The following is a 576716-nucleotide window of genomic DNA, read 5'->3' as shown; positions in this document are numbered from 1 at the left end:
TAACAAAACGTCATAAACTGGGTGGCTTATAAACAACAGAAATTTATTTCTCACAGTTCTAGGGGCTAGAAAGTCCAAGATAAAGTCGTTGGCAGACCCATATCTGGTGAGGGCCTGTTTCCTGTTTCATGGGTGTCTGTCTTTTCACCATAATCTCACTTGGCAGAAAGAGACAGGGATCTGTCTCAGGCTGCTTTTAGAAGGGCACTAATCCCATTTGTGAGGGCTCTGCCCTATTGCCTAATTACAACCTCCTAATACCGTCACCTTGAGGGTTAGGATTTTAACATATAAATTTTGGGAGGGGAACACAAATATTCAAACCATAGCAAGCCCTCCAAGGCAGCAGTCCCCAACATTTTTGGCACCAGGGACTAGTTTCATGGAAGACAATTTTTCCACAGACCAGGGGTGGCAAGGAGGTGGAGCTCAGGTGGTAATGGGAGGCCAGGTTCCTAACAGGCCACAGACCGGTACCCAGCCTCGGCCTGGGGGTTGGGGACCACAGCTCTAAGGTATTATGCTTTTTACGCAGATAAAACTTGACATATACTTTTAGGATTAGACATTTAAATATAATCATAAGGCTCAGTAAATGGTTGTGTGGAGCTTAGAACTATTCATTCAGCAAATATTTACTGAGCGTGATGGCAAAGACTAGCTGGCAGCCCAGTATGTTTCCCAGTCCTCCTGGGCCCACGGGTAGATGAGCTTCCCAGCCTCCCTTCCAGCTGGATATGAACATGTGACCGAGTTCTGACTAATGGGGCATGGGTGGGAGTGTGTGGGCCCCTTCTAGGACTGACTCATGAAGACTGCCTGTCAGATCCTCTGCTGCTTGTTGACACCCAGGGCAACTGCTGTGGCTGCTGGCTGGCCAAACCTCTGTCAGCCAGCATGTGAGGAAGAAGTAAACTTCTTTTACCCTAACCCATTGAAGTCCCAAGATTTTCCTGTTATGACAGTTAGTGTTTCTTTGACTGACATACGCTCCTACCATGGGACTCACACTGTGTCAAGCACCAGGTCTTCAGACTCCAAAATCAATGGACTTGAGTTTCCTCCAGCCTCAAGGACTATGAAAAAGATTGCTGAAGGATCTTGAAATCTGGCCTGCAATGAGCCAAAGTGGGAGCTTAACTCTAGGTCACCAGAAACTACGGTAATCCTTTGATCTGGGTGCTAAACCTACTGTATACTTAAAACTCACTTTTGTTATACCAAAATCCTAAGGAGGAAACAGATTTAAACTATAGCAACACCTTCACTTATAATATAAGCATAATCCTGAACTGAATGTTCAACTGAATGACTGTCTATCTGACTAAATGTCTGATTGTGTGTCTGTCTGACTGCCTGTTGGAACTGTCTGACTAAATGTCTGACTATCGGACTGACTAGCTGGACGGCTGACTGATGTCTGACCAAATGTCTGTCTGTCTGACTGACTGTCTGACTGAATGACCGAATGACTGAATGACCGAATGACTGACTTTCCCACCATCTGTCTGGTTGACTGACTGGCCAGATGTCTCACTGTCTGGCTGACGGGCTGATGGGCTGGCTGACCAGCCTGTGTTACCATAAAAGGAGTATAATGCAGAGTGAGTTGTGGCATCTAATGCGGGTTGGACTTGCCCTCCTGGCACCGAAGCTATCGATTTATCAGGAGCCTTTTTTTTTTTTTTCTCAGTAAGAAGCCAACCAGCTCCATGATAAATAAATAAACACCACCAAAGGAAAAGCAGTTCATAAATCATTGCTAATAGATTTATGGTATTTGCAGAGGCTGATCAAACAAAAACTAAAATAAAACAAAAAAATAAAAAAAAAATCCCACAAACCTCCCCAAACCAAATCTTAGAGTTCAATCAGCTTCTGTTAACCCCGCCCAGCTGCAAACAAGACCCACCTGAGGCAAAACTGTCACAGAAGCTAACTTTTTTCCCATCAGCTTTTCTTCTGGCAGTGACCCTTTCTCTCCCTTCAGGTGTCCGGGACCTTGCCCTCTTCACCTCTTTCCTCTCTCAAAGCAGAGAGAGATCTGATAACCAGTCACTGACATTTGCTGACTGAGGCTGACTGATTATATTTTGACTGGAACTCATATTCATCAACACCTTGTCTGAAACAGACTTGTGAAGTTTAAGCCTTTTAGCTATAATTATGGGATGAAAGGTGCTCCAGTCCAGTTAAAAGAATCTTGGGCATCAGCAAACAGGAAGGGAGAGGCGAAGGTCCACCTGGCCATCTCTGAAGGTGATCCCGATTTTTCTTCCTTTCTGGGGGTGTTTTTTCCCACGAGAAACGTCTGGCTCCACTGTGGAGAATGATGCAGGTGCCGGCAGAGATGACGCTGCTGAAGGCCTAGCCCAAGGGTTGTTTGGATTAGAACAGTCAGTGACTTCTAGAACCTTGTAGATCTCGCTCCCATCTTCCCTGCTGGGCCATAGTCTGACCTGGTTTCTCACTACCTCGATGAACTCCCTGACTCTAGCCCATCTGTTTCAAGTTTTTCTGACATATAATTTACCCCTTCTCGGGGCATTTTAAAAGTTTAGTGATTGTTTAATATTTTCTTCTTACTTTGAGCTCCTGTTTTTGCCATTCTGAAAGCATTTGGCGAATATCATCTCTACCTCAGGTTAAGAAGCTTCTAACAACAACAGAAAATATGTCATTAATCTGTAGCTCATCAGTTAGAGACTGAGGGCATGGCTGACAAGAAAGCATGGGAATGAGGTCTCTGGGTTTCAGTGTCCCTTTGGGTGTCTTTTGGGTATGTCTGAAGGAAGGGTTTTCCTCTGAGTTCTAATAACCAACCTGGGTCTTACTTATCCCCATCTAACCCATTAGGATATTCATGCTCAGCTCTGTCTAGTAATTTTCCTAAGAACATCTGGCTGGTAAGTTGTGGAGCTAAGATTTGAGCCCAGTTCTGCCTCACTTCCCAGTCATGTTCTTCCGACTACACCACAACAGTAAGAAGCGCTTTTATTCCCCAGAGCTTCTGTGTCTTTAGCTGCACAGAGAGATAGTCATCATTTCTAACCATGGGCTGAAATCTGAGGGACTTGTTTAAGATATCCAATAAGTATCTCTATTTCTGATATCTCCTCATTGTTTTCCAATGTTGAGATATCAAAACAAAAATTTTGTTTTCACAGTCCAGAATTTTCAAAGGGAAGGAGTTTCATTAATTTCCTGATGATAATGGTCCTTGTTCTTGCCAGAAGTTGGCAAAAAATAAATGCAAAGTAGATAGAGTAGGTTGTGTTATTTTTAAACCAGTAATTATTAATGTAGAAACAAATGAGAGAGAGGTCTTTTATGAGACAAAAAGCATGAACTCTGTTTCTGTCTTGGTGGACATATGTCTTAAGGAGTAGGTTAAAAGTTTACCATAATAACATTGTGGTTATCTGTTGAATTTCAAATCTAGGATCGATAAGTCTTATCAGAACATTTTTATGACTTCAGGGAGGTTATCACCATCTTAATATAGTGATGAAGACAAAAACCAGACCTCAGGAGAGGTCAGAACTGAGCAATCAAATTAACATCTGTTAGGAATGACTTAGCCCAATCTTCAAGGTCAACATATTCACAGATGTCAAAGTGCCTGGATGGAAAGATGATAATCATTGACCTTGAAACTGCTGGGGCTTGGCAGGCAGCCTCGGGGGAGATCAAGAGTTTTTTGTTGAGACAGCATATACATGTTCAAATACATATTTTCTTATTTTTCCTTTGTGAAATAAGAGGAAATGCCAAAACCAAGTCTCAGTTAACCCATGGCCCTACTGGATGGAGATAAAATAAATTGTTGAGGTCCTCCTTTCCCACAACCACCTTCTCCAGAATTATAATTCAGAGCCCTTGACAGATATTAGTTCCGTGTTCTTTCTTTTACTTACTAACCCCGAAGAGAAATGGGAAAGAGGTGAGCAGTCAGAAAAACACAGAGGAAAGAGGGGAGATTAGGTATGGCCAATCAATAAGAGGAATGTAGGTCAAATTTGCACAGAAAACCTTTAAATTTCCCACAGCTGTGCTATGCCATCATTAACTAGATAATCTCTGAACGAGATCTAGAAATCGAAAGCTTTTTCCACTTCATATCAGAAATTGAGTCCCTAACTGTAATATAGATCTGGACTTGGATTTATTTATTTAAAAAACCCAAACCTTAATAGAACCAACAATGGTATTCTTCCTAGTCTACAATGAATATTATCTACTAATAGTGCAAACTCCTAAGGAAAAGACCTTGATCTGTTTTGCTCCCTCGTGTGTTGTGTGTTCCAGCGCTGGAGGAGTGGAGAGGTGAGCTATCTCTGTCGCCATCTCAAAGTCTCCTGGTGCATTTGCTCTCACAGAGTGAAGCAAACCAGTCCACTGGAATGTGATAAACTCCCTTGATTGTGAGCTTACTGTGACAAGGTAGATAAACTGGACTGGAGGCTTGGGTTCTCATGTTGAATCTTTTAAAAAGCCCTGATTTATTGGGGGTGATAATTAGAGCCCCATGAAACTTTTTTTTTTTTTTTGGTGGAAGAATCAACCAATATATTTAGTCATGTTGGCAGCAATCATGCCTGACTTGCAACTTGATTTTGTGCCAGTTGAGATTCGACTTTTAACTGGAATACAGGGCTAAAGGTCATGTGATGATGCCCACGTCTGCATACTGGCCACAAAACAATGACAACTATAGAGTATAGGACACAATAGCTCAGTTACACGGCTGATAGCAGAAGAGTTTCACTGCTGCCTATGGATTAAAATGACCCATATCGCAAAGCACAAAAAATAATTGTAAGCAGCAAATAGTAATTGACTATGTCCATGAGATTGGCCAAGTCTGGCTCCTCTACCCGAGTCTATAGCGTTCAGCACAGAGGAAAAACACTAGGACTGGGATGAGAGACCTGAATTCAGGTTCTAACTTGTCACTTACTAGCTGGGCTTCCTTGGGGAGCTTACTTAACCCCTCAAATTCCTGGTTATTTCTCTTTACAACGATATTATCAGGGATCCTATAGGATTTTTCTGAAGTGGAATGTTGCCCTTCAAAATAAGACCCTCAAGGATAAGATGCGTCTCTTAGATTTTAGCCTACAAATTATCTGTAAGGTAGAGTTCCTACTATACTTTCCCATCTTAAATTGGCTCCTGTTGCTACTGGGACTCTTCCAAGCAAGCTCCCCCTGCCAAACAGCGTGTATGTTTATGGGAATAAATAGTTAGCCGAATTCTCATGCTCTCACTCTTCAAGGAGAAAAAGCACACCTTCCAAGCTGTATGGGGAGAAAAAGCCGCCAGTGGCCTCTCTTATCTTATCCTGAAGTTGAACATTCCTGGTCCTACATAAATTCACTAAAGGTCTCCTGCCAGCATATATCCCACAGCCTCCGATAATACTGAGGATAATGATAATGGTGTTAATAGTAACCTGTGGTTAGTGTGACATGGTCTCTGACCCTCCAGCAACCTCAGATTCTTTATTTTATATGGAGATACTGGATTCCTTTAGCTCCATTTTTCAGGATTGTGTGAAAGGCATTAGCTGCTGTATTAATGAGATGGATATCTGTTTCACAATGGGGTTAGGAGCTAACCTATGTTATGATAACTCACATTAGCAAACATGCCTGTTAAGAAAAGTCTCTGTCAACTTTCACTTACAGAAAAATATGATGATTCCTGGTGTAGATGCTGTCTGTTAATTAGAAACCTACAATTTTCGTTAAATAATTGAGTGAAAAAGAGGAATTGCATAAAGAATCAGATTGATCTCAAGCTCAAGAAATTGCAGTGTTTGGTTATATTTTCCTCTCTATTCTGCTTTTTCCATAATGCATTTCCATATCAGTAGGTGCTGAAAGACAATGACCCCATTTTTGCAGATTTCTTCTTAGAACATCTGTGCTACATGAAATAGCGGAGTAAAGAAGGAACCAGTCTATTGAACTTCAGCCTTGTGCCGGGTTCTGTGGTGTCAGACTTAATTTCTTCACCTGTAAAATGCATCGGGATACTAGTTTGGGCATTTTTGTGTCATTATGTGCATTAATTAAGATAATATACATGAATGCAGTAAGTCACGTTTGTGTTTAGGGCAGACCCTCCCTTCCTGAACAATTCCCAGTACTCTGAGTAGCTCAATGTCCCCAAAGTCCTTCTTTTTGCCTTAGGTCAAAGTTTGCTATTAAGAAAGAACTGCATAAACTCATTCTTACTAACTGGTAAATGACTCACAACTTCTAAAAGTGAATCGTCCTAAGAAGATTTATGTTTGGTTGGGATGGAAGCCTTAAGAAATGATACTTAAAGATGGTGGTTTCAGGAGTGAGACACCAGCAGGGGCAGATTCTTTTTTGGGGGGGAATGGAGGGAGTGGGCAGAATCAGCGTCTCCTGACAACACCATGATCCTCCTCATCTATGGAGGAGAGCAGTGGCTGGGAGGTGTTATGTGTTGTTTAGCTCTCAGAGAGGACTGGGGTGTGCGTCTTCCCCTGAAGATGCTTCATGGCTCGTCCATGAGAGGGCACTGGTGCTCTGGATTGCCCAGACCCGGAGTCCTGTCTGAAGAGAGACGTTCAGGAGTGGTGAACTGCTCGTACCCCAGCTGTGGCTGCCTGCGACTAAAGTTATACATAGGGAACCTTAGGGGCTCTGTCCCTCCACCCAGCTTAGTACCTCTGTGGTCTTAGACTCCGGCTGCCAACTGCTAAACCTGCTGCCCGTATGTGGAAGAGCTGAGCAGTGGGTACAATGGGTATTTATAAAATTAGGGCAACAAGTCTGTAATGCAGTATTATCCTAGAAGGGGGCACCGGGAGCCCCCGAGTGGCCCTCCAAAGGAAGGAAAAGGGACTGTCCCAGTGGGAGGAAGACATAGAAAGAAAAAGAAAAAGGAGAGAGCTGGAAATTTCCAGTGAAATGGACATTGCCCTGCACCCTGAACTCAGAAAGTTCTTTTGACATTGGAGTCTAAGAAAAGACGTCCCAGGGACCACACTTACATAGTTTTTTCGGGTGGGAGCCAATAGCATATCATAGTTCACAAAACTAATCACCTAGTGAAACTTCCCCCTCTCCTCAGTCTCCTTCATATTATCCTGTTTTACTTTTCTTATGATCTTTACCACTGTCTGAAAAAATCTTAATCATTGAGTTGCTTGTTTATTGCCTATCACCTTTGTTGGAATATAAACTGTGAGGGCGGGGATGTTGGCTCTCTTGTTCACTGCTCTAGCTGCAGCTCCTGGAAACACTGCCTGAGACAGTAGTCGCCAGTGGACGCCAGATGAGTAAATGATAAAGCCTGAAGGTGCCAAAATTTTGCACCGTGGGCCAAGGTGAGTGTGCTCAGTGAAGGGCCGTGGCTGAGGATTGTGGAAACAATCCACAGGGCAGCATTGGGGTTTGAATGTGAGCAAGGTTGCTGTTCTAAGCAAGATGATCACGTGTTATTCAATGAAACAAATTCCCCTGGGGAAATTCATGGAGATTTATTTATACATATGACTGTCCCACCTATGGAAAGAAGTGGCCACCATATGGCCAGAACTTTACAGAAAATCCCCCTATGTCTTTATTTGGGGGTTCAGAAGATTTGACCACTATACATATAAAGAAAATATTAGGTGACATCAAAATAGGAATATGATCTTGTGTTTAAGTTAATATCGATTTGGACTGTGAGTTCTAAAGAACCAGGTAATGAGGTAGGGGTGACCAGCTTTAGGTAAGGTGTTGAGAATTCAGAGCCAGTGCCTGGTTTGGGGGGTGCCAATCCTGCTGGGCCACACAGCAGGTTTACCATGGGCTTTATGCATTTATGCCTACTTTCTGGTTTCAGTATCAAATGAAATAGAACAATCCAGAAGACAGATGAAGCAACACATTTTTGAGTGACTACTGTGTACTTTGTATCAGACCAAGGCTGTGAGGAGCACAGTTCTGTCTTTGAGGAGGTGAAAATGTGCTGAGAAAATACGGCACACTTAGACTCTTTGTAGTTCCAACAAAAGAAAACACAAATTGGCTTAGGCAAAAAACAGGAATTTGCTATCTCATACAACTGGATAAATTCAAGTTGCAGGCTAACTTCAGACATTATTGGATTTAAGACTCACAATAAGCCACTGGGTCTCAGTATTTCTGTCTCTCTGGGCTCTGCTGTCCTCCCCGCGTGGCCTTCATTCTCAGGCTCCGCGTGGATCACTCCTCCAGGGCTCTTGCTTGGTGGGATGTCAAGACCTCTCTCCCATCTCTCAGGCCAAAGCCCTCAGTGAACCCTGTGGCATTGGCATGGCTGGCCCCAAGGAGAACTGGAGGCTGTTATCTGAAGCCCCGTGGAATGGACGTAGGTGACCAGGAGATGACAGATGACCACACACGCACAAGGACAATGAATAAGGTGAAGCAGTGAGAGGGCATTATCATGCAAATAATTCAGGTCCAAAGTGATTTTGAAGGTTGGGGAGAGAGAGTTTGATGTGGTTGCAGTCATGAAGATATACTTCAGAGAACGATAAGCTTGGTAAGGGCCTGGCAGGGTACTTTTCAGGTGTCTTTTGTGTCTAGACATTTTCCAGAGGGCTTAGTATGTGTGGAGGAATGAATGAGCTTCACGGACAGCATGCCAGTGACACAGCCACCGTGCAATACCCAGCTTGTCCTTTCCCTGTACAGCGAGAAATCTGCCTCCTGTGAGTGCTCTAGGTGCAAGTGATGTTTACCGAGCCCTGAGGTGCCTGGTTGACACATTTTTTGCTTCACTGTGATGGGGCAAGTTCCATTTCAGTTTCTGGTCTGCTGCTACTTGTTTAGGCCTTGCCTGAGCTATCCTACCGAGCACACTCCCAGAGCTGACCTTGAAACTGCAGGGCCCAGGAAGCATGCTTTCTCTACGACAGCAAGCTCCTCTGCAGGATGGACGTGGCCGCTTCCGTGTGGGAGAGACGCGAGTGATCCAGCCCTGGTTTGGGTGGCAGACATTAAACCTTTTGTGGACAATTATTTATGCAAGGAAGACCTCATATCCTCAGCTAATTTATTTTCATGCTACTTTTTTTTAATTGACCAGCCACATGAGAAAACAGTGATAAAAGCATTCATTAATAAACAGTGCTTCTCAGATTGCATCATGGTGGTTCTGGTTTTAGGAACTGCCACAAGGAAAACATATGTGGTTTGTTGTGGTGTCAGACTTGGGTATAAACCATCTTTATCTTTTCTGTTGGAGCTTAGCAGCAGCATATGTCAATACTCACCTAGGATCTAGGGCTCTGTGTTAGGTGTATCCAAAGGCTATGAAATTTGGGTTCTCACAGAACTTTTCAGTACACTGAAATTGTGTTTCTGTACCAAGTGCAAAAGAAAGATAATCTGCAAACGCGGGAGATATATATATACTCCTATGGGTTGCAAGGATTATTTGGACTTCCTGAAATAGTGTAGAGTGCTAAGTATGCATTCTCTGGCATCTTCTGGGAGAGGTAGGTGACAATGGATTTCTCTTGTCCTCATATTTCACCACTAATATAGTGGAATCAAGTCCATAAAATGGACTACTTCCTGCTTTTTCTTCCTGAATATGCTGGAATTTTTTTTTTTTTTAAACCTCAGAGTAGTTCTCAATAATATCTGTGTACTTTTTGCTGGCACACATTGAAACTTTGGGAGATTTTACATATGATTAATGCATTATCAATAACAACTAAAAGCCCAGTGAGTAAATGCAAGTTAAAGTTTCACAAATTAGAATTCTATTTTTAACCAGAGGAGGTGCTCAGTGAGTAATTTATTTATTCCACAAACGTTTATTGAGAATATTTACAGGTCACTTTGCTTAAATATTACTTCTATTATTATTAGTGTAAGTCATTTTTGAGCCTAAATTTAACAGCATTTGTGTTTGAAAGTGTTGGCCAATTTTCCATTCTACATATGAAAATACTCTATATGTGTATACATATGCATATGGATGTATAAACACACATATGCAAACACATAAACTTAGAAAAACATCTAGTCCATTATCACTTGCTGGAAACCCTGCTGATTTTAATGAAGGTGGATGATCTTGGTTAGATAATTGCCTTGTCACAAGAAAAGGAAAATGTTCAAAATGAATGACTGTGAAATATTAATAGCTAAGGAAAACAAATAGATGACAAAGATAATTTTTATTTTTAACGAATTAGAATTATCCTATAATCACATTTTGATTACTGCTGATTTACACTTATACATATCCCAACTGACCTTCTTAAGTCTTTAGATCTTTTAAGGAAATCAGGTAAGAGTTTGTTCAGGAGCAAGGAGTCCTGAGACAGGAGTTCTGAATTGAGTCAGACTTTGCCAACCAGGAGCTATATAACCTTAGCTAGTTAAAATCCCTCTTGTAAAGTGAAGATGACACAATCCTAATGATCCTTCTGAGTTCTAGGGTGTGAGATATAAAATCAAAATACCATTGAACTTCACAGGAAAGAAAGAGTCTAGCTTGAATTTCAGAGAGACCTGGTTCAAATTCCAGCACCTGCTAGCTCTGTAACCTTAGGCCTATTATTTCACCTCCTTAATTCTCAGCTTTCTCATTGTATAATGGTGGTAGTAACAGCACTTAACTCATTGGGTTAGGGGTGGGGGGCAGTTAAATGAGAGTGTGCAGGCGAGGTAATTAGCACAGTGGGAGTGGATAGGAGATCATCTACTGATGGAAGTCACCTGGAAGGACGATGCCCTTCGTTTGCTCTCTGTTCTCCAGTTTAGGAAAGTTGAACCAACAAGGATAGCAGAGGCTCAGACAACTGGGCAAGACGGTGACAGAAGAGGAGCTGGACTCGTGCCTCCTGTCTCAGTGGATCTCAGAGCGGCCCAGGATCACCCTGGGGGGCCAAGCTTGCTATTTATGGCCGCGGAGCATCTGAGTACCCAGAAGGGATATTGGCTGTGCTGTCTACACAACTTAAAAAGCACTTAGAGGAATGCAGCTCCATTAGACCAGGCATAATGGACGCACTCAGGGCATACTTTGTAAATACACAGCTAATGTCATTCTGACGTGTTTACAGGCCAGGACATGCTTCGCACAGGTCAGGACCTTCAGATGAATCTGCTGGCTCTCAGGAGCCAGGCCCCTTACCTCTCACACCCAGGACTCCATCCCTACTACTTGAACATGGAAAACTTTTTAAGTGGCAGTAAATAAATTACTGTTCTGAAAGACTGCGGGATGACCTTGGAGGTACACATGTCAGACCAGCACAAGGCAATTGCCTGGAGGTTAAGAAAAGCCATTATCCTACTTTGTAGCTGGTTAATTAAAGGCTATTTTTGTCATCTTAAATTCTGAGAAAATCAAGAGAGCCACAGTCACACTTTCACAAGAGAAATTCCTATAATAACAGGGTGGAAGAGGCTAAACGGTCGCAGGATTTCTCTTTTTGAATAAGAGTTCAGCATTTGTCCTTCTCGCATCCTCCAGAATTTGCTTGGCACAGTGTAAATCAAGATTTGAAGGCTTCCTGGAGTCCAAATTACTTGTGGGTGATCCTACAGGAGGATCTCAGTGTCGAGGTTTATCTGATGCCTTTTCCCCTTGTGCAAGGTCACTGGCATTACTGACGACAGGATGTGATAGGGCTTAGTATTGTATGTTAAAAGCTGATGAAAGTATTTTTAAGAATTTGTCCTTTTAAATTCTGGAGACAAATTATATTTCTTTTTTATTTTTTTGAAACACCATTATCTCCTAGCTCAGAGAAATTTTGAATTGATGCCTAATATTTTAAAGCTAGTAGACTTCTAAAAAGTCATCTTTAAGACTTGGCACATTTTTGGCACTCATTTGCAAGGTTGAAATCATTTGATTACAATAAAAATGTATTAAATTCAAAATTCCATGGCAGGAAAAAAATTAGCTCAAATCAATGACTTCCAATGTTTAGAGAGCACCTCTAAAGTTCAGGAAGCCTGAATACTTACTAACTTTACTGAATTCACCTCTTAAATCCCCCATAAGGACACCGGATCTCCTTAGGGATAAGAGGGTGGTAGGTTTTTCTTTGCTTCTTAATTCATTGACAGAAAATTAGGATTATGTACTTAAGGAAATAATCGATTTCGTTTCCAATTAAGTGATACAGTCTACAAATCAGATGTTTACATTGAGTTTCCAAGTGGTCAGGGTTTAGAAATTTATCATCAGTGCAAAGTTGGTGACTGGGAATGACTCATGACCTTCAAAGGTAAGATTTTAGGAACAGAACAAATCCTACCAATCACACTGTTGGGGTTTCCCACTGGGTGTGTCACAGGAGAGCAACCAGGCCCCCGAGGAGGCTGGACGGAGCTGGCAACCAGAAAAAAACAAAGGGCTTCCTTGGAGTCCTGACCTGCAGCTCTGCCCACAGAGCCCTATGTCCTTATTATCCCAAGACAGCCATCAGTCCTGGCCCTGGGATCATGGAAGTATTTTCTTGCAGGGATATGATAACCTTCCCCACCTTAGAAGGAACTGGCATAGATGATGCTTTTGTGATGATCCAAGCAGTTTGTGGCAGGACCACCACAGAGCTACAGGGCTGCACACTGGCATGCTTCAGCATCTTTGTGCACGTTGCTCTGATGGTCGAACTCCCATTCATCCTCTCTGCACAGCTCCAGTGGTGTTTCTTCTGCCCTAGGTCACAGACTGGGAAGGTTTGAGCAACCCTTCCTCTTTCTCCCATTGTGCATCATACCCATCTGTGTTGTAGCACGTGCCACATCGTCTCACAGTTGTTTGTGCTGCTTTCTCTCCATCTAGAATTTGAACCCAAAAGGGCCAGAATCAAATTTATGTTCAGTAATTTATTCCCAGGGCCTTCGAAAGAGCTAGACAAGTTATAAGAACCAAATGAAACGTCTGTGAATGGCGGGTGAAGAACTGCAGATCCTCCAGTCTCTGCTTTCCCCTCCATCTCCCTTCCTTTCCTTCCTGCCTTCCTGTCACTCCAGCTCCATGCTGGGCCCCCAGGTTCCCCGTGTCAGAAGTCAGTGGTGCTGTGATACTCTCCCAGAGGCATCGCAGGAGATTGGGTTTCCCACTTGGAGTGCACCATCGATGCTAACTAAATCACACCACGTGTGTCAGATTGCTCTCCATGGCTGGCGGTCAATGTCCTGGGGGGAGCTAGGCTCGCGTGGATAAAAATCATTAAACCGGATGGCTAGCATTTGGTGGGGCTGGGAGTTCGTGGTGACTAAGAAATGCCAGGCAGAATGCTGCTTCTGCCTGTGACTTCAGAGAAGCCCTCTGCTTTTAATGATGAACAGATCATGTTTGTTTCCTTCTGCGGTCTGAGCACCTCCCAGGTCTTTGCAGCACAGAGGCAGTACCTGGATGGCCACGGTTCATGTAACTCACAAATTGCTTCTAAATCTACATCTGTCCTGTAGGTCAAAGTAATCAGTGATTGGACTGGCCTCCTAGAATGAACTGACCACCACAATTCTTTTCTATCTTGAAGCTCACATTGCCAGCATGAGGCTAGGGACAACTCTTCCGGGTTGCCTTTCTTAACTGACAGAAATAACCCACTGTCCTTTTTGACAGCTAATAAATGACTAAAGATCACAAGACTAGAATGAGTAAATGAAGAGATATTTAAATATTCATTACTCAGTTTTGAAATGTATTATATCATTTTTGTTAATATGCTAGTTGATTTGTATCCACTTCTGTGTTAAATTAGTTTCTATTTTACACTGAACCACATTGCTATTTTCCAAATATAGCTAAGTTTTGAAGGTTTTTATTATTATTTTTTGATGGGTTTTATTGTTTTGACTCATGCTGTTGCCTCTGCTTAGATGCAGGGTTTTTTGTTTATCTATTTGTTTTACTTTTTTCCCTCCCTTTCCTTTGCTGCAGCTTTTCCTGCGCTTGGCAAATTTCTATGCTTCTTTGAAATTCAAAGGTTTCCTCCTCTGATTTTTGTAACTAGAATGAATTATTCCCCACTCTCTGTCCATAGGTCCACAGTTTTTATTGGGCTGGGTATAGCTAGTTGTTTACTTGTCTATGTCACTCCAGTTGTGTGAGCCTGTTGAGGGGGCCTCATCTACTAGTCACATCTTCCCAAATTACAAGACAGGAGCTGATAAATAGTAGCTAATACTTCCTAAGAACTTACCATGTGCCAAGCACTTTCTGCAACAATTCTCCCTCTACAGTTCTGGGTATCTTACTGAAATTATGAAGGATTGAAATCCACACGAGCCCTGGGGTCTGCACGCTTAGAGCTCTAAGCGCATATGTCCACTCCCCACTCCCCACTCCCCACACTTGTCCCTGTGTTCTAACTCATATTTTCACATCTACGTGCTCACCTAATGAGCTTATTTACCCCTTCCCTTCCAGACATCTTGCATTTTTCATAAATCTTAGCAAAATTTCTTGTTCATAAAAGACATGCACTCAAGGAATGGTTATTTTTATTGATGGACCTTATAAATTTTTCTTAAAGGATAGCATTCATATAGAAATGCACAGATCCTAAGTGTGCAGCTCAATGTGTGTTTGGAAGGACAGCCCACCCATTTACCCACTGCCCAGATCAGGAGATACAATGTTGCCAGCACCCCAAAGCCTCCATTGTGATGTGCCCCCCAAGCCACCCTCCCCAAACATAATCACTATTCTGACTTTTACCACTGTAGATTTGTTTTGTCTTTTTTTTTTTTTTAACTTTATACAACTGGAGTCATAAAATATGTGTTTTTTAAGTGTGGCTTCTCTCATTCAGCATTATATTTGTGAGTTATCCATGTAGATCTGGGTGGTTTATTCTGATGGTTGTATAATAATATTCCATTCTGATTTGCATTTCCCTGATAATTAGAGATGTTGAGCATTTTTTCATATGTTTGTTGGCCATTCTTCTGTCTTCTTTTGAAAAATTTCTGTTCATGTCCTTTGCCCACTTTTTGATAGGGTTGTTTGATTTTTTTTCTTGCTGATTTTCTTGAGTTCTGAATAGATTCTAGTTATCAGTCCTTTATCCGATGTGTAGCATGCGAAAATTTTTTCCCATTCTGTAGGTTGTTTATTTACTCTTATGACAGTTTCTTTGGCTGTGCAGAAGCTTTTTAATTTAATCAGGTCCCATTTATTTATTTTTGTTGTTGCTGTGATTGCCTTTGGGCTCTTCATAAATTCTTTGCCTAGGCCAATGTCTATAAGAGTCTTTCCCACATTTTCTTCTAGAATTCTAATAGTTTCACACCTAAGGTTTAAGTCTGTTATCCACCGTGATCTGATTTTTGTGAGAGGTGAAAGCTGTGGGTCCAGTTTCAGTCTTCTACATGTGGCTATCCAGTTTTCCCACTTATTGAATAAGGATTCTTTTTCCCAGGGTATGTTTTTGTCTGCTTTGTCAAAGATTAGATGGCTATGAGGATGGTTTTATATCTGGATTCTCAATTCTGTTCCACTGGTCTGTGTCCCTGTTCTTGGGCCAATGCCAAGCGGTTTTAATAACCACAGCCTTGTAGTATAGTTTGAAGTCTGGTAAATTAATACCTCTCATTTTGTTCTTATTGCCTAAAATTGCTTTTGCTAAACGGGGTCTTCTCTGGTTCCATACAAAGCATAAAATTATTTTTTCTATATCTGTGAAAAATGATGTTGGTAATTTAATAGGGATTGCATTGAATCTGTAGATCACTTTGAGTAGTATAGACATTTTAACAATGTTGATTCTTCTGATCCACGAGCATGGTATGGTTTTCCACCTGTTTATGTGCTTTGAGATTTCCTTCCTCAGTGTTTCATAGTTCTCCCTGTAGAGGTCTTTTACCTCCTTAGTTAAATGTATTCCTAGGTACTTTATTTTCTTTGTTGCTATTGAGAAGGGTATTGAATCTTTGATTTGGTTCTCAGTTTGACTGTTATTGGCATATATGAATGCCTCTGATTTGTGTGTATTGATTTTGTATCCTGAGACATCCTGCCAGCAATCATGTGAGTAACCTAGGAAGCAGATCTTTCCCAATGGAACCTCGAGAAGATTGCAGCCTTGTGAGAGACTCTGAGCTGGAGCATGCATCTAAGTCATGCCTGGATTCCTGACCCACATAAACTGTGAGATAATAAATGTGTGTTGTTTTAAACTGCTAAATTTGGGGGTAATTTTTTATGCAGCAATAGATAACTAGTACATCATTTACTAAATATACAGGGAAATGACAAAAAATAATAATATTACATTCTATTAATATGCCAAATATTTTAATCCATTGTATTATTGATAGAAAAATGGGTTGTTTCTGGTTTTTGACTATTGCAAGTGATTCTGCTATGAGCATTTGTATTCAAGTTTTTTTGGGGAATACACACATATGCATGCATTTCTATGGTGTAAACATTTAGGAGTGAAATTGCTGGTTCATTGGGTATGAGTCTGTTCGGCTTCATTAGATACTACTAAGTGGTTTTTCAAATTAATTGTATGAATTTAGATTCCCACAGCAGTATATGAGAATTCCTGCTGCTTCATATCATTGCCAACATTTTACATACTTGTTTTTGTTCCATTTAGCAATTCTGATGGATATTTGGTGGCATTTCACTGTGATTTTAATTTGCATTCCACAACTGATTTTTGTATAGTGATCAGTATATTTTGCATAATATATTTTGTATAGTATAGCATATTATATAGCATATATATTTTTTTGAGAACTTCAAGGGCTTTTTATTTTTTCTTTCAGAATATTACAGGGGTACAAATGTTTAGGTTACATATATTGCCTTTGCACTGCCTGAGTCAGAGCTACATGTATGTCCATCCTCCAGACAGTGCGCACAGCACCCATTAGGTGTGAATATACCCATCCCCTCCTCCCTGCTCCCTCCTGCCCAACACCTGATGAATGTTACTTCCATATGTGCACATAAGTGTTGATCCATTAGTACCAATTAGATGGTGAGTGTATGCGGTGTTTGTTTTTCCATTCTTGTAATACTTCACTTAAGAGAATGGGCTCCAGCTCCATCCAGGATAATACAAGATGTATACAATATATTTTATATAGTGATCCAGTAAATTTACTAAATTCACTGATTAATTCTAATAGTTTATCTGTAGATTCTTTTGTGATTTTTTTCTACTACATAATCATATCTTTTGAAACAAGATATGATTTATATAAAATATAAATATAAAATATAAAATATTTCTTCCTTTTATCACTATACACCTTTATTTTTTCTTTCTAGGACCTTCAGTACAATCTTAAATGGAAGAGGTGATAGCTTTACCAGGAAGTTGTCACTCTCTGGTGCAGAAGGAAAGCTTTCAGTATTTCACCATGAAATATGATGTATGCCGTGGACTTTTTGTAGATACTTTTCTTGAAATTAAGAAAGTTTCACTTTATCCCTAGTTTCCAATAGTTTGTTTTAAACCATGAATAGGTATTAAATGCTATCAAATGTACTTTCTATGTCTACAAATTTTCTCCTTTTTTTTCTTTTTCTGTTAGTGTGGGAATTACATTGAGTGATTTATTTATTTATTTATTTATTTATTTATTTATTTATTTATTTATTTTTGAAACAAGGTCTTGCTCTGTCACCTAGGCTGGAGAGCAGTGGTGCCATCATAACAACTCCTGGGCTCGAGCAGTCCTCCCACCTGAACCTCCCAAGTAGCTGGGACTACAGGAGGGAGTCACCATACCCAGCTAATTTTTAAAATTTTTGTAGAGATGGGGTCTTTCTATATTGCCCAGGCTTGGTCTCGAACTCCTGGCCTTAAGCAATCCTCCTGTCTCAGCCTCCCAAAGTGCTGGGGAGCCACTGTGCACAGCTTTGATTTTTTAATGTTAACCACCTTTGTATTCCTGAAATAAAATGCATTTAGGGATGATGTATTTCCCTTTTTATGCATAGCTGGGCATGTTATTATTTTGTTAAGAATTTTTACATCTGTGTTCATAGGAAAGATTGATCATAATATTCTTTTCTTTTAATGATCTTATCTGGTTTTGGTTGGTATCAACTTTATTCTGACTTCTGTTTCAATTTTATTTTATTTTCCCCCTTTATTAATTAGTCACATATTCTTTTACTATTATGTAGTGGTTACCCTAAATCACATTACAATAAGCTCCCTTGGTTTATCCTCATGCCTGATAATGCTGAACTTTCAAATAATTTAACTTCAGCTGTCTCATCTTTTGCATTATTATTGCTATACTGTTGGTTTTACAGATATTGTAACTCCACAAGACATTAGTATTGATTTTACTGTCAATATTTACTTTTATTTTACTGATTTTTACCTTTTCTGGTTTTCTTTATTCTTTTTTATATTCTTTCCTTGTTTCTACCTGGATCATTTTCCCTTCTACTTGAAGAATTTCCTTTAGTGTATCTTTTAATGTAAGCCTACTGGTGATTAATGCTCTCAATTTTTGTCTGAAAAATCTTTTATTTCATCTTCATTTTTGAAGGATATTTTCCCTGCATATGGGAGTCTAGATTGTCATTTATTTTTGTTAGTGCTTTGAAGATGGTACCCCATTATTTTCTATATTTTTCTACTCAACTGTTAGTCTTGCTGTTGCTCGTTTGAAAGTACCATGTCTTTTATCTCTAGCTCTTCTAAAGACTTTTTCTTTGCCTTTGCTTTGCATTGTTTTTGCTATGATGTATCTAATTTTGATTTTATTAGATTAATCATGCACTTCTTAAAACTGTGTTTGTTGTAATTTAGAAGTCTTGGAACATTCTTAGCTATTATCTAGTCAAACATTTTTTTCTGTTCCAATCTAACTCTTATCCCCTTCTGGGATTCAATTATGATGTGTCAGACCTTTTCACAGTGTACCATATTTCACTAATGCTCTTTTCTGTATTTTCTACTCCTTTTGTCCTCTGTGATTCAGCCTGGATATTTTATACCCATCTGTCTTCCAAGTCACCAATTCCTCTTTTGTTATATTTAACCTGCTATAAAACCTATCTGTTGAGTTCTTAATTTCAATTATCATAATTTTTAGTTCTGGAAATTTAATTTGATGTGTTTTCTATTTGATATTACAAGTCTCTAGTGAAATTCACACATTGTCCCATACCTCTTTGAAAAGTATTAATCATAGTTAATTTAAAATCTATGTCATTTAATAAGTCAAATAATGGGACCATTTGTGGATTTGTTTCTTTTGTCTTTTTATTCTCTTGTTTCTCTCTCTCTCTCTCTCTCTCTCTCTCTCTCTCTCTCTCTCTCTCTCTCTCTCTCTTTGGCATGTCTGATGGTTTTTATTTGAATGCCAGACAGTATATATGAAAACTGTGGAGACTCAGAACAATGTCAACTTCTTCTAGAAGTCCTCACCACACCCTCTGATAGGCAGGTTGGATGGGAGCAGATTACCTTAATCTAATCAGATACAGAGTTGACTCAAGCCTAGGTTGCAGAATTGGTTAAGATTCTACCTACCCCTTGTTCATCACTACTCCTAGAGTATAGCTTACTGACCATCTACACTGAAGGCCTGAGGAACTTACTGGAGTCCTTTTATTTTGATTGTTCCTAAACTGAAATTTTTGTCTTATTAGTGCTTCAGATTGTTGAAAACTCTGATGTATTTTCACCAGTTTTCTGCTGAACTTTTTAGCTTCTTGCTCTGAGCATCTTGATGATTGGTTCCTGTGCTCTCCAGGTTCTTGGGCACTCTACACTGCCTGCCAGGTAGCTGTGCTGTGGTTTTAATATTTGTGTCCCTTCCTAAATTGATGTTGAAACTTAACCTCCAATGCAACAGTGTTAAAAGATGGGGCTTTTAGGAGGTGATGAGACCATAAGGGCTTTTCCTTCATGTATGGAATTGATCCCTTATAAAAGGCTTGAGACAGTGGATTTGCTCTCTTTTGCTCTTCTGTCTGCCATGAGGACACCCAGATGGCACCATCTTTGAGGACGAGCCTTCACCAGACACTGAACCTGCCAGCACCTTGGTCTTGGATTCTCAGCCTCCAGAATGGTGGGGAATAAATTTCTATTGCTTATAAATTACCCAGTTTCAGGTATTTTTCAATAGCTACCCTAATGGACTAAGGAAAGCTCCAAATTCTATTTTTTTCTCTATTCCTGGGGGATTTCCCAATGTTCTAGTTGCTTCTTTGTCTCTTAGCCATAGCTCTCTGCCCAGTTTTTCAGATTTTAGCCCATGATAAAGGCAGGACTCGCAAATGTCCTGATGGGAAAGGCAACACACAGAAGGTTAGCTCACGTCCCTACAGTCCCCTTCTCTTGAGGCTCTTGTACCCTCAAGTCCTGATTACCTTGGCAGCTCTTCAATACCTTCAAGTAAATGTTTTAGTATTTTATCTGATTTCCTGGTTAGTTTTGGAACTATGCCATCATCATCCAAAGCAGATGTTGGTAAATTTGTTTTTTAAAAGCCTAGTAACTAGCATATGGATTATACTTTAACAGTGGACATTAAAAAATTTTTGGTAAAGAAAACACTAAGGTAGTTGTAATGGAAAGTGGAAAAATGGTGTCTGAAATGGATTTATGATATACTATATGACATACTATACATACTATATCTAATCCTAAAGCAAATTAGAGAACACAGAGTGTTGGTTGGCAAACAATGCTCTTATTCTACCTTTTGACCATGAACTCTATAACTACCTTTGAAATATATATTTTAGAGTGAAATAGGTGGGAGTGGACCAAGGAATAGATTAAAATATTTTTAGCACATGCTCATACATTCAGAGATAGACACATAGGGAGATAAAACTCAAACATTCTGATCTAAACCATGGACCTTGAAATATATTCAATAGTTGTAGGTTACCAAAAGTGATAATTTTCCTAATTTTGCATATGGGCATATTACATGGTGCTATATCTCTTCTTGCATGCTGCATAATTGGCATTAAGTGATGTCTCTCCTTGAAGATAAATTATTTTTGCAAAATACATGGGTTAAGTTTAGATTATTTCCAGTTTGGGGCTCAAGATGGCCCACTGAAAGAATTTATCCTGTTGTTATTTTCTGTTTCAGGAAAGTACTGATCATGCTTTGTACTGTAAATGGAATGAGAGCTAATAAGTTTCACAATGTCATTTTTCTTTCTTTTACTAAAATCTTAGAAAGCATTGTCTTTTCTGCAGACTCAGCATCAAAGTTTATGTAATAAGCCACAGGACAGGTATCAGGAGAGGATACCCATTGTTACCCACTGAAATTCCTGTTAACTGAAATCAAAATTCTGAAAGTGGTAAAGTGATCTTTCTTTGCAAGAAAGAGTTTAAAGACCAGCAGTCAAACTCAGCAGGAGTCAAACAACTGCTTCAGAACTGGCAGTGGAAACACATAGCATCAGACCAGGGGTGCTCAGAGAGCCCTGGGCAATTCTGGTGAGGTTAGGGAATAGGGGTGGTGTTTGGGGAGGTGAGACTTCTGGAAATGGGGCCTCTGGGGAGCTGTGACATTCTTTATGACTTCATTAGAGGACAGGATGAAGGAAGGGTTTATGTGTTCTTTGACTCATTTCTAAACTTTGGATAGTAAGTACTAGAAAGTGTCCCAGGCATTTAGAAAAACACATACCCTAGAAGATGGAAAAGTCCTCTTCTCACTTTTAAAAAAGAATAAGAATCCCTTGGATACCTTCAGTGTCATCCAAATGTTCGCCCCTGGTCTAGTAGTCCCATCTCTAATACTCCTTTCCCAATTCCACTTCTTTGACTATTTGAATACGATGAGCTTCCAAACCCAATTCAAATCCACCTTCTCCAGAAAGCCACCTCAGACACAGAATTGGTGCTCAGGAAGAGAATGGAGCTCAGAATGTGGCTCTGGAATCTTTTCATAGTGTTGATAGCTGATGCAGGGAGAGGTGAGGTCACTCCTAAGGGAAAAGGGTACAGACAGAGAGAGAGATAAGTGTGCACTTTAAGATTTGTACATTTAGGAGGCATGAGCAGGATGAGAGAGGTGTGGTGAGAGAAGGCAAGTCTCCAAAGCCAGGGGAAACAGCACCAGAGCGGTGGGCAGCGTCAGAAGGTTCTCAGAGGGCCAGAGATCTGGAGAAGTAGCCTTTCAGTTTGGTCATTGTGGGACCACGCAAGCTTTCAAGATACCTTTCTTGCATATTTATGATGAACGTGGGATAAAAAGCAGTACTTTGATTAAAAGAGTAAACATTGCTCTGTTATGTGCACTTATAAAGACATCATCATTGTTATTATATAGAATGTCCTAAATCATTTTCTTATTTTCTTCTACCCTCATGATATCTTTGGTTCAGGACTGAGATTGCTTCCAAGAGGATTTTGGATAAACAATTTTTTGTTTGTTTTTGCTTTCTTCTCTGTCTCTCTTTCTCATTAGTTGCCTCCAAAAACACCGCAATGGGAGATTGCATTCTTGAACTGTTTCCTTTTCCTTCAAATTGCCATTCTCTCTCGTATTGAAAACAAACTCAATCCTTGTCGCTTAAATGGCGCTGTGTTTGGAGACTGTCAAGCTCAATTAAGGCTGAATATTTTTTCAGGTGGTGTATTAAGGACCGATGTAATAGCCTGCATTTAGGGACAGAGCCTGGCCATTTAAGAGGTTCCCTGGGCAGGGAGGTAAAGTTCCTGCGTACGGGTGACATATTGAGATAAGCCTTCTCTGACCGATTCAGGGAAAGCAGCTCCCTCTCCTTCACCACCCATCCATTAGGATCAAACATGCTTCCAGTTAGCTTTCTTGAGGAAGAGAAAGAAAAATAGATCAATAATATTTATGATTTCTTGAAAAGATGTTTCCTTGCTGCAGCACTACTCCACTAAGTGCAGGCTCTCTCCTATTAATAGGGTTCTGTTGGTCGCAGTGGGGACATTAGCCAGGGTTCATTATATCAGGAGGGCTGTAAAGATTGTCTTTGCTATTATCCAGCTGAAAATCTTCATAAGCTTCATATTAACTTTGGTTTGGGGGTGACATGCTAAGAATAACACATTTGTGATGACATTCCTTTATGATAATGACAATAATGACAATAACAAGATATATGTTTTATTGACTACTTTCCATGTACTAGAACTGTGCTAAGTGCTTTGCATATATGATACCCCTTATTTAATTTTCAGAGTAATGTTGTGATGATGGCAATGTCAGGTCATTTTTAAACGAGGAATTTGAAGCACAAGCAGGTTTAGTAACTTCCTCAAGGTCTCAAAGAAGACTGAATTTTGAACCCCAATCTTCCTAACTCTCTAGCTCAATTTCTCTTAACTAGATTACTCTGCCTTTCATATAGTCAATGATTTATGCATCTGCAACATATTATACTAATTGTACAGCTTAAATTTCCCATTTAGAAATATGTAAAACTAGTTTTTGAGAAGTCGCAAATATGATTCATTTAATATGTATGCGTAAGTGTGCGTTCTATTAAGCAATTCTAACTCAGATCTTTTCATGGTTTAATATGTCAGATAAAATTACTCAAAACATTTACTTTCAAAAAATTTTTTGTGCTATTCTTTATAACTACAACATTAAATCTACACATTTACTTCACTGATAAATTAGGTTGTTAATAATATTGCCTATAGCTTTTAATCTACTTTAGAACATCGTAAAAACCAGTACAGATACCATCAGTAATACATATTCATCTGTGCTGGTTAATAGGTTGGAAAATTAGCTACAGATGGCTTCATGTTTATGGATGTCCATGCGCATTTTGTAATAGTTAATGAGGATCAATTCTGGGTGCTTGAATATGTGTCTGACAGGTAGATGAGATGCAGATCACATGTGGAAATCTATGCCGCAGTTCCCATGCACTCCCTTCCCCCATTATTATTGACCTTTAATTAGCAGTGTCACCCCGTAACTCTGGGCAAAGCACTGTGAAGAGCTTTGCTTGGAGGCCAAGCACAGACACGGTTCCTACCTTCCAGGGTTTTACAGTAGAGTGGACAGGTAAGATGAAGTTGTGCAACAAGTACATACCATGGATCATACGGGCAAGATGGTCAGTGCTGTAGGAATTTGAAGTTTGATGAGATTGTGGAGGGCTGAGGAGGTCAGGGAAGGTGTTATAGGCTCAGAGGGTGGGAAGAGTTTGGAGATGGAGGGGAAGGGCGAAGGTATTTCAAGTGCTGACGAGCAGAGATGGAGGTGGGGGCCTGGGGATGAGCAAGTGGCTGATGGAACAGTGGGGAGATGGGCCCTGGGGTAGCAGACCCCATGTGGGGCGTGATGGGGGACAAGCTCACCTGGATCATATGGGACCATATAGAAACCGTGTAGCAGGTCTGCCCAGTGTAAACAGTATGTGCCACCTACCCTTGACCTTGGGGGAGGTGGTAAGGGAAGGATGGAGAAACATCATAAAGGTAAATACAGAAAAAGAAATGCCTTGTGAGGCTGTGGGTGAAGAATTATGGTTAATTCATGTTGGACTCCCTAACAAAGTTTCCGTATCTTTTACCCATACTAGTTACCTATGTATTATTTAAGGCAGTATAACAGCATTAAAAGATTTTTCAAAAAGAAGTTTGTATTTTCACCACTCTGATGTAAGAGAAAATGAGTCTTATTTTTGTGTATTTTTTTCCCAGTCTGGCTTCACATAGTTGTAATGAGCAGGTGACAGAATTATGTGTTCTGTTGTTTTCATATAAAAATACAGAGTTTTCCATGTTTCCACATGGTATTTACAATTATTGTTTTTAATGGACACATAGTATCCTATTGAGTCACTTTAACGGTTTGCTAATGCATTGGTACGGTTGGACATATAAATTGCTTCTTACTTTTTGTCATTATAGAGGATGCTACTACAAAGGACGTGGGCATGACTGTGACTTGTTTTTCACTTCTGTTGAATCGCTGAACACATATTCCTGGGAGTGCGATTACTGGTTCACAGAATAGGACCCCATCGCAGCACTTTCCGTGTAGTATCAGGCTGCTGCTTCAAAGGCCCAAACTGAAGATGCCGCCAGCGGGAAGTAAGGGTGGCGTCATCGCTTCCAATTTGGAGCATGAAAAAAGCCCTGTTGTTGATGGTAACGTCCCATTTCCTTCGCTGGAATTTCTGTGCAACTATACGTTTGGTTTCTTTTAGATTTTCTTTTGAAAGTGAAATAATCCACTTTCTCTGAAGTGGAGCAGAGAGAAAAGCAATTGACAGGGGAGGGGCCAGGGAGTGGAGAAGTAGAAAGCGGTGGGCAGGTGTGATGGAGAGATGCGAAAAGGGAGACGTGGTGTTAATTGCGCCATTGCGCTTAATGAGTGAAGGCGCCTACTGGAATCCTGTGGTTTCTGACGCTGTCGGCCTGACCTCTCCCAAGGGCCTGGGAGCTTCTGGGAGGGTCGGGTCTGAGAATTCCCATTCCCTCCGCACAGCTCTGGCTGCCCCTGGAGGTGCTGTGTTCCTCTCAAAGGCTCATTCCACAAGGGCCTCTGTCTGCAGGTGGTGTCAACGGCCTTGCTCTTGAGGCAGCTGGGCAGGGAGGCGGGAGTTCGTGGGAGGGCTGGCTGTGTACCCCAGCGCTTCAGCCCTGCTCTCAAGCCCTCGCTTTTGGCCTCTCCTCAGGCAGGTGTTTGGGAGAGGCCTTGACTGCTGTGATGGGCCCTGGGTTGGCCCTCCCTTTATCTCAGGTCCCCACGGATCACAGCTGTGGAAAGAGAGTGCACAAATGTGGTTTCAGTTTTTTTTGATAACGTTTCAGATACATTTATTCGTAGAGGACTACAAATAGGACCTTGTCTACATTGGCCGGGAGAAACTTCGAATGTGCCGGGGTGGCAAGCCCTCCTAATATTTCACACACTTTCCAGCCTTTGCATATTTTTGTCAATGTTTTATTAGCAAAAGTGTAAACCTCAAGATGTTTTAACATAATTTTAACTGTCCCGGAATGTTTGAAGAGCAGAAGAAATATAGGCTGCAAGAACTTTTTTCTTTTTTCTTCCTGAGTGGTTTTACAGGTCCTAAGCAACGGACACCTGTTTGCTCTCCCTGGAATCCCTTCCCTCAGGTATCACATGACTTGTTCTCTCATTTCTTTTAGATCTTCATGGAAATATCACTTCCTCAGAGAAGCCTTTTCCAAACGTTCAAGCTTAAAGTTTTTCTTTCCCCACATTCTATTCCCTTATCTACTTTTTTTAGAGCAGTTACCTGATGTGATCATTATTTACTTATTTTTTCTTGTCTCGCTCCCTGACCCAAAGAGAAACTGTGATAGTGCAGGGACTTTGGGTCTCACTCACCACCCCAGACTTCTAGAACAGAGCTGATGCATGGTAGGTCCTCAGGTAATATTGGTGGAATGAATACATGCATGCATAAGGCAAAGGTATTGGATCTTTTGGCTTAAAAAAAAAAAGTTCTAAAAACTATCACACTTGGAACATGACTTAGGCATCTAGAAGATATGTCTTGGCCACAATAGCGATGGGGTGTGAAATGCAGATGGGGGGACTACAGCATCTCCAATACCAGAAATTCAAATGTGGATCCAGCTGACAATCTCACTTCCATATGTGCAGTGTAGTAGCCTGCTGTCCTCACGTGCCGGGCTATGGGAGCTTGCACGGGGACGTGTGGCCGCATGTGCAGATGCTGTAGCTCCTGGGAGTGGGTGGTGGGGAGGATGGTGGTGATCGCAGAGTTAGGATGCAATTATATCCCCACACATGGGTTGACCAAGATTGGAGTTAGAGAGTACAGGAGGTGGTTTTTCCCTGTTCCTTCTCCCTTGTTCCTTCCAACACACAGTCATACCACTCTCGTGGCAGCCCTCTCCTTCCCCAGAAGTTATCTCAGCTGGACATGGAAAGGTGACAATCAGTGAGAGTCGCCCCTTCCCCACAGTTCATAGTGATCTGAGCCACCTGTGGGACCACGGGGAAGCACAGTGCCCTGAGCCTAGGTGAGGACATTTCAGAGATATAGCCAGCATTTATAACGTGGATAACTGTGGCTCTTTCTTCTGTTCACTGCTAAGGTAGCACCCTTTCTCCCACCCTGAACTGCTCTGCACCGAAATAAAAAAGGTAACACAATCTGAACTATAGTTCCCCAATTTTTCTGCGGGTTACTGGCATCTGCTTTCACCCTTAGGTATTAGAAGATGGGGATTCCCCACAATAAATTTCATTCATTCCTGGGACAATAAATGGGGCGTATCTTGGGAAGGAGAAGGTTTCCTCTGTACTTGAGAAATCCTGGATGCCTGGTGGGACAGTGTAGTGAATTTTTATAATTATATGTCGTCTCCATTTTGAATACAGGTTTAACTTTCTCAGACCAGAAGCAGGGCTCAGTCACCCTTGACTCAGTTTCCATTTCTGCATCACACCCAGATGGCTCTAGCTGGAGACCAGAGATGAGGCCTTAGAGGCGCCTCTCCAGCCCAGCACACGGGGCTACCTGCTTTCCCGCCTCTTCCTTTACATGGACCACTCAGGCATTTGCCCGCCAGCTCGAGTGACCCACACCCCATTCCCTTACATGTGCTGCCGGTTCCACACACTCTCTCTCTGCCTGCCTCTCATTCTTGTCTCGTGTGACCCAGGGATGCAGGATGCCCTCCCAGCTCATCACACCCTCCTTGCCCAAGATCTGTAAGTGAAAATCTTTGAACTTGTTTCCTATAGTGGTGGTGTATTGAATTCGCACCTTCCTTTGGAGGAACTAGGGGCTGCCCCAGGCCAGGTTTCCTCTGGGATGTTGGGGAGAGCACAAGGTCAGGCTCCCAGCACCAGAGCAATGGTCAGGCAGGCACGAACTGGACACCAGTCAGACAGGAGCCCCACGGGCATCTGCCAGTATAAACAAGTTTCCCGTGTGAGGGACCCCCAGTCGCAGGTTGGACAACCAGGGGTTAGGCCATCTGCCAAATAAAATAAGCATCTCACGAAACACCCATGGCCAGCGTCTCTTTATTTCCCATCAGGGCAGAGTTGCTAGCTGCTCCAGTACTAGAACCCTAATTAGCTGGGGGCTCTCAAAACAGATAGATTACAGTGGAGGACTTACGCACCTAGGCTCAGGAGGACGGGGATGGGAGGTCCAACTTTTGGCTGAGTTTGGGAACCCTTTACCGCTCAGCCATCCAGAGGGCAAAAGGTCAGTGTGGGTGTCAGTACTGAAATATTCATATAACCAAAGACTAGAGCAGCCAGCCTCACATGGGAGCACGTCTGAGTTCTGGCTCCAGTTCTGAGGCAAACGTAACCAAGACTGGCCCTCGGGACACTCTCCATCTCGGCTGTAACAGAGATGGGCGAGCCAGACCCCTTGATACCTCAGGCAGGTGTTAGCAAGCTGGGCATGTTGTTTGCATTCCCAAACACAGGGTGGGAGGCTCCAGTTGTGTGGATAAAATGATGATAATGGACTATTGGTCTTGGCCATGTCTCATCTCAGCAGCCAGTCTAAATCCCAGGTCAGGGAGGCAGGATGTTGGTGTTACTAGACTGAAAGATAGAGTGGAGAGAAGAATGGGCAAGATGGTGCAAGCCCAGCACTTGGTGGGATTGGGGATGAAGTCAGAGGGGAGAAATGGAATACCGAGCTCCTCGGCTGCAATCATCAAACTGCATTTGGAGCCCCCTGCCTCCACCGCAGCCCCCAGCTCTGCTCTCTACAGTAATCTCATTTTTGCTTACAACCTGGGTCAAGAATTTCAGGGCTCTGTTCAGTAGTAGAGCTTCTTATAAGCAAATGCTAGAATTAGGACTTGAGTGCCCTTTAGAGATGAAGGCTCAGAACTAAAACCAGCACACTCTCCCCATGGTGAAGTATCTTTCTGGAACAATTCAAAGGAAATTCTGTGTTTGCCACATGCCCTGGATGATAATTTTAGTAAGTTGATGTGTCCGTCAGTGCTCCCCTCTTGTTCAGTGGAATGCAGTGGCTTCGACGACTGGCTGAGATCTGGAAAATAAAGACGACCGTCCCAGCTTTCTGAAGGTGACTGTGTGGCCTCCATGGGGCCCTGTGAGGGATGCTCGCGAGTGGCCTTGTTGATCGTCTTTTGGAGCTAATGCTGCCGGCTCCGTGGGTTTTGCTAGAGCACTTTGCCATGTGCAGCTAAAGCGCTCTTAATTGACTCAACAGATGACGGCGTCCACTCTCAGCGGCTCCCCATGCTTCTTCCTTTCTCTTTCTTGAAGCTTTGCTCATATCTGATTTCCTCTGTGGTTTGAGTTTCAGACAAATGTTTTGGAAATACGTCATGGGAAGAATCACATTTTCTAATATTTAAAATGTAGACTGTAGTTTCTTTCAAAGCGTTAATGTTTTCTCATTTGGGTAAGTCATTGCATATTTGTTTTGATTCTTAGTCAGAAATTTCAAACTCATTTTAGTAGGTTTTGTTTGACTCTGAATAGCAAGGGGGTAAGGAAAAAGTCATGTGACAGGCATGCCCTTCCCAGGTTAGGCTGGAAATGGCTCCGAGATTAATCCTGCTTCAAGTGCACCTGAGCACTCACCTCTAGAAGGAAGTACGAGAATACCGGTCCCTTTCAGGCTCCTACTGCATTGTTGTGTGATTGGAGGGGACAAGCCTGGTGTTCCTTGGTGCTATACTGCTGTGCCCACTATGATGTCAGGACACAGCTGCTCCAATGACAGGGGGCTCAGTGAGCTGGCCCAAGTGCAGGCAGTCCTTGACTTCCCAAATAGTCCTGGTGCTCAGGTGGCAACTAAGTTTCACTGATCATCTCCCTGTGGAGGGGCCATCCCCTTCTCCAAGGTCATTAGGTCACAGCCTCTGCACCTACCCTTCTGTCTCAGTCTGGGTTCCCCCCAAGACAGGCCATGAGATAAGAACATGGGTTCAAGTAGCTTATTTGAGAGGGGATTCTAGGAAGCTTAGCTGGGAAGTGATCAGAGAATAGAGGACACATAATAAAAGTGGTGTTAACGAGCAGGTACCCGTGAGGGCAACAGGAACTGAACCTGCGGAGGACGCTCTAAGAGACTGTGGATCCACCTCAGGACCGTTGAACTGAGGCACAAGGAAGCTGGGCTATTTATCCACCTACCAGAATCCCTTGTCTATAAGGGTCACGCAAACTCCCTGGCCCTTGCAGCCAGCCCTGCATGTGGCAGAGCATCCAGCTACCAGCAGACAATGCCCTCGTGCAGAGAGACGGGGAAGCCCTTGGCATATGAGGGGAAAGTGTGCAGGTGGGCTCTGGAAGGGCTAAGGTGACGGGTGAGACATGGGCAGTGTCTACTGCACCTTGTCAGGAGGACCACGTCCGTGTCTCCAGGGATAGGCACTGTCCCTGCCTACTCTGTGCAGTGGCTGGCAATTTTTCTTATCAAAAAGAACAAAATAGCGCGTGCACGCACACACACACACACACACACACACACACACACACATGAATTTAGTCCCTCCCAGAGAAGCCTCCTACACAAAGGACGGGAGTTTGTGAAAATGGGGATAAGACCAGATACAATGAAACCACCAGAGGGCAGGTCTTGGCTTGGGGCACGGGGTCGAACTTCCGGGCTCCCTGGCATTCAGCCATTGGCCGAGGCCCCCGGAAATGGGCTGGGGTTGGCTGGTGCCATCGGCGATTTCCTGAGAAGGGGCCTCAGGGTGCCCGGGGGGCTGGGAGACAGGAGGCGGGCAGGTAAAAGGGCACAGGCTGGGATGTAACAGCATCTGGGACCTCATGGTTCCAGTGCTTAAGAGCTACTTAATGTTTTTCTTTGATAGTGGTTTTGGCGTACCAAAGACACATTTAATGTAATGGGAATATCTGACAACAATTAAATACCGTTATTGCTGTTTTCTATTCTCTCTTTTTCTCTCAACATGATCTTGAGTAAGTCAGTCATGCAAGTCAGAGAGATGGCGAATTTCAGGTAGTGCCTGTGTCACTTACCGGGGAGACTGTCATGTTGATGTGCTGCACGGGGTTTCCTCTGCCCTAATGTGTTGTAATGAAATAAAAAGGCCTTTGCCTCATCTTCGGAGAGTTTTGTAACATGTTCCCCAGTGGGTGGTTGCCGTGTTACGTGGATGCCAGGTGGGCAATTTGAGTAGCCTTTTCAGTATTCAGTAGCCCGGGATGTGCAGACAGATCCGGAATTTCGGATGCAATATAAAATCACTAGTATTTATTTCCTCCTGTTGGGATCGTAAGGAGCAGAAGGTGAACCTTCTACTCAGAAGAGCAATCTCCTAATGGCTGGGGAAGTTATTCTTGGATGGTAGGGATCGAACCTGAGGTTTTCAGAATGGAAGGAGTCAGTTGGATTTGTGACCGCCTGAGTCACAAACAGAATTTACTACATGCACCTGCATGACCTCAGGCTGATACAGATTGAAATGGCAGAATTGATCTCCTCCTTAATTTATGACATTGCAAAGAGGGACAGCAAACCCTTGTTTCCCTGCCTCTCAGAGAAACCCTGCCTAGATTCTCCTTGGAGAGATGTTTTTGTATTCTGAAGAAAATTCTCTTGACTGGTAGCACTGATGTTGGAATCTTATCTTGCTAAAGGTAATTGTTACTTTTGTTCATTTGCAGCAGAAAAAAAGCACGCCTTATTGCAAAAAGAAAAATCTGGAAGTTCTCTTATTCCTTGGATTAATCACGGTTATGAGAGGGGTTATGAGCTTCATGAAGGAGTGACTGGACTTCAGCTTGGGCTTTGAGGCATGCTTTCCTGCAGCTGTGTGGAAGATGCTGAAGTTAGCTGTTGGCAGCCTGCTAAGTTGACTTAGTGCTCAGAGATGTTTCATTACTTAACTAATGGCACAACTCTGGTAATGCTTAGACCAAAAACTTAGTTACTTCTGTGTCTGTTACTATTGGCATAAAGAGAGTGATCTGAGTAGAGATTTATTTTCTGAATGTACAAATATATCAAAAAAATGTTTATTTTGGAAGTCATATAAGTGAAATATTTGTAAAAACTGAAATTTACAAGTTTTCAAGGAGAAGCGTCATTGTTATCATTGGAGGCAGACACGGGAAGTATTTGCTGGGCACAGCTGGCCTTCGTAATGGTGTTGGAATTGCCTGAGGCCCAGACGGGGTCACCCAAGTGGTGGTGCCAGCAGAGACCGTGCAGTGCGTTGCACTTTGCTCCCACTGGCTGATGCAGAGTCAGGGAGCACCCCTGGAATGACAGCTCTCCCTGGCCAGGCTCCATTCTGTAAAGAAGGCTTCTGGGTTAGCTGCCCATGCAGACACCAGATTCTTGATCACAAAGTTTAGTCTGCTCCATAGTATCATACATAGTACATAAATACAGCAAAAGAAATAATTGATAATGGCTGCATATAATAAAGTTATATCATGCATGCATTTAACTAATATGAAATCAACCATTGCAATTAAGCAAAATGGGAAAGTATTTCCATTATTTGCTATGAAAAAATTACCCCAAATCAAGATACCTCTTGACCTTCACAGTCCCAGAGAAAGGAAGGCCACTGTCAAAATGTAAAGAGAAACAACATACATTATTTCTTAGTTTTTGAACTCCAAAGGGTCTGTGTCTTGGTGAATTCAAATCTGTTGAATAGATAGTCAAGGATAATTTAGGCCACAGTTAATTGTTAGAGTCAACCCTCTACATGAAATGCACATTGTGGGAAAAACTGTTTACAGCAACATAGGTTGAAATATAAATATATACACACCAGCTACCAACGTTCTCATTGTGTCTAGTTACACCGGCAGCCCAGCCTCATGAATAAGATTCGGAGATTGTGTTTCTCTACATTTTGCCAGGCAAAATGCAAGGAGTATGTGATGACACTCTGTTGGTTAACACCAGTCCCTCCTTGTGGGGCCTTGGAAAAACTCCAGTGTTCCTGATCCAGGCTGATCTTTCTTTCTCTTTGTTTTTATGGAAGGTTCTGTGTTGGCCAAAGCAATCTACACACCATAGTAAAATTGTTGTGACACTGGCCACTTCCTCTTGCTTTAGTAAATGCTAAGACATTTGTTCATGGATCTGCAATGACTCAATGTTCAGCCCTAAAATGCAGCCTTCATCTTTCATTGTTCGTTAATGCTAGCTGACTTCTCTATCCATAAATTCACAAAGTGCTTGAAAGGGGACATTTCTCAGATTCAAACAGTCTCTGCTGATACCTCTTGTGGATGCAGGTGTGGTGAAGTTTTACAGTGCTCCCTGACTCTCGGTGGAAAGATAACTTCTGTGCTGAGTGGTTGAGGAAGTTGAAGCCCTGAATCGCCTGATGAGTTGCTGGTAAAGCCAGAGCCTCCCTGCATGGCACTTGGTCCTCAGGGGCATGTGGTTCAGTGAATCGCGTGCTTGGTGAGAACACAAGGGCTCCCTGGGCTGGATGGACACAACTTTCCAGTTGTATATCAGGGAAGGGCTGGGCCTGGGAAGTGCGGTGAGATGGGAGGAAGAGGGACAGGGGATGTCAGGACAGAAGTCCTAGGCACCCAGTTCTATTACCTCACTCTATTTATTTTAATAAGTGTGTTAATAAGTGTGATGCCTTTATCTTCTAGAGCCAAAAACATGGCTCAGCATGGGAAGAGTCTGTACGGTTTGCAGAAACTGTCATTAATACGGAATGAAAGCAGAAAGATACAATGAAGCTGGATTCCCCCAGTCCATGGTTCTCCTGCTTTTCTGGGCTACAGACCATTCACAGGGTATGGGAACCGCTTAATCCATCTGTTTCCACTTGGTCCTCTAATTAAAAAAAGAAAAATCCAATCACTGCTCTGAAATCAGCAAACAAATTGTACTGTTCTTGATGAGAAACCAATGAGATGTTTTCTTGGCTTTAATTTAAGACTAAAAAGTAAAAGCATTCAATAATGCCTGGGAAAAAATGCATATCCATTGTCACAAAAAGATAAAAATAAGGGATTCTTTCAGCCTCACATTTGTCCCTCCACCACACTTTAAGAGCCTTGCTGGAGGACATCTGTCCGCCACCAATTTGTGAAATGAGTACATAGAACTATGAAAATATGTACTCAATTGTCTCAGGTCATTTAAAGCTTATTTTTTAGCATGCTGAGCTGATTTTTTTTTTTTTTACTCTTTAGTCATTCCAAGCTTTAGTATTGTCCAACCAAATTAAAATTCATCTCAATAATTTAGACTAATGTAGGTCTCTTCAATAAAGACTTGTACACATTGCATAAAAATGAGACCATTAAAAGACTCCTCTGGCAGCTTAATATAGAAACACAAGCATTCATTATAATAGTAATATTAATAATATATTGTTTTATGTGCCTTTTATCCCAAAGGTTTCAGAGAGCTTTACCAACTTTACTAATAATGTTTGTGTATACAAGTAATGCATGTATGCATTAACCTTGTAGAAATTTCCTAATATTATTAGCTCTACCCTCCCCCCTCATTTGGGCCTCGATATCTTTGTTGGTGTTCTCCACATTTTACGTGTTATACGTCTTCTACTCTTACCATTTAAGCACTATGAGCCCCAAACTTTTTGTCTGTGCACTTTTATCAACAAAAAAGGGTGGGGCTGGGTGTGGTGGCTCACGCCTGTAATCCTAGCACTCTGGGATGCTGAGGTGGGAGGATCATTTGAGCTCAGGAGTTCAAGACCAGCCTGAGCAAGAGTGAGACCTCGTCTCTACTAAAAAGAGAAAGAAATTAGCTGGACAACTAAAAATATATAGAAAAAATTAGCTGGGCAAGGTGGCGCATGCCTGTAGTCCCAGCTACTCAGGAGGCTGAGGCAGGAAGATTGCTTAAGCCCAGGAGTTTGAGGTTGCTGTGAGCTAGGCTGATGCCATGGCACTCTAGCCCAGGCAACAGAGTGAGACTTTGTCCCAAAAAAAAAAAAGGGTAGAACCTGCACCTTCACTACATGTATGTATGTGTGCATATACTTGTGTGTGTGTGTGTATGTGTGTTAAATATAAATCATTCTTCCATACCGTGGTACTGATGTGTGTGTTATGAAACATACCTAGAGTATCCAAATAAATAAATTAAAGTTGATAAAAAGTTGCAATACACAAGATTTTGAAATGTATTACTACTTCTGACGGCTTCATACCTTCATTAACTACTCTCTCAAGCCACGGTAAATACTTACAGAAAAATTTATTGTTTGTGATATTGGAGGTAAATCTATATTTCAGATAATGCTCTTTATAATTTCATTGTTTAGCCCACTTAAAAAACTTTTTAAGCACTTTTCATTATGAAAACTTTTAAATACACACAAAAGAAGAAAGAATATCAGAATGAAACTCTACATTTCACCACTTGCTTTCAACAATTATCAACATTTTAAATCATCATAATTACATCATTGTTTTTCTCTGGTAATGTATCTAATGAAGAGTTAATAGTAGAACTGAGGTCTCAGCTGAGCCATTTCCTTTCTGTTTAGAGTGCTTGCATTTTTTGTATTATATTAATATTTAATCCAAGATTTTATGGAAGAAATTTTTTAAGATACTATTTGTGTTAGTCTGCTCAGGCTGGCATAGCAAAATACCATAGAGTGGAGGGACTTAAACAACAGAAGTTTACTTCTCCCAGTCTGGAGGCTGGAAGTCTAAGATCAGAATGCCAGCATGTCTGAGTTCAGGTGAGGGCTCTTTTCGTGGCTTGTAGACAGCCGCCTTCTTGCTGAGTGCTTCCATCCTTGGTTCAGTTCATACGTGGAGAGAGAGAGAAAGCATACGAGTGAGTTTTCTGGTGGCTCTTCCCATAGGGGCACTAATCCCATCAGACCAGAGCCCCACTCTCATGACATCATCTAACCCTAATTCCTTGCCACAGGGCCCATCTCTAAACACCATTACATTGGAGGTTAGGACTTCAAATATGAATTTTGGGGAGACTCAACTCAGTCCACAGCACCAATCTAATTTCTGATAACTAGTTTATGTAATAATAGATAAATGATAGAATTTATACATTCTCTTTACTGGCACACTTAACTACAATATATTGAAAATGAACAAATGAGGGAGGAAACCATTACTTTAGACCCAAAATTTCCCTCAAATACCTATAATGATATACCAACCCTGAGTGTACACGCCCAAGTGAGCCCATCAGTCTCAGTGAGTACATGAAATGTTAGGGGAGCTGTTTTTTTTTTTTTATTTTTTAAGAGAGAAATATAGGTCACCAGAAGTTTTCTTTTCTTTTCTTTTCTTAATATATATGTGTGTATATATATATATATATATATATTTTTTTTTTTTTTTTTTGAGACAGAGTCTCACTTTGTTGCCCGGGCTAGAGTGCCATGGCGTCAGCCTCTCTCACAGCAACCTGAAACTCCTGGGCTCAAGAGATCCTCCTGCCTCAGCCTCCCGAGTAGCTGGGACTACAGGCATGCGCCACCATGCCTGACTAATTTTTTCTATATATTTTTAGTTGTCCAGCTAATTTTCTTTCTCTTTTTAGTAGAGACGAGGTCTCACTCTTGCTCAGGCTGGTCTCAAACTCCTGAGTTCAAACAATCCATCCACCTCGGCCTCCCAGAGTCTTTTTTTTTTAATAGTAGAAGTTTTAATATTTGCTTTCCATAACTCTCTTGCACATCTCTCTTCTATATAGCCACATTTCAGTAAACTCGTGAAGACCAACATTTTGTTGCCTACTGAGTTTTTGGACACTGTGTGTCTTGGCCAGGTAAAGGAAACACAGAATTAAAGCACATTGACTTTGATTCATCAAAAAAAAAAAAAAAAATCTTTATTTCACTTGAAAGAAAAAGACCATAGTGTTTGGTCTTCTGCTCGTAGAGCTCAGCCACATGAAAGATCTGCAGGACACCAGTCTGAGCATGTTTAGTCTCCAGCGTGTGTTGGAATTTTCATTCAACAGACACTAACGGAGCACATGCTCTGTGTCCTGTGCTGTTCTAGTTGCTTGGGTGGTATTAATGAACTGAACATGTGTCATATATTCTAGTGGAGGAAGATAGAAAAAGGTATTGATCTGTAAGTCATGTAGACTATTAGAGAGGCAAGTGCTATGGAAAAATAAAAAGAAAAGCAGGGTAAGGAGGAGTAGGGTGGGGGTGGGTTGCAATTTTAATTACAGTGGTCAGGACAGGTCTCATTGTGAAGGGGAGATCCGAGTAAATATTTGAGAGGTAGGAAAGTTGGCTATGGGACTAGAATGTTCTGATCAGAGGGAACAGCTATCACAAAGGCCTAAGGCAGGAGGGTATACTGTGTATTTGACCATTAGCTTGGGGAGTCAGAGTATATAGAGTAGAGAAAGAAAGAGAGAGAGAGAGAGAGAGAGGGAGAGAGAAAGGGGAGTCGGGGAAGTCGAGGAATTCAGAGAGATAGCAGGGACCCAGATTATGGCCTACCATATGTCACTCTCAGACATTAGCTTTTACTCTAAGTGAAATGGGGAGCCATTGCAGGCTTTTGAAGGGAGGAGGTGTACGATCTGACTTATGCTTTAAAAGGATCAGGCTGGCTGCCATATTGAGACATAAGAGAAGACAAAGGAGTGCACAGGAGGACCAGGTGGGAGCCCATCGTGGGAATCCAGGTGAGAGATGGTGGTGTCTCAGACACCCTCAGATGATGGTGGCTCAGAAGGAGTCATGGTGGGTGAGAAGTGGTTAGATTTGGAATATGCTTCATATGTACAGAGATGCTATTCTTTGATGCATCAGATGAGAAGAAGGAGTCTAGAATGACTCTAAGGTTTTGGGCCTGAGCCATTGGAAGAATGGAGTTTCCACCATCTGAGATGAAAAGGTTGCAGGTGGAATGGATTTTGTGGGGAAAATCCAAAGTTTAATTTTAGACATTCTGAGTTTGAGGAGCCCATCAGGTGGCCAAGCAAAGATATTGAATATATGTATCATATATTCAAGGCTGTTGGAGATATGCATCTGAAGTTCCAAAGAAAGACCTAAGTTGGAAATTAAAGTTTGGAAATTGTTGGCATAGAGAGCATGTGCCTGATACCATGCTAGGTGCTGGGATTATGCAGTGCATAAGATGGACTCAAGATCTGGTGCAAAGTTTTCCAAATTGCACTCTCTGGCCATGGTTCTGCATAGGTTAATGAGTATTCTGAGAAAAATGGTCAGCAGTCAAAGAAATTTGAGAAATGTTGTGCCTCATTCTTTTGATTCATAATGCATATGAACATTTTAAAGACTCTGAAAAGTTCTGCCACAAAGAAATCTGTTTAAATGTGTTTAACTTAGATTTCTCCAAATTTATTTTTTATTGTACTTTTTATTCCCTATTTTAGGCATGCTTATTACCCTCTGAAGGCTATCAGAGTTGGAAATGCTGAACTGGTACAATTGCTAATGTAAATAAATAATTATATTGTGATGTGACAAGTGTTTTAATTGAGATGTTCACTAAGTTTTATGGAAGACAAACATAATATTTTTCTGCCTGCAAAGGCAAAGGAAAGCTTTGATCCACGTTTGTTACCTCAGAATAGACTTACACATTATGGATGAGGTCAGAATACAGCCGCAACAATAATAAGTTCTGATTCACTGGATAAGCCAAAGTTACTTTTCTGTTTCTCTTTCATCTGGAAAATTAAGATAGAAATAGTGACCTATACAAGGGGATCATACAAAGCAGTTATCTATTTTGCAAGTATTGTATTTGACTAAATTGCATTCAGTTCTTGAGAAATATAGTTGTTAAAAGTTATTTGTCAATTACTTATTAATAAGCACTCTTAACCTAATTCCCCTTCATTCATGTCTTTAATTAGCCCCCAAAATGAATTAATTAGAGGATAAGGGTGGGAGAATTTATGGCAGCCTAGGTTAGTTTGATCAGAGAATGATGCTAGCCTGAGAGATTTTAGAAAACTTGTAAGTTTTGAAGGAATTGAACTGTATTGTGTACATCACAGGTGGATTGCAATTGGTTTGTCTCTTTGATATTAATATACAGAGTACACACAGAGGGGAGCTGTTCTTATGGATTACTGACATCCTCCTAAACACTCCCACCCACCAATTCAATGAGGGATCCCATGAGACTTTGCTGAATTCTTCCTTTCCCGATGATGTGCTGATTTTAAAACATGATTTACCAAGAAGTCTGACTTCATTACATTATGCAACACAGGTTTCAATTGTGACTAAAAGTGCTGAATGTAATGGGAGAAATGGGATAGTGGAGAAACAGATTTGGGCAATTAATGATTACATTTGTATCAATAATCATCAGCTTTCATTTTGGGCATAGCTTCAAAGATAGTTGTTTCCATCTGTTTCTTCCTTTTTACCCCAATCTTGCTCCTTGTTTCTGATGTTGAGAAATGTCCCACAATCATGCCTTTTAATCTGTAGGTTTATCTCCCATCTTACCAGTTCAGAATCAGAGATACTACATTGTCTGAACATCTTTGTTTTGCTTTTCTTTCCCTTATTTGAGATTAGAATGTGATTTCAAAAAGCATTGCTTGTATTTCTTCATTTTACCTAACATAGTATTATTTTTCCTATTTCCTACACCATGCTTGGTCTGCTTACCTTTATGTCTTCTACAGTTTAGAAACACTTCTAGTTCTTTCATTGGATTGGGGATGTGTGCTATAGCTCTTAAATACATCTCTGCACTTCAGGAGTTGAGAAACAACATACAGGCAATTGAAGTGCAATTGCAATAGCCACTTTAATTTATTAATATAATTCTTGCTACATAATTTCTAAGGCGATTTCAAGAAGGAAAAGTGAGAAATTGGAGGCAGATGATGTCAAGGAGTGATCAAACTTCGTGGCCATTGGGAGTACCAAGAACTGACTTACAGCAATCGTTTCAAAGCAGCCAGTGGACTTGCTTTTGAATCTATCAATAATTTTCTCTCGGCTTAAGTGCCTAACCCAAGATGACTATAACTGAACTAATAATCACTACCACCATCTCCCATTTTCCTTATTTCTCATTTCAGTGTTTCTTTTCTTGGTAAGTGGAACCAATACCCACGTGGTAGTGCAAGACAAAACCCTTGGAGTTATCTGTATACCTTGCTGAAGTTCATCTCCAGTACTCAGTGGGAAGCTTTACTTCTTCTGCCCTGCAAATATTACTCAAATACACTTCTTTGCTTCACAGCCACCACCACCCTAGTCCAAGCCACCATCCTCTCCTGTGTGGACCTCTGCAGTCGCCGGCTAGTGGTCTCCCTTGCATTGTCACCTTCAGTCTGATCCCTGCACTGCAGCCAGGATGATCATACACGTCAACACCCTAATCTGAGGACATCTCCCATCCCTTCCCCATTTAAAACAAGTCAATAGCTCTCTACAATGTTTAGTTTAAACAAGTCCTTTTAATGACAGTGAGCCTACCTGCTGCTCTGACTTTGTCTCACCCACACTGCTGTATTCTCCCCAATCTCCAGCCACACTGGTCTTCTTCTTTCAGGCCCTCACACTACCCGTTCCATCTTGGCCTTTACACGCTCTCCTATCTCTGCCTGTAACCTCTTTCCTCATCTTTGCTACAATCCTATGTACCCTGTAGGTTCCAGGTCAATCACCACGTCCTCACTGCAGCCCCTGAGCCCCAGGCCAGGTCATCCCCTCCCCTATCTCAGGGTCTTACCCACCTGCCCCTCCTCCACAGCATTTCCCTTAATTGTGATTTTGTGAGCATTTCTGTGATAACTTAATTCGTATCCATCTCTCCCACTAGACTAAAATTGCCATGAAGTCAAGGACGATCCAGCTATCTATCCATTACACACCTATCTTTGAGATATATATAAATATTTTTTCAAATTCAAAATGTGTTCAAATATATATATTCAAAAATATATGAATATTCACAGTCATGTATCAGCTTTTTTTCTTTTCCTAATACAGATGCTGGCACTTTTAGGAGCTCAACGCTCAATACATATTTGGGGAATTAATTAATAAGTCTGATTTTCTACCTGGTTTACAGATTTTTTTGAAAATAATTTACTCTGTCAAAGCAGGAAGCAAACTGCTTCTCTCCCATCTGCTATTTTCAAAGAATTTTTAGTCTAAAGACTGTTGGTTGATTTTGATTTTACTTTAACATTATTTTGTCTATAGATTCTCTTCAGTCTTTCCTTGTGTTCTCTCCATTTCTTTTATTCATGCTTTCGAATTTATGTTAAAACCCCATAAAGGATGTGCCCGTGGGTTCATTGCTCTCTTTTTATAGTGTCCATCTCTGCCGCCTAAGCAGAAAGGGATAAGTGATTTTTTAAAAAAAATTTTATAATGGGAATGATACAAGCATTGTTCTATCAATGTGCTCCCCTCTCAATAACTTCACCTCCTCCTGGATGATGGAAACAGTGTCAGTGGAAATAGAAGTTCTCTATCATGGGATTGGACCCCAACCATTCCAGCCCAGCAGGGTGTTTGTGTGGGTGTTACCAGAATATCGTGTCTGTGGTAATGACTAGTGGGAGAGTCTTTCAGCATCTCATATCTGAAAATGATCAATGACTTAATTAACACATCAGTCCTTCAGGTTCCCAGGGGCTAAGTGTGTGCATATGGACGGAATAAAACAATCCATAAAGTCAGTGATCTTTTCAGTAAATTCATATGGAATTTCTGGGTTATAGTGTATTGGAAAAGACTATGCAATGGCTTATAAACAATATTTGCCAATGAAACTTTTACATTTAAATCATCAGAATGAAAAATAAAACAACTCTTGCTTGTTCAGCTGAGTCTCCAAGGCAGTTTGGTGATACCATGAACACTAGCTCCTGAGTTAGATCTTGGCTTAATTTTTGGTTTTTTGCTTTCTAACTAGGTGATCTTAAGCAAGGGATCTAACTGAACTTCGTTTTCCTCTTTTGTATAATTAAAACCACAATGCCTCTCCCACAGGAATGTTTTAAGGAATGAGTATTAATCAGATAATGTACATAAAAATGCTTTTACAAAACACAAAACACCATATTGTTAATCTGTTATTGCTAACTGCCAAGTGAAAGTAGTCTGAAGATCATATTTCAATAATTTGTAGCCTCTAAGTGTGAGGATCATCTCAGGAATAAAGGAGTCTCGGGAATCTACTTTTCTTTTTTATAAGCTACAGTAATGATTATGGGGAGTGGCAAAGTGGGTGCATGGCTCATTCATTCAGGCACCTCTGAGAAAGAAGCAAATATGCAAACCAGCCCGTGCACATGAGCACACGTGCCTGTGTGCATATACGTGTGTAGTGTGTGAAGATTGTCAATCGCTTCACCTTGATCACTGTCACAAGGCAGGTGTCACAAGGATGAACTCTAAAATCTCTCCTGGTTCAGGAAGAAATAAATGCGGGCAGCTAAAATGAGTCCACAAAAAAGCACCTAACTGCAGTAAATACCGGAAAGAGAAAAACTTGTGCAACTGATTCCTAGTTAGAGAATGAAGACATTCCCCCCCCCAAATGTCAAAGGATAATTTTCAAAAATCCGAAAACGTGACTCATTCAAATATGGAATGAACAAGTGTCAAAATATATTAATTCATTACTAAGGGAAATACTAAGGTAATAAAATCACAAAGAGCATTTAAGAAACTGGGGTTTACACAGGTCATTAGGGAGGACACACTGAAATGTGCTTGTGTGCGTGCACAGGTGTGTATAAGTTAGAGCTAAATATGGCTATGATCCTGTAGGGCCATTAAACATGTAACCTTTGGGGCATATTTTCTACTGAACAGAAGTAATTTGCATTTCTACCAGACAAAAATCTGCAAGTTAACATATAAATTCACAGCTGAGCTCTAATCAATAGTAAATAGAAATGTCAACAGAGGTACATTCTCTTACAGAATCAACCCCTACTGAGCAAGTTAAACAATGTTTCAGTATAACATTGAGGGAGTTTGCAGTCATCCTCTTGGCCTTGTTTTCAAGTTTGTTTACATTTTCTTAACACAAGTGATTGCTTAAATCGGATTTCCCAAAGTAGGGGAATTACTTCAGCACCCTTATAACGCTCTTGCACGTTGGCTTTGATCAGCAGTTCAGCACTGCGTCAGCAACACCACTGACGGAGGCTTTTGGCAGTGTGGCGGGCAGTCTGCCTTGAGCAATGCGCATGCTGGAGAAGGTTCAGGTTGAGCCCTCATTTTAAAAGTGAGGAAACTGAGGCAAGAGAGGCAAAGTGATTGCCTGGAATGCCCTTTCCTGCCTTGTCTTGCAAGGCCCAACTCAAGAATTACCTTCTTTTTAAAATGATCTTTGATACCTAATGCCCAAAGCCTCCCCACTTTCATAGAAGATAGCCTCCCCAGCACTGTGATCCCATAGCACTGTGTTCTTATCTCTAATGAGTACCATATTGTTTTATACCCATTTGTTTGTTTGCTTATCTCCCTGGCTTGGCTTGGGGTATTTCAGCGTAGGGACAGTACCGTATTCATTTTTGTATGTTAATGTTGAGTTCTGTGTCTGACATATAATAGGTGCTCAAAACCTTTGTTGACTTGACTTGAAATTGCCTAAAATCCAACAAGTTTAGTGGCATAGTTGGGACAAGACCCACCTTCCCTATATTTTAGACAATCACTCTTTGTATGACATCTCAGTACCCCTAAAAATGGTACCACTTCATCACTATAAGTGCTAGCCTAGCATCATGGACTAAATAACAAGTGATACACACTGGAATTTTGAACACATGGAATCTTTCCTTCTTTAGACTTTCCATTTGCTTTAGTACTCAGGCAAGCAGCACAGAGATGACAGGACAGACCCTTCCCCACTCCTCACTGCTTTACAGTGAGTGAGAGGCCTCTTGCCTTGCAAGTCTCTGGCCTTGCTAGTATACTCGAGCACCCAACTTTGGCCACACAGCTAATAGTCTTCACAGGATGTACCTGGTGTCTGGCATCTAGGCACAGCTTCTCAGTAAGAGGTTGGAAGCTTTTTTTCTCTCTAAAATTCCATGTTTTCATAACAATTTTACATATTACAATCCACCTTCCACATCTGTGGTTTCCACATCTGTGGATTCAATCAACCACAGAACAGAAATTTAAAAAAAAAAACACAATAAAAAATAACTAAAAATTTAAAAATACAGTGTAACAACTATTTACATAGCATTTACATTATATTAGGTATTGTAAGTAAGCTGGAGATGATTTAAAGTATACAGAGGATGTGTGTAGATTATATGTAAATACTACACCATTTTATTTAAGGGGCTTGAGCATCTGAGGATTTTGGTATCTGAAGGGGTCTTAGAACCAATCCCCTATGGATAGTGAGGGTGACTGTATAATTATCTGATAAACATGCAGATAATTCTTATTGGAGAAAATCTCAAAAATATTAGAAGAGAGAAAAGTAGAAAATTAAAATCACCTGTAATATAATTGTTCAAAGATAACTACTTGTAACACTTTGGTGTACTCACTTACAGACATTTTTCTACACATATATATCTAAATATATGTATTAAATATATATGTAAATTATTGAAACAAATTGTGATGACATTGGCTGTATTCTTTATGATCTGCATTTTTTAACCATAACAGTATATTATGAGCTAACTTCCTTGTCAGTAAGTATATTTGTATACATGATTTGTAATAACTGCATATCATGCCATTGTCTAGATGGTCATTATTAATTTAACCATTTTTAAAATATTCTTGGCCACATTGATTGTTTCTAACTTGCCCTAATTATAAATAATCAAATCGTTGAGGCTAAACCTTGGCACATATTCATTTAAATAACATTTATTGTATGAGTATGTTTCTGTTAATAGAATTTAAGTTCCTTATTTTTTCCTTCAGTTCCCTCTACCTTAGTCCCTCATGTTTTCCTTTCCCCGGGTGCCTTGACCCTGTTGGAGTTTGAAGAGAAGTAATGGACCTTTTGTTTCCCCACCCCAACCCCATTTGCTGGTTTTCTTTATTTGAAAAGTTAATGCCAAAATGAATAAGGAGAGATGAAATCTCTGGCCTACCATGGTTTCTCTGTCCTTTCTTATCTATTTCTTTCACATTCTCTTCACCTCCTTGCCTTTTCTTCAATTTAATTCTGGGCTACCCTTCTGTTGGACCAGCAACCTGGAGGACCAGCTAAACAATATGGTACTCGTGGCCAGTGGATGGCTACACCACCGTTGATAGCCATCATCAAGATGTCTTATATCCACTGATGTCATTTTTGTTTCTTAAAGAAAGAAAAAAAACTAAGCAATCAAACATTGCCTAAGAAAGAATCATATGCTTTTAACTATTAATGACTCATTGAAAATTATTATTTCAACAATGTTCCTGGGAGTGAAATGTTTCCCATATGTGTGATTACCCAAGACGTCTTGGTAGCTCCTGCCATCTGGAATGGTTGTTTGGTATCTCTAGCTACATGATGTTTCCAACTCTTTGCTAACATCTCCAGAAACCATGCAAGCTCTCAAATGCATATTTTCTCTGAAGTTTAATCAACAATGTTGCAGATGAGGACACGGTTGGAGAGGTGATTTGATGGGAGCTCTTCTCTGTATGGAGGTCCTGGTATCAGGCATGACTGCAGAGCTATTCTCTTGCCTTCCTTTCTCCTCTGCTTTGTCCAGCTTGTCTTGACGAGGCCCTTCTCCTTTCAGAGGGCAGTGCTCTCACATCATGTATACGACTGGCAACATCAAGTTCATGCAGCTGTGTGAGATTATAACTGAGAGAATAGTGGGGGTGGGTGATGGGGAAACCATCGGACATGGTTAATAGCTTCCTCATCAATATATCAATGAACTATAAGAGACGGTGGTCTTCCCTGCTTTCCCTTTCTGCTGAGCTTTCTTTGGTAGATGACGAAAGTATGTGTGTGTGTGTGTGTGTGTGTGTGTGTGTGTTATAAGATATCATGTAGAGGATTCTGTCTTAGAGCTGGCGGAAGCCCCACAACAATAGGTGTCTCCTCTTTCACATTCCAAAGTCAAATACTCTCTCTGCCTCCTAAGGTGACATTTAAGTGTGGATACAGAGACTGCCATCTACAAGATACTGACTCCATCTACAAGAAGCTGGAGATGCCACAAAAGAGACTGAAGATTAGGCCAAGGATTTCTCTGGAGAGAGCTGTGTGGTGGGTTCCATTCCTATCCTTGTGGAGGAGGGGGGGACGTACTTCTCTCTTTCCGAGTGAGCTGGGCTTCAAGAGACCACTGGAGACTTTGGTATGTGACCCCTTGAGTCTGGGGGTGGTGGTGATGTTGTCCTGCACTAGAGAAATCTGAGGACATCAGTCTGGCACACACGGTCTGTATTAGTCGAGCAGAAGCTGCAGTTACCCAATGGGACCCCCACAATGAGAGAAAGTGTGGTGGTGCCAGGGGCAGGGAAGATATGACATCATCCTGCCAGGGCCCTGTGGGTGGGAGAGTCCAATGAATGTGTGTCCCCCAAACCAGCCAAGCACCCATGAGAGGATAATCCCCACAGCCAGAAAATGCCACCACAAGATCCAAGTCAGAGAAGTAAGAAGTTTTTGCACTTTACCTCTCTCTATCCTATCTGCCCCTTCACCCTTCCTACCCCAAAGCTGCAGGGGCAGCTCAGTGTGTGTGTGGGGGTTGGGAATCATAAGTCAGGGGAGTAATGAAACTTGTCAGGAGCTTCTGCCCCATGAACTTTCTGCCCGAAGTGACCTAGACTGGAGAAATGGGAAGCTGACTTTTTAAATGAAGCTTAGAGTTTGATTATTACATTGTACTGGAATCTAAATACTGAAATGAGATACATCGGGAGATTAAAGTGAACAGAAGTTGTTTTATTATCTAAGGGTGAGCAGATGAGCTCTGATGCTTACCGGATATTATTTCTGGGGCAGAAGAAGAAGTAGCCATGGAGCAGGTTTAATCAGGCAGTGGGAAAAACAAAGTCGCCTTATGCTTTGATAGTGCAGGTATTACTCTTTCAACATCCAAGTTACATTACTTATTCTAAAACAAATTTCAGCCTTCAATAGACACTGAAATGCTTATTTTTCATTTTCAAAGGGCTGTGACTTCTATACCTACAATGTAACTCCACTATAAAGAGTCCAAGAATTCCACAATTTATAGTAATAACTTTGGCCATAATGTATCCATCCACGACACTATATGCACATAAGAACATACTTGTTTTTATTATTGGGGAAACTCTCTCAGTATAAAATTTGAGCCTAACCATATTGAGTGGGAAAGCTACTGGACAGGCCCACCTCGAGCTATTTACTATCAAAATGTCCTTTCCCTCTGCAAGGAAATGGTCCAAAGCAATCACTCATGTGTGAGGCAGGGTATGGGTTAATTGTTGCATGACTAACTCAGAGACAGAAAGCAACAATCTTATATTGTCACTCCCAAGGGTCCGCTGGCATCAGTAGCTGTTGCCTGGTCCTCGTGCCTGTCGGGGGGGTGGGGGGATGGGGGGGTCTGCTACCCTGACAGGGCTCGGCTGGCTAGCTCTGCTTCTCAGGGTAGGTTGTGGGGTGGGGAACTGGAGAGGCTCCGCTTCAGGCTGCCCTGGAGGGGGTAGCTCTGCTCTGTTGTCCCCAGTGAGCTGCTGGAGGCATGGTCTCATGGTGACAGAAAGGCACAAGAGGAAAGGTGGGAGAATGTGTGAGGCCTCTTAGGAGCTAGTCCTGAAACTGGGATGTTGTCTCTTCTGGTCCCGTGCCCTTGGCCAAAGCAAGTCACATGTCCAAGATCAAAGTCAAGGGCAGGGATAGAAACTTCATCAGTGACGGGTGGTAGCAAGGGTAGAGATGTAGGAAGTGATAAAGAATTGGGTCCAAATCACAATCCGCCATAGACAGATGTCTGGGAAATGGTGGAGGCCAGGGACCACACACGCATGCTGCAGACAAGCGACACCTCTTACTCCGGCATTGTCTGTCCCTTCTTTGCAGATATGCTTGGGGTATAATAGGTCACAAACACCGTGAGGGAGCGAGGAGATGCGGTGAGCCTGGCCACAGGGAGAGAGTTATCTCGGGCATGTTGCTAGCAGGGAGCCGGAGACACTGTACCCCATCCTCTAGGAACTCTCCAGAGAAGAACCTTGGAAGGTTGAGTGGATGGTGGCAACTACTAAGGGGCAAGAAAAGCTGACTGGGCCTCGGGGCCCACTCTGGGGAATCAAAGAAAGGAAACTATTATTTACTGAATGCTTACTATCTCCCAGGGGGTATGGTAGATATTTTTGTGGAGCATCTGATTTCATCTTCACCCAAACAACGCTGTATGATAGTCATTAACATCCCCATTTGATAAATGTGGAAACTGATATAAAAGGAAGAGAATCACCTTCCCAGAATCACACACTAGTACATGGCTGAGGCAAACGAACTTGGCAATCTATGCTGCACCCTCCACTGCAGCTTAAGCCTGAGACGAGGGAGTCGGTTCTAGAATGGGTTATACACTCACGCTGCTTCCCACACTCTCCCTGAGACCCAGGAGGCAGTGCACAGTGGGGCATGGGCAGGTGGATGTGCATCGAGCGCCTTCTCAGGATGAGGCCCCTGATGGGGGTTGATTGGACCATGTCACTGAGACTCATCTGTAACACGTCCAGAAATATCTAGCTTCCCAATCATTATGAAATCTTGTCTCTTAAGCTGAGGCTCCCTGTCTCTCTGAATGAAAAGTTGAATCTATACCTGGTTTATATTTTAGTAAGAGAGTAACTCTACCTTTCAAAATCCTAAATATCGCTACATGATTCCTGTCTGTGGCAGGGCTGGAGGTATGCTTTCCCTTGTGCAGCAGCCTTCATTATTTTCCAAGAAATAAAAACATGAGCTCTGCATTTCATTGTCGTCTTTCATAGGCCAAATGGAGGACAGTGTTACCATGGCAACTGCAGCAGAATTTAGGACATAGAGGATATTTGGGTCCTGCTGCATCTTTGACCGAAGTTATGCCATGTGACTGTGACAGTATCCTAACTGTGGCTCTATGGTTCCCCCTTACAGTTCAAAGCATTTGGGTTGATCATATTCTCTTTTCAGATACTTGTCACTCTCGGTACCTTGTTTCAAGCTCACCAATCCAGCTCACCAGTCAGGACACAATTTTTCAAATGTCCAATTACCAGGCCAGAAACAGAGGAAAACATATGGATGGGACCTTCTGTGTGCTCTGTTTCCCCTCTTCTCACGAATTCCTCCCTCAGTCTTCCCTACCACCTGCTGCTCCCAGACACACTCTGAAATATCAGTCACATATAGGACTTCAAAAGTCAGTGACTGAGTTGGGGGTCGTCTTTGAAGGACTTCTCAAAATTATTGTTTAACCCATGTTAATTTTCTCTTTGGCACAACTGGGGGAAATTTGGATATGGACTGGGTATTTGACACGATGGACATTAGTGGCTATGGAAGGTGGTGATCCCTAACAGTCCTGGTAGAATATGCACTAAAATGTTAGTAGTATTCATCTCTGCTTATGAGAATATGGTGTATTTATTTTCTTATTTTGGCTTTTTGCTTAACAATGCACATATACCTCTTTTGTAATAATAAAACTTGTAAAAGAAAAAAAGTCAATGTCCTCTTTTAATGCTATTAAAATTCCAAACCAGCTAAAGTTTGTGACTAAAAATAAATCAAAGCAGTAAGATAATGTTCTGCTTTCTTTTCACACTACACATGCATCCCCAGAAATTCAGATTTGTAACCCCTCCAGAATCACTTTTGAATATATGAAAAGGGAAAAACAAAGGAAATGATGGAAATAGATTCTCTTCCATCGATCGTTATCATTCCTTGCATCCAAGAGCCTAAGATAATCTAAGTCCACATTGAGAGACTCCACAGTGAATCTGCTCTTGCCCAAAGGGTCACAGCTTCCCCAGTCTGGCTTATCACACAGATAGGGCCCTCAGCAAAGGAAAGCGCTCCTCAATTTTGCTCCTTAAAGTGTCCTCTGGGGACCAGCAGCATCAACAGCAGCTGGGAGCTTGTCAGAAAAGCAGAAACTCAGGCCCCACTCAAACCTACTAAACCAGAGCTTGCATTTTGGCAAGCTGCGTGGAGAGTCACACGAACATGAACGTTTGAGAAATATTGCCCTGTATATAACACAACCTCTGGGCCTGAGGGTGTTTCTGGGCATTGGGGGCCCACAAATTCTTGGCTACAGTTCATACCTCATCAGATACATAGCACACCCTGTGAATGGGTAACTTTTCAAGTCCAGAACATGAAAAAGGATGATCTGGACCAACATTTGGCTCTGCCGGTTCCCCAGCCAGCACTTGTTCCTCTTTAGCCTTGCCCTGCTCTGTCACTTCTGCTACAAACCCTCCTTTGTGTCAGTTACCACTCACCGCATACCAAGTTCCTCGGAAGTGCAGTGGCTGAAAACAACAAGCATTTGTCATCTCTCTGTTCCTGTGGGTCGGAAAACCCAATACAGCTTAGCTGGCTGGGTGCCTCGGACTCAAGGTCAAGGGTTGCCAGATTTAGCAAATTAATATACAGGATGCCCAGTTAAATTTGAATTTCAGATAAATAATGGATAATTTTTTAGTCCTATTCAATCTTGGAGACGTACCTAAACAAAAAATTATTTGTTGCAGCCCCATCAACGTCTCCCATGAGGTTACAGCCAGGCTGTCAACGAGGACTTCAGTCATCTTGAAGATACGTGTGGAGCTTAACTTGATGGATCAGCTTGGCCAGAACAGGGAGTGCCCAGATATTTGGTCAAACATGATACCGGGTGTTTCTGGGAAGGTATTTGTGAGTGAGATCAACATTTCAGTCAGTAGACGGAGCAAATCAGATGGTGTGAGCGGGCCTCGTGCAATCCCTGGAAGGCCGGAATAAAACAAAGAGCCTGCCCCTCCCACAGTCAAGGGGGAGCTCCCCCTGCCTGACAGCCTTGAGTGGGGACGCCGGTCTTTTCCTGCCTTTGGACTTGAACTGAAACATCAGATATTCTCGGGTCTTGAGCCTGCTGGCTTTCAGGCTGGAGCTCCACCAGGGCTCTCCTGGGCCCTGGGGCTCCAGCTGGCTGCCTGCGGGTCCGAGGCTTCTCAGCCTTCATAATTGCATGAACCAATTCCTTATAATAAATCTCTCTCTCTCTCTCTACACACACACACACACACACACACACGTACATGCACATGCACACACACGCACACACACACATGCACATGCACATCCACATACACACACATGCACACCCCCTATCTATCCTGTGTCTCTGGAGAGCCCTGGCTAACAGGATCTCTCAGGTGCTTGGCTTGGGGGCTTTGCTATGTGTGCCTCGCCCGACAGCTTTCTCCTGACATGGCCATCGACCTAATTCTGGGAAGGCCACCCATGAAAACATAAAGACAGTGCACACACCGGTGTGGAAGCCAGTGTTCTTGTAACATAATCTTGGAAGCAATACACCACACCCTGATACATCTGCCACATCCTCATCCCAAATCAGTATGTCCAACTCACACACAGAGTGAGGAAATGACGCAGGATGTGAAAATCAAGAAGTAGAAATCACTGTTAAAGGCTGCCTACCATACCCTTACTTCTTCCCACCAGCACGGAAATATGGGTGGGTAAGGAACATCGTCACTCTCATTGGCAATTTATATTTGGGCAGTTTATGAAAGTTATATGAAGATAGCAAAAAAGTTTGAGCCTTACTCAAAAAGATGGTGGCCATTCCAATGATATGAAGATATTGTAAAAAACTCTGAGAGAATGGATTCAGAAATTAAGCTGGCAGGATAGCCCCATAAAGCCCGATGGTCCCCTGTTGGGGACCTGCTGCAAGGTAGCTCTGGTCCCGACTCCGCCACCAAGACTTCTGTTGACTTTCACCTGGGGGCTGTGCTATAGACTCCCTGGTCGTCTCAATCCTGTCAAAATTACATGCCAGGGTGGAGAGAGAAATGTCCCAGCAGTATTTTATTTGGCACTTTAAAAACAAAGTGTCTTTAGAAGTTGGAGAAAGCATAACCAGAGGATGTCTTCTCACACACACAAAAAAAAACCAAAAACCAAATAAACCAAAAAAATACCCAGAAGGGACTCTTGTTGTAAACTGTCTTCCCACAGCAATTTCCACAGAGAGAAAAGGGAATCTTCCTTGTGCGGTGCCCCTGCTCTGCTTGCCACAGAGAGAAGAGTCACCGATGTGGCACAGGCAGCTCAGTCCTGAGCCTAGTCATGCTCAGAGCGTTTTATGGTAGGAGAAAGTGGGATCAACTATAAAGGGAGGAATAAAATGGTAGTAATAAAGGGCTTTGAGCCAAAAGCACCATTAAGACAAGAGCATGAAGTAAACTACATTTAACCATCTTAAGGTCTTTTTGTTTTTGTTGTTGGTGGTTTTTACAAAAAAAAAAAACAAAAAACCAAAAACCTGTGCTATGCAAACATCAAGAAAGCTATTTTCACAGAATTCAGCTTCATTTGAAACAGCTATGTAGAGCCAACTCCTAATAATTATAAGGCAATCTCACAAAAATAAAGCTAATTCCATGGCAGCATATTGACATAAATTCTCGCAAAACAAGATGTCTTTCCAAAATTTCCATTAAGCATGGGTTAGCCTAGCAAGTATATATGTATTAAATTAAAAAAAATAGAGTAGAAACAATTGGACTAAGTGGTTTTTACAATGAGTTCTTGGAGCATTTTGTATATTGTATAACATCATCTGTATCCCAAAAGTAGTCTATTCATTTAAGTCTAATAGGACACAATTGAAAACAGGTTCACTATGGAGATATCTCAAGTGACCTGAGAATTTTCCTTTCACTTATGTTATAAAATTTGGATAACATCCCTTGTTTAAATTTATTGCAGAAACACTGCTTATTGAAGACTTCTCTTCTAAGCCCTGGTGATTCTTCTAAGAAAGAAGAAATTCCTTGTAGGGATTAAGTGCTATCCTGTAGTTGGTCACACTGAGTACACTAGCATTGGCACTTTCAAAAGGGACTTTGGTTCTTGAAAGGCAAGAAAAATTATGGGATTTGTCTTTCTCATACAGTTGTACACAGCTTGTCATCTTTCTCTGGTATCTCAGGTTCCCTCTCATTTAGCAACCTCCCAGTTCAGCATTTAAAAAAGTAATCAAGCATTCAATTAAAATATATTTATTGTGTTAAAGGAAATGTTGTAGGAAAAACAGAAGAAAGAGATAGATGTGAAGCAATTTCTGCCTTCGAAGTCCTCCACACCAGATAGTGGGGACCAGGCAGGTGTGCCAGGTGTGGTGAGTGTTGACTTTGCTGGTGTCATCATCTATGTTCCAGGGTCTGTTTCTGGTGCTTTATGTGAAATAGTAATAGCTCATTTAATTCTTACAACACCCCTGTCAAGTAAGTTCCATTATGGTGCTCATTTTAGGGATGAGGTAACCAAGGCTAACATAGATGTTATGAACTTTTCCAAGGTGAAAACACCTGGGCAGTGGTATGGACAGTTTTATGGGCTGAATTGTGTTCCTCTTCCTCCTCCAAATTCATATGTTGAAGTCCTAAACCCTAGGACTTCATAAAATGACTCTGTTTGGAGACAGAATCTTTAAAGAGGTAGTTGAATGAAAATGAGAACATTAGGGTGGTCCCTAATCCAATGTGACTGGTGTCCTCATAGGAAGAGAAATTAGGACATAGACAGGTACAGAGGGAAGACCATGTGAGGACACAGGGAGAAGGTGGCCATTTACAAGCCAAGGAGAGAGGCCTCAGAAGAAGCCAACCCTGCTGACCCCTTGGCAATGGATTTCTAACCTATGAAATTACGAGAAAATAAATTTCTGTTGTTTAAGCCCCCCATCTGTGATACTTTATTATGGCAGCCTCAGAAAACTAATATAGGCAGGATACAGACCTGGCCTGGCTGGTGTTCTTGGCTATGCTGCCTCCTTCAACTTAAGAACAACATAGGGGACAACACAGGGGAGACACAAGTATGTGGAGGTGAGATTCCAAGGACGCAGCAATTGCCTCTTTGCTGAGGGGGGCGGGTGGGGTACAGGGAAAGCTCCTATATGAAGAAGCACTTGAGAAGGTTCTCGTGAGTAGGCAGGGTTTGGACAGATTCTAACAGTGGGGAGTAGGCATTTTAGGGGACACAAACAGCAGGAACAGGAATGGTGTAGTTGGAAAGCTTGAGGTAAACTTGTCAAACCAGGCACTGTCTGGCCCAGACAGTGTGAGTACATGCAAGTGCCTAAATCGGGGGATCTTAACCCGTTTTTGTGTGTGGCATGTACTTCTTTTTCAATATGGTGAATTCTATGGACACTTTCGCAGGTTGTTTTTTAATTGCATAAAAAATACAAAGAAATTGTGTTTGAAAACAGTCATAATTCTGTAGGTTGTCTATTCGCTCCAATGATAGTTTCTTTGGCTGTGCAGAAGCTTTTTAATTTCATCAGGTCCTATTTATTTATTTTTGTTGCTGCTGTAATAGCTTTGGTGATCTCCTTCCTAAATTCTTTGCCTAGGCCAATGTCTATATGAGTTTTGCCAACATTTTCTTCTAGAATTCTTAAGGTTTCACGCCTTGGGTTTATCCATTATGAGTTGATTTTTGTGAGAAGTGAGAGGTGGGGATCCAATTTCAATCTTCTGCATGTGGCTATCCAGTTTTCCCAGCACCATTTATTGAATAGGGATTCTTTTCCCCAATGTATATTTTTGTCTGTTTTGTCAAAGATCACATGGCTATATGAGGATGGTTTTATATCTGTGTTCTCAGTTCCATTCCAAAGATCTATATCTCTGTTCTTGTGCTAGTACCATGCTGTTTTGGTTACTACAGCCTTGTAGTAAAGCTTAAAGTCTGGTAGACTGATACCTCCTAATTTGTCCCTTCTGCTTAAGATTGCTTTGGCTATCCAAGGCTTCTCTGGCTCCATACAAAGCACAGAATTATTTTTTCTAGATCTATAAAGAATGATGATGGTATTTTGATAGGGATTGCATTAATTCTGTAGATAACTTTAGGTAGTATGGATATTTTGAGCTGATAATAGGAATCTATATAGAGCTTAAGAAAATTGACAAGAAAATATCAAACAACCCCATGAAAAGTGGGCAAAGAACATGAACCAAAACTTTTCAAAAGAAGACAGAATAATGGCCAGCAAACATATAAAAAAATGCTCAATGTCTCTAATAATTAGGGAAATGCAAATCAAAACCACAATGAGATATCAGCTAACTCCAGTGAGAATGAACTTTATCAAAAAGTCTCAAAACAACAAATGTTGGTGTGGATGTGGAGAGATTGGAACACTCTTACACTGTTGGTGGGACTGCAAATTGGTACAACCCCCGTGGAAAGTAATTTGGAGATACCTCAAAGAGGTAAAAATATAAATACCATTTGATCCAGCAATCCCACTACCAGGCATCTACCCAAAGGAAAAAAAGACATTCTATAAAAAAGACATCTGCACTTGAATGTTTATGGCAGCACAATTCACAACTGCAAAGATGTGGGAACCACCAAGTGCTCATCAATACATGAGTGGATTAATAAAATGTGATATATGTATACCATGGAATACTACTCAGCCACAAAAAACAATGGTGATCCAGCACCTCTTATATTATTCTGGATAGAGCTTGAGCCCATGCTTCAAAGTGAGGTATCATAAGAATGGAAAAACAAGCACCACATGTACTCGCCATCAAATTGTTACTAACTGATCAACACTAAGGTGCTCACGTGGAAGTAATATTCACTGGGTGCTGGTCAGGTTGGAGGGTGGTGGTGGCAGTGGATAAACTCACAATTAATGGATGTGGTATGCACTGTATGGGGGAAGGGTGAGCTTGTAGCCCTGGCTTGGGTGAGGCAAAGGTATCATATGTAACCAAAATGTTTGCACTGCCATAATATTCTGAAAAAAAAAGCAGTCATAAAAATAAATATTAAAAAATTAGAGTATGCAATAAATAACACACGTGCTTCTTTATTGATGCATTAGGTAACTAGATCCTAGTGGCAGTTCTAAGAACTCCCATAATTTTGAAGTAGCACTTAGCACATGTGATCTTCGAGATGTCTACTATACCTGCAGTGTGATAGGAAAACATCTATAATTTCTACTCATAGCAAAATCTGCACTGTACTGCAATTAATCATATGCTTTGTTACCTACATTCAAAATCGAAAGAAATGCTAAATTTCAGTTAGAAATTAGTAAAAATAAAGATGCACTTTTTTACCCATCCAAATCCACAGATGCCTGGCCTCAAGCAATGGTTTTTAATTTCTTTGGGTTTCTTCATTCTTTTTAGAACTTGATGCATATGTAGATCTTCCTGCCTCCCACCTCTGAAAAGAAAAAAAGAAAAGAAAAGAAAAGAAAGCACATATAAATCTCATTTTACATTCAATGTGAGGAGATAAGTGGACTGCAAGTCTAGATGCAAGTCTGGAAGAACTCCAGACTGGAAAGCCTGGTGTGGACTATATTGTAGAGGGTCATGAATAACCAGAAGACTTTCTACTGAAATTGACAGATAATGACAAATCATTGGAGGGTTTTCAGAAGCAAAAGAATGCAATTGAGGATGTGGTCTCAGAAGACTTATCATAAACTATTTCTCAAGAAGTCAAATACTCTCTTCTTAATGGTTACTCAATTTAGTTTTCTACAAATGTATGAATATTTTACTCTCAAATACTCACAGAATCTGAATAATGCATGCTGCATGTAATTCTTAGTAATGCAATGTTCTTGCTTACAAACTTTGTGTGGAGAATCAATAGTCTAAGCAGCTCTGGCAGAGCCTGCATTGAAGGCATTGGAGACCACCGTATTTCAGGTGTCCTGCTCATGGCAAGGGCTGAACACTGAGCCATTGATCAACTGCCAAGCATTCAATCCAATTTATTTGTTGAAATGGATGGAATGGCTAGGCAAATGCCACTACAAATGCTTAACCACAGAGCTGGCTTAACCACTCATCCATCATTTGATTTTTTTAGCCTATATGACAGCTGGAAAACACAAGAATAATCTCCCAATAGTTCATTCATTGGCATTCCACAGACTCAGCTGCTCAGGGGAGCAAGTGCCCTTTCTTTTCTGCCTGGTGCCACCTATAGCAGTTCTCAGGACCCACAGTGACACTCCTGGAGGGAGTGGAAAAGAGTCTCCTAGGGTGCATGGTGGTCTGCAAGATGTCATGGTGAAGCAGCTATAACTCTGCATTGAAGCTCAGCCCCAGGGGCTCGGCCACAGAGAGCACTGTTGGTCAAAGAAACTGCAGGCATCAGCCACCCCTTGACCTGCACTGTTCAAAAGCCTGAGGGGACCCACATCACTCACACGGGCAGCCCCTGCCTCTGTGGACTTCCAGTTGTCCCCACAATCATCCACCAAACCTCTCCCAACTTTTAGGTCAGTTCTTCTTTTACCTCCTTTCATTCTCTCAAATTTCCTTGTTTTGTTTTTAATTGACACATAGTAATTGTACATATTTATTGGGTGCAATGTAACGTTTTGGTATATATATACATTGTTAATGATCAATAAAGGTAATTAACATGTCCATCACCTCAAATACTTGTGATATCTTTGTGGTGAAAACATTTGAAATCCTTTCTTCTGGCTATTTTGAACTATACAATACACTATTGCTGACCACAATCACCCTACTGTGCAATAGAACACCAGGATTTATTCCTCCTATCTAACTGTAACTTTGTACTCATTGGCCAATCTCTTTATCTCCCCCTTCCTCCTAATTTCCCCAACCTCTGGTAGCTACTATTACATATCCAAAGGCAATGAAATCAATATATTGAGGTGAAATCTACACTCTTATGTTTATAGCAGCGTTATTCACAATAGCCAAGATATGGAATCAACCTAAGTGCCCATCAACGGATAAATGGATAAAGGAAATGTAGTATATACACACAGTGGAATACTATTCAGCCATAAAAAAGAAATCCTGTTATTTGTGACAACATCGATGAACTTGGAGGCCACTGTGATAAGCGGAATAAGCCAGGCACAGGAGGACAAATACAGCATGATCTCACCCACATGTGAGAGCTGGTCTCTAGTTCTTTATTATGTAGATTTACAAACTTTCTCCAACAGGGAGGAATCCTTCCTCCTTCAAAGGAGGGTGGAAGGAGAGACAAAATCTGTGCTGGCCATTGTGGAACCGTCTTTGGAGGGTGGGTGATGAGGATGGGCTGAGGGCCCCTGGCCAGGTGGCTGAAGTATGGAGGACTTCTGTAGAGCCCCTCAGATTACCCCTTCCAAATACTGAACCTCTGAGTCATTCTGCCAGCCAGCCTGGCACCCTCTTTCTGGGTTAGCTGGAAACCTGAAGTTCCCCTGTCTCCACATACAGGACACTGATATCTGCCTGGGACTTATTTCCTGCCTTATCCTTCCCAGCCCTGCCTCGCAGGTATTGGGCCTTCCTTGGTGTTTTCCTGGCCATGCTGCCTGATACCCTGGCACCCCACCTATTGCACACTGCCCTTCTGAAACAGCTTCACCAGTCCTGCTCAGTGTTCCATGTATTTCAACATCTGACTGGAACTGGACTAGTTTTTCTGCATCTTTGCTTGGATTGAGGTGTAATTTGCCAAGTCCTCATAGTGGCTGCCACTTTTGCCCCCACAATTGTCCCCACATAGCTTTCTACCCCTCTGACTTTCTTCCTGGGGCACCTAGTACCTCGTGGCAGAGTCCTGGCCCACATCTGGAACCAATGCTGACATTACTCTGCTACAAACAGGACTCATTCATTCAACAAACACAATCAGTTTTGCCTTAGATTCCTATAATTGTGTTGTTAAGAAGACTCATATTCTCAAAAATATGAACTCCTTACTGTGGCTTTCAAGGCCCTTGACCTCCTTTCTAGTCTTCATTTGTACCAGCGTGTTAATCAGTTATTGCATTTTCAGTGGCATAAAATAATGAGCATTCGCTCCACACCTGGAGGCTGGCTGGGGCTTGCTCATCTAGGCTGGGCTTGGTGACAAGCTGTAGACTGTGTCCTGGTCTGCTCCACATATCTCTCAACCTCCTTGGGCCAGTGGCTCCCCAAGGCATGCCATTCTTATGGTCAAATGCAGGAGTATAAGAGCACAAGCCCAGCCTCATAAGCAAATTTCAAACCTTTGGTCATGTCATATTGGTTAAATACAATTGGTCAAAGCAAGTCACATGACAAAGATCTAAATCAAGTGGTAGGAAAATATACTCCTCCCATGGAAAGGGGTAGGGAGAATAAATATTTTCTAGGCAGTAATCTAATCTATTACTCTCCTGTCTTCTGACTACACTCCAGCCATACTGGATCCCTTTCTGTTCTTTGAATGCGCTAAACTCATTCTTGCCTCAGGGTCTTTGCACTTATTTTTCCCTCGGCCTTTCCAAACACTGACTCCTTTTCAATCTAGGACTTATTTCGAGTGCTACCCATCCAGGGAGATCTTTCCTTGACCAGTCTCATAAGCCTCACCCTCATCACTTTTTATTAGACCTATTTTTATATTTCATTCCTAGCACTTACTGCTATTTGAAATTACCTTTCATTCTCATCTTCCTTTACCCCATGCATAATAATGCAAGATCCATGAACACAGTCTTGTTCCCACTGTATCCCCAGTGCTAAAAAGAAGCCCAGACTTCTCTATTCTGCTCTCTAATCCTGAGATGGGGAAACAGAGGGGTCCCCCGGCAACATCCCATCTCCTCTCTTTTATCCAGTCAATCCTGGGGGTGGAAAACGCTTCCTGAAGTTTCTGTCTGGCTACACCAGAAATCTCATTTTACTTTTTCAGTCTTCCAATTGTGTAATCTATTCTTTGGATTAAATCCACTCCCTTTGAAATACCTAGCATGGTTTCAGTTTTTCTAATTGGACTCTGACTGTTACAAAAAGTCAAAATAAATGTGTTTCGATCTCAAATGAACTTGATCTCTCTCTGTGAAGCAAGCTGTCGTGTAAAGATGCTTTGGGGGAGAAGTGGCTTCTTGTTGCAGCTCAGCCAATATTTCACAATTTGATCTTGGGCCAGCCACTTCCCCTCTGGGGGGCTCCATTTATTTGTCTGCAAAATAGAGTTGAAATCCATCACCTCTAGGGTTTCTTTCACCTTAACAGTCTATGATTCTGTGGTTTAATCCTTTCAACCTCATCCCAAATTTCTTGTTAGCAGTCCACTAGATCTTCAAATTTCCTCTTTAGAAAATACCCACTTTTTAATCACAGTAGACATTCCTTCTCCCGTACAGGCACTGCTTTCCTTTCCCAGAGCAACCTCCCTGTAGCCTAATTCCAGTTAAGTCATTTCTTGGCTAGATTGGTTTTCCCAAGGAGAATTTAACCATCCTGGACAAAATTACCCCTTTCCCTCTAAGGGAGCTTGAGGAAGGCCTCACCTAATGTTCTGGCTCAATGAACTTCTCAACTCTCCTCCGGACCTGGGAGTTTTATGTTAACCCACTTTCTCTCTTAGTACAAAGCTGCACGTTTTAGCTATTAATGCTGGCAAGTCAATATTCTGTCTACACACTCTTCCTGACATGGAGCAATAATAGCAATAATAAAAAGAATAGACTAAATGTGTTACAGATGCCCAAGTGCAACTTGAGGTGAATGATTGTGAATAAGGAACTGTCATCACCTACCTCACAAACATCCAGCTGGTATCTGAGACCTAATTTCTATGGAAATGTGGAACACATCCTCAACCAACCTCAAGCATCAAAATAAAAGAAATATTGTACCTTAATGTTGGTGAAACCAATGATACACTTAGCCACCCACCCCCAACCCTGACACAGCAGTTTTAAGCACATATTCCTGCTAGAAGTTGGGTGGTATCTGTGCCAAATTGGTTCAATTCTTAGATTTTGGGAACAATGCCAAGATCTTGAGCCAGAAAGGCTGAAGCAGTTGGTTCTGGGGTCCTCATCAATGAGCCATATCCTTTAATGAAATAACACGGGACTTCTACTGAAGCCACAGCAACTCTAAGTTAGAGACTGAAATTATTGCTGAAAGAATGAAAAAGAAGAGAAAAATACAACACAGCCTTAGATAATGTTGGTGATATTTTCTATTTCCAGGCATCCTGTAATAACTCTTTTCCATTGATTATTAACTCTGATTTCCAGGAAATAACAAAGGAAGAATGTGTTTTTGTTGTTGTTGTCCAATTTAGGTTTTTCAAACTGTGTTTTGTTGAGCTTCATCTGTCATGCTGAGAAGTGATAGATGAGGAACTGCAGGTACCCACTGAGGAGCCTTGGCTTTCTCGTCTCCTGAGCTGAGCACCAACACCACCACTAGCCTTTTGGGGGATCTTCAAGAGCCACTTGACTCTTTTGACAGCCTACCAAGGACTGGGGAGAGTGTGAAAGGAGGAGGTACTTGAGTTTGGATGCCAAATACTGCCAGAACTTTCCCAGCTTTAGAGCCATGACAAGGGCAATGGCTCATGTGACTGTGTCTGTTATCACTCTAGAGACAGACATCTTAATTCCTTCAATTTTCATCCTCATCTTACAATTCATTTCATCTCCAGCCTTTCAGTGACCCCCCATCTCCCACCACCACCTACCCAACAAGTCCATCCACAAGACATTCTAGTAGGAAATGGCTTAGAGGTCATTGGCATCCAGTACTGTGAAAGGCATTAATGGTGTCAGTAGCCCTTTTTAAAATGGAGGCACATTTGAGGAATTGTCTGGTGGCCCATGAGGTGGGTCACAGCACCCCTCAGGAAGAAAGAGACATGGTGGTATTGAGCACTGGATTCCACTCTCAGGTCCAGACCTGGGAAAAATTGTTCTGAAAGTAAAGTTCATTGTCTGCCTATTATATTCCTTTCTCCTCGCCCCCCCCAAAAGATCTCCTACCTCCTTTTCTTCTCTCTCAGCCTGTTACCTTCATTTACATTCTCCCTTTAAAAGTCTCCTTTCAATAGTGGATCTAATTAACTCATTTACATTGAGTTATGTAGGGCAGATGAGACTTAATGTGTCCATTATCATAATCAGTTGAGAAAAAGAAAAGATAAGAAAACATGTTAGGAAGAAGTATCCAGAGTAGTTTACATTTAAAAGGAAATAAACCCATAAATGGAAGAAGTAAACATCTCATTGCAGAATTAAAGACATCACTGAGTTGGTCAGGAACTCTTTTAAAGTACCAATCATCTTACAACCTATTCATGGTTAACCTTGCCCAACTCTGAAAGTCGAACAGCAGACTATTCTTCACTCTGGCTTGACATTGTGAGAGTTTACATCTCCAATAGGATAGAGCTGTTCTAATTTTATAATACATGGGAAAGACACTGGTCTTATTGCATATATAACTGACATGCTAAACAAGCATAAATTATGATGTAATCAAACACAAGTGTATTTTTTATCTCCCACTTCACCTTTACAGTATATATTTTTGGAGGAATCTTTTATAATGCCTGTGGATGAAAACTTTGTAGGTCCCTGGACTTTTTCAGTCATTCTTAGATAATAGGTATCCTTCCAGTAACTTTAAGTCATGGAGATGATCTCAGCTCAGTAATCAGAATGTCTAGGAGAAGACATTACTGAAAATTATGCAGGTGATTTAAAATGAAATTATTTTTGTATTTGCAACTCTAAGGAAGAGGTAGTTCCCTGAAGGGCTCTAAGTGGTCCCATGAAAGTGTTCTTCACTGGGATTTAGATAAAGAAGTCAATACCCCTTCCCTACTCCCATGGGGAAATAGGGACTCAGAATGTCAATAGCTCTTTCCAAAGAAACATCCCCATTCTCTTACATTACGTCCAACTTTTATTACCTCGGTATTGTTGAAGGGGTCAAGAGTCATGGAACTAGTTCTCCATCATATCTTTGTAAATTATTCATTTGAGTATTGTCCCACACTCACTTTGATAAATCATATCTATTCTAGAGAAACTTTGGCTGAAACTGAGATCAGAATAGTCCCACTCTAAAACCTCTTATATCAATAACTGATGTTTCCCTCAGTGATTTCAATTGCTAAGTTGGGTCTGGATATGGCCCCCAGATTAGAAATGTTACATTCTCTCTATCCTGTAGCTGCAGACACAGAACTGGTACTTTATGCCCAAGCAATTGATAAATGGATTGAGAAAGGCAGTGGTTGGTTGGGCATCTGTTAGAGATCATGAAGACTTGTATTTGCTACTAATTTAAACTTTCCTTTCCGCATTGAAGACCCACAGGACAGTTTGTAAAGTCTTTACAACCACGATCATGTCCCTGTCAGTCTTATTCTTACTGTCTGGAAAACCAAATAGTAATAACTATTTTAGTTATGATCCTACAGGCAGAGGGTGAAGCAGAGATGCTCTTTTCCGTTCTGCAAGTCAATGAGAAAAAGTGCTAAAAATCAAACCACGGTCTCATTCCGCCAGTGAATTTTTTCACCAGCATACACCTCATTACATTCTACGCCAGCACAGGAATGTTACTGTTCTACTTAACAGCTGCGATGCTGGGGTGATGGTGTTGGCTGCAGATGAGACAGTCATCACAACCTATTGTGAGTTAAAAATGGAATGTAGAGACATATCTGCTACATCCTTTCCTACTAAGTCATTGGTCAACATGAGTGTTTCTCTTTCATTCCTCTTCATCTTATCTCTTACCTTCACGAAGGAACATTTTCTAGAATTCTGCAAATAGGTAGTGTGACTGGATTCCCTAAAATTTATCACAACTTTGATCTGTTTCATATCTGTTGATAAATCTTTTATTAAACTTAGCCAAGAGGGACTGACTAATTCAGTTAACCCTCCAAAAGGCTGGACTTAACTTGAAGAAATCAGCATTTGCACTCTTATTCAGCAGAGCACTTGGTAAAGGCCTTTGTAAGTAATGATATTTGGCTTTATCGTTGGTAAATATAGCCTCCCACCATTAATATGGCTCTATTTTTATTCTCCCGCTTTTATGTGCTTTCTCATTACGAAAGATATTCTTCTGATAATGGCCAAAGACCACTGAGGCTGGTGGTGAGGTGATGGGCGTAAGGCCAATGCAGTCAGCTGAAACTGAGAGATAAGAAAACATAATGGACTGACTTATGAGACAGTAAGTCTCTTGATTTAATGGATGTATGAGCAGTGAATCCATATACTGCTGCTGATGGCTTTAAAGTATGTCTAAACATTCTATGATACTACTCCTTTTAAGAAGTGGAGTTTAATTTTGTTCTCCTTGAGTATAAGGAGTTAGTGACTCATTTCCAGTGACTAGCATGGGTTGAATGTGATGGTGGGTAACTTCATAAAAGGCAATGCAACTTCAGCCTTTCTCTCTCGGGTCACTCGCCCTGGAGGAAGGCAGCATAATGGCTTGAGGATACATCAAGCAGCCCATGGAGGGGCCTACATGGCAAGGCACTGGGTCTTCCTGTCAACAACAGTATAAGTGATCCATCTTGCAAGCAGCCCATCTCACATTTTAACTATATTGTCATGAGAGATGCAGAGCCAGAGCTATCCAGCTAAACCCTTCTTGAATTTCTGCCTCATAGAAACTGTGAAATAATATTTTTTGAGAAGTCTCTAAGTTCTCAAGGTAATTTGTTATGCAACAATAGAAAACTCATGCACCTCTGAGCCAAGCAATACTTTCTGTGTGTCTCTGAAATGTTGAAAATTAGGACCTTTTGATTAAATGGAGGAAAAGGTGTTCATTGCAAGCAACAGATGGTTTGATCACTTTAGGAATAGAAGTAGTTGGCATAAAAGTGGAGTCCTTGCAGAAGCTGGAAACAGCAGTAAAAAGCATTGCAGAGTTTTCTCTTCCCTTCACTATCCCTGTGGTTTCCCTCTATCCTGCCTACACCTTTGTAAATAGGTCCTGTATTACTTTCTCCTTGAACTGCTAAATTTCAGAGTATCATCTCTTTCTTGCCAGGAGGGTCCTTGGAGGTCTTCCTGAAACCCCACAATGTTGGCCCTTTCCCTATTGGAACCCTATTGGGACAGGGCTGCATCATTTCCATTTTTGCTCCCCGCAGAGTGCCTAGACCCACAGTTGGCAGTCAGTACATGTTTAATAAGTATGTGAACAAACGAATCCAAACATGCAATACAGAGGGAGGGAGGGAGAGAAAGCCCTTTCATCACAGAGGTGTATCTTGAATTTATGTAGATCTAAGAATTTATGTACTCCATCTCTAATATGACAGCATGGGAATAGGATGGCAAGATGCACGTCTTTAGATTCCTTTGAGATGAAACTGGACCTGTAAGACATGGAGAGAGGATAAAGTTTTGTTTGAGAGCTGGGGCTTTAAATCAGGCACACCTCACTGAATCCTTACCCTCCCTTTCTTATTTAGAATCTTCATTTGAACTTTTGTAGCCTCAGTTTCCTCATCCAAAAAATGGGGATAATAATACCTACCTCCAAGTGTTGTTATAAGAATTTAATGAAACCATATTTGTAAAGCACTTGGAGTCGGGTCAGACACTGGGACAGAACTCAATGATGAAAGCTTTTATGTTTGTTTTTTCCAAGGCATTGTGATTTCCCAGAAGATATACAAAGCTAAAAGTTAAATCACCATAAGAACTTAGGCCAACATACGCTCTGGATGATTTTCCCCTCTTTATTCCATAATATAAATCTTGTACTCAAAATATGCTAGTCCTTTCTTAGTCCCTTACACTGCCATGATCATTCAATCAATAATCATGTGTTCAGCATTTCTACCCTGGCTACCTCCCTATGTCAACCATACTTCTGCCCCAGGGCCTTTGCACCTACGGCTCTCTCTGCCTCAGAGGCTTTTCTTCTAGACATCCACGTGTCCATGATTTACTTTGCTTAGATTACTAGTAAACATAAGCTTTTTACTGAGATCTTCCCCTTACCTGGATTTATTTCTTCATAGCCTGTATTACTGTCTGGTATATGGCATACTTACTTCCTAGTGTATTGTCTGTTTTCCTCATCACAGTTTAATACCCAGGAGAGTGAGGACTTTGCTGTATTCACTGCTGAGTTTCAGTGCATAGAACAGTGCCCATCACCTAATGTGTACTTAATAAATGCTTGAAGAATGAATGAATGAAATTCTAGGAGTTATAAGGATAAGAGTGTATGGTGTTATACCCTAACTATATACTACAGTCTACTTACCTGCATTTGTCCATTTTTTTCCTTCCTACCTGGAATATCCTAATGATATTTCTTGATCACATTAATCTTCAACTCCCAGTCCATGTCCCAATTTTCCCAGAAGGATTCATTCCATGGGTGCAATTTATTATGTATTAATATATCCCTTGTCTGACATCCCTTAGGACAAGTCCTGATTAATGAGAAATAATAGCACAAGAAAACCATGTGATGGATTTCCGATACCTAGGAAAGATGATTGGTGCAGTGGAGGCAATATCTATGAAACCTCTTTAACCTAACGACTTTGTGACTAAGAACAAATACCCACAAAATCACCTTGTGTGTGCAGCTATGTCTTGCTCTCACAGCCTCCCGTGCTAGCACACCAGGCGTGGGGTATATGAATTGGCTGAATCAATTTCAACTGGTATCTGAATCTGAACAAGTCATTCCAAATGCACGGACTACCTGGTTACTATAAATCTGTCCAGCCTTTGAGATAAATGCATTAGCTTTATGATGAGACAGGGGAAGAATATTTAAGTTGTCATATTTCTGTTTTAGACTCTGCAGAAGTAGGAAATTACACAGTCATCGTGTGATGAGGGGTGAAGAGGAGAGGATATGATGTATCTTCCAAGAACCACATAAAGGACAGAAAAGTGGCCCCAGGATCAGACAGTGTGGGTTCAAATCCTGCCTGTGTTTCTTACAAGCTCTGTGTTCTTGAGCAAATTCTTTAATCTTCCTGAAACTCAGATTTTTTTTCCTTCGAAAAATGGAAATAATAGTTGGCCAACTTACCATACAAGGATGTCCTAAAGAGCAACTGACTTACTATATGTTAAATGGCTTCTTGAGCTATAAAGAACTTTATAAATTTGAGTGAAATGTACCCTAGCTCCTGTGCCCAGCTGCTTTGGTCTCAGCAGCTATGGTGCATTGTACTGAGACAATGACTGTCAGTGTGCTAAGTGCTACAACAGGTCTTGAAGCTCCTGAATGTGTTTGCTAGGGCTGCCATAACAAAGTTCTACAGCTGGGTGGCTTGAACAACAGAAATTTATCATTTCACTGTTCTGGAGTCCAAGAAGTCCAGAAGCCCAAGATCAAGGTCTTTCCTTCTGAGAGCTGTGAAAGAGAACCTGCTCCACACCTCTCCTCTAGTGTCCGATTGTTTGCTGCAGTCTTTGGCGTCCCTTGGCTTGTGGAAGCATCTCCCTGATCTCTGCCCCCACATGCTGTCCTTCCTGCTTGTGTTTCTGTGTCCAAACTTTCCCTTTTATCAAAAGGAACACCACTCATAATGGGTTAGGGCCCACTTTGATGACCTCATCTTAACTAATTACATCTGAGACAAACTTATTTTCAAATAAGGTCACACTCTGAGGTACTGAGGGTTAGGACTTCAACACATGAGTTCTGTGGGGGACACAATTTGACAGAGCAGTGATGTACCCAGAATCTCCTGTCTGATCGGATCGCTGAGAGGCAAAGCTTTGTTTCTGGGTTAATCTAACTCATCTTCTCCTGGGATGTGCTCTCTCTCTTCTAGCACACCGCCAGTGTGCTCTGTGGTACCTTCCCTTTGGTTCCCAGACGTCTCCTCCCACATGGATGCAGATGGGAGTGGTCTGCCCCAGAGAGGATGAGTATTTTATCCATCGTGTTGTTTAGACTTGCTGGTGCATGGTGATTATAGAAAGCAGACGAACTTTCAGTTATTTAATTTAACTGGTGTTAAACTCTCTGCAGACACTGCACTGCTTCATTGCCTGCACCCAACTCCTGTCGCCCTGCCCTTGATAAGCCACAGCCTGACCCGGGCCTGTGTATCTCAGCTCCCTGGTGCCAACAGCATCAGTCAGTGCCCAGGAGGCTTCTCAATCCCTGTGCAAATAGGATTTCACCAAGGCTCATCCACAGGTGAGAAAACATGCTCAGATATGCTTGCTAAGAAAAATTATCCAAAACTTGTATACAGGCCAAGAGAGTACAACACAGACTTTCAAAGACACACTTGGGCATGGTTTAACAGGCCCACCCAAAGATTATTTAACCATCTATTGGAATGTACTGTTTATGGCTCTGCTATGTATTATGAATGTTAACTTGTAGGTCTTGCTCAGTAGAGACGCCAGTAGGAAAGATAACGCCTGTAAGCCATAAACTTAGCAATCTTATTCTAACTTTCTTTCTTAAAGGCCTATAAAGTCCAATTCCTTAAAATATGCTTTTAATCAAATTTAGCATCTTATTGAGTGCATAATGAATGAGTTCACATATCTTTATCACCAGCCAAAATGCACCAATCAGCAGTGGAAGAATAAGGCTCAAGCTGCATCCCAGTTTCACAGTTTGCGGCTCATTTCCACTGCAGTTGCTCAAGGTTCCAAAGCATGGTTGGTGGAGACGCTGCTTCTTCTTCTGTTGAGAATATTTCTACCTCCCATTCCCATTTCACTCCTGCCCTAGTTAAAGCCTCCTCCACTCACTGCTTCACAGTTCTTTGCTCAATCTGAGAAAGAGGCCTAGAGGAAGGAAGAGGAAAGCATTAGGAGTTAGCTTTCGAGTAGGAAGTACAGTGAAATATTCTCCCCTTGCACTACATACTTATAGCACCAGAACAAATTTCTGGGCTGATGATGCCTGAACAGAGAGGGGTCGTGAGTTCTCCCTAGTGAAAAAACCAGCAAAATAACTAACTGGGCAGGCTCTGCCACTGGAAATTCATTCTCTCTAAGACTTTTTCTAGGATTCCTAAGTATGCAGCTTCCCATTTTTTTCAAAACTGAACCAACAGGCGATTATGAGGAGGGATGGCAAATTCCCTGTTTCTCTAAAATTAAAATTTCTTTTTAAAGCTCCAAAGTTGGTCATTGCTGTGTGCATTTCCAGGTTTTGGTTATGTAAGAAGATGTTAAAATGGAAGATTTGGCAGAGACCCTTGTGCACTAGATATCAGATATTAAAGTGAGTTGCAAAACAGATCACCCTTCTTTCAAAGGAGAGAATCAGAAGTCAATTGCTCTCCTAACCTTCATCAGGAATATAAAAGATCGGTAGAGATGAAGGGAACATTTATGACAAGGGTTTCTTTGAAGAGAGCTGAGCTGTGAGTCCCACCCACCATCTCTTCCCCAGGAGGAGGGGCAGGGATGCTTCTGGGAGAGCTTGTCTTGTAATCCCTGAATTTGGAGGACACAATTGTTCTTGGATGCAGAAGATCAGATTATTATTTAAAAAGTAATCAATCCTTCCCTCTCCATCTCCATGGGTGGAGTACAGCTCCTCTGTCCCTTGACTTATCACTCTACCACAGGACTCAATTTGCCAATGGGGTGCTAGTAGATGGGATTGAAGCAGGAGCTTAGAATGTGCTTGCTTGCCTGAGGGCCATGCTCGCTTTCTTAGTGCCTCTGTCTTTGTTATGAAAAGAACGTGCCTGGCTGGACCCTGGGTCCACAGAGAATGACAGACTCTTGGAATAGACCTGCTGTTCCAACCAGCCCACAGGTATAATAATAAACCGTGGTTATTTTAAGCAACTGAGATCTGAGCGGTTTATTCTGCAGCCTCCTTGTGGTCATAGTGGACTGATGTTGTTGGCTACCTGTTTTGACATAGAGAAAAGCAGAGTTGCTGTTGCCATGTGGAATCAGCCCTCACTCCCAGTTTGTCCAGGGGAAGACGTGCCTGAGTGTTCCTGTGGATCAATGTATGCTCTGTCCTGGAAAGAGACTTTGACTTAGCATGGGGGTTGTCAAGAAAGGTTGATAGATTCAGCTGGTAAAGAAACAATGACCTCTTATTTGATTTAAATGGTTTATTACTCACACAGCAAAAGCAAGAGTACCAGCTCTTTGTGTTCCTTGTTCCACAGGACAACACCAGAACAAAAGTGCGCCAGAACAATACGGGGACGTGAATGCTGGGACATCCTGTTGCTGGAGAGCCCGTGCCCTGCTGCAGAGAAGCAGTGTCACAGCCTGCTGCTGTACCCTAAGTGGGAGTGAGACAGAAAGCCTCGCGCCTTGTCAGAATCTGGGAGGCAACGAGGAGCTGTCTCTTGACAGCCTCCCGGGAAGACAAGGAGGCAAGTGAGACATGGCCTTGCAGCAGCTCCCTCCACACTGCATGTTAGTCTCAGGCTCAAAAGACTGTTTGCATGTACTGCTACCAGAAGTACTTTCAGATTCCAAAATTGCAAGCCAGTTGTCAAGTTCCAAGATGAAATCTACAGCCATAATAAAAATGTACTAGCTCCATTTATTATTACAGAGATTATCAAAGATCTTTTCCAGGCATAGCCATTGATGCAAGTAATCACGATGTAGAAAAAAAGTTTCTCTTTGCTTGTGACATATTTTTTTTTTTGTTATCATAAAAGAACTTGCTTATAAGGCTACTGTGAATAAAATCCCTTCCAGATGAGAGCTCAAAAACAATAGCAAATTTTTGCAGAGACCCTCTGGTTGCATTAGGATTTCATGAGAAAAATTTTACTGCTTTGGGGGAAAGTACTACAAATACAAATTTTAGTGAATATTTGCATAAAGGTACAGACAATGCTTATTCAATGTTGAAGCAAAACATGAATGATGCCATGGGAAGTGTTGGTCTCCTGCTCCTATTCTAAACGTTGCTACTCATATTCTGAACAAAGCATCTGATGTCCTTTCTATTGACATTGAAGTAATTGTCATGAAATTCTTGTACTTGGGCATTTATATTGTTTGAACTGAACAATTAAAGGATTTTCGTGATTTTTTTTGGCATCTAGTATTCTTCAAATCTTTTGCACTCAAAAAGATCAGATCTCTCTAACAAATGCAGTCGAGAGAATTCTTAGTTTATTTGAAGCACTGAAATCATATTTTAATTCTGAAGAAAAGGCATCCCAAGTTCTTCTTGACTTTTCAAGTAATCTATTGAGTGAAAGCCTACTTGTTTTCTGTTTCTTATCACTTATAGTTTTCAGTATCTCTTTAGCAATAAGATTTTGCAAAATGAAAAAAAGCGAATAGTACTATTGAAGACTTGATTGCTTAAAGAAATTTGTTGAATGTGTTAGAGAAAGAAATGAGAAAAACTTTTCCTTTAAACTGTAACAGCTCTTCTTAAAAAGACAAACTTACTATGAACAGGAAAAGAAATTCCTAATCGAAGTGGGTAATTATTACAGTGTTTGTCATGACTATCTTTTTAAATGGAGTTAATCCCTTGAAGAATTTGATTATTTTACATGGATGTTACCAAATACTGTTTTAGCATGTGTGGTGTTGAAGAGAAGATTAAAAATTGATGACCACATTCTTTTTTTGTGAGTTTCACAATTTAAAAATGTGTTTATCACATGTTTATCTCTATGGGCTTGGTGGCTGACACCTATAATCCTAGTACTCTAGGAGGCTGAGTTAGAAGGCTTGCTTGAGGTCAGGAGTTCGAGACCAGCCTGAGCAAGAGTGAGACCTTGTCTCTACTAAAAACAGAAAAATTAGCCAGGCATTGTGGTGCGCCTGTGGTCCCAGCTACTAGGGAGGCTAAGGCAGGAGGATTGCTTGAGATCAGGAGTTTGAGGTTGCAGTGAGCTATGATGATGCTACTGCACCCTAGTTGGGGTGACAGAGTGAGACACTATCTCAAACAAATTGTTTATAAAGAGATTCAATGTATTGCTGAAGAATGGAAAGGCAAACTATATCATGAAAGATGGCATTGCATGGTGCAACAAATAGAATTTGAAGAACAGTTCTTAGAAGTGTTAACTTTATGCCAGTACATGTTCAGTATACCAGCTCATAATGCTAGTGTTGAGAGTGGCTTCCTATTAATTAATGTGCAGTGAACAAAAGAACAAAATAAATTGGACGTGACCACTGTAGAAGCTATGTTACAATGTAGTAGGAATATAGAATATAATTTTTCAGTACAATCTATCATTTGTATTATTTTTCTTTTATCTCAGTCTACAATGTATAAGCAATTCAAAATAATTCACATTAATCAGGGTGTCTCATATTTTTATTTGCTTAATCTGACAACTGTAGCTAGGAGTCAAATGGAGGGTGACCCAGGACCCTCCTAATCTATCTGATCTACTTAGGGACCAATTTTCACACAAGCAGACCATAAACTAAAGAGGAAAATGTCCACAGTAAGTATAGGGTCTTCAGGTAGACCCTGGAGCCCTAGAGGTTGTCTGCACCAACAACAGAAGAAATCCCATCACCAAAGATGGCCTTTCAGCCCAGCCCCAATAGTCTAACAGCTGGAAGGACCATGCAGGACAGTCAATCCATTTGTTGTACAAATCTTTCAATACATTGCAAGTTGTTTTTTTTTTTTTAAGTCACTAACACTGACCCCTGAAAGGTGCTTCCCTCAAAGGCATTTGCTTTGAGCACCACAGGGTGTGCACTCCGCTGGCCAGGGCTCGCTTCCACTAACATATTCCCTAGTTAGCAGGTAAAAGTTTATTCATACAAATATACTCTGGGGTTTTTCTTTCTTTCTAAAATGCTTCTCCCCTGACTTCTCAAAAAATCCTACATTTTCTGTCCTTGTTTTAATTTTCCACCAAGAAGCATGTTGCCGTATCCAGGCATGAGTGTAGGGTTGAGCTAAATCCTAAAGCCCCTTTTTTGTTGCTTGCAGGTTGCCTTTAGGAGAGGTAATCAGGAAAAGCAGCAGCAGCGGGCAGATTCCTGGTAGAAATAATGCAGCACTTCAGGTAGCAGAGATTCTTCAGCGACGGGGTGGTTACCAAGGGAAGATGGGAAGTGCCACTAACCAGCAGTCTAGGAGATGCCCTGCAGGCAACTCACCTAAGATCAGCCCCAAGAAGTGGAATCATGATGCACTTCTATGAAAACAATGAAACAATGGAAGACTTTGGTGAAAAATGCAGTGGATTTATGTTTTTATACTTTATGTTATGATAGGTCTGGGTTCAAGTTTCTACCAGAAAGAAATCAGTCCCTTCAAATTTGTTTCCTCTTTTGAAAAAAGAGGGGTATGTGAGGGATACCTTTCACATAAAATTTTTGGGAGGATTTAACACAGAGCAGGTCCTCAATAAATATTATTTTTCTCCCTCCTTCATTTATTCATGCTTTTGTTTAGTTATTCAATCTACAATATTTACTGAGCACCTACTATGTGTCTGTGCTCTGGTCCGTGCTAGAGATACAATGAAGAACAAAATAAAGACAAATCCCCTCGAACCCAAGATTCTTGCCCTGGTGGCATTTAAATTAGTAGAGGAGACAGATATTAATTAGACATTGAGTATCAATTATAACTGTGATAATTGGTATGTAGGACAGATTATGATGCTGTACATATTAGCAACTTTAGGTAAGCTTTACCTCTGGAAATTAAAACTGAGTGTAGGTCCAAAGGATAAGTAGGAATAATTAGAACTAGCCCTCTTGGGAGTGCACATGTGGCATTCTAGGAAAGGAAAAAGCCACCAAGGATAGAGCATATTGGAAAGTATAAAGAAAAGTGGAGAGGGCTAGCACTTGGGTTGATCTGATGTGTAAGGCTGAAGTTAGGTGACATCATGACACTCCTCTTAGCCCCAAAATTCAGTGCATATAGCTTTCTGTTCCACCACACTGATTATTTGTGGACTGACTCAGTGCATAGCCATGGATTAGATTTTCTTTAATGGTCACTCAATTCAATTATTTATTGACCAAAGTAACCAGATCATAAACAATTATTTCAGTCTTCTTAATAACACATTATCTTGATTATAGCAATAATTGGGAAAGATGACCCAGTTCATTGGTTTAGGGGAAAATGGGTTTCCCCATATATGCAGGACTTAATGTAACCTAATACGGTTTGGTTAGAATCTAGTTGGAAATGGAAAGATGTGTTCATGACAAGCTAGTTTAGGCTTTAAAATTATGTCTTTGTTTATGATCTTGTAGTACTGATCTCATATTGACCTGCCATGACCTGATGTATTATGCATGGCTTCTAGGGTTCAAGATTATGTCCGTATATCTGTCAGAGAGCCTTCACCGGCCACACAGACCTTGAATGTTTAACAGAGCATGGTACTGTGCTAAAGTGTGAGCGAACTGAGACACATGAGAGAGAATTTCTAAACTGTTATCCCCAAGTACAGTTTGGCAGAGCAAGCATGAGATTTGAAATCACCCAAACTGGGGTTTGAAGCCAAGCGTGGCATGGGCTGTGCGACTTTGGGCAAATGACCTAAGCCATATGGAGCCTCGGGTTCCTCATCTGTAAAATGGGATTATAATACCTATTTCTCAAGATCGAATAAGATCAGATACACAAAGTCATACATCCAGTGAATATTTATTCCTTTCTCCCTTTCCTTTATACGTTAGCTGAGAATCCTAAACATGTGCAGAGAGGAATTATGGCTCCAAATAGCAGTTCCGAGTGCAGACCGGAGCCCCACAGGTAATGAGGGCAGAGTCCAGTGGAGGGAGTGTCAGGGCAGGACTCAAGAGGGAGAGAGGACAGTCTCGGGGCTTGGAGGATTATACCACCCAGAGGTGGGGACATACAGAGTGGGCACTAGCTGTGCCCATCAGACCCATCTGCAAAGGGACTGGTGTGTTTGGGAATCATGAAATAACTTAGTCCATTTGTGCTGCTATAGCAAAATACTGCAAATTGGGAAATTTACAGATAATAGAAATGTATTGCTCACAGTTCTAGAGGCACTGATCAAGGCACTGGCATTCGGTGTCTGGCGAGGGCCTTCTTGCCATGCCCTCACAGGGTAGAAGGGGCGAACGCAGTGTCCCCACTTGGCCAAAGGCAGGACAAAAGGGGAAGAAAGAGGCGAACTCACTTTCTCAAGCCCTTTGTATTAAAGCCCTCTAATCCCAGCCACGAGGGCCCCACCCTCATGACTTAATCACCTCCTAAAGGCCCCCCATACTATCGCATTGGCAGTGAAGCTTCGACATGTGGACTTTGGGGGACACATTCAGATCACAGCAGTGACTACAAAGACCAGCACACGAACAGCTGTCCTTTCTCTCTATACACAAAAAACACTGTTCTGAACAAATTCCTTCATTTCTTCAGTTCAAAAGACACCAACTCAACAGGCATGAGGGGACCTGATCTGCCAGAACTTGGGGGACGTTACTGTCGTGCTAAGAGAATCGACTTAGGGGAACTAATATTGTCATCTCAGAAGGAAACAGAACTCCCATTTGGAGGCCAGTTTCAGTTTTCCAAGGTCCCGCGGACCCCTCAGCCTGCAAGAGAATCCTGTCGGTGTCTACTTGGAGCTGGCTGCAAGCTTGTGCTAAAATCATGATGCCATTAGCTGTAGGACTATTAATCTTCTTACAGACTGTCAGACAGAAAACCACAGGCAGTGAAATAACAGCTGGTTGGGAGTGACAAAGCTTTAAAAAGGCACAGTGGAGAGGCCTGGTGTGAAACCACACCAAAGCCCTGCCTTCAAGCAGCGAGCCCGATGACTGTCCTCCCGGGGCTGGCTGAGACACGCTCAGAACTGGAAGGGCCACGAGGTGGGTGTGAGAAGCCTGGAATGCTCCAGCACTCATGTCACTCACTGCTTATGCCCTGGAAGAGGAAGCCAAACAATGAAACCTCTGGGCTCACAACAATTCTGACAGCCTACACCATGTCTTCCTGCCTTCCCTTCTCCCCTTCATCCTTGTTAGCTGTGACACGGCCATTGGCAAGTTGCCTGGAGAAAGATCTGGGGGCAGGTTGGAGAGCTTCTTATTCTCATGTTTTCTCAGTATCTGGCCTGGGCTTAAGCTATGTGCTGGCTTAAACAGCAACATTTAAGGGAACTTTGGTCTTAAGACTCCCAACGCTTGAAAGGAGGATAATAGTAGCCAACCAGGTCAAACCGCAGTGGGGGGTGGCTTGAAGGACAGGAGGGCTGCCACATTTCTGAGCTCCCAGGGAGCCAGACCTGGCTATGAAAGTCGGACTTGATGCAGGTGTGAAATCACCCAGCCTCCTCCCACAAGCCAGGCCGGAAGACCAAGGAGACGATGCAAATTCTGATATTCATCTGGAAACCGTTGTCACATGTGGGCTGCAGCATGTAGGAATAAGGGTGCTCCTTGGGAAGGAAAGAGTCAGCAGAGCCTGGTATCCTCCACGTGGGACAGTCTTTTCCCAGTGATGTGAGATGTGGGACATGGGAACAACACAAGAGTTGTCTTATCTACGCTTTAGAGCTTTACTTTCTCTGGTGTTTTCTTTATATGATGGAGAACTTCACTCCTGGGTATATTCACAAGGGAATTGAAAACATATATCCACAAAAAAACATGTGCATGAGTGTTCATAACATTACTGGTGAGAGACAAAAAATGAACAACTCAAAGTTCCAACAGATGAATAGACAAACAAAAATGTTTACCCACTCAATGGAATACCATTCAGCTATGAAAAGGAATGAAGTATTGACAAAGGCTGTGACATGGATTAAATTTGAAAACATCATGCCAAGTGTTAGAAGCCAGGTACAAAAGGCTGCATATTGTAGGATTCCATTTACATGAAATGTCCAGAAGAGGCAAAGACACAGAGGCAGAAAGTAGAAAGTGGCTGCCGGGGATGGGGGTGGGAGTAGGGAGGGACTGCTAATGGGTCTGGGATTTCTTTTGGGGTGATGAAGACATTCTGGAGTTGGGTAGTGGTGATCATTGCACAACCTTGTGAATATACTAAAAACCACTGAACTGTATGCTTATCTGAATAGCATCTCAATAAAAAAAGAAATTTCTGAAATGAGAAGACACTCTAGGAATTTATAGCTAAGCGACAGCATTTGGATTTGTGTTTAGAGATTCCCATGTTTACTGTGGACCTTGGGTAGACATGTTTCATTTTGAGCACTTTATGATGTTTATAAATGGGTACTTTTTTAAAAAGGTAAAATCATGAATCTTATTTTATTTAATTCATTAATTAATAAAGGAACTAGTAAGATGTTAGAAGTTCAAAGGAGAATGGAAAGAATGAGAAATATATGGGCAATAGGGATGATGAAATGAATTTTCAAATAAATGTAAAAGTGGTCTGTCCTCAGGGTAATAATGAATTGCATTCCACAGGACAAAATTCATCTGCATTTCTATGGACAAGCATAATTTGCATTATTATCAGTTTTCTGCAATTTACAACACTGTAAAATAGCTCAAAGTCAATTAAAGGCAGAGAAAACCATAGAACGGTGCGTTAGGGAGGCTATCTAGCAATCAGAACGTTTTGCTCATTTCAAAATTCAAGATTTTTCCTGGCTTGTCTGAGATATTGTAGGTACTTTAATGGTTAAATAGAAGAAGATGAATGCTATCATTTTCATCGTGATTATGTAGACTTATAGATTCCATAATAAGTGGCAGTTGTGTCAATCATTATCCAGTTGACAGATATTTATTTAGCAGCTACTCTGTGCCAGGCCGGGAGCTTCCAAGTTAGTCAGCGGTGGGCGGGGAGGAAGGCACAGAAAGTGATTAGTCACTTAACGAGAAACACCGACAGTGCAAGTGGGAGTCCAGAGGAAGGAGAAATCTTTGTAGCTGGAAAAATCTTAGACAAGAAGCAGCCCTCTGAGCTGAACCTCCAGCATCTGACAAATATTTAATAATCAGTAAGCTAGAGGCAATACAGTATTAAGATAAGGGCTTGGGTTCAAGAGCCATCCAACCTAGGTTGAATCCCAACTATATCGTCTATCTGTGTAATGCTGGGCAAGTTACATAAGCTTTTTGTAACTCAGTTTTCTCATTTTCAAAACAGGGCTAATAAATGAAACCTATCTTATGGATTTCTTTTGAGGATTAAATGAGATAGGAAACGTAAAATGCTGCAGCCCGTATCTTGCACACAGTACTCAGTAAATAATAGTTGTGTCCTATAAACTGTCCCTGAGGCCCATTTCTTGCCCTACAACAGTCAAGGGAGGAGACAGCTGTCACACAGGAAGAGGCACTAATGGGCTAAAATGCCTATATAGTGAAGGACCTACCCAGCACTTTTACACGTATTATTTTTCCTAATTATTACAAGAAATATGTGAGTTAAGTATCATTATATTCTTCTTAAACGTTAGGAAAAGGAGGCCCACAGAATGGATTAAAATCTCGGGCACTCCCAGGCCGAGAACGTGTCTGCTCTGTGCTCAGAGCAGGGTGCATGCGCGCTGTGCTGAGCGAGCAGAGGAGGAGCCTGGCCCTTTCCAGAGGATTCTTGTGCCAGGGAGAGGGCCTATGGGGATGGGAGATGGCTTGAACAGAGGCACAAAGGCAGGGAAATGTGAGGTGGGTTGAAGAGACAATGAGAAGACCAATTAACACATGAGCAATGAAAATATGAGGGGAAAGACAATAATATAATATTAGGCTGATGTAAAAGTAATTGCAGTTTCAGACCGTGAATTTTATCATTATAACTGGGCTCAAACACATCTTTATTAATCAAAATAGGGACCATTAGAATCAACACATTTTTGCCAAAGAGAAATAAGTTTGTTTATTCCTATAGCATAAATATCTGTGCTTGGGGATTTGACAAACTCTTGGAAAGCATTTTCTGCATCCTGATGGTTGTGGAAGCATTTTCCCTGCAAAAAGTTGTTGAGTTGCTTGAAGAAGTGGTAGTCGGTTGGTGAGAGATCAGGCAAATACGGCGGAGGAAGCAAAACTTCGTAGCCCAAATCGTTCAACTTTTGAAGTGTTAGTTGTGCAATGTGTGGCCAGGAATTGTCATGGAGAAGAATTAGGCCCTTTCTGTTGACCACCGCTGGCTGCAGGTGCTGCAGTTTTTGGTGCATCTCATCGATTTGCTGAGCATACTTCTCAGCTGTAATGGTTTCACCAGGATTCAGAAAGCTGTAGTGGATCAGACCACCAATCAGTGACCATGACCTCTTTTTGGTGCAAGTTTGGCTTTGGGAAGTGCCTTGGAGGTGCTTCTCTGTCCAACCACTGAGCTGGTAGTTCCCGGTTGTTCTATAAAACCCACTTTTGTTGCACATCACAATCCAATTGAGAAATGGTTTGTTGTTATTGTATACAAGAAGAGAAGACAACACTTCAAAATGACAATTTTTTAAATTTTCGGTCAGCTCATGAGGCATCCACTTATCGAACTTTCTCACCTTTTCAATTTGCTTCAAATGCCGAATGACCATAGAATGGTTGATGTTGAGTTCTTTGACAACTTCTTGTGTAGTTGTAAGAGGATCAGCTTGAATGATTGCTCTCAATTGGTCGTTGTCAACTTCGGATGGTCGGCCACTTCGCTCCTCATCTTCAAGGCTGTCATCTCCTTTGCAAAACTTCTTGAACCACCACTGTACTGTATGCTCATTAGCAGTTCCTGGGCCAAATGCGTTGTTGATGTTGCCAGTTGTCTCAGATGCTTTACGACCCATTTTGAACTTGAATAAGAAAATTGCTCGAATTTGCTTTTTGTCTAACATAATTTCCACAGTCTAAAATAAATATAAAATAAGCAGCAAGTAATATCATTAGTAAAAAAACATAAAGTGAGAAATGTACATTAAAATGATGTGTAACATAACCACATTTACTTAAGAATGTATTTCAATATCAAACAGCAAATTTCAACAATGTTAAAACTGCAATTACTTTTGCACTAACCTAATAACTTTATGCTAGGATGCAACCACAGGAGGAGGAGCTGCAGGCTGAGAGTGGTACTTTCAGGAGTGTGTACAACAGCTTTACCTCCCTCAAGCCTTGCCATTTCCCTTACATCAGTGCTGTCAAGCATTTCATTGTAGCATCAGGATCCACTTGTTCAAACCCGATGTAACACAATTCACCTAAAGATGGACCAATGATTGAGACTGGGGGAGGGGGTGGCCTGGAGACTTACCCTCTCGGCCTTCTTTGCTCCCACTTGCCAAAAGACAGCCCTTGAGGCAAATCTTTGGGGCCGCATGACTTTTCAGAGCTCTGTGGCCCATGGGAGCCTCCTTGGAACATTGTGCAAAAAGCCACTGAGTTGGGTGAAAATGACAGTTGATCAAAGCAACCTGGGCTACACCCTTGTGGACGGCTGGCTGAGGGCAAAGACAGGTGATGTCTGTGGTGGTAAAGGCACTGGTTTCAGGCCACAGAGGAGGAAGTGAGGTAATTCACAGAACCCAAAGTGTGGGTCAGAGCCATGAAATCAAGGTAGTGGACTGGAGCTCAACAATGCAGAATCCAAGCTGGGAGAAGTACCAAAGAGGGGGCATTGTTCCCAGGATCTTTGAGTTGCAACAGCTGTTTGTGGACATTTGGTGATTTTTGTACCCAAGAGAACTTGACCATCTGGCTTAGTTACTTTCTCTGAGCATCTCTATCTGAACATGTGCTCGACTGTCTGTGTCAAAGACAGAGACACATATTGGGGTTCGCCAGGGATGCAGCAGGAGAGTTACCGATCCCAGGTGATTCATCACATCCAACTATTAGGGTGGTTCAAACTTGAGGGTTTGCACTAAGGCCTCCTTATCATCTGAGCCATACTTATCTGAGGTGCTTGGAGGCTTCTGAACTCTCTGAACTTAGAGATCCGGACAAAGGACACTATTGGTTAAAAGTCATTAGGCATTTGAAGGGCTTAACTTATACTAATCAGTAGAAACTTACCCAATATATTTGATGTGTCTTGACTTTGGATCCAAGCTTGAATGATTTCAAGGTCACAGTGCTCCTGGATTTTAATTTCAGATTTTGCTTAATGAAGAACATTTAGAGAATCAATAAAAAATGTTCTAATTAGGCTGCTAATGAGAGAAATGGTCTCAGTTACAAAAGGAAAATGAATATTGGACTACCACACAGCAAAGAAGAGCCTAGGTTATGGAATTTTCTTTGCAAACTGCAAATGTCTTTGGGTGCAGTAGTTTGTATAATATGCACTAAAGGTTATTAGACTCTGATAAGTTTCTTTGTTGCTTATGAACAGACCATGCATGCTGAGAGCAACAATCTAATTATCCAAACTGCTGGTATCCAAGATACTGTCTCCGAAGATCAATGTGTTTGCATTATGAGTTTCCCTCTGAGTGAGAGACAGTGGTCCTAAATAAATTGCACTGAATTGCTGTAACCAGCAATGAAAATAAATCAACTTCTCATGTCAATTCTAGACTTGGGTGACTTCCATTGTGGATAGAGCAAGGCCAGGCTTGTTGTACATTAGAATCAAAGCAAAGCGATTTTGTGGACCAGAAAGAACCATGACAATCATTCTTAGCTAACTAACTGGCTGCTCTTCTCAAAGCTCTGTCCTTTATTTCTAAGCCCTTCTTCAGATGTTTATTTCACCCTGTGGCTTTCAACCCTGCCCAGATGTATCAGAGTAGTCCTGAAAGCTGTCCACCTCTGGCACAGATGTCCTGACAGTGGGGTTGCCTCTAACACAGTGATTGAAAAGTGGCTCTGGAGACCATTGCTCATGTTCAGTTCCCAACTTCTCTGCTTATTTACGATGCAAACTTGGGAAATACTCATTCTGTGCTTCTGTTTCATTGTCTGTACATGAGAATGATATTGCAAAAATGTTTTTGTGTTTTCTTTTTGTGAAGATAAAATGAATTACACCATGTAAAGTACATAGAACAGTGCCAGGTACACAGAAGGTGCTCAATAATGTTAGCTATTCTTATCTTTCTTATTATTAAATAATATGATGAAAAGAGTCCTGCATGTGAAATTAAAAAAAAAAGACCTGAGTACAAATTCTAGTTCCACCACTAGGATTCCAGATCTGTGAATTTGGGAAATGTTATTTCAACTCTCAAGTCTATTTGCCATCTATAAAAGGCAGCAGCATTTACTGTCTAGAGTTTCTGTGAGTATTAAGTGGGAAACCATGTGGAAGCAGGGGTAATATTACACCATGGTCAAGAGCACACATCATGGAGCCACAATGACCTGGGTACAAATCTCAGCTAGCTGTGACCAGAGGTAAGTTGTTTTCCTTTTTAAACTTTAGATCCATTGTCTGTAAAATGGGAGAAGTAATGTCATTTCTTGTTGTGAAGATTAACTGGTTTAACACTTTCTGGCCTGTGTCATTAACAATGCTCTCCACCAATACCTGGCAGATAGCTGACACTCAGTGCACCCACCTGCCATTTCCTCCCTCTCTTCTCTCATTCCTTGGGATGTACCAGCAACCTCCTCCCCCAGCACCCGGTTAGGACCTGCTGTACCAGGGAAAAGCTTTAGAATAGTCATGGTTCTCAGACCTGTTCTCTCCGATATAAACCCTATCTGCCCCCTTGGGAGGGAACGTACCATGAGCTCTGAGCCGAGTCCCTGCCCTGGGCCTCCTTAGAGTGAAGGCCCACACAAGAGAAACCATGTATTCCATCGTGGATCTGATCCAAGTCTTTGTTTCTCCTCCTGGCAAGAGAGAAGACACTCTGCTGATGGCTCTTAGCAAAAGCATTTCTCAGTGACTTTGGTGGGAGAGAGCTTACCCACCGAGAACCGACATGAACTTTTACTTCAGTGGCCTTGGCTGTGGAAGTTGCCATTTCTTCTCCTACTCATTCTAACTCAAGGAACAACACCTGACATTGTTTTGTGATGCTCTGTACTTCCCATGGAGTTTGTAGGACAGTAAAACCCTGTGGTATATGGTGTTTATAGCACCATTCAACAGATGAAGGGAGCGTGGGCAATGACTCATGTTTATTTAGGGTCTAGCCTGTGTCCGACACTCATGAAACAGATCTTACGATCCTGCTCTTGCAGATGGGGAAGCTGGAGCTCAGAGAGACTGAGGGCCTTGCTTACTGTAATACAGACAAGAAGACCCAGAGATGAAATTCATCCAGAGTCTGTTTCATTTCCAAATCTGGAAGCCTCAACCTAAAGCACAGAAAGAATCCAGGACTTGCCATGTGTGCATTATTACTAACATTTGGCAGAGAGGGGGGTGGTCCTCAGACTATTTGGATGCAGAGTTTGTTTTTTGTTTTCCTGATTAGAAAAGCATAGGGAAAAGTTCTGAATAAGTCAAGAATTTGCCGCTGAGAAACTTATAGTCCATGAAATTCATTTTTATAATAGGGGAAATATTCCACATAACTCTGGCATGCAAGAATTCTGAAAGAAACTTTTAGTAAAATCTAAGCCTGTATTGCACAATACAATAGCCAGTAGTTATATGTGAATATTTACATTTAAGTTTAAATGAATTAAAATTAAATATAATTAATGCTACGCCATGTTGGTCTCCTGCCAATGCTGCCCTCCTGCCAATGTGTCCCGCAGGAGCCCATCGTGGGAGAAACTGCACAGCCCAGCAGTGACGCGTCTCAGAGACGTGCTCTGTTGGAGACTGGCAAGTGAGTTGACCAGCAAGGGAAGCCCATGCCTCTCCTACAGCCTCTCCCAGAAAGTGCAGAAGGGCCATGAGAAGACTTTTGGGATTTGGAACTATCCTGGGTGTTGTTGATTGTGGCAATGGTTTTATTGGTGTGTCCATCTCTGAAGGCTCATCAAATTGTATATTTTAAATGGATGTCATTTCTTGTATGTAATTATACCTCAACAAAATTGAGTTTTAAAAAGAAATGTGTCATAAACACTGATAGGCACACATGTGCACACACACACACACACACAGATACACACAAAGGATGGCTAAAATGAAAAAGACAGAAAATACCAAATTTTAGTGAAGATGTAAAGTGATTGGAACTTTCCTTATACTGCTGGTAGGAAGGTAAAATGTACAACATTGGAAAACTCTTTTATAGGACCTATTCAAACTGAAATATGTATGCCTTTGACCCAACAATTCAACTTGTAATAAATAACTAACGGAAATGTGAACATACACTCAGCAAAAGATGTATGGTAGAATATTCATGGTAGCACTGAAATACTCATAGCCTCAAATTTGAAACTATCCAAGCGGCCCTAATAGAAGAATGGCTTACTCAGTTGTTGTCTATTGAATCAATGGAATATTAAGCATGAATGGCATTGAACAAACTATACATACAACATAAGAAGCCCAAAACAAAAGAATAAAAACAGTATAATTCCACTTATATACAATTTTAGTTGGCCTAAAAATACAGTTAGAAGTCAGAGTAATGGTTACTCTTGTGGGATGTAATGACAGGGAGAGAGAACGTGAGTGAGGGGTTTCTGGGGCGCTGCTGCTGTGTTCTGTCTTGATTTGGGTGGTGTTATCTGGGTACGTTCAGCTTGTGAAAATTCATTGCACTGCATGCACCCTTTTAGCTTCTGCTCTTGTCCGCATGTATGATATGCTTCAATAAAGTTCGCTTTAAAAAAATTCTAAGCACTCAGTACACTCAGGGCTCACTATTTGGGTTTGGAAGTAGGAAACCGATGCTTCTGCAGAGGGAATGGGCTGTTATGACCTTAATATGTTGTGACTCTGTTCACCTTGTGTGTGAGCCAAGAAGCATCTACAAGACATATATGGTTACCTTAGGCAGGACAATACAACTTCTCCTCAACTTCCTGTTGATAGGCAGAGAGGACACCAGGCTCCAGCAGGGACGCTTTCCTTGATCAAGGCTGAGAAGCTCTGGAGTGGGAACAGGTGAGCCTTCTTCACTTGGTAGATGTTTAAAGGGAAAAAGGTCTTTAGTTAAAATTATTATTTTTCACTTTACTTTGTCTGTTAGCTGGCCTTTCTAGTTTGTGCATCAGCGTGACAGGAGACTTGAGGCTATGCCAATGACTTTGGTGTAAGCTGGGTGTTGGGGGATGGAAAGACATCATGTGTAACAGGGGGAGCCTGGGCCTTGGAGACACATAGGCCTGGATCTAAAACTGTGAGTCATCACTTGGTGTATCTGGGTGACCTTGGAGAAAGTTGTAAAATCTTTCAGAGACCCAGATTTCTTTTCTTTACTTTTACTTTTTCTTTTTTTAAACACAGTGAATTACCACTATTTGGGTATGCATTCTCCATATTTTAGCATTTAGTGGTCCTGAACAGAAAGAGGAAAAACGCAGCAATTTGCCAGGAAGTCAAGACTGCCAATTTCAGGGTCTGCTGTGCACGCCCAGTTCTTTCTGAATCCCTGCTGAGGATCCTGAGAAGCAGCAGCACCAAAATTAAAGTACAGCATGCACCGAATGTAAGGTTCGTCTTGTTCCGTTTGTCAGATTCCAAACTAGACCCAAGTGGATTGCAAGGAGGACCACATGAGAGCCCTGTTTAAAACTTCTTCAATTGTTGAAAGCAAAAGCACTTTCAGGAAAAGAAAGCAATTCAGAGACATCGCCTGTGCTTACAAGTGTCTCCATGTGGGCTTTCTCCAAGTTTAAACACCAAGTACTCTGAGAGCTGGCAGGTCAGAGCAACCTGGTGACTATGTTTTCCCTCTTATCAAAACCAGAGCTAAAAAATACAGCAGCTGATGATGACAGCAGAGGGTGGCAGGGCTGAGGACCCAATATGCGTTTCCCACGCTGGGGGAGAGTGAAAAAATGTGTTCCCAAACTAAACAAGGAAGGTCAGAGACTCTTTCCAGACTTACCTGGTGGTTTCTGGCCACAGCAAGGAAGTATGAGGGAAAGCGCTGGGCGGTGATGGTGCAAAAAGGCACTGGAGGGGGAGGGAGGAAGAAGCAGCGCCTCTCTGTAAAGGTGGCGAAAAGAAGATATGGGGAAAGCCCTGAATTCCTCCCCAAAGGCCGGGAGCGGAGGGGTTACAATCTGTGCGTGCAGGAGTGGATGAGAGCTGGGGAGGATGGTAGCTTGGACAGGGCATCATTGAAGACTTAACGAAACCAGGGGTGCAGGCAGAGCACCCCACAGGTACTGCTGCTACCCAGCAGTGGTCCACAGGCTGCAACCTGAAAACTTCACGTCTGGTCTAACAAGGCCCCCAAGCAGCAGGGCTGCTGGTGGGGGTGGGCAGAGATCCCAGGCCATGTAGTCAGCAGAGAGGTGGCTGTGGGATGTGTCTTTTTACAGGTGAGTTAGATGTGCCTCACCACATATCCTAGGAATCAGTTCAAATATACTTTCATGATTCCAGAAGTTCAACTATGTGGACAGCAGTTACACTTGACAGGATGATTTGCTACAGCACAACTCATATATTTCAAATGGGCAAAAAATCAGTATCATTTACAGTTGTCTCAAAACAAATTGCCTTGAATGGGAGCTTCTTTTCCAGTACTTTGAGGTCTACAGGATGTACCTGAAACATGTATTACTGTGGAAATGAAGACTGCTTAAATTGACTGGGAGAAAAAAAAGGGCCTGTGGTTTCTCTTTGGTTAATTGCTGTAATGCTGCCCTGCAGGTGGCTGAGGGAATTTCATGTTTTCTTTTTCTTTTTATTTCAGCATATTATGGGGGTACAAAAGTTTAGGTTACATGTATTGCCCTTGCCCCACCACCCCAGAGTCAGAGCTTCAAGCGTGTCCATCCCTTAGACAGTGCGCATTGCATTCATTATGTATGTATACATCCATCCTCTCCCCCACCCACATCTGCCCGACACTCGATTACTGTTATTCCTATATGTGCACTTAGGTGATGATCAGTGAAACCAATTTGATGGCGAGTACATGTGGTGCTTATTTTTCCATTCTTGGGATACTTCACTTAGTAGAATGGGTTCCAGCTCTATCCAGGAAAATACAAGAGGTGCTATATCACCATTATTTCTTATAGCTGAGTAATACTCCATGGTGTACATATACCACATTTTATTAATCTACTCATGTATTGATGGGTACTTGGGTTATTTCCACATCTTTGCAATTGTGAATTGTGCTGCTATAAACATTTGGGTGCAGGTGTATTTTTTATGTAATGTCTTTTGTTCTTTTGGGTAGATGCCCAATAATGGGATTGCTGGATTGAATGGTAGGTCTACTTGTGTCTGTTTAAGGTATCTCCATGTTGCTTTCCACAGGGGTTGCACTAGTTTGCAGTCCCACCAGCAGTGTATGAGTGTTCCTGTCTCTTCGCATCCACGCCAACATGTATTGTTTTGGGACTTTTTGCTAAAGGCCATTCTCACTGGAGTTAAGTGATATCTCATTGTGGTTTTGATTTGCATTTCCTTGATGATTAGAGATGTTGAGCATTTTTTCATATGTTTGTTGGCCATTCTTCTGTCTTCTCTTGAAAATTTTCTATTCATGTCGTTTGCCCACTTTTTGATGGGGTTGTTTGATTTTTTCTTGCTGATTTTCCTGAGTTCTAAATAGATTCTAGTTATCAGTCCTTTATCGGATGTGTAGCATACGAAAATTTTTTCCTATTCTGTAGGTTGTCTGTTTGCTCTCGTGACAGTTTCTTTGGCTGTGTGCCGAAGCTGTTTTAGGACAACCTTGACGCTGTGTGAATTCTGCCGTTTGCTAACATTGATAGGCTCTTGGGTCCACCACGCCATTGGAACTGTTAACTCCATTCATATTAATTTTTGCTATAAATCTTACAAAGGTGGATGCTTCTGGGTATTTAGGTCCACATTCTATTTTAAGGCTGTATATTTGATTTTCAAAAGTTGTCTGAGCCCATGGTCACTACCATCTTGCACCCAGAGCCCCATATTTCTTATGTAAAACAGAAGAGCTACATTCTACAAGAATTAGCATTAGTGGATGAAGTCAGAGTTTTACACTTTTTTTTGACCATGATCTTCATTAAGATAAACACTTACACCAAGACCCAGTTGAAGCTCACACATGCACACACACACACATTTTACAAAATAATATTCTGCATTATTACAAAATTATTACAAAATAATTATTGCAAAATAATTAACTATGATGGATTCTGATGTTTTCTATTTTATTTATTTTTAAAATAAAAAGTGCCCATTGCAACCATCTAAATCTATTTGGTCACCTCTTAGGAAGAGACTGTCCACTGTCTGAAAAACACCAGTGTGCAGCCCCTAGAGCAAGGCAAGCAGTAGTCAGGTGTAAATGATACACGATAAAGGCTGGATCAGACAACTTCCTGTTCACTAGCAGAACTGGGTCTTTCCAAAACAAAAACTTCTGAAGGTCATGGTTCCTAGGGGAACCCTGACCTTAGTGTTCTCAACCTTTGCTCTATATTGGAATCACCTCTTGTGCTTTAGAAACTCCCCATGTCCTAGCCACCACCCAGGCCAATTAAATCCAAATTCCTGAAGGTGAGATCCAAACACCAGTGATTGCTAGAGCTCCTCATGAGATTCCAGTGTGCAGTCAAGGCTGTGAACACTGGTCTCCTGGGCCACATGTTTTCTCCCTGGATGCACTCCTCCACAAAAGTCCCCTTGGGAGAATCAGCCTATCCTTACTCCAGCTCATTCTTCTTCCTCATGGGGTCGGGGACACCAGGACACTCAGCCCTGTATTTTGTCCAGGCCCAAATACCAGGTCGGAACATCACTGATGCCTCAGAGATGACACATTGATGCCCACTGTTTGGGGAGGGGTGAAAACTCCCCTTCTTTGGCTCTGAAGCAGAGTCTAAATTGTGCAATTATCTGTGAATTCACCTGAAAGGATGTGAATGCGCAGCCCAGGAACCTCCTTAGGCTCTTGCTGGGATTAGCAGGCTAATGTTGATAAAGCACATTGAGGTCTGGCACCAAATGACCAGGAGATTATGTTAGTAAAGCTGTGCTTGTTTATTTACTATTGAGTAGGAAAAAAAGTCAAGGTAGTTTCCTCTGTTGGGGTGTGCTCAGATCAAGCACCTTTGCTGTTGCTACCTTAGCTTGCAAATGTCTCATCCTGGGATGTGCAGAGATTGAGCGAAATGGGAAAGCAGAACTTTGCCTTTCACCTGCACTCTGAAATATGCGTTTGACCAGAACATCTGTGTCCCCGAGACACTGTTCCCAATCACATCTGAACATAACTGTAAAGACGACCTAAATTTCCAATCTAATTGCAGCACTTAGTCCTGCCAGAAATCTCTCCCTGTTACATATGGGTGAAAAGTGACACAAGAGAAATGCTCGGCAGTTTTCCTCTCTTGATTTTTGCAAGTGACCAGGATTTAACCTCTCGCAAATGAGCATTTAAAAACAAAGGCTTATTTGCTTATTTCTTATATAAAAATATATTTTCATTAAGCATTTTTAGTAGTACTAAGCCACGGGGGCCGGGGTGAGGGAGAGCACAGAGGATGTCTATCTCTCTGGTGAGGTTCTGAAAAACAAACAAACAAACAAACAAACAAACAAACAAACAAAAAAACCCATCCATTTATCACATGATACCAGGCATAGGAATTAATTGCATTGCAGGGCTTATAGAACTCAGATCTTTGAGACTGCATTTATTATTCCAGAAGTTTGTGCTCTGATTAACAATAGATGGCTAGCCACATAGTTAAGTAGAATGATTGGCACCTTTTGTGGGTTGTCTTTGGGAATAATTTAATGAAAATGGCTGACCAGAAAGTGGAGGTTTACTGTTGCACGGGCTGGCAGACGCCTGCCTGTTTATAAACCAAGAAACCTGCTTCCAAAGATTCCGCTCCTGGAGCTAACTGGAAATCTGCTGCATTGTGTGTGGTATTCAGATCCTTCTGAAACTATGAGTCCTGATTCTTCCCTTCTTTTTTTCCATACGGATATTTAATTCTTTTCCGAATTGTCAATATTTGATGTTGACACATGTATCCCTCAAAGGAGGCAAAATAATCAGAAATTAACCACTATTTTGATGCAGCCAGTATCCGATGGGCCAAATAACTTTGGGAAGGACAGGCTAAAGTTTGGTTGCTAAAAACTCCACTAAGGAATGTGGAGTGAATAAACACTTAAGCCAAAATCCAAAAATCAAACACACACAAATATTAATAGAAAGCCTGATGGAGAAAGTGAGCCCTGTGTGCACAGGCAAGAGTGCATGTGGAAATCTCTTCTGAGTGTGGGGCAGGGACTACAGCTGCAGGGTCGTGGATTTCCCTAAGAGAGCTGGGAAGGGGGATGGTTTGGGGGAGTGAATGTTTACTGCTCTCCTATTACCATGCTCACACCAGCCTTTCCTGGAGGTGTCTGTGCCCGGCACCTTCCGCACCTCCCCACCCCCTGCCTTGCTCTGCCCCGCAGGAGGCCGGCCTGTGTCAACTGCATCCACAGGCTCCCTGTTCTGTGCCTTCCATTTGGGCAGAGTTTAGCATTGGCAGGAAACAAGAGAGCAGGGAAAGGAGTTAATTGACTCCCAGGTCCATTCTTGTGGAGTCTCTGCACAGTGACCCTCTCTGGGTCCTGCTAACCATTCCTTCCCCCAGCCCTTCAGACCGAAGACTGCTAATGGCCTCCACTGCAAGGTCAGGGACTGTACCAGCCTTTACTGGTTTCCCCAAACCTTGCCCACATCTCGTATGTCATCCCTCTATTGACATCTCCCCATAACCCAGCTTGCGTGGGTCATCTGAGTCCTGCTCAGGCCCTGACCAAGACAGTATCCTCAGCCCCATTTGCAGAGATGAGGGATTGGAAGTTCAGGTTGCTTAAGTAACTTGGTTGAGGTCATGCAGAGAATAATTGGTGAAATTGTGTTCTAGCATTTACAAACACAAAGTAAAGCATCCTCAGATACTGCATTAACTGCAATCACAGCTGTGGCTCAGGTGTTCTACAAGGGGACTAGGTGACAACGCAGGTGAGATTAGAAAAGCAGATGAGGAGGGCTGGTGAGCTGAGCAGCTCTTCTGATGTTCCATGTTCCATCATCCACCCTGCTCAAAGGGATAGCAAGCAGAGGAATGAAGGCGTCAGCACGTCTTAGTATTATAGGCTCTTTGTACACCTGAGGCCAAACTGGAGCTCCACAGAGAAATGGGCCCCAAGTCTTGTTATTGCTTTGGAAATCACCACTCGGTCAGCATTTGCCTTCGTACTGTCAGCTCTCCGGCAACTCACCAAGGGATTCTAACTTTGCCCAGCATTAAAAAAAAAAAAAAATGTTTGCAGTCCAACAGGAATTAAAGATTAATAGGATTGCAAAACTATTAATATTATGCTAGGAGAGCTACTCAGCCCATTTAAAACAATACAACTAACATTTATTGACTGGCTATTATATGCTAGACACCAAGATAGTAATAACTAGGTGTACAATGTCCTGGTTCTCATTTTACAGATGAGAAGACTGGATTGTAGAGAGATTCAGAAACTTGCCTCAAGTCTTATAGCTAATCAATGGTAGAAATGGGGCTTAAATACAAGTCTGTTTGATATCAGTATCTTTGAACCATTATGCTATGTAGGTAGCTGAATTAATTCTTGTTTCCTCGCTATTTCTCCTTCTAGATAGGCAATATAGTTGCAATCATCTACTGAAAATATTCCATTTCCTTCTTAATATACTTTTTCTCTTATTTCTTCCCAAGCACCCAAAAGATGTACTTTCTATGATGGGAGAGCTCCTTTCTCCTGGCTTAAGCAAGACTCTGTCTTTGATCTCCCATAACTTTGAAATTATTGAAGCTAGATGTTGTTCAACTCTCTTGTTCATTCTTTAAATGGAGAGAGCATGTTTATACTAAATGCTAAAAGCAATGGATCACTATTTAAAAACACTAAGAGCTCTTCCACTCAATATTTTCCCAGAACATAGAAGTATTTCCAATTATCCTGCTTTTCTTCAAACCTAAAATCAAAAAATGAATAACAGATGTCAACTCCCATGGAAAGCTACTTACGGAACACTGGCTGTTCTTGCTTATTGAAACCCTTTAGCATGGGTTCTTTGTGTTTCTGTCACCATGACAATTTTTGGCCCCGTCCCATGTTTTCTTTTTCCAGATCTGAGGCACACTTCACACAAGTGGACTGATCATTACGAGAAGTAGTAGTCACCATGTATGATGACAGCCTCAAGTGGATTTTATTTACTGTCTATTATGAGGGTTGTGTAGTCCATATGATTGCTTCAGTTCATCAAGTTACGGCATTTACTACAATTGACATTTCAACTATTCAGGCTTCAGATTTCAGCTCAAAGATCACTTACTTCAAACTGCTTTTCTGACTCTCCAAGACCACACTAGACTGCTAAACTGCCTGCATGATCTCTTTCACTGCATTTTCCACAATCAGCATAGTTTTGTTTTTTAAATAGTCTTTAATTTTTTGAACAAAAAAGAGTCACACCAAAATTGAGCAGAAGGTGCAGAGAATTCCCGTATACCCTCTGTCCCCACGCAGGCACAGCCTCCTGCATCATTGACACCCTCCACTGTGGTGTATTTGTTAGTTGATGAACCTACATTGACCTAAAGTCCATACTTTACATTAGGATTCATTCTTAGTGTTGTACATTCTATGGGTTTTGACAAATGTATAATGACACGTATCTAGCATTGCAGTATCACACAGAGTAGTTTCACTGCCCTAAAAATCCTCTGTGATCTAATTATGAATGTCCTTCCTCACTAACCCCTGGAAACCACTGATCTTTTTACTGTCTACATGGTTATGCCTTTCCCAGAATGTCGTAGAGTTGGAATCATGTAGTATGCGGCATTTTCATATTGGCTTCTTTCACTTTAAGGTTCTTCCATGTCTTCTCATGGCTCAATAGCTCATTTCTTTTTTGTGCTAAATGATATTCCATCCTCTGGATGTGCCATGGCATATTATCTAGTCACCTTCTATGGTTTGAGTGTGTCCTCCAGAATTCATGTGTTGGAAATTTGGTCCCCCATGTGGCAATGTTGGGAGATGGAGCCTTTAAGAGGTGATTAGATCATTAAGAGGAATTAATGCTGCTCTCTCAGGAATGGGTTAATTATCATGGGAGTGAGTGAGTTCTCACTTTCAAGGTACTAAATTAGTTACCACAGATTGTAATAAAGTGAGGCTGCTCCTTGTGTTTGCCTCTTTTGCACTTGCCCACTTCTCTACCATGTTATGATGCCTTCACCAGATGCCCACCAGATGTAGCCTCCTGAAACTGGACTGACTTCTCAGCTTCCAGAACCACAAGCCAAAGTAACCCTCTTTTGTTTACAAATTGCCCAGTCTCAGGCATTGTTATAGCAACAGAGAATAGACTAGGACACCTGCTCAAGGACATCTTTGTTGCTTCCAAGTTTTGCAGATTATGAATAAGGATACTATAAACATACTTGTGCAGTTTTTTGCATGAACGTAAATTTTCAACACCTTTGGGTAAATACCAAGGAGCATAATTGCTGGATCCTATTGTGAAAGTATGTTTAGTTTGGTAAGAAACCACAAAACTGTCCTCCAAAGTGGCTGTACCATTTTGCATTCCCGCTGGCAATGAATAAGAGTTCCTGTTGCTCCACATCCTCACCAGCACTTGCTATTGTCAGAGTTCTGGATTTTGGCCATTCTAATAGGTTTAGCATTCTAGTAGGAATAGCATTCTGTATGGTGTCCTATTTTCATTTGCAATTCCCTAATAATATATGATGTGGAACATCTTTTTATCTTACTTTACATCTTGCCTTACTTTTCAAGTAAGATGGTTTACTTGCTAGCTATATGTCTTCTTTGGTGAGGTATCTCTTCCCCAGGTATCTGTTCTGCCTAGGGTTTAGTTGGTTGTGCAGCACCTGTGTTCCCTGCAGAAATACAAAGTTCTTGAAAGCAGGGGCTGTGCCATTTCTTTTCTTACTGCTGCCCTTTCAGCACTTAGCTCGGGGTCATAGGAGTACAAGAGTTTGTTTAATGAAAGAATGAGTGTGCACATGAACTTGAACACTAGCAATAAACAAAGCAGTCAATCTGGCCATGCTAATACTGATATTGGCTGATTTACTAACACTGTGGCCACTAGTGATGTATTTAGCCTAAGTTTCAGTGTCCTCATCTCTAAAGTGAGGATAATAATAATAAAACAATAAAATCAAGCTTTCTGACAGTTGTGAGAATTATATGAGGTAATAAACATGAAAACACTTTGTGAACTGTAGTGTAGATATTTATGAAGTGTTACTTATGATAAAGTCCAGCAAATGGTACCTTCAATAAGCATTTCAGGAAATCTTTAGGTGCAGGATAACTGTCATCTACTTCAGTATTTATAATCGGTTACATTAGAGTTTACTTATAGCTAGTGTTAAATGAGTGTGCTTTGTATGCCAAGAGTTTGCCACACGTGATTTCTAATCATCACAACCATCATACACTACCAGTATCATGTTCTCTCTTTCACAGATGAAGAATCGGAAGTTCAAAGAATTTAAACAACTTATGCAAGATCACAGTTACTGAGCAAGAATTTGAATCCCAGTAGGATTGACAGCAAACACAAAGTGCTTTCTACTTGCCCTGAACAGTCTCTAACAGCGAAATTGTATCAGCCAAAATAACAACCTCTAGTCTGCATATTTTTAGGATTTTCTGGAAGAATAATTCAGTCTGTACAAGAGAAAATTGAGAAGCTAGAAAATTTCACTGGTTGCTTTGGGTGGTCTTTGCAAAGTCTCTCCCATGCGCTCCCTTTAATTTGAACCGTGTATTGGGTCGGTTCGACCCTGGGGTCCTAAGCCCTCTGCAGATTGGGAATTGCAGTTAGCCCTGCCTTGGCCTTGCTGTGAGGCCAGCCTGCTCATGTCACATATGGACAGCAACGCCTTCCCCAGCGGGATTTCACATGCCAGCCCGAGGCCCAGATATGAAGGCGTGTTCCTTACCCCCAGGCCCAGCATAAATCCAGAGATCAGCCTTAACTTGGTAAAACGTTCTTTATTACCTACATTAGGACTATTTGTTTATATTTCCAGTGACTAAAAGACTGGACTATGGAGAGTTGCTTTCACAGGGACCCTTTTCCCTCATCTTGCTACGTCCATAAAATCCCAGCAGAGAGAGATTTCAGAGGCCACCTGGAGAGCAGGGTAGCTCAGAATGGGGGTTTGGAGCTGCCTCTATTCCCGCATATTCAGCCACAACACAGCAGATGTAGATCTAAAGGAGGCTGTTAGAACCAGTCCCTGGCAAATTTTAGGAGCTCGACAATTGCTAGGATTTCTATTTTAGTCTAGAGTCTGAAAATGTGTTTAGTGCTTATTCTGCTGCCTAGGTACAGTATTCCCCCAAAGAATGCTGGTTCTTGCCCTAGTTTTCCTTTCCTAAAATCTCTCAGAGGCAGAAATATTTCTCTTCTCTATATTGTTATATATTTCCTCTTATACAATGTATCACTTCAACTATTTTAAAACTAGAAAATGGTAAATGCTCTATCACTACTGAAGGGCTACTAACAAAAATAGCTTTTCTTCCCCAGTCTCTACCCAACTCTTTGACCCTGGCCTGGCCATCATTCTGATCCCTAGACATTTGATGAGGTCTTTTGGGACACAAATGTGAAAGGTTGTCCCCATCGCTGAGTCTGCCTTCTGCCCTACCTCAGTGCATTTTATTACCCTTATCTGCTTCTTGGATGACCATTAGCTACTTATCTTGACAAAGGCACAGTCATAAATATAATTCACTGGATTTTGAAACCATAAGCCATGGCTTGTTTATATCATTCTTTGTTTCCAGGCTGGATTTAATAGCACACAGGTTTATTAAGGACTCTTCCCTGTTCCCTACTCCGAGCGAGGGACTATATTTCTCAGCTCTATTCCCCTTTATTTCCCTGCCAAAGAGGCCTAAATAGAAGCTGCTGCTTGGTTTATATCCTTTTTTATTTTTTCTTGGAACAGAAGGGTGTGGTGTTTGAGAAAAATATGGTACTTCCTTAGCAGAAATTTGTATGTTAGTGATGAACATGAGCCAAAGAAAAATTTAAAAATATTCCTGACGCCTATGTCTCATATATGTTCCAGTGAAGTTTTAGACACGAATTCATGAAGTAAAGCATCCTGGGATAGTTCACACTTAATGAACTTGTGTCTTTCCTCATCTGAGTAGCATTTTAAGTAGTTTGATATTTTGTTGAGCCCTTGAAGACAACTCACCTACAGTTTCGGTTCCAGCTGCCAGAAGTGGAGTCTGAGACTGGCGAATGTCACCTCTGGCTTGATGTCAACTCTGGGAGTTCTTTGAGAGGCCTCTTTTACGTCTTCTAAAACTGCTGCTGATGCCTTACCCTTTGCCCGTGAATGCTTTCCCCTGGTTGACTGACATTTCCATCTGAAACTCTTTCCTGAAATCTGATGGGGGAAACTGAGGGGCAAGACTTATGTCTTGCTCCCTGGTTGAAAATTTTCGCTTGGAGGTGAAGGAAGATCCAGAAATAGAATTGAGTGGCTCGAGCGTGGGAGACTTCAAGAGCCTGCAGACTCTGCTAATGGACTCAGCAGTCACTGCTTTTAAGACCTCTTGTCCAGCTACTCATAGAAGAGCAAGGAAGACCTGCCCTTTGCCTGTGCACCAAACAGATGCTCTCTGAACTTCAGCTTTCAGAACCCGCAAAGGGCCCCCACGTCACCGATACAGGCTGCCAAAGCTTCTGCGTTATCACAATAGACCCTTGGGAGTTGAAAGTAGGTATATTTTTTGTATTCACACAACAGATTATGGAAAGAGCATTTGCAAGTGATTTTATTGTTTTGGTTAAGTGCACTTAAGAACTTAAAATGCTCTATTCAAATAGACTCCAGAGTTCTCCATCCAAATATCTCTGACTTCTGGGGTGGCCATTTATCTCAGTACCCAAATAAGATCACTCAAGCCCCCAACCCACCCTCTATGTGGTACTCCTTCCAATGTCCCGGGAGATTTCCAGGGAGTTCTTGGTCTCCTGGTAAGTCCACACTGTGTCCAGTTTGGTAACATGGCCTTTATGTTTCCTCTTGTTGTCCTCCTTCATCCTGCATCAGAAACCACTTTGAAACCTTTCTTCCCTCAGAGTGCTACTAAGACTTTGTGTGTAAAGAAATTTACAGAAAGTTTGAAACAACAAGAGCTACTGCATAGCTTGGCACAGGGAAGAACTTCACCTTGGATATTAGACATCAGTCTCTGGAGGTTCCATCACCTTCCTCACCAGGGGTATTTATCAGTGGCCATCTCATCTCCATCTTATTATGATCTTTTGAGGTCTCCTCCTTCCTGGATAGCCTCTCTTTCTCCCTGCTTCCTGTCTTCAAAACACCAATTCCTCCCATGTCAGTAGAGCTCTTAACTTCCAAACTTACATTAATTTACAGGACTACCTCTGCGTAGCCAAAAACTTATTCAGATGTTCTGAAAAGCAGAGGATATTCTACTCCATCCAGCTACCCACATTTTATTGGCATAAATCAGGGGCATGGCAAAATAATTAACCTCTGGTACAGCATGGCCCTGACCATATACCTCCACATGGCCAGCCCATGTGTACTACTGAGAATCAACTATGGAGTGAAAAGCATGAACAGAAATGATAGAATTCTGGTTTTCCTAGGCAGGAGATCCTCCCTCACTAGGCTCTGCAAGCATGAGGAGTGTAAAGACAGACTTTCCCACTGGCCAGGGCAGGTCTCCTGTATTCTTTTCTCCTTTCAGTTATATTGATATTATTGATATTATTTATTTATTAGTACATGGAATACCTAGAAATGGAAAGTGAACGTTCATTAGGTGCCTACTATAGGCTGGGTGCCAGACGTATACTATTTAAACCTCATACACTGATGCTTGGAGGCAGGTTGCATAACCTGTGTTTAATGAGGGAAGAATGGGAGGCTCAGGCTACACACCAGTGGTGGGGCTGGGATTTGATCCAAGGTCTGGCTGAGTTCTCAGTCTGTGTGTTTCCCTTGCCTTTTGAGTGGGCAGGAGTCATAATCCAAGCAGTTGAAGAACCGAGGAAGCAGATATCTCCCAATACAGTTAGCTCTTGCCTTCTATTTTCTAAACATGCACTGAATTTCTTAGAGAAAAAGTTTACTCTCCTGTTCATAAAAACCCTTAAGTTCTGCAAAGCTTCACAGCTATGTGAAACACACTATGTTCCTCTCCCTGAACCCTGCTACAGAGCATGCACTTTCACAAAGGCCTGTGCATCATCCACAAACACTCATTGCATTTTATCCCAACACCTATTGCATGATTCATTAATATACCCCTATTGCTGTTTTGAATATTCCAGGTAAAAAATTGTAACAAATAAAATGACCTAGAATATATAGAAATGGTCTCATTTCCCCACTCAAGTCAAAGTTTAAGAATCTATTTTCTCATGATCTCCCAAGTTTCCCAAGGCCAGAGTCTTGTCCACCCATTTGGGATAACGATGATGTGACTGATGGCCACTGGGGAGGGGGAGGTCAGAGACGGATCTGGGTGGCACAGGCTTCCTGAGCTGTCCCAGTGACAGCTGCTTCCACTGCCTGATGCAGACTGCTGCTCGTGCCAGCAGAGAAACAAGAAATCTTGGAGTTTTTTCTTGGCACTTTAGAGTTACCAAGTTTTTCAAGAACTTCTTCCGTGAGGAAAAAGCAGAGAGGATTTTCTGACAGATCGGACAAGAATAACTGGTTAGTAAAGAGATCCTGAACTTCATCAGTTGTCACTAATGAAAGGTATCTTCCCCTTCAGAAGATTCCATAGGGATCCCCAGAATGCTGATCATGGTAGATGACACCATCCTCTCTCACCTGGATAGCGCACGGTCCTCCTACCTGGTCTCCCTGTGGCTCTCACTGTGTATGTGTGTCTGGGCGGGGGGCGGGGGGTGAAGACCACCCTCAGCCTTTTTCCCCCCTCTGAATGTGCAAGGCTTGAGCGACCCAGGCCTGCTGAGTTAACCCTCTCCTGCCCACCATCACTTCCCTTGAGTCTATTCTTCACACAGCCAGAAGGATCCTTTTTAAAACTGAAGTCAGATCACATCACTGCTCTGCCGTCTTCTCGCAGTAACTTGATCTCCAGGACTCCACATGACCTAGTTCCCTATCATGCCTTTGTTTGCCTCGTCTCCCTCTCTGCCTTGCTCACTTCACTCCAGCAACGCTGATCTCCTGTTTGCGCCTCAAGAGCACTGGCACTCTCCCACCTCCGGGCGTTTGGCCAGCTGTTCCCTCTCCCCAGAAGGCTCTGTCCCCAGATGTGCACACAGCTTCCTTCCCTGGCCACCCCATCTAACGCTTCACCCCCACCCCAACATCATACATCTCACCTCTGTCTACTTATTCCTCCTGTCACTTATCATTCACTATCAGACTCTACAACTTTATTATTCACTGCTGGTGTCTCCCCTCGAATGTAAACTCCAAATGTATTTTATCCGTGTGTTCCCTGTTGCATCCCTAGTGCCCAGACCCAGTGCCTGGCACACTCGAAAATATCTGTTGAATGAATAAATAAATGAGGTAAAGGAGGCTGCATCCCTCTTCATCCTCAGTAGGTAGGAAACCACCACCACCACCATCATCATCATCAAAAAAACCTTACTCTGTTTGCCACTTTACAGCTCACCAAGAGTTCCCACGTCCATTCGCCATCTGAGCCTCCTCCCCCTGTGTGACAGATGTAACCAGTGTAGGGACTCTTCTATGCCCACGTGGGGTGTGGAGAAGGCAAGTAGAAGAAGAGGCAGGAGATGCAGATGAAAGAACATCAAAACACTCTGGGTCTTCCACAGACTTCCACTCTATGGGGCTTGCATGGGTCACTCCATCATTATGGATCCAGTTTTTTCTTGTTTATGAAACAAAGAGATTGAATAATTTTAAGTCTTGTGCCTTCTGGAAGCTGGCTGTGAGATTCCAGTTTTATGAGCTCCAATGTGGTTTCTTTCAGTCATACTGAATGCCTCTCTTTCTGAGAAATGGCCGCTTGAGTCTACCTTCTTTCTTCAGCCCCCGTGACTGTAGCTGGGGCTCTAGACCTGTCTGTGGATTCACCTCGAGCTTTCTGTGGTAATCCCTATTATTCCCAAAAGGAAGGTCATTAAATTCCTTTTAATTCTACTTCTTTCTTCATTCTAACCAGGAGGCTTTTGTGCTAATATGTAATAATTTTTTAATATACCAGAGAAATGCTTATGTTCTATTACTAAGGGTAAAAAGCAGCATCTAAAAATAAACCTACAGTATGGTCTCAATTACATAAAACATATATAACAAAAAGTCTGGAAGGAAATATGCAAAATGTAAATTGTGGTTTCCTTTAATTTATAGTTTTTCACACCTATTTGTTGATTTAGGTATTTTTCAAATATTCTCAAATAAATGTTTTGCCAACTAACATTATTTCCTTAATTAAAAATTTAAGACAAAACAAAAAATAAGAACAAAACATAAGATATCAAGAGACATAATTTAGAACAACTATTTTTGTTTTCTAAGATAATATTTTGAGATTCTGACCATAGCGTACAACAAAACTTTAAAGTTTGTATTTCCCCTACTTGTGTTTCATTTCAGCACTTGAGTAATCCCAACAGGTAGCCAAGCTATCCTTCCGGGGCTGTAACCTCCAGCATCAGAAATTTATCTGAAGAGAACAGTTAGAATCACAAGTCCTAATGCAACTCAAGTTCCTTCCAAAGCAGTCTTTTGCTCCAATATAAATTGCCAGTTTTCACCCCCCACAGTTCACAAAGAAGTAATTTAGAACCAGAAACCTTTGCCTTTTTCAGTTCTGGGACAGGTAGGCTCCAGGGACAGGTTTGCTCAAGATGGACCAGTCCAGTGATGTCGAGGGTGGTTCGAACCAATGTAGGGCCATTCAAGAAGGAAAGCTTGTGTGTGTGTATGTGAGTGACAGAGTGTTATTGAGATTCTTGACATTGGAGTCAGGATCCAGTACTTCCTCAACACCCACCTGTGACTGTCCTTCGTTTTCAGGAAGCCAATGCACAATAATCACAAAAACCCCTCATTGAGTCATTTCCATGCTGTATTTGCACATTATCATTTGACAACATGTGGAGGTAGCTGAGATTTCTCTCTTAAGTTGCCAAAACTGATCAGAGGTTCTGTTTCATGAGCAGCAAAATCTACTTTGCCAGGCATCAGGTGTTAAGGAGGGATGTTGCACAGATGTGACCAGTTATCCCTGTGTGCGTTTTGGGTAAAGATTTTCGCTTCTCTTAGCAATGTCCATTTCCCCAGTTTACTCCTTTGCCAGGCTCTGCTGACACAGGGGGTTGGGACACACCTGGATCTGCAGTAACGCTCGTCTCCTAATTGTCTCTCTGTCACTGCACATCAGTGTATTTGCCTTGTCTTCCCTACAAGATTATAAGCTCCTAAAGATCAGGGGCTGAATCTACTTTTAAAATATTCCTAAATCCCATCACATGGTGTCACTGAGCACGAGAGGAAGCCCCTGAGGCCATCTACAACTGGACACTGGGAAGAGTCGGGGCGAGGGAGAGAACTAGAGTGTATTGAGCATCCGTCTTTGACGGTCACTGCACTAGGTAGGTTGCTGAGGCTCGTTTTGCTCCATAATTCTCTCTTAGGTGTGTGTCATTGCCTCACTCTACAGATAACAAAAAGGGGACATAGCAGGGGTAAGTGACCCCATCTATACATGGGAGAGTTAGGATCCAAAAGCATTTCCGTCTAATTCTCTATCTCTAAGTCTTGTGCTGGACTGTTCCACGACTCCACAATGGCCTTGGCTTTGACATTTCCTCTCGGAGTATCTGACAGGCATGGGGACTTCATTCAGCACACCATCCTCTCTTGCTTTTCTATAGGGTCCACTTCCCTATTTGCCAGGGGCATCCGGTACCTGGGAGAACCTTTGTTTATTTTGAAACTTGCCTTTGAATTTTGGGTCCACTTATTGAAACCCTAAAGGACATTTAAGAGCACTCCAGGGGCCAATAACTCCAGTGTTTGCAGGTTGATCTCGGCCCAGATTGAAATCACAGTTCAGAGAGTAACAGTACAAGGCAGGGTCTTTCTTTAACTCTAATCGCTCATATTGTTCATAGCGGATAACTCAGTTGTCAACAGCCTGTTAATCAAACCTTAATTATGAATTCTCTGAACCCCAGAACTGACATTTTAAAAATGGACACATCATGTGACCTTCCCCTTAATGTACATGCTGGTGCACATGAATACCCATAAACAAAGGTGCGCCTTCAGTCCAATTTCTTCCCTTATTCCAGAAATGGAACATGCTGGAGTGGTTTAAAAGCAAGGTCTTGCTGTGCTTTATTGATCACCCTGATGAACCAGCCTCCTTCCCTCCTGCTCACATTACAGGCAGCTGGTGATCTTGGGGACACATCTTACATACTTAGGGAAAGCAGGAGGACTGGGAAGGGCCTTCGGAAATTACAGGAATGAGGCACTCTGAGAGCTCCATGCAGCCAAAATACTGCTTTTATGAGTGAAGGAGAGGTTGGAAATTTAGTGGGGAGGAACCAGGAATGAACAAAGGGACCCCACTTCATCAGGGACCACGCCGCTGCTCCTCAGGAAGCCTGAGGCTCACTCCCGACCTCAGCCCGGCTTACACTGGTGCCAGGTTATCTGTGCTGGCCGAGGGCTTGGTGAGAACCGCTTTTGCTCACCTGAACGTCTATTTACACCAAACCTGTGCACAGAGCGCTCACCCTGAGATTTCACGTAGCTGTTGCCAAAAATGAACATTGGGAGACAGGGCAAGCGTAAGTGTGTCTGCCCGAGAACAATGGGGACTTTGGAAAAACAGCCACTTTGGAGACCACACGGCTGGCCAAATGTGGGGAACCCACAGACCCCCAAAGTGCTGTTGCTTTTCTCAAACAGGAACTGGCTGGGGAGCTCTGTGCCCATGGTTTCTGTCAAGTTATTCTTCTGAAGATTTTATTTTCCTGTGCTTTTCTTTGGAGAGAGGTGGACTTGAGACATGGTTGGTTGTGAATCGAAACCACCATAAATGTCACTATTTACTTAAAATTAGACTTTCATCACGTAAGTACTAAGCAGCCACATGAAATGAAACACCCTCCTGCAGACGAGGCTGAGGGATTTGCATGACTCCCACCCCTCCCCCTCTCACCGAAACAACATTGTGTTTGGAAGCTGGGTGGCAAGAGCAGCTCAGCAGGGCCTGATGTTCCCTGCGATGATGACAGAACCTGACCACAGTGGAGGAGAGTGAGTTCCAACTTGCTGGGGCAGGAATGTGTCTATAGTTTTGCAAAGAAATGAGGAATATCTGTACCGGGAGGTGAGGGAAAGGTGAGTTTGGGCAAGAGGGGGTGGAAATGCAGAGGGTGTAGACTGAGAAGCTAAGCCGAGGTGCATTTAACCCAAGCTATTTCCTTCGATCTTTTCTTTGCCTTAGCTGAATGTGAAGAAGAAATAAACATGACTCAATTCACCTATGCTATTCCAGACGGATGGCAGTTTAGGTGACTTTTTCCTCCACCAATGTGATATTCTCTCAATGGCTCTCTAATAACCTCACAGGCAAATGCCTCAAACAAGAACACATGCGTCTCTGTGTTCAGTTTTAGGCAGTGTGGCTGTCGAGGGAAAGGTTATGAAGTGAGAGTTCCTCCGCGATCATGCCAATTCTCATCACCGAAGTGGCTGCTGACCTGTGCACCGGAAGCCAGCTCAACAAGCCCCCAACAGCCCCGAGTGGGGTCGGCCACCTCGGGAGGACAGGTGGTACACTAGTGACGTAGAGATGCCACTGGTCGGGAGGGAAGCCATAGAGAAAGGAATTTCCTTTTACAAGGAGCATTCGGCAAGAAGCCATTTACCCGGCTTGCTTCCTGGAATGCCATCCCAAGCGCTGGCAGCAGCCCACCAGCCCTGGAGCCGCACAGTGCTCAAGCCTTCGCAGTGGCTTGGCATTCGGTCAACAGGCACATCTGGGTGTGCAGCTGGATTCAGAAATTTGCAGCGGACTCTAGCACTTGGCGCAGTTCTAGGCCTTTTTAGCATTGACTCAGGCTTGGGAGGGGTGACAGCACGTCTTTTCTCAGCAGGGGCTTCTCACTCCATCAACACCTGTAGCCCAAGTCAGGCAAGGGAGCCTCTGCTCCGCTCAGGCAAAGAGAGTGAGGTCGTGAGTAAATTCAATGAATGAGCACGGGACAGCAAATCCAGATGTCTGTCAGCCACGGGATGACGTTTTCTGCTGGTGATCTACAGAAACCGAGAGGGGAGCAGTGAACGACTGAGTGTGATTAAGGATTCACAGGACTGACTGGTGCTTCCTGTCCCCCCCCCCGCAGCTCATGGCAGCATGCACAAGTGGCTCGGGTTACAAAAGCAGGCAGGAAGATGAAGCCATTCCCACCCTCTCCTCCTATATTCCTGTTTCCTTAGTGTGTCTGACTCTTGAACAATAACAACAACCATTTGTTGAATATTTATTAGGTGCCAGAAACTTTATATACATTGGCCTCTGTAACCTTTACAACAAGCCAATGATGTATTATTCTTACTCAACTTTTAAGCAAAGGAAACCCAGCTCAGAGATATTAATTACCTTGGCCATAGAGACATTGCTAGGAAGTGGCCAAATGAAATTCAATGTCAGTTTTATCTGACTTCAAAGTCTACACTCTTCAAGGATATGTCATGCCACTTCCTGAACTATTTTAGCTCTACTTTCCAAGAGTTTCGATGGGATTTATAGCAGCAGCCATAGCATCTAAGTGCCTGGATTATGTAGGATACAGTGTGACTGTGTTAAGACCCAGGAGTAGCCTATACAAATTTAAAGCTGTTTTTTTTCTCAGTCTGAGCAAAAGCCATCCAAGATTGACATGCTTGCTCCACAGTGTCTGGTAGGTTCTATAGCCCCCTTCTCATTCATTTGATCTAACATGGTTCTTCGTGATGTCTGCTGCCAATGGGTGAGACAAACAAAATTGGGACAAGGCAGGGCCCACCCCAGAAAAGCACACATAACACCTACTCAAACCCAGTCAACTGCCACTTAGTCATAGGGCTTCAAGTGGCAATAAGGACACCTTGAATATTACCCTTTATTCTGAACATTCATGTGGATGCCGAGAGTCTGGTACCAAAGACACATAGAAGGTAAGAACGGATATTGGGGCACAACTCTCAGTCTTTGCCACATGTCCTAATGGCCAATCCGAATTTCAGAAGGGAAAAAAGTGTCATCCCTCTAACATAAAGGTGGCTGGAACATCCTGGAGAGAACTGGTCAAGGATAATAGGGATGTGAGAAGTACAACTGAGTCACAGGGGTACAACTGTGAGAGACACAGCTGGGGTGAGGGAGCGAAAATTATGTATATACAGAGAGAGAGATGTAATTGAATTGTTGGACAGAACTGGTCATAGCCCCAAACATGACTGCACTGGAGGCTTGCAAATATAGGTTAGCTCATGGATTTGGTGTGAGCACCAACTGTCTCAGCCATGGAGATTTCATGTAAAAACAAGAATTTCCAACTTTTCTTGGAAAATCAAATGTAGCAAACTCAGCCCAACTGTCCTCTGGGCAAGATCCACTGGAGCGTCTCTGCTGCCCCCTGCAGTCAGAGAAATGGGGTTCCAGTGTGCCTCACTCACCATTTGGCACCCCACTTTTAGAACCTGATGTTTTCAGAATATAGTTTACAACGATTTCAGGAGCCTTTCCCTAAGTTGCTCTTGACAAGCCAGAGCAATCCATTTTATAACCTGGATTAGAATCATTTTTCCCTAAATGCATCACTGTACATCTTCGTCAATGACTCTTTATACCTCCTCACACTTTGCTTTGTGAGTATGACCTTACTGTGTTCCTGTAAGGTTGACATTTTATCACTCCAAGATTGTGGGGACCATTCTAGGATGGACTTTGTAAATAGGTATAAGAAATGGTTTCATTTTTCACATTTTACTCAAAGCTTCGTGAATAGCCAGGCTCCTATTTTAATTCTATTCATGGGAGATGAATGGAATTTATAATCTAAAAGCCTCAGTTGAAGTCTTGGTCCTATGACTTGTTAGCTATCAGACCATGGATGTGTCTCTTAACCTCCTGGTGTGCTCACAAAATACTCAGTACAAAGGTTGTCTTTATTAAGTGAGATGCAACACCAATTCTGTTTCCAATCTGTCCATCTTTCAAGTTTCGTTGCATTCCATTTCTTCTAAATTTTTAATGATTCAGTATCCTCTACGTTTTATTTTACCTTGTTTAACTTAAGAAAAAGACGTCAAGAACTGAAACATTGCTGTAAACACCTAGAAGAGACAGGTATAATTTTCTCCTTATACACTCAAAGAAACTGAAGAGTAAGTAGACCCCCCAGAGCCAAGACGCCAAGGCAGAAAAAAAGTGGGAAGGTTATGGCCAAACTGAATGGAAAACCTAAATACAATTGAGCTTCATTATTTGTGGATTCCATATTTGCGAATTCACCTCCTTGCTAAAATGTATTTGTAAGTCCAAAATCAATACTCCCGCTGCTTTTAGTCATTTGAAGACATGCGCAGAGGGACAAAAAAGTTGAGTCACCCAGCGCGCATGCTCCCAGCTGAGGTCTCGCAAGGCCACTCTGTGCCTTCCTGTTTCCGCTCTCATGCTGTAAACAAGTGTCCTTTTTGCAGCTTTTTTGTGCTTTTTGTTGATGCTTTTACTGTTTAAAATGGTCCCCAAACACAGTGCTGCAGTGTTGCCCAAAGTTCTTAAGCATGAGTAGAATATGATGCAGAACACTTACGGAGAAGGTATGTGTGTTACCTAAGCTTCGCTCAGGCATGAGTTATATTGCTGTTGGCCGTGAGTTAAATGTCAATGAATCACCTGTATATATGTATATTTTATGAATCGCCTATATATGTATATTGTATATATAAAATAAGATGTCTTTAAATAGCAACACATTTAAAAAGTTACATTTTCTTTAATGAACGACAGCCTGTGACTGCAGGCTTGCAGGCACCTAACTCTGCACTCCCCCTAGGAGCAGTAGTTCAGGATTAGCTAATTCTGTGTTTGAGGCAACGTTACAGTAGATAATTACCATGAATAATGAGAATCAACTGTACATTGCTAAGTGCAAAACTTTCATCGTAATTCAAAAGTTTTAGCATTGCTTTCATTTCAAGCCCCCTTCAGGTATAGTCATGCAACTGATGAGAAGTCCTGGATCTTTGTGGGTGTGTCCCTGAGGTGCCACTGAAATTGTCAGCTAATTTTGGAGATATTAGGCCCAGCCACAGGCCATTTTTGGTTCCATATGACCTGTGGCCAGGATCCAAAATTCAGGATTTAGATTCTAAACTCAGCATTGAACGTATTTCATTTTTTTGACTTATTGTCAAAATAACATAAAAGTTAAGTAATTGGTGAGTTTGGTAAATAGGACAGTAAAGTATAGAACATTCAGATTCCTTACCTCCTCTTGAAATGGTTCTGTTTCAAGACCTCTTTGAAGTCAGTCTTTCTTCCTTTATCTCTCCTTTTCTTTTCTTTCTTCTCCTCTCTCTTTTCCACTCTATTTTCATCTCCTTTCCCTCTCTTACCCCCTTTTTCTCTCCTTTCTCCCTTCTCCCCCATTGCTCCTTTCAAATGTCATTTCCCTTCTCCCGAATACACAGCACAGGGACGGCCCTGCGGATTACTCACTCAATTTTATGTACACAGACAGCCGGCACATCAAATCCACTTTGAGAACTCACAAAATGCAAACACCAAAAGACAACCTGCAAAAAGCTGTGTTTTGAGATAACTTTTTAAACTCCAATTTTGGGGTGTGTGTGTGTGTGTGTTTCATAGCTCATGGTGAAGGAATGAGAAATAATGGGAATATATCTTAAAGAAATCCCTAAGTGTGGCCCTATATTTATGGGTAATTTAGATCCCAAAAGTGACTCTAAAAATATAATTAGATGTTGAACTGCATTGAACAAAGCCTGGTAATGAAATGAAGAGGCCATTTCACTTGGAGATTTAGTTAGGGATTAAGTAAATTTGGACTTTATTTGTTCTTCGTGGAATATGTTCATGGTTTGCGTTGTGAGCCATATATCACATTTTAATAACTAGCCTGGCTTTGTGTGCACATTGGCGGTAATGTGCTTGATCTAGTTTAGACCTGTCGGGGCACTCTCTCTTTTCTCTCTTAGATGTAGGAGTTTCAGTTCTGATCCATCATCCCAGGGTAAGAGTTGGAGAGCTTTTAGCGGAAGAGCAGCCATTTAGTGCCTCTGAAGGAAGTCTCATTGCTGCTGCTTGGTTCGCCTGGAGTCACTTTAACGATGCAAGTGAGCACATAATGCACTTTACCCTGACGTTTCATTACTTTAGGCACTAACCCATCGTCAGATCCACTATCAATATCTTATTAAATTCATCATTATGTCCTTGACATTATTTTAATAGCACTGGCAACTGCATGATAGAAATAAATAAATCACAAGCAAGTGGTACAGAGCCGGAATTTTCTTTTATGTGACTTTCTGACTTAATCCACCACTCACTTTCTCTTTAGTTATAAAAATACTTAGGCAACTAGTCATTCTTTTTCAGTTGGAAGCACTAGGATGGAAGCTTTTGGTTGTTGCTTTCTGAACCTTTCCCTTTAATGGTGTAGATCTGTTCATGGAGCCAAACCCTTGAACATCAAAGACAAAATGTGTGTAATTGGCCGTGGTCCAATGAGAACTTGGCCACAGCATTCTGCAAATACAAGCACCAAGTCCAGGTACCTGCAAGAAGAGTGTCCTTGTGATTCTTCCACGTAGGTAAAGTGTGGCTTTAAATGCTTCCTTCAATTCTTGCTAGATCGGAGCAGCGTTATTATTTTGAGTTTAGCACGCAGTCTGGATTTCTATATTTACAAGCTTGAATAAATCGAATATCTCATTCTGAGAAGTTCTCTGCCCTTTTCTTTCTTTTTCTTTTTTTTTTTTCTCTAGCAACATATGAGCCTTTACATTTTTTCACCATTTACTGATGCAAACTGCAGATTTTTTTTTTAGAACTATGCTGTGGCTAGCTTCCTTAGGCTATAAATACTCCAGCTTGGTTCTTTTAAAGACAGATAATTTATGAATTTTAGGAAAACCAGGCTAAGATCAGAGTCCTATTAGATAATATTATGATCAAGAGGCCATAGTTCCTCAAATGGTGCTCCTAGAGCACTCACCATTCCACAGAATATGCCTGAGAAGCAGATGCAACCACAGGGTGACAATCTGCAAATAGAAGACAAAGTAACACTATTTTCAGCTGGCCCCATCCTGATGAAAAACTTGAGTGAGGTGGAGTGGGGCATGGGGAAGCAACTTTTCCTTCTACAGGTTAGACCCATGCTTCTCAAACTGGAGCATGCATTCAAATGCAGTTTCTGGTGTAGCAGGTCTGGAGCAGGGCCTGAGAATGTGCATTTCTTATAAGTTCCCAGGAGATACTGCTGCTGCTCTGGAGACCCCACAGGGAGATTCCCCTAGTTAGCCCTTCGTTGCCTCAAGATAAAGCAAAACCTGAGGTCTGACTTTCCTAGACCCCCTCAAAGCCCACATCTGAGTTTTTTTTTAATCTTACCTTGACCCTCATAGAACCAGGAAGGACCCCCTCAGTGCCGAGCTTTGAGCTGGTCCCAGCCCAGCACCCTGGCCATCTCACAGCATTTCAGGAGTTCCAGGAGTTCCAGGCCTGCTTGATGGATGGGGAAAACTCACTACTGGGCCCCAGGTGTGGAAAAGCAGAAAGAGGACAGTGCTGCTTCCTCATCCACTGCCCCCCACCATCTTTCAGAAGCTCCATTCTTCTGAATGTGGCCCCCAGTCCAGGTGCTGGGAGCTGACCAGTCCACTCAGTCCCCTTCCTGTATGAGGAACCCCAAGGAGGGAGAGCAGAGAAGGGCTCCCAACTGCCTCCTTTTAGAAGAGAAACTTGTATCCCCTTTTCTGTCTCCACTGGCAAGCTTCCTTTGGTAAGCCACAGCCTGGGATAATTCCTGTGCTTGCCATTGCCCACCTGTACCAATGCTCCCTCTCTATACCTGTGCTTCTATGTAAATGGCAGAGGTGTGCGGGAAAGTCACACACTTATTTTTGAAAACAGACTCAGATTTCCTGTGCAGTTGCAGAAAATATCATTGAAAGAAATCCTATGATGAGTATTTTTCTAAAATACATCCTGCTCTAGTTTGACTGTGTCCCCCAAAGTACGTTGGTTGGAAACTTAATCCCCAGTGCAACAGTGTTGGGAGGTGGGACCTTTTAGAGGTAATTAGGTGAGGAAGGCTCAGCCCTTGGGAATGGATTAATGCCATTATTGCAGGAATGGGTTAGTGATCATGGGAGGGGTTCCTGATAAAAAGGATGAGTTTAGCCCCCTTCCCTCTCTATCTTGGGCACCACCTCTCTTGCCCTTCTGCCCTCTGCCATGGGATGATGCAGCATGAAGATCCACACCAGATGCCAGCCCCTTGATCATGGACTTCCCAGCCTCCATAACCATGAGCCAAATACATCTCTTTTCTGTATAAACTATCCAGTCTCTGGTATTCTGTTATGGCAGCACAAAACAGACTAAGAGACACCTTTTCCCTTTAAATCATTCCTTTGATACAGCCCTACTTTCACATTATAAGGTCTGCTTTAAGTGAGGCGTGTAAATTATACCTGCCTATTGCTTATTATTGTTGATAACATTTTATTGCAGAAAATTTCAAACATGCTTTCCTTGTACAATTTTTTTTTTTTGGAAAAAATGTTCTTCACTTAAAATAATTGTTCTAACCAAATTTTGTGTTGTTCCAATTTTGTCTTGTATTAAGGGGGAAGGAAAAAAAAACTATACAAACCTCTTAAAGAATTTACTCTCAAGATGGTATTCTTCCTTACCCATGGCATTTCCTTTATGAATATTCAGTGCTGGGAAAACTATGCTTGACTTGAGTAACTGTTATCTTTTGATTATAGAAACAATGTGAATCTTGCTCTGATCATGTTTCGTTCTTTATTTTAGCTTGAAGACACTCAGACTAAATTTGCAATCAACTTCTAGCTATTGTACCAAACCTTTGGGCACTCATTTCAGAGGGTTAAAGTTGCCCGAATTTACTTTCCCTTGATTTTTTTTGAATTCTATTTTATTTTAAACATTTCTATAAACTCTGTCTAATTGTTTTTGAAAAATAAAATAGGGTAAAAACAAACAAATGATATTTTTTATAGCAAGGCACTATCTTCTGTCCTTAATACAGACCATGGCATAGAATCTGTGTGGCACAGAAAAAGTATTTTATCTCTCCAAAAGAAAAGTTTGCCCAGGAGCAAACTGACAAACTAAGCCCACACACATCAATGGTCATATCGTGAGAATGAATTCTCTTGGCCAGATCTAGGTGCCTTTTGTATTGGGCATGGTCAGAAGCATCCATTACTCTTACCTGGAGCTCATTTCCTTGACTGAGTGCTCACAAATGAAACAGCCTGTCAAGTATGGTCTGTTCTAACCTCCTATAGGCTGAGCTTCTGTCAAGTTCCACTATTTTTTTGTTGGTGGTGGTAGAAATATTGTTAAGGAAAAACATCTGGACAAGATCATTTGTAATATATGAAAATCTACAAATCCATACAAAGAAGACAATCCATTAGAAACATGACATTGGATTAAACAAGCAATTCATGGGACTTGGTCAACCTCATTCAAAATGGAGGGCAAGAAAATTGTATAACTGATAAAATAATGTCTTCGGCCCACCAGATTAGCACAGATTGGCAATATTTTAAGCAAAAGTAGGAAAGAGGGTGGGAAATAAATACTCTAAATCACTCAGTTGAGAAAGAGTGTGGGAACTGAGAATACTCAGGGAATACTCAATTGATGGGATTACAAATTGACAAAGATTGGAGGGCAAGTTGAAAGGCATTATCAAAAAATGTAAATGCAGGGACAGTACCAGGAATTCTTCTTTTAGAGATTTGCATGTGCGCACAGAGGCATGTATATGGATTTCATTGCCCTCTCAGTCATAATATTGAAGAAGGGGGATAATTAAACTATCCATGGGTAGAAAAATGATTACATAAACGGTGACGTATCTGTATGACGGAACATGATGCAGCAGTTTAATGAGTGTGGTGGTTCTCTGTGTGCCAGCATGGAAAACCTCTTCAAAACATATGGTTAAAAGGATGAAAGCAAGATGCAGAACAATATGAAAAGAGTAAGAGTCCACATATGTAGCGAATAAACTACCCCAGGCAATATGTTTGTGTATGTATATGGAAGAATGCAAATACATAAAGACTTTTTATAGCTTTGCCTGGGTAAGGGCGTGGGATAGGGAGAATGGGAGTGAAGAAGGATTTTCTTTTTTTATCCTATATAGTCCCAAACTGTTCTAACTTTTTAATATTTGTATCCCTAAATGATGCAGTTACAAAAAAGAAAACCTTTAAAATATTGAGAAAGGCAATGATAAAAGAACAATAAATATAGCTACATAACAAAATAGGATCTGGGTAATGAGATTATGGGTAATTTTTATTTTCTTTGAGCTCTTGTTTTCCAAATTTTTTAACAGTGGCTATATATTATGTTGTGATCAGACAAAACATTTTTCAGTTTAATATGGTTTCACTCCTTTCTGAACACATAAGAGGGAAAGATGACCTGGTGCATTTTAATCACGATGACTTCCTTTCTTATTCTTTTAACCATTAACATCATTAAAAAGCATCTCTTCCTCTGTCCCACTATTTCCTTTAGCACTTCTGACAGGCTTCCTGGGGCAGGCTGTCTATGGCTAGCCCAACGCCCAGAATAAGTTAGAGCTTTATTCTCAGAAATGTTCACTCAGCTCCCCCTTCGTCCAGGAGGCTGTTAGGAGAAGATGCCTAACGGTTTTTCAGTTTGTCTTTTTTGTTAGCAACATCCGTCTCCTGTGGATTTACCTGGATACCTGGGAATTTCTTTTTTAAAGGAAACACGTTTTCTTCCAGCTGTGCCCCCATACATAGGCAATCCTCATCTCCATTTGATCCAGAGCTTTGACAAGCTGCATTCCTGACAGTCTCCCTTGGATCGGCTCAGTTGTACGTTCTCCATGTGGAGTGCCCGTGAACCATCTCCGGTGGCCTGCCTACCTTTCATTATAAGCAAATCAAGACAGCCAGGTGGGGCACATATTTTTGAGAGTAGAGAGTATTTTGCAGAAATAGACACATGACACTCTTCCCTTCTGCCCTACGCCCCAGCTTTTTCCCCCTAGTGGGATCTTTTTTTTTTTTTTTTTTTTTTGAGACACAGTCTTGCTCTGTTGCCTTGGCTAGAGTGAGTGCTGTGGCATAAGCCTAGCTCACAGCAACCTCAAACTCCTGGGCTTAAGTGATCCTACTGCCTCAGCCTCCCGAGTAGCTGGGACTACAGGCATGTGCCACCATGCCCGGCTAATTTTTTCTCTCTCTCTCTATATTTTTAGTTGGCCAGATAATTTCTTTCTATTTTTAGTAGAGACGGGGTCTCACTCTTGCTCAGGCTGGTCTTGAACTCCTGACCTCGAGCGATCCACCTGACTCAGCCTCCCAGAGTGCTAGGATTACAGGCTTGAGCCACCGCACCCAGCCCTTAGTGGGATCTTTTAAGCGTACAGAATGTCTTCTTGGGGCAGGCTTTGCAAACTGCAACATGCATGCAAATCACCTGGGCATCTTGTTAAAATGCAGATTCTACTTCAGAAGGTCTGGGGATGGGGCCCAAGAATTTACATTTCCAACAAGCACCTAGGCAATGCTGACTCTGCTAATCTATCCACTGGGTAGGTTTGAGTAGCAAGGTTCTAAGGGACATGGAATTAGTCACACAGACACATCAAAATCATTTAACAGCTGGGCGCCGTGGCTCACGCCTGTAATCCTAGCACTCTGGGAGGCCGAGGCGGGTGGATCATTTGAGCTCAGGAGTTCGAGACCAGCCTGAGCAAGAGCGAGACCCTGTCTCTACTAAAAATATAGAAAGAAATTAGCCAGACAACTACAAATATATAGAAAAAATTAGCTGGGCATGGTGGCACATGCCTGTAGTCCCAGCTACTCGGGAGGCTAAGGCAGGAGGATTGCTTGAGTCCAGGAGTTTTGCTGTGAGCTAGGCTGACACCACAGCACTCTAGCCAGGGCAAAAAGAGTGAGACTCTGTCTAGAAAAAAAAAAAAATCATCTAACAGTGAGATGGGACTAGTTTAACTGCAAAAAGGAAACTGTCTATGCAGTAGTGAATGAGAATTAAAGACATGTTTGCATGTATGGCTACACACATTTATATTCATTCACATTTAAGTTCTTAAGAATAAACCAAGGGGCCCACAGTTTTAGAGAAAGATCTGGCTGTGAAATTGTGAATCCCAGAATTAAAGGGCTTGAAGAGCAGCCCAGAAGGCGTGTATCAAAGCGCATGACTTTTGAAAGTCATGCGTGGAGTGGGCCACGCTTTTCTGTGGTCAGAGAAAGAGTAGTTTGCAGTGTGCTGAGCTGTGAATTGTAGGGGGAGGTGAGAAGGACAGACAGAGAAGCTGTGCTTAGGAAATGGCTTCTAGGTTAAAAGCCCAGCTCTGAGGTGGGGAGGGTGATGGGCTGCTTGCCGGTGGCTAGAAGAGCCAGCGGCATGGCTTTCAACTGGCCCCAGAGAGCCACTCCTGTCATAAGCGGCTGGGATCTTGTCTTTTGGTACCCACGTGGAAAGCCGAAACAATCCTGACATCAGAGACTTCCAAAGGCATCAACAACCCCTTTGCCTTCCAGCTTACCTCCGTATCTCGCCCTCAGCACACAGTTCGGCCTGTCCCTAACCTATTTCAGTCTTTCTGCCCCGGCTGTCTGATGCGACTGTCTGAAGAGGCATCAGAAAGACCCACTGTGAGTACCAGCTCCGGGACCTTGAATATGTACATTAATTTTTTTCCTCCAATAATTTGTAAAAATGTATTTATTGGAATAGATAAATCATTCATGTTTTGAGCATCCAAAGTATAAAAAAGGTATGATAAATATACAAAAGCCTCCATCTGCTCAGTTCCCAGCCTCCACTCAGAGCCAGGTGACAATTATTAGTTTCTTATTTATCCTTCCCAAGAATTTTGTGCTTATTTAACTTAATACAGATACATATTATTTATACATGCCACTTTTTAATGTAAATGGCAACATATTATGTGTATTTTAGTGGCTTGTTCTTTTCACTTAAAATATATCTTTGAGGACTTTTGTTTTCAATACACAATAGCTTGCTTATTCTTTCTCAACAGCTGCCTAGTGGTCCAATATATGGTTGAACCACGTTCTATTTATCTTCTTTCCCACCGAGGAAAATTCAGATTGTTTTCAGTCCTTTGCTAGTATAGATCATGCTATAATGAACAGCCTGTTGGATATAGAATTTCACTTGTGTGCAAGACTAGCCTTAAGACAAATTCTTGGAAGTGGAATTGCTATTAATAGATCCCCAGGTACTTTGCCAAATCACCTTCCTTGGGGCAGTACCAATTGACTCTCTGACCAGTAATGCATGAGAGTCTGTTTCCCTATAGCCTAACTATGCATACTATCTGATATTTTGGATTATTGCAAGTTGGATAAGTGAAAAAAAATTGTCTCAATGTAGTTTTAAAACCTTTTTCTTCAAGTCTAATGCATACATATAAAATTATCTCAATGTAGTTTTAAAACCTTTTTCTTCAAGTCTAATGCATACATATAAAAGCATGTACACTGCAAGTGTGTAGGAAATGAATTCCTTTTTTTTTTTTTTGAGACAGAGTCTCACTCTGTTGCCTGGGCTAGAGTGAGTGCCGTGGCATCAGCCTAGCTCACAGCAACCCCAAACTCCTGGGCTTAAGCGATCCTTCTGCCTCAGCCTCCCGAGTAGCTGGGACTACAGGCATGCGCCACCATGCCCAGCTAATTTTTTCTATATATATTTTTAGTTGTCCAGATAATTTATTTCTATTTTTAGTAGAGATGGAGTCTTGCTCAGGCTGGTCTTGAACTCCTGACCTCGAGCAATCCACCCGCCTCGGCCTCCCAGAGTGCTAGGATTACAGGTGTGAGCCACCGCGCCCAGCCTGGAAATGAATTTTCAAAGTGAACACACATCACTAGAACACAGATATCAAAAGGTGGTACCCAGAATACCCCTGTGCACCCCTTTTAGTCACATTCCTCCCTAAGTAACCCCTCTCCTGTGTGATAATGCCATAGATTAATTTGCCTGTTCTTGAACTTCACACAAGTAGGGTCGCACTGTATATGTTCTTGTGGGTCTGGCTTCTTATGCTCAACAACAGCTTTGTGAGATTCAACTGCATTGTTGGAAGCAGTGCTTATCTTACTTAGCTCTCAAAAACAAAGCACCTGTCATTCAGCTTTCCAGCTGCTAAGCCTAGAAGCTATAACTGGAGAAACTACCATTCTGCTTCAGGGTTAGGTTCTGGAAGTTCTTTGAAATGACTATTTCATTTGTTCTAAAGCTTCTAATAACTGCTTCCTCTTTACCTGTGAGTGCTGCTTCCCCGTCATGTGTGAAACACTTTCCTGGAATCTGACACAGGAGACGTAGGAACAAGAAAAGGGATAACTGGCTTTCAAAATTTACTTGGAGTTGTAGGCACATCCAGAAATAGAATTTGGTGGCTGATGTACTTTAAGCCTTGCAAGCCTGCGAACTCTACTAATGGACTGGACCATTACTGCTTTTAAGACCTCTCATCCAACTACTACTCATAAATAAGTAGTTGAAGATTGCCCTGCCCCCCTGTACCAAAAGGATGCAGTAGAAGCATTTGTATGTGATTGTTGTCACAAAATGTGCTTGAGAAAAAAGATGTTCTCTCAAATGAACCCCAGAGTCTTCCATCCAAAAGTCTCCACTTCTTCTAACATTCAGTGATTGCTTTTTATCTTAATATCCTAATCAAATCTCAAGCTCCCCATTCATTTCTTGTGACTTGTCTCTTCCTAACATTTCTGCAGATTTCTGGGGAACTTCATTTTTTCTGATAAATCCACAGGGCATTCTAATTCTAAACATTGCTTAGGTTCCCTCTTGTTGGCTAGCTCCGTACTGAAGACCAGCCCCATTTCCATTCCACTGTCGAGTGCCAGTGAGTGAGAACAAACATCATATCATAACTGTGAGTGCTCTTTCTGTAAGGCTGGTGGCAGGCACCCCTCCTGATCCTAATGGAAAAAGAAGAAGCCCACGAGACCTGCCGAGAACAATGCCTGTAAGGCCCAGCTAAGTTAAAGGATGACCATACCTGGATGGTTACCCTGATAAGAGTCACGGTCCCTGGAGTCCACACATACCACCAGTCCCTCCTGTTTCTCAATACCCGCCCTAAAACTGCAACGGAAAATTACTTGCTCTCCCCACCATAAATCTTCCTGCTAAAGAAACCCCCACCACCAGCCCTAAAAACATATATAAGCCCACTAAAAACTTCTGGGCGATGTGACTTCCCAGGCCTCTCTCTCTTGAGGCCTGTGAACCTTGCCCAGGAGTGCCCCAATAAAGCCTCGTTGCTTACCCCTTTCAACTCTGCTCGTCTTTCTTCCTCTGGCGCTGGCCAATCCAAAAAACCTTACACTTTCTATTTCATTTTTCATAAATTTTCTGTTGTATCCTGTGCCCATTTTTCTGTTGGCTTGCTGTCTTTTTTAATATTCAAAGTTTTAGCACCTATTTCCATTTATCTATTTCCATTTTTGTGGTCTTTTGTCTCCTTATTTCTAGGGTCTCTTTATATTAAGAAGATTAGCTCTTTGACATGTTTTGTTCATATTTTTCTCAATTTTCATTTGTGTTTTAACTTCACTTTTAGTGTTGTTTGCCATAATAAAGTTTTGGAATTTTTTATCATCAATTTATCAACCTATCCCTTAACACTTTCTAGATTAGAGTTGTAATTAGAGGCCATTGCCAATACAAATTTATAAAATGCAGTACTATGTATATTCATAGAATTATTATGGGTTAATTTATTGCACGTTATTTTTGATGCATTTAGAATTCATTCTGGGGTATCATAGAGGACATGAAACCAATTTTTCCCCCATGTAAGTTGTTCCCATTCAATTTACTAAATAGATCATTTTTTTTACACACTGATTTGGAATGAAGCCTTTATTATATACAAAAGTCTATATTAGAGTGTATTTCTAGACTTTAAAAATTCTTTTCCATTGGTTTATTCATGCATCAGAACCACACTGTTTTAGTTACTAAAGGTTTAAAACATTTTTAAAGGAACTCTCGTTCCTTTTATTTTTAGAATTTCCCAGACTATTCCTACTGATTTTTTGTATATGAACTTCAGAATTGTCCTGTCTAGTTTGAAAACAGAAAACAAAAACCACATCCAGTGGAGCGTATTCTTTTCCTATTCCTGACTTCAGTAGGAATGCTTCCAATATTGTCCCATTAAGAATGATGTTAGGGTTTGTTTTTTTTTCCAAGATGGCTGACCAGAAGCATTTCAAACATGCCTCATCCACTTAGAAGAACCAAAATAGGCTGTAGACAATCACACTTCAAATACATTATCCAAGAGGGAACATGGGAGTTCAATAGAAAAGCAACAGATAACTCCAAAAAGTAGGAAGGAGAAGAAAAACAAGTAGCCTGTGCATCTGAGACTGGCCAGAAACTGGGAGTGACTCAGCAGTACGGAAGACTGTGAGTGGGTGTCTTTCTGCATTCCACTCTCCCACTGGGGAATCATACAATCCAGGCCATGGGGGAGCACCTTGACCCTCCCAAGCTCTAAATCTAATTTAGGGAGTAATTGGCAGACTATGAGAAGGAGCTGTTTCAGGGAAGGAACATACTCTGGGTATCATGGCCTTCCTGAAACCTGTGGCTATAGGAAGACATCATTTTTGTCCCTAGCTCTTAGACTATGCACAGTCCTGGGGACCAGCGACACCAGTCCTAGGTGTTAGGAAAATTTGGACTGCTGCTTATGAAACTGGAACATGAGAGGGGGGTGGGCTTCTATGACCATAATTGAGACGTGAGCACAATATGGGCTGCAGCCACTGGCACTGGAACTGGGCACCACCCCCAGGACTTGAGCAGGATGAAGGTTGCCCCTGTGCTTGGTCTTGACCTGGGCAGAGGCTCCTATGGCCTGGGGCTCAGTTGTGGACTAGGCACAAACTCCTGGGTCTTTCAGAGAACTGGGTTGGCTGCAACATCTGGGATGGGGGATTGAGCCCAGTCGGAACTGGGATGTGAAACAGTTATAGGTCCCCCACCCACTGGCCAAGACGGAGGCGGCTAGGACTGGCCTCACCCTTCCCATGACAGGACTTCAGAGTAGCAGCAGTCACCTCTCACCCAAACATTCTGCCAGAGCCCAGGGGATCATCCTGCCCCCATCCATCATGGCTGGTGCAGGTGCTCACCAGTGGAGGGCTTGAGAGGAAGTTTCCCTGGTCTGACTCTACTTGGCTTTGTCTTCTCAAGACCGAGTGCAGAATCCAAGGTCCTGGGTGTTTCATAAACCAATCTGCCACATGGGATACCAAAGTACTCCTTTCAGGAGACTGAGGTAGGCCATAAACTCCTTACCACCACTACCTCAGCTGGCTGCTACCTGCAAACACTACCTACTGGCCTAGAGGCTGGTCCATACAGCTCATTGCAATCACTGCCAACACAAGTGCACAGCAGCCGGGACCCAGCAGAGCATTTTACCCACACTGTTTCTGTCTTTGCCATTGTCACACCAGCTCCCCAGGAGCTAAAGAGCCCATTCACCCACCTGGTATACTACTACCTCCATCAGCACCCAAGAAAGCCACCCAGAAGCCCAAGAATCAGCCTGCCTGGAACCACAACACAGGTGCCAGCATACACTTAGCCCACCACTGCTACTACTGAAATATGAAGACAAGCCCACCTCACATTCCACTCCTCAGCACAACTTCACCAAAGCTTCCACCAATAATCACATTTTCACATACTGAGGTAATCACAGGTACCATTAACACTGTTTAATGGCCCAAGAATGGCCCAAGTTGTACAGAGACTTCCCTACAGCACATACCCAAAAGCAAAGCCAAAAGACCCTATTCAACCAATAGCATAGTCACATCTTCAGAAAATGTCCCCCTACAATGAAAGTAAATTAAAAAATAAGAAGTGACGCCAGATCAATGCAGAAATCAATGTAAAGACACAGGGAACATGAAAAATCAAGATAATATGACATACCCAAAGGAACACAATAATTCTCCAGCAATACATGTTAACTGAAAAGAAATTTTCGAAATCCTAGATAGAGAATTCAAAATATTGTTTTTAAAGAAGCTCAATGAGATGCAAGTGAAATTTAAATACCAATATAAAGAACTCAGAAAATTAATTCAGGATATGAATGAAAAATTTACCAAGCAGATAAATATCTTTAAAACAAACAAACAGAAATTCTGGAACTAAAATATTCATTGAAGCAATTACAAAATACATCAAAAGTTTCCAAAATAGACTAGACCAAGAAAAGAAAAGAACCTCTTGAACTGATGTAGCTGGACAAAAATAAAGAAAAAAAGAAATAAAAAGTATGAACAAAGACTTCAAGATGTTTGGGACTACATAAATCTACCAAATTGTGAATTATTAATATTCCCAGTGTGAATAAAGATCAAAAGATTCAGAAAACCTATTTGATGAAGTAATAGATGAAAACTTCCTATGTCTAGCAAGAGATTTAGATATTCAGATACAGAAGGCTCAGTGATCCCCAGGAAAATACAAGCCCTTTGTGAAAAAGGGCTCCACATAGCACATTATAATCAGACCATGTAAAGTCAAAGTGAAAGAATAAATTTTAAAATTGGCAAGAGAAAAGCATCTAATCACTTAAAAAGGAAACCGCATCAGGTTAATAATAAGCTTCTCAGTAGAAATCTTACAGTCCAGAAAAGAATGAGATGATATGTTTAAATTACTGAAAGAAAAAATTGTCAGTAAAGAATTCCATATCCAGTAAGATTAACCTCATAAATGAAGGAGAAATAAAGTCTTTCTCAGACAGGCAAATGTTGAGGGATTTGTCACCATGAGGCCAGCTCTACAACAAATGCTCAGGGGAGTCCTAAACATGAAAGTGAGGGAAAACATTCACCATCCTGAAAACATATAAGAGTATAAAACTGATTGGCAAAGAAATCACACAAAGAAGGAAGAGAAAGGAATCAAATGGCACCATTACAGAATTCCACCACCACAGTGACAAACAGAACAAAAGAAAGAAGCACAGAATTTATACAACAATTATAAAACAATTAACAATATGACAGAAACAAAACCTCACATATCAATGCTAACCTTGAACATAAATTGATTAAATGCTCTATGTAAAAGATATACATTGGCTGCATAGATTGAAAAAACAAAACAAAACAAAACAAAAAACCCCCCAAACACGATCCAACTATATGCTTCTTACAAGAAACTCACCTTATCTAAAAAGACAAATACAGGTGGAAAGTAAAGGGGTAGAAAATATATTCCACATAAACAGAAACCAAAAGTGAGCAGAAGTAGCTATACTTATATAGAATGGACTTTAAGTCTAAAACAGTAAATAATGACAAAGAATGTCATTATATATGTGCACTCAACATTGGAATGCCCAGATTCATAAAATAAATATTATTAGAACTAAAGAAAGAGACAGATAGTGATACAATAATAGTGGAGGACTTCGACACCCTGCTCACAGCATTAAACAGATCATCTAGACAGAAAAATTGGACTTAAATTGGACGTTAGACCAAATTGATCTAACAGGCATTCACAGAGCATTCTGTCCAGCAAAGCAGAATATACATTCTTTTCATCAGCCATTGGAACATTCTCCAGGATAGACTATATGCTAGGCCACAAACCAAGTCACAACAAATTTTAAAAAATCAAAATCATGTAAAGTATCTTCTTAGACCACAGTGGAATAAAAGTAGAAATCAATACCAACAGGAACTTTGAAACTATACAAATATGTGGAAATTAAACAACATGCTCCTTAATGACCACTAGGTCAACAAAGAAATTAGGATGGAAATGAAAAAATTTTTTGAAACAAATGAAAATAGAAACACAAAATACCAAAGCCTGTGGGATAAAGCAAAAGCAGTGCTAGTAATAAAGCTTACAGTATTACATGCCTGTATCAGAAAAGTAGAAAGAGAGCCAATTAACAATCTAATGACACATTCCACAGACCTAAAAAATCAAGAACATAGCAAACCCAAAATTTTCAGAAGAAAATAAATAACAAAAACTGAGCAGAACTAAATGAAATATAGATTAAAAAACCCAATACAAAACATCAGTGAACTGAAAAGTTGGTTTTTGAAAAAGATAAACAAAAGTGATAAACTGGTAGCTAGAATAACCAAGAAAAGAATAGAAAAGACACAAATAAACAAAATTAGAAATGAAAAAGGAGACATTACAGCTGATACCATAACAATATGAAAGATCATTAGAGATTATTATGAACAACTATATACTCACAGACTAGAAAACCTAGAGGTAATAGAATTCCTGGAAACATACAGCCTCCTAAGATTGAACCAGGAAGAAATAGAAAACCTGAACAGACCATAATGAGCAGCGAGATTGAATCAGTAATAAAAGTCTCCCAACAAAGAGAAGCCTAGGAGCACATAGATTCACAGCTTAATTTTACTAAATATGCACAGAAGAACTAATAGCAATCCACCTGAAACTGTTCCAAAAAATAGAGGAGAGAACTCTTATTCTACAATACGGGTATCATTCTGATACCAAAATCAGAAAAGGATACAAAAAAATAAAGAAAAACTATAAACCAATATCCCTGATGAACATAGATACAAAAATCTTCAACAAAATACTAGCAAACTGAATCAAATAGCACAATAAAAAGATAACATGCCATGATCAAGTGAGTTTTATACCAGGGGTATAAGGATGGTTCAACATGCACAAATCAATAAATGTGATACAGCACATAAACATAATCAAGGACAAAAACCATACCATCACCTCAATATACGTGAAAAAGCATTTAATAAAATTCAGCATCCTTTCAGGATAAAAATCTTCAACAAACTAGGTATAAAAACAACATACCTCAAAATAATAAAGGCCAAACCCAGAGCTTACATCATATTAAATGGAGAAAAGTTGAAAACATTTCCTTTAAGAACTGGAAAAAGACAGGGATGTCTACTTTTACCACTCCTATTTAACATATTACTGAAAGTCCTAGCCAGAGCAATTAGATAAGAGAAAGAAATGAAAATCATCCAAACTGGTAAAGAGGAAGTCAAATTATTCTCATTTGCTGATGATATGATCATATATCTACAAAAACCTAAAGACTCCACCAAAAAAGTCTTAGATTTGATAAATGAATTCAATAAATTTCCAGGGTAAAAAATCAATATATAAAAATCAGTACCATTTTGTATGCCAATAATGATCTAGCTGAGAACAAAATCAAGAGGGCAATTGTATTTATAATAGCAACAAGAAAGAAAATATATACAAATATTTATATAACTAAGATGGTGAAATCTCTACAAGGAAAATCACAAAACACTGAAAAAAGAAATTGTAGATGACACAAACAAATGGAAAAACATCCCATCATCATGGATTGGAATAATTAATATCATTAAAATGACCACACTACCCATAACTATCTACAGAATCAATGAAATTCCTTTAAAACACCAATATCATTTTTCACAGAATTGGAAAAATATCCCCAAATTCTTATGGAACCAGAAAAGAGCTCAAATAGCCAAATCCATCCAAAGCAAAAAGAATGAAATTGGAGATATTACATTATCTGACTTCAAATTATAATACAAGGCTATAGCAAGCAACACAGCATGGGCTCAGTACAAAAATAGACACGTAGATCAAGGGAACAGACTAAAGAACCCAGGAATAAAAGTCACATATTTACACCTAATCGATCTTTGACAAAGAAGACAAGAATATACACTGGGGAAAGGATACCCTTTTCAATAAATGGTGCTGGGAAAATTGGATAGCCGTATGCAGAATAATGAAACTGGACCCCTATCTCTTACCATATATAAAAATCAACCCAAGATTCTTTAAATACTTAAACTTAAGACATGAAACTACAAAAATACTAGAAGAAAACCTATGAAAAATTCTTCTGTACATTGGTCTAGGGAAAAAAATCTATGACTAAGACCACAAAAGCAAAGGTAACAAAAACAAAAGTAAAAATATTCTGTACAGCAAAAGATATACTCAACAGAGTGAACAGATAACCTGTAGAATGGGAAAAAATATTTGCAAACTATTTATCGGATGGAGAACTAATATCGAAGGAACTCAAACAACTCAACACTCCCCCACAAATAATACCATTTAAAAAGTGAATAGACACTTTTCCAAGGAAGACATGCAAATGACCAACATGTGTATGAAAAAATGCTCAACATCAGGAATAATCAGAGAAATGCACATTAAAACCACAATGAGATATTAACCTTACCCCAGTCACAATGACTATTATCAAAAAGACAAAAAAATGACATGTTGGTAAGGATATGGAGAAAAGGGAATGTCTATACATTGTTGGTGGGTTGTAAATTAGTACAACCTCTATAGAAAACAGCATGGAGATTTCTCAAAAAACTAAAAATTGAACTACCATTTGATCCATAAATCTCACTACTGGGTATCTACCTAACGGAAAAGAAATCAATATATCAAAAAGATACTGACAGCACTATTCACAATACCAAAGATATGGGATCAACCTAAGCGTCCATCAGTGGAGAAATGGATAAAGAAAATCTGGTATATTTATGCAATGGAATACTATTCAACCATCAAAAAGAATGAAACCATGTCTTTTGCAGCAACATGGATGTAACTGCAGGCCATTATCTTAAGTAAAACAAACTGGGCACAGAAAGTCAAATACCACATGTTCTCACTCATAAGTGGGTGCTGAAAAAATGTGCACACTTGGATGTTGAGAGTGGAATGATAGATAATGGAGACTTAGCAGGGTGAGGGTATGGTGGGGGGGTGGATTATGAGAAATTAATTAATAGGTACAATGTATGTTATTCAGGTAATGGATACTCTAAAACCCCTGACTTGACCACTACACAACCCATACGCATAACAAAATTGCACATGTACTCTGTAAATTTGTACCAAAAAAAATGATGTTAGAAGGGTGAATGAACAGTTTTAGTATCATTTTAAATAAGTGTTCATTGATTATGTCTTTTATTAATCGATGTTGAATTTTGAAAAATGCTTTATAGTTTTTATATTAATAGAAAACTGTGCGTGTGTGTGTTTTCCCTTAGATCAGTACATGTTCTGAATTTAATTAATTGATTTCTTTATTTTAAACCATCCTGAAAATCTTGCAATATATACAGATAAATAGTATTTTATGGTGCTACTGACTTCTGCTTGTCAATATTTCCTTTTAGATTTTTTTATTAAATTTCCTGATTTTGCTCAATCTTGTCAATTTCAGTGTCAATAGCATGCTTCCTTCATAGCATTAATTTGAAACTTTCACTTCTTTTTCTATGCTCTGGAATATTTTAAATAAATTATCTGCTCTTTACAGATTTGGTTGATTTCCTGTGATACTATCTGGATATAGCACTTTTTTTAAGTTTATGATATTCTATTGAAATCAGTCTATTGAGATTTTCTGCCTCTTCTGAGGTCACTTTTGTTAATAATATTTTCCAAGAGGTAGTCTATTTACTCACCTAGTCCATTTACTCAGTCCATAGATTTGAACAAGTTTGTATCTTAAGGATTTTTCTTTAATATTATAGTTTATGTGGCTAATTTTCTCTTATTTTTTGTAATTGTGTGGTTTTTTTTCTTGTTTAGGTTATCTTGTAATTTATCTGTTTTCATTGGTTTTTATAAAATTTTAGCTTTAGAAAATCTTTATTTGCATTTCTCTAATGACTAATGATGTTGAACATTTTTTCTTGGCTATTTGGATGTCTTCTTTTGAGAAATGTCTACTCATATCCCTTGCCCATTTTTTAATCAAATCATTTGATGTGTTCTTATTGAGTTGTTGGAACTCTTTATATATCTAGTAATTAATCCATTGTCAGATGGGTAGTTTGCAAATATTTTCTCCTATTCTTTGGGTTGTCTCTCCACTTTGTTGATTGTTTTCTTTGCTGTGCAGAAGCTTTTTAGCTTAATGTGATCTCATTTGAACATTTTGCTTTGGTTGTTTGTGCTTTAGGGGTATTACTTAAGAAGTCCTTGCCGAGATCAATGTTCAGAAGCATTTCCCCAATGTTTTCTTTTAGTAGTTTCATAGTTCCAGGTCTTTGATTTAAGTTTTTAATCCATTTTGATTTGATTTTTGTATATGGTGAGAATTAATGGTCTAATTTCATTCTTCTGCATAAGTATATCCAGTTTTCGCTACAGTGAGATATCATCTGACCCCAGTTAAAACAGCTTTTATCAAAAAGACAGGCAATGAATGCTGGTGAGGATGTGGAGAAAGGGGAAAACTCATAGGCTGTTGGTGGGAATTTAAATTAGTGCAACCACTATGGAGAACAGTATGGAGGTCCCTCAAAAAACTAAAAATAGAACTACCATATAACCTAGCAATCCTACTGCTGGGTATATCCAAAGGAGGGGAAATCAATATATTGAAAAGATATCTGCACTTCCATGTTTATTGCAGCACTATTCCAAATAGCCAATAGCCAAGATTTGGAATCAACCTAAGTGTCTATTAACAGTTGACTAGATATAGAAATCTTGGTACATATACACAGTGGAGTATTATATAGCCACGAAAAGAATAAAATCCTGCCATTTGCAACAACATGGATGGAACTGAAGAATATTATATTAAGTGTAATAATCCATGCATAGGAATACAATTCTCACATGCTTTCACTCATATGTGGAAGCTAAATATTAAAAACAATTGATTTCATGGAGACAGAGAGTAGAATGATTGTTACCAGAGGCTAGGAAGGGTAGTGGAGAGGAGGGGATAAAGTGGAGATGCTTAATGGGTGCAAAAATATAGTTAAAAAGTTGGAATGGACAATATTTGATAGTGCAACAAGGTGACAATAATCAACAATAAGCTAGGGTATACTTTAAAATAACTAACAGAGTGGAATTGGAATGTTCCTAAAACAAAGAAATTTTAAATGCCTGAGGTGATGAATACTTCAATTATCCTCAATTTGATTAATTCACATTGTATGCCTGTATCAAAACATCACATGTACCTTATAAAAGATATAAAACTATTATGTACCAATAATAATTAAAAATAAAGGTTTTAAAATGAAAATCTTTATTAATTTTATTATTTTTGTTTTGAATTTTACTGTTTCTTTTATCTTTATTAATTCTTCCTTTTGCTTTCTTTTAGTTTACACTGTTTCTTTTCAAAATTTTTTTAGTCAAATGGTTTTATTCTTGTCTATTGATGTTATTATTTAAGGCTATGAATATTGAGCAGACTTATCTGTATTTAATTATCCTAACAAGTGGTATTTGAATTATAAAACATTTTGGTTGGCATTTCCTTTTTGATCTATGAGTTGTTTTTGCGATTTCCAGGAGAAAAACAATTTTATTTTATAATCTAGCTGTTAATTTCTAGTTTTATTTCAGTATGATCAGAGATATTATCTATATTATTTAATATTTTGGAAGATATTGATGTTTCCTTTATTGTCTAGATTTTTGTGGTCAATTTTTAAGACTGTACTATGGGCACTAGAAAACAAATTTAGCTCTATTTTTCAGAGTACAGAATTTTAAATATAATATATTAATTATATTATTTAGTTCTTTTGTATGTTTACTTATTTTTTGTCATTGATCATCATCAACTGGGAAAAGGGAATTCAAGTTTAAACTACACATGTGCTTCTTTTTCTCTTTGTGTCTTTTGAAATTGTTTAATTAATAAATGCTGATTCTAGGTTATTTGGAGGATATATGTTCATAATCATTATGACATCATTGTAAAATGCTCATTTTAGCATAATAAAGTACCCTTCTTTGTGTTAATTCTGTGACTTGAATTCTACCATCTCTAATATTAATATTGTGACTTTTTTGGCATGGGACTTGTAACTGGTATATATTTTGTGTCAATTTATTTGTTTTTAAATGTATTTTTAAAAAATTTGAAATACTTATAGATTTAAAGGAAGATACACAGAAATGTACAGGATGATTCAGGGAAACTCTCACCCAGCCTTCCCCAATGGTAACATTTTGCATAAGTATAGGATAATATAAAATCAGGAAATTGACATTAGCACAATCTACAGAGCTTACTCAGATTTTGCCAATTATATAACATATGCACTCATTACTGTGAATCTGCATATAGTTTTACACAATTTTATCACATGTGTATTTTTCATGTCTGTACCACCACAATCAAGATACAGAATTGTATAATGATCATAAAGCTTCCTTGTACTATCTTTTTATCTCCCCCATCCCTTACTTCATCCCTTCTTTAGCCTCTGATAACTAACTAAACTGTTCTCCACCTCTGTAATTTTGTTTTGAGAATGTTATAAATAAAATCATACAACATGCAAATTTAAGATCAGCTATTTTCACTCACCTTGAAGTTTATACAAGTTGTTGAGTGTAAAAGTAGTTGTTCCTTTTTATTGCTGACTAATATTTCATGGTGCGAATGTGCAACTTTGTTTAGCCATTCACAAATTGAAGAACATCTGACTGGTTTTCAGGTTTTGGCTATCATAAATAAAGTTGTTGCTATGGTTTGAATGTATCCAGTAAAGTTCATTTGTTGGAATCTTCAGCCCCAATGCCATAGTATTGAGAGGTGGGACATTCAGGTGAACAAGTGATGAAGGCAGAGGCCTTGTAAATAGATTAATGTCATTAACACAAGTGTAGGTTTGTTTTCTGGAAAGTGAGTTATAAAAGTGAGTTCAGCCCCCTCTCTCTCTTTCTTGCATGCATGCTCTCTTGCCCTTCCACCTTCCATCATGGATGATGCTGCATGATGGCCCTCTTCAAATGCCAGCCCCTCAGTCTTTGACTTCCCAGCCTCCAGAACTGTAAGAAATAAATTTCTGCTCATTATAAATTACTCAGTCTGTGGTATTCTGTCATAGCAGCACAAAATGCACTAAGATGGAAAAGTGGTACAAAGAGTGAGGCTGTTGTTATAACAAATACCTGAAGATGTGTAAGTGGCTTTGGAACTAGGTAATGGGTAGAGGCCAGAAGAATTTGGAGGAGCAGGCTAGAGAAAGCCTACATTGCCATAAATGGAGCGTGAAGGATGATTCTGGTGAGAGCTCAGAAGGAGACAAGAGCTGTAGAGAGAGCCTAAATCTTCTTAAGGATTACTTGAGTGGTCATGACCAGAATGTTGGTAGAAATATGGACAGTAAAGACCATTCTGGTGAAGTCTCAGACAGAAATGAGGGACAAGGTATTAGAAAATGGAATAAAGGTCATTGTCATAAAGTGGCCATGAACTTGCTGAGCTGTACTCTTGCTTGAGGGCTATGTGGAAGGTAGAACTTAAGAGTGATGAACTAGAATATTTGCCAGGAGAAATTTCTAAGCAGAGTATTTAAAAAACCTGTGTGTGGCTTCTTTCAACTGCTTACAGTAAAATGAAAAAAGGTAAGAATGACTTAAAGATGGAATTTATAATTTAAAGGGAAACAATGTAAATTTGGAAAATTCACAACCTGACCATCTAAAGAACAGAAAAGCATGCAGGGGTGCAGCTAAGTCACCCTTTAATAAAAGGATTTCTAAGGATAGAGGGAAGCCAAAGTAATTTTGGTTTTGGTCTGAAGTCTACATTATCTGAGACCAATATAGCCACTCCTACTTTTTTTTTTTTTTTTAAATAATGCTAGCATGGTATACCTTTTTCCATTCATTTATTTTTAACCTACCAAGTGTTTGAAGTTAGTTCCTTACTCAGAGTATATTGTTGAATCATGTTGTTTTATCCTTTCTGTTGATCTCTTCTGTACCTTATCTACTAGTATCAGTATTTAATTACTTCAAGTGAAGTGTAGAAGTCTTGCTTCCACTTAGTTCCCTTTCCCTGTTCAATATTTTGTTATGACAAAATGCAAAGGACATAAAATTTACCATTATTAACACTAAGTGCATTTATGATATTGTGTATCCATTACCACAATCTAGTTATACACATTTTCATCACCCCCAAAGGAAACTGTGTACCCATTAAGCAGTCACTCTCTTTCTTCCTGTCCATAGTCCCTAGAAATCACTGGTCTACTTTCTGTATCTAGGGATTTGTCTACTCTAGTTATTTCTATAAATAGAATCATATAATTTTATGCCTGGCTTCTTTCACTTAATGTAATGTTTTCAAGATTCATTCATGAGTGAGATGGATCAGTACTTCTTCATTCTTTTTTATGGCTGAATCATATTCTGGCTCAACTGGTATGTGAAAGAGAAGCTTCTATGGTTGAGTCATCATATATTTGTGTCCATTTAGGGCTGGGACTAGGAGGAAGTGAATGAGTCAGGCAAGGCACTTGTCTCCAGTCCTAAATTTAAAAGGGTGCCAAAAAATTCAGTAACTATGATAGATAATTGTTTAATGCAATATTTAAAAAAATTAATAAAAAAGTACATGCTGAACAAAATATCCAAATTTTAAATAAAGACAGGATCAGTATACTGATATTTCATTTTGGCTTTGGCTCTAGTATGTTCTCAGCACATCACTATTTACTGGAGCCATCTTTATTGAAAATTTTGATATTTTGTTCAGCATGGTTTTTTTTTACACTAATTTTGATTTTTTTAAAAAAATATTATATTAAGAATAGTATTTACCCTGGTTGCTGAGTTTTTGGTGCCACCTTAAATTAGGCATTGGAGTGTTTCATATGCCTCATCTTAATTAATCCTGGTCTCCTGACCACTTGTCCTCATATATGTTAATAAAACAAAATAGGATACCACAAAGAAAGAACAAAGAACAAGATTAGATGATTCGTGAAATAAAGTTAAACTGAGTTAAAAATTAAGTGAAAGTCTTGAAAGATAAAACTTAGACAATCTTCAAGGAGATAAAACCAAAGGCAATGGTATAAAACTGTGAGAAAATATTTTTTAAAAAATTAGAGGATCAGACCAGAAAATCTAACATCAGACTATCAGGAATTCCAGAAGGAAAAAACCAAAAACTCAACTGAGAGGAGGTATTTATTAAATAAATCATACCAGACAATTTCTGAGACCTCAAAGGGAGAGGTCTAACAAGAACACCACATGTCTCCCTGTTAGAAGGGCCCAAAATACCAAGCCTAATAAATGATAAAAGATTCAAACTCAGTGACATCACTGTGAAATTTCAGATCTCCAAGGATAAAAGTACACAGAGAGAGGAGAAAGGCAAAACAAATTATAAACAAAAGAATCAGTATCAGAATAGCATCAGCTTCTCGAAGGAACGCTTTAGGAACAGCCAGAGCATAGCTTGTTTGCCCCTCCAAGACACTCTGCCCCATGCTGGCTACCTGCTATGCACCATTGTGAATGGCGGCATCATGTAGGAAAATAAAAATACAATAAAGTTAAACGACACCTGTAGGCAATGCTACAGGGATAAACATGAACCAGGTAGTCCCAATTATAATTGCAATCAAGAGTCTGAAATACCCAGATCAGGTAGAAGGTGAGCAGACATGCCATCCTTACAATGGTGTGTGAACAGGACTCTTCTTTCATCTGTGTGGTATATTTCACAATCACATACAATATAAGCTCTACAGGAGCTGGGACCTGGTTGGTCTGTTCACAAGGCATCTGTGGCAAGTACTATGTGGCAGCTAATGGTCTTTTGTAAAAACTTATTAAATGAATATATGAATGAACATTTTATCTTTGAGGCTCATCGCTCACCACCCTAGGAGGAAGGCAGATACTATGTAAACAAAATGTTCACAGGTAAGCTGTAAATCAAGATAATCCTGGCCTGGCGTGAATCAGAACTGGCAAGGAGCACAGAACGATCCCATCTTTTCAAGTGTGTTTTGAGAATGTGGATATTCCCCTTTGGCCTACTTCATGGTACATATTTAGTTTTAATTAATAGCAAAGACCTTAATAAACCATTTGGAAGCACAGAGCTACTTAATAACCCCTCTCCCAAAATGCTATTAGACATTTCTAACACATGCCTTTTTTTTTTTATTTCAGCTCATCATGGGAGTACATAAGTTCAAGTTATATACATTGACCATGTCCTGCCCATCCCCCTGAGTCAGAGCCTCAAGTGTGTCCATTCTCCAGACAGTGCGCCTGTCACTCACCATGTAGTCATACCTCCATCCCCTCCCCCCAACCCCCACCTCCCCGGGTCAGCACCTTCAAGCATGACCATTCCCCAGACGGTGCACAACACACTCATCATGTAGGCATACACCCATCCCCTCCCCTCACCCCCACCCCCGTCTCAGTCTGATATCCAATTGGTATCCTTCCCCGATGTGCATTTAGGTGATGATCAGGGAAACCAATTATCTGGTGAGTACATGTGATGCTTGTTTTTCCATTCTTTGGATACTTCACTGAATATAATGGGTTCCAATTCTCTCCAGGAGAACCAACGAGATGTTGTATCATCGTTATTTCTTATAGCTGAGTAATACTCCATGGTATACATATACCACAGTTTACTAATCCATTCGTGGATTGATGGGCATTTGGGTTGTTTCCACATCTTTGCAGTTGTGAATTGTGCTGCTATAAACATTCGGGTACAGGTGTCTTTGTTATAGAATGACTTTTGTTCTTCTGGGTAGATGCCCAATAAAGGGATTGCTGGATCGAATGGTAGGTCTACTTGAATCTGTTTAAGGTATCTCCATAATGCTTTCCACAGGGGTTGCACTAGTTTGCAGTCCCACCAGCAGTGTATGAGTGTTCCTGTCTCTCCGCATCCACGCCAACATGTGTTGTTTTGGGACTTTCTGATAAAGGCCATTCTCACTGGAGTTAAGTGATATTTCATTGTGGTTTTGATTTGCATTTCCCTGATGATTAGGGATGTTGAGCCTTTTTTCATATGTTTGTTAGCCATTCTTATATCTTCTTTTGAAAAATTTCTATTCATGTCGTTTGCCCACTTTTTGATAGGGTAACACATGCCTTTTTATTACTTTTAGGTTTGCTTTTCTGTCTTCCAACATTTTAAAATAAATGTTTCCTAGAGAAGTCAACACGTCTATTTTCAGGATTTGAAGGAAATATATTTTTGGCATTAATATAGTTTCTGTTTCATTTTGTTGATTTAATTTTTCTCTTTTAGAATTTATTTTTTTTCCTTCTTTCTAATTCCTATAATAAATTTAATCCCTTCTTTCATATACATGCACGCAAAACAGTGTTATAAACCCTGGAAGATCTCAACTAAATGCTATTTAATTAAGTCATTGCCATTTCCATCCCTGATTTCATCTGGACCAAAAAGTATCCTCCTGTCTTTAGCAGATGCCTTGAGGCACTTGACAGCACACTGTTGTGACAAATTTCAGCAGACATACCAAGTAAACTGAAGGTTCTTTTCTTTTACCTAAAAGAAATGTCCCAATTTTAAAACTACTCCCAGACATATCTCCTCCCTATCCCCAGGAAGAGAGAGTACAGCATAGCTGTGTCATGTTTCTGCTTTAAATCTTGCTAACCTGATTTTCAATTATTTTTTAAAGTTTTTCTCTGGCAAATGTACCAAATAAGTGCATGTGATTCACTTCAGCAAGGAAGGCAGCTCTGCATTAGAAAGAGGCCAATCCTGTGAGTGATTAAAAAGTTTTGGAGAGGACCATTCTGTGCAAATTGGACTTAGCACAAGATTTGACTTCAAAGGGAAAAATTAATGGTTAAGTGGGAAAAAATTATTCCCTTATGATTAAAAAGAAAATGATACATTTTATGCAGACTAACAGCATCATTTTCATGCAAAAAAAAGTTCCTCTCTCCTATTCTGTTTCTGCCTTCTATGAGAGAAGAAGTGGAAGACAGCAGAGAGACCAATCACACCCTTAGAGTTCCCTTGCGCTACGGAGGCTTTAAACCAGTGCTACTTTTTCTTTTATTATTATTTTTAATTGACAGAGAGTAATTATACATACTTACGGGGTACAGTGTGATATTTCAGTACATGTATACAATGTGTAATGATCAATCAGGATAATTAGCATATTCATCACCTCAGACATTATTATTTCTTTGTGTTGTGAACACTCACGATCCACTCTTCTAGCTATTTGAAAATATCGATAAATTGTTGTTAATTATAGTCATTCTGTGGTGCTATAGAACACTAGAACTTTGGAAGAGAATAGAGAACCCGGAAATAAATCCATGTGTTTACATATAACTGCTTTTCAGCAAAGGCACCAAGAACATTCACTGGGGAAAGGACAGTCTCTGCAATGAATAGTGCTGGGAAAATTGCTGTGCCTTTACATGCAGAAGAGTGAAACGAGACCCATCTCATCATATATAAAAATCAACTCAAAATGGATTACAGACTTAAATGTAAGATCCAACACTATGAAACTACTAGAAGGAAACATAGGAGAAATGTTTCAGGACATTGGTCTGGGCAAAGATTTTATGGAGAAGATCTCAAGAGCACAGGCAACAAAACCAAAAATGGACAATTGTGATTATACCAAACTAAAAAGCTTCTGTACAGCAGAGGAAACAATCAACTGAGTGAAGAGACAACCAGCAGAATGACAGGAAGTATTTTCAAAATATCCATCTGACAAGGGATTAATATCCATAATGAACAAGGAAGTCAAATAATGCAACAACAAAAACCAAATAATCCTATTAAAATAGGCAAAGGATCTGAATAGACATTTCTCAAAATAAGACATACAAATGGCCAACAGGTATGTGAAAAACTGCTCAACATCACTAATCATCAGGGAAATGTGAGTCAAAACCATAACGAGATATTATCTCACCCCAGTTAAGAATGGCTATTGTCAAAAGAAAAATTAACAAATGCAGGCAAGGATGAGGGGTATGGGAAACTCTTACACACTGTGGGTTGGAACGTCTATTAGTATAGCTACTATGGAAAACAGTACGGAGATTTCCCAACAAACTAAAAATAGAACTACCATATGATCCAGCATTACACTAGTGGGTACTTATCCAAAGGAAAGGAAATCAGTACATCAAAGAGACGTCTGCAATCTCATTGCAGCACTAGTCACAACAGCCAAGATATGGAGTCAACCTAAGTGTCCAAGAATGGATGGATAAAGATGAATGGATAAAGAAAATGTACATATACACAATGGAATACTATTCAGCCTTAGAAAGAAGGAAATCCTGTCATTTGTAGCAACATGGATGAGCTTGGAGGACACTCTATGCTGAGTGAAATAAGGCAGGTACAGAAAGACAAATACTTCATAATCTCACTCTTATGTGGAAGCTAAAGATCCTGCCCTTGTAGAAGAGAGCAGAATAGTGGTTATTAGAGGCTGGGAAGAGTGGGGTGAGGGAGGGGAGAGCCAGTGCTGTGGACCAGCTGTCAGTGCTGTGGACCAGCTGTCAGTCCTCATACTGGTGCTGTTAACAAAACAAAAAACTTGCGAGGGAATGTAAATCCATGACATCACTAAGCACACATTTTGGTTCAGCTGAAATTCACAACCAGATTTTCTTGACGAAGGAAGCAGTAGTAGTTCACATTAGGGTGCAAGCTTCTGTCCTCCATTCGACTGACAGTTTGTGCAGCACTGTTGTAGTCCATTGTAGAGGAAAGCTGCCAAATGGACCCTGGAAGAAGCCATTGCAATGATTTTGGTTGCAACAGGAACACACTCAAGATAGCTTAAGAAAAGAGTTCATCTTAGGCCTACCAACATGGCACCTCGTGGAAATTCAAGAAGAGACGGCATTGTAAATCTGAGCCTGCCAGAAGCTAGAGCCAGAGGCCAGTTTCCAGATCCCAAGTACCCTAGCAAAGGCACAGCACAGATCTGTGGACCTACATGCCGTCGTGCTTTCCTCTGATTTGGTCTTGAGGTCCCTCTCTTGAGAGTGGCCGTAATCTAAGACGGCCACTCTCTAGGAGGGCCCTGGCTGGAAGGAGAGTTAAGTTTGGGTGTCAGTCAGGTGAGACACAAAGGAGGCAACACAACAAAACCCATGAAATAACAGAAGCATGTTTTTTATTACCTACAGATCCCTGAGAGAAAAAGGCAGCATGCCTCGCAGGGATATACACACTCAACCAGCGGATGAGGAGCAAGAGAGAGAGTGAGGAGCCCGAGGACTAAAACCTTTATTGGGGTCCAGGGCGTTATGCGAGCAGGTTTCCAGCGGGGAGCTCTAGTAGCTCCGTGGAGTCTCATCGTGACTGAGAGGGGGTCATTGTGGCATATCTGTACAGTCCCTGAGGGCTGTGGGGGTCAGGCATGGGTGTCAAGTCGGCTGTATCTCGCTGTCCTAGCAGGAGGTGGTCACCAGGGGGCAGTCGTATGAGGCAGCCATCTGGACCGACCACCTAGAGGAACTGGCAGGAGGTGGAGAACTGGAAACTGCGTCAACAATGACTGAGACCTGCCTGGTCTCCAGCTTTATGTTCAAATGGTTGCTGAGGCCAGATACAATTGCAGAGATTCACTACACACACTTACCCTGTTCTGTTAACAGGATTTGGAGATATTTATTTCTCTTCTTTGCTTTTACTGGCAGTTTCTGCTCTCTCCGTACGTCATAGTAACCAGCACTTGATGAATTGAACCTAAAGATCATATTTGAGGTCATTCTATTCTTAATGAATTACATCTGAAGATAAAGGGAACTTGGGGTTGTTAGATCTCTAGGCACGGGGATTTGGGAAAATACAAAGTCTTAAGCAATGTATCGTCAAAATCTTTTACTTTCCATTGGCAGTGATTTAAAAATAACGTTTGATGAAAGGCCAGTCGTTATAGACAAAAGAAGGATGAGTAAGAAACAGTTTAAGACAGACCAAAATTAATTGCCTGAAGGACAGATCTACCTTGAACATGTGCTTTATCTGGCCTGAACACACACACACACACACACACACACACACACACATACACACACACTGCCCTCCACACACATCTCCTCATGCTAAATATGTGTGTGTCTATGTATACATATATATGTGGATGTGGATACATACATAGTATATATGTGTGTGTATACATATGTTTCAATTAACTCATATTATATTGGGTTAACTTATATGGATTAATTTCCTGTGGCTGTTATAACAAACTAGCGAACCTGGTGGCCTAAAACAACACATGTTTATTCTCTTACAGTGCTGGAGGCCAGAGTCTGAGATCAGCTTCACTGGGCTGACATGAAGATGCTGGCAGGGCCACACTCTCTCCAGCGACTCCAGGGGAGAAGCCATTCCTTGAGTCTTCCAACTTGGTGGCCTTGACTTATGGCCACACCCCTCCAGTGTGTGCCGTTGTGGTCACATCGTCTTCTCCTCTTCTGTGTGAAATATCCTTCCCCTTCCTGCCATAGCATCACTCACTATTGCATTTAGGGCTCATTTAGATAATCAGCATAATCTCCCCGTTTCAAGGTCTTTAACTTAATCACATCTGCAAAGACCCTATTTCCATATAAAATAATATTCCTGGGCCCTGGGGATATCCCTGGGGGCCGTTACTCAGCCTACCACACCATATGAAATTATTTGACTCTTTTTGATCTATAAAAATAACTTTCAGATGGTAAGACCTAATAGTTGCCAGCAAATAACTCAGATTTCACATGACATACATTTCTGTCCTTTCTTGAGAAGTGGGAAGATCTGGACACACGGGGGGCCCGATCCTGAGTAGCAACATAGCTGGATGTGGGAGGCATCTGCCCCTGTTTTGGGCTCCCCGTGCTTTCCAGTTCACTGCTGTGTCCATTTATGGACTTACTTGACCTCTGAATGAACTTGAGTTTGTAACCTTTGACTTTAAAGCCAAGCAGAGTTGCAACATTCACACACACTTATGTTATAACACAAAGCACCTAGAGCGCCCTCATGGGAAAGGTGTAGTTGACTGGTTCCAATGGGAACGTCAGGCAGAGATCTTACAGTGGGGCGGGCTGGAGGTGAGGGCATCCTAGGTAGGTGAGCAAAGCTAGGAGGTTGGCTAGTGTTAGGTGCTAAGCCACCTTAGGGCACCAGAATGTTTCTTCCCTGAAGGCAAGACTGCTCTTGCATTATGGGGCTGAACACGAGCCTGGAATTCAGCGACACTAAGACACATTCTCCACGGTTCTGGAAAGCACTGCACACTTGTCCCCACAGCAACCGGCAGACACAAACGATAATGCACAGAGCTAACAATAGTCACTGATAATGAAAAAGAAATACACAGTTGTGATTGCTTTTATTGTAGTTTCTAAAATGCTTTTTAAAGATGTACCGTATCATCATGATATCCAACTGTATTATTTTTTTGAAATTATGAATTATGCCTTGTTTAAAATCTGTGGAGGACTAAATGTATTTCATTATGAAGAGGTAATTTACTTTTTAAAAACTATGTTAAGTCAATCACTACAAGGTGAGTTTAGCTAAGGTCAGGTTGACATTTCTGTAGCTTTTTCACTGAAGCAAAGGGAGGAGGTGGGAGCCGAGGTGTGTGGTTTGCGCTCCCAGGTGAACCAACGTCTTTGAGAGCGAAATTGTGCAACTCCTCTCTTCCTCCCCTCTCCTCCCCTTCCTTCCTGCTATGTTCTTTCTGTTCTCAGGCCTGCAACGAATCTGTTCCATGAACTGGGGGAAGGCGGGGAGTGAGGGAGGAAAAGGCTTGATGTTTTTAATTAAACTATAATTATTTGGGTTTGACTAGTCAAAGCTCTGATGAGACAAGGTAAGCACCCCCTCAGCTCAGAATCCTGGGTGGAAAACTCAGCAGGTAAAGGTCATGGCTATGATTTAATTAACTGTTTCCTCTTGAGAATTATAATGTGGGTGTTGAGAGTCAAGTTTACAGGTTCTTCTCTGGGAAATAATAAGGGAAGAGATCAAAGATACAGTTCACTGAAGTGTCGAGCATGAAAATATGCGGCGTTGTCTCTCCCTCCTTCTCCACCGCACCTTCAGTCACTATCTTTTAATTTTTTATTCATTAATTCAACAACTATTTAATGATAATCTATGCATCCCTGGCACTGTATACAGTGGTACAGATATTTCAGGGGAAAGAAGGAGAGTGCTGGTTGCCAGGGACTGGGGGAGGGGTAATGGGAAGATGACATTTAATGGGAATAGAGTTTCAGCTGCACAAGGTGGAGAGTTCTGGAGACAGAGGGTGGTGGCTGCAAACAGTCTGAGTGCATTTAATACCACTCAACTGTGCACTTAAAAACAGCTAAGACGGTAAATTTTATGTTATCTGCATTTTACCACAATACAAATATTTGGAAACAATTTAGAACTATTCCTGAAACTTGGAGATTATATTCTAGTGGGAAAAACAGACAATTAATGATAAGCCTAATAAACAAGGGGATACTCTAGTACATTAGAAGCTGACAGGTGCTTGTAGGGGAGGGTAATAAGGAGTCCGGGTGCAGGAGGATGAACTGCAACCTTAAATAGGGTGACAGGATGGATCTCATGGAGAAGGCAGCGTTGGTGCAAAGCCTTGGAGGAGGAGAGCAAGTGAGCCATGTAGTTGTCTGCAGAAACAGGGAGTCCTGCAGAGGAAGAAGCCAGGACACAGGCCCTGGGTGGGCAGCATGCCTGGTGTGTTCCAAGAGCAGCAAGGAGGCCAGTGTACCTGCAGGGCAGGGAGGGATGGAGAAAGCCGTAGGAAAGGAGGGGACAGAGAGGGACTTACAGGCTGTGAATGGCTTTTTTATTTTGACTCTAGTGAGATGGGATGATATGGGAGGATTCTGAGCAGAGAAGTATTATGATCTGATTTGTGTTTAACTTGCTTGCTCCGGCTGCTATTTAGGACTTAGATGCTTAGTACATCTGGAGTGGTAGCAGAGAGACCCCATAGAAGGCTTCTGCAAACTATACTGTTGGTAGGAGTGGAGATAGAAATATTTTTCAAGGCAGAGTCAAAAAAAATGTCCTCGTCAAGAGCTTATACTAATTAGAACCAAGAACATTGATCTGTAATTGTGTTTCAACTTAAGATAATGTCATAAGGCTTCAGGGGAAGGACTGTGGCATAGAACAACTATTAAACTCTACACCAGCCCTAAAATAGAACAAAATGAGCAAAACACAAGTTTAAAAGCCGAGAAAATATAATAATGGCTCTGAAACTCTCAAAGCCCCTGTGCAGCAGCCTCATTGTCCACAGGCCTCTACCACAAGGCCGCAGTGACACTATTTCCCATCCTCCCCCAAATAAATAAAGGGTACAGTGCCACTTGCATTAGTAAACGTTCCTGAAAATTCCATGGGAAGACAGGAAAGAGTATTTACATCTCGTGCACAAATCCGAAGAGAAGTTTCTTTTCATTTTGTTTTTTTTCCCATTGATGACAAACTTCTTCATCTTCCTTCTCTGTCCTCCTTCGACCCACATCCAGGACCCCTTTACTGTCCAAAAGAGTGAGACTCTGGCTCTTAGCTCAGAATCCACTCACAGAACAAAACAAAACAAAAGCTCATTGGTTATCCCCTTGCTCCTCAGGTGCAGCAACAATCAATTGCTGTTATTATTCAAGCATGACTCTCAGCTCTAATCCTCTGTTCCAAGCAGTTTATTAAAGTCTTAACCCAACGAATACAGATCTTTCCTTGGATTGAGGATGCTGCTGCTAAAAGCATACATTTTCTACACATTATTACAAAAAGAAGTTTCCAACTTTATATCATAATTATAGAACATCAAACACTTTGGAAAGTTTCTTCCAGAAACAGAAATAGAAGAGTCTATAAAATGACACACAGCTAGCGTGTCCTGGAGCCAGCTCGCACCGACTCATGAGAGCCCTCTCTGTGCAGCTCTCCCCAACTCCACATTTAGTGGTATCGTGTTGAAGCTTGAAATCAACCACGATGGTAGTGTTTACACCACAGGAATCATGCACTGAAAATCAAGGCTTTTTTTTTTCCCCTGCGGAATCGATTTACCAACATACTGCTGCACAAAGCTCTTGCTAGAAGAGATGGTAGCAAAAATTATAAAAAACTCACTTTTATCCCCCAACTTGGAATAGAGCAGATTGAGAAGTCTGAGGAAAAAAGTCCGGATAAAAATAGAATAGAAATCAAATATGGAAAAGCTCTGTGTTGAATCTATCTAAATATACATAGAATTAAAATTAAATAACTTGGGACTTCTGGTTCTTCCAGGATGCAGTAGCCTATTTCTCCCAGGTCCTTGGACATAATACAACAAATAAGGATACAACATTTCTGAAAGGTGGAATGAAAGCCTCTGCCCAGGATCCTTGGAATTTGAGAAACAACATGTGGTGAATTCCCTGGGTTTCCTTATTGCCTCCCATGTATCCCTGACAGGACACTGGAGAAGCCTCCAACTCAACACTTCCAGCAGGCATAGACAAAAGCATGTTCTCAACAAAAACCTTTTTGACAAAACCTTCCCCCTTCTAGCAAAACACAAATGGAAAAACTGCACCTCCCTCCCTGAGGTTTCAATGAGCTGTGCCAGAAATTTATTTTGCAAAAACCTCACCCTCCACCAGAGCAGGATGGCATGCTCTGATTCCCCTGCCAGGTGGTATCCGCATGGAGCTAATCTTCCATTCCCTCACCTGGGAGAAGGAGGTAGTGGTGATATGATTGTTGTTTGGGCAGCTGATTTTCCATCCCCTGTTGGGTGGAAGCAGGCAGTACTCCAGATCCCTGGTCAGGGTCGTGTGAATGGGATCCAGTGGGGAGCCAAGCCTTCACCACCACCTAGCAGCAATGGGATGTGAGTAGGAGGCACTGAGCAAGGCTAGTTACCATTTGGATTCACCATACTCCCTCCAGTGTCAGCAGGGCCCAGTGGTGAGTCTCTGTTGCAACCTGGCTAATGGAGACTAAACAAAGTGGTGCAAAGCAGGGCTGGTCAGCACACCTATTCTCCCCTCCTCCCTACCCGTATGAGTGTAGCCCGGTAGGGAGCTGCCTTCACCTCACCCAACAAGACAGAACAATGTGATCTGATGCAACACTCTGCTTCCACCCCCCAACCCATCAGCATGGCCGAGGGGGGAGTAGAAACACCACCTCTACCTAAAATCTGCTGCATGTGCTTGGAGAAGGCATGGCTAGTCAGCACTGCTTGCCCTCTCCCACTGGTGTTAGTGGGGAGCTGAGATTCTGTACTTACCTTTCAGCAGCAAAGCAGCACGAGTCCTCCCCCTGCTTTCTCCTTCCCTGGTGACTGTGAAGCCCACTGGGGAGCTGACCTTATAGCCCCATTCAAAGATAATGAGTAGGAAGGGTGGTGTCGGCACTGTTCTGTGGGAAGCTGAATGCACTTACCTACCCAGCCCTCCTGTTATACCCCAATAAGAGTACTACTGGTTATAAAAAGATGATTAAATAGGATCTCAAGTCTCTAAATATAATATCCAAAATATCCAAGGTATAATTTTTAAAAATTACTAGTCATGCCAAGAATCAGAAAAATCACAATGCGAATGAGAAAAGACATTCATCAGATGCTAACAGTAAGATGAATCGAATGCTGAATTATCTGAAAAGGATTTTAAAGAATCCCTCACAAAAATGCTTCCAAAAGCAATTATAAGTTATCTTGAGTTAATGAAAATATAGAAGATCTCAGCAAAGAAATGGAAGTTATAAAAAAAGAGAACTCAATGGAAATTATCAAACTAAACAATATAATAACTAAAAAAAATATTCACCAAATAGGTTCACTATAGAGTGGAGATGACATAGGATAGAATCAGTGAACTTGAGGCCAGATTATAAAATTTACTTAATACGAGCAATGAAGAGAAAATAGGCTGATAATAAATGAACAAAACCTTGGGGACCAGTGAGACAATAACAAAAGATCTAATATATGCATTATTGGAGACTCGGAATGAAAATATGTAGACAAAAATACTAAAATAGCATTCAAAATAATATGGCTGATGACATCATAAATTTGGTGAAAGACATAAATTTACAAATTCAAGAAGCTATGAGAACTCCAAATATTTATTTTATATTCACAAGACATATCAGAATTAAATTTATGAAAATAAAGACAAGGAAAATATCTTGAAAGCAGCCAGAGAGACAGGACACATTACTTATAGGGAAACACTGATTTTTTTTTTTTTAAGAGACAGTGTCTTACTATGCTGCTTAGGCTGGACTCGAACTCCTGGGCTCAAGCAATCTCACCGGTCAGCCTCCCAAGTAACTGAGAGCATAGGCATCCACCACTGCATCCAGCCAGGAAACCATTGACTTGAATGATAGCAGTTTCCTTGTCTGAAATCATGGAGACCAGAGGAAGTTGCACATTTTTCAAATTTGGAAGGAAAAAAATTTGTGAACTTTGAAATTATGTCTTGTGAAAATATCCTTCAGTGATAAAGCAGAAAATAAAGACATTCTCAGGCAAAAGAAAATTTAGAGAATTTATTGTTAATAAACTGACCTCTAAAAATGGCTAAAGGAAGTTCTCTAAGCAGAAAGGACAATAACAGAAGATTTGGAACTTCATAAAGGAAAGAACATTGGAATGGGTAAAAATAGGGAAAAATGTAATAGGCTATTCCACTTCCCATGAGTTACTTAACTCATGTGATTATTGAAGCAAAAATTATAAAACCATCTGATGTGGTGTTTAATGTATGTAGAAGGAAAACTCAATAAAATTATATTTTAAAATGAGAAAAGTTAAAGGAAACAAAATGAAAGCAAGGCTTATACATTCCACTTCAGTAGATTATAATAAGGTAATAATGAGGTAATAACATCTAGAGCAACCACTAAGAAAACTACACAAAATGATATATTCAAAAACAGTATACATAAATCAGGATGAAATCCTAAAAATATATTTAAATAAGCCAAGGAAAGCAAGGAAAAAAGAAACAGAGGAATAAGAATTATAGGGAACAAACAGAAAACATACATTAATAATAAAATAAGAAGTTAAGTCCTAACTTTCAATAATTACTTTGAATATAAAAGGTTTAATACACCAATTAAAGTAGATACTGTAAGAATGTTTACAAACAATATGCTGTCTATAAGAAACTCACTTCAAATACAACAAAATAGTTAAGCTGGAAATAAAAGGATAGAAAAAAATAATATGCAAACATTATTTTTAAAAAAGTACTAGGGACTACACTAGTATCAGATTAAGTAGGCTTTGGAGCAAATAAAATTACTAGAGACAAAGCACAATATTACCTAATGATAAAAATGACTAATCCATCAGGAAAAAATAAAGATCTTTAATGTGTATGCACCAAAGAACAGAATTTATGTATACAAAAATACATGAAGGAAAAATTGATAGAATTGAATGGAATGAATAGAATGTAGACAAATCTACAAATATACTTGGGGATCTCAACATTCATTTTCAGCCATTGATAGAACTACTAGACAAAATTAGCAAGGATTTAAGAGAACACCATTAACCAACAGCACATAATTGACATAACACAACTACTCCGACAGCAGAATACACATATTTTTTTTTCAAGTGCCCATGGAATATTGACTAAGGTATTAATAGATCATGCCCTGGGCCATAAAAAGAGCCTCAATGTAAGAATTGAAGTAATAAAGAGGATATTTTCAGAACATAATAAATCAAACTAGAAATCAATAACAGAAAAAGCAACAGAAAAATTTCTACCACTTGGAAATTAAACAACGCACCTAAATAATCCATGGTTTGAAGAGGAAGTCTCAAAAGAAATACATTTAAAAACATAAAATGAAAATGAAACTACACCAGATGAAAATGTATAGGATGCAGCTAAAGCAATGTTGAAATGGAAATTTACAGCACTAAATACTTATACTAAAAAACAGAAAATCTCTGAAATTAACAAAATGAGCTACTACCTCAAAAAAAAAAAAGAGGAAAAGAGAAACTCCAATATAAGCAGAAGGAAAGAAATAGTAAAGATAAGAATAGAATTAATTAAACTAAGAACAAAAAACAGAAAAACCAATGAAACAGAAAGCTGATTATTTGCAAAAAAAAAAAAAAAAATCAATTAAATTGACAACCTTCTACCAAGCCTGGCAATCATAAAAAGAGAGATGAAACAACTCACCAGTATCAAGAATAAAACAAGGGATATTTCTACAGACCTTGCAGCCACTAAAACAATTGTAAGGGAATGCTATTATCGACCTTTAGTTCATAAATTTAACCACTGAGAACAAACTGGACCAATTTCTCAAATGCCACAAGTGTCTAAAACTCAGCAGATGTTTTAGATGAAAAAAATGACCTGAATCTTCCTATAATCATTAAAGAAATTGAATTTGTAATTAAAAACCTCCCCCCAAATAAATCATCAGGCTTAGATTGTTTTACTAGAGAATTCTACCCAACATTTAAAGAAGTATTAACATTAATTTACGGCCGGGCGCGGTGGCTCACAACTGTAATCCTAGCACTCTGGGAGGCTGAGGTGGGCGGATTGTTTGAGCTTAGGAGTTCGAGACCAGCCTGAACAAGAGCGAGACCCTGTCTCTACTAAAAATAGAAAGAAATTATATGGACAGGTAAAAATATATATAGAAAAATTAGCCAGGCATGGTGGCGCATGCCTGTAGTCCCAGCTACTCGGGAGGCTGAGGCAGGAGGATCACTTGAGCCCAGGAGTTGAGGTTGCTGTGAGCTAGGCTGATGCCATGGCACTCTAGCCAGGGTAACAGAGTGAGACTCTGTCTCAAAAAAAAAAAAAAAAAAAAAAAAAGTAAAAAAACATTAATTTTCCACAATCTCTTTTGGAAAATAGAAGTGGAGGGAATATTTCCCACTCATTTTATTAGGATAGTATTGCCCTGATACCAAAACCAGACAGAAAGTACAAAAAAAAAAAAAAAAAAAAGAGAGAAAATTGCAGCCTAATATCTCTCATGAACATAGACATAAAAATCTTCTACAAAACTTTAGCAAATTGGATCTAGCAATGTGTTAAAAAAGTATATTCCACGGCCAAGAGAGATTTATTCTAGGCATATAAGACTAGCACAATCTTTAAAAAAAAAATCTATTGATGTAATCCACTATATCAACAAGCTAAAAAGAAAAATTATATGGTCATATTAGTTGGCACAGAAAAAGTATTTGACAAAAGCCAACACCCATCCATGATTTCAGTAAACTAGAAATGGGGGCAGGGAACAGGGTACTTTCTCAACACAGTTAAGAGCATCTACAAAAAAGTGACAGCTAACATCATACTAAATGACAATATACTGAATGTTTTACCTGTCATATTAGCAACAAGGCAAGGATGTTTGTTCTCACCACTGTTATTTGACACAGTACTAGAAGTTCTAGCCAGCATTTCAGGCAAGAAAATAAATAAAAGGCATACAGATAGGAAAGGAAGAAACATAATTATCTTTATTTGCAGATGAAATGATTATTTACATAGAAAATCCCAAGAAACCTAACAAAAAAAAAATTCCTAGAATTAATGAGTGCAGCAAAATTGTAGGACACAAGATCAACATGCAAAAGACAACTGCATTTCTATGTACTATTGACAAGCAAGTGGAGATTAACATGAAAAACATAATGCAATTTTCAATTGCTCCAAAGAAAATGAAATACTTAGGTACACATGTAACAAAACATACACAGAATGCATATGCTAAAAATTACAAAATGCTATTAAAATAAAATTTTAAAAAGACATAAATAATTGTAGTGGCATACCATATTCATGGACTGCAAGACCCAAAATTCTAAAAATATAATTTCTCCTCAAACTGATCTATAGGTTTAATATAATTTCTATCAGAGCTTTTGGGAGGCAAGAAAGCTAATTGTAATGTAAAATTTACATAGATAGGTACAAACTAAAAGACCTAAAACAATCTGGAAAAACAAGAACCATGTAGAACAGACAGCTCTTTCTGAAGTAATAAAAAGAGTATTACATAAGCAGAGAGATAGATATGTAAACCAATGGAACTGAATAGTGAGTCCAGAAATAGACCTACTCAAATGTGCCCTATTGATTTTTGACAAAGGTGCAAAAACCAAACAATGGAAGAAAAGACAGACTTTTCAACAAACGGTGCTGGGGCAAATAGACATTCTGGGCAAAAAAGCAATAAAAAAAAGTGAACCTCATCCTAAATGTCACGCCTTATATAAAAATTAACATAAAATGGATCACAAAATTAAATGTAAAATATACAACTATAAAATTTTTAGAAAAAAGTAGGAGAAAATCCTCTGAGTTCTAAGCTAGGCAAAGACTTTTAGACTTGATACCAAACACATGATTCATAAAAGAAAAAACTGAGAAATTGAATCTCATTGAATTTTTTTTTTTTTTTTTTTTTGAGACAGAGTCTTGCTCTGTTGACTGGGTTAGAGTGTCATGGCATCAGCCTAGCTCACAGTAACCTCAAACACCCAGGCTCAAGTGATCCTCTTGCCTCAGCCTCCTGAGTAGCTGGGACTACAACTGCTCACCACCATGCCCAGCTAATTTTTTGTTTCTATTTTTAGTTGCTTGGCTAATTTTTTCTCTTTTTAGTAGAGACATGGTCTCAAACTCCTGACCTCAAGTGATCCTCCTGCATTGGCCTCCCAGAGTTCTAGGATTACAGGCATGAGCCACCATGTCCAGCCAAATCTCATTAAAATTAAAAACTTTTATTCTATGAAAGACCCTGTTAGGAGGATAAAAAGACAAGCTCCACACAGCAACAAAATATTTGCAAACCACATATCCCAAAGTGGACTAGTATCTAGAATATATAAAGGTCTCTTAAAATTCAGTTGTAGGAAAACCCCAAATTATTCAACTAGAATGTGAGCAAAGATCATAAACAGACACTTAACCTAAGAGAATATAAGAGATGATAAGATGATCTACTTAATTAACTATTATAAAAATGCAAGTTAAAATACCAGTGAGATATCACTATGCACATATTAGAATGGCTAAAATAAAAAAGTGACAATACCAAATGCTGACAAAAATATAGATACATTAGATGAGTCATATATAGCTGATGGGAATGTAAAATGATACTACCACTGTAGAATAGTATATAGCAGTTTCTTATATAACTAAACATATGACCCAACAATTGTACTTTGGGTACTTATTTGAGAGAAATGAAAACCTATGTTAAAGTAAAAAACTGTACATGAATATTAGAAGTTTTATTTGTAATAGCCCCAAACAGGAAATAACCCAAATGTCTTTCTTTCTTTCTTTCTTTCTTTCTTTCTTTCTTTCTTTCTTTCTTTCTTTCTTTCTTTCTTTCTTTCTTTCTTTCTTTCTTTCTTTCTTTCTTTCTTTCTTTCTTTCTTCCTTTCTTTCTTTCTTTTCTTCCTTTCTTTCTTTCTTTTTTTTTTTTTGAGACAGAGTCTTGCTCTGTTGCCCAGGCTAGAGTGAGTGCCATGGCAACAGCCTAGCTGACAGCAACCTCAAACTCCTGGGCTTAAGCGATCCTTCTGCCTCAGCCTCCTGAGTAGCTGGAACTACAGTCATGCACCACCATGCCTGGCTAATTTTTTTTTTTCCATATATATTTTTAGCTGTCCAAATCATTTCTTTCTATTTTTAGTAGAGACGGGGTCTCGCTCTTGCTCAGGCTGGCCTCGAACTCCTGACCTCGAGCAATCCACCCACCTTGGCCTCTCAGAGTGCTAGGATTACAGGCGTGAGCCACCATCCGGCTGACCCAGATGTCTTTCAATGGGTACATGGTTCTTTCACGTCATGAAACACTACTCTGCAATAAACATGCACAAAATATCGACATATATAAAAACCTGAACTATTCTCTGAATTATGCTGAATGAAAATAGCCAATTATGGTGAATGAAAATAGCCAATCCCAAAATGTCACATACTGCATGATTCCATTTATATAGCATTCTTAAAATAATGAAATTATAAACATGGCAATTACTAATTTCTTAGGGTCATAGATAGGAGCAACGTAGATGTGGCTATAAAAGGGCAACATGAGGGATTTTTATGGTGGTGGAACTGTTGTTTGTATGTGTCAATATCCTGGTTGTGATATTGTACTAATTTAATAAGATATTACCATTGAGGGAAACTTGGTAGAGGGTACAGGGGTTCTCTTTGTATTATTTTTTTACAAGTGTATATAAATCTCTAATTATCTCAAAATAAAAAGTTTAACTTAAAAAAAATTGATGAAAAAATTAAACCACTCTGGAATTATCATTATGGAAAAAACATAAATAGTAAAATCTTCATGAAGTGAAAATAATATAATTTGGAAATGAGAAGTTTAGAGTGAGGATAAAGAAGAGTTTAAGAGTGCTAATTTCAGCATCTTTCATACAATCTAGTCAATTAATTTATAGTACCTTCTTCAGAGAAATAATACATTATTTAAGTAAAATAAAACACAACTTTATTTAAAATGTAACATGAAATTTGATCACGTTTATTAATCTGTTTATCTGCCCATTTATCCTAATTTAGGTAATGAATGAGGTTTAATTGCTCTTAATAATAGTAATTTATAGATAGTAGGATTTAGAGTGAATATTTACTTTGTCCATCTCTGCACTTCTTGAATTATTCATATAAAAATGTCTTACTTTTTTAAAAAATCACTGAATAAAGATCAAAATATTAAAAAAACAATTTGCAAGACCATAGAAAAAATATAAATAAAATACCTAGGGGTAATCATAAAAGGACTTACAAACAGACATCTGGGTCATTTAGATATTGGAATTAGCGGAAAAGGACTTTAAAACAATTATGACTAATACGCTTAAGAAATTAAAGAGAAAAAATAGAACTTCACCAGAGATTTAGCATCTTTAAAAAAGAATCAAATAAGAACTTTAGAAGTGAAAAATATATGTCTGATATTAAGAACTCAATGATGTTTTCAAAAGCAGAATAGCTGTAGCCAGACAAGAGTGGTAAACTGAATCAGTCAGTTCTATAGTGAGAACTATAGAAAAAAGTATAAGAACTATTTGGAAAACATTATGAATTATCTAACATATGTGAAATTCAAATCCCCAGAAGCTGCCCAAGTGGGAGTAAAATATTATCTAAAGAAGCAAAAGTTAGGTCAAAGCTAACTTCTCAATACAGACAATAATGGAAGTCAGAAGACAATAGAATGATATCTTAAAAATAATGAAAGACTGAAACTGCTAACTAGGGTTCTCTACACAGTGAAAACATCCTTCAGAAGTAAAAGCCAAATAAAGATGTTTGCTGAGAAACAAAACCTAAGAGAATGTACTGTTAGCAGGATTAAACTACAAAATATACTAAAAAAAGTTTTTTAGGAAAAAGCAAAATGAGCTCAGAGGGAAACACAGAAATTCAGGAAAAAATGAATAAAAAGGCAAGTATTAATGAATATTAACTAAATAACACAATAGTATAATGTCTTTCTGTGTTTAAAATATATTTAGAATCAAATGCATTATAACTGTACAGTAAAAATGATAAGAGGTAAATATACTTAAAGTATCAGATAGGTAGTTAAGGTAATAATTTGAATTATTAACTTAGTACTTAGTAACAAATATTAGTGATAAGTAGCAATAAGCTATCCTATATGTGCTCATCTACAGAATAGCCATTTAAAGAAAAGTAAAAAAGGAAATATATGGGCACACTTATAGCTGTGATGCAAGCATTACAAAAGCAATCCATGTAACCAAAAACATTTGTACTCTTAATATTTTAAAATTTAAAAAAGGAAATGTATAACTAATAGGACAATAAAGGAAAAAATGGAGTAATAAAAATATTTTATTAATCCAAAAGAAATCAAGATATGAAAACAAAGGAACAACAACAAAAAAAACCCAAGAGTAAGATGGTAGTTATAAATGTAAATATATTAGTAATTATAGTAAGTGAAAGTGGACTAAATATGCCAATTAAAAATTTCAGAGTGTCAGATTGAATAAAAATATAAAAACCGTTAATATGTTGCTTATAAAACACACATCTTAAATATAAGTAAAATGATATGTTAAAATATACCAAACACCAACCAAAAGAAAGCTGGGGTAATCATGCTAATATCAGACACAGTAGAGTTAAGCATTTAAGATTTAAAAAGCATTTCTAGAGAAAAAGCAAGTTATTTTATTATGATAAAGATGTCAGTTCACCAGGAAAATATAACCATTCTAAATCTGTAAGAACTCAATAACATGGCTTCAAGATATATAAAGGAAAAATTGACACAATTAAAAAAAGAGAGACAAATCTACAATCATGGTAGAAAACTTAAAAACTTTCTCTCAATAGCTAATAAAACATATCAAAATATGAATAATCATATATAAAATCATAAAAACACAACTAATAGGTATGCCTTAATTGATATGCACAGAATACTGGACCTGAAACAATGGAATAGATTTTGTTTTCAAGTCACATGGAATACTTACCAAAATTTCTAAGAAAAGAATAAATACATAAAGTTTCAAAATATACAATGTAAACTTCCATTTCAGGTAGCCAGGAAAAGACTAGCAAAAGAAACTCAAAGAAACTAGGAAGAAGGAAATGATAACAACCAGAAATCAATGAAATGGGTATCAAATATTTAATTAAAAAATCAACAGAGCCAATGTTGCTTCTTTGAAAAGATTAAGAAAATTGACAAACTCCTAGTGATACTGTTGAAGAAAAAAAAAAAGGAAAAAATTGCTATTAACAGAAATAAAATGAGGACATCATTGTAAAACAGACCTATACATATTCGATTTCCTTGTATATCATAGTGTATAGCACATAGATATTAAAAAGATTGTAAGAGGATACTACAAATAATTTTTCTCTAATACATTTAAAAAATTATGCGCAGTGGACAAATTCCTCAAAAAACAAGAGTTGTCAAACTTGACTCAAGAAGAAATAGAAAATCTAAATAATTTTTAAAATTTATTAGATAAATTGAATAATATCCTTCCAAGAAGGAAAACTCCAGGCTCAGAAAGCTTTATCAGTGAAACTTCCAAATATTTAAGGAAAAAACGCCATTTTCATACAGTCTCTTCCAGAGTGAAGGCAAAGATGGAGTATACCAAACTTGTTTTCAGAGGATAGCTTATTTTGATACCAAACCCTGACATGGGTACTATAAGAAGGAATATTACAGACCAATGTCTCTTGTGAACATAGATATGAAAATGTTAAAAAAATTATAAATCAATTACATTTATGCATAAGGGTGGTTTAACATTCAAAGCATTAACCAATATAATTCACCACATTAACAGAAAATAGAAGAAAATTATTTCTTATTGAGAAAAACAAAACAATGAAGAAAATTCAACATCCATTAAGAAAATAAAATTATTTTAAACTAGAAATAGGAGAATGCTTCTTTAATTTGAAAAAGACTTTCTACATAATCTTACTGTAAACATCATACTTAGTAGTAAAACATGAAAAACTTTGCCCCTGAGATTGGGAATGGGACAAAGATGCTCATTTCACAGTTTCTATTATTCAACTTATACTGGAGATTCTAGCAAGTATAATAAGGCAAAAAAAAAAAAATTAAATAAAAGCCTTAAGGACTGGAAAAGAAAAAAATTACCCTCATTATTTGAAGAAACTATGAATGTGTACATAGAAAATTCAGAAGAATCTGCAAACAATTAGAATTAGCAATGGAACTTTAGCAAAGTGACTAGATAAAAGGTCAAAATGAAAAATTTATTTTATTTCCATACCAAAATAGACGGATTAAATGATAAAATCATATGCTGTTAAAATTCATACTTGCATTTAGCAAGATAAAAAATATAAAATTATGAAAACATAAAAATGCTTAGAAGTAACTGTAATGAAATTTGTGAAGACCTCTACACTGTAATCTACAAAATATTACTGAAAAAAATTAAAGAAGATCTAAATGAACAGAATGATATGCCATGTTTGTGTATTGGAAGACTCGATATTGTAAACATGCCAGTTTTCCACAAATTTATCAACAGATTCAATATAATCCAAACTCCCAGCAGGGGTGTGTGTGTGTGTGTAAATTAAAAAGCTAATTCTAAAATGAATATGGAAATGCAAAGAGGCAAGAAGGATTAACACACTCTTGAAGAACAACCTATATTAACAGACACCAAGAATCATAAACCTATGGTGATTAAGACTGTGTGATATTCACACGAGGACAGACACATTGGCCTGCGTAAAAGAAGAGAGATCCAAAAACAGACCTACATACGTGCAATTTCCTGATGTAGGACGGTGACATTGCAATACACTGGGGAAAAGATGGTTTTTTTAATAAATGGTGTTGAGTCAACTGAATATCCACGTGGAAAAAAACATGTAAATCTTGACTTCTCTTTCACCCCATACACAAAAATCAATTCCATATGGATTGCAGATGAAAATATGAAAAGTCTAACAATAAAGCTTTCAGAAGAACATCTTCATGAGTATAAGCAAAGATTTCTTACATGTAACACAAAAAGCACTAGTCATAAGCAAAAAAATATTTGGCTACATTAATAATACAAACCTTTGTTCATGAAAAGATACTATTAAGGAAGCGTAAAGGCGAGCCACCGAGTGGAGTTATATATTTGCAATACATATATACAACAAGGGATTTATGTGTATAACAGTAAGAAAAACCAGCGGAAAAAAGGGCAAAATGCTTGAACAGACACTTACAGAAAAGATATCCAAATGGTGAACAAACATATGAAAAGGTGCTCCACTTATCTCATTGTGGTTTTGATTTTCATTTCCCTGATGATTAGAGATGTTGAGCATTTTTTCATATGTCTGTTAGCCATTCTTATATATTCTTTTGAAAAATTTCTATTCATGTCCTTTGCCCACTTTTTGATAGGATTGTTCAATTTTTTATTACTGATTTTCCTGAGTTCTAAATAGATTCTTGTTATCAGTCCTTTATCTGATGTGTCTGGGGAACGGACAAGCTTGAAGCTCTGACTCGGGTGGATGGGTGGGACATGGGCAATATATATAACCTGAACTTTTGTACCCCCATGATAAGCTGAAATAAAATAAAAAAAAAAAGAAAGGTGCTCCACTTTATTAGTCATCGGGGAAATACAGAATTAAAACCACAATGCATTCCTTCACCACACTCACTAGAATGATAAAATGAAAAAGACACACACACAAAATCAAGTGTTGGATGAATCAAGCATATTTCTTGCCGCATTACTGGTGGGTCTTATAAATTGATAAACAGGTTGGAAAATCAGTAGTATGTGCTGAATCTGAACATATGGAGATCCTGTGACAGTAGAGTCCACTTTTAGGTATGTGCCCAACAGAAATGCAAACATGTCTTCACCACGAACACGTATGAGGATGTTTGTGGAAGTGCTATTTGCAGTAGTGCAATATTAAAAACAACCTGTGTGTCCATCACAAGCTGGCTGACCTGAGGCGAGTTTTGGTCACATCAAGGAATCCTACAGTAGAAACTGGCAGGCGACCCTAGGGGTCTGAGAGTCTGGAGTGTGACCAGGTCACTGGGTGACACCTCTACATAGATGCCCAAGGAACACTGTTTATCACAGACCAGGCACTTCCTTCTCCCCTTCCTCAGTCCCATTCCATGATGTCAAATGCACCCACAGAAGAGGGACAAGAGGATCTTCTTTTGCCTGAGGCTAAGTGGAAAAGGCTAAAAATAAAACCAACCAACCAACCAAACAAAAAGCACTTAAGTAACTCAATTTCTCTGGGATATTTTTAGATTAAGCTTTTTTGAAAAAATTATTTTCTTGCTTCTGACTTCTTTTAAAAAATTATGGTAAAATACACATAACAAACTTTACCATCTTAGTCACTTCTAAGGGTATGGTTCAGTGGCATTAACCACATACATGTGTGTTGCTATCACCATAGAACTCTTTTCCTCTTGCAAAACTGAAACTCTGTACCTATTAAACAGTAACTCCTATTCCATCCTCTCTTCCGGCCCCGGCAACCACCATTCTGCTCCCTGTCCCGGAGAATTTGGCTACTCTAGGTATCTCGTAGTTCTACCCAGGAGTGGAGTTGCTGGATCATAGGATAATTCTATTTCTGATTTTTTGAGAAACAGCCATATTGTTTCCCATAGTGGCTGCACCATTTCACACAGAACATATTAGATTAAGCTTTAAGTGAAAAGGAAACCCAAGACAGAAGCTACTTTCAGTTGTAGGAAAACAAAGAACATTGCATTTATTTTCCACACCTGTGTTTGTCAACAGATGAAATGTATACCTGCTGGACTAGGTTGAATCGTGGTTTTTGCTTTCTGCCTCCTGAAGTGTGATTTTAATAACTTGCCCCTTATTTTTTCTAGTCTGTAAATACCTAAAAAGATGACTTGCATGAGTTTGTGACTTTGCATTCTGTGGCTTGGCACTACAGAAACACAGCTCATCCTTTCCCTCTCGTGGGCTGAGAACTAAGCAACAGCTTGAACTGAGGACGTGGTCTTCTAGCCCTCATCCTCCTCGACGTCGTTATGCGGTCATACGTCTGACCAGCCTCCTTTCCACCGTGTCATTCCTTCGTTTCTGTTCCTGTTTTCCTTTCTACTTCTCCGACTGTTCCTCTTGGTCCTCCTGTCCCTGACATGTCACCAAACACGTGCCCGTGACTTTACTCCGTCTCCAGCAGCCTCGGGCCCTTGGTCCTAATACTGAGAGAGCCCCAGGACAGCGGAGCAGGGACTGGGAGTCAGGAGCCTTGTGACACCGACTCAGGCCTCAGTGGCCAAGTAGATGGTGTGCGCAGGTGAATGGGCAGAGACGAGGATGAGATGACTCAGAGGTTCCTGCTTGGGCACCTGGATTGTGCCACCACTTGTGAGAGAAAGCAGGAGGAGGGGTGGTGTGTGCAGGAAGATAATCACTTCAGTTCAGACATGCTGAGTTTGAGCTGCCTGCAGGACATTCAGGTGGCATCTGCTGCTGTCCTGCCTTGCACAGCCATCCCGTTCCAATCCCCAATGCCAGAACCCTAATTACCACTCACCTGGACTGCCACATGGCCACCAACAGGCACTGTGGCTCCTGGTTCCAGGTGTCCATTCCACACCACCCTGAGCTGCTGGATTAATTTTTCCAGAACACAGCCACAGTCATATCACACGCTGGCATGTTATCACACAGCACACGGTCCATGCTCCCACATGGTCACATCACATGCTATCACGTATCACAGGGCACACAGTACATGCTCCCACACGGTCACATCACATGCTATCACGTATCACAGGGCACACAGTACATGCTTGTTCTGTCTGTGTTTTCTTAGACTCTGTATTTGTCTATTTGGCATCCATCCACAGCAGGGCCAATGATTTTTAACTATATTTTCCTTATTTTCTGTATTCTTGATGTGTCTATGTTCTTGGGGACCTCACAGTCCCAGTGAAGCCAAATTCAGAGTTAGCAAAAGGCTCATCCTGGAGCACACCTCTCACGTGCAAACTGACCAGTCCAGCCTCTGTCCCCCCAGCCATCCCCTTATCTAACTCTCATACACCAAGCCCATGTACCTCCCAAACCCACCCTCCCACGTCCCAGGGCGGGTGCCAGGCAACCGGTGCGGCAGTGAGGACTCTGGGCCATGCCTTCCCCTCACTCCTTTCTCTCCTCACCAAACTTGGTGCTCCTCCGTGGCCCCGCATGGTGTGCTGGGCTTGTTTCTGGAAGAACTGTGAGGAACACGAAAGTTTTGCTTTGGTGGCATTGACCCCTCCCTGTTGCCATTCAGTCACACCTCCATGAGTTAAATCCCAGGTATAATTTGAATGCAACCCTACCACACAGTCATGTCACACACTACCATGTATCACACTTCACACAGTACATGGCACCTAGTCACATCACAGGCTATCACATATTATCATTATGTGTCACTACCACACACCATATGTATTTAATCTTACCAAATATCACATGTCACACAATGCACACTATCACATACTCATACTACATGCCAAAACTGCAGTCACTCAACCACCATAGGGGATGCCCATCCTACTATATCAAGTGTAAATTTCCTCCCCTGTAATTCCATATGTTGGGATATTTTTGGCTGCAAGACACAAAGCCAGACTTAAAATGTCTTAAACAACAAGGCTCCTTAATATTTTTCATACCTAGTTAGGTAGATAAACATTAACTACTATTTAGAGAATAGGAAACTAGGACTCAGAGATATTAACTGACTTGCCAAGCACGGAAAAAGTAAGCGTCCGAGTGATGACTTTTAACTCGGTCTTCCTGGTCCTCAAACCCTTACTTTGGAAACTTCGTACCGACCTTGCTCCATCCCTGCCTTGCGCTGCCTAGGTTGAATTTCCCTTGCCTTCTCCATTTCTTATTCTAAGAGATCAGGGTGAGGGAGATCTTGCTAAATGGCAGGACTGACACTTTTTCAATTTTGATCCTGCGAATTACAAAGTATTAATACATACGGAGGAACTGCTGTGTCCCAGCACAGTGAGAAAGATTAAAAATTCTGTGGTCTAGTTCTTGCCCTCAAGGAGCGTCTGACCTGGTGGAAGAGAAAAGGCGTTAAAGCTTAGGTGATCTCTGGAGACCGACAAAGGGGGTTAAGGCTGTAACCATGCAAACTCACCTCTCCTGTTTCATCTGTGACCAGATTGTCCTCACACTCTCAGCCCTGTTCTTCCAGAACTTCTTTTATTTCTAGAGTGTGTCATTCTCTCTGTTGCCGGGTCTAGCATTGTGCCTGGCACATACCAGGAGTTCAACTTTCTGTTAAATAAAGAAAAAAATTGTATCAGATGACTCTGACAGATTCCTTTTCTTTCTAGAAGTGAATTGATAAAGAAAAGGGGCTAAAGATGGTGAATTGACAGTCACAGGAAGATGCAACGAAGGGAAAAACTCATTTGAGAAAACTCAGAGTTCTGGCCTAGGATTGGAAAATTTCAATCTAGTGTTATAGACTTATGGAATATTTGAGCTGAAAACTCCATCAGATATTTACACTGTGCACTCCCTTCATTTTATAGATGAGAAAATGAACATGTAAGTTGTCTAAATCTACAGTGGAACTAAACTAGAACCAGGGTCTTTGGGGCTTAGTGATGGTTACACACAACAAAGCCACACAGCTTTTCAAGGTCTCGTGGCTCTTCCTGCAGCTGTGCTTAGCACCAGCACCCAGTTCCGGGCAGGAAGTCAGCCTGGACACACAGCGACCACATCTGCACTGCGGTTCCCACGGCCACCACCACTGACCACGTCTCAGTCCCCTCTGTGGCCCTGCCCTGAACTCAGAGTACCTGGGAGGCTGTTTTACTCTGCAGTAACCCACATGCAGCCAGGTGAAATAAATTAATCCGCCTACAATTTTCCATCATCCTTCCCCATGAAGACAACATGCTCATTCATCAGACTTGGGAGGCTCCTGCTTTTTGTGCCAAAGGCTAACACTAAAATCCTTCCTCCCTAATCTGATGCTGTTGCTGAATTTTTTTTTTTTTTTTTGTAAAGTGATGTTCTTTCCAGATGCCTGTTTATCACTATCAGGTGTTTCTTCCATAAACTGTCCATGTGCACACATTGCTCTCCTAGGCACTATTCAAAGCATATGGAACAATTAGTCAATGCCACCCTAGGAGGAGAAATTCTAGAACTCACACACAAACCAGCCAATTCGAAGTCAGATGGACATAGGAAAGGCTTCTCAGACCTGAGCCAGTACTGGGAGGTTTTTGTTGACCTTACAATCAGGCACTAAGTTCTGGGAAGGAAACAGGGAAGGAAGAGAGAGCCTGCGTCTCCCTTGGAGTCAACTATTTCTCTATACCTTATGTGAGTGGCAAGGAAGTGAGACAACTGAGAAGATGGATAGAGGATGTGTGTTGAGGTGGGGTTTGGGTGGGCTGGGGGAAGGGAGAGGTGGCAGAGAGGGGAACTGGAGAAGCACTTTTTTTAAAAATTAAACTTTATTTTTTAGAGCAGTTTTAGGTTTACAGCAGGGGAGACACTTTTAAGAGAGGATTGAGAGTTCAGATGCTGAGCTAAGATTCCATTTTCCATACAAGGGGCAGAGCAGGTAGGTGCGGCAGAGAGAAAGAGAGCTATAGGCCCTGAGGCATCAGTCTGTTGGGGCACAGGGAAAATGTTCATCTGCCAAAGCAGCAGGGCAGTGGCAGTGTCTGGGGAGAGAGTTGCAAACTCATCACCTTGCCGTGGAATCACTGTCTGCCACCCACTGGGATTAGTGTAGAATAGAGGTTGGGAAAACTACAGTCCGAAGGCCAGATCTGGCCTGTGGCCTGGTTTTGCATAGCTGGAGAGCTAAGAATGGTTTTTTAATTTATTTAAGTGGAATTTGAAAACAAAAGAAAGAATATGTGACAAAGACCCCACATGTGGCCCCCTCAAAGGCTAAAATATTTACGTCCTGTCCCTCTGCAGAAAGAGTTTGCAGACCTGGTGTAGAGGCCCAGGCTATCTGGATGTCTGTGAGGAGTACTATGTTGGCTATTACATGGAGGGTGTTTCCATTCCTGGAATTGCCTAGATGGCTTCAGGCACGGGTTCCCTCAAGGCCAGGGAAGGACCAGCCCTGGTCTCTCTCTAAAGTGGCGGGGGCAGCCCTGCTCCATGGGAACCTACTTCCCACTATCACCCTCATGGGAAGTTAAAGCTTATTCTAGTGGTCAAGATTGGCCTTGTAAATACTCTGCATACTCAGAGAGTATTTTTTTTTTATTAAACAGCGTTTTTCAACTGAAAGACTAATACATACAGGTTTTTTTTCCTAAAGGAGAAGTTATACAATGAAAAGAGTCTTTATTCCACCCTCAGCTCCAAATTCAAAAGAACTACTGTCAGGAGTTTCTTGTGTATTCTTACTCTGTGTGTGTGTGTGTGTGTGTGTGTGTGTGTGTGTGTGTGTGTGTATGTAATTTTACTTTATACAAACAGGACCAAGTTATGTCCTAGCTGTTACTTTCTTGCTTTTTTAACTTAGTAATATAATAAAAAAGACCTTTCCACATCTAAAAATACAAATATGTCTCCTTTTCATAGCAGTACAGTATTCCTTTGACTGAATGAGGCATATTTGAATCAACTATTGCCTTGTTAATAAAAAATTTTCTCCAATGTTTGTCTATCACCAATAGTGCTAAATTTCTATAAAGCTTTGTACAAATGAGTGAATGTAACTGGAGAATAAATCCCTAGAACTGGAATTGCTGAGTTAAATGGTACGTGGATTTTAGATTGTGATACATGCTGACAAATGCACTCCAAAAAAGTGACGGCAATTTATACTCTCACCAACAGTAAGTAAGAGAACTTTCCCCCAATGTCTTCGTTAGCACTGAACCTAATCATTACCAATTTGGTAGGTGAAAATGACATACCACCATTGTTGTTTTAATTTGCAGCTAAAATTATGGAGGAAATCAAGCATCTTTTCATGTATTTTCAGCTATCGAGAGCTAGTTTAGCTTAATAGTTAAGAAGTGTGGGTTCTGGAGGCAGACTACCTGGCTTCAAACCCTAGATCTGCTACTTACTAGTTTTGTTATTTAGGGAAAAATACTTAAGTTCTCCATGTCTTTACAATGAAGATGATGATGATAGTATTCATTGTATAGAATTGTTGGAAAGATTACTTGGTTGATGCACGCAACGCCCTTGGAACAGAAAGTGCTCAATAACTATGAGCTGTCATTTTTCATATTTATTTTACGGGACCTGCCAGTTTATGATTTTGTTTATTGAGGTGTTGAGGTTTCTGTTTTTAATGCCTTTCACACCTCACGTACATGCACGCTCCAGAATACATGCTGCATAAGAAGGTTTCTATCTATTTTGTTTGCCCAATTTATCCCCAAACCAATGCCTAGAATTTTGTCTGACACATAGCAGACAGGTAATAAGTATTTGTTAAATAAATAAACAAGCTGTTAAATCATTAGATATTAAGAAAATTAGGCCCTTTGACTGTCAATATGTGTTGCAAATAATTTTTTCTCACTGTGTCACATTTCTTTGACTTTGCTATTTTTATGTTGAGTTTTTTGCAACGTAAAAGCTTCATACAATTTTTCCATGGTTAAACATATCATTCTTTGATTCATTTAAAATATATTTTGCTATAAGTCGTGAGGTAGGACTCCACCTTAAACTTTTATGCCTTGCTGTGGTTTTAAGGCCACTTGGGCATGCCTCTGTCCAGAATGCTCTTTGCATGCTGGTTGTCCATGAAATCCCACCAAACACACTTTGTGCTTTTATCTCAGGGCGCCGGTCCCTATGCCTGAGAAGTAGTCTTAACATTGCACACTCTCAGACTTTGATATAAACAGATTCACAGGCTGTTCCTGAAGCAGGTGTGACTGTGATGGAATGACGGGACAACTGTGACCACCCAGAACACGGGTTGGCCTAGGGAAGGAATATGGCACCACAGAGCCAAATGTGCAGGAAGTTGGAAGTTCTGAGGATGAATTTTGCTTATTTCACATTAATTCTAGGACTGGTTTAATTAGGATGTCTTGCTTTTAAGGTATGTGCAATTGTATTTTGGGTTTTTCTTACATAATTCAGACATGTCTGAATTCTGAGTCTCATGAGATCTGGGGATGTTAGACAATCCAGAGTTCACCCGAGTATTTCTGAGAATTCCTGGAAGTCTTAAGTTCTCCCACTTCTTCTGCCTCTTCTACTCCAGTTTGTTCACCGTTCTCTATGTCTCACGTGAACCCCAGTGGAAACACAGATCCATTTTCATTGCTGTTACTCAATCACCAACAGAAGTCTCACATGCCAAATATTTGCGTAGTTAGTGGCATTTACTGAATAGCTTTTGGGTTAGACTTCCTGCCACCACATTGGCACTACCTTTGTCTCCACCCTAAACCCTCCGTCTCTGCTTGTCACCCGCCATCCATCAGATTGGTCTAACACTTTGCAATTTTTCTCCTTCTGTTAAGACAGGTAGCATCCTTCCCCTATGAAAGTTTGCCCAGCAGAAAGGGGAGAGAGTGGGTTACTTTTAACCCCAGACAGAATTTTTCCATTGGAGACAGTTTGTACCCAAGTGGAAATCTGGTGCTAACTGTTAAGATCATAAAGTGTTCTCTACCTTGTTGTATTCACAGTTAACCTTGAACTACATGTGTTCGTACTGGGTAGGCCCACTTGCACGTGGATTTTTTCCCTACCTCAGCCACCCCCCGAGACAACAAGACCTACCCCTCCTCTTCCTCCTTCTCCTTAGCCTATTCAACATGATGAGGACAAGGATGAAGACCTTTATTATGATCCACTTCCACTTAATGAATAGTAAATATATTTTCCTTGTGATTTTCTTAATAACATTTTCTTTTCTCTAGCTTATGTTATTGTTAGAATACCGTATATAATACATTTAACATATAAAATTTGTGTTAATTGACTGTTTATGTTATTATTAAGGCTTCCAGTCAGCAGTAGGCTATTGGTAGTTACATTTTTGGGCAGTCAAAAGTTATATGCAGATTTTCAACTGTGTGGGGGTTGGCACCCCTAAACCCTCGTGTTGTTCAAGAGTTGACTGTACCTTGCATCTGCACAGGTCCATTATTGCTTTCTGTCATCACATTCCATCTTCCACCACCCACAGCCATCCACGTGCACACCCTTTTCTCCTGGCTTCTCATTTATCTGCTGTAAAGCAACTTAATGACCAATATTAAAGCCAAGTATATTAAAATGATTGATAATCTTCAAGACTTGGCTGAGTTTTTGCTGTTTCATTGCAGTACAGTAGATTGGATAGATTGGGGTCCAGACTAGATTCAGATATTAGAGCTGCATACTGGATAGAGCAGGCCCTTAGTGGTCCCTTAGCATTTCGAGGACCTAGGAGAAAGTCTAGACTAGCAGACAAGAGGCAAAAGATAGAAAGGGATAGTCTAATGCTTCCTCTCCCACTGGGGGTGTCTGCATAGACTCACACAGTGTCCCAAAACGTGGGCAGAGGCTGATTATAAAGGAGCCATCAGCTAGTCACACATGGGTGAATTTGTCTGGGGTTCTCAACTAACAGGTACTTAGGTATCTAGATGCCACTGCAGGAGCATCACTGAAATCCGACAGCAGGAAGTGGGCCCCACCAGTGGGCAGAACTGCTCCCCGGAACATAGGCTGGAGGAGGCTGAATAAATGAGTATGGTAGGCAGCAGTCTCCCCAAACCAGAAAATGGGAAAAAACCCAAAGGGAATGTAAACTTGATCATGAAGAGGGGTCAGCACACTGTAGCCCAAGGGCAAATACAGCCTACTGCCTACTTTTGTAAGTAAAGTTATGTTGGAACACAGCTACACCCATTCATCAGCATGTTATCTCCGGTGGCTTTTGTGCTATAACAGCAGTCAAGGAGTTGCAACAGAACCCATGCGGCCTACAGAGCCTAAAACATTTATTTTTTGGCGGTTTCCAGAAACATTTACCCCTGCTCTAGACTGTGAGTTCTGAGAGCAGAATTCTGTCCACCTTTTCACATGTCTGTTCCCGGCACGTACAATAGTCCCTAGCACATAGCAGATACTGCATCAGTATTCGTTAAATGAATGAATGAATGAGTTAATGAGCAAATGAACCCCTGAATGTTATACGTCTCTCACTTTCCGAGTTCTTTCGGCAAGAGCAGGATCGGTCCTAGAGACTAGGGGTCCCTCATAGCTGTGGAGAGAGCAAGGTTCTCAGAGAACATACCAGAACCTGAAGATCATTCTGTAGGCAAAAACAGGTTTTCAGACGTCCCTAACTGCTTCACCGGTAGAAACCTCCCCTGGGTGGCTATTTCTAGAAATTAAGCCTAATTTTAAATCTGCAGAATTAGCAAAGCACCCAGATAGTTTTCACTAATGAATTCTAGTGGTTAATTATGCTTAGTCTCTTAATGGTTTTCTTCCTCCATCAGGGCCCTCCATGCTGGTTCTGCTCAGAGGGCACAAAATGATACCTGCTGATTGTATTTCTTCAAAAAAAAACAAAAAGACTTTGAGTTTGCTGCGGGTTTCTTTTCTTTATCGATCCTCCTTGTTTTCACGGATAACTAAGAGCAGACAGGAAAAGAATATATAAGCGTGGTCGTCACTGGACGTGTTCAGGTTTCAGTTTTTAAATGCCAACTGCTGACTTTTCAGAGCTTGGGGTTGGGTGAAGGTTGGTGTTAAGCCACTCCCCCCAACCCCCACCAAAGTTTCTAAAGAAGAAAAATAAAGGCCTCATTCTTGGGATCTTAGTATACAAGTCCCCTGAGAAGACCTTGATATCAAAAGCCCGTCTGCGGTACCAAAACTGCTAAGCAAGAAGCACCCCATTCCCCGAAGCCTCCTGGGTGAGCAAGTGTTGAAGGACATTGGGACCCCTCCTTTGGCCATTTCCCTCATTCTTAAGGAGGAAGGGAGATGATGCTATGCCTGACAAGTCTTCCAACCCTGCAACTGTGATCACCTCTTGTCTCAGTCAGTTCAGGCTGCTGTATGACACCAGCACACACTGGGTGGCTTAAACAATGGAAATTTATTTCTCTCAATTCCGGAGGCTGGAAGTCTGAGATCAGGGGATGGCATATTAAGTATCTGGTGGGGGCCCTCTTCCTGGGCTGTGGACAGCAATCTTCTCGTTGTATCCTCTTGTGAAGAGATTATCTCTCTTGTGTCTGTTCTGATAAGGGCATCTTCACGACATAATCACCTCCCAACGGCCCCCTCCTAATAGCATCACATTTCAAACTATGAATTTGGGGAAAGTGCAAACATTCAGTCCATGGCACCTCCCCTTCCCCATTTAAGCAGCAACATTAATAAACGGAATATGTTTTCCCAGCCTCTCTGGTTGCTTGCAAACACCCTGATTGCTTTACATCTTCTGATGTTTTCAGTGAAAAGGTACTGGATGTTGGTTCCAATCGTCATGTGGCCACTGTCCTCACTGCCACACTCAACTGCACTGCCAAAGTGGACAGAAGAGAGAGGAGGGCTCAGAGGAGGCAGGAAGGAAAGAAAGCAAAAGGGAAGGGGGAGGATGGGGTGAGGAGGAGAAGAGGGGCGAGCAGCCCAGAAGAGCTCTCTGCTGAAATTACATAATCCAGTGAAGAGTTTCCACTTTGCATCCAAAGGAAAATGTAAAAAAAGAACCCTTCAATCAATTTTCTATTCAGGGCCATACTTTCATTGTTTTGCATGGAAAGTACCAGCCTAACAACAGTGTAGAGAATGTCGACAAGCACCCTGGAGACAAAGTTCCTGGTGACTGATTTCAGAGAGAACTTGCTTTCTTTATCCATGATATGGCATTTTGATTAGGGATTTAAAATATGCAATTTTAAACTGAGATATAAAATCATTGCATAATGTGGATTTCATAACAATGTCCAGTTTCTCCTAAAGAAATACCAGGGGGTGTATTTCCTGAAGTTCATCTTTTCCATGAGGGGCAGGATGAGAGGGAAAGGACTTTGACTGCCGGGAGAGGGATTTTATGTGGTGTTTGGAAGAGATTCCTGGCCAGGAGATGTAGGTCACACGCAAAACAGTCCAAGACTTGAGATTCCTTCCTGGAATTCACCTCTTTATCTCTCCTCAACTAGGTTTTGGTGGCGAGCAAGAAAAAGGGAGGATGGAAGAAGGAAAGAAAAAGGAAGAAAAAAGAAGTAAAAGAGAGGGAGGAAATACCTGGACTTCATTGCATGATGGAGCCCTTATTCAGTGTGCGATACTCTGACGAAAGCTTTGTAAGGATCCTCTCGCTTGATCCTTGTAACCAGCAGTGAGGTAGACATGAGGGTCACCATTCTACTGCTGAGGAAACACAGAGAGGTTAAGAAACTGACTCAAAGCCACACAGCTGGACTCAAACCCAGACAGTCCGATTTCAAAGCTCAAACACTGAAGAAAGAGGTATAAGGGAGAGAAGAGGGGAGGGGAGGGAAGGGAGGCACAGATTGAGTCAGGAAGGGTAGAGAAAGAGAGGAGAAAGGAAAAGAGAGAAGCACTGAAGAGATGAAGAGAGAGGACAGGGGAGTGTTCTGCACGCTTGCAGCTTGAGAAAAGAGAGGTCAGTTCTTGACCTATCCTTGCAAGTGCCTGCACCAGGCCCGGAGTGCGTGGCTCCTCAGTTCCAAGACCATGATGTTTGGTCAGAAGCCTCCAGCTGTTCTGGTGAAATTACAGTGCTCCACTCCCATTGCAGTGACATTGTTAAGTGCGTGTCTATAACAGGCTCCTGCAAAGGCAGATATTTAATGCATAAATTTAAATCCCTGCTTTGCTCCTGAATTTTTACAAACCACTGAACATCTCAGACTGGACAAAGTCATTACATAGCTCTGTTTACATGCAGCTGCATCTCATTGAAAGGCATGTCAAAGGGAATGCACTGTGGTGGGGAATGGAGGAGACATATGTCCTTATGAGGATTCTTGACGAAGTTAAATTTTACCTTGGATAGAACACTACTAATTTGCTTAAGAAAAAATTTTAGAAAAATTCATTCTATTGTTTATCTTCAAGCCTCCAGGTCTCTGCACAGGCCACCCACTCTCTGACTGTCCTTGGTGACTGGACTTTGCCCATTCGCCTTTCCTTAGGGAAATCTTTCAGGGGACCTATCACCTTCTGCATTTTCCCAGACATCGAGTACACTGAAATTATAGTAGCCGGGCACACACAAATCATTGATAAATTAATTATATAATTATTTGGTGACTCCCTTCCAAATTTGACCAAAACAAATCTAAGTGCTGATAGTCTGTGTCAATTCAGGAATGAGAATGAGGGGGAAGGGTCTCATGTTAACACAGATAGAAAGTATAGTTTATCCACAATCTACTGGAAACCTAAGTTTGATGTTATGTGACAGAAAGTAGCGAATGGAACTTAGGTTGTATATTTTTACCATCCTGTTGTAGTAGGGATCATTTTATGAATGACTGCTGCACAGAGCCACTCAGATTGTTCCCTGAGCAGCTCCCTGGACAGTCGTGCGCATGGACTTCAAGTTGGGGGCACCCCAGGACTGTGCAGTACACAACCTGGACAACTGTAATGGCCATCCTGGATAAGCACTTACTATGCTCCAGACATGAATATATCTCATTCCTGAAGCCCATAACAACTCTGTAGGTAGAAATTACTCGGTCAAACATACACAGTGACAAATCCGGGATTTGGACAAAGGTTTATCTTATCTCCAAACTCATGCCGTTTTCCTACATGACAATGGTCATCAGGTGGGCTTCCTATGTTCTGGGATCTCCTCTAATGGCTTTACATGATTGCCTTGGTGGATCTCGCAGCAGCACTTGGAGAAAGGAAGTATCAGTCAGGGCTGCATCAGGGCTCAATCAGAGAAGATGAACCTCCTGATGATTTGACCTGATGCAAATATGGGAGCTGGTTCAGCAGTTGTCTCTGCACCTGATGATGGAATGGGGGATGGAAGATGCACATAAACTGAGAGAGAGCAGGGCAGTCTGGGATCCACCAGAATGAGCTGGAGCCTAGTGGAGTCCATAGGCCAGATTGGAATCAGTATCAGCTCTTGTTGCCTTTAATCTTTCAGCTGTGGTTGTCTTGCAGAAGCCAGGGGCCTTCATCGTGGAACTAAACACACACACCTGGCCCATGATTCAGAGAGTTGAAGGAAGGGTCCAGGGGGACAAGGAGTGGTTGGTTGCAGGTCCAGCTGTGATGCATGTGAGCTGCTTTTCTTCCACCCTCCAAATCTCCCCCAAGTACCTCTTGTGGTGCACCCTAACCAGAAACACACAGGAAGGATATTCTGGGGTATGTAGTCCAACCTAACCAAGTTAAAGCATCACAAAGTCCCCCCCCCCATAGTGTTACTATTATCTTCTCTATTCAACAGAGGTGAAATCTGAGGCACTATAGGTTAAGCCCAAGGTCACAGCATTAGCACACCATTTAGTTGGACTTAAACCATGGAAAAGCAATATTGATGCAGAGAGAGGCCTTCCCTTGACTTTGTAGTGGTCCAAGAGGCCTGACAGGTGGGAGTTGCTGAGAGACAGCCCCAGGGCCGGAGCACCTTAGCAGGCAAACTAAGGGGGACACAGAGCATGTAGACTGACAACCTCAGTCACCTTTGAAGACTGCAGTGTGCAGAGCTGGTACCCAAGGCAGGTCCCAGGGCAGGGCCACTGAGAATCAAAGAAGGTCCCCAGTCTAGATGCTGCAAACCTCTAGCAGAAGCTACTGTGCTAAATAAGGTATCTCTAAACTCAGGTGTCCCCTAGGAGAAACAGAAGAGGGGCAGATTTTGAGTTGGCTGGATCTTCATCCAAAAGCAACTCATGGAATCTAAAAGTTACTGAGTTGAATCCAGATGCAACTGAGTGTCATGGTTACGCTTCTTTTTTATTTTTATTTTTGCATTAGCAGAAATAGGAATTCGGAGTTACTTTATATTTCATCATAAACAAATAAACCATGCTTTGTTGTTGCACCACTGAGTTACGCAGTCTGTCTGAGAAGAAGAATATCTGCTCCGGGAATGGTAAGGGCAGGGGCTGTGGATGAAGATGGGTTTCATTTTCTCAGCGTCTTTCACTTTTACTAACTGTAGGAGCTCGGGCAAGACATTCATTCGCTCATACTGTGCCTCAGTTTATTTGTTGAGAAAATCATCGGGGTAAAAAGAGCATCTTGCTTGTTACAGCAAAAATTCAATGAACTTCCTCCCTGTGTAAAGCGCTTGGCACCGTCGGGGAAGGCTGCTGCTCCCTGGTGCTGGGTGGCACACTCACATCGTGTTCCCTCTGAACTCTGCTCCCCCGGTGCTGGCTGTCCCGGTGCGGAGCTGGCAGACAACCTTAACGTTGTTAGCTATCAGTGTGAGTGTCACTCGGCTTGCATAATCTCATCAGCGCCTCTGGCAAGCCCTCCCTGCCATGCCTCCTGCCCTCCCTGGAGCCTGGGCAAAGGGCTTCCGAGCACGTGAGGGGCCCCCAGAGTCCTGCCTTTGCCTCTCTGGGCACACGTCGCCCAGTGGCACAACTCTGTGCTGCCTGTGTCACCCACTCAGCTGTGGACTCCTTGAGGGCAAAGACTGTGGCTCTGATTTACCCGTCCTCAGGCCGAGTGCAATTTAGGGAACTTGGGCCCCTGGCTGAGTAAATACAGCTGTTACATAAAGTGTGGGCATAGGAGGCCAGGAGTTCTGACTTAGGATCTAGTGACCTTCTCACCACACATTTTGGGGTTTTGAGAATGGGAGAGAAGTGGGTGCTGAGAAGGGACAGCCCTCCGAGAGGAGGACCACGGACAGGGAGTGTAATCGTTTCCTGCTGCTGCTGTGACAGATGACAACACACTTGGTGTCTTGGGACAGCGTGAACTCATTCTCACCACAGTGCCGAAGGCCAGAGATCCAAAGTCAATATCACTGGGTCAAAATCAAGGTGTCAGCAGAGCGGGGCTCGCTCTGGGGACTCTGGGGAAGAATCCATTCCTTGCCTCCTCCAGCCTCCGGTGGCTGAGGTGTGCCGTGGCTTGTGGCCACTCAACTCCCATTTTCAAGGCCAGCATCTTCAAACCTCTCTCTGCTCTGTTGATAATCTGTGATAATGTCTTCTCTTCTAAGGATACTCACGATTGCCTTTAGGGCCTGCCCAGATAACCCAGGATAATCTCAAAATCCTTAATTTAATCACATCTACAAAGACCCTTTTTCCAAAAAAGATAACATTTACAGGTTTCAGGGATGAAGACCTGAACATCTTTGGGGGCCACTTTTTGGCCTAGGATGGGTAATAATATGCATTTTCTGTAAAATTACATGTACTTTTTGTCTCCGCCAATTTTCAGTGCAGGAGGAAGAGGTAATGCCTCAATTCCCAGGAAATTTCCCAGTATTGTGGCATCTTTAGCCCTGGGTGGAAAGCCTGTGATCGTGGCAGTCCTCCCTGAGAAGCGGAACTAATTAGTTCCAATCAATCAAGCAATAAGCATTTTGTGTGTCTTCAGTGTATATGACATGGATTTGGATGTGTGCTGGAGACATAAAGTTGAATAAAGTAGGGTCCCCATCTTGAGGAAAAGTGGAAAGGAAAACTCAGAGACGCATATACGGTTACTAGCCAATAAGAGCTTGATTAAAATCCCAGGATTACCTTGAAGTCCAACCAAGCAGAAATTGAATTGAAAAATAGAACTTGGTCCCATTAGAAATACCACCAAAAGGTCTTATTCCTTGAAGGCGGGGCCCGTGAGCACTGTTGACAAGGCAGTTAAAGTTGCCTTCAGCAACCTTCTGCAGAAAGTACAGGTGACAGGTCTCAGCTCTCGGCATATTTGCTAAAGTAGATCTCAAAATAGTGTCTGCACAGGACTGTGGGGACACATCAATTTCTGGATCGACTGGATATTTTTGGATCGATGCTGAGTTAGAAGAGAGTAGTAATTGATTTGGGGTGGGTATTTATATATTTTCAGTGTCTTTTTTGTAACTTTCCCTGTAATTTTCCTGTTATCTATTTCAAAGTGAATTTAGAATTGGTTTTGAAAATTATTGATGCATATGAAAACCATAACAGCATAGGCTTTACAGATTTAATAAAACTCCTTAAATTGATGACTACTGCACGTAGATTTCAAGTGGAAAAGCATACTACTCAGATAAGCCCCTACTGGTATCCACTGGGGAGGAGATTTTTTGTAGTAGATGAGTATGTTTTGGTTATACTCACAGAATTTTAGTTGTTAAACATAACCTGATGAGGCATTCCCTTCTATTTTGTAAACTTCTCAACCGGACCCTGCTTCTCTCCACTGACTTCCACTCCTCGATTACTGCCTAAGACTTGTCCTTCACCTTATGCTGCCTCTTCTCACCTCTTCAGCAGCTTTTCTGCGAATCTCTCATGTCCAAGCAGGAGACCACAGAAATGCTTTTCAACACGAGAAAACTGCCTTATGAATATTCAGCTCATTATTAAACAGCTGTCAATTGTGTAAGAATATTATCCATCTTAGAGCTTGATACAGCAGACTGGTGCTCACAGAGTTGAAGGTCAAGGCTTAGGATGCTGCTGGGAGGACCCAGAAGGACTATGTGCCCTGGCTTCCTGGGCACCTGTGGTAACCAGGCACAGAGACAGAACTGAAAGTAGCAGATGTCTGTCATACAATTTTAAACTTGTATTCCGCTGAGAAAAATTATCTGCCAAGGCAAAGGATGACTGTGTGTCCTTTAATATCACGCATCGCTTAACAGCCCTGCTGAAGGGTTATCGGACTCCCTAGAGGAATGTAACTAAGTTTGCACAATTGATTGGGGTCCAGACATTTGCAATTCTGTGAAACCGATAAGGTGTGATAAATTACTTTGCTGACTCTGAGACCAGATAAGCCACAGGTTATACTTTCATTGACCTGTGATACACTCATCAGTCAGTATCTAATTTATTCATCTTATTTTAGCCTTCCTCTATTGCCCATGGACTATAAAAATCCCAATTTTTCATATTCTCCTTTTAAAGTGGTGTTGTCATCTTTCTGTTCCCTCGTTGATGAGTTAAATAAAACTTTGGCACATAGCCACTATATATTGTGTGAAACTGGTGTTAAAATTATTTTTAAATTATATTTTCACACCTGTTGCCAGACCACACTGCCTATAATGTTTATAAATCTCTTCATAGCCTTGCGAATGGCTCACTCATATGGCATTGTGTGTTAAGCACATTAAATTTTTCAATGTAAACATTTAAAATATGGCACAATTTTGTATCTCTGTATTGGCATTTTTTTATTTTTAACATATTAGGAGTCTCAAAAAATGAAATTGGCACCAGTCTCTCTTGACTTGGTCACCAGCCCCTGCAGGGGTGCCAACAGACGGGAGAAAGTCTCCCCTGGTTGCTAAACTATCAATGGAATTTTAAAGCCTTATTGAGCATTGAGAAACATAAACACACCCCCCTTCTCTTTCCTGAAGTAAGAACTTAAGGGTGTCCCAAGGGGAAGAAAACCTTCCCCTTTGATTTTGCTTTTTATGTCTCCCTTAGAGTCTGAGTACCATTAACACCTGACATCAAAGTCATAGGCCAAAAGCATGACCTTCCTCAGAGAAATTCTAAAGAAAATTACCTTTCAAAAATGGCAAGTTATAGCCATGGAATTTGGGGACGCTAAGGCAGAGCCCAGAGATCTACAGCCCCGCCTTGGCTGCCCCTGGCAACATGGCCTGGATTCGTGCAGCGCACTGGTTAGGAACGACAGCGATACAGCAGCCCTGGGCAATCACAAATTAGGCGTGTCCAAAGCTGATGTGCAAAGATTTCTTGTCTTCCGTCTCACTCAGTGGTACCTATTTTCTCATGATAAACCTTGAAGTCAATCTGAAAACACCCTTCTCTTCTGGTGTAACTCAATCAAGCCCCAGGGATTCTACCACCGAGTGTTTCTTGAATTCATCCACGCCTCCCCATGTCCCTTGCCACCAGCTAGTGTAAGACAACATTATTTCTCTCCCTAGAGACCACCACAGTTTCCTAACTGACCTACCCACATCAATTCTCACCTTCCTAACCTTTCATCAGCTCACCGATCCCTCACAGTGAAGCGCGTCTTATACAGCCTGCGGGGCCTCGGAAGCCTCGTGCCCACCTATGCCCCCAGGCTCCTCTCTTCTTCTTCTCTCCTTTGCTCGCTCATCTCCAGCTGCAATAAGATTCCTTAAGATCCCGGACTGTGCTGCCACTTGATACCCCAGGGCCTTTCCCCTGCTGTTCCCTCTGCTGGAACCCTCTCCCTTTCTTGCCCCCTTAGGGGTGGCTTTCCTGACCCCTCGGCTGGGTCACAAGCCCTTGTTACAAGTTCTCATCTGACTCCACATTTTTCTGCCTACCCATTTACCATGATTACATGGTAGTGATATCTTTGTATTTCAATATTCTATGTATGATTGATATGTGAATATATATTGCTTTTCTTCCCTTCCTTCTTCTTTTTCTATGTTTGTTGTAATAAGAGTCATTTTACCCATCCTGGATGCAAAAGTGGCTCTTTACAGGTCACAGTGAAAACATTCCTCGTTCCCTACACGCTTTCCACCTCATGCAGAACGTGCAGTTCTAACCATCAAGGGCATCCTAACTGTGTGAGAGGGGAAATGGATTTTCTGCTGGAAATGGTTTGGGAGCAGGTCTAGTAGGTGATCAAATTTTTCCTGGTGGGCCGGGCTCTGTGGGAAGAGACACAGAGGTTTTGAGCTAAAACATTAATAGCCCAAGGGTAGGAACATGGGACCCCAGGGGGCAGGCCAGGTTGCTGATAAGGAGGAGAAGCTTCTGGGTGGCGCCTGCCTGAAGCGTCAGTCGACTGTGGGTGGAGCTGCCACCAGGAGGCGTCTGGCAAGTGAGCTGACAGGAGGGCCCTGGGAAGAGCTGTAAGCCCCTCAGGCAAGTGGCAGTCCTAAGTCACCTGCACCAGGCCACTCTCCATCCCCTACGTGAGCAGAGTTTCAGGACACCTGTAACCTAAGGTGACCTCTGGAACCTAATGGGACTGAGGAGGAGTGAGACTCCTTAAAGTCTAACTGAACATTTTGGAGCGCCCCAGGCTGACCTGGAGCTGACTCTATTGTTTAATTCATTAACGATGTGTCCATTACCTGCAAGTCTTCTGCTTCAGCCAGGCCAGTGCAATGTGACTTCCAGGGGAGCTGGGACAGTACCTGTGTGGATCACCATCATGTGCCACACCTGATGCAGCAGCTGGCAGACAACTCCTGTCGAATGCCCCCAAAAGCCTCAGTTCATCACCTGGAAAATGGGGAGATCGGATCATGTTAGTGGTTCTTAGGGTAATTTTAGCCTAGGAAATGCTTCTAATTTAAAAAGAGTCTGACAAAGAACTCCAAGATGAACATCAGTTAAAAATGAGGTTGTTCTGTGTGAGTCAGGGATGGGGAGTTAGTTGCCCCTCAGCATCTCAGTAGACCCCACACCTACCTCATCCTCCCTGGAGGAATTCCCTGCTGGGCCCCTGGCAACACCAGGACTGGATCATCTTCTATTGATGAGCTGCTCACAGTTGTTTGAGGCTTTCCAGTTCCAACATGCTGCCCCATGTATTATTCTCACTAAATTGGTGACCTCAGTATGCATCCCGCTCCAAGGCTCTTTGAGATTAGTGTCAGAAAAGTGAGCTAAAACAATGGTAAGCTATCATAGTGTTAAGGATGAGACTATCTTCTTGATGCCTGGGGCTGGAATTCCAGGCCCCAAATGCTGCTGCTTCCTTAGCACATTGTGAAGAGCTGATGCTGGTAGTTCAACAAAACAGAGAAAGGTTGCCCATGGCTGTGGGCCTGTCTCACACCCTCGTGGTGTTCAACCTTGCCAATTTCTACTTTGGAAGGAACGCCTGTCCGGTCCTCTCTTGCTTACATCTCAAGAATGAATGTGGGGTCCCCTTTCTGTAGGGCCTGGGCTCCCCCTGCATCCTTCTCCACTGTCTGCCACGTCAGCACAGACCCCAGTCAAAGCCCGTGTTCTCCACCAAGACCTGTCATTGCTCTGCTCTTCTTCTTTCTTACTCTTAATCACTGGCTTTCAGACTCAGGGGAGTGTCCCAGCTGAGTAAAGATGATGTTGTTCATATTGCATTTCCTAACGTGCTGGGGCTAGATTTTTAGCATAATGCCAGCCCCTTACGACAGACATGCAAATTAGCTAAGCCCATGATCTGTAAGAAATTAAGGCGGATTAGAGCTAATCATTTGTTGCAGGAGAACAAATTTTATGTTGAAAATATGACTCATGGCTCTGGGGTGGGCAATTCAGCCAACATCTTCTCACCCTAATACAGCTGATGGAGAGCAGGGCCTGGATCCTGTGGTTCTAAAATCCATACATGCTTAGAAAGAGGCCCCAATCCCCCAGACTGGAAGAGGATCCTGCCTCCAAATCTTCACAGGCAAAGATCATGATGGTTATGCTTTTAGATCTCAATCTAATATTTGACAGAGCCCTGTAAAATATCACCTGTGATTTTTTTTATTGAAAACAATTAGGTTGCTGCACTCAAAATGGGTCTGTCTGACAACAGAGGTACTTTGATTGATCTTCCTAAGAACAACTTCTATAGGCCCTAATTGCTCTGATTGAAAAGTGTGACTTCCAAATTCTTTTAGAAAGGGGAATACTGTTTTAATCAACCCTCAAGAGCCACTTCCTGACTTAGTCCCCTACCATTTCTTCTCCACTCACGCCTTTCTCCAGATGAGCAAGGGTTATTTACTCCATTACATGAATGGGGAAACTGAGGCTTGTAGCTGGTAGGTTGCAAAACTAGCAATTGCACTTATGTCTGCCAGTTTCCCAAAGATATGTTATTTTTGCAATATCCTGGAATGGACCATCTATATAATCCTCTCGCTACCAAGATTCTGTCTGTTTTTATTTTTCTCTTGTGTTTTTATTTTTCTCTTTTATTTTTATTTTGTCCCTTCACCTACTTCCCAACTCCCTCCGTATATCAATTCTACATTAAGCCACTTTTTTTTTTCTCCTTCAGTTCCCATTTTACAAAGGCAGACACAGCCATAGCAGAAGCAAAGTTGATTAAAGGGAGGGTTGGAATATAACCGTAACAGTCTTTATTCTCCATCAGTTGCACTAGATGTGAAGATCCCACAAGCTTTCCAAACAAGTGCCCTTGCCTAAACTTGTTAGACACAAAACAATTTCCTGATTTCCTAAGGGAACATTACTTTGTCAAAACTAACATTCCACATTAGGTTTCTTTTGCTATAAAATCTCATTATATTTGGCTCAAATAATTGGGAAAGTGCAATAATGTCCCTGCATTGGGAAAAATGATTTTTTAAAGCATTTATGAAGAACTGGCATGCTAAGGAAGTAATAGCATAAACAAGGGACATTTTTGACCTACTTTAAAGCACAAATATTTAAAGAACTGTGGTCTATGAATAGTTTATGTGTTAACACAGTGCTTCCCAAACATCTGCCATTCATAGAACGTGCTCAAAATTTTTCCATATATTAAATCCTATATACTCCTCCATGAATATTTTGCTTTAAACCTACTCTGCCATTTTTACATAAATAAATGTATTTCTAGAGGAAACTGTATCACTGGATAAGTAAAAAATGAAACTCAGCTCATAAATAAAAGCTACAAATAAACATTAATTCAAAAGAAGCAATGCAAGCTATCAGTTTCTGGCTAGATGTTGTCTACTGATGGCTCCAGGTCTAATAATTATTTCTTCTCTGTCTCCTGTTTTTTTTTTTTTTCCCAAGGGAGATTGGCAAGGACTAGTAAAGTACAGATCAAATAATAACCCTGTGTGGAGTCTTTCTCCTTTGGGAATCAAAATGTATGGAAGGAATTGCAAATGGGATAACTTTGTGCTGTGAAATTTAGTATTATTTAATACACTATGCCCTTAAAACCCCAAATAGCCTTTCATATCACTAGTGGTATGTTTTCCTCACCCTGAGGGCTCAGTGAATCTCATTCTTTCCCTCACTCATTTATTCACTCACATTTTCTCTATAAGCAGGATCATCAGATGTCCTTGTAAATGTTTTATTTATGATGAATTTCTGCACTTGCAGATCACAAAACTTCATTCCTTTAAGATATCCCATAATTCAGATCTCATAATTTGCTGTAGCCCTCTGAGACTTCTCTTCCTCTTCAAATCTGCCATATGAGTTCTGTCTTTCAGTATAAACAACCTGAAGCCAGAGAAGTTTTGGTGCCTTTCCTGAGACCATTCTGAACTGTCCTGCTCCGTTTAGAAACGGAGTGGGTGAACTCACCATGCAATTGCCCTACACTGTCATTCAGTAAATAAATCCTCATTCACGGGAATGATTGCAATAATAACAAAAACTTCCACCGCGCTATTCTGTTCCGGAAGGCTGTCTCATTCATTTTGGAGACCCCTGAAGCCCCTCCTACCAGTGATCTCAGATTTCCTTTGCACCCACCTACTGCGAGTGATAGAAGTGACAGGAGCTGGTTGCTGGGCAGGTTCTCCAGGGTGACTGACACAGGAACGATGAATGGCAATTGCGAGAGCAAGGTGTATGGGTAGGATCTCATTTTTACAAGGCAAAACCAGAAATGAGTCGGCATATAAGTGTGAAACAGGGGTGAACTTTCAAGTACTGTTACTTAGATGTGCATGTTTGCTGTAGGCCATTGAATCTTCCTCCTGACTCCTCACACATCAGACTGTGTGAAATTTAAACTTACCTGTTAATGGATTTTTTAATACCTCAGTCCCGTCCTGTGTATGAGACACCTGTTCTCCTGACTTTAGCACAATCTCATTGGGGTAATGAGATTGTGAATTCAAAGTTTAACTTTCCTCCTCTTCTCTCCACAATGTTGTATGGTGAGGTGATCGCTGGAGGCTCTGGCTGGTGGTGGGACGATGTGGGACACTGGGGAGGGTGGCCTCACTGGGTGCTGGCCTTTTCCATAGGCTCTAGGTGGGGACCTTTGTCCTGCTGATTTCTGAACACAAGCTGGGTTCCTGTTGAAGTTGCCACTGAAACGGAAGCTCTATGAGGATAGGGATTTGGGTCTGTTTGGTCCAATGCTGCCTCCCAGCACCTGGAACTGTCAGGCCCACAACTGGTGTGTAAGAATTACTTCTTGAATGAATGAATGAGTGTCACTGGTTCCTCCTGTCCTGTTGGCCCTGGAACCTACACTATAGTCATGGAAGGCCCAGCCTTGGTGGCCTGCCTGCCTGAGCCCGGCCAGCAGACCTCTCAGTATCTCCCATTACATCGGGGCCCACACAGAAATGTTCTTGCTCCTGGCAGACTCTTACCCTTGACCAAGGCAAACTTCTGCCTCTAGAACACAGAAGATTGGTCATGTTTAGGGCAATGCAAGACAGAAAGATAATGTTTCAAAATATCTTAGCCAACAGCATGTATATAAACGGGTATACAATTTTCATGAATATAGAGAAAGGTTTGAAAGAATAGACACCACATTATTAGCACTTTTTCCTGGGCGGAAGGGGTGGGGTGGGGTAGCCTTAGAGCAGAGAGATTATTTATACCTAATTGTTATGCATCTTTATTTATTGATTGGCTACAATGAAAATTGAACCTCTCAAAATCAAAATATTGATAAGTTATAAAAGTGTTTATAAGAGTAAAAATAATAAAATAAGCCACTTGAAGTTTCTTCAGAGCCGTATGTGTGTCCGTATGTTTTTGTGTTTGCACTAAAGCAGTACTCAGAGCCCTTGGGTGCGTGAGGGTCACTGGGGAACTTTAAAGAAGCTAATGCCCAAGCCCCACCCCAGACTAATCGAAAGGGCTTGTCCTGGGGTGGGACTGGGGCAGCTGTAGTTTTCCAGGTTCCTCGGGGGGGTCCTTGTGCACAGTGAGCACTGAGCCACAGGCCAGCACAAATGGCAGTCACAGTGACACTCTGCGAAGGCAAACTCCAGGGAGAAACACTAGTATCAATTCCTGTGACCATGTCTGGCTCACTCCCCTCCTCTCAAAGCTGGGGCTACAGACATACCCTTTGTGTCAATGATAAGCAAAACATTGCCGGGACTTCCCAAGTTCAACTCAAGTCATCAATTCATTTCACATACATTTATTAAATACCTCCTGGCGTAGTGGGGCAGGCCCACAGCGTGGATTCCTGCCTGCATCTCAGTGGTGGTCATGGCAGAGCTCAGGCACTTGTGAGGATGTGAGCGCACGTGCCGTGGTGGGGGAGGAGCTGGGGTCAATTTCCAAGGAGTCTTCTTTGAAGAGTTCAGAGGCACACAAATCTGAAGCAGTGGACAAAGAGTTCTGTCATCCCACCTGTTCTGCAGCCTAACCCAGCAGTATGCACTGAAAAGTGATCTAAAAATTAAGGAGCCATTATGTCAAAGTCTCTGTAAGATCCTAACATTGCAAGGCCCCAGGACATCAACACCAGTAGCTTCAGGAATAAAAGGAAATAGGGTCAGCAGCTTTGCAAACCTAAACAGACAGGGTTGGGATGGCTTATGTCACCCAGGGCTGACCAGTGAGTGCAGCAGCTTGGAGGAAACTGGTAATTGCTGTTGGGGACGAGCAACTGAGACTGGATACCCTCAGCATCGCATCGGTACCTGCAGTCTCCGGTGCACCCCAGGGACGGGGACATGGGAATATAGACCTGCAGCCGCAGAGCCAGTCCATGGAACAGGCATGAGACGCTTCCTGGGAGCCTTCCAGAAGTGTTTATCAGGAGTGTGAGGTGGGAACAGAGCTAGAAAAATACTATTTGTGTCATCGTTCTGATGCAGTTTTGGGGATCACACCCCCAAAAAATGTTGCACAAAAAAGTCATCTGCCTTGAATTCTAGTCGAGGAGACTGATGGGACACAGCACACGGCTATAAGGGCTAACACAGACACAACTGGAGGGGCTCTGGGGGGTCGGGACTGGCAGGCTGAGAATGTCAGGAAAGGCTGCATGGAAGGGGTGACAGGAAGTTTACCTCTGGGGGGAGGGCCACACTGATGCAGGGTTTTGGTGGAAATTATCTTGTCTCTGTCACAACCCACCGTTCCTCAGACAGGTCCTATCTCTTAAATTCACCAATTAGCTCTAGCCCTGTGTGCCCTTGGTCACACAGGGCATCCATGGTTATTGTGCTGTTGGAGAATGTTTTTGTAGCTTCATTTGAGTAGAATTTCCAGATACCAAGTTGCATCAACAAGAAAAGAATTTGTCACTAACTATACTCTGAATATGAGTTTCAAAGCCCCAGATATTTATGAAAGAAACCCAGTGTTTCCTCTGTCTGTCCTTCCTTTTTTCCTTCCTTCCTTCCTGCCTCCCTCCCTCCATATTTCCCTCCCTCCCTCCTTCCTTTTTTCCTTCCTTCCTTCCTTCCTTCCTTCCTTCCTTCCTTCCTTCCTTCCTTCCTTCCTTCCTTCCTTCCTTCCTTTCTTTCCTTTTTTCTAATGCGGCTCTTTGGTCTTTGGCACTTTTCTTATCTGTGATGGACCATTTCTCTCAGGTTCTGTGTCTTCAGTTGGTAAGGCCCAGGCCAATGTTTGGGGTTTATGTTGTGTCTTCTTTTTTGCTGTTAAAAAGCAAAGGAAGCAAATGTGATTATGCTCAGAAGACCAGAGAATCACTCCACTGACTCATTTTGTGAGTTCGGCAACCTTATGTTTCAACCCCTCTGAAGGAAAACTCAAAGCTAAAAGGAAGAACCCAAAGATACCCACTTGCCTCCTGCCCCTCCTTCAGCTCATGCGGTGGTTCCAACAGCTGGAAGGAAACCCAGAGCACCATTTGCCAAGACATGTGTTCCAAATATAGGTATATTTCAATAAACTTTAAGTATATTTGAAACATAAACTATGCTCTTTTAAGATATAGTCAATAATGAATAAATAGTAAAACAGGATTGTAAAAACTGAGGCATATTTTACATGCTATATTTTATAAATAGAAGTTATAATATGATAATGTAATTATGCTACTCACAAAAACTTTTAGTAATTTCCCCAAAGTATTAATTTATCACAAAAAGAGAAATGAGGTCTGGGAACGAGACCTAAGACCAGAGCTGAACCATGAGCATCTCTTTTCAATCCTTTCTGTCCTTCTTTGGGACTCTTTGTAATGACCTCATCTGGAAATGTCATCAGAGTGAAAGCTGAGGCTTCTTGTGGACATGAAACTCCATCTGAATAGCCCCATCTAAACAAGCTAGGCCTTGCCCCTGGTCAGTCTGGCCTTGGTCTCTACCGGGGCCAGTTTCGTGCTCGTGGAAATGGCAACGAGAACAGATCTGAAGCTGTTTCCCCAGCTCACTTCCCCACCTTGGAAAGTCCTGACCCCCACCCCAAGCGCAGTGTCCCGCCCTCCCATCCCACCCCTGCCTGTGGAGCCTCTTGGGACTCACTCAGCTCTCAGTCACAAGTTCTGCCCTATCCTCCCTTGCACCACGACACCCCCTTCTCCTCAAGAATCTGTGCAAATGGTAAAGGAAAGAGAGATACAGCAACTCACCTACCCGACATAGAAACATGGTACAATTAACACGGGCCCTGCTTAAAAGAAACAAGACCAGGGAAAGGTATGCATTCCACCTGAGGTCAGAAAATAATCCCCAGAACTCCCCTGTCCACTGCTCATCCAGACACAGGCACGTGTAAGCCCTTGATTGTGTGGCGACACTTCCGTGGCCTGGTAGACATGCCGTGGGCTGAGAAGCAGAGCCAGCAACCACCCCAACGCGTGACATTTTCTTGAGCAAAATTCTAATAGAAAAGAATCTATTCCAGAGAGGTTTTCTGAGGAAACCCCAACTTGGGCAGCGATCCACTTGGGAGTGTTTGCTGAAGGAGGAAATGGAAAAGAGAGAGAAAGGCTTTTGGAAAGACCAAGTCCAAAGGATGCAGGCATTTTTAACAAGGGTGTGACGAGAGATAAAGGAAGATGGAGTCAGGTGTTCCTGGGCTTTGGGCTGAACTCTCTCTGTGGTTGGGAAAGGGATAGGGTTGTGGAGCTGTCAGAGACTGCACCCTGCACTGTTGCACCTGAATCCATCCCCGTGGATTCAGGAAGGCATTGAAACAGTCAGGAATGGATAGGAACCCAATACCCAGGTGTAACTAACTGCAAACATCCTGTCCCTTGCCCCACCTGGTCCTTCCCCTCTGGTGGTCCGGGCCCTCTGCACCGGCAGAGAAGGCCGGTCTGTGCGCCTGATTCACGCTGGGATCCAGGCTGAGTGGGAAATGCAAGAAACATGCCTGCTTTTCAGCTCGAGAAGCCTCAAAATCCCCAAGGAGGAAATTATTCTTTAATGCTCTCATATCTGGAAATATTTTGAAACTCCTGGGAAGAGTTCTCATGTCTTCTCCCTGCTTGGTTTCTATGTCTTTCAGGAGAACTCACGTTTGATTATGGATTGGGAGGGATGTCTGGGTTACGCTCTCTGAGAAACAATAGACACTCCTACCCTGCAGAGATGTGAACCTGTGCAGGTGCTGAGTAATATCAAGTTGTAAAGAGTCTTGAGAGTTTTTTTTCCCCCACAACATCTTGAAAGTATTTTCTCCGTGTCAGCTACGTGTTCTAATCCTAAAAGAAAGACCATGATACTTGGAATATACAATGTGCCTTTTTTCCCCTCAGCAAGGTGTACAATTAATTCCTTATGTTCTCAAATAAAATGGTGGAGCAGAAAGTGCCTCTCTGCTCCCTGGAGCTTCTAGGCACACAATAAGCATGTTCATCTTTTCATTTTCAGAAGCAATCACTGCACACCCTTGCCTGCAGGAGAATGAGTAGCTGGAGTTTCTTTCAATTATTTTCCCAAAGAGAGTCAAGGAAGTCATCAAGCCATCTGGTCGACCTTCAGCGGTCGTTTGCCATATCTAGGAGTAAACTGTGATGGCAAGTAAAGAGCTGGCCACAGGAATAAGAATCCTGGGGAAAGTTTAAGTGTTAAAAGATTAAAATTTATAAAAGGAGTAAACAGGAAAAGGGAATAGAGCCTCCTGATATTTCACACTCTCCTTCCTCCACGTGCATTTCTGCCATCTGACCTGCTGTCCCGGCTCTCACTCTGACTCACAATGACGGGTGATTTTCATACCTGCTCACCCGAGGGGAAGGGACAGAGAGAGAATCAAAGTCTTGGGGACCTCCCTCTCTGTAGAGGCAAGCCTCGACCTCTCAGAGGCTGAGCAGGTACCTCCAATCATAGAATTTTGGACAGATCGCTGGAATTCCAAACACATGCTGCCTGGCTCCTAAATCTCTGCTCCTACCCACCTCGCCATCATGGAGACCTAACCTGATCAATGAAAAACAAAAATCTTTATGAAATCAGAGGAAGACACACAAAACCAGTACACAAACTCATAAGAATTGGGCAAATTTTTGCACCAAAAGTGAGCTGGAGTAAAATAATTTCTTCCCAATGTCTCCCCATCTCCTCTAAAGGTGGACAGTATCTCTATTGTCCAAGGACACCTGAGGGGTAGACTATTATGTAAGAGATGATTGGGATTAGCTGTTGCCACCGCACCTCTGGATGTGGACAGGCACTCAGGAGGGATACCTGAGAGTCTGTGTTCTGCGTGTCAACATCTTCCTGGGTTCAGGAAACAAATCCTGAATACCCACCCACCACCCAATCCCAGCTCATGATTGGGGGGCATCTTAATGGTCTTGTCCCTTTAGGTCATCCTTGAGGATACTTTTAAAACAGATTTTAAGAATCTTACGCTGGCTGTTATTGTAGCTTTTAGGCTTCCTTTCCTGGAGAAATGACCTTAGCATATGGAATTTGGGTGGGAGACTTTTGCATTTGATTACTGTATATACTAAATTTAATAACTACTCAAATTCTTCCTTTCTTGGAGTATGGAAAGAGAGGACAATGAGAAGAAATTAAGGCTGTAGTCGGAGTTGAGATTTTAAGGCATAAAGCACCTCTGGATTGTTCAAAACACAGAAGAGATTACCTAATTTACCTGTACATGAGGCTGACCTTGGGTTCTGCAGTTTTTCAAGATAATAGTCTATTTTTCCCCATTGCCCAGAATTTTCCGGTATGTCAAGTAAGAGCTGTGCATATTTCTTATACTATATTTGATTTTTACATAGGAAGGAAAAACAAAAGAAGTTAAATTTATTGATTACTATGATGGACACCATGATGCATTGCCCAAGTGCACCTTCAATGAAAGAATTTTTGCTCCTCCTTCTGGGAACACTGTGGGCAGATAGTTGACAGCACTTTCAGGATGTCCTAATCTGGGGTCACCTAAAGTCACATTCTTTCCTGTGGTGGCCCCCATCCATGTTTGATTAATATAAAATTGGTAGCAATATAAAGGCCTGGCCATCTCAGGCCAACTCAGAACCATTCTGAAGGGCCATTGTAGCTTCACAGACCCTATGGGGTTGGTGAGATTGTCATTGGGTCTGCAGGTAGCTTGACTTCTCCTTCGAATCCATATTGCTTCTTTACCTTCCCTTCCCCAAGAGTTGACCTGAACATGTCCTAATAAATATCCTGCATGTTACTCTCTATGACAGTTGGTACCATATGGTGCTGTGCAAACAGCCCTGATATTTGGATCATAGACCCTGAGAGAACCTTTAGTATTATGGGTAAAGTGCTGGGAAGAGAGGCCATGTGGTATTAATGGTAAATCCCAGTGAAAGAAACACAGCACAAATACCTAGGTTCCAGAGCAAGAGCGCACCATCTGCAGCAGAAAATTGTATAACTTCTTAAAATCAACTCCTGGTATGCTACTAGGCTCTAGCAGCGATGAAGGATCTACCCATAGAGCACCAAATAATCATGATTTGGAGACTGCTTATTATGAGCTGAGCTCTGTTAGAACTACCAGTCAGGTAAGCTAGGTATGTTCCATCATAAGATGGAAGTGATACATCTTGGGTTAAGCATGACCAGTCTGAAGATACAAGTAATCTATACAAGCAGATAGTTCTGACCTCCCATTTCATCCACCACCAGGGCACCAGCACCTCCCCCTCAGCTCACACCTCTGGCCATCTGGGCTGTGATCAGCTGATGGAGGAGAAAAAAGCCTGAGTATTCTTCACAAATGAATTGGCTCGGTATGTGGGCACAGGTCAAAAGATTGATAGCAGCTGAACTACAGCCTTACTTAGGAGTGGCCTTAAAGGACAGAAGGGAGGTAAAATCCTTACCAGAGCTAGAAGCTGGCCACTCACCGTGGAAAGAGAAGTTGCTCAAAGTTGGAATATATACACTCATAGCAAGTGGAAAATGTCTTGACCAGCTAGTCAAGGCCTGAGAGAAGAAGTTGGGAAGATTGAGATTGAAGAGGTCTAGAGTAGAGGCATGTGACATGCATGTATGGGAGTGGCCACAAAGTGTGAAAATCTTTGTGTCACATGTATATCAGTCAGGGTCCAGTCTGGAGACAGAAACTACTCAGTAATTTCAACAGGGAAAGTTTAATATAAAGAATTATTAACTAGTAATAGGGGACTAACTACTAAGAGGTAAATAACTCTAAAGAATACAGGAATGACAGAAGGAGCAGTCAATATTCCAGAGCTCAGGCAGAGTAGTGAAGGAAGAAACACATTTGGAAAGGGACTCCATCTTAAGACCTGAGAAAATGTGGCTGTGCTCCACTGGGTCATGGGCAAGTTGACTGAGGTGCTGAAGGCCAAGACCGGGAAGCAGGAAACTACCTGCTGAGGTAGTGATGGAAGACTAGGGGAAGCCATCCTCTGGGGCACAGGTAGACAGGACCAGCCTATAATTTGTGGGACCAAGAGCAAAATGAAAATGCATGACCACTTGTTCAAACAGCAGGGAAATAAAATATAGTTAAAAGTTCTACAATATAAAGACTTTTAAGTTATTATTTATAAAATATAAACAGGTAATAGTGATACATGAAATAACAAACTTATAAATTATAAAAATTAATATACTATATATCATAATTTTATGTGGTATAATAAATTATAATACTTTATTAATGTGACATCCTGATTGATTATGAGATTTTTCTGACTCCCTTTTCTGAAAATATATAAAAACTTAGCAACTTTATTTTCAATGTTATAATTGAATGTAATGCCAATTGCTCTTAGCAATGTAAAATGATAAATAATTTTTAATTTTGAGAAGAGTCTTTCTGCTGATGCAACTGTCAGTGGAGCTGTTATGAGTATGTTATAGGCTGTAACAATATCAGGATAAGTTTCTGATGAATTCTTTTGAAATATAAATTTAAGTGCACCTAGAGCATAATTCTAAATCTTTTTCTAAAAAGATTTAACTCTTTATGTAAATCATTTTTGTTTTTCTTAATTTAATTTTAAATGTAAATTTATACAATGGCATTTTAATACTTTCTCTGACATTTTCTGCAATTTGTGGATTTGCTTAAGATACGAAAAGTGACTTCTGTTTTGTATATAAATTAAAATGCCTGTTACGTATTCTATTGCTCCATGTTCATTGACAAGAAAACATTAATTTAAAAATTACCTTTCTTGTCAATAATTGCTTCATTGGAAAGTTCATATGAAAATACTGTGTTTTTCCTATTGAATGCACTAATCTTTAAATTTAGTTTCTATTTATTAGCCTGTGGATATTTGCTTTCCAGTTCTTGCAGTAGGTTTCAAAACAAGAGATTCCGAACTCTTTAAAAAATTCTAATAGCTACCCAATATGCTTAATTGCAATGTCCATGTGACTGCTATTATTCACAAAAAAATAATATACAGAAAAAGTTTACTGGCTGAGCACAAGAAATTCCTATTCTGGTGTGGAAGCTGGAGAGTTAATATTTGTGCCAATGCCACAAGGACAGGCTCTGAGAATGGTGGCCAAGCTGGCCTCTCACCACAGGCCCCAGCATTGTGTCCATGAGGTGTCTGCTCTCTCTTCCAGTGCTGCGGCTGCCACCACTGCTGCTTCTGTTGTTGCTGCTGTTGTCCCAGCAAAGGCCACCCTCTAGGGGTCTGCAGAGTGTCAGACTACCCCGTGCATGCCTGTGTGTACCTGATGGCCAGGCCAACTGCTTTGCACTCATGCTCTCCACTGTCTGCTGTACCTGAAGATCCGAGCCCATGTGTGTACTCTCATCTGGTTATCTCCTCTGCTCAATGCATGCTCCATTGTGCCATTAAACTTGAACTACAAGACACAAGTACAAAATTATAAAATTATAAAAAATTTCAAGATAGCATCAAAAGAGCATCTAACCAAACATGGGACCTCTTCTGAGAGTGGTGTCCTGTACAACTGCACTAGAATGCCCGTGAGGCTGGCCCTGTTGGCAGAACTTGCTGGGAAGGTGAGCATCCCTGGGCATCCTGCATGCCACTGGCTGCTGCACTGTCACAGGAGCAAGCAGGGAAGATCACACCAGAAGCAGAAAGAGAAGTTGCTGTCTCTTATAGCTTCCCTCTAGTGCCCCCCTATTACCGTCTACTGCCAAAGCTTAATATTATGTCAGCTGGCAAAGAGAAATTGTTTTCAGGGTCCAGCTCTGGTATCACTAACAGGATGAAGAAGAATGGATTTGAAGTAATATGGTGCTGATCTAAGTTACTTTTTTTTAAATAAACCAAATAAATTTTATTATTCATTATTTTTCATGATTCACTTAAAGTCTTTATATCATTAAACAGTTAAAATGCTCAAAGTTCTGAAATGAACACTAAAGTTCCAATAATAGATAAGGCTTATTTCCAGAAACGTATGTTGCAAAAATTAATAACAACTTTTAGCAGTTGATCCAATCTACACATTTTTACTGGATTTTAGAGTTCACCCTAGTCATCACATCCCGAGAATGCAGATTGATTCTTCCCAAGCTGTTACTCTTAGTCTGTCAAACACTGGGAAAGGAACATTTTTTCTCTGTTGACTTGAGACTGTGTTTGAACTTATGTATATTCCCTTTCCATGTGGCATTTTACCGTAAAAATTTGTATTGCTACCTCCGGAATCCTTTCATTTTTACCTTTAGGTTTATATTGATGAAAGGATATGAATATCATAAAACAAATGAGATGTACAATGTTTCCATATAGTGTTCACAAAACCAGATATCTTGCTCATTTCACTTTTCCTAGAAAGTAAAAGTGGTCTGATTTTGCATCCCAATGTGCAGGGACAGAAATGAGTGTAGTCTATAGGACTAAAGGCAAAAAGAACTGTCCATAAAAAACTGTATTCCAGCTGATAAAGTTGATTTCCATGAGGATATGGGTTAACAATTCTGAAACCATTAAATACGAACAATTATGTAAATGAGTGGTGGGAGCCAGATTCTCACTGTTTTAGTTAGAGGTTATAGGTAAGCAAGGGAGAAGTCTAGAATGTTCCTTGTGGTAACATATTAGCATTGGAGACATCAGTATGAACTCATGTTTGGCTTAATACAGAAACAGATGGTTATATAGAGAGAGATTTATAGATATGTGTATATACATGAGTTAGTATACATGCATATATAGTATCTCCTTGATCTATTAGCTAAGAAGACCTAGAAACAATGACACCTCAATTGCCACAAGTACACCTAGCACTCAGATTTTGGTTTCTAACACCACTCTCTAATAAAAGGAAGCACAGCTCCTTGAAAAGATGGCTGATTCTAGTCTAGGGCAGGAAATATACAAGATGATGCAGAGCATCTGTAGTACCCAAAAGAAAGAAAGTGCTCAAATAAACAAACGAAGCCCTGCAACGATGGGGGTGAATCAAAAGGATCCAGATGCCAAGTGAAACAGCTCCAAATGGCCAGAGCTAGAATAATATAAACAACAAAATAAGTAAAATACTACTGGATTATTGCCCGAAGTATAACATAAGTATCCATGAGTTCATACTGATAAAAACAAATGATTGCATAAATTACTAAATAGGAGAGAAAAGTCAAATCTCCCATGCAGAAGAATTCTGAATAATTTATGTAGATATTTCATCCTGAAGGAAGTAGATCAGGAAAAGAGAAGGAAAAAAAGAGTAACTTTACATTGGAGAAACCTGACAAATACCACCTCACTCCAGGTGATCAAAGCTGATGTCAACAATGGTAAGTTCATGTTGATTGGATGTACCCTCTAAAAAATGTGATAAGAATAGCCCTTTACCTCTGTATTCTTCCTCCCCAAAGCACATTATTCTAGTTTAATCACGATAAGAACTTCAGACAAATCCCAATGGAGGAACATTCTACACAGTAACTCACAAGTGTTCCTCATAACTACAAAGTCAGCAGAACAAGAAATGCCTGAGTAACTGTCACAACCAAGAGAGCCAAAGGAGACACAGCTACTAAATGTAATGTCATATTGTGGATGGGATCCTAAAGCAGAAAAGGACATTAGACGAAATCCAAGTAAGTTTGAATAAAGTATGAACGCTGATTAATAATAATGCATCAGTATGGGTTCATTAATTGTGACAAATGTACCATAATAAATGTAAGATGTTAATAATAGGGGAAACTGGCTAAAGGGTAGACAAAAATTCTCTGTACTACATTCCCAATTATTATGTGAATTTAAAAGTTTGTTTGAAAAGAGAATGGATTTGAAGCTGAGAGGCAGTAACTTGACAACTGGTACAACACGTCAATGACCTTCAGAGAGCATCCACCTCTGAAGAGGCACTATATTGTCTCAGTCTGTTCTGTGCTGCTGTAACGGAACATCACAGCCTGGGACATTTATAGTAAACAGACATGGGTGAGGCTCACAGCACCATTCATCCTGAGGAAAATTCCCCCCCAGCCGTGAGGCGTGAAATTAAGCAAGTTATCTACTTTCAAAATACAATGGTGGGACAGGCATAGGATAGGCATTTCCATTCCAAATTGGGGAAAACAGACAAAGAACAGGCCCTGAGTAAGTCTAAAACTCAACAGGGCAAAGAACATTATGCCTAATTTTTTTTTTTTCTGTGTGTGTGTTAATAATTTTTTTATTCCAAAGTATTATGGGAGTACAAATGTTTTTAGTTACATGAATTGCTTTTGTAATGTTCCAGTCAGGGTTAAAAGTGTGCCTGTTACCTAGATAGTTGTTCATAGTACCCTTTAGGTAGGTTTTCACCCATCCTCTCCTCCCCCTGCCCCCTGCTTGATTGAGATTTCCTTCCCTCTATGCACATGTGTGGTCATCAGTTAGTTCCAATTTAATAGTGAGTACATGTGGTTTTTGTTTTTCCATTCTTTAGATACTTCACTTAGGATAATGGTCTCCAGTTGCATCCATACTGTTGTAAAAGGCATTAAGTCATCCTTCTTCATGACTGAGTAGTATTTCCTGGTATACATGTACTACATTTTGTTAATCCACTCATAAACTGATGCGCCTTTGGGTTGATTCCACATCTTTGCAATTGTTTATTGTGTTACAATAAACATTTGAGTGCAGGTGTCATTTTGATAAAAGGACTTCTTTTCTTTTGAGTAAATGACCTGCCATTTGATCCAGAACATGAGGTCTTAAAGCTGGAAAATAATCTCCTTTGAGAGACGTTAACATCGTGATCATCATGAGTAGGTAGGTTGCTCTTACACAATGGGGCAGAGACGAATTTGTTGAGCACCTAAGTGGTTGATGTATTGGGTGCTTCTTGATACTTCCTTGCCCAATTTTGATTGTAAATGAACAAGTGCCTCCTGAGAAGGGCTTGGTGACCAGGAGCTCAGGGATGCAGGTCTAGGTCACTGCACAGGCTAAACTACTAAAACCAGCAAAGTGGTGATATGGGGTAAGGGAATCTTGAAAATATAGCAGAGAAGGAAGAAGATAGTGTCTTTATATCACTGAGACCAACCACCATGGCAGGGACTGTAACTTGACTCGTGAACCTTTCTCTTCTGGGTTTTTCTCAGGATGAGAGGCCCAATGGAATTCTGGCAAGATATTCTCTGAATATATATGAAGCAGTAGCTCCAAGTGGTGAAAGGGTGGAATGTGGTGGACACAAAGATGTGCCCTCCAAATCCTTCTTCACTGTAGGACTTGTCACTTTGGCTCCTGGAAGTACAGAAGACAGCTCACAGCTGTTGGCACCTTCACAGATGGCTTTAGCTGCAGAAAACCATCTTGCTCAAGTCCATGTCCCTTCCTGGGGCAGCTCACGTCTAATGACTAATCAATGTGGGAGCCCAAAGTCCTGGATTTCTTGGCCAAACTCAGAGAACTCTTAAAGGCCATTGTAGTACCATGATTCTCCTTGGGGATAGGTTGAGGCTGCTATTAGGCCTATATTGCAGTTTAATTTCTTCCTGTGTCCAATTCTGTTTCCTTTTCTTCCCTTCTACAAGTATTGATCCCAGTGGTGCTCCTTGATAAATATCCTGCATTCTGTTCTCTATCCCAGCATCTGCTTCCCAGGGAATCTAATCTGTGACAAGTGTCTAATAAGTGCCAGGATCTATGCTGGGTAACTTATATTTATCATTTCTATTATTCCTCCTATCACCTTGTGAGATGTTTTGGATGATGGCTACTTTTAAGAGTTGAAGTGGGGCATCTCAAAGTTTAATTAGCTTGTCCAGGGTTCTATCCTTTATAGGATTGCCTGATTCCAGAGGCCTTGTCTGTTTTGTCTACCATGCTAGCTACAGCTGTTGTAGGAAAAATGAAATGGACACTAATAACGAATCCCTACCATAGACCAGACATTGTCTTAGGTACTTGTACCTACAAAATATCATCTAATTTTCACAGCAAGCCAATTAAAGAATGTTACCTTCACTTTTATGCATGTAATGTGTAAGACCAAGACAAAAAGACTTTCATAGGATAAGAGGCAAAGCTGTTTCTGGAACCCAGATCCGTCTGATTCCAAGGGAAGTACATTCTCCTCCAGGTCAAGCTGCTTACTCTAAGATGGAGGGTCATCCAGGGAGAATATGGGAGACCCTGAAATATGCATTTACCTAGAAGTAGCCCAAGCTATGCAATACTCATTGAGGTGTCTACCATAAGCCTGGGTATCTTCTTTCTCAGAATGAGTTTCAGAAATTTTTTTGGTGGGGTCCCCACCAGCTTCCTAAACCCTGTGGTTTAATGTATAATTAGGGTATGTACATAATTTTTGATCCAAAGCATGACACCTGAGAATGTCATGGGACAATAGAGGTAACTCAGGATGGTCATGGGCAAACAGAGAGAAATGCTCACCCCACTATTGGGAAAAAATGTTATGTTTCTTAGATGCTATTCTTCCTTCATACTGAGCTGGTATGACAAACCAAATCACGACATAAGGTGGGTTGTAAGAGAGAGTGCTTCAGAGTGATTCTCTGGAAGGTTTCAGCTTTAGAGCATTAATTTTCCCTAAAAAATTCACCCATGATCCTTGCCTCTTGGTCACACAGCGACACAAGTTCCACTCTGATATAAACACAGCACGTTTCCAAATTGTGGGATTGTTTTCCTTTAATTAAATGAAAGGGGGAGGTGTAGTTATTTTCAACTCCCTGCACAAATTTACTACCCAGTAGAAACCGAATAATGCATTGTAAGTAGTACTTATTCTATTTACTGTGCCGTCTATTGATGTGTGTTGGACTTGTTCTATTTTGGAGGCACTGCCATGGTAACTGGGCTCCTCACAAAGGCCTGTGTCAGAGCAGAACTTGAACACGGAGAACTTCAGATAAGTGACAAAATAAAGAACCAACCTCAGCAGGCCCAGAAATATTCATAACAATTTCATGCTTTACTCTGGGACAGATTTCTCCATGAAGATGAGAAATCTTAAGAGGCAGTTCATAAGATTTACTGGACATAGAACTAGTCTTGAGAAAAATGGTGGCAGAAAGTCTATTTTCACAGTCTCTTACATGTCCTGATCAACATCTGTGGCTCTGCCTCTTGTTTCATTTTGGTCTTTAGGTCAAGCTCACAGCTTTAGGCAGAAAGCACAAGCTGGTTTTCAGCCTTCAGAAAACCAGGGTGACTTTAGATGACTGGCCTTGAGTCCATAGACCTGAGACACAACCCTGGCTCTGCCTTTAACTGCTGAAGGGCTTTTTTTCAAACATGATTCTGTTTCCAAACTATAAACTTGGATGTAAATTTACAAACTTGTTACAAACAAGAGGGGGCCCTTGAGCTAAAGCCTTGTGCTCCTCTTGAAGTCAGTCCCAAGGGGGAGAGAGAGATTCTAATTGGTTCACCCTACTCTGCAGAACTAGCAGATCCCAGTATTCTCACGGGAAGTGGGCATCTAAGCTGTGTTCTACAGTCCTTGTCATAGCGACTAAGGATACTAGAAGGAAGTCTGCAAGAGCAAAACTCCTTTCCTTGTGAGAATTTCTTTTGGATCTTACTTAGAAACAGTCTCATCACTTTTACCAATTTCTCACTTCTGTAGGTTAACTAATAAGCATAAGCAATGAGCAGACCCTACTCTGCCTTCTTCATTTTTCCCACACCTTTCTTTTCCTTCTTGAACTCCCTCGGCCTATTAGCTCGGGCTAGTTTAGTCCCTGAGTCAGGCCTGGGAATGGAAAGGAGCTCATGTGCCCATAGGTAGCTGTGGAGTCCACCCTAGACCTTGTCCTGTTGTTCAGAGACGTGTGAGAATCGTCCTTCTCCTTTTCCAGTGGAGGTTTAGCTATTGCCTATGGCTTCATGAGCTAAATTGTCCATGCTTGAATTCCATCTAGAAGCAAGATGGGCACCACTTCTCAGGAGCCTCCTGAGAAGGACTAGAAATGAACAGCCTGACAAGGCTCTGTGTGATGACCGTGGGTCCCAGAGGGGAGGCTAACAGAAATGGCATCATCTTGCAAACTTCCCGGCCCAAGGAAGAAGAAGAAACCAAGGAACAGACAGGCAAAAGAGAAAATATGGAGGGATTTCACTGTTTATTGGAGAAATCGCACCTGCTTGGCTGAATAAAATTTGGAAGATTATCTCAGAATCACGTCTTCTCATCTCAGACATCATTTTCTAACACCCAAGATCTGAGAGGTGGCGGTAGATGCAGAGCAGGCTTAGCGCCCTCTCCTGTTTATTTCAATCAATGCTCCTGCAAAAAAGCATTCAGTCCCATCTCCTGATCCTTGGCATTCCCCCACCCACAGATCCCCCTAAAGCATTTCAGCCCTTGGCATTCCCATTTGCTCTCCCTCAGCCCCAAGCCTGAGCCAGAAGGCTTGAGTCTCTCAAAGATTCCCAAAGTTGAAGGGCCCCTGGGTCAGAAATAACACATGTGGGTCTTGGATTTAGAGCAGGCACAGCTTTCCTCAACTCTCACACCCTTTCAGGTTTTGGGGTTTTTTTAATTGATAATGGAAATCCCACATCTCTCTGATCCTACCTCTATTTCTCTTCTCTCAAATAGTCCTCTGCCATAAACTACAGAAACGACTGCCTTTCCACTCAACAGCCTTCTCCCTTGGGATCCTGGGTATTTCCAGTGGGGGGAGTCAGCTATCACGCTAGCTCTCACCTCCCTCCCTCATTTAATCAATTCTTACTCCAGTTTGTCAAACATTCCACTTGTCAATGACACATTTGCCGCAGGAGGTGGGGGGAGCCAGAGGTGGAGGTTATGGAGACAGCGGGACAACAGGTGTGGAGTTATGCTGTAGCTAGGGAGTTTTTTTAGGCTAAAAAGACTAAATAAGATGGCCAATGATTGTAACCTTTTTGATTTTTCTAAAGGCCAAGAGTTCAAGACTTGGGGAAACCAAAAAAAGAAAGGAAGGAAGGTGGGGGGAGAGAGAGAGAGAAAAGGAAAGAAAGAAAAAGAAAGGAAGAGAGAGAGAGAGAAAGAAAGAAGAAAGAAAGAAAGAAAGAAAGAAAGAAAGAAAGAAAGAAAGAAAGAAAGAAAGAAAGAAAGAAAGAAAGGAAAGGAAAGGAAGGAAGGAAGGAAGGAAGGAAGGAAGGAAGGAAGGAAGGAAGGAAGGAAGGAAGGAAGAAAGAAAGAAAGAAAGAAAGAAAGAAAGAAAGAAAGAAAGAAAGAAAGAAAGAAAGAAAGAAATGTTTGAATGTCCAAATCTGGGGTGAATATGTGTAAAGGAAAGAAGGAAGGAAGGAAGGAAGGAAGGAAGGAAGGAAGGAAGGAAGGAAGGAAGGAAGGAAGAAAGAAAGAAAGAAAGAAAGAAAGAAAGAAAGAAAGAAAGAAAGAAAGAAAGAAAGAAAGAAAGAAAGAAAGAAAGAAATGTTTGAATGTCCAAATCTGGGGTGAATATGTGTAAAGGTGTAAAGGCGAGAGAGGGTGGCATGGGGGAAGGAGGAAGACCAAGAGGGGGCTCTGTATTTTTAGGGGTGACAGAACACTTCCGGCCTGTGAAGGCTGGAGATGTTAATTATAGGACCTGTGGATGTCAGCAGAGATCTTTTAAAAGAATAACCCAAGTGCCTAAAATCCCCCCAAGAATACAGAGCCCGTTTTAGCAATGGCCGTCAAAGACAACAAAAGTGAAATGCGCAAATGCCTTCTACGCAGGGCGGTGCTGGGCAACCAGCTCCCTCGCCCGCCTTCCCCCACGCTGTTGCTAGGAGACCACAGGGCCATACTTCCATCATCTCCATACTTGCTGGGAGATTGAGTAATTGGTGTCTGCATGTGCGTGTGCTGCTTCCCAAAATATCTCTTTAAAAAGACGTGAGAGGGATGCGGAGCCAGTAGGTAGGATGATGGGGGTGGACTGTGTCCCAAGGGGGCAAGCGTTCCGAGAGCCCAGGCTGAAGCTGAGAAGGGGGTGGGGACCCACGCAGGGATAGAGACAGGGAGCTGTTGACAGCTTTCCCGGATTCTTTTGCATCCTCCGCCTTGTGATTTGGGACTGATCTCCTAAGCGGAATCTGGAAATTGGTGGGGACAACTAAAATTTAGGTAGAAATGTAGTTTGTTTTTTCCTTCTTATTATTGATACCCAGCAAGGCTAGCAGAAAGATTTTAATTTTATTTTGTAGATATTTAAAATGTAGATGCACACACTTTATAGTGCTTGGTGATAGGTGTTAAATCATGTTTTGTGGGAGGGGGGTAGATGAGAAAATGGGGCATGCATGTGAACACACACACAACACACACACACACACACACACACACACACACACACACACACACAGGTGATGAAAATGTCTGCTTCAGTTGCAGGGAACCAGTGAAATATACAGCTGGGGCTCATATCTTTAGGGTTTCTGAAAGTTAGGAAGCCTGAAGGTGAAACTTGGCCCTGCCTGTAACGGTTTCATAACTGTCTATGCCTCAGTTTCCTCATGTGTAACCTGACAGTCTTGAGCTAGTACACCCCCAAGGTGTGCTCCAAACCTCCAACTTTCCTGATACGTTGTCCCACCTTCTCCCCACAGACAAGGGGCAATGTCATATTATTTCTTTGTGGAGGTGCTCAATTCTCTCTTTTAATTAACAAGAAAAATTAAATTGCTGCCTTTTATACTTTTTCAAATATCTATTCAAATACCTATTGCTGAAAGTCTTGAAGACTAGATTAGGAAGCAGAGTAACTGACTTTTAAATTTTGTTATTTTCCTTTTTGTCACACTTGTCTGATAATACTTAACATGTTCAAAAATCTGATTTGTAATAGCATCACTTTCTTTTTTTTAATCAATGGTGGAAGGAGGCAGCGTGTGCAGGATATGTTGACTCTATTCTGATATCGTACATGAGAACTAAGAATCTGAAGAGTTTTTCTTAAAGTCGCTGGCCAGATGGTTGAATGTTCTGGAATTCTATCAAGAATTAGGAAACTTACCTGCTAGTGTCAACTCTGTCACTAACTTGTGGAACTATGACCAGATCCTTATGTGTAATAACGGGGGTGTGTCCCCTGTGTTCTAGTCCTCATAGGAAGGTTAGGAAGGAAAACGCCACAATATATGTAAATTCACTTTGGAATGTAGAAAGGGTGCACAGAATGTACTGCATTCTTTTCACTGTGTGCTTGGGAAATTTATTCATTTATTCAGAAAGTATTTTTTGAGATACTGCTGCTGCCAGGCCCTCATTAGGCATTCATTCACGTGGTACATACACATGGTCAATGCCCTTCATCATCCATCCCATGCTCTGCAGTTCTAGGGAAAATGACCTCCCATTACTACAGAAAACTTCATTCTCAACAGCTGCATCCTCTGAGTACTACACATTCTCCTAGGCTGAACCTTTGCACAGTGTGAAAAATGCTCTCGAATCACTCCCACGAGTGTCTGTCTTATTTTGTTCTTGAACACTCCCAGTGACACAAACCTCAGACACTTTACTTCCTGTGTTAATGAATGCCAATGCCTAATCATTGTACAAGCAGATGTTCCTTAGGAAAAACAAATAAAATTAAGGCTATCTTTAGGTTAACAAACACCCCCCACCCCCACCCTTGGCTGAGCAAGCAGCTAAGCAATGCCTTTCACCTTTTTTTCCCTCTCACATTAGGGATGGCAAAGCTTGCTATCACATGAAACACCCAGACTTCCTCATCTTGCTTGTTTTTCACAGCACCCAGAGAGATTTTTGGATGGACCTTGAATACAAGGGCTGTGAGAAGTTCTATTCGTTGTGTTGACACCATTGATAAATTGTTTTTCCTGGAGAAGAGGAGGCAGACCTCACTTTTAACCTCTCCAATCCCTTAAAAAGTAGTTTGCCCCTTGTGCCAAGAATAAGATGAAGCCTGGAGGACAGGTGAGGGAAAATGAACCGATGCCACTATAGAAAAACCAGGGATTGTGGGCTGGGTGTTAGCATTACCAGGCAGAGCTTGGTTCCTTGCCCTTTCTTCTGGGTATTTGGCAAGCATTCCAGAGTTTTTAGAAGGGGAATGGATGTGGGAGGAAGAGCACAAGGAAGTCATAAAGGGATGCCAAGTAATAATGAATAAGAGTTATTTTGTGCACTCCCAGGAGATCTGAGCCCATCGGCAGTAGTTCCAAGGAGGCAGATGTTGGTTCAGCACCAGGAAGTCCTTACTAAGGCAGCTTTGCAAAATGCAAAGGGACTAGGGGAAGAGGAAAAGGGGAGGTGTTCAAATAGAATTTCCTCTCACTAGGGCTGGACCCCCAGCAAGGATTGTCCTCTATCACCCTTCCGAGCCTATGGGTCTGTGATGCTGTAGGAGACCCTAGGGAGTTATTCTGATCCATATTCATCCCTCTGCCCACACCCCACATCTCAAGCTTTATTAAACCCAGTGCCAGAAAGGCCACTACTTGCATCCAAAAAAGTTCTGTACTCAAACTAGGGAAGCATTAAATAACTTTGCAAAGTGCTTTTGGAAAGTCCACTATAGAAGAGTTGCCTGGTCAAGCAGAATTGAACAAAATAGTCATCATCTTAAAGATGCTACAAAATTATTTTTATGCTTTTATATTTGGCTGTAATTGCCTCATTTCCAGCCAGTGTGGAGGGAGGTGCTCTCCAAGGAATGCTTAATCTCTTAATTTTGAAGACAATGGATTCGTTTTTTAAGGGGAAACCACCATGGTAACTCAATTGTCCACTTGAAAATAAAAACTTAACTTTTTCATTCATGGTGTCCTTGCTTCTTCTGGAAGCTTGTCTGGGATCCCCAAACTGGGTCAGAAAGAAAAATGGCTTTGTTCACACTTGGGAGCACTTGAAGTTATTTATACTAAAAATTTGTTTTATGGTTTCAAAGCATGGATTATCTCATTTGAATCTGGAAAAAAAAAGCTGGTATTATATAGTTTATAAGTGAGGAATCTAAGGCTTAACAGGGCTAGAATGACTTGCGTAAGGCTGCACCCCTTGTTTCTAAGCATATTAGAGACGTCAGTCTACCATAACTACCTGCCTCGTCTCTTGGTCTCACATCTCAAGCTCTTTAACATTCATCCATCCATTCACTCATTCAAAAATATTGAGCACCACCTATGTGTCAGAAGCCATCCCAGACAGTGAACCAAGGACACAAAATATCTTCCTGCACAAAGCTTACATTCTAGTCTTAGGAAATGGCCAATAAAAATAGATAAGTAAAAAATACAATATTGTCATGCGAGCAAAGACAAATGCCTAGATAGTACATATGGCAGACCCGAGGGACTGACTGTGGAGCAGCGTCTTTAGAGGGAAGGCTCACGGCAGGATTAGTAGCTGGTATGTGTGTTCCTGGTGCCCATGCGTCTCTAGGATTGCACATAGTAATTTGGTAGGACTGAATTTAGACTCTTGAAGAGGGACCCTGACCTTGGGGCAGTGGGGCTTTCATGTTGAATGATTAAGGAAATCCCGGCCCCTGCCCTGCAGTGATCAGGGGCTGGGATTTCATAGTAATATGGCAGAACTTCAACTCCAGCTGGATCCTGCCAGCTCTGTCTTCGTGGTCAGAGGCTGGGTCCAAGCCTTGCATGTCATAGCAAGCAGCAGCAGGATGAGCTTCACCAGAATTTATGGTTGGAGAATCACCTGCTGTTTCTCTGGCATAATGGGAAGCTGGAGTTCCAGCTTTTTAGGTGATCAGGATTGATTGATTTAATGCCTTAAGCACTGGGCCGTAACCGGTTTCCATGGAGCTTTGCAGCAAACTTATTTCCCGAGAGAACATGTGGTTCACTACTCAACTCCTTGGATACTGATGACCTGCTTTTCAAATCTATCTAGTGCTCTATCCAGCATTCTTGAACTAAAGTCCTAGGCCCTTATCTGTTTGGCCCATTCTCTGCTGAGTCAAATCGTAGGTCTAGCAAAATGTGTTTCTATTTGGATGGTTAGAATTCTAGGGCTGAACCATACCATCCCCTAGAATAGTATTTCTCTACCCTAGCTGCACATCAGAAGCACCTAAAGACATTGCAAAAAATCCCTCTATCTTGGTCCACCCTAGACTAATGGAGGCCAAGAAACTAATTCTTTCAGGGTAAAGCTTTGGCTTCTGTATCTTTCAAAGTTCCCTAAGGTATTCTCATCCACAGTGAAAGCTGAGAACTGTTCTAATATTCATCTTGCCAGAAAAATAAGGCTATGTGAAGAGAACCCTCGCTTCACATTAGGGAAGGAAGCTTTGAGATTTCTAGGGAAGATGGGAGACAGAACAGGTGTGCAAAGCCTCTCATCTTGTTCTGAACACATGCACATGCTTGTTAAAAAATATAACAAAAATTTTAAAAAAAGAAAGAAAAATCTCCATGTGCCAAATGAAGCTAAAACCCAAATGAGAGTCTTGGAGGTAAATCCTTGTGACCCAAAGGGATTTTAAGAGGAGACAGACAGTTTTGTGGCTGAAGTCATAATACCCAATGGATTAGGTGTGAGGACTAGAATTCTTATATAAATCCAAGGTGCTTCATCAATGAAGAGGGCCTATAAAACCTGTGTTTACCTGCTCAGGCACTTAGGTAGGAAGTAGGATGGTCTCCCTGGCTATGGGGCTATGACTGCCTTGAGAGCCCCCAGCTAAACTGAGGCTGCAATTTAGAGCAGCTCGCAGTGCTATCCAAATGGAAGAAGAAGGGGAGCTGGACATGGGTGTTTACAATGTGCCTTTCACAGGATACTTCTTTTACCTGGTGGAGAGTGTAAAGTCTAGTTGTCCAACCTGTGACCAAACAGTCCTTCACACTGGAAACTTGTTTAAACTTGCAGATGACCATGTGGCTGTTGTCTGACCCATGTCCAGTTTATGTGAGTGCTGGGAACCCAACCATGTGTTCTCCCCAGTGTCCTGGGGGAAACCTGGCCTGGAGCAGCCCCTGGTTCTTTAAAAGAAAGGTGCAATGAGTCAGGAGGGCATCCTCCATCCCTGGGTCACATGAGGCAGGAATTAAGAGTCAGGCAGAGAAAGAGAGAGAGTGGTACATAGCAACTAGCAGCATATATAAGGGAACAGGGTGTGGCTCATTTTAAGCTCCTAGGGCAAATGCCTGAGTGGGCCATTTAAAGGAAGAGGCAGGAAAGCAGAGAGTCCAGTGTGCTGGGCCAGAGAGATGCCTCTAAGTCCTCCTCTCTGGCCACTGGCCTGGGCTATTTGGGTGTGGTGCAGACCTGGAAACTGTGTTAAGGGTGACTGAGCCCCCTTCTGCCATGAGAAAGTTAAACTTGTATTCAAAATGGATGCCGAGGCAACATAAAATTATAAGAATTCGCTACAAGGTGGAAATACAGTCACTCTCAAGAAATGAGAAATCCCAGACTGCACCATGCATGGGTCTGGGCCCAAATTCACACTCTTCTGTACTGTGTGGTTCTGTGCAGATACAAAACAAAAATAGACCCGGAACAATTCAAAACTGCAGCTTCCTGGGAGGGAAAAATGTTAATCTATCACCTGGGACAAATCCACAATCCGGAGTATAGACAGGATTTCTGAAGAAGAAAATTCTCTCTGAAGATGCACCAACAGAACAAAAAGGGCAAAACATGAAGGTGAGACTCATCAGGTTCTAAAAATTGGATAAGTCAGGAGTGTATTAGTTTCCTGTGACTGCTATAACAAATTACCACAAATTGCGTGTCTTAAGACAGCAGAAATTTGAAATCGAGGTGTCGGCAGGACCACACTCTCCATGAAGGCTCCAGGAGAGAGTCCATTTCTTGCCCCTTTCAGCTTCGGTGGCTCCAGGCGCTCCTTGGCTTATGTTCACATGGCTCTAATCTCTTGCTTTGTCTTTATGTCACTTCCTCCTCTGTGTATCTCAAAGCTCCCTTGGTGTTTTCTTATAAGGATACATGTGATTGAATTTAGCAACCACCTGTATGATTCAGAACAAGCCTCTCTTCTCAAGATCTTTACCTTAATCCCATCTTTTCCCATATATGGCGATATTCTCTGTTTTGCCATATAAGATAATATCCCCAGGTTCCAGAGAACAGGGTGTGGAATACCTTTTGAGGGGCAGCCATTAAGCCTTGTACAACACCTTCCTGGTGAGAAAAGAGCAACCTGATGGAGACTTTAAACTGAAATTGTTGAAAATGCTCAAAGAGATATAGATGGGAACCAAGTCCACAGGACATTATGAAAAAAACTAAAACGAAGACAGTATGAAGAAGGACTAGGCAGTTTTGGAGAAAAACCCAACAGAAATTCCAGGAATGAAAAATAGTGTAAATGAAATAAGAGGTAAGTAAACTCAATAAATTAAGCGGAAGAATAGACAATAGCTCATGAGGGAACAAGAGATCTGAAAAGCCTTTCTGAAGAAATGTCCCTAAATGTTGCAAAGACAAATAATAACAAAAGACCATGCATGAAGGTGAGAATGAGAAGCTCCAACATATGTCTACTCCAAGCTTTAGAGGAAAGAAATCATATTTCCATGAGAAATGCATCAAAGAGAGAATGGTGAGATGAAACTGTACTAAAGAAAGACACAGGTCCCAAGATTGGAACTAAGTCCCACAAAAGAAGTATTAATATAAAAAACATATCTATACCTACACATGCTGTAATGAAACTCGATAATATGAAAGACAAAAAGAAAACCTTAAATGCTGCTAGGAAGAAATGACAAGTGATCTAACGAGGAATGAAATCATATTGATAGAAGACTTTTCATAACCAACACAAGATGCCAAACAATGGAAATAATATTTCCAAAGGCTGGAAAAAAATGATTGCCAAACTAGGCTTCCATTGTAAGTGCAGGTATTCCACTGGATTGTGATTGATGGTAAATGGAGACCCTTCTCTTACTTCCTGGGTATCAGTGAACCTTGGGACCTGCGGGTTACCCTGGGACCTGCAGGTTACGCTGGGAAAGGCACGCTCAGTGATGCCTGAGATTGGTTTTGCTCTTGCAGAATGCGAGCCGGAGTCAGATAGAGCCTGATCTACAGGAAATGAAGCAAGTGACATTTTGCACAGTTGAGTTTGGTAGCCCAAAATCCATATCTACTATAGAAGAAAAGGGGTACAACAGAGGCTGTTGTATTGTCTGTGTGCAACTGACTTTAACATCAGTGCATATAGCATGACATGTGTGTGTACAAGTTAAATCTTGCCTGTACCCTAGGGGGACCAACGTAAGCAGGGCCCATGTGAGAAGTGACTGCAGCAGTTAATTGGTATTTAAAATATTGTTATCAATACCAAAGGATAAAAGGGATAAAAAGGATATTAGGGATTTGGGGGTTTTTTTGGTCTGTTTGTTTTGTTTTTGAGGAAATGACTTGTTGTGAAGATTGAGGATTAGGAGCATCATACTGCACTTCAAGCAGGCACTGGCACTCCTGCGTGAAGGAGGCAGAAGAGTGTGGCAAGTCCAACTCTTTCATGCCAGGAGTGTGGCTTTCAGTCACCAGCTCTACCTGGGTCCTCTGTCAGCCCTCCCTGTCAACTGATCTGAACAGGTGCTGGGCTGGTCCTGGCATTAGCACGTCCTTGCATCTGCTTTTGAGTGTGATTCCATGCAAAGACAGGGAAGGGAAGTTCCTGTTCTACATAGTAGGCATGTGATCTGGATAATAAATGTCATCGCTTGTTTGGAGGAATTTGGTCTGCACCTTGCTTTCATTGTAAAACGCTACCTGTAGATGGGGGGTGGAGGATGGCACCTTTAGGCCTATGTGGCTCTAACCACTTCACATTAGACAAAAGGCCCACTTTGCAGAGATATTATTGTAAGAGAGGTGTTCCTAAATCCCAGTTCTAACATCACCCCTTTTCTAGCTCCAGAAGCCCTTCTCTAGGCAGCTCCCCCTACCCGCAGGCTCTCCCTCCCCCGGACTGCTGAGTGAAGGAGGACGGTTTAGTAGCACTGGGCCCGAGGAAAGCACCAAGAAGACCTTGCTGGCAGCTCTGGCTTGACTTTGGCTTCAGAGTGGCCAAATTCTGACCCTATCCCTAATGACCAAAGTCCTCCTGCCTTACATCCCAGTTTCAATGTCCTAGAGACCACCTAGTCTCCTTGAACCTTGAATCTTGGCTCTAGCTGCTGCTGCTAACCTCATTCCTGCAGAGCTGGGCCACTGAACTGCTTCATCCTGGTCTCTGCTTCCTTACGCCAGCCAGTATCCACATTTCTGCCCATTGACTAGAGCTGAGCCTCTACCTTCTTCAATCTCATGGAGTTGTCTGAGGATTAAATGAGTTAATATGCAAAACTCCTCGGCAAATAGCAAGCATTATATTCATTAGTCAGTTTCTTTTGACTTAACTTTTTGCTAAGTTTCTTAACTCTTTGTGCCTCAGTTTTCTTATCTGTAAACTGGGGATAGTAACCTCATTCCTCAGAGCTGGGCCACTGAACTGCTTCATCCTGGTCTCTGCTTCCTTACACCAGCCAGTATCCGCATTTCTGCCCATTGACTAGAGCTGAGCCTCTACCTTCTTCAATCTCATGGAGTTGTCTGAGGATTAAATGAGTTAATATGCAAAACTCCTCAGCAAATAGCAAGCATTATATTCATTGGTCAGTTTCTTTTGACTTAACTTTTTGCTAAGTTTCTTAACTCTTTGTGCCTCAGTTTTCTTATCTGTAAACTGGGGATAGTAATAGTACGTACCTACTAAGATTGGCTGAGGTAAGATACTGTAGTGGGTTGAGTAGTGGCTCCCCCAAAATATGGCCACCTCCTAATCCCCCAGAACCTGCGAGTATTACCTTATATGGCCAAAGATATGATTAAGTTAAGGATCTTGAGAGAAGTTTATCCTGGACTAGCTGGGTGAGCCCTAACTGCAATCACATGTATTCTTACGAAATAGACACCCAGGGGAGAAGACACGTGAAGAAGAGCAGGAGGAGATGTGATCTGATCGGGGAGGCAGAGACTGGAATGATATAGCCACAAGCTAAGGAATAGGAAGGAACAGGAAGGAACAGATTCTCCCCTAGGGCCTTCAGAGGCATGTAGCTCTGCCAACACCTTACTTTCAGACTCTGGCCTCCAGGACTGTGAGAGATTAAACTTCTGTTATCTTAAGCCACCTAATTTGCAGTGACTTGTTAACAGCAGCCACCAGAAACTAATATGCATACCTAACACCCTGGTACAGAATAAGCATTCATTTTGTTAGCTGATTTAATCTAGAAGTAATTATGTCTATTCTAATGAGAAGCATTTTTTTTATCTAAGAAATTAGGCAACCCTGCATGGAAGAGGTGCTTGGAGAGGAAGGCCAGGTGGGGTACACAGGAAAGCAGGTGAGGGCTCTGCAACACTTAAATTTAGCTTTGGAATTTGAATTGATACCATCATAATTGTGCCAATAATAGGATGATAATAGTTCAAATTGGGTTATGGCCGGTCAAGGCATCGGTGGCTAAACTTTCCTCCTTTAATCCACAGTTTCTGGGAGTGGTATATACACTTTGATCCCACAGGGACACAAAATCGTATTTGGATGTTTGGACAAATTGTTTCCCCCCTTGTACGGCTTTGAATTCCCTGCTGAATTTTAACCTGATCATGTCTTTTTTAACTCAAGGAAAACATTTATGTGCCACTGAGAAGAGGTATTCAAGAGGCAAAGTTTCTGAGGAGTGTGAATTCTGGACGGTCCACTGCCAAACCTGACATTCCTGCATCTGTGCTGCCCAGGTGCTGCTGGGCCTCTCTGAGGGTTACAGAGAGGCCAGAGCCTGGGAAATGCAACTGGAATACTGAGAAACAAGAGCGTGGGTGGACCTCTCTGGCGGCGAGGAAGCGACAACTACAGGACCCCTGCCGAGCCACCCTATTTTGTCCTCCCTCACCACTATGAGTTTAGAAACACGGTGCACAGAGAGGCCGAGAGAGTTACTTCTGCTCTCAGGCCATTCAGATCCTCAGAGCTGCCCAACCACAATAGGATGCCACAACACCCATTTCTCTTGGGAGGTTTCTTAAGTCTGATCTTCTAGAAACCATGAGGATGCCATCTTTTCACTCTGTGTTGTCCAACATGGTAGCCATTCATCACATGTGGCTATATAAATGTGACTTATTAAATAAAATTTCAAATTCTGTTCTTCAGTCACACTGGCCACATTTCAAGTGTCCACTAGGCATGTGGGATAGAGGCTCTCACATTGGTGAGAGCAGACTGAACATTTATATCACTGCAGAAAGTAAAGCAATGGGCAGTGATGTTCTAGTTATCCAAGATGTAAGTTGGAAGTATCAGATTGATGGAGCAATCAGCCAGGAACCTGGTACCTAAGGCCACTTACTCTCACTGCCTTCCGCTAGTGAACACTGCAGGCATCTTCAGGGACCATATCTAGAAATATATGCATTAGAGCTGAGTACGGTGGCATGCACCTGTAGTCCCAGCTACTCAGGAGTCTGAGGCTGGAGGATTGCTTTGGCCCAGGAGTTTGAGGCTATATTGTGCTATGATTGCACCTGTGAATGCCACTGCGCTCCAGCCTGGGCAACACAGAGAGACTCTGTCTCTAGAAAACAAACAAACAACAAACAAAAAAACCATAATACTACATTCATATAGAAAAAAGAGCACACCATGCTTTGTGGAAGTTCTATACATTTTTTAAGAAGTAATCATCATGCCACTTTTAGTTTCTCTTTTGGAGGATGTTATTTATTGTAAGACATCATTTTTATTAAATACACTGTAGTACAAGAGACTTTCCATGTCAGGTTGAGAGAAGCTGGTCACATGATTTACAAACAAAACTTTTTTTTTTTTTTTTTTAAACACTGTATTCAGGTGTCACTTTGAAATCAGCCAAGATGCAGTGGGTCTTAGTAAAGCAATGGACCTCAAAACAGATTGCAAAACAAGAACCGGTAAGTATTGGCACAGAGACGTCACATTAAAAGGAAAAGAAACCAGATGAAAAGATAGAGAATTCCAAATACCAGGTCACTATTGAAGGGGAAATATACCTGCAGAGAGATATTGAAAGTGTGTGTATATGGCCCGGATATATACAAACATCTCTCCAGATACAGCAGCAAATGCAGAGTGTCCACATCTCCAGGCAGATTTGTAAGTCATAGGTAATGATCAAGGAACACAGGGAGCAATAGTTCACCATAATTTGCTCATTTGCCAAGGGATTACATATTTTAAAATCCACATTTAATTCAAAGACCTTGTATTTAAAACATTTCCAGCTGTTTTATACATTTTTTAAGCAATAGTAAGATATACAAGCTGCAAGATGTAGGCCTTGACATTACATTTCATTTTCTCCAATTTTTTTTTTCCTATTCAAACACATGGCTACTAGCAGTATGTTATGCTTGCTCCAGTACGTTGAACATTCAGCCAACCTTCACTCAGGATCATTTTCATTAATGCATGTCATTAATGCATGGACCAAAGAAAGAAAATAAACATGGACCTGGCCTCGAACGCATAGACTGAAAAATGACATCCCCATCTTTTCCCATTTCATCTCCTGAGACATATGTTAAGATGGCAAAATAGTTGCTTGGTGGTGGTTGTGAAATTCACAGTGTTTTGCCTGCAACACATATACATACATATATATATTTTTTGCTTTGCTTTGTGTTTGTGATGAATGGAGCAAATATAGATAAATAAATAAATAAATACATAATTCAATAAATAAAGGTTAAGGGAAAAGAAGGGGGAAAAATGCAAAAACTAAGGATATTCCAGAACCTTTCACTTGAGCAACAGTGATTCATTCCAGACCTGACAACAAGAAAATACCCCTTCCTGCACTGTCATTTTAAACTATAAATCTCTCCCACCCCTGATTCTTTAGAATAATATTTGAAATTCATGTGCAAGCTATCACAATCTCAGAGTGTCCACATTCCAATTAAGCATTGTAAAGAATCGGCTTTAACAACTAACTAACTTAGACATTTGGGGAGTTGGGTCACTGGCCATTCCTCTCATGGGATTTTATGTAACAGTGATATATGGCCAAACCAAAGGTCAACATTGAAAATAAAAGTCCTCAAACAGGAGAGGGAAAAAAGAAAAAAAAACTAGGGGAGCAACAGAATTGAAGGTATCTGTGTATATACAGTCATTGATTTGATTAGATATAATTTAACATTATTGGTGAAATAACCTGTCCAATCTGCAAACAGGAAGGTAAAATAAAGATAAAAAGTCCATTCTTGACCAGGAAATCCTGTTGTCACGATGCTTTGCAAAGGACAGCATTCTCCACTCTTGGTTGGTACATTCATACTCGGATGTGGGAATCCCTAAGACTAGCTCATCTTGCTGTGGGGTCTTGGACTTCTCACTATTGGCCTTCAAGACACTGGGCTCCCAATATTGCAATTTACACCTGGAATGCTTAGGCTCTGAACACAAGTGTAAAGGGATCACAGGGGGATGAGGACAAGGTAAGCATAACACAAATGCGCAGAAAGACAAAACAGAAAATCCATTTTCCTTTCCTGGACCCTTACATAAAGTGATCTAATTCGGTCCTCATTTTCCTTTGCAAGGAACCAGAGAAAGGATTCAGTGTGGTGGGATGGCTTTTATTCAGTTGTTTTGGGAAGCGCATTATCTTAAATATGCCTTCCACCCATGCAGTACTGCACAGAGTTGAAAAGTGTGATGTAGTCCTACCCACATGGAGAATGGGAGCACTAACAGCAACATGACATTACAAAGTTTTGGTTATTTAGCAGATTTTAAGCAAATTATTCATACTGCACCCTACTTATAATTATCTCTATTATTGTGTGCCTATAAATTTATACATAAACACACAAACACACTATGTATGTGCATTTGTATATGTATAAATCAAGTATTTATAACACATATATAAATACATGAAAATATCACAGGTAGCACTGATGTGAACACATGTATAATATGAATTCTGATATAATATTTTATAGCATAGTTCAAAGTGTTTTCTAAATAAGCCTGATTATGACATTGGTTCAGTGTACAAGGATTCAGCTGAAGCTAAGAGCATGATTATATATCACGATATCTCAGCTGCTTGTCATTTCATGTATTTCCTTTTGTTCTTCTAACTTCACACCCTGCTCCATGAATTTGTTAGCATGCTTTCTTTCCTGAATGCTCATTTGAATATTAGAGTTTCTAGTGGACAGAATCATGAAGTTCAAAGTCAGAGTACTTGGATTAAGTCCCAGTGGTACCAGAAGCTAAGCTGGAGACTTCTAGCATGCATCTGAGCTTCTTTGAGTGTCAATTTCCTCACCTATAAAAAAATAGGAATAATTTGCTAACACGTGTGAAAAGTGTTTGGAAAACTATTAAAAAATTTGTAAATGGAAATGATTATCAGGCTGGGTCTGGGCTAGAGAATCAGGTTTATCACTGCTACTGCTGTAGTTCTCAGCATCTTTGATGGCAGGCTGTATTTGGTGACCATTACATTTTAGAATGAGGATGCTACTGTTCTAAAAATTAGACCACGAGAAAAGGGGTGTTGGAGGAACAGTGACAAGTATTTTAAGATATTCTGTGGCTCGTTCAGCTACATTAAAGCAATCGATATTCTTTCAATGCAAGACGTCTCTGAAGTCAGCACATACTCTTGAGACAACAGAGGAAATAATAATAATCAGTAATATAAATAACTATAAAACTTTGCACTTGCATAGAACCTTTCAAGACCTTGAGGGACTTGTAGGAAGGTGTAAGGAGAATTTTTTTTTTTTTTTTTTTTGCTTTCAGAGGAAAACATACAACTGGAATGGGATGCTCCCATCTTCTCATCTGCCTAACACTGCACAGCCCTCCTTGAATTTGATCCCTTGAAGTAGTACCTCCTTTGCTCTCTTAAAATAAAATAACTTGCAGCTTCTGATCCCAGAGCATCTGGCCGGACATGCACAGGTAGCAAACCTGGGTCAGTTTTCAGGTCATCGCTGATGGAATCTAGAAAAGTGATTGTACAAATCTGCCCCTTCCTTCCTGCTTCACGGTGTTCCACAGTGTTTTAACAGTACCGTGGGTCCTTAATAGGATATACACGTGCACGTATATATCATTGAGATATGGCTTTCGTTAGATTATTATGTGTATTCCGGAGGGTTTTCTTTCACTGCCAAAAAGAACAAACAACTCAAACGCCATCTCTCCTAGGCCAGTGCAGAACTTCAAGGGACTGCAAGGTTCATATTGTCCAACCTCCTCGTTTGACCACAGATGCTACTGGATTTCCTTTTGTTCTCTGTTAATTTACACTTTTGAATTTTTGAAAACTGGCTTTCAAAGCCTATAATGGAAAACAAGGTGTTCCAGTAATTAACGGGCATAAGCAAAACCTAAAACAGAGCTATTGCACCTTCAGAAACAAATATGAAATAACATGACCTAAGAAGAATTAAAATCACTCCCTTTCGATCTGGCTCATGTTACAAAGATGTCAAGTTTAGCAAAATTCCCCTCACAGAGGGTAGCAAGTTTTCTTGAGGAACAGAAATATTTTTCTTCCTTGGTATATCTGACCATCCAAATAAGTGTAAATTTCTATTTGAATTTACGCTCTCTTTTTGCAAAACCAATGACTATGCCCAGAAGCACACCTCCAGTGTTCAGTCTGGGCACAGCCTCCCATTGGCATGCCGTGCTAAAATTTTATTTTGACTTTTTTAATGGAGTGAAGAAAACAAAACAGTGTACTGACAGTGGGGTACACTTGGAATGAAACCACTCTCCCAACCAGAGCCCAGAGCAAGGGACTTGACCTGTGTACACTGAACATTAACGCATGTGATGTCCTCAGGGTGAGGTTTCCCCTCCCTCAGGGATTGATTCTGCCCTCCCCACAGTCCTGTGGGTTCCACGTGGATGAGGGTATCCACGTTTCAGGGTCCATATTCATTAAAACCCATCACCACCATACAAGGCAGAGACGTTTATCCTCAGCTAATCGACTCCATTAGCTTCCCCTAATTGTATAAGTCATACCTTTCACGGGTCTGCTTTACCTATCAGGGGCACGGTGTCTGGAGTGGTAGTTTCTGCACACAAGGCATTAATCCACGAAGACCATGCACAATTTTGCTTGCACAGTTAAAAGGATGGTGGGAGTAGAAGTTAGGGGTCGGAGGGAAGTGCTATCTGAAAAGTTCAATAGAAGAGAAACTCGCCTCCGAATTTGTAGCTTGTCCTATCTTTTCCAAGTCCTTGGCTTTCCCACCTGAGCCTGAAATGATCTCTGGACAAAAATCCACCTCGACTGAACTTGACAAAGGATCAGTGGATAACACTTGAAAAACAAACCAGTGCTATCGTTTCGACCTACAAAGACAAGACTGTGTCTAGGCATATGATGCGCCATCTTGTGTCTCACGGAAGCCATCTTTTCTCTCTACTGCACGCTAGTGTTTCTGGTGATGGGCAAAGAATAGTCCATGGCACAGAGCTCAACAGTCTTTTTACTCCTCAGAAAGGTCCTCAGGGGAAGGTGCCGAATACATTCCTCCCAGCTAACGGTTGCTGGGCTGTTCCCAAGTAGGGACTGATGCCAGCTGATCCCAATGGTTGTCTTTGTTCCTCCCATACAGCGGTTTAGAATAAATCTTCTTTCTCTCTGGTTTTAATCTCCCATATATAAAGGCTTCCCAGATTGAACACAAGTTTTCCTTTTCACACACGGGCTTAAGCCATCCAAAAACAATAAGAACAGTAATAATAATAAATAAATAGAAGTGAATCCATAGAAACTCTCGATGTCTGTACAGCAGAAGTGACAAAGTTTAAGTCAAATATTTGTTTTCCCTTTTTTTCATCCACATCAAAGGCAGGAATACAACAAGGCATTGTTAGTTGTGGTGGGCAAACCGAAGTGTCTGCTGATATAACAAATTAGGTTTGTTAAGGCCTTTGTCTATGCAGAGTTAATAGTAATGCAGAAGCCAGATTGATCGAAAAGAAAGGGTACGAACTGTGAAGCAGGGAAGACCAAGAAAAGACAAAAGGAAAGAAAAAGAAAAGAAAGGAACAAATCAAGGGAGATGGAAAGAGAGAAAGAGATAATGCCAAAAAGAAGTCAACACTGCGTCTACGGATGGACAAGTACACACTGCTTCCCTCTGAGAGCTTCTCGCTGTCTCTGCTGCTGACATTGTCAGAGTGAAGGAGAGCAGCTCGGGGCTTCCAGCGGCAGTTGAAAGATGTTCATCCTCTCGGCCTGTCTGAGGAGTGCGTCGGGAAGGATCGGTCTGGGGGAAGCGCCCTAGCCTAGAATATCCAGGTACACCGGAGAAGCCTTGGCCAAGTTCTGAAGGAGGGTGTGGATGCCCTTGATGTTCTTCCTCATGTGGGGCTCCCGCTGCCAGCACCCCAGCATCAGCTCGTACACCTCCTGGGGGCACGTGCGGGGTCGCTGCAGGACTCGGCCCTGAGTGATGCATTCTATCACCTGCACGGGGAGATCAAAGATAGGATGAGACGCAAGGAAAAGCAATGCCAAGCAAAGAAATGTCAGAGCAAAGAAGGGCAGAAGAGAGGGCTTTTCGCTGTTTACTTTTCTCAGAAGGAAGTGAGCAATCATTACATCATTTAACCTTGATTGGTATATATCAATGTGAATTTGACTGGATTATCTCCACTTTTTCAGGCCACTCTCATGTCACAAAACTGGTGGAGAAATAATTTATGTGGAATGCTCCCAAACCTCACACTGGAACTCCCATGGGTTTTAGATTTTACTGAGATGGAACCTGAGTCCCTTTTGTGTCACAGGGCACCCCTCCGGCTACAGACATGAGCAGTCGTACTGGATGATGTCATTGGAGTAGAAAGACAGAAACGGACCTGACTAGACGTGGGGTGCTTGACCAAGAAGCCTCCCATACAGACACATTTACAAAAAGGTTAGAACAGGAAAACAAAATGCTTGAATTTTTCACTGAAAGTTAATGATCTAGTGAAATGTGCAAAAGGGGAAGAAGCTTGGCACGTCACTGGAACAATACCAAAAACCTGGCTGGACTGTAGGGTGCGGGGACGCTACATCTGCCGTTAATTTATCACCTGAGCGGCGTGAGGTGGCTCTTCAGGGTCCTCACCAGAGGAGCGAGGCTGAATCGGCAAGCACTGTGCCTTTCTTCCTCCAAAACCCTTAAATTCATGAGTCACTATATTTTGGCCACGAAATTTAGATACATAGCAGGCTATTTGGGAGGTGCTGCCCCAAACGAAGCCACACAGGGTCATGTCCTGACTTCCAGCCCTAAAGGAAACCCCAGCAGAGGCTGCCCCTGGAGTCTCAGCCAGGGCGGGGGTCTCGGCCGGGCCCGCTGCACACCTCGTTGTTGGACAGCTGGTACCAGGGCTGTTTGCCGTAGGTGAAGATCTCCCACAACACGACCCCCAGGCTCCAGACGTCACTCTCTGTGGTGAACTTCCTGTACATGATGCTCTCTGGGGGCATCCATCGGATGGGCAGCATCGTGTGGCCACCGACCTGCGGGGACAGGGATCAACAAGGAGGCGTCAGTCACCCCAGAGCCAGGTGTGGAAGGGATGACTGTGGGGGGATGTTGTTTTCTGTCCTCATTTGTACTTATTAATTTTAATCATTTATAATCACATAAGGAATATGTGATTTCTTCCTAGTCTCAAGCAACAGAGACAGAGGGCAAAGAACAATCAAAATAATTTTTTCATATTATTTGTGATTCTCTTTGTTTCAAAACCGGATAGGAGCAGAGATGATGATTAGATGGATATTCATCTTGTACACACACACACACACACACACACGTACTTCCTGGTAGGAGGATGACTCCATCTTGTAAATAACAGGACAACTTTGATCAGGGTGACAGGTAAGGGCTCTGCCTCCAAAATGACCTGCCAGTGACTCTACTTCCTTGACAAAGTCAGAGCCTCTTTCTGCTTTCAGGTGTTAGGTGTGCACAGTGCTGATTCAGACCCCCTCACCACAACCCAGCAGTGGGCTGAGCAGAAGTTTCTATTCCCATTTTATAGATAAGGCAACTGAGGTTCACGTTGCTTATGGACACAAAGAACTCAGGGTTTTGGACTCCAAGCTCAAGACTTTCATCTACTACAGACCACTGCTACTTATATTATTTACAACAATAAATAAATACATTTTTTAAATGCCTGTTTTAGTGAAAATACTGAGCCTGAGGCACCAGACGGCAATCGCATTAGCACAGGCAAAGTAAACTTGTTTCTGACTTCTTACTTCATGGAGGAAAGTTAGGAATTTCATTTTCAGGCTTGTGGCACATCAGGGCTGTCTGATTTCAAAGCCATGAACAGATTTCCGCACAGTTGTCCCATGGCTGGCAGGTCCTATTTTTTATTCTGTAATCCCCAGGCACTACCAGGCTACAGGACATGCCTGTCACCTGGCAGCAGGTGGGCTTATGCTACACCAGGAGCTAGACCTCAGAGACAACTCTCAGCCCCTGTATTTTTGGAGTAATGCCCCAGAGAGTATTTGCTCCATTCTAATTCTCAAAGGCCATTTATGATTCATTAAAGGAAGGAAATAACAGTGCTTGAAAAATGTGCCTCCACCCCATAGTCCAAGGAGCTAAAGTGTCGGAAACGTGTAATGTGCTTGGTGATTTCCAGTGATGCGCTTAGCACCAAAGAAAGCGCAAGACGGTTGTGGAAGCGGGAGGGTTTTTATTTTTCCATTCTTCTCTGTATGATGAGTCCAAATATGATGCGTAGGGACATTATTTGCTGGCTTAGGGTTAAGGTGCCCCCATTTTTGACTGTTCAGCATTTAATAACCCAAAAGCTCATAAAGACTGAGTTGGCCTCCATAGAGTTAGATTTCCTCACTCCTTCTCTCTCAGCAGTGACAGGTCGTCTCTCACAGACCCGCCTGATGTGTCTGAAGGTGGTGGCAGCGTTCACCCTCTGGGCTGATACTCAAACCACAGCCAGCCTGGCACGGGCACCGGCCAACCAGAAAGGACGTGGGCGGTAAATCTGCGCAGCCATCTCTGCCCATTTATGGCCTGGTGAATACACTCCCTGTTACAGCCTTGTGACTCTCGTGTGCCCAGGGGAAAGGGAATCTGCTACCATACATGGAGGACTCAGTTTCCAGATGTTCAGAGGGACTCACAGTACAGAGGTGGACCTCACCAGATCTGGGCGGCACACACAACGGCACCAAGGAGAGGACTCCTTCGTGGCCTTGCAGGGGGCTACCGCCCTGCAGAGCTGGGCACACGTCCCCTCTGTCTACGTGCCAGGAAAAGGCCGGGCACGTTGCCACACACATTTTCAAAGCTTACTAATCCCTGGAATAACTTGGCCCCTGAGTTTTTAGAGTAATGCACCAGAGTTTCTGTTCAATTCTAATTCTCAGAATCCATTTATGATTTATTAAAGGAAGGAAATAACAGTGCCTGAAAAATGTGCCTCCAGCCCATAGCCCAAGAAGCTAAAGTGTCAGTCTCCTTGCCATTCTCTGAAACCACAGTTGGGAACGCTCCAGATAGTTTACAAGACACCTATACACAGTCCCATTTAATTTCATGAACACACCACAAAGGACCCAGGACTCACGGTGGCATCTCTGGTCTGCAGATGACAAAATTGCTCTCAGCAGTTATGGGACCTTGCTTGAGGTGACACTTCAGCGCCTGGTACAGATAGGACTAAGGTCTAGGACACTGATTGCCACACCAGAAAAAAAAATTTTTTCCTTGGGGCCATGGTGTATTATTATGAAAATATTATAAAAACTTCGAAAACAAAACAATCCTTTCTAATCTAATGAAAAATTTGTTATTGTTTTCTGTGCATGAGTTATACACAATTAAATTGTCAATGTTAATTGTAACAATAAAAGCATCAACAAGTACGATTTTCATGAACCAACTGCAGGGTTTTGCACAGGGGGCCACCCATCATACAACATGTGTGCTACCGCATGGCAGCGTGAGTTCCCTGCGCACCACGCGGCTCCCAAGGTAAAGAGACGTATGAGTTACATATGCTTCACAAGGCCCCGGGCTCGAAACTACCACGAGTTAAATATAACTCACATGGCAGTTAATGTGCTAGACTTTCTAACAGACCATTTTCATCCACATAGCAAGCATTTACTGGGGACCTCCTGAGGCACAAAACAGCATTGCTCTAACTACCATGCAAAAATAAGGATGGGGTGGTATCAAAGAGAAAAACAATCTCTTCCCCTAGGGACTTTATTCTTACATTGCCCATTTTAACCTTTTCCCCAGCTTATAAAGAAGAGCGAATATCATCATTGTGCAGCACACCATTCTGCAGGGGTGCAACTAGCTCAGTTGTACATTTTGTTGTTGCTGTTTTTTCTCATTGGACAAAACACAACCCCAGTGGTCAAAGTGACTGAGAGAAGTGGGGGTTCACAATGAAGACTGGGACTTTGTCTTCTTGCTGTGCTGTCAGAGTTGTGTTATTTAAACATCCATGCAAGGGAAGTATCTTGGACAACGAGTGCAAGTGTCTGCTAATCTTTCTGAAAGAAGTATAGGGCTTAAGAGAGGCATTTTTCTCTGGGAAGGAATGGATAACTTCTTGCACAGAACCTTTCTGCAAGAGCTATTTATAAGTGCGACACCTTGAATTTTACAGAAATTCTAAAAAATAAAAGGCCCAAAAGGGTAGGCAACTACACTGTTGGCAGGGTTTCAGTGCAGACTTAGAGGGCCAGGTTCTTAGTAAAAAAGACATAATTATTTCTTTTATGGAAATATTGAAATTAGAATCCAGATTTATGATAAATGTATAGCTGATGTGTGGGGGTAACAGAAGACATCGGTCTGTGGGGGTAACGAGAGGGCTGGGACCCAACACGGTGTTCTTTTGAACATCAGTCCCTAAAAATGTTAAAAGCTAGCTCCCTCTAAAAGTTCCTAGGTCAAGTGTGTCCAATACACTATAACCTGTAACCCTCATCACTTCTAGGAGATTCATAATGCCCTGAGCTTCATTAAAGTATCTGGAGAGTTTGGTAGGAAACAAAAGATTTAACTTTAACATGGTAAATTAAACTAAATTGAATGTGTGTTTGTGGGAGAGAGAGAACCACCTGCGTCTGTCTCCTAGAACCAGACAGCTAAAAAGCACACTTTGGGATGTGTTAATGTAGCAAGAGACCAAGCTTTCCATATCTACCTGGGCATTTGCAGCTGCAATGCGGTGGGCGAGACCCAATTCATGATGTTAGATACTTTGGGCTCCATAGTGCACTTACTTGGCTGTTTCCTAGTTGAGTTATCTTGACTAGTTGCCAAACCTCTCTGTGTCCACGTTTCTCCAACTATAACAGGTAGGGAACAATGTATACCTCCCAAGATTGCCATGAGCAAATACTCAAGCAGACATTTGTGAAAGTGCTTTATAAATTGTAATGTACTAAATGTTTTCAAGGTGTTGCTTCCTTCTCTGGGACCTTCACAATCTTACTTCCTCCCTGGGAAGCAGCCACCCTGGAGACGCTAAGGAGAAGAATCAACACAAGTGACTCTCCCGTACTCTTCACTTGGCCATGACCAAGTGGCTTCTCTGACACCCGTGTCACTGTACCAAGTTCCCTGTTCCGTATGGCTAATGGCCAAGAAAAAGCCTCTGTTTCCTATAAAGGAGAGGGAAAATAAAGATTCACATTTTGATTTACATGTTTTCTCATCTGATCATTTATTTTCTGCTTACAGTCTCTTTGGGACAGATTTTGTTCCCTTTAATTCTTTCAAGAATGCCTTCTGGGATTTCACACGTGCTGTTATAAATAATGCTTTCCTTGTTCTGGTGTCAAACGGGTGAGTGGTGGGACAATCTAATAAAAGTTCAGACAGGGTTCACAAGTTTTTCAAACCCATTTAGAACATTTCTGAACGTTTCCTTTGCAGTCCTTTCTCGGATTTTGGAGCATGTCACAAAAGTAGATCAAAAAAAAAAAGAGAGAGAGAGTCACTGTTGTTGCAAATTACTGTCACATTCTAGTCACAGCCACTCGATGGTTTTGGGCCACACAAAACCACACAGTGTGCAGCAACAAACACAATGAGACATTTGTTTTGTATTGTGCTACTTGGCAACTTGCCCTCATGCCCTTGCTTAAATGTTTGTGAGCTGGAATGTGATCCCAAGCATGACACTGGGAGCCAGAGGCAGATTCTTGCTCTCGATGGTCCAATGTGCCATGGTGCCTCAGAGGCTCTCCAGCGACCAAGCTGGGTCAGGACCCGCGGACTTCACAAAACTCACCAGATTGAACTGATGAAGATGGGAATCCCAGTTAGCTAGAGAGTTGGCTTGGACTCGCTATTTTATTTTCCTCAACCTAAGAGGGTGGGATTTCTAGTTCCCGCTCTGCTATTTATTAACCAGCTTGGGCAAGTTCCCTTAGGTATGGCTTATCTCTCTATTGGTAAAATGTGAAGGGTTAGGACTGCTTGTGTTTATTTCTAGCATAAAACACTGTGGCTCTGTAATCATCCACCGCCACTGTGCCACCATAACCATCCATCAACGCACAGTACCTCACTGTTTACAAAGAATGTCCACTCAATCATCTTACTTAAACCCTACAGTTACCCTTAGGAGTAGACATTGGCTTGCCTAGATATTACAAATAATGCCCCTAAACTTCAGACAGTTCAAGTAGCTTACCTAAAGCCACACACAACACCTCTTCCCACTGGACGTCTTGTATTCATTCCAATGGGTTGCTCTACATTTCTGGCTTCTCCAGTCTCCAACACATGCTCTCTGTTCAGCCAGCAGGCTTAGTGTGGTGCCTTGCCCAGGGAGAACTTACTCAGGGCTCTTGGAAAGTTTGATCTCCTTCCCTTTCTCTCTGTTTCCTAAAGGTCTCCTAAAGGAAAGCTAAAGATCCACCTCTTCAGGGAGCTCTCCCTCCCTTCTACAGCTCAGGGGCCATCTAGTGCCCTCAGTGTAGCTCTGGAAACACAGCACTCCCTTCCCTTGCTAATGGGGCACAGTGCCGCAGGAGGGACGGCCAGTGAGCAGCTGTGTCTGCTAGGGAACAAGGGTGTCGGTTAGGAAGCATACCATGTTCTCAGGTGGGTTTCTTGTGAGTGCTGCTACTTGAGGGAGAATTCTCAACGTGTTCTTTCAAAGAGATCAGTCTTCACTACCTTCCTGCCTGTCCGTCAATCATTTTTCTCTGAACTTTTAATAGAACCAAGCCTTAGATTAGATGGATGGAAACAGTCTCACCTGTTTGATGCTACAAATAAGAACCATTTAATGAAATTCGTAACTTCTCAAAATGCAACCAAATTTTCTGGGATTCACATGGAGTCTAAGGGCTCTCTAATAAGAAACCCCACTCCTTGGTTTGCTGTCTGTATAGCAGATGGGGGGTGTGCCCGGGGTGCAGACCCGGGACTGTTCAGTCTGAGAATGAAGTCATAATGTGCAACATGAAGGAGTATTTTTCTAAAGATGGGTACTAGACTCTCATCTCTTCTCAGGCTGGAGAAAATGGAGAGAGACTAAACAAGAAAGTTAAATCATGAAAAAAAATAAAAAGACTGGAAGACCATCAGGGCTGCTAATCGCTACAACTTAGTTAAACCAGCAAAGCTAATCAGAACAATGTCTGAGGTCAGAGGTCAAAAAGAAATTCCATAGTGCCTAAAATAAATCAAGTTGAGAAAAATAATGGATTCTGTTTTAAAGACATATCAAGAAAATAACTGCTCTTTTAGCTATTAATGTTTATTTCTAGGGCACCTCATAATTTTGATAGTGACATGTATAGAATAATCTGGTTAAAAAGAAAAATAACAACTGTGTTCTGGTTAAAATACCTGGGTCTAATCATCCTTTAAGTCTACCTGTTTGAAAAGTATTTCAGGACAATAAATCCCGCAGAAAATACTAAAAAGCCCTTGGTGAAAATGACTTGCATTAGAAATCAATGATTTTATTATTTTTAAATCAAAGTAGACACATCTAATCAGTTCAACTACAAAAATTTATTTCTTATCCAAGAAATTCAAAGTATACACTCTGGTCATTAGGTTGTAAATTGTGAAAATTTCAATTGTTTGTGGCAAACCAAACAATTTCTCTTTCTACATTGGAAAACTGGGATTTGGGGAAATTAGGGAACTTGCTGAGCAAGTTAAATATGAATTGTTGACCAAACACTACTGTAGACAGTTCTCTACGCCATCACTATTCATGCCTAGAGTCTCGTTTCTTTCTCATGTTTGGTTGTTATTATTTGTTTGCTTGTTTTGCAAATACACAAAGTATCCTTATCTGTGATATAAGTCAATGAGGAGTGCATAGTTCCTACTCCCGGGTACCGGGAGATGAGAGAGGAAGTGAGGAGCCTAGCTCTCCCCTTTCTGTTGGGCTTCTCATAAAATGCATCCATCATTCCCCTTGTGCCCTTGTCACCCTCTCTTCCCCTATTGTATCCATTCTTCTCAATATTGCTTGTCCTGTCTGTTCCTCTGTCCCTCTTTCTTCAAATCTCTGCTCAAATCTCACCTGTCTAGTCCCAGTTCAGACACTAATGTTGCATTTAGTTTTGCCCAATTTGCCTCTTATTTCCCCAGATGATCGCGCTTATCTGCACAGCTCCCTCTCCCTCCCTCCAGAGCCTCCCTTCTGTGTTTATGAGAGGCACACTGGTGGGCAGGAGTTTTTCCACAGACCCAAAACAAATGCCTAGCTGGCTCTGAAACTGCTAGTGATTTAGAGGCGAGTAATGCTAATCTGGGACCTTCTAAACTCAACTAGCAAAGACCAATGATGCCTGGGAGGCCACTTTTGGCTTGTGGTATTTACTTAGTGAATGACGGATAACTTGTTTGGAAGCCAAACATTTTACTCCCTTAGAAACATGCAGGCCAAAGGGCAGGCCCCATTAAGAGATGATTAGTTGTCAGAGGCTTTTGCCTGCATTAAATATTGAAGGGGCTCCTGGACCTCCTCATCACACCCTACGCTCCATCGCTTTGTTTCAGCAGTTTCTCCTGACCTGTTCCTTAAAAATTCATGACAGCTGTAAACTTTAAGGAATAGCTGGACCTTATTTACTTATTTATTATGTGTTGCATCTGTAATAGGAGGCTAAAAACAAGAGAGAGAAATAATATCCACAAAACCTTCCCCTTTGGGAAGACCCTGGAGCCATCATGGTCAGACTGTGGGTACTCTGTGACCACATCCAGGAAGATGCGACTTCTCCAGTTATGAAGAGTGATGGGTTTCATCTGGGGACGTGGCTACGGAACCACAGGGAGACTTCATGGGAAGCCGCTCAGCCCTTCCTGCCTCGCCTCTGACTCCCGAATGAATGCAGCTGGGGTGGTGGGTCAGGAGGAGAGGTGCCAGCCTTGGAACCCTCTCGCTTACACTGGGGATTCATTATCACTGCCCTTGAAATTGCTGTTCTTTGCAGCCTAGAACATCTTTCATTGTCTTCTACCATTTACCGTAACAATCTGATCATAGTAGTACAGGTAATGACTTGGTAACTTTAAGGTGAGGTATTTTGGGACTGGTCAAAGACAGGGTGTGCTGGGCCTTATTACTAACAATATTTTTGCAAATACTTCTTTCATCATTAAATCTCCATTGTGCTAGAACAAGGCAAATTATCCTCTGTTTTGAAGGGAGAGGTCACAGAACTGTCACCACTCTCTCCTGTCATTTGGATGCTAGGTGAGCAGAGGAGGCAAATTCAATACAAAATGTCCATTGAAGTTTGATTTTATTTTTATCCTCCTTAAAAAATAATAAAAAATGGATCTAACAATAATAAAACACCTCCTGTTTGTCTAGAACTTTTTGCTTTTTCGTAGCATTTCCATATTTGTTTCCTCTATAATAATTGTACCTACCTCAAAATATTGTTGTGAAGATTAAATGAGTTGATATTAGAAAAGCTCTTAGAAAGAAGACAGACTAGTCTTATGTGATGCCATTTATATGATAATCTTGAAAAGGGAAAACTAGAGGTCTAGAAAACCTACGGTTGCCTAGAACTGGGAGTAGAGAAGGGCTAGCTAGCTCTAATAAGGCATTAGAGAATTTGAGGGCTGATGGAAATATTCTATATCTTGGTTGTGGTTGCATTTAAATAACTGTTTGCCAAAACTCACAGTACTGTGCACTAAAAAAGGTGAATTCCACTGTATGTGTATATATCACATCTGTTTCTATATCTCTATCTACATATAACATACCTCAATGAACTTTCCTTAAAAATAAACAAATAAAGCTCTTGCGAATAGTAAATGTGTAATAAATATTAGCTGTTGTTGCTATGCTCCATATTTGATTCTCCACTAATCCTGTGGGGTAGGTCAGGCACGTTCTTTATTCCAACTTAAGAGATGAGGAATCTCCGGTCTCAGGAGGTAAAGTGATGGATCCAAGACTGGCCAGCTTGACACTCTTCCTATTTTACCTCAAATCTGCTAGGAGCCAGAGGCAGGGATGGGAAAGGGTGTCTGTCTCAGTCTGCTTGGGCTGCCGTAACAAACTACCACAGACTGGGTGGCTTAAACAACTGAAACTTATTCTCTCACAGTTCTAGAGGCTAGAAGCCCATGATCAAGGTTCTGGCCAATTTGGTTTCTGGTGAGGTCTCTCTTCCTGGCCAGTAGATGGTTGCCTTCTCACTGTGTACTCACATGGAGGAGAGACAGGTAAAGAGAGCTCTCGGATGTCTCTTTGGATCAGGGCCCTGCTCTTTTGATGTCATCTAACCTTAATACTTCCTGAGAGTCCCCATCTCCAAATATCGTCACACTGGGGTTAGGGCTTCAACATAAGAATTTTGCAGAAACAAATATTCCTAATACTCTCCTTGCTAATGCTCTCCTTCTGATTCTAGCGCAGTCCAGGGGAGCAAGAACAGCTCTGAACAGTAGGAGGTGGGCAATTCCGGTCCAGAGTCCAAATCAGTGGCCCTTTGTCAGATCTTCATGTCCCTAAGTGAGGCCTACTCCCACTGCTCCCTTCCCTTCCTGGGTAGCTCTGGATGGTTCCCTATTATTAACTATTAATAATTCTGGCACCTAACAAGTGGCTTAAACCAGCTGTTGTTCCACAGCCGTCCCCAGATGCAGTTCATTTCCAATGGAAACCTCAGAGCAATCTCTGTCCCCCCCAACCCCTTCCCAATCTCCCTGGGGGGCGGCTAAGGGAGGGTGAGGAGACCTGGGAATTCCCTGGTGAGGTGCATGAAAGCAGAATGGCTTCCTGACTTCAGGTCACTTCGTTTCTCCCTTGTGGGTCCTACTGTCCTGTGACCCAGGGAAGGCACCCGGCTCGTGTATGCAATTTAAAGACCCTCAGCCTTAGAAGTGATCGTAGGTTCATCTTATTTTACATTTGGCTCTACTCAGGAGCAAATATGTCTTCTCTCTCAGTAAAGCATATATAAAACCAGAATCACACGGATGTTTAAGAATTACATTTGGATCTAGAAACAAGAATTCTTCATTTTAAGAATAAAGCGGAATTAAACGGTAAGAACATGCTCTCCTCCTCCCCTGAAGCTCCCCCCAGTAACTCTTATTAACCTCGATGGGGGGTTTCCCAAGTGGATCAGTGGGAGGACGAAGCCTTCAGAAAGCACTAAGGCACCGTGCTGCCTGGCATGTGATTACTGTGCTTACATTTCACGCAGCAACGGGAAGTTGTACATTCCAATGACATACATATTTCATCAAGCTGCCATTTTCAAATGTTCAATGTTACTGAGCTTTTTATGGGCTCCTGAGCATTATGGTTTTTAACCCAAGAGACCATCCGACTTTTAGCATTTGAGACCAAAGTATCACGCCCTTTCATGGTGAAAAGCCGCAGGGACTGCCACAGCACTGAGAAAAGGCGACCAGGAGTGCAGGAGCGATATGTATTCGTGTCACTGTCTATGTGAAGATGATTGCAGTGTGTGGGGTTAGCACCAAAATTCCAATGTAAAATTGTTTCTATGGAAATTACTCAGGCTAATATTCCAGGTAGCTTTTAGAAAAGGAAGAATGCAGTGATTTGTCAACAGAGGAGGAAAGAAAAAAAGGAAAAACACATCTCTGCATTAGAAAGAGCATTCTCCATATCAGCTGTGATTACTCTGATTCCTGCTGCCCTGGTGCATCATGTCCAGTAAGTGGAGAGATCACTGTGCCGCCACTGACCCCGGTTTATTAGTTAACACTGAAGACTCCGCCGGAATCTACATTTCACCATTACCCTGAGACCAAGACTCCATACATCAGAGCCAGTTAAAAATGAATAAGGTCCTCTTTCCTCCCAGCTGGCTAAGTTAATTCTGATACAGAAACTGACGTTTGTGTCCACGTGAGCGTAACAATAACAGAGCCGCTTTCTCCAGGGAGCTCTAAATGCCAACCTGGCATTATTATGGTCTTTTTTCCTTCTATCCCTGTGACATATGTAATGCATAGCAATTGTGACCTCGGTCGTAAAGGACATCATGAGTTCTAAGGGTGATTGTGGGAGTTAAGAAATACTGTAGTAAGAGTAACTCAATTACTGGGCACCTACTCTGTGTGTCATGCTCTGAGCTGAAGACATGATCTACATTCAAAACTCATTTTTTGTACCTCCTTACATAGACCTGCAGATAAAATATACCCATGGGAAGTGCATCCATTACAAGAAGCAGGTGTTTTGCGATTTTGAAACTGGAACTCAGTTTCTGACCAGCTGCTTTTCTGCACAGTGGTGAATAGTGGAACTCCGTGCTGTGGAAAACCGGTGCAGCGTAGCCCTGTGCTTCTCGAATCTCTCCACCAAACCAGCCCAATGCTGCAGAAAAAAGTAAAAAGTTGAGGAGATAGGGAGTAACTGGGACCTACCCCAGGTGTTTACGGAAAGTGTGGAATTTCTTTAAAGTCTTATACTTCATCTTTAACATCTGATATAAATGTTGCACAAGACTTCCTAGTACACTAGGAAAAGTAACGTTTTGTCCGCAAGTCATTTATTAAAATTGATGCTTTTAGAACCATGGCCCATGTTTATTTTACAGTTTCACGCATCTCTGGTCCAGGCACACCATCTCTGGTCCAAAAGCACCGGTAACAGAAGTGCATGGGCTTTGGAGTCCAAGGACTTTGTTTCCTATTCTAGCTCAACCACATACTAACTAGCTGAACATAAATCAATTACTTAATGTTTTAGGGTCCCTCGTATCTAACAAGGAATAAAACCTATGAGGCTAAATAAAGCCTATGAACTTCCCCAATGGCTAAGGCCTAGAGAGGTGGTGCTCCTCTTGGAGAACAGCCCTGTGGCTGGGACTTAAGCAAAAGGAAACATTCAGGCAATGCCTTGGAATAACAGCAAAAGCTCTGCTCCAGGATTTGATACCGTCCTGCCCCACCGCGCAGTCCTCAGGGGCACCATTCACACTGCAGTCCCCATCAGTGCTCCTCCTCCTCCTGGAGCCTGCAGTAAGGTGACTACAGTGGAAGCCCGGGGCCACCTGTGCTTACAACAACTCTCCATGTGGCTTTGGGCAAGTGGCTGCCTCCCTTTAAGCCACAGGTTTTCATTTTTAGAATGGGGGATGATGCTACTCATTGCATCTTACCTGTGAGGCTCCAGTGAAGCAGCAGACATAAAGCATGGCTTGAGTGGTACCACCCAATCCACACGTAATATATCCCTGCTCTTGCTTCTTTGGGTGTATCTTTATTTCAGTACATTTCAACATGTTTGTATTTAGTCAGTACTATGTGCACTGTGGGGACATAAAATTGAACGAGACATGGCCCTTGCCCTTCAGAGCGTGTTCTGTGACCACAATGCAAGACAGAAAACGGATGCTGGAGTGGGAATGTGAATGAATGGTGTGTCCCACCACTGATGCAGGGCAGCCCACCCTTTAATCTAGTGATGCTTTCAGCTCCCTTATACTAAGGGGTTGAGAATAGGACACCCAAACATTTATCAGGATGTCCAGAGGATCACATGGAGGGAGAGTAGGAAAACTAGCTCATGGGAAACAGCAGGAGAGAAGGTTTCTCAAAGAAGATATTCCTGCCCCCTGTTGCAAGGTGCCGATTCCTCACCAAAGTTTCCTGTGAAGAAGGGGTTGGCCGCGCGCCCCACAGAGGCTGCTGCGGCTGGGTTTGTGTTTAGCCGTGTGGCTGCTGTTTAACATCTTGCCACCATTTGTTGCAGGCCTACCATGTGCTAGGCACGACCAAGAACTTTGCACATATTATCTATCTCATGAGCCCGCGAATCGTGGGCCAAGCCAATGCAGGGATGAAGAGGGCACATCAGTGAGGCACCACCGCCTGCTGCACGTAACAGAGACAGTGTCCTGACCGTAGGCGGGGGTCACCTTTCCCACCAGCTACAGTCCTGAAGTACGCAGATAAGGGCTGGGGGGGAGTTCTCTAAGGTGTGTTTCCAAGGACATCCTTCCAAAGACATCTGTCTACTTCTTCCCACCTCCATTTTGGTAGATCTCCCAGTGCCATCACCTCCCCACCTCTGCAATCACCTCCCCACCTCTGCGATCACCTCCCCACCTCTGCGATCACCTCCCCACCTCTGCAATCACATCCCCGCCCCTGTGATCACCTCCCCACCTCTGCAATCACCTCCCCACCTCTGCAATCACCTCCCCACCTCTGCGATCACCTCTCCCCAATTCCCTTCCTACCTTTTTCTAACCCACTGTCCATTCAACAGCCAGAGCAACAGCCTTAAAATAGTAATTGTATCACATCATTTGTTTTCCTGCTACAAACTCTTCAATGATTTCCCATTGCCCTTAGGATCGAATTAAAAGTTGTTACAGTGGCTAGAGCCAGTGCCCTGCGTTCGTTACCTTCCCGCCTTCTTCTCTGCCTCCTCTCAGGCTTTCCTGCCCTTTCCTTGCGATTCTGCTGTCCCAGCCATTTCGATCTTCCCTGTTTCCTAAAAGCCCTTAGCTCTTTCTCAGCTGAGGTCCTTCAAACACCCTGCTCCTCAGTGTTTACCTGGCTAACTTCTCACCCGACAGGACTTGGCTTCAATGCCATGTTCCTAACATCAGAAGTGGGTGTTCCTGTTGGGTCACGTGGCAGCACGTCCCCCCCACGGCACGGTCAGCTGCGAGGATGTGCCCGCGTGTGTGCTGACCTGTTTGCTACTTCTCTGCACGTCCGGACTACGGGCTTCACGAGGGGGAGCACAGCCCAGCGCTACTTGTCACAGGAGTGGGTTGCATCTCACTCCCTCAGGCAATGGTCTCAGGGGATAGCAAATAGTGTATGAAATACATGTGGAAGAACAGGGGCTAAAGCCAAAAAGGCAGCTTCCTGTAGGCCCTAGTGGGGCTGCCAGCACGGACCCCTTGGTGCCCACAGGGGTGTCCGGAGTGTGAAAATGAAGAAACGGACCGCAGCCGCTCTGCTTTAGAGAGGGACACCCATTTCCAAGTTACACTGTAGATAAGGAATGGAAACAGATGTATGTTGTATGCAGGGCAATGGACACATGGGATAAATTACCAAAAGCCACTGGAGGCAATGATCAATGAGCTGAAGTGACACCTCTGCAGAGGAGAGGGTGCCAGGGTGCTGGGAGAGGCCAGCCAGCACGGAGCGCTGGGTGCCCCGTCCCAAGGGGCCCTTCTCTTTGTCCCTCCTGTGGCATAGCCTGCTGGCCACTCCGTGAAGTGTCTGACTACGGAGGCCTCCTTACAGCCCCATCAGAATCTCCGCATGGGAACGTCTAGGGTGGCAGTCTGGCTCGGAGGTGGGAGTGGCTCATCTTGAAGCTGCCTTGGCACAGCCCCATGTCCGTTTAGCCACGATGGCTGGGGAGGTCGTGGGGGCAGGTGGAGACAATGATAGGAGGTCTAATGCCCCCAGGCCAGCCCCCAGCAGTACCACTGCCCCTGCAGGAGCTCTGCCCCCGGTTTCCCCCCCCACCACAGCTCCACAGCCTTAAGTCAGGCCTGAGTGCCGCTCAGCGACTCAAGCCCGGAGAAGTTAAACTAGAGTCAAACATCCCCTCTCTCAGAGACTGTCCATTTCCATCACAACAGACAATAGGCAAAGCTCTTATGATATGTTTAGGATCCTTAAACCCTTATTGCACACAGTATAAATTGCTTTTTTTAATCACTGAATTGACAATCATCTGTTTGTTTTGGTGAAATTCACTCATTCAGCAAAAATATATTGAGCTACCTACTGGGCATGGAGCAGTGTCACAGGCACCAGGGACGTGCAAGTGAATAAGCTCCACATCCTTATGGAGCACTCATTTTAGTGGGAGACACAGACTGTATGTAAATAAACAAATACCTAAGCATGATAATGGCAGGTGGTGATAAATACAGCGCAAAAATAACAGAGTAAGCGGCTGGCAAGGATAGAGAGGTGGTGCTATTTCAGATAGGAAGGAAGGTCAGCAAAAGCTTTTCTGAGTCGGTGGTATCTCAGCAGAGATCTGAATGACGCTAAAGAACAAGACATGCAAACACGGGGAAGAAGTGCATTCCAGCATCAGGGTCAGAAGGTGCAAAGGCCCCAGGGAAGGAACAGCCTCCATGAGTTTGAACAGCAAGGAGGCCAGTGGCACTCGGGGCTGTCACTGGTAGGGCGTCAAGGAATGGGCATAGCTGTACTGGGGAGTGTGTGTCTATGGCTATATGTTTGTGTCTGTATCTATATTTATATCTTTACCTCTATATCTAAATAATTTGCTATATCCAGACAGCATTTTAAGGTATGGTACTTAATATTATGGAGTTTTCCAACAAACGCATAGTCTATGACCTAGTTACCATTACCTAGTTACCATTTACTAAGTAGGGAAACTAAGACACAGAAACCCAAGGCCACGGTCAGAATCAGGGTCGCAGATGGCAATGGAAGGTAGGTGTTTCAAATCCACGAACCTTGCCTCTTTCTCTTTGATTCCTGCCTGTCATTTTGCATCATTTCCCCAAGCCCACCTGGTGGCATGACCAGCTATGCGAGCCAGGTAAAGCAATCATCAATCACTTTTTTTTTTTTCTGCGCTCTGTTCAGGAGGAAATCCCGTTCTCTCCGATCCAGAGAATTCGACAGTGACATCATTGCAGTGCATCAATCACCAGTGCTTTCTTTTGCAGGAAGTGACAGGCTCTAGGAACCAGAGTGGGTCTGACTGCCTGGGTTTCCCCCTCCCTGCAACTGGAGGCTGCGGAGAGATCCTATTACTACTACTCCCTTCAGTAGCACGGAGGCAGTATCGTGTTTCTCAGAGCCAGAATCCCAAGGATGCTTAGTTATAGCCCCCCTCGAGACTTTAGCTTTAAGATTGATGCTAATAGTCTCTGCATACCTCTCTTGGTTAGTACAGGGGTAGGAGGCTTCCTCCACATTACCTGGGTTTTCCTGATTATTTCCCCAATAGTCCATTAGTTATATGATCACATCACTGCTGAGCTCACCCTTTGACTCCTAAAACAATTTGAGCTGCCTTTCAGGAAAGCTGCCCTTATGGTATCCCAGGGAAGAACAGAGATTTCATAACCCTGAAGTCCCTGATGCTGCTCAGTTACCACCCCTTCTCTGTGCTTCCTCCTTCCCTCCCCTCAACCCCTTAGTCAACCCCTATGATCATTTTTCTGCAAATTCCCTCCCAAGGTCTCTGTCCGCTACAATCAGACTTTGTTTACACTAAAACATCTAGTTAGGTACAGATCATAGGCCTTCAGGATTCTATATTTACTGGTTAATATCTACTTGAATCCATTTACTGGAATAGGTTTCATGGAACATATAAAGGTCTTTCAGCATGGGCATCTACTCTCTGAGTGCAGACTCAGAGACATTGTTTCTTTAGCAATGAAGACAGGAGCACTCTGGCGAATGGTAAGGCTTATACAGAATGAACAAACTATTGCAAATGAACTGAAAACTGTAGGGAGAGGCAGAGATGATTCGCAACTTAAGAACACAGGATTTTTGAACAACCCTCCTCCTTTTCCAATAGTGGTCTATCCTCTGCTGACCCAAGGATAAAATGTCCTCGAATTCCATCCCCCTTTGAATCCCTGATCCTCCCTCCACTCATCCCCTTAAATAGCACTGCCATCACCACTGACCACCACTGTTTTGTTCAAGCTAAAATCCAAGAAGTCATCACCGATTCTGTATTTTCTCTTATCCCGGTATCCAAGCTGTCATCAGGTTGTTTCAGCCCTACCTGCAAAACATGCCCTGATCACTTCCACTTCCTGCATTGCCACTGTCACCGCCTAGACCAAGCCCCCACATTCTTTCTCCCAGGCTGCTGCAGTCACCTCCTAACCGGTGGGTCTGCTTTCACTCTCGCTTCCAGTGATCCATTCCCCAGACAGCAACTGGAATACTCCTTCAGAGATGTAAACTGGATCCTGTCACTCTCCCGCTTACAATTCTTCCCCGGCTTCCACTGTACTTGGAATACAATCCAAACGTTCTAGCAGGACCCCTCAGTTCCTACCTGATTCAGGTGCAGCTCAGCTCTCTGTTCTCACCGCCTACCTCTCCTCCCTGCCCACCACGCTCTGCCGCGTTGTCTCTCTTTCTCCTCTTTGTTGTACTTAGAACTAGCTGAAGTTATTCTTTGTGTCGATTTGTCTTTTCTGCCTCCCTCCACTGGAGTAAGGTTTGACTATGTTGTTTGCTGCTGTCTCTCTAGAGCTTAGGACGGTGTTGCGCACACAGCAGGTACTGGTTGTTGAAATGGATGAACGAGGGAAGTTGTCATCCTCCCGTGAGCCATAGCCCCTCTAGGGAAAGTCATCTCAGGCAGAGCCCCCATCACTCTGGTCCCCACCTTCTCTTTCCTTCCTGTCCTCCTGGACACTACCGGAGACTCACTCAGTCACCTGCCCTGCCCTGCCCTCATCCCTGGCCCCAGACACCCCTCTGACCTCAGCAGGTGTGGACCAGCCTGGAGAATAGTGAGTAAGAGGATCTGCCACGGGGCTTAAGCCGGGGGTCTGTGCTCCTGGGAACCTAACCTGAGGCACTGTGACTGCAAAACAGTCTTAACAAAAGCGATCTTATGTATAAAGCCATGCACTGCATAGCAACGTTTTGGTCAATGATGGACCACGCATATGACAGTGGTCCTACGAGACTCTAATCCTATATTTTTACCGTATCTTTTCTACTTTTAGATATATAAACACTTACCACTGTGTTACAATTGCCTACCGTATTCAGTGCAGTAACATGCTATGCAGCTTTGCAGCCTAGGAGCACTAGGCTGCACCATTCAGCCTAGGTGTGTAGTGGGCTATACCGTCTAGGTTGGTGTAAGTGCACTCTGTGATGTTCCCACAATGATGAAATCACCTAATGATGCATTTCTCAGAACAGGTCCCTGTTGTTAAGTGACATGCAACAGTACATAAATCCTTGTATTTGGGCCAACCATGGAATTTGTCACACTATATAGCTGACTCTCTTGACTGTATTCTCCATTTAAAAGTTATAAGAAGGGGGATTTTGTTTTGAGCTCTCTTGCATGTCTGTGCCTGGGACAGTGCCTAGCACATAGTAGGTCCTCAGTAAATATGATGAATGAATTAGTTTACAAATGAACTAATACAAGTAATAAAGTTCAATGATCTTATGGGTTAAACAATTTCTCACTAACTAACTGGAGTCCCTCTTGAAAAGTTTGTTTCTAAGTTCAAATAAATGGCAAACAAATGAAATTTTGAAATATAAGTCAGTTGTTAGAGGGGAAAAAGAAGAAATGGCGGGGGGCGGGAGGGAAAAAGATTTACACAAAGCAAATCCAGAACTGCTGAGTTTGGCACCAAGTGGAGACTCCTGGGTGGGGTAAAAGTTAACTGCCTTAAACTAGGCCCCTCAACCCTTTTCTCTTCCCTTTGTTTTTCTCTCACTTTAATAATGACTGCTTCCTCCATGCTGGCCCCGGGAATGCAATACATCCCTTTTAGTGACCTCACAAATGCAGAACACCAGCTTTTCTTGTTTCAACTTAGCACAACCCTAACTGAGCTGGAAGGCTTTGCTAAATTCTAAAGCAAAACCACAGAAGAATAAACACTGAGAATACACAAAGAGAGGAGCATTATGATGTGCAGAGTCCAGCCTTCTGACCTTGCCCTAGCAGGCTCCCTTTGGCCGGTCCTCTGAGCTCTCTCTACTCTAACCCCCAAGTTCTGCTTCAGCTCAGCAGGCAACAACCTACCTGCACGTCCCAAGTCCTAGCCTGGCCCCGCCTGGCCTTATGTTGAGGGCATCATTTGAAGACAACCCTACACCACCCCCGAAAACTCCCTTCTTGATACCTTGAGACCTTCATGGTCAAGACAAGACGGTCACAGTGACTTGCTGAACAACCATCCTCTTTGGCTCCAGGGTCAGACTTTACCTTTGTGCATCGAAGTAACCAGATTTGAATAAAACTCAATACTGGAGCTGTCAAATAACAAGAAGAACAGACTCAGGGGCCAGCTGCTCATGGCTTGCATTTGGTAAACCTTTCAGAAGACGGCAGTAGTTATTTCTTGAGGAATTTGTGAAAAGCTTTTACCCATTTGCTGAACACTTGAACGGTCACTTCATGGTCTCTCTAAATTAAATCACTAAAGTTGCACCATTATTTTAAAGTGGAAAAAGTGGTTACCTCTGGAGGGAAAAATTAGGTTCAGCAGAAAAGGAACCAAAAGTGAGCATTAAAAAGTAAAATACCACAGAGAGAGAAACTAGCAGCCCCGGGGAAGCTCCTCGCATCCGCACATCTGAGCTCACACCAGACGTGAACCGTGAGCCTTCACGGGCCAGGCGTTTCATGATCTCCACTAATGAAAACTCAGCCAGTCAGAACTGGCCTCATTCTGATAGCTATCCTCTTGGGGTCTTCAGAAATTACCACCAGGCTTGCTTTGCATTTATATCACCCAGGGCAGTTGGGGGGAAAGCATTTATTTAGCTAGAGGGAGGCAGGCAAAGGTGTGGCTAAAAACCATCTTTCTAGTGAGGAGGCAGTGTTGTCAGGGGACAATGCCTGGCTATTGGCCACCAAGGGCAGGTCTGGAACGGGCCAGGGGGAATTTTAGCAGGAGGATCTCACGTTCGATTCAATCAGCTTTTGTGACGTGAATGGCCCTTAGGTAATTAATTGCTCGAATACTCAGATGAGGGCAGCAGTGACATCCCCTTCTCTGTGCCCCTCTGATGCTCTATAATAGTATACGCAGGGGCTATTCCGGTTGCCCCCCATGCTTGACTTAGAAACTCAGGCCTTCGGGTAGGGAAAAGGAGCTCTGTGTACTCCATATTCTAGAGCGGGCTCTATAGCAGTCAGCCACCAGCACAGTGTCTCCCAGCTGGAGCAGACTGGCCCTGTACGAGCCCACCACCCTAGGTCCTGCACCTCTCTGCCTGCGTGACAGAGGGTGAGTGAGGAAGAAAAATGGTGCCATTGGTCTTTTGGTGGAATGTTCCCAAAGAGACGTGGTTCCCTTCCCTTTTCCATCTCTCCTCTTCTCCATCCCCAACCCAAGACCAAGCAAGGGGCTTCAAGAGAGTCCCTCCTAAAGCCTGGGTGTGCTATAAGAAGAACTGGGTTTCATTTTGCATTTGGGCTTCTGTTTGGGGAACAGACTTGAGTGCAATGCAAAGGAAGTGAGAAGGGGATGGAGAAAAACAGTGGAGCTGACAGGGCAGGGCCAGAGCTTGCTCGCCCATCACTGGGAAGGGCAAAGATGTGTGAGTTCCCCATATGTAAGTGGGCACTGTGCAAAGTGTCTATGGTTGAGCCTTCTTGTCTGTACCCTGGCCGCCCAAGGGTGACCCACGGAGGTGTTGGCAGAGAAACAACAACAAAAAAAAGGATGACATCTGAGAAATAACGAGATGTTTGTCCTTTATCCTCAATTCCCTCCTCCAGCCCCTAACCAATTGGGTGCTAGGACCAGAAGGGGAAGTCGGGAGAAGTCCAGGTGTGATGCTGAAAGGGGAAGCTTTGAATCTGATGTAAGAATGAAGTTTTAAACTGAATTCAATTGGTCTCAAAAATAAAGGTTAATGGAAAGTCTTGGAATCTACCTGAGATGCTATTAAGTGGTGGTAAATATTGGCTTCAAAAGTGTTGCAACACATACCACTACACACCTATTAGAGTGGCCAAAGTCCAGAACACTGACAACACTAAATGCCGGTGAGGACGTGGAGCAACAGGAACTCTCATTCATTGCTAGTGGGAATGAAAATGGTACAGCCTTTTTAGAAGACAGTTTGGCAGTTTCTTACAAAACTGAGCACTTACCGTATGATCCAGCAATCACATTCCTTGGTATTTACCCAAAAGAAATTATAAACTTATGTCCACACAAAAACCTGCACATGGATGTCTATAGCAGCTTTATTTAATTGCCAAAACTTGGGACCAACCAAAACGCCTCAGTAGGTGAATGAATAAATAAATTGGTACATTCAGACAATGGTATATATTATTCAGCACTAAAAAGAAATGAACTATAAAGTCATGAAAAGACATGGAGGAACCTTAATTGCATATTACTAAGTGAAAGAAGCCAATCTGAAAAGGCTCCATACTATATGATTCTAACTATATGACATTCAGGAAAAGGCAAAACTATGGAGACAGTAAAAAGATCAGTGGTTGCCAGAGGTTAGGGAGGAGGAAGGGATAAATAAGCAGAGCACAGAGGATTTTTAGGCCAATGAAACTACTCTGTGTAACACTATACTGGAGGATACATGTCATTATACATTTTTCAAAATCCATAGAATGTACAACATCAAGAGTGAACCCAAATGGAAGCTATGGACTTGGGGTGATAATGATGTGTCAGCACAAGTTCACTGATTTTTACAAATGGATCACTCTGGTGCAGGATGTTAATGGTGGTGGAGGTTGTGCACATGTGAGGACAGGGGGTATACAGAAAGTCTCCACTTTCTGCTCAACTTTGCCATGAATCACTGCTCTAAAACTGTTCTTAAAATGTGTTGCAAAGAGGACATGGGATGTGGCCATGACTGAGGCTCTGTTGCTCAGTTTCCTCTCTTGGAATGCAGGACAGTTTCCATTAACACCATTAAAAAATTCAGAAAAGGAGGTGGCTAGTCCTGCCCTGTCCTCCTGTATTGTCACCATGGTTCACTGGGCTGTGGAGGCTGTTTTGCAGACACTGAAAACCTGAACAGTGAACATGGAAGTGTGGCTTGGAGAAAACCAACAGAAAAGGCAGTGGAGTGGAAGCTGTCACAGAGTAGTTCATTCACCCTTCCCCAGAGCAAAAGTCATGGAAGTCAGTTGTGTCCAGAAGTCTACTCTCAACAAGAGTTGGGAAACTATGTTGCTCGGGAGTCTTGGAAATAGGAACACAATGAGGACTTAGGAAAGTGAATTTGCAGCAGTATCATTTTTGCCAAGATGAAATTAAGTTTTACCATGGAATATACGCACTCACTATAAGGGGTCTTCAAAAAGTTCATGAAAAATACATGTTATGAAAAAACTATACATGTGTTTCAAAATATTTTGCACCAAAATAAACTCATACTAACTTGTTATAACATGTCTGAACAGGATCTAGTTTGAGGCACTAGGAAGGATAAGACATCAGTTGGAATGAGAGCCCTTATCAGAGCAACATGAATTCTGCTAAAATTGAAGCAAGAACAAACATCACATTTATGCTGAAGGAAGAATGGTGAAATCAAAGAAAGTTTATGGGGACAATGCTCCAAAGAAATCAGCAGTTTACTAGTGGATAATTCATTTTAAGAAGGAATAAGATGATGTTGAAGATGAAGCCGATAGTGGCAGACCATCCACATCAATTTTTGAGGAAAAATTAATCTAATTGAAGAGAATCAATGATTAGCAGCGTAAACAATAGCCAACACCACAGACATCTCAATTGGTTCAGTCTATATAATTCTGACTGAAAAATTAAAGTTGAGCAAACTTTCCACTTGATGGATGCCAAAATTATTGTGCCCAGATCAGCTGCAGACAGGAGCAGAGCTTTCAATGGGAATTTTAAACAAGTAGGATTAAGATCCTGAAGCATTTCTTCAAAGACTTGTAACAGGAGATGAAACGTGGCTTTACCAGTATGATCCTGACAACGAAGTACAATCAAAGCAACGACTACTACGAGGTGGAAGTGTCTGGTCAAAGCAAAAGCAGAGCAGTCAAGAGCAAAGGCCATGGCAATGATGTTTGAGATGCTCAAGGTATTTTGCTTGCTGACTTACTGGAGGGCCAAAGAATGATAACATCTGCTTATTATGAGAGTGTTTTGAGAAAATTAGCCAAAGCATGAGCAGAAAAATGCCCCGAAAAGCTTCACCAGAGAGTCCTTCTCCATTAACAATGTACCTGCTCATTTCTCTCATCAAACAAGGACAATTTTGGGAAAGTTTTGATGGAAAAGTCATTAGGCATCCACCTTAAAGTTCTGGTTTGGTTCTTTCTGACTTCTTTTTGTATCCTAATCTTGAGAAATCTGTAAAGGGCACCCTTTTTTTCAGTTAATAATGTAAAAAAGACTCCATTGACATGGTTAAGTTCCTAGGACCCTCAGTTCTTTAGGATGGACTGAATGGTGGGTAACATCACTCACAAAAGTGTCTTCAACTTGATGGAGTTTATGTCAAGAAATAAAGTTTATATTTTTTATTTTTGTCTTTTAATTCCATTTTTCCGTGAACCTTTTGAAGCCCCCTTGTATTTCCTTCCATACATGACTTCTTTTTTATTATTAAAAAAAAAACAGACTTTTTCTAGTTTTAATTTTGAGAAATCAAGAGCTAAACTTGCCAAAGAGAATTACAAGGATTTTGGGAGTATCAGTATAACAAAAGTGCTGAGCTAGACTAAGTAAAATGAGGAAGAATTGAATATTAGTGAGAAGTATCTTTAATTTTAATGATTTGTTACTTAATGGCCCAATATGCTGGTAGTATCATAACCAAAGGTATCATAAAATATTCATCATAACAGTTCTCTTTTACAGATATTAGACTCTTACCAGACAGTACAAAGAAAGGGAAAGGCTTTATAACTTACTGCAGGGAAGGATTCACAATTGAAAACAATGAGAGTCTCACACATATTATCACAAGCTTCAAAGGACTTAGGCAGTCGTAAAAAAGAAAACCTCAATCTTGGGCTACCAAAACGGTGTTTTGTGGGAGAGGGATAAAACAAATGCTAAAGTGGACTTACTGAGCTGGCTTGGTGTTTAACCTTGTCCTCCTACATATATAAGTAAGGGATTCGGTTCTCTTATGCATGGGCTCAGGAGGGGCTAAAGAAAGAGTGTGCAAAAGATGGACTAAGCACCTCGAAGTCAGAAGTCAACAGAGAATTCAGGTAATATTTGCTTAAAAAAATAAAAAAAATAAAAAGCCAACAGAGAAGAGCTTTCCTAGCTGAGAGAAAAGAAGGTTGCACGGGGCATTCCAAAGAAGAGAACTGACACTTCAACTACAGATAAGGGCCCATCTAGGACAAACTTTCACACCCTGGTGCTTCCCTAAAATGACATCACCTGAGTCTGTATTGCAAGACCATGTCACGGGTGAAAATGTATCATGTGTAAATGAGGTCCTTCCAGCAGCAAATTCCTTTTCTTTTCCTAATGGAATCAACTTATATCAAATTCTAAGAAACAAGAATGTTGGAAGGTGGGAAAGTTTCTCCATGAAGCAGAGCCTGAGGTCATGGCTTATCCGCTACTATAATAGTTTCCCAGGAAGTGCAATGCCAGGGAAGCAAGAGTGAGGGGTAAGGAGAGAGGGGCAGGGGAGGAGGAGGAGCAATGGGAACAGGAGTTACTGCACTAGACTGCTTGCTCGAGGTTATAGGAAATACTGGGTCTCAGGAGAGTCTGTTTGGTGGTAAGAATAGGGAATAACTTATCTACAGCCTCCTGCCTCCTATTGCTTAAAGATTCCAACACTATTGGCTTCCCTACACTTCCAAGTTGAGCATGTGTAAGCTTTACATGAGGCCAGCAAAGTTTCGTATCTCAGCATTAACAGGGAGGCAGCAGGCTATGGGATGAGAGGTACATAAGGTGGGCAAGACGCTGGGCAGGCAAGAGGTGAAACCCACACAGAAATGGTCTCCATAACAGGGCCTGGAGCTGAACAACCTGGCCAGCGGTCCCAAAGACAGGCAGAGCCCAGAGGTTCTGAGGCAGTGCATGAGAGGTGTTTGCTACAGGGAGGAGAATAGGCCACAAGATCCCACCATCTCCTCCTTCTTCTGACATTCCATGGTCACTGGACTGCTCTTCCCCACCCAGGTTTCCAGACCCATCATTACTTAAGCGGCTTCAGCTTAGCCTACACTCTTCCCAAATTTGCTTTGCTGAATACAGCATCAGCTTCCGTGTCAGGCTGCCTTGGTGCCCTCTTTGGACCACCCAGCTTCCCCCTTATGCCTGGAATCACTCTTCTTGTTCACCTGCCCCAAGGGTACTGACCACCGCATACCCCTAGCTCATAGCTTAATACTCGCAGCTCTGGAATTTCTCCAAACAGTCCCTTTAATGGAACAAGGATTCGATTGGTCTCCATTCCAATTATCACTTCGGTAACCTTAGTCCTCCAGACCTCCTAAGATACCTGAATCTGGGTCTCTAAACATAAACTCAGCTCCTGGGTCCCAGTGCCCCAGGATGGATTCCTTAAAGCCAACTTAACTGTGCATAAGACTCCTCGTTTCTGGGTCCAGCAACTTCAAGGGGCACTTAGCTTCTTCATGACCTCAGCCCTGGCCTGGAGATGATTTCTAGCTTCAGACACCAGCTCCTCTGAGCCTGTCCCTTACCACCAGCTGGATCTGCCCACCACAGTGCCTGTGTCTAACACCCAGCTCCTGCTCAGTCCTACACCTTCCTATCTGGCTGCCACGCCTTCTTTACAAATCCAACACTATAAAACAACAGCAACTCGGGAGCTGATGGGCACTTCATCCTTAGCTGGCTTCCTGCAGAGTTCTGCAAGCCTCTCACTGGGTAAAGGTGGCTGTGATCACCTCCACAGCCAGGTGAAGACAGGCAAATAGACACACGCTGCTTATCACTGGGCTGAATGTGAACAAAGCCCCAGGTGACTCTGCACATGGGCAGAAACTGGGCTCGCCAGCTTTGACACAGCCACAGAAAGGAAGAGGGTTGATTTCACTTAGAAAATTTAGCTAAGCCTGACTGCAGAGCACCTGCCATGAAGTTTGGTACATATCTCAAGTTGGGACAGGCTGTAGTCTGTTACCCTCTCTCTACCTCTCTCTATATCTCTTCTCTGTACTGTCTTCTCATTTTCTCTCTAGTATAATAGCACAATAGAAATGACAGGCTTGGTACTTCCAGGCCTGCCTGAGGGCCAGCAGCTTCCTGGTTGCAGGCGCAGAATACAGCTCTCTGACTCGGAATCCAGGCTTTGCTACCCTCTATGGCATAGTCTACTGGCACCGGCCCGTGTCCTCTGCCCGGATTTGCACAATGTGGGCAGACACAGGGTCTCTCTCTCCTGCCCTCAAGTGATGTCAAGAGACAGGCTTGGAGGGGCAGTAGCTCCGCTTTCCATCCGCAAAGCTGAGCTCTAACTGTGGGCATCTGTGCTCTGCCCACAGCCCACTGTCACCTGGGGCCAAACCGCTCCCTCACTCTAGTGTGTCCCTCTGATGCGATGCCGTAAAGCGTTCTTCTGCGAACTTGACTGAGTGAGAAACAATGACGGAGGTCATTGCCAAGTCTTATCACAGTAACGTCTTTCATGCCGCATTAATAAATTTCAGAGTGTTTAATCACTTTTATTAATGGGAAGGGGCTTATATCTTTAGAAAGGCTCTTTCCCGAGGTCAATGTTTCATGCTAAATCTATTCACTCTTTTAACATTTTTATAACCGGGATACAGCAGTCTCATATGTTCATAATAATGTTCAAATTGAAAGAGTATGATCAGTTCCCAACATAAAAAGTACCGTTTGTTATTTCTGTTTAAGCATCTTATTACATTTAAGACTTGTGACCAATCAGATATTTGACTTTTAGAGATCATCCTTTCTTATTTTCCCAGGATTGCAATATTTGGAAAGGTTAGAAAGAGAATGTTGACTTAGCTGAGAATCTCAAGGGTCCATGTGTTCTCCTCCTCCACTAAAGGCTAGTTACCTTTAGGCAAGTGAATGTGATCTCTTGAATTAAAAACTGTAAGAGTCTGGAATTGTTAGCCTAAACTTGGACCTGACCTCCGGTTTCTGTTTAGTTGTCCAGATAAAGGTGGTACGTCCTAGTGCTGGCAACAGAGTCAGCACACGTTCCAGGCCATTTGCTGGTTCTTTATATACACGGTTTAGTTCTAGCAACAACCCCACAAGCGAGGCGTTGTGATGTCCAATTCTCAGATAAAGTAACTGGAGCTCAGAGAGGATAAATGACCTGCCCAAGTGTGCGGCAGAACCAGCCGAGCAGCACAGGCCAGAGCTGGCTCCAATTTGCAGGAATTGCCGTGATGCTTTGGATTTGGTCCAAAACAGACAGAACTCACACGTGCCCTTCACGTGGGCAACTGGGATTTCGCAGGGTCTGACGGGGGTCAGTGAGACTCACATTCCACCCCATGCAAAAAAAAAAAAAACCCAGGGGATAAAGAGGCTTCTTTCCTTGAATTTTACCAATATTATAATTGTTCTGAGAAAAAAAAAACCCAAAACAGTATGTAGTCATTCTTCTTGGAAATGCGGTCTTTTACAGCGTGATGCTTTCTGAAGCCCAGCGGGCTTTCTACGGCACACGCTGACAGTAGACCCAGGACTGGCTGTGTCTCTGTAGGAATCTAGGGACTGCATTTCTCTTAGGGAAGGCCCTGCAGGGGGAAAAACATCTACTTTTTCCAAGGCTTTTTTGTTTCTAAGGACTCACATGGAGTTTTTAGTTCACTTTGCTATTTTTAAAATGGTCTAAGAGTTACCTCGAAGCCCTGACCACAATATCCTCTCTTCTCAGGGACAGCCCTCCCCCTCCAGCTGGAGCAGGTTTTATGCATTGCAACGGGGCTCTCTGCAGACCCATCCTTTCTGCACGTTAGTGACTTGTCTGGGTCTAATTTAGGCCACAACACACATTGGGCAGGAACTCTTTTAATTCCATGTTCTCTTCAATGTTCGGCAGATTTTGTTCACTCAACAAATGTTAAATGCCAGTAATAACTAACACCTTCTCTCTCTAAATAAAGCACTATTTTGAGACAGCATATACATGACCATTCTGATTTCATCTTTTATTTAGAGAACAGGGGGGGAAAAGCCACACAGATTCTGTCAGCAATGCTTGAATTTCAAAGTCTGAAACTGGGTCATGGTGACAGGATGGAGGATACAGGATGCTAAAGAGTCCGGAAGCGCCACAGTGGTGTGGGGATGGGAACAGTGAACACTTATTCTGCAAGTCTTCATGAAGGAGGGAGGGTGGGGGGTAGTGGAAAGGGCATTTGATGGGGAACCTGCCGCCAAGCCACGCTCTGGGCTTGGCCACCACTGCCACTTGTACTCCGTGTAGCTAGCAACTTCATCGTTGTGGGACTCACGGGTCAAATCAGATGATACTTGGGAAAGGGCTGTTCGTTCACTTAAATTATTCACTTTTTGAACACATATATTGGGTGCCTATTTTGTGTTAGATATGGGGAATGGAATGGTGAACACGTTCCTTACCCTCATAGAACTTAGAATGGGAGAGATGGTAATCAAATAATCTCAAAATAAGCACAACATTACAAGTGCAATAAATGCTATTAAGGAGAGCACGTATAAGAACAGGAGAAATATTTAACAGGCACCAACTAATCAGAACCCACACAGGTCTTGGTGCCTGAAAGCTACATTTTGTGCCTGGAGGTAACTCTTTGGTGGCTGAAGGAAGTGGACTCAGGGTGCTGGCTACTTACCAACTTGTGCAGAAATACGTTAATTTTTGCAACCAGTGTTCTAGCTGAATATAGGCTTTACACGGGGGCTTAAACTAGAAGGATTTGCTTTGGGCTGGAAAGCTGGCAAAAGGTTTCATGGAGGGGTGACATTCAGGTCAAGACCTGTAGAATAAGTAAGAACTAACTTGGTAACAGAGAGTGGGAAAATCATTCTAGGCATAGACAGCGCAGCATGTGCAAAGGCCTTGTGGCAGGAGGGGGACAGAATGTGTTTGAGGAGGTTAAAGAAGTCTGGCATGGCTAGACTGCATTAAGCAATGGCATCATAGGGCATGAGGCTGAGGAGTCGGATATGACCAGAACACGCAGGATTTTGCTGGCCAGTGAAAGGATTGCATTTTTTTTCCCTAAGAGCAACGGGAAGCCATTAAAGATTTTAAGCTGAGAATGGCATGGCCTGATTTGCATTTCACAAAGGACGTCCTGCTGGTTAGAGCAGGGATTGCAGTGGGAGCAGTGGCTGGGCTGCTGCAGCCACCCAGGGGAGAGTCTGGCAGCGCAGAGTAGGCTGCTGGTGATTCGGTGGGGAGAGGATACAGTGTCTCACTTGCTGAACTTGGTAGATGACGGTCACTCACTGAGTAGGTTTGGGGCATGTTGGTGATGGGGGCCAGAAGAGAAGCTGCCGGAAGGGAGAGGGGCTGACGTGTTGAGTGGGGTAGTGGGAGTCGGGGTGTCTGCAGATCCCAGGCGAACCCTGGGCGTGTGGGAGTGAGCAGACCAGAGGTGTGCGTTGCTGGCAAGTCATCTTTTTGGCTGTGGCCACTGGAGCCCGACAGTGGTGCGGGTGGCCTCCGCAAGAGCAGTGGGACTGGGAGGAGGCCATGAGAAATCCCAACCATTAATGGCCAGGCCTTTACCTGTGAAGAAGACTAAGAAAGAGTGACTAGGGCAAACCAGGTGGCATGGTGGGATCCAAGGAATCTAAGGAAAGACCATTTCAAGAAACAGGAAGTGGGTGACAATTGTCAAATGAGAAAAGGACTGAAAGTGCCCATTGGCTTGATCTCCAGAGAACTGATATATATATATATTTTTTTAACTTTTTACTCTGAACTAATTATGGTCTCATAAGTAGTTGCCAGTAGAGTCCAGAGAGGTCACATGTCCCCATCACCTAGCTCTCCCCACGGGTACCATCTTACACAGTAATGGCGCACGAACATCTACATAAATAGAGCACAGAAAACTGACACCGGCACCTTGCAGTTGACCTGACTACGGACTTTAGTCAGATTTCAGTAAGAGCAATGGGGCCAGAAGTCAAATGAGAGTGGGCTGGGCAGGCAGTGGCAAGAGGCAATCAGGGCAAGATGGATGGTAACTATTTATTGTATTCTGCTCTGTGCCAGGCACGATGCCAGACACTGGGCACAGTGTGGAGCCTGAGAGGAAGCCTTCACATCCACAGGATCTGGAAGAAGAATTCAGGGAAAGGGAAACTAAAGATCAAAATATATCTCTGGGCCGGGTGCAGGGGCTCACGCCTGTAATCCCAGCACCTTGGAAGGCTGAGGTGAGAGGATCGATTGAGGCCAGGAGTTCAAGATCAGCCTGAGCTACAATAGACAGATCCCATCTATACAAAAAACAGACAAATTAGCCAGGCAAGGTGTTGGATGTCTGCACTCCCAGATACTTGGATGGCTGAGGAAGGAGCATTGTTTGAGCCCCAAGAGTTTGAGGTTGCAGTGAGCTGTGATGACGCCACTGAACTCTTCTAGCCCTGGTTATAGAGTGAGATCCTGTCTCAAAAAACAAACAAACAAACAAACAAAAAACAAACAATAATATCTCTAACATGGGACACTGGCATTAGAGGCCACAGGGGGCTGGGGACCAGGAACTCTCTAGTGGTGCAGTCATTGAAGACATCTGGACCCCTGGCAGTGGCAGGAGAAAATATGCTCATATAGTAGCCGACTCATCAAGACTCCTTCAGGACAGATTTCCTGGGGCGTTTGTTATCCCAGGGCTTCTCAGATTTTATAAACTACCAATAGCAGAAAATCTTCACTTTGGGCAGTGGAGCCGAAAACATTTTACCACAACTACATTTTCTAATCGAACTTTAGAAGGAACTCGAGCTAAGTGGTTGGTGGAGACATTCCTATCAAACCCATTTCACAGATGCAGACACTGAACCATGAGCTCCAGGGGAGCTCATGTTACTTTACCCCCGGCAAGGTCCTGGGACTCAGAATTCTGACTTGTTGAAGCTTCCACTGCCTCTTAGAAATCCCCACTCCCCGTGTTGCCCTGGGTCTCGAGAAACAGATTCTGCTTGGCCGCGTAAGTAATCACTGCTTCCCGTGAAAGTTTGGTCACTTTCTTCTGTTCGCTATCACCCAAGTCGGCTACCCCACAAGTATCGAGCAGACAACAACATCGTAGGACATGTTTCATGTTTGTCTCTTGTTCCAACTGCTGGACGGCCGACAACCGGAAAGATAATGAAATATATGAGACCTTGAAGGGTAGACTTTACTGCCTGCTCCACATTCCAACGCCTCTCCCACTGGGGTCATTCCGCATGCTCTGTTTTCAAGGGAGGCAAAGGAGAGGGGGTCGGGGGGGGGTGCTGGCGGGAGGTGGCAGCAGGACTTGGATCCTCGCTGGGCTGGGGCGGTGGTGGGCCACCTCCAGACAGGTGCCTCCGGACAGGTGTGCTGCGGGGAGGTCTTCCCTGTCTCAGCTTCATTCCATCTCAGCCGGGGCTGGCTGCTCTGAGTGTGAGAGGAGTCGGATGGAGCACTGGCCCTGCATACTAATTGGCCGACTTTAATGACTTTTCATTCCCTCCCTCCCGCCGCCACAATCCCCTCTTCCTAAATTGCAAGCTCTGCTCCAGGCGGAGGAGGCTCGCTGCCATAGCAACCGAGCCTTCCAAAGCTGGGAAAACTCACCATAGAGATGTGGGGAGAAAAATTCCACTGTCGAAGGCCTCAAAACGGAGGGAGAGGGAGAAAAATGGTTTTGGAAATGATGAGGTTGGAGATGGGGCGCTTCCCTGGTTGAGAAACAATGGGGGATGCACAACACAAATGTGCCCCCAGCCATAGACACTCGCAGAGATGGCACCTGGGAGAGAGGAGTCGGGGCTGCCAGGGAAGCCTTCATCTGCATATGTTAATGTTCACATTGCTTCATCCACAGGGTGCCCGGCATGGAAATATGGAGGGTAGGGACATGTCCGCAAGGTCCTTGCCTCCTTAATAGGATGCTACCTACATACTCAGTAAAATATATTACAGAGATTGAATGTACTGTGATCAAAATGTGAACTTGGTCACTGAGGGCAAAAACAAATTACTGGTTTTGCTCTGCTAGAAAATCATATTTGAAACACAATTATACCCCCTGTGAAAAAGAGAGAAAATAAATTTAATATAACGTGTGTGCTTCCCTAGTACATTGCTTCAGGAAAAGGGAGAAGCCATCCAGGTACGTGTGCTGGCCAATTTGCTTGCAGGCAGCCTGCTCCCACCCAATGTGACTCCAGACTTTTGATGTTGCTACAGGGAGGAGAAAGGCACCTCTTTAATAGCTTCAATAGGACAAAAAAGCCATAGACGGGGTGGGGGGTGGTGATCCCGTCTCATTCTGGACTGCCTCTTAGTATTTTCCTTTCTGAAACACTTTAATTCATTTCCCTCCATTCTTTCTGGCTCCGCGTAGGTCCCTTTTCTTCCCGTTGCTAAAGCAAGGCAGTGCTCTCGCATCACGCGCCCATGGCATCGTTTCCGAAACACCCCGGCGTTAAGTAGCTGGCGCACGTAACGTCAAAGGGTGTTTAGTTCAAGAAACCAAAGCAAACACACACACAAATGTTCTCTTTGGAACCAACGTGGGAGAGTTTCTAAAGCCTGACCACAATTTTTCTGACAGTCTCCTTCACTCAAAGGAATGGGCAAATTCCACCATGCCTTTATCGGTGCCTGACAACTCACAGAAACAAGTCCGGGCTGGGAGCTTGCTTAAGATCCAAGTCAGGAAACCCTTAGAGCAAGCGAGTGCCTGGGCTTGGAGAGTGAATACAAAACCACACAAAATGGGAGGCAATTGGTTTTCAGATGGAGCCATCAGTGCGGAGAAAACCCACTCCTTCATACTAAGTAAGAGACACCACAATGTCACAGTCACCTTTTTCCCTCTGACGTCATTTTTGACACAAAGGCTTTGTGACATGCTTGACTTCCAAGCCCTGGCTCTCAACGTGACATTTGACAAATTTTTCATTCATTTCTTTTCAACAAACATTTATTGAACAAACTCTGCTAGATGCCCAGGATACAAAGATGAATATCCGCTTGGCCTTCTTTTAGAGGCCACTGGAGATAATAGCAATCTCCTACATTTGCAGAACACTTCCAGCTTCCAAAGCACTTCATCTAATTTAATCCTGAGGACCTGCCTGCCAGCGCGTAGATAAAGCCTGTGCTGCCCGACCAAGCAGGGAGAGGCAGAAAACCCTTGACAAAAGATGCCACCAATGTTGGGATGTTGTCCTTGTTATTACCAACTTACTTTGCACCTAGGAAATGTAGGTGCTAAAACGGTATGTTCTCTGGATACAAGCACTAGGCTGCCTGGGTTTGAAGAGCCTCTCAGGAGATTAAATAAGTTAGCCTTCAAAGAAATTTTTGAAAGTGAGGATACTTTATTCGGAAAGAAAACTGGTTTTACTTTCAAAGGAGACTACAAAAAAAAAAAAAAAGACACTTTCAAAGCAATGGCAAAAAAATAAAGCCATTTTCAAAGCAATGGCTTGATGAAGTAGAAAAAGCACTAGGCAAGGAGTTAGGAAGTTTATAGCCTGGTTCTGCTCTGCGGCTTTTGAAGAAGGAGGAAATTTGGGGACAGATTACTTCCAAGCTGCAGGTCAAAAATTCTACGTGCTTTACCAGGTAGGTCTGAAATTATATATGTTGTTTAGCAGTTCTTGAAAATAAGTGTGATCAATCGCAGTTTTAGAAATTATGCAATTGGTTCTTACTTACATACGCATTCATTTCATTGCCAAGACTGGTGGAATGTCAAGAACTAATTAGCATTTTCAATCTTATTATTTGATGTATCCTCTCACATGTATTATGGGATTGATAAGGATGGAGATATGATACCTGTAACAAAATAGACATTCTATAAATATTTGCTTAATAAATATGTAAAGCTATGGAAGAATGAATGAATGAATGAAGAACAAATGACTTTAGGGGGCAAAGAACAGAATTTTGAAGTGGTGACCAACTGGAATATTGAACGGATATTTTTATGAGAAGTGTAATGAAGTATGTAGTGCTCCAAATAAAAGCCATATAACCAAGACACAAAACAAGTGGTTTGTAGGGTGGGTGGAGCAGGTGGAGCAAGTTCAGCTGTAGAAGAAGTTTTAATTTTACTACTTTAGTCCTACCCTTGTTTTCTTGAGGTTAGTTGGATGATTTGCTGCTAAGTAGCTGAGGAACCTTGGCTGGGTCCCCTGTGTTCTCTGATTCTAGATATTTGCATTTGGAAGATGAGGCTGTTCCCGTTCCAGCTCCAGGGAAAGCATGATGCTGTGCAGATCCAACTATCAGATTTAAAGCCAGAGTCCCAGCTTGCATCAAAGATATTTGCCATCTCACGTCATTCGAGGCAGTCAGATAAGCCACTCCCGGTAGCCTCAGCTCCTTGGCATTTGGTCTGTGGGCTGGCTCAGTGACGGTGCCTCCAAGGCCAATCTGCCTGTTGTGCAGGTGCACAGCAGCACTTGCTGACTGTGTGGGCTGCCTGCCTAGCAAGGCCCTTCCTGCAACATGGGTAGGTGGCCTTGCATCACCTGTCATCACCTGATCTAAGCAAAATGGTTTCACCCTCATGATAACCCAGGTTCCCCATTCAAGGAACTCAGACTCATTTGGGACTTCATGTCAACCCTTTAAATGTGCACACAGTGGCAGAGCTGACTTCCCTCAATTCACTCTTACTGCAGCAGGGCCCCATCACAAAGTTTTCTATGATTCTCTATTGTGGTGGTTCTCAAACATGATGGGAGAATTGTCTCAGTCTTCGGGAAGATGTGGGATTAGTGTATGAATGAGTACATGAGTGTGTGTGTATGTGTGTGTGCTTGGGTGTGTGAATGAGATGAAGTTCATAGATTAAGTTTCCAGGGTGATCCTGATTTATACTCTTTCATCTCCCACCCCTTAAGAACCCTGGTTATACATGATATCATCTTAATCCTTTAGATAAGCATTCAAGGACTTCATACTTCCTAGACTTCTCTCTCATCAAGAAGTCCTTGGCTCTTCCCTGTGCTTCTGCTTGCTGGGGCTGCGTCTCCTGGTGAAATATACTCGGATCTCTTCTAGATCTTGTCAGCTCTGTAATATCCTTCAAGCTGTAGCTCAAGTTTCTTGGTCACACTCTACAAAAACTCCCAACCCACAGGGGTATCTGGCATTTAAACTAGGTTAAAAACTCTCCTAGGGTAGGAACCATATTTAGTGCAATTCTGTCTCCCACAGTGCTCTATAGGGGCTAAATAAGCATCTGTTGATTGATGGGTAATAAATACAATAACAATGATTTAAGGAAATAATTACAGCATTGAAGGTGTCAAATTAGAAATTCTACAATTTTGAAGTATAGGCAAATATATATATCATTAATTAATGATATTAGTTGATATCATTTACTACAGGTATAATAGAATTATAAAGAAAATAGAATCAAAGTTCAAAAGTTCCATTATTAAAATTCTTTTTGTAAAAAGATACTGCAATTTTATATTTTCTGCATGATAAGTATATTTTAGCAATGGCACATTAAACAATCAAGAAGAAACTATTTAAAGAGAAAATGGGAGGCATAATTCTTCTCTCGTGTACTATTTCTTAGTTAATGCTTTTGCTCAGAAAAATAACTTTCAAACTGCTCAACTTGGATTACTCATTTTTCATTCTTAATGCTTCACTACCCTTTGATTCCTCAAAAACAAATCATCAAGCTTTGAATTTTTTGTGAGGGTAAGAGGAAGATATATAGAAAAGGAAAAAGGAAGGGAAGGAGTTTTAAGTAATGGACAAAAGAGTTTATTCTCTGCTTTCCTCAAGGACTGGTGATCCCCTTTGTGCACCGACTAAAGATACTATTTGCATTTTTCAAACTTAAGAAAACGGAGTGGGTTTCCTATCCTTTCACTTTTATAAAACTGCATCACAATCCGTGCACCTGAGTCACTGGAATGTAGTCACTGGATCATTTCTTCTTCATCTATCCAAATTAATTCCTGACCAGACATTAAAGAGAGACCAACTGATTTAAACCCTGGTGCTCAATTAACATAAAACTGCAGTAATGCCTTTTCACTGGGGTATCAGGCTACAAAGCTGAATTTCCTAGCAATTTCCTTTTACCCTGACATGCAAAATTGGGTCAATCTGGGTCTCAAATGCTCACTTTTTCAAATCCAAAGATATCAAACATATGATCCCATTTACAGAAGAGAGAGCGATTCTCCTCCCTCACCCCCATCAGAAACAGCCCCCGCTAATGGACTTCACGTTCCCTCAGTGAAATTACCTGTGTTTCAAAGGCCAATTACAAGATGAGCTGTTCTAATCTAAAGGATACTTCTGCATGCTTTTTGCCTACATGTTAGAATGTCCTGAGTGGAATGGTTAAATGAAAATCAGCTTCCTGGACTTAAAAACAGTGAATGCAATGTTGAGGTCCCCCAGTTATGGGTTCAAGGCCACTCTTTGCCTCTTTCTGTCTCCCTTGCTCTCTCTCTAGACTTGCCTTGCCTTTTTTCTCCAATAATATATCCGATAGTTTCACCAGATCTAAAGGAATTACATCTATCAATACATGAGATGCATAAATGACTGTGAAACTAACTTTCTGATAGTGTAAGGTGGCAAAAATGGCTTCAGTTGTGACTGAAGCATTCCTTTGTAAAGAATTACTACCAGACAGTCTGAACTGCGGAGGGCTTGAGAACTTTATATTTTGGATCGGTTTGGGGGCTGTTTGTCAGAGAGTAATCATCTCTGGCCTTTAAATAGCAGCCAGATAATAACTGTAATTTAACCTGCCCATGACTTGGAGATAGCAGCCACCTTTTGAACTCTGGAAGGTTGTTTCACAAAGAGCACAGAGAGCATCTCTGTGTAATTAAAGCTCCAGCTGCATGGATCCGCTCCACAGAGATTCAAAGAGTCCTGGAGACCAGCTCCTGTTAGTGTTCCTTGGCCCTTCCCGCCTCCTCTCCTTGCCTCTTCCTCTTTCCCGCCCTTTCTGGCTTTATAATTCAGCTCTGAAACTGCAGCAAAAAAACAGCAGGACACCTAATAGTCCCACTTCTTAATTAAACTGTGTGCTCCTTGAAGGTATGTCTTATTTGTCTTAACACAGAGCCTTAATAAATGTTGGCTGAATTAATGGAAGTTCCCTTTGCCCGTACAGAAGCTGGAAAGAACATTATTACTTCTATGCAAATGAATCTCGCCTCTTAATATCTTGAACCTTATCTCAAATTGTGTTTAACCAATTCAAGGAGGGTAGATTTCATTATTCAGAAAGATACCACTATGACATTTTTCATATTTATACTAACAATGAGCACAAAGAATAATCAGTGGGTAGATCTCACTCCTCGTACGTAAGTCAATTGCATAGTTGAAAGGTCAGGCTACTAGCAGTTAGCTTTTTGGCAGAGGAATGGTGAAGACCTTGGGCTGTACAGTGAATACCATGCAGGTTCAAATCCTGGCTTTCAATATTTACTAACGGTGTGAACGTAGACAGAGCTTCTTACCTTACAGTGGAGTTGTTGGGTAGCTTTCATTAGTGGCACCTATAAAGTGCTCAGAGGGTTTGTCCTTCCTAAGGCTTAATAAATGTTAATCACACTAGCCATATCAGCCAGCTGATCATGCTCCTTCAAACAGAGATACAAATTATAGGGGTTTCAGAGAGGGTAATTTCATTGTGTTTCCATCATGGAAAAGGGACACTAAAATAATGTCAAGCGATTGGTTAATATCTGGCTAGCTATTTCCTATGTGCCTGATTTATCTAAATAAAAATAATATATTAACAGGGTTTGGCAGTTCTGCAAACACCCTTGCAAGGACAGATAAGTGACTTTTTAAATCTCCTTTTCCTAAGAAGACACAGTCTTGTATTGGTAGCTTAATCAAAGGCATTTCTATGACAAGAAGGCAAAGTTATGCTCACAGTTTATAATAATAGCAGCAACTCTGTTTTAGTGTTTAATATATTAGTACTATTTAAAGCCTTTGTAATGCTTTTTCTTTCATTTGATCCCACTATACCTGCTGAAAATACAGGAGGAAGACAACAAAAAAAATGAAATTGACATGTTAAGAGGCTTTTCTTTGGCAACACAATGAATTAGTGGCAAAGATAAGACCAGGATGGTGGCTCCCAGCAGCAAGCTCTTTCTGGTATACACATGAACTACTTCTTCACAAACCATGATTAATTTTTAAAAATACGAGAATATGCGGCAAACAATTTTTGTCATATCATACAGTGGTGGTTCTCAGTGTGTGGTCCCCAGGCCAGCAATATTGGCTTTACCTGAGAACTTGTTAGAATTATAAATTCCAGGACCTCCTCCAGCCTAAACCTACTAAATCAGAAACTGTGGGGGTGGGGCCCAGCAATCTGTTTTCAGGAGGCCCACAGGTGACTCTCATGCAGGTGACTCTCATGCAAGCAAAGTTATGAGAACCATAGAACACAAGGGTGAATCACTACTTAATTATCTCATTTAATCCTTGCAATGACTCCAAGATAGGTAATACTGTCATCACAATTTCAGATATGAGGAAACCAAGGCTCCAAACGAGGAGTCAACATTTCTAAGATCATGTATTCAGTAGGAGGAAACTGAAACTTAAACCTGTATCTGCCCATCTCAAGAGCCCCAACTCGCAAACCCACTGTCCCACACCTCTCAGTCGTTACTGTCAGAAAGGGTTTTGTTCTAAAGACATTAGATCTGCGTATATATAATTTCTACTCAAATAAGGCTGTTCCTTTTCTTCACAATAAGCTTTCGCATTTCAAATGATGGCTATCATGTCTCTCCTCTCCAATCATGTAATCTGGGGGAGGGGGGGTTAAAATAACTGGTTTCGCATATCTAACAGTGGAAATCAGTGTTTTCATAGGAAATCATCGTACGAATACCCAATTTCAGTGGGATCAGTCTCCTATAGCTTAGGTCACTTTTTACACTACTCTCAATTTGGAATTGAAGAGCACTTTTGATCACTGCGCTCTTCAAATGTTTGCCATTTATTTTCTAAGTGGTCCTAGAAAAATAAAAATGTATTTGACCTCTATTTCCATAACCAGAAGAAACTCAAGGATTCAAGAGAATTGTTTATGGTTAGACAAAGACTGAAAATAATTGTGAAGGCCTGAATTAGCAGAGGAAAGCCTCTGGCGGAAGCCTTGACAGCTGTCCTTCAAGACGCTTTTCAAAGAACAGCAGGTGCTCTGTGGTTTTGCCCTAGAACCTATTGGTGCTGATCCCAGCACAGGGCCTATGTTTAAGTGGTTGCAGATTTCACTTTATGTTACCTCCCTCTCCATCAATCTCATCTTGGGGACATTAAGTTTTCAGGGAAGCACGGGAACAGAACTGATTATAAACTTAAAAGACAGCAACTTGGTACGAGATGCTGTTAAAGGGCAAGTAGGTAGTAATTTTTAAGACTAGAATTGGGGACACCTGAGGACCTCAGCTTATGCATCTGCAAAATGACCTCATTACCAAGACCTATTCCAGGAGGGTCAGAATATTAAGTATCCTTTCCCACTTCCCTGTCCTTGCTTCACCTAATAAAAGTCATAGGGGTGGGTGGCAAATGAGAGAGGAGAATAGAAGAACCCACCGTAGCTCTGAGAAAGAAAATCCATAATCTGCTGAACTACATGTTGTCCATCCTCTTTGACAAATAAGCATACATCATTAAATTTTGTCTAGGTGTCTTTGTGGAATGGACACTAACTTATAATATGCCATGTCTTTGAAGCTATTTTTATGCCAAAGCATATAAATTTCTTCCTTTAAAACAAATGGACATGTGGATGTCAAACAGTTGCTATCCCATATATTGAAGAAGTGTGAGTTACCCTACAATTTTACATTCAATGTAATGTGTACAAAAGTGTAATTTTGTCATTGCACATTGGTTTGTAGGTAAGAGGTGAGAGAGGGCCAAGATAAACCAAAATAAAGATGTTGGGACAAAGAGCATGAGGTGGACCTTGATGGTGGAGTTAGCATGCAAAAGAGAGAGGCACTTAGCAACTACGTGGATTTAGAACGGATCCTCCTTTTGACCACAGAGGCTACTAGGAATCTAGAGGAGACCTCTGGACCAGCAGTCAAGTGATCCTGGGGCTTCTACAAACTCTGGAGTGACACAGGCAAGCTGTTAGACTTGCATCTTCATGAGGACCACTGATGATTTAGAGTCAAGGTCCTCCGATTGAGAAAGATTCCCATCCGATCCTGCTTTGCTAGTCCTCAGTCATTAAGAGCCACCCAGGTAACTTGATATGCACCCTGGAGGGTGTGGCAGTGAGTAGATGGGTTTCCTAAAAGTGATCCTGACTGAAGGCCCCCAACCTCTGCTCCCCTTCCTACACTCCTAACGCTGACATCTAATACTGAAACATGGGAGTGTGTAATGCATAATTCAACTCAGTAAAAAGGAGAAATGATATTGCAGGTATGCATTAAGAAATGGCAGAATATTCTTAAATAGTTTACAGTTTCATTAATCAGGATGTCTATACAGTAACAAAGGCACTGGATAAAAACTCAGAAATTAAATCCCTTGGTTAGTTATTGCACATGCTACTAATCAATCAACTGGATTGATACCTCACTTCCCCACTGAATGACTTAATTTCTTAGCTAAGCCAATTTAATTATTTTGCCTGCATAGACTTACCTTCAGAATAATCAATAAAAACCCAGAAACTATCATTCTGAAGGTTAAACTGCTAAGTAATTCAAAACACAGGCATTTCAAAAACAATTTCTCTCTCTAAAACTCCTTTCTTTTTATCCTGTGGACATCATGGCCAAAGTAAAATGCTATTTTTAAAAAATACAATTCTTCCACTTATGGAGAAAAAAGACATGGGAGTATGATGTGATGCTTTCTCAACTGAGTTAAGAAGATGATGAAAAAATCATCAGGTTCCAATTATTATAAAATTTGAACTATAGGTTAAATAAACTATATTCTGTTTCCAAAATAAAATGAAAAACAATAGATTAGGAAAATTATTGCTTAATTACATATACATGAGTAATTATACACACAATATATGTGTATATATTAATGAGATTATTTACTTATGAGAAAACAACATCAAGACATCAAAAGTTAAAAGTTGAAAGCACACAGGCAGAAAATCTAAATAAGAGAAAATAGGAATGGGTTACCAAGATTGGAAACTGGTTGATTTTGCCTTTCTAGCCCCTTTAGACAGATCTGCTCTGCCATGAAAGGCATCTGCTAAATTTGTCTAAACACTGGCATGGGAATCTGAAGGATTAGTTCAGACTACTCACTCTATTGCAGTTTGACCCACTACACCTTGCTCTCCTCTTCCGGGTGCTTCATTTACTCTATTTCGAGGCTCATATTCAGCATCATGAGTTCGGATGGCCCATTTCGGACACACCGCCCTCGCCCCACTTGGCATACCGGCTTCAGATGTGATTCTCACATGAACCCTCTGCCCTTCGTCCTGGGTTGGTGGGGAGGGAACTCTTGGGCTGTTGACTTCTTGCCTTGGCCCCAGAGGAACTCATCAAGAGTCACAGGGACAGAGATCGTGCACCAATAAACAAGAGAATCCAGATTCATACCCAGGGGGCCAGTGTTTTATTTAGGAGTTTGTAAAACTTTTTATCTAATCACCAATCTTGTCAGGGCTGAATGCAACAGAGCTACCCAGCGACTGGTAGTCAGTAATGTTCCTATATTAGTGTATCCTGTGCAACTATTTTAAAATCAGGATAACAATATAGATCAAGACTCATAATAATGTTCATATTCTTCAGGCTTATAAATCCAAGGCTGGGAACTTATCCTAAGTCAATAATTCAAAATAAGAAAAAAGCCCTACATACAATCACGATCTCTGCATAGTTATTTAAAAGAGTAAGACATGAAAAATCTAAAAGTCCAACAACAGGAAACAATTAGATTAATTATGGTAACTCAACCAGATGGAATATTATTTATCCATCAAAACTAACAATCATCACAAGAAAAATTTTTATAATAAAAGACCAGGTGCAAAACCTGAATAAAAATTTTAAGTTTGAGTACAGGTGTACCTCAGAGATAATGCACGTTCAGTTACAGACCACTGAATAAAGCAAATTTGCAATAAATCAAGTCACATAGACTTTTTGGTTTCCTGGTTCATATGAAAGTCATATTTATGCTATGCTGTAGTTTAAGTGTACAATAGTATTATGTCTAAAGAACAATGTATATACCTGAATTTAAAAATGCTTTATTGCTAAAAAATGCTCACAATCATCTGAGCCCTCAGAGAGTCATAATGTTTTTGCTGGTGGAGGGTCTGGCCTCCATGGCTGCTGACTGATTACGGTGGTGGTTGCTGAATGTTGGGGTGGCTGTGGCCATTTCTTAAAATAAGACAACAGTGAAGTTTGCCCCATCAATTGGCTCCTCCTTTCATGAACTATTTCTCTGTAGGATATAATGCTGTTTGACAGCATTGTACCCACAATAGAACTTCTTTCAAAATTGGAGTCAATTCTCTCAAACCCTGACATTGGTTTATCAACTAAGTTTACAGTATATTCTAAATCCTTGGTTGTCATTTCAACAATGTTCACAATATCTTTGCCAGGAGTAGATTCCATTTAAAGAAACTATTTTCTTTGTCCACGAGAAGCAACTCCTAATTTGTTAAAGTCCTACCATGAGATTGCAGCAATTCAGTCACATCTTCAGGCTCCACTTCTAACTCTAGTTCTCTTTCTATTTTCAACACATCGGCAGTTCCTTCCTCCATGGAAGTCTCAAACTCTTCAAAGTCATCCATGGGGGTTCAAATCAACTTCTTCCAAATTCCATTATTGCTGATATTTTGACCTCCTCCCATGAATCGCAAATGTTCTTAGTGGCATCCAGAATGGTGAATCCTTTCCAGAAAGTTTTCAGTTTACTTCATCCAGATCCATCAGAAGAATCATCATCTATTGCAGCTATAGCTTTACAAAATGTATTTGTTAAATAATAAGACTTGAAAGTCAAAATTACTCTTTGATCTATGGGCTGAAGAATGAACGTTGTGTTAGCAAGCATGAGCACAACATTAATCTCCTTCTACATCTCCACCAGAGCTCTGGGGTAGTAACTAAGTGTATTGTCAATGATATTTTGAAAGGAATTCTTTTTTTCTGAGCAGTAGGTCTCAGCAGTGGGCTTAAAGTATTCAGTAAACCATGCTTTAAACAGATGTGCTATCATCCAGGCTTTTTTGTTTCATTTATAGAGCACAGGCAGAGTAGATTGAGCATAATTCTTAAGGGTCCTAGGATTTTCAGAAGAGTAAATGAGCATTTGCTTCAACTTAAAGTTACCAGCTGCATCAGCCCCTAACAAGAGAGTCAGCCTGTCCTTTGAAGCTTTAAAGCCAGGCATTGACTTCTCCTCTCTAGCTATGAAAGATCTATGGCATCTTCTTCCAACAGAAGGTTGTTTCATCTACATGGAAAATCTGCTGTTTAGCGTAGCCATCTTCATCAATGACCTCCTGGATAACTTGCTGCAGCTTCTACATCAGCACTTGCTGCTTCACCTTGCACTTTTATGTTATGGAGTTGGCTTCTTTCCTTAAACCTCATGAACTGACCTCTGCTAGCTTCAAACTTTTCTTCTGCAGCTTCCTCACCTCTCTCAGCCTTCACAGAATTGAACAGAGTTAGGGCTTTGGTCTGGATTAGGCTTTGTCTGAAGGAAATGTTGTGGCGGGTTTGTTCTTCTATCCAGAACACTAAAACTTTCTCTATATCAGCAATAAGCCTGTTTCACTTTCTTATCATTCATGTGTTCACTGGTGTAGCACTTTTAATTTCCTTCAAGAACATTTCTTTCGCATTCACAACTTAGCTAACTGCTCGGCATAAGAGGCCTAGCTTTCAACATGCCTTCCTTATTAAGCTTAATCATTTCTAGCTTTTGATCTAAGGTGAGAGACTTGGAGCTCTTCCTTTCACTTGAACACTTAGAGGACACTGTAGCATTAATAATTGGCTTAATTTCGATACTGGTGTGTCTCAGGGAATAGGGAGGCTCGAGGCGAGGGAGAGAGACAGGGCAGTAGCCTGTCAGTGGAGCAGTCAGAACACACACAACATTTACTGATTGAGTTTGTCATCTTGGGTGGGCGTGCTTCTTGGTAACCCAGAACAATTACAATAGTAACATCAAAGATCACTGACCAGAGATCACCATAACAGATATAATAATATTGAAAAAGTTTGAAACTTTATGAGAATTACCAGAATGTGACAGAGAGACACAAAGTGAGAACATGCCCTTGGAAAAATGACACAGATAGACTTGCTCGACCCAGGGTTGCCATGAACTTTCAGTTTGTAAAAAACACACAGTATCTGTGAAGCACAATAAGGAAAAACACAATAAAATGAAGTATGCCTGTACAACTCTGCACTGTGTGTGCACATGTGTATATATGGTGTATATGCAACAGATCCTCATTATTCATGAATTCTGTACTGGCAAATTTGCCTAATCCTTAAAATTTATTTGTAGCACCGAAATCAACACTCTCAGTGCTTTCACAGTCACTCACAGCCATACATAGAGCAGCAAAAAATTCGAGTCATCTGACTTATACATCTCCAGGGAAGGTCAGAACGGGGGGCCACTGCCTTTTCGTTTCAGCTCTCATACCACAAATCAGCATTCTTTTTGTGGGCTATTTACTATCACATTTTTAGTGTGCTTTTTTTGTACTTCTTTTTGGTGATTTTTCTGTTTAAAATGGTCCCAAAACAGAGTGTTGAAGTGCTGTCTAGTGTCCCTAAGTGCAAGGAGGCTGTGATGTGACTTATGGGGAAAATATGGATGTCAGATAAGCTTCCTTCAGGCATGAGTTATGTTCAGGCTGTTGGCCCTGATTTCAGTATTAATAAATCAACAATATGTATTAAATAAGATGTATTTAAACAGAATCACACATCAAACAAGGTTATGTATTGATCAGCTGACAAAAATGTTGCTCCCAGGGTATACAGACCCTAACCCCATATTTCCCCCAGGAGCAGTGGTTCAGTATTTGCAAATCAGTGTTTGCAGTGACATTATAGAATATAACTATTGTGAATAAGAAGACTTGACTGGATATATTAATGCATACATATACATACGTGTGCGTACATATATATGTATCTATATATTTCTATCTACATAAACACAAAAAACTAGAAGAGAACAGTATGTACAAATAATAAATATGCAATCATTTAGAATGATTTAATTTTCCTCTTAAAATTTCAAAAATGTTTTTATAACATTGCTTTCACCAGGAAAACATTTAAAATGGACAAAAGCCAAAGAAACCTTGCTGATTGCTAACAGAGTTCTCTAGTCATGAGCATAGTTCTTTTGGAATCAGTGGCCTTCATACCTTTGTCAAACAAAGCAGATCGGCCAGCCCCTGTCCTTCATAGCCATTCTCTGGACAAGGCATCACCTAATCTCACAATGTTTTAGTTGGCTATACTAAGAAGTAAGGATAACATCAGGCCTTGCATAAATGTATATAAATTAAAATCTGGAAGTACGTTTCGCAGGGAGATATTCTGACTCTCTTAGGCCTGTGGCGTTGTGGTGTTTCAGAGTGTCTACTCCAAATTGTTACTTGGTTCCATGGACTGAATTATGCCCCTGCCAAATTCATATGTTAAAGCCCTACCTCTCCCTGTGACTGTATCACAGATAGAGCCTTTAAAGAGGTGATTAACATTAAATAAGGCCATAGGGTAGAGTCCTGATCCCATAGGACTGGTGTACTTATAAAAGAGGAAGAGATGCCAGAGCTCTCTCTCTGCCTCTTGAGGACACAGCAAGAAGGTGGCTGTCCGCAAGCCAGGAAGAGAGCCCGTACCAAAAACCCAACCAGGCTGACACCCTGGTCTCGGCCTTCTAGCCCCCAGAACCATAAGAAAATAAGTTTCTGTTGTTTAAGCCACCAAGTCTATGGTATTCTGTTTTGGCAGCCCTGGCTAACCAATACATTTGGGTCTGTCCCCTTGCCTTTGGCTGTCATTCAGTTCTGAGGGCAGGATTGGGGTGTGGAGCCACCACAGGCTGGCTGCATCCTTCTACCCAAAGGTGCAGCTCTTGTCAGGCAGCCCTCTCTGGGTAGCTACTCTTCCTGGGTTCTGGTAACCACTCCCTCCCCTTGTCCCCTCAGTCCTATACTATCATTTGTGTTTTCCCTAAAACCTAGCAACACCTTTGTGAACAGTCCTTTTATTCAAATGTTTCCGGTATGCAATTTCAGCATGCCACATACTTCCTACTACGACTCTGACTGCATCTAAGGGAACATGAGGATTGCTAAAAAGATTACTTTAAAAATATGATAATTCCAAATATCATTGTACCGATCTAGAGACTGAGACCCAAGAACTCTTACTTACTGGTAATAACGTCACATCCTCAGGGTCACCCAAATCATTGCAAAAGGGATCAGCATGCACAGTGGCTGCGGCTTTGCCTGCACCACTTGGCTTGGGGTGACAAAGCCAATGTGGTGGTAAAAATGAGAGTCCCCCTTTAGTCTGCCTAGAACAAAACCTATTAATATCACAGTTGTCTTCCAATACTCTATGAAATCAGATCTTGTATAATCTCTGATTCCTTTTTTGTTTTTGTCATGTATTTTCTCCATCTTGGTTCCAATTCACTGAAAAGTCTCCATTGTTTTAGGGGTCAGGAAAAAGGGGCAGGGGGAGTGCTTGTTTAGAAGTGATTGCCTAGCAACCTATCCTCCTTATTCCAAGGACACAGGCTATTTGCATTTTGGGAAAGAAGGAAAAAAAAGCTCCACTTCTCAAGAATCCTGGGGTGAGAGTGTCTTGCTGACCACTCCTCAAAGGAACCCTCCTTCCTCTGAGAACTCCCCCTGGGGGGCTGTTCTTTGCACAGCAGCTTGTGTGCGCTCCCTTGGGGGAGGGTGCCGCCTTCCAAGGTGCTCCCAGAGCCGGGAGGGCAATGAGTGTCTCCCAGCACTGCCAAGCTGCAGCCCCGGGCGGCACCAGGACAGGGCTCAGGACATCCCGATCTCATTCAAGTGGGCATTTCTTTCCCACACTGTTGTTTCCTTTTGCAGCTTTCTGTCCTGGAAACGTGCCACACCCAGGGGATGTCCAGGCCCGCTCCTCTTAACCCCTAAACTGCTGGTGAGTTCCTGGAGCCTGCTTGTGGAAAGCTGAAGCCAGGACAGACAAGGAAATGGGAGAAGGCATAAAGCTCCACTTGGAAGTTTGCAGGTGACCTACAAAAAGTGGGGACTGAGGGAAGAGAGACTGAATGTTCTCCACATCATCTGAGAAACTAACTGGGTTGGTGTTTCGGAAAATCACTATTCCAAACTAGAGAACTCTGCCCCCAGATATTTCACCCTCCATCCTCTTTAATCTCACCACTGGAAGAAAAAAGGATGGCTCCCTTCTCAGTGGGGTGTGGAAAGTAATAAGTTTGGAGTCCTTCCTCCTTGATGCCTTAAAAAGATATAGAAAACTCTTGGACTATCTGACTCCAAATCGGGCAAGACCTTTAATCTTCTACAGCTCTAAACCACCATATATAAAACTGAGATGTTTACAAACTACATTGACAATGGTTGACAATGTTAAACTTACTTTGAACACTTCCCAGTAGCACAAGGCATGTACCCACGGGTGTATTATTCAATGAAGACCATCTCATGATTGTGTTTGCATTGGTTCACTCGCCACCTTATCATCTAGGATATTTGTCATGAGGAAAAGCCCTGACTATACACAGGTAATATTGATCTACAACATGATGGCAGATATGTCTGGCATTAAGAAGACGTTATCAGATGTTAGATACCTTTTTAGTCCTTGTCATTTTATGCATTTCCATGCACACATACACTTGGAACAAAAAAACTTATGGAAGCCTGCATGTGGCTAATAAATAAATAAACTTCTTTGACTAACAGGGATATTGCTCTAGGAGAGAAAAGATGGTAGAAGATAATACTGCCTAATCCTCTTAACTGTAAGGCCAGGAGATAAAATGCACACAGAAAAAAATTCTGAATGATTCATGGGGGTTGCTCATAAACAGAGGAAAAAGAAACAATTTTTTAAAAAATACCACTAAACAAAAGTTAACTTCTACAGAAGAACACAACTGCATATTTGTTTTTTTTTTTTGTTGTTGTTGTTTTGTTTTTGCTAGTTTTATAAATTCTCTAAGAACTGATCCCAAGTCTTCTCTGGGAAGAAAATATTTTGATTTAATTCAGTGGAACTGAGAATTGAGCTTAGAATTTAAGGGCTGAAAGGACTTTAGAAGTCATCTGACCCAGACAAACACTGTCCTTATTTGACAATTGAGGCCCAGGGAAGCTCACACTTGCTCAGACCACAGGCAGATCGCATGGGTGGTACTGAATGCACAGAAAACATTTAGCACACTTTGGGGTCACATAGCCATAGGTAGTTGATCTCTTCAATGTTGGAAGCATCAACTTTGTTAGCAGGACAACTTTGTTTCTCATTTGAAAGGGTTTTGAGGTCTTTGCTTTTGGAAATGAGGAATACGGATATTAAGCAAGGGGCAGAAATCGACCGCCATATTCCTGTTCATCTCTCGTTCATTTCAGAGGGAGTATTTGAGGACATGCTGAGTATTCTAGTACTGAATAAACAACTAGAAAAGACTGTTATGTCCAAATGTGTCCTTGGGTGAATGTTCTCTCTGCAGCAAAGTTGGTGAGTTTTGCTGAGAGCCTGGAGAATAGTGAAGCAGTCATCTGGTAAAAAGTTGAATCAAATGTTCTCTGGGTTTCTCTGATCTGCTTACCATTTCCCCCTTTTTCTCTTAACTACTGCCACTTCATTATTCACAGTCAGTTGTGCTTCAAAGCTGTGAACATTTGGGCATTCTCTTCTCTGAGACATGGAGAAACTGTTGGGCATAGTCCTTAAGCTGTTTCAATACTTATGTCATAAATATAATGAGATACCAAGCGTCAGCCTGTTTAGAGGAGTCCATGCACATATAATCAATGCCTTTGAAAGCTCAGATGAAGTTTGGCAAGTTTGAAAGAAGCGAAGAGAGCATGGAACCAAGGCTTATTGGAGCGAGTAGGGTGAGTTGGAACCATAGCTGATTCTGGAAGCAGAGTGTTTCATAAATGTTTCCCTGTGCACAGAGGACCTAGATCTGGCCATAGCCTTTTTGTTTGGGCTGAAACAAACTTATGGAAATGAGAATATGGTAGCTGATTTTAATTTTCAGAATAAAACTCATGGAATCTTTGAGTCATAAGGGTCTTTAGATGCTATCTAAATCATATACAACTGAAAACAGAATCTCCGAAATTAATGAATATAAAAATGCATTGTATTAGTATGAATTTGTTTCTAAAACTTCAAATTGGTAACATTTATGCATTATAAAGCTAAACCCTGAAAACACATTAAAGTCTTGCTCTTGCCCAATGTGTTAAAATTGTATATACAACACATCTGAGCATGTTGGTTTCCATTAGTTTTTATTGCTTACAATGCACTTAATATGAGTAGTTATATTAATGGATGTCATACACATAAAGAGATGAAATTGAAATCATCTCTTTACAGAACTAATCACTGAAGTCCCTTCACAAACTTGCTAGGTTCCATGGAACACAATTTACAAAATACTGAGCCCTTTCTACAGCATCATAAAAGATGGAAAACCTACTCTTGGATACTTCCCTCCAGTGACACCAGTGACAAGGAACTCATCTCTTGGCAAGGCAGCCCATGCCATAGCTCTCATTCTTGGGTAGGTCCTCTTTACATTGCGTCAGATCTACTTCATGAAACTTCTACACGACAGTCCAGTTCTGGCCTCTGGAACCACTGTCCTCATCTACATAGAAGAAGACAGCTAATGTGTTCACATTTAGGACTTCCTTTCTCTCATCCCAATGTCCCCAGTTCCTTCAACTCTCCCACCTGTAGCATGGTTCCAGACTTCTTGGTCACCCTACTGATAATGTTTTCATGCTTGTTAGAGGTGTCTTTGAAACGTAAATGACTTAAAACTTAACATGCACCCAACGGAATTCTTGGTCTCCTCCTACCTCATTCAAAAATCATGTCATGGAATGATATCAACTGCCCAGTTATACTGGTCAGAAATCTATTTCACATCCCTGACATCTTTCTCTGCTTTGCCCTTTCCATACCCAATCTGCCTCCAGGTCCTGCAATTTTGCCTCCAAAATAGCTTATAAATCCCTTCACTTTGCTCTGTCTCCACCCCAATCATCTTTGCCCATTGTACCATTGTTTTTCTCCTGAGCTTCTGCAAGAGTCCCTTAGCCTGTCTGCTCACAGCCACTCTGGCCCCCAGAGATGCACAACCGCACATCTTTCTTAAAGTTTAGTGGCATCCATTGTTTTCATAATCATGAAAAATATTCAGCAGCGCTGGCAAAATTTTTTCCGCTTCTCCAACTGGGCTTTGCACCTCATGCTTGTGTCCATCCAGCACACTGGCCACCTTTTATTTCCTTCTCCATGCTCTGCTTCTCCTGCCACAGGGCCTTCCTACCCACTGTTTCCTCTGACTAGAAAGGACTTTCTTCATATCTTGGCCTAGTTAACTCAACCTGTAGGATGAAGCTCAAAAACGCCTTCCTCAGTCTTCCCGGAGCTCTTATGCCAGGGCAGATTCCCTTGTTATAGGTTCACATAGCCCTCACGATGTTTGCTTCATGCCACTTATCATAGCTCTCGTTTGACATACATTTGTGGGATAATTTGATAAATGTCTGGCTCTCCGGCTGGACTGTCATCTCCAGGAGGCTAAGATGTGTCTATTTTTGCTCACTTTTTTCCCACTGGTGCCCAGCATGTAAGGTACTCATGGGCAAAAATATTTGTTGAGTGAATTAGCTACATAATTCCTATTTTGATTCTCTCCTTTCCATCAAGAAGAATGACTTGAAACCTAGGAAATATGGAACGACTATGGCTAAATTGTTTTTTAAATGGAAAGCTCAACATTGTTTTAAAAAATAAGTATGTCTCCAAGCATAGCTAAATAATGTCCTGGCCTGCACCCCTGCACAGCGTTAAATTTGACACTCATGCAAACAGCAGGAACAAGGGAAAAGGAAAAAGGGAAGATGATGAAGGAGATGAACAAAGGTGGACAAAATTTTCAAAAGAGAGTGAAGAAGTAGGATTCTAGAAACAATTGATCACTAAACTTGACCTTAGTTCCAGGATGAATTTCAACACAAACTATTTAAAGGTAGTGTAGGAGCACTTAGAAAAAGAAGTAGTGATCACCAGGAGCAAGTATGGGATCATTAGGGTGAAGCTGACAAATGATCATCCAAAAGTAGGTGCACTTGCTAGATAGGATGGGGGATTGCCTTGGACAGGAAGTATTCTGCTTTCAGCAAAGCTCTTGGCAAAGTCCCTTGCAATATCTTTGAGAGGTGGAGAAATGTGGGCAGAACTCACAGCTCATCAAACACAGCGTGTGCATGCCCTCTTAACACATCCCTGCCCAGTGCTGACTCACTCTAATGCTATTTGTTTCTGAAATACTCTCTTTCTATGTTCCTATATGATTACAGTAACATCGGACACATAAAGTGCCCACTATAAGGTACAATGTCTCTTTGAGAAGATATTATCATTACTGCTGTTTAAAAGTTGAGGAATAGAGGCTTGGGAGGTTAAATAACTTCTTCAAGAGTCACATAAATAATAAGAGGTAGAGCTGGAATTTGAACCGAGGAAGTCTGGCTCCACAGTCTCTGTTCTTTATTGCTACTCTCCTTCCCCCATCTCCACGCTTACGATGTTCTAGAATGTGCTTAGCCAACAGAGCTTTGTTGTACTGTATCTGCTTAATGAGCATTTGTGTACTATTCTGCAATGCTCAAAAATAGGGCTTCTTTATCTGTATGCACAGACCTTAAAGGGATCCATGGATAGAATTCATAGGGTTTCCGTAAACTTGGATTACATCTAATTTTCGGTAACTTCTAACAAAAATTTAGCATTTCTTTCAATTATTAACATAGGCAACAAACCACAGTAGGATCAGCAGAATCTGTGAAGTTGTCACCCATAGAAATCAGATACTTTCATGTCACATTATTGTTGTTGTTACAGATATCAAAAACATCACTTATGTTCATTACTTTGAAATGATAGTAGTTATTAGACCTGCCACCAGATTTCATTATTTAATGTTTTAACAAAACACATGTGTTATTAAATCACATTTTTAGCATTTTATAACTGTATGCAATGCAACTGTATTCCTTTGTAACTCTATATGTTTTATTTTATACATTTAAAATATTATTTGAGGCAGGAGTCCCTAGGCTTCCCCAGACTGCTAAAGGGCAGAGCTCTTTCTTGCTCTATCCGAATTAAGATTGTCCTGAAACTTGTGTGGTTTATGCCACAATTGTTTCCCTTTATGACAAGTGTTTCATGCTCAGGCAAATAGCTATGACTCAGAACAGCTGACAAAAGGTAAGTGAGCAATAGTTCTGGACCAATCACAAAGAGACAAAGGAAGAAATCACACAAAGCATTAAAATGCACTTTAAGTGGTAGTGGCTAATGTCACCTTTAGGGACATAGTGGAAAAAACCCAGAGTACAGGTAAGCAGGCAGTTAGGCATCTGGAGAGGTCCTTTGATGTTCCTGAAGACCTCATAACCTCCAGTCTAGCCAGGGCGGGTTGACCAACAGTTAATGAGGAGTGGCTGCAAAACACTGGTGGGAGGTAAGTCACAAATTCAGGAGACATGAAGAGAAGGAAACTGTGACGGCCAATGTGTATGCCCCAGTGGCAACACCTTGGGACCATTCCACAGAGATCTGAGACAGCACTCACATTGCTTAGAACCCATCCCTGGACTCAGGAATGTTTACCCAAGAGAGCACCCTTCAAACATGGAAGGTGGAGCCAAGTAGAAGCCACAGGATTCTTGCATTGTCCCTGTTCTCCAATGGCAATAATGGTATTAATAATACCATATATAATAATATTCTCTATATGGTATTAGTAATAACATTGTATTAATAACCTAATCCTATTTTAGCAAGATGGAAAGTAAGGTTCAGAGAGGTTGAACAAGTTGTTCAAAGTCACACACTGCACACATATTGGAGGTGAGACTAGATCCACGTTTGCTGTCACCCAGCCCAGGTTCCTTGGCATATTAGTAAGATTTGGAAATATCCCAAAACTGAACAGCTAGCAGGGTAGATGAAAGATCCAGATTCTCTCCTTAAAACAGAGGGACAGACTATTTCTGAAGGAAGCCCCTTCCCAACCTGAAAGGCGATGGTTCTGAGAAAGTATCTCTTTTCCTCCTTCACCCAACACAGCTGTAGAACTTTGTTCTGCATGATGGGCCATTGTCCTAGACAGACCTCTTATGACCACAAAGGGCAGAGCTCTGAGCATACACCAGGTGACCCTCGCCACCCCCACACACACACCACGGAGAAGACTAGAGGAGCCAGGGTTGTGTTGAGGGTGTTGGGAAGGTTCCAAAGTGGGAAGAACATCCTCTGCTCCTTCAAGAACAGGGGTTCAGACGCCAGCTCTGCCACAGGGATAAGTGATGGCACCTCAGGAAAGTGACTTCACCTCTCTGAAAATTATTTTCCTCATCTGCGTTATTAAAAGATGGTTGAGAAGGTTACATGCCAAGCTGAGACATGAAAGGAGGCTAAATATGTCAGTCTTCCTTACAAGACCCAACATTAACCCACCGAGACATCAACAGGAGTCTTCTAAGGTCACAATTGTTTCCTACAATGAAGTCTAACGAGTTTTCCAGAAAGAAATTCACTGTTTTCCCCAAGAGAGCTGGGAAGAATTGAAGCACCTGTAGTAGCTGCAAGAAAGCGTGCTGATATTGGACATCACTCACCCTGCGGTCGCGTCTTTGAGCAAATGCTCCTGCATGCCCTTGACATTGGGCATCAACCCCTCCACACCCCTTCGAAACCCAGGAAGGTGTCTGTGCTGTGCGCAAAGGCGAGGCATGAGCCTCCAGCCCTCCCCAGCCTCCGCCGCTGTTTCCCTGTCATCGGCAACATGTGAATGAACCAAATTATCTCCAGGGCTGAGGGCGTGGGCCACACAGCCGGGCTGTGCCGTCAAAGGAGCCCAGCGTCATGTTCTCCACCCCCTTATGAGAAGGCTGATGCTGTCGTAAGGCTGTGAGGGAGGAAGCCAGCCTGGAAATGCCATGTAAGGAAGAATCTGTTCCATTTCGGTGCTAGGATTCTAAAATAGCTGCTAATAAAAAGCCTTCATACTGTGACACTTCAATACAGACACCCACAAGGATACCTTGACAAGCTGTTTGACTCCTCGTGAGCCTTTTCTTGCTTTTCCTGCACAGGCCCCCACACAGATGCACAACCGTGCAGTGACAGACCAGGCCAGCAGGGGTCTGCCTAGACCGTGGGGCTGGCCGGGGGGGAGCCCCGCTCCTGGAGGAAGGCACTGCGGCTCTGATGTGGCCTGTCCAGGAGCACGGGGCATCACCTCCCACCTGCTGCTTGTCCTGGCCCTCTCTCCATCCTCGTGATGTCTTTGACAATACTTACACAGAGGATGAGCCCATCCCAGGATGAGAGAGGATATCCTCAGATAATGTCATTTATCACTGATGACAAGGAATACATCTCGGGCTCATGCAGAAAGGCCACGGTTCAGTGAATTTAGGCTCTAGTGTTAAAGAGCCTAACATAGGATTATATACTAGTGATCAAAATTCAGAGATTCTTTCCTATTAGAAGTCCTAAAAATCCATTAATTTGGGTAATATCATCTCCAACAGGAAAATAAAGGGTCTTGTTTGAGGGTATTTTTAACAGCACCTATTCTCTTTTTGAAGCTGGATAGCTAAGCCTTGTTGTTGTAAAGTTACCGTTCGGATCTTAGCATAGATGAGACCACGCTTTCTCCTTAGCTTTCTGTAAATCTTCCTGCGCTGGACCCAGATAACGGTTCGTGCACCTGGCTGGACATCAGACTCACCTAAAAAACTTGTTAAAAACATAAACTCCTAATTCTCATCCTCCCTGAGATGCTGAGTCAGTATATCTAAGACAAGGCCCAGGAATCAAGATTTAGAAAGAAGCACTGAGAATTTCCAATGTGCGGTGAAGCTTGGGCGCCTATACAGTGGGGACATTTGTGATACCTGGTAAGATAATATGAATTTGAGAAGTTTTCATACTGTTGGATATAACAAGCAACTTTAATATTTGATAATTTTCTTAGTGGATCCCAGTGAAGGATTTGTTTTATCTGGTAAGTAGAATTCCTCAGGCTCCGTGCCTGTACCAAGTTCTTACGATCACCAATGGAATGTTTGACAAGATGGTGCTACAACTCTAAAGAGAGATAAATTCTGGTGTTTTTGATGTATTCATAGGTATCCAATATTGAATCAGACTGTTGTAACAATCTCTTGTAGTTTTATGGTTTCTTGCACATAGACAAATAGACTAAGCAGAAATCTGAAATACCAACCTGAGGACAGAATTTTAAGAGAGTTATATGGAGTGTTTTGCGAGATGAAGTCAAATCACGCTTGGACTTAGGAGTGATTTCTATACTGAAGAGCCACTGCATTGCATAGCATCTTTACTTTGAAAAACTTGCAAGAAGAATATTATAGAATCTTTCTTGGAAGCTCCTTTTAGGTAATTGTCATGATCAGTAAGAACCTAGCAAGTGCCCAGCACTCTGTGAGGCATGAGGAGTGCAGAATTAGAACATACACACACTGCCCAGGAAGCATTTTTAATCAGACCGTCTAGCTGTGTTTGTAACTTCAGTCATATGCCATAGTCTTTGAGGTTTACAAAACCCATACCTGCTATTTGTCCTTTAAGGCTCAGGTTAAATCCTATTTCTTCCAGAGAACTTTCCAGATTTTACCCAACACCTCCCCCCAAATCAATTTATCTCTACTCTCCACAACACGTATCACCCTGCCTCATATCAGAGTGATTCATTTATGTCTCGTCTCCCCAGGAGCTGTGTGATTTTCTTTAGGAAACAGTACACATCTTACTCAGTATTTACGTATTGAAGAGACATGGGTAAGAACCATATATGCGATGCCATCTTGGATTAATCCAACCAATTCGTCCATGCAAGGTATTCCAACCCTGACCACAGGGCAAAGACTGTGGAAGAAGGTGAAAAGTGTGGAGCATTATTAATATTCTGCCCACACATTTTTTCCCAAAGCCTTCTTGAACCAATTCACATTTTAAGCCTAGGGAAGCTCTCAGAGGTAACAAGTAGGCTAAGATAATTTCCTCTTGCTCAATACTCACTGGAGTTGGAGAAAATCTACTCTCCCGCTTAAGTAATAATCTTGTGTAGGCAAGAAAACTTTAATTGTAGAAAAAGTATTATGTAAATGTAGGTTATTTAATTAAAAAGGAAAAAAAAATAAAACCTCCACTGGAAGTAGCTGTTTTAAAAGAGATGAAAGAACTTGTTTTCTTTACTGCAGCTTATACGTGGTTCACGGATAGATTTTTGAAATGACGTGTGCATCATCAGGAGATGGCAACTACCTTCTGCTTTTAGGCAAGGTGGAGTAACAGACAGCAGATTTACCTTCTTACCTGAAACAACCAAAAAACGGCTTAATATAGGAAACAACTGTTTTCATAACACGAGATAACAGACAATGAAGGAAGTGATCCGCGAGATGAGAAAAAGGATGTTGAGTCCTGTGATTATCCAAGCTAAACACTGAGAGAGACAGAGAGGGGGACCCAGGTGGAGCCCGGCAAGCTCCCTAAGTTGAGGAGCTGCAGCTGAGAGTCTGGGGAGATCCAGGTGGATAGGACACCAGAGAAAAGAGAACTGCAGACAGAAAGAACACAGGAGATCTGCAGAGGGTGCCCCTTGCATATTGAGCTGAGTGCTGATCAGTGCATTCATGTGAGGACACTACCCATGGCTGAGGGAGAAACTACCCAAAGGATCAGAGAAAACAGTGCTCAGTGCTCACACAGGGCCAGGAATAGTACTGGTGCCCACAAAGCAGAGTGAAGACCTCCTGCTTCACGGGGCATCAGGGAGAGTACACAGTAGGATCCTGCCTCAGTAATAGGAATTAAGCCCTAAAGTAAGCATTGCTCTTGTCTTGCCCAATAAACCTTAACTGCAACACACAAAGGGATCAAACTCTTCCCATGCCACATGAATGCATTCTAGAACAAAGCTCAAAAATATTTATAGGAATGCAAAAACATTTAGCATCCAACAAGGTAAAATTCACAATGTCTGGCATTCAATTTATAATTACCAGGCACGCAAAAGAGCATAGAATATGATCCATAATGAGGAGGAAACTCAATGAACTGAAATTGATCCAGAACGGACACAAATGTTAGAATTATAGACAAATGCACTGAAGCATTTATTATAACTGTATTCCATATGCTTAAAAAGTTAACTAGAAATATGGAAGATACAAGAAAGGAAGACCCATATTGAACTTCTAAACCCCAAAACTACAGAGTATGAAATGAAAAAATATACCAGATGGGACTAATGGAAAATCAGACACTGCAGGAGACTTTTCTTATTGAACTTGATGACATAGCAATAGAAACTACCCAAAATGAAACACACAGAAAAAGGAGAGTCCAAAAACATGAAAAGAGCTCAGTGAGCCATGAGACAGTGTCCAGTGGCTTAATATAAGTGAAATTGGAGTCCCCAGGGAGTTGGTGAGAAAAACAGAAGAAATATTTGACCAAAGAAGGATCAAAACCCCCCAAAGCTAAACTGATGAAAACTATAAGCCCACAAATTCCAAAAATCCAGTGAACTCAAGTACAAGAAATATAAATAAAACTATACTGAGGCCCATCATTATCAAATTTCCCAAGACCAGTAATAAAGAGACAATCTTAAAATCAGCCAGAGGGGGGGGGGGGGAAAAAAACACGGAATACAGAGGAACAAAGATCTTCCATGCAGAATTTCCAGTACTTTTATTATTTTAGCAATGATTATGTGTCACTTCAATTTATTGTTTTCAACTTTTAAAGGCAGGAAGTCATTGCAAGTAGAGAAACAGAGGTTGTCATGGTGCATAAGGTCAGTGTGACAGATAATTTTTTTTTGCTTGCCTCAAAGCCATTCCCTTCCCTTTTCCTTGTTGTAGAATCCCAGTTTTGTCCAGGGCTTTGGTAACAGGCCACTGATCTCTGACAAGTCAGCTCAGCCCTTGGTCTTGACCTGCTGGCCAAGGAGGTATAAGAAGTCTTTGCAGAGGAGAAGGTCTGAGAAAGATCTATGTCCTGATAGAAAGAAATGTGCAGGGAGAGACAATCTGCTTCCCGCAGCCATCCTGCCTCCCTCCTGCAACTGCAGTTGTGATGTTTGGAGTTGCTGCAGCCACCTTGCAGCCAGGAGGGGGAGCAAGGAAACCTCGAGTGCCAATCCACAGCTCTGACACTGGAAAGCCACTGACCCAGTCAGAAACTGCCCACCTCTGAACTCCCTGTCCCGTGAGCAAGACGACTCCCTATCCGCTTAGCCACTGTTAATAGCATCTTGCTACCTTGAGCTAAACACATTCCTAACTGATATAATCATAAGTCTAAAAAAGAAAAATCAGAGATTTCAACCTTTGTCTTCAGGCTCCAAATGTAATGCGCTTTCCTCTATAACTCAGCTAACTCTTTCTTGCCAGCTTCCTTTTTAAAGTGGCCCTGGTCTGAGTGATGTAAAAGCACGTAATGTCATAAGCATGAGAGAGCCGAGGCCTGATTGCTTCAAAAACGGGGTAGGGGAGACCTCTCAGGGCTTTGAGGCATCAGAGTCCTCTGTCCCATCCAAGCCGATGGGCAATGCCGACCTTCCCCTACCTTCATCCCCAGTGCAGCTACGACCAAGCAGACTTATTTTCTGTGTGTGGCATATGTATAAAGCATAGGGGCTAGTGATTTCAAGAATAAGAGACTCAGAACACCAACCCCGCCCCCCCCCCCCAAAAACTCAAAAGCAAGCGCAAAGGGGATATACCCATCTACTGTCAACGTTCTTCTCTAGTTAGGAGCTGGATAGAACTGGGAGCCTAGACAGCACATCTCCACACCAGCTTTTCCATGTTAGCTTATGCAACTTTATACAACCCTTGTTAAAAGGTCACAAAAGCATAGACAGGCATAACATATCAAAGGCTCCGAGGAGTTCTGCAGCAAGGAAAATGATGGCTTATCCTATGACCACAGACCTCTTTTACTGAAGCACACCCTCCAGCAGCTCCTGTATCCAGTCTGAGAGATCCTGCTCTAGGCAGATCAAACATGTACAGCGTAGAGATACTGGGATCTGTTGGGCAGATCTATTTTCATAGATCATGTGACATATCAGAATGCAACCTAGTATGTCATTTTCTGATGTAAAAACTCTTGGTGGCTCCCCACGGCCAAAAGGATCAAGTCCAAAGTCTCTGGCATGGCAAACATGCCCCTGTGAAATCTGATGATAGCCTAAGAAGCGTAGTTTGTTAGCCTTGGAAGTCTCCATTGCCCAGCCACACACTGTCATGTTTACACTGCCATCTCTGTATCTTACTTTCTGTGCCTCCCTCCCCATCATGGCTCAGGGCCTTCTTGCCAATAGAACAATCTGGGGTCTATATCTCCAATACCAGATCAAATGCCATGTTTCTGTGACCTCTATTCTAATTTCCCAAAGTAGGCAGGAGGCTTTCTCTTCAGGGTTCCCAGTATGTATCTCTTTCATAGCATTTATCACATTGTGTTAAAATGTCTAAGAACTCCTCCAAGTAGACCCCATGTGTCTTTTTTATCTGGACGCCTTTTGTATCTACCACAGCAGCCGTCCCCAAACTTTTTGGCACCAGGGACCGGTTTCATGGAAGATAATTTTTCCATGGACTTGGGGGGTGGGTGGAGATGGTTTCAGGATGATTCAAGCACATTACATTCATTGTGCAGTCGAACTTCTCTGCTAATGATAATGTGTATTTACAGCCACTCCCCAGCACTAGCATCACAGCCTCAGCTCCACCTCGGATCATCAGGCGTTAGATTCTCATAAGGAGAGCACAACCTAGATCCCTTTCATGTGCAGTTTACAGTGGGGTTCACGCTCCTATGAGAATCTAATGCTGCTGCTGATCTGACAAGAAGTGGAGCTTATGTGGTGATGCAAGCAATGGGGAGCAGCTGTAAATACAGATGAGGGCTCACTTGCTCACCCACAGCTCACCTCCTGCTGTGTGACCTGGTTCCTAACAGTCCACGGACCAGGACCAGTCTGTGGCCTGGGGACTGGGGACCACAGTACTAGCATTTAGCACATAGTAGTTGTTTTATAAATATGTGTTGAATAAATGAATGAGTGAATGAATGAATGAGAAGACTCTCACACTCACCCTGTTGCAACTCCAAAGCATATGTAAAATGTTCTTAGGTGCACTTGAATACAAATTAAACCAATTTAGAAGCTTGTAACAATTTATGCAAATCTAGTTTAATATAGCATTAGTCTGAACTCAGTGTTCTGATTTCTCCCTGGCAGACAGGTTCCTCTGAACTGTGCTCCCTCTAAGTGTTGTGAGAGGCATGAATTGAAGATGATTTCATAAAGTAAACAACTTCTTAAGTTTCTGAGGCCACTTTAATCAAAAGAGACCAAACCGAAAGGTCTATAATCGTTCATGTGAAAGTTAGAGTCATTGTGTAAGTATTATGGTGATTAGAAAAATAAGGAAACGCTAGATACAAATGAGAGTTAATGACACAGAGGACATCCCTTTTTTAGGAAGGGATTGAGTTGCCCTTGAATTGAACATTGTACCTCATTTCAAGGGTTGTAGACATAGTGCACCAGAGGAAGTTTTCCTATTATAGTAATAAATGGAAGTAAGTTTTAGCCCTGGGCTCTTTACTACAAAGAAATTGTCAGGGATAAGGACGTCCCAATGTCTTTAGATTTACTTCCTGAAGTCAGTGCTCCTAACCTCAGAGCTAGACCCAGATACAAATCTGAACATCTTCTCTATTCACCTACAGAGCTAAAACGACATACCCCAAAGGCCTCTCCTGATAGGAGTCCTATTCAACAGTCATTTACTGATCATCTAGTACAAGCCATGCATTGTGCCAGTTTGTGCAGCTACAAAGCTGTATAAGACTTGCCCTTTATCTGCTCTCATATTAGTGAGAGAGACATAGAGATGAACTGGTTTCCTTGATGCCACATGTTCTATGCTGTAAAGCCTATTTGTACAAAGGACTGAGCAGTTACTCTTCATGGAGGAAGTCAGGGACAAGGTGAAACTGAAATTCCCTCTTTTCTTGCTCCTCATAGAGGAAATGGCATTAGTACATGACATAACAAGACACTAGAAACATCTGTGGAATGAGTCAGTCTACCTATCTATCCATTTACCTGTCTACCTACCTACCTATCTGGAAATATTCACATTGCCTTAAAATATTCCTTAAAAATAAACACATACTTTGTAAAGATGAAGGTGTATAGTAAAGTCTTGATTATTTCTTATCTGCTTGTCTGGTTATTAAATTATCTAAACCTTCTCCGCCCTTCTGTGGCTCAGGGCTTTGTTTTCTACTTCGTCAATCTTTTTCCTCCAGGGTGAGCAGGGTAAAGTAAAAGGTGCTGAAGTTAAAATAGTTTTATTTGGCTACTGGCTCTGTCAGCTGGGTTTAGTACAATGCATCTTCCTCTCTCTCAGCAGTTAATACACTGGTAGTGAGCATCTAATGATGAGTTCTTGGAATTTGTTGCTGACATCATTTTAACACTTTAGGATTCTGAATGTGGCCTTGCTTAGCCAAGTTATATTCATGTGCTTCCTTAAATGTCTACTGTAAATCAGCTTCCCTATTCTGCTTCTTTTTCTTCTTAAGTAGAAGATGAATTAAAGGATAGGACTTCCTACAACCCTAAAACAAGCTGAATCCCGAGAAAGAATGGGACTTAAAAGCTAGGATTTGGGGTGTTTGGGTTCTCCACTCACCAACAGATCACATTCATCTGAAGCACATGTTAGAACCAAACAGTGAAAACCACCAAAGTGCACATTAAAAAAATTTCAATGGATCCACTGTGGCACAGTAATGACCAAGTAGAGTGAGATCCTAAGTCTCCAACAGGCAGAATGTGACAGAAATCTGGTTCAAATGTTTCCTAAATGTCAGGTTTTGCCAGTGGAGGAAAGGAATAAAAAAACAAAATAAGAGACTGGTACTGCGGAGCTGCTAATTAAAACAATTCAAAGAACATAAATGCTGGAGTAATTTTGGAACCGCCATGTCGGGCTGGTTTCAATGCAAATGTAGTGTTCCGATTTCTCCCTTCATGGGGAAGGTATAATTAGCTCAGCTGCAACAGGGTGGAAGCCTTGATGCAGCCATCCCTGGTGCTGCCAGCTCCCCCGTGACGAAAGAACAGCTGCCACCCACCCCTCCTGCCACGGATGGCACAGAGCCGCGGCCACTCCGCAAGGCTGCTCACAAGCCACTGTGAGCAGACGGCTCAGACTTCTACTACAATTGGTTCTTGCTTAAAGGTAAGGGACATTTTACCCCTCGATCTAGTCGACTCCAGGCACCATCCTTCCACATGAGAGCGCCTTGGCTATCACAACAAACCTTCCTTCAGTACAGTCACAGAAAGAACTTTTAACATTGGTGACGACAACCCACGTCAGTAGTCTGATGCAGGCTGTTGGAGAGGATAGGAAGAAAGTAATGGGGAAAAAAAAAAAGGTGCTGGCAAAAGAGAAATCTGAACCATAAGGACACCCTGCCCCAGCCAGGGTGATAAAGAAGATGAAGATGGCCAGGTGCGGTGGCTCGTGCCTATAACCCAGCACTTCAGGAGGCCGAGGCAGGCGGATTGCTTAAGGCTAGGAGTTTGGGGACCAGCCTGGGCAACATAACAAGAACCTGGCTCTACAAAAAATTTAAAAAAATTAGTCTGTAGTCCTGAGTAGCGAGGACTGAGAAGCGAAGGACTCTAGCGAAGCTGAGATAGGACGATTGCTTGATCCCAGAAGTTTGAGGCTACAATGAACTATGATCATGCCACCACGCTCCTGCCTGGGCAGCAGAGAGAGAGAGAGAGACTCCATCTCTTGAAAAATAAAAAAAGTAAATAGACATGGAGACGCTGTGGGGATGGGTTTAAGGCTAAGCTTATAACTAATCCAATAGGTGGAAAACTGATGCAAAAGCAAGCAAGCTCTGGGGCACAGCTGCTGCAAGATGCACTGGAGCTCTGCAAAACAGAGCCACAACTTCCTCTTGTCCATTTGACAATTCAGCAGAATGGATCCCATTGATACGCTACGTCAATAAGTAAACATATCCCAAGAATGTCTTCTATGATAATAAATACTTTCATGAAACCCAAAGGTGGGCAACCATTTTGAAATTTTAGAGAATGCAAAATAAAGTTCGGAATTCTGTTGCTTTCCTAGGCTGCTATCAAATTGTCAGTCAGGTCTTCCACCCATCACCTGCTTCCCTGGCCCTTCTTGTCCATCCCCACCCGTAACAGAGGCCATGGCAAGGCTGGTTCTCTTTCCTCATCCTGAGTGGGAAAAACAGACAGAAAACGAACCTACAAACCCTGCGGCTGCAACTGAGTAGTGCCCATAGGGGGTGGGGGCATGTGGGACGAAATTAATGTGGCATCTGAAGCCCATTTCTTAATGTCTAAGAACAAATAAAGGAACTGGGGGTCATTATTTCCTCCAACCATGCCAGAGAGAAGGACTTCAGGATCTTGTCATCTAAGTGGAGAATTTTCTTTTTAACAAATGGCAATAAAATATGGCAGATGGCAAAGGCCAGTGTTTTGATAATGTGTAAATGACCAAGATTAACTTTTTTCATTCATAATAATGGTCACTATTTTGGTAGTATTTTCCTTTTCAGGCTTTTTTGCTTTTTTGAAATATAATTTAGATACCATAATAGAACCTTTTAGAGTATACAAATCTGTTGTTTTTTTTTTTTTAGTATATTCACAGTGTTGTGCAACTAGCACCACTATATAATTCTAGAACATTTTCATCACCCCCAAAAGAAACCCTGCACCCAGTAGCAGTCACTCCTGTTTTCCCTTCCGCCCAGCTGCTGGCAACCACTAATGTATGTTTTGTCTCCATGGATTTGCCTATTCTGGACATTTCATATAAATGGAATAGTGCAGAATGTGACCTTTTGTGTCTGGCTTCTTTCATTTAGCATAATGTTTTTAAGGTGTATCCTGAGTTGCAGCATGAATCAGTACTTCATTCTTTTCTATTGCTGAATAGTGCTCCATTGTGTGGATCACCACATTTTGTTTATTCATTAATCAGTTGATGGACACAGTTGTTTCCACTTTGTAGCTATTATGAATAATGCTTCTATGAACATTTGTCTACAAGGTTTTGTGTGGACATATAATTGCAGTTCTCTTGGGTATATGACTAGGAGTAGAATTACTGAGTTACAAGGTGACTCTACACCTACGAAACTGTTTTCAAAAGCAGTTGCACCATTTTACATTTCCAACAACAATGTATGAGAGTTTCAATTTCTCAACATCCTCCCAATACTTGTCATTATGTCTTTTTATCACAGCCATCTAGTTGGGTGTGCAGTGGCATCTCATGTGAATTTTCTTTGCATTTCCCTAATGACTAATGTTGTGCATCTTTTCATGTGCTTATTGACCATTTAGATACCTTCTTTGGAGAAATGTCCATTCAAATATTTTGCCTATTTTTTAATTAGGTGATTTATGTTTTTACTGTTGAGATTTTCAGTATTTTTTCTTTGAATTATTTTTCTAGAGACTCCTATAGAGGAGGATGTTGGGTTCCACTTTGGGGATAAAGAGATCGATCTGGATAATAATTAGGGTAAAGCATTAAGCACTTACTTTTTGCCAGGCACTTTGAAACCTGTATTAACTTATTGCTACAAAAAAGTCATTGCTTAGGCCACATGTTCCTACCTTAGACGCTCCTCAAGATCAGCAAAGCTTTTCCTCAGGGAATCACCCACGTGTTTCTCTGTCTCCTGAGACAGGGAGACACCCCACCCCCACCTTCCATCAGCGAAGCAGAACTAACAGAGGAGACGCATCTGTTGGTAGGTAAAATCTCCCCCATGTTTGAGGTATCTGGAACAAACTAGTCATTGCTTTTAAGCTACATTTTGAACACTTGAAGTTAAGACTGTGCCCACATTTCCTGCAAATACACCCAAGAGAATCCTTTTCAATTTGGGCTCTATTCTTTCCCGCCATACAAAATGTGAGCAATGCTTATCAAGGTGACAAAGGAAGAAACACTGCAAAACAATCAACAGAAGAATTTGCAGCAAGGCAATGGATACAATTGCTTAAAGTAACTGTAGCACAGTTGGCTCCAGCAAAATGTAGAGGCATTAGAGGTGAGTGAGGCTGCAGGAAGGGATACAGGAAACAAACTGACCAAGTGCTCCTCAAAAATAAATAAAAACAAGGAGAGCAAAGGCATCGTTTTCACCAATTATGAATGGTAGTCAAGTTCTATGTTTCATCCTTTTAGGTTATACACACCCAGCTTGTTTGTTTCTTTCCTGCCTATTCCTCTCTCCTTGAAAATCAAACAAAATAAACAGGAACATCAAATTGAGGGTATGAAGTGGTGGAACACCACCCCAAATCTTTACTCTGAATATCATGACTTTGGGGTTTCCAGAAATTTCCCCTTTCTCTCATACCCAGCTTCCAAGATCTCAGTTAATAAATCTAGCACACCAAAGAGGGAAGTTCCAGGTAATCAGCGGATTTGAATTACCGTCTATAACTCTGTCCCTCCCCGGTTTCAGTGGTGGGTCCACTGGGCGGCGGGATGGGACCATTCAGGAACGGCAGGACAGATCCTCTCACGTGTCACTAAGAAGGCCACTGGCTAAACTGCTTTCAGCTGAGATGGTTCTGTGCGGGAAATCCCAAGTCTACTGTACTACTGTTTATGGGAAAAAGTTCTCTCTAGTTCAAACCTCAATCAAAGGCTCCAGGCATAATTTCTCAGAATCAAACCCAAACCTCAAAATCCTTTAACCTCATGCCCACCAAGAATTCCCTCAAGCCCCCAGGCTCCCCTGGGAGGATTCTCATGCTGAGGACTTCTCTCCTGGAGATGTCACGCACCACTCTGGAGAGCCATGGAAAGAGCAGGGTAGATGTTATGGGCTGAACTGTGTCCCCTCAAATTCCTATGCTGAAGACCTGAGCCCCAGAACCTCAGAATGTGACTGTATTTGGAGATAGGACTTTAAATAGATAATTAAGTTAAAGTGAGACCATTGGAGTAGGCCCTAATCCAGTCTGACTGATGTCCTCTTACTCACACGGAGAGGTATTAGGGGTACAGGTGCACGTGTAAAACACGGCCGTATGAGGACACAGAGAGATGGCAACCAACCGCAAGCCAGGGGGAGAGACCTCAAAAGGAACCAAACCGGCTAACACCTTGATCTTGGATGTCTGGCCTCCAGAGCTGTGAGAAATAAATTTCTGTCACCCAGTGTGCGATATTTTGCCGTGGCAGCCCTACCAAACACATACAGTGGGGGACCCCCGGGAGGGAGGGCCCTGAGGGCTCCTTGTCTGCACAGCTACTCACCCGGTAGTAGTCAGTGCTGTACACGTCCCGGGACATCCCAAAGTCCCCGATTTTCACCAGCAGGTTCTCCCCGACCAGGCAGTTCCGGGTGGCGAGGTCGCGGTGCACGAAGTGCTGGGAGGCCAGGTAGACCATGCCCGCAGCGATCTGCTGGGCTATGTGCAGCATCTGCGACTGCGTCAGCTCCGTCGGCGGGTTGCCTTCGGCCATCAGCACGGCGTCGGGCCCATGTGCCCTGGGGGAGGACACAGAAGGTGCAGCTGAGGCTTCAGCTCTTTGACTCAAGGGTCCCTCTGCCCCCTGTCAGCTACAGGTGCTAAAAGACACTGCCTGACTTAGCATAAAAAAGAGACAAAGATGCTTCACCCACGCCGTTACCCCGGAAGTCCCGAGAGTACCCAGGCTGCTTCGTTTCCCAACGAGTCTGGAATTCCCAGGGCCACGCGAGCCTGAGTGCCCCAAACACAGACAGGCGGATGTTTCAGAGGCTCCAGAACTATGCCAGGGTCAGGGGCTCTGAAGCAAAACACAAAGGCAGCAGCATGCTGGGGGCGCGGCTGGCTCTCCTGGAGGCATGCTCACAGCTCCTGCAGCAGAGCGACCCCTCAGAGGCGACCCTGCAGAATGTCCCCACCAGCACCAGAACTAGGCAGCTGGGGGTCTCCCCCGCCCACCTGACCTGTGGCCAGGCAGGGGTTTCCAAGCTGCCTCGACTCCCTCACGCCCAGTTCTGCAGAGTCTCATTGCATTCTCAGCCCGGACATTCAATCCCAATGAAAAAATACCTTTTACTTCTCCCCACCTCTGTCCCCCCGGCCTCCAGCTCAACACAGCACTGGCCAACACATAGGAGAGCTCTTCTGAATCACAGCACACTAATGTTCTTGCTGGGGAAAGTTTTGTTTTTTACACTATGGGGGGTGGTTATGGTATTTTTTCATATTTTTTTCCTTCTGTCTTATACACCTGGCCTTCCCCCAGCTGTGGAGGACTTAGGGCATCTTAACACTGGCATGTGCTTCCGGGATGGGAGGGTCCCAGTCCCAGGCTGGCCCCGCAGTCCCCCGCTGCCATCCTGCACTGAGCTAAGACCCGCGTCGCGCCCGGTGGCCCGCGGGGGCGCTGCAGGGCAGGGAACGAAGGCTTCTCCCTGGCCAAGGCAAAGAAGAGAGGAGAGGTCTCCTTCTGCATATTTGGAATAAATGGGGAACATTCAAATACATCTTAAAGTGGGTGGAACCACAGGATTCCAGACCTGATATTCGAAAGTGGGAAAGCCAGGGCTATGCGAGAGCAGATGTCACATTGTGCCCGGGGCCAGCCTCACGCAGTATTCCAGCCACAGGAATAGCCCCCCTTCCACCGTGGCTCGGCCCACGGTGATTCTCCTTTTCTTTGATTTTTAAAGCATCTGTCACAGACTTTCCATTCTTGTATTTTCAGGCAGTGAGCACCGGAAATGGACGTGGGCACTCTCCCAGCCCCACCGGTATCCAGCACCGGGATCCAAGGAAGCCTTTTACCTTCTCCACTCCGCAATTTCTTCAAAAATACAAAGGGATATTATGCTGCATGATCTCTCAGGTCCCTTCTGTCTCTAATTATCTGGATTTGACCACCCTCTAGAGAGGAGCTTCCTGTTTTCACACAAGGCTGGTCCTCTGCTCAAACCACAGACCCTCCCTTGCCTTTTAGCGCATTGAGAAAAAATACTGGAGAAGTGCTTTGGGGCTTTCTTCAGCTCAAAATCTCTTACTAGAGCTAAGAAATCTACAGTGCAGTGGCCAAAGCTCTGGGATATCTGCATCGAATTTGGATCCTGTCCTAACACACTAGCTGTGTGACCTCAGGTGAGTTACATAACCTCTCTGGGTCTGTTTTCTCGTTATGTAAAATGGAGATATGAATTGCACCTTGCTAAGGGCATTTATGTGAAGAGGAATTGAGACTCTGCTTGCACAGTGCTTTGTGGCCTTTCACAGGAAAGCCAGAGAGAAAGACTTTGCAAACAAAGGTTCTCTTTAAAAACAGAAATGGAGAGAGGATGTGAAAACACAAGTTAGCCTCTGTGCATTGCTTTCTGTGACTGGCCTGAACAGGGCTCTTCAGGACACCAGAAGGTCGGCCCTTCCATCTCACTAAAAGTTAGTTAAGTCCAAGGCTTTCTAGCACTAAGGGGCCGGGGAAAGTGAGGATGTTTTCACTTGTCTTACTTAACGCTACTGTGACCTCAACACCAGGACACGGATCTAAGGAAACATATACTAAGTGCTCTTGAACTAAGGAAAACCTGTAATAAAGACCCAGAGAATCTGGGCCAGAATTCAGTGTTTATAGATACAGTTCAAATTGTTGATTGGTCACAGTCTTATTTCAGCCTCAGAAAACTGGACTACTCTAATAGTTTATTAGGTTTATACAAGTTAAAACATTTAAACCGCTTAGCAAGGCTCAATAAATATTAACTGCTATCACTTAAAAAATACTCCTCGATCTTTCCCCTCATCAGAAGGGAACTCCAGACAGATTCTAAGAGGAGAGACTGGGAACCCCTTGCAAGCAAGCACCATGTTTACTCCTCATTTCCACCCCACCTAGCATAGGCCTGGCCACACTGGTGCTCAGATGTGGCTTTTGGATGAATAAAAAGGGTGGTAAGATGAATAAAAAGGGTGCCATCATCCCCTGTCCTGTCACCTATCAGGAAAACTTTGCTGACGTAGCATAATGCATTGGGATTGTCTGGGAAGACTGCAAATCGGCTGCATATCCCAGTCTCACCTGGCACCCTTCACCCACACAGTCACAGGAGGAGCAGAGAGTGGGATCCACCCTAGCAAAGGGGAACGGAGTTGCACATGTATCCAGAAGGCTTGAGATGGCAAAAATGATGCAGATGGCACTAACCATGTGATAATATTTCTAAAAACAGCAGTACACTCTCTCCCTTCTACTGCTCTCGTAGTGAGTGACTGATGACTTAAACTGCACAGTGTCCGAATCTTCCAGCAGATGCGTGAAGCTGACTAGGGCTGGGTTTTGTGCAAAGCCCTCTTCAGTGCCCATGGAAACGAGAGGAAGACAGAGATAGCACAGAGAGTGTCACTTCCCCAGGATTTTGGATCCCTCAACCAAAATGAAGAGGAAAATGTGGCAGAGTGAAGGGTTGTGGGGACAACATTTATCGTTTACCTCCCAGTCCAACAGCACTCACACTAGCCCTTCAAATGGATTAAATTCTATCCCTTTTACAGGTAAGGAAACGGGGTCCAACAAGGGCAGACAATCAGTCTGCCTCCAACACCTTTCCTGCTTCTCCTAAGGATTCCTATCGACCAAGATATCACAGGCAGCACATCTGCTCATATTTCAAAAATGAGGTCCAGCTAAATTCTAAAGAAAATAACATGTTAGAACCAGACAAGAGCTAAAAACGATCTCACTCAGACCCACCTGAGAAGTGACAACATCATGGGCTAGAGACTTCTTTAAGGGACACCCACAGCTGATGCAGAATAGAAAGAAGAACCTGGGTCGTTCCTGGGAGAACTTAGGTCTCCCGACCCTTGCTACTGGGACCTCTTACTCTTTAGGTTTCCGATCTCACACCTGCCGCTTACATTTGTGGCCCTGTTCAGTGCAAATAAAAGCGTCGCTTGGTTTCCTTCACCAAGGCTCAGTGCATTTCTGCTCTCCCTCGGTAGATGGTGGATGCAGGGTAAGAACATTCACTATGGGCTCTACCCAGGCGACCACTAACTTCCCTGTCCTACCAAATCCAGCCCTCCGTGTGCTTTCTCTTACTGGGGCACCTGGGTTACCAGTGGAAATCATTCCTGGAGGAATTCAAGCGTCCACCTATTGAATACTTCCTATTTGCTTTACGCCAAGCACTTTCTGAGCTTATTCTAGTCCAGTCCTCGTGGCTACCCTACCCTCATCAGAACAGCTAAGAAACGTGTCTGAGGTCACTCAGCTAATGAATACCAGGGCTGAGATTCAACTTCAGCTCTGTCTGGAGACCAAAACCCCTAGGGGTATCATCATACCACACTGTCTCTTCTTGAGTCACTCACGCCACCCCCCGTACTGTGTGAGTTAGCCTGGCTGTTGCAAAGCAACTTAACCTTTCCTCCCGGGTTATGCTCACTCTGAGCTGTTTCTCACTTGCTCTGTCCTGTGGCATCTCCCAGTTCCTTGTACCCTGTACCTGAGGGAGGGCTGAACTAAAACTCAGTCGACCAATGCTAGAATTCCAAGTGACACTAACCCTATTGAATAGCCCAGTGACTCCCTTCTGGTGTCAACATTTTCTCTCCCTTGCTTTGCCTTCTTCTAAAGACGCTGCTCACTATGAAACCTCGCAAGGTGAAGCTGTCCATTTTCTCATGCCCTCAGGGGCTCAGCCCCAGCCACAGTCCTGAGCCTTCAGCGGTGGTGCCACATGTTGTCCTACTGCCTTCCTTCTGCAGCTTTGGTTCTTTGGATTCAGATCACTCCACCGTAGATCCTCGGAAGTGTTGACACCCTGGTTATTCTCTTTGTCCTCAGCATGAAGTCCAAGCACCCCTTCCAGCCATGAATCCTCCAGTGATTTTTCTACTTCCTGCCCCCCTGGTTCATTCCACAGTCTGGCAGCCCCAGACTCCTCACTGTCACCTGACTGCACTTTTCGCTGTGACACCCGGGTACCTTAGCTCCCACTGTTTCCTTTGCCTCAAGTAGCGTCCTTCTCTTATCCACCTGGCAAACTCCCACAGATCCCCAAAGGCCCATCTCAAATGCACGTGTCACAAACCAGGTCATGTGACACATGCTCAATAAATGCAGGTTGAATTGAGTTGAATCATTAGCATCACATTATGTAGACTTAGTTGACCAGGGAAAAAAGAGCAATGCTGTGGCCTTCTTTTTTCCCTTTGTTCCTTTCCTGGCATGCTTTGGTGTGGTTACCAGGAGAGACTGTTCCAGAGAAAGCTCTGGGGGCCCCTTCACCCTTCCCAGGAACTCCCTGTTCCTGCCTTCCTGCTGTCTGAGCCCTGAAGTCCTGCTCCTCCCCTGAGCCCACCTTCCCCTACCCCTCACTGTCTCGTACCTGAGGAACTTGTTGAGGTCCCCGTGCTTCATGTACTCAAAGACCATGATGAGCGGGTCGCCCTCCACGCAGACGCCATAGAACTTGACGATGTGCTCGTGTTGGAGGTTGGTCAGCAGCTCGGCCTCGCGGTGGAAGTCCTTACGTGCGTTGTCGCTGGCGTCCTTCAGCGTCTGTTGAGGAGTGGCAGAGAGGGAAGAAACCCAACACACATTACACCGAGGATGTCAGGGGGAAGGTTGCCTGGGGAAGGATTCAGTGGGCCCTAAAATTCCCAAATGGGAAGGACACTCATCTCACTTATCACACGAGAGACTGGAAAACAGCCTAATTCCCGAGAAAAGAACATTTATATTAATAACTGAGGAATAATCCCTATGTGTACCCAAAGCCTGACAGTTTGTGACAAACTTTCACAGACGTCCTCTCATTAAGTTACAGACCAGAGCTCTCTTTATAGTCCTCACCCTTTCAAACCCGGGTCTGGACCCAGTGATTGCCTTGAGCTTCTCTCCCCTTTTGGTACCTGTTGTGCTTTCTGTGATGCTACGTGCAGCTTATGTCTGCTCATATAACCTTTCAGAAACTTTATACTATGAAAATATTCAGTAGAAAGACGAGTATAATGAATGTGCATGAACCCATCTCCCGCTTCAGCAGTGATTACTTTGCAGGTCTGTGTGTAGCAGTCTAGCGAGCCCTCTCCAGCCTGTGCCCCAACATGCTGCTGGCTCACAAAACGTCCCTGCCCAGTGAGCTGCAAGAAGACTAGTCATGCTGCCCTGGCGAAGATGGCCAGAAGCACGCCTCTGCTCAGATCACCTGGTCACCACAGTGTCACAGCAGGGCGAGGATGGCACTTTGATCCCACACAGAGTGCTCAGGTCTTGCCATGTACCCATCACGGTGGGAGAGCTGTGACAGCATCAAGAAGGCAATGACCCAGATCCTGGCCTCAGGCCGCTATGGGCAAATAGGGAGACAAGACATGTATATAAATAACTATGATTTGAGCTAAAAGCCCAGTGTCCTGAATGGACCAGCTCCTGTATCTCTGCCCAGCTTGATCCCTTGACACTCCTCTTATGAACTATCTGCAGCCCAGATGACAACGGGCCATGCCTCCCTGGCTTTGTACATGTTCATTCCTCCGCCTGGAACGCTATCGTGGGTGTGGTCGCTGGTGTGGGAAGTTGGACCCCCCCCCCCACCCCTTGCCAAAGCTGTCCACTCCCTAATGCCCGGAACCTGGGAATATGTTGCTTTGCATGGCAGAAGAGACTTTGCAGGTATAATTAAATTAAGAGTCTTGATGGGGGTGGATTATCCAGGTGGGCCCAATGTCATCAAAGGTCCTTATAAGAGCAAAGAGAGAAAAGATGCAAGGACAGTAGCAGGGATCAGAGAGGAGAGAAGATGCCACACGACTGGCTGTGAAGATGGAGGAAGGAGCCCCAAGCCCCGTGGGTGGCCTCTAGAAGCTGGAAGAGGCAAGGAAATGGATTCTACCCTGGAACCTCCAGAAGAAACCAGCCCTGCTAACATCTTGACTTGAGCTGAGTAAAACTGATTTCAGAAGTCTGACCACCAGAACTGTGGGAGAAATAACTTGTGTTGTTTAAGCCACTGAGTTTGTAGTCATGTGTCACAACAGCCATAGGAAACTAGTACACATGGTTAATATCTAGCAGTCCTCCAAGACTCAGCCCGCTGCCACCTCTCTGGGAGGTGTTCCCTGGCCACCCCTCATTGCTGTCACAACCCTTCTGCCCCCCAAGCTGGGTTAGATGACCCTTCTGGGTGCACCTCATACCTATTTCTATCATATTGCTGATTGCAATACAGTCTAATTGCATGTTTACTTGTCTCTGGTATAGACAAGTGAGTTCAGAGAGGGGGTGATTGCTTCTGATTGAGGAGGAGGACGGAAGCCCGAGGACTCCTCCCAGTAGAGATGACGTGTGAGTGTGTGAATCCTGTCTCCAGGGAGATGCAAGCAATCCTTACCAAGGTCAGATGGCAAATGCGAGCATCCAAGTTCACATGAATTTGCCATTGGGACGGAATGAAAACACTGCCATCCATCAGATGTACACCAACTACAAAACTAAACACTACAGCCAGGAGCTAAGAACAGGGCTGGGCCCCCGGTGGTCATTTTCTAGATCACTGCCTGGACTCTGCTCTCCCTGAGGGGACATCCCCAACCTGGACCACCTATAGACCTTGGGATGTGTCACAGGTCAAGGTCCCTGGGGAGCAGGCTGAGAGGAGACCGGCAGGAGACATTTACCAGGGCAGGCTCTCGGGATCCACACCTGCGGGAGGGGGTGTGCAGGGGTGAGGCGGAGTCATGATGCAGTCTCAGCAAAAGCCTCACACGCCCCTACGGGCTGCCCCTCCAGAGCCGGTCTGACTTGGGCTAAGGGGGCTGAGTCTTTATGGCCCTTTATTAATCAGTCATTGGATGTCCACCCCCCAGAGGGGAGTGTGACCTTGGGCGGACCTGCTGGGCCCCCTGAGCGGGCAGGCAGCTGAAGACTGTCAGTGGCAGCTTTGGCAGCAACTGGGGGGCAAGTCCTTCATTCTGAAGAGGGGCCGGGCGGTTCCTCACTGAGTCCACCGCAGAATGAGTTTTCAGCACGCAGTGCAGCATGCCCAGGGCTGCGAGGGGCCACACGGGAGGGGACCAGTGAGTACGCAGGGCCTGCCTTGTGTCAGCCACAAGAAAACATTGGCGTGGTGGAGGCAGCCACAGATCACAAAGTATTTTCTGCTACCATCGTCACACAGTCAATCTAGCATTTTCCTTAACCGCCTTTAGCAGGACTTCAAGTTCTCTCTCCAGTGGTGACCTAACTGAAGGAGACAAAAATCATAGGTGCAGCTTTCATTAGACCAGAGGCAGTTGCTTCTTATGCCAGATTCTGGAGATACCATTCAAAAAAAGGGTCTGGTGATCGGATTCACCATTTTCACTTCACTCTAATATGTGGCTTTCTGGGAAGTGTCTCTATAAGCACCACCAGTTCTGCTTCGAAAACTGAGGGGATTTGGGCCAGCAAGTGCTCAGAGAGGCCATAAAGCTTCCATGGTGCTGTTGCCATGGAAACAGCACATTTCTTCATTTAATTACAAAATGAACAGTGGCCGAGAACCTGGGGTCTGGGTCTCTGCTCCCTTGAAGCTACCGAACCCGGGCTTGTCCCGTCCCCTCTGCTCTCCCAGAACTGGCTAGTTTAGTTAGATCCAAACTAAACTCTGCATCCCTGTCATAGAGGCGGAGTGATGTGCTTATCTTGACCATTTGTTTAGGTTGGTTTTATCCATGGACAAGCTTTTGGTCATTTTTTTCTTTAAATTCACCCACTGTTTTGTTTTGCTGAACTTCTCAGTAGAAAAACAGCAGATGAGGCAAGGAGATGGACTTGGAGGAAGTGGAGGAGCTGGAAGTCATCACCTGCCGGGTCCTTCTCCTGGGCTCTCAGAGCAAAACACACACACGAGAGCATTTCTCACGCTCGGACTTGCAGCATGGTTGTGGGTCCGTGTCTGTCTCCACTGTTCCTTTGACAGTGGAAGCGTCCCCTGTTCACTTGTTTTTAATCACTGGCTGCTTAACCTAGTGTCAGGCAACTAAAAGACCCCCTGACACATGAGGTCTGTGCAAAGCAGAGAGAAAAGAGCATGGGAAAGGCATGACAAGTGAATGGTTACCTGGAAAGGCTGAATGTGGGCCCAAGTAAGAAGCAGGAATGAAGGAAGGACCAAGAAAGCAAGCAGGTAGAAGAACCTGCTTCTAAGGTCGAGGGGGGCTGCCCAGTGCTCTCTCTCCTGCAGAGCTGACCCCAAACATCTGTGTTCTTCCAGTCAATCGGCAAATCTTAACAACTGTAGTGATCAAAGAGAAGGAGTCCTAGCTTAGAATCAAAAGATCCAAATTCAAATCCTGGCTGTGACCTGGGACCTCTTGAACTCTGGTTTTCTTCTCTGTAGAGTGAGGGTAACAATATCACCCTGTACTTCACAGGGAGGATGGGGCGAGGTAGTGTAAGTTGGGATGTCTCCCTGAGCCCCTGGCAGAGATAGACATTTGGGTGATTTGAATCTGAAACCACAACCAGGCCTGCGCTCAGTTTGCTCACCCAAGGATCCCAGAAGGCCAAGAGATGCGTGGATAAAGTGCGGCACCAGCCTAAGGCACGAGGGCAGCAGTGTGGCCAGAGCTGCCACCTTTTCTCGGATGGCCTGCTAAGCTCCTGGAAGTACCAGACTACACACCGAGATCCAGCCCTTGGCCTGCAAGGCCTTCTCGGAGATGCAGCCTCTTTATTCAGAGGCTGCTCTGAGGCACGGAGACAGCTCGTTTCTAAGTCCTCAGCCTGTCTTTGCTCATGAGTGGGAACAGGTGCTGACCCATCTAGGTCATGATCACAACTCATGAACAAATTCTGTGTGTAATCTTTCTGCTCAAGTTTTAGCTATGTAGTGTTGATTCAAGAATGCTAGATTGTGTGCCTGTGTGTGTACGTGTGGGGGGGGGGTGGGGGAGAGAGAGAGAGAGAGAGAGAGAGAGAGAGAGAGGGAGACAGTGAAAGAGGGAAGGATGGAGAGAAAGAAGGAGAGAGGCCAGGGTTTTCTTTTTGTGAGCACCGACCCGAAAGAGTTAAGAAGCATCTAATATTTCCATGCCCCCAAAGAAAAATACTATGGAAAGCAGCCCATTCTTGGTGCAATGTCAAAAGCTGTGTTTTAGTAACATTTCTGGAATTAAGAGAGGAGATTTCATTATTCATGGGACAAATGCATCTCACAAACCTGGCCTCATCTTATATGCCCATCCATTTTTGCATGTTTTTCTAAATTATGATTCAATTCTATTTTAAGAGATTCAGAAAATATGGCAGTAACAACTTGGGCAAAATCATCTTCTGAATTTGGCAAGCTAAGGGCAGAATTTTTCTAAGGGTGGAACCCTAGCCAGATAGCAATCAGAAGCTAGAAAATCCTGCTATCAACCCTATTTATAAAAATCATCTCTGTTTTAGTACCAGAGCTGATTGTCATTTCACTCAATTATGTGAGGCTTGGCTGGTTCCCTGCGTCCCTTGGCAATGCGCTGAGGCCATGAATATGGGGTGGCAGCTTCCCGCACTGACAATTCCCTCCACTTCAGGTTCATTTTGACAGGCATATTTGCCCGATCACTGAGCATTGCTATTTTCTTACTCCTACTGTCTGCTTTGTAGCTTCATTTCTTCTTACTCCTGGTGAGTTTCCTGACACCCCAAAGCTGCCATTCTTTCTGAAGACGTTCACAAGGGAGAGGTCTCCTCCAGAGCGACAGTGAGATACTGCCTGGAGTACATATCGATTCAGAGTTGGAACAGTGGAGTAGCACGAAATACATTTCAGCACCGAACTGAGACACTAGTGAAGGTGAAATAGAAGGGCAAAAACAAAACGAAAATCAGAATTCATCTGAAACGCTCCAGCAAAATCTTAAGGTTAATGAGAAGCTGGTAAGAGAGGCAAGAGGGCTTCTTTGAAATCATTGGTGTGATAGCACATTGTAGGACACGACAAACGATCATGCATTTCAAAGGACAGGTGGGTTAGGAGAGACAAGGTAAAACAGAGATTGTGTCCTTTTTAAAATACTGATCTCATATTCTTCTTATACATTTTAGAGATCATAGAGGCAGAATGTCTGTTAAGGTGAAGGACAAAATATCGAAGATGTTATTATGGTAAGACCTCACTATGCCCCATTCTCACCACGGTGTTTAAAACATAAATGGAATGAATAAACTCTCAAACCAGGTAACCAAGATGTATGAGAATGTTTGGCTTATATGCCCAGGTTCCTCTGGGTCAGGATCACTGGGACAAAATCTACTGCTAATGAAGAATCTTTATGCTTCTAATACCTTCTTGACATGCACTGTCCAATATAGTGCCCAACAGCCACATGTGACTAGTGGTCGTCTGACATTTGGCAAGTCCAAATTGAGATGTGTTTTAAGTGAAAAATATACACCAGATTTTGCAAACTTTGTATGAATAAAATAATGTAAAATGTTTCATTAATATTTCATATTACTAATATGTTGAAATGATAGTATTATAATGTTAGTTAAACTAATGGATAAAATAAATTTAATATGTTTCTTTTTACTTTTTGAATGTACATATTAGGAAATTCAAAATTACAAATATGACTTGCATTTGTGGCTCATATTATATTTCTATTGGACTGCACTGTTCTACGAAAGCCACTTCTGTAAGCTATTAATGGGTCAACCTCTTCTAGGAAACACTGGAAAACACTTATAAAATACAAAATTGAAATAGAACTATGTAGACTCCCTTATAAGTTTGTTCCAGGTCATGATTAGCCAAGCATTTAGAGCAAGCCTTGGTCACGATGCTGCATGATTCTTCTAATGGGTGGGGTCTTTCCTAAAAAATGACAGAGAAACTATCTATCAAATTCTTATAAAAGTGAACTTTGGAGGAGTATATTTTAATAAATTCAGAGATAAAAAAAACTTGATAAAATAAAATCTTAAAATCCAGGGTAATAACAGTAGTAGGTAGCAATAGGTAGCTCTCTAACATCCCTACAAGTGTGACAACTAATTAAATGATCCCATGAAGACAATAATGATGAGGAACACTCAGATAGTGCTTGCTATGTGCTAGGAACTAACACTCTGCGTATATCAACTCAGCTAATTGTATATAACTGTCCTTTGAAGGGATTTTAATTGTGTACCAGGTGACAACCTTCAAATACAAGATCTACAGCTAGGGTGTTGACTGCTACTATCTTTATTTTCACAGCCGTCTTGAGATCCAACAAGCCAACCGTCCAAAGGGAAGCAGGAGGTTAAGTTCTAATTCACATATGTTAACATACTTGCGATAATTTGGGGAATAAAATTGATGGTTTATGCTTGCATGTTACATGAAGTTGCATATTAGAAATGATAAATCTTTGAAAGACAGAAAACTAATTCATAGCAATTGTCATATTAGAGAAATATTGACTCAAAGGAGTAAATCAGAAATTAAGCTCCAATATGGACAACTGCAATATATTTTATAGGCTTTAAGTACATCAGAGTAAAATTGTTGGAGAAAATTTCACTAGCCATACAGGAACTGGTGGACCATGGCAGAGCATGGCTACCATTGGTTGTGTGTTGGTCTGTCATGTTAAAGTGAATTAAAGAGCAGCACAATTATCCCAATGCATACTTTCCAAAGACACAAAGGTTTGAAACGAATCTTCCAGCTATGTTTGATGCCAGATGAGTTCACATTAGAGTGAAATGTACTGTTTTGGTTTTAGATTTTCCGAAAAGATGTGGATAAATTGGAGATAAGCCAGAAATGAAGGTGATTACCAAGACAAAAAACAGATCCCTGATAAAGGTTAAAAGTTGAAGTTACTGGGAAAGGGAAATTGATGGGACAACTTACTAGCAGGGGCCTACCTGATTCAAGTACACAAAAGATTCTTATAAGGAACATGATGCTCTCCATCTTACAGCACACGTGTGTGCTCACATGCACACATGCCGGAAAGAATGCACTTACACCAAAGAACAATGAAAATCTATTAAACAATGTCTGGACAAAAAGACAATCACAGACACTACTCAAAGCTCCACAAATTCTGTTCCTAGAGCCTTGTAAAGGTAGAATTGATAGTCAGTGCTTTCTGCAACATTGTGTCCTGTGCAAGCACACAATGTTTCTTTTTAGGGCAATGTTGACAAATGTCCTCTTATTAATAAATAACTAATCTTTTCAGCATCAATTTTCTTTTTGCAGGAACAAGGATTTCACATGCCAGTGTAAATGGAAAAGTGGGAAGGACATGCAAGAAGAGAGAGGAGTGGGAGAGGGACGTCACAATCAACGAAGAGGTGAGAACTGGTACGATGACTACTGTGAAAAAAGAAAGGATGAGACTAGCCATCTGTCTTAGAAATAAATCCACTGGGCAGAGAACTCGAGTCAATGAGCTCTTGATGCTCTTTCTCATCTAGGAATTTTTCCACTTTTCTGGAATTGGAGAGAATGAGCTTTATGCTGTCCTTATCCAGATTCTGAGACAAATAGCCCTGGTCGCTTCCTTTCCCAAAGGTAGCCTCTTCTGTACCAGGCGGCCACCCTGGATGACTGTGTTGCACGTAGGTGTCCTGGGCCTGAAGACTAAGGGGCAATAAAGATGACTAATTGGAATAATTGTGCCCATAGTGTTTTGCTTCTTGGGGAATGAGCATGTGAGTCACAGAGACAGTGTGAGCAGTAGCTGGTGTTGGAAGCAGCGGCCAAATATTAGGGAGCAGCAGTGGCAAGAGACAGCTGCACTGCATTAGTGGGGGAGCCCAGAGGAGAATCCCCGAGGCCCCTGCTGAGAAGATGAAGAAGGGACAGTCACCAGGGCTGCCTCAGATCTTGAGTGAGCTCGTAGATCCCAACTGTTCCAGTCGCAGGGAGGCCTGGCTACCCTGCAGCTCCCACTTGAGTTGGTCATCTTTCATTTCTTCTTGCCAGATCTTTTCGCTTTTCTTTTGGCTAAAGCATCCCGAACATTTTTCCAGGCAGCCAACACTTCCCCACATTGAGCCCGTATGTGTTTGGTAGAGCTGGCCCCATCTTCCATTGCCAGAGGTGGGCGTGTGATGCAGGTCAGCATAATCAGATGCTCCATTCCTCTGGGCCGAGGGTCCTGGGACACAACCAAGATGAGCAAGGAGGAGTAAGCCCTTGGATTTTTGCAGAACTCTTGGGAACAGTTCTTTCATTTGGGTTGCTAGGATGGCAGGATTGGAGCTGATAGCCATTGCTGCCAGATGTTTACCACAATGTGGAAAGAACCTTCCTGAGAATGAATCCAATATGGAAGAAAGCAGAACCAAGGGATGGAGAAAAAGAGAGAGAGAGAAGAGCATTGTTGATTCCCTGGATCCAGCAGTGTCTGAAGCTAGGATACCAGCAGCTAGGTTTGCTAGTAGCATGGATTTCCAGGATCCAATAAATTCCCTTTCCTGCTTAAACCAGCTTGAATTGAGTTTCCAATGAACACGATATTGTTCTCTTTATGAAAGCTGATTATGATGTTTTGCTTGTATCCCCCTGAGGCCAAACCACTCCCTCAGAAATCTGGTTTTCCTTATTTCCACTTACTCCCCTGAATTAAATTTCTACTTGGGAAAATATAAAAGTGCCCCTCATGCCTGTATACAAATGAGCATAACTAATATACTCCTTTATATTATTTGATCAGTGGCATTTGTTGAATTTCCTCAATGTGATTTACTAGGGCATGCGTAGAATTCTATCAATGAAAGTGTGCCACACAATGAGCACCGGACTGAGGCTTAGTCCTAGGTATGACATTAAATGACCTCATTTAAGCAATGTGACTTTGTTTGGGTCATTTGCCTTCTTTGGGTTCCTGTTCCCTCATTGGCAAGTGGGCAAGTTAAGCTAAAGAATGTCAATAATTGCTCTATATTTATTTCTAAGATGATTTCTCATTAGATTACATTATTCTCTATATATCATCTTTACAGGTGCTTTCAGCTATAAAATTCTATGACTATCAATAGATCATCAAATTATTTCTTTACCTAGAAATGCCAACTGCCAACTCTGAAATTTCTTGAAGAGTTATTATTTCCATGGTCCATTTTTCCATTCATCCACCCGCCCAGCCACCCATCCTTCCCTTCCTTCATTCAGCAAGCATTTATTGCATGCTGCTACATATTGGGCGCTGTGCTAACAGACACAGTTCCCACCCTGTAGAATATGCCACTCTAACAGTGGAGACAGACATTCAATGGCACTCATTAAATAAGCCCACAGCACATATATAATTTTAAAACCTTGACAAATGCTATAAAGGACAAGTACAGATGTTTTAACAGCATGTAATATGGAGGTCTGACCTAGATGAGGGAGTGAGCACAGGGAAGACTTCCCAAGGAGGGAAAACTGAAAGGAGAGCTGATGGATGAGTAGGAGTCACTGGGAACAAGCAGCTGGGCACGGGCCATCCGGACATGGACACGGCAACAGCGTGTTGGCTGCTGCTTTGGGCGTGCCTCATGGTGATGTCCAAGAGGGTTTATCAGTTAACTTTTCCCAAACCCTTGGTGGAGAAAAACAACATCATTTTCTCTGTTGACAAGAAGCAATTCAGAAACATGAAAAACAAAAATCCTAAGTTGTATCCCCAAGAAAGCACTTGACGAATTCAGATTTCACTATTTTTTATTTTGCCAAGTCTTCTTCCTGTGCAACACCTGCACCTTGCTTTGACTTGCACCTTGAGGAAGTCACTCAACTTCCCTGAGTCTCGGTTTTCTCATCTATAAAACGTGAGGCTTGGGTTTTATATACGATTTCCAAGTTCTCTCTCATATTCAGCACTTTATGTCTCTAGAATACATCTGAGTTACTGGGGAAGGAGAGGAGAGAACATGAATCCTACAAAGCACACTTGTGGCTATATTTAAAAAACAAGTATCAGCACGCATTCATAGTACAAGGGAATGTTGTAGGAACTATAGCTATTGAAACGCAGGTTGGATGGAGCCAAAAATAGCTAAGGCATCCACAGTTAATGCAGGGAAACTGCCATGAAGCGTTTCCTTGGCAATTGACTTACTTAAAGGTAAAGCAACTCTGTTTGATCAAAGGCTGGTTTCTCTGTTTCTCATCTTCTCTGTGGGTTCTTTGACTGTAATTCAGTGTAAAGGGAAAAAATGGTTGACAAATCCATTCCTCCACAAAACAAAGGTCATCCAAAAATATCAAGAAAAGGGCAATCCGGTTGGATCCAAATAAGCAGGTACTCTCACAGGAGAGGCACGCTCGGCCCCCCTGCACCCTTGAGTGTGCTGCAGGCGTCTTAGGTGTCTTAGGACCACTTCCATCCTAAACAGCTTCCTGTGGATGGCTCAAGCTCTGAAATCATTGGACCAGAATTTACAGGAGTCTGACATCTGTCAATCTGAATGTAAAGCCTTGGATTTCAAACCAGACTCAGCCCCTTCTAGAGAAGCAAAAAGGACAATAGCTGCTATTTCTTAGCATGCATAATCAATGCTGCAGGGGTTGCTAAGCAACAGCAGAAAGGCTGTCAAACATCCCTAGTGCCTCCAGTGGAAGAGGAGTGAGCCCAGCAGCCATTCCACAGAGGTGAGAGGCTGTGCAGCCCCTGGAAGCTGCCTTCAGTTTGTTTCTTTCCTTAAAAAATCCCTTTCTTGTGGTCAAGGCTGAACCATAGACATTTCCCTCCCAGGCTCCTTTAGATAGTCTTTGAATACACTTGCAATTGGCCCAAAGCCCTAAAAAATGAGCAGGTCAGGCTGGCGAGAGGCAGCACTGTGAAAGGTCCGTGGGTTACTCTGATCCAATTCACTCTGGAGCTCGTGGAAGATCCAGCTTGTGTCCCTTACAAGGCTGCAGCCTCTGAATCGCAGAAAATTGAAATGAACTTCCTTTCAGAAGCTTGGAATTATTCTAGCAAATATAAGCAAAACCTCTTATTTCAACAAAAATTCACATGCAGGGTCACTGACATGAGATCTCTTAGGTTAGTGACCATGAAGTTAGAATGAATTTTTAGTCTGCAGACACTTTGTCCTCCCTATTGGAGATGACAGTTTCATTTGAATTTTAACAAGAAGGGGACTTGCAAAGAGAAGTCAGGATTAGATAAAGGGTCCAATCCCCACCACCACCTTTTTTTTTTTTCCACGTTGATTAACAAACAAACACTCATCATCACAGGCCATTAATTTGCAAACACTTACTTGGCAAAGCCAGGAGATACTTGAAGACTAGGCCCTGGGTCTGGTTCAGAGGTGGGATTAGGGGTGTAATTGAGATTTAAACCAGAGAGGGGCCTCCCTGACAGTGCTGATGGGAGATATCCCCAAGCAGAAGCTCATGGTGGACAGGAAAGTGAAATGCTGTGTGGTCTCTCTTAAGGCCAGCCCAGGCACCAGTGGCTAAACATTGCTGTCACCAGCTAACCCTCCACTGTCAGTAGCCCAAGCCCTGAAGTCCTGTTTTAGCACGTGTCTAGAGGGAAATGTGACACACAGGTTGAAGGTGCCCTGGATTTAGCTCTGCAACACCCTCTCCTTAAGGGCAGTGCAAGAGGTATGGAGAAGTAGGCACAGGATAAGGAATGGTACTGAGATGAAAGGCTCTACCCACGGAGAAATTTTTTACATCTATCTCTATCTGGCTGAGATTTTTCAGCTATTCCTACACTATCATCTAAGATTCTCTAATCTTACAGAATTTTCTCACATTCAAAGATTTCCACCTTGTGACACTGGGAAGTGAATTCGGTCAGAGTCTGAAGGCCTGACTTAGCTTCCTGGGTGGCCTCCAAGTAGCAATGCAAAACGTGGGCCCAGAATACGAATCCAGGGTCTTCAGTTTCCTTGTCTATTACACATGGCTAGGCTAGGATTACATGTTCCCCAAGATTCTTCCAGCTATAACATTTGATCAGACTACGAATTTACAAAAATAGAGCCACCTTTTGGTCCAAGTGAACCAAAAGAAAAAAAAAAAAAAGATAGAAGCAGAAGAAAGCAAAACTGCAGATGTAACACTGCCGAATGTTCTGAACATTTTGTGCTAAAAAAACAACAACAAAACTTTTTGAGTAAATGAAAGAAAAGAAGTAGTAGCAATCACAGCAATTAAACATCTCCAGAACCACTGCGTGATTCTCATTTGCACCTTCTACCCCATTCGATCTTACCTCTTCTCCACACTCCCCTGTGTACTCTCCCCTTCCATTTGCCTGTCTTGTGGAGACAATATTTATTTGATATATTTCACTTGTACCGTCCCTAGAAAGGTCTGTCCTTTATTCCCAAAGTGCAGCTGTTCGGAGGCTTCTCTGAGAGTTTAGGAGTATCGTGTCACCCTGGTTAGTATCTTTCAACGACAAGGAAAGCAAATGTACAGTTTTTCCAGCTGGATGAACTTTAACAGAAACCATTTAGGATGGGTAAATCCAAGAATAATTTTAGTTCTCTCCTCAGTTACCCATTAGGTATACCCTGAAACATTTTATTGCTAAGTATAACAGTCACTTGATTTTTAAAAATGAGAAGTTGGCCTGGTTATAACTAGTAAACAAATGCCATTCATGCAAATGTTCCCTGTTTGGCAGATATAAAAGACAACAAAAAACTCAATCATCTTATATTAAACCAAGAAGTTACATTTTAGTACAATTGGCCATGTCCATATTCATTTGGCACTCAATTCATTTTCTAAATATATGCTTCTTTTAAGTGTTTTACATATCTCACTCAATACTTTGGTGAATTTTTTTTTAATTTTGACAATGCATATGTAAAATATCTGCTCAAGTTGTTTGTGCTATTTTTGTTAATTCTTATGTTTTAGAGCACTCAATGGAAATTTTATCTTTATCAATAATAATGTTTATCTTATCGAAGACCAGGGCTCTTTTTTTGAGTTTATGAGGATATGTCTATAATAAAGGACTTTTAGACTTGTTTATTTTAATAAAAGCCCCACATCTCCTAGGGTGGTAGAGTCCACCAGAGACACTGTCCACTCCAGATGGAATCAGGCCTGTACTATGGGGCCTTGGAAACATCTGGGAGGGGCAGGGTAGAGAACTGAGTGGAGCAGAGGCTGAGAGGGTTAAAAAAAAGGTCCACAATCCTCCCTTCTAGACCATGAACCTGAGGAAAGCTTCAGCTGAGCTTGGCAAAAGCACCAAGCAACGGGAAAGACAAGTTTGATTCTTCAAGACTTAACCGGTTGAATTCTGTTTGACCTCACTGACTGACGTCTGGAATTTAGTTAACGTGGATGTGGAAGAGTGGCTTAGAGCTATTTATAGCCTGCAGGCAGGCCGGTCAGTTGCCCCCGAGAAGAACCTCTGACAGTTGAGTAGGCCCCAAGCGTCCTTCCCACTGCCCATTCGGTTAAAGGAATTTGAATACATCCACCATAGCAGACACAATTTGCTCCTGCATTGGCCACTAAAATAAAATAAAATAAAACTTCCACACATTGGTGTGACCACGGATAATGAGACATTCTAGAACGTTCTCTTACCTTCACTGCCACCAAGATCTTGTCCTGCTCAGGACAGAGGTTATAGCATTCAGCTAGGAAAACTTTTCCAAAGGCTCCTTCGCCTAGCTCCCTTTTCAGAACAATGTTATGTCGCTTGATGTGCTGAACAACTGTAAAACAAAGACAGAATGGAAATTGGAATTGAAGCTTGTGGAGGGGGAGGCAGTGGCCTACGCTTGAGTGTGCAGGCCCAAGACTCTCTCCTCCGCACACAGTGAATCACGGGAGAAGCTCATTGTCCGTCTTCACAGTCCAGCCCAAATGCCTGGAAGGAGGTTTCATCAGCTGGCTCCTAGGAATTCAATTATTGTTTTTGATGAGATAAAGTAGAGGCCTAGCTGTTGGCTACAAAATATCATTGATAAACTCTATAGACTAGGGAAGGGGAGAAATGAGAAAGAAATTTACATTACTGGCAAGCCTCTTTATAAGTCAGATTCTTTGCATGTATTTGTTAGTCATGTGTCTGGTGGGACAAGGAGGAGACATAGCCAGGAATCCCTAATTCTTTGTTAAGCCATCTCAGACTCCTGAGGGAGATAAGCTCAAAGGACACAAAGGGAAAAATGCAAAATCTATGCAGTGTTAATTAAGGCTTTGGCCTCACCCAAGTTTTAGCCTTCTGTGAGGTGAGACAGACCATGGTTGAGCCCCAGGGACTTCTTTTGCTTAGACCAGAAATATCTAGACTGTGCTAGAAGCTGGCTTTCTTAGCCCCTTTCTAAAGTCAGGCCCCAGTCCTGGCTCTCCAAAGCCAAGAAGAGACAAGAATAGATGAATCTGGGGAAGAGAGAAGAATATTTCTCCCTACAGTGTGGAGCAGAGCTGGCCCAAGTCACTCCTCCAGACGCCTTCTTGGGGAGCAAGGCAGGAGGCAGTTGAGGGTTCTAAGAGGCTCACGGGCTGCAAGGTGGGCACCAGAGAAAGGACAGACCCAATGGAGGAGAAACCCACAAGGAGACTCCCCAGAGGACAACACTGCAGTGCAGTCCTGAGCCTCTCCACCCAGCACGTTAAATGCCGGCTCTTTAGCACTGGTGTATCGCTGGGTCTTGGTCACTATTCTTTTCTAAACTCCTTGCCCCTGGACGGTAGTGTATTAAAGAGAGATTGCAATGCCCTCTAGGGCTTGGAATGTGTGGCCACCAATGTTCTCTCAATTCGTTCTCACAAGCCCATTCCTCTCTGCATTTTATACGTGGGCAAACAGTCTGCAGGAATGTCAAGGATTCAGTCTGGGAATGGAATTGGGATCTGAACCCCAGTCTGTCTGAATCCAGAGTCCAGGCTCTTTCTTCTACACTACCAAGTCTCTTTTCAATTGTAAATTGTGTTAAACAGGACTAGAGACTTGATTTACATGAGAAATAGAGAAAAAAGTAAAAACGATCCCCAGGCTTTCTCTCTGCTCAGTCCACCCTTCCAAGTCCAGCTCAAATTCTTGCTCCCTGGGGGAGAGCTTTCCAGGACCGCTTTGACCACCAAAGACCTCTCCCCAATTCACATTAGATCATGGCTTGTACCTAGTTGTATTAGGATTTATCCTTCAGTCATTTCACACCTGCAAGCTTCCAAGGTGAAGAGGAAGTCCTGAGAGCCTGTGCAATATACCTTAGGGGCTAAGCACAAAGTAGAGATTTAGTACTGTGGTGTAATCTGATCATTTTTCTTTAAAAGTTTTTTATTCCCTTGATTGTGAACTGCGTTATAAAAACAGAAGGAAATATAAAACATATCCCTGCAGTTTAAAGGATAATAATAAAATGAATACTTACGAACCCACCATCTCATTTAAGAAAGAGAATATCACTAGTACAGTAGGAACATAACTGTATTCTTTCGTGATTGTATTCACTTCCCTATTTATCTCCCAGGGATACCCACTATCTTAAATTTTGTGTTAATCATTTCCTTTCTAAGTTTGCTGCCAACATTATATCCCTAACAAGACATAGTGCAGCTTTGCCTGTTTTCAAGGCTACATAAATGGAATCATACTATATGAATTCTTCCATATCTTGCATCTTTCTCTGAACAACGCCCTTGAGACTGAGTTACATCATGTGTGTGGTAGTAATTCTTTCCCTCTTACTACTTCATAATATTCTGTGGAAGGACTATACCACCGTTTATTTATCCATTCTATGTTGATGGATACCCTATACAGTTTCTTTCTAGACACAACTTGATATAAAATGCGAGTGGTGATTAAGGTTTTGCTTTAATGGGATTTTTTCCCCCTGATAATTCATATGGTTTGGAGCTGTGAATGGCTCTCTGAGCCTCTAGGAGCTCCGGGTGATAAAAATCAAAGGGTCTTTTTATGAGCAACAATATTAATGAATATAAGAACGTATATTAATTTCTCATGCTCCAGTAGCGACGCCTGAATTTAAGAGGAGAGAAACGTGTTCATTAGGTAGAGTGCCCATATACAGACACAAATGTAATTCTTGCAGAGAATTAGCTGCCATATTTAAATCTAATATTTAACTCCCTGGTTGTCACATGTTCACTGGGAATTAAATTGCCACTTGATTTACTTCACACTCTAACCAGACCAAGGCAAGTATTTAACTTTTTTTGCATTTGACTCACACATTTTTTTTCTTTTATTATTACAAGCAGGGGGAAAAGTTGTTGGAAAATAAGTTTGAAAGCTACCATTTCATCACCTTCAAAATTAAAATTTATTAAACTGGTTTTCCCATGTCGACCTTGAAAGCAGTAAATGCATATTTTCTTTAGAAAATAGGCTACTGTATTTGCATTTATTTGCTTTGTTGTGCTTTGGGGCATAGATTATCTGAACAGTGTCCTTTTGCCGATACATTCTCTCTGAACAGAACAAATTTCTTTTTATAAGACTGAAGCTACTTAGAGGCGTAGGTGACAATTTAAATATGCTATATAAACATTTTTGAAAAAATATGTTTAATAATAATACCCATAGATAGATACCATTGTGCTATATTATCTCAGTTAACCCACGACAACCCGATTGAGTATGTAGGTAATACAGCAGCTCAGTCTCTCGGATGTAGGATCGGGGAGAACATCTAACCTGAAGCTTCCATTTCACTGAGCTGAGAATTTCATCCCATTCTGCTCCAAGAGAGCATCAGGACTTATCCCAACCTGCCTCATTTCCATTTCTCTCGAACATCACGGCAAGTCCCTGGTTATCCAGTCCTTCACCCCAACATTGCTCGTGCCTGCCCCGTCAACTCTTGAGAGCCCCTGGCATCCCCTGAACACCCTTCCATAGTGCTCTCTGGGCTCACTGCCTGTGACCCCACAAGCTCCTCATTTCCCCAACTCTCGTTAAAAGTCCCTGTGCCTTCCTGGCTCAAATAAAACCTTGGCAATGCACCAAGGATGCCTTTCCTCCCCCACCCTCTCAAATGGATGCCATCCCCCTCCCTCTTGCCCAGGTATACCAGGGCCCGCATGCCTCATCGCTGCCCCTTGCTCCCTCTCCCTCCTGCTAGAGCCCCAACTGTCACGGAAGATCTATATTAGGGAGCCAATGCCTGTACCACCTCTGCCAAGTCCTTGCTGACATCTCGGTTACTCCCCTCACTCACTGAGCTTCTGGCTCACACTTTCTCTCTCCCTTACCTGTGCCTTGGTCCCCAGGGCCCGAGGCACACCGAGGTTCAGGAACTCACCTAAGCTATAGGAACACTGGGCTGCCATTTCTCCTGTCTTTCAGGAGTGAGGCTAAGAGTCCAGGTTTGGTTTGGCTTTTGCATGGCATTAAGCTGACTTCTGAGAGCAAGCCTTTCTTATTAAAGGAAGAAATGCACTGATTCACAATCTGGACAAACTCCTATCTTACTGTGGACTAGCACTTTGAATATTATTGTTTTGAAGGGCTCTATGAACATTTTGACTCATATTTTACAAAATATTCGGAGTGAAGCAAGCCTAAGGATTCCATGAGGTGTTTTTTTGTTTTTGTTTTTTGTTTTTGAGATGAGGGTCTTGCTATGTTGCCCAGGCTGGTGTCAAACTCCTGGTCTCCCACCTCAGCATGCCAAGTAGCTGGGATTACAGACTTGAGTCAATACAGCTGGCAAAGATTCCATGTTAAATAAGCTATTGTGTCATCATGTGAAATTCTTATATGCTTCCTTTCTCTGAGACCAGTCAATTCTCTGCTTTTAACTTTAAGGACTTGAGCAAAATCACCAGAAACCCATCATGAATAAGTGTAATAAAAAAAAAATAAGATCCCAAATTCCAATGTAAATGGCTTCCTAGATTTGGAGGAAAACTCAAAACAATAGCTCATTTTTTAAAAAGTTTTACAGAAAAAATTTTTTCTTTAAAATTCACGCTACCAAAAGAAAAGAAGGTCTCAGTGAGAGCTATAAGAAATACACTACCAAACTCACGTGGTCGGCATGCTGTCTGGGCGTCTTTGTCACTGATGGAATTTTCCAGAGTGGAAATCTGGCGGCCTTGGTAATCTGTCTCATGAATACCGAAACTGAACAGATTTCCAGTTTTGTATTAATATCACATTATAGTACTGGAAAATGCATTGTGTCACAAAGTAGCTTCAGCAGTTTACAGAGATGCTTGCAGCTTCAGATTGCTTAAATCAAATTCCTAGCATAGAGTCTTCCCAGAAGCACACATTCTATATATACACACGGGCAATAGATAAAGTATTAATCCGTGTCTATATCCATTAGTACTAATCTAAAACTAATTTAAAAAATAAATAAATGTAATTCTACCCATTTAAGGTCTTAAATAGGAAATGTGTCTTTCCTATTTCCTCAATAATGGGGTTTCGCAGAAACCCTTGGCCCAGTGGACATAATCCCTTCAACACATGGATCTTAAGCTGAGACATTTATTGAGTGTCTAATATATGCCAATTCTAAGTGATCTGTGTTAAAAAGAAAGACATGTTAAGGTTTTGACTAGAAAGGTGAAAAGTAATGCACCCTAGAAGATAATGTTAGGGGTCCCTGAAATTTTCTCTCAGTTTCCCCTATGGTCCTCCATGCAGAGCCTGCCTTGTGCAGTTCTATCTCATAGGACTGGACGTGGTGATAGGGCGGGAACTTAAAGTCCATCAAAATCGACTCCTTTGTGTTTGACGGATCAGTGAGTGAGGCTCCGCGTGCAGTGATGAGACTGTCCCAGATCCACACAGCTGAAGGTGACCAAGCTAGGATTCAGGTCCCCTGCCTCTCAGAAGAGTGACCCTTGAACTCCTCATCATAGGCCCCTAATTAGGACTGAAGACAGTGAGGGTTTCCTGACATCCAAGCAAAAGCAGGCATTTCATTTAGTTAATATCTTTTCTGCTAGAAATACTTGAAACATTCATGTGTATCATCCGAAATGGACCAAACATCTCATAATGAAGAATTTCATTAGAAAACTGCCAACAAATACAAAATATGAGTGTGAAAAGCAGAAGGAAAAGGTTAAATACTTTGAAAAATACTTGAACTTGATTTAAGATATAAGTAACAAAAATTATTTCCTAAGTATCTTAATGCATGAGTAGCATATTGAATCAAGTGAAACCACCAACCTTATAAACATAAATTTGTGTGAAAGATAGAAACTATTTTTTTAATTTCATCTACATTTTTATTAAGCTACAGATAGGTACTAAACTGAAAATAGATGCAATTAAGATCACAGACATAAAACACCCCAGGACAAGAAAAGGGCAAATATTCATAAATAATATTAATGATGACACAGAGCATGTAATGATACTGAGCTATTCCTAAGCACTTTTCCGTAAAAAAAATCCCAATGTGCATTACCATCAATTAATTTTCATATCCCTCTGAATGAGGTCAGTGGTCACATTTATTTTACAGATGACACCACAACTAATTGACTTACTTGTGGTCATAGAGCAATCCACTTACTTCTCCTTTTCCAAGTACTGTTTCCGGTGAAATGAGAAAATAGAGAGGGAAGAGGGTGCCTAACATGTGCTGATTGCTATTATGGGCCAGAGAGTGCACTGAGAGCTTAACAAGAGTTATCAGTCTTCATAACAATCTGGTAGGGTATTCTTACCTCCATTTCAGATTAAAGAAAAAAGAAGAAGATCAGATCTACTGAGCACAATAATCATCTGAGGTTATACAATGAGTAACAGACAGGGCTTGAATTCTTTTCACTACACACTCCCTTTCCTTGGCCTTCTTATGAAAAGCAAAGTGAATGAGAAAGTCTGTGAGTTTGACTTTGCCTACTTAGAGAATCATGGGTTTATTTTTATCAACTTAGTTCAATAAATCCTTACTAAGAACCTGCTAAAAATGCCTGGGAATTTTTCTAGGGCCCAGAAAAAGGGAGGAGTAAAATAATCCCTGTTCTCTAGAAACTCATAACCTAAAGGGGCAGAAAAATACACATACGAATATCTATCATGCCATTTACTTACATCTTTGCTTCATTCGCAAAAGATTCTAGGCACTAAGAAATATGAAAACTTAAATAACAACTCAAGTCAGGAAACATGAAATAGAAATCTAAGACAAAGCTCTAAGTACAAATGCAAACTGTCTCCAATAGTTATTAAACTTGAGTCATAATTTGACTCTCACCTTCCTGGCAGGAAAAGAGAAAAGACAAACACACTTATTTACAAAATTTTGGCTACCCATAAGTAAAAGCACAGAGATTCCTCTGGAAAGTACGATTCTTCATGACAGTTTTCAAAGGAATGCACAATATGGACTTTACACAGGGGCTGCTGATTGGCACAATGATCAACATCCTTAACAATGTCCCTAGAGTAAGGAGTGGGTTTCCTAAGGATGTCTCTCACAGCAGAACTCAATAAGAGATGAACATAGGACACAAAAGCCACCCTCAGCCAAAGCGTTACACAAGGAGTCCACAGCACTTAACATCATAATGGCATAAAAATAAACACCTATGGGCATACTCAAAAATGCTTTGGGCATGGGGTTGACAAATAGGCATAATTTCCCCTAACCCACTGCTGGGCCTAGAACACACTAGGCAATTAAAACTATTTTATGAATAAATAATAACAAGAACATGTAAAAATAGATGAGTTATTGAACAAGAGAAAAGTGGTGGGAAACAGGGCATTTACTGGGGGGTGGGAAGCGGGGGAGCAGAAAGAACAAGGATGAGGAGAAGAGAAGTCCAGAGCATGTTTAGGAAATAGTGATTTATCTTGGTTTTTCCTGAAGAGGAGTAGCTGGCAACATGCTGTAAAAACAGAATGAGGCTGGATCACGGAGGGCCTTCATCATCTCACTAAGCAGTTTAGAGACCTTCTGGCACTACTAAATATAGACTCTTGGACCAGAGACTTCATTCTCTGTGCCTCCAATTCCTCAGTACTAAATGAGGGAGTTTGGGCCAAGTGGCATCTGAAGTATGCTCCTGCCCGCACGTTGCACAGGCTGGGAGTCTATGACTTTACATGTGAGTCCATGACTTGTATACAGATGAGTCCTGGGGAGCTACTGAAGACCTTCAAACATGGAGAGAAGTGATAACACAAGTCACAAGAGAGATTGCACTGGCTGCGGTGAAAGTGGAGGTAGGGAGGCCAGTTAGGGAGTAGCTCTAGAACTCATCCGCTCAGAGGCTGATGCAGAGCCAAGGTGGCTCCACTGAGTCACTCACCCATCTTTCCTCTCCGCCCTTTGTCCATCAAAGGTGCACGGCTCAGCATGACCACTTTTTGTGGGAGGGCTGGCCACAGCCAAAGAGGTTGGGGTCAAGACTGTGACCCCAAAGGGAACAGATATATCACCAAAGGCCAATCCTCAGAGAATGACCGTGCAGAAAAACAGGGAAAGACAGAGGATGAGACCAAAATGGACAAATCAGAGGCAGGCAGCAGGCCATGGATGATGACCCTGAAGAGGGCAGAAGAAGGCAGACTGCCCTGGGTGGAGTGATGGGTGGGAGGTGAGGAGGTAGAGGTGGCACATGGAGACTGCCCTTGGTTGGGGGAGGTCAGTCTAGAGACAGCAGGGTGGCTCCAGCGGATGGGGGGAGGGGTGATGTTGAGGTTTGAGGGTGTTGTTAAATTAAGGGGAATCGTAGAGGGTAAGAAATTGAACAGAGAGAAAAATAGAAAAAGGAAGGAAGGAAGAAGAGGAGATAACTGGTGGGAGAGATTCCTAAGGAAGGTACGGAGTGTGCAATGGGGTGGAGGACATAGAAAAATTCTGAAACAGAGAAGAGAGATTTTGAGTGAGTGACCTTCTGAGGGCCTCAACCCAATGCTCAGCATAGCACTTGGCCGCCAAAGGAGCAGGTGGACTTTCAGGGATTACCAAGGGGTCTATATGCACAAGCCCTCCTAAGCCTTTAAGCCCAGCCTGGCAGCCCTGCCTTTGGTGCAGTGAGGAACAAGAGAGACTCCTGCAAAGCCCCTTTACTCTTCTTGGAGGGCACCAGGTACCTACTCAGGTACCCCATACAATATCCTCTAGCAGCAAATAACCCTTTCCTCACTAGAGCAGATTTTAACACCCTGAATGAGAGCAGAGTGGTGATAGGGGTGGAGACAGAAGAGCTTCCTTTAACCTGATTGTTATAGCAGGTAAAAGCAAGAGAGTTATTTAAGCTAAATTCTCAAAACTTCTTGTAGAAAAAAGCCGAGGGGGGAAAGCCCCAGAAATCTTTCAAGTTGTTAGACTGGAAGGAACACCACACTTCAAAATACACATATGGTACAGCCTTCGCTTTGACATCCCCTAACAGCCAAAATTATATCTGTTCTACACGCTGGCATGTGGTAGAGTTGGATTGATTTGCCCTGACAGCTCTCCCCGCTGGAACAATACTTGTCAGTCAGTCCCAGCAATGTTTGTATTTTCGAGAATCATTATGCACAGTGATTGTACAAAATCCTGGCAGGTGGGCCAGACAGTCTTATCTGCCTTCCCCTCCGACTCTGTGTCCCTGAGCCCAAGAGTTCTTCCTGCTCTGAAGGCTGGAAGGCATCCCCCTGACACTTTGCTTTCCACTCCCAAGCTCGTGCAGAAGCCTCCATTTGAGGACTCTCTGCTGGTGCCTGTTTAATCTTTAGAATCCTCCACTCCTGTGCCCTCCCCATAAAACTTTCCGTCTTTCAACAATTTAAACTGGTAGCTACTGGGGTTTTCTAACTGACTTCTTCAAGTTAGTTGGCCTTTACTAATATACCTCTGCAGGAATGTTCCCACTGGGGAAGAAATCTTTCGTTTTGGGTGGGGATGGTTCAGAAACCACACCAATGGTCGTTCAGGGACTTCCCTGATCTATGTCATAATTAGTGAACAGTTTATCCTTACTTAAATATACTGAGCATCTTCTCTGTGCACATACCTTAGTGAGGGAGCAGGAGTAGGTAAGAGAAATACGTCCGTAAAAATGATGCAATCAGAATCTGACAAATGGTGATGACAGGGACAAGCAAAGGGCCATGTAACTGGGCAACTCAGAAAAGGCTCCATGGAGTCATCAGGGACAACTTTACAAACGCAGATTGGAGCCTTTATGAGGAAAGCTCTGAGCATAAGAGGAAGGAGCAAGTGCATAGACGCAATGGGAACCCGGGTGGCATTTTATGAGGTCCAGAACTTCGTGCCAGCTTTCCAGGTGGCTTTCCTTGGCTGCAGACTCTGTCCTGATTCCATAGAAAGGCTCAGTCAAGCTCATAACCCATAAGCGACTGTCTGAAAGATGGAGGGTCACAGGCAAGGTTTCTAGGGGCATCCCAAGCGTTTTCCATCTCTGGATGACTTTCTGTCCAGTTAATATGCAAAGCAGAGTCCCAGGCTCTTTCCTCTTTAATATGCTTATTTGAGAACTCCGATTTTACAAAGTAATGTTAATATTTATTTTCCTTAAAGGCTTTTACAATACGTCCAGGATCTTTCAAACCAGCATTCTCTCTCCCACGCCCTGATTCACCATTTATGCATCTAGGGGAAATGAACTGTGTTGGGTGCTGTAGAAGATTCTGGGATGAATAAGAGGAAGGGGAAGTAAACAGTCATTACATGCACATCAGCTCTGTGCGAGGCATTGCGGTAAGTGTCTCATTCAAACATCCTGATGGGGCTAGGGAGAGGCATCACTGTTTCCATCTTGGGGATGTGGCAACCAAGTCTTGGAGATGTTAAGTAAGTTGTTCAAAGTCACATAGCTGGAAAGCAGCAAGGCAGGCCAGGAGTGCTTCTAAGTCCACACAGTCTCTGCCAATAGATCATGAATCTTTCCCTCAAAGGATGGACAGTGTAACACGGAAATGAGGCAAGTACATGAGGAACAGTTACCAAAGGCAGAATATAAAAACTGCCACGACAGATGTGAAAAATATAGGGTTAAGGGACTGTAGAAGAAGCACATCTTTTGAGTATAGGGTTTGGGTTTGGAGGATAGGCCATTTGAATTTTTCCTTGAAAGCAGAGCTGGAACATTGGTTGGAAAGAAGAATATTGTAGGATGTGATGAATTATGACATTTCCAGAATGCCAAGATGTCACTGACTTGATCACGTGTTGGATCTTCATGCAAAGACATGTCTGCCTTAAAGACCAAAATCTGAAAACTATTTAGGTTGAGTCAAATGAAGTTTCCAATCATGCAGGCCAAAATCAGAGAAATATTGGCTCGTTTATGTAGCTCAACCTAATTTATCACTAATTTGTACCCTTCCACACAGAACCTCTGAATTTTAGGGAAAAAAAGCCATATTGTTTTTAAGTTTCAAAAAACCATTAAAGAAAGCAATACATGTACACGGCAACAAATCAAGTAGTACCAAAGAGCGTACGACAAAAAGAAATTGTCCCTTCCAAAGGTCCCGATCTTCTGTGTAGCCAATTCAAACCGATCTGATTTTTGGGTTTCTGGGGATTCCCTCCAGAACTCTAATGAACATGCTTATACCTCCTGTTCCTGTTTGCCCACTTTCTGACTACCTACTACATGAGAGGAGGATTCAGCTTGCAGTACCCCAATAATCGAGAGCTGCTTTATTTTTAGTTCTTTTGTTTATTATCTGTCATACTTATATCTCTATTCTAGCCATGTTCTGATACTACCTCTCTGCATATGACGAGCATGTGAGTAGCTCTACTTTCCCTCAACCCCAATCACCTTCCATATTCTTTAATATTACCTTCACTGTAATTATACAAGTCATTAGTATTTATATTCTGTTCACAATGTGATACAATTAAGTTTATGCTTCTAAAAATTAAAAAGCAATAAACAGAATTTATGTTAACATGACCAGCTTAACATCATACTCCACAAGGCTTAGTGTCTCTCCCATGTTTCACGTCATGCAGAGAACTTCTGAGCCACTTAAAGGGGGGTGTTCCTAACATTAAGTTCAAATGGATTCTCTTCTCTAGCATCATGATTGTCCTAGCATCTAATTTCAGTAGGCAGAATTTTCATTTATTCGCTGGGACTTAATTTGAGCTCTAAGGTGCTTTTTCAGGACTGGGAACTGTCTTGTCTTCTTTTCTTTGATAATTTGCTCCTTGCCACTTTTCTCTGTTCTCATCATTATCTGGAAATCTCAGTCATCTCATGTTGCCTCTCATGGATGGACTCTCTATTTCTCTTATCTTTTCTTCCCCAAGATTCTCCATCACTGTCTTTTTGTTCTTCACTTGATCTTAGCCAAAAGACTGAGAAGCGATTGTCTTTTTGTCGTTCATGCTAGAAAATTTTCTTGACTATCTTTTAGGCCTATGACTGAAACTTTTATTTCTGCCATCATATATTTGTTATGAGTCCCCTCTTGTTCTCTCATACTTCCTTTTCATACCCATCTATCTTTAAGTATATAAAATCTAAAATCAGAGAAAACATTTTTTTTTTCTTTTGGCCTCTCTTCTGCTTCCTGAAATACCTGTTTTCTTTGAGATCAGTTTTCCTCTGGAACTTTTCTTTTAAGTGCTTATTGTCCTCAGAGATATGGTGGAACTCAAATCCCATTTATGTTTAATAAGTAAAGATTGGTATGGAAGTAACATTCATTGGGTGTCGGGCAGGTTGGGGGGAGGAGGGGATGGGTATATTCACACCTAATGGGTGTGGTGCACACTGTCTGGGGAATGGACATGCTTTCAGCTCTGACTTGGGTGGGGAAAAGGCAATATATGTAACCTAAACAATTGTACTCCCATAATATTCTGAAATAAAAAATAAATTAATTAATTTTAAAAAAGAAGTAAAGATTGGATAGCTAATATGAATTTCTTGTGCTCTTATGTCAATAATTCTGCTTCCAAATAGGGAGTCTCTCTGCATAGGAAGACTGGCTAGGAATTGGGTCATTGGGAGAACCCTTAGATAGGCAGGGCTTGCTTTACAGTGAGTAGACGGAGGGTAGGCCCTTAAGCTGGAGCTAAAGAGAACATTATTCTGGGGCTCCAATACCCATACTATTAGTTCTCATCCTTCAGTGCAATTTGGCAATTTCTGCAGAGAAGTGATTTAGACTTTTTTTTTTTTTGGCCTGAGGATAAATAATGGGCCACCTGACGCTTCCAGACTGGAGGTAGGGGTGCACACCACTAAGGCACTTGTCCCCAACCCCGTGTCTAAGCCCTTTCCCACTCCTTCCCTCTGTTGCACCTGCTGTATTTGCAGGGTCCCAAGCCTGGAGCCATTCCAGCTTCTACCAAACAGGGCAGTCCCATCTCCATCCCAGACACCCACAGATACTCTGAGCTGAAGATTCCTCCATTATGTCTCATGCATCAACATGGCAACCACATACCATCTTTCTTCTAGAAATCTGTTGCAAAGTCTCACACATTAGGGCTTCCACCATGCCTGCACTTCACTGTCATGGATAAGAGGCAAATGGGCATGCTCACCTCGCCAGTCTGAATGGAATGTCTTCAACACTTTTCTAAGGAACTGCTGCTGGAAGTCTTCACAGCAGATGGAATGTTCTTCAAGAGCTCAAGCAGGATGCCTAAAGACCTTAAATAACCTATTAATGTTATAAATAAGGACAGCTAGGCATAAATAAAAGTGTTAAGTTCCCAGAACTGAGCTAGGACCCAAAACCCATCCACTTGCCCTCAAATCCAGTGCCCTTTTCATTATACTCTGATCCTTCTTATTATAAACATTTATCAACCAAACATAACATCATATAGCTCAAAAGTGTAAGGATGGGGGAGGCAGGGGAGATAATGGCTGTGTGAAGTCAGTGGAATATTACTATAGCCTGTCCCCAAAAGTCAAATCACCCTTTCTCTGCAGCCACCAGATTTATGTGTTTTGTCTCCTGCCTATTTATACTCCCCATCTTTGATGAGCTGCAAAACCTCGGGTGTGAACTCATGTCAAGAAGCACTGGTGTTACAAGTAGTTTATGAGCCGAGAGCAGATTTATAAAGTGAGAGTCACAGTGCTTGGGTTCCTTTCCTTTCTGTCTTGCGATAAGGACTTGTTTTTAGGCTTCTGTCAGCTGGAAGACTTCCAAACTTTGCCATCAATGCTACAGATTCAGCGTTCGGAGGACAGTGATAAAAACTATACAACTAAGTCACATTTGCCTAATCATAGTGCTTGAGAAAGAAGAGAATTGCTTCATCCACTGGGCTTTGGGGGTCCCCGTGGGGATACTGTAGAGCAGCAGTTCCCAATCTTTTTCTCACCAGGGACCGGTTTCATGGAAGACCACTTTTCCATGGACCAGGTGTGGGTGGGGTGGGGTGTCATGGGTGGCAGGAGGGTTGTGTGGAGCTCAGGCGGTGATGGGCAGCCCATTTCCTAACAGGCCATGGACCGGTACCAGGCCATGGCCTGAGGGTTGGGGACTGCAGCTGTAGAGCTGCTGTTATGTTTCCGCAGGTTTGTAATGAAGTCCCTTATGGAAACTGCCTTCTCCTGGGAGAGTCTCGATGCTGCTGTTACAAAGGTAACTACTTATGCTAGGTGATTAAAAACTGTTTCTGGCCAGGCACAGTGGTTCATGCCTGTAATCCTAGCACTCTGGGAGGCCAAGGCAGGAGGATCACTTGAGCCCAGGAGTTTGAGGTTGCTGTGAGCTAGGCTGATGCCACGGCACTCACTCTAGCCTGGGCAACAAAGCAAGACTCTGTCTCAAAAACAGAAAACAAACAAACAAACAAAAAACAACAAAAGAAACCTGTTTCTTTTATGTTCCTATCAACAATTTATATCTGGGATTGGCATGGTCTAAAGTATTAAAATGGCATCAAATATTGTGATTAGATTACACTAAAGAAATTAATTCAAGAATAAGGCAATGTTAAATTATACTGAAGTTCATGCTGAAGTTGAGAAAGTAATAATCCGATCACACTTTGTCCCTATGGGTATGGCTAAAAAATGCCAGTGCTTCCAGCAGCACTTCCCTAGAAAGGTGTTGAAGACATTCCGTTCAGACTGGCGAGGTGAGCATGCCCATTTGCCTCTTATCCATGACAGTGAAGTGCAGCCATGGTGGAAGCCCTAATGTGTGAGACTTTGCAACAGATTTCTAGAAGAGAAATGGTATGTGTTTGCCATGTTGATGCATGAGACATAATGGAGGAATCTTCAGCTGAGAGTATCTGTGGGTGTCTGGGATGGAGGTGGGATTGCCCTGTTTGGTGGAAGCTGGAATGGCTCCAGGCTCGGAGCCCACAAGTACAGCAGGTGCAACAGAGGGAAGGAGTGGGAAAGGGCTTAGACATGGGGCAGCAGACGACTGTGTTAGTGGTGTGCACCCTACCTCCAGTGTGGCAGAGTGTCACATGGCCTGTTATTTATCCTCATGCCAAAAAGAGAAAGGTTGTAACCCTGCCTGGGATCTGAGCAGACAAGCCTCTATGGAGAACAGGCAGAGATAGTGAGAACCTAACAATGGACTCCGGTCCCTTCTCTGATCCAGCCTCCCCCACCTAAGAATGCTTCGATCAACCAACAGTATTTGTAAAGAATAATAAAATGTCCCTTATGTTTTGTCCTTTCACCTTTTTTTTTTTTTCCTGAGACAGAGTCTCGCTTTGTTGCCAGGCTAGAGTGAGTGCCGTGGCATCAGCCTAGCTCACAGCAACCTCAAACTCCTGGGCTTAAGCCATCCTCCTGCCTCAGCCTCCCGAGTAGCTGGGACTACAGGCATGCACCACCATACCCAGCTAATTTTTTCTATATATATTTTTAGTTGGCCAGATAATTTCTATTTTTTTTTTTAGTAGAAACGGGGTCTCACTCTTGGTCAGGCTGGTCTTGAACTCCTGACCTTGAGTGATCCACTTGCCTCGGCCTCCCAGAGTGCTAGGATTACAGGTGTGAGCCACCGCACTCAGCCTATCCTTCCACCTTATGAATGTGCACATGCTTGTAATGAAATGAACAGGCGTGAGATCCTTGCAAGCCCAGATGAAACCACCCTCACTGTGCAAGAACCAAGGACAGTGAAAAGAGGGAAAGTGAAAACCGCGTAGGAAAGTATCCTAGAGGCAGGCGCTGGGAGGTGATGGAGGAAGCAGAGAATGAACATGACCATGGTTTACAGACACGGGCTAAGAGGCAGAATGGAAGTTCCAGTTCAGTCATGGCCATCAACTAACTACATGACTTACAGCAATTTACTTAATGTGTTTGTCCCCTTTGATTTCTTTCCTCCAGCTGTAAAATGGGAATAAAGACACCTGACCCCTGCAACCGCATGGGGCACTGGTGAGAACAAAATGGTATTCTAAGTAGAAAGCACTCTGAACAATGACACATACAATAAACGCTGTATGGCGTGACCACTGCTATTTAGGAATTTGGCACTCAGGATTACACAGTGCCTCACAGATACATTTTATTGGTTCAATTTAGCGTTAAATATTACAGACAAACTACAATAATAAGGGTCCTTCTGTTCTTGGAGCACTTGAAGGCTCATAAAGTACTCTCACGTGCTATTTTATTTGAGCATTAAAACAACTCTGAGAAACAGGCTGTGAAAATATCCTGAGTTCCATTTTACAGCTGAGGAAACAGAGGCTTAAGGAGGTCAAAGGCCTCATCCAAGGTTACACAGCTCCTCAATTATAAAGCCGGGCCTCAGACCTAGTCTTTTGATTCCAAGTTCAGTGTTCTTTACACTAGAGCAGATAGTAGGCATTCTGGAGACTAAGAATCAAGAAAGTAAAAAATTCATTCTGGAAATAAAACTTGTAGATAAGACACTGAGGTCAATGCAAGACACTAGTGCAAAAATAGCACCAAGCATTTGCCTACTAGAGTGATAGGAACTTGAGAAAGAAGTTGATGTGGATGGTAATTAGCAGAAAGGCTTCACAGATATAAAAGAGTTGAGGATGAGACATGAAGAATGTATTCATTTGAACAGATGCAGGCAAAGGAGGGCTCATAAAAAGGGGAAGTGGCAAAGGCACCAAGGCAGGGAAATGGGACTAGGATTGCTCTGCTCAACTGCAGTGTGATGCGAGGTGGTGACATAAAAGTTTCAATGTATGTTTAGATAAGTAAATTGGACCAGATTGTAGAGAGCTTGCAGGTTAGATGAGGGGTCTAGACTTGATCGTATAATTGGATGGAAGCTATTGTAATCCCTGAACAAAGGAATAGCATTATATAAGTAACGTGTTGTCTGGTAGCAATATGCACAGTGTATTTATTACATGCCCAGAAGCAGAGAGAATAGCTAGGAGGTTGCTGAATTAATAAAAGCATCATCATGAAATTCTAAATTAGAATAATGGCAATGAAAATAAAAGGGAAGCTATAAATTCAAAGAGTCGTTATTTGATCATAGAGTAAAAGAATTATTCACTCAGCAACCACACTCCACATGACTCTCAGAAACACCAATAGCTTTTTCAATCATACTTCCCCTTGACCAGGCTGCCAAATCAAGTGATTCAGAGTTGTTGCCAAAGCAAAGAGTTCACTAAAAATCACCTAAATTTGTCATAAAAAATCCCTTATTTTCTGGTCTTCTATCCAACAAGACTTCTCAGGAATAAAAAGATTACACATATGCCTAAACAACGTTTGAATACTTTTAAGACCTCCCCAGTGCACATAACTATGGGTTCACGGCACGTGGATCCCTCAGTCTAATGTCAAGCTGTTGTCAAATGTCACCTTTCACTGGACCCATATCAGTGCACGGAGGACGGTGAAGACAGAGAACAGAAGCTGATGCAAAGAAGTCCCAGCAGCGGAGCAGAAGAGGAGGAGGAGACGTGGCACAAGTCATGAATGGGTGTGACAGCAGCGGCGGGCAGCTCAGATCCTAGTAGCTGATTGCTTGGCCCAGCTGTAGTCTTGGTCCCTGGTGCTGCCTTTCCAGCACCTGTTCTCTGATGCCCTGTCCCAAATCAAAAAGGTAAAGGACTGAAATCGGTCCTCTTCCATTACTTGGCAGGTGGGTTCAGAGACATGATCACATTTGGACATAGGGACAGTCTCACTTTTGTAAGTGAATTTTACTAAAGACCGACTTTCCCTTTAAATTTCAACAGCAGTGCTTTGCTTCCCATTCCCTCTTGATTTCGGTGTGTAGGCATCACACACACACGCGCACACCCAGACACTTCACACGCTGCACCGACAGCTGCTTGCCAGTCAATGAAGTCACATTACTCTGTCATGAAGATGTGTGAAATAAGCTGCCTCACAGGAGGTGGGCAGAGGCATGCACGATGCAATCAATGCAAACGGGATTTTTCTCTCTCCGAGCCTGACTGTTCTGTGGGCTCATTGAGCAGAGGATTGAACAAGCCTCATCGGGTGCAGAACAGTGTTTAGAAAAAGCCCTTTCATTTTATTGTCATTCTACGTGATAATAACTGCATGAGACTGTCACCCCTAGAATCATGATGCTTGGACAAAAGAGGCTACTTGCTCTTGGAAAAATCCAACAGCATCAACCTCCTTTGACCACGGAAATATCAATAGCAATTATACAATTGATACTCCATAGGCAGGCACACCAGAGTCATAGCCCCTCCGAGGGCTGCAAGGGCTGTGGACAAGTTCAATCACTGTCGTGATATCTTCAGCACCTCAAAGTCTCTCCCTTAGAGCTGATCATCACAGTGCTCTACACCAGGCAGCTGTCATTGCAGCTGAGGAGCTACCCAGCTGCACACGTGGTATCGTTCCACCAGAATCATCTCCACCCCAGACACGAGCAACCCAGAAATGATGGCCAAAACCAACTACCTAAGAGCATAATTGTATTATTTCATGGGAATTCAATACTCAATGAAAAGAACATTTGAGAGAGGGATGTTAATTCTGGGTCCAATGCACTCACACAATGCCCGATGGTGTGGGAAAAATGATTTGTTTCACCCGACATCTTTGGACTACCCACGAAGATTTCTATGCCCTCAAAGTTAAACCTCTATCCAAAACCAGCCAAAGCCAAACAGCAGGCTTGACTGTTTCAATAAGAAATGTACAGTGGGAGGAGAACTACAGGCCTAGGGTAGTAGTAGACTGCGGCAGGCTAATCAGCAGGATGAGAGAAGTGAGTGTGATGGACTCTCACACACAAGTGAGCTGGCAGCCCTAACTAATTAGCAACAATTAATTTTATGGTAGGAGCAAGAACACGTGTATTATGTTCTATAAAGTCTTAATAGATGTCACCATAAATCATTCCCATCTCTCCCCCGAAATTCAACTTGTAAGCAGGCTGACTCAAAATCTTCAGGAATTAACAATATAGACCAGCTAAGCCTTAGATCTTAATACACAAAGAAAGATGGTTTTTCTTCCTCTGCTATTTGGCCTTCTATCTCAGCTGTTGTAACCGAGGTCAGTAGCAGCAGGTTCGGTTGCCTCCAGGCCGTGACCCAGTTCTCATTAGGGAAGGCAAGAAACGAGCAGCTCAGGCCTGCTCCTAATGGGCTCTGGGGTCCACTGTGCTGCTCTAGATCTGATGTCCTGTGTGCCCAGAATGAGCTCCCTGCCTGAGCTGGAAAGCAGATTTCCTCTCCTCTGCCTCCTCCTACTGATGAGTAGTGCCTGCATGGGACACTGTGTTGAGAGAACTGGGGGCATAGTGGGAAGCAATGTCTACTGGCACTGAGATGAAGAGCAGTGGTATTTTTGATCACGCTGACTGTCCCTTTCTGTGGACCAATATTCTTCTTCAATTTCCTAAACAATCATCTCAGCTCTATTCTGAGTCAAGAACCTACTGAAAAACGTGGCCACATCTTTCTAGGCCCTCTTCTTCAAATGGCTCCATTTTATTTCTCATACAGCCAGGCCCTCGGTGGGATGCAGCTCCTGGGAGGACAGAGTAACCGCAACTAAAGCTCTGCTGCTTTCTGAACTGCTCCTGCTATCATGATCCACCTACCTGACTGGAGCTCCTCGGAATAAAGGCAGAATCCCCCTACCCTTGGGAGCACTGCATGTTGCTTACTCTGGACTGACAGATTTCAAATGCCAGATGTCAGCCAGGTGAGCTCCCCTAGTTCTGAACCAACCTACCACACCTACACCTCCTTCCCTTAAGTCTAAGCTGTTGTGTCCATTTCATCCCTCCAAATTCAAAGGCTTCCTTCATAATCATCTCCTTCATACTGAGCAAGGCATGGCTCCAATGATTTGGGAGAAACATCATTTCAATTAAGAAAACATATATAGACCAAGTGTTCTTCTTCTATATGTGAGTAGTTTTATAAAGTTCAACATCTTGGGATGCACAGTGGTAAATTAAAATGTAAGAGATGCTACTTCTGTTTCCAGGAAGATAGAGTAGATGTACTTTCCCTAATTTTTCCTGGTAAGTACAACCCTGGGCAATATGTATTAAACAAACATCTTAAGAAGACTCTGAAAAGTGAAGAGAAGAAGGAAGACTGGCTGGAAGAGACCTTGGAATGGTGGTGAGTTCCCTGGATTTTTCCATTTTTTTTGCCTCATATATCCCCAAATTGGAGTTGAAGAAGTCAGCAACCTGAAAATGCCAATGGGCACAGAAAAAAAATCCCAGAAAAAGTCTGCTCTCTTCATCCAAAGTAGCAGAAAAGGGGCAGATTAGCAAGATGGACAACTCTTAGACAATAATTGCTATACTCCAGACAACCACCAAGGAGAAATTGTGGCCCCACCCTCACCCCTGCCAGCAAAAGCTGAGTTGGGGGGCCTAGACTTCCATTCTCATGAGGTGTAATGAGGCACTCATCTATGGCCCACATGGTGTCAGAGAAGGCCAAGTTAGGGAGCTGAGACTTTCATAGTTGCTAGGCAGTACCAAGCACCCTCTCACCCTCAACGTCCATAGAGGCCATGCAGACAGCCTGGACTTCCACATCCATCCTGCAGTAACAAGGTACCCCCATTCTTCCCTGCTAGGACGGTGTCAGAGGGGGCCTAGTAGAGAGTCAGGACTCTACCACCACCTACCAGTAATGAGGCCACCCCAACCCCATCCTACACACCCTGTGGTGTCAGTGGAAACAACACAGGGAAAAATAATGAGGCATTCCTACCTCTTTCAACCAAGGAGGTATCAGTGGAGGCCTAGTGGGGACCTGGAACTCCATCACCACTCAACAGTAATGAAGAGACCCTTCATGTGTCAACCGAGGTTGAGTGGAGAACATGAACTTCTACCCTACCTGGTAGTACTGAATTGGTGTCCCTTTTTTCCCTGTTGGAGTGGTGTCAGAGAAGGCCAGGAAGGAAGCTGAGACTTTCATTCTCATCAGGATCAATGGAAACCATGCAGGGAGCCTGGACTCCCACCCCCACCCAATAGTAACAAGGAGGCTACTTTCTCAAGTGTCAACAAAGGATGAGAGGAAAACCTGAATGTATACCTTTGCCTGGCAGGAATGAGTCAGAGTTCCCCCTTTTGCCTGCTTAAGTGGTGTCAGAGGAAGTCAGCTAAAACAGAAGGTTTAAATAAGGTCTGGAATCTCATAACAGAATACCCTAACTGTCCTGGTTTCAATAGAGAATCAGTCATGATACCAAGAACCAGAAAGATCTCAAAGTGAATTTAAAATAACAATCAACAGATGCCAACACAAGGATGACAGTAACGTTAGAATTATACGACAAAGATTTTAAAGCAGTCATCATAAAAATGCTTCAATGAACAATTGCAATTATACTTGAAACAAATGGAAATAAAAAAGTAAGTATTAACAAAGAAATAGAGGGTACAAAGAGGACCAAATGGAAATATTAGAACTGAAAAAATACAATAATCAAGTTTAAAAACTCAACAAATGGACCCAACTACAGAATGGAGGGGACAGAGGAAAAGAATCGTAAAAAGAATTTGAAGACAGAATCACAAAAATTATTCAATCTGAACAACAGAAAGAAAATAGACTAAGAAAATAAAGAAAAGGAGCCTCATCCATGCTATGAAGATTATAGTCAAGATTCTGAAAACTAAAAACAAAGAAAAAAGTCTTGAAAGCAATGAGAGAGAAATGACACCTTACCTATAGGAGAAAAACTATTTGAATGATGGCAGATGTCTCATAAGAAACCTTGGAAGCCAGAAGAAAGTAGCAGAGCCTTATTCAAGTGATGACAGAAAAAAAATTACTAATCCAGGATCCTATATATAGTGAAATATCCTTCAAGAACAAGGAAAGAAGCAAAATGTAGGCAAATACAATACATTTTCTTTCTCCTCTTGAGTTTTTAAAATTATGTTTGATGGTTGAAGTAAAAATTATACATTGTCTGCTGTGATTTGTAAGGTATGCAGAAGAAATATTTAAGACAATTATACTATAAATGAAAAAGGGAAAGTAAAGGGGAATAGAGGTAAGTTTTCCACACTTCATTTAAACTGGTAAAATGTCAAAATCAATACACTGTGATAAGTTATGTATATATAATATATCTAAAGCAATCACTAAAAAAGGCATAAAAAGAGACACTCAAAAATACTATAGATAAATCAAAAAGGAATTGTAAAAAATTCAAGTTCCCAAAATTCAAGTAACCCAGAGGAAGGAAGAAGAAAATAGAGAAACAAAAATAACAAGAAAAGAGAAGAAACAGAAAACAAAAAATAAAATGGCAGATATAAACCCTAATATATCAATGATTACATTAAACAGAATGATCTAAGTACAGAAATTCAAAGATGGAAATTGATAAGTGGATTAAGAAACATGACCGAACTATATGCAATTTACAAGAAACTCACTTCAAGTATCACAATAAAGTAAGTTGAAAATAGAAGGATGGAATAAGATATGTCATAGATTAATCAAAAGAAAGCAGAAGTGTCTATATTAATACCAGATAAACTAAACTTCAGAGCAAAGACAATTACCAGAGACAGAGAGGGATATCATATAATGATAAGAAGGTTAATCCAACAAAAGGACATTGCAAACCTAAATTTGAATACACCAACAAGAGAGCTAAAACATATGTAAGAAGAAGCTGATATAACCAAAAGGAGAAACAGAAAAATCCACAATTATAGTTGCAGACTTCAACACCTGCCTCTCAATAATTGATAAAACTACTAGACAGAAAGGTCAGCAAGAATATATAAGAAATGAAAAACACCATTAACCAATAGGATCTAATTGACATTTATAGGACACTCCACTCAAGAGCAGCAGAACACATTTTTTTCAAGTGCTTGTGGAACATATACTAAGATAGACCATATCCTGGATCATAAAACAAATGACAATTAATTTAAATGAATGGTAATCATGTAGAGTGTATTCTTTGACCACGAGGGAATGAAAATAGAACTCATAACAGAATGAAAACAAGAAAGTCTTTAAACATTGGCAAATTAAGCAACATATTTCTTAATAATCCATGGATCAAAGAGGAAGTCTCAAGGGAAATAAGAAAAGATTACACTGAACTGAATAAAAATAAAAACACAGCATATTAAAATCTATGGGACAGAGATAAAGCAATGCTAAGAGGAAAGTTTACAGCACTAAATGCTTACACTAGGAAGAGGAAAAACCTCAAATCAATAATCTAAGTTCCTACCACAAGATATTAGGCGAAGAACATTATAAATCCAAAACAGGAAGAGGAAAGTAATTTTTAAAAGATAAGAGCAGAAATTAATGAAATCGAAGGTGAAAATAATGGCAAAAAATACTAAACCAAAAAGTTGATTCTTTGAAAAAAATCAATAAAATTGGCAATTTTCTAGTAAGACTGACAGAGAAAATAAAAGAGAAGGCACAAATTACCAATATCAAGAATAAAACACTACAGATTCTACAGACATGGAAAGGATAGTAAGGAAATATCACAAAGAACTCTACACATAAACTTGATAACTTGGACAAAATGGGCCAATTCTCTGAAAAGTATAAACACCACATATGAAATATTTTATGTGAAATAAATAATTTGAATAACCTTATAATTTTTAAAGAAATTAAATTTATAATAATTTCCCAAAAGGAAGTCTCCAATTCCAGATGGTTTCACTGGAGAATTCTACCAAACATTTCAAGATTTAATACCAATTCCACATAACATCTTCCAGAAAATAGAAGAGAAGGGAATACTTATAAATTCACTTGTAAAGCTAAAATTACCTTGATATTAAAACCAGACGAAGACAGCAAAAAAAAAAAAAATACTACAAACATCCTTCATGAATATAGATGCATAAATCCTTAACTAAACATTACCAAATAGAATTCAGCAACATATCAAAAGAATGGTACACCATGACCAAGAGGGGTTTATTCCAGGGATGCAAAGATGGTTCAATATTCAAACGTGCAGGATTTGTATACTGAAAACTATAAGAAGAAAACTTAAATAAATAGGGCAACATACTATGTTCATGGATTAGACAACTCAGCATAGCCAAGATACCAATTCTCTCCAAACTGATACACAAATTTAACACAATTGCTATAAAAAGTCCAGTGACACTTTTTGTAGACATTGACAATATTATTCCAAAATACAGATGGAAATGCAAAACACATATAGGATAGCTAAAACCAATTTTGAAAAAAATAGAATAAAATTGGAAGAATCAGTCTACTTGATTTCAAAGCTTATGTAGCTACAATCATTAAGTCTGTGCTATAGGTGAAGGAATAGACATATAAATCAATGAAACAGAATAGAGAACCCAAGTAGACTCACTCAGATATGACCAACTGCTTTTTTGACAAGCATGCAAAAGCAATACAATGGAGGTTTGGAAAGATAGCTATAGCAGCTGAACAGTGGCTTCCAAAACATACAGCTGCTGCATCGAATGTGACCTATTTGGAGTAAGAGTCTTCGCAGATATAATTACGGTAAGAATTTCCAAGATGAGATCATCCTGGATTAGAGTGGGCCTTAAATACAATGATGAGTGTCCTTACATGAGACATAAAAGGAAAAGACAGAGAGAGACAGGGGACACAGCCATGTGAAGATGGAGGCAGAGATTGGGGTGATGGGCATAAGAGCCCTGATGACATTGGTTTCAGACTTCTGGCTTCCAGAGCTGTGAGAGAGTACATTAAGCCACCAAATCTGTGGTAATTTACTGTAGCAGCTCTACAACACTAATACAATAGTCTTTCAACACATGATGCTTGAGCATTTGGACATCCATAGGCAAAAACTGAAACTTGACCTAAGTCTCATGCCGTATACAAAAGTTAAATCAAAGCTGAATCATGGCCTTAAATGTACAACATAAAACTATAGAACTTTTTAGACAAAACAAACATGGAGACAATCTTCAGGATCTAGGAATAGGCACAGCATCCCTAGACATGACACCAAAATCACAATACCTAAAAGGACAAATTAATAAACTGGACTTCATCAAAATCAAAAGCCTTTACAAAAGATCCTATTAAGGAGATGAAAAGGCAAGCTACACACTGGGAGAAAATATTAGCAAGCTACATATATGACAAAGGACTAGTATCTAGAATACATAAAGCACTCTCAAAACTGAACTGTTAAAAACAACAAGCAGTACAATTAGAATATAGATGAAAGGTACGAGGAGACATTTCACTGAAAAGTATAAATAGATGGCATGGCCAATAAACACATGAGGAGATGTTGAAAATAATTAGGGAAATGCAAAGTAAAAGCACAATGGGATATCACTACACACCTCTCAGAATGGCTAAAATAAAAATCAGTGCCAATGCTAAGTGCTGGTGAGGATGTGAAGAAACTGGGTCACTCATACATTGCTTGTTTAATGGTACGGATATTCTGGAAGGCGTTTTGGCAGTTTCTGAAAAGAAAAAAAAAATTAAACATGCAACTACTATACCACCCAGCAATTGCACTCCTGGCCACCTAGCCCAGAGAAATGAAAACCTGTGTCCCACAGTGTACACAAATGTTTATAGAATCCTTATCCATAACAGCCAAAGAACTAAAACCAACCCATACGTCCTTCACTAGGTGAATGGTTAAACAAACTGTGATATATTTATACCATGGACTACTACTCAACAAGGAAGAGAAACAAATTATACACACAACAACCTGGATGGGTTTCTGGAGAATTGTGCTGAATGAAATTTTAAGAGATCCAAAAGGTTACATCCTCTATCTATGACTGTATATAATTAACATTCTTGAAATGATAAATTTATAGAAATGGAGAACAGATTAGTGGCTGCCAGGGGGTCATGGATGGGAAAGGAGGTCTAGGGAGGCAAGTAGCTATGGAAGGGCAACAGGAGGGATCTGTGTGGGGATGGGAATATTCTGTATTTTGTCAGCATCAATGTCAGTATCCTGGTGGTGACATTGCACTATAGTTTTACAAGATATTACTACCTTCGGGGGGAGCTGGGTAAATGGTACATGGGATCTCTCTGTATTATTTCTCACAACATCATGTGAATCTGCAACTATTTCAAAGTAAAAGTTTAATTAAAAAATGTAAGGGATGTGCCTTGTGCCCTTGGATAAGTTTGTAATATGGACAGAGGACATTACTCGCTTGTAAGGAACAGTTTGCTACTAAAAGCTACCATTTATTATTAACAATTATGGATTTGGTCCCACCTGCATCATAAGTGAGTTCCTTGAGGGCCTGGCTCATGTATTATTTATCCATAAATCCCCCACCGTGCCTAGCAAGCACCCTGCTATGTAATAAGCGCTCAATAAATGTTTGTTGACTTAATGTTTTTATCAGCAATGTATTGAGTATGTGTATTGTACACTGTTAAAACATCGCTTGCTGCAAATGAGGAAAACGTTAAAGAAATGTGTCATCAAAGGCCGGGCGCGGTGGCTCACGCCTGTAATCCTAGCACTCTGGGAGGCCGAGGCGGGTGGATCGCTCAAGGTCAGGAGTTCGAGACCAGCCTGAGCGAGACCCCGTCTCTACTAAAAATAGAAATAAACTATCTGGACAACTAAAAATATGTATAGAAAAAATTAGCCGGGCATGGTGGCACATGCCTGTAGTCCCAGCTACTCGGGAGGCTGAGGCAGTAGGATCGCTTAAGCCCAGGAGTTTGAGGTTGCTGTGAGCTAGGCTGACGCCACGGCACTCACTCTAGCCCGGGCAACAAAGTGACACTCTGTCTCAAAAAAAAAAAAAAAAAAAAAAAAAGAAATGTGTCATCAAGTAAATTAATGCCATCCTTAAAAAAGCAATTAGATCTCTTTTGTTTTGTTTTTAACTAGTGTTCTGTTTATCTTCTTTTTTTCTTTCTTTCCTTTTGTCTGATTACAAAAATAATAGATGTTCATTGTAGAAACGTTTTAAAATCTAGAAAGGCATAAAGACTTTCATTTTACCTATTTTAATGCCTAGACGAGTCACTTCCACTCTGGCATAGGATGCTTCCAAAGCACTTCACCACAGTTTTCTTGTTTGTTGAGTCATTTGTTCATCAAATGAGTGTTGAGAATCTGCCAAAGGCAGTCAGACAGACCCCAGAGGCAAATGTCGCTTCCCACGTTCTTCTACAAATGAAATGGACTTGTTTGTTTGAAGGGTCTGGTCAGAGGGAGCTTGTTTCTTCTTTTTTCCGGTAGCCAATAGTGGAATATCTTCAGCTTTCCTTGCTCTGACATCTTAAAAGGACATTTGCTCCTTGGTCAATGATAAGCACAGCTGAGTATTTCCCTAAGCAGTAAAGGTTTCTAGAGAACATCTCCAAGGGACATCTCCTGGTCTGGCACCACAACCAACAGAGAGGGCAAGAAACAGCCAAAGGGTACTGACTGACCTTTACATAAGAAGTTGGGAATTCAGAGATTATAAACTTTGGCCAGGCATTTGAACATGTTTAAATGCATTCTGAAATAGGACAAAGCAAAAAGCAACATAGGATGAGACTATGGAGCGCAAAACCACCTTATGTTTATATCAAATCTGTATTCTTAGGAAAACTAGGAAAAGCAAAGCAATCATTGCCTCCAAAGACAACCAGGCAAAATCTGTTACTTCATCAACAGAAATGTATTATTTCATTCCCTGGTGTTTGTTACTAATATATTTCATCTTCCAACCTGAGCAGAATTAAGCAAAATTTTTGGGATTTTTGCCAGGCAGGTACAAAAGTATGTGTGTTGGTTTTTGTTCCACATTTTGAAAAAGATGTAAACTAACTCAGAGAGTGTGTTTTTGTTTGTTTATTGTTGTTGTTGATAATAATGGGGAACCAAAGATTCTAGACTTTTACCAAAATGCCAAGTGGGATTCCAAATGCAACATAGGTTTCAGTTCATTTTCTGAAAATGTTCTGTTGCTATGGAAATGGCTGTGCAACTTATCCAAATAAAAGAAATTCTTCACAGGTGAGGACCCTCTTACTGGGTTCACCGTATTTCCTCACCTTTCATATATAATGATGTAGTCCAGTCCTGCATTAGAAGCAGTCCCGCCAGCTACAGGGAAATTGTAGGTGTCAAGTTCACATTTATCACCACTATTAATATGAGTAATAGGTGATGCTAAACACATTTTTTGTGGTCTAAAGGAGATCCCCATGTTTCAGTCCAACAAATATTGATTCCACATTTACTCTACAACCACCACAAATACCCTAAGCCTCATTGTACTTTATACAAATGCTTTGAATCTCTCCAAAAGCATCCTGGATTTTTTTTTGACTTGCCTAATTGGTTAGTTTTCCTTTTTAAAAAAGGAACACCCCTTTAAAAATTACTTTTACAAAAGGAGAAAGAGGTGGGAAAGGTGGGGGACGGTTGTGTATTGATAAGCACAATTTACAGAGGAATGAAGAGAAACATGTCAAGAAAGGTGGTCTATCCACAGGCACAGCATATATGACCCCTATAGCACCAGAAGGCACTTCCTACCGGAAACTTCTCTAGCGTGCCTTTGCAGCCCTGCCCACCCCAGAATCACCTTCGGTCTTCCTGGACCCAGGAGTTATGTGACTTGACAGGACTCATTACTATCCACTAACCCTGGAGTTCTGAGAGAGAGGGAGAGGGGATGGGTCAGTTTTAATGAAAAATACATCAAGTCTGGCAAGGATCGTCAATGTAGGAGTTGGACAGAAGTGAGAAGAACCAGTCAACTGGAAGAACCAAATCAAGTCTTCCCAATCACTCTCCGTCTGTCCCTGCCAAACTCATTGCTTCGGGGCCCTTGCCACCAGCCCACCCAGCAAGCCTCCTCACCCCCTAGCAGTTAGCCCTCCCAGGGTGCCCTGCTAAAGCTGCCCTCTGAGGTCACTACATGGCTCTCCCTCGCAAATCCACGTTTTCTGTCAGCCGCCATCTTCTTTGACTTCTCTGCCTCATTGTTTCCCATCACCTGCTCCTCAGAGCTGTTCTCATCTTTTCACTTCATTGTTGCTGGTTCTCTTGTTTCTTCACCTTTTTCCTCATCTTCTTGCTGCTCCTGAATTCTGGCATTCCGAAGCTTGGAATTCTGGCATTGGTGTTCTCTCTCTCTCTTTCTCTACACATTTCTTCACGCTACAACCACACATTTTCCCAAGCTACAAATCTCCCTTCCACACAGATCTCTCTCAGTCAAGATCTCCAGCCCCACAACTCTCCCGAGCCCCAGTTTCCCATTTCCAGCCTCCTTTAGAACCCTTCCCCTGGATGTCTCTTCTGCTTCTTGAGTGCCAGACACTGAAAATCTACTTCATCTTCAGCCTCCTCAAGCCTGATCCCCCATTTGTGTCCTTCATATCACTCCTCTCACTGTTCACTCATGTTTGCAGATTAAAGCAAAAGCAATTTTGATTTTTCCCTTGTCTTCACAATATACATCCTGTCAGTGGCCAAATTTCATTGACCCCATGTCCATCATTTCTCACGTCTGTCGTATTCATCTCACTTACTGCCGTCACCCTGACAAGACCCTTCCTCCTTTTTAATCTATATTAAAACAATAGCCTCCCATGTAGAATCCACCTGTCTGACACTCCCAGATTAATTATGCTAAGGCACCACACAGACACTATCATTCCCTGATTTTGATTGCAATCCAAATTAGAAGTACTTTTCACATTGCAACCTAGTATACACTAGTCAGTATACATTTAAAATTTCATAAGGTATGTTTACTCTCCATTAGGTGATATACTTTTTTTTATTCAACTTAATTCAATTTTATTTTATTTTACTTTCTCAAAAAAATGACTTCCTGTGACCCACTCATGACCTTAAAAGGCACTGGTTTGTAAGACACTTCGGTAGAACTTGTTTTCCTCTCTCCTCTCCTGGGACTGTCCTACTCTCTTTCAGGTGAAGCAGAAAATTTTGTCCTTCTTTAGTTATGCCTAGGACTTTTAAAGCCCTGCTTTGGTGTCCACATGATTTCCTTGCACGTTCCTGATTCCTGTCTCAACTGACATGAGCGCATGCACACACACAGCCCTCTAAAACCCCACCGTGGAGTAGGTTTAGGGACAACAGTGTCACTGTGAGGAAACCTCCCTCCTCTGAACATCTCAACCACCTTCTTTCTTACCCTTCAGAGGGAACTTTTGAGACAATATCCTTCTCCATTTCCCACTTATGTTTAACCTATCAGAATACAGATGACTCTACCCCAGCAAACTCTTTCTCATGAATATGCCCATCACCGCAGACCCCTGTGTGTACTTTCTTCTCTCGTCTAATGCCTGTATATACCCATGTCAGCCGCCTTTCAATACCTACCTTTGTTTTCTCCTTTTGTTAAAGGAAAAATTTAATCTTTAATGCTCTTTAAGAGTTGATGGACACAAGTAAGGCAAGGAAAATATTGGTATAAAGGAGAAGAAAATCAGAGATTTATAGACTAAAATGGAGACATTTCCTATTTTATTTAAATATTTGGATTATAACAGCATTACTTACCATCATTTTTCATTGCAAAGCCAGAGATTCAATTTTAAGTGAAATAGACTTATGTGAGCTAGTCTCATATTCTAACCACCATTTATAAGATTATTCCTGTAGTCGAAATGCAAGTTTCAAAACACTGACTTTATAGTCAATAAGCATATGTAATATGAGAGAAATAGGTCCTATGCCTTCACATAATACTTTTTTATGTGATGTGATATCACTACATTTTTATCTCCTCCTGTTTATCAGGGGAGAAATAGCTTGAATGAAAACATTCACATAAAATTCAGATTCCCTTTTTAACAATTAGTTTCTCAACTACATTTTTAAAACTAAAGTTGTTATAAGAAGAAAGAATATTATGTTGGTGGAAGATAGTAGAAAAATCCATCTATAGTGGAGGCAAGAAGAGGTGAAAAGAATGTGAAGAAATCATAAATTAAAAGCCATGCTTAAAAAAGAAATGGTTGCCTTGCTGTGAACTTGCCTTATTAAAATTCAAAGGTATTTATAAAGATTAAAAATTAAGGTTGGCTGGAGTTATACAGCAATGCAAGTTCTCTGCAAATTCCATTAATAATTAAACCTTTTACAGCATCGCAGGTGATTCCTAGAGGAACGCATTAAAGACATGGTGTGTCCTCTGCCCAAGGTTAGGCAAGAAGCCAATTTACTAATGAGGATTAGAATTCATGAATTCTTAGTTCAGAACACCGTGTGCCTAGCATACAGGGTAGGAAAAAAATAATCCATAATAACTTATGATTGAAAAAGAGAGGCCAAAGAAGAAGCTGTTTAGAAGTAGGAATATTTCCATATTTAAACTATGCCATAGCATCCATGAAATCTTTTCCACACTTCTTCTCTTTGGCATTGTAGGTACTGTTCATTTAGATTCACTAGGTTGGAACAGACTAAAACAGCTGCTCAGTAATAGTTGATGCATCTGCTTAGTAAAATACTCAGGGCAGGGATTTCTACAGGTTCATTAATGAAGCATTACCCTGTTCCAGCAAAAAGACCACTGCTCCAGGAGCAGGCGAATGTCTTCAGGATAATTTGAGACAGAGAGGGGTGGGGAGAGGGAAAGAGAGAGAAACAGAGAGAGAGAGTGAGAGAGAAAAACAGCAGGAAAACAGAAAAGAAGGAAGACAGGAGGAAAGGAAAGAAAAGAAAAGAAGAGAGACGAGAACGAACAAATGAGGGTCAGGAGAGAGCAGGAAAGATTTTTCTTGCCTACTATGAATACACAACTTCTCCTAGCTGGCCTCCTTTCCCATCAAAACACCTGAAGCATTGACATTAAAGAAATTGTCTAATTTAAGAGGGAGATAATAAAGTATTTTAGTTCTGGGATGATCATAACATAGAGACTGAGAGAGTTGGAACATGATGAAATTATGAGAAATGTTTAACTGTAGACTATCCGCAAACAGCAATCAGCTCTAACTTATTTTTCCACTCCATTCCCATGGATTCCATCCTCAAAGTCATCCCATGGTCACAAGATCAATGCTGCAGCTCCAGCTGCCTTCCAGGAAAGATTTACCTAGAGATTTTTGTTTACATTTCATGGGCCATGACTATGTCATACTTACAGCTGCAAGACAGCCAACAGCACTGTACAATAGACCTTTCTGTGATGATGGAAATGTTCCATCTGTGCCACTTGAAACAAGAAATTGCAAATTTAATTTTATTGAATTTTAATTAATTTAAACTAAAATAGTTCCTTGTATAGATATTCAGCTGGGCTGTACAATAGAATCTGAAAATTCCTTCATCTCGAAGTTACATGATAACTGCGATGAGACAGGCTGGGGTGGAGAAAGGAATAAACTATTGTTTTGATAATTTGTTTGTAAACATGTGAAACCATGTAAGTGACTTGGCAATTAATGTTGCATTTAGGTCTCATGGAAGCTACAGTAGAATTTATTGTACCCATTTTACAGATGGAATAACTATGGGCCAGTTTGAATGACCTGGCTAAATCCAGAGATGAGTTTTTAATCAGAGATTCTCTGCCATCAGAGCACAAGCTGTCTCTGCTATCACAGAGAAAGCCTCAGAGACACAGGAAGGAGAGGCCAGGATTCCTAGACAAGGCACCCACCGTAAGGTTGAGGGGAAAGAGTTCGCTGGAAGGACCTTCATTATCCCTATATTTCTACTACTAGTTCTATGGATTAGTTTGCCTTCTTTCCTTTCTCTTATGATAACCTGAAGATTTATTTATGTATTTATTTATTTATTTGCAAAACCATTGTATATTCATTATTTACAAAAACTCAGATTTCTCCCAAAAGTATCAAACACAGAGAACAAAAATGCATCCCAATCCTATCTCCAGTCCTAAAACTTTTCACTTCCCCTCTCTTTCTCCTGAACCACTGGGAAACAAACAGACGCACAGACTCACACTAATTCCCATGTCCCTACAGCATGCATTGGAGTTGTTCAAAGAAGAACACGTGAGAATTTTCTGAAGTTTCCTGCCTTCTCATGGTAGGAAAAAGGCAAAGATCCTTAGAGTAAAAAACACTGATGGTATTGATGGCAGTCTTTAGATTCAACTAGTACTAAGTGATACTACTAAAATAACATGCATCTATACTTCAATAGAAGAGTGGATCTGGTAAGTTTCTGTGCACTCTGAGCAGCAGGAATTATGGTCCAGGCATACCTTGAAAAGCAGCTAGGGGAGGAAAATGGGTGTCCAGGCCCTGGACTGTACAGGGGTTAGCTCTCTCTCAGAGCCACCACAACTACTGCACTTCAGGAAGTGCAATATTTTGGAAAAAGTGGGTTATAAACAATAGATGAAAATCAATATACTCTCCATAGTAATTTGGGATTTCTTATATAATTATGAATAGGGTGCGTTTATGCTTTTTTATAGGACTTAGAGCATTGTTTACATTTTTAAAATTATAACAGCGCTACAGTAATTTATATTTATCTCCTCATTTGAGGGGTTCTATCTGTACATTATTTGCTAGGGGGGAAAATCTCAATTGCATATGCAACCTGTAATTACACATTTTCTTTTAGAAAATGTTATTCTATTTAATATGTTCTACTTTGAAATTTTATTTCTAGGTCAAAATGTGAGCTGACTGTAGGAAGTTCATTAATACAACCAGCTTCTTTCCTCCTGCTACCCACTCACTTGTCCTGTGATCAATATGTCGCTTCTGGATGCTTGCAAAAAAAAAAAAAAAAAGTTTTTTCCCATCACCTCTTATTGAATAAAGGTTTCTTTTCCCCAGTGTATATTTCTGTCTACTTTTTCAAAGATCAGATGGCAATATGTGGATGGTTTTATATCTGGGTTCTCTGTTCTGTTTCATTGGTCTATGTCTCTATTTTTATGCCCATATCATGCCGTTTTGGTTACTATAGCCTTGTAGTACAGCTTAAAGTCTGGCAAAGTGATGCCTCCAGGTTTGTTCCTTTTGCTTAAGTTGCTTTGGCTATTCGGGCCCTTTTCTGGTTCCAAAGGAAGCCTAGAATTATTTTTTCTAGATATGCAAAAAATGACATTGGTATTTTCATGGGGATTGCACTGGATCTATAAATCACTTTGGGTAGTATGGACATTTTAACAAAGTTGATTCTGCCAACCCATGAGCATGATGTTTTTCCATTTGTTCACATTATCTCCAATTTCCTTCCTAGGTTATTCATAGTTCTCTTTCTTAGAGATCTTTTACCTCCTTGGTTGAATATATTCCTAGGTATTTTATTTTCTTTGTAGCCATTGTGAAAGGTATGGAGCCCTTGATTTGATTCTCAGCTTTACTGTTGGTGGTGTATAGGAATGCTACTGATTTGTGTACATTGATTTTGTAGCCCAAGACTTTGCTGAATTTATGTATTAATGCCAGGAGTCTCTTGGTGGAATCTTTGGGGTTTTTTAGATATAAGATCATATCATCAACAAAGAGGAATAGTTTGACCTTTTTTTCCCCATTTGCACATCCTTAATTTCCTTCTCTTGCCTGATTGCTCTGGCTAGGACTTCCAGCACTATGCTGAAGAGAAGTGGTAACACTGGGCATTCTTTTCTTGTTCCAGTTTTGAGTGGGAATGCTTTCAACTTTTCCCCATTCAGTATGATGTTGACTGTGTGTTTGTCATATATGGCTTTTATACTTTTGAAGTATGTTCCATTTATGCCTATTTTGTGAAGTGTTTTTATCATAAAAGAGTGCTGAATTTTGTGAAATGCTTTTTCTGTATCTATTGAGATGATGATATAATCTCTGTTTTTGGTTCTGTTTATGTGGTAAATCACATTTATGTATGTTGAACCATCCTTGCATCCCTGGGATATAGCCCACTTGGTTGTGGTGGATTGTTTTTTTTGATGTGCTGCTGATTTCGGTTTGCTAGAATTTTACTGAGGATTTTTGCATCATATTTATGAGGTATATTTGTCTATACTTTTCTTTTTTTGTTGTGTCCTTTCCTGGCTTAGGTATCAAGGTGATACTGGCATATAGGATGAACTGGGGAAGATTCCTTCCTTCTCAATGTTATGAAATAATTTCTGCAGTATGGCTACCAATTCTTTGTATGTCTGATAAAATTTGGCAGTGAAACCATCTGGTCTTGGACTTTTTTTGTTGAAAAATTTTTTATTGCTGCTTCAATTTCGTTGCTTATAATTGGTCTGTTTAGGAATTCTATTTCTTCCTGATTGAGCTATGGGAGGTTGTGTGTTTCCAGGAATTTGTCTACTTCCTCAACATTTTTGAGTTTATGGGCATAGAGATTTTCATAATATTCACAGATGATATTTTGTATTTCTGTGGTATCAGTTGTAATATCTCCTTTTTCATTTCTGATTGAGCTTATTTGTGTCTTTTCTTTTCTATATCTGGTTAATCTAGTGAGAGGTCTATCAATTTTGTTTTATCTTTTCAAAGAACCAACTCTGTGTTTCATTAATCTTCAGTATTTTTTTGTTTTGTTCTTTATTTCATTTAGTTCTGCTCTGCCTTTAGTTATTTTCCTTGTGCTGGGTTTGGAATTAGTTTGCTCTTCCTTTTCTAGCTCCTTGAGACAATTAATTAGATTTTTGATTTGTGATCTTTCTGTCATTTTGATGTAGGCACTTAAGGCTACAAATTTTCCCCTTAGGACTGCTTTTGCTGAATCCCACAGATTTTGATAACTTGTGTCCCCTTTGTCATTTAGTTTGAGGAATCTTTTGATTTATACCTTAATTTCCTGATAATTGTTCAGCAGCAGGTTGTTTAACTTCCATGACTTTGTGTAGAATTGAGTGTTTCTGTTGAAGTTGATTTCTAATTTTATTACACTATGATCTGAGAAGATACATAGTATAATTTCTATTTTGTAAATTTTTTCAGACACGTTTTATGACCTAAGATGTGATCAATCTTAGAGAATGTTCCATCTGCTGATGAGAAGAATGTATATTCAGTAGTTTTGGGGTAGAATGTTCTGTAAATGTCTGTTAGACTCATTTGCTCTAGAGTCCCATTTAATGCCAGTGTTTCTTCATTTATTTTATGCTTAGAGGATCTGTCCAGTTCTGTCAGTGGGGTATTGAAGTCTCCAGCAATTATGATGTTACTGTATATAACTTTGTTTAGATCTAATAGGGTTTGTTTTATGAAGCTGGGTGCAACTGTGTTGGATGCATAAATATTTAGGATTGTTACATCTTCTTGATGAATTGACCCCTTTACCATAATATAATGACCATCTTTGTTTTTCTTTACTATTATTGATTTGAAGTCTATGTTATCTGATATGAGAATGGCTACACCTGATTTCTTTTGCCTTCCATTTGCGTGGCATATTTTTTTCCATCCCTTTACCTTGAGTCTGACTGAGTCCTTTTGGATTAGATGTGTTTCCTAGAGACAGCAGATAGTGGCTTGTATTTTTTAATCCATTCAGCCAGCCTATGTCTCTTGAGTGAGGAAGTCAAGCCATTCACGTTTATTGAAATAAGTGAGATGCATTTCTGTTCATCCTGTTGGGTAAAACTTTATTGCTTAGTTTTACCTCTTGACCTATTATTTTATGTGGGCTCTGAAATTTATCTTTTGGGTGATTTTACACTAGTGGGTTAGTCACATGTCGAAGATTGAAACAGGATCCATATCTCTCACCACCCACAAAAATCAATTCAAGATGGATAACTGACTTAAATCTAAGACATGAAACCATAAGAATTCTAAAACAAAATGTTAGAAAAACTCTTCTAGATATTGGCCTAGGCAAAGAATTTACGAAGACCCAAAGTCTATCATAGCAACAACAAAAATAAATAAATGGGACATGATTAAATTTAAAAACTTCTGCACAGCCAAGGAAATAATCAACAGAGGAAACAGATAACCTACAGAATAGGGAAAAATATTTGCATGCTATACATCTGAAAAGGGCTAATAACCAGAATCTACCAAAAATGCAAGCAAATCAGCAAAAGAAAAAATTAGATTACCACATTAAAAAGTCGGCAAGAGACATGAACAGAAGTTTTTCAAAAGAAGAAAGACTAGTGGCCAATAAACATATGCAAAAATGCTTAACATCACTAATCATCAGACAAATGCAAATCAAAACCATAATAAGATATCACCTAACCCCACTTTTTAATCAAAAAGTCCCAAAACAATAGATGCTGGCACGGATGTGGAGAGAAAGGAACGCTTATACACTGTTGGTGGAACTGCAAACTAGTGCAACCTCTATGGAAAATAGTAAGGAGATCCCTCAAAGAACTAGAAGTAGACCTGCCATTTGATCCAGCAATCCCACTATTGGGTATTTACCTAAAGGAAAAAAAGGCATTTTATCCAAAAGACACTTGTACTAGAATGTTTGTTGCAGCACAATTCACAATCACAAAGATGTGGAATCAACCCAAGTGCCCATAAATTCATGAGTGAATTAATAAAATGTGGTATATGTATACCGTGGAGTTCTACTCAGCCATAAAAAATGAATTAATATCTTTTGCAACAATCTGTATGGAACTGGAGACCATCCTCCTAGGTGAAGCATCACAAAAATGAAAGAACAAACACCACATATACTCACTATTAAATTGGAACTAACCGATCAGCACTCATGTGCACAGGTGGAAGTAAAACTCCACAGAAATCATGCAGTGGGAGGGGGAGGAAGGGATGGGTGAAATCATACCTAATGGGTACAGTGTACACTATTTGGGTGATGGGCACACTTATGACTTTGACTCAAGCAGTACAAAAGCAATCCACGTAACCAAAACATTTGTGCCCACATAATATTCTGAAATTTTAAAAATGTGAGAAAAAAAAGTTTTTGTACTCAAATTGACAGATGTTTTTTAGCTGTTGAAAACTTTTAATTGAAGATTTGGAGCAAGGAATTTTAAATGGATTAATAAAATGGGGCCTTTGTGTGTAAATTTTATCCAGGTTGTTCCTACTATTTCAGAAGAGCTGAGAAGGCTTCCTTTCTTACTCAGTAACCAGAGAAGGTGGTATTAATGATCCAATCACTGAAAAAAGTTGGCAATTGATATTTAGACTCACAAGTGCAAATATTTTTTTAAATAGCACCATGCAGCATTCCCAAAGCATGCCTCTAAAATGTAGCCTGCTTTTGTGCCCTTGAGAATTGCTGTGGCCATCATAACCTCTGGGAGACACAGATGCTACATAAAGGAAAAAGGAAACCATAGAATTCAGCCCCTGATGTGCCCATAATATTCTTCGGACTTGTCATGGGATTTTGGAGTTTAAGGATGAAAACTTGAAGAACGTCCTTTCTTCTCTCTCCTCAACTCCAAGAACACATGCAGTAACACACAAAATCCTTCACGTACCCTGAACCTCAGGAAAGTTAGGAGAAAGGTTCAGGGTAGAAACATATTCACACAGCAGAAACAGACTGGTTTCTAGTCCCATCTCTGCTATTTACTACCTATGAGACCTCGGACCAGTCACTCACCCTTCGAATAGTTTTCTTATCTTTTAAATGAAGAGGTAGAATTCTAGATGACCTTTCAGGACTGAAGCAGTGCTAACATTCTGAATGTGACCATGGCTCTGGGGAAGGGAGCATTTCCTTTCCTGACACTAACAAAACTTGTCTGATTTCCAGAAAGAGAATCACTGCATTTGGTGCTGTGTTTTGTGGGAAAGATGGAGCTATGAGCTATTCCTTTTGCTTGAGATGTCTCAAAAGTAGGCCTTTTCACATAACATGACCCCTTCCTTTACACCTTCCTGATAGGTATTATCAAATCAAGTCTTTTTGGATTTTCTAAACAGCCCTAAGACTTAGGCAGGGCTGGAACCTCCTTTCTACAGGCCAAGGAACTAAGAATTTGAGGAGCTGAGTGTCTACCCCAGAGGGAAACAGAATCCTGGTCTTTGGGTTCCTAGGGGCATCCTCTCTGCTGTACTGCTCTGTTCATTTCCAGACACATTGTCATTCTTCAGTTTTGTCCCTGTCCCTGACATTAACTCTCTTTTCCCTTTCTCTTCCTGTCTCCCTTCTCTCTAGTACCTCAATATGAGGGACAGGAATTAGAAACACAATCCCTATGTAAAAGATACAGGGTCCTATGACATGCTACTTTCAAAACTCAGTTGGTTCAAATTCCTGGCCCATATTCAAATATGTTACTCAAATTGTGGACGTTGGCCTTCAACGATATAGTTGCAGGGAGGGGAACACCAGACCAGAAAGTGGGGCATGGCTGGCGGGTGGGCGGGTGTCACCCCGACTTTCCAAAGAGAGGAAAAAAAAGAAAATAAGACTGTTAAAAGTTCTATTGATATAGGAGGCACAAATTTAAAACCCATTACTCCCATACCTGGAGTCCTCTGTGCACCCCTTTGCATATTTTAGGCACGCTTGACGTATGTCCTGACATACCCATTCAGCTTTTGATGGAGAATCAGGTAAGAAAAAGAAAAAAATATATCTAGGTCATTAGAATTTTCTGAAGCAAGTCACTAGTCCTGGCCATCTTTAAATAAACACACATCTAGTGTTTGCCAGTGTGGTGAAGTAAACATTCACGCTGCCATCCTTCCAAAACGAGCTGTGCACCAGGGTTGAGAGTCACCAGCCCCGCCTCCACCCAGTCTCAGTGCTCACGTCACTCACTAAAAGCACATTTGTATTACACTAGATTTTGTTGTCACTGAAGACAAATTTCCCTATCTTAGTAAAAGCATGTCTTGTTTCAGAAATAAACTGAAAACACTAAAAAAAAAATTCTCTTTCTTCAGTAACTTTTGAGCTACAATGTAGCTTAAAAATTCTTCGTGTCTGAATATGTACTTAGTAAGAACAAGGTCCACTCATCTAAACAGAAAGATCCACTTCACCTAAGTGTGTTGTAGCCAGCCATAAACACAACATCACAGCATCACTTGGAACACCACAAACAACTGGTAAAGTGAAGACATCATTCCTCAGAAAAAGGAAAGTGTCCTGGAATGCCAGTTCTGGGGGAGAAGTGGAGACTTCGCAAGCCCGAAAGTCAGATGTTGCCTGACCAGGCTCGCCGCTCCTATGTGGTTATAGCAAATCTCATTAGCTACGGTCATTTCCCAACAAGGTGACAGAGGTTGAAGCATTTTTGTAAGAGATGAATCTGTCTTATAAAGACGGTTTTCTTTTCTTTTTTCTTTCTTTCTTTTTTTTTCTCTTTTTTAATTTAAAGAGGTTTATTTTGAGCCAAGTTTGGGGACCATAGCCTGGAGCCATGCCTAAGAAGTCTTGAGCGTGTGGATTCAGTCTGGTTAGGTTATACTTTATTTTTTTTTCCACAAAATATTAAGGGGGTACAAAGCAGGGAGGGGGAATGAAGGGAGGGGAATAAACCCACCTAATGAGTACTATGAACACTATTTGGGTGATGGACACACCTATAGCCAGAACTCAAGCATCACAAAAACAATCCATGTAACATAAAGATGGTTTTCAAAGCCAACTATGATGATGCAGAAAGAAAAAGCCGTAGCAAATAGGACCTTTCATCTTCACCTTATCCTATAGGTTCTTCTGCCTCCAGGTTTCCTTGCAAGTCACAGGAGCCCTGTGCACAAGTCAGTGGGTCTGGCCTTCGGCCCACCTGGACTAAGCTGTGGTGGCCATGGCTACAAAGTGCTTGGTGTGATAGAGCCCTCGGTCTCCTGCTCACAGGCCTGTCGGCATTTCTTTCACCTTCCTCAGAACCCCGTGTGGGAGGTGCAAGATGGAGTTCACCACTGCCCCGGCCAGCGTGAATGGTGACGGACATACGAATGGTCAGGCGGAACAGCCCTGAGGAAGTGGTCTGTGCGGGCGTAGGGGGAGGGCTTGCTTCCCTCCCTACACTTCTGGGTCCTGAGGCACCCATCACGCCCGGGCTCAGGTGCCAGCACTCAAGGGACTCCTATACCACAACAGGTGTATGACCCTGGTGAAGGTGCAGCAGGAATCAGAACCAGCACAAACAAAGTCACAGCAACACCCGCAGAACGTCGTCTGGGGGAAGTAGGCGTGGTGGTTAAGGGAGCAGAAGGGTTCCAGGCTGGCTCCTCCATCTGTCAGCTGTCTGGCCTCCCTGGCCTTGGTTGCCTGGCGTGTTGAATAGGCTAACGACGTGCATAATAACACGAACACCTCTCTCAGAGGTGCGGCTATGACTCCAGGAAAGGTCCCATGAGCAGTCCAGGAAGGGAAGGTGGTCAACCTTCCCGAATTATGCCCACTCTTCGCGTTCCTAATTCTCAGCTACCGGCATGGGGCTCCCAGGGGCCACCTTCTCTCGTCACTGACCATTTACTCTCACCTGTCCTAGTCTTCATCCTCATCCTCATCCTCACCATCCTTTTTACCACGAGCCACTCCTGGTAGAAGAACAGGCATTTTGCTGAGATATCCTGATGTTGGGACTTTAAAATATCTCACTCTTAAAGTTTAATCCCTCCTCTTAAAGTGTACAGCAGGAGGTCATTTATGTATAAGTACAGTCACAAGTCACAGAGGGAAAAAAAGGCATTTTGATGATGTTTCTATTTATTTTAAATAAACAGACCTTCCCGATGCAGTTTTACTCTGTCAGTTTCATTTCAGGGATGTCTAAAGTAGTGAGATAGTGCAGAAGACTGGAGGAGGCTAAATTACTGTATAGACACACCACGGAGGCCTAACATCACAAAACTACTTCTTTCCTTCCAATCTGGGGGTCTCACAAGTCATTAGAACTGGGCTACAGCCCTGGGGAGAAAAAACCGTGCTTCAAAGTCCCCTCACTGTATGCTCTCTCCATCCACATGCCCCCGAGCACCTGCTCTGTGCTGGGCAGTGTTCCCGGCACTGAAGATACAGCGGTGGCAAAGGACAGCAAAGGCCCTGCCTGTGTGGAGCTTCCACTCTCGCACAGTTGCTGGCACACGAAGAGCAGGCAACTAATCCTTCAATGAATGAATGCGCACGCGTTCACCCCAATGTTGAAATCATCCTGCTATCTTTAAAGTACCTGTATAATTTCTTCAAAAACTGTAGCCACGTGCTTAGCCAAAGTTGCCTTGTTCAGAAAAACAAACACACAAACAAACAAACCTTGTTTCATTTGCAGAGAGCTCATCTGAACAGAACAACAACAAAAGTGCATGTGCAGGAGTGGGGGTGGGAGACGGGGGAGGGTGGGAGAGAGAGACACACATTGAGAGAGGGAGAGAGAAAGGGCGGGGCTTATTCAAATGGAGTTGGGGGCATCCTGAGATCCCAGGAACAGGTTACTTAGAAATTAACATAGGCTTCTGCAAGTGAACACCACAGATGAGTGCCCCGTTGCACCCTTTAAAAAAATCTCACCAAATGGGTTAAAGATCTTAGGGCACAATTTATTTGTCCCTCACTGTCAGGTCATAATTCCTCAAGCCCCCTGCACCCAGCAGGCAAGCCCCTGGCACTGCCAGGGCTGCCCCAGCTGCCCGACAGGAAAGGCAGCACAGCCTGCAGAGCAAGGCCTGAGAGCACTGCTGCCTCCTCTCAGCACTCTATTGATCTGCTCACACTCCCCGAAGAGCTGAGACATTTTATAATCATGACCATAATTGAATGCCATCAGGGGTTCAAGAGGACTTCCCTCTTTAACATTTAAACAGACAATAAGCACCAGTTTAAAAGCCGTAAAACCTTACCAAGAAGCCAAGGGAGCCCCACAGCCAGGCCCTGCCTTTCTGACCTCCGTTTTCTTAACTGTGGCTGTGGGTGCCTGGCCACCAGCTCCAGAGGAACCTGGAGAAAACCCCTGTCCCTCCCCTAGGATTCGAGAATTTGGATGCCAGGATGAAATGTAGGCGAAGAGGAGAGCTGTTGGGGAGAATCATTCCAGGGAGAAGGAATTTAAAAAGACTTTCATCAGGGCCTGGCTGGCACCCAGACAGGTAATGGATCAAAAGTGCCAGGAACTTCTAAACCCATCTGCTTCTAAAATCATATCCAGGCAACATCTTCAGATTCAGAGAAAGTGGAAATCTCTGTACCCAAATAATCGCTTAACAGTTAGGGCTGGAAAATTGCGATGTCTTTAATTTAAAAGACATTTAAAAAAAAAAAAGATGTTAAAAAAAGTACAAAGTCCACTGAGCCTCCTGTTCTTTTGTTTTTCTTATTGTCAATATCCTGTTATCTCCCCGCCCTTCACTTCCTTCTGTTTGTCCTGAACAGGGTAAGTTGTGTAGCTTATTGTCTCAGGTTGCCCTATTATCTAAGCGTTATATTTTTCCCATTATTGCTTGGATAAGCTCTTGAATCATAGATCTATATGTTTTCTTGTGATTTTATTCCATCTGAGCCTAGTGGCATCTGTCTTATCTTCTCTGTCCAATTTCCCGCTATCTGTGAAGCTTTGTCTGAAGCTAATTAGAGGGAAAGGCTTATGAATTGTGTCCCCAGGCTTGTTTGGTGTTTGAAGTCATCATAGACAATATTAGAGATAATTGATAGCTTACTGTTGTTTTGAGATACATATGACAATTTATTAATGTGACTTCTGTCATCAGTCATGCTAGATATATTTGGAAGGTGGACTTCATGGTAAGATTTCTGTAGATGAACTATTGCTTTGATGATAATTGTACATGACCAGGCTGTAAAACTGAAAGAAGCCTCTTGCTGTTGGCCAACCTTGAGCAATAGGAAGTTCAGGTAGGACATTTAGATGGAGGCTGGCGGGTAGGATGGAGGAATCTTCCTGTTATTTGCTGGGTAGGGTCTGATGAGTCCATGTAATGAGACAGAACAGAAAGTCGGGATGGCTGAACTGCAATAAGCCAAAAAAATTGCTCAACTTTGCCTTAGCTCAGCAGAACGTCCCATTAACTTACAAAGCTAAATAAAATAATCTGTTAGTAGAGATAAGTGTGATTGCTGCTGGCCTGGTTATACAAACTGTGCCCCATTAAATTAAGCATGTGAGATGTAAAACAAAGAGAACCAGCTCACAGTTGGAACGCATTCAAGGCACTGGAGCTGCAGCTTCTTAGATTAATGCGGGGGTGCAATGTGGACAAACCCCTCCAAATGTAGGATCTCACCAGTGCATGCAATTGCCAGGCACCTGGTAGACTTTTAGTTTGGTGGAATAACCCTGAGTGGCCCCGACTTGGGGACACGCTCATGCACAGTTGGCCCTCTGGATTTAACAGCGTGATGGTATCTCCTTGCAACACTTGGTTTGAGAGGCCTCGTGGGGCACATTCCGACTGTGTTGTCCTCTCTTTTTTCCTAAATGTACTACATCTATCTTGGAGAGTAGGGTGACCTGCTTTTCGTTGTCAAGAGCTCTGTGGATTTAGGCAAGCCTCTTAAAGATAACTTCAGCTCCCACATGTGGCTTCCTTTTCTACCCTGGAAGCAGCATGAGCAGCATCTGCCTGGTCGGCCCAGAGTCTCCAGCCTGCCCCAGAGACACACGTCATCCGCCCCTCTGGATCACATCGCATGCTTTGAGGCAAACTATTTCCTCCTTTGTCTCATGGAACAATCAGAATCAAATCAATAAAATAGAGTCCGATTCACAGACACAAAGGCAGGCCTGCTAATAAATACACGGCGTCTGGGATTCGCGAGCGTCTGCATGGGTGTGCTGGCCCTTCCTATCTCTGTCACACGCTGACCCGCACATCCACATCCGTGGCGTCTGGGAGAAGCTGCTGCAGGCTCTTGGGGACGCTAAGATAAGGACACAGGGTTGACTGCTCCAAAAGTGCTCAGCAGTCAGAGCTGACTCCTGAAGCAACAATTCTTCCTCCTGCGAGGCAGCAAAAGGAGCAGAGGCTCTCAGGTTCACTGCCTGAGTCTAGCACGAAGCACAGTCCCATTGTGTGAGATTTTGAACATGTATTAAAGAAGCCCAGTCCTCATGCTGAGTATATACTGTATGATTCCATTGATATGAAGCTCTAGAACAGGTGAAAAATGAATCTATGGTTTTAGAAAATCAGAATGGTGATGGCCTCTTGGGGAGGGTGGTTGGAGGGGGCTGAATGGAAAGGCACAAAGAGGGACCTTAAGGGGGTGACAGTCATGTTCTGGAACTTCATAGGGGTTAGGGTTACACGGGAGTGTGCATTTGTCAAAGCTCATGGAATAGTACATTTAAGATTAATGTATTTCATTGCATGTAACTTTAATCTCCAAAGAGAGGGAGAGAAGGAAAAAGGAAGGGGAAGGAGAATGGAAGAAAGGAAAGAAAAAGAAAAAAGAAAAGAAAAGAAAGGGAGGAAGGACAGCAAATACAAAACTCTGGTTTAGACAGGAACACTCATACGCTGCTGGTGGGACTGCAAACTAGTGCAACCCCTGTGGAAAGCATTATGGAGATACCTTAAACAGATTCAAGTAGACCTACCATTCGATCCAGCAATCCCATTATTGGGCATCTACCCAGAAGAACAAAAGTCATTCTATAACAAAGACACCTGTACCCGAATGTTTATAGCAGCACAATTCACAATTGCAAAGATGTGGAAACAACCCAAGTGCCCATCAATCCATGAATGGATTAGTAAACTGTGGTATATGTATACCATGGAGTATTACTCATAAGAAATAACGATGATACGACATCTCTTTGGTTCTCCTGGAGAGAGTTGGAACCCATTACATTAAGTGAAGTATCCAAAGAATGGAAAACCAAGCATCACATGTACTCACCAGAAAGCTGGTTTCCCTGATCATCACCTAAATGCACATCGAGGAAGGATACCAACTGGATATCAGACTGAGACGGGGGGGGGGGGTAGGGGATGGATGTATGCCTACATGATGAGTGCGTTGCGCACCGTCTGGGGAATGGTCATGCTTGAAGGTGCTGACTCGGGGAGGTGGGGGGTGGGGGGAGGGGATGGAGGTATGACTACATGGTAAGTGCCAGGCGCACTGTCTGGAGAGTAGACACGCTTGAGGCTCTGACTCAGGGGGATGGGCGGGACACGGACAATGTATATAACCTGAGCTTTTGTACCCCCATGAAGAGCTGAAATAAAAAACAAACAACAACAACAAAAAAAACAACTCTAGTTTATACTTGTTGAAGTGTCCTGTTGTCTTCAGCTTATTTGAAATGCTTCTGAAAACAGATGGACGGATGAACTGACAGAGAGATCTTGATCGTAGAGTCCAGGTGGGTATATGGGTGTTCACTGAACCATTCTTTTAACTTTTCTGTATTTTGAAACTTTTTGCTAATAAAATATGGAAAGTGGGAGGCAGACATTTCATTCTACTTTTTAGAAGTCAGGTTTCAGAGCTGGCAATGTTAGTTTTGGGAACATGCCAGATGGAATGTCTTACACATAAAGTTTAAGATGTGAGAGACAGAGCTCAGTGTAACCGGGGCGCTGCACACAACTCCGTGCTGTGTGGACGCTGCTGCTTGGGACCTCTCTCTCTCTGGGCTCTACGGAACTGTAATCTACAATCCTGCTCAGTGGCAGACTCAGATAACTTAAGCAAGAAAAATGTCCTTTGGATAATTTGCAGACTTTGACCTGAAACAAGGGCAGATACATTTAGATATATGATTTGTTTCCCGGCTGCTGTGCTATTTCAAAGTATCCTTGTTACTGCTTATAGTGAAAAACTCCTCCACCATCAGGGAAATGAATCAGACTGAGTTACTAAAACCGCACGATACAGCTTTCCTAGTCTCTATCTATCTTGCTATCATACTGGCCTAAGTTCACCTCCTAAAAAAAGAAATTTTAATGTAACACATGTGGGTAAAGATTTTTTTTTAAGTAGAATATATTAGCTGGGCCAAACTAAGTTACATCCCTGGACATCTTAATACAACAGGGTCCTTTCCATACTTCCGTAGGTTCTAATTTATAACTTTCACTTTTGTGGGTAAAGGATGAAAACACAGGCACGAACATCAATAAAAATCACTTGTATCTGGCTTTGGGATTTAGTCACAGATGCACATTCAGTGGGATAAATATATGGACTAACCATCAAAGCTGTATCCCACTCTCCCCCCAGATCAGCCCTACTGGGTCCCAAGACCCAACCTGACAGCTAAGAAAAGAAGAAAAGCCTGGAACTTACTTCCCAAGTGGCATGTCCAGGGCAGTGTGCCAAAGATAAGCAAAACCATGGAATGCATATTGCCACAACTTCCCTAAGAGTTAATTTTACTTGACTATTTGAGAAATATATTTGTATAACATATAATAGATACATTCTGCAATAGTGTACAAAATTCCCACGTTGTAGTAGACTATTACTTTGGTGGCCTCCAATAAACTGTGCCACTCTGTTTTCATGCTCTCGTGTAATCTCCTCCCTTTGAATTTAGGCTATTTTAATCCACAGAATGCAGGGAAAGTGAGACTGTGCCAGTTCTAGAAACTGAGCCTTAAGAAGGCCTGGTAGCTTTCACTGTTGTGCTTGTTAAAATGAGTTTGACCGCAGTGAGTCCTCCATGATGTGAGGAAGCACAAGCGTCCGTGTACAGAAGTCCTTGTGGGACTGAGGCCCGTGGCTGGCAATCCCAGCCGAACCCCCAGCCAGCAATCCCCAACTACCTGCCACATGCAAGAGACCACTGTGAACCTTCCTACCTTCCCAGCACCACATGATGAAGAAAACTACCAGGTCAGGCTACAGGATTGTAAGAAAAAGTTAATTGTCCTTGTTTTAAGCCACTAACTTTTGGCGTGGGTTATTAGACAGAATTAGATATCCAAAGCATATACTTAATATAAAATCTGTGATTTTAAAGATATTTTACAATGGAAGAAGGAATCTTAGAAATATACTCTTAGACCTCTCTCTACCAGTTAGTACTTCAATGAAGATGATTAAGAAGCATTTCCTTGGCATAGAATTCACAAGAAGGTAATCTCCCAGATCCAGTATGTTTCCTCGCTGTTATATGATGAAGAGGAGCCTCGTGTCCTGAGCCTTTGTTTTATTACCAGAGATAAACCTTTTGTAATCATGGCGGTTCATCCCAAGGTGATTGCTAACGGGATCATTTTAAGACATTATGGAAGTAGGAAGATGGAAGTGTCATTTATATCTGACACTTTCCTTTAGATCCTTTAATTATTTTTCTCTCAAATTACTGTTTCTGTAACTAGGAGGCTATCCAAATGGGAAGCTGTAACTGATCCTAGAGGGTGAGAGAAGATTAGGAAAGTCTGGTCTACATCTGCTGTACCCAGGACGAACAACCTGAAGCTCAGGCTAAGAAAGGGCTCTCACACTAGCAGTTCCTCAGATGGCCCCTTCTTAACGAGACCCTCAGTTTCCCTCTCTGGGCTAGGCCTCTGACTGTAATATAATAAACAAGCACCAGGCCGGCTTTGTAACTGTCACATGAGGATGGTAAGGATCACAGTCATTAGCACTGATCAGTCACACCATGGACGTACTCTTGTCCAGCACCACTGTGTGCCATTGAACACTTTAACCAGAGGCTCCTAGTGCTTGGCGACCTAGTGTGACCTAAGCTGAGGGGGAGAAGCAAAGGGAGAGATAGGAGAACAGGATGGACAGCTACTGATCACAATATGCCAGGCACTACACTAGATGCATCATGTGCATTGGAGATTGAAGATGCAGAAGAAGCAGAGCAGGTGGGCATCCCTACCCTCATTCTTCATGTAGGCAAAGTGCTAAGCACAAAAACTGGCTCTTAACAAGTGCCCCCAAATAGCAGCCATCGGTATTTTTATAATGTTGTTTATGTTGTCTTTTAGAGTGGAAACTGAGGTTGACTGAGTTTATGGGACTTGCCCAAGGTCACACAGGAGTAGAAGTTGTGGGTCCAGGATTAAAACCCAGGCCTGAAGCTATTGTCTCCATACTAGTAATATCGATAGTGTTGTAATAACAACTTTTTCCTAAACTGAATCTTGGTGATGACTGAAAAAGTTATACCCTTAGAATATACAACCAATGATATGTGAAGTTATATCCAAATTTAAAATAGAAAAATATTTTTGAGTCCCGCTTAAAGCAACAAGGGTATTTTAAAATCACAGAAAGATTAAAAAAAAGAAAAATTTTTTAAAAGAATCACTTAAAAAGTCATTGCTGTCAATAATGGCAAGTGGGGAAAGTTCATCAGTGAGCCAATTAGCCATCAGATGAAGGCTGGACTCCCAGAGATTTAAAGCAAAGCAGATTTCATAACTTGTGATTCAGCCTAATCAGGGACTCAACCCTTCAGCTATTATGTGTTGAAGTGGGTGTCTGGGCTCAGGTGAATTTCACAATGTGTTGAGTACTCTAAGGACTGGGTCTGACCTCTTAGGGATTTTCATGGGGTTGGTGGCTAGTGCCTGGTTACGAGGGGTGAAGGCAGATGTCTTTGAGTGGCTCTGAGGCCAGTGTACCTGGGTTTGAGTCTTGTCTTTGCCACTTGATATATGGGCTATGAGTCTGTTACTGAAACTCTTCAAGTGCCACCTTCCTCATCCATAAGAAATTGCCTGAAGAGGAAGTTTAGCTGAGATCATGTGTGTGGAAACACTTAGCAGACAGTCAGTCTCAAAAAGTTTCCTTTCTCCGTCCCTCTCTAGAACTGGTTAAATTCCGTCAGTGTTCACCTCTAACATCTGAACCCAGGAATCGCATTTTCCTCTGCTTCCTTTGTCCCAGCTGACTTCCGTTTGTGTTATTAACTACTTGGAAAGTAATGAGGCTGGTTTTGTTTTGTTTTCTCTTCTACTCTGTGGTTTGTCAAGAAGCTGTGTACCTTTAAAAAATGGGTTTTGACATTCTTTGTAAGAGTTATTTGAATTTTAATCAAATGGGACAGAAAACAAGATCATGTGTCCCTTTTGTCCCTGTAACATCAAGAAAATAATTTGCAGCCTCAACTAACACACACACACACACAAAATCTGCAGACCCAGCTCTCCTGTAGTTTCCCAATTTAATAGATTTTTTTCCACTGGTGTCCAAGCCAGAAAGCCGAAGGCTACATAACAAAGTAAAGCTGAGAATGGATGCTGCTAATCCCACAGGAGATGGTTACCTGACGTCCCTGGAGGCAGTGACTATTTGCTGAGGGTCAGAAAAGGAAACAGCATCTTGGGCTACACTCTGGACTCAAGCTTATCATTGACATATTTGGTCTTGCTGCATGCAGAACGCTTAGTACACACAGCTGACAGTTAAGCTCCAGAGAGGCTACCACTTTACATGTTTGGGACCAAAGCATTTTATTGAAACTCATGTCATTTGGCTCCAAGGCTTTTACCCGCTGTCGTAAATGATGCTAGAGTATCATTTTTAAATTCCTTTGACAGCAGGAAAACTTTCCCTCCACGAGGTGCTTAATTTTTTGCTGGTCACTTGGAGGTGACTAGGTCTCAAGGCTCAGACCAGATTGATACCACCAGAGGAGGATGCAGGCTGATGCAGGATAACCTTAAGGCAACCCCTAAAAATCCCTTGGCCCTGAAAACTGACCTAGGGAAAGTGTCTGGCTTGAGAGGATGAAAAGAAAAGGAGCAACACACTCACACTTGTTTACAAAATACCGGTTTGGGCCTTTGCAAGAACCTCTTACATTTCCTGAAATATTATAAATTCTCCTGAAATAAAACATGAACACGTATCACAAGTCATTGATTTTTTTTTTTTTTGGATGAACCACATACCTTCCTCCCAAGCAAAACTTATTCTCGGGAACGGAGTCCAAGCCCACGCTGAATCTTATCTTTTGTTCAAACCCCACACTTGTTTTACCCTCAGCGAGTTTAGGCAGAAACTGATAGCTAATGCTTTTCATTAAGCCAGTCAAGAAAAACTGCTTACCAGGTTTTACTCCTTCATCAGCCTTACTAATTACACCCATTCACTGTTCCTTTCATACAGAGATTTCAAATTCCAGTTCTCAAAGATACACACCACCCAGGAGACATCTGCTTCCTGGCTCCCTCTGTCTCCTTTTTATATTACCCAGTGAAAAGTACCCGGTGGCCCAGAAAACACAAGCTAAGCAAAATCTAGAAGCTGAAATCTGGTTTTAAGCTGATGAGGGGTCAGGTCAAGGAGAAAGTGTTGACATAAAGGTAACAGGAGATAGTGGGGTAGAAAGGCAGAAAAACGATCTTTTCGTTCAACATATTCAGGGAAAGCATTTGGCGCACAGACTCCAGTGACAGGCCTCAGAAACCTCTGTGCAGAGACAGAACAAAAAAACAGAATGTGCAAGTTACTAAGGAAAAGGCTGGTCTGAAACCAGGTCTGAGCGGGGGCTTCAGGAAGTGGCAGTGGCCTAGGTTTGGGTGATAATTAAGGCTGGACTTGAACACCCAAACCTAGGCAGTGCCTGGGTAGCAATTACGTTTCTCCAAACCACCAAATGTTGGGCATTAAGGAGGTTAGGCGACCAATAGCTCTATAAGCTTTGGAAGCAACTTCCCATGGGTTCATGGTCCAAACTGAAATTTTGCCTGCAAAGGAGAACATAGGGGTATATATAATGTCAACCTCATGGGGAACTATAACCATAACTCCCTCTGTGGGGAAGTTTCCTTGCTATGGAACTGCTTTAGCCAAATCCACAACAAACTCTTCACAGTGGTCACATGTATCCACGAAAGCATAAAGTCTTGACCTAAAGGGCTAAAATCCCATTTCTCATCTGTGGGTATTCTGTATTCTCTGAAGTTCTTGTCTTTCTGTTAATTCGTCTGTTGGTACAAACTTGATGGTAATAAAGAACAGAATTCTTCAAGATTGCAGGAAGAAAACCATTTTGAATACTGGATTTCAATAAACCTCATAGGAAGTAGCTCCTCCTTACACGGTTTTCTTTCAAACTTGCCCAAACTAATTCTGTTTATTGTTTCAGTCTTGGGCTTTCCCATGTGCTTGACATGATGCATCTCAGGATTATTAAAAGCCAAAAAAAAAGAGGATAACTTCTATTCTGCCACCAGTTCATTCCATGTATTTGATTTATTACAGCAAAAAGAACACCAGATGCAATTCACATTTAATTGTGTCTTTAATATAAAGATGTAGTACCACTGATACTGTGTATGTGTGAAAGACATTCTTCAAACAAACCGCTTAATACCTGGAGACCATATTTTACGGTCTCAAACTCATGGTTTAACACTCTTTAACACTCGATTTTTGAGTGGTTTGTCATTTGAACCTCATTTTCAGGGATCATCAGAAAATAGGCTTCTGGTCTTTCAGGTTTTCAATTAGTGAAGTCATGCTAAATAATTTCTGATAGATCACAGGTTGCAGAACTGAGTAGCTTGAAGGGGCCTCAGTGATCATCTCTACCCCCGAGAGTTATAAAGTCCTAGTTAGTGCAGGAGACACATTTCAGACCGGTCAATGAGCTGCTTCTTTCTGCAGTCTTAGGCTAGCTAGGGAGCAGAGAGACTGACTTTTCTATTAGCTTCCTTGCCTCTTGACCACATCCAGTACATATTTCATATGTTCTGCGTTTAGCTTAGTGGCCTTATCTTTTATGTTTAACATCTTGAAAAGACACATTGATTCTGAGAAATGCAAATAATAGTCTGGTTGCAAAAAGAAAAAAAAAAAAAGAAACCCTGGTTGCATGGACAGATATTAAGTAAAGGAAATATTTAAAATCATCCTTCCTAGCACAATACACAGTATAATTAGTGTTCAGCCTCTGTGATAGATAGTGCCTAACAAATTGTTCAAGCATCATAACCATTATGAGAAGACCACAGTTTTATTAAACACTGAAAATTGTATTTTTCCCAGTGGTTGTGTTGCAAGATAATGAACTCTACAAGTGGCAGCAGAGATGCAAATTCAATTTTGCACAAGACTCACAAACGTCATGATATATTATGCCAGTGGAGACACAGCCTTCGTCTAGACAAAATGCAAAAATGTCCTCATGTTCAGTAAATCTGTATAATTAGGAAAATATGAAGAGCAGCTAATCATCGGTATTGCATGCATATCAGTATCTCTCATCCTGTTTTTTTTTTTTTTTTTAAAGTCTAGGTCAAAGTTGAAGCCCACTCTTCTAGGTTGCAAGTGTCATTTTTTCAATTTTGAAAAGGACTATTGGTGTTTGCAAAATTAGAAGGCATCCTAATCAGGTTCCCAAATTTTCTAACTCTTCCTTAAATTTTTGCATTCAATCAAATGACATGCAAGGGTTTTATTTTATAAGTACATGTTTTATTATACAAATAAGCAGACACTGTCTGAGGAACAAAATCGAAGCAGCTCTGATAGTTTTATTAATTTATTTGATTTACTTCTGGTTTCTTTTACCCAATCTTATTTATGTCAAAGTAAGTTGAAACAGAATTCATTATGTGGTGAAATGCAATTTGAACACTTTTTATTGGAACATGGTGATTCAATCATTTTCTCCATCCATCCCATTATCTCTTCTTATGTTATTTTGCACAGATCAAATCAAATAAGATGAAATCCAAAAGAAACTTAAGAATTTCTGAGGGGGGATGAAATAATATCCCAATAATTCCTTCTACTATAAATGCTAAGTTATACAACAATTAAAAATCTGATAATTTTGCTGTTATTATAGCATATTTTCTCTGAGGAAAATCAACTGAGTTAATGAACTTGATTTTTTTGAGTAAAATTTTGATGCAATTGCAGTTTCTAATCATTTTGATGCAGAATTATATGAAGCGTTGAGTCTAATCTGACCCACTTTGGGCATTCTGCATTTTGTTGATTACGTAGATTACAAAATTTGCCAAATTAATACCAGATCCTTTCCTCTTCAAATAGATTTTGCATTTTAGTAACTTTAGGAAGTGTTTGTGAAAATATAAATAAGTGGAGATTTCTCTCATCTGCTATTTCTTGACCTGTTTTATCGTGTCAGGTGTGTTGTTAGTACGTAGGCAATCTTCAAATCATAAATGGATCCAGTTCCATGTTCATTGTCCAGAAACAAGATGTGTGTTCTCATGGAGACATTGCACTTGTGATTAGAATGACAAGGCCATCCTTTAAATACCTTTTCAACCTTTGTGCTACTATATATCCTCCAAATTACAATCCCTATGCTCTAACCCTTCATGAGTGAAATATTTCCATGTTTAGAAACCCAAAAAGGCTGCACACAAACCACAGAGGGTAGCCAAAGGTCAGCAGAGTAGGGAGGGCCAGGAAAACCTCCCTAGCAACCAAAGTGCAAGCCCGTCCCCAGCGAGGTTGCCTCCTCACCTCGCAGGCTTGGTCTGGAGCAGCGACCCCCAAACTCTTGTGTCTTCATAACAATCATCTAGGGTCTTCATAACAATGCAGATTCCCTGGCCTTACCTCTAGCCACTCATATTTGATAAATAATGGTTATAAGGCATGGACTTGATTCTTAGAAAGTATCTCCAGTTATTATTTCACACACACACACACACACACACACACACACACACACACATGCACACACCAGGGACTACACAGCAAGGAACACAAATCCAAAAGCTTTTGCTTGCTGCAGACTGCCAACAGCTGGCTGGCTAGCTAGAGGACACAGGGTTAAGGGTAGATGAATAAAGATCTCCTCTAGCAGTGGTGTCCCCCAGCTTTGTGGAGTGTTTGAGAAGAACTAATCCGGGCGAAGCCTCCAACAAAAGATCACCAGGTGACTTTCTACCATCACCTCCCAAAGCCATGCAGCTGCCATTGGGTGGATCTTCATCAAAGATGAGGGACTACAAACTCTGGCCTTTATCTTTTGGAATCATTCTCTACCATGTTGTCGTAGGCTATTGAGAATGCAAAAAGTACTTTTATAGTACGGGAGGGAATTTCAAGATTCCTGGGCAAAATGAAAACGTTGCACAAACACCATCTCACCAGTTAAAGTAGCTACATTTCCAACGTAAACTGCCTCCAATCCATTGCTGGTCAGTGTGTGCCTGTTAGGGGGCAGTGTGAAAAAAGCCTGGCTGGATGGTTAGACGGAGAGATGGGCACTAATATACCATGTGCATTAGAAAAACCAACTCTAGAGCCCACAAGAGTCTAGGTAGGTTCAAATGCTAGCTCTTCTGCCCATTAGATGCGTGTCCGTGGGCAAGGTGCTTAATTTCTCTGTGCCTGACTTTCTTCTTCTGTGTGATTAAAGTAACAATAATAGGGCTACTACATAAATTCGATGAGATAAATATATGTAACGCACATTGTACAGTGGCCGGCATGTATTAACTACATAATAACTATTAATTATTTTTATTGTGTTAGTGATAAAATTAAACATTAATTGCCGACATTCACTAATCAAGCTCTTAGCTTCGAGTGAGTTTTTTAATGCTAGATTAGCCAGCACACAATTTGAGGGTCTAGGCCCGAATTCTCTCAAAACTCTCCTATTGGTCCCTGACAAAATGCCATCTGACACACCTAAAAAGGTTGGTCTGAAAATCTTCCCGCCCCTTATGAGGGGCAGGAACCTTCTGAGTTTTTTTTTTTTTTTTGACAATAGGACCCCCATTCATCTTCCCAAGCAGCCCCTGTTGGTCCCTGAGCCTCAAATCGTTCCAGTGACATCTGCTTTTGGTCACTGAGGGCAAGCGCTGTTTTAGTTTTCCCTAAATCGCTCTGCTTTATCTTCACATCCCTACTCTTTTTGGTGTCCTTCTACCAACAGAAGCCTCTGGTATCTCTCATTGCCAATTCTCCTCCAAACAAAAGTCATGCTTGAAACTTCAACGTTAGGCCTGCCTGAGAAATTATTCTCTTATAACAGAAAGCTTAAAAGCTTTAGCATAGCTGAAACCCAATTCACAAAATCAGACAAGAGAATTCTCAAAATGTAAATGGCTTGGGAGATAGAATAGAGAGAACAGGAAAGAAAGCTTCAAACCTAACACTGACCAGACATGGTTATGAGGGTGGATAATATGCAATTCTAAAGGAAAGGTAGCCTACCTTCTGCTCCTACCAGAATCATAGGCAAATTTAACTTATTACCCATGCCTGAGGTTGGCTCAATGAAGTTGTGATGTATTTTCTTCCCAAAGCTACAGGTAGAGTAGATATGATCATCCAATCATTTTTTTCATTCAATTGTTCACTACCTGTTTATTATGCACCTACGATGTCCTGGGCACTGTTCTAGGAGCCAGCCAGAGATGCCAAAGCACTTGTGTGTTCATTGAATAGTCCATGATTAGAAATTTACAAAATTGTCAATAAGTATTTATTTACATCTGCAATTTTCAATATCATTCAGTGACTACTGCCACTGAACTCCCAGTAAGACGTGACTTCCTGATTACACATTCATCATCCAACACAGACATATGACTATATATGCTGAGCCTAATCTGAACTTTCATTCCCACCCCCTCAGCCCCCATCCCATCCTGGAGTTTCATTCTTAAAGGTCCCAGCTAGTCTTATTAGTCAGAGGTTTGTTTTATTTCATTTCTCTGGGAAAATTTTCCATACTGGCAAATGTACATAGAAACATTCAAAAACACACCCAACCCCTACCCCAGGGGAAGCAAAGGACTCATCCAATTCTCTCTTTGGAAATATTTCAGCCCCTTTTCTGTGAAGTCTCATTCTAATTAGTTTCTCCAAGCCACTCTCTGGCTGCTTCTCCACAACCCTAAAGGGCTGATCAAGCCCTGGAGCTTTGTGCTGATAAATGCATGGAGGTTCAGGGGGATTGGAAATCTCTAGTAAACAATATTTTGATTGTATTATTATTCGTTGTGATGGACTTTAACTGCAGTGGAATAATTCATACTCCAAACTCTGGTCTTTTCCAAGTTATCAAGATGATTAAGAGAATAAACATTGGGAAACATTGGGTAGGAAAATAATTATTCCTTTTGGCTAACCTCACCATCTATTATCTGCACTTACTAAGCCCAGTAAAGAATTGTTACATTACTTTTTGGGGAACACTTGTTATTCTACCTATTAAAAGATTAATATTGAGGTATTGGTCACGTGTGCCTGTCACAAAGTGATTGTTCATAAATACTGGCTCCTTGATGTCCCCTGACTTTATGAAGCTCCTAGATGCAAGCATGGAAGAGTGCCATTTATCAATACTAAATCACATTTTTAAAAAGACTCTGTAAAGGCCACAGATCTATAGGAATTTTGACCCCTTTTACTCAGTTTGGAAACATGGACCCTTGCATGGAAACTGAAAGAGTGAGTTGTAGAAGGTAAGCCAGAGAAGTACTTGTCTGTCCTCTGAGATGCTCACGAGACTGGTATCAAGATTGGTTCTCTGTAGACTGCTGGTAAGAGGGCATTATTAGCTGCTGTGTTCCCTTGGCCTCCCTGGAACTGGGTGACCAGGGCACGCGCTGTGTGTGCTCAAGCCTCACAACATCACCTAAGGAAACTCAGTAAACGTGTGTGTCGCACTGTGCTCCCGAAAACACCTGGCACACTTCAGACTCTTGTCTTGGACGTCAAGTTCACCTAGGAAATCTGATATGCTAATCTCAGAGGAGTGGAGTCACTTAAGAAAGGGTACAAGATCTATGGCATAGGATGCTTTTTCTAGGATTTTCTGAAATAAAACAAAAAAGACAAATTTTTCAGAGTGAGGTTGGCCAAAAAAAGTAGGATTTTGCATAATTTTAATCAGCAAAAAAATAAAAATAAAGGCTTATTATTCATGATTACTTAGTATTTCAGGCAAAGACTGTGCTAAGAGAGGAAACCTCACTTCTTCCCTAGGGAGCAAAGGGGCCCGGGTCTGCCCACTGACAGTTCCATTCTCCAGCATTAAGCTCAGCACCCTCACGTCCCCAGCCTTCAGGTTTAAGGTTAATACACTCCAGCATTCCTTGATAAACTCACAAGAAAGGGGTGATGACAATGCTACAATTTCTCTTGCATATTTAGAAAACTGCTGGGTATTAATTCTGGAAAAGATGAGAAGCAGCAGTACGAGACTAGCAAGAAGTGGAAGAGGTGGGATTTGGGTTCTTTCTTTTTTCTTCTAACCTTTCTGAGCCTCAGTTTTCTCATCTGTGAAACAGAGGAATAATATCTATCCTCCAGCATTGATAAGGATTTTTTTTTAATGTGAAAATACAATCCATGGGCCGGGCATGGTGGCTCACACCGTAATCCTAGCACACTGGGAGGCTGAGACAGGAGGATCCCTTAAGCCCAGGAGTTTGAGGTTGCTGTGAGCTATGATGACACCACTGCATTGTAGCCCAGGTGACAGAGTGAGACTCTGTCTCATAAACAAAAAAAAAAACTACAATCCATGGGGCACACAGAAGGCATTAGATATGAGTTGTTTAAAAAGAGAGAATGCAAACATTACAGAAAGGGCTCATGGCATTAAAGAACAGGTTGAGTGAAAATGGAGTATTTTAAATCTCAAATATTGTTTCTTTAACAGAGCAAATGTAACACTAAATCTTCAAATGGGGGGCGATAAAGCAATATCTAATACATTTTTTAAAGAATTTCAGTTATTTTTAAAAAATTTTATCTAGTTTTTCCCTGTAGATTATTTCTCAGACTTACTGAAAATCTCTGCAGACCTTCCTATCCTTTTCAAAAGAATCTCTCCCTCTCTCTTTCTCTCTCTCTTGTCTCTTTGGCTGCCTCATTCTTGTTCTCACTCTTGGAGAGTCACATACAAAAAATAAAAAAAAAAATGCACGGAGATGAGAGTGCTTATCTCTCACATATGTCAGTAGGTAGCACAGGACGGCTAAGGCTGGACACGCCGAGGCTAGTGAGCAAAAGGGACTCAGGGGACTGTCTCTCCAGGGCCAGAGGAAGGGTTGAGGAAGGACAATTAGGCCAGGAGCTCAGGAAGGGTGAGAAGACTGGCAGGTAATCAGCCGAGTGGTTCATGTATAGAAAACAGAGCTTTGCAAAGGCCGGAGGTTTCCATAAGATCCAGGCCAGAAGGAGCCCCGAGCCCAGGGCTGGGCAGGGAGAGGGACATGAGATTCTCACTCTGTGCACAAAATTTAAGGAGATGCCAAGAATTCAGTCATCAAGATAAATAGTAGTTTAATGCAATATTTTCTAAAATAAAATCGAGTGCAAATATCTATGATAAAAATACATCAGAATTTTAAGAAAGACTGAATCTGACACTGAACTTGCAGGACTCACCTCACTTGTCTTACCCAAATCCTGGTCCTACCAGGAATCTGCTGTCTTTATTTAAAATTTTTGATATTTTCCTAACAGATTTATTTTTTTGCTTTTTTAAAATTTTTTTTAAGATGTTGCATGAATATATTACTTGAGTGCTGAGATTTTTGGTGCCCCCTCAAATTCTGTGCCTTAACTGAGTGCCCATCTCACTTCACCCTAGCACTGGCCCTGGCTCAGTGAAGGGGGTGCTTCCAGAAAACCCAGAGGGGCCACCTGAGAGCAGCTCGGAAGCCAATGGGGACAACTCTTAGAGGGCTGTTTGCGATGCTTTGAGGAAGCCCCGCACTGATTTATATTCTCAAGTCCATATAAGAATAATTATCAGTAGGTGACAAAAGTAGGCAACAGAGACCACAAATCTGACACTCTTGTTTTTATTGGTATATGTGTTTGGCTCTGAATGATCAACTACATCACAAATTCCAGTACAACAGATCTCATTTTCACAAACATGTTTGTATCATAAAGAATTCCAAGCTCCATTGATCGCTCATACATACATGTGGGCAAGCCCTGGCGTTTCTGAACATAGTAAGAGAATGTAAGTCATGTGTTAGGTCCACTGTCTCGCATCAAATATGGGAGAGGGAAATGAAGTGAAGCAACACTTAGCAATCAACACAGCCCTTCCCTGTCCCACCCCAGCATGACGTGCTGCAGCATCGGAGGGCTGCACTGCAGAGACCAGCGCTACAAGGCGGCAGGGGGTGCTCAGATGGGAGGAGGCCCCTTGGCCATGGAGGGGAGGCAGGGAGAAATTACAGAATCACACTGACACCTAGATTTGGTGCCCATTAGCAGGAGGAACATCAATCTGCACTGACCCACCGAAAGTCCCCTCTCCCCAAAAGTGGATAAAGGTGTGGGAATCACCTGAACTAATCCCCCAACCTCAAACCTCCTCCACAGCCCTGCCCACACACCAAAGTGCTTCCTCATGCTGGGACAGGAGGGGCACGATGGCCACAATGACACAAGTTTTCTCAAAGAGAATAAAAGAGGGTACTGAGATGCCAACACCAAGAACTATGCCGATGTATCAGCTATTAGACCCAAAGCTCGCCTAGATCCACTTTAATTAAAAACTTGGGATGTAATATGTAGGAAATGACAGTATATACAAGCCTAGAGGAGAAGCCTGATTCAGGAAGTGAATGATAATCTTATTTCCTCTGCTACTTGGCTTCTTCCCCAAAGCTCAGGAGTTCAGAAATTGAAGGAAGGCATAGCTACCCATCATCAATATCTTGCTAAGAAAATGAGAGTTTTCCTTTTTCAAAACCAACATCCTTGAAAGTCTAGGTAGGGTTCAGGGAAACCAATACCTTACATGTAAAGTAGAGGAATTTTACCAACAGCTCAAAACAAAGGCTCCTAAGTGAGATAGAAACATCCTAAAGGTCTCCCCTCTGGCAGCACTTGGGAAAGAAAGAACAGCCTTCTATAATAAATAAGACGCAAGCAGCTGTATGTATTCACAGTTGTTTCTGTAGATATTAGGAAATGGCATTAATGGAATTAGGAACCAGGAAGAAATGTGATCATTAGCATCCTAAGTCCTGAACCCTAATACCTAGAGAAAAAGAGGGAGGATGGAAGAACAAGATGGGAAAAGAAATTTCCATTTATGGAAGGAAACCCAGGAGAGAGAACATGTGATACCAGTTAGCTCAGCTGGCCGGGGGATTAATAGAAGGTAAGAACGTAAGTTCTGACCCTGGGTAATCCAGTGAGTGCCCCTCTATTCCTTAGTAGTAGACTGAACGCCAAGTTGCTTGCAAAAGTCAAGTCTTTGGGAGTGAGAGGTGGGGGATGGGGAAGCTAAGTACTGAGCATGAATGTACAAGTAGATCTGAAAATTCAGTCTTACAGGAAAACAATTCAGGTGGATGCTCAGTGGTGCCATCTCTGCGTATTGCACAAGCAGACATTTCACATAATAACCTTTAGTAGAGACATTCCCTAAAGTGGAGACTAGCTATTTTGATATAATTACATATAATAGGATTTTATCCGTCCTTTCTATATCAACCACTTTATTGGAACATGAGGAATATGGCACTCAGTCTAAATGCCATCATTATCTAATAATGAGCTTGGGTTCCACTTTAATGCACCCAGAAGGTCAACGACATGGTTAAACAAATGTGCTAAATAATAACAGGATACAAAGAATGTGGATGTCTATCCACATGCAGTAACTGATAAGAATAATATAGAAACTAGGCCTAGATTATTGATTTCTTTCTGGAGTTCCCCCTTGCTTTGGTTCAAAATCACACAGATCTAATCTCTTACAAATCACAGAAATCTATTTGTCCTAAACTCAGTTTTAGAATCTGTTAACCTTAATATTACTGTGCAAAATACCAACACTGACATACAACTGTATGTCATACTATTGACAGAGGTCCCCTTGCCAGAACCCCAGCTCTAGACGCCTGAGATATCAGACGAGGAAGGAAGCCCTTCATGATGGAAAATCCAGGGATCACCGGGAAGCCAACTCCACCAAGTTTAGGCAAGGCTGGCAGTGACTGAAGGGAGACTCCAGCTCTTCAGAAGTCCTGCACAGCCCAGGGGTCCTGGGTGGAAGAAAAGTTCCCCTAAATATTGGGAAGTATATCAAATATAACCAGCCTGGCCTTTTAAGATCCAGAGCTAGCTAGCAAGTGCGAAGAACTGGGAGACCGACGTGATTATCTGCTTCAGTTGAGCAACAAACTACATTTGGAGTCACCTAGAATGGTTGACCCCGAACTACAGCTCTCAGCCTGCCTTGTCAGAAAAAGGGAGACTCACATTTTCTGAGTCTTTCCCGGCTGCAGCACGTGTGATACTCGCAACGTGAGAGCTGAGCTTCTGCGGGGTTTAAGATCTCTCTAGACCAGACCTGATGTGGCCAGCCTTGGCCAGCCACCAGCACTGTCTTAACCCTTGTACGCCCCGCCCAAATATGAAATCTGAAACCAGGAGTAATACACCCAGTGTTCTTCCACGCACTTTCCAGCACAGTCCACCAAAGGAGAACCATTGCTACAGAAATAGGAACAAAGACCAGTAGAGACAAAGACAAGGACATATATGGTTAGACTTGATATTACCAGAGATTAAAAGGACACCCACAGACTTGAAAGCCATACATCCAGATGATATCAGCAGTTGTTCTAACAGTTGCAATTACAGGTGATTTTTAAACTTTCATCTTTATTTCTTACATTTTCCAAATTTTCTACTATAATCTATATTATTTATTCTTGTTCTAAAATATCTCCTTTTAGGGTACCTGAAGGCATTTGGGGTGATTAAGACTTAATTCTGTCTTACTAGCAAAAATCATCAGGACTGTACCAATCAGGGTGACCAACTCATTGTGGTTTGCCTAGGACTTTTCTGGTTTTAAAAATGAAAGTTTCACATCCCAGAAACCACCTCAGTCCTGGGAAAACCAGGATGGGCCATCACCCTAATATTCATTTTCTTTTGGGCCACACATACTATCTTCTAATTTTCCCCTCCATAGGAGAAGCCAAGTATTCACCAGCAGCAGAAACACACAGCATTCTCTCGGGGACAGGAAGCAGACCCAAACACAGGGCAGGACAGATTTGTCTCCTCCTTGGCTGCTGTCTAGTCTCAGGAGGTGGCTCTCGCTCTCATTTGAGGGCTGAGCTGGAGGAGAGAGATTCCCTTATGTGGTGATCAGTTTGAACTAAGAAGTAGCTCTCTTCCTAATTCTTTCCCGCCCATGGGTTAGAGCAAATGTTTCTTCTCTTGCCATTCATGAGAAAGACCAACAACCAAGAAAAAGAAAACCAAAACAAACAAAACACCACTACAACCTCAGTGAGTAACCTCTGTGCAGCATTACTGCATCTCAGGAAGGAGGGCTGGTGTGACTGCTAATCCAAGAAGAAGCCCAGCCGTGGTGGGCCACCCTCTCAGGCTGGCAGGATTAGTGAAGACAGAGAAAATCTGCACTTTCCAGGGAGAAACCCTGCTCTTTGTTATAATAGCTGCCATAAAGGATTGAGTGTCACATCCAAAAAAAACTCCAGTGGCGCCATCTTACTCAACAAAGGGGAACACTCAATTGGTCCAAGCATCTGGGTAGCAGAAGCTTCTTAGCAACATATGAGGCTCCTCTGCATTTGGGTTTGTTGAGCTGGTCCTGAGCCACAATCTGCTGCAAGAGTGACACATGCAAGAGTGACCAACCCGAAACCAAAATGGGGTGCAGCTTGATTAGATTCATCCTGTTGCTTCACACACCCCAATCAGGCTGAGCCTTGGGAAATACCCAGAACACATGCATTGGGATCCTCCATCTGCTGGGATGCTTCCAGAACACCACTGATGTTTTGGTGAAATTGGACTAAAATGTATCTGATGTGTATGAGATGCATAATTCCATCTTGGTTGGTCAATGATGTGGAAGTAAACACAGTCTTCAGAATATCACTATGAGTGTCTCCCTGACCTAAAGCCATAATCTCTTTTTTTTTTTCCTTTTCAGCCATCAGGCATAGGATTGGAGTATTTTCTCTAGGAGATCTAGGTATACTACAATCGAGTGGTATTTCTTTTTGGATAACAAATAATATCACCCAGTGGTCAAATGCTAATAACATGATTTTACTTTGTTGTGAATGTGCTTGAAACTGGTTTGCTAAGAAATCTTCATCCCAGCAGAGTCTGTAACATGGCTTACATTTTAAATGTAATTATGCAGCATGTATTCATTTCCCTTCTTTTAGGGAACTCAAGTTGTTTTTTTAAGCATTATTTGATAGCTTCTTACCATCTCCTCTGGAGTTGAAAAGGGAATATAATATGAAATTGTTGTAGCTAGCGATGGGGAGCCATGGCACTGAGGGGGAGAAGAAATTGCACTGGGACCTACAGAATGCCAGCAACGTGCCTTGAAGGCCCCCACGGGACAACTTGTCCACCCAGTGTGCCATAAAAGAAGCAATTTCTAAGGATCCTAAAATAACTGCATTCTCTGTCCTAATGCTCATAGTGGGTAGAATGGACTTAGCTGATTTGTAAAGTGCAAGTCTTGGCCTTCAAAGGCAGACCAATAGTTCCCAAAGCAGCCATTATTTGGCCAATTAAACACTTACAAGAAAATATACTTCTGAAAGACAAATTTAATAGGCAAAGAACAGGAGAAAGTGCTAAAGCAATTGTTTCTACCTGTGTTTCTATCCTGTCCCTGGCCATCAAAATGGACCACGGTGATCTGATCACACTGAAGTCTGAAGATAGCCTTAGCTAACTCTCAGGGCCATTATTCTTTGATCTAATGAGCTCCTGGGGTTTAGGAACCTTGCTCATGTGTTCTAGAAGTAATGTTGCAAATATGTTCAAACCCTCTGCGATTCTGTGAAAAATATTACCTTCATCCCCTCCCCTTGTTCACAAGACAACAACAAAGTGGCCGTGGCCATTAAAGGGAACAGGATGGGGACACTGTGTGATAGTTTCAGCTACTATTAAAACACTCCCTCCCTTTATAACATCTTATTTCCTTAGTCCTAGCTGGTCCGTGAATCTGTGTTTATCTACATAATTACCTAATAAACATGTGACCAGTGGAAAAACATACACACATGCGTACACACACACATGAATTATAATACCTGGAGAAGTATGGCACACTCTGGGGAAAGCCAAAAATTATCCACTTCATTGGAAACAGAACTGAAGTGGAAAAAAAGTCAGAATTCTTTATATGCATCTGCCACAGGGAGTTACTAGCCCTAGGTACACATAGAGGGCATGCTCTGCAAGGACAAACACATTCAGGTGCATCTCTAGAGAAAATTCCTGTTTAATTCAGGCCTCAGGCCTATGGCCCTAGCTAATTTACAAGGCTGCTCTAGGGAAGACACAGTTTTAGGGATGACAATAAGCTTATGGTGCTCTGGCAGAAGAAGGTATAACCCATTCCCACCCTTCAAGAGAGAGCACAAGACTGAAGATTTGGGGGTTTTGCTGGTTAGTACGTTTGTTTTGTTTCTGTTAGTTAGTGTCAGTTCAGAAGGTACGTTTCCATTGTACCCTGTCAAAAACTTTCTCAGCAGTCAAGGAGAGGAAAACAACACAGCGCTGCCCTTGAGCCGAGTTTGTAAGTGTTACTGGGAAACCACCCCGTGCTGTCAGGTGACATGGTTTTCAGACATGTCTAAACAGACTAGTTGACTTAAAGACCAACTCCAGACTTGATGATGCTGAGCTGATCAGCTCCATCTTGCCATCCTGATTGACCGAGGAGATGGGTCTATAGTTAAAGTGGCAGAGCACTTTGAGGGGTTAGTCATTAGAACACACTGCTTTGTCTTGGGAAGGCAACTTCTTGCTTGGCTAGGTTATGGAGGCTAAGGAGTGACGTCAGATCTTGTCTGGCCAGAATTTGCAGATAAACATAGAACTCTTCTCCTCCATCGGGCATGGGTTTAGCCTCCTTTAGTTCCTGCAGTGACACAGGAGCCTCCAAATACCAAATTATTATCAGGCGGTCTTGGGGGAACCTCTGGGCCCTGCAATAAAGTAGACAGACTTGCTATTGGAAAGTGCTTGGGAGCAATTCAGCCCTGTTCAGATTGCTCTAAAATCCTGCAAATCATCTCTGGACTTTGTAAATGCAACCCTCATATAGCTCCTGATAGTAAAAACGTACTTCAGGGGATAGAATGTATCACCACCTTTCACTTAAATGCTTTTATGTGTCATTTAAATAAATCTGATTTGATCATGTTTTGTTTGTTTCTTTGTTGTTTTGTTGTTTGAGCAAAGCTATGCAAGTATTGAGGCTGTATCCCTTTGGACAAGCCCCTTCTGAACATTATTTGTAAAATAAGGTGTTTGTATTAATCAGCTTTAAAGTCTAACTCAGAGGATCACAAACAGATGGTGGACGATGGACCAAACCTGACTCATGCTGATGTATTCCTATTTTCTCTCACCCAATGCCTTAAATCTTGGGGAATTCACAGAAAATAATAAATGCCTGTTTCCTCTGAAAAAATTAGAGTATGTAGTGCTCCAGCATGGCCTTCACTACCCCTTATCATTCTTCTAATCCAGCCTGGTTTTTATTTGACCTGCCTGATCCCTCAAGGTAATTGCTCTAACCTATTTTATCATAGTGCCTGACACGCTGCACTGTGATTAAATGATGATCTAACTATCGGCCTCCCCAACGAGGAGGCAGGACACAAGTCATTATTATCATGGAATCTCTAGTTCCTAGCATTATAGGAGTATTATAGGTAATCAATAAATATTTAAAAAATTGAACTTCCCACTATCTAAACTCTTACAATTCAGTGAAATGAGACAGGGATCATTCTTTATAAGATCACACATATATTCTAAAGCCCACATCTTTGACTAGCATGCAGCTTTAGGAAAGAGAAGAAAATATGCCAGTCTGTGGCTCAAGCCTCTGATGGGTCAAGGACGGGAGTGGTCAACTGTCCATGTGATATTTTGCTTTAAGCACATGGAAGAGGTTCTAAGCTCTCTCTGAGATCTTCTTAACTTTTTTAAAAGATATAACATATGCAACTTCTTGGAAGAGCCCTTCTTAGAGGTTCTTTAGAGGTTAGTTTGTAAAACAAAATATATTCAATAGGAATCACCTGATTAAAACTAAGCTCCTAACATTTCACGGGCCTATAGCAACAGATCCCTCTGTATGTCAGATCTATTCATTTTGAAACATTTTTAATTTCTAGAAGACTATAATTATGATGTTCAAAGAAATGATTTTTTTGTCAAAAACTTATTTCTGCTAAAATTGTTATCTAAATCTGTTTAAATTGGCTAATATACTGTTAAAAACATGTCTAAAAAGTAAACTGCTATGTAGGCAAGTTTGATAAGCATAAAGCCAATGAAAAAGGCTATGAGTCATCTTTCTGGTTACAAGTTTGCTATTAATTAATATTTTAGTCATATATAGCCATATCTGCTCAACATATGGCCAACATCAAAGATACAGCATGTTTCAGGAATAGTTCAACAGACGATGTCCCTGCTCTCCGGGAGCTTACAGTCTAACCTAAACACCACTACGGAAACACATACACAAGAGTGGTCATACTTAACAAAAGGCAACAGATATACTGAAGATAAAGGAAAACAAAATATGGGATAAAAAAGTGACATTTACAAAAGGGTGAAGGGAAGGAAAGGAAATTGCATTTTCATCCTATTTCTTTGAAAAAGGATTCATGAAACGTGTGATTTTAAGTGCTTTTAAAATCACGGAAGGGTATATGTGGCTTCGTCCTGGAAAAAAAGAATCTTTTGGTATAAGATGCCAAGTGACTGAACAGTAAGCCATGAAAGGACAGGTAGGGGAAGGAGCCAGCAAGACTTCATAGGAAGGACCTGCCCGATGGAGAAAGGAAGGTTTAGACACCTGGATAGAGCCAGGGCTGAGGGGAGGCACAGAGTGGCTGAGCCACAAAACCAAAACTTCTCCAAAAATAACCAAAACCATTGCAAAAAATCCCCAAGGACTCCAGATTAAGGAAATGACCTTTGAGACTTTCTTTAAGGATTTCTAAGGAGGGACAGCACTTTCAAACATCTAGTCCACTGTCTTCCATGGGATCTCATTCGTTACTCAGTTTGTTTGCTTTTCTGCTTGTTTGTTCATTTTCTCTTATTGGATGCATGAGGCTGATGGTGTCTACTTGATCATCCAGCTTTATCCTTCCTCCATCGTCCAAAAAAAAAAAAAAAGCAAACTTTTTGAAGGCATGTTGATTTTGGCCAACCTCAATTATAATACAGCCCCAGGCTAACTGCAGTACCTAGTAGTGGTGGTGACAGAGGTGTCAGAGGGCTTTATTCCTAGGGAAAACAATCAAAATGATGACAGATGCTGCCATCACAGTGTCCTGCTTTGTCTTAGTCCAACTTGACTGTGAGGCATGCAGGGCATTTCAAGGGCCTTTGGAGGATGCTTTTCTCATCAAAGTAGGCACATGTCGAGCAATCCCCCGCTCACCTTGTTCCACAACAATGACAGTATTAGGATTGATAATACCTTAATTTCAAATAGCATCTTTTATTTCAATGAGCTCAGTCTTCACACACATTGTTCTATTTATCTTGTCATGTTACAGATTCAACCAAAATCTATGGTGGGGTCCAATGTCATACATCAAAAGCTTGTGGTACTGTTCTTCCTAACACCTAAACTCAAATCCAGACTTAAACATACCTTGGGATAAATTTGAAGACTAGGAAGAAATGATAGGTGACTCCTTATATATGAACAGACCTGATAAGCATTGCTAAGGCCCCTTGTCCCATGAGAGTTCTCAACACAAAGTCAGTCCCCTAACCTTGCAATAGTTCCACCTTACCTTTGAGACAAGGCAGGAGAAGGGTATTTAAGACAAGATAAGAACATGCAAGGAGAAGATACCCACTCATTACTGCTGGGGAACTGCTGGGATTGGGACCACCTGATGTCATAGCCCTCAGGACCCCTGATTCACGTGTGAGGGAAGCCCTGGAGTTCCAATGGCATTAGCCTGTTTGTCCACTGTGGGTTTATTTTCTGTTGTCCTTAAGGCTGTGCTCCATTTTTTATATTTGAGCAGTAGCTCACAAAATAGGATAAAAGGCTCTAAGAAAAATCTCTGGCTTGCCAACAGAGGTTAATGGGTCAATTTGGTTCTGAAAAGTAAAAGTCATCACACTTAACATGCCCATAATCTGTTGCCATGTATTTTTGCTGTTGTGGCATCATGACAAAGTCTCATGCTGGGAAGTAGGACTAAACAAAGAATACAGGACTACCCAAATTGATACCACCTGTGTGCAACACAGCGCCTCCCCAACTACCAAGAGTGCATATTTTAATTACTTTCAATAGACCAAATTTAAATTACATCAATTGCCTGTTGTCTGTAACTGATACATGTGCATTCTAATATTACTTCTGGTTTCTGTCTTTTTTTCAAGATAAGCATGCCTTGATTCCAACTTCATGTTGACAAATGGTTTTGGGAAATGGATCCCAAGAGAAGTCAGTATCTGCCCAAAGTTCCCATCCCAACAGGAGACACACCCTGAAAATTCCATAAGCAACAAACTAAAGGACCTATGCCGTGGGCCAAAAGCTGCAAGAATCCTCAGACGTTTCATTACAACCCCGCCCCCAGCCATCCTTGTCAGAGGCTCTGATAAACAATCTGGTTGATGCAGCAAATGGACCAATAAGTATAAACAGCTGTACTTACATGTGTCTGGCTTGAGCTGACTGTTGGTGATGCCAAAGTACTGGGGATTTTCAATGACAGGGATCTTGGTCATTCCAATAATAACGGCATCGGGGCCACCCTCTGAAGAAGACGGGGTGTTACTCCCATTGGAGATGTGGTGCAGTGGGCTGGCAGAGTCGTCGTCATTGCTGATAACTGAAGCTGGGCCTGGAATTAGAAAAAATGTATATTCTCCTGTAATCAAGGGTTTTATTGAGCTATGATTCACATACATAAAATTCACCCAATTAAGGTGTATGATTCAGTAGGTTTTAGTATATTCACAGAATTGTGCAAGAAATCACTATGATCTAATTAATTGTAGGACATTTTCTCCCACTCCAGCTAGCACTCACTCCCCATTCCCCCACTCCCAGCCATAGGCATCCACAAATTTACACTCGATCTCTATGGACTGGCATTTTGTATGAATGGAATTATATAATATGTGATCTTTTTTAACTTTTTTTTTTTTACCTAGCATAATGTTTTTAATATTCATCCATGTTGTAACATGCATCGATACTTCCTTCCATTGTATTGCCTGATAATACTACGTTGTGTGGATGTGCCTCCTTTTATTTATTCATTCATCGTGTTTTGACTTTTTGGCTATAATGAATAATGCTATTAATACTATGAATATTCATCTACAAGTTTTTGTGTGGACACATGTTTTCATTTCTCTTGGGTGGAATTGCTGGGTCATATGGTAGCTCTATGTTTAACATTTTGAGGAACCACCAGACTGTTTTCCAAAGTGGCTGCACTATTTTATATTCCCACCAGCAGTGTGTGAGGGCTCCAATTTCTTCACTTCCTTCTCCTGTAATTTAATATGAAGCTTTCCTCTCTATTCTCCGAATGTCTCTAGAATACTCTGTCATTGCAACTCTCATCACAGGGCCCTGAAAATTGTTCTGGGAGTTTGAAGATCTGAGTTTCCTGTTTCCTTTCTCCACTCTTTGGACAAGTCACTTACCTTCTTTGTACCTCTTCATCCACTTATGTGAAAAATAATACTTTTTTGTTATTTTATGAGACTGGAATAAGACTAGTGATATGAAAATGTATTATAAACTTCAATGTGCTTCATGAATACGCATTACTACTAGGTATTACTAAATAAACATTAACTGGTAGACTAGATTTACATTGGACTGTCCTATGACTATGTTCCTCTTTCTCTGTATTCTGGGAGTACCTGCACCACTTTTGCCTATAAAATACCTTCATAACAATAATGGATGAATCCCATGGCAAAGTTACTTGCTTTTCTTTTAGCTGTACTATTATTTATAGAGTCATTACTTGGGTGTCTTCATACTAAAGCAATAATCATAGCTTTAGTATAGCTTTTGTGTGTTTTTCATACAACTTAAATTTCTAGTCCAAAGTCTCAGAATGTATATGCCCAACTGCAGAGTCTACTGTATCTTGCTTAAAAAATATGTCCATTGACCACTAAACTTAGTGTTTGCAAATAGACTGGCAAAGATAAAGGTCTACATGAAAGCTTAAAAATGGTGAAGATCACGGTGGCTCACGACAGGCGTTCCACACATGGGAAGTGGACAAAGTCCCCTAGATGTATATTACACACACAGGGTCCCATGGAAGCACACCACTGACTGGCCAGACGACTGGCATAAGCCAAGAGAAAGAATAAGGAGCGACAAAGGGGAGTGAAAAGGAAGAATCAAATGCCCAGCCAAGGCAAATGCCATGCCAGGGAAGGGAAGTCTAAATTGCTACTTCCTGCACGAGGTAATGTATTTTCATCCAAACCCCCCACAAAATGCATGTTTCAGCACCTCCATCCATCCGCTGCCATTTTCCTCATGCTTAACTATTTCAGTGAGAAGTGTGGCAATTCTAAAAAAAAAAAAAAAAAAAAAAAAGAGGTCTTTTTGTCATAGGATTTTGAATCCCCTGAGAAATACAGTGACAGCCATCCCCCAACCTCCAAGATCCATTCTTTTCCCCTTGTATGGGGATTATCACAGTTTCTAGTGATAACAATTGGACATTCCCCAGCTAACTCTCTTAAACAAACTATGCAGGAGGCAGCCAACTGCTATTATAGGTAATTTTTGAAGCATTCTCTCAAGGTGATGTGCATTTAAGTTGCGTTTAATGATACACTCCGGCTCAATTCTGCGAACAAGTCCTCACACAGCCAATTTAGAAGCCACAGAACACTCAAAGCAAAGGCAAGCCCACCAGTTGTGCTCATGTTGTGCCTAGCTCACCTGTGTTAGTAAAGAGCAGAAATCCTGCCAAGAATAACTATAAAAACAAGTTCTTTCCTATATCCCTAACCATCTCTGTTTTAGGATTTGCTTCTTGACAGGCCTAGCTTAGCCAGCTTCTGGCTAGTGATGGAAAATGGAGATGTGCTATGCTAAGGTTTCTGGATCTTGTCAATGAAACCCTGTCACCACTGGTTCCCTTGCTTGGTTCCCAGAACAGCTGCCCCTCCTGCGAGGTTACCAAAGCATGGTTTCATGAGCTCCCCGAGGGGATGGAGTCAAGGCTGCAGATTTCAGATTCCAGGCTGCAACCTTCACCCCCAGAAATGCAGGAGTTTCATTTTCAGATTCTCCACATGCTGTCAGAAGGTTATCAATATTTCCTCCTGGAGTCCCTGCAATGATTAGAAATGCATTCAAGCCCAGGTGCTTTCTCCTCTAACTCTCCTCTGGCCCAGGATGGTATGATGTTCATGCCATGAACTTCACAGCAGCATTCAGTCTTTTTTTTTTTTTTTTTTTTGAGACAGAGTCTCGATCTGTTGCCTGAGCTAGAGTGAGTGCCGTGGCGTCAGCCTAGCTCACAGCAACCTCAAACTCCTGGACTGAAGCCATCCTTCTGCCTCAGGCTCCCGAGTAGCTGGGACTACAGGCATGCGCCACCATGGCCAGCTAATTTTCTCTATATATATTTTTAGTTGTCCATATAATTTCTTTCTATTTTTAGTAGAGATGGGGTCTCGCTCTTGCTCAGGCTGGTCTCGAACTCCTGAGCTCAAATGATCCACCCACCTCGGCCTCCCAAGTGCTAGGATTACAAGCGTGAGCCACCCGCCCAGCCAGCATTCAGTCATTTTTGAGGGGGTTAATACCTAGAAGACAATCTTGAGATTCCTCCAGAGATTCAGGCTTTGAATCTTCTGCCAAGTATACAGTGGAGTCCTCACCAATGGGCTTGTTCTCTGCTTCTCCTTCTCCACTAAAAGGACACCCCTTCCTTCCCCCAACCTCGCCAATTAAACCCCCCACTCTGACGTAACAGATCTCAAGGGTGTGGGCTCTTGTTTGAGAAGGTGGGGGGATTAAGCATAGGAGCAGCATAAAGCACCAAAGGTAATTTTCCAAAAGCCTTTTCCCTTTGCCAGAAAGTCACTGTTGACAAATGTGAGCAACACATAAACCTCAACAATTCATCAAGTGGGATATTAATTCAAGTGCTGTTTTCTCCATTATTGATGTTCTAAAATCTGGAAAATTGATAGGGCTGGCAAGGTTGCAGGGATTAAGCCCATTTTTCTACGAACATTTTGATATAATGGAATGCAAAGCACAGCAAGGTTGGGAAGGGGGAAGAAGCTCTCAGCGGGGACAATGAATGTCTATACAATTTGACAGCAGCCTGTCTGTGCAAATCATGCCGTGTGCCTTTGTGTGTCTGTGCATGTGTTTGAGCAGGCACCTCGAAAAAGAAGAAGAGTAAAGGGGCACATCACAGCATGTTAAAAGAAATTCATATGAGGACTTGAAAAAATATAATATTAATATAAAGTTTTAAATTAATCGGTATGTGCACATCTGCTGAGTCTGGGATAGGTAGTTCTAATTACTGAGCTGGCAAACATGAATTATGCCAGGAAACATTTTTAGCCTATTTGTATTTTAATATGTCTCAGGTGCAAAAAGACATTTTTTCTTTTATCAGAGCTGCTTGGTAACATATCCCGCACATATGACTTCACAGACATTTCTAAGCCCAACTTAGACTTATTTTCCTGTGATAAGAATCGATGAAGGTCATCTGGGAAAGGAGTTTTCTTTTCTCAATACCAACAATACCTTCAAGGTCGGGGGAGGATGATTACTCTTGAACAGCTGTATTAACCACACCTTTTATTTTCTGTATTCTGATGCTTTGACATCTGGGGCCCTGCTGATACTGGTTGGCCAGTTCCTGGAGATAGTAAATACCCTGCCTGAGATCACACCTCTCACATGCAAGCCAACTAATCCGGAGTCTACACCCCCAACCACCTTCCTAAACCGGCTCTCACACTCCAGGCCACTGTCCACCTGCCCTAACCACCCCAGAGCCAGGTACATGACAACTCAGGACAGCCTCTGTGCCCCAGGGCCTGCTGAAATCACTCAAACTAGCCACACGACCCTGTCTTGCCCTTTTCTTCCCATGGAAAACACACCAACGGCTCTTGCCCATGGTCCTCTCACCCCCTCTAAGCCTTGAGCGACCCTGACACTTCCCTGTGTAGCTCCCCAAGGCACAGAGTGGCCCCTCCTCTTGGGAGCTGTGAGCGACAAACTATCTTTTCAATGGCAGTCATCTCCTGAACTGTTGGGCTCACCGTACCTGAAAAATAATAAAACTCCTATCTTAAAACAGCAGCACCTCTGCTGGACTGCAGCTGGAAGAACAATTCTGAAGAATTCTCTCTGCCATTGCCTAAAAGGGCTAAATCCTATTTTTGAAGCTTGCCAGGATCAAGCATTCTTCTGCAGTGCAAACTGGCTAGAAAAATGTTTAAGTGGTTGCAGTGATTTGCTATTTAGTGGGAGCAAGACACTGTCTTCCAGCACTGTCCTGAAGATAATAAATACCTATCTCCAGTTTATTACCCCTCCCCCAACACACACAGTACACACACACACACACACACACACACCATAAAACCCTAGAACAGGACACCTTTAAGACTTCCCAGGCAGGATAATCCTTTTTATACCTTGGCAAAGTGACTATGATCACTTTGTGCCTGCAATTTGCCCCTGGGGAGCTGCCTAGAAGCCCTGAGCTGCTTAACCTTGCTATTCCAAGTTTGCCACATCTCTACTTCCCCCTTCCTGGTTAAGAGCTTTAACCTTGGAATTCATGGGGCTAGTAAGGGTCAGGGTGACTTTTCCCCATCCAGGCCCCATCTGGCCAGTCGGCCTCAGCCTACTGGTTATTTTTGGATCACTGGACAGACACTGATAGAGGCTGTCTAATAGGGCAAGGTCTGATGTCAGGTTCCAAAGTGAAAAGAAACAGAGTTTCTCACATGGATGGGATGAACAAGTTGAGGGTGGATGGCTCAAAACTGAGCAGCTCCCTGACATTTGTACATTTCCCCTGCCTTGCAATTTTTACCTCTGGTCTACCTTGCCACCAAAAGAAATACTAATCATGCCCGCAATGGTCGGATCTTGGAAACCCACAGGAAAGACATAAGACAGTCTGTCTTTTCATTCCTTCTAAGCAATTCCTGTTGGTTGTCTCTGCACCCACGGAAAATACTGAACAAATTGGAGGTCCAGGGAGATCACACCTGATTTCAATCCTAATGATGAGCTACCTCATCTGCATTCACTTGGTATGCGACAAACTCTGCTTTTCAATTGTCAGCACATAGTCTGAATGCAAGGAATAGAATGCAATCAAGCACAAATCACAGCGTCTGGACGTTAGAGTCTGTTTTGAAAGAGAAATGGTCATAAATGAACAGCTGATTTACTAATTCACAACTTTATTACATCTTGGCCAATCGAAGAAAGTTAAGATCCAAATTTGTGCAGCCTTTACTATTCAGTCAACTACTCCCTGTACACGCAGTTGTGATAGGAGTTGCATTTTATTTCTTTAACCTTCTTAAAAATGCACCACGACCTAGAACTGGGATGACAGTTTACAATGGATAAAAACAAGTCAACTTCAAAAAATGCAAAAAAAGTTTACTGAACTCAATTAGCAAGAGTAATGCCTTTTCTGGAAAAATTCTAGACCTCCTTCTTCAACAAACCAAGAACAGAGAAAATGAATCAAGGACCAACAAATGTAAATAGGGTCTAAGCAGTTTCATTCAAATTAAAAACATAAATGTATTACTTATCCAAAGAAGGAGGAACTACTTACCAACACCTTGTCTTGATTTTATTTTCCCAAATCCAAACCATGAGAAATCTGAAAACCACAACAAAACATAACATAAACTTCGAAAGAGAAGTATAAACCAGAGGCAGTCAGCACTGTCCTTGGTCAAATAACACAACAAACTCCCGACTAAAAAACAAAACCAAAAACCACACTGGGGACCAAGGCTTCCTCTCAAACACCCAGACACTAACACTTGGGTTTTTGCGTCAACATTTATTTCTCATTCTGAGAACACGGAGGTTCGAATCAGGTAAGAGACAACAGCCTGTCTTGGAGAAAAATGGCCAAAACCCAGGCTTAAGGGCTACGAGCCGTTTTCTTTTTTTCTCACTTTCTTTCTTCCTCCTAAGTGGAGAGATCACTGCCTAGTACTGAATCATCTCACAGGAAAGCTGCAGGGGTGAAGACACACACAACACATTTGACAAATGCACTACAGTTCGGAACCGCAGCAATGAGGGAAAATAATAAGAGAAAACAGATCTTTTCTGAAGCTGAGACAGGCAGTAAGAAAAGGAACACAGAATCCCATGGGAGAGCAGATACTGGGCTAGATGGAGATTCAGGAGAGGGAGAAAGGGATTTTAATTCTACACGGATTCCTGCTACCGACTTGCCGTGTACGGACTTGCTGTGTGACACTGGGCCACAGGCAGCATCTCTGTGCCTCTTACAACAGCAGCCTCCAGAAGATACATGTTAAGAAAAGACCTGCCAAACGTTTGGAGAGCCTCCAGTGAATAAAGCCACAGTGAAAGGCGTTTGTTTCCTGGGCCTGACTATCCATCCCCTTCTAGGTAATTTCCACTGGGTTCAAAGTGAATTCTGTGCAGCAGAGAAATCCCTAGATACAGGCAGATAAAGGAATGGAGCCCAAATAAGTAACTGTGTTTCTCTGCTCTTTCAGCTCCGTGGTGATTTTTACAGGCAGTTTGGATAGTAAACTAGATTGAAGAAGTACCAATTTAAGTGAAACAATGCATGTATAAATTCTTGGCACACTCAAAGATGCCTTACAAAGTTGCTGTCATGATTATTACTTGTTCAAGTGTAAATTTAGCCTTTCCTTCCCGGGTATCCCACAACTTCAGCCCTCCAACTTCTAAGCCAATTTTTACTTTTGATTGATATTCCTCTGAATGCTTCCTTCCAGGTTTTGGAAGACGAGATGAAGGCCTGGCCTCGATCCAAAGCCAAATAAAGATTCATTTGCACAGAAGACTGTGAACTTCATTCACTGGAGCTATTAGTCTAGGGAGGAAGGGTCGTGCCTATAGATTTGTTAATTACAACTAACCCCATTTAAAATGAAATGCATTTTCCCACTGGTTACTTTTTGTTTTTCTATATTTGTTTGATTTACATAGTTTTAATTTAACCACAGATTGGATTTCTTAAAACTGCTCTTTTCACTTAAGTAATTTTTTTTTAAGTGACATTTCCATTTTACAGAGAACCCACTGAAGGACAATGCCATAGCAACTCCTCACTGGCTGCACATTTCAGATTATTTTTGATCACTATAATAAACACAACTGCAATGAACATCTTTACACATCTTAAGTGCTCCCCTCCTGTTGTCAAAAATCATTCTCTGAAGATAAATCCCCAAAATGAAATTACTCATTCAAAGGGGGTGAATATTGTTAAGGTTCTCAACACATGTTGTCAAACTGCTACTGCCCTGTGTCAACACTACATGATAGGGTGGGAGTGCGGTTTTGAGCTCCAGCCAATGGGAAAGCTAAGGGTGAATAATCCCCCACAGCTACTCTACCATGGGTGCAGCTCCAGCTAACTGAGCAGAGACCTGGCAAATACTACCCTCCCATCTGTGCCCTGTGAAACCATTCTGGTCCTGCCTCTCCCAAGCTGGTGTTTTGCACAGGTGCAATAAGAAGACCCACAGATATGAAAAGAATACGATTTCCTCTCACTTGAGCAATCATTACAATTCACCAAGTGCCTCCACCTACACCAGCCAGACACTTCTCCGCTGGTCCTCGGCCAAGCGTTGTTTGGATGATAAATTATCCTGCGCTTATTGATGAGGAACTGAGACTCAGAGAGGCTGATCCATTTAGCAAAGGTCTCAGCTTGTAGTGACTGAGCAGAGATTCAGTCTCCTGATGTAGAATCCAGGTTTCTTACCCATTCCATTTTCCAATGTCCCAAAATAGCCAAAAATAACGAAATTTTACATTATAATCAGGATTTAATTCTACATATGGAAAACACTATAAGTAGTTATTCATTCTCAGTTATGTATTCAACAGGCAGAGCAGAGGAATGAGCTGAGGGGCCTACCCGCAAGGAGCTTCCAGTGGAAGCTGAGCCATCCTGGAAATATGTCCAGCAGCATCAATTTGGGGTGAGGGGGGTGGCGGGGAGAACAGATTAGAATCAGCCAAGCACCGGAAAGAGCAGAGGGAAGGGTCCTCAGTCTGTCTGTAAGCCAGCTAAGCCTGAAGTGGGAAGTGCTGGATGTGTCAAGGGGCTGACACAGCTGGAAATGGGGGGAAACTGAGAAATATAAGCAGGGGCCATGTCAAAAGTTTGGATTTTATAGTGAAAATTGTGGTTAAACTCTAAAGATATATATATATATATATATATATATATATATATATATATATATATATATATATATATATATACACAAATCTCAGGCCAGGAAGCAACATGATCTAGATTAATTTTAGAAAAATTTTAGAAACTTAATTTTAGAAAAATTAATTGTTTTGGCTGCAGGGCGGAATCAGGATTATGGGAGGGAAAAATTGAGGGCAGGAGATTGATTGGTTAAGGAGGTTTTCAGAGAAATCAAGGCATGAGAGAATCATGGCCTGAACTGGGTGTCAGGGAAGTGGGAAGGTGAAGAGAAGCAGATGGGTGGCAGGCATATTTAGGGGCATCGGCAGGACTTGGTAATCAATTGCAAATTGAAGGGCATGTGGAGAGAAAGCAATGAAAGTTTCAGGTTTGGACAATGAGGTATAGAATCCCTAAGGGACTTAGAAGGGAAACAGATTTAGGGGTCAAAGTGAGAACATTGGTCTGGGGCACAAATCCCAAATAAGATGTCTAAGTGGAGTAACTATAAGGAAACACATCCAGTTAGCAAGACGGTCTGAGGCTCAGGACACAGGTTTAATGCCCAAAAGGGATTTGCCCAAGTTCTAGAGCCCATAGATCAACTGGAGAATGGAAACTGGATTTGTACCTAGGATTCATTTTTTGTCTGGGTACACACAACATCTTTTCTTACAGGCACAAATAAATGGGCACTCAACTGGGGCCAACCTTTGACAAAATTATTCTTAAACAGCTGAAATATTTCTAAGTTCTCTTTAAAAGTAGCACAATCATTGTGTAGGAGAGAATGCAATTGTCTTGACTATACCTCAGAGTACTCGGAAAATTTAACAGGCCTGTTGTAGAAAAGTCAAATTGGTACCTCTCCCCTGGAAGCTGTTATTTGATCAACAGCTCTTTCTTGATGGATTTAAACAGTAGTCTTAAAACTTTAATACTAAATTGCACCAGCAAAATTTTCCCACAAGGCCAAAAAGAAACAATTTCTCCATTTCCTGTGATGTTTCACCCATTGGGAGCAGAGTCCTGCCAAACCTTCCTTTATTTTCTGTTTAATAAGAGACACTTTATTCACTGCAAAATAAAGGGCCCCTTCAAAAGCAAATGTAGTTGTAGCGAGCCCAAACAATCCCCTCCTGTTGGAATCTTAACCAACAAAGACTCTGAATTATGAAATTAACCAATTAAATCCACCTTATTTTGAAGAGAGCTCAACCTTTTCCCTGACCAGAGAGGAAGAATGTAGGAAAATATAGCACCTTAACAACTCCAAGACGGAATTCAAGCTAAATAAAATAAATGGCAAAAAAGATTACTTTTCAAATGTCTCTTAAAGGAAACAGCTGAAATGTAGGGGATTGAAAAAGGATATTTATGAATCAGAGACAGGAGCCAGAAACAGGCAACACGGAAGAAACCTGACCTTCCCTGTAGGTACTGACTTGCACAAACACTAAAAGTGATGCTTAGCAGGGTTCCGATCGCAAGAGAATGCAGTTTCCGGATTTTATTTTTAAGTCTCAGAAAAATCATTTTAGTATGTTAAGAGAAAAAAATCAGCTTTCCTCTCTTCTAACTCTGAAGAAGTTAAAATTTCCTGTGTTCTCAAATGTAATTTCTTTATATTTTAAGGTAAGACTCACCATCCTCTACCCCCAAGAAAAGCAACTTTAACATCGTGATGGAAGCAAATAGAAAAATATGATTCATGAAGAGAGAAATGTACTTTACCTCCAACTTCTTAGGACCATGCCCAGGCCCTAAAGCAGTGGTCCCCAACCTTTTTGGCACCAGGGACCAGTTTCATGGAAGATAATTTTCCATGGACTAGGGGGAGAGGTGGGGGATGGGGGGAGATGGTTCCAGGATGATTCAAGCACAATACATTTGCTGTGCAGTCAAAACTCTCTGCTAATGATAATCTGTATTTGCAGCCTCTCCCTAGCGCTGGCATCACCATCTCAGCTCCACCTAAGCTTATAAGGCATTAGATTCTCATAAGGAGCACACTACCGAGATCCCTCACATGCGCAGTTTACTGTAGGGTTTGCACTCCTATGAGAATCTAATCTCCTGACCTGACAGGAGAAGGAGCTCAGGCGGTCATGCAAGTGATGGGGAGTGGTTGCAAATACTGCTGAAGCTTTGCTCTGCTTGCCTCCTGCTCACCTCCTGCTGTGCCATCCGGTTCCTAACCGGTACTGGTCCACCGCACAGGGGTTGGGGACCACCGCCCTAAAGGACACATGAAAGAGGCATCTCTGGGCTGCTTTGCTGCAGGGAGGGAGTGGATCAGTGTTGAATCCGGAGTAGATACTCAAAGTGCTTGAGTAAGTAGCCAGTGGACTGTCACCTCAAAGAACTAGAATGACTACTCATTGGGGTGGAGGAGAAATGAATGCAAAGGATTGTCTTGTTGACAATATAATCATCTCCCTTTCCTACTGACACATAATCAGAGTGAGTAATAGTTTGCTTCAAATTAATTCCAGTTCCTCAGGGTGCAGAAAAGTGTAGTTTAGGGCCAAGTTTCCACTTCGATTTAATCTTAATCTTTTACTTAAGGACATAACCTTTATAAAAGAAAGTCCCATGTCCACAGTATAGGAAGAGGACTTGCTTTGAGTTAAACTGTATCTGGAAATCATGATGCAAAGGGAATTGGTGGCCTTCTGACCAGCCTTCCTTTGGCTTCATCTGTTCCCCGTTTTCAAATTTGCAATGTGACTTATTTCTACTGTTCTCCAAAAAAAAGTAACACTGAACAGCTCTTATGTGACAAATATAATAAAAAATATGTGTTTTGTGGCTGATACTGCTGGCTGTTCTCTGAAATCTATATTTTCCTTTCTTCCCCCCCTGGGCCCACGGCTACACTACATTTCCCAGCCTCCTTTGTGGTTAGTTGTGGCCATAAGACTAAATTCTAGCCACTGAGAGGGGAGCAGAGCAAGGGGTCCCACTTCCGGGCCTGGGGATCAATACTTCCTACGTGTGCCACCCATGCTCTTTCCTCTCCTACCTGCCCAGAATGATGACAACATCTCGGGCAAACTTGGAGGTTGTGACTTGAAGATAGCCTAGGGCTCTTCCAATGAATGACTAATTCTCTCAGTATTATTATGTGAGTGTAGGCAGAGTAGAACACATCTCAGAGGCTGAGCTATTTTCCCTCCAAGTCTCATCCATCTGCAAGAAATAAACTATTGTGTTTGAGCTGTTATCCACTTTGGGGACTTATTTACTATGGTAGAGAGCCTATCCCAACTAATACACACAGACAAAGAAAAAATATATATACTTGAGGTTTTATTAACTGACTCCAGGGCTTCTCAACCCCTCATCACAAATTTAAAACTGTATGTCCATGTATATTTGCATTGTTCTGGAGGGAAAGTCCATAGATTTCATCAGATTTTCAAAGGGTTCTTCATCCCTAGAAGCTAAGAACCACTGAAATAAATTCCTACAGAGACAAAGATATAAATGCATATGTACTCTGTATGGAACTCTCTATAGGAGACAAAGACATAAATTCTGTTCTCTGTCAACGGTTGAATGTGGGTGCTGAGAACCATCCATCACCTCTCACCTAGATTTCTGCAGCAACCTTCTAACTCAGCTCCCCACGTCATTCTTGCCTCCCCTTAGTCTCTTTCCCAAGGAACTGCCAGAGAAATCATTTTCAAGAATAAATCAGATTATTGCATTCCCTGCTTGAAATCCCTTAAACGTTTCTCGTTGCATTTAGTATAAACTTGGGATCATCAGCGTAGAGTCTCATATGACCATGGCCAGAGTGTGCCAAATATCCAGCGCCCCCACCCCCAACTCATTCCCTGTGAAGCAGCCACAGTGGTCTCTTTCCGAGTCCTGCTCATTTTGCATTTTTTCTTGACTTTTCTCAGATTCTTCTCACGTTCTTTTTTGTGCCTAACTACTTCTCCTCCTCCAGGTTTCAGGTCAAATACCACACTTCCAGAGGGACCCCAACCTGGCCACCTTAATCAGAGTCTCTCTGAGCCCCGTTCCACTCTCTGCCACCTCATTCTTCTCAGTATGCACCAATACATAACCTTCTTTATTTGGTTTATTGTTCATTGTCTGCATCCTTTGCTAGAATTTGAGCTCTAAGAATCCAGTGACTGCCTTAGGCTCCCCCGACCCCCTAGAAGCAGACCCTGACTCAAGGATTCCAGTGAAGGTAGCTTATGAGGATTGGATTCCAGGAAGCAATAAAGGCAGAACAAAGAAGTAAGGCAGGAAGAGGGAAGGAAGCCTAGGGTGGATGTGTTACCCAGAGGGTTACACTCTGGACAATAGGAGTTCACACCCTTGCGGAACTTGGAGCGATGATGTGGAAGACACCTCAGAGCTATTCCATCCAAAAAGATAGGAAGGTGGGTCACCTGCCCTCCAGCTACCATCTGTCAGTGGCTGGGGGCTTCTGGCTCAGAGAAAGCCCTTATGCAAAGAGTTGTGGGTGATGGCAGCAAGACACCGTGGGCCAGTACAGGGATGGTGAGAGCTGAGAGGATGCAGGTGGGACACCCACTGTGTAGTTTACGCCATCTCCAGGGCCTAGCACAGTCTCTCAATAAATACTTGTGGAATGAATAAGTGAGAATCACAATTTTTCAAAAGCATAGCAATATCAATATAGCAAGTATTATAAAAATGCCAATATGCAAACTATACACTCAACATAAAGACCATTATGTTTTGCAAATATATTTGCTACTCCCCTGATTTGTTTCTGGCCCTCCAATGGAACGTCACTGAAAACAGTATTTAAAGGTGAGCAATTCTTAGAACCCACACTGCAGGCAGCAGTATGGAATACAGAGCTGGACTGGATGTGAATCAGAAGCTGTGGGCCCTCTCTAGACACTGCCCAAAATGAACAGCATGACCTTGAGTGAGTCATTTCCCCCCATCACTTCTGTTTCATACTTTGTGAGGATAGAGCTTGAGAAATGGCATCTGAGGCCCATTCAAGTTCTAGCAATCTATAGGACTAAACATCAGCCATATATGACTGAGAATAGATTGACACATGGCCTTATACAGCTTTCCTGAGGCTGGGTATTTTAGGAATGTGAGATCATGTGCAATTTAAGGAAAAGCATTCAGTCAACTGGCCTAGATTTTCTTTTGCTAAATAATACTCAGATGCTTTGGGGCCACTATATCCTCATCTTAAGAGAAAAGGCCTGTACTCTGCAAAAGCAATTTTAAAAAATGGTATTTATTGGATATTTGATATATACCAGGAAACTTATTAGTGATTAGGTATTACTTTAATTAGGAGAAATTTATCAGCTTCTATTGCAGCATTAAAAAAAAAAGCCTTATATCGCATAGACTTAAAGTTCAGAAGCCTCAAGTGGGAATAGATGTAACTAGACTTGCCTGGAACACGGCAAGATGTCCTGATTCCATATTTCAAATACTTAATTTTAAGAAAAAAAATTGCCAACTACTTGTCTCTTTCATTTTGAACATGTGGAATACTTCAAAGACAATTCAGTTAGTCTCCCTCTTAGTTATTCACAATTAAACAGTATAAAGTGTTGAGTTCTTAAAATCTATGGTAGATTCTGGAAGGCTTTTTCTTTAACAAATGTGGTCACAATCTTCCCTGGGTGAAAAATGGAACCTGGAACTCCAATAATTAGTTTCCACGCTTGGAACTCTGAGAAAGTCAGGGGCAACCTCTGCTTAATAATGAGAGTTGACAGACATGAGAGTCATATCAAAGCTTTGCCTTTCTCCTGTACCACCCCAGTGAGAGCTCAAAATGCTCTATAAACATTTTCTCAGCTGTCACAAGCTCCCTGCAGGGAAGGCAGGTGATGTCTGGCTGCACACACACACAATTTCCCTGTTAACACTGTCTTAACGTCGGATGGATGACTGCCTGAGACATGCCCCAAATTTTCTTCTCTTTGCAAAGCCGTGCTGGTTAGCACTCGGATCAAGTCTTTAGGAAGGAAACTGACTGATTCTCAGGGAATCATCTTAGAAGTGATGTTAGTGGCCCTTAAAGAGAGTGACAAGTCCACAGATTCTGGCAAACACTATGTCAAATCCTCATGAGCTTTTGTTTCCATGGAAAACCTAAACAGTGATTCATTCCTTGGCCGACTTGCCTAGACCTGTCCACTGTGCCCAGTCTCCAAATGAGTCCAAAAATGAAGGAAGGCTGTGCTCGCCGCAATTCCTTGCACAAGCTTTGTCACCACATTAAGTATATTTGGAAATGCCTTTGCAATTTCTGCTACATATTTATAGTTATATTCATATTTATACTTACATTACTTATATTCATATATAAAACATGTGAATTCTTTTTTTAGTCCTTCTAGACTAACATTTGCTAATGCAAAGCGCCATGTAGGAAACTTTTTGCAGTTGTATTATGGAATTTTGGAGGGAGGGGGAGGATGGCAGCGCTTCCAGCCCTGATTCGCACTATAGGATATTTTCCATTTCAACTATATCCGAATTATTCCCACCAATCTGGGAGCATGGTGACCTGCTTCATGTCACTCCTCAACACCTTTTTCTTTTTTTTCAGTGACCTGTCGTCTGCTTTCCCTTCCCACCACCCACCTCTTGCAACCAGCCAAGGTCAGGAAATGTGTCAGGCTGATACAATAACCAAGATGTTTATTTAATTTTATTATTGTGTGCTCTTCTATTAGGAAGCTCCCATAATGGAATAGAACATAATAGGATTATACACACTTATAAAGCTGGGTGCTGAATAAAAATAATTGGATAAGATTACCATAAATAGAACAAAATGAAAACCCATTGTTTAAAATGCAATGCCAGTCAAACAAATTAACTCTGGGCCATCCTGCTGAGCATCCTTTGCAGCGGCTGCACACTGCCAGTGGAAGAAACCAAACCCACAGGATGAAACTGCACTTCTTCCCTGAGTGTTTTCCCACCAAATGCCCAATGTGCTCTTTAGGGTTCACTGCTTTCCTGGAAACTAATTAAAATTGATTGCCTAGGTCAGTGATTCTCAAACGGGGGCGATTTTGCCTCCCAGGGGAGATTTGGCAATGTCTGGGGACATTTGTGGGCTGTCACAACAGTGGGATGGGTGGAGGGTGAGTGCTAGGAGCCAGCGATGCACAGGACAGTCCTTCACAGGGAAGAATTTCAGGCCCAAAATGTCAATAGTCTCAAGAGTGAGAAATCCTGGCCTAGGCTATAGGTCAGCAGGGGTGGAATTTATCCTAAATCTTTTATCCCTGTTAAAAAGAAATCCTAGCCTGCCTGCACTCATGGTCACCGTGGAGTTTAGTATTCTCTTATTTTATTCCTACGTTCTCATCACTAGTGACCTGGCTGCCAACCCCTTTCTGTCTCAGTTTATCTTATACTTGTCGGAGAAATAGTTCTGAGATTGTCATTTCTGCTGATCCCAAACACCAAAAAGAACTTTTCTGCCCCTAGAACAGAGAGGCAATGCATACAAAGGAATGGGGACTGGATTTAGACTTCATGCCTTGGGTTTAAGTATTGGATTCACTGTTGCCTGACAGATTTCCCACAATTACTTAGTCTGTCTCTCTTGGATGGAAGGAATAATTACTGTCCTGCCCCTCTGATGGGACTGTTTTAGGGTCATGTGAGCCAACATGTCTGTGAGACTTTTGTAAACAATCTGGAATTTGTAAACATAGGGATAAGGGAATAATAAAGTTCAAAATCTTCAATCACATTCAAAATCTTTACCGAACCCTATGACCTGGCTCCAGCTTTCTCACTTTCATTCTACCTTAAGATTCCAGTTAAACGGTTATTAATAGTTTGCATTCCTTAAATAAAGATGCCTTGAATTTTCCCATTAATTCATTCAAAGTCTATTCATTGACCACCCGACAGATGCAAGGCAGAGTTAAATGCTGGGGATATAGTGAAAGTAGAATAAGATAGTCACTTTCCCTGCCTATATGGAGCTTCCAAATTTGATGTCTTTGCATCTGGTGTTTTTTCTACCTGAAATGTAACCTCACACTCCATCTTTAATCATTAAATTTCATTTATTCAACAAAATTCACCTTAAAAGTCACTATCATAAAGCATTTCTTCATTCCCCAAGTGAGAAATACCTCCATTGACATCTGTTTGTCTCTTATGATAAACACCACATTCTCACTGTGGTCACTATTTATGTAATCTTACTTCTCCTATTAGAAAAAAACCTTATCTTATTTAGTTCTGTACCCTCTTCCATAAGCTTCATAACAGTTACAAGAGCATCAAGCAGGGTGCTTTCTACATGGTGGGTACTCAATAAATGTTTTGAATTCGGATTGAAAGATTTTAAAAATAGGGCATAAAATGCCCGCAAAATATTACAGTAGAGACTGAGTTGTAAAGCTCAGAGATAGACAACAGTAGGAACATTTCTTACTTCTGTCTGTCGTCCTCTGTATTTCCAAGGCACCCTGTTCTTTCCCTGTCATGGTTCATCTCACTCTGAATTCTAATTATCTACTTACTTGTAGCCTCCCCACAAACCCTAAGTTCTTTATGAGCAACAAATGTTTCTAGCTTGTCTTCTCATTGTATCTCTAGCAGTAAGTATAGTGCCTGGTTCATTTTAGGTGCTCAATAAAGAGCTGAATGAATAAATGAAGGAATCCTAAGTGAACCCAGGAGTGAATTCTAACTTTTTGCCTTTACATCCTTCAATTAAGAGCCAAATCTGGTGTAATGTGGACCTGTGACTGTGTTATATGTTGCACCGCTCACCTCTCCTTCCTGGCCACTGGAGAACTGGACTCCCCCACCCACCAATCCACAGCACTCACTTATGCCAATGAAAAAGTAAGCAGAAACAACAAGTCACTTCTAAACAGAAGATCAGCAGTCGGTCCTGGGTTTCCACTTCCTCTTCATCCTGCCACGGTGAACCATGAAGCCTTGTGTTCATCAGGCGGTTCTGGGTTCTCAAGAGACTAAAGTGAATAAAGCCTCTTGCCAAACTGCATTGTATATGTAGAAGGAGGAAAAATAATCTTTTCTGTTTTAAGGGTAACTTGTTTCTGCAATAGTGACGTTCCAAGTGAATCTTATTAAAAAGCATTCCCATCTATAAAAATATAGGGCTTTTATATCATAAAAAGACTCCAATATGCATGTTCACATGTACTCTCTAAAGCTGCAGTCCTCAACACCCTGGCTGTGGCCTGGTGCGGGTCCGTGGCCTGTTAGGAACGGGGCCACAGAGCTCCACCTCACCCCCCCATCTGTGGAAAAATTGTCTTCCATGAAACTTAGGAACCAGGCCGCACAGCCGGAGGTGGGCGTCCGGCGACCAAGGGAGAGAAAAGCTTCATCTGTATTTATAACCCCTCCCCATAGCTCATATCACTTTGCCCCCCGACCCTCCTCACCCCATCCATAGAAAAACTGTCTTCCCTGAAACCCATTTCTGGTGCCAAAAAGGTTGAGGACTGCTGCTCTGAAGCATCTACAGGTGTGTATGTAAATACATAATGTATAAATGTCAACAATAAAGTGATGGGAGAAGTTTTTAATAACTCACTGTAACTCATATGGAAAAGTAAGAGGCTGGGCATGGTGGCTCACACCTGTAATCCTAGCACTCTGGGAGGCCAAGGGGATAATTGCTCGAGCTTAGGAGTTGAAGGTCACAGTGAACTATGATGACATCACTGCACTCTAGCCAGGGTGACAGAGCAAGATTCTGTCTCAAAAAAAAGAAGGAATAGTAAGCACCATGACCTTCCAAGCCAACCCCTTAGAAGGCCATGCCTTTATCCCAAGGATACTGCTTCTGACTGTCACATTTCAGAACTCTTCTTGCAGAATTATCTTTGAATTAATGTAGTAGTGTCTACCAATTATGTAAATCTTTATTATTTGAGGGAAATTTTGCTTTTTTTTAGTCAAAGATCATTTGGAGCCGTGTCTGATGGAACATGTGAGTGATTAAGCTGGAACACATCACGGTTATTCAAAACATCAGGGGGGCTGATTCTACTGTCTTAGACTTCTGGCTTTCTTGTGGGGCTCATAACTTTTCATTAAAGGCACTACCAAAAGATGAATTCCAAAAAGGCACAAAGTCTCTGGTTGGATGATGTCAATTTTTTCATAGTTTTAGAATCACAGGTAAATGTCAATCTCTAAGAACCTTCTTAGTCCCTAATATCATGGTCATTAAATATGTATAATATGATTAGATGCATGACTAGCTGTTCTTCACAGTGCACACTAGAAGCTACCTGAGCACATTTATTCTCAGATACCATAAAAACAATTGGACTCCTGGTGGATAAAATCACACTTAAACCGGGACTAATTAGAGATGCATAGCTGGGGATTATCATTTTTGTTTGTATCACAAACTGATTGGATATATACAAAATTAATATGCTGAAGTCCTAATCCCCAAAGTGACCGTATTTGGAGACAGGTCCTTTAAAGAGGTAATTAAGGTACATGAGATTATAAGGGTGGGACCTTAATCCAATAGGGCTGTTGTCCTTCTAAGAATAGACACCATAGTGCTCTCCCTCTCAAAGCACTCTCTCTCCAAAAGAGCCACGGAGAAGGAAAGACCATGTGAGGACACAGCAAGAAGGCAGCCGCCTGCACACCAGGAAGAGAGTCACACCAGGAGTCAAACTGGCCAGCACCTTGATCATGGACTTGTGGCCTCTAGAACTGTGAGAAAATAAATATCCACTGTTTAAGCCACCCGGTCTGTGGTATTTTGTTAAGGCACATTGAGCAGACTAATATAGTTTGTTTGTTTTATTTGTTTGTTGTTGTTGCTATTGTTTTGATTACTACCCTGTACCCACTTCCTCCTCCTCCTCCTCCTTAACTCATAATGATTTTCCTTTTGTTATCCATCCAACTCTGATTCCCAGGCAGCCAATGTGATCCAAGATGGAACCCGGGGCTCAGGCATAAGTAAATCAGCATAACTCCATTCCCTGCCCACAGTGGCTGGTTCTAGAATGGGCATATGACTAAAGTTGGCCTGATCAAAACAAAGCCTACAATATGTGTACAAAGGTTGACGTAAGCCATGTTTTCTTTTCTGCTGGACGAGCATTTGGAGGATATAGAATCGGGAATGGATGGAAATCATCTGTCCTGCAACCACAAGAGAAAAGTTTGTCTCCAAGTCTGGCCAACTGAATGAAAGGGAGCCAAATACCGGATCCTGGCCACAGTGTTTGGGCCTTGGATCAAGCCACATCCAAAGTGTGTATTTACTCCTTGATGGTATATTTATGTGCAACAATAAACTCCCCTTATTGTTCGAACCATTTGCAACTATAAGATGCCAAACTAATACAGGGATGGTGCAATAATAGTCTTATTTTCAAAAAGTTACTTCTGCATCCCCAGAGGCCCAGAGTGAATGGGTACCATATTCTGGAGTCCTTTCATGCACCCAAGTTTTATTACCACTAATGTTGAATCGGCCTGTTATGGAGATGTAAATGTCCTCCTCTTCAAAGGCATGTTTGACAGGATGAAAGGCTTTGGGATTTCAATGACTTTGACTCCTCTGGAGATGGGAGGACAGCTTATTTTAGCAATTTCCATGGGAATGAATAGACATATACTTTAGCTATTCAAATATTTAACTAGCTCTTTTGTTGTTGTTTTGAATCCCAAGGAGCTGCAGCTGCCTGTTTGTGTCTGTTGTGCCTTTAAGGGGCTTGCTGATTCAGTAGGATCCCTTGAATGCATTAATTAGCCTTCTCTCATTTTCCCAGCCCATGCCTATGAAGAAATGAGCATTTGTAGCTCCAATTGCTGGGAACGATGTGAGTCTTGAGGGTGCTGGATAAATGGAGGCTCAGAATTGCCTGCTTTTTGATGGGCAGTTTTACACTGGCAGCAGCCTGCGTGGCAAGGCTTGTGCGGCTGCATGGTTAATTTATTGGCTATCACCATTGGCAGCAAATGAAACACAAGCCCTGGATTAAAGTGTAACGGGGAGATGGGGCATTAATCAGCTCAGGTACATGAGTCAGAAGGAGGTAAGGATCCAGAGAAAATAAAATGTTATGGAAGGCTGGAAAATGATTTATCATTTTTAATATATATCATCCAAGCTCCGTCTTTATAACTTGTAGGCCTCTGTGTTGTGAAGACTTTGGCAATAAAACACTCCTTCCTTAAAACACTCAAGTGAAAGATGCTGGTGGGGAAAATAAAGAATCATGAAGAATGAACTGACTGTAAAAAGGGAAAAAAAAGTGTCCAGCTTAAAATTAAATTTCCACTTGTTTCTTTTTAAATGATTTAGAAATACAGCCTTTGCTTGGAAAAACCACATTCTATGGACCTGGTGGAGAGGAAGATGAGAGTCCTGTCTAGGAGGGCCAATTTCTCAGATCATTTTTGAAATTATCATAATAAGAGAAAACTGCACTTTCAAAGAGGAAATGTTCGTGTCAGGTTTAACTGTTAACCCAACCAAATAAATCACTATTAACCAAGAATCCTTAAGCTTGGAAGCTTGGTTCTGCACAATTAAGCATTCTCAAATTTGGAAGTTACTGAGATTGAAGTCTAGTCATCAAGCTGGGAATTGCATGAAATGAGACATCACCTCTTCTTCCCTTAGTGTTTACGCTTTCTCTTTGGGTTTCTTCAACCCAAGAAATTGTTAAGAGCCATTTGGGGGAAGGCAGAATATAATGGGCAGAAAGAAACAACAGCACATCCTGTAACACTTTAGAGTTTCTGATAGTGACTGTGTTCCTCACTTCCCCTCCACAAATGTCAGATGTTTATAGAAAAAGGGCAGGAAGAGACCATGGATCTATACAAGTTACCCAGAAATGTCAGGGAATATAGAGAGAAGAATTAGGGGGTTATTTGTTCTGTCTTTCATTTCAGCCCTCTTTACACAAATTCTCTGACGTATTTTGAACTGGAAGAAGTTGGCAATATGTTTATAAACGCAGAGCCCACGACTGTATTCCAAACGGGGACCATCTCTGGCCGGACTGATGCTGGCTGAAAGCCCAGGGCTCTCCAGCTCTCACGCAGCAGCTGCCATGGCTCATGCCAGCCCCCTGGCTCCCGCTTCCCCTCCTCTGGTCCATCCTCCATGCTGCAGCTGGAAAGAACTTTCCAAAATGCCACTGGGATCCTATTCTTCCCCCATCCTTACTTAAAATGGGTCAGTGGCTCCCCATCACTGCCTTGGAGCCCACTCTCCTAACCCAGGTCAGCGTTCTCCTCCAGTCTGGAATCTCACACCCCAGCAACTGCAGTAGTGACGGCGAGCTCTACGCTCACACTGTGTCTGTCGTGTCCTGCCTCTCTGTCCTGCCAATGCCAACCCTTTCCCCAGTTTTTCCTGTTCACCCTTTATTTCTAAAAGTCACCTACTTCAGGATACCTCTCCTAAACATTAGGTTTATCCTCTCTGTTCACGTGACACTCTTTGCAGATCTTGATTATCGTTCTATATTACAATGATCTGTCTGCTTATCTATGTCCTCAGCTAGATTATAAACTCCTTGAGAAGAAGCCTCTAGTCTTTCAACTGTTTATTTCCACACAGTGCATGGCATAAAGCCTCTGCCCCTGCACGAGCCTGCACAGGGCTGAGACATGGCACTGCACCCTGACTGGTGCTCCCTGGAGCTGTTTAACTCAGGCTAGGACCAGGCTGCACATGGCCCACCATCGGAGATCCTCACCTTTGAGGATCTCTCTGCCTCCAAAAAACCTCTGGGGAAAATGCCACTGTCCCTGGTAAAGAGAACACATCAGACCATCATGGCCATGAAGACCAAGCACTGTTTGATTGAGCAGTGGGCCAACCTGTCAGTAGGGTTCTGGGGAGTGAAGGACGATGGGGGTCCCCTTTAAGAGAAGGAGAGGGAGGGGTGGGAAAGGCCTGCAGCTTGGGGGACGTCTTGGGAGCCGGCAGAACCCTGCCCTGGGAGGAGAGGCTGCTGAGACAGGGGTAGGAATACCAGTACCATGCCTTGTCTAAGTCACAAGGCTTCTGGGGCACCTGTAGATATAATAACTGCTCATCTATCATAGACCCAGGGGACCAATCAATTGAGTTAAAATGTTAAGATTAAAAACCTACTATGTGCAATATTACAGGAAGGACTAGCATTTACTAAGTTCTTCCTATGTACACGCATCTTTTTATTAGATCCTAACCATAACACCACCAAGTATATATTACGATCGCTGTTTCCACAGGAAGGAACCCAGATACGGAGGAATTCAGTGACCTTAAGATCACACAGACAGTAAATGAAGCAAAGTAAATATGTAGTTCTTGCTCTTAAATGTCAAGAGTTAGTCAGAAAGACTGGATCGTGGGAATAGATTAGGATGTCATCCAGGTACACATCCTCTATCCTTCCCTTCCCCATACAGACACATGTTGCCGTCCATAAACCTCTGGAAAACTGCCTGTTCACAGCCTAAGTTATTCCAGTAGTGGATCTAGAACTCAGCCACTCAGCTGTTTTCCCAGAGGGTCATGAAGATCTAGTTCTCCCCAAATTCAGCCTGAAGAACTGAGTGTTCTAATAATCAGAATAGTCAGGTAGTGGTGCCAGACTATGGATGAAGTAAGGTTCCAACTGTCATAGAGAGGAAAGCCCCAACCTTCACTGAAATCAGCAGCCCAGAGGCAGGGAAGTTCCCGTGGGCATGAGGTCATCGCTGGATAACCCACGCGTGACCACGGAGACAGCACCACGGGTGGAAAAAGGCAGAGGCAGAGTCAAAGCCAGAGCAAGCCCTGGGGGCTCAGGCAGATGCCCTGAGCCTGGAGTGGGGGCCAAAGCCTCAGGCAGATCAATCACTGTGGCCAAGGGTCTTCCTCTGGGCTCAGAGCTGGTTTTACTGGGTCATCCCGAATGAAGACAGTATTCTCACACACTGCCTTAAAATTAGTGCTTCCCTTCTGATAATGTAAACATATGTTTTATGACAATAACCCAGGCAGTCATGGGGACAATGACCTGCAGAAGGGCAAGACCTGGATCAGGAGGTTGATGGGTGCAGAGGCCACTGCTGTGGAGAGGTCAGGACCTCTTCACATGGATCAGAGCTGCATCTCAAAGCATCCCCAGCATCCAGACTAAGACCGGTCAGTCTCTTCCTGAGCTGCAAAGCTGCAGTGGCATGCAAGGCTGGCTGGATGCAAAAACAGGGGATTAGCAGGGATTCCAGAGTCACCCACATTGATTGTGTCATCAAACTTCCGGGGAAAGGGTAAGTAACTCTGCCTGTTGCTTCAGTGTTATGTGTACAGGATGGAACCCATCTGCACAGATAAAAACATCTGGGCCATTAACATTCACTTTTAGTGGGGTGCTTCTCGTCACAGGGCCCCAGACCTTGCCAGGCCCCAGATTCAACCCCCTGGGGCATTCATTCTTTCATTCATTTATTCAACAAATATTTCAAGACAAGTGAAGAAAATGGACCAAAATTCCTGCATCAATGCAGCTTACATTCTGTTGGGAGAGACAGACAATGAACACCAACAACAAGGAAATTAGTAGCGTGTCTGAGTGTGCTAAGCGCTTTCAGCATGTGAAGTGGGGAGGAGGGACAGCGAGCAGGAGTAAGGGCTGCCACTTGAAAAGCACGTCCAGGGCAGGCCTTCAGGGGAGGTGATATTTGAACAAAGACCAGAAGGAGATGATGAGAACATTCTGGAAAAAGAGAACCACAAGTGCAAACGCTGTAGGGAGAGAGTAGGCTGCCTAGGGTGAACTTTGCTCACTGTGGCTAGATAATCTAGGAGAGAGATCAGGGAAGCGTGGAACAGGCTGTTAGCCGTGGAGGTGGTGAAGCAGTTGCAGGCAAGCTATATCCGGAAGGTAGTGCTGAGAGAGGGTTGGGCTGGGGTGTGAGTGAAGAGATAGGTTACAAGGTCCCCATTTATTGAGATGGGCCAGACCATGGGAGGGTCACCTCTCACGGGACAGCTCAGGGCTCTGTTTTAGTAGTGCCAGGTGTAAGATGCACCCCTGGCATCAAGCGGAGCTGCAGAGCAGACAGCTGGCATGCAAGTCTGGAGTTCAGACAGAGGTTTCCACCAGAGACTAGACACAGGCAAAGCCAGTGTGGAGATGGATGCAACCCTAAGCCTGGATAGAATCCCCTAATGAGGGGTGCAACCAGAGAGGAGAGGAGCTCAGAGACTAAGCTCCAGGGCTTGGCAATAGTCCCCTTAGAGAGACAAAACCACCCCTGAGATAGGAGGAAAAGAGAAAATGGAGCAGCCTGGAGTCAGTGGAGAAAGTGTCTAAGAAACAAGAAGCTGTGCTGGGAGCATTTGACAGGCCAAGGAGGAGAACTGAGAGTGGCCATGGGACTTAGCCATGCAGTGACACTCTGGAGCTGCAGGGGAGACAGGGGACAATGGCCGGGGTGATGTCCTTCAACAGGTAAAGGGGGGCAGAGTCCAATGCTCAAGGGAGGGCAGTCCCGGGAGGGGCCTCACATCAGGAGGGAAGCGAGAGCCACGGGGATGCCCACGGTGATGCCCACGGTGGGCGGGACATGGTTCATGGGCACTCTCTTCTTTGGACGGTTTTGAGTTTCTCAAAGGATCAGTGACCTTATAGCCAGTGACCACAGAATCAAGGCTAGACAGAGTGAGGACAAGAGTAGGGTGAGAGAGTAAAAAATATATATATATTTAAAGTCGGGGGTCAGTGTTTGTGGTCTGGGGAGGCCAAAGGACTGTTGGAATCAGGGTAGCAGTGGACAGGCTGGAAGCAGGACTGGAGAGAGGGATTCCTGAGATTTTGGAGAGGTTGCTCATGACAAGGTCAAGGGAGTGTTCCCACGGAAGCACGACCAAAGACAGACAGAAGACCCGTTTCTCACAAAGGACCAAACTTAGTAAGAACGGCCTGGGTATTTTTCCTAATCAGCAGGAAAAATCAATCAAGAGATCTGATTTTATTTCTAAGGTCTTTAAGAAGGAAGGGAGGGAGGGAAAGAAGAGAGATGAAAGAAAGGAGGGATGCTGACAGAAAAATGCACCACTTAGTAACATCATAGATCTGAAAATAGAGCTTGAGAAAAAGTAACCAAGAAACCCAAAACCCTGTAGTTTCAGAGCTTCCCAAAGTCCTTCATCCGCACCTCTAATAAAGAGCAGCAATTTGTCTGCGTTTTGCAGACACACTTGATGTGCTGGCAGACTCCTCGCACACTGCCTGTTTGCGGGGATTAGGGAGAAGGCGGCTGCATAACTTGAAGGCAGCAAAGCAGAGAAAAGCCACAAGCATGTCGGGCCTGGCCTGAGAACGTGCAGCCTGACCTGCGACTGCTAAGGCGCTGGGCTCAGCTCCCCGTCACAGAAACGGATGCTGAGCCTACTCAGCACAGGGCCTGGCACTGGGCAAGCACTCCGTAAACATCTGGTGTTGACCAAAGGCAGAAAACTGTCCCTGCTGTAGATGTTTATGCGGTAGGCGTGATCTTTAAGTGTCTTCAGATGAGGATCAAAATGTTCTGAGATGCTGCTGGGTGTGACATGTCACCATGCAAGGAGAGTGTGGGGCCGAGAGTTTGAAACCTCAGGTTTTTATTCTCATTTCTACCTGGTCCACAAACATTAGGTGGACAACTACTATGCACCAAGCTTTGTGCGGGGAACTGGGGACTCATGAAACTTAGTCAATATTGCATATTGACCCAGGTGAATAGGATACAATACAAGCCAGTTAAAAGTCAGAATTAAAATTTGTGCTCACCTGTGGTTTATCTTGGTTCAGGTTTTTAAAAGTGTGTTTTGACTCTTCTGGTGAGAAATTATTAGATGAGCAGATGAGAACAACCTCAATGTTTCAAACAAAGAAGTTGTCTGACAAAGATACCCATTAGGTTGACCGCGGAACCACAAATGGATAGTGATAAATAATACATAGCGTCGCTCTGAATCAGTACGAATGTGAGTGTTAATTACTACAGTCATAAAGGAAGTGAGGTCATTTATTTTTCAAAGAATTAATAAAATGGATGCTTCACCGCCCAGGATCTACATGTACATCTTGGCATTCACTGTGTTCCAGAAACTGAATCCAAGTCATGTAGCAAAACATTATATTTAATAAAAAACATCAAGGCTTCAGTGCAGAATTTCAATTATTTGTAATCAATGAAGCAGAAGGTAAGTAGTGCTGTTCTATATTTTAAAGACTAGAATTCTCTATTTTTCGAAAATAAGCCATTATTTATTTTGCTTTAAATTACATATCAGCAATAAAAGTTCACAAAATAGTACATACATTATATTGTTGAACATTATTGCTAACATATGGGCAAGCTGCTATTCAGCCAGATTATAGGAACTCTAGATTTATTATTGAGTTTGCAATTTGATTCTCTACCATTTTCAAAGCAATCATAATATCTTTGCTTTTTCCATAGATTAAACCTCTTATATCCATTTCATGTCTTATTCCATTAGCTAGAACTTCCAGAATATGACAAAGTAATAATGATATTGTAGGCATTCTTGTATTGCTTCAGATTTTAAAGGGAAAACTTCTCAGATTTCACCACTGAGTATTTGGTATGAGATGTAGCATCTTGATCACACAGAAGAGGCATTCTTCTATTCTTAATCTACCAAATTTTATAGCAAAAGTTTTTTAATTTTATCAGTACCTAAATCAAATGGAGATAATCAAATAGATTTTCTTTTGTGACTTAGTCTTAGTCATCGGATTCTTAGTTTCTTATAGTAGCAGGGGATTATTTGTTTAGTATTAGGCTGCATATAAGATTATCTAAAGTTTTATCTTTTTATATGTAAAAGTCCTCTCTATTCTGTTGCACAAAATTCTTTGCTACAAATCCTCTCTCCAAAGCATTAGTTTTAGCTAACATTCACTGAGGGCCTATTAAGTTCCAAGAACAGTTTATAAGCCGTTCACACCCATCTGTAAATAATCCAATAAGGCAGATATTATTAATATTATTACTCCCATTTTACACCTGAGGATAAGGGGGCACAGGGAAGTCAGACCATTAGTGTGAGTTTACACAGCCAGTGAGCGGCAGAATCAGGACCCGGACCCCAGGCAGCCTGAGACCCAAGTGGGCTCTTGGCCCCACAGCCAAACCCCCTCGTTTGAATCACAGCTTTATCACCTGCCACGCAGGTGGCCTTGGGCAGGTCACTTAACTTCTGTCGGAAATAGTTTCCTCATCTCTAAAATAAGAATAACAACAGAAATAACAACACCTACCTAACAGGATTGTTATGAAACTTCTCTATGCCTGGCATGGAATAGACAATAAAATAAATGAACACTTTTTATTATTACTTTTATTATTTACTGAACAAATATTTATCGAGTTCCAGGGGTTTTGGATAAGAAAGTGTGGCCCTGTATAATATATGATAATATTAGATCATGCTAGAAAAGCACAGCATTACATCCTAGTGTAATCCGACAGAGCCAATATGCACTAAAGTTGTTCTCTCAATTAGAACGCAAGTCTCCTGAGAGCCCTGACTGTTCTCGCTCAGCCCCTCATTCCCACTGTGACTCCCTGCTCCAAGTACCCAGTGAATTCTTGCCAATCATTCCACTCAATTTAACTCAATGCAAAAGCATCCTCCTTGATCCAAGATATTTCAGTTTCCTGTAGGGCTACTTCTTTTGGATAAAACCATCACCATAGCTATCATTTTCTAACAAACTGAGGACAGGGCAGACCATAGGAAGAAGGGCTGCCCTTTTCTTTCATTTCTGGATACCTAGAGACGATTTTCTGCCTCTTATCAATATGCTTGGCTGTAAATATCTGAAAAGCTAACTGTTTTAATAATAAAATGTTCAAAATATGTCAGCACATTTTAACAATTTTATTCCTCCGTAAGGCCTACTCGAAACGTTTTGGCAAGGAATGGAACTATGGTGCTGGCTCAAATGGTAAGGAGCTCTGTTTCCCCAAGATTTCTGCTCAAAGATAGCCCCACCATGCAATGGGATCCTTGGTGCAAGGTATGAGCCATGCCAGTAAATCCTGTCTTACACGTCAACCACGAGGGCCTCCTTGTGTTTCTGGAGCTGTTTCATCTTGTCAATTGTTTTTTGAGTTTCACATTAGATTAGGATACGCTGGCATTGCAGGGGAGATGCCGAAATGCCTCAAGCAAGCTCTATAAGCCATAAATAAGAAGAGCAATGCCTTACATTGCTTTCACACATTGTATTTTTCAGAGTACTTTCACACGCGTGATTTCAGAATAGTTTTCCATCAGCTCTCCCCTCCCCACTACCTGCCCCCCCCCTCCCCAGTCAGCCCTGCACTGCCAGTACCCACGTGGCTATCTTCAGCAATGACTTTGAGGGCCAACTGCACCATTTTACAACCTGACTATTATGAAAGGAGGTGGGAGAGAGGCAGCTTGGGTTTTCTGCCAACCCAATGGGCCATGTTTGGATTTTTTGTGGGCTTTTTTTTTTTGTTGTTGTTATCAGTGCTGAATCTCATAGTGGCAGATGCCAGAAAAATAATCCTGTGGTTCTAGCACCTGATAGGCATACTCTTTTTTTTTGGAAAAACTCTCTGTTCCAAAGGCAACACTGCCTGCCTGTCAGAGTCAGGGCTACACCAACAGAATACAGTTTAGCACACGCCGTGCGGCAGCAAAGGATCACGCACAGACAGGCACTGACTGCGTCTGCGGTGATGATGGATGATGGCCATGGGGCCCGTGAGGAGAAGTGCCCTGCACTGGGCCAGGTACTCAATAATTGCTGATTGATGAATGGGGACAGCTACTAAATGCCACTTTCAAAGATAGCCACACTTGAAAATATATGTAAGTTAATTTAAGCTCCCAGTTAAAATGCCTGGGTTTGAGCTGCAGAAGTCTTTGTTAAGGCAGGCATCCCCAAAATAGCAGGAAGAAATGGGTAAGCAGTAGGTTTCCCTTGCTAAAGGAATAGCACTTACCCAAGAGAGAAAACGAAGGCCATACCCCCTATCAGGAATATAAATTATTGTCTGTGCAAAAAGCCACTACTTTTAGCCTATGTTGCCTATGTTTTATAGTAGGAGCTGGATCAGCATAATTTTCAGTGCCCAGAGCCAAATGAAATGCAGACCCCTTGTTTATAAAATATTAAGAATTTCAAAACTTCCACAGCAGAGAATTAAACCAAGTACGCAGCCCTTCTAAGCAGGGGACCTGGTGTAACAGCACAGGTCGCAGTCCCATGAAGGTGGCCCTGGGTATGAGCAATGGTTTGTGCATAATGTTACAACTGTCTTTCTTGTTGCCTGTCATCAGTGGGCTTTTAGAAATCCCAGAAAGCTTAACACGTGGGCAGATGACCTGAGCCAGGAAAGGTGAAGTCAATTGTTACACTGCCCCAACATGAGACATGTCCCTCCGATTAGAAATGGGAAGTAGGTAGGACAGCCCAAGGGATTCCTAGAAGCTCAAGGCTAAGTGCTGACCTTGATCATCAAGGGAAAGAAAATGTGAACAGGCATCAACTTCATGTGGTGGGAAATAAGGTTGTTTCCTACTTATTAACAGAGACTTAAGAAAAAGGTGCTAACACTTTGGGGTGCTGGCCTAATTATCCAGGGGACAGGCTCCAGGACACAGCAAGCCTGGAGAACTGTTATCAACTATAGAATCAGAAGCTTTCCATTTTAAATCTCTTTTGACTTGATTTAACTTCATTTCTAGGTAGGATAAACATGGAATTCCCAACTAAATTTCAGACAAAGGAGAAAAAAGTTCCTGTGGAACTATGTCCCAAATATTGCATGAGACGTTATTATACTAAAACATCATTTGTTGTTGATCTGAGATTCAAATTTAGCTGGGAATCCTGTATTTATTTGCTAAATCTGGCAATCTTATTGATAGGTTCTTGATTGGTTCTCCCTTTATATTTAGTCAAGTTCCATATGAAAATGTCAACCTCTCTCAGCTGAGCTAGAATTTTAGGGAGGTGACAGTACAACACCATAGACATAGTGGCCATGGTGATTATAGTGAGCTGCCTAAGTAGAAGATGAAACTCAAATGAACGTAGCCATGGAGACACCTCTGTGCCTATCCTCACCTGGGCATCTCCTGTAGCTCTCACCCTTTGCTGCACACTGGAATCACCTAGGGCACTTTAAAAACTTTGATGGCAAGGTCCTTCCCCCCCGAAATTCTTATTTAATGAGTCTGGGATATAGCCTAGGAAGATGGATTTTTAAAAGCTCCCCAAATAAGAAATAAAACATCAGTGGGTAGCCTGATTTGATTTATCAAGGGAAGTCACTATAAAGTCCCAAATATATATATTTATGTGTAGCCCCAAAATACAAAAGAAAGAATGGATTGCACATTCACATTAATACCTACAAGTGATTCTTTTTCTTTCTTTCCTTCCTTTATTTTTTCTTTTCTTTCTTTCTTATGCAAAGCATTAAAAGCACTAGGTTAGTCTTATCCAATATTGGTTCTCAAACCTGGCCATACAATAGAATTACCTGAGTGAGAAAGTTAAAAAAGATACTGGTGCCGAGACCCCATCCCCAGATATTCTTATTTAGTTCATCCAGTGTGGTCCCAGGCACGAGTATTTTTAAAATCTCCCCAGGTGATTTTAGTGTGCAGCCCAACTGAGTCCCACTTCCCAAAACAACGGTTCTCAAACTTTACCGTGCATTGGAACCGTGTGGGAGCTCTTTAAACATGCAGACTTCTGCCCTGCACCACCTAAGGCCTGAGAATATGCACCTTTAACTAGAAGATTCTAAGACAGGCCACTCTTGAAGAAAGGCAGCTCAGGCCATGGGCTCCTCTGACACAGCAGTCCTCCTCCAACCCAGCTTTGCTTTCCCAGAGCCCGAAAGAGACATGAGTGTGGGTACACAGACACCCCGCCTGGGTGCTAGAATGGTCACTGATATTGTCCAATGGTCTGAATAAGAAAACCAAGGATTTGGGCCAATTCCCCCTGCATCCTCCTCCTCCCACTGTTTCAAACGTTTTGGACCCGTTTACATGTGTGTCTGTGAAACTGAATTTTTTTTTCAAAATATTAAAAGGGTACAAATGTTTTAGGTTACATGGATTGTTTTTATAATGCTTGAGTCCTGCATCTAGGTGTATCTGTCACCCAAATAGTGTTCATAGTGCCCATTAGGTTGGTTTATTCCCCTCTCCTCCTCCCCGTTCCCCGGGTTGCTTTCCACTAAGTTTTACTTCCCTCTGTGCACTTGTGTGCTCATCGCTTAGTTCCAATTTAATAGTGAGTATATGTGGTGTTTGTCCATTCTTGAGATACTTCACTTAGGAGGATGGTCTCTAGTTCCATCCAGATGATTGCAAAAGGTATTAATTCATCCTTTTTATGGCTGAGTAGTACTCTGTGGCTTACATATTCCACATTTTATTAATCCACTCATGAATTGATGGGCACTTGGGTTGACTTCACATCTTTGCAGTTGTGAACTGACTTTTATTGAAGAAGACTGCAGGAAATCACACCGAGGAGAGTAAAAACAGTGAAAGGAAGAAGGCAGGCCCAGGCCCTCTTTATGTTTCTGGAGCTGGTTCACCCTGGCAATGATTTGGAATTTTCTCTTTTGGTGAAATACTGCGTGGTATATGTGGGACCCAAGGACATTCATGCGTGTTTAGCACATACAAAAACAATGCCTGGTAATGTGACCACAGCTGGGCCTTTGCTGGTTCTACACCTCTCCCAACCAGATCCTTCCACCAGGGTGTCCCTCCCCTCCACCTTGACTTTTGTATCTCTTCTCGATCCTCTCAGGGCCAGCAGAAATGCTGGCTTCCCCAGAAATCCTTCTCTGCATCTCTGCAGCAAGAAATGCCTTCTCTGTTCACTAAATCCACTTGGTATTTATCTTAGTCTACCTTGTTATACTTTTCTCACAAACTTAAAATTCCCTGTGAGAATGTAAACCTCTTGAAGGTATGTCTCATCTCTCTGAACCTCTTTAAAATGCTTAGTAGCATCCTTGTGTGGGTGTCAAATGATTGTGTATTGAATTAAATTGCGATTGTTAATATAGCATCTCAAGCCTCTAATTTATTAAGAATCGATGAGAACCACTGTGTTTCCAGTTAAGTGGAGAGAAACAGAGTAACAAGAGAATACAAGAATATTGAGGTTCATTTAATTCCATGGTCTATCAAGGTGGAGGGAAAATCCTAACACTTCTTTGTATTTCTAAAGCAACTATGCTATCTAGACACAGCAACAAATGCCATTTCTGAATTCTTTTGGACTTGATTGGGTCTTATCATGAAGAATAATTTACAAATTTTATTTTCTGTGGCAGTGAAAGACCTTTATGTTTGAGCTAAAATATCTTGCCTTTTTTAGAAGTTTATCTTACTTTGAGTCAGGGAGCTACACCTACTTTCCCCTTCACTAAGAAAAGAGAACTGCGAGAGTCTCATAGGTTTACTTGCATCCTGTGATCCTCGTGCTGACCGCCCATTCTGTTTATTATCCACCATGTGGCCCAGGCCCTGAAGTCTCTTCTTTTCCCTTAAAGGAGTATCGACGCTGGAACCCAAAGGCCCTGTTTGAATTCTGGCTGTGACACTTTTTAGCTCTATGACCTGGGGTAAGTCACTTAGCATCCTTGGACCTCAGTTCCCTTCTCTGCATGAGGATAATAGTATAGTAGTAGGAGCTCATAGGAGTGTTGTGAGGTTTGCAGGAGTTGGCACATGAAAACACTTAAAGTAATGCCAGGCCCACGTGTGCGGTAAGTGCCTAGCCCGGGTAACCACCAATATACCATGTCTCTAGACAACTAGATTTTGTTTTTCTTATTAGGCAGTGAATATTCTCTCTCTTCTCTCTCTCCCCCACCCCACAGCAGTTAGACATATATATAAAATAGCATATAAACATTAAAACAAAGATTAGGAAAAAAATTAACAAAGCAATGCTAGCAAGGGTGCCAACAGATGGGCATTCTTATATACTTTTGATGTGACTATAAACTGGACAGTATTTCTGGAAAGTAAGCTAGCAATATGTTATAAGGGCTTTAATATTAAAGCTTTGTGACTTAGAAATGTTATGTCTAGAAATCAGTCCTAAGGGAAAAAAGCCAGAGATATGGACAAAGATTTATACACAAAGATGCCCATTACAGTGTTACTTTTAACAATGAAATTGGACATTACTTAAATGTCTAATACTAGGAAATTGTTAAATGCATTGTGGTTGATTCACAGGATGAAATATTATGGAGCCATGAGAAATTTTATTTATGAGAAATGTTAATTCCATGAAGAAATCCTTGTAATATACTCTTCAGTACATATAATAGGAAATAAAAATTATTTGTATACAATATTATTCAACCATGGAACAGTTATAGGCATCGAAAAGTATTAAGAAAAATTAAAAAAATATTTCTGGATAGCAGGATTATAGGAAATTTTTCCTTCTTTCTTTATAATTTATATATTTGTTTAAAAAACACAGTACCAGTATAGTTTTAGAAATCATACAGGGGTGGGAAACCTGCAGCCTTGAGGTCATGGGATCCTTGAATGTGGCCTTTTGACTGAACAAATCCAAAGGGATTTGTTCTATAAAGTTTGGATTTTGTTGAGGGGCTGCACCTGGGGATCTGGAGGGCACATGTGGCCTTGAGGCTGCAGGTTCCACGCCCTAAGGCGTTTGATAAAGCATCATGAGGAGACAGACAACAACAAGGAGCCCAACTTGTGCCAGGTTCTAAGAGCTACTGATTAGTGGATTGTTGCTAGCACACTGTAACCAACAGAGCTACAGGGAACATTCACAGAGGCTCCATAAAATCCTGCCTAGGGTAAAATGAGATGAGATGGTGCATGACTTTCCACATACAGGAAACCAGATGCAGGAGTGTGAGGTGAATGAGGACTGGCGAGGATTCCTGGCCAAGGCTCATGCTCAAGGTGTGTGAAAGGCATCATGGGAGATACTGGGAGAGGTGAGGGGAAAGCACAGAGCACGTCCTGGCCTGCTCCTATTGCCAGAGCCACCATGAGGTTTCCACATTTAGCAAAACTGCATGAATGCCATCATGTCGTAAAGCTAACTGCCAGCCAGCTAGGTGGAGCATGTCCCCTGCAGGGTGTTTGGGTGGCTGTTCCCTAAACCACTCCTACTCTGGAGCAGTAACAGCCACAGGGAAGCTTTGCCCCAGATGCTTTTGACGGCATATTTCCCAGAATTACTAGTGCTTTCCCCTCATGGATGGATGAGAAACAAAACACTTTCAAATCTAGTAAGCAGGAAGAATATCTTTGCTATCTCTTGTGAAAAGGCAGCAGCCATCCAGGAGTTCTCAATACAAAAGAAAAATACAGGAACAGGACTTAGTGGACAGAATTAAACTACCCCATCCATCAAAGGCCAAAAGAGCATCATAAATCCCAGAACAATCCCGCAAGGCATCTGATGGACCCGCCATCTGTCTTGGCATGTCAGGAAGGAGCATGTGCAAGTCTCTCTCACTGCTTCTTCTCATCCACTGTCCAGAGCCCTACAGCTACCCAGCATGCAAATGGGTGGAACAGCCCGACAGAGGCCAACAGAAAGAACACTTAAAAAATTAGAGCCTGAGAAGACCCAGAGAGAAAAATAATTGATTCACTCATTTTATTTAGAGAAACAAAGCTATTCGAAACTGTTGTGTAGAATCCTTCAGGGCAGAAACCATATCTGGGAGTCCATGGAATGGATATTAGATATGCTTTGTTTGACTATTACTTTATTTAAAAAAATCTTTACACAACCTGCCAACAATTTAAAATTAGGAAATTTTATATGAAAATAAATTTCTGACTTCTCTTTAAAAAATAATGTTATAAACAATCCTGTAGAATGGTCCACATTCTATCAGCAAAAACTAGGAAGTGACCCTCTCTTTAGACAAGGCATGAAATGTCCCTTTTGACACAGTCTCCAAGAGCCTACCTCACTGATTTATATATTTGCCTGCCCCTATAATAAGCTTTGAGTTTGTAATTCACGAATCCCAGATCACACAAGGAAATATAATAACTAAATATACTCTTCTCCAGCTTGTAGGAGGGATTTACAGACATTTTCTTTCTTCCCTTTCTTTGAACTTTACTAGTCAAAGAAACATTTAACCAATGAAAAAATTGCAATTTTTTTAAAAGAAAAAAACTCATATTTAGTAAGAGACACGTGGCAGACAATTCTACGTTTGTTGTTGTTGTTATACCAATGAGTCCATTTGAGTTCTGTTATCCATTGATAAGAGAATCCATCTGTTTGGGGTAGGGGGTGGAAGGTAGGAGGTTTGTCTTATTATCTAGAAAATCTTCACCTGAATCCTGAATCTCCCCAAAGACAAGCAGAATTAGGGAGAAGTAGCATATCTATGGAAATGCAAAATTTCCCTGTCATGAGAATAAATCCTAAAAGATAAATTTTTAGCTTCAACATATAATAAAGTTATAGCTCTTTGACAAATGATGTTCTGTGTTGTCATGACAACTGGGCCTGTTAGAGGTGTGCATAAAGAGGCCTGCCCATAAATCAGAATGTTTTAGGAAGGGGTTAAAACAAACATTTCTAGACTATTCCCCAGATATAGTGCCAAAAATGTAATTATAGACATTTGTATCAGTCTGCCATAAAGCATGACAGCTCCAATTTTACAAAATGTTAATTTAAAAAATCTATTAAATCCATGTCCCTCTGAGAGAAATTAATATCACACCTAAGGTTGGGAGTCAATGCAACTCAATGGCTGTGAAAATTGGAATGGCAAAGTCAGAAAGGCAGGCTTAAAAGCGGGCTCTAATCTATAAGCTGTTTAGTTAAGGGTTTGGACCAAATTCTGACTCTCTAGAGAAGAAATGCTGGGGGGAAAAGGACAATGCTCAGAGCCTTTCTGGAAGCTTGAGAGAACACGAAAAAGTAATCAAAGATTTGGAGGTGGATTTGGAAAGGAAAAGCTGATAGACTGAGGTTAGCTCACCTGAAAAGACAGAGATGAAGCATCTAAGAATAATTAAATCCAGGAGGACACGGGCAACAAGCAGCGAGCATTAGCAGCTTTCATGAGGTCAGGAAAAATGAGAGTTAGCTTAAAATCAGACATCAGGAAAATGTTTCTTAAGGTAAAGGTCATGAGATCCCACCCCAGGGGTTACAAATTGGCAGCCCTACAGGCCAAATCGAGTCAAGAGACAAGTTTTGTCTGGCCTGCACAGTGTTCTTTTAAAAATGTACATTGTTTGCCAACATTTAAAAATCCAGAGATTTCACATAAACTCTGGTTTCTTCTCTTTAAAAAGCAGATGATGTGGCAGCAACAGGCCTGGAGTCCCACGTGGCGGCTGGAGCCGGGGCTGAGCTCAGAGAGCACAAGCTCTGTGAAGACAGGACTTTGCCCTGCCCAGCCGGTGGGCCCAGCACTTGGCATGGTGCAGGGCATGGAGAAGGGGTGGACACATGCCTGAATGAAGGAATGAGCAGCAGCTGCCCTCTTTAAATCAGACATACACCCTCTGGCCTCCCAGACTGTTACCTGCCTGGTCCTTTTAGGCATTTCTGTTAGCCCCTTGCTCTGTGCTGTGAGTTTTTCTTTAGTTAGGTCACTCCATGCTGCCCCTTGATATGAATTTCCATGGAATCCACTCTGATGACCACCTATGTGGGCCACTAAAGTGGATGGCAATGCATTAATATTCTTTAAGGATTTTTAAGATGAGTCTAAAATAGGAGCTTCCTTTTAAGTTTGGCATCATTGTTCACCCTGAACACAGGACATAATGTAAAAGGACTTTGCCATAGCGTCTTCTGATTCTTGGAACAAAGCGAGTATTTGTGATAGGCTTCAGATCTTCTGGTCACTTGTTTATTCATTCAACAAACATTGAACAACTTCTAAGTGCTCTTGTGACTAAAGGGCATGTGAGATGTTTCCTTCACCTTGATGTCCACAGATTTAAATTGTTATTACATAAATTAACAAGTGGTGGGAATAGCTATAGGCAATAACTATATTGTGAATCTACTATGTACAAGATACATACATTCTTAACTTATCCTCATAACCTATGCAGTAGAATTAGTGTCCTTATTTTACAGAAAAGAAAACTGAGACTTAGAGAGGTTAAGGGATAGGTCCACAGCGTGGGCCAAACAGGGACTGGAACTCAGATGTACTTGGCACCTACATCAGGTACATTCCATGGTGCTGGCAACCTCTCAGTTAAGCTCTATTCTCAGTGTAGTGGGTTGAACAGTGGCCTGCAAAAAAGGTTATGTCCGAGGCCGGGTGCTGTGGCTCACGCCTGTAATCCTAGCACTCTGAGAGGCCGAGGTGGGAGGATCGCTCGAGATCAGGAGTTTGAGACCAGCCTGAACAAGAGCGAGACCCCCGTCTCTACTAAAAATAGAAAGAAATTAGCTGGACAACTAAAATATATAGAAAAAATCAGCCGGGCATGGTGGAGCATGCCTGTAGTCCCAGCTACCAGGGAGGCTGAGGCAGGAGCATTGCTTAAGCCCAAGAGTTTGAGGTTGCTGTGAGCTAAGCTGACGTCACAGCACTCTAGCCTGGGCAACAGAGTGAGACTCTATCTCAAAAAAAAAAAAAAAAAGGTTATGTCCAATCCTAACCCCTGGAACTTGTGGGGTGATCTTATTTGGAAAAAAAGGGCTTTGCTAATGTAGTTAAGGATCTTGGGATAAAATCGCCCTGGATTTAGGAAGGGCCCTAAATCTAATGACAATTTCACAAGAGGAGGAGAGGACACAGAGACGCAGGGAGAAGCTGGGATGAAGCCGGAGGCAGAGATTGGAGTGACACATCTACCAGCCAAAGAATGCCAAGAATCGCCAGCAGCCACCACAAGCTAAGAGAGACCCTCAGACCCTCCAGGAGGAATCGACCCTGCCGACATCTCAGTTGCAGACTTGCGGACTCCACAGCTATGACAGAACAAATTTCTGCTGTTTTAAACCATCGAGTTAGTAGTAGGTTGTCATGGCAGCCCTAGGCAACGACTCTATGAAGATATTCCTGGTCCCCATCCTAAAGACGTTCCCCAGAAAACTTTGCTCGTGCTGTCCACAGGGAGGATTCAGCTGCATTCAGGATCCCAGAACTCTATTGATCTTTCCTACTTCAGAAGTTCCCTATTTCTCATGAAGCCTTTCGGCCTGAGGTCCCACAGAGCTGTACTCACAGTCTCACATCTCAACCACAGTAAACTCAGCTGAGAACCACATTCTTCATGTGCGGCTTTGAACGCGCGGTGAGTACCTCTGACGGGAATGGCATGTGGGCCAGGGCTTTGGAGCATTTGTTTAATGTGGTAACAGAGGACCCAGGCTCTTCTCACCAGATGAAAAATACAGCACAATACTAACGCGGGGGTGTAGGAAAGAAGACGTCATTCTGTGTGGGGAATTCTGTGGCAGCTTCTAGGAGGAGGATAGGAACTGAGTAGAGCCTTGCAAGGTGGATAACCATCCTGACACATCCTGGTAACCACTGTTGGGGTCATTGCCACCGTTTACTGAGCACCTACAACGCGTCCCCTGCTGCCTGAATGACCTGCCAGGCATTTTCTTATTTAACTCTCCCAGTCACCCCACGAAGTAGATATTTGCCACCCTTGTTTTCCTGAGGAGGAGTCTGAGACTTGGAGAGTTAAGTGCTAAGTCCAAGGTCATCCAATCAGTCAGTGCCAGGACTCTGAGAGATGAATGTTCAGGGTGGTGGAAGAAAGAGGGTCAATCGGGTGGAGTGGGTGGCCTGGGGAAGGGGGCCAGAGGCGGCGGGTGGGGAAGCATGGCTGGAGCAAAAACGTCCTGAACTTGGAATACTCTTTGGAGGAGCTTGGACTTGATCTACTTAGCTGTGCCAGTTGCCGAAGGTGTGTGAGCAGCTCATTTGCGTTTTGGGAAGATGAGGTGAGACTCGGTGGGTGGAGGCCAACTCGCCCCCCTCAACTACAGAGGGCCTGGAGGAGGGCAGAGGCAGCGTGGGTGCAAAAAATGGGACAGGAAGACCCGGCTTGATTTGGGGGCCGCACTCGAGAGGTGATGGAGAGGAAGCTGTCCCTGGCCAACCCAGAGAGCCGGGAGGATGAGCAAGCTGTTAACTGCAGCAGAGGGCACAGGGCAAGCACTGTCTGGACGGATGTAATGAATTCAGTTAAAAAAAAAAAAAAGAATCTGATCCTGTTGCCTCTGGGACCTGCAGAGTCCAGAGATGTCTGGTTGGCAGATGGTGCTGTGGCTTCTGCCTGCTCTCTGCACCCCTGATGGATTTCCTTCAAGGGAAATTGGTGGGATTTTAGACGGTATATCTTTAAATTAAATGCATGCATAGTTTAAATTTCTCTGGAGGGAGCAGCATCTGTACTGTGGTACTATGACATAAGGTGCGGAAGCCCCAGGCCTATTTCCCCGCAAGGGCCCCCTCCCCAACAGGTGTGTCTCACAGGCCCTGGCCTCAGCACAGGGTCAAAGGGCACCAGAAGCACCGCCTGCCTCTCAGGTGTGAAACTGCCAAACTCAGTGAGCACAGCCTAGACGTGGGAGCCGCCTCAGGCTCTCTAGGGGCCCGTTCGAGGCTGTCTAGAGTGTTGCCGGCCCAGAGCCCCTTGCTAGCTCCTGCCGGGCTGCCTATGCCTCCTGCGAGTGGCCGTGCCAGCCTCTCTCCATGCCGTGCTGGAGGACAAGACGAGCTAGTCGTCTGGGGTCGGCATACTGAGCTTTACAGTCTAAGACTATCTGAATTCTGCATTTTGATCTCAGTAAGAAGCAGGTGGAAACAGTGTCCACAGACACTGGACATGGGGTCAAAAGATCAGAGTTTAAAATCAGCCTGTGGACTTGGGAAAGTCACAGATCTCTGGTGGTGGGCTGTGCGGTGGGAGGCGGGAGGCCGGGGGGCTCAGAACCATTGTAACCGCCATCCTGTGGCCTGCGAGTGGTAACAGTGGCACCTGTGTCGCTTTTCTGGAGGCTGCCCTCGAGCTGTTGGAGTCCGTTTTGCCTATTGCAGCCCTCAGGCCATGGCTGGCAGGTGCAGGCAAGTGAGAGCCCGGCTCCCTAATCTCCCTGGGACAACTCTGAGAGGCACCTTAAAGGATCGGGCCAAAGCCACCTCCCGAAGCTTGTCTCAAACCGTACTCCCGTTTGGCTCCCCCTGTCTGTCCTGACTCCCCCATTCCTTCCCCAGTCATACCCTTAATAAATCACTTGCACGTGAATCCTCATCTCAGCGTCTGCTTCCAGGGAGCCTGACTTAAGACAAGTATCTACTCAAGGCCGTTGCAAAGGAACCTTGTCTGAAAGCTACGGGCAGGATGTCCAGCAGGAGAGTCGCAAAAGGCAAAATTTGGCATAAAGACATGTTATGCTTGGCTCACAGGGGCTTTAAAAAATGTGAAGGGCCTTGCCAACATTTCAAAACTGGGAAATTTCACACAAAAACCCAGATCTCCCCTTGTCTTAAAAAAATCAGAAGATTTGGCCACTCTGAACCTGCATTCCTACACAGCAACATGGGTGGGGGCTGGGGACAGCTCTGCCCCGTGATGGGGGCACTCCCCACTGCCCACCTACCCAGGCACGTGACCGTCCAGTCTCTGTAGTCATTTGAGTGAGCAACCTATGGTCCAGCACTTAGAAAGTACTGAATAAAGTTTGTCGAATCTGAACAAGGCATCATTTTTCTTGAAAACAATTCAACTCCGGGGCTGCTGGGAACAGGGGTGAATAATTGTGTAAGAGGACGCGTTGCTCTGTTGCACTCCAGCTCTTTCCTCATGCCTGGCAAGGTATTGATGTACACTTCCATAAACACTCTGCCGAAAGAATATGAATCAATAATGAGAGCTGCCATGATAGGAAATCTGTTTGACGGGGAACATAAAACGAAATGAAATAAAATCACTTGTGGTTTTAGTATGTAGGCAAGAAAAACAAAAACAGGTCTTAGTTTCAGATGTTGTTTTATGTTGCCATAAATAAAAGGATGGCTACAGCTCAAAAAATGATATTTTAAGCATTTCAAAATGTTGATTTGCCCAGTCTATGTACTTTTTGTTTTCTTAAGAATGAGTGTAGTTGAAGCCCTTTTAACCAATGCAACTGGTAGTAGGCCATTTAGGGAAGCAGAGGTACCTTGAGCACTCAACCTGGCTGTTCAGCCCGGAGTGTCTGGGGTGCTGTGCGGGTTGGTCATTACGTCCTGCCCAGAGATGGTAAGCAGTGGTTAACAAGTACATCTGTTACGTGGGGCTCAGATGAGACAGTGCTATTGTTTGAGAGCCACAAGAATGCACCTCGAAGAACTTCAACAGGGAATGTAATTGGCCAGGGGCATCAGACGCTGTGTTCTGAAAGCCAAGTGCTCATTTGCAGGGGCTGAGCTCCCCATGTGCTGTTCCAGCGCCAATGACTGAGAGTGGTACGAATACAACAGCAGATCCATCCTGGGAGACGAGGAACTCTTCTGATGGCCAAGTTTGGCTCAAAGATTCCCCAGCAGCCTTGCCAAGACTGCCTTGGAGTGAATGGCAGTCTAGGGTGGTGCTTGACCTAACCCTCCCTCCCTCTCTTATTCACTCAAGGTCCTACTTACACTGCACTCTGATGCTCTTGCAGCCTCCTGGACACGCCGTTTTCTCTCACCCAGGAGTTTCTCCTGATAAAAATACTTGCAACTTCAATCCCACCTTGGTGTCTGCTTCTGAGAGGATACATTCCGCACTTGAAAATTTCTACTGCCTGTATTCAGCAAAACCTATCTACTCTACCCAATAAATGGAGAGCCCCAACTTCCATGTAGTTACATGAATCCAAAGAAGAAAGCACTCACAGAGAAAGTGTAAGATGACTGGGCTTTGAGGAGTTGAGTATGAAGTTAAGAGAAAAAGAAAAAGAAGGGGTAGGAGGAAGGGAGAAGAAGGAGGAGACAACTTCTCAGCAGTACCTCTATTTGGACAATGCTCTACTAAGAATATGGGCACGGAGATCCCTGGAAGCACAATCTATTCACACCACTAGGAAAAACTCTCTGGGGCTTTCTGCATTACATGTCTTGCTCCAGAATCCCAGCTGTCAAATTGTCATGTGGGGATGGGAGTGATTGCCCCTTAGGGGGCTGCTGGGCAAGAAGTCCTTTGTGGTCACAAGGACAACCATAGGGTATCACTGTCTATATTCAAAGCCTCAGCATTTCCAGATTTTTACTTTGTTGAAAGGCAGAAAAAGGGAGGCACACCGCCCGTATGAAATATGTGACATGTACTTCACAACCAAGAAGGAACACAATGATTCACACATATTCTCTCTCTCTCTCTCCTCTTGTTCTCACTCTGCTAAGAGGGTTAACATTACAAGGAAACTTTCAGGCTGGTTATTTCATAATTCACAGCAAAATAGAAAAAGGAGACAAAATCAGCAGCATCGTTTATAAACCCTGGAAAATGGAAGTTTCCAAGCTGTCATAAATAAGGATGGGAGCATTTGCCAAGTCAGAAATTTTGCCAAATTTGAAATCCACTCAATCCTTACATCTTGGAGCTCAGAACGGAACACCAACCTTTTGGGATTTGTAATCATTGCTTCTCAGCAAAATTTCTTGCTATTTATAATGAAGTAAAACAAAACACAGAAAATACAACATGGAAAGTTTTTTAAAAAGGAGCTAAGAGTGTTACAGCACAGTGAGCACTGGGGAGGTGATAATGAGATAAAAGGTATTTGTACTGGGACTAAATTCCCATTTAATCAAATAGGGCTGCGAGTATGAAATACTCTTATTCCATGGATATGTATGTGTGTGTGAGAATGATGTGCTCTTTCCTTGTTAGAGCTTCTCTCTCTCTCTCTCTCTTTCTCTCTCTCTCTCTCTCTCTCTCACACACACACACACACATGCACAATCACATTCTATCCAACCAATTTAAAATTTTTAATGTGTAAAAATTAAAGAAAGGACAAAGCATGTTATTTACGGTGTTTTTGTTGGGTAGAAAGAGAACTAGAGGAAAAGGGGGGGAAATTATTTTTTTAAAAAGAAGCAAAAGGGAAAGAAAAAAGAAAATTGGTAACAAGGGCAAGGATACTCTTGTTTACACAAGGTGAAGAAGAAGTGCAGCCACCAAAATGAAGAGCAGCCATCTGTCTAATGGTGGCTCAGAACTTGCCGCCATGGAGACACCAAGGGGCAAAGGACAATCACTCACCTCAGAGAAGCAGAGCCAGAAGCAGGGATTTTATAGGCAGATGAATCTGGTTTGTGCGCCCCTGGACAAGTTATTTAACTTCCTAAGCCGTTGTTCTCTCATGTGTGAATTAGAGGCAGCAACAGTGCCAGCACAGCCCATGAGGCCAAAGACGGCATCTGCTTGGTTTACTGAGATATCGCCCAGTGCCCAGCTACCTGCCCGACATGTGCAGTTGGCCCTTGAACACCACAGGTTTGAGCTGCATGGGTTCACTTTGATGCAGATTTTTTTCAACAAATGTATTGGAAACAGTATTGGAGATTTGCAATAACTTGAAAAAACTCACAGATGAGCCATGTAGCCTAGAAAAGGTTGAAAAATTAAGAAAAAGTAAGGTATGTCATGAATGCACAACATATATGTAGATATTAGTCTATGTGTTAATCAGCCATGTATGTTATCAGTAAGGCTTCTAGTCAACAGGAGGCTGTTAGTAGTTGACTTTGGGGAAGTCAAAAGTTATACTCTGATTTTCAACTATGCATCCGGGTGCGGGGGGGTTGGTGTCCCCAACCCTGACTTTATTCAAGGGTCAACTGTAATTGACAATAAATATTTACCAGGTTTTGAATAGATTTGATATACGATAAATGAGATAATATATTAAAGAATTTAATACATGTCTCAGTTGGGGTCCTGTCAAGGGAAAAAACTCACGCAAGATGGTTTCAATGAAGAGATGTATTGTAGGGACTACACACAGAGAGATGTGGGTGGGTTAAAGGGACAAATAGGAAATGATGAGGCCCTCGGGGACTGACAGCAGCGGGAAGCCCTTACCAGCTCTAGGGATGGAAGGACAGGTAAGGAAACTGCATTCCCAGGGACTGGTGAGAGCTGGAGCCAAGAGAAGGTGCCACCCACAAGATGGCAGATGGGGCGCTGAGCCCTGCGAGGCTGGCGCCTCCCCAGGCAGAAACGGCAGATTTGCCCTGAGCACCTCCTCCAGGGGACACCTGTCCGTGCACCCCACTGGCAGACACCCGGCACAGAATCCAACATGGCAGTCAACTCAACAGTGTTGAGGGAAGGGTGATGGCGAGGTAGACAACCTCCCCAAGATCCGGGGGCCCAAAGCAAATGCCAAGAGGAAAATGTGCCCAGAGAATAATCTCAGAGGAGCCAGAAGCAGCCTCAGAGGCTGTGTCCTCAGAAAAGGTAAAACGGTCCTGGCAACCCGTCCTGACTCAGGGGGCTTTCGGTGAAATTGTATGAATTTACCTGAGGCTGATTTACAATCCTTAAAGCAAACAGCCGTGGCCTACATTTTTATTTAGTAATTCAGCAAGACTGATTACAACATGATGAGAATTATTAAAAAGAGATATAAGGGTGGCAAATAAACACAAAAGAGGTTTCTCCTTTCCTCCTTGGCAAGAGAATAAAAACAGTAAAGGAGAGAGAGAGAGAGAATTTACCGTTCATTAATTTATGGTCAGGCAGAGATTTTAATTCAGTAAACACAGGCTCTGGGGGCTTGTGGCCTGTGAGATGGGACTTGACCAAATGACTGGAAATTAGCATGTGCCCTTGGCAGTCTCTTTCAGTCGCTGGGCTGTCAGCCGGGACATTCGAGGACAGGAGCATCGACGTGACAGAGCTGCTCTGAGGCTGCTCTGCCTCTGGGTGTTTGAAAGGCAAGGCGCAGCTCGGGCATTTTCTGCCACCTTGTTCTGATGTCTGAGTCCTGTTTGTAGAGGTGGCAGGATGTGTCCCCAAACACCCCTTCCCACCTCGCCCCCTCTGCCCCCACCGAGGTGGTTTCCCTCAAGATCACTCATCGGACAGCAAGGACCACTCCAAAGGAACAAGAAGTACTAAAGATCACGGGCAATGAGGAAATTCACACGGGGACAGTCGAAAACGACAAAGCTATCTTCGGTTACAATGGACAAAGCAAGCATGCGCTGGGTCTTCATGAGCTAATTAGCACTGACTACATACTTGATGCAGCTTCTCCGTTTCATAAGGTAAAATTTAAAAAGCACGTTCCAATTTCACTGCCATGCTCCATACCTGCAAGTCAAGATCTGCAAGCCATTTGTTCATGGCACAAATACCTGAGAGCATACTGGGACCAGGGGGTGCCACCCCAGTGACCTAAGTCAACCTTCCAATTCTACTTTGCCACAACAATAATCTCTGCTCAACTGCCAGTGCTGGTAGGAGTGACCACTGAGAACTTGCAGGATCCTAAGAGTGACTGCCTCCTTACCTGTTGTGCCCTAGGCACCTGGCTGGCCCCACCTTGGTTCCTGCCTGGCTCAAGAGTCCAGTTCACACCACCACGTTGTTAAGAGCACCTGCTCTAGAGCCAGCCTGCCTGAACTCAAGTTCTGGTGTCAACTTGTTAGCTAGGTAACCTGAGACAAGTCCCTGAGCGGCTCTGATCCTCAGTTTCCTAATCTTTAAAATGTAGGCAATATTAATGTTGGCCTCCGAAGGTTGCTGGGAGGATCCTGAAGCATTTAAGTGAGAAATCAAGCACAGAGTGAGAAATTAATGCCCGTTACCCATTACGATCTCTTAGATCATGTGATAGATCTCACGTTAAAATGTGTTAGAAAAGATGGAAGCAACAGTAAAAGGATCTTAAATTAAGTGCTGGTAAAACGTCAATGCCACTTATTTAACAATAGGAAGAAAAGCCCAAATTAAAAAGTATTAAGAAAATGAAATTTTATTATTTCAAACATGAAGTGGAGTAGTTCCAACTAGGCCAAGTATGAGCAGCCTACTAGAGCTATTACCAGAAACTACCTCAGGAAATGGAGAAGAACAATCTAGTTAATTGTAGCTCATTGCCTGTAAACACGTATTTGTGAACTTGAGGGAACTTGAAACACTCTTTTCTTTCAAATAATCTTTTGGCCGATTCATTATTTATATGCCTAGTCAAAGATTTTTAATAGAGAGAAGGATCCAGGGGCAGAATTGCAGTGACTCCTGAGGAAATTCCAAAGTGGCTGTCACAGCGTGGGCCACATCCAGGATGGCTCAGTGAGTGACGTTTCCTTTTCTTTGGGCTCCATGATTTACACCCACACTATGTCCATGTGGCCGGTGGATGGTGAGTTTGTGATCTGCAGACATTCACTGCAGCACATCCAAACCAAGGCTCCTGCAAAGTATCATCACGGGCAACACCAGGCAACGTGCTGGTGCTTTGCCTGAGCCATCTCATTTAACTCTCCTAACAGCCCAGTGGGGTAGGTACTATTACTATTATCATCTCATTTTGTAAATGAGGAAATCTAGGCATGGAGTGGTGAAAGAACTTTCCCAAAGCCATACTGCTTGTGAGCGTAGCTGGGATTCAGACTTGCACAGCCTGGAACAAGTGCCTACCTCCTTAAATTATCATACAACATCCAAATGTGTCCCATGCTCAGCTGAAAACATGCCTCACGTTCTCAGCTCAGCACATTTAGAAGGAACTTTAGAAAAAGCACAGGTCACCAACACTAAATATCAGGCTTTTATAAGAGGGGCAGCATGGCTGGCTTCATTACGTCACATTGGCTTGGTTTTTCCAATCCTTAAGTCTCTGATTTGGAGAAAACCCCCTTCAGAGTTAGAGGGGACAGCAGGCTTGAGTGAATCAGAGCTGGGGTCTACAAACTCTGCTTTTAGGGCCTGTCCTCAAAGGGAAAAATGAGGCAGGGTTAGTGTGACAGGTCTGAGGATGAGACAAAAAGGTTATGAAGCATGAACACCCTGGTAACAGTTATGGTCCCACGGCGTCTTCTCTCTGTATCCACCGTGTCCCTCTCTCTCTTCCTTCTATGAAAGTACAAGTCATTATGTTCATTTGATCACAAAGTCACTTTGAATACAGGGACAGAGCACTTATTGTACCCTCTTGCTGGGACCTGGGTCATTCTAAGTTTTTAAAATACCAAAGAGCTTTCCCACAGAATATAGGATTAAAAAAAAAAATACTGTACACTTTTTTTAAGGGTTGCCTTTTAGCCAATGAAAATATTTATGATGCAAGAATCAGTAAACAATAGATGTATAATCCATATTGATGGAAATTTTAAAGATCCTTTTTTGGAGATGATTTATTTCAGAACCTAAAGTGGGTTTGGGACTCCCCCAAAACTCTCAGTGACGTTTCTCACACTCTTCTAACACCCTCCATCTTGAACACCACCAGTGGCAACTGGGTGATGGTTCATTTTGGAGGAAGGGAGGGAAGTCTACAGCATCTACACAGAAAGCAAGACACATGGAGATGAATTATAAAACTTTATTGGCTTGTTAAAAAATGAATGAGTTCAGCAAGTACATTTACGGTCTATCCACATTGTTAAAACAGCACTAAAAATAAAATTTTAAAAATGATTATCCATTATTTACAGAAAATGTGAAAAAATGACTTTAAAACCTGGAACATTGTAAGGAAAAAAACACGGCATGAGAATGATTCACAGGCTACCTCTGGATTACAGCAAATGGATCTGAACATGAAAGGGGTGAGACTCAAGGATTTGTCTTTCCTGGGAATCTGTTGCTACTTTGTATTTGTTTATACTCAATTCATAAATGGACTATCTTAAAATAAAGGTGGTGAAAAATCTCTGTTCTTTTCTTTGCTTCTCACACATTTTTTTTTCCTGTGAAAACTAAGACTCCAGTCACAGTAAATGGTTTGGGAGGGCGGGGAGGAGGTGTTGGTTCAACATATTCTAGGTGTTCACCAACGACTGTGCCAAGCCTATACTGCAACATTCGCCTGAATTAAACTTAGAGTGATCTCACTGTCAAAATCAGATGGCTGTTCCTTTGTCCCTGAAGACCAAAACAAGAAAGTGGGCTGACCTCAGTGGAAAACTGCCTTCTGTTACAACTTTTCATGTAATATTCTGGGTTGGGAATTCTGTCAACCTAATTCAGTTTGGCATAACCCACAGCAAAGTAAAGTCACAGCTGTCCAGGAGCATCTTTAACCTTCCCAGGTGCCTTTGGATAAACCTGACACGGTTTGCAGGGACTACAGGTATGTGAACATAGCAGAACACACTAAGTTCTACACACTGTAGAATGGCTACTTCTGTACCTGTGTCCTGCAAGTCACATCTGTTGAGCTGCACAACCCCAGGGCCTCCAGGGACATAGACTAGACGTGACTGGCCCTGCCCACATGGCTGGATGCAGCAACCCTGTGAGAGCCTGTACTATGTGGAATCACTTGTCTTCAGCACAGCTCTCCCTCCATGTCTACAGTCTAGACAAAACAAGATGAAATGAACTTCTACTGCAGTGTGAAGGAATTAGATCAAAACCAATGGAGGAGTTTTAGACAGCAAGCGCCAAAGCAGGTGGAGGTGGAAATCTCCAACCCTCCGATGGAGTGAGGGAAGACTTAGTACAGGTCCTGTCTAGTATTTTCATTCCATTTTGCAATGGGGAAAAAAATTGTGTGTTGTAATTCTGCAAAGCTACTGGTAAAGCAAATAAAAATAAACTCTCAGTTTGTCATGGGGTCAATTTAGAATGCAAGAGGGAGAAGAAAATTCAGAGATTCTAAGAGAATAAAAAGAAAAGAAGAGGAGAGAGAAAGCAGGTGTCCCTCCAGCATGCTCACGGTCACACCTGGTGTGAAACTGATTTCCTGCCTTGGGCTCCTTCCGCTAGTTACTCCACACACCACTGTCACCTCTGCTCTGTCTGCGGAGATGCTTCAAGCCTCCGCCGTTCTGGGTCTACTTCGGGATTACATGAAGAGTGAGGAGCGAATGCAAACTCCTTCTGTGTTCTGTGCTGTGGGCGGGGCTGGGATTGTTCAGCTCTTCTCCTTGCTACCTATTTCTGGAAAGAAATCTCAGTGGGTCAGAAATGAAATCAGTCCCTGCTTGGAGACAAGGAGCGAAAACCCCTAAATCGATTCTCTCTAATGTATGTTGAGATTCATTTTTCCTGTTGAGAGAGGAACTTTCCTTAGCTTCAGACTGTTCTACTCTTGTCGTTGTCAGAGTTAGAGTTGATGTCTCCTGCAATGACAGGGGGTGTTTCTTAGTGTGTCTCAGCTGCCTGAGAGGGTCTCAGGAGGACCCCATTCAACAGTGGGGAACAAGATAAAGGACCTGGACCGCATCTCCTGAAGTGACACACCTGTCTTCCATTTCCCAGTGGCCACACCAGTAGGTTAGAATCACCCATGAAAATGGTATGTGCACGTTCCCACCTAAACTTGGCAGCACACAAGTAGGCCAGAAGACACGGGTGCTGGTGAAAAGAAATTAGTGTCAGACAAAACGGGACGAAGGACATACTAGGATGCCTTTAGCCACAGGGGCAAATGGAAATGGTGGGGAGACATTGTCTGGGGAGAATTCCCAGCAAGGTGAGAGGGCCAAGAGTCACCACTGGGTGGGAAACCGACATGCTGCAGATCACTAGGTTGCTAAACTCAATTCTGTAGCTTGTTGCAAGAAAGCCCTGGATGGCGTTGTCAGGAAGAAAGAAAAGTGAATTTGCAAGGGAAAGACAGAAGGATATAATGAGAGAACAATGATCATGTTTTGAGACAAAAGCAACAAACTGGCAGCTCACAGACATGTTGTGTTGCCCTACAAAATGTTTTAAAATTAACTGAGCCAACTTTTTAACAATTGGGACATTTCACACAAAAATCCAGGTTTCGTGTTTCTCTTAAAGAGTCACACGATTTGGAAACCCGGTTCCCCATTCCCGTGGGGCATGGTCGGCGGGGGCTGGAGACAGCTGCCCCTCTGGAGGGGTGCGTTTGGCCTCACCCAGACCACTTTGTCTATTCAGGACACCTGCCTGGCATGGAGGTGCCAACTCCTTGTTGGAGGGCGACAGACTTGATTTCAGCAAAAATGCCGCCTCTCCTTTTCTAATTCGGCAAAAACACAATGCGTGCCATCAGGAAGCTCTAAAAAAAAGCACATTTCTTATGGGGGACATAAAAAGTAAAGGACGAAAGGGGGTGGGCTAGAGTACAGAAAAGAGAAACCGTGTTACTGATTGTGGTCTCTAAGGATTAGGAAAAAAGAAAGGCAAAGAACACAAGAACCATATGAAACAATTTTCTAATAGCCTGCTCTTTTCATTGTTCCCTGGGAGATGTCAACTGATCTTTGATATATTAAATTGCCTTATCTGTCCACTTCTTTCCATTTTAAAACAAAAACCTACCCTGCAATCCTTCTAGCTGTTGAATACAAATATTCTCCTTTTTTCCCCTTTTGGGTCTGTGAAGCTTATAAAATAGTTCTTAAACAATCCATCCCCTTTTTATGGCTCCATGGAATAACATAAAAGCTTAAAAAATTTTTTGTAGCAAATGGCCGATATTTAAGAACCGTTGCAGTACTAAACCCCTGCCTGGCTCACAGTTTGAATTTCATTTTTCTTTTAGAGGTCAGGATTTCTGCTATTAGCTTGCCTCTTTGTAAATCAACACCTTCGGGAAAGATCGAAATCTAAGTAGTGACAGGAACTGTCATTTAGCAGCAAACAAGAAAATGGGAATTCAGAGAATATTGGGACCTCCTCAGACCAAGGGCCAGCTGCCCTTACACTCAAATGGAGTTGGAACGACAACTTTTTGAGAACTAGCAGCATTGTGTATGCTTTGGAGAAACTGTGCCTCTTTAAGGCACGGGTATGGAGTAGCCCAGTTAAATGCTGTAATCCATAGGACTCTGTGAAAGGTCTACATCCAGCAACAACGTATTTAGCGGCTAATGTAAAAGATACAGTATAAAATATTCATTATGGATATTCTTTTTTTATCAAGTGGTGCCTAAATGGATCCTGTTTTATTAAGATTAACGCCTTGGTTTACAAAGGATTCAAAACAATGTTTCAAAATATGTTGGACTACTTAAAAATCTATAAATCCTTAAAGCTAAACTGCAGAACTTGAGCAACTATTCCCCAACCCCCCCCCCCCCGCCCCAAAAAAAGAATTTTTAGAAACGTCAATAAGTTTCCAATTCAGCCATGGCGTACACGTGCATGTCTAACAGTCAGAGCTGATTGTGTTTTCAAATGAAATGCTCCATACGTTTTCAGTATGGCCTGGCTCTGGAGTCCCCATAATGAGAAAGCAGTGAGGTGGGGTGGGGTGGGGGCAGCAAACCTCTGTTCAGGATGAGGATCCTGCCTGGCGCAGACTGAGCAGAGCACACTAAGGTCACTGTGAAGGTAAAGTGAATGAAACAGGCATTCAGGGGCAGACTCTGGGGGATGCAGAAATTGTAGCTCTAAGGCTGCCCTCTCAGCGATGAAGAAGGACACTATAAAGCACGTATTCATTATCGACCTGCCACCTCTTTGCTACTGGGGTCGGGACAAGCTTTCCTACCCATGAAAACCCAGCAGTAGGGCAGCATGTTGTAGGGGGACTATCCTCCTTAGAACCTCCTCTCCCGCTCACAGCAGGCCAGCCATTCTGCTCCCAGGCCTTTTCAGAGTAGAAAAGCTGCAATTCTGTAATGCAAACAGCATGAGATGCTGCGGCCTTCTGACTCCGCAGACTTCTAAAAAGCAGGTGGATCGCAGAGGGCAAACAAAAAGGGGCAAGGTTGTAATTTCACCATATGCATATATTTCACTCTTTTAGTTATTCTGAAACTGACTATGACTAACTTCAATCTATAGCCCCACCAAACAGCTGCCGCTGTCACTGCGGCTTCTTTGCCAGCTGATGAGCTTAAGGTGATCACCGGCATCGCATGATTCGGAGACCTAAGCTAAAAGTTTGGCTTTTATTGCCAGTGAAGAAAAAAAACCTTTTGATGACCCCACCAAGTCCCCCAAGTGAAGATGTATATGCCGTTAACTCTTCTAGTCATGGTGTTGTAAATGGAAAGTCAAACTCTCTGAATTCAGTACTGATTAGAGAACAGAAAATGATACTAAAATATGTGTTAAATGTAGATTAAACTGTTTAGTGTGCACTCATACCTGCCCTCAACTTTAGATTTTTTTTTTTTTTAACTTTGCAGTTCACCTTTTAATAAACAGAAGCAATTAAAATCAATACATTTCCAGTATGGTCAAACAGCACACTTTTCAGAAGAGAAGCACAATCCAATGGAATTTCATTTCGATTTTATGTTTGAATTATTGTAAGAACAGAAGAGAAGCATTAATGTAAGATGTTTCCTTGAGGAGCTGCTTGGCTGCCTGAGAGCTGCCTCTGCAATGGTGTTCCCCAGTCACGGCTCACAACACACGCAGGCTTCTGAACCGGCGAAATCCTCCTCCAAACACCACCCACATCTACCAGACAACCCCAAAGCAGCAGCACTTCCCGGGATAAGCCAACAGCAGTCCCAAGAGTCCAGCTAACAGGGCAGCATCAACCAACAAGCACCACAGCCCCTTTCTCTGTCTTTTCCTTTATTTCTGTTACCCATCCAGTGGGATCTTATGAAACAAAACAAAACCTAAAAGAAACACAAAATAAAACATAAGTCATGCTCAAAAGAAAAATAAATGGATATTAACATACAAGTACAATCACTTTTAAATGAACATAATAAATAAACATCAAAAATAAGACACAACATGGAATATGTTTGAAAACGCAAAGCAATATATCATAACAGAACATAAGTTGGGAGAAAATATGCCTCTCCTTTTAACCTTAACACTGATTTGACATGGTACATGAAACATGGGAAAGAAGCACAAAGGATTTCTGCAGACAGCTCTACCCACAACTATATCAGATGTTACCAGCTTAATTTAAGGAGGAAAAATATGTGTATGACATAGATGATCCCTGAAGAATTTTTATATATTTGCCTTTATGGGGGGAGAATGAGATTCAACAACAAATATCTACCCAAATCCTGATTCTTTCCCCACTTAATTTTATCAAATTGTTTCTAAAATAACTGATTATTTACTCAGCAATTGGATCAGAGAACTGGTTAACTTAACTGGTGAAATACTAGACAATGCAAGTATTTAGATTCTTTTTCGGGAATCCCAATATTAAATAATAAGTTGCCTAAATTTAAGTAAATACCATAGCATATATGAGACACATACATATATAGAGAGATGTACTGTTATATAACATATATAGCATAAGACATGTAGTATATTATATATCATAAATGTATGCATATAAGACATACAGTATATGCATATATTACATATAGTATATAAATCATATAATACATAATACCTAATATTAAACAAATCTGCAAACATTTATTGCACACTGACCACACAGTAGACACTGTGATAGATAATACAAAAACAAAGAAAATGGAGTTCCTTGACCTCAAACACTTCCTTGCCCCACAGATAAAGATGAGTAAATAATTTGGTCAGTAAGTAACCGCTAATCTACTTTGGCCAGGCTGGCTTCTAAGCATTGTACCCAAACTAGCCTTTTACATTTCCCGACAACCCGTGAGATATGTTCTATTACTGTGCCCTCCTTACTGGGGAGGACACAGGGGCCCAGAGAGTTAAGCAGCTTGCCTGAGGCCTGACAGCTAGTGGGCAGTAGAGCCCGGTTCCAGCGGGGACCTCTGATTCCACAGCCACCCTGCCATGTCCAAGTCATGGAAGGAGACAATGAACAAAAGACAAGCTCTCTCCAAAGATGCCTATGAAAACCCAGTGGAATGGGGAAGATTCTGGTACATGTAATTCTGTGTGTACTTTGCATGAATTTTTATTAAATTCATAAGTGGCAAAATAGATGCCATCATAATAGAAACCCCCAACAAACATTCAAGTTCGGCTTTGGAAGGCACCACTAAACCCAACCCTGCAGACTCCCCATCTTCCTCCACCTGGTGTCTGGTCTGCCAACTGCCACTGTCATCTGCCTCCAGAGCTGTAACTGCACCACCAATCTGCACCATCATTCACAACACTAAGAGGCTACGGAGCTTAATTTCCACCACATTTCTCTCTCCTGCCTTTCCAGGTCTTAGAAAAAGAACTGGGTACAGACAGCAAACATCATTTATGGATTTAATCACCCACAATGCCCTGAGAATTTAGGATGCACTCAGTGGCGCGGATTAATTCTCTTCCATTATCTCTCTCCAGTCTCTTTCTAAACGTTTCGCCTCCAGGCAAACATTGCCAAGCTAGTGGACTATGGCCTGTAGGATGAACATGCCAAATTAACAAACCAAACTCCTCAAGTTTTAAGAGGGTGGAGCTCAAATTCCACCGAAACAATAGTATTAATGTAAGGATGTCAAGTTTGTCAATAAAAACTGGAGAAACTGGTGTGACAAATAGAAGACATCACCTGGAAATAAAAAGATTTGTCGATTTCATTACTAGTTCCTCTGCACGTTCAATTTTGAAAGGAATTTGATTTTTTAAAAGTAACACAATGATTAAACTGCTGGTACAAAGCCTTATTTCCAATGGGTTTATGGCACAGGGACCCCAAGAGTTTACCAATCCCAGAGTGTTTACAGCAGGAATCAGGCCATTCTTCCTTTGCTGCTTCTTGCCATTTTCCTGCCCCAAGACCCTGCAGGCTCAGTAACTATTCCAACTGGGAAATACAGTTTGCTTTGCCCGATGCCAGCTCTACTGGACTATCTGAAGTTCTGTTGGACTCAGGCTGCAATTGCCTTTTCCCCTATTTCAATGGGTGTCAAATGTTTCTCCGCAGCCTCCTTCTGCTTGCCCTTTTAGGATGCAACCCTCCCAAAGAAGCAGATCTCAGCTCCACACACCCACGCAATAAAAACAAGCAAAGCCACCACAAAAACATGCATGATGTCTTCCTCGTGAGGAAAAGCCAGCCTGTTAGCACTGCAAGCAACGTGCAGTGTCTGCACTCAAACTGCCACCTCCACCACCTCTCACCTTGGGGAAGCCAAGTCAGCCTCCCCTTCGATACCCTTGATCTTCACGTGCTATTGACCGACTACAGATACTCTACCACATACTGAAAAGTTTGATCTCAAGAGTTGACTCAAACATATCCGGTGCATCCTATTTCTAAGAGGTTGACAGTAAAATCCACTGAGGCCCCCAGTTTACCCACCAGGACCTCATGCCCGTTGCCCTCTCCTGTTATAAAAAACTCAAGAAACGGACCACAAAATGATATCAAACAATACATGATTATTTTCACCTAGTGAGGGGGAAAGTTTTTAGACCACAACAAATGGCTGAACATCTTGTGGGTTTAGCAGCCAAACGAGCTGTCTAGCTTACGAGCCTGAAATATAGATATTTTGACAATGTGACATTCTGAAGCATTTGCAGCATTCCGATGGTGCGTGGCCGTTACCATGGGATCAGCTCTGTTATCAAAAACAACTTCAGAGAAACTTTGCCACCGCTGCACACACTGGCCGAGCTAGGCAGGAGCGAGGGTAAAAGCAGGTGCTGCCTGAGAAATGAGACGTCAGGTTGAACGCAGAAGGGGGAAGAAACCGGATGGGCCCTAATACTCAGTCTCTGCTATTTGCTGATACAGGATCTATTCACTGACCTTTTCAAAGGGAAGGACTGGGAAGGGGAGGGGGTTGAAGGTCAGTGAAGCACGCTGCGTTTTTACCACTGGCTCACAACACATTTAAATTTATTTACATTCGAACGTGCACACATTTTCGTCCTATCACTCAGAAGCAATCAGCCGTGAAATGGCGAGGATCTGCAGTACATTTAAATTAACAGCAATTTATCTGGAGCAAAAAGGAAAACTGCTGAGTCCAAAGGAAGCAATAGGGATGGAAGAAAGATGCAGCTGCTATCTAAAAAAGCAAATCTTACCACATTTGTCATTTGGAGAGTTCAAGCAGAAAACTGCCAACTTGAGCATCCACGTGGCATGGTGCCACTGGAGACGATTTGGTGGCTGGGCCGCCAGTGTAGCAGCTCACCTTCGTTGGAAAGCATTGGAAAGCAAAGTGGATGCTTCCTGATTCTTTCTGGAAAATGTTTACTAGGTAAGACAAAATAATAAACTCCTGCGTTCTCGTAACATCAGGTGTCTAGGAAACAGTGGGTTCAAAAGCTTCCCGTCACAGAGTTCGGTGTGAGTAAGGTGCAATGCTGCTTTATTTCAGCACCTGGGCTTAAACATCATCAGTCCCAATTTGATACCTGTGGAGGACTTACTATCTGTTGGTTTTTGCACCAACTCTACCTTGCTGTTGCTGCTTTTTCTATTTTGTACGTGACCCACATGGTGGATACGAAGTGTTCAAGGTCACCCAAGAATCAGTGAGAGAGCTGAAATCTCAACTCTGAACTCAGGATTTTCAGCCCATCTTTTACAAAAGTATCATCTGCACCTGTAGCAGAAATTTCCCAATAGATAAGTTTAGGTTCTGGTGCTTTCTTCTCCACACACAATCTGGCAGTTGCTTAAACGTCCCTCAAATACCCCTTTGGCTTCCCAAGGATGTGCTCTGTCCACATACCATCACCTCTCCTGAGACCTCCTTCCACCAAACGAGCTCTCCTTCTAGAAGCCTTGACTATTCTTCAAGGTCTGGTGCAAAAGCCATCTCCTGGGAGTATTTAGTTCACCCTTCTCTTAACTTCTATGGCATGTGCTTCCACTCATGGGGCTTTCCTTTGTACCTTTAAAAACTTATATCTATTTCCTTTTGACTTCCTTGCATCCCAGGCTGCATTCCATAGAAGGGTAAAGGGAGCGTGTCTATACATCTATGCCCAACATTGCCTCACACAGATACCAAGGGCTGAATGCATTTTAGTTTTCACAATAGTAATGTCTAAACTGTGCATTTTATTGGAGAATTTTGTTTTAGCCTATTTTCTGTTGTTTATAACAGAATACCTGAAACTGGGTAATTTATAAAGAAAAAGAATTTACTTCTTACAGTTATGGAGGCTAAGTACCAAGTTGAGGGGCTGCATCTGGTGAGGGTCTTCTTGCTAGTGGGGACTCTCTGCAGAGTCCCAAGCCAGTGCAGGGCATTACGGAGTGTGCTAGCTCAGGTCTCTCTTCCTCTTCTTATGAAACCACCAGTCCCACTCCCATGATGACCCATTAATCCATGAATCCGTCAATGAATTAATCCATTCATGGGGGCGGGGCCCTCATGACACAATCGCCTCTTAAAGGCCCCATCTCTCATACTGCCACACTGGGGATTAAGTTTCAACATGATTTTCAGAGGCGACAAACATTCAAACCACAGCAAATTTCCATGTTCTCAACAAAAGAACTGACTTGGAGAGAAGGACGGAATGCAGTGCAGAATCTGCTGCTTCTCATTGATAACGGGGTTAAACCAGTCACTTTAAAGCTTCCGGTACAAATCACAGACTTGCTCAGAAGTACACTGAAGACTACAAAGTTAGACACGTGGACACCCAGGGAGCGCTTCCTGGAGCATTTTAAGCTCCTGGGAAAAAGGTGCTAGACTTGGTTTATTCTAATTTTCACTATGATCAAAATTACAATGGGCATGGGACATAGGAAAAAAAAAACTGTTGTCCATTTATTAGCTAGCGATGAAAAACTAAAAATACATGGCTAACGATGGTCAAGAAGGCTTTTAAAGGAAAAGCTGTGGTTTGACTTTGCCAAATGGAGTTTAGTTATGAGCTGAAAATTAAAGTAGGAAACACAACGTTCTTGGCAAAGCTAGAATGAGTAAGGAAAGCCAAAGTTATGGCACAATTAAAATTCAGTGATTCTAAAGAGGACGTGCTCTGATCAGCACGGCCTGATGACAAGTGTCCAGGGACTTGACAACTACCATTTCAGAGACTTCACGTGGGATGGGAAGCACATGCAAAGACCGATGCCCTTGCCCCACGCATGGAATCACCTACAAATGCTTTCAGTGGAGTAGGAAAAAAAATGGAGTTTATAGTTTGACGGGAATTCAGATTCTCAACAGGCTTCACTACCATCCCATTGTGACACCTAAATCAATCTATTTTTCTCCTAGGCGGTGTTTCTAGACTTCTGCCCTACTTCAATAAACATGTATTTCAAGAGTGAAATGACATTTTCTTAAAGATATTGTACCACAATTCTGAGTGCAGAGCCACTCACCAGTGACTCAAATATTCAGTACACATACGCACGGCAATATGAATTTCATTATAGAAGAGTGTGTACTTGCTGCTGCCATCATGGATCTTGTGCCCAAATCTATTTTTACCAACATACTCGAGCCAGTGGTTCTTCATAGTATGTAGCCAGAGTGTTAGAACATACAGAGTCCAAACAGGAGATCAATGATATTCATCTATTATTTCATCAATCTATAACTACAAAAAATCTGCAAAAACCTCAGATCTACACAATGAGAGTTGCTTGGCTCTGCCCAATTGTGGCTGAAACCGTGGGCCAAAGATCAAAATGGGTCTGGGAGTAAATTTCTACAAAAGTAAATAATGTACAACAAAAGACGCAAGAGAGAAGGTCAGCTGGTGCCATGTGAGAATGGTGATGGTAATTATGTTGAAGATGAAGATCAGGAGACAGAAGGAGGAAGAGGAGAAGGAAGAATAAAAAAAAGTAGCTGGCGTTGATGCACTTCAAGAGACCTCAAGCATGTACAGAGAGTGACAGTTATTGAAGAGTGAAAATAGAGATATTAAGGATCCAAAACAGGAATATAAATCCAAGTCCAAGTTTAAGATGGTCCTAGAAGAAAGAGAATTGGTAAAAATAAAATTTGCCATGAAATAACATTTTTTCATTATTCACCCCAAGCAATGTTTCAGAAGTAGAGTTTGAAGATCTTTAACATTTAGGATTCTTGCTAAGAAAGCAACAATCAGGGAGGCTTTTGTGTGGACAGTGTCCCTGCGGACTGTTGCAAATCCCAGAAGTCAGATCCTCCAGTGGTCCCAATTAAACCAGAAGAGGGTCAAATTACCCTCGCTTGACCAGGGGTACTTTATAAATTCCATCTCCACTGAAATTAGCTAAGCGGGAAAGATAACGAAACCTCAGCTAAGCACCAAGTGTTCCAAAATGCAGAACAAAGACAGGTGGGGTTGATGAGCCCCATGAACTGACTACAATGAACATGAATTACCCAAATCTGCCTGAGAGTGGGATAAAAAGCAAAGCCTGTGTTCTGTCTGGCCAGGGACTTCTTGGAAGGTAGGCTGTCATCCTCTGATCTGGAGCCCATAGGTGAAACTGCCAAGTCCTCATTCAAAGGACTGAACCAAGGCTTTTCAAGGGGCCTAGTGCATGTGGTCACTTACAGGCTCATTGGTGGTGTCCCTCTCCCCATGTGCTACTGCCATTTCGCGGCCTCCTCACTGCCCACAAGCAAGGATGTTAACAGCCCACTGCCCAGGGTCCTGCCTCCAGACCAAGGTGGGGCCACAGGTCTGCTTCCCATGGCTGCTGCAGGTACATACCCTGACTGTGGGGGGCGGGGGTGGCCAGTGAGCAGGAAACTTCCAGGCTTCAAAATCACTTCTCTGGACACAGGATTTTATCCAGAGAAGTGGATTCGCCTGAACTCGGAGACAGAAGATTATGGGGAAGGAAGGAGATCCTCCACCCAAACATGCCTTTCTCTCTGGTGTCTGTTCCTCGAAACAACCACTAGCAGGGCTTCCATCATCTCAGACATTACCTAGCTAGAGTGAGAATTAAAACATGCCTCGACTCCACAGCAGGGCCACCACGGACTCATTTGGCACTCTGTTGATATCTGGGGAAGGTTGGGTTGAAATGGTGACCATTCTGCACTTTTTCAGAGTACCTGGGGCATTATTTGACACTTTTCTAGAAAGAGAAATTAAAAGTCCCAGATCAGACGCTATGGAAGCATATCCAACTTAAACTTCAGTGATTGTGTCTTATCCTAGCAAGGCTCATGAGGGTGGAACCCTGAAACGCTCTTCAGTCTGAACAAGTGCTGCTCATTTAGGCCACCCAGAACAGGATCCACACCCTAAACCTTCTCCACATCTGGTGGTACCCGCAGGATTCTGGAAACAGCCAGTCACTATGCACACTCCTTAAGCTCAGCAGGCGACCCATTTCGAAAAGCCCCATTGAAACAAAGCTTGCTCTATCCAGAAGTGGACTGTCACTAGGAAACTTGAAAACCGCAAAGCCAATTCCAGGGTGCCCTGACTTGACTTAAGTTAACCCCACAGTTCTAGAAGCCTCTGCTGTCAGGGACATTTTTATTTGCTCAAAGAGTTCATTTTGGAAAGAGCCCATGCTGCTATGTTATCCCACCTCCCTGTGTTACTAACCCTCAACAGCATCTTACAGAAGCTGCATGTGTGCTGACCTCAGTGGTTTTACAGGGCAAGACCCCTTTCTGAAAGATTCCCTCTTCTCCTTGAATCCATGCTGGAGTACAACAAGTCCCTTCATTATTCTTTGGTTCAGGTACAATTTATATATGGAGAAAACTCTGGATTGTAAAGAGCAGGACTCTTTACACACACACACACACACACACACACACACACACACACACACACACACACGCAAATGTCACAGCTTACTTTCCTTCTGAACTAAAGTATGGAGGGCAGCTATGGCATTCCAACTATATAACCGCTTGGTTAAGAATCATGGCAACCACACCAAAACCCAACCAAACTCAAGAAACAATGCATTTCAGATTTTTTTTAAATAAACATTTAATGTATCTAAAACAATGACATTATTTTAAGGAATGTTTTCCAACACTTAAAGAAAGTTGTCTGCTAAGTCAAAATGATTAAAAGGGAAAGGCTATTTACCTTGTAACCCTGTGCACATTCTCAGTTTAGCACAGGAATCACCATCTACATAAGGCACAAGACGAGTTGAAAATCACGTGATGGACAAATGCATTTCCTTATGTGAAGCAGTAAAAATTTTACAATGTCGCATAGATGAAAGGACAGAGTGTAATTACATGTGTAAAGCAGGAATGACTAGATTTTAGATTAGTTTTTTCTTCCATTCTTCACAGTTATGACCATATATCATCCATCATTCTAACTTTACAAGATCCCAAAACTACACAGAAACTCCTCAACTTACAATGGGGTTATGTCCCGATATACCTGTAGTAAGTTCAAAGTATCCTAAGTCAAAAATGCATTTAATACACCTAACCTGCCAACCACCGTAGCTTAGCCGAGCCTGCCTTAAATGTGCTCAGAACACTTACATTACCCTGCAGTTGGGCAGAATCATCTGACCGCTCTGCGGACTGTAGAGTGTCAGCTTGTTCACCCTCCTGACCAGGGCGCTGACTGGGAGCTGCTCACTGCCCCTGCCCAGCATGGTGAGAGAGTATCATACATCTTTCTCTGAGTGCATATTGCTTTTGCACCATCGTAAAGTCAAAAAATTGTAAGGGACTGTCTGTACTTACAGGTACTATTGGAATTAGAATTGTAGTAAGTAAAGTGACCCCACATGTTTATCTTCCTTGGCGATCGCATGTTAAAGATTCATTTCCACAGTGATGCCTAAAAGAAACCCACTCGGCTGGCTGGTTAAACAGCAAGAAGCAGCCCAAAGCCAGACTGACCTGAGTTTGTATCTCGCCTCTTTCTCTCCTGAGCTGTGTCAAGCTGGTCAAGTCAGGGGACCTCTCTGAACCTCAGTTATCCAACGTTAGCATGACTAGAACTAATACAAGTACTTCGTGCCTTCCAGCTGTCCCTTCCAAGTCACCAGCAGCGAACTCCACCCTGCCTGCAGTCAGCCCAGCAGCCACTGCAAATGACTACTTTCAACTGCATTCTAAATCATAGGAGTAAACAGAGTCATTGTCATGAGTTATGAAGTCAAAAGTCACAGAAGGGAACTTTGCTCAAAAAGCCCAAATCCATCCTCCTAGAAAAGGTGGGCTCAAACTGAGAGTTAGAAGCCCTGGGGCCACTGGAGGAGGCTGTGCAGAACCACAGCTGACAGCTCCCCGGGTGTCTCTGTGCCCTCTCGCATCCAGTCTCAGGAGCTAAGATGTCTCTCGATGCCGAAATGGCAGCTGCTGGCTGGTGCTATCGCTTTGCATCTGAATGCTGGCAAGGGCCGGGATTTCACACCCGTGGTGGAAAATGTCTGTGAACCATTCCACGGCTTCAGTTCCAATTCCAGGACCACAAAGACATTTCTTGCAAAACGATTTTGCCTTTAACCTTGACTGTGAAACTGACTCTACAACCCCACAACTGAGGAATAGACATAGATGATAATTATGAAACCACGATATTAATAGGTTTTTGGTTTCCAGTTGTCCTAGACATCCACACAAGTTGTCCGAAGGTGAAACGAGAGCCTCCAGGAACACATCCGCTCTACCCAGACCTGCTTCCCCCAACGACGATGCTGGGTTCTGCCTATCTAGCATCTTCCAGCAGCAGCTAAATGAACCAAACCCTAACTAAATTTAACTGGCTAATTGCACCTAAATTACAGTCACAAAGCCCCTTCAGAAGATTCAGTCAATTTCTTGAGGGAGAAAGTAAATGTTTTACTATATAATTATAAACTTAATTAACATAAAATAAATTAATTAGGGACTTGCGCTGGTAATGAGCACCATGGTTTAGCTGTTTATTGCCGTATTTTCCAGGGGAAGCTAAACCTTGAGAAGAGGGCTAAGTTGTTCTTTAAGCCTAATTCCACCTCACCTCTCCCACCCCCAAGTGACCTGTTAGCTTTCTTGTTTATACTCAGCAGCCTTCATGGAATGCTGATTCCTCCATGCTGGGATTCACTCTCACCGCAAGAACTGCAGAATGAAAATGCCCTCATACTGGACACCTAAAATTCTACAGAATTCAAATGAAAATGGGTTGAGTACTAATCTCTAGGGGGAAAATATCCCCATCTTAAACCATTATATCTACACTAGTTCCTAGCTGGCAGTTCGCTACAATAACAGATGATTATCTAAAGTCATAATTTCCATTTCCCAGAATATAATGACAAAGGCTCACCTAGAACTGAAATAACCATCTGCCACAGATTGTTCCACATCGTTTGTTTGCTTGTTTGTTTTTTAATTCTCAGAAAGAATTCAAAAATGGTATTGGCAAAGAAGGACGATTTTACAAAAATGACCCAGTTTCCAACCCGTATTGTCACAACTATCATCCTAATTGTCTTCATCTGACTTAGGAGAGGAGGCAGCTGAGAAAAGGAGCCTCCCAGGATGATCTTGATGGCACAGAGAAGGTTTTTGGTAAATAGAAGATGTCTTGTTCTAATTTTCAAGTGTTCGTAGTTTCTAGGAACACCGACCTGCACCTCTCGTACCTGTTTACCCTCTAACTTGCTGTGAAGATGAGGAATAGCTGCTGTGTGAAGCCTGAGCCTCTGGGAGGTAGAAAGAAGAGTGATTGAGAGTGTGGGCTCTGAAGCTAGAACACCCAGTCTGGTGTGACCTTGGGCAAGTTGCCTGTTTCCTCACCCGTAAAATGGAGCTAATGATACGACTTAATTTGAGGCTACTGTGCAGATTAAAAAAGCTAATACACATATGAGTGCTTAGAAGTGTATCTGACACACAATACGTGCTCAATGCATATTAGCTGTTCCCATTATGTGCAGACTCTAGGTCTCAGCTTTTGTCCCTGAAATAGCTAATGCCTTATGCTTACAAAGAGTTGCAAATGATGAATGATATAGGTCTAGTTTACTTGGATACACTGGTCAACACATGCACCAAATGGAAAAGACAACTCAAATTGAGACCACAAATAAAAAGAACCCTCTTGAGTCAGATAAGAAACGAGCTGTCTCGTCACTGAATCAGAGAATGTTTGTGAAGGAAACTTGGAGACCCGATAGCCCATTCTCTCCAGTGAGTATCCATCACCTCTTCTCTTGAGAAATGACGAAGATAAGTTTCTGAGAGCTTCAGTAACTTGCTCCAGGGCAACAGGGCCAGGCAGGGGCAGACCCAGGACCCCCGTCATGGTGCCAGCTATAGACTCAGTGCTTGAACGAAATGCAACAGTGACAGCATCTCTCACGACAGGCTGGAGCTGAAGACAGAAGTGAAACCAGTGGCTTTGGTATGAAAGTCAATGTCCCTGCTATGGTCTGAATGTTTGTGTCCCCCTCAAATCCATATGTTGAAACCTAATCCCCTATGTGATGGTAGTGAGAGGCACGGCATGTGGGGATTAACTAGGTCACAAGGGTGGAGCCCTCATGAACGGGATTAGGGCCCTTACAAAAGAGGCCCAAGGGCGCTCATCCACCCCTTCCGCCATGAGGACACAATGAGAAGGCACCAGCTAGGAAGGCACCAGGCACCTTGATCTTGAACTTTCCAGCCTCCAGAACTGTGAGAAATAAACTTCTATTGTTTACAGTCTACCTACTCTGTGGTATTTTGGCACAGCAGCATGAGCAAAGTAAGATAGTCCCAATGGCTCCTGTCTAAGACTCCTGAATGCACTATTGCTAAGTTATTCACATATTTTTACTTTATTTTTTTAAAATTTTCATTAAACATTAAATTGATTTCCACATGGAGAGGAAGAAGGATCCACTCACTGTGTTCAGCTCTCATGGAATCACCCATGACCATTATGCAGGTATCACCAAACTTCTTCTGGAAAGGGCCAAATAATGAATAATTTTCAACTTTGTGGGCCCTTCAGTCTCTGTCACAGCTACTCACTCTGCCATTGTAGCAGGAAAGCAACCAACCATAGACAACATGGAAGAAATGAGCTAGTGTGTTCCCGTAAAACTGAAATTTATAAAAATGAATGGATTTGGCTCACAGGCTATAGTTTGCTGACCTAGGACTAATACAACCACCTGCCTGATGTTCTTTCTTTTACTTCCTTTACCTTGTCCCACCTTTAGCTTCCTCCTTAAGTGAACGTTCTACTGTTTCAATGTACTTATCAGGATCTGATCAATATGCGGTAGAACCTAATTTATTAAGACTAGAAAGAAAAGCCAGTGTGAATTTATGAAAGCTCTAAGTTATGAAATATGTTTAAAGAAACACAGCTTTATTGTTTTCATATACATAAAGGAATCAAAATTAAGCCAATAAAACATTTCTGACTTGTTCTGGGAAGTAGTGAGTAATTCAGCCTTACTCAAAAGAAAAAAACAAGAACTTAAAATTATATAATTCATCAATTGTTTTCAGGCAATTTCTTTGCAAGCGCTTACAAAGTCTGTTCCCTGGGAAGGTGAAATATAATTCCTGCCGCCCATCTTGTTTCCACAATTAATAGATTTGGAAATTCCCTTGGTTATAAAAGATGCCCAAATATTCCACCAAAACAATTCCTCCCTAAATTAATGACCTGAATCAGCAAGAGTTTTTGCACTTTCAGAAAAGCTAAATAAATTGTAATCCTATGACATCATAGATGAATACCGTATTTTGAAATAGCCTTACTGCTTTCTCTCTAAGGGCTCTATCTGACTTTTGGCAGACACTGTAGTTTGGCTATTCAGAATCCATTCACAATCCCCTTTCTCTTGCCTTCCTGTATCCTTGGGGGAGAAGATACAACATACTTTTTTCCAGCATCTATTGAAACTAAGGTTGTGTGTGTGACAAAATTCTGGCCATTAAGATATAGCTAGAAGTCCAAGGGGAAGCATCTTCTCTTCTTGAATTAAAAGAGAAGGCCTCCTTTACCCTCTTACTTCGTTCTAGTTGGAATGTGGATTTAAGGGCTGGAGGCAAAGCAGCCTTCTTGAGACCACTAGGTCCCAAACATGAGGAGGGCTCCTAACCACTAAAGACAACAGAAGGGAAAAGTGGAAAGAGCCAGAGTGCCCCTCATGACATCATTATGCCACCCTGGTAGCCTTTGATTCCAGAATTCTTGCTGTGTGAAAAAAAAAAAAAAAAGCAAGCTTCTATTTCAGTGGTTGGTTGTTTTTGCTTGTTTGTTGTTGTAGCTAATGCAATCCTAAGTGACACAATTCATGGACGCGTTAGCCTCATTTCTGTGAGAGAGGGGGAGGGGGAATGTGGTTGACTATATTAGCTACTACCAAAAAAAAGGTAATCAGCTTTCAAGTGACATTGTGGCATCTGTGTGGCATCTGGAACACTTCACAATGGTTCATGTTGCAATAATACGGGGCTGGGTGGGGAGCCAGGGCAAAAAACGCCCTAAAGACAATCACACTTGTCACCCGTGGGAGAGCAGCCAAACCTCCCCTGAGGGGTCATGGTAGTGGCCGAGAGGGGGGAGGTGCACTCAGGCACCTGAGCAAGGAGATAAGAAATGCGGGTCCCTGAGAGGAGCACTGCACAGTGCGTGTGTAACTTGGAAAGCTAGACTCTGAGGAAGAGACACTGCGGCCTGACACACCCTCAGCCTGAATCCTGGGCTTGGTGAAGAACCATAGGCCCTCCTTGTCATTTGAGGATGTGGGAGCTGACGAGACCTGTGCCTACTTCCCGTCAAGACCTCTTGGAAGCAGCAGCCACGTGTGTGTCCCCTCTTCTTGGTGACAGAAAAGAAAGACTGTACCTCGCTAGACCTGCGCCTGCGTGCACGGGGACCTCACTCGGCAGTCGGGGTTTCCCAAGAGCCCAGGGTGGTGAGAATATCCGTAAGTGCCTGTGTGCCCAAGAGGGGCACAGAAGTGGCCAAGATTGTCTCTGGGCATGTTGGGACAAGGCGGATGCAGAACGGCCTGCATGGCCCTGAGGCTGGGGGTCACGGCAGGCCTGAAATGTCAGCAGTGAAGGCAGCAGGGTAGAGGCCAATACCAAAGACCAAGCTGCAGGAGGTGACACACTTCTGCAGACGCCACTGAAGCTGCCAACCGGGAGCCCCTCCCATCCCCCAGGGGAGGGCAGACCCCAGACCCGGCCTGTGCTCCCAAGACACTGCACCATCCCAGTTCTGACCGAAATGGAAACGAGTATGTGAAGTGCTCTACCATGGGCAGTGCTGCGAGCTCAAGGCAGAAATTTAGTTCGGGGGAGAAAAACAAAGACCATGTATGTTTCCAAATCCTGGACTAGAGAGGAGTTTTAATATTTTCCCCAATCACAGCTTCTATGAGATTGTGCTTCTCTCTACCCATTTTACTTTCTTGAGATTTTATCTTCTTACCAAATACAGAGCAATGGAAACGTGAATCAAGATGAGATTCCTGTGTCCTAGACCAAGGCATGGAGAAAGGAATCTGACCCACGCGACACTAGATTCCATCTTTGTCCCTGGCCCCCAGAGTTCCTTCATGGTCAAGAATTTCCCCTCCTTTGACTACATTCCCTCTACAAAACCATAATGACAAATCCCTAGGTGTGTACCAGGAAAGACGAGAAAAAGGAAAGAGTAACTAATACTTTCCTATGTACCTAAATACACTCTGTGTTTCAGAAAGCACTGTTTATACATTAGCTAATTTAAAGTGTATTTTATCCCCATATTAGAGATGAGTAAACCGCTGAGAAGACAAGTAATGTGCCCAATCTCCAAACAGCCGATAAAAACTCAGTAATCTCTAACTCCAAAGAGTACTACATTTTATTGTTTTTTTTTTTTTTTTTGGCTATACCATGTTGTTAACCCACCTGAATTGCCTTTTAAACCTGTTTACTCTCTCTCTCCCGAACAATAGAGGATGAGCAACCAGCAGCTTTGCCCGAGTCTGCACAAGCAAACGCGCTTTTGGCGGTGGACAAGGAGGCCCCGTTTTGAGTTGACTCATGCCTATTTCCAGTCTACTTCTTCCTAATTTCCTTTCTTGTAATTTGGTAATTTCATAGATAAAATATCCCTTTCCCTCTCTCTCTTTCTCCCCCTTCTCTCTCCAAACATGTGGTTTATATCTACCACCAAATGCTGTAGGTAAAGGCTAACATATTTCAGATATCCACGTCAACACCTGAGACTCCCAAACCTCTCTGCCAAACGTGCATCGCCGGACATATAAAGAAGGCAGCTTGAGCTTGTACTGTTTCAAAGTGGACTGAGTTGTCTAAACCCCACCCCCATGTTGCAGAGAAGAGGTCAGCCCAGTTGTCCTGAAAAAGGCCAGATAATAAGGATTTCCAGCTTTGCCTTCGATATGGCCTCTGTTGCAATCACTCAGCTCTGCTGAGTGCAAAAGCAGCCATGGACAAAACGTAAACAAATGGGCGTGGCTGTATCCCAATAAAACTTTATTTATGAAAACAGCTTTGGCCCAGAGGCTGTAGTGTACTGACCCATGTTCTGCACTCGTTGCTTTGAGCCACAACATGGTGGTTAATTGTTCTTCCCGCCCTCTGAAATAGAATAAAACGGAAATGCTTCATTCTTTCCCATTAAAATAGCTCAGTCTGTGCAGGATAAGCTTCCCTGTCTGCTGCACATCAAATCTCTTCAGGAAAAATAAAAACATTCAAAACTCTTATTTCATAAAACTATCGCCTGGCGAAGCTAATGCACAGGGCAGGTAGATGGGCCTGAAGCAGGTAGGTGTCTGTAGGACACAGGTGGAAAAGAGTTCCAGGTGGCCACACTCACCATCCAGCTTTGCCACATGAAAAACACGGCCTCTCAATTAGTACTGCAGACATAGCAGCACTTCCACCATGACTTACGCTGCAATTTAGGTCATGCCTACGGCAATCAATAAAATCCTCTACTTAGATTCTCCATGGCTAATTTGATTTCCCCCCTGGTCCCCCTCCCAACACAGGCAATTTTTTTTTTTGGTGGTTTTCAATTAAGCCAATTTGTCACAGACACCTCTGTTCTCAATATGGTATTGTCTCCCAGTTTCTCTTTTGTTTTGAAAATAGCAAAGTGGGCAAAATGCATGTGCAAGTGTTCAGCTCAAATCATTACAGTTTGTGTAAGGAGTGTCTGTAAATAGAGAACAGCCCTCTCTCTCTCTCTCTCTCTCTCTCTCTCTCTCTCTCTCTCTCACACACACAGACACACACACACACACACGCACACATGCACCCACGGCATTCCATCACTGTCTCACTGTGCGCACTCTGTACACAGCCTGGAGTCAGTGAGACGCTGGGCCCTGGTGGTGGTGATGCTGGTGGCAATGACAGCTGCTCATTGTCAGCATTCACTACGTGTTGGGCACCATGGGAAGCACGTCACAGTTTTCATCTCACATCTGCGTGACATTTTTCCTCTCCTTGTTTACTGAAGAGGAAATCAAGGCTCAGGGGAGTTCTATAATATCTATCTTATAGTGAGGCTATAGAACATGGAGGTCTTCAGATAGCTCAGAGTTTAAATCTTCATTTTACTAATTTGTGACCTTGGGCAACTTTCTCAGCCTTGTGTAAGGCCACATGTCCTCATTTTTAAACAGTGACAATTATACCTTCCTTAAAACTGTGTTGAAAGAATCAAATGAGATAATATTTATAAAGCCTTAGTACAATGCCTCCCTCGACATGCCTGTATTTGACCACTGTCTTAGCTTAGAAAAATGACAATTTCATATGGCTGAAACTCATAATTGCTTATTAAATGGTATTATTAGTATTACCGTTATTATTGTCCAAGGACAAAAGTGGGTGGCAGGCAAGGAATTTTAATCTGAATTTGACTGATAGTGAAGGCTAGTGCTTTTTCTACTAACTTAGTGACCTTCCGAGAAATCCACTGATATTTTTTACTGAGGGTTCCCTTAATAAACTGACACTGGCATCAGGAAACTAGTCAAAAGTAAGAACGACGTTGATACTTTTTATTTTATTACCAGCATTTTACCATTTCATTATTAGCTCAGTATATCCAAAACTTGTTTGAAGCATATTAACCAAATGTCAGTCGAATAAAAATGTGAACTGTCTCTCTTCTTTAATGTATTAAGGGTCATGATCTACTGAAAATTGGGATCTGCCTCATTAAACAGTTATAATTAACTCTGCTCATAATATTCCACAGTGGAATTGCCACTGTGGTTCATACTTAAAACCAGGAGGATAATTTAGCAACACTCGATGAAAGAACAATCAGATTTTCTCTTTCACATTCCATGATGGGAACTGGGAGCAAAAATAACTTCTCTTCCCGGGCTGGGGACTCAGAGGATAAAGAGACTTCCCCTCAAATGCCTGTCTGCTCATTGACAAGCTTAAAAGAAAGAAATTCCCCTCTGAACTACACCATCTCTTGTTGTTTTACCGTGTTCCCAGTGGCTACGTCTGTTGAAATAGTCTAGACATTTTTCAAGCTCAGGTTGCATTTTAGACAACGTCTTTCAAATTCAGAGAGCATTCTAAAAAAGCCTTTCCCTCTAAAATATGAGATTCTAATCTCCAGGGTGTTGCCTCATAGGATCATAAAATCCCATCAGAAAGAGGAATTTCTCCACTTGCTTTTTTTTCCTAAATAAATAACAAAATATCAATCTATGAGCAATGTACATAGAGGAAATACCAAGGTCAATGAAATATTTCAAAATATTTGCATGGTAGTTTGACTGGAAACCACATGTTCTCTGGAACTTTGGGGGTATCTGCCCCTGGCCATGCGCCCACATCCAGGAGAACTCGACGCAGATGAACTTTTTCAAATGACTATTGTCACTGTGGGCTCTGCCAGCCTTTGCACCTTCACAGAATCAAGGTTTGCTTTAGAATGTTGCAGAAAGAATAGTCAATTATTTGACCCTCCTTTTTATTCCAGTCTTGGTTGATCAAGACATAAGCAAATATAAGTAAATATTAGGGCAAAGCAGTTAACTCCAAGAGTTAGTCTAGATGTTCTGGTCAAAGTCCTCAAATAAAGAGATGACCAAAGGAAAGCCATCTTTTGTAGGGATGGGGACCATGGGACAGGCCCCTCTCTTCTCTCTCAGTCACCCTTCTGCATACTGTGTTGTGCATCATCAAAACCCTTTACATAAGGTGCCAGGAGAGCACTGTGCTCACTCTGGTCAACATCAGAAGTATTAATAAAAAGCTTGCATTGCCCTAACATGAGTGAAGACCTTTATTCTAAAAAGGATCTTTACTCTAATTAGGATCTTTATTCTAAAAACCTCAACTTAGTAAAACAAATACAAAAGCTAACAAACAATCTGGTATAACACTGCTAGGCAAGCCTCCAGGGGCCAATGTCACATTTGAAGGAAAGAGCGAACTAAAATATGACACAGAAGTAACTGAAGAGGAAACACATTGATTAATGTCCTTTAAAGTGCACATTACAGCCAGGGTTCATTTTGGCTCTCACAATTGCCTTATCAGAACAGACTAGCTACCGTAAAGGGGGTTTCTCTCTTTATTCCCAGGTTCTATCTTGAACAAAATTCATCTTGGAACAATTTGAAACTTTGCTGTAGATTTCCTTTCAGATCTCCCCCCATGTGTAGCTATACTTCCTCCTTCAACATCCTATCTGCCCCACACTCAAAACCATATCTCCCTGCATTAAATCTAAGCAAACCTATCAGGGTAGGTGCATAAAATGGTTTGCAAAACTCTAAAAAAGACCAGCTGACATAGCAAACAGCAGCAGTGACCTTGAGAGTATTGATCAAGCTCTGACTCTGTTACAGAAGTAGGGAAATTAAGCAGTCTTCTAAATCATTAATGAATTCCTTTGAGTTCTTCTATTTAACAACCTCACCCCTCACCCAAGCCAGGAATCTGCATCCTTACATCTCTGTGGGAAACAGCAAAGTTTCTCCCGTGGAAATGTTTAAGAAGTGTCAACTTCCTTCTCTCACCTGCTGCTTAGAACAGCCAGAGAAAAAGTCATCCACAATAAACTGAATAATGACTTCGGAAAGACAGACAATTTTTCCCTCTTTTGTGGGGTCAATGATTAGTCTCCCTTAGAAATTTTTTAAAAAAGTTATGCCAAAAAAAAAAAAAGACTTTAGACATTTCATATTTTAAACTGAAAGTTTACTTGACTTTATTTTTCTAACTAAAAGTTTTCTCTAATAAAGTATTGTGATTGGCATATAGACCATGTAGATTTACAGACTTAGAGTCAGTCTATGCACTGAGTGGGGAAGCCCATGGTAAAAATGTCCTATCTCAAATCACCTCCTCTCATCACCAATATTGTAGAGCTCAGGATGAGGACAGGATGCTGAGTGGAGCACGTCATGGAAATGCAGCAAGAAGGTATCTCGTAAAGTGCAAGCCTATTGCCTGGGAGGAACAGAACGGCTTATCCACCACAGCCTTTGCCACCCTAACATTCAAGCTGTTTAGTTAACCAACCACTTGATGAGCCCTGAGGGGAGAGTAGGAGGTTCTGTTATGGGTAGGAAGACACAAAAGGAGTAGGAAAGCTTAGGTTAAGATGGGCTTGATTAGCAATCTCTGTGGCCAGAGAGCAAGAAAGGGCACAAGGCAGCCGCCTAAGAGAGAAGAGAGAAGGCTGCAGGGAAATCAAGTCTGTCACTAACTCCAGGCTGACTTTGGTAATTCCACGGTCACTTTGGGCCTCAGTTTCCCCAAGGAAGCTGTACTAGGCAGCTTCAAACTCCCCCTTTCCAGATCTAACACTCAGGCCTTTCTTTGCTACTTTAGCCTCATCGTTTTCAATGGGTGGATATGAAGATAGCTGCCTCTGCGGCCATTTAAGGCAAATGCTCTGGACACTCGGCTGGGGGCTACCAAGAGCTAGCACAGTGAACTCAGTTCCCCTCCCTGAGGCTCCTGGTGTCCCCTAACAGCTCAGTCATTTCACACCCCGGCAGGTTGGAGCTAGTCTACCTAGAGGTCATCTCTGCAGGCCACACCTGAGGTGAGGACAGGCAGTAGCCCCTCATTGTTCTTCCCTCCCCTTGCTGCAGAATGAGAGATGTCATTCGCAGCTCCTGGTGCATGGGAGCCTGACTGCTCTGCAGCTTGCTTGGACCTGGCCCTTCCTCTCTGCCCTTCCTGTACCTGTTTATTCAGCAGCCATCACAAAGGCCTTAGAAGTATTTCCCAATGGACTTTTTTTTCCCCCTCTATCTTCTTCCCAGATGACCAAGCAGAGGCCTTGGCTCTGGTGAGCATGCATACTTAAAAAATTTCTACTTCTTTGATTTCCCGGACACCACATTCAAGCCTCTCAAAATATCTTTGACCTGGCAACTTTTCCACCTCCTCTTCCATAGTGCTGGTTATCCCCAAGGGCCTCGGTCCCTCACTTCCTAGCGACTTATCCACACTCCAGGCCCTCACTGCTAGGTTAGCGTCTTCCTAATCCATATCTCTGGCCTGTGCTCTAACTTCTTGTTGCTCACCACAGGGGTGACAGCCACCTGGGCTGGGAGGAACACCAATGCGTGGCAGTCCCAAAGCTGAGGAAGTCCTCACCTGCCTAATCCTCTTAGGACCATCCCAGGCCACCCCAATCTCCTCCTCCCACTCTGTCACCTGTTCCTCCTCCTCATGTATCTTGTGTCTCCATCACACGGGACGCTGTTCCCACAAAACCCAACCCCGACCTCATTCCATGTGCTCAAACCTCAGCGCAGGATTCCCTGTCCCACTTCCCTGCCTGGGGGACTCTTACCTTCAATGTCCAAGCTCAAGCGGCCTCTTCTCCATAAAGCCAGTCCTGGGTCTCAAAGGCTGGGGTAGAAAAGCCCCGTCTGAGCCACTCAAGCAGACATCAATAACAAAGCAAGTCACACTGCTCTTCAATGTTTGCTTTTCAGCAAATACACTGGGTGCTGCTAGCGGTGACCCTCCCCTCTCAACAGCCCCAGCACATAGAACAGACGGGCAGCCCAGCATCTGAAAAGTGACAGACTGACTCAATGCATCTGATCTGCATCTGGAAAATTCACATTTTTTGTTAATTTAATTTTCATTTTCTTCTCATTTCCCCAATTTTTAAAAAGTTCATTTTCATGTTCCTACTAAGTGTATTATTACTGGTCTCTAGAAATACCTTTTATTTTAGATTCTTAAAATAGATGATAGTTATAACATAATAACAAGAATGATGACAACAATGTACTTGCTGAAGGTTACGCTCACTATATATGATAACAGTAGCTCATACATGGTGCTAACCATATGCCAGGCTCTCTTCTAAGTGCTTTACATGTATTAACTCATTTAATCCTCATAACATCCCTATAAGTAGCATTGTGATTATCCCCTCTCAGAGATTAGCAAACTGAAACACAGGCAGTTGAGAAACAAAGCGAAAGTCACACGGTTGGTGCATGCTGGGGCCAGTGGTCAAACTCAAGAAGTCTGGCTCTGCAGTCCTCCCCCTCACTGGCAGGCCGGACTGCCTCTCCGTCCACTATACCACTCACCATGCTGAGGGATTTACAGATATTCTCTTAGCTAATCCTCACCATAACTTGATAAAGTAGGGGCTATCATTATCACCATTCTTTGCAATTGGCTTTGAAAAGTTAAGAAATTCACAAAAGGTCACACAGCTAATGAGTTGAACATTAGAACTGAAAACCCAGTGTTTGGCTTAACTTCTCACTTCTCACTTTTGAGAAGATGATATGAGGAAAGAACAGACAGTTTACTGTGACACATCCACCTGTGCAGGCATTATGGTTTCTGCAGCAGCATTTCACCATGACCGAGTTCCCCAAATAAGTGAGGCTCACACTACCCTCATTTTACAGATGAGTAATCAGTCAGTGACTAACTCAGTCTAGGACCCAGGTCTCTGGGTCTGGGGTCTCCTGAGCTGACCTCGTTCAGTTGTCTCTGTTAACAGAGACACAGGAGACCATTTTGAGCCCGCTCATTTTTAATATACATTGTCTTTGATAGCATCAAGCTTCCAAAAATCTAAACTAACATGGAAACAGAATTGCTTCTCTCTTGGTTCAAAGGCAATAAAATGTCAAATAAAAAGATGAAAGTGGAGGGAGGTTCTTCTAGACATGTTTTTCAAGAGCATTTGCACATGATTCTTTGGGTCGAGTTGCCACCTCCACCCTTACGCCACGTCCACGGTTTCTCAAGGCAAACGACATGTTTGCAGACACAGCCACATCATGGTCGCCGGGAGCCAGAAGCTCATAATACAGATATAAACAAGACACAGTCTTTCTCCAAAGACAAGATTTTCTCCCATTGTCATGTTTTTACTTTTGAGATAACAACTTTTTTCTCATAGAGTTTTTGTTTTTCTGGTTAAGTATTGTTAGGCTAAAATAATTAAAAGATCAATCTAGTATGATAAGGAAAACATGTCCTATTTTGGAGAAAAACAGAAAAATGGAACCAGTAGAGGCAGATGGATCAAAATAACAACAGCAAAAAAAAAAAAAGAGGGAGAAAGAAAAAAGAAAAGAATAATTAAAGGAAATAATCCTGAAGATCACTGAAACTTTGTAATTGGTATCTGCCCAGATTTGTGTCCGGGTACTGCCACTCACCACCTATACATCTGTGACTCCAGGCAAGTTACTTAACCTCTTTGTATTTCAGTTTTATCATCTAACTCATGAGGTTGTTGACAGTATTAAATGAGATAATACATGTAAAGTGTATGGAAACACTCTTGGAACAAATGCTCCAGAAATATTAATAATAGCTATTATAGTTGTGATGGCTGCTTTAAGGAACACATATAAATTTTACCAACTGGATAAGTCCCAGGGGACTGTGGGAACATGAGACTCTCAGATGAGACGCGGTTGGTGGCCAGGACTGGAGGCTCACACTGTGGCTGAAAGTGCTCTGGTTTCCCTAGTTTTGTACAAAGGCATGTGTGACTTTGGAATTCCCAGGTCATGTTTCTAAAAGATTTCTCAGTTCCTTTTCACACCAAGGTTGCAATAAATCCTGGTGCACATTGCCTGGGGAGTGGCTCTGATAGCATGGCGCTTGTGTGCAAGTCACCAGCTTGGCTGGGCATGAAAGAAACCTCAGTTCCTCCTTTGTCTGCAATGACTAGCCATCCCTGACTCTTGAAATTGATGTTGTAAAAACAGTTAGTACAACAACTAATGCCTCCCAAGAACATTTTTCTAATGCAGTTCAAGTTGGTAAAGAATGAATTTAAAAAATCTCATGGGAAAAAGCAAGGCAAAATACATAATTAAAAATCATGTACCATAAATACTGTGGAGTTACGGACTTCTCAGACTGGAAGGGTCTGTAGGCCAGTATTTGGGGGTTCAACTTGAAACCAATTCCTCTGTGAAAGCATCTCGATACCGTGAGCCAGGAATAATCTTCCTCTTTGAACCTCCACCGCAAAACATCTGTCCCTCTTCTGAAAAATGAGTTATATTGGCCCCTGGGCCACACAGAAACCACCTGACTCCAAGAGCTACTACTTATTTTGCCTTATAACCACCCTTCTTTTTTCACGTGTACATATAGCAGGCTCTTCTCAAACGACTAATGAATTGGTAAGTACACTCGTTAGATTCAGAACACAGATCCTCAGTTTTCCAACTAGCATGGATGACAAAAATAGCCAGACTGGTGCAGCCAACTTATTTGGGCAAGTGGTTGTTTTTGACTTACAGAGCATGTTTTCGATTCGGATTTACCATTCCTATTGTTTAAGTGTGTGTGGTAGGGGCGGGGAAAGGAGTAAGGACAACCCTGTATAGAACTTCTGTGATACCATTCGCATTTTTAAATCGCTGCTAACATCATCTGTTTATAGGCCTCGGGGGAAATACAATAAGAGGATAAAGAAGGGGCCTTCTCTCATGAAATGCATGAACTTGAATTAAATAGGATTTATGACTCTCTGGTTCCTCCCTGTAGTTCCCAACCTCCTAGAGAAAATGAATTCTACTGTATAAATGGGTTCACCAAAAACATTTTATAAATGTTCATTTCTCAGGGAAACTAAATTGTGGGAAGGAAAAAACACTCACTAAAGATATAAATAAACCCCCAAAGGGCTTATTTTTCCCTATCGATCTAAATTAAAATATTAATAACTCGGATGGATGGTTTTCTAGTATTTTGACTTATACTGGATATTGGACACTTTTGTCATCATATGTGGAAACCAATTAGTTGATCAACATTAATTATTAAACACTCTCTGCCCTCACGCCCCTCAGGAGACATCACTAAAATGAACAGAGTCCTTAGCCGGCACCTTGCACATGGGTACCACTAAATAAATATTGAGTGTGCAGAATGCAAATGAACAGTTTTAATTAGCACACAGAAAATATATATCTGAATGAAGGTTCTCTCTCTCTCCTCTCTTCAAGCAATACCCAGATGTACACACACACACACACACACACACACTCACGTATCTTCAAAAAGTCACTGCCAAACTGTGCATGCAGCACGCATCGCCTCATTTCACTCCCACACCACGACCACAGAGGCAGGAGCGCCACCCCACCGTCCAGAAGAGAAAAAGCTGGCAAAGCGAGGTGAGGACTTGAACTATAGCTAACAAACAAAAACATATTATATAGTTTCAAATAGCTAGAGAGAGGACATGGAACGTTTCCAACACAAAGAAATGATAAATGTTTGAGACGACGGCTATGCTAAGTACCCTAATCTCATCACTATACATTATGTGTATCGCGACATCACTACAAATCCCATAAACATGTACAATTATTATCTGTCAGTGTAAAAGAAAAAGTTTTATTTAAAAAAGAGAGGTGAGGAAACTACCGAAGGCCACACGGCTAGTAACTGACGGTGATAGGATTTGAACTCAGACCCACCTGACTCTGCCTGTGCCTTCCCTCAGGCCACATGGCTTCCTTCAACAGTGCTGCCTTTGCTCACAACATTTTTGAAAGTCATTTTATACTCTCACCTTTACAGCCCGCTAATGTTAGGTTGAGTTGTTTGAACTTGGTCAAACCTGTTGTCAGTCCCACCTCCAAACATGCTCCCCGGCTCTCCAACTAGCCCTCCTCACCGCCTTCCTATAATGCACACTCAGTTAGGATGCTGCCCCATGCAAAGTCCTTTAGAATAAATTCTGTCCACTCTGTACCAGCGACTCCCCAACTCCCCCCCAGTCTCTCCTCCCAATTCTCCACACACATCCTCTGCTCCAGCCAAGACAAACTCCTTGCAAATGTATGAAGGCCACAAATTTTCTTATACTTTCGGGTCTTAAGACATGAAATTCCTAGCTGGGATCCTTCCCTCTGCCTCCTTTCTGCCCTTCCCCCAACTCTCACACTCTGCAAGTCCCACATCTCCTTCAATGTCCACCTCCTAGTACTGTTTTCTAGGCACCTTTCAAACTATACTTACAAAGTATCTGCTGACTTCGTATTTTACTAGTAAAATGTATGCCCCTGGGAGATGGGGCCAGCTAACCCAATGCCTAACACAGATACATATTTGTAAATGAATATGTGTAAGTCGAAAGGAATGACAGGAGATACTCAAACTTTGGGGGTGGATCTGACTCAGGGAAATAGCTGATAATTATTCAGAGCCAAGTCAAGTAAATAATGTGAGTGATCAAGCTGGGTAACCCTGTTTAGGGTCCAAAACCATTTCAACAAAAATACATCGTGATACAGACCACTGCCAAGAAGGAGAAGTCGAAGCCTGGACACACAACACGTCTCTTCCCAGGCTGCTCAGCAGTTGTAAATAAACATCTGTGAGAGGCCATGTCACCAAGAGCATTTATTATATTGTATTTTAAGGGTCTCTCATGTTGCGAGGTGGGTGATGAGAGGACTTCACAGTGAGAGAACAGACTGGTATTTCATATCTAAGAAACAAGTTCTTGAAGATCTACCAGAGGTGTCAGCAAGATTCAGTGGTTTCCCTTGGTCTGTCACATGTGACCTACCTTCTTATTCCTGGGGAGGTCAGGCCTCATTTCCCACCCACTTCAGGACATAAGCCAAGAGATAACACAAGATAAAGCATCACAGCTTGATCAAAGGCAAGGGTTTAAGAAGAATAATTTGTAAAGCACTCAATTCCCACCCAGCCATTCACATATCTGCAAACCTGTGCAAGTTAATAGACAACTTCTGCCTGAACTGTTATATTCCAGAGTGCAATCTCACAAATGCTGAGGTAAAGAAACGTCATTGCCTTGGAGGATGTGGCATTTGGTGATATGATAAGTACAATGGTATTTATCATCCACATCCACAGCTTAATGGACATGAGCCATATCTGAAAAGGGAAAGGGTGATTCAGCCCATTAAGTATGCAGAACATCATCTTTCAATACAAGATGGTCCTTGATGATTTTTTTTTCATTTCCAAAGGCTCCATCCAAGTGGGAAAAATGCAGAGGCAGAAAAAGTCACAGCTTTTCTGTTGGAGCTCCAGCCACAGCAAAAGTGGGTGTGACTGAGCAGAGGGGAGACCAGGAGACTATGCCAACAACCTCGACTTCCTCACAGTGCTGTCCCCTGTAGAGGGACCACGACCTCACACTTAACTGCTGCTTTTCCTTTTCTCTGCTTCCTTAGAAATGATTTTACAAAGTTTTCTGAGAGCTAGATTTCCAGTATGTTCAGATTAGAAATTTCCAAAATAAAGCTTTCTATAAAAACACGAGTCCTGGCAAGCTCACATCCCTGGCTTGGTAAGCATTCCCTATTGAACCAAAGATGAATTGTCTGGCAGTTAATGAGACAAACAACATAAAGTTGTCATTTGGTGAAGCTTAAATCCCAAACCCTGCTCTCCCTCCCACTGACTTGCTTTTTTCTAGAAGGCCATCTTACAATCCTTTAAGCAATTCTCTCTTATACAACTATTTAGTTTTAAAATACCCTCCAAGGTATTATCTAAAAGTCCTCCATTAAAAAATCATTACAAAGAGCCCCGCTATAAATGACTTTACTAGCTAAGAGATTCCCAAGCTAAAACGAAAGACACTAGAGGAATTGCCATAATTATTTAAACCCCATTAAAGGGTTTAGTTAGCTCCTTGTTGAATCTTTTGACCCTTGCAACTTGATGTTACCTTCTATTTACTGCATTTAAATGATGCATAGGCTTAAAAAAATATAGACAGTCTCTAAGCTACATCAATTATGTCCCTATATTGTCCCATTATTGTACTTGATATATTTGTTCTAGTTGTTGTATGTGGGCCCCCCAAATCAGTGCAAATATTTGCTACTGTTTCCACCAGGGGGCATTTGTCTCATTGAAAATAAATATATATTTTTTTAACTGGCTAAATTCAGGGTATAAGAGAAAGAATGTCATACTGAAATGACTAAAACGCATACTTATTAATCTGAAAATTCACATTTTCAATGGGAAGCAAAAAAAAGCTAAATCTTCAGCAGGCAGTTCTTGAATTCGATGTTTTGTACATGCTAAAATATATGTGTGAAGAAATTATTTCTATTTTATGCTTTAAAAGGTATGATATACTAGACAATGTTATGAACTTTTAAGAAGTGTCAACAAAACATCCATGTAAAGATCACCCAGCTCTAAGTAAAAATTAACTTTAGGAGTATTAGGTTGGATGCTCTCCTAAGATTCTTCCCCATCTTAAAAATACTAAGACTCCCACAAAGACAGGGTTGTCCTTTTTTCAAAATTCCTGTTTCTCAAATCTCGTATGAGCTTTCTTCTGACCAAACCACACAGTGACTTTGCACACATAAGGTCTGGATGCTGGAAGATAGAAACTGGGCTGTCCTTCTTTGAAAAAGTTACAAGGAGGGGAAGAAAAGACAATGTGATATACAAAGACCACACATTCAGCGTTTTACATTCTGAATCCTGATAGCTTTTTATAAAAAAAAATAAAATCAATGTGAAGCTAGAGCGAATACTGGCAAAAAAAGATTCAAATATAGAATTCCTGAGCGAAGCCATATCAGAACTGTATCTTTTTTTGTTTACTTTCCAAGAACATATCACACAAAGTCTGCCATATCCCTGAAATTATCACTGACCCAGCCAAGCCAGAAAATTTTTCATATTTTTCTTTACAGAAAAGATAGAAGAAAAAAGTTCAAGTATGATAGGTTCTATTTCTACATATGACCATCTGCTATGCTAGCTCTTAACCAGGAATTAATAAATCGAAAAGGACTATTAACCAGTGAGGTCTAGAACCACTCCCCACCCCTGACTGCAGCTTTGAAGGCGTCTCTCTCTCTCTCTCTCGACACAGTCCTCGTGTTAGTACATAAAATGGAAGTGTACACAGAGGGAATCACAGGCTCCTGAAGTCACAACAGACAGTTGGACCTTGGTATTCTCTTGAGCTAGAACTTCTGCTCCCATCTCACAGCTTGTGCCTAAGTTGTTTTGGAAACTGATCTGACTGAAAAAAAGAAGCGGAACCAGGCACCGTCCCCTTTCCACAACCTGTCACGAAATAAGTGAGGGTCTGCGTAGTGAGTTGTTATTTCATTAGATATTTTGCTTAATTGTTCTTTTAAGACAGGGGTCAGCAAACTTTTTCTATAAAAGGCTGAAGACTAAATATTTTAGGCTTTGAGAGCTGTAAGGTCTCTGTCACTATTCAACTCTGCCGCTGCACCATGATGGCAGCCACAGACAATTCATAAATGAATGGGTGGGGCTGTGTTCCAATAAAACTTTATTTACAAAAACAAAACTTTATTTACAAACAGTGGGCCAGATTTAGCCTGTGGGTCATAGTTTGACAATTGTTTTACGAGAATAGCTCAAGTTTTTTTCTTCTCCTATACTGATGGAACTCTCACAAGTAGCTGAGCCCAAATGTTCCCTAATGGCAAGAATGTTAATCATAACTGGATTTTTAAGCAGGGAAAAAAAATCAAACATAGATTCCCATCTATAATGTCTTATTTTCTAATCACCAAAGCTAGCTGCCAGCGGGGCTCCTCTGACCCACTAGTCATGTGGGTTATGAATGCCAAAGGTATGGGTCGGAAGGACCTCATCTCCTTTTTGGCCCTTCTAGCATTTGCTTTTATCACCAGCAGGTAAAAACAGAAGAGGAGGCTTCTCCAGAAAGGATGCCCAATATGGCATTAGGATTTCAGATTCAACACACTTGAGAAAAGGTCTTCAAACTTGCACACTCTTTTCCTAATTAAATGCTCACCTTCCTGATCTTGACCATAAATAATGTCATCAGCACCTCTCTAAGCCTTTAAACAAGCCACCACTGCTGTGCTCAAAATGAAGGTGCTCGCAGCCACATGGCACAGCAGAGAATCCTGCCCTCTTACAGAACAAGAAAACTCTTTGAAGACAATTTGTCTCAATGTGTCTAGACAAAAATTTGGGACAGACAATACATAGCCCTCTTTTAAGATTCATTTCTGGCCGGGCGCGGTGGCTCACGCCTGTAATCCTAGCCCTCTGGGAGGCCGAGGCGGGTGGATCGCTCGAGGTCAGGAGTTCGAGACCAGCCTGAGCGAGACCCCGTCTCTACTAAAAATAGAAATAAATTATCTGGACACCTAAAAATATATATAGAAAAAATTAGCCGGGCATGGTGGCACATGCCTGTAGTCCCAGCTACTCGGGAGGCTGAGGCAGTAGGATCGCTTAAGCCCAGGAGTTTGAGGTTGCTGTGAGCTAGGCTGACGCCACGGCACTCACTCTAGCCTGGGTAACAAAGCGAGACTCTGTCTCAAAAAAAAAAAAAAAAAGATTCATTTCTATTTTTGCCTTCACCAAAAAGGGAAGATAGAAGTGGTGGGGGGTGGTGTGGAAATCGACCTCTGGAATGGGGCACAGGGATTGTCTTTTGCATTTGGCCTTATCCTAAACAGCAAATCTACATGTTCTGTCTCTTTGCTTGTTAGTACATTTGCTTTATGCAGGAGATTAAGCCCCTTTGGAAATGAGCGAGTTTTATAAAAAGAAAAAAAATCAAGTTGTAATGGAAGCTCTAAATCATTGCCACAGGTCTCCAATGGAGTTGACGTAGAGCCTTCAGAATGAGAAGCTATGTTTGGTAGACTTTTTTATTATCATTATTACTCATTAATATTTTTACTCTTGTCCCATGTGCCCAGAGACCTTGGCAAGAGAAGCATTTTATAAATGTGATAAATAAGTAATTGAAGCCTCCCAATCAATATTACCCAGGGGAGAGGGAAGGAGGCACTCAAATCTGCATTAAAGTCAAGGTCTCCGCTTCTGGTAAATGCTGAGGGAAGAGGCAGGCCTGTTAAAGCCAGAGGCTATGAAAAGCACATCTCACTGGGACGGGCTGAGTGTGGCGAGTTTGCTCTTTCCACTAATCCTTCAACATCTGGGAGGGCAGAGGAGGAAGTGGGGAATAAATTGGTCCGCTATACCAGGAAGTGGAGAGTAAATCAGTCCACTATACCAGGCCCCACCTGACAGCACAGATATGCTAGAAGTGGAAACACTACATGGGTGCCCATGAAGGCCCATGAAGCTGGGCACTCAGGCAGGAGGGCGACTTGTTCACCGTGAGCTTCACTGAAGCAGCAGCATCTGGGCTCACTCTTACATTCTCTGAGAAGATGTTGCTGTCAACACAGCAAAAGAGTACTCAAGAGAGGGACTGTACAGAATCTGATCCCAAGGGGAATTCCAGGGTCAGTCTCTTGAAGAGGCATAAAGCCTCATCGGCGCAAGGAGGATTTACTATGCTCCAGGTCCAACCACTGACACGGCTGTCTTGTGCCCAAAGTTGTCATTCATTATGGTTCCACAGATCACCCATTTATAACGAATCATCCTGGTTGGCCCAAGCCCAAATAGCCTCCTGTTCTTCTAAAAATATCTGTGACAATCATCAGACTGCACCGACAGGTCATGCCATAGTAAAGAAATATTATTAAATACTAAGTGAGCTGGTGGTCAATTTATTTAAAGGAAGCAAATAGCCTTGTTAAAGCCACAATATAAAGGAAGACTTTTTGAAAAACCAAATCACGCTGTTGAAATGAACTTCAAAAGATCATTTAGGCTGTCATCCTGCCTTAAGGTAAATCTAGCTAAGAATCACCAGGGGCAAACAGAACATACCTTATTTTAAAAGATCTTGAAGAAAAGAAGCTTCTACCAGCAAACCTCTTGCACAGTCAAACCACCTTCACTGTCAAAAAAATTGCTAATTGTGACTTTTTTGCAATGGCTTGCTAGAGCTGGCTCTTGTCAGTTTGTTAAATTTTCAGGACTTTTTCAAGCTGGCTCACTCTGCACTGGTAGCCTGAAATCAGCGATGTAGGAATATTTACACCATGGAAATCAGCACACTTTACAAATTATGGCCCAACCCCATTGTATCACTGAACACTGGTTGTGAAACATTTATCAACATATCATTGTCACATGCTTTGTAAAACTGCTCCAGTTTTCCCTTCTCCAAACTTTTTTGTTCTTTGAGACTTGAGAAAAACTCTAGGAGTCAAAGAAGAAATCTCCTCTACAATATTTCTAAAAGGTTCAGCCTCTATTTAGACACACAGGGCAAAGGAAAATCAACTGCTTTGCTTGAGAACAGTTATGGACAACAAAATTGCCCTATTAGAAAGTTATAATTAGCTCCAATTTACCTCTGCTTTTCTTCCTACTACTATTTGCCAATCTTTTAAATATCTCTTAGAGTCTCTCCAGAGCTCTCTGACTTAACGTCATATACCCCAAACTTGGGAATAAGAATAAGTTCTGTGCTAGAGTGGTACAACCGACACTAACAAGAGCCACAAGCGACCCCACTATTTCCTATACACAACCCCACTTGCTTTCTTTACATAACTTCTCTCTTCAGGTAAGGGGTTTAACTGAATGTCCAGACTGGAAGTTATTTTCCTCTTAAGGTCTTTCTGATAAAAAAAACAAACACTAGTACAATCTAGGGATTAGGCTGGCATGGCTTCCAAAAAATATTTATTGGTCCTAAAACCAAAGGATAGAGATATTCTAATGCCCATTACAGGGAGATAATTCCCCATGGGTCCCCAGTATTTCTATATATCTTACAAAGACAGGCACAGGCCTGCCCTTTGTTTCAAATTCTCATTTCAAGGATGTTTGTGTAGTAAACAGCCTCAGAAAATACAGTGTCTCTGGAACAAAGAGCAGACATATTTACTTTCCATTTTAAAAGATTCAGATTCCCTAAACTCGGGGTTCCTCTCCTAAAAGACAGTCCAGAGTATGTCCAGGTGTCCCACCTGCACCACCGTCCTGGGATTTGGGCAGAGAAAACTGACCCAAATATGTTGCTTAGCCTGCATGCTGTGTAATGAGTAATAAAGTCCTTTGTCTTTTTGTGTATTCTAGATCAGGGCTTCTCAAACTTTAAAGAGCATATAAATCACCTTGGGAATCTCATTAAAATGAAGATTTGGATCAGTGGGTCTGAGGTAAGACCCCAGATTCTGCACTTGTAACAATTCGTAAGTGATGTCAATGATGCTGATGCAAGGAACCACACTTTGACAGCAGGGGTCTAACTATAAATTTCCTACATAGTAACACTCTGATGTGTGCATAAATGCTAAATTTTATAATAAAAATCTCCTTAACAACCTAGGAAATCCATATAAATCAGAGAATGCCTTTATTGGTTGATTGGTTGAGTAAAGAACACAAGAAAAATTCTTAAGTATTTGATTAGGAGTGTCTGCATATATATGAGAACATATCAATATTTGTTGTGAATTTTCCTTTACTCTAAATGATACACACATTCTATTCAAAGAACCAGGAGCAAAGGAAATAGGCAGGAGAAGACCGTCCTAGGTTATGCCAGGAGTCTGTTGACTGTAGCCGCAATAAACAGGGCAAATTACAATCTTTATGGTTTATCTTTGCCGATAATGGTATCTCCGGCTAAGCAAATGCCGATGGGCTAAGCATAGCAGGGAAACAGAAAAGAATATGTGGACGTAAGACTGACTCTGAAAAAAATAAATTTGTTGTAAGGAAAACACACTGGTCCAAGAGTCAAGGGGTTGGAGGCGTCCCCACTCAGTTGCTCCTTGCCATGGGAGTCGAGGAAAGCAAAGTCAGTTCTCTCTGGACAGGGACAGGGAGGAGCAGGTGCCTCCCAGCCCTATGCTACTCTCAACTCTCACATCTTGGTGTCAGGGCTTGGCCACCTGTCACTCAGTCTCCTGGACCATTTTTTAAGACTGTCATCAGCCCAAAGAAATTAAGCTTTCCATCTCATCTTATGCACTTGGGGAAACATTTTGTGTCAATTTGAAAAGGACAAGAAAGAGAAGGCTCAGATATAAAAGAAAGGCAGAAAAGGTATTTTAGAATTTTACTGGGAAATATTTGAGTAGCTCTTTTATTCCCTTTTCTTTCTTCATTGTCTCTTTTCTTTTTGTCTTCTTTTTTCCTTCCTATCCTCTCCCTGTTCATTCTCTCTCTACCAAAATGACAACTTGGAAGACAGTAAGACGTATTTCAGTATTTTATGTGTTAGTTTCTCATCATGTTAGTGACTGTCTATTTCGAAAAGATTCCTGTGGTCAAATATGCTTAAGAAATCCTGAGTGAAACAGTGCTTAGAGGCTTCTGTGGACCGTCTCGAGCCTTTACTATGCCAATGTAGAATGAGGCTCCCTCAGAGGGGCTGCGGAATGCTGCACTTGCTACACTGGGCCACAGAGACCAGCCCCCCACCCCCTCCACCACTAGTGTTCTCAGGAATTCGCTTTGAGAAAGAGAGCTCTCTCCAACAGTAAGATTTTGGATTCCAGAGCCAAGCTGGCCTGTTGAAATCATTCTACCTGGAACACCCAAGCAGCCTTGCACTAGTCACATAACCTCTCTGAGCCTGCAGTTCCTTCACGTGCAGAAAGGGTCAACGACAGCTACCAAATGGTACCACTGACAGGACTAAGTGAGACAAAGTGCACAAAGCACTTTGACCCCTCTCCAGCCTGTCCATTCAGATTCAAAGGTGATGTTAACTCCTGTCCTTTGAGGACAGGCTGGAACTACGTCCCTCTTACTGAAAACCATGGCTGGAGATGAGGCCACTGGCCCTCGTTTCTGCCTTCCTCCCTTCCTCTGTATGTCAGGGCTTGGTACGTGTCTAGTTTCCTCCACTCAAGCCTGAATATTCCCTCCCTGTGGCTGCCCACCAGGCTGTGTGTGTTTGTGGTCAGTCCCAACAGATGACGTTTGCCCAGTGAATGAGGGAGAGAAAGGTAACATTGAGACAGAAAAGGTCACAGGAGAATAAACAACGGAAGAAATGCAGGCCAGAGAGGGAGACAGGAATGCAGAGTGGTTAGGACACGGCGGTCCTGAGTCAGACCTGGCCTTGCCTCTTAGGAGGAGCATGACCTTGGGCCAGTGACATAATCTCCCCGAGTCTCAGTGTCCCCAGCTAAAAAATGAAGACGATAATGATGCCTATTTTACAGAGCCACTTGAGGAGTTGTAAGATTATGTGTGTGAAGCGCTTAAGCCCAGAACTGAGTACAGAGTAGAAATACAAAACTGAAAACAGAGCTAAGTGTTCTTTTTGGAGCAAAAGAGGAAAATGTTAATAGATGCCATTATTCTCAAATCCAATTCTCTGATTTCTAGATTAGAAACTAGAAACGAGCTATCATAAATCTTCTGAGGAAGTCCAAGCAAAGGAGTATCTACAGTGTGGAGAATTTCATTCCCTGCAACTGACTTCAATATGCCCAATGAGTGGTGGTATGGGGGCGGGGGGAGAGAGAGAGAGGAGAAAAGAAAGAATGAGAACCTATTACCTATTGGACCCAAGAAGGGGGTTAAAGTCAGCAAGTGAAAAACATAAGATTTCAGATTTTATAAATAGGGAGCCCCCATCCTGGCCCACTCACTGTAGTTAGGTGGAGACATCAATTCCTTAATAGAGGACTCCCTTACTTCCTACCATGCCAGATTTCTATACCCCCTATATTTTTATTAGTCTCCTCCATCTTCCCCATTGAAATGGGGCCTCCACCAGGCAGGGCCCCTATCTGTCCTCAGGGTCTATATAACAGGCTGGCCCAGAGCAGGCTCTCAATAAATATTTGCTGAAGGAATGAATGGCTTCCACACTAGTTATTTAATAAGCATGACCATGCAGGGATTTACAGTGCATTAAAACAATATGAAAGCCACGAGATCAGAATTTTTAAAAAATTAGTAATGTTATTATGCAAAAGAACAGCTTTATTAGTCACTTCCAACTTTAATAGCAAATCAAGGAAGAAAGCAAAAAAGGCTTGGAAGGAGCCAAGAAATCTATATAAACATGATCACTCTCCATACTTAGACCTTCTAAGCCTCTAAATGTAACTATTTCCTTATCAGTCTCTAAATTTAGTCGCTTTTCTGTGCCCTCAGGATCAACTCCAAACTCCAGAGCAGGGCAGGAAGGCCCTGTGCACCTGACCCTGGTTCATCTCTCCATCGTCTCCTGCCACAGTCCTCTCATATTTTACATTCCATCAGTATCCAAACCATCCCAGCACGAACTTCCGAGCCTTGGCAGGTAACAGCGCTTCCTTCCCCACCTCATCTGCGCAGAAAACTCCTACTCATCCTTTCAGACCCCACTTCTCTAGCCAGAATGAATCCTTCCCTTCTTCTGTGGGGCATTTTACATTTCTCACCATACCATCTGCTCGGATAAGTTTATCCTCCTCTAGATTTAAACTTGTAGAGGCACATTGTACAGGTCGTAATGTACACATATGGGCCCCCCATGCCTGGCCCACTGTACACACTCAGTAAAATGTTTATTGGAAGAAGAAATAAATGGATGCATGTCTGCTCCTGCAAACTTCCTATTTTACCTCACTATCCTGTGAAGTCATCTTACTAACCTTTAGGTCATCCTTAGAAATCTCTAAGTTGGTGCTGGCGTGCCCATTTTATAGATAAAGAAAATGAAACTCCAGGAGGTTGAGACACAGAAAAAGAACATAGCGGAGCTTGGGGGCAAAATTCAGTCCGTGCTCCTTTGGCTACTCTATCTAGCCTCAAATGCAAATATAAAAAAATAAAAATAATAGATTCTTTCATTTTATTCTTTACCATTACAGAAAGAGGTTCTCTTCCCACTTCTCTTTCATCATAACTCTCACACCTTAAACTCCATCCCCAAATGGCCCTCAGATGATATCTGGCTACCAGGCTTCTCCCAGCCTGCCAGACATAATCCTCACTCCTCTCTTTCAGATTCCCTCCCCTCAAAGTCTGGCCGAGTGTTTCCACCACCACTCTAGCTCTTCGGTATTTCTTCTGCCTAAGCTACTTGAATGGCTTTGAAACAACTTATACAAATAAATTGCGTATACCAAAAAGACATGGAACTTTCTTCTGTCCTCATAGTTCAGTTCAGAAAAACATTTACTGAGAGTTAATTCTGTGCCTCGCACCATAAGAACTAGGCACACAGAAATAATAAAACAGAATTGTTGATCTTAAGGAGCTTTCAGGTTACTGGGAGGATTAATAAGCAAACATATTCTTTCAATGTGATAAGTTAGCATTTCTCTGGGTAATTATGCATACGAATACAAATCTATTGAAAAGGGACTTTGTCCATGACGTGGGGATCAGAGAAGGCTTCCTGGAGGTGATGCCTGAGCTTCATCTTAGAAAGAAAAGGAATAAATAACCAGGCAAAGGAGTGAAGGAAGAACACTCCAGGAAGAGAGAATAGCTATGGCCTCTGATAAGCACTGATGACATCACCATGCAGAAAATGTTAAAGTCTCTGCTATGGTTTTTGAGTATTCTTGCTGAAGTTTTCATGTGATAGGACTTATGTCAGCAATGAACAATAATCCACACAGGGCCCAATACAGATGCTGGCTAGAAGTCCATCGAGGTGGCTGTGGCATCATTGCCATTATCCCTTCATTTTTTTAAGGATCTCGCTGTGAAACTGACTGATAACTACTGTGGTCCATTTAGGGGCTGAGAAAGTCATTTTCTAAATAGCACCACGGTACAATACAGTCACAGCACTGAACATGACCACACTAGAGGGAGAACTAGAAAAGAAACTTCCATCTTCTGCTCCCAAACCACATTCCTAATGCCTTGTCCTGTTATCACTTGCTCAATAATTTGTGTTTCTATGAACCACCTAGATTCTGCCAAAAATTGTACGAAGATCTCTCTGTGTAACACATTGATATAACCTGACTCCAGCATTTATTAGAAATTATTTTCAATTACCCCCATTCTGAGAAATTAAGTCTGGTGCTTTATAATGTATTTTTTCTTTTACTAAAGAGACAGTCTCCTCCAATCTGAGTAAGTCATGGACTTTGATGTTGGACTGCCTCCTTGACAGCTCTAGAAATAGACATTTGAATACCCTGAGAGGGGAAGAGAGTGGGCAGCGTAGCTTCTGGAAGAGCAAAAGTGTTAAAACCAGAAAATCTGGACTTGAACTGCGATTCTACCAATTAGTAGCTCTGTAACTTGGGCACATTAATAAGTTCCTCCGGACTTTAATGAACTCATCCTTAAAAATGCAGCATTACCATGAAAATTGGACAAAATGTGTCAAGGACTTGGCACAGTGGCCTCCTCAGTAAATGGTAACTGTCAGGTACACCTCTTTCATTTGTTAATTGACTTTTAAGATCCCCCAAATTGCACATAGGTAACCCAAATTAGCAAACTAAAAATTAAAAACAGCTTTAAAGATGTTGATAAAAAGCATCAAGTAGTATATTTAATTTCTTAACATTGCCTTAGGCCCTCAGAAGCAGACTCACAGAGGAGTGTGCACGGCAAGTGATTTATTAAGGAAGGGCTCCCAGGAGAGGGGGAGGCGGAAAAGGAAGAAGCAGCCAAGAAAGGCTGCAATTTCAGGTGCAGTCTCAGCCTCAGCCTGATCCTACAGGGAGCTCTGGTGTGTAAATTATACCGCAGACCCTGAGGAGAACTTGTAGATTATACCATGGAGTCTGCCCGGCCTTAAGACAAGGCGGTGAGCTTTCATACTCCCCCGCTACTCATTGCAAAGACTGGCGAGGGATTGAGGGAAGGGAGTTGAGGGTCCTTAACTCCCAGCTGCTCTGCTTCCAGGTGTGTGTGTGTTGGGGATGGGGACGGGGGAGGAGCTCCGCCAGTTCTAGGCTAGTCCTCCCAACAAGGTTCCAGGTTCTCAGGAGCAAATGTACGCAGGCGCCAGGCCGTGCACACAGACCAGTAGAGGGTGCTGGAAGGAGGCTGAGCAGGGAGGGCAGTGAGGACCGCATGCAACGCGGATCAAGGAAAGGGCATGGAAGCCTGCCCATAGCTCTTCCTTTAGATCGATGGAGTGTGCTCATCACCAAACGATGTACGTTTTTTTCTTTTTTTTTTTGAGACAGAGTCTCACTTTTTGTTGCCTGGGCTAGAGTGCTTTGGCGTCAGCCTAACTCACAGCAACCTCAAACTCCTGGGCTCAAGCGATCCTTCTGCCTCAGCCTCCGGGGTAGCTGGGACTACAGGCATGCGCCATCATGCCCAGCTAATTTTTTCTATATATTTTTAGTTGTCCAGCTAATTTCTTTCTATTTTTAATAGAGACGGGGATCTCGCTCTTGCTCAGGCTGATCTCAAACTCCTGAGCTCAAACGATCTACCCGCCTCGGCCTCCCAGAGTTCTAAGATTACAGGCGTGAGCCACCGCCCTGGGCCCAAAGGATGTATGTTTAAGTCAATTCATTTTTTTTCCTTTGGTGATTTATAAAGAACTAAGCTTGAAGTCAATATTTCCTAGGAGTATAAGATTCAATTTTGAAGGTTTGCCCTCAGGCATCAAAAAATGAGCCCTTCAACCTATTACAGTTGCAGTTTTCTGCTGAAGAAAGTTGTGCCAGTCACTAAGCGAGGGCACAGACCCTGCTCTGAATGATTGGAAAACGTGATGGGCAATTCCTCAAACGCCAAGAGGAAAACTGGCAGCAATAACTCCTTGGCTCTTCTGTACATGCATATACAATTAACCAACCACATCACTCAGAGATCCTGGGATGTTATTTGAATTGAGTTGTGTCACCTACGTACCTGGTTAACACGGATCTATGGTACATAGACTGAGAACTCTGCCTTATTCAAATGAATTCTTCTAATTTAAGAAAGATAATTTTTTTATGCCTCTATATTCTTCTCTGTAGAAAGGGAATGCTGACTTTAAGACTTCAGGTTATCATTCAAGGATTCTCTGGAGATAGCCAATTGAGATCAATTGAGATCACAAGATCACCTGAGGATTAACTGATATACTATTATAAATGCCTATAGAAATATGAAATATCAACAATAATTTTTAAATAACACAAGCAATTAATTTTAAGGGTCGTGAATAGTTCCACACACAGCCTTCTTAAAGGTTTCCAATAATGTTTATAATTTGGCAATTTAAAATTTAAGGCAATTATGTCAGCACATCTGGAACACTAGATAAAGATTCTCTCCTTGACCAAACTCTACTCAGCCCTCCTGAACCCTTTGTCAACTAGGCCTGACTTTTGCATTTCCATGTTCATCTGTACTGTCCCATTTTAGTAAGAGTCCTGCTAAGTTGGTTTAGCCAAAATCCTCTATTTTCCAAATCTGATCACCCTGGATATCTGATCAGGGTCCTCATCCCCCACCTTCATTCACCCAGGTGTGTCTGCTCACCCTGGCCTGTCTTCATCAAGAATCCTGTTAGGTCAGTTTAGACAGAAACCCCCTTACCCACAATGTTTCCACTTAGTAATTTTCCATTCACTGATCCCACACCCTGCCTGTTGATTAAAAACTCCCACTTGTCCAGGCTATATTCACAATTGAGCCTAGTTCCATACTGAGGTCTCTTTTTCACTGTTCCAACAGTCCTGGATAAAATCTGTTTGTACTGCTTTAACGACCGTCCAGGTCTGGCATTCTTTGACACCTGCAAACACCATATAACCAGGTACATTAAAACAAAAGTCATGATGAATTTATGAGGAGCCCAACAGAGAGAGAACACGGGTGATTAATTGGCACTTCAAGATTTTGCACCTAGATATGAGTTCCAATGTTAAATAAGTGACTAGTGAGTAACCGCAACAGCTGCCACCGGGGGTCAGGAACTGTCTTCCATCTCAGGGACTCTGAGGACACTGTAAGAGCTCAGGAGACGAATAAAAAATACCTATGGGGGAGGGGAAACAGGAGGGGAGAGGATGTAGCCTAAGAATGACTCTTCCTCAAAATCCTGAACAATTACTGCAGTTACAAAACACCTATGATGAACTATCATTTCAAGGTGAAACATTTGCTAAAATCAGTGCTAAAATGATAGAATGAAGCTGCTCAGACTTGGCGTCTCCTACACTTGGCATATTTGAATCCTGAAAATTCAGAGTCTGATTATAATCCTTTTCTGCTTTTCCATGCATTGTTTTGTAGCTGAAAACCTTTGAAATGGATAAAAATTTGTTAGGTAGTATAAAATGCTGGCTAGTGAGAGAACCAAGAAGTCAAAACAAAATTAACATTGTTGATTTTCAAGAATCTATGCCAGTGTATGGGATTATCCAAAACTGTGGCCATTGTTTTCCACTTATAGATTTCCATTATGCAAGTCTGTACCTGGCAGATCAGTCTTTCAAGTATGTTTTTTTGCTGGTAATATCTTAGTTTTCCTGAATTTGCTAAGCCATAAGCATATCAGGTGGTGGGTGAGAAAACAGACAAGAATAAATATGTATTACTGGGCAGTTCATAAAGAGGAACAGTTACATGACAGTCATGAAGTCTTGATAAGAACCAAATTCCCAGGTCTTATGGGGGAAGGATGCAGACGATGCAACTTCACACCACCAAGGGCCAGAGGAGAGAGACAAGCAATATGGGAAGAGGAAAGAGGGTAGAAGATCCCCAAAGGTGCCAGGCAATAAAATATCTTCCAAAACAGAAAGAGAATAAGAGGGGTGAAGCATAGAGATAGAAAAAGACATTTAAGGAGCTCCAGTCACAGGGTAATTAGATCCACCATCACTACTACCACCGATGGTGATTCAAGAAAGATTAATTCAGACCAAGATGGTAAAATGCTACAAGTAATTTCTTGGGAGGACAATAAGGAGGAAGGCCAAGTGCTCTATTCCTCTCCCAAAGTCTTGAAGCTTTAAAACCTTAGTTGTAACCTTGTCTTTCCAGCCAAAAGCAACACCATGCAAAGACCACGGATGGGTCCTACTTAATGTTTAACCATCGTGATGAGGGGAAATAGAAGAATTCTCACAATGTCTTTGCTCACTCTAAAAATGCATCATTTGAGTTTTCAAACAGTTCTACTTTTCTCCCAATAGCAACTGAGATATCAAAGAGAGAGAATTTTACTCAAATCACATCAACCATGAAATGAATGATATAATGTAATGACCCCGGTCTTCATTATCAGAAACTAATTTAACACATTACTACATCAGCGCTGCCCACATTTAAGCTCTTTCCATACACCTTCACAATTTTTGTCTTATTTAAGTACTTTGTACCATTACCCTTCACTCAGAGAAAAAAGCCTCCTACAGGCTGTGAGACCCTCCGCAGGCTGCATTTCCATCCCTCTCTGCTCCCCCTCACTGTCATCCTCCTCGGGTGCACGCTGCTCCAGCCACCCTGGCCTCTGCTGCTCCTGTGACAGTATCACTCTCGCAGGCCTCCCTGCTGTTGCCTTTGCCGTTCCTCTGCCTGGAATGCCGTTCCCTGAGTTATCAGCGGGCTCACTCCCTCACTGCCTGACTCTCCGCTCTGATTCATCAGAGAGGCCTTTCTTAACTATTTAACCACAGCCAGACTCCCACTCTTGCCCCAGCCCGTGCCCTGCTGCAATTTTAGTCGTTGCATCTGCCTTTGCCCATCGATTACCTCTCTATTTCTGTTTTTGTCTCTCCCCTCTCCTAGAGTTTAAACTCCATGAGGCAGAAATTTCGTTATTTCCAGTATTACATTTCCAGTGTGCCGAGATAGTCCTATTCAAATAATCTTTTTAATATTTAAATTGAAATGACATTGTTTATTTCATCTTTTTTTTATTTTTCAATTCTTATCCGAAACTATAATATCATGAAACCAAGAGGATGACGTGCCAGGTATATTTTTCCCAAACTAAAATAAATATGGACTCATCAAAATTTAAAATGTTAGTCCCAAAGCATCTCCTAAAACTATCTTGTCACCGCAGATCTCGTGTGTCCCCAGCTTTGAGAAACACGGTGTCATCCAGAGGCAACCCATACTAGGGACGTGAGAGGAGCCCAAGCAGCGAATATGGTGTGGGAATAAGTTTTATTGTGGGGTCCTCTCATGATGGTTCTTAGTCTCACAGCACAAAACATGAAAGCCGGAGTCGTGAGGCCGGACTTCTGGCCCTGGGGCTGCCTGAACCGGGCACCCTCAGGCTGGTCGCTCAGGCGCTAAGTGGTTCCCTTGCCGGCTCTCACTGTCTTTCAGTCTACCAACAACCACTAAATGCAGCAGGGAATCCTGAAAGCTTTCAGATTTATCATACTCTTATAGCAAAATAACATTTTTGATATGGTAACACTGTAACCATAACTTTTTCTGTAACCCCGTGAGCCCCCCCAACGCAGGCGGCTGGACACCAGGCACCCATTCAGGCCTCCAGGGACGCCATCAAGCAGCACTAGAATGAAACAGTTGAAATCCTTGGCCCAGGCCGGAATGTGCTTTTTTTTTTTTTTTAAATGGAAGAAGGCCAAGATATAGAAGGAACAATTGGATTAGAAAAACATCTTTCTGCAACCCTTAGAAATTAAACAACTTTTAGGAAAGGATGCTAAGCCCATTAGCTTCAAATTTTGGGAGAAGAGGATATTTGCGACATGTCAAACTATCACCCTATAAATGACCTACCAATTCCAAAGGGAAAAACTTAACATTTATAACAAAAAGATCTTGTGGTCATCATCTTTCAAAAGTGATGCAACTTGTACTGACAGTGTAACAGCCCGGCACAATGTGCTCCCAGATGTGATCCAAGATGAAGTGCGCAGCTTCCTCTAGATGCTCTTGTCTCCAAAACCTCTCGCCGGAATCTAACCAAGCCTCCAGTTTACAGAAAATACAGAGGATAAATGACAAGTTACGGAATACCACAAGGAAACAATCAGATAGAGCCAGAATGAGGGACATTCTATAGGACAACTGCCTGGTCTCTTCAAAGTCGATGTCAGAAGGGGAAAAAAAAAAAACAGAGGTCGTGTTCTAGACTACAAAGAACCAAAGAAATACAACGACCAAATGCCATGCGTCAACTTCGTATTGATCTTGATTTGAAACATAAGTATCTATAAAAGATATTTTTGGACAATTGGGAAAATGTGAAGGTAGACTAGGTAATATCTGTTATTACAGAGTTATTTTAACTTTCTTGAGTGGAATGATAACGGTATTGTGGTTGTGTTTTTAGGATGTCATATCCTTAGTTTTAGAAAAAGCATGCTAGAGAAGTTGGAGCGATGGAACATAAGGTGAGAAAGGTTTTTTTGTTTTTTTTTAAAGAGCAAAATAGTTAAAACAGGTTGAATCTGAGTGTTGAGTATACAGATGTTAATTGTTAATATTCTTTCAACTTTAATTCATGTTGAAAATTTCATAATAAAAAGTTGGAGAAAAAAACAACCACATGTATGATGAAAATAATGTGGAACAAGATGAAATCAGGCAAAATCACTTTTCATGTTCTTTCTGTCCCCATAGGAAATAGGAAGTGTCAGAGGGGAGACAAAAAAAATTAGATACAGACAGGAAGAGCCCTATAATCTGTCCCCTGATCACGTTTGGGGGTTGGGGACACACAGAGCCTCGAGTCAGGTTGAGGGGTTCAAATGAAGAATAAATCCTAAGTCCTCCTTTTTGAGAAGAGTTTACAAGGTGTCCAGAAGTCAGAGAAATCCCAAGCCTGCAATGGCACGAACACACTAAAGCAAAATACGATCCAGACACATTCTGCACAGTGTGCCCAGGCAGAGAGAGCTGGGGTCAGTCTCAGCATTTTCTGTGTCCCCAGAGCTGCAAGGACACCTTTGCTGAGAGCGTGTGAAGGCAGCAGAACCTGTTTGGAACACAAGCTCGTACACCTGTGGCTTGCACAGGTGGTGGCCAGGGACAGGTAGGAAGATGGACAGCCACCAGCATACAGAAATGACCACTAAGGCCATGTATATGTCCCCTCCGATGCTGTGGCACTTCACCAACCTGAAGCACACATTTCACCACCTCCCCAGAAACAGAAATACAGCCTAAGGAAAGGGGGAGACCTGAACTGGCAACAAAAACATTGAGTTTTTTTTTTTTTTTTGATTACGTATAATTGTCTAAGATTACCTGGAATGGTAGGAGATTAACTCCCAGTCCAAAAAGGACTAAAAATAGATATTTTATTAAAGCATAGAAAAATAAAGTCACATATCTTACCATCTATGCCTGAGTTATGTGCTTGCTCCATTTTCAATCCAATCCTAGACATTTTATTAATACCAATTTCTCTACCTTCTGCCACAACATCACAGGAAAACCAAGATATAATATAAGGGATAGATCATTATGGGATATGCATACAAATCTACATCTACAATCACCTTGTACTTGTCCATACTCATAGAGGAAAGGCTACATGTAAATAATACAGAAATTATTTACCTGGGCTACAGAGTAAGTGGCATTTCAATATGAAAAAGTCCTATATTCCAAGGATTTACTTCAAACCAAGTGACGAAACCATGCTGTGAATCTGGCTCAAAAACAGTGAGGAAATAGCCCGGCTGTTGAACTACTCCCTGAAACCCACGCCATTCCAGGAAGAGATAGCTAAGGCAGGGCTGCCCCTCTTGGCTCCCAAGCTGGGATGTCAAAGGTACCCCTACCAGGATGCATGATATATACAAATTAATAGTAAACAGAGTCACTGGGAATGCCAACTAAATAAGATAAGCCTTCTGTTATTAACTTAGAGGCAATATTTTCTTGAGATGACCACAAGTTTGAAAATATACCCAGGGATATTTAGTGTTGATCATGCAGACACAATGCTTCCTATGTTAACAATAAGGAGAGTGTGGTTCCACAATGGAGAGAAAAAAAAAAAAAAGATTACAGTATTACATACCAAAATAATAAAAGATCTCACCAAAGTTCACAGCAGACGTTTTTAGTGAGTGCGTGATTTTACATAATGGGTTTGTGACAGGATGGTAGATATTAAAGCTGGAGGGGCACCTCAGATGATTTTTAGTCCTGTGCTATTATTTCTGGTCTTTGCGTAATTTTCTTTTAGATGATCCAGGAAGCAAGTGTGGGGAAAGGCTCAGTTGGGTGGTTGGCTACACTCAAGTCTTGCCAGGACTGCTAAAGTTGACAACCACAGCTGTAAACAGAACCACCACCTCATTCCTAACATTCTCCCCTCCCACACTCCCCTAGCCCTGAGCTCAACTCCCCTTCCGTCCTTATGCTGTCACTAGTTGGGGCTGAGATGATTCTTCTGCCTTCAATTCAGGATATTAATATCTTACAAAAGACTCACGGAGATCTGGTCACTGGCTCGCTCGCTCTCACTCTCTCCCCCCCACTATTCCCTCTGTCCTCAGGCCACTAAAGTTCCCAGATGATCACAAAAAAAGCCAATGTGTTTCTACTTTTGTTGACGCTTTGATAAAAACAAAGATCCTCCACTGCCATTCGCCTGTGCAAGCCTTGGCTCCTCTCACAGGAAATGTGGTGTCTTGGTCCATGTATAATAGTATGGATGACAATCTATGGCATAAGGAAGAATTTAATTTCTCCAGAACCTCTCTTTTCCTCTCTAGCAGGCTGTAAATACATCAAAATTAAAGCATATTTTTGTATAAAAGAAAACATTTTAACAACTGAAATCCTCTCTGTGCAAAAGGGAAGCACCTTAGGAGTTCCCATGAGCTCATGTTTCTAGATCTACACTGATGGGGGTCAGGAGCCCCGTCCCCATCCCACCTCTGCCCTTTCTGTCCCTTTCCTTTAGTAAATGTTCCCCCCAAAAGAAAATGCTGAAACCTACATACCAAATCAACCAATCAATCAGACAGGTTTCTCATGAATCCCAAAACAATTTAAACTGAGGAATTGGTTCAAAGGACAATAAAATGAAGAACTCGTAATAATTCACATGTAGTGTCTTTAAGGACTGAAGGGCTTAAAATAAGAGTAAGTTTTAGCAAATTTGTATTCATGACACATGCCTATAAAGTAGAGACACACTGTAATTGCAATTTTTTCTATAAACTCAACTATTCATAATAAACCTTGAAACACTAATGCACCCTGCATACATTTGTGACATTTTTGCGTAATTCAGACTCAACACAAATTGAGACAGGAATCTCCCCATAATCTTTTCTTTAATGATGTATTACTAAAACATAAATCTGAAAAATAACTACCTCTTATGGAATTAGTTCAAACAGCCAGACACTAAACTAAGCACTGATTTAATTCGTAGAATCACCTGAGAGATGGGTATTAATCCCTCAATTTACCAGAGGCATTAAGATTTACAATTTAAAATTTTTCCCAAAATGATGGTTAGCAGGTAGGAAATCCAGGATTTAAACCCAAGCTTGTTGGATTCATAAGTCTCCAATATTATATTCCTATATGCTCCTAAGGTTGAAGAATTAAGAGTTAACAACTTACAAACACGAAGGATGTGCATTATTCAAACAGGCTGTCTTCCGAAGTGCCACGTGACAGTTCTGCTGATTTGGAGCTCAATGTATTCCCATAGTCATTTAGTATTCTTGCCCAAAATAAAGTAAGATAAAATCAAAGCATATGTTAGAATTTAAGCCAAGTTATTATCTGACTTCATAAATTCTGAAAAGCTTGTCCACCAAATTCAGATGTTAGGAATGAGGAAGAAGAAAACCAAAGAAAGAGTAAAGAATATGAAGTTAGGAAGCACATAGATGTGGCACAAAACGTCAGGAAAAACAGTGAAAGGTGGAAGAGAAACGAAGGGGGAGAAGAAGAGGAAAACCAGACAATTTTCAGATTTCGAAAGTCCTTTTTGAAGCAGGCCATGATCTACGTGAGGAGGCTGCAGCAAATTCACCTCAAAGTTCGCAGAAGACCGAAGAAGAGATCACAGTGTTTCCTGAATTTTAAGTACAAAATCAAATTTCTTAAAGGATCTTTTACCTTTTAGTGAAACTAGCAGCATGGAGAGTCCCTAAAGAATAGTGCATGTACTTTCTACATTCCAAGCAAACATAAGCTCTCCCCTGAATCACACCAGGCCTGTGGGAATGCCCAGGTAAGACAGGCGATTCAAACGTAGCCTTAAGTTCACTTATGATGCTACAGGGAGAAACGCAGATTCTTCTGCTTCCTGTCTGGCCTACCATAGCCAATTCTGAAAAGCTCTACACACATTTTCAATATGCTGCAAAGAATAAGCATCTTCTGTTCTCAGATAGGCATAACCCAAACGTTGGCACAGAAAGAAGAGACTTTGGAAAGTAGATCTTCACCTCACAAACACATGGCAAAAAGCTTTTTAGAGCATCTCCAAACAAGGGGACGAGCAAACTCGGGCTAATTCTTTTCTTTAGATACATTTTCAACCTGGTAAATTACTCAGTGACTGAATGTCTTTTATGAAATTTCTGAGGATTTGATTGGTATTGACAAATTCTGTTCTCTACAAAGATACACTTAGTATATCTCTGCTAAGATAGACTTTAAGCTCAATTTGAAGCTAGGAGGAGGGTAGTTTTTAAAAATGTTCTTATGAAAACTTATTTTCTCTGACACTATTTTGTGAAGTTTATATTCTCATATTATAAGAAAGAATCAACAAAGCTTACTACTTATTTTAAAAAGAAAAGTTAATTACTAAGTTCTTTAAAATATTTGTTTCATTAGTGGCTTTATGATTCCAGAAATTTGAAATAATACTATTCGTCTCTCTGAGAATGTCACACTAAAATTTTTTCAAATATGTTTATTCTATATATCTCTGAAAAAGAAAATACTTCACACAAAATTTAAAAAAAATTGCAGGAAGATTAAAGAGCTAAGTTTAAAAAACACAAAGAGTAAAACTAGCAAAAGAAATATTTTAAATATGTTTACTTTAGAGTGGGAAAGGCCTTCCTAAGCAAGATACAAAACTTAAATGGAAAAGATGGACCTAATTATTTTTATAAAAATGTAAATCTTTTTGTTTGCCAAAATACACTATTAAAAAGTCAAAAAACTAGAAGAAAATATGAGCAATATATAATACAATAAAAAATTAATATACATATAATTGACAAAGTATATCTATAGATATAGATTATAGATAAAGTATATCTATAAATCAATAAAAATAAACATTTCTTCTTATTCTTCACATACTAAAGATGCTTAACTTTATTATTAATTAAAATATCATTTAACCAAAGTTGGCAAAACTATAAGATTGATAGTATCCAACATGGACGAGAGTAATAAACAAAAGGGTATCCTCACGTACTGTCAGTGGGAGAGTAAATTAGAAAAGCATTTATGCAAGGTTATCTCTCCACATTTGAAATAGACACATCTTTTCTCTCAGCAATACATCCCCAAGTATCTATCTTTGTATAGAAGGTCTCATTTGAAATGATTTTCTGAAAACATGGTAACAACTTAAATGTTCATTACAAGAAGAAAAGTCAAATAAATCACAAATCATCATCATAATGACAGTAAATACTCATAGAGTAATTACTAAATGTCAAGAACTTTCTCAAGTGCTTCACATATATAAATTCACTTTGTCTTCATAACAACCCTATGAAGTAGATGTTGTTATTGGCCCATTGCAGATGGAAATACTGAGGCCAGAGAAGATGAGATACTTGCCCAAATTCACACAGCTTATAAGAGGCAGAGCCAGGTTTCAGATCCAAGGAGCCTGGTATCAGACTACTAGGAAATACTATTAAAAAGAATGCAGGAGACAGCTAGGTACTGATACAGAAAGATCTACAAGGCAAATTATTACCTTAGAAAAGATGAAGAGCAAGATTAGTATTAAAATTTCGTTGTGAAACCAAAAATGAAACTATATATTTGATTATTCACATAATAAATGAAGCTATATATTACATTATTTACATACTATGTGCATCTTAGAGTCATCTCTAGGAGCGGAAATGGTAGAACAAAGCGGAAATGAGAGAACAAAGTGATGGGAACTTCCATTTTTAATTTTATGTATTTCTAAACTGAATGAAATTTTGAAAAAGAATGCATTCACTTGTTACTATTATAATTTTTCAATGTTATTTTTCTTTAAAAAAATGGAGGGGGGGCATGTGGAAAACAGTTTGTCCTTACAGCTGTTTCTTCAACTGTGTTTCTGGCTTTTGAATACGTTTTTCCCTCTTTTAAAAGTTGATCCAAATATCTGTTAAACTCAACCTCCTAAACTTTCCAGAATTGTTTTCAGCTCATATAAAAGGCTTTAACCTTCAACCTCTTTAGCTTTGGCCTCACTATGTTTATGACTATTTTTAAATAACCAGATTTTTGGTTGCTGTTGAAAGACATTTAAAAGATCATTTATAAGAGCAGAAACTTAAACTGTGGGCCTTGGATCTGGAGTTAGGAAAACCTGGATCTGCATCCTCGGGCAGCGTAGCTTTTCAGTCTTTACTAATTGGAAACCTCCAAGGCTCAAATAGCAGGAGTGAACACAGATAGGGCCGTTTATGTGCAAGGATCGGAGGCTGCAGAGAAAATCCGTGCAGGCTACCCACACTGAATGAGAGAAAAGGCTTCCTCTTCCAGTGCCTTCTGCAGGGATTTCTTAGGGTCACTTGGACATTTTACTACAGAACGGCAAATGATGCATCGGTACTTAGGGAATGAATATCATACGTGGACTTCAACCAGGAAATGGAAGTAACACAAAGCTGATGGCCAAAACTGTTCTTCACCAGGGCAATGACTGCCAAGCCGCCTCCTCCCTGCTGGCTGCCTTATATTTTTTTGCAACCCCGTACACCATCAATGCCACAGGCAGGGCTCTCAACATGGAGCGCTCTTTGAAGACTTGGCAGCCATGTGCTCCTAGATGCTTCCGTGGCCCCTTCAGGTGTACTCCTATGTCTTTAATAGATCAAGCGAGCCAGGGAGCAATGTGAGAGCTAAACAGAAGACTTGGTTACAACACAACAGCATTCAAAGGTGTGGTTGCCTGTTCCTTTGGCAATAAAGCTGCTTTGGAAAATTCTTTGAGCCCCATTTCAATGAAAACTAAAATTAAAGTAAAGGCAGCCTTAGAAGAAAGGGAATAAAATTCTGCATTTACATATAGGGGTATCAATACTGATGCAGATTTAGATACATTTGTTATACATTTTATGCATCCATATTAAACACACATATGAATAATCTTTATACAGATGGTCAAACGCTAACACAGGGGCATTAGTTGGGGCTTCTGCAATTATGGTAGCTAGATATTCAACCAAAAAGCAATAGGACTGTGCAAAGGCACAGAAACAAACATGGGAAAACAGACTGGGAGCAATTCTATCTCCTGACATCTTTATTGAAACAGGGCCCGTAGCCTATTGGACATAAGCAACAAGAAGTTGAAACTATACCAAGCAACAATGAAAGATAAATTCTAGGTTATCAGCAAAATATGAACAACAATATGGCACTTCTGCTGACTTCAGAACTGGAAAAAGACATATTCCAAAGCCATACATTCAAAGTCAGGGATGTCAAACTTGAAGATGTTCATGTGCAAAATGAAAAGCCAAAGTGAATCCTCGAAACTTAAACAAAAATAATTGTTTAAAACAGTGTATAAAAGCTGACATACCAAAAACCTGGACAAAGTGACTTCTTATCTATGGCCATTACTTATCTGGAATAATTTTTTAAAATAAAGGAAGAAAAGGAGCTTTTTCCCCTTTAGAAACTTAGAAAAGTCCCTGGTCTCTCTCTAGCCATTCACATGTTAGTTAGCCATTCTCCCAATATTAACTGTTTTCCAGTTGCCAAACTAAAGTGTATGAAGTTGAAAATTCTCTCTGATCATTCCATCAATTAATATTTATTGAGTGCCAACTCTGGGCTAGGCAGTAGGTAAATAAAGATGAACAAGACAAATATGAACCCCGTCACCATGGAGCTCACAGTCTGTGCTTCCTGTTCCAGACTAGACCATCAGCATTGGGTTTATGGCGAATCAACAGAACAAAACTTGATGGAGTTTACCATCCTGTAGATCCAAATCCAAAGTCTACAGCACAGCTCGCTGGTTGTGTTCTCAAACCCAGGTTTAACTCACTAGTTTGGAATTTAGAAATCACCTTCTCACAGAAGCAATGTCATAAATAATGCTCAGGGTATTAGGTCAATCCACAAAGCTTGAGTTGACCTGCATTCAGCCATAGTGTGATCTTAAGAGGTTTCTGGTTTGTGTTAACCTGGGCCCTTCCAATCAACAGCGTTAAGCTGTAGTTTATTATCTCAAGGCTTCCGCTACAGATTGAAACAGTCAACGCTGGAGATAAACTGTGAAATGCTAGGGATGGGCAAAAAGTTGTAAGCAGCTATGGGTGAGCGGGCCGGCATCCTTCTGTCTCAATCTGTCTCCAGGATAAGAGAATGAGGATGGGCTTAGAACCTCCGCGGAGGATGCTTACGAGGGTAGGACTTACATTCAGAGTAGCTCCTCTGCACACCAGCCACCAGCCTCTCACGCTGTCTAGTTCTGGCCAAGGCTATGCACAGTTCCTGCCATCTTTTACCCAGAAATCAAGACTGACAGATTGCCTGGTTATTTCGGGAAGTGTAACAGTGTTTTTACGTAGTCTTCCCTTTTTAAGACATATGTTTTTCAGTGGTAATCCCGGCTCTAATAGCATTTAAAGTACATTAACTTACATTAATGTTTAAATGTCACTTTTTATGCAGTTTCATTTGCATTCAATGCATGAGCCACATCTCAATTTCTAGATCCCCGAAGATTATCCCCTCGCATCTGACTTGTAAAACAATAACCCCAGATCAGGCTCATTTTGTTCATATCATGCCACAGATAGACATGTAGCTAAAAACAGAAAAACAAGCTATTCTAAGCAAGAACATGAGTCTCTGAGACAAAATTTCTAAAACTGGTTTTATTTATGTTTAGGAATAAGGGAGAAAAACCTATAATATATGTAATAGTTACTGCCTGAAGGAAGTCATTTACTGGCTCTGTGGCAAGGTTCAGCAAACTCTTTCTTACAATTCATTAAGGATACCCTCGGGTCATACTCAGAAAATGTAGGTGCTTTAGTGGTAATCATGCCCAAATTATCCAAATGAAATTCTGTTTCAGTCTTAGCCTTCAGGATAAGCTGGCATCTCATATGAAAGACAGTCTTCTCTGAAACAAAACATCCATCTTTTTTTCCCCTCCGTTGCTGCACTAGAGAGAGTAGGTTGACATTTACTAGTAATTCTGTCGGTGGTTTCCCTAAACCAAGGGTGGAGAGGGGCTCCTGAATTTTACTTCAAGGATTCTCAAAGCTTTTGCTGAGCTCCCAGAAGAACCTGGACACACGCTGTCTGTGAAGAGCCCATGGGATAAAAGATCTCAAACTAAACCCTTCAAGACAGGAAATTCTCCTGCTAGGATCCAGTAAAAGCCATGCTTGGGGACTTTGCAGTGAAAGCCATGCTTGGGGACATGCACTCCGAGTGCCCCTAAGGAAAGCAGCACCTGACAAAAAATGAGAAAAACCAAATGCCATTGTAGGTAGTGGCCTAGCGTTGCCAGACTGCCAGCTGAGACACGGGGACCCCAAAAGGTCTGCAAAGCTGTGGGTGAGTTTGGTCTGTGGTGCCTCCCCCTACCCCTTGCCACACTCGTAAGAGGACGTGGTAGCCCACGTGTACTGTATGACATGGGACAGAGATCCTCAAAGAATGCTCAGGCAATAGCAGCTTCAGAAACTGTCAGAAATGCCAGTTCTCAGGTCCACCCTAGACCTACTAAATCAGAAACTCTAGAGGGTGGCCCAGAAATCTACGTTTTCACAAGTCCTACAGGAGCTTGTGGCTCACAGTCAAGTTGGAGAGCCACTGCCGCAGAATGAATTAAAAGCACTGTAGGCTAGTCCCTCTCCCAAACACTGCTGACAATTGGAGAACGAAAGGATCTTTTCTCCTCCTAAAGAAATGTCAAATATCAGCATGCCAATGAGGAATCGGGGAGAAGTCTTGGGGGTTTTTTGAGGCCCCAATTTACCACTACTCTTCCCTGTTCATTTCTGGCTTGGGAATCTTGGTCACAGGCACCAACAAAGGGAGAGGAAGAAATGTCAGAAATCAATCGATCTACCCCGACCCAGTGTGTGTTGGCGAACTTGCTGCTACTTAGACATTCCCTTCCAAGTAAACAAGCAACATCAACAGTAATTCTATTAGGCCCTACAGATAAAGGAAACCCACCAGACCTGCTCTCCAGCACAACTAAGATGCCACTAAATCTTCTCAGCTTTCCCACTTAGACACTTAAAATAGTGTCTATCTGTAAGAGACCACATAAAACACAACATATTTTGTACATATTAGCCAATACATAAGTTTAAACTTCAGAGCAAACACTTTTAAATCATTGAAACTCTTCACTTTTTATATAACGAGAACACTTATGCAAGTTTTTCCCTCCTCAAATTAATGTTCAATCCTCTAATAAAAAGGCGAACTATCTATTTTTGGGCAATATAGTCCCTAATTTTTAATCCAGCATTGAGAATTTTTCCACCCGAAAAAAAAAAAAAAAAAAAAGCCATTCATTCACAAAGCTCCCAGGTAACACCAATGGCTGTTCTTACTTTGCTTCCCAACTCTGTTGCTTAAATTTCAAAGAACGAGAATCTGGAGAAGCAGTCACCACACCAAAAGCATACCACTGAGGACGCGGGAATCAAATGTGCGGCAGGAAAGACTTTTCTGCCTAAAGTACAGATATCCAGACTAGCCTGTCGCCGCTGTGCCTCACTTGCCTTTCTAGAGCAAAAGGAAAAATTGAGCACTGTTTGTCCATATCGTCATTAGTCACTTGATACTCAAGAAACCAGTTCTATGTCTTGTGGGACAACTGTCCTCATGGGAAAGTGGGTAGTGCTGAGTAATCAACATTATTTTGCTGTGTCTAGATTTGTAGTGTCACATCCTTGTTGCTATTTTTTCAGCCTTTTCAAACCTAATCATCGTAAATCTAGCTGCTTCCTTCTTTAGTGGTAATTAGCATTAGTCATAAGCCAAAAACGATTCCACATAAGAAGCAAAATAAACACAACCCTTCTTACCTTTCATGCCAAACTTGGAGTGTCTTGCCAACTTAAGCAGAAATAGCATTACCAGCAGACAAAATCCCACCACAGATGCAATTACCACGACAGCATAGACCTAGAGAAGGGAAGGCAGGGTGGTTAGAACCTTGCTAATTAATTCCCTATAATCATAAGGTAATGACGACAATGATGATGATGCCAACAGTTAATACTGACTGAATGCCTACCATTTCCTCTTCTAACAGCTTTATGCATCAACTCACTTAATCCTCAACAACTCAACAAAGAAGTATGTAGGACCTGCTATTATGTCCACGTTGCAAATGAGAAAACATAAGTTAAAGTTTATAAAAATGGATAACCAATTGGTATTTTACAGATATAGATATTATATCCATCCATCTGGGGGGAAGAGAGAGAGAGAGAATATGAAACATGAATGGCAAACTACTGATGATTTTTGAAGCTGGTAAAGAATGCAATGGGGTTCATTTGACTATTCTATTATAGTGAATGTTTAAAAACTGTCCAGAATAAAAAGATATTTTTAGGTTAGCTGTTGTTGCTCTTAGAAGTCAGGGTACTCTGGGAACAGTGAGTTGGACAGGAAGGGGAGCAAGACAGCACTTTTGGGGTGAGTTCCACTTGGGAAAGCTCATTGGATTGTTCATTTATGATTCGTACACTTGCCTATAGGTATGACATAAGCCCCAAAAAAGTGTTGGTTTTTTTTAAATTTTTTTTTCTTTTGAGACAGAGTCTCACTTTGTTGCCCGGGCTAGAGTGCCATGGCGTCAGCCTACCTCACAGCAACCTCAAACTCCTGGGCTCAAGCAATCCTTCTGCCTCAGCCTCCCGAGTATCTGGGACTACAGGCATGTGCCACCATGCCCTGCTAATTTTTTCTATATATTTTTAGTTGTCCAGTCAATTTCTTTCTATTTTTAATAGAGAGGGGGTCTTGCTCTTGCCCAGGCTGGTCTCAAACTCCTGAGCTCAAATAATCCGCCCACCTTGGCCTCCCCCAAAAAAGTGTTTCTAAATTTAAAAGTGTAATTGCAAGGTGTGGGTTACAAAAGTGAAGGGGTTAGATGCACATATATGTGAATCCTGTCTCAACCCAGAGGTGGGGATGACAGAGGTACAAGTAGAAATGTGATCTCACTGCCACCAGGGCTGCCGATCTATTCTAAGTGAATCTTAACATTTTTGAAAGAAAGATATAAGTAACTCCTTCCAGTCTTGATCAGCCCAATGTCCTGCTTCTAAAAAAGTTCAATTCTCTAAACCAGGCAAAGTTTTGCTGTAAAGGGTCAGATGGTAAATATTTTAGGCTTTGCCTGCTATACAGTCTCTGTTGCAACTATGTACTCAACTCTGCTAGTGTAGCTTGACAGTAGCCATGCATGATATGTAAACAAATGGGCATAACTATGTTCCAACAAAACTTTATTTACAAAAAGAGTACCTGGACTCAGACATAGTTTGCCAACTTCTGCTCTAAACTGTCTTAGATGTTCACACTGACTTAAGATGGATAAGCTTCATTATTTCATTTAATCTACATTATGATCCTTAAAAATGGATATTATTACCCCCATTTGCAGTAATCAGTAGCGCTCTTCACCAAATATTTCTGGTTTTCTCTGTGTTTCTTTTCATAGGAGGTACTTCCTGGCTTGCTTGTGGTTAGATGGCTTCATATGACTAGTTGAGACTTAATGTCATGGCCAGGGTGTAGAATTTCACTTCTAGTCCAAGATCTTAGTATAAAGCAGTGGTTTCCAACCAGGGATCATGTTGCCACCCAGAAGACATTTGGCAATTGTCAGGACCTGGGGACTGGCAGGAGGGGGAGGGGACTACTGGCACCTAGTGGGCAGAGGCCAGGGATGCTGCGAAACAACCCAGTGTCCAGCACAGCCCCCTCAAACAAAGAATTATTCATCCCAAAATGCCAGTAGTGCCAAGGTTGAGAAACCCTGCTCCACCCTGCCCTGGAGCTCTCTCTCACTCTGTTATAAAAAATGCTAACTCTAAAATGCAGCTGCTTTGTAAGTCTACTCCTGGGAAAGAGGACAAAGCTGAACAGAGCTCCCAGTCAACACATGTAATGAAGCAAGAAAGAAACCTTCCTTGTCTGAAGCCACTAAGATTTGGGGGTTTTGTTACTGCAGCATAGCTTATCCTGACTGATACACTCATCTCACAGTGAGAGGCAGTACAGAGTGGAAATTAAGAACATGGGTTCTTCCTGAGTACAAAACTTACTTAGATTTACCACTTATTAGCTTACTTAACCTCTCTGCATCTCATAATCCTCATGTATAAAATGGGAAATCTAATAATTCTACCTTATAGGTTTTTGTAAATCCTTAATGAGTTAATGCGGATAATGGGCTTGGAACGGTGCCTACTACAATAGATAATAAATTAATGTGTTCTGTGATGATGATGATAAAACTCAGATTTAGAAAAAATTAAATAAGCAGCTTAAAATCACACCTCCCAAGCTTGGGATTTGAACCAAAGTCTATGCAAGTATAAAACTTGTGATTTATCCATTACACTGTCTCTTTGAGAGGTTGAGAATGAAGGTAGAAAAGTAAAAACATACAGCTAATCCTCCCACGACACCATCTCTGACGTCAGATGAGAATAGCATTAAATAAGTCACAAAGCGCAAAAAAGGGTGGAGCAAAGATATATGATAATTCTCTTCTCTGATACTTTAGTTGAGAGTGGCTTTCCCAGAAAATGCTTCTGCAAACATTTAAGTACAGACTTAACTCTGTCTGTAGGCTGCAGAGACGATATACAAACAGAATGGCAGCAATTCCTAAAAAGCTAATTATGAATCAAATTAACCATTTCACTCAAGCCTACCTAACGGTTTTCAGTATTTTTTTAATCTTTGTTTCCAACTAATGTTTTCATGGGAAAGAGATCATAGTATTTTAGCTATAAGTTTCTCTACCTTATGATTAAATCCCAGACTTCCACAAATAGAGAGTGGTTCTACCTAAATAACAAGGAGTATACCTAAATCAACAAGTTCAAACTCCATTCTGCAAATTTTAGTTTCATAACATTTTCATGTGACACGAAACATCATTCTTCTTTTGATTTTTTTTTTTAAACCACTTAAACATGTAGAAACTATTCTTAGTCTGCAGACAGCACAAGAACAGGGAGTGAGCTGGACTTGGCCCATAGGCTGTAGTTGGCCAACCCTGGCTTAGCCTGCAAAGTGGCCGTGGAGGTGAACAGACATGTGCAGATTTGGAATTTACACAGAGGCCGAGCTCTTAGAAAGTGCTGAGTGTGCATGTGCGACAGTGAGGAAAACAAAAGAGTGGAGGAAGCTGTTGAGTTTTGACCAGAGCAACTGACAGACCAATCCCACCACAGACCCCTGGGATCCTGTGACTTCCCCCTTTAATGGCTCCTCACTGCACCCTAAATCCACACACCCGGGACTGCGTTTCAAGGCCTACAACCTGGTCACCACCCACATCTCCAACCCCACTGACCCACACATACCTTACCCTCCAATCAAGCACCTTTGACATGTTTCCCCATCTGCAAGCTCTTGTTCACAAACCCCGAATGTCCTTCCCTTCCATTCCTGTATGTCCAAATCCCAGCCCTCCTGCATGGGCCAAGCAAAATGCCACTGGCCCCACAAAGGCTCCTCTGAATTTCCCAGCTGGAAAGAATGGAACACCTGCCCCACCATTTCTATCGCTGTACTGCATTGCTCTGCCTCTGTTTGTGCTTTAGGTGCTGGGCTTCACATCTAGGCTCTCTGACTGATGTATAAGCTGCTAAACGACAGATCTGAGTTTCATTCATGTTTTTATATTTTCCCACCGACAGCCCCTTCCACAGTCTCCTGGAGACCTTACATTTGGTGAGCAAACTTTTATTAAAAGTTTAAGGAGGCCAGGTGCAGTGGCTCACGCCTGTAATCCTAGCACTCTGGGAGGCCAAGGCAGGAGGATTGCTTGATGTCAGGAGTTCGAGACCAGCCTAAGCAAGAGTGAGACCCTGTCTCTACTGAAAATACAAAGAAACTAGCCAAACAACTAAAATAAGAGAGAAAAAGTTAACCGAGCATGGTGTAGCGTGCCTGTAGTCCCAGCTACCTGGGAGGCTGAGGCAGGAGGATCGCTTGAGCCCAGGAGTGGGAGGTTGCTGTGAGCCAGGCTGACACCACCATGGCACTCTAGCTCAGGCAAAAGAGTGAGACTCTGTCTCAAAAAAAAAAAAAAAAGTTTAAGGAGACAGATGTGAAGATGCAGTCCTTGAATGAGAAAACTGGTTTCTTGCTCTTCTAGTTTCTCGCTTCTTCTTTTAAAGGACAGATATTTGAAATAGGAACCACTAACAATCAAAAGTGGTGCACAAAAGGAGAAACAAATAAGTCAAAGGCTATACAGCACCTGTATCACTTTTCTTAAACCTTTCTATTAATATAAATTAATATATTATTGTATTAAAATCTATTCTATATTTTAATGCCCTATTTACATCTGAATAATAAAAATGTCTTGTTGAAGCAGCTACATTCCTCTAACAGGTAAGCATCTAAATTAATGCTCAGAACCAATCCAGTAAACACCTGTTTATTCCACTCACCGAGAGATGTTCCCGACCAGGTGTGTCAGCAACACCAGTGGAAGGGATATCGTTACTTCTGTTGGTGGTGTCCCCGATGTCATTTGCTGCAGTCCCATAATCTTAAATTGGAGAAGGGAGAAAGAGAAGGAACATGAAGCTGTCATTAAGTTGCCAACTAACATGAGGCCAGAGTAAGACCCAGAATGAAGCAAGACAAATCCCAAAGATTCCAAACCACTGGCAGCCCGGCTGTGGGGCAGCGTGACCAGGCTCCTGAGTCAACTGCACAAACCAAGACTTTATTTGACCCAGCTCTTTACTTTATTGTTCTGTTGGTCACATCCCAAATCTGGTTCAGGGTTTTTCTTTGCACCTAAAGAATATACCCCTTTATTAATGGCATATTTAAAACAAATACAAAAGGCAATCAATCATCTAAAAGTCACAAATTTATAGACCTGGAAGGGTTTTTAGAGACTGAGCTTAACTGACAGTTTTACAGCTAACAAATGTCAGCTGAGGAAAGTTAAATGACCAGTCTAAGGCCACCTGGCAAGAAGGTGGCCGAGCCCAGACACGGCCCCAGACTTGAAAGAAGCAACACTGCTTCCTGGGGCAGGTATATATCACTCGAGTAAAGGGCAGACACTTAAGACGAAACCTGAAATCTGCATCATGATGGAACTTGGGTCCATGCATGAACTTTTCTGAAGAGCTCTGAATTGTCAATTATTGCAGTTTCAGAATTATTAATAGAAAGACAGGATACTTAGAATTGTAAAGCTATGCTCTCATTTCACCAAGTCTCAAATGCAGATGCCGTCTTCTGGATCAATTTTAGCCTACGTGGATCGGGATGGAAATAATGACTGATTTTTTTGATGGCAGTCAAAGTTTTTATTAGCATTAATAATATCACATATGAAATGTCACAGAAAACTCTTGGTAAACTTACTGCAGACAATGTTGCTGATAATGTTTGTATTTTAATTCTGAGTAGGTACAGTTCCTTCAATTTCCATCCTGGAGAAGCTACCTCATTAACTCAGCCCCAGCTAAACTTCTCCAGGTACACTCATTATGCTGGCCTCGGGGCAACCAATCTAAATTGTATTTTTATTAGCGGAGTGTTCCTTTGTGAATAAACAGTAACACGGAAAACATCTATTTGCTATCTGTTTGCTGTTTCATTCTTAATGCCAAAACCATATGCTCACAATTTGCATTCTGAATATCTTAAAACTTACTGATTTCAAACACTAACAGATATAATTTATTTGTTTATTTTTCCCTCTTCATATTATAGCCAACCACTCATGCAAAATTTAAGTCATTAAAGTGTCTATAATTTAATATCATGGCATTTTAGCCCAAAGATCCAAAGTAGGATCTGAAGCCAATGGGGAAATGACATTTTTAAAGTCTTGAAGTCACTGGAAAGGGGACCCAGACATAATTTTAAAATGTAAAATCACAATCCAAACATACTACTCTGTGATAGAATTTGAGATATTTTTCCTTTAAGCCATACCAAGACAAATAAAGACCAAAACACACAAATCACATGCACAAAATCAACCAAACAACAGTTTGGAAGAAATATGCCTTAATATACATAAGCAGGTATAAGTCAATATAATTCCCCAGTTAAAATCAGCTCAAGTTAAATACACACACATATAATAGACATATAAATAGAATCATTTTACAGAAAAAATAAAATGTAAATAAGTATATATATAAAATTAAAGAATGGAATACTTTATAGAATAAATCTATAAATATGACATTTTAATCAATCTAACTTTTCATCATTCTTAAATTTCAAGCCAAGTCTTGAAATGTAGCCTGCCACTTCCCTGAACAGTGGCTTCCTGATCCCAAAGGTGGTTCAGAAATCTGTTAAAGATGGGCTTTCACACCTAGTAAAGCATCCTTGGCATGTGAACAAAATAGCAAAGGAGAGATGAGCTATTGAGGCAACAGCTAATATAGTGGACCTTTGGTTTCTTTCCTTTCACATTCCCAGGAGAACCCCATTTTGTTCAGGGGTTTAACCTATCAATCTCTGGGGAAGCAGACCTAAATGTTAGGGGTGGGTCTAATTAGTCAAGGGTTAATCCTTGGCAAGAATGGACCATGACCCAGTGGGGTCTTGAATCTGATACGAAGAGGGCCTGGTGGAGGTCTTTGGGAAAGTTCTCTTCTGGGACACCTTCAGAAGCTCTTCCCTTTCTCCCGTCAATGTGAATGGCAGCAGCCTCTCTGCTGACATCCGCTTATAACCGTAAGGGGAACCGGCCTTCACTGAAGCTGGCACTACAGCAAGAGAGTGTAGAGATGAAGAGAATTTGGGTCCCTGATGACATAGTTAAGCGGCTGGTTCAACCAACCCTAAAGCAAGCCCTGCCTTTGAGGTTTCTCAAAGCCAAACTTTTTTATTACACAAAAAATATAATTACGAATTGGGTTTACTGTCATAGCCAGAAACCGATACATTTCCCTTTTCTTGGTAGTCATGGCTTTTAAACAGGTAATTAGTTCCCAATTATGAAAAAAAAAATGTCTGTTACAGCCAGCTAAATGGATTTACTACTTCCAAGAACAGGACATGAGAGAGAAAGTGCTATTTACAGGCACTACAAATGTCAAGGGAAAATGGCATCAATATCGAACGATTTTTGAAAAGTATTTTTGACCATGTAATGCATAAAGTGTATATATTTAACTGAGCTTAGAGGTCTTCTTTTAGTTGATTTATTTCATTATACACAAGCAAACATACAAGGTAAAGAAAACATGATAGCTACCTTCATAAATTACATCAGGATAATTCGGGTTTGCACCTAAAAAGCAAAACAGCAAAGATTTGTAAGCATGCATTTGGAGTTTAGAAATTTCTAACTTATACCAACTAAAATAAGATAAATATACATTGAAGGTTTTGTAATTGAATAGACTGTTTTATAAGACATGGTAAATAAAATCTAAAATTCTTGGTTTGTTTCACAATAAGTCTGTTCCCCACCCTGGTCCTCCAATTTCTATCCCTACCAAAAAGCAAAGACTAAGGAAAACTCACAAATCACTCTGGAAAAACTTTAGCAATCAATGAATTATAACTATTTTTTTTGTACTGTTTCTATTATACAGTTGGCCATTTTCATTGTAATTTTGGTGTTCTTATTCCAGAAACAGGTAATTTTCATGCCACTTTTCTTATTCTTAGGGCTTAGGGGTTACTGTCAAACTATGTATAGCAGGGCCATTTGCATTCAGGAACATATGATTAACCACCCTGCATAATAATATGCAGAGCACAATTTTGCTCTCCATTTAGTCTTTAGGGGGGTTCTAGGCTGAAGAAACCTTTTATGCCCTAATACAACACAGAAAACTAAAAGGTACTTCCCGAAAGTATTTACAAATAAAAAGTTAGAAATAAATGTTATGTCAGAAAGAAATGTAAAAGTATACTAACTTAATTTTTTTTTGGATGGCTCTGCAGTTACTAAGATGATCGGAATATTTTGCTTTAAGGTATTCCGAGACTTGCCAAAAACATTTTAAATTTTTTTAAAAACTCAGCATCAACAAGACCTGGTGACAAAAACATTTGCTACTTATTCTCCAATCAGAGCTAACTAGGTCTCTACATGAAAGTCTACTTGGAAATAAAATTAAATTTTGTTATAACATTTAAGTGATTGCAAAATGAAATTCCAAAGCTATTTCCTATGCTTTTAGTCCTCACTTGCCATGTGAAACAGTAAAACTTGTAAACCATAAAGCTTACTCAGTTTTCATTTCACTTCTGAACCCTTAGCAGGAAAATGCCATTAAAATAGAGTGAAATGAGCCAATTTTCTGTTCATGCATTCCCCAGCGAATAATCAAGGTTAGTCTAAATGAAGAACCAAATAAAAGTGGCCCCAATGTTCAAATTAGAATTTTAACACATTTCAAAACTAGGAAAATATGTATTTTAGCAGGGAAAAAATGAAATGAATGGCTGTGTACTTCAATTCAGGGATGCTGCATACTGCTGTGTAGTCCATGCTTTGCATAACTTGGGTGGGGAGGGGTCGCCTTTCATATTATAGTCCATGGGAAGGGCACCATCTGAAATTGTGCAGTGCACAACCTGGGTAGCCACACGTGGTGGCATTGTATCAATTCATGCAAAGTCATTGATTCCAGTAAATTTCAACAGTATTTTGAGGAGTTTTATTATCCCAAATACCATTTCAAAGTAGTTTTGAGTTATGATATGTCAATATGTTAATATGTATTATCAGAATTATTTGTAGCTATTATGACAGCCTGAGAAGAAACTTGAAAGCTGCCCTGCAGTCTGAGGGGTAATTCAGTGAATAAAGCAGCAGGAAGTCCCAGTGGAAGCCCTTGCAATGTCACTTGCAAGGCACTCACTTGTCCTCTGAAGTCTTTTCCCTTTGCAAAAGCCTTAGACCAAATGGTGTCCCCTTCACCATGGGGTTTGACTACACCTGCTGAAGGAAAGGTTCTGTAACTCCAAGAGAGCAAGTCATTCTTTGAACTACTCAGTAATTTATTATTTTAGGAAATCTCACTCTGCCCTCTTTGCTCCGTGCCCCTCCACACAGTCTGAGAGTTCGAACTTCAAACCCAGCCTTCCTCATGTGATTATAAACATGTATTTGTCAGGCAGGAGGGTAGAACCTATTGTAGTTCACAATTCATTAACTTGATTTGTAATTTTTAAATACATGGATATAAGTATGTGAATCCTAATTTGTACTAGGGTGATCAATCATCTCAGATTGCCTGTGACTGAGGGGACACCTGAGACACTGGACTTTAAGTTTTGAAACCTGGGGCATTCCCAGCCAAATCCTTCCAGTTTGCCCAGGACTGAGGGCCATCCCTGGATGTGGGGCTTTCACAGCTTAAAATGGGAGGAATTGGTCCCTCTGGTTTGTTCTCATGCCCTCACGGACCCCTATACATGAAAGAGAAGAGCCTGTATTCACCATCGCTTTTACACATCCAACTCCATAAGAATATGTAAAAAGACTGAGGATTCAGAGCCAGATTTATCTCAGCCACACATTTAAATGGCCTCAGTGAATATGAATGACTTACAGGTTTAATCTGCCTCATCGCAGAAAGAGAACACCCAAACACACTACCCACACAAAACCCCTAAGAAGATCCAAGAACATCAAACCGATCCAATGCATCAAATGTCAGGGATGGAAAACAAGATTCAGGGTGGGATCAAAAACGAAAGAGTTTAGCCCATAATCTAGAAAGCAGGTCATTTTCCAGACTTACGATTCAGATCAGTGCATGCGTTTCCTACCAAGAGCACCAGCAAAGCCATCAGGCCACATCTAAACTTTCCGAAAAGCACTTTTTCCTAACTTCATTTTCCCAGATGTATGAGAAGTACTGTCACTTTACTTTTGTTGCCAGGAATAGCCAAATTTAGTGAAGATTATGAAACTCGCAGAAAGACAATGTGGGAGGAACAATAACAGGTTTTTTTCCCCTCCCAAGCATACTGTGCTATGTCTGACAAGGGGTCTATGCACACGATAAAGAAATGCCTGTCAGTGTAACAGGTTTAGGGAGACTGGCCCATGGGAGAACACACAGATCTAGAGTTTATGAAAAATGAGGGCCACATTACTCCAGTTGACCCCAACTCATCAATATATTTGCTCCTAGCAACTTCCCAGGCAAGCAAAACCTCCATGACATTTACACTCCAATAGTGAGGTATTTATTAACATCATTTTAAATGTAGACAGAAAAAAAATCACCACTTCCTTTTTAGACCTCTGGCAATGGTCAAATTTTGAAGATATCCTGCCATTTTTAAGTCTAACTGGTTCCTATTACTTAGTTTAAATATGTTCATCATATGTCATTACATACTGTTATATGCTAAAGTTAGGAATAGAACGTCTGTTGGAGATATTCAGGACTCAAAGGTCAATGAGGAAGGACAAACACGAGCTATGAGGAAAAAAATTCAAAGCAAAGACAATGAATGAAAAACAGAGAAGCAGCATTGCTCTTAAGGCACGCCCTTGTAGTGGCATTTGAAGAAGGTTATTATGTTTCCTTGAATGCTGTCCTAGTAGTGCCCATCAAATCAGAAATCTCAGATTTAGGCAGAAAAAGGTGGCATCAAGCTCTAAAGCTTCATGTCGGGAATTTATGGAAATCTGGGAACTCCATTCAACCCACTGGTGCTCCAAATCAGTGGCAGACCTAGACTCCTCTACAGCGCAAGTGTAAGAGCTGCAACTCCTCCCCAGCTGAACGAAGATGAGGGCCTAGTTACCAATGCCTGCTCACCCGATGGTCAAATTCTGGTTTTCGATGAGGTTGCTAAGCGTCCTAAGGTGCCACACTCACTTTTACTTTGTTCTTGACCTAAGGAATGTCATCAAGAATTACGGGAAGGGAGTAGCCAGTCCAGAGTGCAGCCTGAAGCGTCCCTAGTGAAAGGAACAGAGGGGACCGTAGCCTGGCCACGGCCACCCTTCTGACCAAGATCCACAGTGAACAGGTGCGGTCTGCACCTCCCAGGGACGAACTCTTGGGGCATTTAGCCTTCTGCGCATAAGAGACACAATCACTTTTTTCTTTCCTCAACAGCATGAAACCCAGGCACTTCACCATGCTCTTAATTCCATGCTAAAGTAACCTAAAGTGGGGCCTTTTTATTTCAACCTTCTAACCTTAATGATAGCTCCCGAGTAGATCTTATGACTTTCTGTAAATCTTTGTGAGTAAATCTTTATGACTTTTTAACTGTAAGATTCTACAGCTAAAGGGAAAATGCATTTGTAGAATAAAAAAATAAATTGTGGGAAGAGAAAAAGCCTGACAGTATGGTTCATTTTCCATTCTGCTACCAAGATAAAAATAATGGGGAGGCCAGAAAGACACATCTTTTTCCTTCCTTTAACTTTTAGTCTCCCTGTAATGCTATAAAAAAAAGAAAAGAAAAGAAAGGAAAAAAAAAAGACTTTTCTTTCAATTCTATTTGCAGGCTCTGTTTAGTATGATCTTGAAAAATATTTCAAAGAATTCCATATGATAAAGCAATAGCAAAAGATCTGTTCTATTCAAATGAACTGTCCTTGCTTTGTCAACAGTGGTTTTTCCCTAACACATGAGACTTTCAGCTCCATCTCCTTTTCCCTTTCTGAACAGCAGGTTGAACTCAGGGCCTGAAAACACTGGGGGTTCGGATGTCTGGGTTTCAGTTCTGGCTGAACCACTAATTTCCTATGCAGCACTGGGAGTCTCTTCCCTCTCTCTGTAACAAAGGAGCCTTCCGTAAGACAGGAGAGGATAATAGCCTTGGCTTTGGCAACTCCTCAGGAGCTTCAGGAAGCATAATTAATTAACATTAGTACTCCTGAGATATAAAGAGCTATTTAAGTATAAATCTTAATTATCATGATTATTATGAATCTATGGCCAAACCATGCTCCCCTCGGTTATTTAAGGCAGAAAAGCAGGTAGAACTTTCTTTCCTTTCACCCCCGGGACAAGAAATGGGTCCTGACAAATAGCCTAAGGGACAAACAGTATAAAAAGCCAGGGGTGGGCTTTACATTTGTTTAATGCATAACGTTTGGAGAAATTTCCTCTCTCGTTCTTTGGCCTAAGTACACCAAATCTAAATCCGCCAGTTTGGGGGAATTCTAAGTGCTGCAGAGAACTCTAGTTCATCCACACGTCATGAATCTTTTGATAAAACGGCACAAAAGGAGTAGCTGTGGGCAAAGCTCTTCCAATATTTATAGTTTGTTCCTGACGTGCATTTCGCATAGGAGGCAAATGCTCCTGGATTAGGAAGCATAAGTCACCGACTCCCACTGCTTGTGTGAATGAGCATTCTTGAGCTGTGACATTCTTCCTGAATGAGTGGGCCACAGAGACACTCTTTATGCTCTGCCTAAAGAATGGTAAGCTTTAAAACAAGGGTTTATCATCTAATGCTCTGGCTAGGTTTGCTCCAAGCCTAAAGCATTAAATCACTTGGGAAACGATTTTGATAAAAGAATTGACTCTTAATCGATGTATTCACATTTATAGAAGTATCTGACCAGCTGTCAAAATTCTTGCAACTTGTGCTATCTGATCAGAAGATGCGAACAAACGTTCCAGGTTTCTTCCTCAGAATAAGTCATAAGCAATGTCTCTGCCATTAATTTCTGCTTCAAAGTCTGCTTAAAAAAAAACCCTCATCACTCCTAATCACCACTCAGCCTCCAAGCACACTCTCCTGTTCATGAAGGGACTTTTCTATGTGTAGGATTGAATTCCAATGACAGCCACATAGTGGATCAATTTCATCTTACACAAGTCTTTATTTTTGGCCTGTAAGCTAAATAGGATACATGAGAATCTTTGGAGAATCCTCAGATAACCCTCGCCTTGGTATGCATGCGCCTGAAACCGCTGTCTCTACTTTTTATTCACTCTCCCAAGCCTTCTTAAGCTACATATTGAATTCATCCTACTTCTTGCCAAACCCAATTAGAAGTCATCTCTGTGCACCATCTAGTCTATATTTTTATCATCATGACTATTCGATATCCTCAGGGAGCACAGGTGAGGTCATCGTGATGGATGCCTAACCAGCTCTTCCAGTGGCTCCCCCAGGTGCTGGGGGCATCCTCACTGCTCACAGTGTGGTCCATGACGAGCAACATCAGCATGATCTGGGAGCCTATGAGAAATGCATCATCTTAGGCCCTTTTCCAGATCCACTGAATCATAATCTGCATTTTAACAGAGTTCCCAGGAGTTTTGGATGTGCATTAAGGCTTGGATGCCCTGATTTACAACTCACTGAGAAATTTTACCAGAGTCAAAAAAATCCCAGTGGGCATAAAGGATGACGATTTTTCACCGAAAACAGAGTAAGAGACAGATAACCAAATATTGGGGCAGGGTATCTCTGACCACAGCGATAAAAAAAAGGGGGACAGGGCAGGTTGGTTTTGTTCCCAAAGACACCCCTCTGGGCCCCATTCCAAATGAGGAGGGGGAGGAGAAAGAGCTTAGACAGCAGAGAAAGCCAACATTTACCCACCCTCTCTAGGAACACAGCCTTGACTTAGTCTTCTCCTAAAGGGGCCAAGTCTAGAAAGCTCACGCAGTATAATAAGGAAAGGCAAAGCCGGTCTGCGATAAAAGCATTTTTGGGTGGAAAGTTTCTCCCTCCCTGATAGCTACAAAGCATAAACACAAAGGGAGGTGAGAAATGTGCACCTCCTTTATGATACCCTCAGCTCCTGCCTAGCAAGAGGACAACACTGAGCACCTGCCTACCCTGCGACAGGCACTGCATCGGGCACTGCAGATACGCTCAACTTCACAGCAACCTTCTAAGTAGGTGCCAGAACCCGCCATTTTATAGAGAAGGAAAGTCACATTCCACACTCCCAGGTGTGAAGAAAATTACTCAAAGCCACACAGGTCATGGCGAATGGAATTCAGATCTGAAATTATATCAGATTAGAGTCCAAAATCCAAACTCTTCCCACTATATCAAAGTTTCCCTTTAAATAATGTGGAGAGTGGGGACTAACTATGCATAAGATTCCAATTTCAAACGTCAGTTCTGAATGAGTCATTTGGATTGAGAGCAAGTAACAGGAGTTTATCTCATTAAAAGTAAAATCTTAGTGGTTCCACCTATTCTACTTAATAGTCTCTGTTCAATGGCTTCTCCAGAAAAGAAAACATCCAAAGGGGTGCCTTTATTCTTCACTGTCTATAATTTCTGCATGCCTTCAGCTAGGTCCTGCCTAGTACCAGGGCAGGGACACCTGTGGGAATTAGAAGTTGATCTCTTAGCGGCAGGATGAAGCAACCTCAAAAAGGAGCAAGGGGCAGGAATGAAAGGCCAAGTGTTTCTCCACCTTTCTTCATTTTATGGGTGGTCAGGGTATTCTCCTTTACTGGGGGAAGGGCTATGCTTTACTTCCCAGTCCCACACCTCACCCCTGCCACGTTCCTAAGAAGTAGGGTCCCCGCTGTCTTGAGCTTTGTAACTCACTACAAGGGGTAGCCAGCCCCCTGTTTCCCCTACCTCCAGAGCGAGCTGACACCTTGTGCAACATCCCCAGATTCTAGCATAACAGGATGCTACCGAGACTCTTCCTGCCTCGGTAACTGACACCAAAGTGGATGGGAGGCACTCAGAGGCAGAATTCGCAAAGGAACTGGCTGAGAACTGGACCCATGTCCTTCAAAATGCATGATTCACCTTGAGATTTTAGGAGGTCCCCAGGAGGAGATAGCAAGGAAGGACTTACAAAGAACATTCTTTGGGGAAGTGTTGCCATGTCACCACCCCAGCAACACTTCCACAGAGCCACTTGGAGAGCTTGAACTGTGTTTCCTACAGGAGGATGGCTCAGAAGACAAGGCCTGAATCTTGCCAGGGAAGGAGAAAGCTACCTGCAGCTGCAGGATGTAAGTGGCCTTTGGTTCCACCTGTACACCCAGGGGACAAGGGATCATGAGTGCCCCTGTGGATCAGACAGAGGCAGCACAGAAGAAAGCCTCCATGGGGAGCATTAGGTCTTGTCAACAGGGCCTCCTGGAGGGGCAGAGGGACCCCCAAAAATACAAAGCTGCTTCCTGGAGGAAGAAGTTGCTTCCTCCAGCTGGAGCAGAGGTATGTTTGTTCATGCCACGGAAACTGCAGAGAAAGGAATCTCCAAGAACCCACAGAGGTATCCAAGAAAGAAAGTCCAAGTATCAGCACTGAACATTCCTAGGTCCCAAAAGCACAAAGCCAATAGCAAGCAAACTTCCCTGCCATCTCCCACACCCATCCCCTTCCACCCGGGCAGCAGAGGGGCTGAAATCTCAGCAAACTCCAGCCCCTACCCCATTCTGCCAGCCTGAACTTGGCCAGGAGATCAAGTACAGAGTTTTAATTTCTAGCTCTGATGGGACATGCTATTTCTCAATTGAGCTTCTGACTACAGTCTAAAATGACCAAAAGATTCTTACTCAGTCATAAGCAAAAAAAATTTTTGCATGGCTGAGTTCTCCTCCAGAGCAGTGAGGCTCACCCTTGGTTACTCATTGGAATCACCGGGGAATCTTAAAAACAAAAAATGCCAAAGCCTAAGTCTCATCTGGGAGCCACTGAATCAGAATTGCTAAAGGCAGGCACCAGAATGTGTATTAAAAAAATGTAATCAAATAAAATAATAGTGAAAAGCCCTCAGTTGATTCTAATGTGCAACAAGGTGCTTGCTGGAAGCTACTGCTCTGGGAGCCTGGGAAGATTCCTCCTAGCGACTTCCATTGTAAAGGGACAATGGAAAACAAAAATAAAATAAAACTACGACAGTTTGTCACAAGTTACGCTCTGCAGTGTGCTAGAAAGATGGACACTACGGGGCTCTAGATTTCATATTGAAGCTGAAAGCTGCTTTAAACACAACCCCAAACTAACCAGAGCTGAGTTAAGTTCTTAAATGTGGGATCCAAAATGATCGATTTAGTGTCTGGAGTCTGAGAAAGTCTTCTCCCTTTTCTCAGCTACTGGCCAGGTTTCCAGTGATTAACAGACAGGGAAGGCATTGGCTTGGTCTCTGGGGTCCTGCTGACATCTAAAGATCTGATAGCACCCGTCCTTCCACAGTAGCGCCCCGGCTGGGGCAGTGGTGGGGTCTGCACAGCCCCAGCACTCTCAAAAGACATTACGTGGGGATCTTGGTTTGCTGGGCCTCTCCCCTTCGGTGCCTGCCTCCCATCCTCACGCCTTGGGAAAGGCACCCCTTGGCCTGGGCTGATGCTGGATCAAGATCTATCTGCCCCACCCATCCTCCAAGTGGGGATCAGAGCATCTGCCACCCCATCCCAGTGTCCCAGTGTAGCACACCATGAGGCAGTAAAGGCTATCAGGACTGTCATTACATCCAATCAGACCCTCCGCTTCCATCCTCACCAATTTTTGTTTTAGGGACTTTTGGTTGACTTGTTTTAATTTATGCTTCAATTTCTTTCACAATTCTTCATTCTCTGTTTTCAAAAATGAGTTCCTAAGCAAAGTGGCCATATCTCAGTTCTAAGATGAATGAGGTGCACACATTCTAAGGGACCCCAGAGCTGTCACATGAACTCTTCTGGCTCTGTGGGGAAATGCAATGGGCGTCAGGGTGAGCCCGGGCTGCCTGCTTCCTTCTAAGCCAGTAAACTTGCAGTGTAAAAAAAAAAAAGGGGGAGGAGGATCTCAGCAAAACAACTGGGGGAAAAGTAAGTGAAACTTCTTACCAAAAAGATTTGTGAAAGCTAAACTTCTTCATCAATTATGGTATGATGACAGCAGAAATGCTGCTGAAATATGAGGCCAAACTTAACCTGTTGTTCTTAACATGAAATGTATCTTTAGGCCAGAATTTTTTTCTTCTTTTGCGATTTGTTTATTTTCCTTTAGTTTTAAAGGAGGGAAAGAGAGAAAAGAAGCAATCCTAAGAAAGGTCATTATCTGTATGCTATGGCTATGGGTCTCCTCGATACCCACAAAGATTCTACCCAAGCCAAGTAGGGTCAGTATCTAATTGGTCCCACTGGTTTATGGCCCAGCAGGGCCATTTACATCCACCATCCCCCTGTGCCAAGTCTCCTTCATTACCACTTTCATTTATTGCTCCTTGAATAACTGGTACTTGAGTAAATAGTTAAAGAAAAGAAAAATCATTCTTTTCTAAAAGCAGATATTTATATTTTAAAGACCTAACAAAAATGAATAAGTGAACAAGAGAGAAAGAGAAGAAAAACATCTCTTTAAAATTTAGCTTAATTTTTATTTTATACAAGAAATAAATTATTTCTTTTAAAGGGGATATTTGAGAGACTCCAAGTTATTCTTATGCCAGAAAACAATTTTTCCCATCACTAACTAAGTTAAAATGAACAGAGATATCAATAAAAATGAAGCCACATGGATAAAAGGAGTTCAGCACTACCAAATATTAGTGCCATATAGAAATGTTCAAAAGAAAATACATCAAAATCCTACCTAAAACAGAAGCTACATGCTTTTCACTGACAGTAAGAACTGTGCATGTATCAAAGGACACAGATCACTTCTGATAGCTTTTAAACTCTAGACCTTCACCCTCAATCAAGTTTCACCCTGACAGTTTCAAAAGGACATTGACGAAATGCAAATAAAGTCTGAAGTTCAATTACTAGTAATGCACCAATATTAGTCGCTTAGTAGTGACAACGGTCCTGCAGTAATATGTTAACAGTGGGGGGGGGGGACGATACTGGGAACTCTCTGCACTACCTCTGCAATGTCTCTGCAAGGCTAATATTATTCACAAATATAAAGTTTATTTAAGAAGGAACAAAAAGCTGTTGTCCCAAACCAGAGTCTCCAGATTTAACTATGAAGCTGTTATTCCCTCAAACATGCAGGAATGTAGAGACTGACTACAGCAACCGCAGCCAAGCAGCTAAACTCTCAATTAAGAGAAAGATTTAATGCAAAAGACAACAGCAGCCAGGGGTGTCTGGGTATCGTGTCCAAATATAGCTTGTTTTATGTGTTCCTGAAGGGCTGTTTGTAAATCAAACTTACATAATTCAAATCACATTTTGAAAACATTAACGGAGGCTGTACATTTAAAAAGATGTTTAGTAAATACCAGGATAATAGGAACTTAGTTTGCAAAGAGAAGTATTGCGTTCTCATTTACTGTTTAGCAAAGGTGGCTTTGCATGGGTCACCTTTGTCGATGGTCCATCCTGTGAGCCACACAGCTGCATGTTGCCCAAGCAGCCCCTGCCCCACAGGTCTCCAGGTTTCTATCTTCCCTCCTCTCTACCAAGTCATCTCTGTGCGACTTGGACTAACTCAGAGCTATTACAGTGAGGAACTCTATTCATGTACAGGTCTCAACATCTAAACACAGGCCCCCGCCCCCACTGTGGTAGCAAGCATTTGGCCAAGAAGATTGAGCAGGTAAGAATACTCTAATGTAGGACATTATCTGAAGCCCACTATTACTGGAGCTCACAGTGACTCTCTCCTGCTGGCTATAGAAGGGACCCCTGATGCTAGCGATCCTTCCCCAATCCAAACTCCAGGTAGATGCTATTACCACTCCTAGAAAAACAACTCAGGATCTGATAAGGCAATCCTCAACTCAGTCAGCCCAGGTAAGCAAAACAGTCCAGAACACTGGTTTCCTGCCCATGGATAAGAAAGCAGGATTCTCCATTCCAATGGATACGGGGCTAGGAAATAAATCTTAAATATTTCACAAGCCACCCAAACACAATTCATTTGCTCATGTTTTTGCATGAGTTCTACCATTATGGGTACAAAATCTCATCAAATACTTGTGATGATGATAATAATCCTTTTCTCATGAAATACCAAAGCACTCTACAGTAATTAGTAATCCTGTATATATCAGATTACTATTCAAAATTATTCACTCCCCTCCTCACCTTCTTAGGAGGAGTACAATTCCCTGCCCCTCGACTTGGCTTTGGCCCAAAGACTTGCTTTGCTAGCCAATGGCATATAGATTGAAGAGCCCTGAACCTAGCCCTTAAGAAGCTGCATGTATGTATTTCTAGCTGTCCTCTTTCATTCTGTGCTTGCATAAGAAGCAGATATCCTATGTAGCTGCTGCTTCTTCACCTTGCATCCTGGAATAAATACACATGGCACAAAACCACTCCAGCTGACCTACAGACCCATGAGCAAGACTACATACAGGAGTTTTAAGACACTGGGTTTGTGAATGGGTTATTGTACACATGGTTTTGTCAGTAGTTGAATGCTAGACCCTACCCTCTCCCCACATGCAAAAGCATCAGGTACTCACCATCATCAATTCCAGGCCAGCCCATGAAGTGAGCAGAAATCTGTTTCTCGTCCTTCCCATACTCATTCTTGGCTATTAGCGTGTAGTCCCCGTTGTTCATGTGAGTGGGATTATCCAGCTGGAGGCAGCCGTGGTACTCCGTGTGATTGGTAACATGTATTTTAGTACAGATGTATTTGGACTCATTCAAGATCGCCCCGTTATAGAACCACTGAAGCGCTGGTTTGGGGTTGCCTTTCACAGTGAATGGAATGCACCAGTGGTGGTCTGAGGTTGGAGATTCGAGAAATGTGATAGTTGGTGCAACTAAATTGAAAAAGAGAGAGTTAATAGCATCAGAAAGCTCATAATTCTCACCATCTCCAGATTTCTGTGCCATTGACAGGGGATTTTATTCAACCATTGTTTGGTTTAAGAAAACACATGACCAGCAACTCGGGAATCCACCAATATTCTGTGTCATCATCAAGGTGGATTTAACTCCACACAAAGGGCTTCAGAGAGACTCTTTCCTCTGCTCTACTGAAGACCCATGCTTCACAGTCATTTTTCAAATCTATTCAGTGTAAATAAGAACCAGCTCCAAACAGATCCAAGAGATTTCTGATAGCGGAAAAGGTTCATGTGAAGTTGACTTTGGTTTCTAATATATGTATCTTGATATTATGTAGATTTACCAAAAAAATGAAGGACACTATTTTTACAGTAATTCTTCCCTAAATAATACAAATAACAGAAATGACTCTGCAAATTTTGCCTGAAGCCCTAATCTCAGATTACTTTTCTAAAACAGATCAAACTTATCCATGTAATGAATGTCACTGCTGATGATGATTAATTATCATAAAGTATGATAAACTAATATTTTTATTGACTGTCAATAGCAACTACTCTTTAAAGCATCACATTTCATTATGGTATGGTCCATTTTTGCAAGGATCTTAGATGCCAATGTTTTGATCCCTTAAATGTCTGGGGTCCAATCTAAGCCTGGACAAACAGACTAGAAATTATTACAACTTTAAGTATAAAGCACTTTCTGCTTTGGGGAAACAAACATTATCAAGTAGTGTCTTTTAACAGAGTACTTATCCTGAATGAAAGTATTTAAAATCCCTTATCACTGCTTTAATGTGACCTAAATTTGATAATTATAAAATCAGGGACTGGAAAAGACTTTTGAGATCTAATGGAATCATTTTTCAGATGAAGAAACCAAACTTCAATAAGGTTAAGTGAGTTGGTTAGGATTACTGAGTGAGGCAGATCTAGAACAAGAATCCTGGTCTGGTGCTACCTGCAGTAGCCCTTCCCTCTCATACCCGCCTCTTGATTGCACTTGTTCATCAAACAAAAAGAGTAAAAAATACACGGCACCGTGGCCTGGGAACACACAAACATTCTCATTAGGGCCCCAGTCTCCTGTCGTGGTTATCTTGGTTGTTAGTATCCTTTATCATTTATTCCTTCTTCTCTTTATCTAAACTTTGACAGATAAGAACAATTCTTCAGACCATGATGACCACACAGATATTAACCTAAACTTAGAAAACACTCAAGTATGAGTGTTCTTAACAGAAAGCAGATAATCTAACATTATCCTCTTATTTGTGCTCAGGTAAATCCTCTCAGAATACTACCTAAGAAGCAGCAAAGCTGATAAAATTGCCTAAGTTACCTTTCTAACGTACAGAAAGATTTCAGGTTATCAGTGAAATTCCTCATAACTGAGCACAAGGCATTGCTGAACTCTGCACATATGTACTGTAACAGGGTTCCTTACTTTTAAGAAATGCAATATTACTAAATTTTAAATTTGCAAAGTTTAGTTGTTTGCTTTATCAAATATTTCTCAAGCCTCCTTAAAATAGTATTTGAAAAGTACAATAGCTTTTAATGTATGATTTCATGTATAAAAATTCAATTTAAATACAATTTGGGAGGACTTTATATCAGTTACACAAAATAAGGTGCATTTCTGTATAGATGCACATACTGGAAGGTCAGTGTTACAAACCAACCAAAGCAAGGACCATGGTGGGGTATTGGCCACACTTACCTTCCTCCCACCAAGACCAGGCCCCTATGCCTGGGGCCCACTTATTCCTTCCACCATGCTCAAATGAGTTTTGGGTGAGGTGCTGATTGAAGGACATAAAGTTGGAAGTGTTTGCATATGTTTGGGGATAACATTGACTTCAGGTTTCTGGGTAGGTCAAAATGATGAGAAATTATGAGTCCAGTACCCACTGGACATAGTGCTGGTATTAACAATGACAGAGGATTGCAGTTGGTGATTTCAGTCCTTCACTCCAACAATCACACACTAAATGTGTGCTACAAGTGAGTGTTAACCAGTATACGGACATCAGCTGTGGCTATGGGTCTACACGTGTGTAATCTGTACACATACTTACACACATGCCAATTTATGTTTTTCTCATCCAAATCCTAATCCAAACGGAATAAAACCTCATTAATTTATACCATGCCAGCTCAGAATTTGCAATGATATGAAGTGTCTATGTGTGTTTTACTGAATACACATTCACACTGAATGCCACAATCTGAAATTTTAAGGTATATGTTGTATTATTTATAATACTGGAAAACAATGTACTTACGCTTAACTAAGAAGCATTGATATCTTTTATCTTAGTTTCAATGTATACAGAAATTTAAAACAATTAGTTACAATTCCAGTTTTCTGCAGGTGATAATGATTTTCAATAATTTAAGTAGGACTCCTCCTACCTCCTCATAGAAACTTGATGTCAAACTAATGAGGTTTTATTGTGTTAACAGTACAATTAGATGTTTGTGAAAAGCCAAAAAATATTTTAGGTATCATAAGCTTGAAGCATCATATTCAATTTATAAAGGAAATTTTTTTAGAAACTGGTTTAGGAGAATTTAAGCTAGAACATTAAAAAGAGGGAATAACCAGCTCAAAATATGTTCTATCAGAAAATGAAGGCACAAAATGACAAGCTCAAAATCGAAAAAGAAGCTTAAAAGAAAGATAATGCATGAGCAAGAAGTATTAAGTAGAAATCAAACAAATGAAAGATTGCTTCGTAATTAAGTATGCATGAAACACTGCATATACTTTTTGAACAAACTTAAGCAACACCCAGAGTGCCCCAGCAACAAATGTAGGTGTGTTCACGATCATTCGCTATTAAAAACACATGCCGCTCTGATTACGTACAATGCACAGTGAGGTTGACAGAATCTTGATCTTCTCCTACAAGATTTTCTGCCACACAAGAGATTTGCTTTCCACTGTCATCAGATGAAATGTTAGTTATCCTTAAGGAGCCCTGTGTGTTGCTTGTTTCATTCTACAAATGAATTAACAGACAAAAATAATCTTGATTAAGATTGATCCCAAAGTGACAAGATTGGGGGTTTCTTCCCCTAACTAGAGAAAAAAAATATACAACATTAGAGAAGCTTTCCTGCCTGAGTTGGGCTCAGACAAAGAAGTAAATCAGAAGTTATTCTATTTCTCTGGGTTTCAACTCCTTAGTGTGTGAGGTTGACTTAATCCTCCAATTCCTACCTACCTTCCTCCAAGAGAAGAGACCACAGGGAGAGTCACTCAATTTGCTCATGATGACACAAAGAGCTCACTAGGGATATAAAGACTCTCCAATCTATTGGGTATGCAATAAACTAAAATGCAAAACCTGCCTTTGTTAATTAAGAATAAATAAAAAGAACATGTGCATCAAAACTCTTCATAAAGTTCTATACATGGCCCTATAAAATATCAGTCATCACTAGGCTTAATACATTCTCAAGTTCTGAAACAGTCTCATTGTCTCTCTATTAAGACAGACAAACACAATCCTTACCATATGTTTGGAAACCAGATTACCAACATCCCAGTACATAATTGGAACTGGATCGCCTGCCACACTACAAGATAACGTGATAGACTTTCCCTCCTCCACGGTGAGGTTAGGTGCAACCAAGCTTGCAGACGGCATACCTGTGAACAAGACAAGTAAACAGAGACATATACAAATAGTTAAATGCGGTATCAAAAGAATAACTACAAATTGAAAACTCTTCATGCTTTAAAATCAATCATTATTTACTTTCTGAAACTGATTTATGTTCATCTGAAAAAGTGCCAGGTTGATAAGCTTTATAGATTTAATGTGGACAAAAAAAGTGCTGTCATTAGATTTGAAAATCAGTTATGCACATTTCTGGAAAGTAATATTGCAGAATAACCTTTTATTTAAAAAAGCACTAGTATATAGCAGTATCTTCCACCTCTTTTTCTTCTGTAGTTACTAATCCAGTTTTTGTACATAAATAGGCATTGTACCCATGGGCTGACATTGTATGTCTTTTATGTCCCCCTCTCCTTCCCTCTCTGTCTCCTCCCCTCCACTTTTTTATACTCATAAATACAAAAGGGTGAGAGATGCATTTATAATTTTTTGCAAAAATCTTTTTTTCGTATTAAATAACTCTTATAACTCTAACATACTACCAAATCTCAATTTTGAAAGAGTCAGACTATTGAAGAAAATGTACTTTCAAAGCATTTTTCAAAGACATGAAGCTTGAACTATTACAGTGTTAGAATGTCTCAAAGTTATATAAATCATGGTTAAATATTATAGGTAAAATTGGTCCTCCTATTTAAAATATAATGGGAAAAAAAGCAAATGGATTCTTACTCCAGTGAAAAGTTCTTTTTATTGGAAAACCCTGAGACTGTATTTGTTATCAGATGAAATTTTGAATCTTATAAACATTTTTAAATATTTCAGCATAGCATTGTTTTTATACCTTTATATTTCAAAAGTTATGTGTTCATTTATCGACACTGCTATCCTTTCATTAAACCATCACGCCTATTGAGTGTGTACACTGCTTTAAACTACATAAGAATCATAGTATCTCCGACATGTGGATGGGTCTCAGAGGGTACACCAACATGGCAGATCCTGCTAGTTGAGACTGTCTCTCACTTGGTGTCAGAAACTCTGCTTGGGACTGTATTCACCTTAATAGCTAGTGTCCCACAGATATGATAATCATTAACTCAGAAGTAACCTGGAGGTCAGAAAAAGCAATTCTTCTTTAACAGCCATTAAACTGCAATTAACCCACCCATCTGACAGTATCTGACCCATCATCTTCACATTACTACGCATAAACCCTTCTCTTATGATGCAGTCCTTACTGGCAAAGCCATCATTCTTTATCACGGACAACATGCTTGAACAATATTTATACAGTCTGTCTCATGGCATTCCCACCATTGGGAGAGGACTTCCCAACAAGATCTGGCTTTCAGGAGATAGTGAGGCCCCCTTAAGAACTCTTTCTGACAGTGAGCATCCAATAAATAGCAATGTTACATCTTTCACAGGGTTTCAAAAAGGCCTCTAATGCCCAGAGTTATACAGGGCAATGAAATATATAACCACGATTAAGAGAGAGTACACACATGTACTCACCATCAAATTGGTATTAACTGATCAACACTTATATGCACATATGTTAGTAACATTCACTGGGATTCGGGCAGGTGTGGGGGGAGGAGGAGATGGGTATATTCACAGCTAATGGGTGCGGTGCGCACAGTCTGGGAGATGGACATACTTGAAGCTCTGCCTTAGGCAGGGCAAAGGCAATATATGTAACCTAAACATTTGTACCCCTGTAATATTCTGAAATTAAATAAATAAATAAAATCTCTAAGGATGCTTAAAAAGAGAAAGAGAGAGAGATACAGAGAGAGAGAGAGAGCAGTAAATAAGAATTAGCCCTGGATCCTATACCTGACATATACTAACTGTGTGGCCTTGGGCGAGTCGTTTTTTCCTCTCTTAATGTGTTTTCTTCATAATTTCTGTGACAATTAAGCTTTCTAATTTATTAAGAAGCATGTCAAGGCAAGATATAAGAAACAGGTTTACTTAGTGAAAAAAATCTCCTTGAAGTCAGTGGTATGATCTGGGTGACTTTTTAAAAATATATATTTCATTTTGTTTTTATTAATCAAATATATAGTCATATATTTGAAGAGTCTATAATTCTACAAAACTTATGAAAAATATTCACACTACTATGTGACAAACAGTAGTCCTCCCTCCATACCCATGTGGCCCTATTTCCTGTTCCCAAAGACACTCAATTCATCTCTTTTAACTGCTTTCGGTATCAATCACCACTAAATTGATCATCACTAAATATCATGCTTATATTGCTACTTCTTGGTTTTTCTGTTTCAGCATTATTGACTGACTTCCCACCGTGGAAGATGAGAAACAGTCTCACTTTCACAAAATAGCAGCCCTCCCACATACCTACACACACTCGGCATGCTCTCTCCTTACTTACAGCTTTCCACATGCTATGAAGTTATGTTGTCCAGACTGAAGATATAAAGTTTGTTATAGGTATATAAGCCCTACCAACAGCATAACCACCTAATCTATAATAATTATATCTCATCAAATTCAAGACAGTATTAATTATTGAATGCAACACTGCTACATGAAGTACTAAGAAAAAAGAATGATGCCAATTTAACCATGAGACAATGCTTTCTTACCACTTAGAGCTCCTATTATTTGGATGTTGGACTTTCTAGATAGCCCATCGAACTTTCTAATCTTTCCTCTCCCATTTTCTATCTTTTTGTCTATTTGTTCTATTTACAAGGAGTTTTCTTCAGATTTACCTTTCAAAAACTTCTGGGGTTTTTCATTCTTCTGTCATAGTTTTAGTTTCCAAGACTCTTTTTTTGTTGTTGTTCCTGAATGTTCCTTTTTATAGAAAAGTTACCAGCTTGCAACTTTTGGTGTTTAGTTGACTCTCTCCCATTTTCTTTGTCTTTATGGATTTATTTGCTGACCCTGAGATGACCTTCAGGGCCAGGGCCTATTATGGTGCTTATTCTCAAGGTATGATTTCCCTCCACATAGCCGGACTCCACCGATGGAGCTTAAAGACACCCCTCTTGGCGCCCCAAACCTATTAGATGAATTTCCTGCCTTTTATAAATGTATCTAATAGTTTGGAAATTCTGACCACAGAAAGGTTAAAAAAAAAAGAGATTCTCAGTAGGGAATGCTATGTCATAATCTTAATTTTTCTAATAAAATCTAATGTAGTTTTTTTTTTCCTTGAAGCTTAAGCTTATACAATTAACAGCTCTAAAATGTCTAATTACAGTAATAATAAATATTAGCATTTATTGGGCACTCACCACACCAGATACCCTTATCTAGTACTTTATTGTTTTATTTAATCCTTACAATCTATCTTAAAGGTAAATATTTTGTCCTCATTTCATTAATGAAATATACAAGTTTTGGAAAAGTCAAATACTTTTCCAAATTTAGGAAATATATCTTCCTAAATTGCCCAAGTACATGTAGACCTGAGATTTGAACCCAAAGCTCAGGGTCTCACCACTGCCTCTCGGGCTGCACATATTCCTTTTAGCACAGACCATAAATACCACTGTGTATCCATGACCCAGGAATCTGGGTCACTTAAACAATAATTACATGTCTATTCTGTGAGAAAACAGTGAGTCTCCTTTATTTATAGAAAAATTGTATCACCTTGTCATAGCAGTTTCCAAAGGAATCTGTGCAAAATGGGCCAAGTCTAGATCTTTTAAATGTAAAGTCTTCCACAAATGACTAAGCATCTGACTCACGTTAATGCTACAGTGTTAATACGCTGGCCAAAGATTCAATAATGGAAAAAACAATCTGTACTTGAAATATCACTTGAGGTTTAATTAGCACAATAAAAATGAATTGGGAAGCATGAATAGCCAAGGCAGGCGGGATAAACCATTTGCCAGGCACTACTGCCTCACTTAATAAGATCTGAAATCGGCACAAGTACAGAGCAATGCCCAGTCATGCTTTCAAGCGCTGCTAGCGCTGCTGCAACGGGATCCTAATTCAAAGCACCACAGCCCTCTTCCTTTGGGCAACCTCATTGCAGATAAGAGACGACCAGCTTCCCAGGCAGAAGGACACCTCTGTGTCAGTGTCTCTTGATCTGGATTCATTCAGGAAAGACATACTAGCCTGCAGACCTCAACAGAAAATCATTAACCACACGGTGAAAAAGCCGACTTTCTTTAGACTAGGGCTTGCCAAACTTTAATGTGTTTAGGAATCACCAGGGGGGTCTTGTTAATAATGTAGCTACTTTTCCAGTAGGTCTGGGTTGGGACCTGATAATTTGCATTTCTAACAAACCCCCCTATTCCCTGACACATTTTGAGTGGCAGGAGTTTATGCAATGGGTGTTGGACAATTGTTCACTGGGCTTTTGTTTCTGCAACTATTATTCTTAAACCTGATATGGGCCTGAGTAGTTGTCTAGTCCACCAAACTTCCCCCAAAGTGTCTTCTATGGAACTCTAATTCCTTAAGATGCTCTAAGGAAAAAAAAATTCCAAGATTATTAAAAAAAAAAACCAAAAAACCCTGTGGGGAACTATAGCTGTTCACAACACACATTAATGTATTAAAAGCTCTGAGAGGCCGGGCGCGGTGGCTCACGCCTGTAATCCTAGCACTCTGGAAGGCCGAGGCGGGTGGATTGCTTGAGGTCAGGAGTTCGAGACCAGCCTGAGCAAGAGTGAGACCCCATCTCTACTAAAAATAGAAACAAATTATCTGGCCAACTAAAAATATATATAGAAAAAATTAGCCGGGCATGGTGGCACATGCCTGTAGTCCCAGCTACTCGGGAGGCTGCGGCAGTAGGATCACTTAAGCCCAGGAGTTTGAGGTTGCTGTGAGCTAGGCTGACGCCATGGCACTCACTCTAGCCAGGCAACACAGCGAGACTCTGTCTCAAAAAAAATAAAAATAAATAAAAAATAAAAATAAAAGCTTTCAGAAGTCCTGCTATAAAGAAATTCATTTAAGTTCCATTGATCTTACATTACCCAAGCTTATTTGAGTACATAATCATTTCTTTGAGTTATGATGTCTGTTGTAGCTTTGTTATTTTTATTTGAAGCAATTTAATAAAATATAAGATGTATATATTGAAATTCAGATAAAAAATATATTTAAAGCAAACTGTTCCTATTGATGATGATAATAACATTAATAGCCAATATTCCTTGGGTACCTAATATGTGCTAGTCTCAATTTTAAATATTTTCCATTTATTATCTCATTAGTCATCCCCCAAATCCTAGAAAGTAGGTGCCATCAGTATCCCTATTTCCAGATAAAGACGTTAAAGCTTAAGTGTCACAACTAAACAGCTAATGAGTGGGGGCTGGCCCTGAGCCACACCTGTCTGTCCATGGCTTGACCAGGACATCGTTGGCTGCCTTCTTTGCTGGGATCTACCATGTCTCTGCTCCCACCCATCAGCGCACACTTCCTGAGAGTTGACCAAGCTGACTAGGTCCTACCATCACTAATTAAAGTATGTAGGTCTTCACTTTCTAATAATTGAGAAAAACTAATCTATAGTCATTTTGGATAATTAACTCAGCTTTGCAACAGATGAAATAGATCAAGGTTGGGCTTTGTTTTCCAGTAATCACCAGTAAGCCTGGCTTGTATTCATTCTCAGCTTGCTGCAGGGATCCTGAGCTCTGTTCATTTCATGTGGGGTCATCATTCGATGTGTATAAAAAATATTCAAGTAAATTATGATTTTGTCTGCTCTCTCTCTTCACTCCTCTCACTTCTGTTTGTGCACATAGAAAGGACTTAAAACAAATAAATACTTGACCTGTTAATTCTCTGGCCACAGAATATTAAAATTCTATAAGCTTCCCCTCTACCTTTCTATTTTCTTGGCATATCTTCCAATTTCTTTGTCTCCTAAACAGACATATTCCACAACTGGGAATAAAGCCAAAATGAGCCTGACCTATTTAGAAGTGACTGCTTTACACCTGGTTGCAAAAATGACAGAAAATTAGCAAAATGACTTTCCAAGCTCAAATTGGAAATTGTACTTCTAAGTGTATGTGAGCCATGTCATGATAGTGACAGCTATCACATACCTTCCAAACACAAAAAAAGTAAACAGCATTTGACAGATTAGAAGAAAACAACTTCATTTGGCATTCTAAGAAGATAAAGAAAAACAACGATCCACTGTGTGGTTTACTTTATTTTAAGAGATAAAACCTGATTTCTAAGAAAATTAAAGCAAAACAGTACACTAAAGTAGAACTTCTATATGTTTTCCAAGAAAAAAAAAATCCAGCTAATATGCTAAGAAAATAATGTTTTATATCATCCTAACTTCCACGTAAAGCACTAATATAGCATTTCCTTTTAATTATCTGTGAACACTAACACAGTAGAATTACTACCAGCCTATTTTCCTGGTTTAAAGCAAACAAAAGAAGGAGTGTGTACAAATACGCTACACAGGCATATGTGCTACAAACTGTGGTTGAAACCAAAAGTAAATCTTAAAAATAAATCATTAAAATCAATTGAATTCAAGGAACCAGATCTCTCCTCCTGGGCACCTGTGAACTGACCTTCACTATCATAAATAGTATTCTGTCGATGTGTCTTTACAAGTTTCTACACTAAAAGTCTGAAGGTTGGAAAAGTGGAAAACTGAAATTATCATTATAAATAACAAGCAAACCAAAGGCAGGTCTGATTTCAATCCATGGGACTGTTAAGGGGGTTTTATATAGTAACTGCACAGTTCTTCAACCATCAAGTGAATTGCCTCCTTATATTCACTGCGGGACTGTCATTCTCTATGGTAACTAGTTACTAGTAAAGTGGGTTGAGGGATTGTTTTGATATGACCCAGAGGAATACTGTCTTTCTTAAATGCATTTGCCATCTACTTAGAACAGAGCATTTAATCCACCATTAACACTTCCTGAAGAAGCTCTCTTCCAGACAAGATTTAAATCATAATTACAGTATTAAAAAAGTTAAAGTGTAAAGTCCACTGCTTCTTTAATCCCATTTAGCCAGGAGAAATGATTAAAAGGCTTATACTGCAAGACTAACTGCTGAAGCTCAACCAAGTGTGTAGGAATTGAGTAGAAAATTTTTTTCAACATTCTATGTGATAAATAATTTCATTAAGGACACTAAAAGAAGTAGCAGGAACATTTTTATATGGAATGATGAATCACCACAGCCTGGCAAAATCACCTTTCTTCATTACCACTTACACAATTCCGTTTCAGTCTTCTGTTTCAGTGCCACTGTTCATAGCACTCCTTCATTCCAACTAATGCAGAAATTTTATGTGAATATGTTTTGTTCCCTTGCAATTAATAAAGTTTTCCTAAGGTTTAAAAGGGCCTTGTGAAGAAACAGACCACAACTTGGTTTACAGCATGAATAAATTTACAGTAATTCACAGCAGGAGGGGACTGTTAAAACAATATTGTGAGGCATTTTGACTGTGCTGTTAACAAGAATGGTGCAGTTAAACTTCCCAGTCCCGTTTACCATGTTCAATTAATCCCTAAAGGCATAAAGGAAAAAAGAAGAAACGAGATTCTCTCAAAGTGCAATCAGGACAGAAATTTCAAAAAGAACTAAAATATACTAAACTATGGAATAATTCAGCTAAAATAATATATTTAAGTTATTTTTAATTAACTGAAACACTAGCACCATTATGTTAAAAACCTAGTCCAATCTGATCATTAATATAATATGGCTCATGCATTATTAATTGATCAATTCAGCAAACACTCATCAAACGCCTATTATGATCAAGAGGTACATTAGGAACCATGGAGAATGCATATTTGCATATAAAATGTAGAGAACTTATTCTCCATATAATATCTACATGATTTGAGGGAAACTTTTGAAGAAAACCCATCTTGTAAGGAATAAAAGCTCAGTAGCTCTTCTTTTTTTATTGAAATGAAAACAGCACAAATTGCAAACTAAATGCAATGATCATGCTCTTTACAAATTGTTGGTGTCCAATGATGAAACACACAACACCAGACTCTCAGCCGATTCAGAATTAGCTAAAAAGTTTCATCCAAAAAATAAAACTGTGGAAATAAGGTGAACTCCATAAATCTGTGACTTAAACATAATGTATGTGTTTTAAAAGCATATCTAAAAGAAAAAGCCAGCTGACCATGAATCCATTTTTTTTAAATAAGACATCTAACTTGAAGATATTGGCATGCTACTATCTAGTTTCTTCAAGATGGAACTTTGGAGAAAGATTTTAAATTCAACACTCCAGTATAATTTTCAGCTCAATTTGTCCAACTTCTCTTTAAAGAACCAAAGTTGGGAAACCATCAAAAGAAAATTAATACATGACTAAGCCCTAAACTGAAGCCTCCCCCTCTCATCCCAAATATCTAGAAATGATACACGATAGTTTTACTAAAATCCAGAACCACACTGGAAAATGAGAAGGCATACTGTTGATGGGTAAGATACGATGAGGAACCCCTAAATAAGAGAAGGCAGAAGAACAGGATTAAAGAAAAGCAGTGCAGCCCAAAACCGACACCTAAGTATTCACTGCACAAAATAGGGAAGCTCTGGGTGGATCGAAAATGAGAGCAGAGGATTGCAGGACAGAGTGGGACCCCACTAGGTCAAGTCACCAGGTGACGGGGTAAGAAAAAGAGTTAAAGTAGCAAGAAGAATAACCTTTGCAGCACCTCACCCCATCCTCCCCACCCGGCTCAGCGTCCAACAGCTGTAACTACCTCCAAGTAGGAACAATGAGTGTGAGAACTTCACAGTAGAAAAACAGTTATGCTAGGTGCTGGTGCTACCCTACAGGTATGGTGAACCCCAATGTGGAAAAGGACATTTGAGTTACCAAGGCAAATCACCAGAGATTGCAGAAATGAAAAATCGATGGTTGAAAGGAAAAAATTCAGTAGTTGGAGAAATAGCTGAAGAGCAAAGTAGTGAGTAAACCGATTCTCCCATAATGCAGCACAAAAGGACACGCAGATGGAAAGTACGGAAGAAAGGCTGCACGGTATGGAGGGTGGAGCCGGAAGTGCAAATGCCCATCCAGCGTAAATTCTTCAATGAAAGAATAAATGGAAAGAATGCACAGAGCAAATCAATAAGAAAATTTCTGCAGAACTGGAGGCATGAGCCCTCATATTGAAAGGGCATTCCTCACGCCAAACAGAATTAAAAATAAAAAATTTTTAAACCCCACATCTAGTTACACTGTGGTGAAATTTAAGAATAGCACAAATAAAAAGTAAATCCTCAAAGCTGCTAGAGTAAAAGGAAAAAAGCATAGGTTATCTATCTAGCAAGAAGCAAGCATCAGACTGACCTCAGACTTCTCATCAGCAACACTGAATACAAACAGAATGGAGTACCACATCTGCCAAGTCCTAAGAGCTTTGAGCCTAGAGATTTTTACTCAGCCAACTCCATTGAGAAGAAAAAATACAGGCCGACTTTCCACCAGGTGAGATTTTATTTTTTTTGATTTCTCTGAAAGAAATATTAGAAGATATACTCTAGCAAAAAGAAAAAAAAACACTCCAAGAAGACATGGTAGGACACAAAAGTCAAGGATATATGAAGAAATTGGTGATCTTCAAGAAAAGCTGGTAATGATCTAAAAATAAAATCTCAGATGATAATCTGAGAGCTGAGAGCTGAGAGGAAGAAGTAAAGGGAAGGAAAATATCTTTTCTTGTCTTCTTGGGGGTTATCTTTAGACATCTGGATAAAATATATGTTTAAATAAATGCAGAAAGTATTTTTGCTTTATACATTTTTTTGAAAAACCAGAAACTTAATTTATAACTTTCAAACAATTAAGAAAAAAAACAAAGAGCACTATCAATGAAAGTAAGGGAAAGAAAAACAAAAACGCTACAGAAAAAGAGAGGCTATAAATAGGCAACTCACTGAAGCATAAACACAATCCAATAAACATATAAAATACTCCATAGTAATCAGGAAAACGCAACACAAAAGCAATGACACAGCAAAGACAAAAACTGAGAAATTTGCTAGTATCAAGGTATACCTTGTTGGATAGCAATACCCAACAAAAAATGGATGAGAGCCATTTTTTGATGTACAAACCATATACACCAAAAATTCTGTTTCCTACTGTGTATTCTAGAAAAGGCTTTGTACTTGTATGTATATACAAAGCGCATCAATAAGGATGCTTACTGAAACACTTTTGCAGTAATGAAAAAAGGGAAGTAAGCAAAATGCCCAACATGGAACATTTAATGTAATTAAGACATAGTCTACCATGAATACCATGCAATGGTTAAAAAGAATATGATAGATTTATGACTATTGACCTGAAATGGTCATGAGCAAGAAAAAGACAATATAGGAATATTGGAATATAGGAAATTATTTTTGTAACAAAATGTCTCAATATTATTTGTGTGATTATAAATAAGTAAAAACACTGTGAAAGAAAATAAAAATGAACAGAGAAAGAGCAAAACAATTTAAGAACACGAAAGAGATAGAAATGTAAGTCTGTCAGTTGGCCTGGCACATTCTTCTAGAATGTTGCTTTTTGAAAAGCATCGTTAACATCAAAATGAATTGTGAACGTTACCATGAACAGAACCATTTAGTCCTAATCGGTCAAGCAAACCCATGCCCTCCTGACAGTGGATTCAAAATCTCACTCTCATACACACAATTCATTGACTAATCTGTGGGAGACATAAATAAAAAATTATTGAAAACTGACAAATTGATTATGAAAAATGAGGACCAGCTCACTCCCTACACTTCCCCTCCCCCCAACCACAATGGCCTATCAACAACACATAAGGTGGGATGTGTTACCAGAATGCCACCAAGACAACATGACCAAAAATTAAAATTGAAAAAATAGAGTTGGTTTCAGGCAAGGGCAAAGCAGACATCTATTAAAAGGCAGTTTGTGAAATCAGAGCAGGAGTCAGATGCTTTCACTCTTTTCCTCTCAGTGGTTGCTAAGCCAATGTGGTCACTGCAGCCGTGAGGATTTGGGAGCTAGCCAAAAGGCCAGGTGACTCGACGTTGGATTTCTTGTCCCTCTAGGCAATGTCTCTCAGTGGGGCAAATTTGTACCAGAACAGAGCACAGTTATTAATCAGGAAAAATATATATTAAAAGTTTTTTTTTCAAAGTGTTAGCTAGCAAAGAAAGCTGAAGGAAGTTGGCAAAAGAACAAAGCCTAATTCCCCCATTATGAAACCAAAGGGCTCTATCTGTGACACAAAAATCTGTGGGAAGGGTGATGGCTGTCTTCTAAGTCCCTTCAGGGTAACAAACAAACACTTATCTTTATTTTTATTACACTCTCACTAAGTGTGAGCAGCAGCTATATTTCTCTTAAATAAAAATAGACCTCAAATTAGAGAGTCTTCCAACACAAAGAATCCATTGTTTGTGGTTCATACCCAACTTCATCAAGGAGAAGAACCAGGTGTCACATGGCTGTCTGCTGTGTCACCAACCACTAGGCCAGATCAAACTAGTTGTTTGTGGATTGTTAGCTTGTTGACTAACTGATTCAAATTTCAAAGGAGGAATAACACGGATATGTGGGTATTACAGAGGTATGTCACTGAAGAATAGTAAAATCCTAAGCAGAACACTTTGATTTTCCTTCCTTGCAACTCACTAGCACTCACATCAGCTCTGGTTTGGCCATACGGTGCCCTTTTTAAATGCTAGAGATGAAAATGCCGAAGAGAGAAGTAAGGGATGATGGTAAATGAGGAGATCTGAGACCCAGACATGGGGAGTAGCATGCCGCAGGGCAGACTGAGGGCACACCGTCAAGACACACAGACATCTGGCAGGAAGACAAGTGTAAGGGAATGTGCTGGATTGAATCGCATCTGCTCATGCTGCCAGGGCACTTCCATCCCCCTGAGATCCTTGGCCTGGGTGCCAGTCAAGTGCCACACGTTTAGCAGATATTTTTTGGATGGATGGATGGATGATGGATAAACAAAGAAATGAACAAACAAAGGAATAAACAGTTTGCTTTTTTCCTCTGTGCACGTTAAAGTCACCCATTCCAAATTAATATTCTACTTGCAAAGAATATTCAGCAAAGTTGCTCCCAGCCGATTTCTCCAGACTGCACACAAATGTTGTCTGATTCACTGGAGACATCGACAGCACACCATTTAAAATCTGGGTAGTGGTAATCTTCCCAGACTCTTTACCACACCAAGGCAATTAGAATAATTAATAGCAACTAGAACTCATAGATTTAAAAATAAATTACCACAATTGGGTATCTGCAGATTTGCCAGGGGAATATTCTTGCTGCTTTCATTCAGGCAGTACAAATCCTGAGTTTCTGGACTGGATTTACTCTCTTGGAGAGCCTTGATCCACATAATGTCACAGGAGCATGTAAACGGATTGCCCACCAGGATCCTACACGGAACAAAAATGCAAACAGATCAGGCTCCTTTCTTAGTTTTAGCTACACTGGTATTTATGAAATACCACACTACAATTCTTTCTAGCCAGCAAGCTCTGAAAGTCATACCACTTTCATAGCCTGACGGTACTTACTATTCATTTATTTATCTGATACTTACCGAGCTTCTGTTGTGTGCAAACACCACAGGAGAGGCTAAAGAGTGAAACGCGATGTGAAACCATACAGAATAACAGGGGAAACAAGACAGGAACAGAAGTCAAAATATGGGATAGAAAAGAATGTGTCTCAACGTGGAGAAATAGGTGCCACGACAAAGTTATCATGAGTTAATACATCTTCAGTAAAGATGCCAACAAGTTTTCAGGAACGCTGGCATACTCATTTCTGACCAGGCTAGGGACTCAAGTGCTATCATTTAATAAGCTCCAACGTCAGTGGGGGGGCAGAAAAAGTTGCAACTCAATTTAAAGCAAAGACTAAAGTGTGAGAGCCAGGGGGCTGGCACCCCTAGCTTGCTGCATTATGCAACCAGTCGGTTTCACTGAGGCGGGAAAGTGGGAGTGCACATGACAGAGAGAGCCCAGAAGGGAGCCACAACCCTCCTTCACGTGCATGCACGCACACGCACGCGCACAGACAAGCTCAGGGATTTTGAGGGCAAAGCAGCTGAGCTCCCGGTTGAGCTGCGCAGCCCACGGTGGGAAGGTCTACGAAAAGAAAGCCACCGCCATTCAGACCTCAGCCATGCTGCCTGAATGCCTGTGGCTGGCTATGGGTAAAAGAGGAAATACTGAAGAGGAATATAAAAACCACAAGGAAAAAAAAAAATCTTTAAATGCTTATTTATAATACTCAGTGGCCTATTTAAGATGAATTCCATTTATGGTAATGAGCCTTTAAATGAGGCCATTTAAAATCGTTACATAGACTCTGCCTGGCATTAACCGCAATGCTTGAGATTTCTGCGAGGACAGGACCTGGGCTTTGGCAACATCATTTACTCCTGTGGTTTTCTGGTTGGGTTCTAAGAATCTCAGGGATCCCTGGAGACTTTTCCAGGAGTTTCTTTGGGGAAAATGTGGTCATGATAGACCTGTTTACTTTATGTCTGCTCGATTGCCTCCAAGTATCCCTCCAACACCAAAATAGGATTTGATGCTACGAGATATGGAATATAATGCAGAAGAAATCCACAACCAGTTTAAATCCCACTAATCTAATATGTTTCCTGGAGTCTGAGTACATGAAAACCGAAAGAGTCTTTCTAAAAAGAAGGTACAATTAAAGCAGCAGAGGTGGTAAAGAAGTGAAGGGATGTTTCAGTTGTGAATAAAATGATGTCCCTAATGACCATACAACAGTAGCAGACAGCTGTCTTCTTCTCCAGCTCACTGTGCAAACTCCTTTTACAACGGTTATTACAGCACATTACACTTATCTGTGTAGGTTTCTACCCCTCCCACTGGGTGACAGAATCCTAGAACATAGAAACTTTTCTCCTTACATCCCTATGGCTTAGTGCCACGTCAGTTTGATTTATAACAGATACACAACTAACATTTGTTGGATGAATTGATTAAACATGCTGCAGGGAGAATATTAAGACATGAATTTGAAATTAAAACTCTCATTTTTGATCCATCAGGAACCTTTTATGCAATGATGCCCTGAATTTCTCCACCAAATACTTTATTCTATTTCATATATCTTTTCCTTTAGTTTGTCCTGCCTATTCCTGTGTTACAAACACTAGTGATTCAACTCCCTGAATTAAGTTTATTCCAAATAATTGCCAACGGCCACGACTTTCACCTGTAACCCCCATTACTACCTATTAACTTGTTGTGTCTCTCCACTAGTGGCACCTTCCAATCTGCACAATTTTCTTGTGAATAGGGATGGACCTTCATAAAAAGACTCCACAATTCAGGCAACATACAGTTTAAGCAAAAGCCATTGCCTGATATTAAAGGCCCTGTCCTTCTGGGCCCATATCTGCCCCACAAAGCCTCTGCATTAGGGCTCTTTGGGGTATCTTACCATAGGAATGACAAAAGTTCATATTTGCTTCATGGTGATAACACAAAGAATTGGGCGCACTTGAAAACGCTAGCTGTTAGTCATGAACACATTTCAATATTTTTTCTTATCATTTTGCAGCAGAGGAATTAGGACATAGGATAAATATTGAATGCAATGGCAGATATAGAAGAAAATCTCCCAAAGATGGGTGGGTGGGGAGAAGGACTACCTCTCCTCCGGTGCTCCCTTTCCCCAAGATGGACAAAAGCAGGGAAAGTTTTGTCTATGGGTATTTCCTCCTTGAATGGGTTTGCTTGGCTTTAGGTCCTGGATCTAACAGGAACCAAACCGATGCCATGAGCTATGCAGCCATTTTAACACAAAGCCCCCTTCTTTTTCTATTAGAAAACAAATTATTTATGTAAAAATGACATTTAAACTAAGCATTAATGATACGTTACTATTAAGAGCTCTACTACTTCTTTTAATTACTGAACATGTCTGCATGAGGGAATAAAAAACCAAGAGACCCAAACTTGAGAAATCATTTTTTAAGAATTTTGATATAAAAATAGACCTGCAACATCACTCACTTAAAAAAAAATACTTAATTACCCTTTCCTTTGAAAACTTTTCCCCAAATGCCACACAAAATCATTACTTACAGCTCAGACAAGTCAAGGTGACGGAAATGTTTCCTAGACAAACTCGTCAGTTTATTTCGGGTAAAATTGCTGAAAGGAATCAAAAACATTAAGCGTGAATTTAAAATGTTACATTTTAGGAACAAAGTATTCAAATAGAGATTTTGTTTTCAAAATATAATTTATTTGATCATTATGCATGCTTTACTTAGATCCAATTATCTCTTTCTTTCACCTGGAGTGATAGCTTAGTTTTGCCTACTGTTCTTGCCTTTGGGGGAAGGGGAACATATTTTCCATTTGTCTATTTTTAGTCTCTTTTTTACCTAAAAGCTTACTTTTCACTTACTAATTCAGAGCCAAGTTATATGTCTCATACAGATCCCAACCTTTGAAACAACTAATAGGAGAATATGTAAAATAAGATATAATTTAAAACTAAACTCAGCAGGGAAAAAAGATGTTTTAAAACTAAACAGCATCATGAATATTTTGAAATTATATGGCACACAAAACTCTAAGTATCAACTGAATTTAATATGTGTTTATAGGAAAGGACACATTTATTGATGGAAAAACTCTGCCGAGATTGTTTACATATGGCTGAGATAACTAGATAATTCCATGATAAGAACAACACAAAATCAGATACCAAGGAATAAATCAGATTTTATCTTGAACTATTCTAGCAACATACCATCTCGAGATTTGGACCAGCCAGACAATGAAAGAACATATTTGTGATTAAAAAAGAATAATGAATTGACTGACATGTTCTAAATCTGTAGTTTTATTCAATGAATGGGAGTTTCCAATGATCAGTGCCATGAGATTTTGGGGTGGGGAATTCAAAGCCATAATCCTGGCAACTGACTCTCTCTGTGAATTTGTTTATTGTTTGAATTTATTTAAAGAGTGTCCAATGCTTGGGCCTCAAGACATGTGTTTTGTAAGTACATGAATGTAAAACAAACATCAACTTTCACAAAAGCAGCCAAGACCTCAACAAACCAGGAGAAGCCAAGAACTTTTCAGTGTGTGCTTCCTGCCCAGGAAAGCAAGTGTTGAGCTGAGATTGTAGATCGGAGGGTGACAGTGATCCTGGTCCCTTACCTGAAGCTAGTCTGTAGTGTCAGCCCAATGAAATTACCACTGAAGTATCCTGGTGTGTCTGACCTCATCTTTGGAGAAGGGTCAAAACCCAAGAGCTGACACATGGGCTATGGCTGGTCAGCTGGTGAATGAAGAACAGCCGGCTCTGGCATCTCGTAACTCAAGAATGTGTGTGTCCACTCCCAGCTTAATTCTATATTGAGATTTCCACTCATCCAAACCCCTACCTACACAGGGTACCCTCCTTCCGTCTACACTTGCATCTTCTCTCTTCACACTGAGTGTAAAGTGCTCACCCACATGGAAAAACAACCCACCAGGAAGTTGTAAAATGTGCCCACATAAATGTCATCTTTTGAAATGCAAATTAAGAATGGGTTTCACTGGGGTATAATACATTGAAAAGTCATTCTGCCTAGATAGTCCACAGTCTTTAAGGCAAAAATGTTTTCATCTTCCTCAGAGTCCCACCTTTCTTAAAAAAACAAACAACAACAACAAAAAAAACCCTTCTCTTCCTCCCCAAGAAAAGAGAGAAGCAGCAAAGAAAGAGGAAACTTTCTGTAAAGGTTCTCCCTGTCAGCTGGGAAAATGCGGCTCTGGGGGCCCCCGCCCCTGTGGGGCTGCCGTCAGCACAGCACAGAGCAGGGTTACGGGCCAAAGAACAGGATGAGTCTTATGAACCATACTTATTATTGGGGCCAAAAGCCAAAAAGAAGGAAGAGGGGACAGAAAAAAATCAACAATCCTCTTACTGTTTGATTCTAGAGCTTTGCAAAGGAGCTAATTAGCACCTCTGCAAAGCCTCTGGAAAACACAAATACTGGCTTTTCTCACAGTCCCTGGGTTCTTAGGGGCTGGGCAGGAATTAAAGGCACCAAGAAATAAACTCAGTGACCAGTCACTGGGGCTCTGAGCAGTCTCCACGTGATGCTAATATGGACAGGGTAGGGGGAGGAGTGGTGAAAGTGAGAAAGACGTCCGCATTTGAACTTCCCCAAAACCCAAAGTGGTATAAACTGATCTTGTACCCATTTGTATAATGTTGGGAAACTCAAAGAGATAATTAATATTAATATATCCCAGAGTAGAGAGAAAGAGCTTTTAATGCACATTTCTTTACCAGCTGCCTTGCACCCCACTGTGTTGACATTTGAGGTAGGAGTGCAATTTATATGTGGACAGGCAGGGCAGAGTAAGCCAAGCCAGTTCTCAGGTCCTCATCACAAGCAGAAGTTAGTTCTAAGATCTGCAAAGGCAGACACCTGAATAAATTCTTCCTCCTTCCCTGTCCTTCTCAAAAGCAAACTACTTAATTTAATTTCGTATTTTGGTGATTAAGAGCTTCCTTCATCGTATGAATATATGAAACTTACTGACATCTGCCAAATTCTTCAAAACTGCTGACACTTGCCTAATTTCGCTGTCTTACTATTCAATGGCTACAGATATCAATACAGTTTCTGCAGTTTGATCAATGATTGATATCCCAACTACTGCCTCCTAAGGAAACTATATATGTCTATCTCTTTAGTTTCCTGTTTTTAAATAATACCTCTCTGGAAGACTGGGACAGATATTTGGCCTTATATAAACTGTGTACTGTACAAAGAATGCCACCAAAATTATCCTAGCACGTACCACCATGAAGAAAATACACAAAGTGGCTTTCATACTCATATAAATAGCATGCAACAAGAAAAATTAAGAAGTGTAGTAAAGTAATAACTTAGTATACTAATAAAACTCCAATTAACCATAGTCCACTGTCCAAATCACAACATTAGGAGAAGAGATAAGCTGAAAAGGCCAGTGAAATGTGGGTGTTGAGTAATTCGGGTCTAAGGTCAGCTGTAATGAAAATACCAGAACTTAACCATTGAGGTCATTAATTACATTTAAGTGATTGCATTAGAGCATTCTGCCTTTTTCTTCCGTCCAACTTCTCTCTTGTTTATGCTATCAAGGCCTACGCAGACATCAGATTTGTGCAGGCAAATCAACTGCAGAGATGATGCCAAAAAGCATTTAAGTGAAATGTGTTAATAAAGTTTTTTGGAGTTTTATCACATTTTTGCAGAATGTTTTGTATCTTAATTTGCAGACTTTATTTTTAAAGTGACTTCATCATTAATGCCACCTATAAAGCATGAAGCCATGATATTGGCTTTATGAAATTAACATTTTTCCATCACATCAACAAATCTCAATAGAGTGTCCAGGTGATCTGCTCTAAGAGAATGATTTCTTTTATAACTGGCATGGAAATCAGCCAAGGAACTGTTCTCCCCAAGAAAAGAAACAGGACAAATGTTAGAAGAAAGGCTGATTCTCTAATTATATGGATGGTACAAATTTTATTTCCTGTACTCATACTGTAAGAACTTGGAGAGGGGTTAGCCATACAGTCTTGATTCTGCCACTTATGTTCCGTGGACCTGAGCAAGTCCTAGAACTTCCTCACTCTTATTTTATCTATGAAATGGGAATTAAAAAGATCTTCCCTACCAATTGTCAGGAAAAAAAAATCAAGCGAGATGATGCAGGTGAGAGTCCCATAGGTAAACTGTAGACTAGGAGACCTGTGAGGTGTTGTTGCAAAGAGAATCTGGTACAGCAAAAAAGGGCCAATAAGCGCAGGCAACAATCTTCTGGAAGAAGCTCCCACTGAAAACTCCGGGCATAGGGAGCACCAAACTGAGCTTAGGGATGCAGACATATTCGTCACTTGCGTGAGCTTCTACCAATGAAGAAGCCACTCCAGAGGACTTAGCAGCAAACACCTAATAGCTGCCATTTTTCATAGTTCCATTTGACTTCAGTCGACAAAGCATTAACATGACTTTGAGAAAAACACTTCCTACTTTTAATAATTGTCTGAACCTTTGGCGTGTCCCATGATTGATTTTTTTCCACTTTTTCTCCACACAGAAAACTCTGAGAAAATAAAGGTTCAAAAGAGGACCTATTTTGGGGGAAAAAACACAAGTAATTTTTAGTTTTCTAAAAAGGCCAAGGCCAAGTCAACTTCTTTCAATTCCACTAGTTTGATGTCTTCCAGGGAGCATGTCATGATTCCAAGGAAAAGAACCAAGGACTCTGTACAAGGACATAGTTTTCACATCAGACTCCTTGCTGCTGGCCTATTGCTCTATCCAAGATGGAATTGGCCCAGAAATTCATGAAAGGGAATAAACAGCCTGTTCTAAGTACCCCTCTGAAGCTATTCAGAAATCAAACAAAATCAAAGCTAATGTTTCTAAGCTATTATCACAGCTATACTAACTTTAAAAAAGGAGGTTTAGAGTTAGGAAAAAAGGAAAATAAACAGAGGAGGGAAATACTGAATAAATTGGGTCCTGGGAAGCAAAAGAATCAACTTCTACTTACATGTACTGCAGGTTGCTGTTTTTGAGAAATGCTTTATGAGCCACAAATTTTAATCCAGAATCCACAATTGTCCTATAAAAATACATAAATTGCATGCACATTAGAACTAACCAGTGAATGCCCACCCGACCATAATAGAGAACAAGAAAAATCTCTGTGATAATGTGCACAGGACCTGGGTACTCACAGATTTTTTAGTCCCACGTAATCTTCAACATCATCTTCATTGATGATTTCTAACCTTTTCTGATTTGCAATGAAACTGCAACAAAGCAGAGAGTGAACACCAGTGACTCAGAATGCAGGCAATAACATGAAGAACGGGTAACTTCTATCCATCCTCACCACAGTGACCAGAGTGGCCCCTCCGCACCTCTCCTTGCTGTTTTTAAATACAGCAAGAGTAGCAAAACTGAGCACAACTGAGAAGAAACCACGACGGTTCCATTTAATGACCAATTCACCAGGTTTAAATTTTTTCCTCATCTTTTATCACTTCGCCTAACAAGTTCAGTTCTCTTCCCGTTTCAGGGTATCACCAGTGTACACAGGTGAAAATACCTTGGGAATGCATCTCCTACCTCTTAAAGGTGTTTCACCCTTATGGTGACAGCCACTGGGATGCTGGTGTTATCACTGCACGAGAAAAGTCATGTCTACCCTCACATTCTAGGAGAAGCAGCCACCCCCTCCTTTACCTCCTAAAACACTGACATAAATTTCCCCTCCCCTCTCCCCCCTCCCCTCCTCCCTTCCTCCCCTCCTCCCTTCCTCCCCTCTCTCTCTTTTCCTGGCCTAGTATCCGCTCCTTCCACCGTTGTCAGTAACAATACCAATTTCTCCTTTGAGGAACACATTTCATAAACCCCACGGAGCCCTAGTGCATTCTCTGCAGGAACCCACTTCTCCCTCCACCCCTCAAACCCTCAAATATAGGAGTGAACTGACAGAGAACTCCATCCCTTCACCATGGTGGTGGGCTTACAGATGTGCATGTGACCTCAGTTAGACCAAGGGGAATCTTTCCCAAGATAAAGTTAAATAAATGAATGCTGGGAGAGAGTCTTGCTTTTTCTCCAGGATCATAGCTGAAGACACAGGCCCAGGGTTTCCACTAGGAAATCTTCTGGAAATAGACTGTCCAAGAATGAAGTCAGCACTCAGAAAGAAAGAGAGCTAAACAGATATAAAGAGACAGAACCCTAAAAATACCACTTGAGCCCTGGATCCAGCTGTCTCTGAAGTGAGATGTCACTAACCTAAGTTTGTTTTGGATTTCTGTCACTTACAAGCAATAAAGTTCCCAGGAATACAAACACACAGTCATTAAAACCACCATCATGGAATTTCCTATACTCTACCTTGTACAATAGTTATTTAAGTACCTATCTTTTCACTTTTCTTAATCACAACTTCTTTGGGGATAGTTAGATCTGTTTTATAACTCTTAATATGCATCACAGCACCTAGCTCACTACCTTGCACAGGGTACCCTAAGGATGGATGGATGGATGGATGGACATACAGACAGATGAACAACACTTGGGGTTACAAAGGCACTACAGGAAGTTATGCCAGGATGAATTTTCCCCATTCTTTTCAAAAAAATTTAAGATAAATAACATATTCCAATTAAGACACTGAAAACAAATATGTAGCCCTGCTGTTAACAACATGAGTTAAAATGAAAAAAAATATTAAACAATGGGGGGAATATATATTTAGCATCTAAAGGTCCCTTTTACCCAGTAGGGGAAAGAAAATGATGACAAGATGTGCAGTAAGGGTGTGGGCACCTCTTTAGAAAATAAATTTTAAAAATAAAAAACAAGTAGATTTTCTGAGCCAACAAAATTACACCAGAGAAATAATTTTAAAAGGATCCACACAAATATTGTCCCCCTGTTACATAAAAACGTAGCCTCCAAGACAGAAAGGCAGCTTCCTCTCAAAAATCTTGGTTCTGCCTGATACCCAGGGCCTGGCACTTAATAGATGCACAGGAAGTTTCCTTCCCTTCTCTCTCTCACCACACACAGAAGAAGGAAACAGTTCAAGACTTGAACCGAAAGCTCAATTTTCAACAGCAAGTTTTCATGAAACGTTTCAAAATTATCACACTTTAGACACATTTTTCCAAGCTTTCCATTCCACTAACATTTTCAATAGGGACCCCGGTGACCTCACTCTTCTAAATGATCTCACAATAAGAACTGCATTCCAGAGAGCCCTAAATTGTAATGCTTTGTTCATGCAGCTGACAGCAAAAAGGGTAGATGACATGGGCAAGTTTTCCTTTGGAATGACAGATCAGGACTTCTCCTGTCCACTCCTTCCAGCTGAGTGAGCTGGAAGGTGCCTGCCCTGTTCTGAAATCACTCGAGAGCTCTTCATCTGTCTTTATCTGCATCATTGCTGTTTCCTCCCTGCTTCCAAGGCCTGAACCCCTATAGGTACTAAATCAACATCTGCGGCCCAAAGCATTTATCTTTACCTTTTCTTTATTTATGTCGGTTATTTTATTTTTATTGCATTTTCATCAGATTGTAATTTACAAACTGGGCCAGTGGTTAAATTCACAGTATTCATGAGATGAAAATAAGCCAGTTAAGCAAAGCAACACTGTCCTTGGATGTAAGACCAGTCAGGAAATTTTGCTGAAAACCATCACGAGGACCATGTGAAATTATGAAATATATTCACTAGAGAATACTATTCCACTGCAAAGGATAAATAAGTAAATTTTTGTCCTTGTCAAAATGGAAAGACCAACAGAAGAGCTGGATTAAAAGGTCAGCAAGTGTTCCTCCAGTAATAGACTCCAAGAATTCCCCCCTCGTAAGCTGCCATCTGTAGAGATGCCCACAATGGAGATGCTGGCTCCAAACTGCTGCTGCAATCCGCCCCCAGGACACTCTCCTTAGCTCCCACTACGTGAAGAATCCTGGGGTTAGAAAAGAAGCCAGTAAAGTAACAGGCAATTCACAGAGGGGAACCTCAATGGCCAGGAAGTGTGTGAAAAGTTGCTCATCTCACAAGGAATCTGAAATGCAAATGAAAACAACAATGACATACCATTCTTCTCACACTAGACTGACAAAATACTTAAAATGTGACAATATAAAGCATTGCTAAGGATGTGGGGAATTTCTCTTGCATTGTTGGAGAGAGTATAAATTGATATAACCACTTTGAAGAGCACTTTGTCAGTATCCTGGAAAATTATAAACCAGCACCCGTTGTGGCCCAGAAATGCTGCTTTTTATTTATTTATTTATTTATTTATTTTGAAAAGATATAGTCTTGTTCTGTCTGTCACCCAGGTTGGAGTGCGGTGGCATGATCATAGCTTACTGTAATCTCAAACTCCTGGGCTCAAGTGATCCTCCTCCCTCAGCCTCCTGAGTAGTTAGGACTACAGATGCAGGCCACTACACCCAGCTAATTTTTTTTTTCTATTTTTTGTAGAGACAAAGTCTTGCTATGTTTTCCAGGCGGGTCTTGAACACCTGGCCTCAAGTGATCCTCCCACCTTGGCCTCTCAAAGTGCTGGGATTACAATTGTGAGTCACCCTGCCCAGTCTAATTCTAAGTATTCATCCAAGAGAAATTCTCACACATGGACACAAGTACATAATGGTCATCATAATATGGTCGATAAAATATTGCAATATTCACTGTAATAGTCAAAAGCTGGAAACAACTCCAGTGTCCATCATAACGGAACAAAAATTTTTAAAGATAAGGTATGTCAAATATATGAATTAGATTGAATCCTATTTATATATTTGAGTAGAAAGAGACCTCCATGCTAAGTGAGAAAGCATATAAGCAAAATTGTATACCAATATATATATAGAAAACAATTTCCATGACCTTTTAAAAATATACAAAAAACAGGCAGGGCGCGGTGGCTCATACCTGTAATCCTAGCACTCTGGGAGGCCAAGGCGGGTGGATCGCTTGAGGTCAGGAGTTCAAGATCAGCCTGAGCAAGAGCGAGACCCCATCTCTACTAAAAATAGAAAGAAATTATCTGGCCAACTAAATATATATGTAGAAAAAAATTAGCCGGGCATGGTGGCGCATGCCTGTAGTCCCAGCTACTTGGGAAGCTGAGGCAGGAGGATTGCTTGAGCCCAGGAGTTTGAGGTTGCTGTGAGCTAGGCTGATGCCACGGCACTCTAGCCCCGGGCAACAGAGCGAGACTCTGTCTCAAAAAATATATATATATACAAAAAACAATATCACATGGTGTTCACAGTCAAGTATACATGCAAAGTATAAAAAGATGATTTCTATGAAGGTTACTTTGGGAAAGGAGAATGGGTCTGGGATTATAAAAAAGAAATTTAAGCTGTTAATCTGTTTATTTTACTAAATTGCTAAACTCTTTTATTAAAAGAGAAAAGACTTGGAACAAAAAAAAGATAAAAATGTTAAAGCATCAGTTCTGAATATAAGCATATGAAGTTATTGTGGTGTTGTACTTTTTTGAATTTTTAAAATTTATGAAGAAAAAGAAAGGGGAGAGGGAGAGACAATCCCATCACGTGAAATAACTGCCAGACTCCAGGCCTTCTCAGATCCTTGGCTCCTTGGACCACCCAAATGGCAAACAGTCCCATATCCTTCTGCTCTCTGCCCCAGAGCCCCTGGGCAGAAGTCAGACTAAGGTGCATGCTGTGCTGCCCCCTACTGGTAGCTTCCACTTGCCTCCCAGAGGATCTTGGCAACACCAGGCCTTCCTCATTCTCCCATCTCACTGCTCCTGATCCAAAAGGCAGCCGCCTCTGCAGAGACCAAGGCAGGGTTAGGAAGGAAAGAGGAAGAGCCCAGTCAAGGCTGCCCACAGGCCACGAGGCAGGCTTTCCTTCAGAAAACCATTCCCCATCGTCCCCATCAAAGTGCTGTGACACTCTGTGGGCTCTTTACGGAGTCCACCTCTGCTTCATAAAACACATCTCCAAAAAGGGCTCCATCATTCCCCAAGGAAGCAGTGGGAAGGCCCAGCATTTTGGCACAGGCCTTTGTCACGCGCTTTCTCTCCATGACAACCTCCAACTCCTCTGACCTATGCCCACTGCTGCAGAGAGCTCAGGCCCCAGGGGTTTTCAAGGCCAGCCCCTCCTCCCCTCAGAGCTCCGTCTTGGCACTTGCCACATAGGAGTTTCACATGAGATCAAGCAGAGCTTTGGTTCTCAGAAAACAAAACTTCTCTCCCTCTAACCTGCAGACCTTGCCTTCCTTCTGTTAAGCAAATCAAATCAGCAGCCTTCAGACAGTGACAAGAGAGACGGTAGATTTGGACTTTTTTAATCTCATACTTCTTAAGAATCTCTCTCACTTACCCCTTCTGGCCCCCAAGTCCATCAGCAATCTGTCAAGAATCCCTGCTGGCCTTCGACCATCCTGTTGTGCACAGAATATGCCTTCTTCCTCTCTCTTCCATATGTAGGACTACTGCTAGAACTTCACATATGAGGGCTGTTTTTGCTATTGTTTTTCACACATTTACTATGTACTCCAAGACCCTTATCTACTGCCCTAATGGTTGGATCCCATATGCTTAAGGGCTTCTCAATATATTCATCTAAATCTCTCCTGAGACTCTACAAGATCTAAACTACTTGCCTGAGTGCTTTGTAGGCAGCACCAAAAATGTTTTTTCCAATCAGAACATTTTTATTCCATCCATTGGCAAGCATTTTTTAGCATTTATTGCACTTCTTAAGTTTGTAATTAAGAATTAGAAGGATGGGAGTTACTCTTTGTAGCCCCAATTTTATTTTTCTGTTAACATATCTGACCCCCTAAATGTAGGGCTCTTACTCATTGCCTTGCATCTGCATTTCCTGGCACAGAGCTGAGGCTCACAGGATGTGTGCTCACTTAGGGCACTCAAACAGGTACACCAACCCTCCACTTGGAGTTTTATAACCCCACTGGAAGAACCAGACATATGTACACGTGTGCACGAAAGAGGCACAATACTACCAAAATGAAGATGATGATCATATAACGTAATTTCACTTATCATGTAGAAAACAAAGAAACAAAGTAAAAACAATGGAAAGCCAATTTTGAAAGCAAAATTCATCCACTCTAGAAGTGAATCTAGATTACAAGCACACAGTGTATTCAAACTACTTATTTTTCTAAATGATAAAAATTAATTGCCCTTGGCAGATGAGCGTTTATTTGCCACAGAACCTCTCAGTCTCAGAAATGTAAGACTATAAATGGCCTCCAAGAATCTTCAGATCCAGCTGTTCTTGATCTTGGAGGAAGTGAGGCTCTCAGGGGAGACAGTGCTCATTGCCACAAGACTTGATGAGCCAAAAAGAAAAGGTTCCAAACAGAGGTACATGCACCTGTCTTATGAGGGCATAGTGGAAGGTACTACAAAATAAGATTGGAAAAAAAAAAAAATATATATATATATACATGATTGGGCAAGTCAGTGAAGGCTTAAATGGAGAACAGGCATTGAGCTTGAGCCGTGAAGAGCTATCAGAAAGTCAACATGTACAGAATTCAACATAAGCCAAGTCCATACTATTTGTCATCCTGTTTTGCATTGTCACCAAAGCTTCTCCAGTCCTAACTTGATGTTCAAGACCTCTACTAAGACATTTTTTTGAGGTTATAGAATTTTCTTTTCTTAGGCTTTACAAAAGCTTACAGGTGACTTTTGGGAAAAGAAAAGAAAAGAGGTAATTTTAGAAAAAATTCACAGAAATATTTTTGAATTACAGGTTCCTGGAAAAGGTCCTCATCATATTTTAAGAGATTTCACATTTGCTTTAACAACCTATCAAATGATTCCTCTAGGAAATCTTCCTAAGTAACAAAGAGTGGTTTCTAATGCATCTTTTTTTCATGTGTATTAACTTAACAGCGGTATTACTCAAAAAAAAATTTCCCTTTAGCTTAGACTTTATTACCTGAACTGTACTTTGGCAACATGTCAAGACGAAATGGAAACAGCAGTGAAGACTCCAAATGGAACCACTTCCTGTTACCCCAGCCACCCTCCACCCCTACCACCAGATTAGACAGAAAGATGGATAGATACATAGGTGGATAGATGAATTGATGGGTAGATAGAGATAACTCTGATAAAAGTAAATATAACTCAAATGTCCAGGTTTACAGCCACGGGCTGAGGCATTTCAACTCTGAAAGGATACCTTCTTCCATGAGATTTCTTTCAAAGAGAATATAATAATAGTTTCAAAAAGAACTGCCCTTGGTCCATGAGTCCACAGCTAGGCAGCTTCAGTTTCTCAGCAAACATGCTGAGAAAGAGTTTGGAAAGTCAATCCATGAGCAGGTGCTAGTGATATATAAGATCAGACTCTCTTAATCTATAGCTCCTTTCTTGAGAGGACACTTAACCCCAGCTGTGCAGAAATGAATGTAAAGCACACAAAACAAACAAGCTGGAAACCTAAATTTCAAAAGCCTCCTAGCCCACGCCTTTCAGCATTAGCACTTCCAGCTTCTTTCTGGCCATGACCTTAACTCCCTTTTTATAGAGCGCTAATGGGTGCCAAGAAGGGGGCTACCCCAGGATTGTTTCCTAGCAAAATAATGCCACCAGGAGAGTGAATGGTTGTTCCCGTTTCTCAGAAGAGGAAACTAAGGCCCAGACATGCCAGGTCACATCCCATGGCTGGCAAAACAGGATTTGAACTGAGATGTACCTGCCTCTGAAGTCTTAGCTTGTAGCTACTATACCACACTGCTAGGACTGTGGACTTGTAAATCCAGCACCTTCAATGAGGAATAATTTCTAGAATTTCTGCATTATGGACCTTCACCAATTACAGCCTAAAAACAAAAGTCAACAACAACAACCAAAAAGTGAGAACACTTTATAGGATGATCTCCTGTACTATATATACATAGAGCAATAAGAGGAGATAAATAATAACTCTTCAGATTCTTATACAATGCCAAGCTCTGAGAGCTGCAGCTTTTTAGAACAGCACAGATACCCTGAGAATTTAAGGATTCAAGTGCCTGGAAAATAATAAGCAGTGTGGCGTGAGCGATAAACATACTGCCCTAGCTTCACCTCTTGCTAGCTATCTGACCTGGGGCAAGTCCCTATGCCTCAGTTTCCTTGCTTGCAAAATGGGGTAACAACAGTAACTGCCTCACGGGGTTTTTGGGAAAATTAGAAAATGGGTCCACATATGAGGACCTCAATTAGTGTTAATTATTATTTAAAATGAATGAAAGGCCAGGTTCTAGGCCTGGTTTGGTTACAGACTAGCTGGTGAGCTTCCCCTCCAGTGCCCATATCTGTAAGGAAATTTGAACTTGATAACATCTCAGTTCTCTTCAGTACATAAATTATATGAAAAATTCCTCAAAATATCATGAAGAAAAAAAATACACTCTGGATTTCTAAGTGTTTATATAGCATTTTTCTTATCTGTCTCTACCAACAAGGTGATTTCCAACAAGGAATACCACAATTGATGATCAGAAAAATTAATTATTAAAAAAAAGTAAGGTTTGCTTTATACATAAAACACATCAGTCTCCATAAGGAAAATGTAAGTTTATTTGACTTATTAGCATAGCCTCGCATGCAGGTTTAAGATTGGACTCCAGGCCTATAAATAACGTGATGGGTAAATCTTATAAATTGGTTGACCCGAGAAGTCACAGCAAGCAGCATGGAGTCTGGATCTGGTCAACAAGGGTGTTCATTTTCTTGAAGAAAATTGTATTAGTCACTAACATTTTAAAACGAGAAGATTTCAGATTTTTAAAATCTGAATTTCCATATTCCCTTAAAAAGACAGAAAGTCCACCAGACTTTGACCCAGCATTTCCTCCTGGCAACCGTCAGTTGCACTGTCCCTGGGGGTGTGGAGCACATTTCAAACTGGTCACATCCCAACTAACCGAAGCTATTTCACTGGCCCATGGGAAGATTTTAGGACACCTGATTTAATTTTTCTTGTCTTTCCCTCTGAGACATCAATGCTCCTAATCTCCTACATTGGCAGGAAATGCACAGAGACCCCCTAAAATGAGCCTCATCAAATAAAATGACACAGAAGCTACAATAAAAACACCTCATTTTTTTTTAAAAAAAAATTACTTCTACCTGTTCTGGAACCTTTAGAAACTTCCTCTGTAATGAACTAAAACTGACACAGACATAGCTAAGTAAATGTGATACTTGGTACAGTGGTACCAGGAGGAGAAAGGAGGACTGGGTTTTTTTCTGACAATTTTTTTTTCTTCCAACTAATTTACTTAATACCATTAAATATTTCACATTAGGTCTCAGATCTTTGATAGGTCACAGCAGCCCACCACAGCAAATAGGAAGACTAGTAACTCAACAGGTGCATGACGTGGTTTTACCGTCTTAAACCATGGAGAGTTCCAGGACAGAAACGGTCCTGATACTGAACTGCTGTGAAGCAAGTGGCTTAAAAGTTGATGTTTAGCCACAATTTCTATTCGGAGCAGGTGTACTCGAACATCGGTCAATAGAACCACCAGAAACACAAGTCAGCTCATTCAGCGACCTGGGGTGCACGCCGCAGCTAATTCATCCTGGCAGGCTCACGAGGTGACCGTTCCTCTCAGGGCTGGAGGCACCGCAGGAGCCTAAGGGAGCTTTGCCTGTGGCCGGGGAGGCCGTCTGGTAACACCTGCTCCTAATAGCTTCCAGGCCAAAACCGTCTCTGCTGCTCTGCGGGGTGGAACTCTGGGGGTTTCAATCAAGCATTTGTCCAAGTTCTGGAGCAGTCACAGGGCTGCCTCCCACCCCACGCTCTGCAAGCCTGGATCTCTTCTGGCACCTCTGCAGCCCGTCTTTGCACGCAGATGGGGTGGCTTCTACCTGGACCAGCACACAGGCCAGGCTGCTTGGTCTTTATAAAAGGACATCAGCCCCCACCATCTGCTTGTCTGGTTTCCAAAAGATAATGAATCTGCCCTTAACCAGCAACAGAGACTAAAATTTTGCAGGCTCTGGTCAGAGGGGACAACCTCCAATCATGTGCTGTCCAGCTTCTATCAAGGCCTGGCTCAGTAAAGGGCAGGACAGGATGAGAGTCTGAGATTCTGAGTTGTATCAGTGTTATAATTACAGCCCTAGGAGAGGAGATTAAATCCTTGGACCACTTTAGCCTCCTTGCAGAATGGATGTCCTTGTCACTTCCTCTAACTTTCACTGGTTTTCTCAGGAAGAAAATGAAATCTACTTCTGTATTTTTCATACAAGCTGTGCATTACATCACTCATTGTCCCTGCAAAAGAAATTCCTTTCAGAACATAGTGCCAGACAAAGCTGTGTTCCTGTGGAATTAGTAGGCATTCTCCTTCCTAATAATGAGTTTCTCTTTCGCTGCCAGGAAGTTGAGGACAAATGTTGCACTCAGTTACAACAACTATGCCAACCATCAGGGTTAGCTGGAGTTCTTGTCTTTTTTTTTTTTATTCCTTGTTCCCTCTCATTTTTACCTTATTAACTTTTAACTATTTATTTATTATTTATTTATTTATTATATTTATATATTTGTTTATATATTTTTTATTTATTTATTATTTATTAACTATTTTAATAAAATAGTTATCATTTATTCAAATACTGATAACTTGATTGTGATGTTTCTAATATTCAATAAAAATTAAGAGCTTATTATGAACAATATGCTGATACTATTGAATGACCTTATACTAGTTGTTTCCAAGAAATGGGATAGTAAATATAGTAATTTCACCTATGATTTTTTTACATTTCAGAGTGAGTGCTCATAAAAAAGTGAAATCTTCTTGAAACTCAATCCAACACATAAATTATCTTTTTTTTAAATGCCTTTTCCTCTTTCTCTGTTATTTCAAGCCAACCAATGTTCCATTTACGATTCCTGAGGAAGAACCTGCAATGATTAGCCTGGGCCAAAAGAATTCTACGAAGCATTCAAGTCAGCATGAATCACAGCAGCATATAGTTTCGAAAGCTCTTGGCCTCCAGTCAGGTCAAATCATTCCATACTAAGAGAATTTTTGGAACTAATACTTCTGCTCCAGCTTCAGGATAGATCAAGCATGGCACAGAGAAAAATAAGCATCAGGCATAACATCGAGAAAGAAGAACGATTCCAGTGGTAAAATATTAGGATCTCTATGAAGGTCTGTTTTGATCTTGGCACAATTTTTCAGCCAATATTTATGGGCTGTGGGAGTCAGGAGAGAGATTGAGTGTGAGGGACACTTGCAGTTTTATCTTCAGTGTTTCACTTCTCACGTTAACCTTCAGTTGTTTTTGCAGAAGGCTGGAGACTACTTTCTTTGGAGTGAAACTGCAAAGATGCGAGTGGACAGGGATCCCAATCATGCATGGTTGTGTGAGGCCACAACAAACAGAGGTTATTTTGCGGAAAGAAAGCATGAATGCATCTAAAAGCCCTAAACAAATCTCTTATAATAATCTTTAATTCAAGGACTATATCATTGCTCAAAGAGATGCACATTTTTGAGGTACCTAGAATAGTCAGATTCGTGGAGACAGAAAGCAGAACGGTGGTTGTCAGGTGCTTCAGACAGGGGTTACAGGTGGTCGTTGATGGGTACAGGGCTTCAGATTTTCAAAATGAAAAGTGTTCTGGAGATGGATGGTGGTGATGTTTGCACAAGACATGAATGTACTTAATGCCACTGAATTGTATATTTAAAAATGGTTAAAATGGCAAATTTTATGTTATGTTTGTTTTACTGTGATTTTTTTAAGAAAAAAAAAAGATATCTGTGTTTTAAAGGCCTTGCAGTTAAAGAGTGAGAAAGATAGTTAAAAGAGAAGATGGGAGTACAAACTGACGCATAACCTCCAGCGTCCAGGAGAACTGTTAGTAAACAACCTGATAAATAAAATGGGCCAAGACTATCAAACAAACCAAACTCACTGAACAAAGGCCATGACCTGAATAATAGTGGCTAAATGTGACTCATGATTGCTCAGCATACAAATAGTCAATATTCCAATCAGCTAAGCACACCAGGTCCTACAAGGCGAGACTAATTTGCAAACAAGCCAAAGGGCATACGATGGCTGCAATAAAGGGACCGGCGCCCTCTCCATCTGTCCTCTTAGCTGCGATGCCTGTTCAGTGCCACACTCAAGGCACAATCTTTTGCTTTCCAGTCCTCCCCTCCGCCTTACAGAGTATACTGTCCTCCAAAATATGTTTGAGGATAGACACACACACACACACACAAACAGTAGAGCACAACTGTGTCAGGCACTGTTACAAGCATTTTACATGCATCAGCTCATTTTAATCTCACAGAAACTCAATAAGAAAGGTTCTATTTTTGCCCCCTTTCCAGATAGGGCAACTGAGGTACAGCAAGCTCTAGTAGCTAGTCCGAAGTAGCAGGGAAGACCACACTTCCTAGTGGTGCTCTTGTGTGTTTGTTTATTTTTTGTACAGAGTCTCTCTCTGTAGCATGGGCTAGAGTGCCTGGCGTCAGCCTAGCTCACAGCAACCTCAAACTCTTGGGCTCTAGTGATCCTCCTGCCTTAGCCTCCCAAGCAGCTGGGACTATAGGCACATGCCATGACACTCGGCTAATTTTTCTATTTTTAGTAGAGATAGGGTCTCACTCTTGCTCAGGCTGGTCTTGAACTCCTGACCTCCAGTGATCCTCCCACCTCAGCCTCCCGGAGTGCTAGCATTACAGGCGTGAGCCACAGCGTCCAGCCCCTAGTGGAGCTCTTAACCTGCCAAGTAACCCTGTCTTACAACAAGTATCACTCCCCTACACAAACTCCCAAAGAAAATGGAAAATTAATTCACCTGTGCATGGCTACTGGCATGTTCAGTGATTTTTTTCAGTTCAGAAAAAAAAAAAAATAGTGAGGAAAGGAACATATTAGGCACAGTTTTTTACAATCCCAGGATTCTCCTAGGGTACCAGTAAACCAGTAAAAAAAAAAAAAAAAAGAAAAAAAAAGCATTCAGCCATAATGAGCTGATTCTTGAAACATTACATTTAGACCCAGACCTTTCAGAGCAAACACTAAAATCCATATGGGGAAGAGAGAAAGGGGAAAGCTAGCAGCTAACGATGTTTAACAATCCTTGTAAACCACTAGGTACAGATCTACGTCTGCGTCTGTGATAACACCACAAAGTTTGTTGGGGAAGAGTCCAGCACACGCTGCCCTTGTTGGCAACACGCACCACAGGCTTGAAGTCCCCTGAAGAGAGGATGGGGTGCCGCGATGGACAAGCCATCTGGAAAGCCTGGCTACCCCACTGCGCGCTCCCAGGACACATGCCCCGCACTCCCCCTGTTCCAGAGCATCGTCATAGCTCACACCCACCGTGAGGCAGAGGCCAGATCCACAAGGCAGGGGCCCAATCACCCTGGTCCATACTGCCCTTCCCTCTGGTCGTTAGGCACGGGAACTTTGGAGGTACTCACTCCATACTCCTCCAGCAAGTTCTTCCTCATGAGGCAAGAAGTCCACAGAGCACAGGATGCTGCTACCTGGAGATCAAACCCTCACTTCTTGTCTGCATACCCAGGATCCCAGAATTCCCTACCCAAAGACCCTGACTCCACTCCCAGGGCATGTGCAGGCCTTTCCCTTGGGTCTACCCTCCTGAGGGGGTACATGCCATGGATGTGCACACCCCGAGACACGATGGTGTGGGGGAAGGGGGAGGTGCCAGCCTCCTGTCTGGGGTGGCGTGGACAGAGTTCGGATGTGTAGGCCAGACTGTCCACACACCTGTACGTGAGGTCCCTTGTAGTTGTTGGGAGAGGTTGGGATGATCTATCTAAGAGCCTCCATTTGTGCCCTTGAAACAGGCCATATGAAAGGAGAAATGGTAGGAGCCAGCCTAATTCTTGTCACCCTAGAAAAGTATTAGGTGGGAAGACACGGTCAAAACATATTTGTTGATTGACTAAATGAATGAATGAATCAATTAATCAATATAAATATATATAAAAGTTAATTCCTGTCCTCAATGTTAGCTATCCATGGGAAAAGATGACTTTGTCAACAGAGTGACTCTCCTTTTCTGAACTGTACATGTATAGAGATACTAAATGCAATGAAAAAACAGCAATGACTGAGGGGATACAAGGGTAGACTCGGTAAGCAAAGGCTAAAACACCCTAAAGCATCAGGGAGTTCAGCTCCAGAAGACACTTGTTATTGGTGAAAGAGCAATTCCTTGAAAGAATAAATGAGGTAGCTAACAAGTTAAATCCCAGAGGCTGACCTAGACCTACCATGAGAGCCAATGACACAGCCAAAAATAAGACTTCTTCATCAGAGTTAAACATGGCATGTTGGTTCCATAATTCCCATTCCTATTTTAAAATTTAACTTTCAAAATACAAATGGAGTCCAAACCATTTTGGTTTGTATATATATTACGAACATACTGTATCGTGTAAACATAAATAAATGAAACATAAATAGATGTTATTTGTCTCAAGGGAGAAGTATCTTTGGGGATTATTCAACACAATCTGTTCCCCTATAGACTTCCCCACTCTATTTCTAAAAGCCTTCCAATCTCATATGTCTATCGGTTGTTTTTTGATCAGTTTTGCAAGCAACTATCAAAACTTCTTGGATGCCTGATAGTGTTAATTATTATAAATATAAAGGAAGCCCCATGAAACATTCCTAGGATCAGCCCATTGGATTTTGATGCAAAGGCACAAAAGTATAATGTATTAGATGATACATTAAACTGGACCTGACACACTATGTTTTTATACTCCTGATGTTTGCTGTTCTTTGAGAAAAATGAACAGCCTCTATCATCTGCACTACAAGGAGGATAAATCACATCTGAAATCTCACACCAGAATTGCTTTTTAGTGAAGCACCATAAATGCAGTCTCAGGGAAAACTGCAATTGATCCATGAGGATATCCATCGTTAGCTATTACAGGACAGAAAGGGCACAAATCTTTCTCATTAGACCTGTTTGTTTGTTGGAGATCAGATGTCCCTGGGATGATTTTTTTTCCCCTGGATCTACCTCTGTTGTTGAGCTTGTCTGGCCTGCATCTCCCTTCATCTGCCGAATGCCCTCCTCCCCATTCTCTTCGCTGTCCCTCCTTCCTGTTGGATACATAATCAGCCTGCCTCATTAAGGCTTGGCCTTTTATCCTTTCCACAATTAATCGATTTCTTACTGTGCATGAACTAACATTGTGCATTTTAATTCCATAAAGGTTATTTATATAAACAAACATCTTAACTTGATGACTTGAGAAAACTCATGTCTAGAGATTTACATACTGACGGCCCAGAGACCAACTAATAAATATTCTTATTTGGAATTCTAAATCGTAGGTTTATGAGTGGGGAGGATGTGCTTGTGTGTGCATATCCACGTGTATGTACCTAACTATAATGTGGAAAACTAGAATGTTGTGCTGGGTGCTGGGAATGATCTGCAAACAAGATCCATATGTCCCTGCCTTCATGCAGTTCCTATTTTAATGGCGTGTACAGACAGGTACACAGGCACCCACTGATGGCGCTAAGTGACCTTGCTATGATGGGGAACGCAGAAGGCTGTAAGAGCAGGCGGAGGGGACACAGCCCAGATGTGGAGGCAGAAGAAGGGACCTAGCAGCTGATGGCTAAAAGATAAGCAGCAGCTAGAGAGAGGGAGGAGGCAGGGAGAAGGTTCCAGGCTGAGGGGAGTGCCAGAGCGAAGCCTGGGAGAGAGTGTGAGCAAAGCTCAGTAGGGCGACTTAAAAGCTCAGAGAGGCTGTATCATGGCATTGAAGAAAGGGAGAGGCAAGAAATGAGGCTTGAGAAATGGGGCTTACATCTGAGAACACAGGACTTCCAAGACTTTGATATGTAAATGTAATGCCATCTTAATTAAAAACTCCAATATCAAGCGAGGGAGCCACGTAGGCAACTCCTAAAATTCATATTGAAAGATCATCATGCAAGAATCGTCCTGAAAATTCTGAAAGAAAAGACTGATGAGTAAGACTAATACTTCAAGAGTAGAAAAAAATGATAATACGAAGATGTGGGAGATGAAAGTTTAATGCTGGGATATAACTAGACAGACTGGTTAATGGAATAGGATAGATCCCCAAATACAAAGATGGACTTCCTACAGAACAAAACTGTTACTCTAAATTATTGAGGGAAAGATAGAATTATATAATGAATGATGTCAAGATACCTGACAGGCTGACTGGCTATCATGGAAAAAATAATAAAACAATTGCTACATCACTCCTTATATTTTAAAAATCCAGACAGATGAAAGCTGTTAAATATAAAAATACGAAATAATAAAAGTAGTAGAAGAAAATATAGAAGACTTGCTTTATACTCTTAGAGAAGTGAAGATTCTTCTTAGCCACATTTACAACACACGAGTAAAAAAGGAAATAACAAATTTTACTACAAAAAAAAAATTTAAGCCAACATGGTGGCTTACATATGTAATCCTACCAACTCAGGAGGCTGAGTTGGGAGGATCGCTCGAGGTCAAGAATTCAAGACCAGCCTGGACAACATAGTGAGACCCCATCTCTGGGAAAAAAAAAAAAAAGAAAAATTGACCAGGAAAGGGGGCGCTGGCTAGTAGTCCTAGCAACTTGGAAGGCTGAGGCAGGGGGATCACTGGAGCTCATGAGTTCAACGCCACAGTGAGCTGTGAGTCACTGCATTCCAGCCTGGATGACAGAGCAAGACTCCACTGCTGAAAAAAATAAAAATAAAAATTTAATTCTGCTTTACAAAAAAGGAAAAAAAGAAAAGAAGAAATATTATAATCCATAATCAACATCAAAAGACAAGCAAAACAGTAGGCAAAGAACAAATTTTTTTATTTTTGGAAAAAGCCACCAACCCAATAGAAAAAGACAATAGCTAAAGGATATGACAACATCATATAAATCACCTTGATACATGTAAAGACTTTCAATCTGAATCAATTACAGAATTGCAAAAAAAGCAATCGAGATACTATTTCCCAGGAATGTGACTGACAAAGGTCAAAAGGTTTGATAAGGAATATTGGCTTAGCTGTAGAAAAGCAAGCACTTCCAGTTTTGGTGGAAGAATAAACTGATGTGGCCTCTTTGTAACACAACTTGGTAATATCTGTAAAAAATCAGGAATTTTGCAAATGTCCCTGCAATTCGTACCATAGGAACATTTTCCAAAGGTAAAATCACACATGCGTGCAAGAACTCACACACCAGGAAGCTGGTTAAAGTAAAATCTCTTCATCCAACGGGTTACTGTGGGTCTGGGAAGAAAATAAGGTCAGTGTACATACACTGATCTAGAAACATATTTAAGATGCATTGTTAAGTGAAACACCACCATGATGTAGAATAGTGAATATAGCATACCCTCATTTATGTACAAACAAAAAAGACATATATATGTGCTATATATGTAAATAGACTATTTCTCAAAGGAAACTGAAATCAGCAGTTTGCTACTGGAGAGGGGGCTAAGGGATTGGAGAGTTGGGGTATATGGTTGGAGGGAAACTAACTATTCATTATATACTCCTTAGTGCTATTTGAATTTTTATCACATTCAGATATTATTTTTTTTAAGAAAGCTAATTAATAATAAAATTCCATGCAGTAAAATTAATGCATTTCAGAGAAAAGATGTGCAAAATCACTTTAAAGAATTTGAAAGGCTCCCAGCCTTGAGAAGGCTTGGCTAAAGGCACTAACCTTTCCAAAGAAAGAATGCATCCATCAGCATTGGTGCTGGGCAGTGAATGAAGGAGAGAAAAAGGAGTGTCCATCCAGGGACACAGGTCTGGGCCAAAGTACTTGAAGTTCTACATTCCCTTTGTGAAGGCTCTCCCATTATGGAGATGGATGCCTCAGGCAAGCTTAGCTTAATGCCATTTAACATTTTAAATGCAGAATTAAATGCCCTTGCTCTAATTCCAAGATCACCAAGCAGGCTTCCAGTTACAATTTGTTCTTTTTTTACAGAGCTGCTGGTGTAGAAAGAGACTGTTATGCTTATCTATGCATTCTGGTCCATGTAATAGTTATATGCCTCTTTATATAGCAATATAGTGACAATCTGGTTCTATTTTTAAAAAAACTAAAACAAAAATAAACAACTTTGGACTTTATTTTAAGAGACATGAGGAGCCACAGGGCAACTATAAGCAGTGACATGATAAAATCAGCATTTTGTAAAGACTTGTGCTACAGCGTGGCACGTGGGCAGAGAGGGGACAAGACTGGAGGCAAGGATGAAAAGTAGAGAGCTGTTGCAGCATTTTAGGCAAAAGATAATGGTGGCACAAATTAAATTCTTTTTACCTAAGTATTTATTTGATGTTTGTTTCCCTCCCAGGCTGCAAACTTGGTAAGAAGAGACCAAGTCTTTCTAGCAGTCTTTCTCACACGTCCCCGAAGATCCAATCAATATTTGTTGAAAGAAAGAATGAATGAATAATGGCATTAGGGATAAAAAGAATTGGAAAAATTTAAGAAATATTTAGGGAAATGAATCAACAAGACTTAATAAGTGAGTGGCTTATATTGCTGAGTGGGCAGTGGGCCATCCGTTAAGATAGGGAAGAAGACTGGAGATGGGTTTGGGGCAGTGATGATGAATTTAATTTGGAAGTGGTAAGTGTGACACACTCTCCCATATCCAAGAGGGGTGCTGAGTAGGCAGTTGAGTATCTGAGTCTGAAGTTCATCACCAATAATTGATGGGGAAAGAGATTAGGACATCACCAGCATGACGAAGGTAACAGAAGTCAGGGATGAGGATGACATAACCCAGGGATAGCCCAGGAAAAGAAGCAGTCATAGGACAGAAGCCCGAGGAACATCCACTTTTAAGGTCAGAGCGGAGAAAGGGGAACAAACAAGTAAGGCAGAGAAGTAGCAACCAGAGAGGGAGAGAGAGAGGGAACACAAGAAAAGTATCATGACACCAATGCCAGAGGAAAAGGAGGGAGTGGGAAATGGAGCCAAGTTCTGCTAAGAAGTCAAGTAAGATAGAGACAGAGAAATATGCCCCATGAAGGTCTTTGGGGACTGTCATGGTGTGAGTTTGATGAAGCAGTGGCATGAGCCTGGATTAGAAGTGAGGAAACACACAACGAGTACACATCAGTCTTCTAAGATCTGGCTTTGAGGGGAGAGGGGAAAGGACAGTGACCTCAGTCAAGGGCAGGAAAAGAGGGAGGGAATAGCCAAAAATGAAAGCTTTCCTAAGATGGGAGAGACTTGGTCCTGCTGGTCTGAAAATGTCAAATGGTAGAAAGAAACTGAAAATACAGGTGAGAGAGGAAAAGCCACTGAGAGAGAAAAGTCTAAGAGGATGAGTTAAGAGGTTGGGTGATTAGCTTCAGCTAAAAGGCACTCTAGCCCTTCCATCGTAACGGAAGAGAAAGGTGGGTTACAGATGCAGGCAGCTTGCTCTAATGCAACATGAGTGGATGCAGCCACAAGAATATCAAAAATTATTTGACAGAGAAAAAATAACAACTGCCACTGTAGGAGGTAGGAATTAGGAATTGCTCATATCCAATCTACTCATCAATGTCTCCCATTGTGGGGAGTGTTTGGATGTGCAGGCATCTGTGTCTCCCACTAGATATAAACTAGTCAGGGTTCCTTACCTCAGTGCAGGACACTATTTTTCTGTAGTGTCCCCATGTCCTCACTAACACTAGAGGAACTGAACTAACATTTGCACGGAGTTTGAGTTAGATGGCAGCCAACCCACATGACAATCGGGAAATGTGATAAGCTATTCCAGTTAAGATAAAAAGAAAACTTGATGAGCAGAAAGATGAGATTTGATGTTGGTGAAAGCTTCTGTTCTGGGGGTCACGGGAGGTGGAGACTGGCTAGAGGCTGGGAAGTTGAAGATCAAGGTGCCAGCAGATTCAATGTCTGATGAGGGCTTGTTCCTCACAGATGGCACAATCTATGTGTGTCCTCACACAGCAGAATGGACAAACAAGCTGTCTCTGTCCTCTTTTATAAGGGCACTAATCTCATTCTGCCCTCATGACCCAACCACCTCCCTAAGGCCCTACTTCCCCACACTGCCACACTGGGGATTAAGTTTCAACATAGAAATTTTGGAGAAAAACAAACACTCCATTGCACCAGGGGTGCAAGAGAAACATCCAAGGAGCAAAATCTTCCATAACATTCTTTGAGTTTGGGGTGAAACTGGGAGCAAACCAAAAACAGTGTTTTGGTTTTGGCTGTTCATTTTGGTTTGGTTTTTGGAGAGAGGCACTTTTTAAAAAATCATACCTTACCATGGAATTTAGAGGCCATCATGTCAAGCTCTCTTGCCCAGCATCCCCCACCCCTGCATACACATTGCACAGAAGAATAAGCCACTTGTCCCACAGTGAGCAAGAGTCAGAGAATCTGGGCATGAGCCCCTGCCACCTTGCAAGGGACTCTGGGGTACATGTCATAGAAACAGCTCTTGTTGCAAAGATTAGAGTTTAAAGAAACCACACTCTGGTTTCTCTTCAGGTCAAATAAATCTTTTGCCTTTGAAAGGGTCCTATCTGTTTAAATTGCACTATACTGCAGAGGTGGAAACTGAAATTCCAGTATCTTTTGGTTTAGATTACATTTTTCATTTATGTTGAGAACTGATCAAAGAATCAGAAGACAGACACAATGGGCCTCTAGTAGCCAGGTTGGCTAACGGGTCGATGCACTAACACTCAGGTCCTTCCCTTGGAGAAGATGGCCCACCGGGTCCTGGCTGAGAGAAATCCAGAATGATGAAAACAAAATTAAAAGGGTAGTTTAAGGAAATAAACTCTTAATTATTAGGAAAATTCTACAATTCAAGATAATTAAGTCAAAAGGATCACATACAGTGGAGTTTTATACATAGATTTATATACTGATATATATTGTTCTGGTGTGTGTACATGTCTGTGTAAAATTCTTGGGATATGAAGATTATAGGAAAGGGTAGGGTGCTACATAGCAACTCATCCTTATTTGCCATGAAAAAGAAACTCTATATGGTGTGTGGTTACTAATCTTTTTATTTTCTGTGAGAAGATGCCATATTACCAAAGGCTCCCAAATCCCTTATCTCCTAACGGTACAACAGACTGCCAAGGAGCTGAACGGGAGGGGAGAAGACAGAGGAAAGACATGAGAGGAGGCCTCCATCCACCTCCCTCCCACTGCCATGAAGTTTAACCTGTAAACATGCATTTAAATCTCTAGACCTCTCCTTGGATTTCCTGAGCTCTCGAGGCCAAGTTTGGGCAACTAGGTTTAAGCACAGGGGCCCTAAGTGAGACACGGGACAGGATTCTATGCCTGTTCATGCTCTGTTCGACCAGAGAGCCTGGGCAAATTCATTAACCTGACAGTCCCTCAGAGGTGGCCAAGAGGGTCCCACCTATGTCAGAGTGAGGTCTGAAGCCTAAATAAGCAGATGTCTGTAGAGGGCCTTTCAGGTCCAGGGGAGAAACCCTTCATGAAACCTGAAGTATGTCTTGGAAGTGTGCTCTGACTGGAGAAGTCTTAGAGCAGGGCATGAACCACACACAAAATGGTAGCTGAATGGGTTCTGGGCCAAGAATCCTCAAGTTTGCCCACATCTCAGTCTCAGAGCACTGAGAAGGCACAGGAAGAAAGGAGTGTGGAAGAATACGCTCTTTGCTAAGCGCTAACACAGGGTTTATATAACGGGCTGTGGGTTGCTCCACCTACGTGGTGAGCACCCCGACTGTGGAGAGGACCCTGGGGCAACAGCCTTGGTGCTGCCCAGTCTTCTCTGCTCTCCCTCCAACCCTCACCCGCCAGGATGGCCCAGGCACAAGGTCAGCAGCCCTCACTGCTGCCAGCTCGTGAAGGCTTTTCGCTGCAGCCCAACTTTCGTGTATGAATTGCCTAGAGAAGAGGAACACTGGAAATTTAAACACACGCACGTGTAAACCAAACAAAAAATGTATTTGTTCCTATGTGAAGACAAGCCTATTGCTTTGGGATCAGTAGTTCATGTACCTTTCCACTACCTGGTCTCTCACAGATACGAGTTTGCACAGACTTAGTCATACTGAGCTTGTCTCCCCCACTGCTGACGCTTCTAGAATGGTAGGCTGGAGTTAGGCGCTCAGTCTGAGAACTCAGAACACAGGAGAGGCACCCTTAAGGAGAGGCCGTGGCATTTATTTGGATCCTAGCAGGAAGAGCTTCCAGTCCCCACAATGCCTCTAATGAGTCAGTCTTAAGTGACACTCTTTACTGCCCTTGGTTTTTGCAAAGAGGAGGTTGGAGCAGATCATTTCTAAGGCCCCTTCTCTTTCTGAGGTCCTGACTCTAAGTGACCCCTCTGAACCCTGTGACCTTGAACTCATTAGCCCAGTACTAACATGCCATCAGCCTTGTTAGCAGCTCAGATTTAAAAAGTTGTGGTTTGGGGGAGTTCAGAACAGACACTGAAAACATGCCCACATGACACTCTGAGATCAGAGGCCTTCAGAGTCACACCCCGCTAGACTCTGAGCACCTGGCACCACCCTCTTCCTTCATAGCTGGTGTGTAAACTACATTATCTCCATAACTAAAGCTTTGGGGAACTTTAGAAGCTGAAAAAAACTTGTCTGAACATCAAATCCAATGCCCTCAGTTTACATCTGACAAGTTGAGGCCCAGAGACATCAAGGGGCTGATTCAAGATCAGGTAACCACTTAATGTCAACTGTTGGGCTGCACTTCCAGGTCTCCTGACTCCAGCTTCCCATGATGTACTTAAAACAAAAAAAAATGTACAGAAAGAACTTAGTATCTGTGCATCACTTTTCTTCACAGGGTTTTTTATAACTTCAGGAGCTTTCAGTCATCCATCTCCCAGATCAATACAACTTCCCAGTCCTTCGGACACCCCAGAGAGCAAAGTAAGTGGTGAGCAGGCACCCAGTTACGTAGGATCTTGCTTTTTAAAATGGAAATTGATCAGCAATCAAATGTAGAGTTAAAATTTTCAGAACACTGCAAGGCTCAGATCTTTGCCATTTGAGGCTGGGGGCGGGGGAGATATGTGTTTTAAAATAGCTTGACCAAATAGATTATGAAAATGATCAATCAACTATTAATAATCCAAGATTCAGGGGGGTTTTTTTGCTCCCTCTCTCTCTCACTTACACACATCAGACAAGTAAAAAGTTTGCCATGCCTAAACCATCTCTCTCCCTCAAATCCTCTTATTGATTTATAGGCATCAAGAAAGACCAAAAATTGACATTGCTTCAGGGGGAAGCAGATTGAATGCTACATCCTACCCTGTAGCTTCTGAACCTATGGGAAGCTCTCTAGAGAAGTGGTAAAGTTAGCCTACAGGATAATGCCAGTGCATGGTATTCAATAATGGTTTGATAATGCTTCTTTCCCTAACAGGCAAGATGAGCAATGAGTTAAAACTGGAGGCACTTGCCCAAGAGGGAGAAAAAAAGAAAAAGAAAAAAGAAAAGAAATTCAATTCCCCTTCCCCAGCTAAACAAAAACTCTAGGTTTTATACTTCTACGACCTAGATATAGTCAAAGAGATCATACAGAATGTTCCTAGGGAGAAAAAGATCTCAACTCTCAGCTGTTCAGCCAACTTTTCAGCTTAGAAAACATCTTTACAAGGGAATATTGAAACAGACACAAACAGAGGTTTATGGGATAGAAACAGTGAAAGACCTTAAACAGACCTAAACTCAGCACTTGGGAGCTGTGGCCACATTGTTTCAACTTCCCATTACTTATTTGTGAGAACATATAACCCAGGCTCTTCTCTTAACTCCAGCGCTCTGAATTGCCATTAGGAAATATCACTTTTCCGAAAAGAAAAAAAATCAAACATATTTTCCTGTATAGTAAATGATGGGTGGTGGAGGGGGAGGGGGAAGAGATAGGGTCAGAAGGGTCATAGGGCTTCTCGATTGTTTCACCCAGAGTAACAAAAGTTTCCATATTACAGAGACTGAAGGTATGAAACTAAAAAGGGTCCACCTGGTTGTGCCGAGCTGAAGTCTGTAAATACCTACACTATGAAGACAGCATGTTTTCAACTCCAGCTTGCAAGCTGTATTAAATAATGAATGGTGTAAATTAGACTGCCTTATTTATTAACAAGCCCAGTGTGGATTATGTAACCACACTCCAAATTTAAATACATGGTTCTTAAATGCCTATAAAGCACAATCCAAAGTTCTAGAACCCCCAGTAGAAGAGCTGAGAAGTAAATACCAGAGTAATAAAAATTGATGCCTTTCACTGAATCTTTGCAAATGCCAGGAATTTTTTTTAAGTACGATTAATTGCAATGGCAAAGCTAAGTAAGGTGAGAGGGCCAAAATCAATGTATTAATGGCATAACATTACAGCTGCTTAACCAGCAGTAACAATAAATTGCACATAGAGGCTCTGAGAGTAGAAGCTGAAAATTCTATTTATGTTGTGCTAGGAGGAAAAATACTAGACTTGTCTCCAAATATTACCCTCAAATCAGAGAATACCACTCAAGAAATTCAGAAAAAGATCTCTTTGTCTTCATAAAACATGTGCAATGTAAAAATGCATACTCTTCCACAACAACGGAGATATACTTAACACTACTGAACTGTAAACTTAAAAATGGTTAAGATGGTAAATTTTAGGTTATATATTTTTTACCACAGTAAAAAAAAAAAAATGCATTACTTATTTTGACCATGCCTTTTCCCACTTGGGTGAGACAGAACTTGTCCTTTGCAATGCACTTTGGCATTTGATGCAACTGGGACTTCAATGGCTGGTTACATAATTCCAACAACAGGCTTCACTCTTGAATTCCATTATATGTGACACTGGTAGTGTTTTTAAATCTATTTTAACACTGCTGTGGTATAACCATTTCCAAATAACAGGAGCTGCCACTTAGCAGTGCAATGTTGGGCAGGCGTGTTATATATCTATAGACAGAGAGATATAAATCTGGATATATCACATTAGAGGGTAAAAAGTATGAGACAGATACTATGGTGGGAAGAGTTTTAATAAAACAGGTTCAAACAGGGACTTTGAAAATAAAATGTCAGCTTAGCTTAAAACATACACGTAAAAGCAAAAATATCCTACTCCTTAATTAATCTATACATATATCTTTAAAATTTCTTCTATTTGCATCCTCAGAATCCTATGGGCCCAGGGGTTTAATATGCAGATACTGAAAGATACGCTTTTTTTAAATGATGTGGTAAACTGTTGCTTCAGCAACTTCTAATCACAGTTTACTTTCAGTATTCCTATTTTTAAAAAATGGAAATGCATACCTTCAGGTTCACACCATTAAACTAGAACTTTAAAACAGGTTATTTAAAGAATGCCACTGGGTCTAATAATAAAGTAAAAAAAAAAGTGTAATTTGGTTCCAACTGTAGCTGGTATCCACTGGCAGAGAATTTAAAAGCTACTCAAGCAAATATTAATATGTAAGAAAAAGAACACAGATGGTATCATATAAGGATGAGAGTGAAATGAGGGCATCTACTAATGTCATTTTAAGACCAAAAAAGTGGAATTCAAAATAATTATACAAAGCTCTTTCCAAACAAGTATTGTTTTTTTTTTATTTTACAGATAAAGACACCAGGGCACAAATTGGCTGGGCTCAAACAGAGCTGAGGGACAGCGTAGAGAAATGTACCTTTTCTCAGAGCTCATATCTACTCGGCCTAATATTACTAACCTAATTCCCTGCCCTTAACACTTAGCCTTACCCCTCCACTCTCCACTCCCCCAATCCCGATGGATTTTCGAATAAAAAGGGGGAAAAAATAAAAGTAGAAATTAGGAGTGCCATGATTGAATTAATAACTGTGACAAATGCTTTAGTCAATATATTTTAAAAATCCACTTAAAAAAGCCTGAAAATCGGAACCTGCCATCCGATATAAAAGAAGCAACAATAACAATTAAGAAAGCTCTGCTCAAACCTACTGATTTCATATATATTGGGCAGCCACAAGGGTTTGAAATAATAATTTTTTAAATTTAAAGATAGCTTTATTTTCTTTTTCACAGGTAGTGGTTTTAAACAAATCAAAGGGAAAAAAATTAAAGTGCAAATGATCATCCCTATCTCATTTCTTTCTTCATTATATGCACTTATCATCTAATACAGAATTTAAAAATAACGCCCCCCCCCAACACACAAACAGTGTCTAACTGTATAGAGGCACTCCCCATGGTCTCAAAATAGTCTGAAGGGCTCTGAATTCCATATGGTCTCCTCCATCTGACTACTGATGCCCCATCTTGTGAAAAAGACAGATTCTGACAAAAGGCCACAGACACTTTGGACCAGGCTGGTGAGCCTGGACCAGCCCAGTCCAGGCCTAACACAGTTGGAGCCCTACCCACCCCTCCTCTCCGGCTCTGGCTCCTGCTCTCCCTGCCAAAAAGATTGAGATCTTAGCATCCTGGACGCAGCCCGACAGCTGGCTGCTCCCAGCACATCTCAGCCATGCTAGGCCTGCACAGCCCCCCCTGCCCTGGCCTTCACAACGTGAACCTCGGCAGCAGAACAGGCAACAGAGACTAAGAAGGTCTCTTACTTACATTAAAAAACAGGTTATCTCGGTCAACTACGTTGGCAGAAATATGGTTGTGCGTTTTCTGTGTTGGGGTGGGGGGGGGAGATGCATGCGCACTCGACAACCGGAAGGCCACAGCCCAAGCCTTACTTTCAGGGCTGCCTATCTGAGTGTCAAATACTATAAGCAAAACTGGGAAAAACTTTGCCTTACAGTCCTCCACAAGCATGAATAAAATCTCATGTAAATGAAATGGACGAAATGACAAAGTCCCTAGGAAAAAAATAACAACACCTCCAGCAGAGGTGGCACAGGAATGGTAGAGAAAGGACTTGCTGGGTAATGTATTTGTCACAAGGCATCAGAAGAGGAGAACAGAAATACACAGTTCTGCTTCTCCACCAAGCCAGCTCAAACATTTCCAGGGACATAAGGGTCCAATGCTAAAGTCAGCATTCACCAGAGTACTATACACTGCTCCATCATCCAACCTAGTCCGGGGAAATTATTCATTCAATGGGCAATTAAGATTTATAATCCAAATGGTCTCAAAATCATATCTCTAGGAAGTCAAGTCCAAATTAAATCAGACTAGGCTTTTAGGCTTCCAGTGATCACATTTTCTCTTTTGAGCGAGTGCATTTCAACACTCAGAACTTCTCCTCTTACAGATCATTTTCAAGGCCATCTCTGGATGCAATCTTCTAAGCAAAATCTGATATATAAAATGAAAAGGGAAATTGGTTAACTCTAAACCTCAGAGAAATATGTTAAGGGAGAGACTCTCCCTGCCTTCAACAGATTTCGGAAAGTTAATTATTTTAACCTCCTTTCTAGTAATTATTACTGGAACTTCTAACACAACACACATATAGTACTTTATAAAACAAAAATGTCCAAAATTAAGTTACTGCATACAGGCAAGCCTAAAGCACACCCAGCAGAGCTTTGAAATCTAAAAAGCATATCAAATTCTTTGCCCCCCACCACACATATTATTGGCACATATATTTAAAACTTATTTTAAAGTGTCACACTTCTCCCAGCGCTAGCAGCCCCAAGCCAGTGAAACAGGTATGGGGCTGACGGCTCAGCCCTGCATCTCTTCTCCTGACTTCTCCCCGCACTTGGGACAACAATCGCTTCCAGGACCTACCCACCTTGGCCAGCCCGGGCCTTAAGAGCGAAGAGAAAAAGAAGGAGGGAAAGCACCAGGAACTCACATTTCCGTGATGTTCTCAGGGTCTGCAAGGTGAGGCTCCAGCCTCGGAAATGCCACGATGCCAGGAGAAGGGTCGCTGCACCAGATCCGAGAGACGCTGCATGTGCAGGACGTGGGACAGGCGAGAGCGGCCCTCCAGAAGCCCGCAACCAGCCAGCACAAGCCCCAAAGCCGCGCCATGGCGGGTCCACGCCACCTCGTCCAGGACGACATCCTTAGCCGCCAGCGCCAGCCGGAGAGTGTGTCGCCGCGCTGCACCGGCCGGCCGGCTTCCCCCACCTGTGCGGGGAGGCCTTCCCCGCGTTTGCAGCTCTCTCGACTCTTCGCTGCTTGTCGCGGCCGCTCAGAGTCCAGCGTGTCGGAGGCTGAGCCGGTCCCGGGCGGAGCGTGTTCGGGCGGGCTGCACAGTTCACAGCGGCCGGGGCATCGCGGGCCGCTTCCCAGGGGGCGCTACCGCCGCTCCGAGCTCGGCCGCGGCCGTCGCAGCATGGCCCGGCGCGCCGGGCGCTGCCCGGGACTCTCTGAGGCGCAGGCTTCTGGCTAGAGGCGCCCAGGGATCCGGTACACACCTCGAGGCTGAGGACAAACAAGACGCGTAAGGCTGAGCGCAGGACCCCGAACGCCACTAACTGGGGCACTCTCCCTCCGCGCTCGCCTCACCCCCACCCGACCCCAGCCGGGAGACGGGATGGATGAGCGCCCAGTTCCGGCCCAGGAATCAACTTGCCCCACGCCTCTGGAACCGCCAGGGTGCCCACTCTCTCTCTCTCCAAGCCTGAGGCCGAGGGAGAGGAGGTAGGAAAAGGGTCCCCGAGACAGGATTCCACGACACATGCTGGGCGGAGGACCCCTTAAAGGGGGATGCGGGGACTGCTGGCGGCGAGGGCTCCGCGACGGGGCCGCCGAATGATGCTGCAGAATCCGCCAGCGCCGCCGGGCGCGGGGGGCGCGGGCAGGTGGCGCGGCACGTCCCACCTGGGGAGCAGCCGCGGCTGCCCCAGGGGGGACAGTGAGGGCCGAGGCAACCGAGGGTACTGTCTGCGCTGCTCACCCGGGCTCCGGCGCCTCACGCCAGCTGGCGGCGCCTGGGTCCAGGCTCCTGCGGCCGCCGGGCACCGAGCGCGGAGAGCGCGAGCGAAGGAGCGAGCGAGGCTCCGGCTCCAACCCAATTCCGGGAGCCGCCGCCGCCGCCGCCGCCGCCGCCTCTGCTACTGCTGGCGAAGTGACGTGAGGGCTGACGCAGAGCAGGGGCAGAAACTCCAGAAAATTAGTCTGAAATCCAAAAACACACACGCTCATACACACACAAACCCATAACACCCTCCAGACAAAAGCAACAGGGAGGGGAGGGGAATCTGGGGGCGAGCGGGGAGGAGGGAGGCATCGGTGCCACTGGCCAGAAGCAGACAGCAGCAGCATGTGGGAGTTCACACACGCGCGCACACACACGCACACATCCTGGCCGTGTAGACACGAGCGCGCGTGCGTGTGTGTGTGTGCATTTAGATCCAGGTACCTCTGAGATGAACCGTTCCGCTGCTTGACGCCTCCTGGTCCCTAATTCACACCACCGTCTCTTCTAGCATCGCAGCAGAGGCTGTCTCCCTTTTTGAAATGGAAACCGGGCTTGGTTCAGCTCTGAAAAATGCGCTGATTCTTATTATAGGAATCCTCCCTCCCCTCTCGCTCCCCGTCGCGTTCTCCTTTCCCACCCTGCCTAAAAGGGAGGGCGAGCTATCTTAAAAATAAATAAATATTGTAAACACCAAAACGTGTTCCGCATTGGTAACCAAGGATCACCGCCCCCAATCCGGGCCACCTATTTGGGGATTAGTGGTTTTGGAGGGTCTTCCTGTTGGTGCTTTTGCAGAGTAAAGAGAGTCTCCAAACACACTCTAGCTCTCTAAGTGGGTCTTTTTCCTGCTGATTTTTGCCATCACACGCCGGGGAAATAGAGACATGTGAGGCGAAGGGAGCGCGCTGACGCGTATTGGGTTCTCTAAATGCGCGGCAGGGCAGCAACCCTTGGCTGTCCGATGTGTGGCGCCGCATCATTTTCTCTCATTCTTTAACCTGGCAGGACGCAGCCATTCCCAGATCACAGCCTCACTCCCCGCGACGCCCACCCCCACGCGGGGCACCCCGAGCCCTTGCTCCCCTGCCGTACCTTGCGCGTGTTCATGTGTGCGCGGGTGTGCGCAAACGCGTGCCCTGCGCCCGCGCTGCCCGGAGCACGTTATGCATCCAGCTACCAAGAAACCTGGCGCGGGCAGAGCCTCGGGGTCTCACTAGGGACAAATGAGGCGATCCGGGAGGGTCGCGTGACAAACCGTAACTGCTCTGCGGGCGTAGTTAAATGATGGCTGCGGGGCATTCGCAAGCCTTGTCTGAGAATCCGTCTTCCCATGTGCGGCTCGGAGAGTCTGTTTTTCCGCAGTCATTTAAAAGGGAACTGGGAAAATGCACCGCAGTGCCTGACACTTCCGAGGGCTCTGGTGCCCCCGCGCGGGCAGAGAGTGCCCGGCACGCTCCGGAGCACCAGCCCACCGCCGCGGTCGCCGCGGGCACTGCGCTGGGGGCGCGCTCTGGCGCCAGATGCGCAACCAGCGGCGCCCTACGCGTGCGCGTCCCTGCCCGGCTGGTGAGCGGCTCGCCTGACCTCGCCGAGCTCCTGCTGGGGAAAACGGCTGGCGGTCTTTCCGCTCGAGAGAGGGCAACGGGCTGGAGGCTTGTCCAAAACATAGTAATGGTCACCGATCTGCCCGCAGAGGTTAACGATGGGAAGGATCGGGAAACCGAACGTCAGCGTGAATGCTCGGATCTAGGCTACGCCTTATATATTACAAGGTGAACGTAAAGCATATAGTGGAGCTTTTGTACAGACCCCAGGCACGGAGTGTAACCCCAGTGCCCGCGAGATTCCTCGGGCAGCACGCAGAAATGTCGCAGCAGGCCCGAAGACGAGGCCAGTAGGTCTGCCTCACCACTGTCACCAGGCTGTGATACGAATTGGGTGCTGAATGGCCAAGCTGAAGTTTGTTCCTCGGCTTGGCCTCCATCCTCTGCTGGGTGAGGAAGTGCCAAGGAAGGGAAGCCAAGGGCAAAAATGTCTTGGTCCAGGACGCACAGCAAAACTCCGCCTGGCTTGCCAGTGTCCTTTAAGTGGAGAAGCCCCTGCGGAACACTTGAGGGAGAGCTGTGTGCATAATTACCCACATCGCTCTCACACTCCCCACGCTCACCCCATTTTTTCTCAGAAATGGCCCATTTGCGCCCTAGTGGCTGCAAAGTGTCAATGCAGTGTGCAGACAATCGGCAGTTTTAGAGAGGTTTGTAGACCAGAAGATTCTAATTATGTTGGAATATTTGTAGAATTTGTATTAGAATAGATGTACACTACTATTATATTTGGATTCTAAATATATTCCTTGAATATATCTCACTTAAAATTAGAACTGGCGGCCCCATTTCTAATCGCCTTCCTCCAGCTCTACTTTTGCATCCATACTAGTTCATCCTTTTAACAGATCATTTACGTATTATATTTATTGTCGGTTTTTCTATTTCTCCCAGTAGATTGTAAATTCCATGAAAGAAGGGATTTTTATCTATTTTGTTCATTGATATATCTCAAGCACATAGTAGGTATTAGAATGTGTGTGTGTTTAATGAATAAATGAAATAAACCAAAGTTGAGATCTCACTTTCTTATCCTCTAACCCTGAAAGTCTGCCTGAATAAATCCCCCTGAACACTCTCCCTCCTACCTCCACAATCCTGAGTATTCCAGTGCTCTGAGTGCTCATAGCACTTCTTGAAGCCTTGCTTTCTGCCTGCTGTAGTAGCCAAACGTGTTCCAGCACTGGGCCAGGGAGGGCCTCCCTCTCATTCATGCTGGTAACTCAAACTACCACACACAGTGTCTAGAACACAGTGGCAATAAATAACTATTTCTATCATAACTAATGGAATTGTGGAACTATCTCAATTTTAAGACCTACAAGGTATTTCCCAGAGATCATTTCAGAGATTCTTAGATCATGGCTTTGTAGGAAGGAGATGATGAACATTTTTCAGATAGATAACATGAAAAGGGGATGATTTTCTCCAGATCCCTCCAACGCAGGGATAGAAACTAAGTGTTGTAGGCTCCTGCCTGTACTGGACAATAAAGTACCTAGAGCATGGTTTCTCAAACTATTTTGACACAAACTATTTGATCCACAACAGGAAATGCCTTTTATATCACAACCCCATGCACACATACAGAAATGCACATACTAACTAAAATGAAAGTTTCGCAAAACAAAATTTATTTACCCCTAATACATGGAATACACTAATACTTTCTTTTCTATTCTATACCATTTTATTGTAATACTTGTAACAACTCAATAAATTTGAATCCAATACTAAGTTGTAAAAAAAAAAAAGCAAAAATACTGACAATTCTTCTGATTAAGATGCAGTAATAGAGAACAGATTTAGTCTCCCAATCAACCAACCAACACGCTGAACAAAATATATGAAACAACAGTTTTTAAGACAGGGAACATAAGATAATGAAGGCTACGGTTCAGGGAGAGGAAACCCAGGCAGAGCCCAAGTCCCTCAGTTGAGAGGCATAGCTCAAGGGAGATGAAGGGGCAGTGCTCACAGGACTGAGCAGCAGGGAGGGGAGTACTGCACGGGGAGAACTCTGGAGATCTGCAGAGGGCCCCTCTCAATTATTCAGTAGAGACTGGTTAACACATGCAGGTGATGAAACTACCTGAGTGCAGGGAAAGAAGTACTGAAAAGATTAAAGGGAACAGGATCAAAGAGAAAGTCAAAAGGGAAATTGAAAACACTGCATATCAGAAATTGTAAGATGCCACTAAAGCAGGATTTAGGGGCAATTTTATAGCACTAAATGCCTACATTAAAGGAAGAAAGATCTCTAACCAATGACTTCAGCTTCCACCTTAAGAAACCACGAAAAGAAGAGCAAATTAAACACCAAGTAAGCAGAAGACAGGAAATAATACAGATGAGAGTGAAAAATAATTAAATAGAAAACAGAAAAAACAACAGAGAATACTGATGAAGCCAAAAGATTTTTTTTTTGAGAAGATCAATAAAATTCATAAATAGCTAGTCTGACTGATCAGGAATAGAAGAGAGACGACACAAATTACCAATAACAGGAATGAGAGCAATGAAAACACTAAATAGTCTATAAACATTAAAGAAATACTAAGGGTATATTGTGAACAACTTTATGCAAATAAATTTGACAACTGAAACTCATGACCAAGTGAGATTTATCCCAGAAATACCTTGATTTCATGAAGGTAGAGAACAAAGGTTATCAGAAGCTGGGAAGGGTGGCAGGGGGGATGAAGAGAGGTTGGTTAACGGGTACAAACACACAGCTAGAGAGAAGGAAAAAGTTCTAGTGTTCAATAGCTCAGTAGGGTGACTACAGTTAACAATAATTTATTCTATATTTCAAAATAGCTAGAAGAGAAGATTTAATATGTTTTTAACACAAAGAAATGATAAATATTTGAGATTATGGATATCCTAAATACCCTGATTTGATCATTATACATTATATACATGTATCAAAATATCACAGATATCCCATAAACACGTACAATTGTATCGATAAAATATATATTAAAATTTTAAATTATTTTCATCAAAAAATAAAAAAATGATAAAAAATCAATTAAGTTACCATATTAATAAACTAAAAACCTAAAAGTATACGATCATCTCAAAAACACAGAAAAGGAATTCATTCAACCAAATCCAACATCTAGCTTTGAAAACTCTCAGCAAATGAGGAATAAAATGGAATATCCCCAACCAATAAATGAAATCTACAAAAAACCCGCAGCTAACTTAAAGTGGAAGACAGAATGCTTTTCTCCAAATAGTAGGAAAAAGATAAGAAAATCCATTTTCACCATTTCTATTCAGTAATGTACTGAAGATTTTAGTCAGTGCAATAAGTAGAAAAAGAGATATCCAGATTGGAAAAGAAGAGTAAAACTGTCTTTATAAACAGACAACATGGTCTCCTATAGGAAAAATTCAACAGAATCTACAAAAAAAGCTACTCATACTATTAAATGAATTTTCAAGTTTGCAGGATACAAATTAAATACTTAACAAATCAATTATATTTCTATATACTAGCAACAAACAATCATGAATTAAATTTCTAAAAAATAATAGCAATTACAATAGCATCAAAAATATGAAATACTTAGAAATAAGCAATAGACTGAAAAGGAAACCTACAAAATAGGAAAAATATTTGCCAATCATATATCTCATAAAGAACTGTATCTAGACTACATAAAGAACTCTCAAAACTCAATAATAATAAAAAAAAATTTTTAAGTGTACAAATGTGTTGAACATATACTTTACCAAAGAAGGTATGCAGTTGGCAAAGAAGCACATGAAAAGATGCTCAACATTGTTAGCCACTGGGGAAGTGCAAATTAAAACTACAATGAGATAGCTACATACTAACTGGAATGGCTAAAATTACAAAGACTGACCATATCAAGTGTTGGCCAGAATGTGGAGCAACTGGAACTCTCATACACTGCTGGTGGAAGTGTAAAATAGAACAACCACTTTGGAAAAGTAGAACAGTAGAACAGTTTTTTGAAAAGTTAATCACACACCTACCCTGTGATCCAACCATTCTACTTCCATGTATTTACAGATGAGAATAGAAAGTATATGAGCATATAAAGATTTGTACATGAGTATTCTTAGCAGCTTTAACAGTACAGGCAAAAACTATAAATGATCTAAATATCCATTGACAGATAAATGGGTAAACAAATTGTGGCATATCCACACAATTGAATGTTACTCAGCAATAAACTACTGGTACTTTCAACCATGTGGATTAATCTAAAAATAATTATGTTGAGTGAAGAAGCCAGATAAAAAGAAGCACATACTGCATGATCTCATTTTCAAAAAAACACAAGAAAAAGCAAACCAATCTACAGTGACAGAAAGCAAATTGGTGATTGTTGATTAGGGCAGGGAGAAGCAGTCAGGGAGGGGCCAGAGGAAGCAATGATAAGGGGTGCAAGGAGGCATGAGGATGATGGATGTATTTATCATCTTTATTGTGGTGATGGTTTCAACTTCATCAACTTGCATGCTTATATGTGTTTAGTTTATTATACGTCCTTTATACCTCAATAAGGCTGTATTAAAAAGCAAAAAAGAAATGCTGACCTAGATCTTCCCACCATCAACTTCTTGTCCCCTTTGGAGTTCCATTGGAAACCCCAATTTTAGAAAGCTATTATAAAGTTTGGAGATTTTTAAATATACTCAGATTCTGTAACTTTCTTGTTTTAGAGGGACCTACTATGTAATTTCTTTTACATTTTGAAGAAAGTTTGGGAAACCATGATTTAGATAATAGAATAAATAGTGCTCCATACCTAGAAATAGCCTGAATGTCCATTAACAATGGAACAATTCAACAAATTGTGATATAGTCATGTACCACATAACAATGTTTCCATCAATGACAGACTACTTATACAACCGTGGTCCCATGAGATTATAATGGAGCTGAAAAATTCCTACCGTCTAGCCATGTTGTGGCTGTTTTAATGTCATAGCACTATGCATTACTTATGTGTTTGTGGTGCTGCTGGTGTAAACAAACCTACTGCACTGCCAGTCATATACACATACAATTATGTACAGTACATAATACTTGATAATGACAAGAAATGACTATGTTACTGCTTTATGCATTTACTACACTATTTATTGTTATTTTAGAGTGTACTTCTTTTAAGTATAAAAAAAAAAGAAGTTAACTGTAAAACAGCCTCAGGCAGATCCTTCAGGAGGGGTTCCAGAAAAAGGCATTGTTATCATAGGAGATGTCAGCTCCAAGCATGTTATTGCCCCTGAAGACCTTCCAGTGGGACAAGATGTGGAGGTGGAAGACAGTGATGCTGATGATCTTGACCTGTGTAGGCCCAGGCTAATGTGTGTGCTTGTGTCTTAGTTTTTTTAAAAAGTTAAAAAAATTAAAAATGGGTTCCAGCTCTCTCCAGGAGAACCAAAGAGATGTCGTATCATCGTTATTTCTTATAGCTGAGTAGTACTCCATGGTATACATATACCACAGTTTACTAATCCATTCATGGATTGATGGGCACTTGGGTTGTTATGTTATACTAAGTGAAGTATCCAAAGAATGGAAAAACAAGCATCACATGTACTCACCAGAAAACTGGTTTCCCTGATCATCACCTAAATGTACATCGGGGAAGGATACCAATTGGATATCAGACTGGGATGGGGGGTGGGGGGAGGGGATGGGTATATGCCTACATGATGAGTGCGTTGCACACCCTCTGGGGAATGGTCATGCTTGAAGGTGCAGACTCAGGGAGGTGGGGGGGGGAGGGGATGGAGGTATGACTACATGATGAGTGCCAGGCGCACTGTCTGGAGAATGAGAACGGACGCGCTTGGGACTCTGACTCGGGGGGATGGGCAGGACATGGACAATGTATATGACCTAAACTTATGTATCCCCATGATGAGCTGAAATAAAAAAAAAAAAAATTAAAAATTTTAAAAACAGAAAAAAGCTTATAGAATAAGGATATAAAGAAAGAAAATACTGTTGTACAGCTAAACAATGTGTTTCTGTTTTAAGCTAAGTGTCATTACAAAAGAGTTAGAAGGTTTATAAAGTAAAAAGTTACAGTAAGCTAAGGTTAATTTATTATTGGGAAAAGAAAAATTTTTTAAATAAATTTAGTGTAGCCTGTATACAATGATTATATAAAGTCTATGGTAGTGTACAGTAATGTCCTAGGCCTTCACCTTCACTCACCACTCACTCACTGACTCACCCAGAGCAACTTGCAGTCCTGCAAGCTCCATTGATAGAAGATGTCCTATACAGGTACACCACTTTTTATCTTTTATCCTACATTTTTATTGTACCTTTTCTATGTTTAGATATACCAATAATATTGTGTTACAATCACCTACAATATATTCAGTACAGTAACATGGTGTATAGGTTTGTAGCCTAGGAACAATAGGTTATACCACACACCTAGGAACAGTAGGCTATATCACCTAGGTTTCTGTAAGGACCCTATGTGAGGTTCACACAATGACGAAATTGCCTGATGCATCTCTGAGAATCTGTCCCTGTCAATAAATAACACATGACTGTACTTCTATTCTTTATAGTATTAATGCCTAATTGAAAAAGAATTATAACTATATCTATTGACCTGGAGGCATGTCCACAATATATTAAGTGAATAATGCAACTTACATGACCGTATGTAGTCTGATCCTACCATGAAAGCCAGTATTTGTGAATTCGTTTTGTTTGTGTGTGTCTATGGAGAAAGGCAGAGAAGTATTTACACCAATGGCAACATTGGTAACCTAGAGGGATTGGAGAAGTTGTTTGGAGGAAGAGGAAGACAGACCAGAAAACTTGTGAAATGTTTCTTTAGGACAAGCAAGCCCCTTACCTATAACATGCTTCTTTTCCTCTTTGTGTTGCCCCCTCCCCTTCAGCTCCAGTGTTACCCTGTTTCTAGAGTCCCTCCCATCCGTGGAAAGAACTGAATCTACAAGCATGTTTACAATCTAAACAATGTTCATCACTGAATGCTTCATTTTCCCAAGAATAGCTGTAATTTAGTAGAGGACACTGGGAAGAAAACATAATCCAGAGAAATTTCAGTACTATAGCATCCATAAATTGGGGAAGTATTAAATATTTGGGAATGGAGGACTCTTGACACAGGCCGTAATGGAACCAGAGACGAATAATTCATGATTAGCACCACGCCTTCTCCCTATTACCCCGCCACCCTCTTTTGTTGTTTATAAATGTTTCCAGCTCTTTCCTCCCCTAGCCCTCCAACTCTGCATAAGGGTCTCACCTTTCCCCACCCCTGCCTAGATGGTCTGTGAACTGCACGCTGCTCTGTCTTTCTGAACCACAGCCACACCCAAGGTCTCACCCTACTTCCTTTCTTCCCTGTGTCCCAACCTTCCACTCTGAACTCTTAGTCATATACTCAGCACACACTAAATCAACACAGATTTACAGAGCTTCTGTGAACACCTAAAAGGAAGAGCATTTGAGAAAATTCAACAGAGGGTTAGAAAACTGGAGTCACATACAAGTGGGTGACCCTGAAATTTACGTTTGAACCATTCACCTGACTAGGTTTTATGGTCAACTCTGGGTTATTTTCCTAGTTTGTCAATAATCTATATCAATACCCATACCTGCTCCCACACTGTCCTATTTTATCAAGAGATATTCTATAATACTATACTGCTACACCACAAAATAACTCTTTCTTTTCAAAGAAGTTTACTTATTCTTTAATGAGCAGTTATAGTATGCTCTTTCAGTGCTATCCAGTCCAGATTTATTGGGGCAGCCAAGTGTTTCCAGTTCTAACCCAAGTGACAATTATAATGCATGCAAAGAACAGTGTTTATGGCCATGTTACTCTGTGGTTAAGAAGCCACAAGCATTCAATTATATCAGACCTCTACAGGTAATTAACCAAATGTTCTTCTAACTGAAGTAGCAACCCATTAGTAGGCCAAGTTAGTAGGTTGTGACTAGGATATTTCTAATGAAATCAACTATACTAGAATAGAAAACATCAATGTATATGTAAAGATAATATTATTTCATGAAGCTTCTGTTATGGGTTGCACTGGATTTTGTTATAAGCATATTTCTTATTGTAGTTCACAGTCAAACACGTTGGAAATCAACTGGCTGAGCACAATGTCTCAATCATTTGCAGGAATCCTCTCTACATAGAGATACAATTTTTTGTCTCTGCTTGAACACTTTGAACAACTCTCCTGAATCAGAACATTAGAAATAGTCACTTTACAGATTATTATTAAAGTTAGCCATAATTATCACCAGCTCTTCGAGGGCTGTAATTCTCTTATTTCTCATTGTAACATTGACATATAACAGAATATCTTGCATGTAGCTCAATGTGTGTTAATTGAATTAAAGTCAATATTATCTTTGTACAACACTAGTTACAAGAAAGTTCCCTTGTATGGTAAGGCTAAATATGCCTCTCTAATAATGCTCATTTATTAATGCTAGTTTTAGCCTCTTAGCTTCCAAGGGAAGTGGGGAATGGAATCTTTTCTCCATGTCACAACCCTTTGAATATTCCAATGCTGGTACTCATATCCTTACTAAATATCTCCAGGCCCTTTATCCATTCTTTGTTACCTGTTGCCAGGAGTTCCAGCATCATGGTTTCCATCTTCAAGGTCTATACTTTTTAAAAATATTTTATTTCTAATTATTGTAGGTACCTAATAGTTGTATATATTTGTAGGGTACTTGTGATGTTTTGACACAGGCATACAGTGTAAATTAATCAGGTTCATACTTTTGAACCAAATATCCTTCTAGATCAACAGCCTGTGTGGCTGTTGAGCACTTAAAATGAGGCCAGTCCAAATTGAGATGTCTTGTAAGTGTAAAACACATATTTAGTATGAAGACTTACTACAAAAAAAATAAAATATTTCATTAATAATTTTTATAACATGTATGTGTTGCAATAATATTTTGAATATATTCAGTTAAATAAAAATATCATTAAAATTAATTTCATCTGATTATTTTTATTTATTTAATGTGGAGAAATTTACTTACTTTTTAAAAAAGTTGTCAACTCAACATTTCCTCTTCCTAAAATCCCCACTTTTGTTATCTTTGAATCAATAACCCAGATCATTGAGTCTCTTTGAGTCTTATGTAAAATTTTTTAATCTTGAATCTGCCATCCAGCATTTTAATTCTTCTTGCTATATTTCTTCACCTGTGGGCCTAATATGTACACTTTTCATGAATCTATTTAATTCACTGATGAAAAAATACTTAACATGACAGGTCCAGACACTCAACTAAAGACATCGTCTAGGCTAACATATATTCCTTAACTAATTAATTCATCTTTACACTGAATGTGGCTATTTAACCAGCTAAGAATCCACCAACCCAATTCCATGATGATGTCTTCCTCAACCTTTGGCCTGAGCCACCCATACACCACACACCCAACTACATAAAGACCAACTTGGTATTGTCCACTAATGTTTTGTTTTTGTTTATCTTGGGGTTTTTGTTTTGTTTTGTTTTTTACAATCACCCTGGAAGCTCATTTCTCATGCCAACTCCAGATCTATTCTCATTCTAACCTGATGTCAACCTACCACCCATATTTCGGCTTCTTTTTTTATACCTATAACTCCATTTCTTCTTTTGGTCTCTTTTGATCCTTATACCCTGTTTCTCTAATATCAGCTTCTCCAAATGGTTTGCTTCAACTACCTTTCCAGCATTTGGTGCATAGGGTTGTGTCTTGGACAAGAATCCTCCTTCATAGTTTAGGTTGGTGAAGCCCAGCCACAATCCACCTGGCTAATTTTACACCCACTTGATTTCCACTAATAGAGAAAGATTGGGCAAGAGAGTCCAGAAAGTGGAAGAATAGAGTAGGCAAATGGAGGTGGTCTGAGGAATCAGAATGAACAGTAATTTAGGTGCATTCTGGAACCCAGATTTTCCCCTTTTTGGAAAATTTGACACACATTCTCTTCTTTTCTTCCATGTGCCATCTTTTGCCTAGTATTACCTACAGTTGTTCCTTGCGCACCTAAGCAAACCCAGTAACTACCTTTATCATCTTTGCAGCCATTTAAATAAGCTGTGATATGTCTTATGTGGTCTCAGTTAGCTAAGATGTCAACTTTTTATTAACCACACCTGTACCATTTCCAATGAAAAGATCCTTTTTCTCACCAGAGAAGGGCACAGAATAAGAGGTAAATAATACTACTTAGTCTCTCTGATCTGTTAATGTCTCAACATCTTCTCCAAGCTCTGGGTTTGTCTCTTCATCCTTCTTCTTACTCTAAGCCTGGTTCAAATAGTCCTTTTTTGTTGTTCTCTGTATTTTTGTTGTTGTTGTTGTTGTTACAACCTTAATGCATGCTGGACTTCAGTCCTTCTGCCACTGTTGTCACAGATTTGTGCTTCTCTATTGTATTCTAAACTTGGCTGTATACTTCACCTTCCAACATCTTCCACACCAAAGTCCACAGTCTAGTTAAGTGGAGTCTCATGTCTTTCTCATGGGGATCATTCATGCCTGTGTTCAGAATTTTATATTTTAGAACTTCCCTTCTCTCTCAAATCAATATTCTTTTGTAGAGTCGTTCAGTCAAAGGATTTTATCTACTTTTCCTGATAAAAAAATTTAATCTGTTCCCTGAAGTCTAAGATACATAACAGTGTTTACAGTATCCCATATATAGCAAGTATAATCTTCAGTACTGCAGCCAGATCAGCCTCGTGGGTTTCCACGGACCTGTCTTAAGTGTTGCTGCCCTCCCCACCCACCAACCCACCAAGTCCTAGGGACCCCTGTAATATCTGAGCAACATTTTCTTGAGGCCAAGGCAATGGTATAATCAGTGACTGAAGTGAAACTAAGTAAAAGTATCCCAACAGATAAGAGGATCAAAGGGGAATAATCAGGCTTAATCAGAGTTGCTGATACTCCTTTCTAGTTAGTAATGCTCTTTCTGGTGCTTTGTTTGTCTGTGTTTTGAGATTAGATCTCCCTCTATCCCTCAGGCTAGAATGCAGTGGCACAATCATAGCTCACTGCAGCCAGAAACTCCTACCCTCATACAATCCTCCCTCCTCAGCCTCCCGAGTAGCTGGGATTGCAGGATGTGCTTTGTTTTAATAAGGGAACTGTCCACTCCTGTTTCTAGGGCCTCTCTTCCAAATGGGAACACCTGTGTTGGAAGCCTGTATTCCCAAGCTCTTCCATTTCCATAATAGGGTAAGGGTTAAGCTAATCCAATAAAATGATACCTCCCCAGTACGGTAGCTCAAAGAAGTAGGAAATTTCTTTCTTTCTCATGACACAGTTCAGAGTGGATACATATTCCAGGAGAGATCCATGGCTTTGCTCCATGCAGTAATCCATAGTTCCAGCTTCCTTCTGTCTTATTCCTCTGTCATTCTCTAAGGGTCCATTCTCATAGCCTGCAGGAAGGAAAGAGGAGAGAAAATGGAATGCAAATAATTTCCTTCTAAGAAAATGATGTGGAAGATGTACACATCATTTTCACTTACATTCTCTGGTAAAAACTTAGTCAAATGGCCACGTCTTCACTTCAAGGAGGTTGGGGAATATAGTTGTTAACTGGGTGTGACCAGGTGTTCTGATGTTCTGAGAAATTTCAAGTGGGGAGTTCTGTTACTCAAGAGAAGAAAGGGAGAATGGACACTGGGGGTGGGAAATTGACAGTATTTACCTTAGTTTCTTAACTGGAACTTCCAATTCAGTGAGTCACAGTCTAGAATTTTCCCAACTGCATAATCTTTAGGTTAAACAGCATTTAATGAACAATTCACAGGGGACATCCTGACATCTTCTTTTTCTGTCCTTGGGGAACGACACATAGGTCATCCTGCCACATTGCTCAGTCCAGCCACGTCTAAAGTCATCCTTTTACACAGAACTTTATTCATGAAAATATGCATAAAATTATGTATGGCAAACCCCACTGTCTTAGTTTTCATTTTTAAGGGTAGCTCCTAATTTTGACCACTATTCTAAAAAAACAAACGAACAAAATCTGTAGGGCAAGTAACTTGTTTGTGTTTGTTCTTTCTGGTAGCTTTATCTAAAGATTTTTTTCTCACTTATCAAAAAAAAAAAATAGAGTGAGTGTTCTTGCACTTGAAACATAGCTCCAGTCTTCATTACATCAAAGGGACCATTTTAGCAATATTCTCACCTTTACTATAGAAATCATTAGGCATGAGTTTTAGTCAGCACTGTACCACTTTGTAGTTATTTGGTGCTTTTTGGATAAACCATTTTCATGCCCTATGCCTCATGTTTACCGATCTATAAAATGGATACGGCAGTTCCAAAACATGGCTACACATTCTTTGACATCACTGCCATTGAGAAGTGTACTCTATGTCCCTGCCACTTGAAACTAGGCAGGTTTGTGACTGCCTCAACCAATATAAAGCAGTAAAGATGTCACAATGTGACTTCTGAGGTCATAAAGAGATGCAGCTTCTGCCTTGTGCACTAGAGGAATCACTCTTGGAACCCTAAACCACCAGGTAAGATGTCCAACTACCCTGAAGCTACCATGCTGGATAGCATGTTGGCCGACAGTCCCAGTGAGTCCAGCCTTACAGATAGCCCTATCTAGAGACCACATATGTGAATGAAACCTGCTGGCTCCATTCCAACGTATTTCTCCAGACCAGATCATACACCACCCAAACACCTCTGAATGACTTACATTGATGCCACCTGGAAAGCAAGAATCAGTTCACCCTGCCTGAATTCCTAACCCACAGAATCATGAGGTAAGTAAAATGGTTGTTGTAGCCACTAAGTTTTGGGTAGTTTGCTACAACAGCAACAGATGACCAAAACAATGAGGAACTAGGTAACCTCACTGGTTCCTTTCAGCTCTGACATTCTAGGCCTTTACGAAAGAGACATAGAGGCATAGCTATCTCATTTGCACTGGCCACAGAATCTTCTCCATGTCTCTTGCATTTCCCTATGCAAATCCTTACCTGTATTACATAATTAATTAATTAACCATCAATCAGAAAAGTAATTGTTCTCCACCAAAAGGATAATTTCTGTAATTATACAAACAATAATAATGCATGGTTATTGCTTGTGAAGGAAAGGTTTTATATAGTCTTAGAACTTTCTGAAGGCACTCTGAAACTATCTTATGTCCCAAGCATCTACAAGCCAGTGGAGAGCTATCAGCATCAGTTCCCATACCTTGACTTCCAGGGAAGTATTTGGAGGTGAGGGTTCCTTAGCCCTCAGACCCCTAATTCTCTTCAAGTCAGTTGACAGACATTGCTTGGTGCTGAAAATATAAATAGGAATAAGGGACAATTCCTGTCTTCTAAGAACTTGAAGTTTTATGAGAAGACACATGGAAAAGTAGATCATTTCAATTCACATGGGTAAGATTGGAAGCAAGTACTGGGCACAATAGGAGACAGAGAAGGAGCATAGAGCTCCATCCAGGATCCAGGTGAGGTCTCATGGATGTGGTGACCCTTGAGCTGACTCTTAAAGGGCACGCTTAAATTATCCAGGAGAAATGACCAGGAGGATGGTGTGAGTAAAATGCAAGGAGAGTGGAAACATCATAGCATGCAGGAGGAGCCACATGCTGCTCAGGTTGTGGCCATGCCTACACCTTTGCTCTAACCTCCCCAGAAAATTAGCACCAACTGTATATGCTGACCTCTTGCCCCCAGACCTGATTTCTAAGGAGACATGGTGACTGCTTTCTCACACTTCCTTTTGCTTTGGTCATGTCAGCCTTATGGCAGTTCACCCCCAGAAATGCAGTGGCCTGTCTGAAGAATCTTTGGTGATTTCTACCAAGACCTGCATCTGACAGGCCCTGAAGCTTTTCCAAGTATTTTCATGTGTGAGTGTCTCCTCCTGTTCCTCCTCATTTCCTCTCCTGGGCAACCCTAATCCTTGGCTTTAGATGAACTTAGAACAATTCTATCCTAAATATGATGAACAGAAAGCCTTACAGAGACAAAGTCCATGTCAGAATTGCACTTCTCAAGTCATCCCAGTAAAGAAAAAACAGAAAACAAATTATTCTGTAGAATGAAACCACCTCTTCTTGAGATTCTGTTGTTTTTTGTTTAAGTGGCTTCTCTTTCTTAAAGAACTTTCGTGGTCAGTTGACTGACCTCATGCCTTATAACAGAAATTCCTCTTTTCTGTCTAGAAGCCCCAGAGATTCTGCAAGGCACTTTGGAAATATAGAAACTTCACCTTTTGCCTTCGCTTAATATTGCCCTTCAAAAGTTTTAATAAACTTCTCTACCACCTGGGAGACATCTTTTGTGCATAGGGCAAGGTATCTTGTGGATTAAGGAGAAGGTCCTGGAGATGGGAGAAGCCCTTCTGCCTCCCATTTCCTCTTAGCCTCACATGTGAGATAAGTAGAAGATAAAAATTTGTCCCCAGAGAATTTAGCTTCTGAAGGCAGATGAAGCTAATTCTGTGTTTTCAGTAGTCCAGAATATTTCTAGCAATCTTCAAAGACTATTGTCAGATCCTCAAAACACAATCAGAAAAAAAAATCAATTCTCTTGAACTTAAACTTGAAAAAAGGTGCCACTTAGTACTTTTTGTTTGGGGAGGGGACATCCTGAGAGCCATGGCCAGTGGTCTCGCAACCCCAAAGACATTATCAGCCACTGCCTCTGGTTCTGATTCTCCAATGTCCTTTGAATTCTTTGTTCTCTAAATAACTGAACAAAGAAAAATCACCAAGATGTTTGTGGAGTGAAAGCATAGTGTGGTTTTAGCTTCTCCACTTGCCTTTCTGTGCCTGCAACTCCACATTTAAAAAATGGGGATAATGGTATCAAACTTCTATCTCACAAGGCTCTTGGATGACTAGATATTGTCTTTGAATGTCTGAAACGTTAAGTCTGAAATTTTCTTCATGTGAAGGATATTGCTTCCCCAGGTGGTTGTATTACCTTTATTAACCTCATTTTGTAAGTGAAGAAAGTCATACAGTGAAGGTTTAATATCATTTCAACAAGGATTGAAAGTATCAACGTAGCCCATACTTTCCAGAACAGAAGGAACAACAATCAGCTGAGACGCTACTTCTCTGCCTATAAAAGCAACTGCCCTGTAGCTAGCCGTCCTGAGTAGCAGCAAGGCACAGAATGACCTCACCTTACCCCAGAAGCAGCAGCTTCTAGCTTCCTCTGCTTTGGTGTTTTTGACACAATTTTAGGGCTGGCTGTGACAATTGAATTACCTCCACACTGCCCAGACTATGCTGGGTGTCTCATTAGAGAATGCCAGAGAGCCTCTTGTTAAGTTAGCCTTTCCACTACATCCTTCTTTTCATCCCAGGATATGATTTTTCTTTGCAGAAAAGAGTGCTCCAGTGTAGTTGGTTTTCAGCGGCTATGAGAAAGAGAGAGAGAGAGAGAGAACATGCCAGAGTCTCTTTTACTCTTCTTTTGAATATCTACCTATGACTGGAACGCCATCTACACACTTACTAGAGTTTGACATAGATCATTGTATAAAAACAAAAATTTCCCATTTTCTCATTTTCATGCGAACACTATAAAGAGGTCATTATAGCTTAAGACCCCCTCCATTTGAGAACCTGGATCCATTGCCTGCCTCCCACCTGACACATACGGTGTCTCTGTTTCCTTCTGCATCGCATGGATCTTCCAGGGTCTTTGCTCTATCTGCATCGGAGCCTAACCATACACACACACACACACACACACACACACACACACGACTCAAGCCCATGTGTATTTACCACAAAGACTCGAGACTATAAGTAGAGCCAAATTTTAAAACAAAGCAAAACAACACACAAAACACTTGCATGTATTTTTCATCCCTTCCCTTCCCTCATCACTCTTCTTGATTACTGTTTATTTTTCACTATTTCTCAGCAACACAAGCAGTTTTGTTTCCACTGTGTTTCCTATCACTTTTCTCCAGACTGCCAGGGGCAGTGAAGCAGACGTAAGACTGCCATCTTGTGCTCAAGACAGTTATGATGTTATCATTGTTTTTTCTGAAATCAAATGTGATGTGAGGTTTGAAGGAAGAAGGTCTTGCAGTATAGGTCTGTTGTTCCCCGACCTAGGTTTTCCCAGAAGCTTTTGAAATTTCCCACCCTTTGGCATTGCTCTTTCTTGGCCTTCCTTCCTTAGGACACCATGAGTCATTCCTTAGTCAAAAGCCAATTTTTTTTCAAATGACTTCAAGTGTGACTTAGAGTAATTATAGTTTGAATGCCATAACGTACGCTTTTATGACTGAGCTCAATGGCCCAACTCGGAAGGGTGGGCACTTAATAACAAAGGCATGACAGGTCATTTAAAATCACAAACCTAGTGGGTATTCTCCGCACCCCACCACCACCTCTATGTTGGAAACTGACCACTCTCACATGGCATGCTGCATGCCAGATCGTCACCATGGCTGGACCTCCTGTGAGGTCAAAATCATGTAGGACCTAGGAACGCCCAGTGATAGTCCACTCTCAATCAAAAATAAAATTTACTGCCAATCAAAAATAAAATTAGCCTTAAATCAATAACCTGAGAAAGAGCAAAGGAGAAAGGTAGGAGAAATGGAAGGAAAGGAAAGGAGCCACAGGCCAAGAAGAGAAACCTAAGGAACTCACAAATGCAAAGGTTTAGAGGAAATGCAGAGAGCTCCACAGGGGAACAAGCACTGGACAACTGAAACAATAGTGCAAGGAAAGCAATAATGAAGAGAGGTGACACTGACAATTGCCTGACTGACAATTGGATATTAACCCATTATCAGACTCCTCAGTGTTGAGGAGTCAATAGGGATCGGTGGAGACTGCTGTGAACTGCAGAGAGCATGTCCTGTCCAAAGGAACACCTCAATGCGAGGAAACCGTTGTCAGGCAGGAATGTGGGTTTACAATTACTGAATATTCTGATTTGGAAAGAGAATCCGTAAATCCACATTTGCACACAAAATTTTCAAATTTTTAAAGTTGGCTCAAGATATTTTTTTAAAACACTGTGTGGGACAAATATGTCTGTAGGCCTCATTTGGCTTGTGAGCTTCTTATTTAAGAATTATGTCGACATAAAATGTTATTGTTATGTATGTGCATAGATGCCATAGCTGTATCTCTAGTCCATCTCCCTCTCATTCAGGAAAGTTTATGAAAACATGAGCAAGGGATTGTCATGGATGATATGATGACTGACTATTCTCATTTCTTTTCAAAAAGCATACACACAATTGTGCATCCGTAAAAGCAAAAAATGAAGCTCAACCTAAACTTCACACCTTACACAAAAATTTATTCAAAATGGATCATGGTCTTAAATGTAAAATTATAAAATATTTATCTAAAAAGCATGAAAGAAAATCTTTGGGACCTAGGGCTAGATGAAGAGTTTTTAGATTTGACACAAAAAGTATAATCCATAAGAAAAAATTAATAAATTTGACCTCATCAAAATTAAAAATATCTGTTATGTAAAATATCCTGTTAAAAGGATTAGAAGACAAATTACAAAGTGGAAAAATATATTGCAAACCACATAGCCAACAAAGAAACATATATAGATTATACAAAGAATTCTCAAAATTCAACATAAAAAAATATCCAATTAGAAAATGGGCTTAGACATGAACAGCTATTTCACTGAAGAGGAAATGTAGATAGTAAATAAGCACACAAGAAGATGTTCAACATCATCAACCACCAGGAAAAGTTGAAACCACAATGGAAACATCACTACACACCTCTGAGAATGACTAAAATAAAAAACAGTGATAATGTCAAATGCTGACAAGGATGCAGAGAAACTGGGTCACTTCATACATTACTGATGGAAATGTAAAATGGTGCAGGCACTTTGAAATATAGTGTGGCAATTTTCTCTAAAACTAAAAATGCACTTGTCATATAACCCAGCAATTGCACATTGGGGCATTTATCTAAGAGAAAAATTAAAAACTATACTCACACAAAAACTTATACATGGATGTTCATAGCAGCTTTATTTACAATAGCCAAAAATTGGGAATAGTCCCAAATTCTTCAATGTGTGAATAATTAAACAGACTGTGGTAAATCCATTTTATAGAATACTACTCAGCAATATAAAAGGGTGAACTATTGATACACACAACAACTTGAATGGACCTCAAGGGAATTATGCTGAGTGACAAAAGTCAATCTCAAAAGGTCAACTAACATATGATTCCATTTATTTAATGTTCTCAAAATCAGATATTTCAGGGACTATTGGATGCAGCTAAAATAAAATAAAATAAAATAATGAATTAATTAAATAAAATACTTAAGAATAAGTTTAACCAAGGAGGTGAAAGATCTGTATACTGAAAACTGTAAAACATTTATGAAAGAAGTTAAAGACACAGATAAATGGAACAATGTCCTGTGTTCATGGATTAGAATTAATATTGTTAAAATACCCATAGTACCCAAAGTGACCTACAGATTCAATTCAATCCCCATCAAGACTACCATGACATTTTTCACAGAAATTGAAAAAAAATCCCAAATTTTGCATGGAACCACAAAAGATCCTTGCTAAAGCAGTCTTGAGCAAAAAGAACAAACTAGAAGCATCACACTACCTGATTTCAAAATATACTACAAAGCTTTCATAATCAAAACAGCATGAGACTAGCATAAAAAGAGATACCTAGAACAACAGAACAAAAATCCATAAATAATTAAATTCACACATTTACAGTCAATTGATTTTCAAGAAAAATCCCAAGAACACCCAATGGGGAAAGGAGAGTCTGTTCAATAAACTATGTTGGAAAAACTGGGTATCCACATGCAGAAGAATGAAATTGGACCTTTATCTCACTTCATATACAAAAATCAACTCAAAATGGATTAAAGACTTAAACATAAGACCTGAAACTGTAAAATTACTAGAAGAAATCATAGGGTGAAAACTCTATAACATTGGTCTGTGAAATAATTTTTTGATATGACACCAAAAGAACAGGGAACAAAAGTAAAAATAAACAAAAGGGATTACATACAACTAAAAAGCCTCTGTACAGCACAGGAAACAGTCAACAAAGTGAAAAAACAACCTACAAAATGGGAAATGGGAGAAAATATTTGCAAACCATACATCTGCTAATAGGTTAATATCCAAAATATTTAAGGAACTCAAACAACTCAATAACAAAAAAACAAATAACTCAATTGAAAAATGGGCAAAGTATATGAATAGACATTTCTCAAAAGAAAACATACAAATAATCAACAGGTATATGAAAAAATGCTCAATATCATTAATCATCAGGGAAATATAAGTTAAAACCATAGTAACATGTCACTTCATACCTATTAGAATGGCTATAATCAAAAAGATTAAAGATAACAAATACTGGCAAGGATATAGAGAAAAGGGAACCTTTGTACACTGTTAGTGGGAATGTGTTAGTGTAGTCATTATTGAAAACAGTATGGACGTTCCTCAAAAAATTAAAAACAGAGCTACCATTTGATCCAGCAATCCCACTGCTGGGTATATATTCAAAGAAGACAAAATCAGTATGTCAAAGAGAAATCTGTACTCTGATGTTTATTGTAGCACTTTTCACAATAGCCAAGATATGGAATCAAACTGTGTCCATCAACAGATGAATGGATAAAGGAAATGTAGTGTACATACACAATGGAATACTAAGGAGAATTCTATCATTTGCAACAACATGGAAGAACTTGGAGGACTTTATGTTAAATAATTCAGGCACAGAAACACATATATCGCATGATCTCATCTGTATATGGAATCTAAAAAAAATGAATGAATAGAAGCGGAAAGTAGAATGGTACAATAGCTATCAGAGGCTGAGCAGGATTGGAGAGTGGCATGCAGGGATTGGGGAGATATCAGTCAAAGGATATAAAATGTCAGTTAGGAAGAATAAGTTCAAGAGATCTATTGTACAAAATGGTGACTATAGTCAATAAAAATGTATTATATACTTGAAAATTGCTAAGAGGATAGATTTTAAGTGCTTTTGCCACAAAAAAAATGCTAACTATGGAGGTAATAAAGTTAATTAGCATGATTTAGCCATTCCACAATGTACACGTTTATAAAAACATCTTGTTATACACATAAATATGTGCAATTTTATTTGTCATTTAAAATAAATTTTTAAAAAATTTATTTTTTAAAAGTGAAATTCCTAGGGGTCCAGTGGTGTGGGGCATGTCAAAATATCCCTTGAAAGGTAAAGGGTGAGTTGTTGCATCTGGCCCCTCCTACAGCCAAGAAAGAGGCACAATGCCTAGTGGACCTCTTTGGATATTGGAGGCACCATGTTTCTCATTTGGGTGTGTTACTCCAGCCCATTTACTATATGACCAGAAAAACTGCTAGTTTTCAGTGGGGCCCAAAACAAGAGAAGGCTCTGCAACAGGTCCAAGCTGCTGGCCAAGCTGCTCTGCCCTTTGGGCTATGTGATCTAGCACATCCAATGGTACTTAAAATGTCAGTGGCAGACAGGGAAGCTATTTAGAGCCTTTGGCAGGCCCCTATAGATGAATTGCCACATAGGCTTTTAGGATTTTGGAGCAAGGCCCTGCGGTCAGCTGCAGATAATTATTCTCCTTTTATAAACAGCTGTTTTATAAACAGCTCTTAACCAACCTGCTACTGGGCCTTAGTAGAGACTGAACACTTGACCATAAACTATCAAATTACCATGCAACCTAAGCCCCCCATCACAGACTGAGTGTTATCAGATCACCACACTGTAATGTTGGGTGTCCACAGCAGCACTTCATCATCAAATGGAAGCAGTATATGTGTGACCGGGCAGAGCAGGCCCTGAAGGCACAACTAAATTACACAGAGAAGTGGCCCAAATGCCCAGGGCCCCCTCTCCTGCTACACTGCCTTCTCTCTCCCAGCCTGCACCTGTGGTTTCATGGACAGTTTCCTTTCATGAGTTGACAGAGGAAGAGAAGACGTGGGCCTGGTTTATAGATGGTTCTGCATAACCTGCAGGCACCCACCACCCACAAGTGAAGAACTGCAGTACTACAGCCTTTCTTTAGGCTATGCCTGAGGAACAGTGGTTAAGAGAAACCCTCCCAAAGGGAGGAACCTCAAGCAGTGCACCTCGTTGTGCACTTTGCTTGAAAGGAGAAATGGTCAGATGTGCAATTAGATACCAATTCATGGGCTATAGCCAGTGGATTGGCTGGATGGTCAGGGACTTGGAAGGAACATGACAGGAAATTGGTGACAAAAAATTGGGGGAAGAGGCACATGGATAGACCTCCTGAATGGGCAAAAAAAAAAAAAAAACAACCCAGAAAACCATGAAAAAATGTATTCCCTGTGTGAATGCTCACCAAAGGGTGCCCTCAGCAGAGAATTTTAATAATCAGATGGATAGGATGACCCATGCTTGGATACCAGTCAGTTTCCTTCACCAGCCACCCCTATCATTGCCCAGTTGGATCATGAACACAGTGGCCATGGGGGCAGGTATGGAGGTCATGGACATGCTCAGCAACATGGACTTCCACTCACCAAAGCTGACCTTGCTATGGCTATACTGAGGGCCCAGTCTGCCAGCAGCAGAGACCAACACTGAGCTCCTGATCTGGCACCATTCTCCAGGATGATCAGCCAACTACCTGGAGGCAGGTTTTTTTGTTTTTGTTTTTTATTTCAGCATATTATGGAGGATACAAATGTTTAGGTTACATACATTGCCTTTGCCCCACCTGAGTCAGAGCTTCAAGCATGTCCATCCCCCAGGAGGTGTGCACTGCACCCATTAGGTGGGAATGTACCCATCCCCATCTCTCCCCTTCCACCTGCCTGACTGCAAACTAGTACAACCTCTGTGGAAAGTAATATGGAGATACCTCGAAGAGCTAAAAGTAGAACTACCATTTGATCTGGCAGCAGGCTGAATACATTGGACCAATTCCATCATAGAAGGGGCAGCGTAAATAGATATTTACTCTGGATACATATTTGCCTTCCTTGCATGTAATTCTGCCAAAACTACCCTCTCACTGTCATTCTTTTCCATATAGCATTGCTTCTGACCAAGAAACTCACTTCACAGCCAAAAAAGTGCAGCAATGAGTTAATGGTCAGGGAATTCACTGATCCTACCGTGTTCCCCACCATCCTGAGGCAGCTGGCTTGATACAGAACCATGAAATGGCCTTTTGCAGTCACAGTTGTAGCACCAGTTAGGTGGCAGAACCTTGCAGGGCTGGGGCAAGGTTCTCCAAAGGCTGTATATCCTCTGAATCAGTATCCAGTAAAGAGAGCTGTTTCTATGGTAGCCAGGATTTACGAGTCCAGGAATCAAGGGGTAGAAATGGGAGTGGCACCTGTCATTACTACACCTATTAGCAAAATTTTTTCTTCCTGTTCCTGAGACTTTATGCTCTGTAGGCCTAGAGGTCTTATCCCCAGAGGTAAGAATGTTTCCTTCAGAAAATACGATAATGACTTCATTGAACCAGAAGATTGCAACCTGGGTCACTTTGTCAACAGGTAAAGACAGGAATTATGGTATTGGCTGGGATGATTGGTCTAGATTAACAAGGGGAAATTGGGCTACTACTCCATATGGAAGTAATGAAAAGTATATCTGGAATATAGAAGATTCTATAGGATATCTCTTAGTATTATCATGCCCTGTAATTAAGGTCACTGGACACAACAACAACCCAAACCAGACAGAACTGCTAATAGCCCAGAACCTTCAGGAATGAAGGTTTTGTCACCCCATGAGGTAAAGAACTATGACCATCTGAGGTGCTTGCTAAAGGCAAAGAGAATACAGAATGGGTGGCAGAAAAATATGATTATAAATACCAGCTGTGACCATGTGATCATTACAGAAATGAGGACTGTAATTGTCGTATTTCCTCCTTATTTTGTTATGAATATGTTTGTGTACATATATGGATATATTAAGCAAATATCTTTGGTTTTTCCCCTCTCTTATTCGCTTATCATGTAGCATAAGATGTATTGACTTTTTTATCAGTACTTAAGTATTATTAATTTTACATTACAGTATTTAAGTTATGGGATATCAGGAGAAGAGTAAACATTAATCAAGGATTTTGCCTCCTCCTTTAGGGAAGGGATTAGTGTATTTTCAGTTGCATGCAGGATAGTTGTATCCTGTTAGGCAGAATTATGACCTTGTTATTTTCTTTTGGAAATTAAGTATGGTTTAAGGAGATGCGTATGGGTGCCAAGTTGACAAGGGTGGACTTGTGATGGTTAATTTTGTGTATCAACTTGACTGGGTAAGCGACGCCCATATATCTGGTAAAACATTATTTCTGGGTGTGTCTGTGAGGATGTTTCCACAACAGATTAGCATTTGAATTGCAGACTGAGTAAAGAATGCCAATCCTCACCAATGTGGGCAGGCATCTTCAAATCCACTGAAGGCCCAAACAGAACAAAAACGTGGAGGAAGGGTAAATTTGCTCTCTCTGCTGAGCTGCGACATCTTCTCCTTGTCCTCAGTCTTGGGTCTTGGGCCTTCAGATTTTGGGACTTACACCATCCATTCCCCTGTTCTCAGGCCTTCCAGTTTAGACTAGAACTACAGTGGCAGCTTTCTTGGGCCTCCAGTTTGCAGACTGTAGATTGTGGGACTCTCAGCTTCTATAGTTGTGTCCAATCCTTCATAACAAATTTCTCTATCTCTCCATACAAGCTATTGGTTCTGTTTCTCTGAAGAAACCTAACACAGACCTTAAGGAAATTATGCTAATGGGCAAAAGTCAAATACTATATGATTTTATTTATATAATATTCTCAAAATCACAAAATTATAGAGATGGAGGACAGTTGCCGAGAGTTGGGGGCAGGGAAATGGAGAAGGTTGGAGTGAAGGTGTGGCTTGAGGGAACCTGTGAGGATGGCACAGTTCTGCCTCGTGATTGAGAATGGTAGTTCCCTGAAGCTACGCACATGACACAATTGCATACAATTGAAAACATACACAACAGTGAACATATAACTGGTGACATCTAAATCATCCCTATAGATTATACCAATGTCAATTTCTTGGTTTTGATATTGCTCTATAATTATATAAGATATCAACACTGAGGAAGGCAGGGTAAGAAGTCCACGGAGCATCCTTGGAGGTCATTATCCCAAGTGAAGTAACCCAGGCACAAAAAGCCAAACACTGCATGTTCTCACTCATCAGTGAGAGCTAAACAGTGGGTGTGCATGGTCATACAGAATGACATAATGGATGTGGGAGACTCAGAAAGGAGTGGATAGGCCGGGCGCAGTGGCTCACGCCTGTAATCCTAGCCTTCTGGGAGGCCGAGGCGGGTGGATCGCTCAAGGTCAGGAGTTCGAGACCAGCCTGAGCGAGACCCCGTCTCTACTAAAAATAGAAATAAAAATTATCTGGACAACTAAAAATATATATATAGAAAAAATTAGCTGGGCATGGTGGCGCATGCCTGTAGTCCCAGCTACTCGGGAGGCTGAGGCAGTAGGATCGTTTAAGCCCAGGAGTCTGAGGTTGCCGTGAGCTAGGATGGTGTGGGATGGAAGTTACCTATAGGGCTCAATGTACACTATTCACATGATGGACACACTAAAACCCTAGAATTCTCCACTATGCAGTTCACCCATGTAACAAAAAACCATTTGTATCCCCTAAATTTACTAAAATAAAATTTAAAATAAATAAAATAGGTTTAAAAAATCAGAACCTTCAGCACATTAACCATTATTAATAATAAGCCATTCATGCTACACCTTGCAACAGAGCACAACACACTGCATCATTGCACCTGAGGTGAACATACAACCTATCCCAACTCCTTCCCTACAAAACGGATTACACTTAAACAACCTCATACAGTGGCTTTCACAATTACTGACTGACTAATCCAATGGCCTCAGAAGAAGCTAACTCAAACATCCCAGGAACAAAAGGTCCTTTGTCATTCCTCACAATCCCATAGTTTCAGGACTTTCCCTCATGTTAAGTGAACTGTGAGTCACCTGCCTTACAGATGAAGTGATGAATAATGAATGTTCTCAAAGACGGCAGAGTGAGCGGCTCCGTGTATTAGCCAGGATAAACTAACCGCCCTAAGAAACAACTCCACATTCCAAGTGCCCTAACACAATAAAAGTTTATTTTTCACGATGCAAAGTCCAAAGCACATACTCCTGATTGAGCGAGTCTCCTCCCACGGAGACTCAGGGATTCAGGCTCCTCCCCTGTGATGTCTACTCCATCTTCAGTACACATTTGCTCTGGCATCACCCAACTGCAAGGAGCGGGGAAGAGAAGGAATATATTGAATTGAACAGGATGCTGTCTGGGTCATCCCTGCATGGCTATGTCATTTCCTCCCACACTAGTCTCACAGCTCCACCTAGAAGCAGGTGCCCAGAAAGAGGAAATGGTCTTGGTGAGCACATAGCAAATCTCTGCCACATTAACCTTTCTGGACACACTTTTCCTAAAAGTGGAAGTTAGCTGTTAAATGACCGAAGAGGAGATTAGGTAGACAGCATGGGACTAAAGTAACAGGAGTGTGGGACAGAGAAGGTTCTGTGTAGAAGCTCTATTTTCAGGACCTACAGAAAACCATAACTTGTTGACATTCGGAAAGAGCCTGAAATTTCTAGATTGAAAATCGTTCTCACAGCTGCTGTGGTGTAATCCTATATATTTTGCTAGTTGTTTTTCTTGTTATTTACTCTAATATTGTCCTGATAATTATTCACTGCATGTAACAGTTATCCCCTGTAAATTATTCAGGCCTCAATTCTTCCCTTCCATTTCTTAAAGGTGAAATGATTTACCAAATGGAGCCAAAAAAAGAGGAAAACTCTCCCAGTAAATTCCCTCCCCCTTATAAGAAGCTAGAGCTGAGTTGGAGCATAGACTGTCCACAGCTTCCAGAACATACAATTTTTTAGTCATCTTTCCCAGTAGCACAGGAAACTGCCAGAACTTGCAAACAAGAAATTCAGTTGAATCATGGGAAGAATAGACCCAGTAACACATCTCTTCCTTGGCCGGACCCCCAGCTGAGCTAAGTTTGGCCTCTCTGTGGCACAGGTGGGTTATAAAAAGACTCGCATCATAAAAATGCCCTGAAAGTGAAAGAAGCCTAAATATTTAAAAGCTCCTTTTCTAATCCAAGATGGGGGACATGGTTTATTTCCACCCAACATTGCCTCCAAATTTCCCTTTGGAATGCCCCCTTTTCCTGACCTCCCTACCATTATATCCACAATGCTTTTCATAAACAAACACCTACTGTCCCCACACATTCCTGGCACAGGTTTGCTAGAATCGTCTCTTCTGTTAACACAGGAACCTGGTTCTCTGAGATAAGAAATCTGCACCATTCTTACAGCCTTCTTTCTCTCTCACTAGTATAACGAGAAGATCAACAAGCTACCTGGAAGCAGATGTAAGCTACTTCTTCAAACCAAGCAGCCAAAACTTCTTCAGAAGTGCTTTACGGAAGCCAAAATAACTACCATTTTCTGTACTCCCTCTTCTAGGTGAAGGAGAAAAATAACAAAACCTAAGCTCCTGCCAGAGATTTAGTTGCAAAATCAGCTGCCAACTTATGTTCTTGGGTCACTTAGCTGTGTCT

At 41.7% G+C, this 576716-nt stretch overlaps 1 protein-coding gene, 1 long non-coding RNA gene and 1 pseudogene across 7 annotated transcripts; 1 reads left to right on the top strand and 2 right to left on the bottom strand.

Moving 5' to 3' along the window:
• Positions 1-86462: 86462 nt before the first annotated feature.
• Positions 86463-186947, bottom strand: LOC123645704 (annotated as a pseudogene).
• Positions 186948-206287: 19340 nt separating this feature from the next.
• On the bottom strand, positions 206288-549758 carry NTRK2 (neurotrophic receptor tyrosine kinase 2). 6 transcript variants are annotated; one of them, XM_045562234.1, is made up of 19 exons: positions 549493-549758; positions 548377-548597; positions 547327-547901; positions 519682-519756; positions 519495-519566; positions 515013-515081; positions 512161-512315; positions 499776-499912; positions 499127-499259; positions 495916-496221; positions 483841-483876; positions 481049-481149; positions 476423-476522; positions 368232-368420; positions 299002-299132; positions 284851-285023; positions 279756-279990; positions 212977-213135; positions 206288-212088 (listed from the first exon to the last, which is right to left on the bottom strand). In XM_045562234.1, the coding sequence occupies exons 3-19, from the start codon at positions 547536-547538 to the stop codon at positions 211903-211905; spliced, it is 2469 nt and encodes an 822-aa protein (XP_045418190.1). In that variant the 5' UTR covers positions 547539-547901; positions 548377-548597; positions 549493-549758; the 3' UTR covers positions 206288-211902. The 6 variants fall into 6 exon arrangements, with proteins under 6 accessions (XP_045418190.1, XP_045418189.1, XP_045418192.1 ...); XM_045562233.1 differs by lacking the exon at positions 549493-549758 and adding an exon at positions 374409-374456 and having other exon boundaries at positions 548377-548548; XM_045562236.1 differs by lacking the exon at positions 548377-548597.
• A 13015-nt stretch (positions 549759-562773) lies between these two features.
• On the top strand, positions 562774-576679 carry LOC123645776. Its single transcript, XR_006737697.1, has 3 exons — positions 562774-562821; positions 576491-576527; positions 576622-576679. It is a non-coding gene; the product is annotated as an uncharacterized LOC123645776 (long non-coding RNA).
• The last annotated feature ends 37 nt before the right edge of the window (positions 576680-576716 follow it).

The sequence above is a fragment of the Lemur catta genome, chromosome 10, assembly GCF_020740605.2.
Source record: "Lemur catta isolate mLemCat1 chromosome 10, mLemCat1.pri, whole genome shotgun sequence".
Lineage (NCBI taxonomy): Eukaryota > Metazoa > Chordata > Mammalia > Primates > Lemuridae > Lemur > Lemur catta.
Note: the sequence above shows the minus strand (reverse complement) of the source record. Positions and strands in the feature narration are given on the sequence as shown.

Coding starts and splice junctions, on each gene's coding strand:
- NTRK2 (XM_045562233.1), bottom strand. CDS start 547,538: ATGTCGTCCTGGACGAGGTGGCGTGGACCCGCCATGGCGCGGCTTTGG. Junction 481,150..483,840: donor TCCTGATGTAATTTATGAAG/GTAGCTATCATG, acceptor CTCCAATTTAAG/ATTATGGGACTGCAGCAAAT. Junction 374,457..476,422: donor CTCCAAGTTTGGCATGAAAG/GTAAGAAGGGTT, acceptor TGTGGTTTTCAG/ATTTCTCATGGTTTGGATTT.